The sequence below is a fragment of the Hemicordylus capensis genome, chromosome 4 (assembly GCF_027244095.1).
Source record: "Hemicordylus capensis ecotype Gifberg chromosome 4, rHemCap1.1.pri, whole genome shotgun sequence".
Taxonomy (NCBI): Eukaryota; Metazoa; Chordata; class Lepidosauria; order Squamata; family Cordylidae; genus Hemicordylus; species Hemicordylus capensis.
In genome coordinates, this window is record NC_069660.1 from 115,258,887 (window position 1) to 115,835,602 (window position 576,716).

Here is a 576,716-nt window from a genome sequence, read left to right on the forward strand (position 1 = left end):
ATACACAGTTACACAGGCAGAAAAAGACTTGGGTGACATCACTTCCATGTCAAGTTAAGTCAGGTTAAAGGATCTTGGGTGGAAAACATCCTGGGGTGCCTATATTTGGCTTAGCATTATCTGCCTGGCATTATTAAAGGGGAAATGCTAGACTAGATCTAGCAGGGTAATTCTTATGCTCATTCCAGATGGCCAGTCATATGCACTTACTTGCAGATGCAATTGTTTACATTCTTTGGGTCAGGATGTGGTTTATATTTGGAATGTGAAACAATTCTTTTTTAAATGACTAAATGCCTGCTACATAAGTATAGCCACATAGCAGAAGCATTTTCCATTTAAATAAGGTGACAAGTGCACAGTAAGACATTCATGAATTGACACTATCTTAAAATCACTTGACACAATGTACTTGCATCTGAAGTGGCTTAGCCCCTTTGAAATAAAAAAAGACATTGCCATTTTAAGTGCATTGCAAATGTCAGTATCAGTTGTTTTGCTGAAAGGAACCTGATCAAGGTTCTGATGATGCTCGGAAACGTAAAGAACACCAGGAAATGCATTGTGTGTGTGTGTGTGTGTGTGTGTGTGTGCACGCATCCATGAGCTTATGCACACACATGCAGCATTCTACAGTGTTTATTTCACCTGTCCTCATAACATTACTGTGGGTGAGATTAGGCATAAATTGTTTTCTGCAAACTATGTGAACCTTAGCCTTCTAGGTCTAAATTCAACAGCACCCTATCTATTTGAGTACCTTCTTTTCTCTTAAGCTTGCCCATTAGCTTTTTCCCATTTGCTCTCAATCATTTTTGTTCAATAGATTATTCCAGCAAGTGTGATGAAGTCAAAAGAATACTGAAGAACAGAGAAAAGGATGAAGCAATCAGGGGAGTGGCATATCCATTAACGGGGATCATGGTTTTCTTTTTGTTTCCTTTTAGTAATAAATCACAATATTGAATCAAAATATATGCCATAATTGAGACCTGCACATCTTCTGGTAGTTCCGTTCAGATGCAGCATTTTAATTAGGGTCACATATATGAAACCTTCTCGAGGGAGTGGCTTACAAAGGCAGGAATGAATAATGTGACAGCTCTTCTGAAAGGGGAAAAAAGCCTGTAAGGTGTTGCCAGCAGTATTACTCCATCCCGTCTTGTGGGTGTTCCAGCACTGATGATAGAAAATCGCATCCCAGAGATAAAACTCCAACTTTGGCAGTAGCATTCCTGTGCAACTAATTAGCATTTTGCATAGGACTCACTGATGATGTTCATTATAAAGGGATTGTGTGGGAAGGGAGAAAAAACGAGGAATCATTTTACGTGCAGTCCCTTCACAACACAACTAGCAACCGTCTGCTAGAGATCTTTCATTATTCACTCCTGGATAGTGACTAGAGAGGGATACTTCACTCTCCTTTGATCTGGAGAGCGGAATGTACTCGACTGCAGACCAATTATGAAATTCAAGTATTTTTGAGATTGCTGAATTGGAAACATTGAATTGTGCTTGTGTGATTAGCTTCATTAGCTTCAATCAATGGGGGGTTGATTAGGCAAAAGAAGTATATTGTATTGATGCATTTAGAGGAGGAGGAGGATGCCACACACTCACTGGGGAAAGGGTCACTTTGATTGACCTGATGAAAGTTACTGGCAGTGTAGCTATCAGGGAAAATAGCCCCAGACTCTGGCAGAAGAGCCTGCCCAAGTCAAAAGTGCTTGATATTTTCAGTCTCACCTTACTCTCACATTGCAGTTTCAGTTCCTTGCAAATAACTATTGATTCTGTTAAAAATAAATAGGGATCTATTACAGGGAAGAGTCATCTGGTTCTAGTGCTCAAAAATGCTTTACTGCCTTTCGTTTAAAACAGCAGGGTCTTACTTGAGGAAGACGCTGAATGCTTATATATATATTTTTAATGTACCATGTGTCATTGAGTAGGTTGCTTTGCAAAATACATCATAATACATTTAGCACATTGCAAATGGAAAAGAAACTATCTAGCATAGCATGATTTGGAAAGCGGGCAATGGCATGAAAAAGAATCAATATGACAAAGGTGAATGAACCTGATATTAGACTTTTTCCTCCATAGATGTTGGCGGATTTAAAGTACAGGATTATGTATGTTTCATTATTTTAATTAGTATCAATTTACTTAGGACATGATCCAGCCCCACCACAGGCACATGTCCAACCCCGTGTGCCTGTGTAACACATGGGTTCTTAAGGACCCAAACATCAATTGAATGCGCAAGAAATTTAAGATTAAACAATCTCTCTCCCTCGCTCTATCTCCCCTCTCCCTCCCTCCCTCTCTCTCACACACAAGCAAAAACATTTCAACAGTTTTTAATTCAAGATACTCTCATACATTTCTTTCCCCACCCCTCCCTTCTGTCTTTTGAGAGTCCAAGTTTAACTGGTCACTTTGATGGAAGAAACGTTGTCCAAATCTCTTTTCTTGAAGAAAGGATAGGCTTTCACTTGAAACTTCTGCCTTAAACTCTGCAGTAGTTAATCACACTCCTCTGTTCCTCCAAACAGTAGCAGACTTTCAATATGGACCATGCGGAAATCAAGTTTTACAGTGCCCTGTAATTAATCACATCCCTAAGCTACATTTATAATTAAATGCATAAATGCCCATCTAATCAAGGCGTTAAGGCTTGTTCAACCCTTGTCTCATCCATAAGACAGACACCTTTCAATTCTCTCCCTCTTGTTCCCTGTTCTAACCATAGCAGAGCATGATACTCATAGACCACACTCACTAGCCTGAAGCAACTGGAACACTTTTATGAAGGGGTTACAGAAGATTCCCATAGATTCCCATAGAAACCTTTATTTCCCTTGTACACCCCATTCCACCCTGTGGCATGGGTGCACTTATAAGCAATTTGTCAGGTTCTTGTGGGAAATAGGACGAGTGTGCATGCCTTCCGCTTCTCTTCCTTAGCTCTATGCAATGCAAATTAGTTGTGCTCCTTGGTTTCCTGAATAAGAAGCTTAACTCCCAAGTGTGGAAACCTTGTAATAACATTGCAATGACTACTAATACTGCTAATATTTATATACCACTTTTCAACAAAAGTACAAGCAACTGCTAGGAGAGATACATACCCTTCACTCCTAACTCTGGGCCCCTCTCTTGTCCATTTGTCTTGAAATACTGAGGTCTGCTTGATCATACTGTCCAAATCAAAGCTTCACAAATTGTTACATAATCTGTGTAGGAGTTTCATTTTGGAACAAAATGGAAAACTCAATCAAACCAGGCTCATTTGGGTCTATTTTCAGTCACTGCAAAATGAATGTCTCTTGAATAAACCAAATGGCACATGAGCCATTAGTTCCATTTGGACTCTATTTGTTTACAGAAGGAAGGGGTCAGGAAGTGGGAAGTTTACTTGTATTTCAGCAGAGCAATGGGATTTTATTTGTTGTTTTAAGTACATTTAAAGTTGAAAGGGGGTATCATAGTTCTTTCCTGCAACTGCATAATGGCAACTGCAATCAGAGGCGCTCTTACCCCTGGACCTTGGGGGCCTCCTGGGTCCAGGGGGGCCTCCAAGTGTGCTGGGGGGGGCATCCTGCCACCCCACCCTTTCCCCTACTCACCACTGCCCGTCCATGCTGCTCATTTCCATTTTTGGAACCGCCATGTGCATGGGTGGGGGGTGAGCCCAGCAGACCTTGGCCTCCCCCATGAAGGTGGTGGCAGGTGCAGAGGCTGGTGGGCCCATATGTCTGGGCCTTGAGTGTGCCTCTGCAGACTGCTTGCAGCATTTTGTTTGCTGTTCTTAAAAGAGAAACCGTGGTGGGAGTGGGAGGAGGAGGGAGGGAAGCTGGAAGGACTTTAGGGATGTTCAGGAAAGTTTGTTTTACAGGACAGGAGGGCAGCAAATCAAAGAAGGAAGAAAGGACCCCCCAATAATGATGTTTTGCTCTTGCCAAGAAATCTCATCAAACAAAGGGTAAAGGGAAGGGAAGCCTGGCTGTACCGCCCCAAAGGGAGGAGGGGACTCCACAATGATGGAGCCAAATTTCTGCGCTACCTTTGGTAGAAGTTCAAATGAGACCTGTGAATAGCGGAAGTGCCAGAGAAAATCCCAATTTGTTTTGTGGCTTTAAAAAAGACCCTCAAAAATATATATGAGGGTATATTTCCCTTAGTGGGAGGCTTTGCAACTTTCTGGAGCTGGTATTAATAAAAGCACGAATGGAATTCTCTTTTGTGGTTTTAATTAGATCGGCCAGAAAATTTCCCTCTCCCATCTCTTTCTACTTTCTAGCTGCCAGACGCTTGTGGATTAAATAGTTACCCGTTTCACAAAAGTTGTTTCTCAGTTTGAAGAAGGTAAGCAAGAGAGAGAGAGAGCTCCTGCCAAAGATGCTGCTAGGACAATAGAGGTGCCTAGACTTCGCAGGTGTGCTCAAGGCCCAGACAGATGTTCCCACCAGCCACTGCACCCATTGCCACCATGGGGGCGGCTGAGGCTCGCTTAGCTCACCTCCCCACCCCCTGGCTGTGCACATGGCGATGGTGAAAATGGAGAGGAGCAGTGCGGACGAGCAGCGGCAAGGTGGCAGGAGGCCCCCCAGGACAGAGCCCACCCCCGGATGGAGGTTTGATTAACAAAAATTAATGGGGGCCTTGCAGTGGTGGGGGGAGGGCTCCTGGGTGGGTGGTCTGAAGCCCTTCAGGTCCAGGTGGCAAAATTACCTAGGGGCACCCCTTACTGCCACCCCCCCAACAATGTCCTGGATGCCATAGCTGCCATATTTTGTGGCAGCTACCACATGTTTCCACAGTCCAACAGTCCAAGCCAACATCCAGAGCATTGCAGGGAAAAAAAACTTGCTGGCTGCCAGCTGTTGGGAGAATTCCTGATGCTCCTTTTCAACATATAAAAAAAGGGGGGGATTTTTTTTAAGCCATGCTATAACCCAGCCCCTTCTCCTAATGAAAATATGAATAAATAAAACTGAGGAGATTAAAGTGAAACAAATTTAATTTTAATAAATGAATGACAAAATAAACAAAGGCTTAAAAATGAAAATGAATGGATTGACAAACTGCAAAATATTATTCACACCCTGAAGACTGAGTGCTCTGGGGTTCATAGTTCCCATTGACCTTACAAGGAATAACTTTATTTGCAGGTTTCATTCCACCCCCGCCCCCCACTTTTAGCCATGAAAATTACACCTCAGCTTCTTTTCTTTTTTTGCTTCTTTTTCTTTTCTTTCTTCTTTTCTTTCTTCTTTTCTTTTCTTTCTTCTTTTCTTTTTCTTTTGCTGTTGTGGCTTTCCGATTCCCATACATATGATGGAAAGATGCCACTATGCCACTGCACACCTTATGAAAAAAACGAGTTTCTGTTTTTTCACTGCATGGAGATGAGACACATTTTTGAAGGAATGCATTAAGCAAGAAATCCAGGAGGCATGATTGCTCAAGGCTTCCATGTGTATGATTGCCACATGTTTTCAGACATAAAGTATGGTGTTCAATGAAAGACATGCATGTTGCACAAAGTGGATCTTCCCTGCAACACAACCCTCAGTCCCAAGGCAAAAACAAATACTGTTCAAGTTTTGTCTTGATTGCTCCAATTTAGGATTTTTCACTACAAAATAGTTGATGAGGCTATTTTCATGAGTGAGCAAGGGGAGCCCAGCATGGTTTTGTTGACTTGTGAGAACCAGTGGACTCAAGAGCGAGCCCAATGGCTCCACAGTGGTAAACCCACCTATGTAGCCACCCCCTTAAACGAGGTTAATGGAGTGAGTTTTGGGCTTCCTCCCTGCAAAAGAGGTAGCCCTTCCCACTTGATTGTGGGAAGAGCTTCAGTATAATGTGAACTCTTGACAGCTTGTTGCATTATACCACTTTAATTGATTTCTTAGAACTTAGAGAGCAGCAGTTACCTGAAGCTAGTGTCTCCATATATGAACAGCAGATGGAGAAGCAGTTTGCTTTCAACACAGAGCTGTAACATGTGTCTTCTAGATTTGGGAGTACTGTATACTGAAATCTCTAGCTTAAACCTTGTGACCATTAAAAGTGTATGACTTATTGCATAACTGTTGAAATGATACAATTTTTTTTACATTGCACAGGTTATTAAAACTTTTCTTACAATCAGAAGTCCATCCTGTACAATTTTGCCTTTAAATGATTTTCTTCTTTTAAACCTGGCTCTTTTATGAAATAGCAGCCCATTATTCATTTAGCATATAGAATATCTTGAAGCACAATAGGATGATATCACCAGGTTACTATTCTGCAATATGCTGGTTTGTGCTATATATTGGCCATATTCGCATGTAATGTGGAACTGCAGGTTCTATGGACCCGCGATTCTACTCCCCACCCCACCCCACTCTCCTGTCCACGTTCGGATGAGACAGAGAGAAGGCTCTCTGCAGTGAGGAAGATTACAGAAAGGAGGGCTTCCTTCTTGCATGAAGGATAACCCACTTAGGCAATCATGGCTGGAGAGAGGGAGGAGCTCTAGTTCTGCATTTGCTTTTAATGTTCAGAAACTCAAACCTCGGGTATGAGCAGCGAATCTCACTACAAACTGAGGGTTCAGATTGGAGTTTGCTGAGCACAACCTCAGGTCTGTTTCCAAACAGGACTGGAGTTGCATGCATTCAGACGTACAGGTTTGGCAACCTCTTCCCATTTTAACTCCAGTTTCCAGTTATGTGTGAATGTGGCCACGTAAATCATTTATTGCCCATTAAAATTATGGTACCAAGCTGAAGAAAGCATGCCATCTTGTTCTGAAGTGTCATAAGTAAGCTTCAGAGAAGGATGCCTTCTTTTTCAACTTCCCTGTCTTTTACTCTACCATTCATCTCTGAAGAAAGAATAACAGATGATCCTGCTTTATTCCCTGTCATTAATAGGAGCTGGGCATTCCACACCAGCTCTTAACACCTGCTAATGCTTCATTTCTTTCCCTTCTAACTCGTATTATCAGTCTCTTGCATTTTTCTCTGTTGATGTCTTAATCTGATGTCTGCTGGTTTCTTAACTTGAAATCAATTCATTTGGTCAATATATAATATGATTTTTGAAATATGATTATGCTTATAAGATGGAATTTGTTTGTTGATATGTTCTTGCAATGTTTGTATTTTGTTTTGTGTGTTTGTGAGCCACTTTGAGTGCAATTGTTTTTGTAGAAAAGTAGCATTTAAAACAATTCATGTATAGTATAAGCTGTGTAACTATCACATATAAACAAACATGAAGCGATCTTTCTGCACAAACCCTACTAAAAAGAGTCATATGCAGATCCATTTGGATGATTTCTGGGTTTTTTTAAATCTCTTTTCCCCAAAACTATGCAACATATTTCTATAGAAAAATCCTGCTGCTAATTCCAGATATTGAGCTCAGTCCAGTTTTGTCTCAACTATCTCAATGTTATCACATTTTTACTTAAATTAAAAGCGCCATACTTTCTGACATACTTGTTGCACTCACAGTTGTATAGCATCATAGGTTTTGGAAAATGCTTAACAAATACTATACAGATAATATTAAAAATAAAAGTGGTTATTAAGGTTGAATCAATGGTTATTCTCACTCATGTACCATTTGTAAATTAAAGTAGCACAATAATGCTAATGAACTTGGGACAAAAAGCTGAAAATATAAGGATGCAGATGTTAGAATATATAGTAGAATACAAGTATGATTTTTTAAAAATCCAGATTTTGTGTATGTGGTAGCATGTAGTAGATTTCCTAAAAGTCTGGTGATTTCATTTGAAAATGAGCAGATCAGGATTCACAACTGATCTAACCACACAACCACCCTGCATGCTGATCTTTAAAGAAGTTAGCAACAGATCTATTTTGAAGGAAATTTGGTAGTGCAGTGTGAAGTGCCAATAACTAGGATCAGCAAAACAGGGAGGGTTCCAAAAAGATATGTCAGGAATTGGAGCTAGCCAGCACAATTGTTACTGCCATCTTGAAACAGGGGTGCAATTTTCTCTACAGTTGGGTTGGGTTACTCCCATAATCCCTGACTGTTCATCACTGTGGCTGGGGTAATGGGAGTTGTAGTTCAAAAACAACTGGAGCCCTGCAGCCCTGATTTAAAGTGTGGAGTGCTTGTTCAATTTTAAACAATCTTGGTGCTTCACTTCAGAACTGGAGGAGCACAGGGCAGAAGCATGAAGTTCTAGGAAACCATGATTTGTATAGCACAAGTTAATCACTGAAAGTTTACAAGGTGCTTTGGGATCCAGTAGGCTGAATTGCATCATGTGATGCCTTGACATTATTAATTTATTATTACTCCTTTCTGATAATGACTCCAAGTACTTTCTTACATTTAATACAAAAATTATTTAGATGTTATTCTGAAATGAAAGATCGCATAGGTTTAACTTCAGGAGATACCAGGGGAATTTGATGTCCTGTGATATAGATAGAGGTGGAAAAAAGGCATGGTGTAATTAGTCTCTAGGAAAGATGAATGTACGTTTTTCTGTTTCTTAGTGCTGCCTGTAGGACAGGCCTCAAATAAAGTTTCATTTCCCAATCTTCCTTCCAGAAGAATATGAATAATAATTTCCTAGGTCTTTCTTCTTTGTCCTATTTTTAACAAAAATTTAAATGAGCTCATGAAATCTCAGTGCATAAAGTTGCAAATCATGAAAAAAAATAAAAAATACTTGTAGCTCCAATGCCACTTGAAGAAACTAAGTAGCTTAGTCCAGAAAATTATGGCAGAAGCCAGAGTAGGAACTACGGGTAGGGCTAAGGCAAGGGAAAGAAGAGAGGGAAAGTGTACCCTAAAAGTAGAGGGGGACAGTAAGGATGGAGAAAATGTTGATCTTGGAGTTTGACAACTTTTGCATCAGTGTCTGCAGCCTTCCTAAAGTTGTCTTCTGAGGAGTCAACAGATTTTAGAATAATTCCTAATTCAGGCTGAATCTTCTCTTTAGAACATGATTAAGTATACATCTGAATATAATCATAGTTCAGAACCACCAAATCAAGATTTGAAACTGTAAAGTGCTGAGCATTTTGAACTGGGGACTCTGGCAGCATGGCTCACGTGCCTTACTCCCTAAGCCACTACAGCAGCTCCCAGATAGAGACAGCTTACTCTCTGCTACCCAAGTAATGCCTGGCACAGGTACTGCATTCAGCCCAGGTGACCTAAAGAACAGAGTCCAGCTGGCCCAGTAGAAATGTTGGTCCAGGCTCGCTTCCTCAGATTGAGCAGTTCCATTCAAAAAGTAACTGACTCATCTTTTCTGCTCTTGCAAACCAGTGTTTGACCACATGGCTCTCCATGATCATGTTGTGGGCCCCTGATCATCTATGGCCCAGAGGTCTAAAAATGTGCTAGTCAGTACCATCTGGAATGAATAAACAAGGTTTTTTTTAACAGTCTATGATTGTAGTAGAATTATTAGCCATGATAGGCTTTGATTTTCATTGGCCCCAACAAACTAGCTTGTTATATTGAAAAATGGCTCAAAATACTTAATAAGTCTTATTAATGACCAAAAAAACTTGACAAACAAAACCTATCCATGCTTTTTTGGATCACAAAATGCAGTACCTGTAGGCTGGCAATACAATAGTGGTATGCATCTGAATAAATTGATGTATGAAGCCAGCATGTGATTGCCGTGGTATCAGAATTACTGTGGGGGCTGCTGATAGCTCCTGAGAAGATTTGAAATAATTCCTGACTGTGGTGATTTGGGTTAATTTGTTCCTTGATTCAGGCCAGCTTTTGAATGGGGCGCCATGCGTGCCATGTGTGCGCACATGCCCAGCATGCACAGGCACACATGCTACTTCCGGTCACTTCTGGGAGATATGGCAAAGGGGCGGCAGGGAGGTCCGCTGCCGCCCCAAGGGGCTTCAACAGAATGGAGCGCCGGTGAGAGGAATGCAGTGGGAGGGGTAAACGCACCCTCCCATGCCCTTGATCTGGCACCCCCAGATGCACCCCCCGCCATTGATCTGGCAGAACTGCCCGCCGATCAAACCAGTTCGGAGGCCCATAAAGGGCCTCTAAACCAGTTCCATGCACATCCCTACCAGGGATGGCTTGGAATTCAATCTGATGGTCACCCAGCACCAGTCCTTCTTTCCTACAGCCTATCCTCTGTGCACACATCACACAAGATAGTTGAGTTTCATAAAACATAACCTTTTACATTATTATACTGGCTGACATACTGTGCAACAGTATGTCAGCCTAGTAACATTGCATGAATGCAAGTTGCACATAGGCAAAATTTGCACAAATGTTGTTACACCATTTGCATCATTTGTGCAGATTTTGCACTTGTGAACTTGCATGCATACTGTTATGCTAGGCTGACATACTGTTGCACAACCTGTCAGCCACTGACTTTATTGTGCCATCCTAAACATGCCTAATCAGGAATAAGAGTTCAATGAAATGTATTCCCAGGTAAATCTGCATAACGTGGCAGTTTTGAGCGTACCATTCATAAATGTAATTCACATGACCAAACGGGGGTAGGGGGAGCATGAGGAAGTCAGGAACCTATCTACCCATTCCCACACAACCATATCCCAAACAGGATTTTACTATTTACTGACAGCGGGGAAGAAGCCAGGCTGCCAGGTATCACACAATGCAGCAAACAAGCAATGTGGAGAAACTGGGAAAGCACCATGCTGCCTGGCCACTCCTTCCTACCAGCTCTATGATTAATATGGCTACTGGCAGCCCAGGAGCAGCTGCCAGCAGTGCGGCAAACCACACAACCAGTGAATGCAGTAGAAGGCACACGCATGTCGTCCTACCGCACTGTAAGTCTGGGTTTGCAATCAGAGCTACCCAGGGGAGGAGCAGCTGAATACGGAGCAATCTAGTCCTGTCCAACACAGGTAGGGCTGTTCGTGAGAACAACCTGAGTGTCTCTCAATTTTTTTCATTTCCCTAATCAATTGTCTCCAGAAATAGGTTTATGTAGTTTGATCATTTTTGTTGCTGAGAAAAAATGGAAAGTTCATGACTATTAGTTTCTTAAGGAATCCCATGGCTTCATACTTCTTGGGGCAAGGAGAATACAAAATTGTTTTTAAAATATGAAATAGCCACCCATGTCATAATTATAAAATGCCTACAGGGTGATGTATTAATAATTAGCTTTGTTCAATGCTTTTATGAACCTTAAACAGATTGAACAAAACATCCGTTTGGCCATGCATAAACAGTGATTACACCTCTAAGATGTTGTCTCACTTCTAAATACTTCTGTGTGAATTATGAGAACTATGGAAGAACAACAACAAATTCAGGAATTGGGTAGAAGTAAATATTTCAGCATGCTGCCATTTTGTGATGGGTTCTACCTCCCCAAGCCATCATCTTGTGACTGGCTACACCTCACCAAGCTGCCATTTTCCACTGGTAGCTTTCAAGGTTAGAAAAAAACCTTTCTCCCTGATGGGGGGGGGGAGGGACATGGAGAAGTTCCAGGGGAAAATCTTATTGTTTCTGTAAGTACTTGTGCTTCAAGATTACTCAGAATGATGAATGAGAAATCACAGAATTTCTATTAGAATCATGATGAATATACTAGATTGTTTCTATGTGTTCATCTTGAAGCTATGGGAAGTTACAAGGTAAAAATTGTGACTGTGCTTATTGTGAAGTTACAAGGTGATCACTGTGAGGACATGGATTTGATGGTCCTAAGCATTCTTCACATGATAACTGGAACTGAACTCCAACCGAACCAGTTTGGGGTGGGGCAAAATATTCTTGAGGGGGGAATGGTGGACCATTGCCAGCCTCTGGGGGATGATGTCGCAGCCATGGGAGGTGGTCTCCTGATGCCCTCCCGACCAGCCTCCCCCAGACATTTCTGGCCCATTATTGGCCATTTTCAACCCATTACAGGCCTCTCTGCAGTGGTGATGGCCATTCTGGAGGCTGTCGTGCATGCCCAATGGCCATCTGCATCTTCAAAATGCCACTGCCACTGCAGAGAAGCCACAAAACTTACTAAAATGGGCCAAAAATGGCCTGTAAGGTTGAAAACAACCAGGGGACGAAGCCAGTGGGGGGAGGGGGACATCAGGATACCCCCCTGCAGCCACAGCAACACCTCTGGAGCCCAGCAATGGTGGTAAAATCTGACTTCCCCCCCCCCACAAAAAAACCAAACTGGCCCCGGACCAGACTGGTGGGTTCAGCTTGACTGAAGCCAAACCAGGCCCAGTCCGGCTCAAGGGAAAACCCTCAAATTGGGCCAGTTCGAGTGCGAACCTATGCCAAGGTACACCTGCATTAGACAACTTCCTTATGCTTATGCTCTAAGACATGGTGAACTTAATACAGTTCCTGTATTACATGCCTCCACTAGCTGTGACACAGTATGTGCTTTTGCTGGCCATGGGACCTTGCTGCACTCTGTTTGTACAGGCTAGCATAGAATTTCAGGTATCATTTGTACAATTTGGAGAAACATTAGATGTTATACTTCCCCAAAAGGAAGAGGTATGCACTTTGGGAGTACTTCTGGATCCAAACATCTCCTTGGTATCTCAGACTAAGGCACTGGCCAGGAATGCTTTTCATCATCTCAACCGATGTGCCAACTGTTGGGATTTATGTGTATATACATTGTCTTTGTTCTTGCCTCTGATGTATTGTATGTATAGTAGCCCTTTCTAACAATTCCGAGCCAGGATGGGTGGGCGGGTGAGAAGGAAGGTTTCCTTCCCACAGATGAACGTGAAGAGCCTGGGCATGCAGATCACGTGGCCACATCATAAGCAGCACAGAGGTTTGGGAGCTGGGATGCGTTGTCCCAGCCACCAGAAATCCCACAATGCACCGCACAAGTGCATGGTGCATTGTGGGGATTCCCCTGGAGTAGGCCAGGAGCCAGTGTCTCACCGGCTGTATGCAGTTAGACAGGCTTAAGGGTGCAAGACACATGAGCAGTTAATAAGCAGACATGAGAGCAGTTAGACAAAGTTAAGGACGCAAGCAACCAGGATCAACCGTGGAGGTTCTCATGGGCAGCCTGGTCTTGTCTGCTTGTGATAACTACCATTCTATACACAGAGAGAGGCTGAGTGGTAGAGTTTAGAATGTTTGTGTCAGTAATCAGTTCTGTAGACTGGTTTATCATTTTGTGTTTCTTACTGGATGCTTGAGACTTCTATTAGGATGATCTTTCACTCAGAGTAGGGCTGCTGTTTATAATCTGGTAACAGTTAAATAATAAACCTTATTAGCTTTGTTCAATAAACGTAACAACCCTCAGTTTCTACTCTGTTACACTCCACTCCACTAGCTGTGTCAATTTCTTGAAGAGAGTTACTTTAAAACAGTACTACATATACTGGCCACCTCCAGGCCTGACTACTGCAATGTGGCAACATGCTAGGGATATGTGAGTCAGCTCGCTTCGAACCAAGTTCGACATCGAGCCAACCCAGTTCCGCCAGTCTGAGTTCCACGTGCATCCCTATAACATGCTGAGGCTTTTCTCATGCACATGCAAAATTGGGCTAAGGAAGCTCAGCCCGGTTTTGCCTGAGTGAGAGAACCGCCGGGAGCCATGCAGCTCCCATGGTAGAAAACCCACAAGGGAGTCCTTGCTGTTAGCCCAGGTTAAGGGCACAAACGCACCCTTAGCCCAGGCTAACTGATTGTGTGTGGGTGCCGCAGGGCTCCGCGCAGCACACACACCAGCAGCCTACTGGTCAGTGTCAAATTACTCCCCATAATGCACTGCACACTCGTGTGGTACATTATGGGAGTTCCAGGGGCCTCCCAGACCCCCAACCTCCCTGCTGCTGACAGAAGCCAACAATTGTCTGGGCAAGCGATCATCTGCAGGGTAGGTAAGAGGATCATCTGCAGGGGAGGTAAGTTTTACGAGGCTTCCTCCCCTTTCCCCTTCTAACCCTTCTCACAGATCATGAAAGAGGGCTCAAAAATGTATAGTCATTCTCTGTTTGTGGTTTCACAAACCCTTACTTATGGGTTTATTTATTATTTATGGTACTTGTAGTCTCTGTATAACATGGAACAAGCACCTGATCAGCACCACAACTTCCATCTTTAAAATGAAATGCCAGCTGCACAGAAAATTCCATCAGAAACTCTCTTCACTCTTGCTGGGGTAAATTTTAATTCAAACTTGTCTGGCAATGATGTCTAGTTGACTGTGGCAGTGTCTGCATCCAAAGAGAAAAGCTGCTATCTCAACAGTGATGAAAATAAAGATATTAGCCACATAAGTTACTGGGAAATGCCAAGAATATTAATATATTTTTGGGATTCATCTGTGTCGCTGACAAAATGTATATACATGTTTTGATGTATTTAAAAACTGTGACTAAATCACAATGTGGTTTTTGGATTCTTCTTAAAAAGGAAAAAAATGAGCCTTGGCATGTCCTTGACATGAGTCTTGTTCAAGTTCTTTTTATAAATGAAATGGCAAAAATACAGTAAAAATAATATGAGATGAGTATCATCCTTTTGTTTTCCAAGATATTAAGCTTTCCATTTGGTATCTGGTTTATAAGTGGAAGGGGCAAACTATAAGGATCTTATTCTGTGGCTAATGAGCTGAAATAATGATACTGGCTAATGTACTGCACAGTGAGTCGTACCAGTCAAGAGCCTGCCCATTCACCTTCCGAAGGCAGAGGCTGTTCTATGCCTCTGAAACTGTGCATCATCACAGCGGTGACCACTGAAAAGCTTGGTCACACTTGTGATGAAACACAGCTTCAGAGATATGGAGCAGCCTCCATCTTTGGAAAGTGTGCGGATGGGCTCTTGGCTGGCACAGAAGCAGTGAGCCTGAATCGCTCCTGGATGCGTGTCAGGCACTGATCCCAGGGTTGCTGCAAACGTGTAAACAGCCCTGATATTGTTGATGATAGCCAGTAGTTGATAAAACACAAGGGTGATTTCCCCCCCATAGATGTCGTATATGTGTCAGGCAACTTTTACGGTGGTGATTCTCTTTATTTAGCAGGGGGAGAGTAACTGGCCCTCTCCATCCCCAGCACAGTACCTCCAGTGACTGTTGCTGGTGTCTATCTTATGTTTCGTTTTAGAATGTGAGCACTTTGGGGACAGGGAGCCATCTTATTTATTTATTATTTCTCTGTGTAAACCACCCTGAGCTATTTTTGGAAGGGCGGTATAGAAATCAAAATCATCATCATCATCATCATCATCATCATCATCATCATCATCATCCACCAGTGAGGCACTACCTTGGTGTGGATGTGGGGCTTGCGTGCTCTGAGGAAGGTGAGAGCTATGCCAGAGGTCCAACCATACTGGACAGGTCTCACCAGAGGAGCCAGGCAAAGAGTGCCTCTCCCATCAACAATATGGTGAGACGTAACTTTAATAAATCTATACTGGATTGGTTGTCGCCCGGGTCAAGGACCGCACCAGGTGCTGGAGTCCCTGGACATCTGGTGGCAAGTGGGCTACAGGACTCAGGATCTTCAGTTGAGCAACCAGGGCTGGAGACTGCAAAGTTACTGGAAGAAACATTGCTTAACCGAAAATATATATACGGAAAATGCCAACAAGGAAATAATGATCTGCTATTACAAGTCTAGTCCAACTAGAAGAGGTTATTTAAAAGAATGTACCAAATTTGGAAAGAGAAGGATCCAGATACAGAAATAACAGAACAAAGGCTAGCAGACCAGAGAAGATTCATAATAAGAAATAAAGTGTTCACAGGAGTTGAGCTGGAAGAGCTGCAAAGAGCAACACAGGCTCAAGATATGGAAGAAGAATTACCACCAACTGAAGAAGTTGCTCAGGTGCAGGTGGAGGAGGAGGTGTTGGAAATAGATGCCACTGTTGCTGAACTGTTTCAAAATCAAAACCAGGCAACCGCCCCTTTGCCTTCACCTCAAAAACCCAAATGCTGTTTAACAGAAAAGCAACAAGAACTAAAGCAAAAAATAACTGAGCACATGAACCAAACAACCACCAGGGTTCGACTTGCAGCTCTAAAAACAGTTGCCAAAAAAACAACTTGCTCAGGCATTAAAAGATGTCAATGCTGCACTTGCAGAAATAACTTCCAATAATTTGCAAGAAATAAACCAACTAATGTACAGTGTAGCAACAGTAATAACAACACAAGAGCTCGGATAGAAGATCAGTGGACCTGTAAAAAAAGAAAGTAGTATATCACCTAAATGGAAGGTTCGATTAGAAAATAAAATTGCAAGACTTAGATCAGATGCGAGTAAATTGAAAGATATGAAAGAAAAGAAGCTGAAGAATGAAAACACCAAACAGTATCTGATCCAAAAATACCACCTAGATTCAAGGAAAATTAGAGAAGTCCTGGAAATAATAAAACAACAAACAACAGAAGTGTCAAAGAAGATTAGCAGATACGAAGCCAGAATTACACAACACAGGCAGAATCTCCAATTCCAGTCAAATCAGAGACGTTTCTACCAAAGCATAGAAGGAGAAACTGCAAGAAACATAGAAACACTAAATAAAGAAGAAACAGTGCAATTCTGGGGGAAATTATGGGACAATCCAATAGATTATAATAAAAAAGCAGGCTGGATGAAAGAGGTCGAAAATGTAACCAACAAATGCAAGATCTAATAATAACACCAGAATTAATAAGTGAAAGAGCAAAGAAAATTAAAATTGGATTGCTCCAGGCGACGATGAACTGCATGGCTTTTGGCTTAAACACCTAACAAGCCTTCATAAACAACTATCAAAACAGTTCAATCACATTTTGCAAGGAGGTGATATTGAACAATGGCTAACAACTGGGAAAACTCATCTCATCATGAAAGACCCAGCAAAAGGTGCAGTTCCAAGTAGTTATAGACTGATAACCTGCCTGCCAACCATGTTCAAATTATTAACTGGAATAATAGCAGATGAAGTGATGCAACACTTATTAACTAACAAACAGCTTCCAGTTGAACAGAAAGGAAATTGCCCAAACACGAGAGGCACAAAAGACCAGCTGCTGATTGACAAAATGATTTTAGAAAATTGCAAGAGAAGAAAAACCAATCTAAGTGTTGCATGGATTGACTACTAGAAAGCCTTTGACTCATTGCCTCACACATGGATACTAAAATGTTTAGAAACAAGTGGTGTCAGCAAAAACATTCAGATATTTATGAAAAAAGCAATGAGCATGTGGAATATACAGTTAACAATCAATGGCAAGACACTTGGACAGGTTAGCATTAGAAGAGGCATTTTCCAAGGGGACTCACTATCCCCTCTGTTGTTTGTAATCGCCATGACTCCACTTTCACAAATACTAAATAAAACAGGCCTCGGATACCAAACATCTAAAACATCAAGTCAAATCAACCATCAGCTGTACATGGACAATCTGAAGTTGTATGGAAAGTCCCATTCAGAAATTGAATCACTGCTAAACACTGTCTGTATATTCAGTAGCAATATAGCAATGGGGTTTCGACTAGACAAGTGTGCTGCATTAATAAGAACAGAGGGGGGGGGGAGAAAAACAGAAGGAATAGAACTGCCCAATGGAAGCAACATCAAAACCTAGAAGAGAAAGAAGATTACAAATACTTGGGCATTCTCCAGGCTGATAACATTGCACACACTGAAGTTAAAAGAAAAATGGGAAGTGAATACATCAGGAGAGTTAGAAAAATCCTAAAGTCCAAACTCAATGGCGGGAACACCATACAAGCCATAAACACCTGGGCTATACCTGTTATCAGATACACTGCAGGAATAATAGACTGGACCCAGGCAGAGCTAGAGACGCTAGATCGTAAGACCAGGAAAATCATGACCATCAATCATGCTCTGCACCCCCCGCAGTGATGTGGCTATACCTCCCTCGCAGGCTATACCTCCCTCGCAGCTCAGGTGGAAGAGGAATGCTGCAAGTCCATCAAACAGTAGAGGAGGAGAAAAGAGGCCTTGAAGAATATATCAAGGACAGTGAAGAAGATGTACTTCAAATGGTCAATAACGCAAAACTATTCAACACCAATTAAACAAAGCAGGCCTACAAGAAAGAGCAAGTCAAGAACAGAGCAGAAAAATGGAAAAATAATGCACTGCATGGTCAATATTTGCACAATATAAGTGGAAAATCAGACATCACCAAGACCTGGCAATGGCTTAAGAATGGCAACTTGAAGAAAGAAACAGAGGGTTTAATACTGGCTGCACAAGAACAGGCACTAAGAACAAATGCAATAAGTGCAAAAGTCAACAAGTCAACAACAAACAGCAAGTGCCGCCATTGTAAAGAAGCAGATGAAAAAGTGGACCACCTAATCAGCTGTTGTAAAAAGATCGCACAGACTGACTACAAACAAAGGCATGACAAGGTAGCAGGGATGATACACTGGAACATCTGCAAAAAAGAAACATTGGTAGACTTACCGTGAAGGGTTCTTTTTCTGGTATGGGGAGGGCATCCTTCACGTGACGGGTTATCAGGTTCCGCATGCTCTGAGACAGGGCCAATCAAATTCAAGTTCGTCCTCTTAACTGTGCTGCGTCGCCCCCTAGACCCCAGTTCTGGTCATGTAGAGCGAATGAAAATCACGATGAACCTGAGGACGCGAACACATCAGCCACATAGAACAGGAATTTGAAAGGTAGCGGGAAATCAACTTTTTAGAACGTAAGAACCAGAGGCTAAGAAGAAGTAAATGCAGGAAGAAAAAACAGCAGTGATAGATGAAACTCTATGCCCTAGAAGTTGCTCCCGCCACCCGCACTGAGAACATCCCCCGCCTCTTCATCATCCGCGGGAGGGCCGGATGCCCTCCCCATACCAGAAAAAGAACCCTTCACGGTAAGTCTACCAATGTTTCTTTTTCCAAGGTATGGGGAGGGCATCCTTCACGTGATGGGACGTGCCAAAGCGATTAACTTAGGGCGGGAAGCAGATGTCTAAACCACCCTTTGCAGCACTGTACGGGCCACAGCAGCCCGCGACTCAAAAAAGGAAGGGATCTTATAGTGTTTAACCAAAGGGTTCGTAGATGACCATGTAGCCGCTTTGCAGATCTCCTCCAATGGGGCTCTAGCCGAGAAGGCGGCGGAGGCAGAGGCGCTCCTAGTTGAGTGTGCCATAATGCGTTGAGGAGTCTGTAAGTTTGAGGACTGATATGCCAGGGTGATAGTAGCCCGCAGCCACCTAGCGAGCGATTCCTTGGAGACCTTGGAACCCATCCTGGAGGGCAAGTAGGAAATGAACAACGAGTCTGAACCGTGTAGGGGCTTAGTACGCTTGATATAAATGCGAAGGGCCCTCCGCACATCCAGGGTGTGCCAAAGTTTTTCCTTTGGATGAGTGGGTGCCGGGCAGAAAGACGGCAGAACAATCTCCTGACTCCTATGAAATTCCGAGTTGATCTTGGGCAGGAATGTAGGATCCAATTTCATAACCACTGACTCTTTTTGGAAAATACAGAGCTCATCCCTTACTGACAAGGCCGCTAAGTCTGACACCCTCCTCATTGAGGTCACTGCGATGAGAAAGGAAACTTTGAACGATAGCAATCTTAGGGTAACTTTACGGAGAGGCTCAAAGAGAGCCTTGGTGAGAGCATTTAGAACTATATTTAAGTCCCAGGAAGGGAACCGGTGAACCATAGGTGGGCTTAAATTTGACACCCCCTTCAAAAAACGTCGTAGATCCGGATGCAATCCGGTGCCACACTTGCTTGAGACGTCAATCACCGAAGCTAGTGCGGAGGCTTGCCTCCTTAATGTGCTGGGACGCAAACCTTTATCCATCCCGGCTTGTAAGAAGGCAAGGACAGCCGGCACCCCGGCTTGGGACAGCTTGGTTGTATTCTTTTTTGCCCAAATGCAGAATGCCGCCCAAGTGACCTGGTAAATGCGAACCGTCGATGGACGCCTGGCTGCTAGGATTGTCTTCTGTACCTTGCTAGAGTACCCTTTCCGTCTCAATATTTGGCGCTCAACCTCCAGGCGTGAAGGCGTAGCCACTCTGGCTCCGGATGAAGAACCGGACCCTGGCTGAGAAGATCCATTCTTGTGGGCAGTGCCCACGGGGCCTGGACGGAAAGGGCCACCAGGTCTGAAAACCAAGGTCTTCGTGGCCAATATGGAGCTACCACGATGGCTTGGGCCCTTTCAAGGATAAGTTTTCGAATGACCGATCCCAGAATCGGGAGCGGAGGGAATGCATACAGTAGTCCCCGAGGCCACCTGGAGACTAGTGCGTCCACTTGCTCTGCCCTGGAGCATTGATGTCTTGAAAAAAATCGCGGGAGTTGACAGTTCAGAGGAGAGGCAAACAAGTCCACTTCCGGAAGCCCCCACTTCTGAACAATCATCTCGAACACTCCCGGGTGTAGGGCCCATTCCGCCGGATCCAAGGTTTGTCGGCTCAACCAATCCGCTTGAGAATTCTCGACCCCCGACAGGTGTTCCGCCGTGATCGACTCCAGGTGTCTTTCCGCCCATGTGAACAGCAGATCCGTTTCCCGCATCAATGATCTTGATCTCGTCCCACCCTGACAATTTATATGGGCTTTTGTGGTAATATTGTCCGTCCATATTAATACATGGCGCCCCTGCACCAAGTGCTGGAAACTCAGCAGAGCCAGGCGGGCCGCCCTGAGCTCCAGCCAATTTATGTTGTTCTTCGAGTCCTCTAGCGACCACTTGCCTTGCGCCTGTTGATCGAGGCAGTGAGCCCCCCAGCCGCGGAGGGACGCATCCGTCGTGATAACGACTTTCTCCAAGGCTTCGAGTGGCAGCCCTTGGTCCAAAGCTGGGGATACCCACCAAAGAAACTAACGGCGCACCTTCACTGGTATCCTGACCCATAACATTCTCTTTTCCATAATCGCCTCCTGGTAGGGGAGGAGAAGCCATTGGAGGGGCCTTGAATGCCACCTGGCCCAGGGGACACAATCTATACAGGCGATCATCAGGCCCAGAACTCCTGCAAGGCACATTAACGAAGCCCTTCTTTTGGTCAGGTACGGACCGATAATCCGGAGCATCTTCTCCCTGCGGTCCCCAGGTAGACTCACCGTCGCCGCGGTGGTGTTGAATAGAACCCCTAGGTGCTTCAAGATCTGGGAGGGAACCAGGTAACTCTTGAGAACGTTGATGATGAATCCATGTTCCTGGAGGATTCGCACTGTGAGCCTGACGTCCCATTTGGCCTGTCTCGCCGATGTTGATCGAATCAAAATGTTGTCTAAATAGGGGTAAACGTGTACCCCCATTTGTCTCAAATGCGCAACTACCGCCACCAACAATTTAGTAAAGACTCTTGGGGCAGATGACAGGCCAAACGGGAGGGCCCGGTACTGATAGAATCTGTTGTTGTAGGCGAACCGAAGGAACTTCCGGTGAGTCGGGTGTATTGGCACGTGCAGATAGGCCTCTGATAAGTCCAAAGAGGCCAACCAATCCCCAGGAAGGACTGCCGTCTTGATGGACCGGAACGACTCCATCCTGAACGGCCTTTTCCGCACGCACCGATTTAGATGTTTCAGGTCCAGGACCGCTCTCCAGGAGTCGTCCTTCTTTGGGACTAGGAAAAGGAGGGATAACACACCTTCCGGGGCCTCCGTCACTGGGACGGACTCTATGGCTTGAATCTGTAACAGATGTTGAATGGCCTCCTCCATGAGGTCCCGTTTCGACTGGTTGGTGGAAACTGGGGTTTTGAAAAAGAAACTGGACGGATTTTTTGAGAACTCTATATAATACCCTTGGGCCACAGTTCGGAGCACCCATCAGTCCGAAGTCGTGGTCCTCCACCTCTCGGCAAAGTCCCGCAACCTGCCACCGACCGCCAGGGCATCATTGTTTGTTATTGCGGCGGTCCTGTGAGGAAAAGAAGGATCCCGCTCTCCCCCTGCCAGTACCTCTATACTTGTTGTTCCACGACTGGCGCCAGGGCTGTCTCTGTTGGCTCCCTCTGAAGTCTCCACCTCTGAAGCCGTCTCTAGACGCGAAGGAGTAAGAGCGGTTGGGTGATCTGTAGGGGCGAAAGGAGGTCGAAAGTTGGGCGAAAGGAGGGCGAAAGTTGCCCGTCCCACGAAAGGGTCTCCTCATATCCCCTCTGCCTACCGGCATGGCTTTTTTCTTATCACGTGTTTCCACGAGCACTGGCTCTAAAGCATCCCCAAATAGTTTTGTACCCCTGTACGGGGTGGCAGCCAGGGCTGACTTAGACTTAGAGTCTACACGCCAGTGCTTTAACCACAGGCCCCGACGCACAGCTACCCCAGCTGCCATAGCTGTCGACGCATGTTGCAGACAATCTAAACTAGAGTCTGCCGTGAGGGCAGAGGCCCTGGCGATCTTGTTCAAACCTTGCCGAAGCTGCTTGTTTTCTGGAGGAACTAGCTTGGCCAGTTCCTTTGTCCATAAAATAGTAGCCCTGGTGAAAATAGAATTTGTGGAGGCAGCTCGTATGACCGTTGCTGATGCCTCGTGCCCCTTGCGCAGAAGATGGTCCGTTTTCTTCTCCTCCGGTGATTTTAAGTATTCCTCTCCTTCTTTATTCACCAAGGCACCAGTTACCAACTGTGCCACTGGGGCATCTACAACGGGTACTGCTAACAAAGACATAATGTCAGGTGGAAGAGCATATAATTTCTTTGGGAAATATAAGGCCGGTTTGGAAGCCACTGGAACCTCCCATTCTGCCAGCATGACCTCTTTAAACAGGGCTGGGAATGGAACTGTCGCCGCAGACACCGAGGTAGACGGGAAGACTTCCTGGTCTAAACCTGTGACCGGAGGTTGTCCAGTCTCTGTGGAGATATCTTTAATGGCTCTTTTTGCTTTAGTCAGCAATATTTCAAACTCTGCTGCTGTAAACAGCCTGGAGGAAGTAGGTTTCTCAGAGGGGGTTTGTTCGTCAGAAAGCTCCCCTTCCTCCCTCTCTGAGTCCAAGTCTCTAGACCCGGAGGATGCAGGACCGAACTTTGACTTGTTATGTGTCCCCGCAGAGCCCTGGGGGGCCCCCGATGTAGGGCAAGCAGGGGCGGGGGCAATCTACATGCCCTGACTAATACTTTTCTCCTGATTAGGGGCGCTAACCATCACTTCCGATCTGCGGTATAGGCTCACAGCCTCCTCCTCTGAGGAGGATACTCCGGACAAGATTTTTCTCCCCAGGCGCCTTCTCTTGGAACGCCTGTTCAGCATGATGCACTCCCCCAAGGGAATGGCCTGCCTTACCGGGCTAGAGTCTGGCGAGGAGGAGAAGGAGGGACGTCGTCCTCTGCGTGGCTGGTTAACTGGGGCTGCATTAGGGAGGGCCGAAGCAGCAATAGTAGGGGCCGATAAGGGAGGAGGCAAACTAGGACCAGCCTGATTCAGAATTGGGGAGACCACAGAGAGACATTGCTGTTTAACAAACTCCCCCAGCCAACGAAGCTCCTTAGTAGAAAGCCGCTCCCCGTTCGGGCTGGTCACCCCCGAAAATTCTAGGTCCCCGGGGCTGGAAGTGCTCACCGCATTAGGACCAAGCGCCGCCCCACTTGCCAACTCCTCCGTGCGTGCCGCCATCATCTCAGTTTCCCTCCGTATTTCTGGAGGTAAAACGCCTGTCTCCGGGGCTTGTAAAATGGTGGCCGCCGCTTGCGCGGGAAGCTCCGACGGCGCCAAAACTGGTTGCTCCGCCCACACCGCTCTAATCTGAAGCCGCTCGCTGAGCGGAGTAGCGGGGATTGAGGGCTTTTTCGCCTTTTTCCGTTTTTTAAGCTTTAAATTATCCGCATTCTTTAAATGCTTAGATTTCTTTGTCGCCTTAAAATGCCCCTTAGAAACAGAGGACGAGCTGGGCAAGGCGCTGCACCTTTAGGCTGCCTCCTGGGGAACATTAACAATTGCCACAACATCAACCGCTCCGTCCCCAGTTCTCTCAGGAACTATTGGGGCATGCTGAGGAGCATCAGAAAGAGGGCCTTCCGAAAGGGATCCTCTGAGCATGTCCCCGGTGTGAGCCAATTCCATAATTGCTCAGAAACAACGTGTGCAGGGGGGGGGAGGGGAAAAACAAGCAATCACTAACGAGTGGTCAAAGCGAAGAACAAACGGCACTAACGGATGGGGAGGGAGGAGCAGGGAAAACCACTGAAGGAACGAACAAAGGTAGCAGGAGACAAACAACTCACAAACGAAGGGAATGCAAACGCGGCAACTTCTTCCCCCCCCCCCCCCCGGCACACAGTAGAAAGTAAGTAGAAGGTAGGATTGTGGCTGAATTCCTTCACAAGAAATAAGAGATTTCCAATCAAACACGGTGTACTGTCTTCAGAGCTAGACAGGACCAGAACTGGAGTCTAGGGGGCGACGCAGCACAGTTAAGAGGACGAACTTGAATTTGACTGGCCCTGTCTCAGAGCATGCGGAACCTGATAACCCGTCACGTGAAGGATGCCCTCCCCATACCTTGGAAAAATACAAGCTACCTGTAGCCAAAAATTGGTGGGACCATACAATTGAAAAAGTTGAAGAAAATGAAGATGCAAAAATATTATGGGACTTCCGACTACAAACAGACAAACATCTGCCACACAATATACCAGATATAACTGTAGTCGAGAAGAAAGAAAAACAAGTTAAAATAATCGACATAGCAATACCAGGGGATAGCAGAATAGAAGAAAAAGAAATGGAAAAAAAATCACCAAATACAAAGATCTACAAATGGAAATTGAAAGGCTGTGGCAGAAAAAGACCAAAATAATCCCAGTGGTCATTGGCGCCCTGGGTGCAGTTCCAAAAGACCTTGAAGAGCACCTCAACACCATAGGGACCACAGAAATCACCATCAGCCAATTACAAAAAGCAGCTTTACTGGGAACAGCCTATATTCTGCGACGATATCTATAGCAACAGCAACAACATTGACAATAAAATTCAGCCAACCCAGGTCCTTGGGAAGGACTCGATGTCTGGATAAAACAAACCACTCAATAACACCTGCCTGACAGTGTAAATAAATAAATATATAATATATGTTACTGCTGCTTTAAGGCCAGCTAGGGGACAGTTGGCAAAAGGATATTTGAGACACATGGATGGAAACAGGAGTGAGCTCAGTGCAACCTCCTGTTAATGTTACTTGTTGTTCTAAATCAATTGGCAAAAATCAATTAAATCAGTCAAATCAATTCTTTAAAAATCATTTTGTTTCCACTCTGTTTCCCCATCTAATATAGCTGAAGACACTGGCCAGCATCCTGACTAACACTGCAGAGGTGTGTCCCCTTTGCAGGCACTTGCATGCAGTGGGCAATTTTTGCCTCTCTCTCCTCCCTCCGGAAACATTCTTTCAGGGCTGTACTACTTTAGGGACATATTTAGGGGTATTATAGAGTGCTTCTGAGGGAAGAAAAAATGGAGAAAAATTCATCCCATGCAAGCACCTGTGCAGCAGGACTCTGGAATACTAAATGCTGGTCACTATTCCTTTCAGTTTTAATCAAGGTTCCCCACTAGAAAGAGCAGCTTTGTGTAGTTGCTTTATTTTGTATTCACTTTCTAGTGGAGTACAAAGTATATCAACAGTGCAAGCCTCTTGATTTAATTGTGTTTATTTAAAAAAAAAAAATTACCCCACCCCTGCCACACACTGCTACTTGGGGCACAACAAAAACAATAATAAAAGTGTTCCTCCTTTTAAGATAAGTCCTTTTTATGCCAGGAAACAGTAGCTACTTCTGACACACTTAAGGCAGGAAGCATTAGTGGAAGCAAGATGACTGCAAGATGAACTAGATTGACTGTCTAAGATACAATGAACAATAACAATTTATTATACCACTTTTCAACAAAAGTTTCCAAGGCGGTTCACACAGAGAAATAATGGATAAATAAGATGGATCCCTGTCCCCAAAGGGTTGAGAATCTGAAAAGAATCATAAGATAGGCACCAGCAACAATCACTGGAGGAATTATGTTGGGGGAGGATAGGGCCAGTTGCTCTCCCCCTGCTAAATAATAACCATGTTTAAAAGGTGCCTCTTTGCCTAGTTAGCAGAAGCAAGCTAACTAGCATTAGCAACAGGCCACAACCAGGCTCAGGCTACACTAAGCTCCAATGTGCAGTGAAAAACCTGAATCATGTATGGAGTGCTCCCTGATAGCTTGCAGGGGCTTTGACGTAAATCTGGACGATATGTGAACACACATCTGCCCTTCCAAAGTAAAATCACTATCTGGCAGGGCCCTGGGCATTTGATTCCAGTCTCTTTTTGCTAGAAAGTGAGGCTTTACACACGTGCCTAATAGGGTTCTGCGTGAAGAGCATATCAGGGGGCTAGCTCTGGGCAGCATAATTACCGTCTCTGTCATGGAGCCAGTTGGGGCTGCAGGGATCAGGGCCCACCTGGTCCCCAGAAGTCCCTGAATGCCTAGAGGTTTGTTTTAGCCTCCTGGTCTGGGGGCTCCTCATGAGTCACCATGGCACAGAGTTGCACCATGGCAAATCACAATCACGGAAACAGGGCTAGCAGAGCGCTCACTCTGCTAACCTCATTTTAGGGGAGGGGTATTTAGGCGGGCTAGCTGCCGCTGAACTACCGGGCTCACCCACGAGCCTGGTGGTTCTCACAACTGCTCAAAGATGGGCTGGGTTCCCTTAGCCCACTTTCAAGTGGTTGTGAGAATAGCCTTAGTGTCTGGGGGTTGGCCTTAAAGCAACAGTAATATATACTCTGCCAAAGTCACAATTCAGTGTCCTTAAGCCTATTGCCTACCCTGGGTTTATGAAGTAACCCTGTGTTGGATTGTTGCCCAGCTCTAAATCAAACTGCTGCTCTGTAGTTTCTGAATGTTTGAATCAGTATGTACACTTCTGTACAATTTTCCCTTTAGACATGCATAGCTTTCAGTTGAAGGAGGGGAAAATAGGAATCAGCTTTTACATTGACAATGTTTGTTGTTGTTCTAATTAAATAATGTAATTGAAGCTGAAATGACCCATCTGCTAGTAAATATTTTGTTTGAAAGGCACTGCAGTTATTACCAGCCTAGAGAGAGGATATATCTATACTGACTGACAGGCTTAAAATGAGTACTGTCATCCCATCATTTGTAAGGTGGGTTGCTAAATTGGTCTATTCAAACCACAGTGGCTACCATTAACACCTTCATTTTCTACATGCATGTAATTAACCTTACCACAGTGTTCACAGTATGCCCCATGCTAACTTTAGCACAAATGAGGCAGTCATATTAAATATGCAAAAGGAAATGAGAGAGATTGTGATTGGCAAGCACTGCAGTATCAAGATCAGCAGTCCAAAGCACTGGAGAAATACATAACATGGTTGCAAGGATCCACTGATCTTCTGTACCATCCCCTTATTCCTTTACTTGCAACAATATGCATAATGTCTACTATAAGAGCAGGTCATTAATAAGCAACATGGTGCTGTAAACAATGGGACCACATCACCCTTTGTGGGGCAGATGTTATCAGCATATTATTTTCTTTCATATAATAAACTCAGAATGAAAGGTCTGGGGACACTTACGACAAAGACTGGTGATTTGTTTATGACAGTGCACAAACACAGTGCAATGCTCCAAGTGACCTGTAGTAACTGGTCTTCCATTTGCAGAGTAATACTTGAAACCTTTTCCACTCACTTTGCAAAGTGCATTACTATTCCATGCAGAGTCCCACAGAGTGTAAAAAGCTTGGTTTTTCTAGCAGGACATTATGGGAGTAAGCTACAGCTATGGATTTTATTAACTTTTTTTGGTGTTAGAAACTGCATTAAATAGCAATACTAATGCATGGATGAGCTCTGCAATACTCCCATTCCAAAGCTGAGCAGATGGCAGTTTTGCTGTGTCGCTTGCTTTTCATGTTCAGCATTTCATGCGGCATCCTTTACTTCTCCTACAGAAGAGCCTTAAGCTTTCTGGAAACCTATTAAATAAGGACAGGATATGGTGGAAGAAAGATAGCGGGACAGCTCAGATAATATGCCACCTGTGCTTGGCCCTCCTCCTTATTACCACAATGAATCTAGGTGGTTTTTAAAAAAAAAAAAAAATTCTCAGGAAGTATGGTCCCTGAGGCCTCTTTCTGGGATAGATGAGAAGCTTGAAACATATTTCAAACTTTGAGCAAAAGCCAATGTCCAGAATGGTTCAAATAGTTTCTCTCTGGTTATCTGGCTTTCCATATTTATGCCTTTATTTTTCTCAACCTTGAAGTATTCCTGTCTGGTTTTACAGACTTGTTACTTCCTTTTCAGACATATTCCCAAAGAATCGAATAACTGGAATGCACCAAAAAGCACAATCGTCTAACCCTTTTCCAGGCCAGAGAACCACTATCTCCTATGAACCAAACTGAACAGAGAGCCTAGATTCAAGGTAAAATGGACCTCTATATCTTTAATAGCTGTGCAGAAAAAGGAATCTGATAAGTGGCACTTGCTGATATTTCTTACTCTGCACAAGTGTCAAAGGTTCACAAATTTTGTCTTCCACTGCAGCTGCTCACCTAAAACCATGGTAGGTTACAAACAGAGGACCAATCAACTACATAAGATGAATGCAACACAAATAACTCTAGATTAGTGACCCATACCTTTGCCCAGACTGCAAGGGAAGACCTAAAGAACAGATCCTGTGTAAAGTAACTAGCTGATTCCCAATTAATGTGATCAGTTAAGCTCTGAAATATATCCACTGAGAATCTTACCAAAGATAACAATGGTCAACAACCTAACAATGCACTGGTGCTCTATGTGATGTGCTGGTATTTCAGACAAGGTCTCAACTAACGCAACTCTGGTAATCATGGTGGAAGGTGAATTTCAATGATTTCCTCTTCCCCCAGAAGTCTTCTGTATAATCCAAAAACTGACCAGTGCCATGAGATGAGTAGACTAACAACACTTCCAGACCAACTGCACTTCCTATGTTCCTAGCACTGCTGCACTGGGGAAGGATCAATTCTTGACAACCTCCTCTTCCCCAGCAAGCCCTCTGTGTCACCATATATATGTCCCTGAGGATTGCCAAGCCATCAGGGGTATTTTTTGGGTGGCACAAAGAGTTTGCTGGGAAAGGGCAGGTAGTAGTCAAAAATTGCCTTTTTGTTGATCACCAGTTAGTCTGGAAATGCTTAGTCTAGTTCTTTTGATCTACCGGTGCTTCCTTGCTCTGAAATGTCAGCCATTATATTTATATTCAACCTCATCCCAGTTTCCAGGTAGCTATTACAGGGACCAAAACACCACTTTCTAAATGATGAATCATTTTGCCTGGCAATATCCAGCCTGACTTTCTAATACACCCTGGTTATCTTTTGCACAAGGGGGAGGAACTATTTTCAGTGTTCCCACCCTTCCCTCTGCAACCACCTTTGCTTCCTGAAACTATTGCCCTGTGGATTGAGGATGTTCCTGAGGCTCAGGAACATAGTTCCAGGAGTCACAGCTGGCTGCAGAGGGAGGGGAGATAATTGAAAATCTCAGCAGCCCTCACACAATGGAAAACCTTGGTGTGTTAGTGGTGGGTTAGTTCAGATGTCAAGTACTGCTCACATATTACCAAAGTTTTTGCACTCAAGACTACTAGAAGTAGTGCTTTTGATTTTCAAAGAAACTTGTTTTCAGAATTCTGCAATAATTTCCAGATTTTCCCCAAAGGTATCAGATTTCATGGATCTCCATGTTTCTATATCTAGAAAATGCCACCATTTCTGCACATGCATTTTCCTTTCCAATAGAAGGATCAGTTTCAGACATAACAAAAGCAACCTAATGAGGTACTTGCCTTCCAAACAGTGAGCTGCTATGGACCGTTTCTGTGATGTTTTGACATCATTTTTGCTTGATAAATACAGAGCAGCTTTCTGTTGTTCTTGGAACAATCAAATAGTCATTCTGTGTTTATCAAGTACTTTCAGAACATCATGAAAGAAGAGCAGAGGCAGCTCTGTGTTTAACAAGGAGATAACCAACTAGACCTTAAAATTCAAGAAATAGAAAAGATTATCCCTAAATGACTACTGAATGCTCTTAATGTATAAGGTGAAAGCATGAAACACGACCTAGCATAAATGCTGCATGTCCATTGGATTAATGATATGTTCGTCCCAGGTGCTAAAGTCTGAAACCATTTTGAAGGTTCCTTGTTGCTATAATTTATTATTTAGTAAATTTGTACACTGCCTCAAACTTCCGTCTCTCAGATGTTTTCAGCAACATAAACAAATTAAAACAGGAATTAAATCCTTAAAACAATTTAAATCCACAAGTCTAGTTAAAACGTTTGGGTGAATAAATGTGTCTTTAGAGACTTTTTAAAAGTAGTCAGAGATGGGGAGGCTCTTATTGCAGCAGGGAGTGCTTTCCAGAGTCTCAGGGCGGCAACACAGAGGGCCTGTCCCTGTGTAGCCACCCAACAAGCAGGTGGCAACTGCAGATGATCTCAATGCACTTAAATATGCTCTGAGAGGTAGCCACAGTGGTACAAGGAGAAAAGGGGGAAGAAGCAATGTTGGCACTTAACAGGAAGATGGCAGTGCTAGGGTTTGGCCCAATCCAAAGAACCAACGCCATCCATGTATATTGGTCACCCCTGACTACAGCAACCATTCAAAATACTGATTTTGATACTGAGCTATGGAACTTCATCCATTTTGAGATAGGGATCTTTTTATAAGTAACCCTTGTTTATACATGCTAGAAAGGTGATTAGAAGAACACATACCTGTGTGTTCTGTCAGTACCTAAGCTATCTCATGTCCTATCTTTTCCCCCCTTCTCCTTCTAACATGCTTTTTATCCAAGCTATAAAAAATTGTATCATCTAGCACACAGCAGGATGCACTATTATATGTGAAATAAGCTTTACCGGTATTACTGAAATGACAAGTTCATTCTTGACTCCCCACGTACAAAGCATAATGTGTCCCTGTCGAGCTTATTGCATTCAGAGAACTCAATCGCATGTGCGAGCCTCATATTATTTTTCCCTTTCACAACATTTACAAACTGATACATATCTCTCCAAGAGGATAAATGGTTTTTTCCTAAGTCAAAAGGAAAAAAAAATGTCTGCAGAGAATCAGATTGCAATAGCTCTGTTGAGTTCTTCAAATACATACCAAGTTAATGAAGGCTAAACCTCAGTGGGCTATGTTTTTCGATAAATATTGCAGTGGATTTTTGATCCTGATAACCCTCAAATGTTCAGCATGAATGAGCTTTCATGGTCAGCTTTCAATGATTTTGATATTCTACTTAATCTGTAGCTCGGGGTTGTTTGTTTTACTTATCTTGATGGTACGCCTTATACTTAAAGAGTAGGAAAAATTAAAAACAGTATGGGAGTGCCAGAAATTTGATATGCCCAAATAAATACAATGTACATTCCCCATTTTGTTCATGCTGTGACCAGTTTCTTTAGGTTTCTTTAGGGGTCAAACTGGTGTTAGGATTCTCATGTCTCAGAGTTTGACATCAAATTTCAGGGATTTTACCTGAATTTACCTATTTTCAAATCTGTGAGTTAATTCTCAAAATGAGGGTTCCGAAACAAGAGGCACATGCTATTTTATACAATACACCCCAAATTTCTATCACATTCTAATATTTCACCTTTTCTTTTATTCTGTACCAGGATATCTTTCAGATGGTATCATCCATGAACTGAGTATTTTTGCTATGAAAACAATCCGCTGACCCATCATAAGGCACTCCAAATTTATCCTACTCTTTAAGTATAAGGCTTCCTGACTTAGCAGGCTCTTCTCTGTCATCATGCACCATCTTCAGGCTTGATTTCCTGAGCCAAATGAGCCAATAGGGACCTGGCAAGCCTATGAGATATGACAATCTGTGTTAGTACCATTGGATATCACTCATACAGTGACTTTAGTGGCATGAATGTCACCAAAAAGATGCAGCAGCAACTTTTATAAATGATGCAAATAGGACAGACATGAGTCTTAACACATTTACAAGATGAAATAAAAGGGCTGTAGCTTTTAGTTTCTGTCCTTGTTTCTATCTTCCCTAACTGCAACCACTTGTGGGACCTTCTGTCAACATACCCATCAAGACTACATTTGTAGTGTTACTGGCAATGCAGTTGCTCCCCATAACACCACCAGCAAGCCTGCTATGGGAAGTAAACATCCTAATTTGTGCCATGTGAGCAGTACTTGAAAACACTATTTAGTCATCCAAATATTTGTATTCCACATTGTGGCCCCAAAATAGCCCATCCTAGGTAGTTCACAACAGTGTAAATCAACCCATTATTGATGCACTGGGCCAACCACATACCAAAGGTTCAGTGACACCCATACTGTAGCACGTAATGTTTGTATGAAACCAAAATAATAAATCTGGTGTCATGTGCATGCTGTATGCTTCCCATGGTTCCCTAGGCACAGTGTAGACATGGGAGCTTAGGCAGTACTTCTTGCCTAGTAGGAAATCCTCGTGCAAGTGGGCCCCAAAGCAGAGATGCGTGATTTCAATCTGGAAATGAACATGCTGTGTTGTGATGCTCTGTGCAAGCAGTGAGATACCCTAGTTCATTATCTTCCAGAGGACAAAAAATCATGATAGGAATTTTTTTTAGTTGCACCTACCTTTTATTGGATGCTTCATACTTCTTGAAGGTAAACAGCGGATGCATGTTTGAATGATTTTTGAGGAACTTTAGCATATGCCTACACTCTTAGACTTTAGGGCCAAATTTCATATTACATTAAATGTATAATTAGGCCTGATATACTCAGAGGCGTATCTAGGGAAAATAGCGCCTAGGGCAAGCACTGAAATTGCGCCCCTTGTCCAAGCATCTGACACCCATCTTTCAGATAACTTTACCATAATATCAGCTGAAAAATACAAGTCAAGCTCGTTAATCTTTTAATATTTCAAAAACTATTTAGCAGTGGACTTAGCCAGACCAAAAAATGCTGGAAAACTACAAATTTCAGTATGTGGGGGCTCATGAAATACCCAAATACTATGTGGAGATGTACTTGGAAAACTAAACAGAAGTGCCTGTCTAATTCTCTACTATGCATTGTAGCATCACCATTACATAAGTTTTAAAAATTGATGGAGAATTTGACTTTTCCCAGATACTCTATAAATAATTAAAGGATATGCAGAGTAAACTGTGTCACTGCTTGGAATATATTCTAGTCTTTCAGAAAGACAGTTAAAATGAGAGAAAGAGAGCAAGAAACTCCCAGTGGGCCTTAATATTAAGGGTTTCACACTGATTCAAAGACAAACTCACCATTAATAGCCATATTAGCAAGACATCACATTTAACTCACTTATCACAAGAAGCAAAGTAAGAGCAATTGAATACAATCCTAGCTCTTAAGCGTCAGCTCAGTATTCACAAGCCCTGATTCTCTGTACATAGTGCCAATCTGAATATGTGTACAGGGTCTTATATTATTATTTTTTATTATTATTTTTACCCATAGCCCCTTTGGGGGGCTTCCTAAAGGCTGGGGGGGTTGCAAAGATCCCCCCTCACCCCACTGGCCTCTAGGGCCTCGCAGGGACCATTTGAGCATGTGCAGTGGCCGTTTAAAAAAAAAATTTTTTTTTTTTTAAAGGCCACTGAAAACAAAATGGCCACCGTGCATGCTCAAATGGCCTCTGCAAAGCCTGGCATGACCTAGAGCCTCACAGAGGCCATTTGAGCATGCACGGTGGCCATTTTGTTTTTGGCAGCCTTTTAAAAAAATAATAATAATTTTACAAAATGGCGCCCCCTTCAAGTGGCGCCCAGGGCACATGCCCTGCCTGCCCTACCCCTAGATACGCCCCTGGATATACTTTGTTTTCTTTTCCAGATAAGAGCCATAAGGAACAATCTGAATCATAACTTTGGTTCAGTTTGCATCAGAGAGGCCTTTGCTCTATGTTAGCTCCTCTCTCTATTTAGAGAAGCTAAATTTTTGTGCACATGGGATAGAGCCTTCTCTGTTATTGCCCCCAGTCTCTGGAATGTTCTCCCAGTGAATGTCTGCTCCTTGACATCTGTGGTTGTTTTTAAAAAACAACTAAAGAGACTTTTATTCACTCACGCTTTTACCCCTTAGGGGCTGGTGGGTCTCAGCATTTTAATGGAGTTTGTTGTTGTTGTTGTTGTTGTTTTGGTGTTTTATGGTTTTTACTGTTTCACTTATTTTAAGGTTTTAAATGTAACTTCATGGAATTTTATTTCAACTTTTGTAAACTGCCTTGAGATTCATTATGAAAGGCAGTATAAAAATTGAACAAGAAAGAAAGAAAGAAAGAAAGAAAGAAAGAAAGAAAGAAAGAAAGAAAGAAAGAAAGAAAGAAAGAAAGAAAGGTTCTAATTACAGTATCAGAAAGTGCTGGTTTTCAGATCTTCAGAAAAAATATTCCACTTGTAGATTGGTCAGAAAAAAGTAACTTCTAAGGCAGACACTTTTGCTAACTGCCATTACTTTCAGAGTACACAGCAGTCTTGCAAGGCTGACACTAAACAAAGTGAAACAAAAACCATTACTATGAAATGCTTATTTGTAACAGCAAGGAAGCCTATACCAGTTTTACACAAAATAGGAGAAGGAACCTTTTCATTCTGCTGATAGCCTTGTAAGAAACTGGAACCTATAAGAAAAAATGCTTTTGCACTTTTCTTCTTTTATTTTTCCACTGAGCTCTCAAAAGCACTTTGCGAACATTAATTAATTCTCACAACAGCCCTGTGAGGCAGGGAGCTATTAGGTGAAATAATCCTTTTCAGTGTGTTGCCTTTGCCATTGGGAAAAAAAGAGATTGGCCTAAAAAGCTCATTTTCTGCCAAAAAACATAGCCTATGAATAACGTTGGCAAGATGGGAGCCTTGTCGCTGCAGGAAACAACAACTCAAAATGTGAATGCATTAAGAGAACAATGAGGGCTACCATAAATACCAGAACTGATAGAGATCAGGGAACAGGTTACCCTTACATGCTGGGCTTCATACCTTTGAAACATGCAACATGGTTAGTTTTTTGTCTCTCCACCCCTACCCTCCACCGCCGCCGCCGCCACCACCGTCCTCTTGTTCTGTGAAATAAGAAGAAGAAAGTGAGAGCCAGAGGTTGCCTTTTAGGTAAGATTTCCATTGCTCTCACAGCTCTTTAATAAAAAATGACTTCACAAACGGCACTTTAGGCTGACTGGTAAGTAATTGAAAAGAGGCCCAAATTGCCACCTCTCTGGGCGTGAAAAATAGCAAAACATGAGCTCAGGTTCTCTTCTTGCAACTGATAAAAAGAGCTGTAACCAGGTTATTCCGTAGTCAAGGCAAACATGACGAAAGGCACGATCAAGAAGGAACAGTAAACATCCAAGCAAAGAGGTTTTTATTTTGTTTTAATGAATACTAATATTTCAGGCAGTGGGTGTAGAGACTGGAAAGGAAAAGCTGAAAATAATATCCCAAGGTGGGCATGACACAAGGTGCCCCGAAGTGTGTGTGTGGGGGGGAGGAAATAAATTAGAGAGCAAAAATAGACTGAACAGTTTGAAAAGAAAAAAATAATCTAGTGTTTGGTCAAGCTCTGTTTATCAGGATTTCATTCTGTGCACTAAGAACACAAATGGTTTCTTTGTACCCTCTGGGGCCAGATCTGGATTGCTAACTTGAGCTGAGCCCAAAGGAGAAATGCAGCATGTATGATGAGCTGGTTAATTACCAGAAATCAAATGCCTTGCAGTTAGAAACCATGTGCTTGAAAGAAAGGCCTACTGCCAATAAAGGGGTGAATATCTACGCACATACATAGTCAGGCAAGAACACAACTGGGATTAGGTTTCCCTGTAGCCCAAAGCAGAGAATTTAGACATGATGGTTTACCCTTGACAATGTGACCTCTGCCAATCATTATTAATTAGGGCTTTTGGCATATGACATTTTAAGGTAACCAAACATTCCTATTTCATTCTCAGGATTCTGCCATCTTAAAACACAGCATAAGATTTGAATTGTCTCTCCCCACCACCACTATCTCAACTCAGATTTCAAACTTACCTCAAACTTAGTCAGTAATTCATAATTAAAGGTTAGGATATGTCTTGATTCAACACTTGTGTACATAAATATAATCCTTTGAGCCTGTCTCTTAGGAAGAGCTCATTTAAATTGAAGTGTCTACCTACTAGGAAGACATAAATGAAAGCAGAATCATATTAAATATTAGGAAAGCTGTATTGGCAGGTTGGAGAACCTTGGAAGCTGTTGCTAATAACAAGATAATTAGAAATCAGGCAAATGAGTTTTGTTCATTTTTCTTACCTAAAAAAACACTCACACAGGAGTTTTTGTCCCTAAGGAAAGTCGTAAGTAGGAAAGTAGAAATTACTTTCACTGTTATAAAACTCTAATATATACATTCATCTGGGTCTTCTAATACACTGTCACTCTTCCAGTCCATGCTCTACATCAAAGCACCTATGGAGTGTATTAATTGTCAATTTAATATTTAAAATACTTAAGGCCACAGTTCCCAAATATCATGAAGTGATCTGTTAAGTTTCAACAGAACTTCACTGTGAATTCTCTGGAGTATCTGATAAGTTAGACCTGATGCTCTAAGAACCTATTAAACATTATGCTAAGTAGGCTGTAGTTTAAAATATATAATATTCTTATACTAATTGGTTCCCTTGGTTTATGCAATTATCTGGGACTTCGCTTTTATGAGGAATGTGTCTCTTCTGATCTGGACTTGATCTGAATTCCACATTTCTCCTCATAAAATGGCAGGCACTTCTTTACTAAAGGACCAATGACAGATGACCACATGCCCTGTAGCAGTGGTTCCAAGCTAGGGAACTCCTGGTACTGCTGAACTAAAACTCCCATCATCCCCAGCTACAATGTATTGTAGTTCAGCAACATCAGGAGGCCCTCAGCCTGGGAACCACTGCCCTATAGTGACAGGATACTTATGACTGTGGAAAACATTACCACCACAGGATTTTGGAGTTTGTTTGTTTTTGAGTGAAAATGTGAATTTATGTATGAAAGCATATATCTCTGAGAGCTCATTTACACACGTAGGTATGATGGGACAATTATCTCATCTCACTTTACTTTCTGATTTGTTAACTTGTTCAAAGGACATGTGAGTGGAAAGAAAAGGCAAGAAAGCATAGAAAATCACCCAGCTATATTTTGTAGTCATATGTGGAGTTAATTTAACCACTGGCAGTTTCTAGCACTGAGTCACTGGTTCGCTACAAGTTTAGTGAATTAGCATCAAGAAGCCCCCACTGGATAATTCTGAGGTCACATTAAGAGCTATGATTCCAGGAATCCTGGCCCTTCTAAAGTCCAGATTTCAATAGATCATGATTACATTCTTATTCAAAGGCACTTTTTGAGCTGAAGCCTTAGGCATTTTGAGAACTATTTTAATCTACCAACTCTGCACTGCTGGTCTGCACATTGCTCTCAATTCTCTTACTACAATATCATTTCTTTCCACAGGTTTTTTTAAAAAGCTAAATACTAATCATAATACAGCACCAGTACCACATTAAATGAAACTTGCATCAGTACGGCTATTTCTGCATGCTTACACAATATCTTCTAAAGCAATAAAAGACTTTCAAAACAGTGTAAAGATCACACCAAGACCACAGTGGTGTGGCTAACAAAAGTAGCAGAAGATCAAAGCATCGTGCTGCAGACTGTGATAAGAAAGGTATTCTATTCACTGATAATGCAGATATGCATCACAGTTAGGTTATTTTCCTAACGGAGCTATAGGCTATGTCATTGTCTGCATCTGATCTCATTTAAAAAGCAAACTCCTTTTTCTTTCTGATTTCATTCCTGCGAGGTATTTCCCCTGCTCTGTACGCTAGGAGATATACGCTAGGAGATAATACTTCAGAAGCTTTTTTTAATCCTGTAAACCCACACATTTATCTTTCCCATACCTCTTTTGCATTGAAAACACCTGACTCTAATTCTTGAACCTGACCATCACAATTATCCTATTCACCTGATCTTTGAACATATTTATTGCTTGATAAATAGGTGTTTGAGTGGCTGAATCTGAACATAGTGCCCCCCTTCAGCCATAATGTGGAAATGTGTGTCCAATAAACTCACGGGTCCTCCCATCCACTTTCGGATGTGCAGGAGAGCTGTCTCCCTGCAGTCAGCAAGACTGCAGAGACGCAGGGGAGCTGGCTGTGCGGAACTGCTGTCCTTGACAGAAGGACAGCCTGCATAGCCAAGTGGGCCACAGTGAGGGAGCTTCCTACCTGATCCTTCCTCCTTTGACCTCCATGGGGCTGAAACTGTGGTGCCAGCGTTCAGATGTAATGTTGGCACTGCAGAACTAGAGTTGGAGCTGCCCAAACTCTTTGGTTCAAAATTAGTTCAGGGAGGGAACCCGCGGGTCCATTCTCAGCTTCCACTCTGGTTTCCCAAATTTGGACGTGCATCCAAGGAGAAACTGGAGGTGAAGGGACCTCTGGTTTCCTGTTACATCTGAATTTGGTGAAAGTTGAGCTAATCCATGGCTCCCAACTGGGTCCAGTTGTATACAAAGCACCCCTGCCATAAGATCTCCCCTATTCATTTAAATACAAATATGAATACTATGAATATTTATATACCACTTTTCAATCAGAGTTCCCAAAATGGTTTACACTGCATCTAAATAAAGATGGATCCCTGTCCCCAAAGGGCTCACAATCTAAAATGGGAAGCATCCTTCAATGAGGTCATCCACATAATCAAATACTGCCTGGGTTTGGAAGCTGTGTGTGCTCTCAATTTTCAGTTGTGTGGAAGCAGGTTTGGAGGAAAACCTGGGTAGCTTTTCCTCCTACCTTGCTTCCACACAATCATTTCTACTCAGGTTTTCCTCTTACCTTGCTTCCACACAACTGAAAATTGGGAACACACACAGCTCCCAAACCCAGGTAGAACACAGTTTTTGATTGTGTGAACGGCCTCAGTGTGAACAAAGGGAATCCTTTCATGAAGCTGTCATCTCTGTTGCTGAGGCTCCAGAAGCCTGCCCACATAGGATCTATGTTTCACAGCTGTTTCCCTCATAATCACAAAGTATTATGTAGATTTAACTAAGAGTTTATTCAGAAAAAAATCAATTTTCTCCTTTCCCTTTCCTTCCCTTTTCCTTTCTCACTCCACACACACACACACTCTGCAGGATCCTCACTGGGACAAACTTCTCAACAACAAAATGTAAAATAATTAATTTAAAATTCATTGACAATGTCAGGAAGCTGGAGAAACAATCAACAGCAGCAATAGAAGAAAGTAGTTCAGGAATGTAGGCCCAGTAATGCAATGAAATGAGGTTGCAGGAACATTCACAAGCTTTTCAGGCTCACACACTTAGTTGATTCAAAATCCCATCACCAAATGTTTTATAGCTTCTTCTCTCATAAACACAAAGCAACCTTATGCAGATTTAACTAAGAGTTTATTTAGAATAAAGCTCAATTTTCTCCTTCTCCTTCCTCACCCTTTTCCTTTCTGACTCCGCCACCCACACTCTACAGGATCCCCACTGGGCCAAACTTCTGAACAACAAAACAGAAAAGATACTGGATAGAATATAACACATGGGTATATACAGTAGGCCACAGGGGCACACCTAGGTAATTTTGGAGCCAGGACTTGAAGGACTTTGCAGCCCCCGCCCCCCACTTGAGGGGTGGGTGTGGGTGGGGGTAAGTCAAATATTTTTTAAAACTGTTTTAAAGGGCCTCTGCACACACGTAAGTGCAGAGGAACAAAATGGGCCAAAAACAGCCCATTTGGGAGGCAGATGAGCTTAGAGATGGAGCTCTTGCCTCTGCCTCCCTCCCTCAAATGCCTGCACACCCGTTGGCAACCCCCAGCCCCGCCAGGCAGCAGCGCTTTAAAAAACTTTTTAAAAAAGATTTGACTTGCCCGGCAGGTTTGGGGCAGTGGTGGGGCTCTGGGGAGGCCCCACAGAACATTTGGAGCCCCCCCCCCCCCCGAAGATAGGAGGCCATGGACCAAATCCCCATGGTTCATGGCTAAGTGCGCCTCTGATAGGCCCTGATCACTGAAATTTCTAACTAAGTTCACCTATGATTTATGAACCTTCTGTAGTTGCTGCTTATATGTATGTTAAACTTTACTTTCCAGCTAAGATATAAAAGAGGATATAGAAACTTGTGGAGTTTTTTCTGAATTATTTGCTAATAATTTAAGATGGATTCTGGTTTTCTTCAGTTCAAATGCTCAATAGACCATGAAAGCAATTCATTGGCTCTTATTCTAGCCTACCTTAAAAAGTTGTTGTAAGGATAATATAACTCTGTTTATACCACTCTGAATTCTTTCAAAATGGAATGGGATAGAAATGTGATAAATAAACCATGGAGCTTAAGAAAAAAAGAGGATGAAGATATTCAGATATTCAGAAGCCAAATTTATTTCAGCAGCCACATTGGAACTGCATGCTCTGTTTTTTTGGCTTCCTATTCTCCTCTCCATCTGTTGAAATGGAGAGTTGCCTATACCACAAGGTTCCTAAGCCAACTTATTCTGGCATGAATGCAATGGCAGTCTACAGAATACAGCAAGTGTGTCTTCTTCAGAGACTCTTTTATGAGGGATTCATTGGCATTTCATACCTCTTTAAACATCTTTATGCGCGCTGATGCCTGTAGGCCAACCACAAGGGATGGGAAGGGAAACTTGGAGAATGCTTTCTTCATAAGACTGTACCCAAGAAAATGGGCAACAAGATGAAAATACAAAATGTTAACAGGGTAACATTAGAATCTGCAATAGCGAATCTTGTGTCTCTGAGCAACTCTTCTGATTTGTGAAGTTCATTGGCACCAGTTGAGGGCACAGTGAAAACATCTGTCACCGGCATAGAACTCAAAGAAGGAAAAGCCAGAAACATCTGCATTTTTCTTTAAAACACACTGAATGCATAAGAAAGCCTATCATCCAGAAACCCTGCTGTTACTACAGTAATGGACACATACTTTAAATACTATGGCCACAATCCAAAGGGTCCTGGGACTTTGACAAGCATGCAAAGCCCCAAGCAATCAGACCAGTCTTGTGGTCGAAAAACCTTAGATATCTGTCCTAGTTTACAAGAAACTTTCCACAAAAAGAAAGAAAGATCCAGATCCTTGCTCATGGTGTGTTCATTGTAGCTGCCTTGTGTCACTCAATCAATACTTTGTTTTGGTCTTTGACCACCTGAATGCATAAAACAGTGCACACAACTGAAAGGTAAGCAGTATCACCACACAGCAAAAACACCACGGGGTTCTTAAACCAAATTCTAAAATTATGCTCTCAAAGATTAATTAAAATGTAAGGTCGACTCATGTTGAGCTCTACATGCCCTGGCACAAAATTTAGCAACACTAAAGGTAATTATTGAGTTATGGTCAGAAAGAAGATAGGAGAGCAGTCTTGTGTCAAACCACATGTCTTCTGATTCAATACTGTCTATTCTAACTGGCAGCTATTCATACTCTTAGGCAGATCTCCTCCTCAGCTATATGTTACCCTGAATATGCCAGGGATTTAAATGGGAAACTTCTCCATGCAACCTACTGCTTATTTTCTGCTGCTGAGCAAAGGGCCAGAGTTATCATCAGAGCACACATGTGCACACCAGAGCAATTTGATCAGGATGTAAATAATAACATGATTTAATCAAATGTATATGGTTCCTGGTGAGCAAGAAATTGTCCCCCCCACTCTCGATCATAAGGGAAATATGATTACAGAATAACTGAAATACAGTTTTTAACAAGTCTGAACAAATATTTAATAAAATATTTAATAAAAATATTAACAGAAGTTTTAACACTTTAACTCATGTTTTCCCTATGTTTGTTTACTTGACATTTCCAGTGAGCCAATAGCAATTGTGGCTGTGGATGATGTGTTAATGAAACTGCCCTGGAGTGTTGGCTATGCACTCCTAACTAACTTTTGAGCTTGTGTGGGGAATTTGCAAAGCAAGAGAAAGCAGTTCATTACAGAATAAATTTGTGTAAAGCCTTGGTCTTGGAAATTGATGACAGAGAGTTGGAACTCCATGACAAAATATACTCTTGGAAATTGATGACAAAATATATTCAGGTTTATTGAAGGGTAATAGAGGAACAGAAAGTAAATATTGATTAGTGAGCAACACAATATTGACTAATAAGACTACCAATAATATTAAACTGAAGCTCACGAAGAGAGGTTTTAGCTTGAGATCCAAATTAAACTCAACTCAAGGCTTGCCAGAGAAATGGGCCTTTATAGTACAGGTTATAAGTCACTGATGGGCACTAACTGCTTTACAGGTAAATTACTGGCAGCAAGTGTTGCAATTGAAAACTGGCTGTTTCCCCAACACTACCCTGAATGAAGTGCAGGGATACGCATCACTTACCCCTTTCTCCACAAAGAACTGTGTAGAAACTCATGTTGAACATGTTCAGACAAGCATCTTCCAGCAGGCATGTGTGGCCCTATCTGTCTATCTATCTATCCATCCATCCACCTACCTACCTATCCTATTTCTATACCGCCTGATATAGACATCTCCAGCTGGTGTACAACATTAAAACATGCCAATGTAAAACAATATAAAACAAAACTCACAAATCAAGTTAAAAAAACAACAAGTAAAAACTATCCCAAGAGAGAAAAATATATTACATTTTTTAAAATTTCAGTTAAAAGCCTGGGGAAACAGGTACGACTTGAGATTTTTCCTTTTTAGTAAGCAGAAAAGGAGATACTCTTATTTCAAAAGGTAGCATATTCCAGAGCCCCAGGGCAGCCACAAAGAAGGCCCGGTCACGAGTTGCCACCAAAAAAGCCAGTGGCAACCATAACCGGACCTCTCCAGATGATCTTAATAGGCAACAGGGTTCATGACAGAGAAGGCACTCTCTCTGGTGTCCTTAAATTGTGTGAGGATTAATCTGAATTGCCCCTGTATACATGCAATGAAACCTGGTTTGTAGTATGTGAAGACAGGCAGTTGGGATGAACATCTCCTCACATCATTAAAGGACGTCTTGGATGAGACGTCAGCATAGGTACATTCTCACCATGTCCTCCATGTGAACTGAGGTGTATCACATGTGGGTAAAAATGTTTTCCATTGTGGCTGGGAAAAGCGTTGCTGAAAATTCAGAAATAGCTGCTAATCACTGTTGGCTGCTCACACAGATATACAGTACACTGGCATTCACAGTGAGGTTCACAATTGTCACAGGAGTGTGACTCAGCAGGTAGCAGGGCAACATATAGAGATAATATGAAGAAGGATGCACTGCATGTAAGAACAAGCTTTCTAAGGTAGAGAAGAATTTAATTATTGTCTGCCCCAATCTCCTATTAATTTAGAGTCTGCAATAAGAGAATTACGTTTTGGGCGGTGTACAAATATGTTAGATAGAATAGAATAGAATAGAATAGAATAGAATAGAATAGTCTTTGTTTATTGTTTCTGATTCTTTAAAAGAAACCAATAAGAACCGTTATCTTGGACTTTTGAAAGACTAGACTAGACTAGACTAGACTAGAATAAGCATAGTCTTTGTTGTTTGTTTCTGCTTCTTTAAAAGAAACCAAGAAGAACCGTTATCTTGGACTTTTGAAAGACTGTGTTAATCTTTTTAGACTGCTGCAAAGGAGCAGAACACTTTTTTGATCAATAAAAGTTTGATTTTCTTCAATACCTGGACTGGAAAGTAAAATACCAGCTCTGTTCAAACTCATTTAATTGCTGATTGACACAAAAATGTTCCTCATAGGATGTCAGCAACTAGTGTACATTAGCAAAGTATGCTCATACATAACACATACTCCTTTGCTTACAACAACTGCATCGCAGGAAGACATTGAATAGGAATTGTTGTCTATATCTATATCTATCTATCTATCTAATATATATATCTGTGCAACAGGGGCCAAGGAAATTTCTTTGGTATGGCAACTAACAGCTATCTTCTCATTCCAAAGTTCTATCTATGTAAAGATATATACACACTGAAGTGTTATCCACTGAAATGAATTGAATTGACCTTGATGGTGTAGAAAACCCATTAACACAAAAGAATTCTCATAAATCTAATCAGAGAATCTCATCATAAGGAATCATTAAATATAAAGTGGGCCATCGAGTTGGTGTCGACTCCTGGTGACCACTGAGCCCTGTGGTTGTCTTTGGTAGAATAAAAGAGGGGTTTACCATTGCCATCTCCCACGCAGTATGAGATGATGCCTTTCAGCATCTTCCTATATTGCTGCTGCTCGATATAGTTGTTTCCCATAGTCTGGGAAACAAACCATCAGGGTTTCGAACTGGCAACCTCTGGCTTCCTAGTCAAGTCATCCCCCTGCTACGCCATTAGATGGCATTGGATGAGGATAAATGTATAGGTGCCACAAACAGATCTTTTTCTCATGTAGAAGTCTAATTATCAAGAGACCGATGAAAACATTATAATTTGATAACTCTAACATTATTTATTTATTTATTTATTTATTTACTTACTTACTTATTTATTTACTTGTCATATTTATATACTGCCTGATATGTTCATCTCTAGGTGGTGTACAAGATATAAAATATTTAAATAGCCTTGACCCAGGCCATTAAAGGCTTTATAGGTAATAACTAGCACTTTGTATTTCACCCAGAAACATATCAGCAGCCAGTGCAATTCTTTCAAAACCAGTACTGTATGGTCCCTTCATGTTGTCCCAGAGACCAATCTGGCTGCTGCATTCTGTACCAATTGTATTTTCCAGACTATGTACATAGGCAGCCACTCGTAGAGCACATTACAGTAGACAAGCCTGGAGGTTACCAACATATATACCACTATTTTAATACATTTACTTCCAGAAATGGACGTAGCTGACGTATCATCCAGAGCTGATAAAAAGTGCTCCTAGCCACTCCCTCAACCTGAGAAACCAGGGAGAGCTTTGGGTCCAGGAGCACTTCCAAGCTATGTACCTGATCTTTCAGGGGGAGTGTAACTGCATCCAGAACAGGCACATGTAAACCATCTCTTGGGTCCCATTACCCCACAGTCAGTACCTCCGTCTTTTTTCGATTCAACTTTGGTTTGTTATCCCTCATACAGTATAGCCCATTACCGCCTCCCAGGAGGCATTTAGGGAAGATATGCCATTTTCTGATGACGTCGACATGGAGAAGTAGATCTGGGTGTCATCAGCATATTGATAACACCCTGCACCAAACCTCCTGATGATCTCTCCCAGCAGCTTCATGTAGCTCTTAAAGAGCATTGGAGACAATGTGGAGCCTTGTGGAACTCCACACTTCAGTTCTTGCTTTGCAGAACAACAGTCTCTAAGTGAAACCATCTGGAATCTACCAGAGAGGTAGGAATGGAACCACTGTAAAACAGTGCCACCCAATCCCACCTCCATCAGGAGGTCCAGAAGGATACCATGGTTGATGATATTGAAAGCCACAGAGAGATCCAAAAGGATCAGCAGAGTCACACTCCCTCTGTTGTTAGCCAATTGGAGATCATCCATCAGGCCAACCAAGGCAGTCTCAACCCCATAGTCCATCCGAAAGCCAGTTTGAAATGTGTCTAGATAATCTGCATCATCCAAAACTGCCTGGAGCTGAGAGGCCATCACCTGCTCAGTCACCTTGCCCAACCATGGAAGGTTAGAATTTAGAAACAGGTCTGTAATTAGCTATCTCTGAGGGAGCCAAAGCAGGGTCCTTCAACAGTGCATCCTCTCTAATAAAAGGCTTGGTGTCCGTCTGTGGACAACCAAGCGTCTGTCCGTGCCTCCCTCGGTGGTTCTGGGCATGTGCAGAGCGCATGCCCAGAACACAGCAAGGGAGACACGGCCGCCGGGAGGAGGCGGCCATGTTGGGGAGACCGGGGGCGGAGCGGGGAGACCGGGGAGACGGACCGGGGCTGGAGCGGAGGCTGGCGGCGGCACGGAGGCCGATGGCGAAGCGTCCGGCCCGGCTGCGGAGGCCGGCGGCGGCCCGGCTGGAGACGGCCCGGCCAGAGACTGGGTCGCGGGGGGGGGGGGGGGACGGAGGCAACAGCGTGCCCGGCCCGGCCGCGGAGGCCTCAGGCAGCGGCGGCCGGCCCGGAAAGGCAAGGCCAGCGGTGGCGGGGGGCCCTTGCCCGGCCGGGAAGACCGGCCACGGCATGGAGGCTGGAGGCGGCGGGAGGGCGAATGGCGGCGGGGGGCCCGGAGCGCACAACTCTCCTAGCGCCCGTTAATTTAACGGGCCTAAAAAAACTAGTTTATAATATTTACCAGACCCTCTCTGATAATATAATTATCAGATGAGATAAGCCGAGTTGGGAAAGGGTCAAGAGAACAGGTTGTAGGGCAGGCTCACTGTCCGAAGCAGTTTGCCCACTTCCTCAGGTGTCACAAACTGAAAATGATCCAATCTAATCCCATAAGTGGAGTTCCTGGACACCTTCACTGTAGACTCTGCAGTAACTGTGGCATCCAGCTCAGCCCAAATGCGAGAGATTTTATCCATTACAAAGTCATTTAAAACGTCACAGCAAGTGACCATTTTACACATTAAAATTGTAATGTGTAAAATGGCTAATATAATCATTATACAAGTGATACTTGCGTTATATCCCTGTGATAAAACCGTGTTCTGTAAACTTTCACTTTTTCCGAGTTATCTTTAATAATTTTCCTGTTGCCTTTGTTAATTGTCTCTGTGTATATTTAAACATTTACTCTTCACCCTTAATCCTGCCCTGAGTTTACAACAATACTGAAGCAAAGGTTTATTTTCATACCATTTGCCCTCACTTCATTATGATTACATGAAGGAAACTCTTTGTTCCATTATGAACTTTAGACACTTGAGCTCATGACACACCCAGTGACTTGGAATTAACTTTTTTAATTCAAACAGTTGTGGGGGGGGGGATCATTTGCTTGGGTTTCAATCTGTCGAAAGGCACAAGTTTAGGTATATTTATTTGACTAAGGAAAGTTGTAAGAATGTATCCAATAGTTACTACAATTAGATATGGTTAGTTTAGTGTATCCTTGGAAACAGAGATGGAGGCAAAATCTGTGCTTTCATTGCTCCAATCCACTTCTGGATTTCCCTCTGACACACTCCTGAAAATGTAATGGCATCACTGTATATATGCTTTTTCTGCTACCAAATGATCTTAGTCAGTCTTAGTAGATTAATTAAATATACTAATTTAATGAATTAATGCTAAGACAAGGGGGGAAATCATGTAACAATGAATAGGTTTATTCCTTTTTTCCCATACAAGAAGAAAAATAAAATGAGTTATCAGTAAAAATAGCTAAATGTTCACAATTATGTGTATGGGAGAAAGTCTGTATGTTATAGGGATTTGGTTCGGCGGTCCTTTTGCGGACCACCTAACCAGTTCGAAGGTCCAGCATTTTGGCCAGTTTGGCACAGGAGTTAACTTCCTCCCCACCACCACCATGTTTACCCCACTGGCTCTGTCTTTAAAATTGCTCGTGTGGGACAGCAGCATACCTCCTTGATGCCCTGGTCAGCATCAAACCAGAAGTGCTCAACATGTGCGCACATGCATCGGGTACTTCCGGTTTGATGCTGACCGGGCCAGCAAGTAGGTACTGTAGGAGGAAAACCTGGGTAGATTTTCCTCCTACCTTTCTTCCACACAATCACTTCTACCCAGGTTTTTCTCTTACCTTGCTTCCATACAACCAAAAATTGGGAGAACACACAGTTGGCAAACCTGGGTAGAACACAGTGAGGCTATTCCCATGAGCACTGGAAAGAGGGCTAAGGGAGCTTAGCCTGCTTTCTAGTACTCATGGGAACCATCAGGCTCGCGGGCTCATCTGGTGCTCCCAAGGCGGCTAGTCCACCTAAAACGCCCTACCCCTAAATGAGGTTAATGGAGCAAGTGCTCGGTTAACCTCATTTCTTTGCTCATGTGTGCGGCAAAACATGTGTACACCCCCATCTGGGAGGATGCAAGAAACCTCCTGGGTTCAGGGGTCTCTTCAGGATGCCCTGCGCACTTGCATGGGGCATCCTAGAACTTCCGGGAGCCACGTGGCCCCCAGTTGTGTGGGAGGCTGATCCAGCCACCCAGGGCTCCACCACCGATTGTCTAAGCCCGTTCTCCCCCCAGACCTCATTGAGGCCCTTCACAGCAATAGTGTGAAGCACCTCAGTTTTTGACTGTGTGAATGACCTCCTAATCTTATCTTATCTCCTAACAAGGAGCTAGCTAGCTCTCCTAGCCAGAAGCTGCTGCTTCTAACTCTTGACTTGAGCTTGACACATCCCTGCCACTACTGCCTGGCTTTATGGCACAGCCTGATAGTGCTCACATGTCACTGCCAGTGCCTCAGCAGCATGACCTGAAAATGCTCAGCATCCACTCACAGTGGACATTACCACTGCCTACCAGAGATGTAAGCAGGAATGTTTTCCATACTTTTCCAATTGTGGACCTCAGAATGCCTTCCAAGAGCTTACCTTGATTGATTTCAGCTATGGACCTTTCTTGTCCTTTTAATTAGGTACTTCAGCCTGGCCATCCTTTTGGGAAGTTCCAGCCAATTTAGTGTTCATCTTGTTCATCCTGACCAGAAGCCCTGTTGTAATGAACACACTTCCAGTAGTCCAACTGGCTTTCCCTCAGGAGGCCATCTGCTGCATTCAGCTGGACATGAGTGGTCTTCTAGGGATGTTCCACGTAATGAGGTCTAGCAGTTACAGAGGCATGAATGACAGCTGCCAGGCTTGAGTCTGTAAGTTATTTGACCAAGGTCACAGCGGATGTGTACAATTTAGGGCAAAATTGAACTGAAATCCCTTGAGACCCAGGCTGTAGCCACACAACATCTTCCTTCCCTCTTGAAATAGTCTCACCTTCAGTTTTCTTAATGCTTTCTACATCCTTTTTTCTTTTTAATTTCCTTTTGGCAAAGATAACCTCTTTGTAGATCATTTTTAATATAATGAATCAGCTTATTTTTGTACTTGAAATAGCTTAAATTCAACTTTCAAAACACAGCATACAGTACTAAGAATTAATCTTTCTCATTCCCAAGCCACCATTCACCTTCTGAATACCTTATAATTGCATCAACAGTGAACTCTGGAAAAAAAGCAGTACTCTAATGATTGAGAGGGGAAGAGAAAAGAAAAGAAAATCTCTGTGAAAATTATTAAATATTGCATTTGCGCTCAAGATTTTAACCTTTAGAGATTAAACCATAAATGTGAAAAGAAACTAAAATTGTTCTAAAGTCCTATTTATTTAACTCATGAATCTGTAGCTATGTTGAAAATTCCTCCAGTCATATCGATGTTTCCCCTGAAGTACCTAATGTAAGCATTAGTATGTTTATATTTCAGCTGGTGTGATTAAATTCAAACTAATTCTCAGTGCCCAGAAATTTTGGGACATCCTTCCATACAATGGTTTTTGCATATAATAAGTTATCTGTTTTTCAGAAGCAACATCAATAATTTGCTGCCTAGGTTCATACTATGCTAACACAGAGAAATATTTGGTCCACAAAAATAGTTTTCTGTGAACAGCTGACCCACACACCATTTCACAAACTACTTTTGAAACTCCCTTCCCTTAAAAAAAAACAGTTTTCCATGGGGTTTTGGAGAGATGCTGTTTGAGAAAAACAAGTCTAAAGGATCATTGGGCTCATGGAACCTGTTTTATGGTTCTCTGAATTCTGGCCAAAGACTCCATCCTGGCTAATTCAATGAATAGGCAATATTCAGCCAGTGTTACCTTTAAATCCAGTTGAATCCAGTGTACCTTCAGAACCACCTCTCCTGTCCAACATCTACCCACCCTGTGAGGTCGTCTCAGGTGGGCCTTCTCGGAGTTCTGGGCCAAGAGAAGGTACATGGGGCCCAGGCTCATTCGAGGGCCGTCTCTGTTCCAGCCCCCTCCACCCTGCCTACTGAGATTCGTAATGCCACCTGTCCTTTAAGAAGCTTTTGAAAACTTATATATTTTGCCTGGCTTTTAGTTTTTAATTTGTGTGTGTGTCTGTTTTCCCCTTTCCCCCCCATTGTTTTAATTTATGTAAACCACCTCAAGTCTATGGAAATCAGGTGGCCAATGAATTTGCTAAACAAACAAACAAACAAACAAACAAACAAATGCATTTACTGAGGTAAGCATGTGCTTGATTCTGTATGTGTAGCAGATACCAATGGGATGTAGGACCACACAGATATATTTTATATAATTTTTATTTTTTATTTTTGTGGAAATATGCAAAATAAAACATTAAAAAAAAAAAAAACACCAGGAGCTTTCCCAGACAGTAGGCTTTACTGTGGGTTTACTGTGATACTTTTATGCAAATTCAAAGCCCCCCCCCCATGATACAATAAATAGATTTTATTTAGCCTGGTTAGAAATTGGGTTACATTCTAATGCACAATGAAAAACCTGAAATGTGTGTGAAGTGCTCCCTGATAGCTCACAGAGAGGCTCTATACATGATCCGTGTGTAGCGTCTGGGAGGGTTCTGGTCTCCCTGCAGATGAGCAGTCATGTTGCCCTGAGTGGCCGTACTGGCCACCAACATGAGTACCGGCTCCATTGCGGAGCTGGTGGGGGCTGCGGGGATGCCCCACATAAGTTCACAGTGCACTCTGGGGGACCCCCGATACCGAAAGGCTGCTTGTAACCTCCCAGTCAGGGGTCTACTCATGTGTCGCCATGCGCCGCAGTGACACATGACCAGGAAAACAAGGTTAAGTGCTCCGCTCCATTAACCTCATTTAAGGGAAGGGTGTTTTAGGTGAGCTAGCCACTTTGGGAGCATCAGGCATGCCTGAAAGCCCGATGGTTCCCATGATCATTGGAAAGCAGGCTAAACTCCCTTAGCCTGTTTTCCAGTGATCATGGGAATAGCCTCATTGAGTTTGAGATAAATCTGCCCAAACTGAGAACACCCCCCCTCCATTCTGGAGGAGATGCGGGCTAAAAGCCTAGTGTGGAAAACTTCCAGATAAAACTCAGCTCAGGGACAAACAAATATAACATCTCAGGATCGTACGTCACTTAATTTATTTAGGATATTTGTAAATAAAATACACACAAAATATTAAGAAGTACGCAGGTGCCATTTTAAAAGGGTTTTTTTGCTAGAACATGTTGAAGCTATTCTCACAAGGAGCGAAAACTGGGCTAGGGAAGGCCAGCCTGGTTTTTGTTGTGTGTGAGAACCTCCGGGAGCTGCGTGGCTTCCAGCGGCACTGTGGCAGCGAGCCCACTTAAGTAGCCTGCTGCTTAACCTGGCTTTGGGGTGCGAGTGCACCCCAAAACCGGACTAAGTGAACATGAGTCTGCCACGGTTGCTTATAGCCATGGTGGACACACTTGGGGAGGAGAGAGGGGCTCCCAGTAACGCAGCATGCACTCACACAGTGCATTATTGGGGCTCTGGGGGCAGGCCACTACACAGTGGCACTTCCCTGCACCCAACTCCAAGAGCTGCCAGATGAACCACAGGCAGTCCACAGGAGAGCTGCCGTTTATCTGGGTGGGTGATCTGTCCCCCAAGGAAAGGTAAGATATCGTCTGTGGGGAGGGTTGGGAAAACCCACTCTCCCCATAGCACCCCTTTGACACTTCAAACTGCTTGTGTGAAATGCCTCTTTGTTTTCCTTTATATTTGTTAGAGACCAACACCCAAATGTTCTATGAGGCACTATACCTCATGATCTTGCCAGCCTGCCAGTGAGGCTGGCTGAGGCAGCTGCTTTAGGTGGCAAATTGGTGCAGGTGGCAGATTGGTTCCAACTCCAGTACTCCTAAAATCTCTCATGGGAGCTGTGGCACCAGTCATCACCATCCTAGTCATCTTGTTCCTCCTTGCTCTTGGTCACATCTGATCCTGCTTTTTGAAAAAAGAAGAGGAAAGGAAAATGGGAGTGGCAGGAAGTGTTCAGAATCAAAAGCCAGGATGAGGATGGCAATAATACCAATGGCCACTGTATTCACCTGATAAGCGGTGTGTGTGTGTGTGGGGGGGGTGGCATTGGTGTGCTGGAAGAAGCTAAGCATAATTGATGGGCAAGTGAAGGGCATGACAAATAATCGTGAGGCAGGGATCTCTGAAAGGCTTTAAACGGAGGGTGGGTGGGTTGTGGTGAGACAAGGCAATGTGGCTGCTGGCTATGTTTCCTCTTCCCCATATCTTGCAAAGCCTGCAAAGATTGGGAGTTGCAGGAGTGCAGGGTGAGGAGAGAAGATGTCCTCAGTTTGCAACTTCCTACAAAAAGCAATGTTACTGGGAACAGCCTATATTCTGCGACGATACCTATAATAACAGCAACAACATTGATAATAAAATTCAGCCATCCCAAGTCCTTGGGAAGGACTTAATGTCTGGATAAAACAAACCAGGCAATAACACCTGTCTGACTGTGTAAACAACAACAACATAATAAAGCCTAAATAAATCCATGCCCTTGTAGAGTCCCAGGGCAAGGTTGCATCTGGCAGCTTACCTCAGGCATCCAGAGGCCTTGGGCTGCTCAGCATGAACATATGGACCCCAATGAAGTCCCATAGGTCATTTGCAGCCAGTCCCATGTTTTGCTGTGAAAGGCAAATCTGTGAGTTAATCAAACTGAAACTGTGTAGGGCTATAAGATAATAATCAGAGCCTTGAATTGGGGGGGGGGGTGTGTGTGGAAGCTAACTAGTTTTCCATGTTGTGAAGAAGCAGTGCAGCAGCAGGGAGAAAATGACTAGTCTGTCTCTTGGGAAATTGTTATAGTTCCAAGAGTGTTTTTCCACCCTTTCCATTAACATTCTAGTGATGACAGTCCATGGGGCAAAGAGACTCTTCTTAGAAGAAGAAGAAAAGGAAACAAGTCAAAAGCACATGTCTCAAGGAAGCCCTTTTTAACCTTGTGAAGAAGAATGCACCACGATGAGGTGAAATGGTCTTCACGGTGTTTGCAAACACTCTTTTCAATTAGATATGTCTCAGAACTCAAAACATTTAATCCGTTGCCAAGAGAGCAGAAAGGATGTGGCTTTGTACTTTGTGAGAATAATGACACCATAGATGTTGAGCCAAATTTTGAGGAGACTTCTAAATGCCATCTTAGGGGAAAGATTACGCAGTGAATTAACCGTAACTGTTTGTCACCTCCCATAGCTCAACCGCAGAAATAAAGCACTGAATAGGCCTCCTAATCTTTTTTCTTATCCCTTTCTTTCAGATCAAGTCAAGTGGAATATGAAGGCTTTATTTCTACTGAAATCTTCTGTGTGAAATTAGACCTTTGGAGTCCAAACTTTCCCAGCAGTCTTTTTTTTTTTTTACAGTAGTAGTCAGTGTTTAATTACTTGACTTTTACATGGTACAACCTCTGAGACCTTCCTGACTTGCTGAGTCTTCAGGTGTATTGTTCAGATTGTTCAATGGTTCTGTTTAGCTTGTTAACACCTACAATGTGGGATGGCAGGGGAAGAAGGGAAGAAAGACCTCACAGAATAGGCAGTTGCTACACTGACAAAAGCAATCTATATTATACATGGATTAAAAAGGTTTTTAAACCTTCTCCTTTACTCAGAACCATACAGCAGCCTTGCCAATCCCCAACATAAATTGCCTCCCAATGTGCTATTAGCCATGGAGGAAGAAACTCACAGGCACAGTCATAGGATTCTACAAGATGTATAGCTTAGCCTTAGTCATACTTTAAGATTACTGCTAGGATTGAACATGTATATGTGCTGGCTCGGTGCCTAGAGGCTGTCAAGACATGGATGGGCCAAAATAAGCTCAGGTTTAATCGGCAGCGTAGGGAGGCTGGCAGCGGCCCATCTGCAGCCGCCACCACAGCCCCCTGGCCCCCACATCTGACATAAGACGCAGGGGCCCAGATAGCCACGCCCCCGCATCTGGCATCAGACGCGGGGGACATTGCCTCCCTCCAAAACAGGGCCTCATGGCCCCATGTGGAAAGGAAATCAGCCCACGCTGCATTGGGCACCATGGGCCCGAGAAACTCTCCCTGCTTTAAAGGCAGGGAGAGCCATTCCAGCCACGCTGCCAATGCAGCATGGGCAGATCTCTCTCCTAAACAGGGCCACGTGGCCCCATGTGGGAGGGAGATTGATCGGCCCTGCTGCATTGGCAGTGAGACCAGGAGCAGCTCTCCCTGCCATTAAGGCCGGGAGAGTCATGCCGTTAAGGCCGGGAGAGGCACCGAGCCAGAACATGATGGGGCCACGCGGCCCCCTTTGGGACCAAAATAATGCCCCCCACGTCTGAAGACAGATGCAGGGGGCGTGTCTGGGGCTGCACTCATAGCCCTTGATTGGTGGCAGCCCAGGTTCTTTGAACCCGTTCGCCCAATGGTGGCTCTGCCCCTGGGCTTAATCCCTCCAAGACCAAGTTGCTCTTGTTCAGTTTGTGATCTGGCCAATTGCTTTGTGTGTTTATCTCTTGACGAGGTTGTGCTTCCCTTGAGAGAGATGATTTGTGATCTGGGGGTCCTTCTGGACTCGTGGCTCCTGCCTGAACAGGAGGTGGAGGCCATGGCCAGGGGTGCCTTGGGCCAGTTTTGGCTGGTTCACCAGTCATGGCCTCTTCTTGACCGGCAGGCCCTGGCAACAGTAACTCATGCCTTTGTTACCTCTTGAATGGATTACTATATCACGCTTTACCTAGGGTTGCCTTTGAAAATGATTTGGAAGTTTCAACTAGTCCAGAATGCAGTGGCCTGCCTTCTCATGGGTGGCTGTAGATTTGATAGTGTCATACCTCTTTTATGGTCGCTGCATTGGTTGCCTGTTTACTTCCAGGCCTAAAGTGCTGGTTCTCACCTACAAAACCCTTATGGGCTTAGCACCTGTATATCTTCAGGATCACCTCTCTCAGCCAGGGGCGTAGCAAGGTTGGAGTGGGCCCAGAGACGAGATTTTAAAATGCCCCCCCTCAAAGTCCAGGGCCTCCACACACCCCAGGCCCCCGAGGATTTAAGTCTGATATTTCAAAATAAGTATGCTGCCTAGAAATACATTTCACTGAATACACACATACACACACTTCACAATATATAGTTATATGCATTGAGTACTATATATTTGTGCTACTTTTAATGCCTAGAACACACTAGAAACACTAATTATTAAAATGGGACCCTCGCTGCAGATTAGCAAAGGAGACTCTCAACCATGCAGTGTGAGCCTATGTATGTTTTCTCAGAATTTTGAACAAATTCAGTAAAGTTTGATTGCAGGAGGTTTTTCACAGGAGGCTTTTAAAGCCCTTTAACACACATCTCCTCTGGAATGGAGGTGCTGCATTCACATGTTGGCCAGATTGAACCTGAAGTCCCTGCGAGTTATTGGGGAGCAGTTCACACACAAGAAAAATAAAATAAAATAAAATAAAATAAAATAAAATAAAAGCACCACACATGCTTCACAGTTCTCACTCAGACCTTCTGGGTTGCAAAACAACTTGAGCATAAGTGCATTTATAAATGAATGAATGAATGGTTCCAGAATGAATGAATGGTTCCAGAAGTTTTTATAATTTTCTGCCATGAAACAAGCCACTTATAGGATTTTTTAGATAGTGTTTTTTTTAAGCCAGAAAATTTTCCAAGTTGTTTTAAACTAAATATTCAGAGACTCCTCAGTCTCTCCCCCCGTATCAAAGCCCTATGGCAAGCAGATCCCTATATATCTGGGGGAAAGGGGTGACCACAAAAAGGAGTTCACATTCTACCTGGCAAATGCTGGGCTGAGCAGAGGGTCTGCTGCAGAGATCTGTGGGGGCCATGTTGCCTGTCTGCCTCCTTCCTTGCTTGCTTGGGGCCTCCCTGCAAGCCTACTCCAGTTCAGGCTTCACTGAGGCCTTCCTGGAAGCCCCGCCCACCCACCGATCAGCTGATTGGCAGGGAGAAAAGGAGCTCTTTGCAGGCAGCTTGTCTGCTGCTTATATTGCTGGCCAGGAGGACAAGCAGGAGAGAGGACGAACAGGGCAAGTGGCTGAGGGGACTTGGGGCTGGGCAGGGGGCAATGGGGAGTCATGTGAGGTGTCTCTGGGGGGCCCCCCAAGGCATTGGGGCCCCCAGGCAAGCGCCTCCCATTGCCTAATAGTAGTTACGCCCCTGCTCTCTGCCAGTTGTATCCCATCCTGTGAGGGCTTCTCAGTTGGCCCTCCTTAGTGTCCAAGGCCCTGGTGTATTGCGTGGTACCTGGGCCTGTAGGAGGGCCTTCTCTGTGGCCGCTTCTCTTCTTTGGAACACCCTTCCCCCCGATTTGTTCAGCTTCCTCCTTAGTGGCTTTTAAGGCCCTTCTTAAGATGTACCTTTTATGCCAGGCTTTTACCTTTAAAAAAAAAATTTTTTTTTGCTATTGTTATTGTTACTGTTCACCACCTAGAGTCTTTGGAGGAGGCAGTATACAAGAACATTTAGATAGATAGATAGATAGATACCTGCATGGTCCCATTTAAGTGTGCATTTCATAAAAATGAAATTTTCGATATGAGGTTTGCTTGTGAACATGAGAATTGAACTAGCCATGCCTTGAAAGATGTCACTTGACCCAGCATGGATTTATTTATTTATTTTTTAATTTATTTTTTAAAAGTTTTGGTAAATGACAGTAATGGGGTGCCACTGTGAAAACGGACCGTAATGGGAGCAAAGGATTAAAAGGCAGCTCAAGGGCCCCACAGCTTCTTTTTAAAAAATAATAATTCAAGGCCAAACCATGATCCCTTTCTCACAAACAGTGAGAAAGGGCAAGAGGGCTAGGAAGCCTTAAAAAGCTTACCTCCCCGCAGACAACTGAGGGCTCTCTCTTCGGCAGGCAGATCACCTGCCCAGACAATTACCGGCTGCATCAGACAATTACCGGCTTACATCACCCACCTCCCCAAAGCTCTCATAATGCACCATGTCATGAGGATACCCCCTCCCCTCTCCAAAGCTGGCCAGGAGCCTCACACTCTGCCGGCCCTGGAGATTAGGAGCTTGCTCTCCTAACCTTATTTTAGAGGGTGGCTGCAGAGGCAGGTTTGCTGCTGAGGCACCACTCCAGGCGGTACACATGATCCCGGCAAAACCGGGCTGGGCTTCCTTAGCTCAGTTTTGCCTGTGTGTGTGAATAGCTTCAACAGTCACATCTCTTTTGGCCCTAAGCCAGGCAAATGTTTGTCACTTCCACGTTTGTTCTGACAGTTTTGAAATGGTGTACTGTACTGTAACCTGAGCTTAATCTGGCCCAGGCAAAAGCTATCAGGTGGAGATTGAAAGATCCCTTTCTTTTAATAATTACTTATGAAAAGGCTCCCCATCTTCAGAATGTCAGATTCTAAAGCTAATGCATAACTCTTATCAGCTTGTAAATTAAATTGCGTTGTTGTTGTTGTTGTTTTGGAAAATGTGGTTTGAGGGTGGCCTGAAATTAAACCCTGTCAATATTGATTGGTTGGTTGGTTGGTTGGGTTTGTTGAAAGAAATTTTGCACACACACACACACACACACACACACACCAGGATGACAGTCCTCATAATACAAGCTAAACAGTTGCATCCTTTCAAGAAGGTGTAAAGCATTTCTCTATGTAGGTTTTTGGTATAAAATCTCCAGAGGGAATCATTTGATACTCTTCTTAATCCACAGAGAAAAAAGCTTAATTAGTTCTTGCTGTTCCCGGGAAGGCAACACTTGCTAAAAACAAGTATCTTCTGTACAATGGGCCTCACTTCCAGTAATCATGAACTTCAGGATGAAGAGTCAGAAAATCTTTTCTGTGAACAATGCATGGCTAAAATGTGTTGGAAACAGACAATGGCTTAAATAAATCCCAGCATTAACTTTCATGTCAAACTTGAAGTGGACTCCAAATCAGATAGAGAGAGCAACTGAGAGAACAAAACAGTGCATAGTTAAATTGCTATTTCTTTCTGTGGCCTGGAAGCGTCAAATGAATGCATCAGGAGCTTTCAGAATCCCTCCCTATTCCTGTTTGCACTGCAGGCTGAGAATTCCATGACTGATAATTAGCCTTCAGAATGCAACCTCTAGTCATGTATGCTCCTATCGAAAATATCCATTTGCCATAATTAAACCTACTGATGACTGTCCATGGCTCCTCATATTTTTAGGACTGAAAGCATTCTGGAGTTTGTCCTGACTAGTTTAGCAATCAATTGGACAGTTGCTTTGAGAATTCTTTTCCCAACGAGGAAAATATCTCTCCTCTTCCTCCTAGCACAGTAGCTTTTCAGCCTGTTTTGCTACCTGCTTATGATAAATACAAGCAAGAACAGTTGAGCTAATCAAACAAGCTTGATTTGTAGTCTGAAAGTAGAAGTCATTAGCAAACAGTCCTTTGGCTAGGGACAACTTGAAGGGTGATATATGATTTTTCACTCATTTTAAGTCATTTCTATTGAATTCTGAGCAATCTGGTTATTCTTTAATAACCCCAAAAGTGTTGAAATGGAAAGATTTGTGCCTGTTAAAAATGGCAGATTATAAAATGTTGTTTTTGCAGCTGTTGGATAACTCATTAGTAAACATGGGGGCTTTTTGTTTTTGGTTTGGTTTGTTTCTTTTCCCTTTCAGGGAGCACTTGTCTTTCCAGACAAACAAAGGTGGCAGACTAATGTGTTTTTTACCATTTAGTCTAGTTTGAGGTTTGAAATAACTGTTTGTAAGTAAAGAGCTGACCTAATTGCATATACAGTGTGGAAGTATTTATAAGGCAATGGGTTCCATATACGTGACTGAAAAATCGAGAAATGGCAAACTGTTCCAGTAAAATTTACTGTAGTGGGAGGTGTAAAACCAACTCAATTATAAGACTGTGGCCTTAAAACAAACTATAGTTTCGTTTTTCTCATTTTTTTGTGGGAGGCAATAGAGAGACAACAATGGTACATACTGTTGGGAAAATGTCTCATTTCTGTGGAGAGCGGATTTCTTTTTAAAACGATAAACAGCAGTAAGTAGCTATGGTCCCTTGGAGCAAAATTCTTATTAAATAAGAATATGTGGTTGGAGAAAATGAACTTTCAAAAGCTTTGGGGAGAAATTTTTATACAGTCGCTCATCTTTGTAATAGTTTTACAGGCTCCAGTGGCCGTAAATGGTGTGACTGAATGTTTCTCAGTGAGATCGGCAGCCAAACTGATGCTTCCCAGCAGGGTAGTCACATCTGATGACGAAGGGAATCAGATCCCATTTGAATGCATGAAATAAACATGATGCCATAATTTCATAGTTATTGTATAGGTAAATCTTTGGGCTGTATCATATATTTTTGTTGTTGTTTTGCGTCTCCCTGAACTTTCTAAATATATTTTTACACTCAGTTGTACAGGATATATATGGGATGCAGAAATCTTTTTTCTTAGCTTCTATTTAGTTTCATTTTAAATTAGCTGTAAATTAGCTATAAACCTATTGGTCAGATCTAGAACAACCTCCTGTGGTGAGTACGGTATGTGCATCAGTCTCCTAGCTTATTGAGAACTCCCTGGCTTTGATCATAACTTTAAAACACAAATACTCATACACAAAAAAAACATTCCCTAAACTTTAAATGGTCATTTTGTTTTGTTGCCTTTTGCCCCAAGTGTGGGAGCCCAGTGTCAGAACCACTGCTAGACCAAGACCTTTGAGCACCTTAAGCAAGGTGCCAAATGCCACCCTCTCTTGCATACACTCTCTTCCCTACTATTCTATTTTAAAAAACAGTGGCAGAATCAGTATCCACCACTTTATTTAATTTGAATGCATACTCACAGAAACTCGCGCACTTCAACCTTCTCCTTCATTCCAGCGGTGATGCCATTGCACACTGCATGCACCCTCCTCCATCTCTTCCCTTGAGCACCACTGGGATGATTATGAAAAAGGGAATGAAGCAGAATTCCTAATCAGCCCAGCAGCACAAGAGGTGGAGGGTGCACATGCTACCCATGTTGAGGAAGATGGTACTGGCAAAGGGGAAGAGCTGTTCAAGAAGCAAACAAGAAGGATTAAGTAAAGCGCTGTTCCTATGGTGGGAGTGGCAGAAGAAAGCAGGTAAAGTGGCAGTGGCGGCAAGGGGCATTTTGCTGCCCTACTGGTGTCCCAATAATCCACTACGTCAGATAACAACATCGTCATGCCTTAGAAAGATCACCCCTGGTCAGAACACTGGCAATCTCTCTCCCCTCCACCCCAGAAATTTTAGCCACCATATGTGTGGCTGAGGGATGGGGGGTAAGCCAAGCAGGCCTCCCCATACTGTGGTGTTGGTGGGCAGAGTGGCCACTGGGTCTTTCTGTCCATCCGACCCAGAGGCCCTTGGAAACTGCGGAGCGCCCCAGAACACCTGCTCAGTTGGAATAGTGAAGTCACAGGCTTGTGGCTATCTATTCCAACTGTGCAGGCACACTGGAGTGCCTCACAGTTTTCAAGGCCACTGGGCCAGACAGACAGGCCCAGCAGCCACTCTGCCCACCACCACCACCACTGCCACAGTGTGGGGAGGTCTGATCGGCTCACCCCCACCCCCGGCCACACACATGGCAGCTAAAATAACAGAAAAGTGGCCTGGCCTTGGGCCAAAATAAACAAATACATACTCAGAAAAGTGGCTGTTTAGTATAGTGGGGCCTTATGGCTGGGCGGTCACAGGGTGGCTGCAGGAGGCCACCCCCAGATCTTGGAGGCCATTGACCGGGGCCCCAAGGTCTGGGGGTAAGACCGCCTCTACACACACACACACACACACACACACACACACACACACACACTGAAGTGGGACATTTCAAAATCCTACTTCCTCAGACTACCATTTAACTCTGGGCCAGTTCAAACAATGCATCCAACTGGTTCCTCTGAGCAGACATTGAAGGACATGAGTCTGCACATCTCAATCTATCTTTCCTGTGTGCTGTCCTGCAACTTCATAATCAGGTGACGGGACAGTCCCTTTCCTTGCACAAAGGAAGAACAGCATAGCAGAAAGAAGCCCCAACCAAGTTCTTCTGCCAGAGAGGCTCATTTTCTGTGTGAAGGAATCTAATTTTTCTGTATTGGAAAGCATTCACATATTGCACCCAGGGCCGGCTCTTACCAGTAAGCAGATGATGCACCGCATCGGGGCGCAGTCTGCAGGAGGGCATTGAGCCAATGAGTCGGGGCGTTGCTTCCCACCTGCGAGGCGCACCTGTGCAGTTAAGTCTCTTAACTGCGCAGGCACGCCTCGCAGTTGGGAAGCAATGCCGGGCCAAGCAGCAGGCCACGACATTGCTCTGATATCTTCTGCCACCGGGGGGTGGGGTAGAAGGACACACACGCACCCCTGCAGCCATCCCCTCAGCCGTGTGGCAGCTCGAATTGGTGGGAGGCAGCGAGAAGAAAATGGCCCCAGACGCAGTGATGATGGAAGAGGGAGGAGGAGAAGGAAGCGGCCGGCGGCCTCATAAGGGAGCCTGGCGAAGGGTGGGCAAAAATGGCAGGGAGGGAGGGAGCCCGGTGGGGAGAGAAAGCGCTGTCGGGGGCGGGGGAAGCTGCCTCTGGCAGGATGTGGTCGGGGACCTCCAGAACAATGGGGAACTGACTCTCTCTGTTTCTCGCCAAGACTGCTCCATTCTCTCTCTCTCTTTCTCTCGCTCATTCAAGCCAAGACTGCCCCATTATCTTAAATACCCAGGGCCTAAGCTGTGTAGGGCTTTATAGGTTATAACCAGCACCTTGTATTTTGCCCAGAAGCGTATTGGTAGCCAAATAGCTCTTTAAGTATAGGAGTAATATTATTATAATTATATTATATACATATTATGTACATAATTATATTATATACAATGTTATGCACATAATTAAGTAAAATCTGTGTGTATTAAATTTTGAATACACACTAATTGTAATTATTTTGAATTTAATTTTTTACTATGGGGGGGTGCTCAACAGAATGTTGCATTGGGGCGCCAGATCCCCCAGAGCCGGCCCTGATTGCACCCCACACCATCTTCAAGTATTACCATCTGGGACAAACTTTATTTTATGATTCTTCAGTTTTATAAACTATCCTTCATTCTTACTCTCAACGGATGTTGTTTCTGTGCTTAGTGCTAAGGCAGATGATCCATATGGAAATTGGCAACATCTTTCATTGCACAGGCCAGCTGATCTTGATGTAAAGCTGGATGCAGTTGGTGATGCTTCTGTTGTTATCTATTATCACTCTCCTGTTAGGTGGATGCAGGCAGCAATAATCAGAAGGGTTACTTGTGCTAGGCCCAGTCTCAAAGCAACATCAGAATACACTTTCAGCTCTTCTTTAAACATAATCTCATTTATAAGTGGAGAAAAAAGTGATTTGATTCTGCTTTTGCCTTGACACCCTTCTACTTTCACTTAGAATCTGGGTTCCCAAAACAATCTGGGTACCTCTTTCTTCAACTAATGGTTTGCCCATCTTGGGAAAGACATCAGTTTCTTTAGTTTTAAACGGAGGTGTTATTTTTAAGGCTTTATAGTGTTCTTCTTTCTTTTCTTTTCTTTTTTTGCTGCATATGATGGTTTGTGAACAACTTTAAACTTCTACCAGAAGAGTTTCTAACTATTTCTTGGACAGATCTGAAATAAAAAGAAAGCTCTTTATACAGCAATTTTGCACCCAAGACAAATGTGAATTTTGGCTTGAATATTTTTGAAAAAAGAACACACATTTTTGAGCTTACACAGTATGAGCCAAACCTTGTCTTTGTTTCACAAGAAAAAACATGATTCTTCTGGGATAGTCTATTTGGCAATAGAAAAATAAAAGTGGTTTCTGTTTATTTGTAACATATCCAGATATTGTAATTGTATAGATTGATATTTGCTGGGTTTTTTTCTCCTCAGCAGTATATTCAGCGCCAGTAAATTCTGTGATTGCTAGAAACTTTGCAGAATATGGCACTTGTATGAGATTGTATTTCCCCCCATAGAATTATGCAGAGTCTTGCATAAAATACCACATCTTTTTATTGCTGATCATGAACAACTCTTTATAAACCATCACACAAGTACACATATGTGAGGTAAATAGGGTAGTAAAAAGGAAATATTATCCACCACGCATTCCTTCATAAAACTTTCAGTCAGTGAATAGAAGTGCTGTTCATAACTGAAGTAGGAAGCTGGAGAGAAGGAAGTGAGTTTTCAATTCTGCATGTGCAATCCCTGTCCTCAGTCGTAACCGGCTCTTCTAGTGTTTAATGGAACTCAGCTGCTGTGTTAACTGCCAATGCCAATGAACTAGTGGCTACATCAGAAACATGCATGGTGAAGCAATGCCCCTGACTACAGTTTGATGATCATGACCAGTGGCTTACTGAGACTAATTCTCCACCAGAAAGAGTTGCAGTGTGGCCAAAGATCTGTGCACCTAAACTGCCATGTGTGTACACCCTTCCCAAATCCAGATATGCCACCCTTCCTCCTCCTCCTCCTCCTCCTCCTCCTCCTCCTCCTCCTCCCTTCTTCTGCCTTCTCCCTCACACAACATTGGTGGTAATAAAAAAGGAAAAGAACCTGAAGAAGAAAGGTAGATAGGAGAGTACTGAATAGGCTCCCCACCGCCCTCCGCAAGCAGGGTTTTTCAGAAACCATACTGAATTGAATAGGATTTGGTCTCAATAAATGTGCATGGGATTACAGCTAAAAAAAATGCTATTATTAACGTGTTATACAGTTTCTTAAGATAAAACCTAAACCACTTTGAAATAAAAAGATATTTCAAGATGGTTTGTTTTTATGTACTTCTCTCATGATGGGAACGAAGCATGACAACCAATCAAGACTGATTTCAACTGTAAATGAATTTCTAATGTTTATTCTGAAAATGTTGTAGAGCATGTTGTACATCCAAAGAAATCTGACACTGATTCCTGTCAAAGTCAGGTTTAAATAGAGAAAAACGTCAAATAATTCCCAATTATTATAAATAGAATGCACATTGCACATTGCAAAACTGGTGGCAGGCAGGCTCTGTATGACACTTCTATCTTCACTGTTTAAATTAAAGCTATAAACTTAGTATCAAGTGTCTCCTAATCATTTCAAAAATAAAAGTAACCCATTATTAATTAAAAACAATGTACTTTCTTCAATATAATACCTAACATCGCAAAAACAGGCGGGGTTGCGGGGGGGGGGTCTGCAAAGATAGCTACCTGTAGCTGCCCAGAGACACTGGACAGCTACAGCCAAAAATGGGAGCAGACGCTAAGAAACAGCATTTAATAGCTTGCCTTATAACGTGTAAAATAAAAAGATTTTTCTGTCTCCCTCTCCTATGGGGAAAAGATGCAGACCATTATCTACTGATTTTAATTTAACAGCACAGGATTGTCTTGAATAAGTCCTTTGATTCTTACTCTAGATTGTGGATTGGATTCCTGCTGGGTATTGATTAGATACAGCTCTAGGAGCATGTAAATAGTTCACCTGGAGCTTCCAGCCTGCTGTTACTAGTCCTTCAGTTCATCTTGGTGTAGGGACACTGTTTCCTGGCAGTGATCAACTTTAGCACTTTAATCAGTGTAACTACCTAAAGCTGATGGTCCAAGATGGCACAAAACCTTTCCCATTTCCTATCCTTTTTATGCTGGCTGCAAATGCAGAAGCCTCTCTCCCAGATCATATCAGCTATGGTGCAATTCAAGATGGAAGTGAGAAATGTCCCTATTACAGAACATGTAGGCGAGCAACTGAGGAAGTTTGGGAGAGTGTATATAGAACATGCATGCACCCCCATGTTATGCAAAAGAGATCAGAAGATGAAGACAAAATCCAGTCTATTAATTATTATTTTTTAAAATCAGCTTGGTATAGTTCTGTATATCACTTGAAAATCAGTCATTGTGAATTTTTCTTCTGAACAAGCAGAGATAGGCCCAATAGAAATTTATAATCTTCGTTTCAGTTATGAGTATCCAGATGTACTGAAGAGAAAGCAGGTTTATTCACTCTTTGGTCAATGTTTCCACAATTCGACCACAGCTGGATTGCAGTGATCTTTACTATTTTTCAAGGAGGGGCCACTTTGGCAGGAATAAAATCCTTCAGTGTGAAAGTGATTTTCCACCATTTATTTATTTTATTTATTTATTTATTTATTTTTACATTTCTATACCGCCTTTCGTTAAAAACAACCCCAAGGCGGTTTACAAAAATTAAAATATACAATAAAAAAGCAGTAAAAACATCAAGCTAAAAACATATAAAAACAGGCATAAAAACAATACAACAGATAAAAACACACCGAAGCAGCAGTAAAAACGATTATGTAAAAGCCTGGGTAAAAAGCCAAGTCTTTACAAGCTTTCTAAAAGCCGTGATGGAGTCCGAGGAACGCATGGCCACGCTCATGACCATGCTCATCTCTGTGAAGTGCTACATTTTTCTAGCACTGGGGAGGGAGTTTTTAAGAGAAGCAGAACCTCTCAAGCTCTGTGTCATCTTTGAAGCTGCTCATGCAGCCTTAGGAAGTATAGCTGATCCTAGCACCCACTGAGCTCTGCCAAGATGGCGTTTGGGTTTGACAGCAGTCTGCTTCCCTTAAAGGAGCTTCACCAGTGCTGGGCAATGTGCAACACTGTGGTGGGAATGGTCTCCTCTGAGCAGTGCCTGTGGGGCCTGTATGGAGTGTTCCGCTTCAACCACAGCTTTGCCCAGTCCTAATAAACAGAGTGTCACATCTAGAAGAAGCATCCTGGGAAACATAAGGTTACAGTGGTTTGTTTGTTTTAATATTTACTTACTGGATGTTTGCTCTGTCTTCTTAAAAGTTGAAGATGGCTTTAAGAATTAGAATACTCAACTTAAAACAAATCAGAGGGGCACCTAGGTAATTTTGGAGCCAGGACCTAAAGGCCTTTGAATCCCGCCCCCCCCGACCCAAGTTAAGCACCATCCCCTTACACATACCATGACACATGCAGTATTTTTAACGCGTGGGTTCTTGAGGGCACAAACAACAACTCACAAGAATGTAAGAATATAAAACAGGTATAGTTATGCAAATATTCATTAGCAGAAACATTTCAACATGCAAATGAACATATTCCCATCCCTCATATTTCTTTCCCTGCTACTCCCTCTGTCTCTAAAGCAGAGGTCACACTCAACTGCCTGGTGCAGGTCACAGTCACGCTCAACCGCCTGGTACAGTGCAGGCTGGCAGTGTAGCAACCACACCACCTGGGACAGACTAAAGAGGATTTGGGGGGCCCCAGGGGGTGTGGAGGCCCTGGACAGAAGCCCAGGGGAAAGAGTGCCTCTGCAAAAAATAACATGTTTAAATCATAATAATTAACAACCAGTAATCAAATGCACATTGAAACAATACATAAAGGAAAACATTCATGAAAACAGGAATCCAATTATAGATATTAAATATTTTTTCTACAATATCAAGGGTAATTTGCACAGGGAGCCACCTATTGGTGCAGTGGGCAAAAACTTGCCTAGAGAGCAAGAGATTGCTGGTTCGAATCCATGCTGATATGTTTCCCAGAATATGGGAAACACCTATATTAGGCAGCAGTGACATAGGAAAATGCTAACACGCATCATACTGCATGGGAGATGGCAATGGTAGACCCCTCCTGTATTCTACCAAACGAAAACCACAGGGCTCTGTGGTCGCCAGGAGTTGATACCGACTTGACGACACAACTTTACAACTTTAATTTGCACAGGAATAGTCTCTATTGAGTTATTTCCACAGAGCGGGGGTTATCAACAAACGGACCCTGCTCCTTAGGCTGTTATTAGATGTTGATTTTGCCAAACTCAACGAGTGGGTCGGTATGGTCTTTTGGGTCATGCAGTACATACTCTAAATGTCAAATTACAGACTACATTTCTGTCAGCTTTTGCCTGTGGAGGGAAATTGGACCAGAGCCTACACCTGAGGAGAGGGCCCTTTTATGGATGAATCTGTGGTGCTGAAACTGGGAAGGCAACTCTTCAGAGTGCTTGTACTACAATGTTTCTGTACATTAGCTGCGTCATTGCTGTGTATACGCAGCAATGAGCAACATAAAGGCAAAGCACTCTTGCCCAAAGTGCCCTCTTTACTGTTATGGGTCCCCCCCCATTTTAAAAAGTACATAAGAGCTTTGCAGTTTAGAGACTGGGGTGAGGGGATGGCGGTTACTTACTATATATATGCATGTGCAGTGGGAAGGAAAGGCCTAGAATAAACCCTCTTGTGGACTCATAAATTGCAGTGGTTATGATTACTATGCAACATGCTATAACTGTGATTACATCATTTTGATTCTAAAATATGTCCGTTTCCACATCAACGCTCAGAGGGGAAGCACAACAAGGAAACTGGCAGTCCCTCTCTCTTCCCTACAGCAAAAGCACAACAATTTGGATCTGAAAGATGTGGCAGTGTCTTTGTCACCATGTGGTTATGTTCTCTTTAAGGTAGGCCATAGGATCTGGGTAATGAGGAATCAACAGCAGACAACGGGCATTTGCCATTGTTCAAGTGAAGTAATGGCTATGCATGTTTTGATAGGGCCCATGCTGTGCATGGCATGGAAGTGTGTATACACAGTGGCCAGCTTAGAGGCTACATTTTTGTTGGCTACTTCTCTTGCTGTTACTGTAATGAGATTAGTGATGCACACAGCGCTTGTGCTTTCTTTAGACACCGGGTTTTGTAAACTTGTGACAAATATGAACTGAGCAGCCAGAAAGATATTTGGCAAAGGGGAGGAGGGAACCCTCTATGTGGGATGGTATATCTGAGCACACACTGGGTGCAAAAAGGAAGCGCTTTTGTAAACTGGATGGATCCCGCTGGGCTTTTAGCATTAAAGCACACAGATGGGGGAAAAAAGAATCTTGTCTTGTGCGAAATCTGCCTCTGACACCACAGCCTATTTACATGCTTGTTAGAATGACATCTTGCAAATACACTCCACAAGGCATGTTGCTGAACCAGTAAATGAGAAAAATGAAGCTTTTCGCAGCGAGTATATCAGGCCAGTAATTCGCTGGTTCATAAGCTGAAATTGAACATATGTCCACAAATGCAAAGTGGGCTTCATAATGTGTTGTCATTCTAGTTGAAGCCTGCTGTTTACCTCGCTGTAGTTCACTAGTACAACTTGGGTAAATGAAATGCGTGTCTCAGATGATTCCAAATAAGTTAATGCACTCATGGTGTCAATGATGCATCCACTGCATCATTGCATGCAATCCACTGCATCATCAAGGAGGAAGAGGGAGTAGCTTAACCAAAGCGTCCAGCAACACATATTAGTGCAGTCACAAGAATAGTCACAGACACAGACCACTCTCGGAAGATACTCCTGCAACCTTAGTTGTGCATCCCCTAATTCAGCAACTTCAATTATCTCATGATTGTATAATTTTAGTGGAGTTGCAACTCTAAGCAGTTACATAGAGCTTCTGAATGAGTTGCAGAGACTGCTTTTTGGCTAGATGATTTGACACAAGATCTCACTTGGTTGCCTCTTCTCTGCTTTCCCTTTTTTTCTCTACTGTGTCCAGAATCTTCTTTGACAACAGAGTTGTGATTTTGAGGAGGTTGTAATTGTTGTCCTGCAATTCCTGAACTATTTGGATTACAATCACACAAATCTTGAGGAGAGACTGACAATAGGACTCATTGTTTCAGTGCTAAACTTGTATCAAAATCTCACTGGTGGACTTCAAATGCAGGGCATGCTCACACACTGCAAATGTTCAATACAGAATACATTTCTATAGATCAAACATGCACCATTTGTTTTTGCAGAAATTCAATTTGAATGCAAAAATTCATTTAGAATGCAAGCCCGACCCCCTCATTGTTTGGTTTCTGAGATGGAAAATCCAAATAACACACCTTCCATGCATTAAAAATATTGGCAAAATTCAGAGTAGAAATCTGGGAACGCAATGGAGCTGCATTCCAGTGCAGAAAAGTTGTTAAACTCATCCAGAGTTCCCAAACAGCAGCACATGTACAGGGTGAGGGAGGAGAGGCTGTGAAACCCTCAGAGACAGAGCACTTATGCTCTGTCCCTGGGAGACAGGATGGGGAGATCAGTGAAAATCATTGCTGTTCAGGAAGGCTCTGCATGGGGATGCAGCTCCTCTCTATCTCCAGATTTCTGCTCTGGATGTTGGCCACTGCCTATTTTATATCCTTCAATGGTGTGCCAGAGTGCCAAATGAGATGACTTTCTTTGCATGATTCCAGGGATGAGTCTGTTAAACAGCTCTTGATAGCAGAAGATTATTTCCTAACAGCAACTTGTCTTGTACCTGATTACATGCACTGCTGTCAGACTGCAACATAATATTGACAAAGTAGAAGGAGACAGAACAGTACTATTGTTTATTAATCATGCAAGTGACAAAGTACTTAAGATTTTCCATTTCCAAGAAGTAATATGATGCTAGGTGATTAGTCTTATTTCGGAAACCCAGTTTTGTTTGTATATGTGAGTCACATAGATGCCTTCAAGAAAAGAGGGTGTTTTTCAGGCCGTTCTTGATCAAAGAAATGAAAAGGGGGGAAAGTGTATTAAAATTCACAAACTTTGTTTCTCTCCATTTTATGATTTGCATACTTTCAGATTATAACAGTGGGATGGCAGCCAAAAGTCAGATTTTCATTATTATTAGTTTGAACTGTGTCCACTATCAGTATTGAATCTGAAGGGGCAAAGGGACATTAGAATGACTCTCTACTCATAGACAGTTATCTTTGAATACCTGATTTGTTTCCCCCGCTGTCCAATACATTCAGATTCAAGAACCAAAGTACATCAAAAAAGTAAAAGCTTTTCTATAAGGATGAGCTAGCAGTAGAAGAATTATCTCCACATAACGCATGAAATCTTTAGGTGGAAAGGAGCAGGACAAAGTAACAGGAAATGGGGCAAGCCATACCAGTTTTCAAATGCACCTGTGTCAATAAGTGTGGTGCAGCAGGAGCCTAGCCACCAAAATGACTCAGGACAGAATTACACATTACAGGACAAATCCCACCAGTCCTGTCTTATAAATTCCTCTGTCTCCCTATGTTTTTGTGACTCCTTGACAAATGTGGGATGGATAACACATGTTGGCTGAATCAATGTGTATTTTTGCCTTTTAGTATTAGAAATGCAATTCTGAAAGACAAAAATAGCAATAACACTTTGCTAGATTGCTAAAAAGGTAAATACAAGAGCTAGTTTAAAGGTTATCTTTTAAGGTTTATGTCCTAGGATCCCAATTATAGCCCTATTTCAGATGACTAAGGCTATATCCTATGCACTTATTTTAGAGCAAGTCTTATTGTCCATAGTGGGATTTACTTCCAAGTAAGCATGCACAGGATTGGACTACAAGTTGTTTTGGAAAACTGCACTCGCACCCTGATGTTGAACATATTTTCAGAATTAAAACTTCACTGGCTTCAATGAACTTTCATTTCCAATTAAGTGATTTCAGAATCATACCCTGAGGCTATAAACCACAATCCCCTGAAGCTAAAATAGTCATGATTTCATGCCAACTTGAAGCCAGTGGGACTAACACCCAGATCCTGAACCCATCTGTTTACATCTCCTTAGTATTAAGTTCTATGGAGATTTATTATAAAGTATGTTTCAGAATGGAGCATAAGGATAAGATCAGAAGCACACTTTCTTGCAAATATATTCCACTGAAATCTACTGAAAATTTACTTCCCAGCAAATGGTTATGATCCAGCAGCTACAATATAAAGTCAGTCATCCAAGGATTTGGGATTTCTTTAAGGAAACATGGCAAGACAATGGTCATCTGTATATAAGAATAATCTTTCAAACATAAAAGGGAATTGAAATGCCTGGCATGCAAAGTGTCAGCTATTTCTAGAATAATGGCTCACATTCTGTGCAGCATTATAAACTGTATAACAGGAGCTGGGTCTGTAGAAGCTCAGCATTGCAGCTTAATGCAGTGTATTGCGATGCAGGGAAATGTGGGCAGAGGGGAAGGAGGAGCCATTTTTGCTACCCTACACAAAATAGCTTTTTAACTTCAGGAATATTTCATTGAGGGCTTGGTCCTATGAGAGCAGTCTCTGGGGCAGAAACTATTGGAGCAAGGAATGAGGATCTCACCTGCGGGCTCCACTCCCTTGACAAATGTTGAAGTAATTTGTGAAAGAGCCTAGAAGTTTACAAAAAGATGGATATTGGCTCTGTAGAAATGATCAGGGACCTTAATTTTGGCAGGGTCCTGTATAGAACCTATGCTCATACAATTTATATACGCATGGATATGTTCACAAGATATGACAACAGTGCATAGAAGAGCCAGCAGGCACAGGCAGTCATGATCCTGCTCCCCCCGCCCCCCCAGGGAATAAACTAACATTTGAAAGAGTTGAGAAGCTTGTTTCAATTCATGCAAATCTTCCATTTTCTGAAATCGATGATGCTCAAAGTGAAAGATCAGAATCAGAAGATATCAGAAGGGGTTTATTTTCAGAAACAGGCTGGAATAATATTTGACTCCAAATATTACGTTTGGAATTGGAATACTTGCCTTGCCTGTAGTTGCTGTGACAGTTGTTATCTGCATCTCTGCAAGTTTACTCAGAAGCAAGTCCCAATTAAAATAAGGTGGGCAGACTGTTGCCAAACCAAAGATGTCCAGTGGAATGTTCAATCTCAAATGCATTCAGCAATGTTGTTGGAAGGAAAGGGAGCCAGGTTACTGGGAAAGCTTATTGGAGGGAAAGGCAGATAGAAAGTAAACAGTGCCATGCCATTTTGAATGCATGTGAGCTAAAGTCAAGGTGCATCTGCCTCCACTAGTGACCAGGGGGAGTGGCTGAAACCTGAAGAACATTCTCATGAATTAACAAAAATGTTATACGCACTAAAAATATATATTAAAAGATGTTCCCAACTTCTTCATGAAGGTGAAATAGTAAAGTAAAGTGTGCCGTTGAGTTGATTTTAATTCCTGGCGCCGACAGAGCCCAGTGGAAGGTGAAATAGGGACAGCTTGTTAAACAGAAAGCAGCGACATAAATAGGGACAGTGTAGCTTATTCATGTATATATGTATGCAAGTCTATATAATTGATACTGTATTGATATAGATATTGTATTGAAATGCACAAAACTGAATATTATTGTAAAGTGTAACTGCATATCTAAATTTTTCCTAATTAAATTACAGAAATATTTATTTTCTGAACTTTTTGCTAAAAATCTGAGTTTTTGTTTCTACATACTAATACTAAAGTCTACATAGCATTTTTAAGCCTGGATAATCAACACTTCTTTGTTTATTACCATTTTGATGGTTTCTATTTTCAGTATTTTTCCTGTTTCCCCCCTCCTTTCCGGCAAAAACTAAGAGATACCTAGGTATCTGAAAGTGCAGCAGCTTGCAGCTCCTTCTTTTACACTAGGTATCTTCCTAATTATATGTAAATCGAACTAATTATTGCCATTTATACTTTAAGATTTCATGAGTATACAAATGGCACAATCATATGTTCCAAGTTTATTTATATATTCTATTCTATTCTATTCTATTCTATTCTATTCTATTCTATTATCCATTTCATGTTATTAACGTATTTAAAATGTTTAGGCTTGAGAAACATTGCCTATATTTCAGTTTCCCCAAGTTTCGATGGTTCTTTTACTCAAAGACTTGCAGGTACTTTCTTCTATAGCTTTGAAATGTCTGGAAATTGTACATCTCTGTTCCTTAGTAAAGAAAAGCATGTTATGCTGGTGTATAGAAATTTGATGAATTTAGACTCTTGAGCCTTCTCTTTCTCAGAAACTCTGTCCCCCTTTGGACAGAATGGCAAACTGTGGGTCCAAAGGACTCACACTGTGCCTCCATAACCCCCACATGCTCTCAGACGATCATAATCTTCAGTGTGGAAGCTGGTGAGACTGGCTGGAAGGACAGCCCATGCCAACCAATGGAAGAGAAGATTGTGGGAGGAGCTTCCTCCATTAACTCTGGTTTGGAGTTCAGTCACAAAATGGACAACCCAAAAGAGGCAATGGACCCTCAGTTGGGTGAGTATTACTCACTACAGTCCCAGGGTTCAATCTGAGGTTTTGCGGGGGGGAAAGAATCTTGACTGGGTTTGGAAACTGCAAATCTGATCATTTGGACATCACAGGCGGGGCGTGGGGGGGGGGGGAGTTGAACCTGAGGTGTGTTCACCTCAGGTTCCCTGTTATGTCCAAAGGTGGTCTCTGGTTTGTTGAAATCAGAAATGGCTAGAATAGATTGAAATCGGAAATGTCCAAAATTACTTTATACTTTATAAAAAGGATACATATATATAGATTCTCCACTTGTTATCATGCACACCATAGCATTAATTCTTAAGCCACATTTTCCTCGAACTCTTCTGTGCCCATGTGCCAAACGTGATACTGTTTGGGAGGTCTGACGTAAAATGGATTACAGCATGTGAACTGCACAGGCTGTAATGTAGAAAGCCTTTTTAGCACACCCTTTGTATGCTTCAGATACTATGCACAGAGCAAGCCATGTGCAAGCTTGTTTCTTTATGTGGATCATCTTTACTAATTTTAAGTTGGTGTTCCATGTGGTATGAAATATGAGCTCATGAAGGAATTTTCTAAGAGATCCAATATTTTTTACATCCAGTGCATCACAGCACATTAGATGATTATAAAGATTGTAACACAAGTGCATGGAGAAGTAGTTGTGAAGCTTTTAACTACATAAATAAATATAAATACAAAAAACTGTAATTAAGTGGATATTTAATGGGCAGAGTATTTTCAAGTATGCTCTTACCATATTTAGGGAAAGGACGACCGCCTATTTGAGTATATTTATGGGGATTTATGATCACACTTAGGATGAAAGAATGAAAATATCCTGCATTTTCTCCTGAGCATAATTTTTTTGTAAAACTAATAATAATAAATCATACATTTTCCATCATGCATATTAAAATCCAGATTACAGCCTTTGAAATCCTACTGTTTGCACATATTTATATCTGAAATAAAAAATTCAGTCAAACTTTTTTAAAAAAAGCAAAATCACAGGGAGAGAAAGCTACTTTGAGAACCATTTACATGCATAAAGACCTTTTTTGTAATTCTCTGGGGGAGGGGTGTAAAAGAAATTATGTATATCTGACTAAACAAGAACATTTCCAAATTTAGTTATTTGTGAAATAACTAATAAGTCTAGTACAAAGTTATTCAGAGCCTTGCTTCACGATGTCCACAGAATTTCTGTATAGCTGTTAGAAGCCATTTAAATCAAATTACATGCATAAATCTAATTATCTGCTATTGTTTATAGAAGCATGACTTCAGGGATTTAACAGACGGGAAAGCAAAGTGTGAAGCATGGCTTTGAAGTGGGTGGTTTTGTTTCAGCACTCCTTGGTTTTGAGGTGTTCAAAAGTGCAGGGAATATGAACGTCAAGAAACTAGGCCAAGTATTTTCTCATATTACACCAAGTTATTAAAATAACATTGAAGTTTAGATAACTTGATTGGTTCTCTTTGCATGCATACTAAAATGTTCCTGACTTAAAAGTAGGAACATGAGAATCCATTAGGGGACCAGAAGAAATAATCCTATAGAACATTCTACAAACATTAACACTAAAAAACACTGACAGATTTTGATGCACAAAAGTGACTAAGATGACATTGAAGTTTGTGGTCAATATGAGTTATTTTATAGCTCTACATTCAATGTACTGCAATGCTGTTCAGCAAACATTCTTTTCAATCATTGTTTTAGAATTCATTCTCTTGTGCCTTTGATTTGAATGAAGGTTACAAATTTGAATAACACAGCACATTGGTCTTGATTTTCTTCTCTCAAATCACGAGGCAGTGGGGAAAATGGATGAAAGCAATGGATGAAAGGCCAAGATCTAGAGTTGTCAAGGGAAAAAACCATTATATATAAAGTATGATCCAGCTTATGTTCCAGTGATTTCAGTGGAGGACTGAACATCTATTTAATTAGCCCCATTGAAATGAATGTGACTGAAAAGCACTTAATATGGATAAGCACTATTATCCATCTATTTTTTAATTCCACTCATAAACAAGCCACCTTGGTCTTGCAGATGCACAGCTTCTTGCTCTGTGCATACCTAATTGTATGAAATAATGTTTAAGAAATTGTTAGGATTTTTCCTCATGTAAGATTCTGCATAAACGAACTTATTTCTGCATGCAAAAGAGAATCCCTGGATCCCAGCCACTGTGTCTGGTGGCATACTCATAATGCTTTTGGGTTTTTTTTTAAGCCTTCTGAAAAGATTTTTTTTTGGTTGTTGTCTTTCCAGTGAATAACACTTGTCTATTTTATGCATACTTTAAATTTTCTTTTATCGGAAATGCCATGCAATGGATGCAAAGCTATTCATTCATTCATTCATTCCCTTCCAAAGGTGCTCAGGGTGGTTTATATTAAAATAAAAACATAACAAAATAAAACAATCATAATAAAAAACCAATTTAAAGCAATTTAAAATTATCTGCTTACAATGTATATACTTGATCATTGCAATAAAGTGTGACACATCCAGCTCTCTCATTTATTCAGTGTTTTAGGATGTTCAGTTGGTTGTTGTTGTTTTTTGTAAAATAAATTGGTGACGCAGAATAAATGCATTGAAAAATAGCCACTTCAAAGATTTGCACAACTCTTTCTTTTCTCATCTCTTCCATTTTGTTTGTTTTGGAACACTGACTGCACCATGAGTAGAGTTTTCATGAAGTTTCCTATAAATTGCACCACTTGCTATTCTCAAATTGCTTTATTACTTTACAACCTCTGAACTTGTTCCTTCCCAATAGACTGCTCCATTGCTCTATAAATTTCAGTTCTTATAAGCTGTCCTATTCATCCTTGTCAGAGGGAAAAAGTTTCATGTATCTGCTCCTAAAGGGATAATTTGCATTGTTTTGCCATTTGGTCTGGTTTTTGTGTTTTTTTAATCAATAGAATTAACTGGTTTTGAACAAAGGACAAGACTGGCAGCCTATGGGGAATTTCAAGCCCTTGATGCAATTTTAGCTGTTCCTCAACCCCTCTCCCCTGGTGGCCCCACAAAATTTTAATAAAAGTATAAGTTTTAAAAAGGTGCTTCATAATCCACAGTAGACTGTGAGAGCTAAAAGGCTTCTGCCACTGAGCAACAACCAGTTGACGTAGTAATTCTTGGACTTTCAAAAATATTTTGATAAAGTTCCTTATCAAAGACTTTTGAAAAAACTTAGCAGTCATGGGATAAGGGGATGGGTTTATTTGTGGACTGGAAACCAGTTAAAGGACAGGAAACAGAAGGTAGGAATAAATGGAGGGAAGTAAAAAGTGGGGCCTCCCAGGCAGAACTGCACCTAGGCAATTTTGGATCCTGGACCTAAAGGCCTTTGGAGCCCACCCACCCCCATCCCCAGTTTAAGCATCACTCCCCTACACACACAGACTGTGACACACAGAGTGTTTTTAACACATGGGTTCTTGAGGGCACAAACTGCAACTAAACTCACAAGAATGTAAGAATATAAAGCAGCTATAATGAATTAGCAGAAATATTTCAGCACACAGCTTAACATATTCCCATCCCACATATTTCTTTCTCCACTCCCCCCTCTCTCTCTAAAGCAGAGGTCACGCACGGCCTCCTGGCACAGGTCACAGTCATATCAGCTACCTGACATAGTGCAGACAGGCAGCGCAGTGTGGCGACCACACCACCCAGGACAGACTAAAGAAAATTAGGGGAGGGGGCAGGGGGTGTGGAGGCCCTGGACCTCAGTCTGGAAGTCCAGGGGTAAGAGTGTCTCTTCTCCCAGGGATCTAAATTGGGACAAGTGCTCTTTAACTTGTTCTAAATGATCTAGAAGTTGGGGTAAGCAGTGAGGTGGTCAGATTTACAGATGACACAAAAGTATTCATGGCAGTGAAAATAGATTGTGAGGAATTCCAGAAGGATCTCTCCAAAATGAGTGGACAGCAAAACAGCAAATGCAGTTCAATGTAAGTAAATGTAAAGTGATGCATGTTGGGGCAATTTGATGCGTGTTTGGGACTTTTTGCCCCCAAAGCCCAACTTCACATATACACTAATGGGGACTGACCAGGAGAGAGATCTTGGGGGTCATGGTGATAGCTCATATAAAGTGTCAGCAGTGTGTGGCAGCTGTTAAAAAAAGCCAATTTCATGCTAGAGATCATAAGGAAGGGGTTTGAAAATAAAAGTGCTAATATTATAATGCCCTTATACAAATATGTGGCATGGCCACATTTGGAGTACAGTTCTGGTCTCCATATCTCAAAAAGGACATTATAGAACGGGGAAAGGCTCAGTTCAGAAGAGAGCAACCAAGATGATCAGGGGCCTATATCATTTTCCTTATGAGCAAGACTACAACATCTGGGGTTTTTTAGTTCAGAAAACGCTCCTGAGAGAAGACTTTATAGAGATCTATAAAATGCTCAGGATCATCCAATGCAAATTAGAGCCCTACGTGAAAAGGGAAATGCCAGATGTTCAAGCTGGTTTCAGAAAAGGCCAAGGAACAAGAGACATAATTGCTGATGCATGCTGGATAATTGGGAAAGCCAAAGAATGCCAAAAAGAAGTCAATATGTGCTTTATTGACTATATTGCATTGACCATGTCAAGTTGTGGACTATCCTTAGGAAATGGGCATCCCAGAACATCTCATTGTTCTCATGAGAAACCTATACACAGGACAGGAAGTCACAGTCCAGATGGAACATGGTGAAACTGACTGGTTCCAGATTGACAAAGGAATAAGACAGGGCTATATACATTCTCCTTCTTTATTCAATTTATATGCTGAACATATACTGAGATAAGCTGGACTGAAAGAAGATTAGTGTGGTTTCACAGCTGGAGGAAGAAACATCAATAACTTGCGCTACGCTGATGACACCACTCTGATAGCTGAGAATGAGGATGATCTGCAAACTCTAGTAGTGCAAATCAAGGAGCACAGTGAAAAAAGGGGACTAAGATTAAATGTAAAGAAGACTAAACTATTGACAACTGGTACAGTAACCAGCCTCAGAATTGATAATGAAGACATTCAAACAGTGGATAGCTTCTGCCTTTTTGGATCGACCATCAACAGTAAAGGACCCAGCAGTCAAGAAATACGCTGCAGACTAGTACTTGGTAAGTTTGCAATGAAGGCCTGAACCTACAAAGATTAGAACTGTTTGGACAATGTTTTTTCCCGTGACTCTCTATGGATGTGAAAGCTGGACTTTGAATAAGCAAGATAAAACAAGTATTGACACTTTTGAACTTTGGTGCTGGAGAAGACTTTTGAAGATACCATGGACAGCCAGGAAAACAAACAAATGGATCATAGAACAAATCTATCCAGAATTTTCACTCAAAGCACAAATGACCAGGCTCAAATTAGCATACTTTTGACACATTATGTGAAAACCCAGCTCCCTTGAGAAGTCTATAATGCTGGGGAAAGTTGGTGGAAAGAGAAGAAGATGACAACCAACAACAAGGTGGATGGACTCAATTATGACAGCAATGAATGCACCACTGTGAGACCTTAAAGGCCAAGTTGCAGACAGACCATCCTGGAGAGAATCTTTCTATGTGTTCACTAAGAGTCGACACCAACTTGACGGCGCTTAATCAATGGATCAATCAATCATTAAAATTATGCATGGTGTGGAGAGAGTGGAGGGTGAAAAATATTTCTTCCTCTCTCACAACACCAGAACCAGGGGTCATCACCACCAGAACCAGACTGTCTTGCAGGAACTAGAATGCAGAAATTGGAATTAGAAAATTGGAATGCAGCAATTAGGCAACGCTTAAGTTAGGACATCATCCAAACAACATTAAGCACTTTGAAGTTCCTTTTAGGGGTGTGCATGAATTGATTTTTTTTTTCATTTTGATTTGTACCTGAATCAAAACACCCCTGATTTGTTTTGGGTCCGAATCTGGCCCCTCTGAATCACCCCAGATTTGATTTGTACCCAAATTTTCCAAATCCAAATCTGCATCTGAATCTATTGGGATTTTTAAAAAAGGGTCCCAGGGCCAAAAGAATGGGGTGGGTGGTAGTGCTCAATGGTTGGAAGATATCACTCTAATTTCAAAGAAATTGTGCAAGGAGTGGTTTTTAACTAATTTTTGAAGTTTGTGCATCTTTAAGCTTTTACCCATAGGGAATAATGGGGGTTTCAGCAGCCTAGTTATAACTCTCCGGGGGGGGGGGGGTGGCACCAGGGTGGCCAAGAGTGGGTTGTGGTGGGTGGTAATGCCCAATGGGTGCAAGGAAGCTGCCATCCAGATTCCAAAGGAATTGGGCAAAGGGGTGGTTTTTGAAATATTTCTGATGTTTATTTATTTATTATTTATTATTTATTTAAAATATTTATACCTCACCTCTCCAGTGCACTACTGTTCAGGGCAGCTCGACACAGATATAATAAAATTAATGAAATTAACTAAAAATAAATTTTTAAGTCAGATTAAAAAACACAAAGTTGGCATGTCTTTGAAGCTGATTGGGGAAGAAAAGGGGTTTCAGGGGCAGAAGAGTGGGTCAAGTGGTAGTTCCTCAATGGATGCCTGCTACCATCCAGATTTCAAAGAAATGGAAGGGGTGATTTTTAAAGAATTTCTGAAGTTTGCACATCTTTAAGCTTTTCCCCATAGGGAATAATGGGTATTTCACCAGCCCGATAACTCCACTTGGGGGAGGGCACCAGGGTGGCACAGAGTGAATGGTAGTGCACATAAGGTGCCAACCATCCCCAAACCCACAAGCCCATGGGGCACTGGGTTTTGTTGATTCTGAGGCATTCTGATTTTCTGGTAGAAAATTGAATTCAATGACAAACATTGAATCCACTCTTATTTTTGAGCATGGTAAGATATTCCCCTCAGGGGATGAAGCCACTCTGGGAAGAGCAGAAGGTTCCAAGTTAACTCCCTGGCTTCTCCAAGATAGGGCTGAGAGAGATTTCTGCCTACAACCTTGGAGAAACTACTGCCAGTCTGTGAAAACAATACTGAGCTAGATAGACCAATGGTCTGATTCAGTATACGGCAGCTTCCTATGTTCCTAGTTTGAATAAAAATGATGATGATGCTAGAAGTCACAATATGACCCAATCTTCATTGCAAAGAAGTCCACAAACAGAGAGGCAACCTGTCCTTTGCCCATCCATGAGGTCCCCAAAATACAGGCACAACAACAAACCAAGGCATTTGAATTGCATAATATATATACTGCTAGTCTTGAGATTATTGGGGGGGGGGGGGGAAGCATAGTATACCTGTCCGTGCGTGCGTACTCTGTGAAAGGGTTAGTTTTTGCCATGGCCTCAGAATGCTGCAGTTGGGGTGGGGGTGGGGGGAAATGGGCACAGTGAGGAGGCTAGAGTGTGTACCCACTCAGAGCCTGTAGGCCGCTGGGCACTAGGGAACAGATAGAAATATGGGCAGCTGGTGGGCTGACGGCGGGTGGGGGTGGCTGAAGGCTTTCTTTCTTTAGAGGCTGCAGTTGGGGGTGGTGGGTGGTAAACTAAATGGCTGCAGGGAGGAGGCTATAGTCTCTGCCTGCTTGCCTGCCCGCCCACTCAGAGCCTGTAGGCTGCTCGGCAGAGAATATGAATACTGATATATTATGGGCACAGAGGGCTGGAGGACAGGCTTCTGTTTTTAAAAATGCAAACAAAATCTTTGGAATGGGAAAAAAAGACATTTTTTTAAAAAAACCCAAAAAACCATGAGACTATGCTACCCTTCTAACCACCTACTAGTATTAGCTAATGGGGATCCCTCTCACAGACAGAACCCCTGTTTAAACGTCTTTTAAACTAAACAACACAAAACCTTTTAAATTCAAGTGCAACCCAAAACCTCCCTCCAAACAGGAAAAAAACCCCAGGAATACACAATTCCAGGGATATGCATGTGTGGTGTGTGTGTGTGTGTGTGTGTGTGTGTGTGTGTGTGTGTGTGTGTGAGTGAAATGGGTACTCACTCAGTCTAGTGATTCACCCACATTGGGTCCAGTTGTCCACTTCTGTGGTCTGGTCTCTGAGTCTACTCTTTCTTCTTCAATCTCCTTCTCCTTCTTCAGTCTTCAGATGGGGGGGGGGCTGGAGCAAAAGCCTGGAAATCTGGGGGGAGGGGTGGCTGGCCAGGTGGCCAGTGGCCACAGAGGCTCTGGGGCTGGTGGCTGGCACAGACAGCAGGCACAGGCAGGCAGTGATTCTCTCAGCAGCAGTAAGGGGGTGAAAAAAGAATTTTATTTTTCAGCAGCAGGAACACAAAAGCAATGCAGCAGAGGCACACAGCAGGGGCAAGCAGACTGGGCGGCAAGGCAGAAGGCAATAGGCAAGGCAAAGCGCTCTCCCTCTCTCTCTCTCTCTTCTCCCACGAGGCAGAAAGGCAGAACTGTGGCTGCTGCCTCTTTAAATCTAATTGCATATCCCTCCTTGAACTCCACCCCTTGCCCCTTCTTCGACCCTTCCCCTGGCCAATGTGGGTCGGTCAGCAGTGGCAAGAACCAAAAGAGCCAATCTGGAACCAGGAGGGAATCGTCAGCAGATCAGTCCATGCTTTCGTTCATCAATCTGAAGCTTGGAAGGGCAGGAAATTCAAAATGACATCAAAGCACAAAATGGAGACTACATGGAGATAGCCACAAAATGGAGGTCCAAAACAACAAAACATTTGGCTCCGAAATTTGGGCAATTTACTTTAGAGCTGAATCTTTCTGGGCTTCCAGAGGGGTGATTTGTTTTGTATACAAATCACCCAAAACAGCTAGATTTGGGTACAGATTGTTCGGTACCCAAAACGTTTTGTACATCCCTAGTTCCTTTTACCTCAGTGAAAGAATTCAGCAGATGTTTAAGTTTATGAATCTGAAATCAGTGGCTGCTATCCACAGTAAACATACAGCTGCATATCAGGAAGAGAATCCCTACAGCAGGCTGCTTCCTTAGCTCTGCAGAGCTGATCATGCATGGCAAGGGGCAATTTTTGACCATTTCCTTTTTCCCCAGAAGTGCCACGCACCATCCAAAAATATGGCCCTGGGGGCTGTGCATGAACAGTTCTGTGGAGCTAAGGAAGCAATCAACTGTGGGAACATTTCTTCCAGTATGCAGCTGTCATTAGTGGGGATGTCAGACAGTATTGCATAAAAAATGTTTAGCTTAACTGAATCAAACCTTTACATATAAATTTATAGAAATTGGCCATCTGAAATGGGTCAGTTCCATCTTCAAAATTTCCGATGATCAATTACATTTTTGTGTGTGCTATAAACAATTTTTGTGCTGTTTTCTAAAAACTTGATTAACAAAAATGAAATTATTATTTTTAAATCCTGTAATGCTTCTAGAAAGGTTTTATCTTTGTGACATTAATGATAATCTCTTGTGTAATTAACTGTAGACTGGTTATGCATGCAGTATGCAGTCCATGACAAGCCTCATAGAAAATACATCAGTATTAGCCACAGGTGAATTCGTTTAGAAAGATTAATGACTGCACCTGAATTTTAATATCTGAAAAGGGACGGAACACTGAATCCTTAATTAAAAAGTTGAATGAGTGGTATGGTTTGTTTAACATCACAAATTTCAACTGGAGATTTTTATATTCAAATGAAGTCTGCAAAGGGAAACTTTCCTTCAAGCAGGGAAGAGTAAAGGTGAAAAGCAATCATGTTTTATGTGCTTTCCCTTATGTAAATCGATACATGGATCAGTTGCTTTGATAAGGATCAAATATGGTATAATTATGGCTCCTCTGTATTTACAGTGAATGTTCAGGGGCTAGAAACCTCAAGGAACACATTGTAGAAAAGTACCGCTGCCAACAGAACATCAGGTGAGAAAGACAGAAAAACTGACGAGTGATCTTATTCTCTCCTTAATGAGAGGCAGTTTTCTCTTCATTATTATTTTTCAGAGTTTTTAATCGAGAGAAAGTAACCTTGAAAAATACCATTGGATCCCATTCCCAGAAGATAGTTAACTTGCTTCTTTCAAACCTCTCTTTCAATTAGCAACTTAGTTTCAGGTTATTAGCATGAAAGTTATTCCTATTAACAAAACATAAAACAGAAGAGAAGAGCTTGAAAGAATGAACTTAACTATGTCCGGAACAAGTTAACCTGGTAGATTCCTCATCAGAAAAGCTTTTTGTAATTTAAAAAAAATAAATCATGTGCTATGTTTAGATACACACACACACACACATACACACTAAAATTTTCTAATGATTGTTTCCAGTGAGTATTACTCAAAAGTGTATTATATAAATGTTATCTTTTGTAAAGCTTAGTTGTATATTACAACTGATCAACTGTTTTTATGGCTGCGTTATGTGAATCCTCTGACCTGGAATCATGCAAAAGGTCACTTCTCTGACTGTTTCTTGCTAACCACTCTGAGAGGCTGTTCACAAGAACAGCCATACCTAGGCTTGATCAGCCCTACCTGGATAGTGCTGCTCATGTGACGTGCCGGGATCTAGGCTGAACTCAGCACTGTCCTTCCGGATAGCTCACAATGTTAACCTGACTGTTTACCTGGGTAAGAGGGCACGAGAGCCCCATTTTACCCAGTTACAGGGATGTGTTTATGCTCAGCTGCAGAGCCGGGCACCTAGAGTGTCCAATACATGGTGGGATCCCTTGATGCACTGCACTCATCACACAGTGCTTGGGGGGATACCTGGAGGCTGGAATGCATTTTCCCGGCCTCCAGAATACCACGCAGCTCACAAAAGCACTGGTTGTGTAGGTGTAGGAGCTGCATGACCTGGAGCCACACCAGAACATCTCCGGGGAAGCTAGGTGCTATCCTGCCTTCTCCCTTCCTGGGGATGGGGAGAGGAAGATGTGCCCTCCCTGGGACTCTCAAAGGTCATGTAAACAACCTCTGAGTTATCCAAACTGTAATTTGATTTTAATGAGACCATTTTTACTAAGTAAAAGCAGCAAATGACTGCAACAGCCCAATCAGAGATATTCATACTTATACCCTAGCTGCATTTAAGACCAGTATATTCATTTCCTTTGACTAAAGTAATTCCAGTGATTGTTTTCAAATGACACTTTTTTTTTTAAAGAGGGGAAGAAATCATGGCTTAAAGATGTGTGAGTAAATTACTAAGGATGCTGAAAATGTAATGATTTGAATAAGAAAACGTGTTACAGAATAGTCTGAACTTCTTTCCTTAACTTGGAGATAGGTGCTGTGATATAGTCCTGTCACATGGGAGAGGTTTCACTTTTATCCCCCTCCCCCTCCCAAACCTACTTGATGGTGTAGTGGTTAGAGTGCTGGACTAGGACCAGGGAGACCCGAGTTCAAATCCACATTCAGCCATGATACTAGCTGGGTGACTCTGGGCCAGTCACTTCTCTCTCAGCCTAACCTACTTTACAGGGTTGTTGTGAGGAGAAACTCAAGTATGTAGTACACCGCTCTGGGCTGCTTGGAGGAAGAGTGCGATATAAAAAATGTTTTTATTATTGTTATTATTATTTCTTGTTTACACAGTCAGACAGGTGTTATTGACAGGTTATCCAGACATCAAGTCCTTTCCAAGGACCTGGGATGACTGAATTTTATCATCAATACTATCTCTATTTCTTTTTCTTCTATTCTGCTATCCCCTGGTAATGCTATGTCAATTATTTCAACTTGTTTTTCTTTCTTCTCAACCACAGTTATATTTGGTGTATTGTGTGGCAGATGTTTGTCTGTTTGTAGTTGGAAGTCCCAAACATCTGCCACACAATACAAAAGATATTAACAACAACAACAACAACAACAATAATAGGACCGTGCCAGGTGCTGGAGTCCCTGGACATCTGGTGGCAAGTGGGCAACAGGACTCAGGATCTTGAGTTGAGCAACCAGGGCTGGAGACTGCAAAGTTACTGGAAGAAACATTGCTTAACCGAAAATATATATACGAAAAACGCCAACAAGGAAATAATGATCTGCTGTTACAAGATTAGTCCAACTAGAAGAGGTTATTTAAAAAGAATGTACCAAATTTGGAAAGAGAAGCATCCAGATACAGAAATAACAGAACAAAGGCTAGCAGACCAGAGAAGATTCATAATCAGAAATAAAGTATTCACAGAAGTTGAGCTGGAAGAACTGCAAAGAGCAACACAGGCTCAAGATATGGAAGAAGAATTACCACCAACTGAAGAAGTTGCTCAGGCGCAGGTGGAGGAGGTGTTGGAAATAGAGGATGCCACTGTTGCTGAACTGTTTCAAAATCAAAAAAGGGCAACCTCCCCTTTGCCTTCACCTCAGAAACCCAAATGCCGTTTAACAGAAAAGCAACAAGAACTAAAGCAAAAAATAACTGAGCTCATGAACCAAACAACCACCAGGGTTCAACTTCCAGCTCTAAAAACAGTTGCCAAAAAACAACTTGCTCAGGCATTAAAAGATGTCAATGCTGCACTTGCAGAAATAACAACCAATAATTTGCAAGAAACAAACCAACTAATGTACAGTGCAGCAACAATAACAACACAAGAGCTCGGATAGAAGATCAGTGGACCTGTAAAAAAAGAAAGTAGTACATCATCTAAATGGAAGGTTCGATTAGAAAATAAAATCGCCAGGCTTAGATCAGATGCTAGTAAATTGAAAGATATGAAAGACAAGAAGCTGAAGAATGAAAACACCAAACAGTATCTGAACCAAAAATACCACCTAGATTCAAGGAAAATTAGAGAAGTCCTGGAAATAATAAAGCTTCCAATTGAACAGAAAGGATATTGCCCAAACACCAGAGGCACAAAAGACCAGCTGCTGATTCACAAAATGATTTTAGAAAATTGCAAGAGAAGAAAAACAAATCTAAGTGTTGCATGGACTGACTACTAGAAAGCCTTCAACTCATTGCCTCACACATGGATACTAAACAGTTTAGAAACAACTTGTGTCAGCAAAAGCATTCAGATATTTATTAAATAAGCAATGAGCATGTGGAGTACACAGTTAACAATCAATGGTGAGACACTTGGACAGGTTAGCATTAGAAGAGGTATTTTCCAAGGGGACTCACTATCCCCTCTGTTGTTTGTAATCGCCATGACTCCACTTTCACAAATACCAAACAAAACAGGCCTCGGATACCAAACATCTAAAACATCAAGTAAAATCAACCATCTGCTGTACATGGACGATCTGAGGTTGTATGGAAAGTCCCAGTCAGAAATTGAATCACTGCTAAACACTGTCCATATATTCAGTAGCGATATAGCAATGGAGTTTGGACTAGACAAGTGTGCTGCATTAATAATGAACAGAGGGAAAATAAGAAAAACAGTAATAGATGTGCCCAATGGAAGCAAGATCAAGAACCTGGAAGAGAAAGAACATTACAAATACTTGGACATTCTCCAGGCTGATAACATCGCACACACTGAAGTTAAAAGAAAAATGGGAAGTGAATACATCAGGAGAGTTAGAAAAATCCTCAAGTCAATGGCCGAACACCATACAAGCCATAAACACCTGGGCTATACATGTTATCAGATACACTGCAGGAATAATAGACTGGACCAGGCAGAGCTAGAGATGCTACAGCATAAGACCAGGAAAATCATGACCATCAATCATGCTCTGCACCCCCGCAGTGATGTAGATAAGCTATACCTCCCTCACAGCTCAGGTGGAAGAGGAATGCTGCAAGTCCATCAAACAGTAGAGGAGGAGAAAAGAGGCCTTGAAGAATATATCAAGGACAGTGAAGAAGATGCACTTCAAATGGTCAATAATGCGAAACTATTCAACACCAATGAAACAAAGCAGGCCTACAAGAAAGAACAAGTCAAGAACCGAGCAGAAAAATGGAAAAATAAGCCACTGCATGGTCAATATTTGCACAATATAAGTGGAAAATCAGACATCACCAAGACCTGGCAATGGCTTAAGAATGGCAACTTGAAGAAAGAAACAGAGGGTTTAATACTGGCTGCACAAGAACAGGCACTAAGAACAAATGCAATAAGAGCAAAAGTCAAAAAGTCAACAACAAACAGCAAGTGCCGCCTTAGTAAAGAAGCAGATGAAACAGTGGACCACCTAATCAGCTCTTGTAAAAAGATCACACAGACTGACTACAAACAAAGGCATGACAAGGTAGCAGGGATGATACACTGGAACATCTGCAAAAAATACAAGCTACCTGTAGCCAAAAATTGGTGGGACCATACAATTGAAAAAGTTGAAGAAAATGAAGATGTAAAAATATTATGGGTCTTCCGACTACAAACAGACAAACATCTGCCACACAATACACCAGATATCACTGTAGTCGAGAAGAAAGAAAAACAAGTTAAAATAACTGACATAGCAATACCAGGGGATAGCAGAATAGAAGAAAAAGAAATGGAAAAAAATCACAAAATACAAAGATCTACAAATTGAAATTGAAAGGCTGTGGCAGAAAAAGACCCAAATAATCCCAGTGGTAATTGGCGCCCTACGTGCAATTCCAAAAAAACCTTGAAGAGCACCTCAACACCATAGGGGCCACAGAAATCACCATCAGCCAATTACAAAAAGCATCTTTATTGGGAACAGCCTATATTCTGTGATGATATCTATAATAACCAACAGTATTGATGATAAAATTCAGCCATCCCAGGTCCTTGGGAAGGACTCGATGTCTGGATAAAACAAACCAGTCAATAACACCTGTCTGACTGTGTAAACAATAACAATAACAATATAATATAAACCTTTACATTCTGACTTGTTAAAAAATTTCTTTTACATAGGTGTATGCATCTGTAAACATTAGTGGGCCATTTTGGATGTTACTCCACCCATCTGGTCCACCAAGGTTAATAAGGATGTGTGCACTCCATGAGCAGACAAGTCCTTCATTCTGGTGCTCAGGGGCACCTTTCTCTAGTCACATGAAACCATTGTTCATCCAAATTGTCTTCTATACCCGCTACTAAGGCAGTGGTGGTGACATGTGAGCACTTGCAGACTATACTACCAAGCAAGCAGTGGTGCCAGGGCTGTTCCTACTTCACGTGGGCAGGGGGGAAAGGAGAAAAAAGAGGTGTGCCCCAGTATGGGGCCCTGCTAACTGGACAAAGAGGCATGTTATTAACGTGATGATTCTCTTTATTTTGCAGGGGGAGATTAACTGGCCCTATCCAGCCCCGGCACAGTACCCCTCCAGTGAGTGTTGCTGGTTTCTTTCTTATAATTCTTTTTAGATTTTGAGCCCTTCAGGGACAGGGATCCATCTTATTTATTGATTGATTATTTCTCTGTGTAAACCACTTTGGAAACTTTTGTTGAAAAGCGATATATAAGTAGTTATTTTTGTTGTTATAGACCATGTTATAGTCAGTGTCAGTGTTGTTATATTCAGTGTCAGTGTTTTTGATTTAATGCCCTTCAGTTCAATTTTTCTCTGTTTCTATTCATTTTTCAGGAAGAGGTACTCTTGAACAGAGGGACAATTTTGCACAAAGGAAATATTTGAAAGGGTTATCTCCTTTCCTGTGCTATGGACTCTTTCTGTCTACATCCCACAAACCTCCTGTAGTTTAGTGGATGGATTTAAGGTGGTTTAGTTCTATCAAAGGCAGAAGAACTAAAGCAGCTAAAATCAAAATATTTGCGCTCATTACTAACCAAGCTCATGGATTTGGTGGATTGCAGCTTTTGGTACATTTTTTTCATCCCATCTGGGATTGAGAGAGAGGGGAAATTGGTGCCAGAACTAGTGAGGTTATAATGTCCAGCTCATAGCTTTGCTTTTCCAAGAGCAGGTGGTACCAATTGGCTAGCTGCTGGCCACTGAAAGAAGAGACATTTTCCTGGTACCCACATATCTTTCCAAACTGCAACCACGCATTGATTTCAAAGGAACTTTGGGTGTATGTATCTTCATCTTCTTCATGAAGCAAAAGCTATCTATAGAATTTATCTGGAATTTGTTGCAAAATACCCTAGGATAAAGCATCCCAGTAACCATTTTTCTCCTGTTCCATCTGATCATGCATTTAAGGTCTCTCAAAAATATACAAATGTCAGATATGCAAATTATTGTCTGTCCTAAATATACAAATGGAATATAGCTATTTGGGGTAAGTAATAATAATAATAGTAAAGGTATTATTTTATTATTCCTGTGCGTTTGTTTCCAGTTTTACTGATCATCTTATGAGATTAATGTTTACAGTGTTATGCTTGCACTTCTGCCTAGCCCCTACTGTTGCAGATGCCAAAGGATGTTCCAGCAGTCTTGTGCAAGACGACAAGTGTGCAGATAGGTAAAGTTCTGCACTGGCAATTTGGGACCTTAACTTACATTATTTCCCAAGTAAGTTGCGCTCCCAAAGTGAAGGTGCAGAACTCTACGGATTTGCATACATGTGCAAGACCACTGGTGATTCCTTAGATGCCTGGAACAGCACTGATTAATCATAAACGCTGGCATAACACTATGCAGCATGTGGGCCAACAACCTTATGCCTATGAATGACTTTTCATTTATAGGTTAGCATATTCACCATGGTTAGTTGAATACTGGTTGACTGATTGATTGATGTTTCAATTTCTATATTGCTTTTCATTAAAATAATCCCAAAGTGGTTTACAATATAAGTAAAAACAATGCACAATTAAAATACAAAAAGTGAAGATATTAAATATAAATATAAAAGTTATGTAGCTCTATTTAAAAGTTTAAAAACTGATATATAACAGAAGCACAAAAAACACAGCAGCAGCAGTAAAGATTTTACTTTCATAAAATCCTGGGTGAAGAGGCACATTTTTAATTTTCTATATATGAAAACTGTAATGGAGGCTGAGGAGCATAGGCAAGCCAGGAGAACATTCCAAAGCTTGGGGGCAATGACTGAGAAGGCCTTGTCATGCATGCCTGACAACTGAGCCTCTCTCACCATTGGCACACAGAGCAGAGGCCTCTCTGATGATTTTGTAAAGAGGGCAGAAACCCTTGAAAGCAGGCAGTCCTTCATATATCCAGGGCCCAAACTGTTATGGGCTTTAAAGGTCAAAATCAGCACCTTGAATTGGGCCCAGAAACAAATTGGTAACCAGTGCAACTCTTTCAAAATGGATGTAATATGATCCCATCATGCAGCTTAGGATAAAAACCTAGCAGCCACATTTTGCACTAGCTAGCTACAGTTTCTGAATATTCTTCAAGGGCAGCCCCACATGACTAAGGCATGAGTAAGTGTAACGAGATCTGCCTTTTCAAGAAAGGGATGAAGCTGGTATACTAGCCAAAGCTTTGTAAAAGCATCTCTGTCCACCACCTCTCCCTGAGCATCCAAAAGCAGTTTGGATCTGGCAGAACTTCCAAGCTGCGAACTTGCTCTTTCAAGCGGAATGCATCACCATCCAGAACCGATCGAATCCCTTCATTCCAATTCACTGTCCTACTGACCTACAGCACCTCCATCTTGTCTGGATTCAGTCTCCGTTTACGAGCCCATATCCAACCCATCAATGGCTCCAGCTCTCAATTCAGGTCATCCACTGCCTCCCTAGGATCAGGTGATAAGGGAGATAGAGCTGAGTGTCATCTGCATATTGCTGACAACTCAGTCCAGGTCCCCAGATAACCTCTCCCAACAGGTTCATGTAGATATTGAACAGCATGGGAGACAAAACCTAACTCTGCAGGACCCCACAAGTCAATGGCAAGGAGACAAACAGTAGTCCCCCAGCACCACACTTTCCCCCCCTGAAAAGACCAAAGCCACTCCAAAGCTGTGCCTTCATTTCCCATTCTCAAGCGGCAGTCCAGATGGATACCATGGTCAATGGTATCAAATGCCGCTGAGAGATTCAGCAGAACCAACAGCGACATACTCCCCTGTCAAACTCCCAGCATAGCTCAGCCACTAGGGTTTCAGTCCCATATCCAGGGCAGAAGCCAGACTGAAAGGGATCTAGATAAGCTGCATCATCCAAACCTCTGGAGCTGAAATATCATGACATGCTCTATTGCCTTGCCCCCAAAGGGAAGCAAAGAAATTAATAATTCAGGTTGGAAGGGTCGGGGGGCTTTTTAAATAGAAGTCTCACCACTGCCTCCTTAAGGCACGATGGCATCTTGTCCTCCCTTAATGAAGCATCAATGATGGCCTCCAACCACCTGCCCATAACCTTCCAGGGAGATTAAATTAGCCGTGAAGGGTCGTGAGCACATGACGTTGCCCACAAACTGCCCATGATCATGTCCACATCCTGAGGCTGCACCACCTGAAAATAATCCAACACAATAGGACCAGATGGTACCCAAGCCCACATGTGCTGGAACTTCCAAAATCCTGGGATGCAAATTGGCATGGATTCAAGCAAATTTATCTGCAAAGTGCCATGCAAACTGTTCAAAGTGGGCTTTAGATGGTTCCTCTCCTGACTTGTGTAAAGTTATAGCTTTATACAAAAGGGAATGTGTAAAGCTATAACTTTGCTACACAAAAAGCTCTGCTGGCCTACACCGAACCATTGCAATGGAAGCGAAGAATACATGTTTCTTTGCCGCACCACCACCATGGAGTAAATGGGTTCTAGCCCATGTTTGGTTAGATTTGTCACAACTTTTCCTCCAGCATTGTTCCAGCCATCATCCCATTGCCCTAAGCTCCTCAGAAAACCAAAGAAGAGAACGGGCTCCACCAAGCCAGAGAGGGTGTGTAGGAGCGACTATGTCAATAGTTTGGGCTGTTCCAGAGATTCACCAGGGCGTCAACAGAGTCTCCAGGTCTGGACACTGAAACTCCTCAAGTGCTGTCTGGAAACCAAACAGATCTATAAGTTTCTGGGGGTAGACCATTCTAATTGGTCCACCACCCTGAAGAGGATAGACGGAGCAGTCAAACTAAACCCCACCAGATAATGATCTGTCTATGACATGAAGGGAGTTATCTCAGACTCCTCCACCTTCAGATCATTCACCCCTGGTAATCAAAAACCAAATCCAAAGTATGCCCTACCACCGATACCAACTGAGATAGGTCCATGGTTGCCATTGTGGCCATGACAGCCTGAGCCACCTCTACTGGGGAACCTCAGAGTGGACATTGCAGTCCCCCAAGACAATGTCTGGGGGAACCCAATGCCACCTTCATAACCACCCCTGTCAGCTCAGGTAGGAAGACTGAAGTGCAGCAGGGTAGTCTGTACACCAACAGATCCCCAGCCTAGCTTGGAGGCTCACCCTCAAGGAGAAATACTTGAAATCTGGAGATTGCCTTACTGAGCACCTAGAAAGGGGAAAGGTCTCACGATAGATGACCGCAGTGCCACCTCCCCTCAGGGTGAGCCTGCTGTATGGACAAAGCTGAGAGAGACGAACCCCACCCAGCTTATCCAAACAGGACCTGTGCCCAGGTCCCGAGGGGAGCAAAACCAAATCGGAAAAACTGGTTTTGTGCATATCCATACCTGGCATTCAGCAGCAGCACCCTAATCCTTCAGATAGTGTCTCCAGAGCTTCCTGGAGCTGCAGGATTGGGAGAAGAGCCAGAAAATGCAACAGGCCTAAGTTGTCTGGACCGTTTCCCCTTGTAATGACCTGCCCAACTCCCATCGCCATATCTCCCTCTGCCCACTACCTGAGCAATCACCACCCCCAGACCCTCACATTTCCCCAGCATAGCAACTTAGGGGACAATACTCACTATTGTTGTATTTGTTCAACATGGATAATGATGTGTTTTATATTAGAACAAAACCTTATTTTAAATTTTAAAAGTTAAAAGAAATTTAAGCTTTTTCTTTTAAGTTTAAAAGAAATTACAGCTTTAAAAGTATTTTCCACTAACATATTTATCCAGGTATTTTATCTTTATTTATCAATACTAATTCCAGAAGTAATGAAAAGAAAGGTGAACAATGTATATGTACTTGCATAAGTTCACAGATCAGAAATTTGCTACAGAACTTGAATTCTTAAAACAGAAGTCACAGATATCCTCTTAAAAGTAGACTATAAGTCTCAAGGTACACAAGATTACATCTGCTGTAATCTTAGCCTGTTTATCCGGAAGCCAGGTAGATAGAGTGCATTAGTGAATCAGTTGTGAACCACTTTCCTTACTGAAAGCAAGAATATAATGAGTTTTGCTAGAAACTGATCTCAGTAGTGTGTTTTGGGCTTTATTGAGTGCAATATAAACAATTTCATAGACAATTTACAGTCCTAGTTATAGACTGTTTATCGGAGGCTGCATTTGTAACTATCATACTTTCTGAGGTAATTGCTGCAAACACTTTGCAAGAGGAGAAATTTCTTACGAAAAGCCATTTGAAAACAACGTAGGTAGCCAGGACGAAGCCGATTCTCCTTTCATTACATTTTATCAATGCATTCTAAAAGCTAAACACTCTGCCTTAATTAGCCTGACCTACATATCTTGGACATTTTATTCTGAATAAATGAAAAAAGCAATACTGGGGTTTGCCATTTTTCAGTTCCAGTTTTAGAGGCTCCTTGCAGTACAAATGCTCTCCACTTCCTTATAAGGGCTGGCTTGTTGGGAAAGGGGGCTTGACATTTGCTGTAGGCAGCAGCCAAGGCAGACTGTCTTCGGTGGATCCCTTCTGGCTGGGCTGTTTGATCACCACAAGACTTCCTCTCTTACTCGCACTTACCTGTAGAAGCAGTGAAGCCTTAGGCTTTGGAAGGTGTCCAGTGCAAGGTGGCGGGCAGGCAGGGGACAACATCAAGACACTAATTAAGCCTAGATAAATGGATGCATATGAAAGGTTAACTACTAACTCGACAGAAAGATAGGGAAAATCTATTAGAGTGCTTGAGTTTTTCTCTGTAGCTCTCCATTTCTTTGTTGTTAAGTATACCTTTATAGTGAGGAAATGGCGACAATTGCCTTGGGCCCCACACATGGTGATCCCCCCACCCATCCAAAATATGGTTGAAAATTTCAAATGATCAGATTGCTTATTAAGTATTTCTTTAAGACCTTCAAATAGCTTATTTTTATTAAGACCTTCAAAGATTGCTTATTTTCACTCAAGGCAGTAAAACTAATAGGCTAAAATATAACCTCAGGACCAAGATTTATTTCAGTATTTTGGTTTTCCCCACACACTCCATTGGCTGGAACATTGATTTCAATGGACAATGGTGGTCCTGTTGCTTGACCTGCAGATTTAATCAACATAGTAATGTCAATATGGATGGTTTCTAAAATATTATATGCCTGTCTAGCATTTTTTTTGTCACAGGATGCAGTGGCTAACCTACAGCGCAGCCCACACTTCCATGAAAAAGGGATGTGTGCACAGGCCTTCTTTCACAACTGAGAGCCTGTCCTCATAGAGAGCAGGGGCTGTTGTATGCATGCTAAGGATTGTTGCATTATCACTGCCATTGGGAATACTGGTGGTAGTGGTGCAGAAGTGGTTACGCACATCTTAATGTGCACACACACAGTCTCCACCGCCACTTACTGCAAGGACAGACTCTCAGCTGGGGTGGAAGGCACACACATGTATCCCTCTTGCATGACATCCCTTCTTCCATGGGTAGCACAGTGCACTGTACATTAGCCAACCTGAAGAAAATGGTGGTAGTGGAGGCTCAAATGAACAATCTGCCCCCAGGCTTCTCTGAATCTTACAAAGGCCCTGCCTGCATGTCCTTCTTTACACTCTTGACTGCACAGTTTCTTCTCAAATCTCCAAAGAAACCATATTCTCTTAAATCATCATTGGTAAAGCATCACCATCAGCACCTGAAAAGTTCACCAATGGCCTGAGAGAAATGTTGAGTAAGCCCTTCCCACAACTTCCTAGGGAGGGAAATAGATAGCTTTTTATTATGGTACTTGACCAGAAATAGTTCACAACAATTATAGTTTATAGTAAACATACATTCAGTACAGTCAATCTATCAAACTAACCACGTTTAGATAATGAACAGTTCACCTAATAAGGGAAATGTCTTTACCTAATCAAATGATGGAGACTTAATTAATTAATTAATTAATTAATTAATTGCATTTATTACATTTATATACCACCCCATCCAAACGGCTCTGGGCAGTGCACAACAATAAAAATTAAACCCACAAATAAATTCTTTCAAAAACAATCATTACAGAACAATTTAAAGACAGCATAAAACCATTAACAATTAAAACATCTTAAACAGTTTTAAAACCCTGGAAGGCCAGGCCAAATTGATAGGTTTTAAGGGCCCTCCTGAAAGCCAAGAATGAATTCAAGCTACAGATTTCCAGACTTAACCATTACTTGATAGGTTTTATACACAATTTGCCAATACAGAAAGTAACAGAAGCACTCTTATCAGCAAAAAGATAGGGAAGGGAAGAATAGGGAGGCCGAAGAGAAAACACTCAGAAGCTATTCTCATGAGCAGCAGAAACAGGGCTAAGGGAGCCCAGCTTGGTTTCTGCTGCTTGCGTGCACCAACACAAGCCACGCAGCTTATGGCGGCAGCCTGGCAACAAGCACGCTTATGGAGCCCGCCACTGAACCCAGGTTTTGGACGTGAGCAAAAAATAGTTTACGGGATCAAGCAGCCGTGGCACACACACTCGGGGAGGGGGGGTCCCAGAAATGCACCACACACTTGAGCGGTAGGGCTCCGGGGGGCAAGGGGGCCACACAGTGGCGCTTCCCTTCAGCTGACCCCCGGAGCTACCAGGCAAGGCGCAAGCGGAGGGCAGGAGAGCTGCCACTCATCTGTGCAACCAATCTGCATGCCCAGAGTCTGTGGGGAGGTCAGCACTTTCGAGCATTCTCCCTGCAAAAGACGGTAGCCTTCTCACACAATCGTGAGAAGAGCTTCTCAGGCAATGGAGCTTGTGCCATGAGCTCCCACCAACAACCTGAGTCAAAACAGCTCTTTTTATTTTGTAGACCTCTAAATTAAAAAAATCAAAAAGCCTTGAAAACAACTTCAGAGATTCAAAGGGAAAGTGTTCAGTTCATTGGTTTGGCTGCACCTTGCTGTTTGCTTCAACCTGATTTGATAATTGCATCATTTCGGCCCAGAAGCTGTATCCATAGATTATAAGGAGAATACGCTCATATTACTAGGTACAGGACATGTCTTAAATTGATAAAGTTGGGCTTTTCATATTCCTATCGCAAGTGCTGGAGTTTACTACATTTGTACATAGTATATCTTACTCCATTTTTGCACTGCAGTAACTCTGAACAGTTTAGACTGAGATATAATAAGGCTATTCACACAGGCAGCCTATCCCAGGCTAGAATTAGGAAGCTCCAGGTGTGTGAAACACCCGCCGCAGCAGATGCGGCCTTCTCCAGCTTCTGTCCGACCGCACATGCACACACACCCCCACCATGCAGCGGCCCCCCTGCATCCTCCCAGTGCCGGGAGATGGGGTGGCACAGACAGGCTCACTCCATGTGGGGTCCCCACCTGAGCTCCACAGCAGCAGTACGGCTACCTGGTTGATCCTGCCAGTAGCCGAGTGTGTGAAGCAGAGCATGTGAAGCACTGGGATCTGTGTGGATCCCAGCCCTGCCAGCCTGCCTAACCCAACTGGAGTGTGCATTTGCTCATTTTGTGGTTCATTGAGGAATTCCTCAAGGCCAGGACACATTGTCCCAGCCTCTGGAAAGCTATGTGGCTCCCAGGAAAGCCACCCATGTGCACAGCTGAGCCATGCTCCCAGGAAGCAGTGAGCAGGGCAGGTAGATAGTCTGAGGGGAAGGTAAGTTCAGTGCAGCATCCCCCCCCCCGCCATCCACCTGTCTCACATCCGGCCGTATGAATAGCCTTAATGACGGACCTAAGGCCACCAGCAGTTTTCAGGGGTAAGCAGTGATCAACCCTCTTTCCTTGGTACAATTTCAACATTTTCTAAATAACTCTGATCAGGAAGGATCCTTTTCCCACAATAGACTTTCACAAGTTTTGGTAAATGGGAACTTTTCAATGATATGAGAAAAGGAGAGAGTAAGGGGAATAAAAAGTGAAGTGCTTAGTCTATGATATACATTTTTTCCTCTATAAAATATTCTGCAGACTTGAGAAGTTGTTTGGATCATAGGTCAAAGCAGCCCCTAGGCAACATGCATCATCAGCATTAACTCATTAAATTGTTGCAAGTATCCTGGACCTCTCTTTTGCAATAGAAATAGTATATTCATCCTTCATCTCTCTTTTTAAAAGGAATAAAAACAAACTTGCCTTCAACATCTGGAATATGTGAAATGTTTCAAATAATTTAGTTTCCATCCCCTTTGTCTTCTTTCTTTTGGAAAGGATCCCTTTCCTTATTTAGTTTTCCAAGATTCCAGTCTACTGAAGGGAGTTTGCTGACTTTGAACAATCTACAAGGAAGCACTAGCTAAGGTTTTCAACTTGTCATTTGAATTATGTAAAATCATGAGATGCAAGGGACAAGAATGATTAGATTAAGGCCTTTCAAATGGACTGACTTACAGAGAATGTGCTTGCCCAAACAGGATATTTTTGATATCTATTCAATCCTTCAAAGTTAAATGCCTTCTGTACAAAAGCACAGTCCAGGCAGCTTAATTATTATAACTCATTATATCTGCATTTTCATTCTACATATTTTACTTAGATCAAGGTAAAAGTATGTGTCTGAAATCAAATTATTTCAAGAGCAATATATGTATAAAGCTTTACGCAGATTTTAGGCTAGGGATAAGTAGCTGTGACTAGTACGTTTGGCATTATAGTATAGACTGTTTCAATATCATTCTTGTCCCAGGCTGTCTGTATACCTGAATCAGAGAGGCATGTGGTGGAGTATTACTGGGAAACAAATTATTCTTAGAAATATAGAGATTGAAATAAATACTGCCAGAATGAAAAAAATATTTTCTTCTATGATAAATTACCTTTTAACAACATTCTCAGAGCCATTTTGTTGATTTTATAGAGTTGTTATAAAAAGGACATTGTGTCCACAATAGAAGATGTCAGGAGTGGTGGGTGAGGGGAAGGGGTTCGAATCTAGCACTTTCTGCAACCATTTGTCATTTCTTTCCTATGCATGTAGCATCTTATGTGTACAAATGAAATGCAGTTATTTTTATTTTCCATAGAAATTGGGTTATTAGAGAAGTGATACAAGCATATCAAAGGTACACACAGGGTTCTGGGATGGACCCGCCAAAACAACTGTTTTCAAGAGATGGCTACTTCAAGAATGAATAGTTTATTTTCAGCATCTAGTTTAGCCATTCATGTTTACAAAGAATGTGCTTAGGACTGCAGCTGGACGCTCTAACCCAGGCCAATATGTATTCACTGTAAGGCCTGCTAGCTAGCTATTCATTCATTCATTCATTCATTCATTCATTCATTTTGGGGGGGTTTTTTACGCCTGATAACTGAGCAAAGAGACACCTTTTAAAGTGGCAATTCTTTTATATTTAGCAGAAGGAGAGCAACTCTCCCTATCAAACCCCAGTATAGCATTCTTCCAATGGCTGCTGCTGGTATCTGCCTTTATGTTTCTTTTTAGAGTGTGAGCCCTTTGGGGACAGGGGACCATCTTATTTAATTTTCCCCCCTATGTAAACCACTTTGAGAACTTGGTTGAAGAGGGTATATAAATATCTGTTGTAGTAGTAGTTAATACAACCTCAGCCAGATGGCTCTAGGCAATGAGCCCTAATACCCCAAAAATGGAAGGTTGTCTCTCTGCATTTTGAAACTCTGTTTTCCCAGGATTCATGGATATATGGAGGAAGCCCCTGCCGCATGTACACACAAAGTTCTTTTCAGACGTTACTGTGAATGTGCTTGTATGTCAGGGGTAACTGCCAGACGCGCCAGACACGCCAGACACACACCACACACACACACACACAGACACACACTTATTACACACACTAACAAGTAATGCAGATGTTATATTTCGAACAGATATGTGAGCAGCTATGGTTTATTAAGCGGGATTGTTGCCACTTGTACTCTTCATTGATACATTGTTGTGTGTTACGTTTGGCTGAGGAAGATGTTCTAAGGGTTCCACACTTTGTATCTTTGAGTTATCCCATGATGTGTAGCTTGTCATTTAGAGAGAAGCTTTCTAGTTTCTTCCATAGTTTCTGCCATTTTTCAAAATCTTGTCATTGAACTACTTAGGTAAACAAAGGATAACTTTAAGCGATAACCATGGAGAATTAATATCTAGATAGTCTGTACAAGATCAGCAACTTTGGCAGTTGCAAATTTTGGGGTGTGCGAACAGGTTTGGAACCAAACTGGTTTGACTTCGAGCTGGTTCAGTTCGACAGTGCCTGGTTGAGCCAAACCACCCCTGGTTTGGCTCAACCCTGGACTGAACCTCCCCAGGCCATTTGGGGGGTTCGCAGACCAAAACTTTTTATAAAAAATCCCAACGTAATCCCCCCCCCATTCCAATTTTTATCTCCGCGCATATGCAAATGGCCCCTTTGTGGCCGGGTCATGTCCCAGGCCTTGCAAGGGCATTTAAGCATGCACAGTGAACTCCAAAATGGCCACTGCACTGGGGGAAAGGCCTGAAAAGAACCCAAGACCACCATAACCTGGTGATGCCTGCAATAATGGAAGCTGGTAGGAGGAGGGAGAACCTCCGTGGACCCACACCACCACATTAGAGAACCCCCTCCTCCCAGAGGGGGGTAAGTTGGGGATTAAAAAAAAAACATTTTGGTCCGTGAACTCCACAGGACCAAACCGAACCAGAGAGGTTCTAGGGAGTGCCGGATCAAACTGGCCTGGTCCAGTTTGGTTCTGTTTCGGACTGAACCGGGCCAGCCAGTTCCATGCACACCCCTAGCAGATATTGTTCTGAAAGTCTGGCGCTTGACCAAGCACTGTCTCACATTATCATAATACAAACACAGAATGAGAACCTGAACATGCCAGATAATCATTGAATTCATCACACGGATTCTAAGGTGGATACAAAAGGCTCTATACACCTCAACACAAGTGGACTGTAGGGATGTGCACAAAACCAGATTCAGTTTGAGTCAAACCAGACTAGAGCCAAACCGGGTCTGGTGTTCTTTTGTGCCCACCTGAACTGGGCCCGGTTTGGCTCAGTTCGGGCCTGGTTCAGGGGAATTAAAGATTTTACTGGTAAATAATCACAAAGCACCCTTTTGATTATACTTGATTTCAATCAATCTATTCCTTGTGAGTATACAGAAATGCCTCCCCCCCAGTGGCTATTGCGTAACTCGGGGCACTTTCCTTTTGAGACCCCCCAAAGCCTGAGCTTGAGTCTTTTCTGCAAGCTATATTTAGACCCTCTTATTTGAGGACAGGTTTTTAGAAAGCAGTGTTGGTTTGATGTAATTTTAGTCTTATATAATACAGAGTGCCTTAATATTCTAATGGATATTTCATTCTGTTGTTGTTGTTTTTTGTTTTGTTTTGGGTGTCACTGCCCACCCTTAAGATGTAGCAAGTTAAAACTCAAAAGAAGTGAATCGATTAAATCTGGAGTGAATCCCACTAATATGCCTTCATGTTTTACACAGCATGTCACATTTACAGTTTTGCTGCTCTGAAAATCAGACACTGGAAATCAGTCTTACTTCTGTGGAAAGATGCATAATATCAGATTGCATGATTTTGTGGCTGGAGAACCACATTGATTAACACTGTTTTTACTTTGATGGCATGAAGGCAAAACCATTGTCTGACAACTGTATTATTTCTTGCCTTTCCAGCTGTCCACACTTGGGCAGGGAGCTTAACATCTTGTCAGTTTTCATCTTGTTGCCTCTTTATTATCATCATCTTGTGTGGATCTGCATAGCTTTAAATCACAATGGCTTTCTGAAAGGTTGGAATCCTCATTGCATTGAACAGAACAACAGCTCAGGCAGCCATGAAGCATGAAGACTCAAGCCCTTCAAGAGAGGCAGGTCTCAGGAATGTTGGTTATCTGGCTGGAATAGTAACATTTTTGATGCCCATGCTGCTAAGAGAGTTAAAGAAAAGAGCTGTGTATTGAGTCTGAATCATTGTGAGCAGGCATAAGGGAAATGTGCCAAGCTCTAGTTATACAGTTTCATCTATGGCTGCATTCTGACGTAAGGGCTAACCGCAGTTAAAGGTACCCGCAGTGGCAGATTTAAGGAGAAGCAAAGTAGGCACTTGCCTACGGCAGCGAAATTTGAAGCAGCCCCAGTTTACAGCTTCCCCAGGATGGCTGTGTTGCCCATGGGGCAGGGGTGCACATCTCCACATGGGTGGACTGGCAGGCAGGGGGCATGCTTTTGCAGCAGCTTGGCTATAGTACCCATGTTGTGGAAAGCTGTCTCCAAGGCACGACTCCTGATGGCTGCCATCCAAAAAGCAACGTTGCTCTATTTAGAGCCCCAGTGGCCTGACAGACACTCTTGTGAGAGGTCTGTCTGTGGGAGGAAGGGATGTTTTGCCATCATGCATCAGTAGAGTATTTGCTTGTCAATTCTGTCCCCTCCCCTCTGATGGTCCTTCTCATGAGTTGTCTGGGGTGTCCCCGTGGCTTAAGAGTACACTCTCTTGAACCATAGTTTTTGGCACAGGATCCGATGGTGGAGCATTGCCAATACAACCACCCAACCCTCCTCATGAGTAAGCCTGGGGGCACAAATCCCCCCCAAAAGAGACACAAATCCCCAAAATCTTCCCCACCTATGTGTGAAGAAACTAGAACTTTGCTGCTCCTGAATCCCTGCTTGTGGCAGCCCCTGAAAGGGGGACAGGAGCTCACCCCACAAAATATTTGTTCTGCAGCCAGAGAGGAGATGCCCTGTGCATGCTGGTTATCTGCGGTGGCCATTTGCCAGGGCATACCTGCATGCGTGGACTGTGTGGGCACAGGGCTCAGGTGCAGACATTTAAACCCATTCAAAGCACCCAGGCTGGATCCGACATAATGCTATATGCAGATCTCCTAGCACGCGGATTCCTGGGAAAGGAGAGCCCTGGTTTCCAGCTGGCAGGGGACAGTGGGCTTGCCCTTTGGGGCCATGGGCATTTCACGCATCCTCATATAGGCATGCGGGCTGGTAAGGCATAGGGTTTGACAGCAACTTGGCAGCGATCACTGAGACTTGGATTCACCCAAGTGCCCATCCCCACAGCTTTCCTGCACAGAGCAAGCTCACTCATTCCCCTTAGTCTGCCACCCTCATGAGAGAGCATCCCATGGGGTAATGGGCTAGGTCTCCAGCATGAATGTCTGAGATGGGACATCAGCTGCAGCCCTTCTCATGAGTAAGACTTAGGGAGCAAATCTCCCTACCTGGGGAAGGAACGGGCCACCCCTTCCCCAAACCATATGTACAAAAAGTTGAACTTTATTGCTCTGCTTTTATACCCGACCCCAGAGATCCCGACCCCACCCCAGGCATTTGCTCCCCTCCCAGTGCTGTGATGGGGAGCCCTCTCATGTTGCCACTTGGAGTGTTTGTGCTTGTGAGCATACATGACTGTTGCTGCCTTTTCAGGGAGCAAAGCACTTAGTGCCCATCTGTCACCTAATCCTCCCCCCCCACACACACACACACACTTGCCAGGTGGGGGGAGCAAGGGACAGACTGGGAATCCATGTGACTTGGCAGGCTGGCCAGTCCGGGATGGGGTGTGGTGGCGTCCCTTTAGCCCGGCAACTCCATAGCTGTATAGCTGACAGGAGGGGTGTGACTATTTTTCTGAAACGCTTCCAGAGAGAAGTGCTGAAAGAATGGAGCAGCCTTGTCCTTGGGTGCATCTGCACTGCCACCTCTATGACTGGGGTTTTGAAACTGGCATGAAACTGCAGTTATAGCTACGCAAGGAATTGGACATAATACCTCAGTGGCAAAACCTCTGTTCTTGGCAGAGAACCTTAGCGATAACTGAAGGTTCCAATCAGAGTTTGATGAGGCAAACCGAAATTAGCTTTCAGCCTGTACCCATGGTTTCACACATTTGGGCCTAACAGAGTTACAACTTTGGCCAGTTTTAACTGTGGTTAGCCATTACGTCTGAATGCAGCTTTTGTCTGCAAACACACACATACACACCTATATGCGCGCGCGCACACACACACACACACACATTTAAATGTGTTGCTCAAAGTCATAAAGCACTGATTTGGGATATCAGAACAGAAAACTGGGTTAAATGTCAAGGGAACCTCTGATATTTGGCAGGGGACCTCTTATATTTGCAGACTCTACACTCTTTGGAACTGGATTTGGCTATTCAGTTCAGGGACTCAGCAAGTCTCCTGTTTGCTTTCATTAGTATGCAATCATGCATTTTAACCTAATGCTGCTGTAAGACAGCAATACCCAAAAACACTCATGGTGAAGTTTGGGCTGCTGAACTATTTCTTGTTTGCCGGAAGAATGAACCTGCTAGTATTTACCAGCTTAAGATTTAGATCCTAACTTTCCCCCTTGTCTTACTGTGCATTGATCTCTTTTTATCCCATCTTCTGTTTATTTGTTGTTTGAATCACTCCATATGAGTATACTAATCAGAGAGAGAGAGAGAGAGAGAGAGAGAGAGTCAGGGTCAACTCCACAGGATAAAAACAAACAGTTTAAAATTTCAGTTAAAAGCCTGAGAAAACAGGTGTGTCTTGAGGGTCTTTCTAAAAGCAATCAGAGATGGAGATGCTCTTATTTTGACAAGGAGCATATTCTAAGGTTTATAATATATGGATAAACTTTGCAAACCTAATTCTCTACTGGGCTTAAGTATAGCAAACTGATTGCTAGCTTTAATAGTATGTAAGTATATAATAATACCAAATGCAATGATGATTTTATAGAAAAATGGTTGCCAATGTATTTCTAGTAGCCAGCTAAGACACAGCTACTAGAAATACAAGATATTACCCAGATTTTCTTCAATAGTGTTGCATTAAATACAATGGGCAGGATGCAGACTAAGTCAAATCCCATTGTAATTACTGGGACTTAAGTTAGTAAAGTCAGTTGTGCTTTGTCTTGCCTAACTTAGTCATCCCAAGGTATATATTATTTGCTACTGTTTTTAATACAAATATCCAAACAAACAAACCCTTTTAAAAATATCTTTTTCTGTTCCTGATTATCCCAAAAGCTTTCCTTTATATTTATTGGTTAATTTATATACTACATCTCTGGATACATTTATATATTCTCTTATTCCTAATTACAGCCCATACAAGTGTTAGTATTCCTCCAATGGCTGTTGCTGGTGTGTGTGTGTGTGTGCGCGCGCACATGTGCATGTTTAAGATTGTGAGCTCATTGGACAGAGGACCATCTTATTTCTTTTTCTGTATAAGCCATTTGGAGAACTTTTTCGTTGAGGAGGAGGAGGTTGTTATTTCATGAAACTAACAAAAATTGAAACTTCAGAGGATTTTTTAAAATGGCAAAACTATATAATTAACAGCACAATGCTATGTACATAAGAACATAAGAACAGCCCTGCTGGATCAGGCCCAAGGCCCATCTAGTCCAGCATCCTGTTTCACACAGTGGCCCACCAGATGCCGCTGGAAGCCACAGGCAGGAGTTGAAGACATGCCCTTTCTCCTGCAGTTTCTCCCCTGCAACTGTACATTTATTCAGAAGTCTATTCCATTATTTCAATGAGACTTACTCCCAAATAAGTGTACATAGGACTGTAGCATTTATGGATGGATTTTAGGTTAGTGAGTAACCTATTGAGGCTGTTCTCACGACCTGGTTACCCCAAGTGGATTGTGTTGTCTGGAGCACTGGGAGTGGAGAACTCCCGGCTGCTTCAGACTGTCCAAGCCCCACTTTTTAACCCAGCATTTAGCTGATGTCTAGCGTACCTGTGGTTCACTGAACCTTGGCAGGTAATCGTCTGGGTGATCACTGCCAGGTTAAGAAGCTTCCCTCTGGCCCACTGCCATTTCCGGCAGCGAGCAGAGGGGAAAGAGCAGCCATGCTGAGCTGTGCCCGTGGCGTAGGGCATCCTGGGATGCAGGAGTGGGGAGTCCTCCCACTCCCAACTCTTGCAGTCTCAGCACTGCTGCTTGTGTGAGCACATGATGTGGCAGAGGGCAGCATGGCTACTGCTCATCTGCTGGAGAAGGTAGGCGCGCTTCTGCCTTCCCTGCAGCCCTTGGAAGTGGTGGCTGAAGGTTGTGTTAACAACCTTATTATGTATTAAAGATAAAGTGTGCCTTTGAGTTGATGTTGACTCCTGTAGGCCACAGAGCCCTGTGGTTGTCTTTGGTAGAATACAGGAGGGGTTTACCATTGCCTCCTCCTGGACAGTATGAAATTATTCCTTTCAGCATCTTGCTATATCGCTGCTGCCCAATATACTGTAGGTGTTTCCCATAATCTGGGAAACATACCAGAGGGGATTTGAACCGCCAACTATATGAGGGAAAATGTGCAATATGTATGTCATTAGAGAGAGGTCTATTCACAAATGTCTAAAAGTAAAGATTTCCTTAAGTCAAGATGATAAAGTTCATTATTGCTTATATATCACTTCTGAAATGCACACACTCATACACATTACACTCTCAATCAGCCTTACCCACAGTAGCACTCATATCATTTCCAATTTTCACCTTATGGTGACTATATGTTGCCAAGGTGAGAAAGATAGCTGAGAAGAGACAGTCTGTTTTTGAACATGTAGGTAATTTCTGGGCTGCTATGCTCAGTTTGGTACTTATTATCTGGCGGGAAAGTAGCTGCCTTTCATCTTTTTCACAGGTGTTCCTAAATGCAATGTGTAGAAAGATTTCCACACCTTTGCAATGTCCCCCTTTCAGGATGGCAGATTCTAGCAAATGTTGGCTATTAAAGCAGGAAGCAGAGCCTAGCAAAACAATGTCAGCCTTATCTTCAATTTCCTCTCCTTCAGAGCTAACCGCATTCAGTAAATCCTTGTACTTTGGGTTAAGATCCCTGAAATTCTCAATGAAGTTTTTAGGGCCTGGTACAAAGCCCTATGTAATGAGCAAGAGGCTCTCCAAGTTCAATGGACTTTGTATTAAGACTTTAAAGGACTCATACGTGCCATATGATAAATATGCAGGGGGAACAAAGACTTGCCTGGTGTTGCAGGATATGAACTAAAGAATTTGGGTCATGTGCCATTTTTTTAAACCAGGAATGTCTACAAGTCAGAAATCCCTCTCGGAGTTTTGATAAAGTGAACACTTATCACTGTGATAACAGTCAAGTATCTTTTAAAAAACCCAATAAATGTGCTCTTAATTATTCAATTTCAGTTAAGAGTGTTTAAAAAGATATAGTTTTTAAAAGTGTGTCTGCAGTTGCCTGTGCATGGCCATCTCTTTCTGTAGCCCCTGTAGTCCCCCTTTCCCCTTGTCAGCCCAGGCATGAGTGTGTCTGTCCTGGTGAGGGCTACGCGTTTCTGCTCCAAGGCACATCCTGGAGTGCCTAGGTTGCAAGGCTCATGGTCTGGCGGGGTGTCTTGCACTTGAACCTTGTCTTGGCCATCATGGACTTGCATGGCGGCGGCTGTGGGGCTGTACCAGAGGGCCCTTCTCCCGCTTGCACGGAACTCTGTGGTAACAGTTCCATGGGAGCTTGCGGTGGGGCCATGGGCTCGGCGTACACAGGGGTTCTTGACCTCTGCCCTGGCACACCCACTGGGCTGACAGATGGCCCTGCAGATGGACCCACAAGGGGTGTCTAAGGACATTTTAGGCATGGATGACAAGTGCTCTGCCTGTTGAACGCTGAAGGTCCCTTGTGGTGGGCCAGGGGGAGTTGGACCTGTGCAGGCTCCTGTGGGGGAATGAAGAACTGTCCCTGTGCTCCTTGAGAGGTCAGAGTGGCTTAGTCACCTGCTGGGGCAGGCAGGTAGGACACTGGCATCACCAGAAGGGGCTGGTAGAGTGGCTGATGGAGGACAAAGGATGGCAGTTGGTTGGCGAGCTGTTCTAAGGAGCTGGCCATCCATTTGAGGTATCTGGTGTATCACTTGAACTGCCTCTCTGCAGCCTTGTCAGAATGCTCCAGGGCACCCACCACTCCCTCATGGTGTGTTTGTACAGTCCAGGATGTGGCCTCCTCGAAGACCCGCCTCTCTTCCTCATGTGTTTCCCCCTCTCTCACAGACCATCACAGGTGGCCTGGGAGCTCTCTACATGCTGCGTGGCCAGGTCCCTTGCCAGCTGGAGGCAATCAACATGCCTCCTGTTGTGCATCTAGGTCATACACTCAGTGTTGGTAATCATCCTGCGTGGGGCAGGAAGCATGAGCACTGGATGCTCCATTCACACTGTGCCACTGACATGGTGGGCATTTCTGGTTGTTCCAGTGGTGGTAGTGACTGGCCAGGATCCACTCTGTCTGGTGATGCTGTGGAGAGGGGGCATGGAGAGGGAGAGCAGTATAAAGGTTTCAGTGCAATAAATCCTGTGGCATTACCTGCCAAGGTGTGCTGTAGGACCAGGGAGCTCTTCTAAACACACCCCTGCTGACGGGGTAAGCCTCATAAGTGGCCTACCATTTCCAGCTTCTGCACCAGCTACTCTCCTTCCATACCACCCACCACAAATAAGAACATGCTTTGGTGGAGGACAAATAATGCATCGCTTTGGTCCTGTGCTTCACCCCCATCAACCTCCTTAAAGATGGGACTAGCACACCCACCCCAACACCATCTATGGGCACCACACCGGACCTCCCACCTCCACCCTAGAAAGTGAAGCACCACTTCCACCCTGCTAACATTCACAGGCAATGCACAATGTCACCTCCCCCTCCCCAGAACACCAATGACCACTTCAACCCCACTACCAGCCATGGGCAACACACAACTCCATCCATCCCTCATCCCACCCTCCAAGCACCTCACAGTCCATTGCAGGAAACCTTTTCACTCACCTGGCCTATTCGGCACTGCACGATCTTGATCCACACAGGTGTGCTGGCACAGACCTGCACCTGCAGCCACCACCCCACAGCCCGGCGGAGCCCAGGTTATTGTGATGACTCCCATGCCAGACATGACATCCTCAGTCCTGCCTCCTCAAAAATCCCATGGTCCAGCAGAGAGGGCTGGCTTTCCTCCTTGAAGAGCTTGGTCAGTGAGAGTGGTCGCAGGTCCCCTGTCTGTGTCTCTCGTTGTCATCATCACCACCAGACTCCATGGCATAGATGGCAGACTGGAGGGATGTCTGGTGGTGTCCAGGAACTGGACTATTACGGATCCTCTGTTGCACATGGCATCCCTGGAGGTTTCCCCTGCCCTTTGCACTCCTCCCCTGCCTCCAGCAGCCACAGGTGCATATGAGGGTGGACTTAGAGGGCCCTATTCTTGGAGCAAAAATATGTCTATCTGCCCCCTCTTCTTGGAGCAAAGCATGGTTCCTCTCACCTACCAACCCTCTCATCTAAACATCTCTGCTGGTTCAGAAGGTAATAAGCAACCTTCTTAACTATTGTCAGGTTCATGTATAGGGAGGACAGTGGGTTCTCCCAGCAACAGTGATCACTGTTGCTGTACACCTGTGCAGCAGGTAACACCTTTCCTATGCTAGGCCATCTTTGCTGGGTGTGGCTGGGACAATGGCATGGGTTGCCCTGTGCTGGGCATTGTTGTGTTAGGTACAAAAACACTAAGTAATTTTGGTGGGGCACCTCAACTGATTGGAGGGGGCCTTGCTGGAGTGCAGTGCACTACTGTGTGGAGAGCACCCATATTTCTGCATGGATGGCCACAGGCATGGCTGGAGCAATGAGACATGCACAGCCACAGGTGAGCCTTCTACTGTCCACTGGTCTCATCTTTTTCCCTCCCCCAAATTGGGTGGGGGGGAGTCACCCTTGACAGAGGCAGATAGCTGGGAATAGCCAAAATGTTTGTGTTTGTTTAAATTATCAGAATGCATCACTGTTGCCAGGCAGAATGGAGTAGAGAGGGGAGGATGGCGGGGGATTGGCACTATGTCTGAGAAGTGGCCAGCGAGAGCCATGGTGTGCATAGAGCAACCATGTCCCTGTGCAGGTGTGCACCGCCACCTCTGTGATTGCAATTCCAAAATTGGCACAAAACTGTGGTAATGGTGGTGTCCGGGTTTGGACATAACTATTCAGTAGCCAAACCGGAGGTCTGGGCGACAAACATTTGTGCAAACCGAAGGTTCAAACTGGAGTTTGGTGAGGCAAACCACAGGTTGCTCTCGGCTCAAAACCATGGTTTCATGAATTCGGATATCATGGAGTTGCAACCTCTGCCCCGTTTGACTCCAGTTTCATGTTACATCTGAATTCGACCTGTGCGCCCATGTAGGCAATACTGGACCCATGGTATAAGACAGCTGAGCTTCATCTGTTCTAAAATATACTGCATTCACAAAGGAAAATATCCTTCAAAGAAACAAAGAGTTAATTAGAAAATAGCTGGATGTATCAAATGAAATAAATTATCCAGGACATATTGTGCCCATAGAAATGATGCCAAAAGTAACTATTTTGAAAAGTTGTCAGATGGAGGCGTTTGGTGGTTTTGCAGAGCAGAGATAGAATAGAGAATGCCTCCCCTGAGTCACTGACTGTTGATGCTGTGTAGCTTTAATTGAGATCTGATTCCAGGCTGTTCTCCCACTTCTGCTGTTGGCAGTTGCTGCTACCTGTGGGTGGATAAAATTCCAGATGTAGTAACTCAAAACATGAGCCTAGACCCTCCCCCCAACTCCCCAGCCCCAAGAGCCCCCCCCCTTCACTGACATCTCATTGGAATGCTAATGGGAAGTGAAAGTGCTTTGGAGGAAATAAAGAGCAAATGAAATAGGCTTCTCTTTATTTAAAACAAAGCAAAAAACAACACCTGAGAGCCTACAATGTGTAACAAACTGAACAGCAAACGCAATGCAAAGCTTCTCGAAATAATAATAGCCAAGCAACAAGAATGCAATCTGACTATTGTTTCCTCCTTGTTACTGTTGAAATTATTTCCCTGGCTGCTTCAGCAAAATGTTCATGATAGATCTGCACTCAGAGACCAGATATCTTTCTAATACTAATAGGAATGCTAATAGTGATTGTGGGGATCATGACTGCTGATGAGCTGTGCATACCAGGGTAATGAATCAGCAGAATATACTTCCAACTGCCTGGCCTATGCAGTCCTTGAATCACACAGCTCCAAGGCACCACAGAATAGAAAAAGCAGACAGACACGCTGTGTAGAAGAACAAAAACACCAAAGAATGGGCCATAAGGTTACATTGCATGGAATAATATGGATAAGAACTCATTGGCTTTAAATTAAAAGCAACCATCACACACATTTTACTGCAATGGATTGATGTCACAGCCTTTCCAATGTTTCCTGAGAGTCCGTGTTTTGACCAACCAGCTGAAAACCCACTAAAAGGATTTTGCTGTGGAGTGGCAGCAGCTTGGAAGATTCCCTTGTCTTTCTCATTGCAGTTTAGTGACCATACACAGGAAGCAATGGAAACCATAGTTTGTGTATGCCTTCGTACTGAATCTAGACAAGGCCTCTCAACTGGCTTCCTTCAGCAAGACCATGGTGCCAAATGCTGCCCCCCATCTTGTGACCACCCTTCTGTCTTTCTTCTACCCGTTTTAAAACAGCAGGAGGCAGAAGGGCATCTTGCCACCTTACTGGTGCCCCAATAATGTTGCTTGAGGTGACCGCCTCACCTGGCCTTGTGGAAGGACTGCCTTTGTATTGTTGTTGTTGTTGTTGTTGTTGTTAACTAATAATAATCTAATTTATATACCGCCCAACTCCAAGGCTCTAGGCAGTTCACAAAAGTAAATACGATAAAAGCAAAATAAAAAAGCATTGAAACAACAATTTAAAACATGCACAGATTACATGTTACCCCTGGGAAGAGGGTTTTTTTTTTTTTTTTTTTGCAACAAAGGCTTTTGGGACTGGAACTGAGCAATGTAAATGCTGCATGGATAAGAGCCTTCACATGGACAGTCTAGGTTACATAGATAGCACCAGAGGGAAGAATTGGGGGACAGCTAAAACCTAGTCAAGTAGTTCGTATTCCCACCTCCCCCTCCAATGCTGGATCAGAAAGTGGAAATTAAAACAAGGCTGAAATCCAAGTCATGCTTACTTGAAAGTTAACTCCACCAAAACCAGCACAACGTACTTCTGAGAAAATATGCTTAGGATGGGAGCATTCATGCTGAGCCTACCATTTGTGATATCTTTATATTGATACTACTAAGTATACCAGATATTGATGTGGCAATCTATTAAAAAATACTTTGCCTTTTCTGTGCTTCTCTCCTCCACAACATGCATTTTTATGTGCTGCTACGGTTGCATCAGCAGCAGTCCTACAATATATTTCTTATTCTGGAGTGCAGAACCCTCAACAATGGCCTTCACAACTTTTGTGCTAAAACAGATGGAGCTGCCATCTACAGAGTGAGACCACTGGCTCCAATACTGCCTACTCCAGCTGGTAGCTGCTCTCCACATACAGAATTTTTCTAACTGATTTTTTAAAAATTAGATCACAAGATCACCAGCAATAGCCACTGGGGGGATGCTGTGCTTGGAATGAATCAAGGTCATCACCTCCGCCCTGCTAAAGAAAAGAGTCAACACTTTACCTTTTTGCCAAAATAGCAGGGGTTAAAAGTTAATTAATAGTTCTATTCCTTTGTTGGAATAATAGTTTCCTTTGTTGGAGTAATAGTTCTATTCCTTTGTTGTGCTGGTCATAGACTGTAATAAACTTTGAACTGAACTGAGTAATAGTTTGTACTACACCTTGCTAAGGTGGGAGCAGTCAGAAAATTTTCCTTTAGTAGCTGCAACCAACTTATGGACCATCAGTTGATTTTTGCTGTTGTAGATTATATATAACATAATGATATGGAATCTTTTTCTTTCACTCTTTGGGCCCTGAGAGGGCTACCAGGCGGGTGGCAGGGAAGGCTGCTTAAACTTACCTTCCCCGCAGACAATTGCTCAGTCCTTGCTGGGCGCACTGATTGTGCACCCAGATAGTCACCGGGCTTCCCCAGGCAGTGCAGAGGAATGGGGGCCAGGACGCATCATCCTTGCCCCCAGAAATCCCACAATGCAGTGTGTCAATGTGTGGTGCATTTTGGGGATCCCCTTCCCGGAGCTGGCTGGAAGCCTGCTTCTCTATCAGCACCACATGGTGCTGACACACAAGCAGTTAGCCCAGGTTAAGGGTGCGTGTGTGCCCTTAACTTCAGCGAACAGGTAGTCTCCATAGAGGGGCATATCTAGAGTAGGGCAGGCAGGGCACGTGAAGAGGGGCGCCATTTTTAAAATGAATTTTTTTAAAAAATGGCCACCAAAAACAAAATGGCCACCATGCATGCTCAAATGGCCTCTGCAAGGCCCTAGGCCATGCCAGGCCTCACAGAGGCCATTTGAGCATGCGTGGTGGCCATTTTGTTTGCAGCGGTCATTTTAAATATTTATTTATTTATTTGTTTGTTTGTTTGTTTAAAAATGGCCACCACACATGCTCAAATGGTCCCTGTGAGGCCCTAGACCTTGCCAGGTCTCACAGAGGCCATTTGAGCATGCATGGCAGTCTCCAAAATGGCTACCACACCAATCTTTGCAGGCCCAAACAGGCCCGAACATTATCCCGGGACAGGTTGTGGCGGTGAATTAAGAGGCCGGCGGGGGGAGGGGGAAACTTTGCAGGACCCCGCACACACACACACAGCCTTTAGGAAGCCCCCCAAGGGGCTACAGGTTAAAAAAAAATTAATATAATATAAGTCACTGTACACATATTCATATTGGCACTATGTACAAAGAATCAGGGCTTGTCAATACTGAGCTGAAGCTTATTATTATTATTATTATTTATTATTATTATTACATTTATATCCCTCTCTTCCTCCAAGGAGCCCAGAGCGGTGTACTACATACTGTACTTGAGTTTCTCTTTCACAACAACCCTGTGAAGTAGGTTAGGTGAGAGAGAAGTGACTGGCCCAGAGTCACCCAGCTAGTTTCATGGCTGAATGGGGATTTGAACTCGGGTCTCTCTGGTCCTAGTCCAGCACTCTAACCACTATACCACACTGGCTCTTATGAGCTACGATTGTATTCATTTGCTCTTACTTTGCTTCTTGTGAGAAGTGAGTTAAATGTGATGTCTTAATAATATGGCTATTAATGATGAGTTTGTCTTTGAATCAGTGTGAAATCCATAGTATTAAGGCCACTGGGAGTTTCTTGCTTTCTTTCTCTCGTTTTAACTGTCTTTCTGAAAGATTAGAATATATTGCAAGCAGTGACACAGTTGACTCTGCATATCCTTCAATTATTTTCAGAGTATCTGGGAAAAGTCAAATTCTCCATCGATTTTTAAAACTTCTGTAATGGTGATGCTACAATGCATAGTAGAGAATTAGACAGGCACTTCTGTTTAGTTTTCCAAGAACACCTCCACATAGTATTTGGGTATTTCATGAGCCCCAGCATACTGAAATTGGTAGTTTTCCAGCATTTTTTGGTCTGGCTATGTCCACTGCTAAATAGTTTTTGAAATATTAAAAGATTAACGAGCTTGACTTGTATTTTTGAGTTGATATTATGGTAAAGTTATCTGAAAGATGGGTGTCAGATGCTTAGACAAGGGGAGCAATTTCAGTGCTTGCCCTAGGCGCTATATACTCTAGATACGCCTCTGTCTCCATAAGTGGGTTTGCTGCCACTGCACCTCCGGGAGCTGAATGGCTCCCAGCAGTTCTCATGTGCAGACGAGTCCAGGCTTGGTTGTCTTTGCTGGTCTTGGCTGCACGGGAGAACAGCCTCATTGTATTGCTCACAGGACACCTCCAGCCACAAAATTGCATGCATCATGCACACATTACAAAAATCAGCGATGATACAATGCTTCAGACAACCTCATAGAAGCAGTTAAGGCTTCTGAGGACTGATTAATATATGGTGTGCATGTGGACTGATGTCTCAACTAAAGGTTGCTAAGTGTTTTGCCTACCCTTTTGCATTCCGGAGTCTCATGCCAGAAATCATGCCTTAACTATATATCAGATCATTTGGAACTCTGCATAAATGTGGACTGCATGTGTATCCTATACAAGGAATATGACTATACACAAGGGCCATTCTGTATAATTTGAAGTTGGAACTACAACTTGTTGACCTGTCTTGTTCTATCTTTTAAAAGATGCATGGAGTACTCTACAGCCTAGCTGATGTTGTACAGAGCACCCTTATGTCTCTTGCTGCTCCAACCATTATTACAAACAATGGGTTATTTTTGGGAGTAGTAGCAAATCTGCAGTTGGGCTGTGCATTGTATCATCCTATTAACTGGGTCCAAGACCATGCAAACACTATCAGGGCATTTCTCATCAGAAATTATTCTGATGAAAAATGTCTCCTATATTGGGAAACAATTTGATATAATAATGACTCATGTGAGTGTTTTGGAATATTACTGGAGGATAGGGAGTTTAAAAAATTGTAGATTCTTAGCCGATATTGGCCAGCAGTAGCACTTAAAATTCTCCCTTTCCTGTTCTCACCCTAGAAGATTTAGGAAAGGAAGCAACATCATCATTGCACTGTGTCCTTTTGCTGGTGCATTATTGCACCAGAAAATGTCCATGTTCTGTAACTATATTTTGTTTGTTTGTTTGTTTGTTTGTTTAGCATATCTCTATATGAAATAAAGCAAAATATATACTATAGGATCTAGGAGTGTGCACAAAACCTGGTTGCCTGGTTTGGTTCAAGTCTGGAATAGACTCGAACCGAACTGGACATATTTGGTTTTATGCCCCCACCCCTAAACATACCCCCAGCTGGGCTCAATTTCGAGCCAGTTCAGGGGTTCTAAGTTGGAAAAAGTGGTTGCTGTTTTTTACATCTAACAGTCACGTCCAGGTCAGCGGTGGCCACCACAGGGGAGGGGGTGTATGTCTAGCATCTCCCGCTCCACCACCCCCCGACCTTCATTTCTAAAAAGGGCCAGCTCGTGCTGTTTTCAGGCTGTTCTGATCCTTCCTCCAGTGGCGGTGGCCATTTTGGAGGCCACTGCGCATGCCCAATGGGTCTCTGCTTTGCCCATTGGGCATGCGCAGCAGCCCATTGAGGCAATACCAGTTATTGGCTCAATAGGATCTAGACTATCCCCTGCATCATCTGCATGATGCAAGAAAGGCCTGGATTGGGATTGAGCTAATCTTTTGGCTCATGCATTTGGCCCAAACTACAAGAATTTACCAAGGATGTAAAGATCTGGTTAAGATTTAAGTACTCCTGATTTTAGTGGGTAAAGGTCAAGAACATGCTTAATCCTTTTTCACAGATTTAAATCTCCTTTTAAAATCAGTAGATATAAAGGTGCTTATTGAATTGTGCCCAGTGCAATTTCTCTAAAAACAATCTGAAGAAGCCTGCCTTGGATCCCTCAGAGTTAAGCAACTACAGGCCTGTCTCCAACATTCCATGGCTGGGAAAGGTGGTGGCCTCAGGGGCATAACTACCATTAGGCAAGGGGAGGCAGTCGTCTTGGGGCCCCACTGCCTCAAGGGGCCCCCCAGAGGCACATCACATGACTCTCCACACGCCCATGTTGCACCCCCTACGAATTATGCTGAGACTCTTGGAGATCAGCAGGAGCAGAGAGTAAAAAAACTAGATTCAATGTGAACTAGATATTTACCGTATTCATTATGGGGATGTGAGTGTGAGTGCACTATATATTGTGAAGTGTGTTTGTGTGTGTATATCAGCGAAGGGCCCATTTTAAAATCTTGTCTCTGGGCCCCCTCCAACCTTGCTACGCCACTGGGTGGCCTCCCAACTCCAGGCAGTCTTGGAGGAACTAATTATCTAGACCCACTTCAAACAGACTTTCAGGTGGGCTATGGGGTGGAGACTGCCTTGGTCGGCCTGATGGATGATTTCCAATTGGGAATTGACAGAGGGAATGTGACTCTGTTGGTCCTTTTGGATCTCTCGGCAGCTTTCAATACTATTGACCATAGTATCCTTCTGGAACATCTGAGGGGATTGTGGGTGGGGTGGGAGGCACTGCTTTGCAGTGGTTCTGTTCCTACCTCACAGGCAGATTATAGATGGTGTCTCTTGGAGACTGTTGTTCTTTAAAATCTGGACTTTGGTATGCTGTCCTTCAGGGCTCCATATTGTTTCCGATGTTGTTTAACATCTACATGAAACCGCTGGGAGAGATCATCCGATTTGGTGCAGGGTGTTATCAATATGCTGATGACACCTAAATCTATTTCTCCTTGTCAACATCATCAGAAGAAGGCATAACTCATTTGACCTCAGGAACAGGTCTTCTCCGTTGCTGTCCCTGGACTTTGGGATGTGCTCCCTGTTGAAATAACAGCCTCCCCATCTCTGGCAACTTTTTAAAAGGCACTGAAGATGCATTTATTCACCCAGGCTTTTAATTAGATTTATGTTTTTAATTTTTAATGTTGGTTTTAAATGCTTCTAATGTTTAAATGATTTTGTTTAATTGGTTTAATGTTTTAAATGGTTTTAATTGTAAATTGATGCAAGTTTTGGGCAGTATAAAGATGTGTTAAATAAATAAATAGATAAATAGATAAATAAATAAATAAATCACAAATATTGCAAAACCTGTGGGAAAACATTGTATGTATCTATGTTTCATTCTGCTGTTCCCATTCTCTTGGTTTTGCTGCTACTTTATTTTCTACTTTATTCCGTTCATGAAATAATAACTTAAGAAGATATTAAGAGTTGCCCCCCTTTTTAATCTTCCATCTCTGGAAATGTAACACAAAATTTTAAAATGTTTCTCTGATTTACTCAGGCTGTTTTAATTTCCATTACAATTTAAAACACAGCATGATGACTCAAAAGTGTCCATGAGCCATGGCAGGAAGATTCTGCTTAAACTTAATGATTAAAATGAAATGAAATATTGTAACAGCACTTGCAGTGGGTTGCTTTTTAAAATGTTATCACATTTCATGATCAGTCAATATAAATAGCAAACAATATTCAAGCACTAATTAGTCTGAAAAACTTTGTTTTCCCCAGTTTTCAGAAACACAACACATATACCTTGTTAGCCTCATGTTCCCTAATCAGTGGTTGTGTATGCCGCTTAAAATGAATGGCGATGCAATTTAATTTAGAAAGTCTATTTTTTGTACCCAGTTATCAGCTGTGGCAGATTAATACAGCTATCTATATTCTTTATAATACTGCTTTGAAAAAGACTTGGTGGCCCCTTTCAGACATAAGGTAGAATTGCACGTCCAAATCTCTCCCTTCCACATTTGGATGTTGGGGAGAGATGCCTCTCTGCAGTCAGAGAGACTGCAGAGGAGCAGGGGAGCTGGCTTGGGGGGCTTCCTTCCTGCACTGGCAATGGGGCCAGACTCAGGGAGGAGGTTCCTACCTCAACTCTGGTTCCACGGGGCCAAAACTGTAGTGCTAGCATCCAGATGTAATGCTGGCACTGCAGAAATTGAGTTTGTGGCGCCCAAACTCCACTCTGAACAGATTGGAGTTTGAGGAGGGAAACTGTGGGTCACTTCCCCCCACAAACTCCATTTCCTCAAATTCAGATGTGTGGGTTAGGAAACTGGAGGTGAAGGGACCTCCAGTTTCCTGTAACATCTAGGGATGTGCACAAAACCGGTTTGCCCAGTTTGGTTCAAATTCAAACTGGGTTCAAACCGGGGTTTTGGTTTTGCTCGAAGCCCCCTTTGGTTCAGTTTGAATTCAAACCAGTTTGAGCCAGTTTGAACTGGTCTGAGCCTCCAAAACTGGGTTGGGTAGTAGGCACCCATGGGTGCCAGCTACCACACAACCCCCAAAGCAATTGGACACTTTTAAGATTTTTAATGAATTTTTTGGTGGAAATTATTGCCCGTTATTTCCTATGTGGAGTACCTAGGAGCCAAAAACTGGGGTGGTTGGTAGGCATCCATGGGTGCCTGTCACCTACCAATCCCCAAGGCAATTGGGTGCTCCTACATATATATATCCATCCCCATAGGAAAGAATGGGGATTTGTGGCAGACCCAAACCTCACCTTTGTGGGTTTGGCAGGGCACCCCAAAGTGGGTCCGGGGGCATGGCAGGGCTGGCCTCAACTCCCCCAAGCCACCCTCAAATCAATAGGATTGATTGTTCTTCATTTATGATTTTTTAAAGATTATTTGTTAAAACTCAATAGGAACTAATGGTGGGAACTGGGTCATTGGTGAAAGTTCACACCATTGGTTCCTATGTGTTTTAACAAATAATCTTTAAAAACTCAGAAAACATTAAAGGGAGAGGAAGGTCCAGCTCTCAGAGTAGGTTAGAGGCCACACACACATAATGTGCTTTGGTGGGAGACCATTTCTCATCAGCTTGCCATACCAATGCATGTGTGTCAGTGTGTTTATGTGTGTGCGTGTCAGCAGAAACAAACAAGAGGGAAGAGATGGGGGCTCAAAAAATTAAAGGGACAGAAAGGTCCGGCTCAGAGGCAGGTCAGTGGAGGCAACACACGACGTGGTTTGGCAGGAGACCACTTACTCATCATGGCTGGTGCATGTGTGTCTGGTTTGTGTGAGTGTGTGCTTGTCAGCAGAACCAAAATGAGAGGGAAGGGGGGGGCAGCCAGCAAGGCATTGGTATAAAAAAGGAGTTAAATAGATAGATAGATAGATAGATAGATAGATAGATAGATAGATAGATAGATAGATAGATAGTAGGTGGGTAGGTGGGTGGAAGTAGGTATGGAGGGGGTAGATAGATGGAAGGGATAGATAGATGAATGGAGGAAGAAAACATACTGACACAGCATGCACACAGACACAGACACACGTACACACAACTTTCTTGCAAACACTGAAATATTTACAGACATAGTTAAAGTTCTGGGCACAGCCCCACTGTCCCTGTCCCAGTGTGCCCTGCACTCCCCTCAAAGAAGAACCCATTTTAAAAAGTCGATATGCTGCCAACAATTGGAATGAATAATAAAAATCAAGCTTTTCATCAGTTCATCAGGAACAATCATTTCAACAATCAATCATGTATGTAAATTCATCTATTCAACATTCCAATTTTCATTTTTTGGCATTTGTATTTTTAGAAATCAATCTTTTTAGGCATATTTACATATTTACAACATGTGTAGGCCGCCAGCGGTGGTGCCTTGGCTAATATGGGTGTGTGTTTTTGTGCATGCCGTGCCCATGACGACCCAGCGAATGCTGTCAGGTGGAAGAACTAACTATCTATATATATAATTCTCCTGGGTGTGCCTTTAGAATGTGCGTCCTGGCAGCCCAGCTGATTGGCTGGGCTGCGGAGGTGCCTGATTGGCTAAGGTGCACCCAGGAGAACGCAACCAGTGGCAGCCCAGGCTGTGGGCAGCCATGGTGGCCGCAGGCCTGTCCGCAGAGCCGAGGCAGCAGGCCCGGGCAGGCGAGGCAGTGGCGGCCGAGGCCGGGTGAGGCGAGGCAGTGGTGGCGGGCCCGGGCGGAGCAGCGGGCCCTGGTCAGCGGAGGGCCCGGGCGGAGCAGCGGAGCAACCTGGCCACAGATGTGAGGTGGCAGCAGCAGGGGCGGACCGGCCCGGCAGCGCGGTCATGGCGGTGGCGGGCCTGGCCTGGCCTGGCCGCGGATGCAAGGCGGTGACGGCGGGCCCGGCCATCAACTTGGCCTGGCCGGAGACTGGGGCAGGAGGGGGTAGGGGAGAGGTAGCCGGCCCCAAAGAGCGAACAGATGCTCTGTGCGGGGTCGGCTTGTTATTATTATTTCTTGTTTACACAGTCAGACAGGTGCTATTGACTGGTTTGTTTTATCCAGACATCAAGTCTATTAATTATTATTATTATTATTATTATTATTATTATTATTAAATAACTACAGTTATATCTGGTGTATTGTGTGGCAGATGTATGTCTGTTTGTAGTCGGAAGTCCCATAATAGTAAAAATATTATGGGACTTCCAACTACAAACAGACAAACATCTGCCACACAATACACCAGATATAACTGTAGTTGAGAAGAAAGAAAAACAAGTTAAAATAATCGACATAGCAATACCAGGGGGTAGCAGAATAGAAGAAAAAGAAATAGAAAAAATCACAAAATACAAAAATCTACAAATTGAAATGGAAAGGCTGTGGCAGAAAAAGACCCAAATAATCTCAGTGGTAATTGGCGCCGTGGGTGCAGTTCCAAAAGACCTTGAAGAGCACCTCAACACCATAGGAGTCACAGAAATCACCATCAGCCAATTGCAAAAAGCAGTTTTGTTGGGAACAGCCTATATTCTGCGACGATATCTATAACAACTGACAATAAAATTCTGGCATCCCAGGTCCTTGGGAAGGACTCTATGTCTGGATAAAACAAACCAGTCAATAACACCTGTCTGACTGTGTAAACAAGAAATAATAATAATAATAATAATGAAGAATAGCAGATATGAAGCCAGAACTACACAACAGAGGCAGAATCTCCAATTCCAGTCTAATCAGAGACGTTTCTACCAAAGCATAGAAGGAGAAACTGCAAGAAACATAGAAACACCAAATAAAGAAGAAACAGTGCAATTCTGAGGGAAATTATGGGACAATCCAATAGATTATAATAAAAAAGCAGGCTGGATGAAAGAGGTCAAAAAATGTAACCAACAAATTCAAGATCTAATAATAACACCAGAATTCATAAGTGAAAGAGCAAAGAAAATTAAAAATTGGACTGCTCCAGGCGATGATGAACTGCATGGGTTTTGGCTTAAACACCTAACAAGCCTTCATAAACAACTATCAAAACAGTTCAATCACATTTTGCAAGGAGGTGATATTGAACAATGCCTAACAACTGGGAAAACTCATCTCATCATGAAAGACCCAGCAAAAGGTGCAGTTCCAAGTAATTATAGACCGATCACCTGCCTACCAACCATGTTCAAATTATTAACTGGAATAATAGCAGATAAAGTGATGCAACATTTATTAACTAACAAAGAGCTTCCAGTAGAACAGAAAGGAAATTGCCCTAACACCAGAGGCACAAAAGACCAGCTGCTGATTGACAAAATGATTTTAGATAATTGCAAGAGAAGAAAAACAAATCTAAGTGTTGCATGGACTGACTACAAGAAAGCCTTTGGTTCATTGCCTCACACATGGATACTAAAATGTTTAGAAACAACTGGTGTCAGCAAAAACATTCAGATATTTATTTTTAAAAAGCCATGAGCATGTGGAGTACACAGTTAACAATCAATGGCGAGACACTTGGACAGGTTAGCATTAGAAGAGGCATTTTCCAAGGGGACTCACTATCCCCTCTGTTGTTTGTAATCGCCATGACCCCACTTTCACAAATACTCAACAAAACAGGCCTCGGATACCAAACATCTAAAACATCAAGTCAAATCAACCATCTGCTGTACATGGACGATCTGAAGTTGTATGGAAAGTCCCAGTCAGAAATCGAATCACTGCTAAACACTGTCCATATATTCAGTAGCGATATAGCAATGGAGTTTGGACTAGACAAGTGTGCTGCATTAATAATGAACAGAGGGAAAATAAGAAAAACAGAAGGAATAGAACTGCCCAACGGAAGCAAGATCAAGAACCTGGAAGAGAAAGAACATTACAAATACTTGGGCATTCTCCAGGCTGATAACATTGCACACACTGAAGTTAAAAGAAAAATGGGAAGTGAATACATCAGGAGAGTTAGAAAAATCCTAAAGTCCAAATTCAATGGCAGGAACACCATACAAGCCATAAACACCTGGGCTATACCTGTTATCAGATACACTGCAGGAATAATAGACTGGACCCAGGCAGAGCTAGAGATGCTACAGCATAAGACCAGGAAAATCATGACTATCAATCATGCTCTGCACCCCCGCAGTGATGTCAATAGGCTATACCTCCCTCACAGCTCAGGTGGAAGAGGAATGCTGCAAGTCCATCAAACAGTAGAGGAGGAGAAAAGAGGCCTTGAAGAATATATAATGGGCAGTGAAGAAGATGCACTTCAAATGGTCAAGAACGAGAAACTATTCAACACCAATGAAACAAAGCAGGCCTACAAGAAAGAACAAGTCAAGAACCGAGCAGAAAAAATGGAAAAAGAAGCCACTGCATGGTCAATATTTGCACAATATAAGTGGAAAATCAGACATCACCAAGACCTGGCAATGGCTTAAGAATGGCAACTTGAAGAAAGAAACAGAGGGTTTAATACTGGCTGCACAAGAACAGGCACTAAGAACAAATGCAATAAGAGCAAAAGTAGAAAAATCCACAACAAACAGCAAGTGCTGCCTTTGTACAGAAGCAGATGAAACCGTGGACCACTTAATCAGCTGTTGTAAAAAGATCGCACAGACTGACTACAAACAATGGCATGACAAGGTAGCAGGGATGATACACTGGAACATCTGCAAAAAATACAAGCTACCTGTAGCCAAACATTGGTGGGACCATAACATTGAAAAAGTTGAAGAAAATGAAGATGCAAAAATATTATGGGACTTCTGACTACAAACAGACAAATATCTGCCACACAATACACCAGATATAACTGTAGTCGAGAAGAAAGAAAAACAAGTCAAAATAATCGACATAGCAATACCACGGGATAGCAGAATAGAAGAAAAAGAAATAGAAAAAATCACCAAATACAAAGATCTACAAATTGAAATGGAAAGTCTGTGGCAGAAAAAGACCAAAATAATCCCAGTGGTCATTGGCGCCCTGGGTGCAGTTCCAAAAGACCTTGAAGAGCACCTCAACACCATAGGGGCCACAGAAATCACTATCAGCCAATTACAAAAAGCAGCTTTACTGGGAACAGCCTATATTCTGCGACGATATCTATAACAATTGACAATAAAATTCTGGCAACCCAGGTCCTTGGTAAGGACTTGATGTCTGGATAAAACAAACCAGTCAATAACACCTGTCTGCCTGTGTAAACAAGAAATAATAATAATTGTAGTAGTAGTAGTCCAGGGTAGTCACTTCATATCTTCTGATGGGAGCTGATTGTTAGGAGATTATTGGGAGATAGCAGGCAGTCTTCCTGAATGTTTTGAGCAGGAACACTCTTAAAGCTTCAAAGCACACCCCACCCTGTCCAAAAGTGATGCAAGCTTCTGTGAATAAATAAACCAACCGGTTTGGGGATGGACAGGGCCAGAGACAGAAAGAGAACTGTGGCCTAAAGGTTTTCTGATATGTCTTTCTGGGGATATATGTGGGGCAGAATATCTAGTCACAAAAGATTTTGCCACAACGCATGTGTTGGGTTCTTCAAGGTTCATGATCACTCTTGGGCACTACAGGCACTAGCACCAATTTGCTGAGACCATGGTCCCCAAACCCTCATGGTTTTCTACCACCAGTGTTCTCCCCCTTTCTCCCAGTGGAAGAGAAGGAGAGTCAGCAGTGGTTGATGGGTGGCAGCGGCATCCCTTCTCAAAATAGAGAACATCAAGCAATAATTCTTCCTCCTCCTCCTCCTCTTCATCAGAATTTGCAAGGAGGAGGAGGAGCTTCCATGCTCCCTTCGTTTGCCTATAGCAAAGAAAAGCTGCACTGCCAAACCACTAATTGGCAGCTTCTCCTCCCATTCAATGAAGTCCTTCCTCCTAAAGTCCACTGCATTATCCATAGCAGTACTGTCAAGTTTCATGGTGGTGTGAGCAGCAACATGTATCACTCCTGTATGGGCCCTGGGACCTTGGAGGCTTGTGGTGGCCATGGGGTATGTCTTCAAATATGTACGCTACGGATAACAAATCAGGATCCTCAGCTTGACTAGACCTCTTCTTAGAAGTGTAAATAGCCAGTGTCTGCAAGGTGTGCATATGTATCCTGCATTATAGCAGAAAGGCCTGTATAACTATTTTTAAAGCGTTGTTTTCTACTGTGCTAACAGAAGTGTGGTGAATCTCTTTATCTCCATATATTATTGTATAAACTAGAAAACTCTAGGAAAGTAAAACATTCTTTTTAATACTGATGCTCTGACAGAAAGGAGAAATTGGTGGTTTTCATCGGAGCTCTTTGAAGTCAGAGAGTTACTTAGGTCTCATTACATGTGGTTTGCTTGGCTAAAAATAGACATATTCAAAGCCTGACATCAATGTCTTAAAAGCCACTCATGGGATAGACAACAGCTTTTCTCTTTAAGCCACTTAATTTTTTGCCATCAAATTAATATTTTATTATTCCTGGGGGTCCTCTACATGGTCTTTATGGTTTTCAGAAGAACAACAAGAGCCACACGACGTACAAATATTAAATTGTGTCTTGAAAATCCACTGAGAGAAGGTGCTGCAACTAAATGCTTTAGTACCTCACTGAAGTAATTAACTGTGGGACAAGGATTAAATGTTGTGATGGTTTGTTTTAATGGATGGCAAGAAGGGAATGAAAAATATAAATAAATAAAATGGCAGAAAAGCCCATATTGACCATACAGGCATTTGGTTTCCCCCCTTCATACTAGAACATCATGTTCAAAGGATTTGATTGAGAATCACCTGCTGGAAAACAAATATTTTACAACTTTAAACCACTGCACAGTTCACACAAGGGAATGATTTCATAAAAGAGACAGGTTTTTAATTTGCTGTCACTGATCACAAGAGTATCAATTATTTTTTGATGGGACTTTCTTTCATCTTTTACCAGAAGAGGTATTCATCACTTTACAGACCTTTTCTTTTTCATCAGTCACACAGAAATAAAAGATTTATGATGTCAATTTTTTTTTTACCTCACTGTAGTTCTTAGGAACACTTTTGTGTTAAGATATGCGATGCCTCCACAGAAGTAGTTGTTCACCAAAAGGAACAAAAGGGCCACCATTAGACTTCAGACTGAAATATTTTTATGATCAGTTTTAACTATCAAATAGCATAAATACATAGACCGGGTGGGGGGGGGATCATGGCTTTTTTTTTTTAATGCCCCATTCCAGATTTATTGAGTAGTTTGGACTTTAAATTAGAATGGTTCCTTTTTTTAAAGTTATAGGCTTAAATATTTAGGCTGGATATTTTATAAACTCCCCTGCTGAATCTCATTCACTTGTGTAAGGCAGGATTTGGTTACCATCAGGTCTTATCCAACTTTGCAGTCTGAGTGTCTCCATGATAAATGTTTTAAAATCCTATAGAGGTTCACATTGACAATCTCAGGAACAATGCTTTATGTTCACTTCAATGAATATGGCACGCAGAGAGCACAGTGACCACCAAAGATGATTTGTAGTGGACACAACTGGAGCAGATCCATGGCAGATGGGCATTTTCTGGACTTACTTCCACTGGCCAGGCTGGGCAACAGTACTTGGGTGACTCAGTAGAAGGCAAATATGCTTGTTCAGTCTTCCCATCCTTCTGTATTCCACTCCCTGCAGAGCTGGCTAGCTTTGCCCTCCCTGAAGCCCTGGCATGGCATCCTATGAAAGTACATCCCAGGATCCCTAAGAGGTGCAGCTACATGGAAGCCAAAGGTGGCCCCTCCCTGCAAGGGAGCCACCACTTGCCCCCTTTCCTGCTCTTTTTTGCTGTGGGATTGCACAGAAGTAAATGATTCAATTCAATGGGCTTCCTCTTCAGTAAAAGTGCACGAGAAAGGGTTGGATTCAGAAATCTGCTCAGCTGTGTAGTATGTGTCTCTGGACAAATTAGCAAATTAAAAGGGAAATTAGCAAATTAAAAGGGAAATTAGCAAATTAAAAGGCACAAAAGAACCCCGGTGGAATCATCATCATCATCATCATCATCATCATCCCCTCTGATCTTCTCCCTCCCTCTCCATCTCCCCTCCCCTTCTGTGTTGATAAGCTCAAGTTGTATTTGAAGCAAGCGGAGGAGGAGGGAAGTGTGCGGTTTGGGATCTGTGAGAAGAAAGGAGGAGAAAGCCGAGATTTCACCCTGCCTGTTTCTTTCCCTACAGGGGGGCGGAGGGCAAAGAACTGCCCATACTACACAATGTTGCACTGCACGAAATATGGAACAGGCCTTCTCAAAAGGGAAAAATACAGCTACTTTCCTGCAAAACTTTTACCACGATATAGGGCTGAAACGCATCATCAAAATTAAAAACAAGGCATTGGAAATATGGATGGTGCCCTGCTTACATCACAGCGAGCGCAATGTCAAAACACTGGCAGTATGGAGGGGCATTTATGGGAAACGTGGCTGCATGTAATCTGGAAAACGCCAGGGAGTGGGTAACCCAAGATGAGTGTGTAGGAAGCCAGTTCTGGCAGACTGGGATAGAATGGCTCCATACAAGAGCAGAGAAGTAGGTCAGTCCTGCTCGGCAGAGACAGGAGCTGAGTGAGCCAGTCTTGTCAGAAAAACTTGCAATGGAGATGGATGATGCCATTGAAGGAGAAGGGAAGGAGCCAAACCTGTCAGGAAAGAGCTAGGCCAGACTCATCAGAGGGATGAGGAGTGGCGTAAGCTAGCACCACTGCTGCAGTATTTACAAAGCCTGAAATCAATTTAACTTCAGGATGAGGAAACAAGAGACCGAGCTAGGGGAGGAAATGAAAATACCTTGCCAATACAAGAGCTTAGGTTAGAAATAAGAACAGAAAACAATACTCTGCTCTGTGTTAAATAGTTTTTCATGGCATATGTCAGAGAAAGAGTAGGACACTTTTTAGCAAAGCTTCTTAGATCACTGGTATATTGGTGTTTATTAACACTCCTGGCAGTGAGATCTTCAGTTCCAGAGGTATCTCTTCAGCCTATTTACTCTTCATCAGCACGTCTGACCATTTGCAGATCTACACATTGCACAAAGATCATATTTTCATGAGCAATGTAAAGGGGGGGTGGGGCAAAACTATCCAGGGCCTCCTCGACTTCTGTACTCCATAAACTAACAATACAAACTGCCAGGCTGGGAATGTAATTGGAGTAAACATTCAGTAGCTGACAAACAGCATGAATTTAATCTTATTTCCTAGAGTAGAGCAAAGGGAATTATGTTCCCTTTTTGCTATCTGGGGGGGAAATGGTTAGTCTGGAAGAAATGAACACCTTCCTTTGGGAAATAGATTGTAAATTGATGACCATCTACAGTTGTGTTTAAACATGAAATGGAGAGAAAGTTAAGAAATGGCTTGAAGCACCTTCAGGCTTATTGTGTGAAATATGTATAGTACATTAATTAAAAAGGGGAGAAAATAGAAATTTACCGTGTAGCAAGAGATGCTCCTCCTAACAATTTCTACTTTATTTTTATTTATTTATTTATAATTCGATTTCTATACCATTTCATAACATTTATCCCAGGGTAGTTTACAAAAATTAAAATACAATAGAAATGCCATAAAAATCACATTTAAACATTAAAATCAATTAAAACAATAAATAGAATAAATCACTCCCCTTTCAAAAAAAACAAAAACAAAACCCCATAAAAACAGGCAGAATAGCAGGAGCACTGAGAAACCTAGCAGCCCCAAGGGGTAAAAGCCTAAACTAATATAAAGGACTCTAATGGTTTTTTAAAAGCAGCCACAAAGAATGGACCCTCACTGGGAGAGCATTCCAGAGGCTGGGGGCAACAACACAGTATGCCCTGTCCCATGTGCAAGACAATTTAGCCTCTCTCAATGTTGGAACACAAAGCAAAGTCCCCTCTGACAACCTTGTTGGGCAGGCAGAAACCCTAGGGAGCAGGTGTCCTTTAGATATCCAGGGCCCAAACTGTTACCCAAACTGTTACACTGAAGATACTTCAGTATCTGAGGGGCTAATTTTATAGACAAATAAATAGCACCCTGGTACTGGCTTTTTAAAAAAACAAGATGAAAGGCAGAGGGAGAATTGATGTGAATAAATGGTGGACAGATGTGTAACCCTTCTCCCACCAGCTGATCCAAAACCTCATTCTACATGGTTTTCCAAACTGGGTTTAAAATCAAGCAAATATGCATGTTGAAATGAAGTAAATATGCACGTTGAGCTCCAGCTGCAAATATTTAGTTCGACTCCACTTCAAAATACCATTATTTATTATTGATTGATTTATCATGTTTTTAGACTATCTGATATGTACACCTCTAGGTAGTGTACAAAATTTAAAATATTTAAAAGTAAAAAATGGTTAAAATACATGACACGATAAAAACAGCATAAAACAGTTACTAGAACAAATTGTTAAAATGATTAAAAAATAATTCTAATTAAAAGCCTGTGAGAACAGGTGAGTATTGAGGGTCTTCCTGAAAACAAACAGAGAAGGAGATGCTCTTATTTCAGCAAGGAACATATACCAAAGCCCTGGGGCAGCCACAAAGAAAGCCCGGTACTGTGTTGCCACCAAACGGGCTGGTGGCAACAGTAACTAGACCTCTCCAGAAGATCATAACAGGCGGAAGGGTTCATGACAAGGGGGGCGCTCTCTTAAACAGCCTGGACTCAAGCCATTAAGGGCTTTATGAGTAATAACCAGTACTTTGTGTTTCACCCGGAAACATATCGGCAGCCAGTGCAGTTCTTTCAAAACTGGTGTTACGTGGTCCCTTCGTGTTGTCCCAGAGACCAATCTGGCTGCCACATTCTGTACCAATTGTAGTTTCCAGACTACAAACAAAGGTAGCCCCACATAGAGTGCATTGCAGTAGTCAAGCCTGTAGGTCACCAGCATATGTACCACTGTTTTAAGGTCATTTACCTCTAGAAATTGATGTAGCTGACGTATCAGCCGAATCTGATAAAAAGTGCTGCTCGCCACTGCCTCAACCTGAGAAACCAGGGAGAGCTTTGGGTCTCATAGCACTCCCAAGCTACGTACCTGATCTTTCAGGGGAGTGCCAGCCCACCCAAAATAGGCAGATGTAAGCCATCTCCTGGGTCCCAACCCCCCACAGTCAGTACTTCCATCTTATTTGGATTCAACTTCAGTTTGTTATCCCTCATCCAGCCCATTACTGCATCCAGGCAGGCATTTAGGGAAGATATGCCACTTCTTGATGAGGTTGAAATAAAGAAGTAGATCTGGGTGTCATCAGCATATTGGTAAGATCCTGCACCAAACCTCCTGATGATCACTATCAGCTGTTTCATGTAGATGTTAAAGAGCATTGGAGCCAGTATGGAGCCTTGTGGAAATCCACACTTCAGTTCTCGCTTTGCAGAACAACAGTCTCCAAGCAACACCATCTGGAATCTCCCAGAGAGGTAAGAGCAGAACCACTGTAAAACAGTGCCACCCAATCCCACCTCCCTCAGGCAGTCCAGAAGGATACCATGATTGATGGTATCAAAAGCTGCAGAAATATCCAAAAATATCAGCAGTCACACTCCTTCTGCCGACAGCCTGTTGGAGATCCTCCATCAGGCTGACCAAGGCACTCAACCCTATAGCCCACATGAAAGCCAGTTTGCAATGGGTCTAGATAATCTGCATCAGCCAAACTGGTGCTGAGAGGCCACCACCAAAAGTCGTCTAATAATAGCCTCCTTAAGAGGCTAGAAAGCAATATGGACAAAACATTGCATTGATTATGAAAAAATCTTTGATGGGCCTGAAATGGTCCATACATTTCTGTCTCTGGATTACTAGGTAATTAGATGGTGTTGATGTAAGAGATTCACCTTCTTGGACCATGGGTGCAGTTCCCTTAATGAAGAACACCCGGCAGGAGATTGGCTGATTTTCATGAAGACTAGGCGGGGGGCGGGGTGAGTGTTGATAGAAGCCTGGTGAAGCTGCTCAAGATACTTAATTTCAGGGGATGGAAACAAATGGCCAAAGGTAAGTATGAAGTACTAAAGAGGGACACATGCCACAAGAGAAACTGGCTAGTTGTTCAGTTGCCTGACAAGCCCCAAAATAAAATAGCAGCAGAGGCACTAGAGCAGGGTTTCTCAACGTGTGGGTCCCCAGATGTGATTGGACTTCAGCTCCCATAATCCCCAGCCCCAGTGGCCTTTGGTAGGAATTATGGGAGTTGAAGTCCAATTACATCTGGGGACCCACACGTTGAGAATCCCTGCACTAGAGCATAACTATGACTTGAGATGTCTGTGCAGCTGTGTAGGCATAATTAAGTATAGGATCACATGTTTTCTGGCAACCAGGGGTGCCTGTGGTCTGCCTCCCACATTGTGCCTTATTGTGTATTGGGTGCTCAATGTTGCTACACTGTGCCACATCTGTTTGGTGTGGCACACAGCCCCTAATTTTAAATGCAGATACAAGTAAATGGAGCCCTGATGCTGGCTTTAAAAAAAAAGAAAGGGAGAGAGAGAATTGATGTGAAGAAGTGGTGGATAGCTGCTACCCGCTTCCACCTACCTGCACTGAGCACTCACCATTTGCTTGAGACCAGCACTGGCCACATTGCCAAACTGACACAGACCTGCCCCATTCCAGTGAGAACAGGCAGTCCCTTTAAGAATTCTTGCCGTGGCATGGGGCAGTATGGTCATGTCATCAGACCACGTTGGTGTCCACTATATAGTTGGGATCGAGTATGGAGCATTGAGTCTCCAACAAATTTCTGATATGAAATGAATCTCCAACAAGTTGCTGGCAGTTTCCTCTTTCAAAAACGATGGAGGAAGGAACAAAGGGATCCAGTATACTTGATTTGATCCAACCATTAGGAAACTGTTGTTCATTGAATAGTTGAAATCAATAAGCTGAAGTAGTGATAACTTTGTGGGAAAGGGAGCATGTAATCTTGGAATTCTTGGAATTTCATCCCAGTGTGCATCACCTTGTACTTGCCAACAATGAACCACATTTGCCATTTTGTCGTCCACTCACCCACTTTGGAGAGATACTTTTGGAGCTCCTCACAATCTGTTTTGGATTTCACTACACTAAATAGTTTGGTGTCATCTGCAAATTTGGCCACCTTACTGCTTACCCCAACTTCTAGATCATTTATGAATAAATTAAAAAGCACTAGTCCCAGTACAGATACCCCACTTCTTACTTCCCTCCATTGTGAGAACTCTCCATTTATACCTACCCTCTATTTCCTGTCCTTCAACCATTTAGCAATCCACACATGTACTTGTTCTCTTATCCCATGACTGCTAATTTTTTTCAAGAGTCTTTGATGGGGAACTTTGTCAAAAGCTTCTGGAAGTCCAGGTATACACTATGTCTACCAGATTACCTTTATCCACATGCCTGTTGACACTCTAAAAAAACTCCAAATGGTTTGTGAGGCAAGATTTACCTTTGCAGAAGCCATGCTGGTTCTCCCCCAGCAGGGCCCGTTCTTCTATGTGCTTAACAATTTTATCCTTGAGAATGCTTTTCATCACTTTGCCTGGAGCATACATTAAGCTAACCAGCCTGTAATTTCCTGGATCTCCCCTGGATCCCTTTTTGAAAATCAGTGTTACATTGGCTACTTTCCAGTAATCCGGTACAGAGCCTGATTGTAGGGATATGTTATATATTTATGCAAGGAGGTCGGTAATTTCACATTTGAGTTCTTTAAGGACTTTTGGATGGATACCGTCTGGCCCTGGTGATTCGCTAGTTTTTAATTTTTTCAGACAGTTTAGAGCATCATCTCTTGTCACTTCTATCTGGCTCAGTTCTTTAGCCTCCATCCCTGAAAATCCTGGTTCAGGAACAGGTATATGCTCTGTATCCTCTGTCGTGAAGACAGATGCAAGGAACTCAATAAGCTTTTCTGCACCTCCATATCCTCTTTAATAATCCCTTTCACTCCCTCATTGTGTAATGGTCCAACCACCTCCCTGGCAGGTTTCCTGCATCTGATGCATTTAAAGAAGTTTTTGTTATTCCCTTTGAATGCTTTTAGCTAAATGTTCCTCAGACTCTCTTTTCTCCTCCCTTATTGTCACCTTGCATTCATTTTGCCAGAGTTTGTATTCCTTTCTGTTCTCTTCATTTGGGCAGGACTTCCAATTTCTGAAGGAAGTCTTCTTCCCCTTTATAGCTTCCTTGACTTTACCTGTTAGCCATGCTGGCATCCTCCCAGTCTTGGTGGTACCTTTCCTCTTTGGGGGTATGTATTCTACCTGGGCTTCTAGTATTGTGGTTTTAAGTAAACTGCATGCATTCTGGAGTGTCCGGGTCCTGGATGCCACTCAGGATTAAGTCCAAGGTCCCCATCTCTCTGGTTGGTTCCATGACCAACTGTTCTAGGGCACAGTCATTCAGTGTGTCTAGAAATTTGACCTCTTTGTCATTATCTGTCTGTGAATGTACTCAGTTTATGTGTGAGTAATATAAGATTTCCATTATTATGGCCCTGCCTCTCCTTGATGCCTCCCTGATTTCCTTCTGCAACTCCCAGTCACTATCAGCATTTTGATCTGGAGGGCAACAGTACATCTCCAGTAGCACATTTCCTTTCAGGCCTTGTATTGTCACCCCTAGGGTTTCTGTGGAGGACTCTGGTCCTTCTAGGTTTTCTAGTTCATTAGATTCTATCCTTTCTTTAACATAAAAAGGTGGAGGTGCTACTTCACCTCCACTTTATTCCAGAAAACAGGAATAAAAATCAAAATTAGTTTAGATCTCTTCAGGACTATGTAATCATATACACTGTGGCTGACACAGTGCCAACAGAATCTCTATCCCCTGTTCTGATGCACTACTTAGCATGCACCACACAGTACACACAGAGAGTTTTCCTGCACAGAAAAATGTTCTGCATCACATGCCCAGGTACAGGATGGGGAATACCTAGCTTGACAGTAAAGTAAAGTGTACCTTCGAGTCGGTGTCAACTCCTGGCGACCACAGAGCCATGTGGTTGTCTTTGGTAGAATACAGGAGGGGTTTACCATTGCCATCTCCCACTCAGTATGAGATGATGCCTTTCAGCATCTTCCTATATCGCTGCTGCCTGATATAGGTGTTGCCCATAGCCTGGGAAACATACCAGCAGGGATTCAAAGGGATTCGAACTGGCAGCCTCATGTTTGCTAGGCAAGTCATTTCCTGCTGCGCCATTAGGTGGTTCGGCTTGACAGTAGTATGAGGAGGAAAAGATGTCAGGGTTGCAATCAGTCATCTCCTGAACATGAGTCGGCAGTGTGATGCAGCTGCAAAAATAGGCTAATGTGTTTTTAAGGTACATTAATAGAACCAAAGTTCTCAAGCCTGTAGAAGAGCATAATTTCACTTTATTCTGCAGTAGTCAGATGAAAAGCGATACGTTCTGCTTTTTTCTGCACTAGTCGGATCTCTTCAGAAGTACTGTGTTCCATTCTTGTTGCCACACATTAAAAGAAAATGTTGACAAATTGGAATGGATTCAACAGAGGGCAATGAAGATGACCAGGGGTATGAAAAATTTCTATGAGGAAAGGTTGAAGAAATGGGCATGTTTAGCTTGGGACTTTTACACACAGCAGGCTTTACTGCAAGTTTACTGGGAGGCTTTACTATGAACTTGAGGTTGTCCCAAAAAACCAACTCAAAAAGTGGGTTTTTTACCCCTGCTATAAATCGGGCTACAATGTAACGCGCAGTGAAAAATTGTGTGTGAATTGCTCCCCAATAACTCGCAGGGATTTCGGGGTAAATCTGGCCGATATGTGAACACCCCCACCCTCCATTCCAGAGGAGATGTGAGTTAAAGGGCTTTAAAACCCTGTGTGTAAAACTTCTTGGAGATGAAAATACTGTGGGAAGAGAGAGATGGAGATAGCACTCTGTAAATGCCTGAAGGGCTATCATATAGAAGTTCTCAAAAACTTGTTCTCTGCTGCTCTTGAGGAAATGCTGGAACTAATGGGCTTAAGTTACAAGAGAGTACATTTCAGTTGAACATTAGAAGAAACTTCTTATTGGTAAGAGCATTTGACAATGGAAGCACTTACTGTACCTAGGGGTAGTGGTGACCTCCTCACTGGTAATCTTCAAGCAGAGGCTGGACAGCTGGAGCTCTGGATTTCCTGTATTGCTGGACTAGATGAACAACTCTATGCTTCTATGATTCTGTAGTTATTATAGTCACTACATTTGGGGTAGACATTTCATATTGCATCTAAATGAAAACAATAGAAAATATATTTACAGGCATAACACAACAGCTAACTAAATAACTAAAGAGCCAAGAATGAAACTTTTATAGGTTTTCCCCCTATGGAATAAAACAGAGTGCATAAAATTGGAGAAAACAGGGAAACATGTTAAACTATAGAATGCCCCTATGCTATCTGAGGTTAGATCAACCCTTTTTCTATTTGCAAAGACCAGTAAGCTTTCTTCATCCCCCTCTTCCAGCTTATACATAACTTGGAACTGCTTGATGTGAAAGGCAGTCTATAAATTGAAACTGCATTATATTTTAGAGGAGATAAAGATATTGAAATGGCAAAGGGGAAAAAAACACTTTTAAATGAGACACAGGAGAGCTGACAATGCAAACCACATTATTCCAAGAAGGTTGGGTTATTTTCTGTCCTAGTCCAGCCCAAGGAAGAACACAGCCAACAAGGCAGTTTAAAAAAAGAGTACAGGAAGGAACATGAAACTCAATAACTGAAGATGGTACAAGCACAGAATAACAAATAAATACATTCCATCAGATGAATCCAGGAGACCAGGCTAGAAGCCAACAAATATGGTTGCAATATTTAAACAAGGGATGAAAATGATTAGGAATGTTACATGTGCTGGAAAAAGAAACTAACAAAGGGAGAGAAATTAAAGTGAGGCATGCTTTTATTTCAAAAGCATATAAAAGATATGGAATGATCAAGGTTGGATCCAGTTTATACAGAGGAATGTAGTTGTTGCCCAGCTCCAAAGAATGAAGGAAGTATTCCAGATGGGGATGCTCATCTTATCCAGGGCATAAACTTTGACACAGGACCAATGTGGTAGAGTGGCTATGGACTTTGACCCATAAGAAGAGGGTTCAAGTACATGCTCAGCCATGAAACCCACTAGTTGACCTTGGGCCAGTTACTTTTTCTTAGCCTAATCTATGCCACAGAGTTTGTGTGATAATAAAGAGGACAGGTAATCAGGTATTCTACCTTGAAGCAGAGCAACATTTTCAGAAACAATAATCATAATAAATTACTTATCAACTAGTAATTCAGAAGTAATATTGCATGTTGGTAGAGGAAACATATATCCATCAGAATCATTCGCTCAGATGAGATCCCCTTACCTCCTAACTAGGCAGAATTCCCTAGCAAAGCAATAGCCAGTCAGGGCACCTGTGACTCATTTCTCATGTGTGTTTGTATGGCGTTCAGGGACACATTGCACTTTTCTAGTCATGTGCCACATCAGTCAATCCGGAGTATGGACTGCTGCTGGGCAGAAATGTTCAGAGTCCACATTTATCAATCATCACCAGGCACAGTGGTATAGAACCACATCATCAACGTGGTTTTTATTTCCTACCCCCAAAATACATGGGCATACTACTCTATATAAATCACAACAGCCTTCTAACTTAACAATTCCTATGCATGTTTCCCAAATCATTTATTGAGTAGCATAGCTATCAGACTGACACTCACACCTTTAGCTAATTTTTGTTGCCCGTCATTCATGAGATATTTTTATCTCTCAGGTGTTAAAATTAATGTATTTTGTTTTTGCGCCATATCAGCCGCAGAGCACCCATAAATTAGATTGGATTCTTTCCAAAGCCAGAAATTAACAGCTAAGAGGATTTAATGTTCAGTACTTAAATAGTGCCTTGTCTAAGGTTTTGTATCTCATAAAATCTAATGGGCAGATGTATGTCACTTCTACCATTACTTAACTACTTCTGCCTTTTTTGCAGTGGGCTAGACACTGCACAAAAGACACAGAAGTGACACTGTTCCTGTTCTAGCCCTAGAGATGGGAGAACCATTTTATTCATGTAAAGAAGACATACACAGATTGAGAGAAGAAAGGTATAGAGAAGGAACAAGGAAAATATTAGAAACTACTTTGGGAAGAAACCCTGAGATGTAAGGTTAATGTTTAAGGTGATTTCTGTTGAGAGTTTTGAATCTTTTAGAATGTGTAATACATCTTTGCAAACTGTTTGGAGAGGACAAGATTTAAAACAAAAATCCACATTTTAAAAAAAGAATCAGTTAATGGCTGGGAATGGCTGTCCCCTGCTAAATGAGCAAAGAGGCACCTTTTTAAAGTGGTGTTTCTCTTTATTTAGCAGGGAAAGAGCAACTGGCCCTTTCCATCCCCAGCACAGAATCCTTCCAGTGGCTGTTGCTGATGTCTATCTTCTGTTTCATTTTTAGATTGTGAGCCCTTTGGGGACAGGGAGGCTATCTATCTATCTATCTAAGCCTCTTTGGGACCTTTCATTGAGAAGTGGTATATAAATATCCGTTGTATTGTATTGAAGATTGGAAGGCATGAATAGTAACTATGAATAGCTAGGATGAAGTTACAGAAACAAAAACAACAACACATCAATATATGAGGCTATGGAGACATTTGTTGCAGCCCAGCAGTTTCTTAGAGGTCTGGGAGCTCTTCTGAAGCACCGAACTCAGCACCAGTCCCAGTGATCAGCCCTTGGTACACACAGATTTGCCACTGCTGTTTCAATGAAGGGATTAGCCATGTCCACAGGAGCTCTTTATACACATTGACATACACACACAGCATATACAGACAGCTTGATTATTCTGTATGTATCTTGTTCCATTTAAGGATTTCTTTCCAAAGAATTTGTGAGTTCCAGTGCTTTCAAGCCTGGAGGAAACCCTATTAAATTACACATTTCCAGTGTGGCCAAATTGCCCTGTAATAGAAACTGGGTCAAATAGTCAAGTGAGTCATCAGAACATTGTGCTTCCAAGCCAATGGGTTTCAGCCATAGCTGCAAGAACAACTGAACCCTGCTGTACACTTTATGCCCTATGCTCTTTTTAGCAGCTGTGGTATACCAGTATGGCTGAGCATTTTGACTCCCCTCAAAATATATGTATTTGACCTGCCAATCAGAAACCACTAAATTTGGAGCTGGATGGATTCCAACCATATGATACTGTTTTACTGTGTAAACCATAATAAATTATCTCATTTGAAAGGAATTCTTCTTTGGATAGGCCAGACATGAGAACCTTTCACTATAAGGTCTGGATTCATGTTTCTTTGTCCCAGCATGGGTACTCCTCTATACGCCACCAAATTTCCTGCTTAAAGTCACAGGCACATACAAAAATATATAATAGCCTGCTGGATCAGATGAAGGAACTATCTAGTATACTGATGCCTATGAGCATGGGCGGACTAAGTAGCATTCCCAACAATCCCATATTATAGGGAAGTCCAAAAATCTCTTGTCCCAAACAGGATGCTGTTTTTCCCTGGGGGCTCTCCCTCATCCCTCAATGTATTTGCATTGAGCCCTTTGAAGTCTGGGTGAAGTCCATATTATAATATAAAAGCAACAACAAAATTCACAAAAGAAGCCCCAGTTGCCCTGCAAACTTGCAGGAGCAATTGCCTGGTTTTATTTACATCTTGCAAGTTGCTAATTGTTTAGTTATCAAATGTAAATAGACCTACAGACTCCTGCTAAACTCACCACTTCTGGCAGATAAAAAAAGCCTTTTAGTTATGCTTTCAGTAGAAAAGGTGTGGGGATGTTGTGTGTGTGTATAAACCTGGGGGACTCTCTTAATTTCTCACCTGACACTTGCTCTATGTCTATGTGGACGGTCTGTGTGAACAAGAAGCTTTCTGAAATCATTGGCTTATTTTGTTGTTGTTTTTACAACAACCTGAGTATTGCTACTCAGGCTTCTAGGATGACCCCACCCACAGATCACACACACACTTGTGTCCCATAATAGAATATTGTATCAGGCAATAGAATATTGGCAATCCTAGGACTAAGGCATTGTGTCACCTACGGTAAGGCACAAAATGCTGCCTTGACCCACATCCCTGTGCGGGGCCAAGCCCCTTTCAAGATCAACTGTTGTAAGCCTTAAAATGCATAGGGAGCAGAGCAGGGGCAGATCCACCACTGGGCGAACGGGTTCAAAGAACCCAGGCTGCCACCCCCAGGAGCTGCACCTTGCAGCCCCAGACACATACCCCACATCTGACGTCAGAAGCCAGGAGTGTTATTTAGCTCCCAAATGGGGCTACACAGCCCCATTTTGGGACCAAAATTGGCCCACGCTGCATTTGCAGCATGGCCAGAGTGACTCTCCCTGCCTTTTAAAGGCAGGGAGAACCACTCCTGACCTCACTGCCAACACAGCGTAGCCAATCTACCTTCCAAACGGGACTACACGGCCCCATTTGGGAGGGAGATCAGCCCGCGCTGCATTGGCAGAGTGGCCGGAACAGCTCTCCCTGCCTTTAAAAGCACAGCCACGTTTGGGAGAAAGACTAAACCCCCCCACACACACCTGATGTCAGACGTGGGTGTGTGGCTAGCTGGCCCCATGTGTCTGGCGTCAGTCATGGTGGGCGGGGCCAGGTGGCTGTGATGGTGGCTGAACATGGGCCGCTGCCTGCCTTCCTCTGTGTCTGGAGGTTCCTTGCAGCCTCCTCTCCTTTCCTCACGCTTCTTGCAAGCTTTGCAAGGCGCAGTGGAGGCTGGTGTGGGCGCTGCTAGGGAGGCTTTAAGTGTAAAAGTAACCTCAGATGACTTTAAGTGTAAATTAGTAGGTGCTTACCTCCTGTACCACTACAACCCAAAGCTCTTCCCAGCAGTAGCACACAACCCAGCACCTGCTGCGGCGGTGGATCGACTCCGCCAATCAGCTGGTCTCCACAGATGCATAACGGCCATCTGAGTAGTGGAGACGATCCTCCACTGCAGCAGGTGCTGGGTTGTGTGCTACTGCTGGGAAGAGCTTTCAGTTGTGGTGGAACGGGAGGTAAGCACCTACTGATCTACGTGCCTCCTGCCACCACCTCCTCCTGCCACTACCGCCCCCCGCCCCACCAGAGGCACCCGCACCAGCTGCCACTGGCAAGGAGTGTGTTGAGAAGTGCTCATTGCAAAGTCTGCAAGGGCTGGCTCGGTCCTAAATAGCTGCTTTGTGGATGAAATGGCGGGAGGCATCTTGCTACCCTGCTGGTGCCTCAGTTATCTGCCACCTCCGACGACTGCTTCCCCTTGGCTAATGAAAGGGTCATCCCTAACTCTGTGAAGCTCACAAGCAGGACATGGAGACAGTCTGCTGCTGTTTTTTGTGCCCAGCATCTTCAGAGCTGGACTTGGAGCTTCCATTTCACTATACTGTAATGGCAAATAGCTGTTCGGGAAAATCTATCTCCCATCAATATTTTAAACGCTTCTAAAATATGTAGTCAGAAGAACATCTGCATCTGTATTATAATAGTTTCCATTTCCTAGTATTAAATATGTTTTGTATGGATTCTTTCATGTGGCTGTCGAAAGTTGCATTATCATTATTAACCTGCAGATGAAAATGACTTCCCCCCTCTAGTCTTCAAAAGAATACCATGATGACTGCTTTAAAAACACACACATACAACCCAGATTATGTCTTATCTCAGTGTTAGAACCCTTTTATGCTAAATATTAGTGCACATTAATGCAGCATCAGAATTTGAACCAGAAATTATGATGGATTCAAGCAGCATTCAACAGATGCAACTTTAATAAAGATACTATCAGAATGAGCCCACTTGGTTTGAGTTTCATAAAGTTTGTTAGGGAAATATTTTGGAAAAGAGAAGGAGAAGTGTGTTTTAATGATGTTCACATGTTTCCCAAGAATGAAAGTTGATCTATGCAGGCGTCGAAAGCATTACATGCTAATTTCATTAAAGTGGGGGAAGAGAGTGTGTATAAAGGGTCCAAAAGTAAACACGATTGACCTCACTGGCAAAAGGATGAACATGAGAACCTGCTCTGACAAGCGAAAATGTTTGGCTTTGCAACAACAGAGCAGGCAATGGCTGTCTTTAAAATTTATGGTATCATTTTATTTATAGCAGATGTCTCCTTCAAGCGAACATTTTTGCTTTGTGCTCTGCAAATCCTATGGATAATTGCAAACGTAATGTGCAGTTTGGGTTCTACTGTGCTCACCCCCACTATTTTCTAAAATGGATTATGGTCAGTAGGGGAGGGGGGAAGGAACAGGCCCTGATCCTAATCTTGGCCCAAAAGATAAAGAGGTAATCAAAACAAGACTTCTGCAGATGCCTTCTGGAGCCTTGTTTAAAGGGGAAAAGGTAAAAGTTGAAACTGTGTACTAATTAAATCAGCAACCAGTCTTGCAGTTCCGATTAAAAGGACCAAATGCCAAAATAAGCCAGAAGTAGTATATTTAGTTATGGTTATAAAACTAAAAAAATGATCGCCCCCTCATTGTTATTTAAATCACATGCTCCACTATACTGAGTAAAACTCAATCAAACTATCAATTCCACAGTTACTGTTGTTGAATAAGAATGGAAGTTTTGCCTTCAGTCTGAAGGATTGTCACTGTGTTAACCATAAAGAGATTGCCGCAGTGTAGCAAGCCGGAAATTGAAGCTTTCTTTGCATTTAGCAGTGGAATGGAATTTAGCTTCTTCTAGTTTAAGGATCACTTGTACAGCTGAGTGTTAGGTGTGCAAATCCATGTGCTGTGGGTGAGTGGCATGCATCTAGTGCAGAACTGAGAACTGTGCATGCAGCACAACAAGCAGGATGGCCCAACAACAGAGGCCAATTAGGTAACTGCCTCTCCTCATTTATATTGTCCTGGAAGGAGCACACCTGCCTGCACATTTGTTGTAAATGCAGCTCATCTCCCCGCCACCTGCCACTGGGACACAGACACAAGGGCATTGTGGAGATTGACGATTTGCATGGAATAGCATAGGCTGGGGAAAGTGCTGTAGCTCAGTGGTAAAGCACCTGCTTTGTACAGAGAGGGTCCCAGCATCACAGGTAAAGGTGAAGTTGTGTCGGGCTGAGAAAGACCCCTGTCTGAAATCCTGAACAGTGTAGAAATACTAAGCTAGGCAATAATGAACTAGATAGACCAAGAGTCTTACTCAGTGGCTGACATCTTGACTAACATTGCATGCAACCGTTTCTAACAACACATGCCTGCAGCACTAGCCCCTGCAGTGCCAAAGTGAGCGGATTCTTTGGGAGTGTTCTGGAAGTGCTGTGCTAAAGCCAAAATTCTTGACCATGCGAGGTGTGTTTCCCCATAACACAGCACTGCCTGAACACAGGCAGAGCTCCAAAAGAACTCCCACATTTCAAAAGTACAGGGACTAGCTTGGGAGTTGTCAGCAGAGGTGCACCTAGGTCATTTTGGAGCCTGGACCTAAAGGCCTTGGGAGGCCCACTCACCCACCACTGCAAGTTAAGCATAATTTTTTTTAACATGTGGGTTCTTGAGGGCACAAACCACACCACCCAGGACAGACTAAAGGGGATTTGGGGGCCCCAGGGTGTGTGGAAGCCCTGGACTTTGGCCCCGAAGTCCGGGGTAAAAGCGCCTCTGGTTGTGAGAAGCACACATGCAGCGTTAGAAAGGATGTCAGCCAGTGTAAGGCAGTTGACCAGTTAACAGGCCTGGCATTAGTATATCCTTGAACACAGAACTGTTCTGCACCCTTAAGAACATAACATGAGCCTGCTCCATCAAACCGAGGATCTATCTAAAAAATTATGCTCTAGGACATACTCGGCCAGGCCTGCTAACAGTCATCCTGTAAGGATAACAAAGAGGACTGAAAGCAGCTCTCTGCCTTCCCTGTTCAAAGCTGACGGCACCAAGTGTTGGTTCAGACAATACTGTTTGAAGGGCTAAATCACAAGTGATGCAGGAATCCTATGACTGACTATTCTGACATCTGTTTGCTAAATCTTGTCTCCTTGTCTGAAATTTGGTGGGTTTCATATCCCAGATGAAATCTGTGAATTACATGTGGATTGCTGGGGAGGGAACTGTGATAGAGCCAAAGGAGTGCAACTGTTTCCCATCTTGGGAACACTGAGTGAAATATGTTTCCCATCTTGCAACCAATAGAGAATGAATGGAGACATAAGAAACGTTTTGTCCAATATATCATTAATGCAGGGGTTCCCAACCAGAGGTATGCATACCACTGGTGGTACTTTGAAGAGTGCCAGGTGGTACTCAGCAAGGGCTCAACTATTGCTGGACTGAGCTCTCTGCTCCTGTCCTCTGTCTCTGCCCCTCCTCCAGGGTCCTCTGCTGCCCCCACATCTCTACACTCAGAACACTTCAGAAACAACAAAACCCAGTACCCCATGGGTTAGCAACCCATGGAGTTGGTTGGCACCCTCGCTGTGGGCCACCCCAGCACCCCCCAAGTGCAGTTATGGGGCTGCTGAAACCTGCATTCTTCCCTATGGAGAAAAACCTTAAAGCCACTTGTGGGTGCTGGGGTGGCCCAGAGTGAGTGGTGGTCTAGTGCAGAGGGTGCCAACTACCCCCATGGGTTGCTAACCCATGGGGTACTGGGTTTTGTTGTTTTGGAAGTGTTCTGAGTGTAGATTCTTTGGTAGCATATAAGATTTTCAATGACAAACCATGAATCCACTCTCATCTGCAACCTTAAAGATACATAAACTTCAAAAATCACTTAAAAATCAGCCCTTTGCCCAATTCCTTTCAAATAATTCTGATAGCTTCCTGGGCCCCCTTGGGCGCTACCACCCACCACACTCTGCTCTAGGCCACGCCTTTGTCCCCGACGTGAAGCTATACATCTGCTGACACCTCCATGCTTCTTTATGGAGAAAAACCTTAAAGACGCATAAACTTCAAAAATCACTTAAAAACCAGCCCTTTGCCCAATTCCTTTCGAATAATTCTGATAGCTTCCTTGCCCACCTTGGGAACTACCACCCACCACACTCCACTCTAGGACACCCCTTTCTCCTCAACGTGTAGCTATACATTTGCTGCAATCCTCATTATTCTCTATGAGGAATTCCAAAATAATTTTAAAATTCACCAATTATCAGAGGAGTGTCTGATTGCCTTGGAACATTGTGGATAGTAGGCAACCCTGGTTGTATACCACCCACCCCACTTTTGTGCCCCTAGGTGCTCCAAAATAGGGGATATGGGCTGGTTTGTGTCCCTTTATACCCTATGAGAAAAATAATTAAAAATATTTCAAATATTCATTAAAAAATCATAGGGGTGTCCAATTGCTTTGGGGTTTGCATGGTTGTTGGCACCCATGGGTGCTACACAATAGGGAATAATGGGCTGGTTTGAGTCCCATTATAACCTATGAGGAAAAAAATAAAAATAATTTTCAAAAAGTCATAAAAAATCGTACAAGTGTCCGATTGCTTTGGGGTTTGGGCGGCAGGTACCCCTGGGTGCCAGCTACCATCCTACCAATTTCTGGATGTCAGAACCAGTTTGAACCAGTTCTAGCTGGTTCGAATCAAACCACCCCCTAGTTTGGTTTGAATTCAAACCTACAGCTCGAACCTGATGGCTGGTTCAGTTCGAATTCGAACCTTCAAACCAGTTCGCACATCCCTAGCGCACACACATACAATTTCCATGGGGGTACTTGAGCTGAAGTTCTCAGGCAAAAGTGGTACACCTTTTTTAAAAGGTTGGGACCCACTGCCCTAATGTGCCTTTTGGCTTTTAAGCATCTCCTTGCTGCGTACAGAAGACCTTTTATAGTTATTTGTTTACAGTGGTAATGCTCGTTCTGGCTTTATGGTTTGTTCTTGAAAGCTTTTTGGAAGACCAAACCTTGTCTTAACTTAAACTAATTCATGAGTCATTCTATTTAGATAGCTAAACTTGATAGTAAGAGGTTCAGCCACGTTGTCTAATCTCTCCCCAACTAAATGAGGCATACAATTCAATATTAAGATGACTTTTTAGAAGCCAAACTACAAATGACCAATGTTTCTGCAGATATTCTGTTCATCCAGCACAGTGTACAGCAACAGGATTTCAAAGACATTCATTTAAGAAAGGCATTTGTTTGTTTGTTTGATTGTTTGTTTAACAAGGCTCCACTGCCGTTTAAGCAATAAAATAGCTTAAACCTCTTTCGATTGCAGCTAAACAGTTTTGCGACAAGGATGGACGACTTACAAACTTTGCAATGATGCAGTTTTACTGATGTCATCAGTCTGTAATTTCAAGGACAAGATAACCCCCTTTGCAATGATGCTCTTAGTAACCAGTGTGAGCATTAAGATCTAAAGAAAAACTCTTTTCTCTGAGCCTCCTTGAGAAGGAGTGTTTGGCATTATAATTCTGGTCACAGATTAAGGTTAAAATATTGCTCACCTTTACAAATATTTTATGTGGCACCAGTGCCATAGCTTTTATTGCCGATAAAATCTAGAACACATTCTGTGTGTGACAGAAAAGGAAACATGATTCTGTGTCACATATAGATGATAGAGACAAAGTGCTCTGCTTATTCTTCTATAACACCTTGGATCCATTGACAATGAGTTGTGCTATCCAGCCTATTACAAGTAGTAATCCCTAACATTTACTGTGCTTAGTTCAGTGCTGCAATAGGTTCCTCTCAACAGAATGTATAGAGATGTTATAAGAGTGCTTAGGACAGCATTAAGAATTCTGTTTCTTTTCAGCCTTAGTAATGTTGGAAGTAAACCACCTCTAGAAGTTAGTAAGCTAAAAATAGCCAAACAGTGAATGCTTGGAACCTGCCTGGAAATCTGGGCTAAGTGGTTGAAAATAAAACCTACTGCAGTCAGTGCTTGCTTAATATCTTCATTTCAAGACTGGTTTTACTTTTTATCACTGGCAGTGAAAAGCACACAAGGCAAATATATAGGCTTCTGCCTTCCACCACATGCTGTAACATCTGAAGCCATGCATCTTTTGCACAAGTTCCAAGATATGAAATAGTTAGATTTCAATTTCTGCTATTGATTCTACCACCTTCCTCCAAAATAAATAAATTACAAGGTACTGATAATCTGCACTAATACTTTGCTTTCTGCTCATCACAAATCATACACAGATAGACCACAGCTTCCCAGTTTCATGCACAAGTCCTACACAGATAGGATTCCTAGGCAGGTCTCCATTTTCTCTTGCTATTCCTTCATACATTTGCAGCCCAGCCACTCTTCATTCAATTCCTTGCCTCCTCCCAGTGTTCATTTGACTTTCTGTCTTTGCATGACAACTCCTCTTTTTAAACAAAAAAACATTGACTATTTTCTCCTTATGTTTTGCAGTTCCCATCAGCCCTAATGAATACCCATCATTTCTACACTTCACACTCACAGCTGACATCCTGAGTTAGGCAGTGCTGGAGCTAGAGAAGAAGCTCTAGTGCTGCTGCTGCTGCATTCTAATCAGTGATTTTCTATGACCTCCTCTTCCCCCAGAAGCACTCTCTGCAAAGTAAAAAGATGTCCCTGGTGGTAACATAGCCCTCAGGGATGTATTTTCAGGTGCCACAGAGCACTTCTGAAGGAAGAGATCAGACTGGCACGTTCTTCTGCAAACTCACACTCATCGGAATATGCACAAAACGGATTTTGAATTTTGTTTTGAGCTCAAGACATAACACATGTGGCTGAAATGTTTAATTGAAACAGTGGTCGACCTGGTTGTCTCGATGGAACAAACTCAAAATGTATTGAGTGCTTCGGCCATAGGGAACAATGGGGAAATCTGAAACACCCCATTGTTCCCAATGGGTAGTTCCTAGGGACACCAAGGTGGGTTGGGTGGTAGGGCATGATGATTGCTACCTACCACCCAACCCACAAAAGAAATGGGCAAGCAGGTGATTTTAAACAATTTTTAACCTTTCCCCAAACCCCTAGATCAAGAGAGGCACACTATAAGGCTTTCTCTGCCTCCCAGTCCCCTTAAATACATTTTGAAACTCCCTCCTCTGGGCTCCCCACACCCTCATCCAAACCAGTGGGGGCACAGTCACCCATGACAATACTTGATTTGTATGATAACAAGCCAACCAAGAGGCAAGGAGATAATAAGCCAATCAGAAGCCAGTGCCAGAAAACCTACCATCAAGGGGAAAAGAGGGCTGCAAAATGGCGCTCAAATAGTCAAAACCTTTCAAGTCGCAACAGTTTTATTTTGTTTCAAGCTCAAAACAGGAAATGGCCCATTTCGAGTTGAAATGAGTCAATGTCAAAATGTTTTGCACATCCCTAACTCATAGTTGTGCATAACCCTGGCTTGGACCTATTCTGGTCCTCTCTCTGTGCTATCCAGGTCCAAGCTCAGGTCCCACCAATTACTTTTATCATTACCTTATATTTTTCACTCACTTCCCCATGCTCAAAGTTATAGATAGAGAAACCTGCACTATTTTTAAAAGATCAGGTTTTTAGGTTGCCAAATTTTGTGTCCGATATCAAATTCTCTTTTTCTCTCCCTCTCTCCCTGTATTCTGTGTGAGACAGACTATCTGTGGACCAGCTTTAGTGACACCACAGAGCTGGTGAACACTGAGCTGGTAGCCACTGTAGCATATAATCCTGATGCAACATGATCAGATCCCTATGCATTTGTTTGTTCTGAACAGTTCTATCTAGAATTACTTTTGACAGACTGTTGGGATGTAGTATTTTACAGTGTGGCGAAGTATTGTTTTCTGGCTAATAAGACTAGGATAAGAAATGTTGAGAAGCGAGATATGGGGTTGGATTGAATTAAATGTTAGATTATTACAATGCATGGAGCCCTCTGTTTTATGTAATGGATGAACTTGGGTGTTATGGTTCTGTTTTATGTTTCAACAGTTTATTATTTTATTTGACCAAGTTCGTTTTTATGTAAAGTTCGCTTTTATGTAAAGCTTTTGTACTTTGTGTTTTGCTGGTCGAATGACCGTAACAATAAAGATTTGATTTGATTCTATGCATTTGCAGTAGCAAAATCAAAACCATAATAAAATCAAGAACCAAGATAGCAAACCTAAAGTCCCTTTCACACTGTTTCTGATGCTGTTGATGACAGGGCCCTTGCACCAAATTGCACTTCCTGTGTCCTCTGTGTGGGAGATACACAGATTTAATACGGAGGAAATAGTAAAACCTGAAACTCTTATCCACTGAGGCCTTCCTCTCTGAAGTGAGGCAATGAGAAGACTTTCATTTATGGAAATCTCTCCCAGGGAGGCTCAATTGGCTCCTACACTTGCATTTTCCGCAAGATGTTTTTATTTTCCCAGGCTTTTAAAGGGATTTCATAAAATGTTCATCTCCTGTGGTTTTATGATGCCAGGTGTGTTTTTCTCTGTCATTTAATTTGCTGTTTAATTTGTTGATTTTATTGCATTTATTGGGCTGCATCCAAGAGAGTTAGTCATGACTAAGTCCCATTGCAACTAATGAAAACTTGAATTAGTCACAACTAACTTGTTTTATTGAATTCCATGACACTAACTTTTTCACCTTGTAAACCCCATTGTACAGGAGGAGCTCGGTATTTGCAGGGGTTCTGTTCCAGGCTTCAACTGCAGATATGGAAACTGTGAATATCAAGTCATTGGGGTCTATGGGATCATAGGCGTTAGGTTCCTGGTTGTCAGGAAAATTGCTGGAAATTGGTCAAATTTGGGGGGGAAATGCAGGGAGAAGCTCCCTACTATGCTTTGTTGCTCACCCCAAGTTGTGATGTGCCCTGGAATGCCCCCAAATAGGCCAAAAATCAGCCAAAAATTCATTGGTTTTATCTTATCTTTTCTTTCTAGAACATAGACATTTTGAGTCTCTGAAACACATAATGGCAGCCAGAAATGACCTCCATGGTCATTTCCAACCACCCTGACCCACGGATATGAGAGGTTGGCATGTTTCTCCCTCTCTCCTGCATATACCGAGGTCAGGTATATTTTACCCAACCGCAGATATGCAAATCCATGGATATTGAGGCCCTCTTATATTTGTATTGGTGATGTTAGCGGCCCTAGGAATACATGTATCAAAGAGCAGGATATAAATGTATTAAATAAATACATTAGATTTAATGTATACTTTGGCCCTATTGCAGAGAGGTAAAGGGCTGTGGCTGAGAGCTTTGTAGATGTTGTGGAATGTAAGGAAAATAAATAGAGGGAGTTCATGAGTTAAGATATCGCATCTCCGACCCTGAAAGACCTAGCCTTCCTTATTTACTTGTTTGGTGGTATTTTGTCCTTGCATCCCCAGTTGTTGGAATGTAGTAGAGGTTCCTTTTTTAAAAATCTGGAATCCACAGACTACATAGAAACATAGGAAGCTGCCTTATACCGAGTCAGACCATTGGTCCATCTAGCTCAGTATTGTCTATACTGACTGACAGCGACTTCTGCAAGGTTTCATACAGGTTCCCAGCCCTACCTTGATATTCCAGGGAGTGAACCAGGGACCTTCTCCACTAAGCTATTGCCTCATCCCCTAAGGGGAATATATTACAGCACAAGTAGTCATCTGTATTACACATTTCTAAGGGTTCTAGGAGACAAGTCTTATCCAACCTCATTATTACCTGGTCGTTGGATGTTCATACAAAGTTCTTCCTTTGTCATAAGTCTCCCTTTTACCCAGTGTTTCCCCATTGTCAAGTCCCCACGTGTACTTTTATGCTTCCTGAAATAGAGATACAATGGCATAGCACCATGTAATACTCCTTTGCACTGAATCTGTGCTCCCTTGCTGTGGCAGATATAGTCCTGTTACTATGCTAGAACTGGCAACCGATAGTCCAAATCCTATCTTCTGACATGGGCACTTTCCAGAACAACCCTTATTACAGTGTCACTACGGATCTGCAAAGAATGCTTCCGTACTTCCTGTGTTGTGACACTGCAGTCCTTGAACTGACAGCAAGGTGGCGTTCACATTTCTGATGCCTTACTTCAGATTTTATCTTTGTGACAATGTTTCTACAACACTGCATGTCCGTTGCAGAAAAATAGCTGTATGTTTCCATTGTAGGAGTCTGAGATTCTGGGGATCATTTTCAATATGATCCTGCCAAGCTGAAGCATTTTACTGCTGTTCTAGGGTGTAATCTGGAAAGCACAAGGGCTGTGGAATGGAATGAGAGGAGAGGGTACTTGTCTGGGGCTCTCTATTGGTTTGAATGGGAATGTTTTTACTTGTACCAGCTCTTTTGCAGGTGTAACATTGTCTTTCTTTGTAATATTTTAATCTTTTAAATGTAAAATGGTAACAAACAACCAAGTATATTTTTATCAAAATCTGTACAATAGTTTGCTGTCTTACTTTAGTTCACAGAAAAATATTAACACAATAATTAATACCGTGACTTCATTGATTGATTGATTGATTAGAAACATTTAATATACCGCCCTCTCCAAAGACTCCAGGCTGTGTACAAAAACATGTAAATAAGATTGCATTCTAAATTAAAAACTACAGTAGCTAACAGAAAACAAATAAAGTAAACTCCAGGGCAAAAGCCTGGCAAAAAAGAAAAGCCTTCAGTAGAGATTTGAAGATCAGTAAGGAAGGGGCTAGACAAATCTGAAGGGGAAGAGAGTTCCAAAGAAGTGGGGCAGCAACCAAAAAGGCCCTTTTGTGGGTCTTAGAACATTGTTACTATCTAGTGACAATAAATAGGTAAGTGTTGCACTCTACAGTGAAAAATATAGTGGACATATTGCTTAATGAACACAATTGCCAGCTTCAGGACCAGTCTTTGAATAAGCATAGTATTTAAACTAAGCTCCACTCTCCCCTGAACCTGCTGCATCTCTACCCACTTTTGCCTCTTTCACTGCCAGTACTTTCAATGGCAATAAGGGTTATACTAGTACAGTATTACACCAGGGTAGCGGTGTGCACAAAATCGGCTGGCCTGGTTTGGTTCAAGTCTGAACTGGACCTAAACTGGACCTGGCTAGTTTGGTTTTGGACCCCCTACCCAGTTTGGGAGGGTTCACAAGCTTTTTATTTTAAAATAATAATAATAATAATAATAATAATAATAATAATAGTACCCTTTTTGTGTTTAGCACAAGCAGCATGTAGCAATTTTACCCCAGGTCAAGTAGGACATGCAACTGAAAGGTACCCACTGTCCATGTCCCTCTCTGTCTTGCAATACAGAGAAGGATGCTAGCTGAACCAGTTAAGGAGAAGGACTATTTCTCAAGAGAATAATCAAACTCCTCTTGTTGTTGGTACAAAATATTAGTCTAACTAATCACATCAAAAGAAGCTCAGATAGGGCTGTTTCACTCCCTCCTCACTATCTCAGTGTTTATGGTCTGGTTCAAAGCAGGGAAGAGGCTCATTAGTGAGAAAAGCGTTCCAGTTTCCTGACCCACGAGATTAGCTTTGAGCTCACTCTTATTTATTTATTTATAATTGATTGATTGATCAATCGATATACCACCCTTCCAAAAATGGCTCAGGGCGGTTGAGCTATTTGTCCCATACAGGTTTTTCACTCTGTTGTCTTTCAAGACTGCACACATCCATGATTGAATCATACAGAATGTTTTCTTTTGTTAACCACAAATGTCATCCCCTGCAGCCAGGAAGTTTGACTCGTGTTTGGCCCAAAGGCATGGTTGTGCCTATTTTAACCCCAAGTCCCTCTCAGTTGTGCACTCCTTTTTATGACCCACCACCCTCGTGTGCTTTGGCTCTGGTAATTCCATCTACCATGGCCATTGCTCCGGATTCACTTCTATCTCCTGGTTTGGACCTCTCTCTTGATCCAAACCATGCACCATGCTTGACTGTGTTAGAGAGCCAACCTCCCCTAGATTTTCCCTGGAACCAGACACTTTCCTGGTTCCTTGGCTTGTGAGTGGCATGCTTACCTCTTCTCTACCCTGCCCTTCTGCCTGGCCCCTGGGAAGGAGGACCCCAGCGTTCCTCATCCTGCAAGTGTGACAGACACCCTGATGGAATTGGAAGAAGGTATACTAACAATCCCTACTTCCTAAATTGGAACTCTGCACTCCAGGTCCTCTCTCTCTTTAGCTGATTTAATCACAATTTGGACTTTAAAGTTAAAAATGCCTCTTTATGAGTCTCTGATATAATTTGCTAGTTAAAGTTCTATCTATATAATTCTCCTGGGTGTGCCTTGGAATGTGCATCCCAGCACCCAGCTGATTGGCTGGGCTGCAGACGGGCCTGATTGGCTGAGGTGCACCCAGGAGGATTGGTTGCCGCGGCAACTGCAAGCCTGACAGCAGAGGCCAGAGGCAGTGGCAGGCCCAGCCCAGCCGCAGAGGCAAGGCCCAGGAGCGGAGGGGGAGAAAGGGGGGACACAAGTGGTGGTGGGGAGGAGAGGCGGCTGGGCCTGGAAGTGGAGACTGGGACAGAAGGTGGGGGGGGGGACAGGAAACCGCCGGCCCCAAAGAGCGCACAGAATCTCTGAGCGGGGTCGGCTAGTTGTTATTAATTGCCTAACTATTTTTCATTTCCTGTACCCCAATAATCCTTTAATAAATATGATTGTACCATAGTCTTATCTCAAACCTTTATTTCCAGACAAATCTTTGCACAAATTGACATGGTAATGGAGTATTCATTCTAGTCTCACTAATTCCCCACACAAGCCCAAACGTAGTCTTGGGGCGTTACACCAGAGTTCCAGAATAGTTCCATTAACATGGTCCCAGGCTGACGTGAACAACAATAACAAAATCACACACACATACAGGTTTATCTTAAATGAAATGGCATGGTATGGTATGGTATGTGTGTGTGTGTGTGTGTATATATATATATATATATATATATATATATATATATACACACACACACACACACACACACACACACACACACACACACATATACATATACATACACACACACACACACACACACACACTATACCATTTAGTATATATAACATACCATATAGTATATATAATAATTATATATATAATACTTCCATATATAGATCACTTAGATTATAGAACAGATATTGTATGGCATAACACAACTAAAAAAATAAAATGGTGACTGCTCAACTGTAGTTAACCTTAATTATAAAAATAATGTCCTTTTGGCAAAGGAAATGGGAAGTTGATAAAAAGGAGAGTGGTTTAGCTGATGCCAGAGGTTTAAAAAAGGGGACTATGAGCTTGAAACTATACATTCATGTAGTCTTTTATCTCCTTGGGGAGACTTCCAGTGATCGAATTTTGTTTGCTTCATCATATAGGTATTCTGCAAAGTGGATTTTTTTTCCTCATCAGGCATCCTCTGATCTGTAGAACACCACATAATCACATCTCATGCTTCAGCGTATAAAGTGATCATCAGCAGGGGTCCAGTAGGATTTTCTCCACCGTGTCCTGCACTATACATGAAACCAGATTAATTTGAGATTCATTTGTGTCTTGTTGTTGGTTGGTTGATGGAGTCCTGCAGAGTACTTAGCGATCTGTCTGTTTGGCCTCAATAGAAGGCTCAGGACTCACAGCTGGGAAGTAGTTATGGTGGCACTCCATACCAGCTACCGATATGATTGCATTACATTACATTTCCATGCAAAGCCTCTTACTTCATCTTAGTGCCCATGACCAAATGGTAACAAACTAGATTTTCTTGCCAAACGATTCATTATGGCAAAGGTGTGTGTGATGTTGTGAATTGAGTCTTTCACTTGAATTAGGCAGACTTCGTTCAAATCCAACATAGCCATGGAAAATAAACTTACATTTTAGTGCACCATGGGTATACTGTGCTTGACCTGTGTTTCTTGAAGTAAACAAGTCAAGTGTGAAGGTGAGATGAGCATCTCCAAACATACTGTGGATGTAGCAAAGTTACAGCCACTCACTGCTATCTGCAGACTTTAGTTAGAGATTCACATCACACCTTCACACCATACATGCTTTTGTGCTTACTACATCAAACAATTGTGTATTCAATAAATGTAAAGTAGTACCCATTGGGTGGCTTTGTACAGTGGACTGTGTCTTAGTCAACCTATTTGTATGGCTTTGTTATTTGAATGAAGTGGGATAATGCCATATATGTTAGCCTTAAGGAAGAATGGGACACAGATATGATAATCAGTCTTTTAGTACATACCATATTTGTGTTTTCTCCAATTCATGGTCATAGGACAACCAGATCATTATGAAACCATCCCTTTGGCAGAATGAAACAAAACAGCATGATACCAGATTCTTCCATGTAGAAAAAGAAGATTGGTAAGGTGTATGTATCATGAATATATTTAAAAAACTAAAAACACCAAACCATATAAGATATCTGTTTGTGCAATCAATAATGCAACATAAATCTTATTTTTAGGTCAACTTTTGTATTGAACCTCTCTTTACTCAAGTCCACTCTTTACATACAATTGTGGCAAATATAACTTTAGTGTGTCATACTAAGGAATTCTATTGATGTTGGCAGAATAGATTACTTAAGAGAGCAGAACCCATTTTTTTTCCTACAGCCTTCCTGTCTCGCCTCTTCTCTTAAATGGTTATTGAAGGGTGTGCTAGTTGAACCTATGATAAATAGAGCCTTAGCATAAGAAACCTTATGCAGATGTTGCTGAATGTCTGTGCTGAGCTACACAGCACACTAAACTCCCTTTGACCCTTAAGGGAGCCTTGAGTATTCATCACTTCATAAGAGCTGGAACTCTCTGCTGTATTCTTTTGTACATCCCATGTAAGCTGTAGGAAATACTTTGAATACTACAAATATTGAAGTTAGCTCATAGCCAAGGAAAGACTTAAGATTTCTCATGAATGCACAGAACTATATTTTATCTCCCTGTTTTGTGTAAATTGTTCCTATTCAACACAGTTCACTATGGTGGCTTGACTACTTTTTGTAAGCCTAGAAGAACTTACAGGATATATCTAGAAGTGCTCTCTCTCTCTCTCTGAATGGGAGAGATCTGTATTCTGTAAATGTGGTGGTATCTCTTGGGCACTCAGGGAGTTTATCTGTTTGCACCTGTCATCAGTTTTACTTCAGAAGAAGAACAAATAAGAACTTTTAAAATAAAGAGTCTCTTCTTATGAGCTGTGAGAAGGGCTCCAGCAGGCTGCGGGGAAGGCGGGTTAAACCTACCTTCCCCTTTGGGAAGAGGAACCCTTCTGCCTACCTTCTACCTACCTTCTACTTTTGGGGGCCAGGGGCAGGGATGTGTTGTCTCAGCCCCACAAAATTTGATGATGCATCACACAAGTGCGTGGTGCATCATAGGGATCCCCCCTCTCCTCCCCCAACTCCCTGCAGTCAGATGATCAGAAAAACAGGGTCAAGGGAATGCTTGCTCCCTTAACCTTGTTTTAATGGGTGGCTAGTTAGGTGGGTTAGGCGCCAGGATTGGCCCGATCCCACTGGTTTACACATGCATACAAAACCAATCTGGGCTCCCTTAGCTCAGTTTTGCACATGTGTGTGAATAGCCTCAAAATAGCATTCAGGGCAAAGCATGATCAGGGCAATATGAAGTTTTACTTTTAAGCACTTTAAGCTAACCAGCTGGCAGCTGAGGTGGCCCTTTCATGAGGCAAGATGAGGCAGTCACTTCAGGCAGCAGATAACTGGGGCACCAGCAAGTTGACAAGCTTTGGAAGAAGTATTTGGCATCCACATCAAGTGCACAGAGGCCTTGTGTTACTACTGACTGGCATGCAATGTAGCGAATAGACAACCAGCTGTATGCAGGTTCCAATCCCATCAGGAGGCAGGTTGTCACATTCTGTGTGCTAGCTGAATTCCCAAATGATATTCAGTTAGCTAGCCAGTAATCAGTGTTTGATTCAATTTACAAGCACATTGATTATATTTGCTAGATCCCCACATTCCAGGAAGTCTCCTAGGCATGAGACAGGGCCTTCTTGGTCATTGTGCCACAGGCTTTGGAATGCTCTTACAGTAGGCATCTACTGCTCAGTCTCCATTGCAGTTTTTAGAAGACAGGTAAAAATATACCTTTTTGCTCAGTGTGTGTGTGTGTGTGTGTGTGTGTGTGTAAGTGCTCTCTCTCTCTCTCTCTCTCTCCTTGTTGCTGCTGTGTTCTGTTGTATATATCTTTCCTTTTTAAGTAATTTGTACTATTTTTAAGACCACCTTAAGTGGTGCAGTGGGGAACTGCTTGACTAACAAACAGAAGGTTGCCAGATCGAATCCCCGCTGTTATTATATCAGGCAGCAATGATATAGGAAGATGCTGAAAGGCATCATCTCATACTGTGAGGGAGAAAGCAATGGTAACCCCCTCCTGTATTCTATCAAAAGAAAACCACTGGGCTCTGCGGGCTCCAGGAGTTGAAATCTACTTGATGGCACACTTTACCTTTACTATGTTTAATATTCAGATTTAATAGTTGTGCTATTTTAATTGTTTAATAGATTTTTATTAAAATAGATTGTGAACCACCTTGGAATTTTTCTGTAAGATGGTATATAAGTCTAACAATGAATGAATGAATGAATAATATACTAACAGAAAGTACACCTACCATTTGAGTCTCTAAAAGCCTTATTCTATTTAGCAGAATTTCCATAATGCAGATCAGATCTACAAAGGACAGAGATATGAATTATAGGCACCTATGAATTATGGGGAACCTGCATAGTCCATACCAAGGTAATTCTTCTTCTTGAATCTAGATTCAAACATTCATATTCATCCACTCAATTATGGCAGTAGTTAAGAATAGAAACCATAATTATGCTGCTTCCTTCCAATCCCTACAGTTCTTTACTGCTGCATAATGACAGGAGGAGCCTACATAAAAAAAATCTTATTGCTCTGAATGCTTGGCCTTATGGTGGGTTTTCCACAACAGCTTTAAGCCAAAAAACTCAGAAAGATTGTGAGATGCTACTTTCACAGTTGGAGTTTATTCTGAAAACCAAGCTCTATTTGACATAAAACTTCTGTCATCATCTCACCTGTTACAGTTTGACAAGTGTACTAATTGATTTGTATTCCAGGCTGGATAGCAGGCACTTTCATTTGTTTTCAGAAGAAATGAAAAGAAAGAAAAAAAAAACACGCATGGAACTCATTGCTGTATCAAGTACTGGGGGCTTGTATGGAAATGGGTTTTAAGACCTATTGTAGATTCAAATACAAGCTTTTGAGTTTATGAATATCTACCTACCTACCTACCTACCTACTGAGAGAAACAATATTTTTAAAGCTGCAAGCAGAACTCCATACAAGTATTTTTAGATCCCAAAAGGATGCTGTTAAAAAAAATAGGATAAATTTATTGTTGATTAATCAACAGGAATACAACATGCAAGATGTTTTGGATCCACCTTCTTCAGTGGTTCTGATGTTACATGAAAGGTACCGTAGCTGCAGTAACAGTTATAAAATGTCTAGCATTAGCTGTTGCGCATGTACTGTCTTCGAGGTAGAGTCCTCCTGAGGCTAACATGCCAAGTGCATGGATCCAAGAGCTCTCTCTCGCTTCCAGTTTCACTGCTTCTGATGTCATCTCTGTTGCAATGATTAAAGCTTCATGGGTAATACAACAAATGACCTATGAACATACTTCTGAAATCATGGGTCTGCAATTATTTTTAAAAGTGAAATCAACCTGTAGCCAAACATATTAACACTGGCAAACACAGTCTAACATCAATCATTACAGTAGAGATGCCACTGGATGTAGAGAAATTGGAAGCAAGAATGAATTTTTGGATCCATACACTCAGGACACTAGCCCCAGGAGGATTCAACCTGAAAGACAGCGCATGACACATCTGCAGCAGCTAATCCTAGACGACTGAACAATACAGATGTGCAAACTGATTCAACCTCAAGCAGGTTTGACATCGAACTTGGCTGGCTCGAGGGCTTGTCCTTGAGCCGAACCAGACCTGGTTTGGTTCAAACTTGAACCAACCTCCTCCTCCCCCCGGTCCAGGCTTTCTAACAGGAATTTTTTTTTAAAAAAAATCACCTCCTCTGGGAGGTGCTGCAGCAGCCACGGGGTGTGTGTGAGTCTCCAACAGTTCCCCCTCCCTCGGTCTCCAATTGGCTCAGTTTGGGCAGTTTCCTGGCCCGTTCTGGCCCTTTTGTGCTGGTGGTGGCCATGTTGGAGGCCTCCACACATGTGCACTGGCCAACTGTGTGACTGGGGTCAGCACAAAGAGGCCCAGAATGGGCCAGAAACAGCCAAAAAAAGCCCGAACTGGGTCAAGTGGAGACTGGGCAGAGGGAGGAGGAATCACCAAACTCAAGGTGATAGATCCCAATTCGGAACAAGGTTGCACTCTCCCAGAAAGAGCACATTCATAGCTTGGGATTGTCCTTGGACCCAGGTCTCACCCTCGTGCCTCAGACTGAGACTCTGACCAGGAACACTTTTTACCAGCTGTGATTGATTTGACAACTCCACCTGTTTGAGGAGAATGACCTGAAAACAGTGGTAAACCAGCTGGCAACCTCCAGGTTGGACTACTGCAATATGCTCTATGTAGGGCTAACTTTGTACATAGTTCAGAAACTTCAGTTAGTTCAAAATGCGGCAGCCAGATTGGTCTCTGGGGTATCCTGGAGAGACGATATTATGCCTGTTCTTAAACAGTTGTACTGGCTGCCAATATGTTTCTGGGCAAAATATAAAGTGCTAGTTATTACCTTTAAAGCCCTGAATGGCTTCGGTCTGGGTTACCTGAGAGAGCACCTTTCTCTACAAGATCCCCACCACTCATTGGGATCACCAGGAGGAGTCTGTCTTTGGGTGTGATTCTTTCATTTACTGGTTGGGACTGGGACTTCTCTGGTCACCACACTCCCCATGAATGTAGGAGGATTGTCTTCCTTGGAGGCCTTCAGGAGTGACTTAAAGATCTATCTTTTTAGCCTGGCTTTTAATATTTAGTTTTAATTGTAATTTTAATTGGTAATTTGATTTTGTTATGTATTTTTAATTTTAGTGTAAACTGCCCGGAGCCACTTTAGGAAGGGCAGTATAAAAACTGAATTAAATAAATTATTATCTTCAGAAGAGTGTTGTTTGAATTCTGGTACTAATACTATTTGTTATTCTACAGACGTAGCCCACTTCCCCCCCCCCACCACATCCCATGTTACTAGTTACTGCCTATCAGCTTCTAAACAGACGTTGTAAGACTGTGTAAAAGTCTGAGTAACAGACAGTACCCAGATGGCAAACTTAGAATAGAATATTTTAATTATAATAGAAAGTTTAATTTAATTTGTCAAGATCCTTATGTTAATCCAGTTTATTCAAGTTCTCATTTAATGGTGTGCGTTCATTGTGAAATGAATAGGGGGGAAAGAACTGAATCTATTCATTGTGTATTTGTTATGAAATGAATGCTTACAGCCATGGACATCAAAACAAAACTGAGTGAAAACAAACATTTTTGTGCATCTTGTTTCATTTGAAACGTCAGGATTGTTCTTCAAAAGAAGGCTTACCTTGTAGCATGACAGCAGTAGGGGTCTTCTCTTCTCTACACTTTAAGCATGGAAGCAGAGCTGTTTTCCAGTGACTTATGTTTTCTCTCCACAATGCCTAGATGTAGCATCATTTCAGGGCATTGAGAGAAACAATGACGGCTATTACAAAACACATAGCAGCCCACAAGGCAGCTATCATTTTACCAACAATGCCACAGAATGTAAAATGCTTGTCCTATTTGTAAAGTTGGAGGGGCAGATCTATTTTTTGTACTAAAAGGGGGACGTGGTAGAAGGGAACAAACGCACTCCCTCCCCAACTTAGCTTGTTATGTTCAGATGCTTTAAACAGTTTTCTGATTGCCAAGTTCACTTCCAGATCAGATCTAGGAGAAGTTACTTAAAGGCAATGAAGAGTGGTCAGGGAAGGGGAGGGTAGTTTCCCTACTCAATGATCCTTTGTGAAATGAAAAGTACCTCCCACTGCTGAGGGAAGATTTACACTGTATAGTAGTCTTCAACTATCTGAAGGGCTGTCCTGAAGAAGTTCTGATGTTCCAGAGCATTAGGACTAGAATGAACAGGTTGGAGTTACAAGGAAGCAGACTCAGTCTCAAGCTAGACATTAGGAAGAATTTCCTAACTGTAAGAGCTGCTCAAAGGAACAGTCTGCCACATGCAGTGGTAAAAACCCACCTTCACTGGAGATTTTAAAACAGAAGCTGAACAGGCAACCATCAGGGGTGCTCTAGCAATTTCCTGCACTGAGCAATTTCTCCTAGTCAAAACTGGGTTTGACTAGGAGAATGCCAACGTCCCTTCTAACTCTAACATTTTGTTATTTTATGTGTGATTTGACATTACTGCCAGCCAGTTTGTTCATGGGTTAGGAACCAAAAGTACGACATTCAAATTCACCCAAGTCCAGATCTCACCCTCACCAGCCAACATTCTCCTTACATTTGGAAGTCTCTCCGTCCAACTTCCAGATCTTGTTTATGGAAGTAATGAGAACATTGAATGGTGAATCTTGGGGAACCGGAGTTGGGTCGTTTCAGATGCCATGCCTGATGAGTGGGGGTAGACACTCTTGCCTCCCAACATATCCCCAGCATTTTTCCCCACTTACAAATTTCTTAGTGGTCATGCGAAGCTGCCCTATGATTCCATGAACAGAGTAAGTAGATATTAGGGGAAACAGCATGTTTGTTAAACTGTCAGGTCAAGGGAAGTCTTCTTTCTTTGACTATGTCTGACTAAAGTGCCATCTTAAGTAATTTACTGAAGCCAGTAATAAGTGTCAATAAATAATGCATACAGTACATATAAGTATTTGTCATTGTATAATCTAAACACCTTTTTCAATAGGACATATGTTTTATTTTGTTTTACTGTATTATTCATAACTGGAGCTTGGGGAAAAATTCAAGGCTGATTCATACTTTAAAAAAAAAAAGAGTACAAAAATTACCACATTTAAATGAAAAAAACCCGTGTGGTGCTGTCAATTAGATCTGTTGCATGCATGGGATAGTTTGATGCATGCATGAACATGAGGAATGTTATTAGTAGATTTAGGGGGAAATGCAAACCGGTATTTTAGAATCTGATATAGTAAGATAGAGAATAAAGTACTTTGGTTCAGAATTAAGAGTCTTGCTAGATTTGACATGGGCAGAGTATTTGATAAAATTTACTGCCATAGGATTATATAAGCTATTAGTATCTATTCTTACAAAATTATATGCTAAATGATGTAGGCATATAAGTAGATGGGATAGAGATCTAGGGGGTGCCATTTTGGAAGAAGAGTGGGAGTGGTTATGGAACCTTTCACATTATTTTTCAGTTACTATGTGGGAAAGAGAAAGCAACTACAGATAAAAGTAAAGCTGGTATTTCACCTATAAAGTGCTGGAACATGCTTATAAACTTCAGAATGACAACTGTTAGAAATGCATTTCTGTAGGAGCAGATATTACCATATGTTCTATGACATACTGCCATATGTTCAATGTTCTGTTAAGGAGTTTTCGAAATAGATCTTGTAAAAAAAAAATTCTGAATATCTTTAATACCCTCTAAAACCTGTTTTAAAGCAGCCACCTGTAGTTAATATGTTGTTCTAGAGTGCTGATTGAATGAGTGACTGATCAAAAGGAGTATCAGGATTGTCTTATCTTGATTTTTTTTTTTTAAAGGGAGACATAATCTGAGTCTTCATTTAACCCCTTGGGTGCAATGGTCTGCAATCTCAAAATCCACTGCATCTCCTTTCTAAACAGCAGTCCCTTGTTCTTGCTCTCCACCTGCTCTATTGACCTGAGAATACATTATTACCATAAGGCAAATAGTTTCTCCTTATGTGTTTAGGATGTGAACTATCATATCACAAATATGTATTTCTATCTGTGGACTTCCTAGAAATAGTGGTGTTTAGACTTCCTTCCTCTTTATATACAAAAACATCCAAATAGTTCATACATCTTAAATCATATTGCATCTCAAATATCAACTTGAGCCAACTATTGAAATCTCTTAATTGGTCCACAATGCTCCTCCATAACACAAAGACTTCTATTGTGCCAAAGAATCAAAGAGTTCCCATATGGATTCTGTGAGAAAGTGTGTTTACTCTCAAAGTTATCTATATATGTTTGCCAATTCTGGTGCCATGGTGGACTCCATAGGTATTCCTTTGGTTTGCAAACAATATTTACCTTTGAGAGAAATAGTTTTGAAATAACACAATCTCTGCCAAAGGTATAAGGAAATGAGTAGGTTGATATATTTTGTCTGTTCTGTTAAGCATATTTTCAATGGTCATGAGTGCATCATGTTGTAGAATACTCTTATATAAAGATTGTATATCTAAAGTAAAGAAAATGCCCTGTTCCTTTCCATGAGTGATTGTGGATAATTTATTAATAAAAACAGCCAAATTTTGTATATGGTCTCATCAGTGGTACAAAAAAGAAATAATCAAAATATTGGGAGAGTCAATAAAAACAGAATTATTGGCGGATATTATAGGACGCCCTGGAAGCTATTCACATGGGGCTTTTGAAGCCCTTTAACTTGCATTTCCTCCGGAATGGAGGGGTTGCATTCATATGTCAGCTAGATTTACCCCAAAGTCTCTGCAAGTTATCAGGGAGCAGTTCAATTGTATACAATTGTATACAATTCAGGTTTTTCACTGTGTATCAGAGTGTCACCCGATTTATATCCAGGATTTTAAAAATCCACTATTTTTGTCCGTTTTTTTGGGACAACTTTGAGTTCACAGTAAAGCCTCCCCATAAACTCGCGGTAAAACCTGCTATGCGTAAAAACCCCTGGTGGTCGAAATGCAGGTTTAAAAAAAATTGTTCTTGGCTTATTATTATACAAAAATTCATATTCACTTCTTCCAGTATATTCCATCCCTATACCTTCCTCTAGAATTACTCTGATTTTAGACTGTATGGAAACCAACATATCTTTTGCACACTTATAAGTAGTTAAATTGGATAACTGATGATGCACCTCTTTTTTGTAATCTGATCTGTTAAGTATCACTATGACCTCACCCTTTCTAATTATATCAGAGTCTGGATAATTCATGAAGTGTAGTTTGTTCAGTCTTACTGATATTGTGCCATGTTTGGGTACAATCTCTTTCCAACAGTTATAATTCTTTGAAAATCCTTTCCTCAAATAGTTGAAACTCAGGATAAGAAGGTCCTGGGCATTTTCCAGATTAAACACTGCAACAGTTTTGCAGTGTGTCCACTAAGTGTGCTGCTGTATTGCCAGTGTTCTGATATTGTGGTTGCTGCACTGTCAGCAAGGTGCCATTCATATTTCTCATGCTTCGTTTCAGGTTTTATTGCTGTGTTATGGTCCTATAATGTTGTATATGCATTGCAAGAAAGTAGCTGTATTTTCCCTTTGTAGGAGGCTTGACCAATCTTTTATGTGCTGCAGTGTGGTGTGGACGGTTCGAATCACAGTGCAACAATTTGTTGATTTCACAGCCCCTGTCCATCCCATTCATGAAATGATTCCCCACCACCACCACCTGGGTTCTTGTGCAAAGTGCAACCCCGATTTTCATCTGCTTTCGGCTTTTGATTTCAATTGCATTTGCTTTTGTTTTTCATCAGACTTATTTTTCAAACACATTTATGTTTGCCCCTTCTAGTGTGCTGTGGATTTGCTGGCTCATTTGGCAGATCGAGGATCTGTTGATATGCAAAGCCAAATAGAGATAGAGATATATAATCTCTCTGATTCTTGAGCAAGAGCACAATCTCCTCTCAATTTCATTTCTGCTTTTGGCCCTAGCTTTTGGTCACATTTGTCTCTGTTGTACAAAACAGTCTGGCACTGGGGAAAAAATTTCAACTTGAGTGTTCTAATAGTTTGAAAAGGTCCAAACGTGTCTGTATAGGATCATGTTCAGGAGATGAGACATACGATAGCCCTCTTTCTAAAATCTGATCTTCAAATGTAAATGTTCTGTTTGATAAATCAATCACTATACTCTCCTTCTGGTGCTCTGGTGGAATTCTGAGTTTGTATTTCTTCATTTCCCCCCTTTGAATATGAGTATACTCTGTGTGGATTATCAGGTTTCTTCATTTAAAAACTGCTAGATGTAGAGGAAAAGCTGTAATTGTCACTATTTTCTTCAGCCAATGTCTTATGATTTGTACTTTTGGACGAAGCTTTTTTGTCAAGAGCAAAGGATACCTTCTTGGTTTTTTAGAGCGATTTCTTATTCAACCAAGGATACATCCTGTTATGATCATGATCTCCTTTGTCTCACACAAAAAAAGTGTTTTGTTTCTTTCATTTCATCACTGAACTGTTTTAGATCTTTGTCTAGTTGTGCTAATTTGGTATCAGTTTCTTTGGAATTGTATGTCTTCGTAATGTCCAGCATGTTTATCAATGTATCTATATATCTATACGCACTTACATTTCTTGCAGCAATTTGTACATTGTTTTGTAGAATTTTTTCTGAAGAAGAGCACTGCCTCGAAATGTGTAAGGCAACGCTAAACCAATTATATGAAAGCATACTAATAAAAACATTTGAGTAAATTTACCAGCACCTTGGGTTCTTCCTCCTTTTTGATCTCACAAGAAGCACAAAAAGAAAGGTGTGATGTCAGAAGGGTGCACAGCAAGGAGTGGAGAGTAGAAATGATCCAGGATCCATACAGCAGGAAAAGGCAGCACTCACAGCTGATCACGATGGCATCATGGAATGGCCAGCAGATGACCACATAGCCAGGAGGAAGTTGTCTGTGTTGCCAAAAGGCCAAGAAGATATACATCTAGGTTAAACACCCACTGTAGAAGATATTTTTGCTCCAAGACATACAGTTGACCAATATCTTGGGAATGGTGGTATAGACAGAGAGAAAACACAGGAAGAGAAGACTCTGGTGTTCATGTTGGGTGAAGATATCCAAAAGGACAATTTCAAAGATGGTCGTTTAGTTGGTTAGATAGATACACTTTATTGCAGTCTTTGACCAGTACAGAGACATGAACAGAACAGTGTCACACTCATGCAACGATTTAGTTTATGAATACACAGTGACATAGTTTGGTTCTCCCAGGCCATTTTATAGCTGAAGCAGATTTTTTTTTAAAAGCAAAACAAGAGGCAAATCTCGAGGTGCTGTAAAGCATTTATTTGAGCCAAATGCATTTCAAAATGCAGAAAAACCACTTCATTACAAATACTTTTGAAACAAGATAAAAATGAAACCACCAGTAAGATATATCAAACTCATGGCAACTTAAGTTTATAGTATTCCAAAGAGAACTCTAACAAGTAGTCCTTTGACTTCTCACAAGCTTATATCATCGCCAACTGAAGAAGCAAATTTATACTATTGCTAATAAACCTGGCTGTAATTCATTAACTCTAAAAACATCAACTTAAAGATACATCACAGTCCTCATTTAAGCATAGCTAAAAATTCAAGCTCTCATTTAACCCCTGTGGAGCCAAAGTGTTCAATTCCAAAATCCACCATGCTTCTTTTAAGAGCTTTATCACTTTCACATATAATTTTCTCAATTGCCCCAAACTGTACATCCCTAAAGGAATGTTTTTTTCTCCAAAAATGAACTACCAAAGGGGCACTATTCACATTACTCAGAAGTTCACTGATAAGTCTTCTCAAAGGTCTAGATGACTTACCAACTCTCCCTTATGTGTACTGCATGATTCAAACTTCAATATGGAGTAGCAAAATATTTAATCTTAACACAATTTACCCTTGAAGAAATCTCATGCATTCTTGAGGCATTTCATAGAACTGGTGCATTGCGTGTTTGGAATATAGGAAATAGAGAATTTGCAACATTTTTTTGTTTTGTAGTCCTTTAACTGAGAGCATGAGGATTAGATTTCTCCACATACTATTGAAGGGGTGGGAATTTTGGTTTAATTGGCAGAAAGTTGATTTTATGTTTTCAAATGATAACAGAGTAGTTATCTAGGAAGTTGCAACTTTGGTATTGTTTTGAAAAAACCACCAAAGTGTTATGGTTGCCCAATAAAAATAAAAAGGCACCTTTTAAAGTGGTGTCTTATATTTTTATCCTACATCTTATAAATAGCAAGGAGAGAGCAACTGCCCCGGTTAATCTGTGACAAAACACAGAACCCCGTCTTAGCTCAACAGTTACTTTTGTTAATGAGGGGTCAGGGCCATCATGTTATAGACATAAGCCTTTTTCACAGTAGGTAACCAGTTCAAACCGGATTCAGCTGAGACATACTAGTTCAGCCCCATTAAGGAGGAGGGACCTCCAGTTTGGAGGGGAACATCTACTCTGGATTGGCTAGCAGCATTACATCAGAGACATGCCGGCTCTTTTCATTGGATCCCAGAGCTGTCTGTCTCTGGAAGAGTGGGGAAAGCCTTCCCCCTTTTGTATCACTATAAAATAGGGGACAAGAATCCCTCCATTTTGTCATCAGTGCAGTCTTGAGTTGCCAGCAGCTAGGCAACTTGTCACCAGCTGCTACTTGTGTCCAGAAAGGGAGAAGCTATAGGGATTAATGCTTCCTCAGCCAAGGACAAGGCTATTGCTAGTCTCAGGCAAAGCTAAATGCTAGCTAGTCAGTTAATATTTTTGTATTTTCTTTTGAATTACTGTGTGCCTATCTTCTATGTTCCCCTATTCCCTCCTCCCCCACAATTCCTTATTCTGTGTACAACCCTTGTTTCTTAATAAAGTTCATATACTTAAAAGTGGCTTCAGTCTGATTTAACATGTTCTGGAGGGTTACTTGCAAAACTCTTCCCTGTGTCCATAAGGTCATTCGCTACTGTTGACTTTTTTCTGAATAAGATATTGTTGTGTGGACTCTGGCTATACAGTGCCTGTAAGTCCCAAGCCAGACAATTTGTTACCAGCTGAGCTTATTCTGACCACTCCCAGGAGCCTCCCTGCTTGCAGCTGCATCTCCAGGCTTGGAGATGGCTCAGAAGCTGCACCGCAATGTGTCCCAGTTTGTTACACATGAGGACAAGCCACTTAGTTGGCAGTGGACTGGTTGCCCTTAGATTTGGGCTGCAAGTAACACAAATTGCAAAGCAGATTAGCTTCACACCCTCTCTCCCTAAATGGAAGCCCAGCTAAGTAGACTCCAGAACTAGCTACTGTGATTTATTTGGCATTTGAGATAATTTTGGACTTAGGATGAATTCTAACATTCCCCTCATCCTCTTGCAAGAGAGATAACACCTGATGCTAATGAAGCAATTCAGCAAGTCACTTCTCTCTCAGCCTAACTTTCCCACTGTGCCATTAGTCTGTACCCTAAGGACAGTAAAAATACCCAGAATGGCCAATCAGAACAAGAGTGAAAAATTCTCTCCTGGAAGTTTTTCACACAGGGCTTTTACTCTCCTCCAGAATGGTATCTCCTTCAGAGTATTGGGCAGATTTATCCCAAAGTCCCTGTGAGATATCAGGGAACACTTCACACACAATTTGAGTTTTACATTGCACGTAAGAGTGTAGCCCAATTTATATTTGGGGTAAAAAAATCGTATTGGATTTTTAGGATAACTTTGAGTTCACAGTAAAGCCTCCCAGAAAACTCACAGTAAAGTCTGCTGTGTGGAGAACTCCCTGGCCGCATAAAGAACAACTGGACTTAACCTGGGAAACTTCAAATTAAATCAACAAGGGGAGTGGATGAGGTGCATTCCTGGCCCAAACCTCTCATTCACACACCACACAAGCATGCTTTCTGCAAATAGACCCTTCTGGACTCACATCCCACCCAATCTCACAAGAAGCTGGCCTTAGCCCACTCCATTTAACCCCATTCCTGAACATGCAGAGGAGAGGGATACACACACAAACACACACACACCTATCTAAGGACAGAAGTGGTGAAGAGTTGCTATGTGATATAATGTGTAACTGTTGATTTATTGATGTTTACTATAATATTTCTTTTGTTCTTGCTATATTAATAGATTACAAATTTGAAAATTTGGCTAGTTTTTCTCACTACAGAAGAAATGATCTTTCTCATATTATGTTTGCTGTGCATTGTATTTATTATTGAGTTGTGATATTGCTGTGCATGCTGTCTATTATCTTTATTTGTTCTGAACACCCAGGGCACAGTTCTGGCACAAAGTGACATACAAATAAATGCATTGATTGATTAATCTGAGCCCCACTTCCATGTTTCTTATGGGGAAACACTAGCATTTTAATGCATATGTTCCACTGGGAATCAATGCATACGCATTTTGAAATTAAAACTGACTGAACTTGTTTCTTGTACACAGGTTTAAAATTTAAAAGTGTGAATTGGCTGGCAGCTGGTTGTTTCTAGCGCTTTAAATTTATCTAGGCTTGCTGACCTCTGCTGTGAAACAATATCTTCACAGTAACCATTGAGATTTAGTTTTGCGTTTGCTCATAGATTTTGTGCATCTGTCTTTGGGGAGTTGATCGTAATGTTTATTGCATATTTCTTCTATCAGCCTCTTCTTTTATACAACTATGAAGTTTGCTTTTATTTTAAATGCTATTCCAAGGTTTCCTTAAGCCTACACTGTAACTAATGAGACTGAAGGAAGCTTCTGATGATTACCTCTCTCAGTCCAGTAAAAATGTGTTTTGTTTCCTTTCGACTAGATAATGGGCTAGCACTGAGCACTAGTTTGTGGCCATTTATATGCAGATATAATCTGCTGTCCTGTTTCTTTCAATAGGTGCCATAAATTAGCATTCAATTTCTGCAACAATTTTGTCAGCTTTTTTCATTCCTTTCATATGTATTTGATCTGACTTCCATCACAGCTGTTCTTCAAGATATATCATCCTCTAAGTGCCAACAAACTCATAAGTTTTTGGTTACTGCTCTTCCTAAACTTTTTCTCATGTGTTCCTTTTATTGTATGGCTGCAGCCCTGATCTTTGATTTATTTATGAATCAAATGCATCTTGAATATTAAATTCATTTATCTCACACCCATAGATGCTGCCTGCCCCTTCACTCCTCATCTAGTATCAAGGGCTTGCTGCGGCAAAGTCAAATCGCTGCTGAACTGGCTCATATATTTATTTATTGGTTGTTTTATTCTGAGATTGGCCAAAAAGGCTCTCAAGGTGGCATGCCACCACATATGACACACAAAATTTAGAAAAGCAAATAAAACATTAACAGTGCAGAAAATAACAGGAACAACAAACCACAGCAGCAACATTAGCTTATCAGTCCAAAACCTTTCTAAACAGGAAGGCTGTATTAACTTCCTAAACAAACTCAGTAAGCTGACTCCATGTGAGTTTCTGGGCAGCGTATACTACAGAAGGGAGACCACCATAGGAGACGCCTTCTTTCATAACTAGGGTTGCCATATTCACTGGTGAGAATTCCTGGGGAGAGCAAGTTTTAAAACTCCACTTCATTTTTTGAGTGAGATTGGCAATTGAAGCTCAACAGACAGTGGAGCTTAGTGACTTTTTGCACCTTTGTATTTGCACAGAAGGAAGTTAGGAGTTCATGGAGCTTTGGAAGCTATTGCTGGGGGTGGAGTTTCTGCAGAGCTTTATCCTTCATACTGTAACAATAAAGGACAGTTGTGTTTTAAAGCCAGTTGTTTTTTTGCATTTCTTCCTGCTGTTCCATACAGGATATATTTCCTGTTCTCTCAGAGGGCCCCACACTAGACTGCAGGTGTGACATCAAGCAATGAGTGTTCAAGAGGGAAGCAGGATCTCCACAATGCCACTAGAGAAAGGGGTTTTCTGTTCATATGTTCTGTTCATATGTTTCACAACTAAACCCAGAGGCCTCATTACCACCCTCGTTAACTTGAGAGATGATCCCGAAAGGATGGGAAAGGTAAGGTCGGTTCTCTATATGTAGAAAGCCAACCTGGCCAGTCAGCATCCCTGGTGCCAGAATAAGGATAACGAGCTGAACCCAGACAGAGCATCTGTGCACTAGTGCACTTGGCTTGCCCATCCCGAGTCAACCTTACCCACCTCAGAGACTTGGTGGGGCAGCAGAAGGCCATTTCACTCGGCCTTCCCCCCCAGCTTGCCCCCCAGAGACTTTGCTTGGCTGTTCCTCCCCCGCTCACCCTTTGCTCACCGCTTGGTGGCTGCTTTCCCCTGCCCAATTCCTCCCCCTGCTCGCCACTCATTCTTTGCTCTCCCCCCACCCGCTCACCACTCGGCTGTTGCTTTCCCCCTCTCACCCATTCCTCCCCTGTTCTCCTGTTCCCCTGTTCAGGCTGGTCCAGTTGCAGGCTAGTCTTGTGGTAGCAAGTATGACTTGTCCCCTTAGCTAAGCAGGGTCTACCCTGGTTGCATATGAATGGGAAACTATATGTGTGAGCACTGTAAGATATTGCCCTCAGGGGATGGAGCCTTTCTGGGAAGAGCAGAAGGTTCCAGGTTCCCTCTCTGGCTTCTCCAAGATAGGGTTGAGAGAGACTCCTGCCTGCAAACTTGGAGGAGTTGCTGCCAGTCGGTGTCGACAATGCTGAGCTACATGGACCTATGGTCTGACTCAGTATATGGCAGCTTCCTGTGTTCCTATGAAAGCCAATCCCTGCTGCTTGGTCTCAGCAAACTCCACGGCCAGACTGTGGACAGAATGTTGGCACGTCAGCGAGGTGGCCGTGATGGGCCACAATCTTGAACGGGGTATGCCAAGCGCGATCATACATTTTCAGACTGCACCACCTACTCTTGAAAGGGAAAGGGCATTTAAAACCCTTTAAATGCCCTGCCCTGCCCTGCCATGGCAGCACCTCTGATAGTGATGGTACCAGCAGCCCTCAAAGAGCCCTGTACCCTGATAGTCACAGACAAGAACAAAATGGGGGGGGGGGTGTTCCAGGAGGAATATATTTTACTGTTACTCGGGTGGGGGGAGACTTCCTAGGAAGATATGTGGATGAGGGATGGCAAAGGAAGCTGGAGGTCTGTCCCACCGTAACCTGGGATGATGTTTCAAGGGGTAACCCCAGCAAAACAGGCTATGCAGACTAAACTGAAATCCTGCTGTGTGGCAGCTTACTGCTGAGCAGGCTTGCCTTCTTATGAAAGGGCCAATCTACTGGGGAAGGCTATGTGGCTGTAGGGTTGCTGCTCAACCCATGGACTGCGAGCTCATGAGTTGAGTCACAATGTGATGTGTACAAAACTGGTTTGCCTGGTTCGGTTCAAATTCGAACTGGGTTTGAACCAGGGTGTGGAGGTTCAGTTTTGATTTTGCTCAAACCCCCCTTTGGTTCGGTTTGAATTTGAACCTGCTTCAAACTGGTTTGAACTGGTTTGAGCCTCCAAAACTGGGTTGGGTGGTAGGCACCCATGGGTGCCAACTACTACCCCAACCCCAAAGCAATCGGACACTCCTACGATTTTTAATGAATGTTTGAAATTTTTGTATGATTGCTCATTATTCCCTATGTGGAGTAACTAGGGGCAAAAAAGGGGGTGAGTGTTAGGCATCCAAGTGTGACTGCAACCCACCAAACCCCAAGGCAATTGGACACTTCTCTGATCATTGGTGAATTTTTGAATTATTTTCCAATTTTTGTATTCCTCCCATAGGGAATAATGGGGATTTGAGGATTCCCCATTCCTCACATTTGGAGGGCCGGCCTCCAACCCCACCCCCCGCCAAGGCAGCCCCAAGTTGTTAGGATTTATTGTTGATTAATCAGGACTTTTAAAAGAATTTTGACTCCATAGACATGCATTGGTTTCATAGGAAACAATTGCCTGAGCCTTTCCATTCAGTAAGAACACTGTGTTCCCTTTCACCTTAATAGCTTAATTGCTTTGACCCAAACTCATTGTTCAGAGCAATAAGCAATTAAGGTCAGTAGGTGAAAAGGCACTCTGTTATTTCCTATTGAGCCAATGCATGTCTATGGAGCCAAAAATTAATTTTTAAAAAATTCATAAATAAATAACAATAATTCCTATCAACTTGTGGGTGCTTTGGGGGAGTTGAGGCTGGCCCTGCTATTCCCCCAGACCCACTGTGGGGTGCCCTGGGACCCCCCAAAGGGGGGGGTTGGGGCTGCCTCAAATCCCCATTATTCACTATGGAAAATTAAAAAATACTTCAAAAATTCACCAATAATCAAAGAAGTGTCTGATTGCCCTCAGGTTTGGTGGGTGGTAGGCCCACCTGTATGTGTGCCTATCACCCATCCCAGTTTTTTTGCCTCATAGGGAATAATGGGCAACAATTAAAAAAATAAAAATTCATTAAATATCATAGGAGTGTCCAATTGCTTTGTGGTTTGGTTGGTAGTTGGCAGCCATGGGTGCCTACCACCCAGCCCAGGTTTGGAGGCTCAAACCAGTTCAAACTGGTTCAAATCGGTTCAAATCAAACCAGGCTCAGCTCTGTTCAAATTTGAACTGACAGGTTGAACCCAATGCCTGGTTCGATTCGAATTCAAACTGTCGAACTGAACTGGTTTGAATTCAAACCGGTTCAAATTCAAACTGGTTTGCACATCGCTAGTTGAGTGAGCCCACCCACCCAAGGACCCACCCACCCAATGGCCTCCCTAATTCTCAATGGTAAAATATAGAACAGATAACCCTGAACCTCCCTACCTTCATTCCCTGTGCAAACTTGTATGCACCCAAAGGACATCTAGACACTCCATGTGCCACAGCCTGGATGCGTGCACGGAGGGACCCTTAAACCCATTCAGAACTCAAGGGCCTTGTCCAGCAACATGTTGTATATATGCCAACATCATGCCAACATGAAGGGCACCCCCCCCCCCATTTTCAAGCAACCCTGAGACAATGTAGATACCATTTCAGGGTACTAGCAAGGGTGCACATGTCCACATGAGCAGATGGGCTGGCAGGAGTTACATACACTCCCACCCTTGCCTGTAAGCTCCTGGAGATGGTGATAGAAGCAGGAGGTGCCTCAGTCAACATATGCAAGTCTGTGGTGACTGACTGGATAATTATTGCTGGCAAGGCCTGCTCTTATCAGCAGAAGAAGCCATCTAACTACACACTTGCATGGTATTGACTGAGATCCTTCCTGCCTCCAATGCAGCATCGCAGCACAGGAATTCCTTATCTTGCATGCAGTGGCCATTACCAGTTTCACCTAGCAAACTGCCTCATGGCAACCATTGCTCCCTATTCTATATCTAGGTTCTGGAAACTGGTAGAAATAAAAAAGGGTTGATCTTTTAAATTAAACTAGCTTAACCTGTGTAGAGCATCTGCACGCTAGTACTTAAGATCTCCTCACCTGAACTGCACTCCTGCTGCTTCTCCTCCTCCATCCTGTTGCTTCCATCCCTCTCACCCCTCTTGGTCACTCCTCCAGCCCTTTACTCCATCCCCCTCACCTCTCTTGGTTGTGGCTGCAGCGTTGCTGGCACCTATTGGCCAAGCTGCAGCCTCCTATCCCCAGAGACCTCCTCACTCAAGCCCCAGCTCTGCTCCTGCTACTATTCACAAGAGCCCTTCCTTGCTGCTGCCACCACCACCACCATGGTCACTCGTTCCCCTTGGGCCGCTGACAGGCCTGGGCCTGTCGCTTGCCTGCCTGCCTCCCTCCCTACCTCCTTCCTGTCGCTTGCCTGCCTGCCTGCCTGCCTGCCTCCCTACCTCCTTCCCTCCGCCAATGGCCTTTGTAGCCCCAAACAGCAGCAGTAGTTGACTGGACCTTTCCTTGCTGCTGGTTTCGACATGGCCGCTCATTCCCCTCAGGCTGCTGACAGGCTAGGGCCCATCCCTCGCCCTTGTCTCTCTTCCCCTCCCTTCTTTTTCTCTCTTTCTCTCTCCTCCACTCACTCTTACCCACTCTTTCCCCCCTCCCTTCATGTTCTCTCCCTCCCTCCCTCCCTCCCTCCCTTCATCCCCGTTAACAGATCTTGTTCATCTTGTTTCCTCATCTAATTCACACAACAACAGCCTCCTCCTGAACAGGCTCTTTCGTCCCTCACAACCCCTCTCTTCGCAGACCCCTGCCCACTATCCTGATAGATAGATAGATAGATAGATAGATAGATAGATAGATAGATAGATTCCTCTCCTCTACTATCAAGAAAATCTTCCAACCAGTAACAATTGCATTCCAACTGAACTTAACCATCACAGGCTCCTCATCTGCATATGGAATCACCACTGCCCAATCACCATGGTGCTTCTGCTCTCACAGGCTCCTTCTCCCTCTCTGTATATGGAATCCCCACTGCCCAATCAGGTGCTTCTGCTTGCAAACTCTCACGAGAGTTTGCCACACACAGGATTAGCCACGGGTATGCCTTAGAGAATTAAATATATAGATGCATTCTGACTGCTGTGTATTCATCACTCAATGTCACATTACTTGATTACTCACATGTAAATTGCCTGAGTTCTAGAATCCACTTGATATTTTAGGAGAGCCTCAAGACCTTTATTAAGCTGGTGATGTTAGGGAGAGTGTGTTTCTTTATTGTACATATCACTGCCTATGTACTTAAATATTCTTCTTCACATTGGTGTGAAAATAAGCCTAGTAACTGTTAGATATATATGTTCCATTAATGTCCAAATGTCCGTGAATGTTGATTCACACATGAAATGAAAATATCAGGTGTGTGGATGTTTTATAACAGAAATGAATATAACCAGTTATATGCACTGTGTGTTTTTGGAAGTTAATAGCAATAGTCCAAGAAGGATTAGGATCATGGTACATGAAGAGGATATTTGATCCTTGCCACTGAAAATGTCCCATTCCCCAAACTGCTGTTTGCTTGTGAGTCATTGTGAGAGTGCGGGAATACTTGGCTTTCTACGTGGCTACAAGATTGGAGTAATCATGCTGCTTCACTGTTTGCTTGGTTTTTAATTGGCTCTGTGTCAGTAGTAGTCATCTATTTCCACCCTTACACTCTCCATCTTCTTGAGAAAATGAAATGCATCTTTATTAGAGATTGTTTATAGCACATGGACAGCTACTAATTATTGAGTCAAAGAGCAATTATTAGGGAATTTAAATATATTCCCCACTTTCTTCAGCGTCTAATTGGTCATTTATCTGATGTGAGTTTTTACTGTAAATGTGATTATTTCTAAGAAGCATTTATTCATGGCTAAGTTGAAAGTGCTTGTAGCCCTTTCTAGTGTAGATAGATGCATCAGCTAAGGCATTCACTCATACTCAAATAAATGTCCAGTCCTGCAAATACTGCATGACCCTATTGGTTTCCCCACAATAAGTCAGCAGGGCTGTACAGCAACAAACGTTGAGATTTTGTAGAGAGATGGGGAAAATGTGATAAAGAGTTCTAAAATGCCTGTAAGTTGTAGGTGGTTAATGCCTATGAGTAGGTGTAAGTACATGCAGGTCAGTGCACATACCTAGAAATTTATTTTTTTAATTGTGTCTAAATGGATTCATAGGTTTGAAATTACAGTGCTGTGGAATACAGTGAGTGTCGTGGATGACATTGTAGACTCCCACACAATCTCTACCTACCAACATTTAATCCACAAAAGGACACAATAAGATTTCACAGCACATCTTCTGTGATATAATCTCCCATGACCCAGTGAGCAGATGGCCTGCAAACAGAATCTATACTGATAGCCCCACATACCAGTGAAGGCTTAAGTCCAGAAGTAGTACCAAGAATTTCACACTAACTATGTGTGAACAATACAACACATTTGTATCAGATAAACATTTTGCAAGGATAAGCAATGAGGGATCACATGGACAAGGAAAAATGTACAGGAATTAAGCATGTGAGCTAGTTGGTAACTCCAAAAGGCAACAACTTAAGCTCACAATAATGTCATTCACACCACTAACTTACTCAGGGTTGGGGAGGACTGGTCAGGAAGCAGGCTCCTACCTGCCTCCCCTCACACAATTGCTGTTTTACGCTCATGCCCTCCTACCTTACTTTTAGCCTGGGTAGAGCAGTGCCCGGATCAGTCCCAATCTCAGTGCTCCACACAATCAGCCCTACCTGGGTAGGGCTGTGCAAGCCCAGGTAGGGTTGGTCATGTGTATGGTCCCAATGTGTGCCAGCAACTGTCAAGATTAAGGCAGAAAGCCGTATACTCTTTATACTACTTCCCTATCTTAGGACCCACTAACTCCAACTGACCACTGAATTAGAGATCTCAGGGCTCCAACTAGCTAGCCATTAGATCATTCCTGTTCTGGAAGGATCCCAAGACTTCTGGTTTGGACTAGGCTCTAGTCCCAGTGTATGGGAATCTGCAGTTCCTCTGTGTCTGCTCTGCTTTGGCTCTCAGCTTGCTTTCTGATCCTTGTTTGCCTGCTTGCCTTTGAGCAGACTTTGGCTTCAACTTTCAGCTTGTTTTCTGACCATGATTCTTGCTTTGAATCCTGACTTTTGCTTTGACACTTGCTTTGGTTCCTGGTTCATCTACTTGGCTTTAACTCCTGGCTTTGCCTTTGCATTTTGGCTTGCTTCCTAGTCCTGATACCTAGTTTGTCGGCTTGGCTTTGAGTGATACTGCTGGCTTCAACTCACACCCTGCTTCCTGTTCTTGGTTAGTGCAGAGGCGTAGCCAGGCTGAAGGCAGCCTGGGTGCAAAATCCAGAGCACCCCACCACCCCTTCACTCTTGATGGCTTCCCTCTCCCCACAGCCCTTTGCTCCATGTGTCTTCCATCCCATCACCCTTCATCCCACACTTCTTCCTCCCCCTGCACCCCTTGATTCCTGGCTGCTTCCTGCCGCCACTTCACATTGCAGCTTTTCATCCTTCCACCCCTTCACTCCTCATTGCTTCTCTCCCGCACCATCCCATGGGGGAGGCAGCAGAGCAGAGGCAGCTCTTTGGGGCCTTACAGCACGTGTTCTTTGCATGCACATGCTCAATTATGGTGACACCGCTCAGTTAGTCTACTCAGCCTGCCTCGTCTTACTTGTACTATCCAACACTAACTGTCCATTACCAAGCTCTTAAAATAGTCTCTTGGGGCAAAACCTATGACCCACATACTTTTTCTTTCTCCAGCCCTTGAATGATCTCTCAACCATACATTTCAAAACTAACCATGGAGTATCTCAGTAGAACAGCACAGGTTAACCATACAAGTGCTCTGGAATGCAGTCCCTGCTTCTAGGGGTGTGCACAAAACCGAATTGCCTGGTTTGGTTCGAGTCCAGACTGGACTCAAACCAGATCAGGCATGTTAGGTTTCATGCATCCCAAACCGCCGCCCCCACACCCCCAGGTTGGGTGGTTAGTGATTTTATTTTATTTTACTTGGAGCCCCTGAACAGGCTGTGGGATTTGGCTCGATACAGAACTGAACCGGGGGTGGGGGGCCGGTCTGATATTGAGCCATCAAACTAAACCGGTTTTATACTGAACAGGTCAGAATCGAACCTGTTCGCACATCCCTACCTGCTTCTAGTGCCCAATAGGAGAAACTTAGAGGAAGAACATACACACACACACACTCTGAAACAGTGCAGCCAATCAGAGTGACTGGCAGGAAATTCTCAGACTCATTTAAAACCTGTATCTGTTTTGTCCTGTTATCCCATGCAGCCATACCTCTGTCATGTTGATTGGCTGTCTGGATGGTTACTTTTGCAGCCAAACAAGACAAAAAGCAAAAAAGATCCACCAAAAAATAGTAATTGTGCATTTAATATCTCATATAGAAATAGACACAAATACTATATGTAAACTAACAGCATGTGTGGATAGAACCATTCTGAAAATGATACATGAATAGAAAACCATGAAATTCCACAAATCAACATGTTATCTATAAATAAACCAGTATCCATAAAAATCCACAACAGTATCCAGGTGTATACCTGTTTCGAAAGGCAACATTTTCAGGTGGATAAACTACTCATAACATCAAGTGTTATCTTTATTGTTAACAAAAATGTTATCTTTGTTAATGACAACACCTTGTTATATCAGCCTGCCTTCTCCACATCATGGCCAGGTGGATATTGGGCCGTAGAATCACTACCCTCCTTTTATTGTGGAACCCACATTGTGGTATAAAAAGGAGTCTCTGTCTGCTAACATAATCAGAGCAAAGAAACAGTTGAAGCTTTTATGGTACAGCATCCGTGGTGGAATGAGTTCTGACAGTTTCATAGAGGAGTGGGAGGTCTTGTGGGTCCCTAGAAGATACACAGATAGTAGACCCAGTGTTTCCCATAACTTCATCTGTTAAATTGTTGTCAAGTAACTTGCAAATGTACAGAAGTCCTGGGAGGATAATGATTTCTATGGACCTCTCTTTTCTGCATGCCACATCCTTGGCTCATCCTTTCCTTGCCTGTTAGACAGCTGCCTGATGGCCTGTGGAGAGAAAATAGAGAAATAGAGATACTATTTCTACCATAATGTTACAGACATTATCTTGTCTTGGAATACACTGAGAAAAGTAATTCATTCCATTCGTTCCAGAAATGGACATTATGATGTCTACATTTGGATATTTACCTTTTGGAACAACTGACAATACTTAACAACTCAGTACGGGTAAAATTATGTCTCCATCTACTGCTTCTTCTGCTGCCATCTGGCTCTGCTTCTGTAAGCAAGAATTCATATGGGTAGCCACCTTAAGTGGTGCAGTGGGGAAATGCTTGACTAACAAGCAGAAAGTTGCCGGTTCAAATCCCTGTTGGTATAGGTCGGGCAGCAGCAATATAAGAAGATGCTGAAAGGCATCATCTCATACCGCGTGGGAGATGGCAATGCTAATCCCCTCCTTTATTCTACCACAGAAAACCACAGGGCTCTGTGGGCACCAGGAATCGGAATCGACTCGACGGCACACTTTGGCTTTATCTAGTCTCATGAATACTAGACCATCACTAGCACTGTTGAGTTCCTGTTCTTTGCAGATGCCTTTACACACGTATATGGTTTTTGTGTGAATGACTATAGTATACAGTATGTGTGTCCATTGTAAAAGTAAGCCTGTTACAGGCTCCTCAAATGACTGAACATTGTACAAGCATTAAACATAATGTGTGAATAGGACTTAAGTCTAATAGATCAAATGGCAGGAAGTTCCACATTTTGCACTGGGGTGTGGCTACTATGGAGAAGGCTTTCTTCTGCATCATTTCCAACTGATATATTGTCTTTATAGTTGGTCTTTATAGGTGGCGTGCTGTGGTTCCATGTGGATTTGTCTGAAACAGAGTACCTGTAAGTAATCGGAGAATATAAGGTTATTCTTCTGCCCCTTTGTTGTTGTCCTTAGCTGTTTTTGCGAAGTGTGCTTTCCCTAAAATTCCTTGTTGCTGAAGTTCCCAACTATATATTCATAGATACTGTGGCAGACAGGGGCATAGGAAGCTTGATGGTGACCCTCTGCTGCCACCACCTTTGCTCCCCCTCCCCGGCTGTCACCCCTTATGCATCCTCCCTGTCACCTAACTCTGGGAAAGGGCAATGGGCAGCGCTTCTGTGTTTGGATGCTGGCGATGCCCCTTGTGCCAGTGTCAGAATCACATTGATGGCTGGGGGTGTAGCATCAGTCGTGGTCACACTGTCAGCAAGCAGTGTCATGGCCAGTCAGCGAGCAATTCCTTCAATGGCTTTTCTCTCCTTAGCTTGGAACTCCCAGTGAGGGGGATGCTCTGGGAAGCCCCCAGACATTTGTCTCACCCCCAGTCTAATGGTGGCTATGCCAACAATGGTAGTGTAACAGGTAGTGCAGAGTAATGTAACAGCAGGTAGCCTCCCATTGGAGAGAAGGAGAGACCAAGATTACTCCCTTAGCATCCCTTAGGCATATTGAATGATAGGATTCTGACTAACTCAGGTACAATGACAGCTCATATATGACTGTTGCTGAGACAGTTGGAATCCTGTCCTCCAATATGCCTGGAGCTGCTGAGGAAGATGTGTTCCAGAGTGATGCTTTGATTTATAATGAATTGAACAAAAATCTTAACTTTAGTTGCAGAAACAACATCTTTAATATTTCTTAACACCAGCTATCAAGGTAACAGTCATTTCTGTAAGAGGGAGAGCAAAACCAACAGAACTGACAAAACAACCAGTCAACAGAACTGAAAACTGATTCCACCCAAAGGACCCAACATAGACACATACATACCGAGGCAAGTATGCCGGGTTGTAACTATCATTGGGCAAGGGGAGACAGTTGTCTCGGCGCCTGCCGCCTTGAGGGGCCCCCAGAGACATGTCACATGACTCCCCTGCCCACACGCCCACGCAGTCTGGTATTTTTTTAAAAAATCCCTTCTCCCCCCCCCCACCCCGCCGGCAGCAGCAATCTCACTCCAAGAGCAGGGCCTGCCCTGCCATGATGTTCATTCGGGCCCGGCCACATCTCTTCCCAACCGCAAGGCACACACCTGCGTAGTGGGAAAAGTGTCACTGTGATGATTGATCATCACAGTGATGCTCTTTCCACTGCACAGGCGCGGGTCTCGCAGTTGGGAAGAGACGTGGCCGGGGCCGAACGGCAGGGCAGGCCCTGCTCTGGGAGTCAGATCGCAACACCGCTGCCACTGCTGGGTGAAATTGCCACTACGGGGGGCGGGGGGACTCCCTGCTGCCATGCCTTGCCTTGCCTTGCCATGCTTTACTACTGCCTCTGAGTGGGAGAGGTAGGTGTCCTTTCTCTGAGTCCTGTCAGTGGGGTGGGATGGTATGGGGTTTTTTCTCTTGTTGGATGTGCTCCCCACCTGCTTTCACTTTCAAAGCCACCCCTTTCTGCTGTCCGCTTGATCAGATTGTTTCCTCTCCCCACACCCCAGATTGTCTGTGAGCCCCCAGATTGTCAGATCAAAAAAAAATAAAATGTTGGCCACTTAGTATTAATATGGAGAGGCTTGGCAATATTAAATGTTATACAAATGTTGGATGACTGTAACTAGCTGCAAACAATGGGCAGCATCCAAGCAAAGATTTGTCCAAATGGAATGCTTCTGCTTGTGCATGGAGGCGGGAAGGTGATTTTTTTAACCAATTCTCTCCTTTCCTCTGCAGCTTCCTGTGCCTGCCAAAAATATGTCTGTGAGAGTTGAGGGACCCTCTGGGAAATTTGTCAGTTGTATTCTGAGTGTCCAATACTTTCTGCATACTGTACAATTAGAAGTACATAAATGTCTACAGTGTTTAATTAGGGAGCACTAGAAAGAACAGAGCTCAAACATGCAGTGCAATTTGAGTGCTGAAGTTGTAATTAACAGTGTCCATACTTGTCAGTTAAGAGAAAGATGTGAATTAAATCCATCAGCTTGGCTTCTCAAGGATATCTTGTCTCCTGTAGCCATATTCTCATAGAAATGTTGGCTGGGCCAAAGGTAGACTTAAAGACTTCAGCTGTCTGAGACCTGCACTGGAGTTATTGTATGAAGGGAAGGGTGTGTGTGTGTCACATGATGACTGTATTGGTCTCCAGTTAACTTCTACTCTACAGAGAAGTGCTAGGCCTAGACCTAAAACTTGGTCCACTCCCACCAGTACCCCAGAGAAGTTGCTCTGGTAGTTCTATTGCTGACGACTACTATATTTCATTTGTGTGTATTTTAAGAGTCTGTTCTGTTGCTGCAGCTGGCTTTCCCCTATACTGTACTCGTGTCTGTGGTGGCCTTTTCCAAGTAGTGTTATATCTGAAGTGCAGCTGCATTGAAGAATACAGTACTTCTTCTGCGTACTAGCTGTTGCTTCCTGTCAGATTTGTGTATTCTTACTCTATTTGTTTTTACACTTCTATCCCACTCTCCCTCCAAGTAGCCCAGAGTGGTGTTGTGTTTATCCTCACAACAACCCTGTGAGATAGGTTAGACTGTGAGATAAGTGGCAGGCCGAGAGCCACTCAGTGAGTTTAGTGGCTGAATGGGGGTGTGAACTTGGGTCTCCGTGGTCCTAGTCCAGCACTCTAGCCACTACATCATGCTGGCTGGTAGAACCCAAGAGGTGGGAAAATGTGATAAAACTTCAATTCCAATTTTTTAAAGCTTCATATTTAATAAGGACAATTCTCCGCTGGTTCTTCATGCCCTCTGCTGCTTTAAAAAAGTGCAGTGTGTGTATATTACCAGCTTTTGTTAGTGTACTTTTGTGATTTGTTAAGCACTTCCCTAAAAAATAGTGCTCCTTTCTCTTAGGTGCTCCTTTCAGTTGAAGGTAGTTGAAATATGTCACTTAACTGTCATACAAAGCTGAGCAATGGATATTGTGAAGTGTGCGTGTGTGTATTCAGTGAAATATATTTCCAGGCAGCATACTTATTTTGAAATATCAGACTTAAATCCTTGGGGGCCTGGGGTGTGCAGAGGCCCTGTACTGGAAGGAGAGGAAAGTAGTGAGGGGGGCATTTTAAAATCTCATCTCTGGGCCACTCCAACCTTGCTACGCCCTTATCTTAGGCAAGAAGAGAGACAATGCTTAGTTACACAGTAAAATTCCAACCTTACTCTCTCTTTTGCATATAATAGGGATGTGCACGAACCGGTCCGGAGGCCATGTTGGAGGCCTCCGGACCGGTTCGGAGCCGGACCGGTCCGGCACCGAGGGGAGGTCTACCTTTAAGGGCGGGGGTAGAACTTACCCCTCCTGCCGCTCTTCCCCCTCCGGCGCTGTAGTTTGAAATGAAGTTTTTGGGGCGGCAGCATTCCTCGCTGCTGCCCCTGCCCCCGTCGTCGCTTGTTAGTCTCTGTAATACCAACACACATGCGCGTGTGGTGGCGTGCGCGCCTGTCGCCACCGTGTGCACGCATGCACGGTGGCGACAGGCACACGCGTGCCGCCACGCGCGCATGCGTGTTGGTATTACAGAGACTAACAAGCGACGACGGGGGCAGGGGCGGCAGCGAGGAACGCTGCCGCCCCCAAAACTTCATTTCAAACTACAGCGCCGGAGGGGGAAGAGCGGCAGGAGGGGTAAGTTCTACCCCCTCCACCCTTAAAGGTAGACCCCCCCTCGGTGCTGGTCCAGACCGGTCCGGACCATGCACATCCCTAGCATATAACATTCCACTGCCACGATGGAATGAAACTGAGTGAGCACAGGATTCCAACTAAACTCCACCTCTCCCCTGCCATGCTTCCATTTCCACCCATTTTAACCCTTGCACTGGTACTGCTGAGACATCATCAGCACAGCAGTATTCCTGTGCCAATGTATCTACTACACCAGACCAATGTTTTGTACCCATCCTCACTTTGCTGCAAAAGACTTCTGTACCAAATGTCCACAGTCCAAACCAGCCATTAACTCACCAGATGCCTTTAGGCTAGCTTCTGCCTCTCAGTCCAAGAAATTCATCTGCTGCACTACAGGGATAATAGCCACCTAAGGCTGCCATTTTGAATCCCCGCTGGTATGTTTCGCAGACTATGGGACACACCTATATCGGGCAGCAGCGATATAGGAAGATGCTGAAAGGCATTATTATTATTATTATAGTATTATTATTATTATTACTACTACTACAGTTATATCCTGCTCTTCTTCCAAGGAGCCCAGAGTGGTGAACTACATACTTAAGTTTCTCTTCACAACAACCCTGTGAGGTAGGTTAGGCTGAGAGAGAAGTGACTGGCCCAGAGTCACCCAGCAACTCTCATGGCTGAATGGAGATTTGAACTCGGGTCTCCCTGGTCCTAGTCCAGGACTCTAACCACTACACTATGCTTGCTCTGGGAGATTGCAATGATAAACCCTCCTGTATTGTACCAAAGACAGCTACAGGGCTCTGGGGTTGCCAGGAGTCGATACCGACTCGACAGCACACTTTACCTATAATGGTGCAGTGGGGAAGTAACCTGCCTAGAGAGGAGGAGGCTGTTGGTTTGAATCCCTGCTGGTGTGTTTCCTAGAATATGAGAAACTCCTATATCGGGCAGCAGCGATATAGGAAGGTGCTGAAAGGCATCAGCTCATACTGCACGGAAGATGGCAATGGTAAACCCCTCCTGTATTCAACCAAGAAAACCACATTGACTCTTTGGTTGCCAGGAGTCGACTCCGACTCCAGGCACAACCTTCCCTTTCCTGCAGGGAGAATAAACCTACCTCACAGGGTTGTTCAAAGAACCACTGTGCTGATGTATGTGAAGCACCTTTAACAGCCTCAAGGGCTACATTAAGGCGGGATATTGTGTATCAGTGCTGTTATCTTCATTGCCAACGCAGTTTCTAATTTTAAATCTTCACGAAGAAGCCCAAACTGAATGGAAGATAATTCCTCGCCGCTCCCTGCTTTGAAGTGGTCCTTCATGACAGTGTTTCTTATCTTACAACTATGACATGAAGAGGGAGCTGTGGTTCTTCTGAGACAAGCCGAGTTCAGCTTGAACTAGCTTCCCCCAGCCAAGCTTTCCGATCACTTGTCTGCTTTTTCCTCCCTCCCTCCCTCCGTCTCTCTCTCTCTCTCTTTCTCTCTCTTGTCTCTCGCACTCACTTACTCTTCCATCTTCGGCCACTGTGCCAGATAAATTTAAATGTCTCTGTTCAAGTGGAGATAATTCATGCAAATCAGAGCCCCTGGCTCTCAAGTGTTCGATTCACAAAGAGAACTCCGCTTCAGGAGGTCACTCGTTCACAGCTGCTCCTCCCATTATATTTTCTCCCCCTCATAGCAGAACTGCTGCTTGTATACACTGACTGAAAGGACTCAATTTACTGCAACTGCTGCCTGGTTTTACTTACAACTTTCTTTAAAGAGGGACATACCTTCCAGCTATCTTGCCAAGAAAGGTAGGAAGTCTGATTCTTCTAAAGTCACGGAATACCTCTCCTCCTTGCTCATTATCAGATCGCGCAATAATGATGCTTACTGTTATCAGCCTTGCCTCTTAAGAGTGTGATGCCAAGTGTCTTAATGCTTTTGTTACTTATATGCACAGTTGCAATTGTTTAAGTGACTGTTATTCTAATGGTGATTCAGCCAGCTATTATCCAGATGCACAATGGCAAGGAAGATGTTATCAGAGACTCTCTAGACTGCAATTGCAGCCTCCTAGTTCCAATCACATTTTATTTCCCCCTTTTAAAAGAAGAAGAAGAAGAAGAGGTGCTCCCACCCCGCCCAGGGTGTGTTTTAAGACTGAGTGCCAGTTGTTGATCCCACCAAACGAAAACTCCAAAAGTGTCAGTGGGTTCCATCCTTGGGCTTTATTAAGTGATTTCCCTAGAGCAGAGCTGTGGATTTTTAAAGGGGGAAACAATATGTCATAAGGTCACTTTTTTCTTTTCTTTGCAGCATGATAAACAAGTGCAGGCCTTCTTACTTATAGGCCTGTCAAACATATAGACCCTTTAGATAAACGTATATTTAATAGAGATGCTAACAGTATGTCTAGCAATGAAAACCTGACTCATTGTTATGGGAAGGGGTTTTACAGAAATAAAAATGGGATCCTAAAAGATCCATTAAAACAAAAACAAAAGCTAACAACTGTATAGCCATTAGTCACAATGATGCCATTGAAAAGCAAATTCAGTTGCCATTTAGTTAAGTGTAAACATTTATAGTGAGAAATATGAAACAAGCACTTTTGAATGGAATACACATATCTTAGAGCAAGTCCAGCATTATTCTGTGGATAGTTCCATGCATTTGGTAGTAGTGTAAATGCATCTCAATAAGTTTGACTACACCAGCAATTTCAAACAGTCAAACAAATCAGCACAGAAACAAATCAGTCCACAGATTTGTCCTCAAATAAATGCATTTCAGATTTAAACATTAATCTATTACAATAATCCATTGACTATATGATGCTATAATTATTTCTCAAATCCAACAACTTTAAGGGATTGGTCTTAGATGGTAAAAGAGTGGAAGGAACAGTATAAATCATAAAGGCACGTCCACAATCAATATGTATCCAGAATGCAGAAGTTTACACAAGTGAGATTTTATTGCAGTGCTTAGGATTTTAATACAAAAGCAATGACTTAGAAGTTTAAAAAAAATGTTTAGTGTATAGTAGAAAAATACCTGCATGCCATCAGTTGTTTCTTGTATACTGTAATCCTGCTGAAGAAGAATATCCTGTGCTTCAAGAGCTGGTTGTCTTTTGTATTGGGACTATATTGAATTTTTTAATAAGGCATCTGATGATTTCTTGGCATGGCTAAAACCTTCTGCTGGAATTAATAAGCTACCTACAAAAGTCTTGCTGTGCAGGGAGCAATCTTGCTTGCTGTGGTATTTGCAAGATCATTGTACACTCAATGTAGCAGATTAGCATCTTAGGGCATTGGGGCTATCCTTTTGGAATGCAGGGCAATGTGCTAAGAACTCAAAAGAGAAGTAAGAAACCATCTTTATAGTATTTGCCATAATGCCCCCCTCTTCAAAATGAACAATGAGTCTAGCATTCTATTCTCTAATTACACATTTGAACTATTTAAAGATTTGAGTTTATGTTTAACAAAGCAGCAAAATCATCTACAACATATCACACACACACAACACACACAGATCTTTACGTTGTTCTCCTGTACACAGTTGTAGCTCATACTTTAATGGAATTTAAGCTTGTGTAACTGTGTAAAGGACAGTAGTCTGAATGTTGAAATTTCAGTTCCAGTTCTAAGCACCCTTCCTTTAAATTCTATTCCATGGAAATGCTTCTAATGTTATCACTTGCTTGCTTAGAGTGAATAGACCAATAAACTTTTTCTGTATGCTACTTATGGTTATGGAATGATTTGGATTGGGAATGGCTGCAAGGTTTTCATACACTATAAAACATTTCTCTTGATAACAACCCCAATGCACTTGGTTACTTTTATCATTAAAGCAAATCTTAGTTAAGAATATTAAAGTTAATGAACAGAACAGAGGGGTTTCCTTACCTTGAATGGGATTGTGGCCCAAATAAAGTTAGGGATTACAGATTATCCCCTTAGAGTTTGCAATACAGTGAGGTGAGATTAGATCACTAGCCAAGGTATGAAAAGGAGATAAAAGACATTCAGAAGAGCTGATGAAGAACAAAGTAGTAGCATGAATTTATTTTCTTTTTCTGTTTTCCTGATTTCTGCCAAGTACCCAAAGTTGTACAGTATAGGTAAGGAACTGTCTTTCAATAGGTTAGCTTTTTTCAGAATACATTCAGAACAGTAAACTTCAATGTTGTCTTTTGAAATAGATATCTTTTCTACCTTCAGATTCACTGATAATCTTATAGCTTTATTCAAAGGTGCACCTTGGTAATTTTAGAGCCTATACCTAAAGGCCTTTAGAGCGCCGCCGCCCCACTGCTGCAAGTTAAGCATTATCCCCTTACACACACAAACTGTGAAAGTATTTCACAGTATTTTTACACATTATTAACATGACCACACCACCTGGGACAGACTAAAGAGGATTTGGGCTGCCCCAGGGGGTGTGGAGGCCCTGGACTTCGGCCTGAAAGTCCAAGGGTAAGGGTGCCTCAGGCCTCACTCTGATTGTACATCTTCTAGAAAACTATGCAAGAATAGAAGCTTTACTTCATGTTCCAATTTCAAACCAATTGTTATACAACAACAGTTGCTATACAACAATATGCACATTTCCCCTGCATGTAATCATTAGTCATGATTAATGTCCCATTTATTTCAGTGGGACTACTCATGAGTAAACTGGTCTGTATGTCAGCCACTATATATTTTTCATACGAGATTAGCACATAATTCAACAGCAACACTTTAGATTGTATAAAGAACTTCCTAAAAGTTTATTTATTTATTATTTCTCCTTGTTTATTATTTCTCTTTCATTTTTGGAAGGGCGGTATAGAAATTGAATTAATAATAATGATGATGATGATGATGATGTAATCTGTGTTACCATCTACTTCTGCTTTATATGAGAATTTGGATTCAATATTGAAACTAGCCCCTTTTGTCCACCTACATGTAGATTACCGTAAGCAGTCTGCATGGACTGCACTAAATTGTAAATGCACCAACTGCTATATTTAAATATACAGTGTACATTCTCACATCAGAATCCCATCTACTGGTTTTATGGAAGACAGTTAAAAAGACGATGGTCATCTTTAAAGACACTGTTAATGCATTAAGTTCTTAAAAGTTCATCTACAAACCTTAGTTTTGCTATGTCTTGAAAAATTCCCTAGATAGACCTCAGGCGTCCCAAGGAGGAAAATATGTGGCCATATTATTTAAAAAAACCTGGAGCCTTATAAAGCTTAGTGGAAGAGAGAACTTAATTGGCTACAAGTTATCAAGCAGGAGCTCCCACTTGAGATGGCCTATAGCAGCCAGAAATGAAAATGTGTTCCCTTAGGTTTCTCATCAATTTACATTCTTGATTATATCCTGCTCTCGTTTTACAACTCCTTTCATTACCTTGTGCTCCAGTATGTATGCCTGTAATATCAAGTTGCAAACTTCAGGCCTTTCATCCAAATGAATGCTGAAAATGATTGCTATTGCACCAAAAGCTTCCTTATACCTCAAGGGGTTAAGAAGTGAATCAGATCTGTAATTGACTGACTTCCCTACTGACAGCCTTTGAAGCTCTTCTCCGGGTTTTTTTTTGGGTTTTTTTTTTTTAAACTCCTGTTTCATGAAAAAAAGATTGACACTCCTTTATATGTTTGGAATTCTTCAGCGGGTGTAAAGTGCTGGGTAATGATGGAAATTAACCTGGGGCTTTATCTATCTATTTCTCCTTGCTACTTTATTGAAGTGATGGTAACAGTTAAGATTTATATGCAAACAACTGTTCTCATCAGAATCTTGCATGGTTCTGTCATGTCATCACATGCTTTGTGATTTCCAGAAGCATTCAGAAATGACAGTTCACCCCCACTTTTTTCTCCCAAAATGTTGTTTTGTTTCAGAAAACCAGTGACAATTTTGCCAAGTCAAAATGCACCAGCAGAGGACCAGATAAAGGAAAATATACAGAGTTCAAATGCATCTCTGAATGGTTAGTCTGTGGAACGTTGAACATAGTTATCTGACAGTGTGTCAGCTAGTGTTATCTTGAAAAGAGAAATGAACAGAGCAGGTCCACATAAAAAAGAAAAGCAATTGTTGCTTTACTTTTGTCTGTTTGTACTAGCTTGGATTGTCCCCCCCCCCCCCAATTGCCTTTCTGTTGAGAGATTAACTATTAGGGGAATCTGATTCAAAAGCTTTGCTCTTTAACCCTTTGGGTTAAAATATCTAATGTAAGCATAAACAGACAAAATCCTACCAGCCCAAATTTGAAATAAATGCAAGAAAAGTGAAGAAACCCAACAAATTTGCCCTCATGTTAGCAAATACTGGTAATTATGTTTATAATGAAAGGAATTCATGCTCAGTAAAACCTTCTGTAATTCCATCTCATAAAATTATATGTGTTAGGATATAAAGTACTGTATAACTTTGGGTAAAAATAAGGCAACAATAGGATGTCCACTTACTTGGGTGTCAGTGAGCCCATTTTTATTCAGTGAGACTTTTGAATAATCATGTTTTGAAACAAACATGTATGGTCTGACTAGCCCTCTTCTTTCTATAGTGACCAGAAACATCCTTTCAGTTTTAGTCATAGGATCATCCCAGCCCTGCTACCTGAAACTATATAGATAGTGAAGATAACCAGGACTTGAAACTGGGACATGTATGTACCTAGCATATACCATGACTCACAAATAGTGTTTTCCTTGTGTTTAAAGGTGTAGAAATATCCACCATATCCAATACAAATCCAAACACTCAAAACTCAAAATCCTGGCCCAGTACATGATTTATTCCATGAACACTAGATTTAATATATGCAATGCTTATGTTTTAAAATAATGTGCTATTTGCAGCAATTAAACATAGAATGATAATAAAAGTACAGATTTTCCTTATAGGAATAGTATATCGATTTAAATCCTTTATTGCACTGCCAGAGATTTTTGTGTCTGTGAAAAGATTGCATTTATCACAAAAGCACTTCATTCCCATCACTCTGTTATTGTTGCGACACTTTAAAAGAAATCTCAGAGACTTATATAAACATATGCTGGTGAGAATGAAATTTCCAAAACTATCCTGTAACCGCTGTTTCAACTTCTCCACGCTGCCAAGATAATAATACATCTAGAGAGGTATTGAAAAAGCAGACTGAAGCCATGAGTAAACTGAATATTCAGAAATGTATGGAATGTTTTCAGGCAATAGCTGACTTAACTATGAGATATTAATTAAAGTACCTGCTTCACCAGCTACCCTGAAAGGGAAAAGTATCAGGATCTGCAAGTATTATAAAGTGATGCATTGTATTTAGTGTTCCTAGAAGTGGGCATGAATCCCACTACTGAATCAATAGTCTAGTTAATGAGCAGTCAAATATTTTTTTTAAGTCACCCTAGAAGGTAATGTACATATCAGTATTACAGGTATAATGGAACATTCTCCTGTTCATAATTTCAGACATGAGGAGTTCTCCTAAGGTAAATCAGTATAGAAATAAAATAAATAAAATAAAATAGAATAAATCAGAATGTAATATACCCAAAGAATAAGAGTGTTTCCTTGTTAAAAAATAACCAAAGATTAAATTTCCAACCCAGTCCAAGTCAAGCTTAGTGTAATTCCTAAAACTAATTTGCAGTTTTGCTGATCTAAGGACCTCCATATTTCTATTTATTTCTGCTTAACAAGAGACTGATGTGTGTTAGTGCTAGAGGTCAACTAGAATAACTATTAATAATCATGTATTCAAAGGTAGAGCATCCCAGCATGCCTTGCTGCAGCCAGGAATCTTTTGGTAAACTCCTCCTGTATTCTACCCAGAAAACCACATGGCTCTGTCGTTGCCAGGAGTCGACACCAACACAACATTTCTTTTCTTTCCCAGTCTAACATAGATAACGACACAGTCCTATGCTTATTTACTTACAAGAAAGCTAGTTACAATGGGACATAGTCCATTGTAAGTGCATATAGGACTGCAGCTTAAGACAATCCTAAACACACTTTTAACTGTAGTAAGCTGGGGACTTGCTTCTCAGTAAATATGGACAGGCTTACGATTTCTACATTAAGATGCACACTTACCTAGGAGTAACATGATTGTTATAATCTGCAAACTGGACTTTTCTGTGAAGCTTCATAATCCTCTCCCTTCCTTATTGTTTTGCTTGCTATAGCTAGCTTTGCTTGTGATCTAGCCTGAACAAGAGTTATGGTGAATTCAGAACTCACTACTGTGATCACTACTACGTTGTTTCAGTTGTTTCTAGTGTTACTCTAGTGTTGCTTTTGAGTTTTTCAAATGGACCAACATCATGGCTACCTGCATTTTGTTACTAATTTTGTTACTATTGTAAATCACGATTGTCAGAGCTATTTCAGAGTTGCCTTCTCAAAATAATATCAGCTTCTACAGAAGAAACTTAAGCTCAGTAAAAATTATTATGCTAACATGTTAAGGAATCATATGCAAGAAACTATTTCAGCACCTACAAAACATGGATAAACTGAAAGAGAACATCCCATTGAGGCTTTCTATTGGGTAGAAATGGAGATAGTAGTATAAAAATGGAACCTCAAAATAAAAGATCTGTTCACTCAATGACTTCAGCCCAGAGAAGTCATGAGTTTTTATCCAGCCAATGCTAATTCCAGTCACATTGGTACAGTGTGCCTTAAACACGTTGCCAGATGTTGAACATGGCATGGACAATATTTTGGTATCAAGTGCAACTACCTGAAAAGCTATGACTGTGACCAGTAGCCTAAACAGGGCCTGCACTGATAGATATCTCCCACATTTTATATGCATATGGCAACAGTTATAAAGGAATATACGTTGGAATTATATTTTTGATGCATCAGAATCAAATGACCCATTAATAGTATTAATTCTGATGGTGCATACTAGAATAATACATACTAGAAAGTGGATTCATTGGCTGCCCTAGTGCAACGATGTTACACTAGTGCAGGTGGTTGTGCTAGCTAGTTTCACTAAGTCAGGAGCCTTCATTCCAGACTAGCGTTACACAGATGCTACAGGCTGTGTTTGTGCAACTTCCTGCTTTGAAACCTCTTCCTCAGTCCATGGATACTTCAGAGAATGATGTAAAACTATTCACTGTCCTTGTGCAAGAAACATACTTGAACAATTGGAACAAGAATTCAGGAGACTGAGCAACTTGAGCATCTGCTCTGCCGCATGACTGTTTTGCGTGGGTTCATCTTTGTGTATTACACTAGTGCACTGTTAGTCTGGCTGTCAGTCACTGTTGAAGAATTACCTTGTACTTAGCAACATCTCTTGACGTTTTTTTCATGGTTTAAAAAAAGACCTAGCATCATTTGCCATGCCCAATGCTATTCCTGAAATCAGAGAGCTCAATGAGGATGCTAAGCATATTGAAGGTTCTCAGAGGTCGAGTGTGTGAGGAAATACTTTTCCTTCTTCTTGAGGTCATGAAATTGCTATGAAGCCAGAATTGTAGTGTGTACAGGACTGGAGCAGGGGACTCTTTCTACAAGAGGTCTAGACAGTCTTGATGCCTCTGAAATAAATCCTGAACATGTACTCCCGTGTCATTTATCTCTGGTATCCATCTTTTCTGAACTTTGTGAATCCCAAAATTCCTTTTTGATTCCACCACACTCCCAGGCTGGATTCCAGCTATTCAAGGAGAGAATATACAGAAGTCCGAAACTGGCCCTTGAGTGACTCAAGCTTGTACATTACCAAAGGATATCATTGGTTTATTTGTGTGTATACACTCCTCAGAACCAAATCCATGTATTTAGTCTGGGCCTTCCATAGTATAGGAAGAGTTAACAGGAAACACATATTCCTGTTATGACCCTTGTCAGGTCATAACATCATACATGGTCCGCATGTAAAGATCATAACACGGAGACAGAGAACCATTTTCCCAGTTTGTGCTTCTTGTAATTGATTGAGAGGGCTACATAGAAATTCCATAAAAGCCCCATTTATTTGCAGACATCAGGATTGAAGCCTGGCCGACATTTCAAAAAATGCAGCCTCTGAATCGGACATTACAGAGGATTCCAGTGAATGGAGCAAGAGTATTTGTAATTTTAATTTCAGGCATTGACTCTCTAAAATGTAGATTGGTGGGTTTCATAGAAGACAGTAGTTTGGAGAATTCATTTTACATTGAAAACCTTGTTTTTTAAAAAACTTCTGCTTTGAGAGCTTTAATTTAATGAACACTTTTACCTCTGTTTTAACCTGAGACAATTCTGTCTAATGTGTCACCATGGGTCTTTACAAATTTTGGTCACATTTACCAGTAACTGCCAACATCCTGGTAGACAGTTCTTTGTTGCAGATATAAATCTGATAGGTATATGTATATATATATATATATATATATATATATATATATATATATATATATACACACACACACACACACACACACACACACACACACACACACACGAATGTTTTAAAACATCTGATGAATATATAATTATTCTATTTTGGAGTTCTCAAAGATTACAGTAAACATTCAAAATTTTTGGATTATTTATTACTTTGTTTATGCATTAGTCTCATAATTAATAACTTCTTTGAATTTTACATTCTTAAACCATGTTTCCTCTTTGAATTTGCATTTTACAATTAAATATTATATTTAATATACAAAGAGACAGATCTTGTTGCAATCCAACATTTCAATAGGCTTAAGTACACATTTTGTATTGGATTGTGGCCACTAACTTTAATATAATAGCACATATAAGACATACACACAGTTAATAATAAGACATACACACAGTTAATAATAATAGTTATTATCTATATTGCTCTGACACTGAACATCTTATTGCTTCCTTAACATTAATTTTAAATGGTATATGAATAAAATAATGTTAATTTAAAAATTCAAAAAATAATTATTAAAGCCTGATACCAATATTAAAAATTTGAAAAAAATTGCATTTTGCAAATCCATTAAATTCATTTGGTTTTTCAGTCAAGTAGTGGCTTCAGCACTCTCATGTTTTCCTGCTACCATGGATAAAAGTGAGATTTGGATTATATGGGGCTAGCTATCACAGCAAAGTAACAAATATTGGTGCAGTGTTGCTTATGCAGAAAACGTATTTTATTTTTCTAAACCTTTGCTTGTGTTTTATTTAGAAATTATCCCTGGTGATTCAGGTAAACAAGGAAATTTTACATGTTGACTTCTTCATATTCATTGTGTGTGTGTGTGTGAGAGAGAGAGAGAGAGAGAGAGAATGTGTTCCTATATATTCAACTTTATCTAGCCTTACCCTGACACATCCCCAAAAAATCCATCTTAAGTACATAACCCTGTTTAATTTCCTATGAAAGATTACAGTAAGCGTGCTTTTAATGTAATGATGTCAGTGCTGGATGATAAACATGTATTAAGCAGCGCAAACTGCTGATTATCTGTCAGGATAAATCTGTTTATTTCAGAAATAGCAGTCTGACAACCCCCTGTTGTTAATCGTGAAAGTACATGTTAATGCCAGGTACTGTTGGGCTGGATTTGCTAGCTGAGGAATGCGCGCCATGATTCATTTTGTGAACTTCTTGTCACCAAGTTTTGCCATTCCACCCCACCGAGTCTTTTTAAAAATATATATTTTAAAAAAAACAAAAAAAAACCAGAACAGATATTGGGCAGATATTTTTCTTAAATTCACAACTATTCATTGGAAAGAACAGCCAGAGAGCGGAAAATGTGGATTACAGGATTAGGCTATAGTTCCTTTTGCACATGTGGCTGTATTTGTCGCTAGAATTGTCAGCGCGTGGTCATTTGTTTTGACCAAGGGAGAATATGCTTATAAAAGTGCTAGGCGAAAAAGCTGAATAGGTACTGTTCCTGCTAATGACCTTTCAATTTCCTATCACAACATTTCTAAAAATATCTGGAAATGAATCACTGAATGATGCATATGGTATGTTTTAATAAGACAGGGTGCAATCTACCAAACACCTCCTTTTGTGCTTATAATTTGAGAATCCCCTTTGAAACAACTAGGGATCCACAGCTGCAATTCCTCATAGATTGTTCCATAAATTTGTATGGTAAAGCCAGTGTACATGATGCTTTTTGAGGCATGCTTTCTGCATGCTTTTTGACTAGATCTAAATATGATGCAGCTTTTTTGTTCCGTGGCAAAAGAGATCAACCCATTTGAAAGCAAATATAAGTGGTGAAAGGATGAATATTCTTATATGGTCCCATTTGGCACTCCACTTAAGAAGGATATGCATTTCATTTGAGAATTGGACCTTACAATAACTGGTGGAGCTGTAACTTGCCATGTGGTATCTTGTATATTTATTCCCTTGAAGATTTTTTTATTCTGTTTCACTCTCCACTTGGAAAAGACGTTCATTTTGTCTGAGAACTGTATTTTATCATATTTAGTGGGGATGTGACTTGACATTGTGACAATTTTTCTTTTGAAGATTGATATCATCATCTGATATCTTATTTAGGAAGGTCATATCCATTTGGGTCTCTGTTATTTGGGTTTATAAGTATTTAATACTAATTTTGTTGCTTTGATATTATTAAATGTTTACATTATAGTTTATATACTTAATGAGCTTTGTTGTGTATTTTAATAATTCTTAGGGTTCTTTGTTTGGTCTGTTTATGAACATCATCACATGCTTAACTGCTCAGTAAAAATTGGTATTTATATTGACATTTTGAAGTGCAATACAGAAGCCCTAAACAGACTCAAGGCTTTCAAACAGCTGTTCCTCCAAGCCAGTTCTTGTTGCGACAAACTCTTTGCTTGTGCCATCTCCTCAGTTGCTTCACAAGTAAGAAGCACCTCCATTCACAAACTAATTTTTCCAAGAAGCTTGTGCATGTCTCTACCTAATTTCAAATTTACATGTTTACTTTGCATATTTTTGCATCAGAATTTTTGTTTTCTTTTAGATAAAGGTCACTGTCATTCATAATCAAGGGGGAAAGGTAGATTAAAGGTCAGGATTCAATTAAAAAAAACCTGATTAGCTTTACAGATTTGTTCATATCATTTGGTATAACCTTGGATGAGTGAAAATCATGAGTTAACAAATTAAATGTAGTATCATGGGTCAGTTGCTTCATTAGGTTCTGATATCACAGGGTTTTTCCGCTTCCCACAACTTTCTATTTGTTTGTTTCTCTTTCAGTAAGAAGGTATACATATAGTGTTGGCAATTGCATTTCTAAGTGTTTTTTATAAGTAACATCAATGCAGTTCTTGCAGCCCAATCCTATGTATGCCTACTCAGAAATAAGTACAACTCAGTTAAATGGACCATACGCCTTTGTAAATGTGCCTAGGGTTGCTGCTGTCAACCCTAGGATGCTTACCAAAAAGTTAATCTGTTTTGTTCAGTGAGACTTATTCTCAGGTAAGTGTGCATAGGATTGCAGCCTTAATATCCTAAAATCAAATATAGCAGAATGGGTTGATATAAAAAATAAATAAATAAATCTCTTGAACCGTGGGTCACACAAATATTTGTGTTGAACCTAACATGCAAAAATGTTTTTAAATATAATATTCTTTTTTAAATCAGAAATTCAGCTGAAAATGCAAAAAATCATATGATTAATGGAATATAGATTTACAGTTTAGCCTACTGGTTTAAATCACAGATTTTCCATTGATGTCATTCACACCTTTAGTCAAAGCATTTATTTTGTCCTTGTCTCAGATTTATATCAATCAAGAAGGAAATTATCATAGTAATTTATGACGGACAATTTGCTACTTTCAAACCCATGAGCAGTGAGGGGTGGGGGCGGGAAGTTGTATTTTGAGGATATATTTTTGAGATCCTCAGAACCTAGGACCGTAAGGTCCAGGTAAATAGATACAGGTTTGGACAGATATTACACTTTAGGGAACTAAATGCCACGGTTCAGTACAGATAGAGTTATGCACTATGCTCCATCAAAATCAGTGGGACTAAGGAGACTTAACTCTCTGAATTTCATCATATATTTTGAAAGACCAAGCTACATATTATTTAGAACTATGTTTTAAAGTTCTTTAAGGAATAAGTGTCTCACTAATTTCTTTAAAATAGTGCATTAAAATCTGTTCATGCTTTCTTTCTTTTTCTTGGAGGAAGCAACATTTTAATGAAATTTTATGCCAGTTTTTCAACAAAGAAGAAATAAATTCTAAGAAGCTGATGACAATTAAACATTTCACACCATGTCAAATATTCAAAGTGCACCTATGAAGGTTTCCTTCAGGTCTACAAATGGATCTGTTCATATCTTTGCTCTTTGTCACATACACACTTTATATATCTTCTTTTGCCTGCGTTCAATACTTTTCAAGAACAGAAACATTTAGAATGCCTATTGGTGGATAGTCTATATTTTATTTATTTATTTTATAGTAGTCATAACACATAACACAATATATCACATATATTGTGATATAACAATATATCACAGATATATTGCAACATTTTATTTGTTTGATGTTTTGAAAGCGATGCATTCTTTGTGAATGTCTAGTTTAAACTCATATCACTTTCCATTACAAGTCAGGCCTTTGTAAGTGCAAGATTAAACAGGTAGCATAATAATATGTGAGTTCAATAATTAGGGTTTTCTATGTATAGAACTAATAACTATTTCACCATCCTATTTCATTATCCTAAGTATCTTTCTTGATTTAGGGGCAAATTAGAAAACTGTAAAAAGTAAAGTGTGCTGTCAAGTTGATTTCGACTCCTGGCACCCACACAGCCCTGTGGTTTTCTTTTGGTAAAACTGTACTAAGTATTATAAGGATTTGTTGTTTTTCTTTTAAAAATGAGCACTAGTGGATTAAAATTAATGAATGGCAAACAATTTTATTAATATATTATCAGAAATTCAACATTAAAAAAGCAATTTAAGGTGTTAACTTGAATGTAACCCAAATAGTACTTTTGAAGCAGAATCATAAAAATAATATTCATTTCTCTTACTTGAAAATGGGGAACACTGAATTTTTAATGACTTTTATTTCAGACTTCTTCCAGATGTTGCCGAATCTTGGCCATTAATCATATATCGTTTTAAAGACTACTATGAAAATAGCTACTTTCACAACAGTCTCAATTTTTTATTTTTGTCATGCTTTTAGAAAATGTTTATGAAACAGGTTTGAAAGCATGCATAATATGCTTAAGGTAATGGAAGCTCTTCTTCCAAAATGCACAGTAATTCCGTTTCATTTAAAATTTAGATGGAATTGCAGTCTAATTCCATTTATTATAATTAATGGGAGTTTCACCACTGACTTTAATAAAAAGAAGATTGCATCTTAAGTGCCAAACACTTACAATTGGGCAGGTCTGACTCACAAGTCCAAATAAGTTGGACTATGTAAACTAGGTCTGCAAACTGTCCCTGGCTACTGATTCTCTCCTGAAATGTTGCCCAGGCTGGTTTTAACCTATTTTCCCCCCAGATAGACTCTGAGACTGGAATAAAGCCCAGGGATGAAGGATGGCTTAGGGAAGGCAGGCACAGGAAAGATAAAACATTGATTCTTCCCTCCAAATATTCCTGCATTTTAATTTCCTCAGTAATCAAGGGTTTGGGAATATGTCATTGCCATCCAAGACAGCAGTTTTGCAGCCTATGTCACCAGAACAGCTCAACCAGTAGTTACTTGCGGATCAACCCATCTTTCAAAATAAAATACTGGTGCCAAATCTCAAAACAAACCCACTGAATTTCCTCTTTCCCACCCAGGGATGGGTTCTGCAGATAACAACAATTAACAACTAAAACAAAACCAAGCTGAGCATAGTTACAATCCTTTCGGTGAGTACAGATCAGTGGCCATGTACCTCTTGAACTCTATTCTTCCCTCAGGAAGGAACTTTGACCTTTACATTACACTTTAATTGGTCTTTTCTCACCCAGCCTCTTTTAGGGCCAGCCAGTCTGTTAACTGTCTACTGAATAAAATTTAAATACATAAATAAAGGTACCTGATAACTGCTTGTTATGATTTGGAGAACAGAAAGTAGAACAAAGACCGGAAAGGTGCAGCAGCACCATCTTACCTATACATATCACAATGGCATAAGCAAAAGTAGACCTGAGAGTCAAGAACGTGGCAAAGCTTGTCTCTGTTCACGATTGCACCATGGCAATGCATCCTAAATTGCGAGAACAGAGCAGGCACCTCTTGCATTACTACGAGAGAAAAACAGGGATCCGGTATGCATGCTCTTTGGTGCAGGAATATCTGGATCAGATGGAAGCTGCAAAATGACGATCCTGTCCATATTTCACTTGTATTATATTTCAAAGTCTGTGGGATTGAGCAGCAATCTGCATCCCTCCCCAGTTTTTCTCACTTTCTGGGAAGGACACAGCAGCCAGAATGTTACAATTAGCCAAGAACTGTAATATTAAATGGCTCCTTTTTCTGTGTTGATCTGCTTGGGCTTGCCATTCTGTTGAACAATTGTTGTGTGAACTATTTTAGAAAACCCTTTCTGGGAATGCAAAAACAGATAGACCAGAATCTATCTGTATTACCACTAGGAATGATCCAGCTCTATTCGGGAGTCTGCTTTGATGATGGACAACACATAAATGTCAAGAAACATTAAACTTCCCATCTCTTTAGTCAGAGGAACTGACATTCTCTTTGTTGATTAAAAAAATAGTTATCTGTAGCAGTCAGTTTACAGATGAGATTTCAAATGTTAAGTGTACAGTTGTGGATGTGAATATAGGAGAGAGAAGCTTAGCAGAGTGTATGGTGACTGTAATAACAATACTTAGTGCACTATCACTGCATATGTGCAGCAGACTACTGCTGCACTATCACTTGAGAGGGGAAGGGACAATTCAACAATCTCCCCTTCCCTTTGAAGCTCACTGTGCAGCACCAAAATATGTGACTCTTGGGGACATATTTTGCTGATGCTAAGTGAGCTTCAGAACGAACTGGCAATTGTTGAAATTCCCCACTAAAGTGCCAACACAGCAGTAGAATGGAACTCGCACTGCTGTACACATACAGCAGCAGTGTGAGTTCTACTACATTAGCATGCACTGCTAGTCCAGATGTCGGTGAAAATCTATATTATTATTATTATTATTTTATTATTATTATTATCATCTATATATCACTTTTCAGCAAAAAAAAAAAATTGTCAAAGCAGCTTGCATATAATAAGAGTGTTCTCTGTCCCAAACTGGTTCACAATCATTTTTTTAAAAGCACTGTAAATAAATATGAAACAATTTCAACACTTCAAATTGTTTCATATTTTATTTATCATATTTATGCACCTTTACAGTGCTTTTAAAAATCATATTTATATACTGGCTGTTCTCTCTCTCTCTCTCTCTCTCTCTCTCTGTGGTGTACATTGTCCAAATTAAAAAGAAATTACTTTCACAGAATAAAAACAAAGCAATTTCACAGAGTAAAACAGTTAAGGCAATTTCACAGAGTAAAACAGTTAAGGCAATTTAACAGAGTAAAACAATTAAACAATTAAAATTAGTTTTAATTAAAACCCTGAGAAAACAGGTGTCTTGAGGGTCTTTTAAAAGATGGAGTTCTTATTTTGACAGCTCTTATTTTGACAAAGCCCTGGGGCAGCCATAGAGAAGGCCCAGTCCTGAGCCAAGCTGGTGGCAACCATAACTGGACCTCCCCAGATGATCTTAATAGGCAGCAAAGTTCATGATAATGGAGGCATTCTCTTAGGTACCCTGAGGTCAAGCCATTCAGGGCTTTATAGGTAATAACCATCACTTTGTATTGCACTCAGAAACATATCAGCAGCCAGTGCAATTCTTTTACAAGTTGTTCTAGTAAGAACTAATCAGCCTACTTTCCTTTCACTATCTCTACATCTGGACTAAATTTGGTGCAAATCTAAGTCCACAAGTTAGATCTCTTGCACCCCAAATGTTCATGTGTCCATCATCTTGGATCGGGGTGGATGTCATCATTACAAACAGCACCATTGAGGTGTCCCTGTGTGTCACTCACTACAACTGTTCCAAATTGGTTCAAATTGGTTAGACAGTCCTCAAGTTAGTGCACTTTCACCTTAAATGCTTAGGCATCTGCCATCTTGGATCGGGTTGGGTGACATCATCACAAACTACACCATTGAGGCATCCCTATGTGTCCATTCAGCTGTTGCAAATTTGGTTCTAATCAGTTAGACTGTCCACAAGTTAGTGCACTTGTGGCTCCAAAGTTTATGTAAGCCATCTTGAATTGGGGTGGATGACATAATCACAATCTTTGCCATTGAGGTGTCCCTATGTGTCCCTACAGCTGTAGCAAATTTGATTCAAATCAGTTAAGCGGTTCACAAGTTAGCTCGCTTGCACCTCAAAGGTTTATGATTCCACCATCTTGAATCAGAGTGGATGGCATCATCACAGACTACACCACTGAGGTGACCCTGTGCATCACTCACTACAACTGTACCTAATTTTGTTCAAATCAGTACCAAATTTGTATCTAATTTGGCTCAAAGTTATACAGTCCACAAGCTAGCCCACTTGTACCTCAAACTTTCATGCGTCCACCATCTTGGACTGGGGTAGATGACATCATCACAAACTACACCATTGAGGTGCCCCTTTGGCTGAAATTGGTTAAGTAGTTCACAAGTTAGTCCACTTGTGCCTCAAAGATTTATGTATCCGTGTGAATCAGTGTGGATGACATCATCACAAACTATGCCATTGAAATGTCCTGTGTGTCACTCACTGCAGCTGTACCCAATTTGGTTCAAATAGGTGAGGCAGTCCACAAATTAGCCTGTTTGCACTTCAGAAGGTTTACATAGCTGCCATCTTGAATTGGAGTGGATGACATCATCACACACCATGCCATTAGGGCTTCCCTATGTGCCCCTACAGCTGCAGCAAATTTGGTTTAAATTGGTTAGGCAGTTCACAAGTTAGCCCACTTGCTCATCAAAAGTTTACGCGTCCGCCATCTTGGTGTGGATGACATCATCACAAACTATGCCATTGAGGTGTCCCTATGTGTCCCTACAACTGTACCCAATTTGGTTCATATTGATCCAGGTGTTGCAAAGTTGATTGGGGGGACACACGGATGGACACACAGACACACCCACAGAATGCTGGGTGATCTCATAAGATTACTGGAAATTGGTGTTATATGGTCCCTTTTGATTGTCCCAGAGACCAATCTGGCTGCCTCATTCTGTACCAGTTGTAGGTTCCGGACTACATACTAAGGCAGCCCCAAATAAGTGCATTACAATAGTCAAGCCTGGAGGTTAACAGCATATATACTACTGTTTTAAGGTCATCTGCCTCTAAAAAAGAGCCTAGCTGATGTATCAGCCAAAGCTGATAAAAGCACTCCTGGTCATTGCCACAACCTGAGAAGAGAGAGAGTTTTGGATCCAGGAGCACTCCCAAGCTACGTACTTATTCTTTTTTTGGGAATATAACCCCATCCAGAAAAGGCAGATCTAAACCATCTCTTGGGTCTTGGCCTCCCATAAGCAGTACCTCTGTCTTAATTGGATTCAACCTCAGTTTATTATTCCTTATCCAGCCCATTAATACCTGCAGGCAGACATTTAGAGAAGCATCTGTGATGTTTACCAGGCCCTTTCTGGTAATCGTATTGTTGGATAAAATAAACCAACATGGGCAAGGGTCAAGAGAACAGGTGGTAGGACACACAGTCCAAAACAGCTTATCCAACATCCCAGTGATCCTTATAAACATTCCTATATGAGAGGCCAGTATTGCTTCTATATACTGCAGTATATATTGCAGTATATATTGACAGCTGTTGCATAGTCTAAAATTACCCAAGGCGAAGAAAATATCACTGCTCACAATTTTTCTGGCTGGTCTGAGAGTACATTATGCAACCACCTTACTGAAGCTTAAGGAGGTTTGCTTAGTGCCTGACTGAAACATCTTCTGGGAAGACAATGAGGCTGTTCACACATGCAGCCCAACCCAGGCTAGGGCAGCCCAGCCTGGGATAGGCTGCGTGTGTGAAGCACCAGGATGTAGCCCAATCCCAGTGCTGCCCCATGCTAAGCCCGAGTTTTAAACCCAGCTTTTAGCCAAGGTCAAGCAACCCTTGGCTGGTGATTGTGTGGGTGAACACCGCCAAATTAAACACCTTCCCATGGCCCACCACCATCTCTGGCCATGAATTGGGAGGAAGGAGCAGCTGCACTGAGAGTGGTGGCTGCTCCTTTGAGAGCAACCACCACACTCATATTGTGGAGAGCCCCAGGACTGGGGAGGATACTCCTGCTCCCAGATCCTGCCATTGCCATGCCGCCACACATGTGGGCATGTGGTGCGGTGGGGTGGAAAGTAGCTGCTGCTTGTCTGTCAGGGAAGGCAGGGGAACTCTTGCCTTCCTCAAAGCCCTTTGCAGCAGCCACTGGAAGTTGTGTGAAAGACCTCCATGAGTGCTTTCAGCTGCAATGTGGAAGCTTAATTCCCCTGAATTAGAACACTGTTTTTCCATCTGACTATGCCTTCATAATACGTGCTGCATCCTAACTGATAGGGATGTGCACAAACCTGTTTGGAGACCCTTTTACAGGCCTCTGAACAGGTTTACCTCTCCCTCCGCTTTCCCCCTGCCGGCCCTGGTTGTGCGCCCGGCATGCTCATGTGCGCCCGGTACTCCTGGCCACTTCTGGCCGAAGAGGGGAAGGGGCGGCAGGGAGGTATGCTGCCGGCCCTACAGATTTTACTGGACACCAGCGCCGGTGTGGGGGGGAGGGGGGGTAAGTGCACTGTGCCCCACCGTTAAAGCCTCACCCCCACCCAGGGGCATAGCTAGTGAAGAAGGGGCCCGTGTTCATCCCTTTCTCTGGCGGCCCCTCAGATTGAGGGAGACAATGGAGAAAATAGGAGGGGATGGAGCTGGAGGGCCCTCAGTAGCTGGAGGCCCTCTTCATGCTGGATTTGAACTGTAGACCCTTCTGGTGCCCAGCAACAAGATATTGTCCAGAGGTCATTGAGGCTAGAACTGAGCTATGCCCACAGGAGATACAGAAATCTCAGGCACGTTGGTGTGAGAAGCACTGAACGACCAAGCTGTTCCTGTGCCAGCAGTCTAGTCCAGTCTGTACCTTATTGATACAATTCATGATATTTTTGTGCTCCCTTTTTGGCCCATGCTGTTGGCCCATGCTGAGCATCTTTTGTCTCTAAATCATACTAATCAGAGAATACCAGATCCTACGGAGAGAAACTTTTTTGGTAGAGCAGATGCAACATCAGCAGACAAATAAAGATCTTCTTCTGACTCCTTTATGTGTATTAGCTACTTTAAAAAGTCAGTTCACTTTTTAGATGTTTTTGATCTTTCAAGCAGGATTAAGACTACCATGCCATCAGTGGCTGATATCCTGACTAACGAAGAAGAGTTCACATTATGAGATATTGCAGGGGCATGATGGGAACCCTTGAGTCACTCTCCCAGTCCCCCTGTGTGTATGCTCTTGTGCAAGAGCACAGCACCTGGAGCGCTCCCCATGCTTCAGAAAAGCTCTTGCTTCAAATCTCGCAGAGCCCTTCCAAAGCACAGGAAGTGCTCTGGGCTCTAAGGACTCTTGTGCAGGTGGACTGGGGAAGTTCCCTGACAGCTCCAGTCTTGCCCCCACCACTCCTCAAAGCGTGTATGCCTTGTTAGTTGGGATGTCAGCCAGTAATTGTACTATATCTTGCAGGTTTTTCATTTCCTAATAAGATACCTTACTAAGACTGGAGCAGTAAGTGATTAATAAATTTGTTCCAGCAGATCTTTATTCAGACACCGAGGATGAATGCTCTGTCTATTTGATAAATTTGCCCACCAACATTATAAATGTTGTTATTTATGTTTTAAAATAATAAGTGTTTTAATAGGAAATTCGTTAACTACAAACTAATCAAATGCAGACTCCTTTCCTGTTGTGAATTAAAGGCCTTCCCCTGTCTACGGGAAATATGTATATTATTTTTTATTTCACTGTGGGAGAACAACTGTCCCAATATAACTCCAATGCAGCATCCCTCCAGTGGTTGTTGCTAGGGGTATATACAAAACCAGCCCGGTTTGGTTCGAGTCCAAATCAGGCCTGGACAGGGCCAGTTTGGTTTTGCCCCCCATCGAACTCTCCTGGTTCATTTCGGGGGTGGGTGGGTTTGTGAGTCATTTTGAATAGTTATTTATTTATTTGGTTAGTTACTTAGTACTTCCTCCCTCCAGGGGAGTCACCTTAAATGGCACAGCGGGAAAATGCTTGACTAACAAGCAGAAGGTTGCCGGTTCGAATCCCCACTGGTATTATATTGGGCAGCAGCAATATAGGAAGATGCTGAAAGGCATTAACTCATACTGTGTGGGAGAAGGCAATGGTAAACCCTTCCTGTATTCTACCAAAGAAAACCACAGGGCTCTGTGGGCAGCAGGAGTCGAAATTGACTTGGCAGCACACATTACCTTTACCCTCCAGGGAGCTTCTCTGAGGCCTCAGGGGGAGTGTCCATGTGAAACTCCTAATAAGGAGTCAGACATATGGTCCATCTTATGGATGTGCGAACTGGTTCAAATTTGAACCGGTTTGAATTCGAACCAGGGTGGTTCAAAGGTTCGAATTTGAACCGAACCAGCCATCAGGTTCGAGCTGCAGGTTCGAATTTGAACCGAACTAGGGGGTGGTTCAATTCGAACCAGGTCAAACCGGTTTGAACCAGTTCAGACATACAAAAATTGGTAGGATGGTTGCTGGCACCCAGGGGTACCTGCCACCCAAACCCCAAAGCAATCGGACACTCGTACGATTTTTTATGAATTTTTGAAAATTATTTCTATTTTTCCCCTCATAGGGTATAGTGGGACCTGAACCAGTCCATATCCCCTATTGTGGAGCACCTAGGGGCACAAAAGCGGGGTGGGTGGTAGACAACCAGGGGTGCCTACACCCACAAAACCCCAAAGCAATTGGACACTCCTCTGATTGTTGGTGAATTGTTAAAGTATTTTTAAATTCCTCATAGGGAATAATTAGGATAGCAGCAAATGTATAGCTTCACGTCGGTGGGAAAGGGGTGTCATAGAGCGGAGTGTGGTGGGTGGTAATTCCTAGGGTGGGCAAGGAAGCTATCAGAATTATTTGAAAGGAATTGGGCAAAGGGCTGATTTTTAAGTGATTTTTAAAGTTTACGCGTCTTTAACGTTTTTCTCCATAAAGAAGCATGGAGGTGTCAGCAAATGTATAGCTTCATGTCGGGGGCAAAGGGGTGGCCTAGAGCAGAGTGTGGTGGGTGGTAGTGCCCAAGGGGGGCCAGGAAGCTATCAGCATTATTTGAACGGAATTGGGCAAAGGGCTGATTTTTAAGTGATTTTTGAAGTTTATGTGTCTTTAAGGTTAGCAATGGGAGTGGATTCATGGTTTGTCATTGAAAATCTTATATGCTACCAAAGAATCTACACTCAGAACTCTTCCGAAACAACAAGATCCAGTACCCCATGGGTTAGCAACCCATGGGGGTGGTTGGCACCCTCTTTGCACTAGACCACCACTCACTCTGGGCCACCCCAGCACCCCACAAGTTGCTTGAAGGTTTTTCTCCATAGGGAAGAATGGAGGTTTCAGCAGCCCCATAACTGCACTTGGGGGGTGCTGGGGTGGCCCAGAGAGAGGGTGCCAACCACCTCCATGGGTTGCTAACCCATGGGGTACTGGGTTTTGTTGTTTCTGAAGTGTTCTGAGTGTAGATTCTTTGGTAGCATATAAGATTTTCAATGACTAACTATGAATCCACTCTCCTTGGGAACTACCACCCACCACACTCCACTCCAGGACACCCCTTTCTCCCCGACGTGAAGCTATACATTTGCTGCAATCCTCATTATTCTCTATGAGGAATTCCAAAATAATTTTAAAATTCACCAATAATCATAGGAGTGTCCGACTGCCTTGGAACTTTGTGGATAGTAGGCACCCCTGGTTGTCTACCACCTACCCCACTTTTGTGCCCCTAGGTGCTCCACAATAGGGGATATGGGCTGGTTCAGGTCCTATTATACCCTATGAGAAAAATAATTAAAAATATTTCAAATATTCATAAAAAATCATAGGGGTGTCTGATTGCTTCGGGGTTTGCATGGTTGTTGGCACCCATGCATGCTCCACAATAAGGAATAATGGGCTGGTTGGAGTCCCATTATATCCTATGAGAAAAAATAGAAATAATTTTCAAAAATCCATGAAATACCGTACGAGTGTCCGATTACTTTGGGGTTTGGGTGGCAGGTACCCCTGGGTGCCAGCTACCATCCTACCAATTTTTGGGTGTCTGAACCGGTTTGATTTTGAACTAAACCAGGGGGAGTTTCGAGGAAAACCAAAACCGAACCACCTCCTCCTGGTTCGAACCTGGTTTGAATTCGAACCGAACCGGGCAAACCGGTTTTGTGCACATCCCTAGTCCATCTAGCTTAGTAGTCGCTATACTGACTTTTAGTAACTCTGTAGGCAGAGGCATAGCTGTAATTGGGCAATGTTCAAAGAACACCAGCTGCCTCAGGCTCTCAGATAAAAGGAGCCTCCAAGGCCTGTCATTTGTATCCTCCATGGATGACCTATCACCTCTAGCCCATGGGCAGGCCCCCTGCATTACAAGTTCAGTCTGAATAGCTCCTGTGGTGTGACTTGGTACTGTTTGCTTATAACAGTGTGGTATAATGATGTCACAGCCCGGTGCTGGACTGTGATGTCATTCTACTATGCTGCTGCTGGCAAACAGAACCAGCAGCTACTGAGACGGAGTGTTTGGTCTGGGTTTAGTGGAGCCACCACAGAGTCGGCAGGTGGGTCGGGGGTCTGTCAGGGGATGAGAGGGACCTTCTGCAAGCAAAGCAGGTGCAGCCTCTACTCTAGGAATTAGCAACTGAAGCTTTATGCATAGAATGAAGCTATGCATTGAAGTCAATATGCATGGAAATGAGCATTTTTGGAGTGTGGTGTGTGGAATGAGGGAGTCTTGTGGGGCAGATTGATGCATGGCTAGTAAGTAAACCTTATTTTTAATGATCCCTTGGTAAATACACAAATGGACAGCTCAGGAGAAGTGGTACATCCTCCTCTTTAAAGAGGACTCCATGCTCTTGCTTGCTCCTCAGTTTAACTGCTGTCAGTAAGAACAGGAGTTCACATGTATTAAGGGTTTTTAGATAAAACTACATGAACAGTTTACTTAAGCAGTGATTTAGTTTAGAGAAGGATAAAAAGAATGATTTGTACAAACTAAAGTGGCATTCCCATTAAACTGCATTATGAGAATGGTCCCAATGTGAAACTATACTATCCTGTTGAGTTTAAAGAATTCGGATTCTGGGGTAACTGCAGTGCAATCAAACAAAACACTAATTATATAACCCTTGCTCTTTGGCAGGGAGAGATTAACTGGTCCTGTCGAGCACAGTATGCTTCCAGTGGTTGTTGCTGGTGTCTACCTGTAACACCAGACTGTAAGCCCTTCCGGGACAGGAAACCATCCTTTCATTATTCTTTTCCCATGCAAACTGCTTTGAGAACTTGTTTTTTATGGAAAATAAGTATAATAATAATTTAATTATACTTTTAAACCCCTTAATAATAAAGATCTGGGCACCAGGTTGGGTCAGGGTGTGTGGATCAGGGATTGTGTGTGTGTGTGTGTCTGTCTGTCTGTCTGTCTGTGTTTGTGTGAGCTCTTTCTCATGAGCAGTGAGAAAGGGCAAGAGGGCTAGTAGGGAGGAAGCCTTAAAAAGCTTACCTCCCCACATATGATCGGCCTACCCAGACGATTACTAGCTGCTGCTGGCAGCTCTGAGGGTCGGAGTGCCAGATGCATCTCTTCATGTTGCCCTGCCTCCAGAGCTGCCATAATGTACTGTGCGACTGCACGGTGCATTATGGGGATCCAGCATTCCCTCCCTGAAGCTGACCAGGAACCCCTCAAGCAGCCCAGCCTGACCAGCTCCAGCTGTAAGCAGATGATCACAGAAATGGCTATCATGGAGGGTGGCTCTGTAGGCTGGATTGCTGCCGCACCACAGATCCCAGCGGTACACACACACAAGCAAAACTGGGCTGGGCTTCCTTAGCCTGGTTTTGAATGAATGTGTGAATAGCATCAGTGTGTGTGTGTAAAGGTGTAAATAGAGAAATCTATCCAGATGGCTACTGTATGGGGCTATTCCCACGAGCAGCAAAAATTGGGCTAGGAGAGCCTAGCCTGATTTTTTCTGCTCGTTTAAACCACCGGGCTCGCAGGTGAGCCCGGTGGCTTACAAGCGGCTCACCCACTTAATTAGCCCACCCCTTAAGCCAGGTTTGCAGAGCGGGCGCTCCACAAACCCGGGTTTTAAAATTGTGAGTAGCTGCAGCGTGGCTCTGCGGTGTGGCTACTCATCAGTAGACCCCCAGATGGGAGGCTGAAAAGCAGCCTCCTGGCTTGGGGGTCTCTCCAGTATGCTCTGTGCGCTTGCGCGGGGCATACTGAAGCTACTGGGGGCCATGCAGCCCCCGAACTCCCCAGCCCTGGCCGGCTCCATGACAGAGCCGGCAGTTTTGTGGGTGGCTGCTGCGGCCACCCAGAGCAGACTGCTGCTCATGTGCAGGGAGAGCGGGCTAAGCCGACAATGAGGTAGGCCGACAATGAGGGAGGCTCGGGTGCCGACAATGAGGGAGGCTCGGCTGTCGTGCACTCGGGACAGGGCCTTCTCTGTTGCTGCCCACAGACTTTGGAATGCTCTCCCAGTGGCCATTCGCTCCTTGGACTCCATCACAGTTTCTAGAAAGCTTGTTAAATCTTGTTTTTTTTTATCCAGGCTTTTACATGATTTTTTAAATTGCTGCTTCTATGTGTTTTTACCCGTGTATAGTTTTTATGCTGGTATTTTATAGATTTTAAATTTGGTTTGTTTTTATATTTTTAGCTTAATATTTTTAATTGTCATTTTATTGTATATTTTTTAACTTTTGTAAACCGCCTTGAGATTGTTTTTAATGAAAGGCGGAATATAAATTCAACAATAAATAAATAAACAAATAACCCCCCAGAGGATCTTCTCCGTAATCATGAGAAGAGCCTCTATATCTTTGAACACTGCCAATCATTCTTGGTTATAGCTCTCAGACATGTGGAGTCAAGCCATGTGCTACTGTCCAATCCCAAACAGCCACAGCATGAAGCTTCAACATGGAGACAGTTTCAAATGCTCTCCATATGGAGGCCATTTTATAAGTGCATTCTTATACCTTCATCAGTACTGAATTGTGAAAATTCTGTGTACTGTATAATTTCAGAACTTTGCCTCCCAAAGCATCAAAGAACAACAACATCTACTTGGAATAAAGTGATTGATTTCCTTAAAACCCTCACTGTAGGTTCATTTTGACATTTATTGCTTCTAATTATTTCCCGTTGTGTCCCAGATCACCAGACCTTACAATAAAGGAGCCATAACAATATATAAAAAGAAACAAGTTGTGTTTCATAACAGGTCTTATAGTACAAGCATATCCCCGAGTTCAAAAAGAACTGCGTAGGCTTGGCTGGCATGCATTAACGAAGCAATGTTTTGTGCATTTCACACATGATGCGCCATGTGATTAGAGAAGCTTTGTGGTCAGCTCAATTAAGCTTCTCTAAAAATGTAGCTGAATACAGAGGAGAGAAAAAAATAGGTCTTCCAGATCCCCTATCTGTTATGAGATCTTTGAAAGTCTTTCTGTTAGAAAGTGCTCAGGCTGAGATCAAATGTGATAATAAAGCTTCCCATTCTTATCAGTTTTTATCCTAGAATACTACTTTGGAAACAAGAGGTGTGAACGAAAAACAGTCTGTGCCAGCTACTGAGTACTTTCCATTCATCTATCCAAAGCAGTCCCTGGTTGCTTGTAAAATGCTCCATATAATTACAGTAACTACAGTTTTTAAAGCCATTAACACACTGGCTGTCTTTTGTGGGTGCATTCTACTTTAAAATCAGTATTCTGACTGTGAATGAAAGTAATTTACAGCCCAGTCCTCTTTCCTGCTGTAGATACAAAGGATTGTGATTTTTAGCCATATGGATCCTTGCAAAGGCTGCCACACCCCATCCCTTCCCTCTCAGTGATTCCTTTTGGTATTCAGGAAAAGTAAACTGCAGTCAGAAACGATGTGATATGGCCATCCCTTTGGTTTATTGATGCTAATTTTGTCCCTTTACTCTAAGTTTATTTTCAAAATATTAAGTACTGGGAAGCTGGCCCTAAGTAATGGCTTTGATCATCATTCCATTTCTTCCCATTTTATGGCAAAGGATCTTAAACCAAGTTGATCTCATTTAGTCCCTGTGACTTCAAGAGGGAGAAGGTTGGGATGGTGCTACATTCCTGGTTAATGCCCATCTTTTTTTAAACAGATATTCAGAACTTCATAGATGTCATTCTTCTCATTACCATCTTTCAGTAAGATATGTATATTTACAGAGGGTTACATGATTACATGGAAGCAACCCTGCTTCCCTTCATATTAAAAAATAATAATAATTCTAAAACACAACTGTGACCTTCAAAAACTTATTCTTGCAAACTTCTGTTTTCATTAAAAATCAGATTTCCCCCTCTAGGTTTAAGGTATAATATAAATGTACTAGCCGACCCCCACACAGAGCATCTGTGTGCTCTTTGGGGCCAGCTACCTCTCCCCCCACCACACCTGCCCCAGTCTCTGGCTGAGTCCCGCCGCGGCCGGGCCGGCCGCCACCACCCCCTATGCTGCCGGGCCGAGCCACCCCCACCCCGCCGCTGCCACACCACCATCACCGGGCCGCCACCACCGCGGCTGGCCCCAGAGTGCCAGTGCCGCCGCCGCCGCTGGCCCCAGAGTGCCGCCACTGCCACAGCCGGGCCTGCCGCCAGGCCCGCCGCCTCACCTCTGCGGCTGGGCTCACCCCGCCCCGCCTCCGCGGCCGGGCCCACCTGGCTCCCCGGCCATGGCCGCCGCCACCCCGCATAATTCTCCTGGGTGTGCGCCAGGACCAATCAGGCGCCCCCGCAGCCCAGCCAATCAGCTGGGCTGCTGGGACGCATTTTTCCTGGGCACACCCAGGAGAAATATATATATAGATTATATACATGTATAATATAAATGTTGGTATAATATTATATAATATAATATATAATATAATATATAACATGCTCTAGGAATCAAGTGGGAATGAATTAAAGTGTGGACCAAGGTAACCTAAATTCTGTGCCAAGAAAAACTGTACTTCTTTGATTTTGTGATTTATGAAAATTAAATGCATGTACATATATTTTCATATTTTGAATAATCTGCTTTTGCTAGCCACTGACCACTGATAGTCCAACTGAACAAGTACACAATTTTTGAACAAGTACACAACTGAACAAGTACACATGGCATTGCCCACTTACTTCCACATCTGCCTTCACAGCTTTAAAGGCAAACAAATTATTTTAAAATTATTTTAAAATTTTAAATTATTTTAAAATTATCATTTCAATTATAGCTGTGATAAAGAATTCTGTACTTGGTATTACATCTGTGTTTGCATGGTATAGTGGCTGGTATGCACAGAACTAAACCACCCAGAGACAAAAGTAACTGCCCAGAGATGAAAGTTTGGGGCAGTGTACAAATTTGATAACTAACTAACTAACTAACTAACTAAATAAATAAATAAATATTGTTTTTAAATCAACTGTTATGCTTGAAATATATTTTCCCAGTTTTCCCAGTACCTGTTTTCCCACTGACGCTGTGATGTTGTCCTCATGACTGGGTGGGGTGGGAGGCGGGGTGGGTGGGTGCTGGAACTTACCTACCCACCAGGCAACCAAGGTCATTTGGGAGCATGAAATGCACTCCCATACAATTGAGCAGGGCGGAGGAATCAAAGGCTGGAACTGGTTGTTCTGGCCTCCACGAATCCCCCAATGCAACGTGTGAAATGCACATTGCATTGGAGTATGTCACCCATTGCAACATGTGCCTTTTATTGATTGGTGCTAGGCAGCTGTCCTATGTCTGCTGGGGCTAAACATAGTCCTAGCAAACACATGAGCAGTTAGCCCGGAGTAAGGGAGTAATCGCTCCCTTAACTTTGGCTAACAGCCGGGGTTAACAGTGGGGCTAGATGGTGCTGCCCTGCCAGGATCAGGCATGATCCTGGTGGTTCTCACACTAGCCTAACCTGGGCTGGGCATTCCTAACCCAGGTTAGGCTGTGTGTGAGAACAGCCAGCTGAATCATAGGACTCTATCATATGGTATAACTCCGTGCTTCTAATTTGGGGAAGTATATTGTTGAAACATCTGTGAACCAAAGTATTAAACCTGTTATTAGAAAATGGACAGTGCAGAAGTAGACCAAAAGTGGCCCTTTAGGACTGTGGTCCCAAATACTCCCCCTTAGTGCAGCAAAGAGGGCTTTAACACTTTCCCTTTCAGTATTGTTGCGTCCCAATTATCTCCCAGAGTGATAATTCCTCTTAAGACTGATTTTTTGCTTTGGAGACAAATTGGTGCTTTGGGGGGATTTTCAGGGTGAAAGTTGTGCATCGAGAAGTGTTAACCTTTGCTTCACCACACAACACATTCCCAAGCCAGATTGGTATAACAGCTAGGCTAATTTTTAAAGACACTTCCAATACACTTCCACGTTCCACATTTTGTGTATGTTTTTACAGCTCTTATGCATGTAATAAAATTGTTCCCCTTAACCCTATCTCCTTCCCTGTTCCCTATCACATATATATTCAGAGCAGGATATGCAAAAACATAATTCATGAGCCTCCACTGCTCCAAAAACAATGTATATATTGTCTCTGAACTGTATATCTGTTTCTGAAAAACAGCAGTTTCCTCCCAGAATATTTATGAAGAATATAGAAATTTTACTAACCAAAAAAGTGTTTCTTATGCTTCAAGGATCATAAAACAGTATTTCAGAAAAATTCGACATACATTGGTTATGTTAGGGCTGTGCGCAGACCATATTCCATGGTTTGGTCCAAATTGGGAGCGAATTAGGTCCACCGGCCCGTGAACCAGTTTGGTCAAACCGATGCCTCCACCAATCAGTTTGACCAAACCAACTTGGCCGAACCTGTTGGTTTTGCCAGTTTAAACAGGTATAAAGTTGCTTATAAAGGGAATAAAGCTCAGGATGGCCAGGGGAGCTGCGATAGGTCCCTTTAAAAGCAAATGAGAAAGTGCTGCTTACCAGTGCAGTACTGCCCCTGCAGCTTCCAGGAGTGGCACCACACTGGTAAGCTGCACCTTCTCACTTACTTTTAAAGCTGCCTCTCACAACCCCACTGGTGCCACCTGCCCTCACCAGCCGCCCTAAGCTTTATCCCCTTTAGAATACATATATACAAATAGGAATACACCGGATATTTATACACCGCTTTTCAACAAATGTCCCCAAAGTGGTTTACACAGAGATGAATACATAACTAAAATAGCTCCCTGTCCCTAAAGGGCTCACAATCTAAAAAAAGAAACATAATAGCAATAGCAATAGCAATAGCACTTACATTTATATACTGCTCTATAGCTGGAAGCTCTCTAAGCGGTTTACAATGATTTAGCATATTGCCCCCAACATTCTGGGTACTCATTTTACCGACCTCGGAAGGATGGAAGGCTGAGTCAACCTTGAGCCCCTGGTCAGGATCAAACTTGTAACCTTCTGGTTACAGGGCAGCAGTTTTAGCACTGCGCCACCAGGGGCTAGTAAGACAAACAGCAACAGCCCCAACAGATTCTGTGCTGGGGATACTTTACAAGCAACTTTATTTTTTTATTATTATTTCTTGTTTACACAGTCAGACAGGTGTTATTGTTGTTGTTGTTGTTATTGTTATTATTAATAGTAATAATAATAATAATAATTTTACATTTATATCCCGCTCTTCCTTCAAGGAGCCCAGAGTGGTGTACTACATACTTGAGTTTCTCCTCACAACAACCCTGTGAAGTAGGTTAGGCTGAGAGAGAAGTGACTGGCCCAGAGTCACCCAGCTAGTATCATAGCTGAATGGGGATTTGAACTCAGGTCTCCCTGCTGCTCGAATCGGCAAATTGATTCAAGTTGAATCAGGGCCAATTTGGTTCATTCTCAGACCAGCCTGCCTTTCCTGAAGGCTAGTCCAGTTTGCGATCTAACTGTCGAACTGGCCCAGTTCATGACAGAGCAGTTTCCTATCAAACCGTTTGTGCACAGCCCTAATTGATGTTATAGTTGAATGTAACCTATATTTGTCAGTCAACTGCTGGATTTTCAGAGCATCACAGGAATATATTCCCGTGTTTCCTCAGTGTTATGCAACAGATCCAGGCATCCATTCATCTTTCTGTTTGCAGGGTTTAGAAACAGATGCATGCTGAAGCACTCATAATTTAGTCATTTGAATACAGTTCTAGCGATTTTTTAAGGCCCTACACATGATCAGTGTGCAGAGCCTTGGTATGCAATTGCCTTTACTACTATACACAGTGGCCAGCAGGATGGGCAGTCCTGTGTTGACTCTAGCAGAAGATTGTTATGTGATTGCTTGGATGCCTCATCACGCTACACCATAGGGACTGCCTTTCAAATTATGCAGCAGCTCCAGCCGGTCCATAATGTCAGCTTAATGTCTGCTGCCCACCATGTCACCAGTTTCTTCAGCCAAAAATATAGTGAAAGAAGTGGCTTTAACATAACCGATCTCTGTCCCAAAGTTCCACTTCTGTCATAAACTTACTAGGGACTCTCTGCCTCTGCCTTAGCACTCCAGCTGTGAAATAGATATAATAATTCAGATCCTTTTTTCAAAGGGTTGTTGTTCCGTGACATACTCATGGAAGGCAGCTTTGCCTGTCTGGCAATTTCTCACTCCATTGCAACCCCCTGTTAGAAAATGAGGCTATTCACATGGTCCACCGAAGTCAGGCTAGGGGAGCTTTTTTTTTGGCAGAACGTGAGAACCACAGCCCGGTGTCCTTCAGGCGGTTAACCCACCAAACTACCCCTCCCTTTAAACTGGGTTTGCGGAGCGTTTTTTAAATTGTGAGTTGCCGCAGTGCGGCTCCGCGCCACAGCAACTCACGAGAAGACCCCCAACCGGGAGGCTGAAAAGTAGCCTCCAAGCTCAGGGATCTCTCCAGCAGGCCCTGCATGCTCACGCAGGGCATGCTGGAGCTTCCGGGGGGCGCGCAGCCCCCGAACTCATCAGCCCCCACCAGCTCTGTGACGGAGCCGGCAGTCATGTGGGCAGCCAATGTGGCCTCCCGGAGCAGACTGATTGCTCGTCTGTGGGGAGAGCGGGCTTAGCCCGCTCTCCTCGCAAACCCCCTCATGAAACCCCCTCTTCTCACCAATCGTGAGAAGAGCCTCAATGTGTTTTAGGGGCAAAAGGGAGCTGTTGTGGAAAGACAAAAAAGTTCCCTTGCTCTTGCAAGATCTGTTCCAACCCAGATGTGCTTGAAGTTATTTGAGTAATCTGACCAAGTTATATAAATGCTGAGCATTCTTTTATATTATTAAAGATACGTTTTCTTTTTTCCTCCATGTATTTTTAAATGTGAGTAGCCATTATGGATATTGGCAGTACTGAATTACACCAATGGAATCGTAAGTTATTGTGGCCTTTGCCCATAAAGTAAAATTAACTAAAAATAAAATGTAATGATAGCATTTGAGTTGCCTATGTCTTGCTAATTTTGTTCTCAGGGCCCACACATTGCACAGCATTATGAGGGCACTTCCAACTGGTCTGCACCTCTGCGGTTGTCTAAGGAAGCACTGGCAATCTTGCACAAGTGTGCAAATACTTATAGTTGCACATCTGAACTTCAGGAGCACAACTTCCACTAGAAACAATGAAAGGTGTGCTGGCAAAGTATTTGCAAACTTGGGTTGTTGCCCCCATTAGATGCCTGCAGCAGCACAGGCCAGTCAAAAGCCCCTGTGTAACACTGCACAACATGTAGGCCAATATATCTGATAAATCAAAATTATGGTTAATGTTAAGACAAGGTTGGGTATCCTGTTTTGAACTATGAAAAGTCTTGCCTATGAAGAACATTACATTTTTAAAAGCATGCATTTGACAAAATATTTTAATTATATCCTGCTCAGTCAATGTTGTTTTCCTAACTGAAATAAAAGAAGCCACCTACACTGAGCCACCTAATGGTGCATCAGGGAAGTAACTTGCCTAGGGAGCAAGAGGTTGCTGGTTTGAATCCCCGCTGGTATGTTTCCCAGACCATGGAAACACCTATATCAGGCAGCAGTGATATAGGAAGGTGCTGAAAGGCATCATTTAATACTGCGCAGGAGATGGCAATGGTAAACCTCTCCTGTATTCTACCAAAGACAACCAGATGGCTCTGTGGTCATCAGGAGTCAGCACCAACTCAACAGCACAATGTTACCTGTATTTGAAATAAAATACAATAAAAAGTTGGCACTTCTTTGGAATTGCTTTAAAATCAAATCTGGTTTTGAATACAGCTGGCTGATTTATGAAAGCTGAAGACAGTTTTTAAAAGAGTAGTTTTTAAATGAGTATATGTCAGTACACTCGAGCTATTGGTGTCCATGGTGCACACTCTTCTTCTTCCTCTTCCAATATAATCTTTGGGTAAAACTGTGTCTTGGATCTTTTAGACCATTACCAAAAATAAAAAATAAAAAAATTCAAACCCATTCTGTAATGGAAGAATAAACAAAAAGTGTTCAAACTGCACACTTGCAAAGGAAATGTATGTTCAAGGAAATGTTCTGTCCAAGAGCGCATTGCAATAGTCAAGCCTGGAGGTTACCAGCTGATGCACCACTGTTTTGAGGTCATCCTCTTCAAGTAAAGGGTGTAGCCGTCGAATCAGCCAAAGCTGATAGAAAGCACTCCTGGTCATGGCCTCCACCTGAGATACCAAGGTGAGGTCTGGTTTCAGGAGTACTCCCAAGCTGCGCACCTCCGCCTTCTGGGGGAGTGTAACCCCATCCAGGCGCAGGAAGATCTAACTCACTCCTCTGATTCTGAGCCCCTACAATGAGCACCTCCGTCTTGCTTGGATTCAGCTTCAGTTTGTTCTCCCTCATCCAGTCCATTACTGCCTGTAGGCAGGCATTTAGAGAATGGTTGCCATTTCCTGAAGGTGAAAAGAAGTAGATTTGGGTGTCATCAGCATACTGATAACACCCAGCACCAAATCTCCTGATGACCTCACCCAGCAGTTTCATATAGATATTAAAAAGCATTGGTGACAGAATGGAGCCCTGATGGACTCCATATAACAGCTCCCATTTTGAGGAGCAACTGTCACCAAGCTCCACCATCTGGAATCTACCCGAGAGATAGGAGCGGAACCACTGCAAAGCAGTGCCCCCTATCCCCAACTCCCCCAGGTGATCCAGAAGGATACCATGGTCGATGGTATTGAATGCTGCTGAGAGATCCAGAAGAACCAGCAGCAGAAGAACCAGCTGTTGGTTCTCCAGTAAAGGTCTTCCATCAGGCTGACCAAGGCTGTCTCAACCCAATAGACAGCTCTAAATCCCGTTTGAAATAGGTCTAGATAATCGGTTTCTTCCAAAACTGCCTGGAGCTGGTTGGCCACCACCCCCTCAATCACCTTGCCCAGTCAAGGGAGATTGGCCTGTAACAATCCCCCTGGACTAAGGGGTCCATGGAAGGCTTCTTAAGAAGCTTCTTAATGGTTAAGGTCTAACCACTGCCTCCTTCAAACAAGGAGGCACCCTACTCTCCTTCAGCGATGCATTTATGATATATTAACTAGGCCACTTCCAACAACCGCTTTAGCCCCTGCAACTCCTCAGTATACCAAGGTGCCATTTTTGAAGCAGGTCAGAAGGAACGCTTAGGAGCAATCATGTCTTCCCTATTCCAGGTTCCCACCAGCACATTGACAGAATCACCGGCCACACCAACATCAAAATCCTCCAAGGCCTTTTTCAAATCCTTTTTGGACAGATCACCCTCCTGATCCAAAGAAAAGACCAAACCGAGTGAGTGGCTGGCAACAGGAGTTGGCTCAGAAACTAATTGGGATAGGCCCATAGTTGTCATGGACGCTATGAACTCCTGAGCTGCACCAGACAAGCCAGCCCCGAAGTGGACAGCACCAAAAGTCTAGAAGACTCTAACACCAACTCCACAATCAGCTCCGTCAGCTTAATTAGGGAGTCAGTTTGGCAGTGGGGTGGATGGTACACCAACAGAATCTCCAATCTATCCCTAGTTCTCAGCCCGAACACATACCTACAGAAAGGCCTGACACAACACAACACAACCCCCCCAGCCCTCAGTCCCACCCTTGAAGGCCTGGCCCCAAAGGCCAGCCCCCTTTGGCAGCTAGTTTTGGTGGTCGCCTACAGATGGGCTGACAGCTACGCCTTGTTTTTCAGCCTGCAAGCCCCGAAAGCCACTCCTCTCACAAGCAGCTCCCAGGACAAGTGACAGGTGGTTCAGTTCAACAATCTGGGAGGCTGGCAACCAGCCAGGTGGAACTTAGCAGCAGATGAGCAGACACGCAGGCTGCCCCCCATCTGGGCTGGAATCTCCACAGGAAGTAGAAGAGCCAGTTGGTAAGTCCCAGCAAGGCAGATGAAATGGCCTTGCAGCCCCCATTGCCTTCCCCTGCAGTGCAGAGCACATGCATTGCCTAGGCCTGATAGAGATGTTATCTGAAGCCCTTTCCAGTATTATCCCCACATATGGTAAGTTTGAATAGGAAGGCTGTCAGCAGGGAGAGAGTTAGAAGGTCAAAATCAAGTCATTTTGCTTAAGCCCAGAGTCTGAAGGCAGACCTATAAAATCTGGTATCGAAGCCCTCTGTTTGGGAATTGGGAGCAAGAGCTATGTTGAAATGTTTCAAGAAATGCCAGTGTGGCTCACACTGTGATGCCAAATTAAATAGAAGAGAACTGTAGCACATGTAGGTATGAATAATAATGCTTTGCAAATCTGCTTTTATCTCTGTATCCAAGTTCGAAGAGTCCTGCTTGGCTCTATCCCACCAGCAAGTGCCATTAATTTTTCAGTTTCATGACAGCCACAATAATCTAGTGGGCTGGAGAGCAACGATTTAAAATGATATATCATAAAAAGAGTTAACCGTTATTTAAAGGGGATACCATTAGAGCCAAACTCAGTTACACGCTATACATTATAGGCCTACCTTCACAGCTACATTAGCTTAAAACATAAACGTAATTTTCTTTGTCAATGAAAATGAATTGAGTCATTTCCCATTTCTCAGAGTGCCATGATCTAGCCTTTTAGAAAACTTAAATTGACCTCATAATGCCCCTTCAATGTCTTTTTGAAAATCTGAGGCATGAACTTGTAGAAAGGATGACAGCTGTGAAACGGATTTTCTTTCATTTGTCATCTCCGATGTTTCTATTTCCACTTATTTCAAAAAGTAATGATGAAGTTTAGATGGGCCAGTATTTTTGCTACTTTGTAAGATTTAAACAATGCTGGGTAGCCATAACCAGCAGTAGGGGGCAGTGCAGAGCCATGAAGCAAAGTGCCAGGAGACTCTGTATTCATTAAAATGTTGAGCAAATACTACCTACCCCTTTAGGCAACCTTCAGCAAACACCCTCCCCTGCCCAGATCCTTCTGCATCCTATCACTATTCAGTGTTTAGGTTGCAACCTTCTCTTTATTTCCCTTTATGATCTCAGCTTTTAGCACCCTCCCCTTCCACTGACACTATAGAAGCTTTCTGTCCCATTTTCTTTCTTCAAGTGCATATCCTTAAAGTCCATTAGTTACTTATGTGTAGGCCGCAGGAAAGTGAATGATGATACCAAGGACAAGAGCAACTTAAAGGTTGTCTATCCTCATAAACAAATAGTTTTATTTTTTTTTCTCTGAATGGCAACAGCATATAACGGAAACGGTTCCATCCAGTATCATAAGAAATAATATGAGGAGGCTTGTGATAAATGAAAAAGTCTCTTTTTGTTGGTGAGGAGAATTTTGGCCAAATACGATCAAAGGCTGCAATCCAGAAACCTCATACTTTGGAAAAAGTCTTGAGATGTTCTCATGGACATCAAGGTGATTTTTCTGAGATTATGCTAGACTGTTAGCACACTCATTTAAGGAGAAAATTACAGAATAACAGCCATGTTGCTGTAATGAAAACAACAAAGATCCCATAGAATCTTAGAGAATAGCAATCGAATTGTGTGAGCTTTCTTAAGTAAAATGCTGCTGCATATAATGCATCATTTAAGGGCTGAGCTTGTTTTTCTAGACTGAAGACAATCTGGGGTTCTAGTGGGGAAGAAAAACTGTTCTCCCTTCCCCTGTAGAGAAAGTGGTCAGATGGTGCAGCACTATTGGCCATGATGTCAATATGTTCTGAGTGCATGGGCAGTTCCCAACCAATGAATCGTATCCACTACTGATCAGAATTAATTGATTCCACATTTTTAAATTTCCGGCTAAGAAATTCAGTTTGTAGATTGGAGCCAAAGTCAGTAATCAGTTTTCAGAGATGTGAGCCATTTTACATTACTGCCAAATCCAGCATATAGCCTGTTAATTCGACACATAATCAAGTCATATAGCCATTGTAATGTCAAAATTACCATTTCAACATGGAAGGTGATGGGATGGGTGAGCTCCCTAAGTACACCTAGTAATTACTAATTTCTTTGCTAGCTTTCCCAGCGAACTCTCAGAAATAACCCTTATGCTTGCCAAGAGTTCTCTGGAATGAGAAAAATGGTAGCATTTTAAAGTTGTTCTGTAACTGTCCCATCATGCTACAACATTGGGGCTACCTTTCAATTTGTACAACAGCCTGGTGGATGTCTAAAGCTTACATTCCACAGCATGGAATAATGGCAAGATTCAATTGCACGGAATGTTGGCCACTGAATGTTGCATTTTTGATACCAGCAAAATCGATATATATTTTTGTTGCATTAACATTCATTCTTTCAGGTCCCCCTTATCCACCCCACCTGATTTTTTAAAAGAAAAATATAAATATATATAGTTTGTGAACTATCCGAGGCAATCTTTTTTCACAGTCATAGCAGTGTGTAATAATTTATCTTTATTATGTTCGTACACTAAGTATTTTATCCCTTTTCAAAATGAAGATTATGGGAAAGTGGAAGCATATTGGATAATTCTATCTGCAGAAAACACTTCTTTTCTACATTTTTCATAAAGCTGCCCTGTCTATATGTTGTGGATTAAATTATGAATAAACGTAGTATGAAACTGCAAAAAGGTATGGAAGCGTACCAGGGAAACATCCTTGTTCATGAATGAACTAGATATACGCAGACCATTGATGACATTTTGGATTGTCTTATAATTGTATTATTAAACAACACACACACACATACCTTTTTTCAACTGTAAGGCTTTTCAGATTTCTGGATATCAGCTTCTTCTTAATTAATGAAATGGTCCCTTGAGTCCCTTGCACATTTGAATGTTTCCAGATACCACATTTGTAGCAATAGAAGCATCTAATCCAAAAGGGCAACAAGAGAAACCTCAGCACACACTTTGTTGTGTATTTATTTTTTAAATGATCTGGCCTTAAAACAGATCAGAACATCATATACAAAAGAAATAACAATATTCAATTAAGCAATTTTTAAAAAGAGCAGCATAAAATAGACAATCAAGGAAAACTGTTTAAATCGAGCATTACAAATCAAGACAAATAAAATGCCCATTTAAAAAAGGAATAGTCTTCATTCAGAAGGCAAACAGATGGCCAAATGGCCCTTTGGGGAGAGGGACTTCAAAAGTCTGCACCCACAGCTGCAAATATGTAGCACCATTTGATGATTTAAAGCATTTCATCAAAATTGTCTCAGTAATGATTAATCCTTACAACAATCCTTGCAAAGTTGGACAGTTATTCTCCATTTTACAGATCTGTATGCTGCAGCCAAGGAATGGTAGTTTGCCTTAGGTCACCCGGTATGATTTTAACTAGGGGCTTTCAGACTCACTATCACAATCTTAGTCACTACAATACCACTAGTTTTAGGAGAAGCAACTTCCATTATAGGAACTAGATTTCCTTGTTATTCTTAATGGTTGCTGATCCATACTGATCACCATCGGAGTAGCTGAGAACAGCATGGCATTGTTGATCTCTGGCTTGTGGTGGCCATCTACATGCCGGTCATTTGCAAAAGTATATTCTGTAGAAAATGCTGATGCCTGGAAGAGCTTATAGTTTGAGTTTACACACACACACACACACACACACACACACACACACACACAAACACACGTTTCCTATTAATTTTGGTGTCCTCTTTCTCTATCTTCTTGTATGTTTCACACACACATATTTTAATATTGCCATTTATAATACCTCTGGCTAAGGGAGACCAACAGGTGACATTTTCTGAAACGACACCAGAGCTTTTCTGTAAAACAACACAGGACAAAGTTCTACTTGATGACAAGACCATACTTTCCTCTGTGAATAGCCTTCGGGCGTGGAGAATGTAATAGAAGAAAGGGTTTTAACACAAATTTTCCTCTGTCATATGTTACATTTCTTTCAAAGAATAGATCTTGCCTTATGAGCAGATGGAAAAACAAATGTCAAATGTTTGTTTGTTAATGCATAGGCTGCATTATAGAAAAATGAGTATATTTTTCCTTCAAAGGCCAGCTTTTGCACTGTTATGTCTTAATGCTGTTTCATCCTCCATATAAAGAGAAGAATGGGCACCTTTGCTCGACCCCAGCCCCCGATACACTGCCATCTAATCATGTAGTGAGACTGTTCATCTGAACTGCCATGGGGCTGGGCAAGGTTGCACTGTTCTTGAACAGGGACCCCAATGTTCATGCTTCCTCAAGTGGCTCTGAAGAAGCCATGGTGTAACAGCTTCCCCACCATAAACACAATGTGACAAGAGACCTTCACATGACCCTGTGGGCTGGAAAGATTTTCTCTGATATGCAAGCTTTCCAAATAGAAAGAGAGTATGACACCATGGTGCTTTGAAGCAAGTAATTCCATATGTGTAGTCTGATACCATATCAGAATCTAACTTTCAAATTAGCCTTGATTCCATGCTGATTCCAATCAAGAATAGGACCTGATTGCTGTAAACTGTTTCTCAGAAAGGACACAATTCTCCCCCCACCCTTTCCCCTCTGTACTCCCATAACATGGACAACCTGACTGACAAAGTTCATGGTTTTCAAAGTAGAAGAAAGATGTCATACGTCTCAGTGAAATACAAAGACAAATCCCTTTTCCTCTAAAAAGATGCTCTAAAATGAATGCTACCTCAGTGTCCCTTTATGGATCTGAGATTTTGCAAGTTGGCCATTTTCAAGAAAGGTTTTGTTAAAATAAGTCATTTTAAGTCATAAAGTCAACAGAATTCAATATGTGGATTCACCCTCATGAGGAACAGAATACCCAAGAGTTCAATGGTTTCCTATTGGAAAGTTCATGCTGTGTCAAATTAACATTGACAGGGACATTTTTAATATATGTTTTAGTTTGCTTTCACATTAAACACTTGAGGGATTTTTTTTATTGCTGTCTTCAACAGAGAAAAAAGGCATCGTCCTTGTATTATTAATTACCTACAATGCTCAATTTCCCAGCATTTGCAGTAGTCATTACTGTATTTATCTGTTAATATGGTAATATCAAATTTTATAATTGTTTACTGAATGTCATAAATTTGCTGGTGCACTGTAATATAGGATAAAGGACGATAGCAGGCTAATTCCTGTGCAGCATTTGCCTTCAGCAACAACATACCTGCCAAGGAATACTTGTGAACAAAGATCACATTTGCAGGGATGTTTGCAGCACACAGTTCTTCTAAGTATCTATCCATTACCTGCTATGGGAGGTCCATGCCCTTGCTGTTTCCCAGGACCACACACACACACACACACACACACACGTATTCACATCTGCAGCCTAACCCATGTAAGGGCAGCCTAGCCTGGGTTAGGCTGCACATGTGAAGCAGCTGGAGCAAAGTCGCTCCTGAGTCCCAGAGCAGCCCCCGTGCCAAGCCCCACTTTTAAACTTGGCATTTAGCTGAGGTTAAGTGAACCTGTGGTCATCTGGGGCAATCACACTGGGTTAAATGGCTTCTCCCTTGGGCCACTGCCATTTCTGGCAGAGAGCTGGTGGGAAGGAGCAGCTGCGCTGAGCACGGTGGCTGCTCTAATGAGAACAGCTATTGCACTGATGCCCCTGGGCATGTGTGTGTGGGGGGGAGGGAAGTCCTCCCGCTCCCAGCATCTCCCTCCACCACACTACTTCTCATGTGGGCACATGGTGGGTACGTGTGGGGTTGCCACTTGCCACTGCCAAAAAATAGTCACTTGGAGATCGATACTCATTGGTGAAGACTCCAGGCCAAATCTGGAAAGTTGGCAACCCTACTCTGCTCTCACACCTTCCCCATCTGCTCAAGCATCGTAAACAGTTGTGTGGATGGTAGTATTTTGGAAGGCATCAGTGGTGACCTATGCCCCACAAAACTCTTGGGTTGCTTGGGTTTCAAATAACATTTGGTGTTCGTTGAAAAGTGTTTGTTTGTTTGTTTCCTGCTGAGAGCAGCTATTACATTTTAATATATCCTGAAAGGCGGACAGCTACTTAGACTCCTGGATCTTTCCTGAAACTAACCCCATTGGAGAAGCATATTGCAAGCAGGAATGTGACCAACAAACTTAGAAAAACACATAGAGAGGCTATTCACATGGACAGTCAATCCCAGGCTTGGGCAGCACAGCCTGGACTTGGCTGCCCATGTGTACTGCCAGAATTGAGCCTGATCTCAGTGGTGCCTCCGCCTCAAGTCCAGGAATTTACCCCAGGCTTAAGGGCATGAGTGCACCTTTAACCCCAGGTTCAGGTACCCCAGGGTCAGGGTTGCGTATGTGTGCTGGCTGCAGACAGCCCATGCACACTCAGAGCCAGACAGGAAGAGCACCCAGCTGAGGAGGAGGGATCCTCCTGAGGGAAGATCCCTCAATGTACCATCTTCCTGGTGCAGTGCTTTGGGGGATGCGCCTTTTGCTCTCTGCTCTGCTGCATGCAGCAGCAGTGATCATGTGTCAAGTGAGCGACAGACCAAAGAGACCAAAATTGCTCATGTGTGGGGAAGCATGCCTCCCTGCCAGCCCTCTGTCCGACCCACTTATTTGGTCATATGTACATCCTTATATTGTGGTGAAAGTCTCATAGGTTCCATTCTAGCCTTGTGTTTTTTTTTTCCCCCACACTGTGGAAAATGCAGGTAATCAATTTTGTGTCTGTTTAAATGCATTTGTTTTAGATCAGGCAAAACGTGCCTGCCAGGTAACTTCTAGGGTTCACTTGTCAAAATAATATTATTATTATTTTTTTAAAAAACACCCCTTTGGCTACTTAAGCTCTTGGCTTATCAGGAAATCAAATTGCCACCACATCCCTAGTTTTAACTTTTATTAAAATATTCCCAAATGCAAGAGTAATTAATTCCTGGGTAGTGGTTAGTGTTCATTTTGTATGTGGGAGACTCAGATAGCTTGTCAGAGGGTGACCTTATGCAAATCATTATCTTGCAGGACCACCTATTTTCCAGGGCTGGATGAGATACAGTACAGGTGTTATTCTGAGTGAAAATAGCTAACCAAAGCCACACAACCAGATTATAGCTGAGACTTGAATAATTACAGTCTAGTTTTTCCATTAACAACAGCTGTACAGCAGGCCCTCTATGAAATAAAATGAAGTAGGCATCCTTGAGAAAGTGTTGCCACACATGACTTGCATTATCTATGTCCCCCCACCCCCACCCCTCAGTTTTCGCTTCTGATTGGTTGAGTCCTGTCAGTACTAGAATGGAGCAAGAAGCCATAAATATAACCACAATAATTCCAAGCTTATAGCAGGAGTTCAATCCATTTACATTTAGGGTATATTATGCACCAGGAAGGTCACTTGTACAGAATATTTAAATTAATGGTACTTCCATAATATCAAACGAGTTCCTACCCAACGTACATTCAAAATAATGGGATTTTCATAGAAAGAGTTGTTCAGCTGATTAGGATGATGCCTGACTGACCCATCTAAATGAGTGGTGGTGGAGTGTGAGCATCCACCCTGCACACTATTCTCCTGGGAGGCAGCTCATCCAAACTGCCCCGAAATATGCAAATTAAATTTTCAAGTCTGGAGTTATGGTTAGGACCAAGCTGGACACAGACCCAATAGGTCACATCTATTCAATGAGCAAATTCTGCGGCGACTTCTTCAGCCAGTCAATCTGCAAACATCTTCTTTAAAAGGCAAGGTTGCTTTCCAGACTAGACCATACAACGGGGTCAGGATGAATCTTGGAAGTGTGCTTCCACACTTCTTGTGTTGTGACACTGAAGTCCCTATGAAGACAGCAGGGTGCCGTTCACATTTCCAATGCTTTGTTGCTAATTTATTCACAGCGATATACAGCAAGGTCGTAGCATATCTGGCGTGAAAAAGTTGCTGTTTTTTCGGGTTGTTAGTTGCTGCAAGACTGCTCCCCCTGCCGTTTATGGCCAGAATGCAACTTGCCCAAACAGAGGGATTTGGGTGCTAAAGAGCAGTTAGTCTGGAAAGCGCCAAGGAGAGGAGAGCTGGTCTTGTGGTGGCAAACATGACTTGTCCCCTTCGCTAAGCAGAGTCTGCCCTCGTTGCATTTGAATGGGGGACTAGAAGTGTGAGCACTGTAAGAAATTCCCCTTAGGGGATGGAGCCACTCTGGGAAGAGCAGAAGGTTCCAAGTTCCCTCCCTGGCTTCTCCAGGATAGGGCTGAGAGACATTCCTGCCTGCAATCTTGGAAAAGCCGCTGCCAGTCTGTGAAGACAATACTGAGCTAGATAGACCAATTGACTGAGTATATGGCAGCTTCCTATGTTCCTATTTTCCTAAATAACAACAAACCCCTCCTCCTAACCCTGCCCTCCCAACATTAGAATTTCCTGTCAACATTTTATTTAAAATCAGATGGATTTTAACATGAAAATTAGAAATGCAAAAATTGAAAATATAAGTTGTAAAAAAAATTTTTTTTAATTTGTTTTGCCTCTTCCAGAAATACTTGCTATGCTGCTTCTTGTCTGTCAATTGCCCTAAGAACCTGGCCAGGATCATTTGATAAGTTAATAATGGTGCTGTTGTAAAAATGAAAATAAAGCATGTGTTGATTATTTGAAAGAATCCTCTTCAGAGCATAGCTTAGCTTCTTGTTGTTATTAATTTTTAGAAGTATAGTACTTCTCTGTCATCAGAGCCAACTACACAGTTCTTGCATAAGACTCAGATGCAGTAAACAATTACATTGTATAAACGAAACATCTGAGCAGAAATGATAATTAAAGTAATGCATCGGTGTGCTTCATTGATTTATGCATTTGAGTAATGATTCTTGTTCAGAATAGCAGGAGCAATAATGCATTAACTGATCTCTTTTTTAAAGATGTTTCACACAAGAGTATGACCTTTCCCAGTATAAGAAGAATAGTATTTCTGAGCATTTGAAAGAAAAAAATGGAAAGGAGTGTTACGATTGGTTTGCCAGTTTGAGGCATATCTTCATACTGGATGTTTCTCTTCTCTTGCCTGCTACTATTCAGGGACAGGGGGAAACGGGAGAGTCTGCTCAGTCAGAACATTGGGCTCTGCACAATGAAAACTGCACTGAAAGCATGTAGGAGTTCAATCTGAAACAATGGAGAGCAAGCAAAATCAATGTAAAACCACAGGGATTAAGGCTAAATGAGGCCCACATTTAACCCAGCCCAAAGGCCTCAGCAAAATGTGAAGCCCACACTCACCATTTGATTATTGTTTGTATTCTGGTAGCATCTACAGACTCCTGCTGATCTCAGCCCCTCTATTGTTCTATACATTATAATATCTATGGAAAAAGATGGTCTCCATTCCCCCAAAGAATTAAAATTCTTGGCAAACATAATGGGAACAAGCAAAGAAATATTATGTTATGAACAGAGAAAGCAGAGAGTAAAGTTTTTTAAAAGTGATTGCTAACAGCTTGGTCCTCAGACCATTGTGGTGCTGATTAAAGAGGACAAGTAACACTTCTCTGTTTGAGACTGTGGGTCTGTATGGTGCAAGATAGAGTGTTCCATGGACTTGGGGCCAAACTACATGTTATGTGGAATTCTGTGTAACTTTCCTCTTGAGTTATTTCTCCATGAAAACCAGATACTTGAGGCTGCAGTCAGGAGTGGAAGGTGGGTTATAAAGAAGTATTCAAGCCTCTGGACTACTTTTTCTGTTAAAAATCTGCTCCTTTATAAATGATTTGGTCCTTGAAGAAACAAATCACAGATCCACGTAAGTGGTACACTGAAGGGAGATAACAGCTTTTAGGAGGGAAAATAGCTTGCAAGTACGGTGTTTAGCAACCCTTCCTCATTCACCCTTGGTCCACTCCACACTGCAGCCTCCAGCAGCTGCATTTCATTTTCATTTTTTAAAACAACAACAACAACAAACCTCAGGGAAAAGTTACACAGAACTCCGTGTGTAGTTTGGCCCTTAGCTTTCAAGTTTCCCTCACTGCCAACAATGTCCTTGATTTGTACCATCTTTTTTAAAAACTTCATGGCTGCCTCTAATTATCCTTTCAGAATCCTTGATCCTTATCATATACTCCTTTTCTTATGGCTTTCCCTGCAACTGGTTATAATGAGATCATTTTGATGCCTGCCAAACTAACAAGTTTTTTGGTTAGCTATCTTTGTTACTCAAGGCTTTCTCATATAGCCATCTTGGTATGTATCTACAAATAAAGCCTACCCTGCAGTGACTTCTAGGCAAACCACTTACATGGCTCTCCACTATATGTGGGATATAGCATTCAGTATGCTGCTGCAAATATTTTAAAATTGGGCATCTGTAGCTGTGTGCAGCAGACAGCATCGTATGGGCCACCAGTGTGGTTCTTCCCCTCAGTGTGGCTCTTTACCTCATGCATCGGTACAACTATGTGCCATGACTTTCTGCATGCCTTTGACTCATCTGATAAATCAAAGATTGATACCTTAGTTGGTGTTGGAGCAGGGACTGAGGAAAGACCGTGGCTGAGTGATAGAACATCTGCAGCGCACGCAAAAGGTTCCAGGTTTAATCCTCGGAATTTCATAAACTGGAAAAGACCATGTCTGCAACCAGGGGCGGGTTAACGCAGAAGCAGAGGAGGCATCTGCCTATGGTGGAGAAATTTGAGGACCAGCAGATTTTGCTGCTCCTCAAATTTTGCCATGACTCTCTGGGGGTGTAGCAGTAGCTGTGGGGAGGGGGGATGAGAGGAAAGTTGCCCCCTTTTACTTCCATTTTTTAAAAAGCCATGGTGGTGGCAGTAGCTGGGGGTGGGGACCAGGAGAGAAGAAAGTTCCCCCTTTTGCCTCCTAAAGATCACGGCTGCCAACAGCGGGATGGGGCGCAGTGGTGGCTGGATGCAGGGATGGGGGGCAAGGAGAGGAGAATGCCCCTTTTTTAACCTCTGACAGGCAGTGGGATGGGATGCGGTGGCAGTGGCTGGCTGCAGGGACTTGAAAGTCCACTGTGTGACAGGAGGATGGGGGGTGGCGAGCTCCTTCTTCCTCCCAAGTGACTGCACGGCCAGGCTCTGCTAGCTACAGCCCATTTCTGGCTTTCCTTCCACATGGAGGAAAGCCTGAAATGGGCTGCAGACAGCAGAGCCCATGCACAGTCACTTGGAAGGAGGGAAGGTGGAAGGCGCTCACTGCCCCCCATCCTGTCACACAGTGGACTTTCAAGTCCCTGCAGCCAGCCACCGCCACTGCCACCGCATCCCATCCCGCTGCCATCAGTGGAGATCTTTAGTAGGCATAAGGGGGAACATTTCACTTGCCCAGTTTCCCCCCTCCCGGCAGCTGCTGCTGTGGGTTTAAAAAAAACTAAAGTAAAAGGAGGGGGACGTTCTCCCCCCCCCCCCCCGTGGAGCTACTGCCGCTGCCACATAGCAGCTGCTTTTTTTTTTTTTTAAGGGCGGCAAAAACCTTTTTGCCTATGGGTGGCAAAAAAGTTAATCCGCCCCTGTCTGTAACCCTGCAGAGTTACTTCCAGTCACAATACTGAGCAAAATGGATCAACGGTTTGACTCAATATAACAAGGCAGGTCGCACGATTGGTAAGACCTGCCATAATGGGGTTAGCGGGGAGAGCGGGCTTAGTGGGGTAGCAGGGAGAGTGGCCCACATGACTGCCGGCTCTGTTATGGAGCCGGCAGGGGCTTGGGAGTTCAAGGGCTGTGTGGCCCCCCGAAGTTCCAGCATGCTTTGTGCGAGTGTGGAGAGCATGCTGGAGAGACCCCCTGAGCTGGGAGGCTGCTTTTTAGCCTCCCTGTCAGGGGTCCCCTCATGAGTTGCCATGGTGCGGCAACACACGATCTGGAAACCCCGGTTAGCTGAGCACTTGCTCCATAAACCAGGGCTAAGGGGAGGGCTTCGCAAGCAGGTTACCCACTTGTAACCCACCGGGCTCGCCTGCGAGCCCGGTAGTTTACACGACCAGCAAAAATCTGGCCAGGCTCTCCTAGCCCGATGTTTGCTGGTCGTGAGAATAGCCTCAACACATCTTCTTAAGTTCCTTTCTACTAATACTTCTGTGAGTACATAATACTACTATGAATCGAGGAGAACAGCACAGATATGCCAATCAGATTGGGGTATTTTCCTAACTCAGATTTCTGTATCTGTCCCATAACTGCATTCAGTCACATAATCAGTAGGTAGAGAAACAGTAATCATTGTTGCAACTTTTATAGTTTTCAAGAAAATATACTTTAAAGTTAGCATGGCAGCAGTGCGGACTGAAAATGCTCCTCATCAGCTGATGCGATTATGACATCATTTGCTGATATTCTCTGGGCAGATATGCTGCAATTTGCTCTGATGGGTTTTCTCTTCTTTGCTGCCAACTAACAGGTACAAAATTATTAAGATGAGCAAACTGGGGAGTGGGGATGGGAGGGTCTTCCAACATTGCTACAAACTAATGAGGAGGCAGCAACGGAGAAGGCCTGTCCCTGAGTGGCCACCAGACAAGCTGGTGGCAAATGCAGACGCACCTCTCCTGATAATCTTAGTGGGCAGTGGGGTTCATGATGACGAAGACGTTCTGTGAGAAATCTGATAGATAAATAAATAAATACCCAGGGCCCAAGTTGTTTAGGGCAGCACAAGCTGTTTAGCTGTTTAGTTTAGATAGATAGATAGATAGATAGATAGATAGATAGATAGATATAAATAATAAATCTCTCACCTCTCCAGTATCCCCTCATATCCGAGCTGCAGCCACCTCATACACTGAAGGCCTTCAGTATCAAAGAAAGAGGAAATTCCTCAGTTCTACCACCCCAGCACTATCCCACCCTAATCAGAGCTGGAACCTCCTCATTAGTTTGTAGCAGAGTTGGAAGAACCCTCCCCCACCACATACACACACCATGTAGCTTACTCAATACAAGCAACATGTAGTTTGCTTAATAATTTTGGGACCTGTTAGTTGGCAGCAAAAAAGAAGGCAGAGAAAACTCAGCGGAATAAACTGTGGTATATCTGCCTCAGAAAAGAGCAGGAAAGTAATGTCATAATCATGTCAGTTAATGGGGGTGCATTTTCAGTCTCTCTCCAAAATTGCAGTTTCCAGCTAAACTTACTTACTTACTTACTTACTTATTTATTTATTTATTTATTTATTATTACTGTGTGTAAACCGCCCTGAGCCATTTTTGGAAGGGCAGTATAGAAATCAAATATATAACAACAACAACAACAACAACTTAAAGTACTTTTAAAGGAACTATAACCGCTAGACTTAGCCACCTAATGGTACAGTGGGGAAATGACTTGCTTAGCAAGCCAGTGGTTGCCGGATCAAATCGCCACTGGTACCTATATCAGGCAGCAGCAATATAGGAAGAAGCTGAAAGGCATCATCTCATACTGAGCAGGAGATGGCAGTGGTAAACCCCACCTATATTCTACCAAAGATAACCACAGGGCTCCGTGGTCACCAGGAGTCGTCACCGATTCGATAGCACACTTTACCTTTATAACCGCTAAAGCTCTTATTCTTTTTTCTGTAGGTGTTGTATGAGTAACAGTTGACAACACAATGAATTCTGAAACTTAGGGGCATATCCCCATTCCATGTCCATACCTGCCAAACATGCCCCTATTTTCCCAGAATGGGAAAATAGGGACATGTTGGCAGGTATACATTTATCATCATGTCCCAGAGAGCCTCCCATACAACTGCCATTTCTGTCAGAGCAGATTGCACAAATGTTAGATGAGGAAAATAAGCTGGGAAAGTCTGTCAAAGACTTTTATGCATCGATTCTACTAGGACTTGTGTATCTGCATGCAGCTATACAAGTGAACCCTGCTTATTTTACAACTGGGACATGTTCATTCACCAGAGAATGTGCATAGATAACTACTATATTAAGAACTATAATTCAAATTAAAAGTATTTTCCAGGAAATGTGGAACACAACTTTCTAGCTCAGATTAGAAACAAAAGATTGTACCTAAAGTCACTTTTGAGTGCAACTCTTGTGTTTGTGGATAGAGTCAGGAAGTCCAAGGCATTCTGACATTCGGTCTGGTACCTTAATCAAGAGATCATGATGCCTCTCAATAAATCAAAGTACCCTTATGTGTTATTGCTGCTGCTGTTTTTCCAAAAAGCACTTCCACCTCTCCACCCTGCCTATAAGTAGGGCTTCCAACACTTTTTGGAATGTCAAATGCTCTCCCCAGTGAATTTAGCTTTAATGCCTAAACCTATGGATGATGTTAAAAGATAGAAGTGTCAACAATTTAATGGCATAGACAAAAGCAGAAGGCAGTCATCAAAGCAATTAAGGGAGGTGTGCTTTGATAATTTGCTGTTGCAGAGCAAATGGCATGGGCCAGGAGGTACTTTTCTCCATTAGCTGTGAGGCACCCTTTTTTTGTTGTTCTTTGTCACTGCCATGTCAATTTAATACCTGTCTTCTTTATTTAGCAAACATCTTTTGTTTGTTTTCATCAGTTCTGCTCGGTAGAATAGTTTTTACAAGAGAGAGAGAGGTAGAGGTAGTGCTGGGAGTGGGTGGGTGGGAACAGGACAATTTATTTCAGAATAGATCCCAACATGGAATTACAGCTGCTGATGCTGCAGGCTTTGAATGTGCTATACTGTTGCTTTCCTACGAAATATACTTCAGCATTCTATGTGGTGATTGATTTTTATTTATCATATTTTTATACTGCCTGATATGTACGTCTCTTGGCAGTGCACAAAATTTAAAACAATATTACAAAGTAAAAACAGATTAACGTTCTACACGACAATAAAAACAATCTCATAAAACAAGTGATTAAAATAAATTGTAAAAATTAATTCCAGTTAAAAGCCTGCAAAAACAGGTGTGTCTTGAGGATCTTCCTAAAAACAAACAGATAAGGATATGCTTCTATTACAATAGGGAGAATATTCCAAAGCCCCAGGGCAGCTACAGAGAAAGCCTGGTCCCGAGTTGCCACCAAATGAGCCAGCAACAACGATAAGAGGATCTCTACAGAAGATCGTAAAAGGTGGCAGGGTTCATGACAAAGAAGGCACTCTCTTAAATACCCTGGGCCCAAACTGTTATGGGCTACACACACACACACACACACACACACACACACACACACACACTATTTACGGTACAAGACCAAACATAGCATACATACAAGCAGCAATAGTACAATTATCAAAAGAAAAAATAGCACATAAAATCAATTAAAATTTTGTTAAAACGTTTTTATAGCAGCTGCACAAGGGCTTTATAGGTAATAGACAGCACTTTGTGTTTCACCTGAAAACATATCGGCAGCCAGTTCAGTTCTTTTAACCGGTGTTATATGGTCCCGGTGTTATATGTTGTCCCAGAGACCAATCTGGCTGCCACATTCTTTTGGATCCAGGAGCACTCCCAAACAATTTACCTGATCTTTCAGATGGGGTGTAACCCAATCCAGAACAGTCAGATCTAATCATCTTTTGGGTCCCAACCCCACCTAGTCAGTAGCTCTGTCTTATTTGGATTCAACTTCAGTTTGTTATCCCTCATCCAGCCCATTACCGCTTCCTGGCAGACATTTAGGGAAGATATGCCATTTCCTGATGAGACTGGCATGGAGAAATAGATCTGGGTGTTATCAGCATATTGATAACACCCTGCACCAAACCTGATGATCTCTCCCAATGCTTTCATGTAGATGTTAAAGAGCATTGGAGACAGTATGGAGCCTTGTGTAACTCCACACTTTAGTTCTCGCTTTGAGGAACAGCAGTCTCTAAGCATCACCATTTGGAATCTACCAGAAAGGTAGGAACAGAACCACTGTAAAACAGTGCCACCCAATCCAACCTCCCTCAGGTTGTCCAGAAAGATACCATGGCCGATTATACTGAAAACCATAGAGAGATCGGCAGAGGATCAGCAGAGTCACACTCCCTCTGTTGATACCCTCTGTTGGAGATCACCCATCAGGCCGACCACGGCAGTCTCAACCCCATAGCCCCCACAAAAGCTGGTTTGAAATGGGTCTAAGTAATCTGCATCATCCAAAACTGCCTGGAGCTGAGAGGCATCCACCCACTCAATCACCTTGCCCAACCATGGAAGATTAGAAACAGGTCTGTAATTAGCTAACTCTGAGGGATCCAATGCAGGTTTCTTCAAATAAGGTCTAATAATAGCCTCCTTATGACAAAGAGGCATCCTGCTCTCCCTTGGAGAAGCATTTATAATATTTACTAGACCCTCTCTGATAATATTATTACCAGATGAGATAAGCCAAGCTGGGCAAGGGTCAGGAGAACTTGTTGTAGGACATACAGTCAAAGCAGTTTGTCCACTTCCTCAGGAGTCACAAACTGAAAGTAATCCAATCTAATCCCATAGGAGTAGTTGCTGGACACCTTCACAGTAGACTCTGCAGTAACTGTGGCATCCAGCTTGGCCTGGATATGAGAGATTTTATTTGCAAAAAAGTCATTAAAAACAAACCTCACAGTGAGTGACAGATGCTTCCAAATTTAAATTCAAGGAGGAGGGGTACATATAGCCCCCTCACAACTGAAGACAACTCAGCTGGATGTGAATTTGCCGAAGTAATTTTGGCAGAAAATAACCGCTTCTTTGCCACTCGCACTACTAGAGCATAGATCTTTAAATGTGCTCTGTGTTGTGGCCTATCAGATTCACGCCAAGACATCCTCCACTAGCACTCTAGTCGTCTACCTCACTGCTTCACTTGCCATAGTTCATCTGAATACCACAGGGCTGTTTGCACCAGATCATCGACAGAATCAGTAGCAGAACCAACTCTGAAACCTTCCAGGGCTTCTTGGAATTCTATTAGATCCAATAACCTCCTCTGGCAGACCAATATAATATGTCATTCACCCCTGCAGAGGTGCTGAAGAGAATTATACTCTCCTGTAACATGCTACAACTGTTCATTTAGTTGGATTAAAGACTGGCTAATGTTACTCGATATTTTAAAAACGTATTTGCCATTTTTAGTCTTTCACTGTTTAAGAATAAAAACTTTATCTTCCATCACTTCCACAGATAGGTGTACAATCATTGTCACCGTGTGTCCTATGGCCCAAAATGAAGGTTACACTGCAGAGGTGTTTTTCAGTAGAGAAGCTGTAAGAGAGCAAGGTGTGCTTAACCCTTCTCCATCATCTCCTTTCCTCCTCATCCTCCCAAACCTCCCCCTGCAATACAACATGACCCTATAAAATTTTATGCTAATTTACCCATTATTGTTGTTGTTGTTACTATTACTATTATTTTAAACTATACCTCTGCAGCAACTAAATTAGGATTGCAAGCTAAGGATCTTTATAGAGGACATGTGACTATTTGGGGAACCAAATGACTTTTTTTTGCATTAGGAGGAATAGAGACTATTTTGAGGACCAAACAACTTATTCTGCATGTGTTGTGGTGTCTGACGTTCTGAGGGGCAGCTAGAACATTTTGTTCATTCAGAATGTTTTTCTTTCTTGAGCAACTTATTCATCTTGCTCTGTCTCCTTCACCTTCCTACTGACCATCCATCCAATGGAGAAGCCAGAGTGGAGGTCCTGCTCCAGTGACAGGTGGGCCTGGCAGATGCAGCTTGCATCCTTCATGTGGCAGCAGTGAGAAGTTAGCAGTTAGCTAACTAACTTTACTCAGTTAGCAGTTAGCTAACTAACTTTGCTGAATTAGAAGCTACCCCTGCTAACTGAGTAACAAGGCACATTTTAATGTGAATCTCTTCTGTTTATTTTGAGGAGAACAATTGACCCTATCCAACCCAAATCAGTGGCTGGTGTGCTGGAGTTACCTTGTGTTGTTGTTTGTTTTGGGGTGTTTTTTTTAGATTGTGAGCCCTTTGGGGACAGGGGAGCATCTTATTTTGCTTTGAAAACCACTGTGAAACCTTCTGTTGAAAAGCCACATATAAATGTTTGTAGCAGGGGGTGTACCTATAATTGACCAGATGGGTTCAAAGCTCTACCCTTCTCTATTTTCTTCATTATCTCCCTCACTACGAGGGGCTGCCAGGGAGAGGGGTGAACACGGGCCCCCACTCCCCTAGCTACGCCCCTGGTTTGCAGTCATAAAGAATAGCAAGTGAGAGGGAGACTGTGCATGGTGAAGTTGCTGGCCTGGTTGGGGAGACAGGCTGGCTGACCGGTGGAGGAGGAGGACAGAGAACTGTATATGTGGTAAACCTAACCAGGAGATGAATTTATGGTTAAAAAGCAGGGTCCTTGAGAACTCTGCACCTAGACAGCAGACTGAGCCGACATGCAGCACACCTGATCATCAGCTTCACAGTAGTGAGCTGCATTTATTCTCAAATTATCCATTTTTAATCAAAATATGCATATATATTACCAATACACATATGAAAATTTATGCAGAGAGGAGACTATTTGGAGACTTTTTTGGTGAAACGCGTCCTCTTTTTCACTTTTTCCACTTTTTCAGTGCTGGATATTGACTTTTTTCACCATCTGGATCTGGCAACCCTAAACTAAATATTGCCAGTGTTAATTGTAAAAAAAAAGGGGGGGAAATTCTGAAAACAAATCTTATTTAAACTTCACCAGTGGTTGTAAGCATCAGGCCTGAACAACCAGGGTAATGTACGAAATATTCCTTAATTCATCTAGTAAGGAAGGAAGTGACTGCGTTCCATACTGGGATCAGTATAACCTGTATTTGCCAATTTCTCACGGAAGAAACAATAAGAGCATGTCGGCTCAAATCCAGCAAAGCACTTTAAAAGGATGCTTAATTTAAAACATGTGACCACTCCCATTGATTTCATTGATACTACTGACCCATCTCAAGGCAGGTACGTGCTTAAGTGCCTTCCTGGAGTACTGGAGTCTGATTTTTTACCCATGACATCAAGGCATCTCAATGAAACTTAATCCTGTGAGGTGCCGGGTGCATCCAGTGTCCACTATCTCTGTACTAGACAGAGGTACTCACAAGTGCTTTAAAACTTATTACTGAACTGCTGTATCTTTATTATTTGAAAGAAACATGTATTTTCTCACTTGAGATATGAGTCCACTAAGTATATGACATACTTCTTTTCATAATGTTTATCTCCTCTCCGTATTACAGGAAACAGTGTTTTTATTCCCCTATTCATTAATAAATCTCAATTTTCACGGCTTTTATCTCTCCTGGCTATTTCAAATCATATCACGTTGAAACCCTGCATGCAATTTGGCAGTGCAGTTTCAAATATTTTCACAGAGGAAGATTGTTTTAATCCACAGAATTGTTTTGATTTATGAAGTGGCACAAAAAAGAAAATTACTCAGTGATTTAGATACACATTTGTTCAAGATCAAAATGATGTATCTCAATTGTTCCTAAAGAGATACTTAGAAAATTACAAGAAGAAAAAAATCCAAAAGTATCATTAAATACATTCTTCTTTCTATGCAGTATATATTCATGTTGTTGTATTGTAAAGTTGCATTTATCAATCACATTCATTTTATAATCAATGGCAATGGCATTCTTGTATGGCTAATTTCTGCCATGGTCCTGCAATTTGAGAATAAAGTGTTAACACACCATATAAGCAAAGGAAACAATCCTCCCTAGTACCTGTGCATGGAGGAATCCTTGTAGGTTTCATAACCTCTTTGTATTCTTACCCATCAGTGCAATCACCATTGCAGGGAATTGGAGATTGGCATCGTAGGGAATGGGAAGTCTGTGCACACGAGGGATCTGCAAACCTGCTCGACATCGAACATGTTTGACGTTGAGCCAGTTCGGTTCGACAGTCCGAGGTCTAACCAAACCACGTCCTGTTCAGTCCGACCCCGGAACAAAGACAAACACCGCGACTGTTTGGGGCTTTGCAAACGTTTATTTTATTTTATTTTTTAAATGTACCTTTACTCCCTTCAGATGAGTTCGTTGAGGTGGCAGGGGGGTACGTGGAGGTTCCCCCTCCCCCCACCAGCCTCAGTGAAGCCCGAACCAGCCCATTTGGCCAGCTCTTCAGCCTTCCTCCTTGATGTAGTGGCCATTTTGGATGCCACTGCACCTGCACAATTGGCCTCTGAGAGGCCTGGGTCATGCCAGGCCTCTCAGAGGCCAATTGCATAGGTGTGGTGGCCTCCAAAATGGCCACTACACCAAGGGGGAAGGCCCAAATGGGCTGAAGAGCCAGCCGAACTGGCCAGTTCAGGCTGCATTGAGGCCAGAGCAGGGAGGGGGAAACTCCATGGACACCCACCCACTGCTGCCTCAAGGAACTCCCCCAAAGGGAGTAAAGGGGTGTGTGTGTGTGTGTGTGTGTCCATGACCCCCTGCCCCACAAGCCCGAACCAGGGGCGGGGTTCGAAGGGGTGCCGGACCGAACTGGCCCGGTTAGGTTCAAGTCTGGTCTAGGCTCAAACCAAACTGGGCCAGCCGGTTCTGTGCATATCCCTAGTGCACACTTCCAGAACTCCGCCCAGCCTGCTCTTTTTCCATAATGAAAATTAGTCATGATCCAGACAGATCAGCAAACACCAATTATTTAATCAATATTTATCTGAATCAATATTCAGATATCTGATGAAAGGTCAGCATTAAAAATTCTAGAAGAAATTTCTGAGAACATTTGAAAACAAATTGATGGAAAACAAATCCATCATGAATGGTGGCTGGCATTCAAGGAAGACCCACTGAAATAAAAAGGATAAATTAAGCATACCTAATTTGTCCTTGTAATTTCAATTGGGCTGCCTCGAGTAAATTTAGTCAGGCTGTCCGCCAATGCCTTTTGGGAGGTTTTGCTAACCAGAAGACAACTTTAGGGCCCAGGGAATCTACTTTGAATTCACTTGGCAGTGATAAACTTGCTTTTATATTCTCATGTCCACACAAATCGCAGTAATATGTTGGTTAGCTTTATGGTGTGTTGAGAGAACAAGCTGGCTGGGAAGAAAACATTTGGTTTTCCAGCTGTAAGCTTTGTGGCTTTGTTTGTGTTGGAATCTTAGCAGATTCAAATGTCTTTTGGTATCTTGGAGACTGTATTATATTACTATTATCTTGACCTCTAAATATGAAGCTCAGCATGGCTCAAGCACTTACCTCAATGAACGAATGCAATATAAATGTTGCTACCTTATTAGTGGATGTCACCTATTTAAAGTGCCCAGGTATTAGTTCTCTTTTGGTACTCAGAATTTAATTGCAAGTAAAACCAATACAATTAGTTGCAATGTTGATCAAGACACTTTTCAAGTGTCTTGCAGGAAAGATTACAACAGACCTCAATGGATTTTTATTTTTACTTTTTGCACTTGGGATGTGGGAATGAAACCATCTGTTAAATGTATAATCATTTCAGCATATACAGTATGTTTGCCAATTATTCAAGGTAATTTGGAGGACCACAGACTATTCCCCCCCAAAAAATATCTAGCAATATTTATAATTTAAAGCTGCTTGGGCTTCAGTGACTGACTGACTGACTGACTGACATGAAACTCCCAGACCAAACTATGAAAGATAGAAACATGTCTTTTTCAAAGGTAGGTTCCAGACCTTGCCCAGATTCCCACCCCCCCAGAAGGAACCCTCCAGGAAAATTCATTAAGTTCCTGGAAAATATGAGAAAAAGCTCCCACTAGAAAGCATGGGGAATGATTTCTCATAGGTTCACAGAGAGATAATGAATGCTTGCAAAATGCAAGCCCCTTTATTAGTATAATATTATTATTTAGACATTATTTAGAGCTAAACAAATGTTAATGATTCTCGGGGGGGGGGCACATACAAAAATTATTGTGCAAAACTGTACCCAAAGTAGGGAGAAACAGGGGCATAGCTAGGGGAGAGAGGGCCCATGTTCACCCCTCTCCCTGGCAGCCCCTTGGATTGAGGGAGAAAATGAAAATAGGGAGGGGTGGAACTGGGGGGCCCTCAGGAGCTGGTGGGCCCAGGTTCTTTGAACCTATCCACTCAATTATAGCTACACCCATGGAGAAAAATCATATGGTTGCTGAATTGTAAATTACAGTTGCCCAACATGTTCTGCCATTTTTCCTTCTTCAAAACAACAATTTTTTTTCCTGTTCTGCTTGTTATGATTTCCAGTTTGCTTGATACTGCCCCTTTTCTCTTCTGCAGTATTGCATATGCCAACTTCACTGTGATTTCATTCTTTAGATCACTTGTTCCAGATTAGTTTCACAGCCATCAATGGGACTTATATTGAGTAAGCAATCTTAGAACTACAATTACTCCAGAGTCTTGAAGCAATGATAAGGGGGGAAATCTGTATCACACAATGTTGTTCTAGATGAATTAACAAAATTCAGATTACTATTTTGATTCTTCCAGAATTAACAATCTGGATGAATCAACTATAGCCAATTTCTGTCTCAACATTTACATATAAAAATCTCCACTTTGCATTATTCATTATTTGAGAACAATAACCTCAGTTGGTAAACTGGTCTGAGGCATCACAGATCCAGCTTCCATATCATGTAATGGCCCTTCAAAATATTTTCCAGGATCAAATTTGTCCTGGAAAGGAGGAGAGCTGGTCTTGTGGCTGTAAGCATGAATTGTACCCCTTGCTAAGCAGGGTCTGCCCTGGTTGCATTTGAATGGGAGACTAGAAGTGTGAGCACAGTAAGATATTTCCCTTCGGAGATGGGTCTGCTCTGGGAACAGCATCTGCATACTTGCATGCAGAAGGTTCCAAGTTCCCTCCCTGGCATCTCCAATATAGGGCTTAGAGCAGTCCTGCTCAACATAGGCCACTCCGCTGTTTTTGAACTACAACTCCCATAATCCCCAGCCACAGTGGCCCATAGCCAGGGATTAGGGGAATTGTAGGCCAACATCTGCAGGAGGGCCGAAGCTGAGCAGCCCTGGCTTAGAGAGATTCCTGCCTGCAACCTTGAAGAAGCCGCTGCCAGTCTGTGTAGACAATACTGAGCTAGATGGACCAATAGTCTGACTCAGTATATGGCAGCTGCCTATGTTCCTATGTTCCTAAACTACTCATGATATGGAGTGTGTTTTTGCATTTCTGTCCATGCGAGCTTAATTTTTTTTTAAAAAAAACCAGCCACTAGAGATCCCCATTCAAATTAGGACTGTGTCATTTGGGGAGGGGGTAATTTACCCTTTGGTCCCTGCAACAATAGAAACTGGCCCCTTCAAACTGCTCATAACAGCTCCCTTTCCATAACTAATAGCACTTGGAAGAAATGAGGGGAACTGCAATGTTGGGGCCTGTCCCATGCTACAGTGCCAATTTGTGGCCTTATTTAAAAAAAAACTTGACAGATGGAAATGCATTGAAGTGTTGAACCTTGCAGTGGCAAGTCAGCCTCAATTCACCAACTGTTAACTAATCCAGTGATAAGAAATCAAGTGATGTACAGGCATGCACCAGATGTTGTGTTAGTGTGCTCAGGACATCAGCATAACAGCCCAGTCCAAATGCCACTTGATTATTGAATTACATACGGCTGTTTTCAGCACCATTATTTACTTCTACATTACTCTTCTATTTCTGCTTAACTATTTTGAGGTATTAATATTTCCATTAATAAAGCATCCTCTTTACAATCCTATACCAAGCTTTGGTTTTCATCCCAAATTAATCCCTACCAAATTCTTTAAAACTAGGGATGTGCACAAATCACGATTCAAAGAGTGATTCACAGCACAATTCTGGCACCTTTAAAAGGGAAGAGAACAGGTCCATATCTGCTCTTCTGCCACTTATCGCAGCTTCCTGTTTGGGGGGGGTGCCCGCCCCCAGCTGCCATAGCGTACCGACGGCGCTCTCCACAGCTGCCCTTGTGCAATGGTGGCACACACATGGCCTCCGAGCATGTGTGCTGCTGTCACATGCGGGCAGCTGGGGAGAGCACCACCAGCATGCTATGGCAGCTGGGATGTGTGTCACCCAAATAGGAACCTGCTCTTCTCCCTTTCAAAGGTGCTGGGGATGTGCTGCAAATTGCTCTTCAAATCATGATTTTTGAACATCCCTATTTTTAAAAAGTTTTAAAAGAATCACTGCCATTTTTGCTTTTGCTTTTCTTTTTTTGCCACAATGGGGGGACATAGCCCGCTTTTGTAGCCCTCCCCTAAGCCCGGGTTTGTGGAGCGAACGCTCCGCAAACCTGGGCTTCCCAATCGTGAGTAGCCACGGTGAGGCTCCATGCTGTGGCTACGCATAAGTAGACCCCCGGAGGGGAGGCGAAAATCTGGCTCCGGGGGTCTCCCCAGTATGCCCTGCGTGCTCGCAAAGGGCATACTGGAGCTTCCGGGGACCACACGGCCCCCGAGCTGCCCAGCCCCTGCTGGCTCTGTCACAGAACCAGCAATCGTGTGGGCAGCCAATCCAGCCACCCAGGGCTCCCACGCAGATCGTCTGCGGGCAGAGTGGGCTTAGCCTGCTCTCCCTGCTCAGCTCACCAAACCGGGTCTCACCGATAGTGAGACCCGGCTCAGTCAGTAGTATAAGATCAGAAGTTGTATCAAAACATTTATTTGTGAAGTGAAATGCTTTTGATGATTAACACCATGGTGTTTTTTGTTGGTTTTCTTTTGTTTTTTACTTTTGCATTTAACATTAACAAAAGTGTCTTTGGCAAGGAGTTTGAGCTTTCACAGTATATAGAGTGACCAGCATTATGGGTTCAAATGGGTTAACAGTTCTGGTTAAGAATATTTTAAAGTATGTGGTCTGTATAATACTAAATGATAGAATTGTGCCTTTACATCATCAAGGAAAAATGAATAATTAACATTAAAATGTTAATGCAAAGTGCTCCATACAAAAGCACGGTAAAATTTTCTTTTTCATAAAGCGATGCGTTTTTCCAGAAGTGCCTAGAACTGTTTGTGACGTGCTGGCATGATTACTATTTTAGTGATTAGTAATGATTAACAGAAATGTTGGGCCAGTCTGTGGTTCATGTTGAAGAGGCCCTGGAAGGGGTACTACCTCTCCATATACTCTGCAATATGTTTTTATTGGGGTCAGCAATAGCTTTTTACTAGTATTCATTTTAATTAGAAGGAGAATTTATACTCCTGTAATTAATCTTCTTGACTAATTAAGACACGTATATTTCTAATCACAAGGGGCATGATTCAGCCAAAGCTAATAACTTTTAAGTCCCATTGATTTAAGCAGGAAAGACTTAAGCATATGCTTAATTCTCTCCCATTGAAGTCAATGGGATTCAAAGTTTATCCTTGCCCAGTATTTTCTCTACAGTGGAAATAGCACAGTGGGCTATACTTACACCAGATGTGAATAGTGGCTGTTTGCCATGAATAGTAATAACTGCTGGATTATTCTGACGTTGAGCAGCGCACAGACAGCTGTACTACTTCTCTGAAAGCATTGATCATATCTCCTTGTGTGTTCAAAGATAGCATGTGAAAGTGAAGGTTAAGTTAGAAATTAGATTTTAATGTTGGAGTAAATACAAACATGCAGCATCTTATGGCATATTTGATGTTGCACATTACCATGAGGCCTCACTGCTCAGTATGTTAATTTGTTCTATCTGCACCAGTGTCCGTCCTTGCTGTATAGCATTTCTTAATATTTTCATTCATACTTTATTACATCTCAAGATGCACCTTGTGCCATCATTTTATGCTGCTTCTTTCCCCATTATGCATTCCATATAAGGGAGAAATGATGTGATGTAATGATTAGGGTGTTTCACTAGGATGGGGGGTGACCTGAGTTCAAATCACTACACAGCCACAAATTGAGTACTGGGCGACCTTGGGTCAGTTATTATGTGTCAGCCCAGCCTTCCTAACAGCTTGTTGTGAGAATAACGTCTGCACCATCAAGAAAATTGTGTACCTGTGCACCAGTCCCTGAGTTCCTTTGAGACAGGGTGGGATAAAAACTCAGCATATATAATTTCCAAGGATTGGTTACTCATGCTACAAAACCCATACTTCCTCTCACTTTCTGGGACGTTTAAGGATGTATAAGATTCAGACCTGACATACACTTCAACTCTACATAGAACCAGGATCTTAGAAGCTTAATGATATTTAATTACCCTTAAAATAAGTCTGATTGTTTTCAAAGGTGATCCAAGGCCTCTGGAAAGCAAGCAGCCAGCAACATTCTAGTGTTCTCTTTTTCAGGTCCCTACCTCCTTTCCTTTTTACAATAGTCATGTTGACTAGTGAATTCTGCTATCTATCTAAGAAACTTCATCATTAATGCACAGTTAAAAATACATCTGCCCAGAGCAGGAGGCGGTGGGTGAGGGAGACATATAACTGTTACCAACATAGGATCTCAATGTTGCTTCACTACTCAGCACACTACATAGTCCTTGTTGTGAAGAAATAATTACAAATACCAACTATTTCTTCACAACATTTACATTTTCAAAAAGGGATCCAGGGGCCACCCGGGAAATTTCAGGTCGGTTAGCTTAATGTCCATTCCAGGCAAATTGATGGAAAGCATCCTCAATGATAAAAGTGTAATGAACATATAACAGGCCCTGCTGGGAGAGAAACAGCATGGCTTCTGCAAAGGTTAATCTTGCCTCACGAACCTTTTGGAGTTCTTTGAGAGTGTAAACAGGGAAGTGGATAAGGTGATCAGGTTGACATAGTATACCTGGACTTCCAAAAAGCTTTCGACAAAGTTCCTCATCAAACACTCCTGAGGAAACTTAGCAGTCATGGGATAAGGGGACAAGTACATGTGTGGATTGCTTACTGGTTGAAGGACAGGAAAAAGAGGGTAGGTATAAACTGAGAGTTTTCACAATGGACGGAAGTAAGAAGTGGGGTCCCCCAGGGATCTGTACTGGGACCAGTGCTTTTTAATTTATTCATAAATGATCTAGAAGTTGGGGTAAGCAGCGAGGTGGCCAAATTTGAAGATGACAACACACTCTTTCAGGTAGTGAAATCCAAAACGGATTGTGAGGAGCTCCAAAAGGATCTCTCCAAACTGGGTGAGTGGGTGACAAAATGGAAAATGCAGTTCAATGTTGGCAAGTGTAAAGTGATGCATTGGGACGAAAACCCCCAACTTCAGGTACACATTGATGGGATCTGAGCTGTGGGTGACTGACCAGGAGAGGGATCTTGGGGTCGTGGTGGACAGCTCATTGAAAGTGTCGACTCAATGTGTGGCAGCTGTGAAAAAGGACACTTCCATGCTAGGGATCATTAGGAAGGGGATTGAAAATAAAACTGCTAATATTATAATGCCCTTATACAAAACTATGGTGCGGCCACACGGAGTACTGCAAACAATTCTAGTCATCACATCTAAAAAAGGATATTGTAGAACCGCAAAAGGTGCAGAAGACGATCAGGGGCCTAGAGCACCTTTCTTATGAGGCAAGGCTACAACACCTGGGGCTATTTCGTTTAGAAAAAAGACGACTGCGAGGAGACATTATAGAGGTCTATAAAATCATGCATGGTGTGGAGAGAGTGGATAGAGAGAAATTCTTCTCCCTCTCACATAACACTAGAACCAGGGGTCATCCCATGAAATTGATTGCCAGGAAATTTCGGACCAGCCAATGGAGGTACTTTTTCACACAACACATAATCAACTTGTGGAATTCTCTGCCACAAGATGTGGTGACAGCCAACAACATGGATGGCTTTAAGAAGGCTTTGGATAACTTCATGGAGGAGAGGTCTATCAACGGCTGCTAGTCCGAGGGCTATAGGCCACCTCCAGCCTCAAAGACAAGATGCCTCTGAGTATCAATTGCAGGGGAATAACAGCACGAGGGAGGGCATGCCGTCAACTCCTGCCTGTAGGCTTCCAGCGGCATCTGCTTGACCACTCTGTGAAACAGGATGCTGGACAAGATGGGCCTTGGACCTGATCCAGCAGGCCTGTTCTTATGTAAATTAAAAGACCTGAAAAATTCAATCACATCCAGAATTACTATACTGTACTGTTTGTGGTGATTTAATATGTACCTCTGCAGAGCCCTCAACACATTAACCTTCACATCTCCTTCACATGAACTGTTACTATAACTCATATAGAGAAAGCTGTGCAACAAAAGCCCATCAGAAAGAGAAGTAGGATAGAACCAGACTTGGAGTGATGGGGTCACTGCCCCTTACTCCAGAGTAGATCTATACTGAAGACTGAGACTGTCTTAAAATTACTTCTTTCCCATCATTTTTGATGTGAACTTTGGTTAGTGTAAACAAGTAAACGGCTAGTGTACACAAATAAATAATATTGAGTCATTTCATTTTATTTATTCAATATTTCCCTGAGCTGCACAGCACTCAGGGACATATTCCTTGCAGCCAAATAGCACTTTTAAAGGAAGGAGAGATCATCAGTGAAAACAATCCCCATCCCTCTCTGTGTGTATTTGGCTTCTCAGCAACAATCTCACTGAACTCTGAAGCAGCCCCTAGAATGGACCCAGCTTCTGTTATGGTCTCAGCTTCCTAGTATGGATGCACTTCTAATGCTTCAGAACATGGGAGCCAGTATCAGTTTAAGTTTTTGTTCTAAAATGAATATGCCTTTTACTGAGTCAAATCATTGGCCCATCAGCTGAGTATTGTCTATAATGACTGACAGCAGCTTTCCAGGATTTCAGATAGAGGTCTTTTTTAGCCCTACCTAGAGATGTCAAGGAATGACCCTTGGACCAGGGGCATAACAAGGGGAGGCGGCTGCCTGGGGGCCCCCACACCTTGAGGGGCCCCCAGAGGCAAGTCACATGACTATATATTGTGAAGTGTGTGTGTTTGTATCAGTGAGGGGCCCATTTTTAAATTTTGTCTCTGGGCCCACTCCACCCTTGTTACGCAATACGCTCCTGCCTTAGACCTCCTACATACAAAGTATGTGCTGTACAGCTACAGTGTATGTTGAATCTATAGACATTTCTATAGTTCTACATGTCTGTAAACAAAATATCTATAGATTGTAGCTCTACAAATTTATAGACATTTCTACAACTCTACATTTCTATAGCTACAGTGTGTGTCAGATCTACAGACAAATCTATAGCTCTACTGCTCACAAAGCCTTCAGGCATAACCAAGATTCTTTGTGACTGTGCTTTTCCCCCTATGCTCACTTCTGTAACTTAGCTTAGGTTCAGACCCTGTGGCATAGGTGTGGGAGAATGATCCCAGGCACCAACCCAAAGGTGAACTGGGGACTTCACATCAACACAGACCATTAGATAAATAGAAGTTTGGCATTCCTGTCCAATTACTCAATTACAGGGATACGCGTTAAAAACCAACAGTACTATGATGAAATACTGAGTAAGGTATTGGCATGGTAAAAGACTGTGGAATTTCAGATTTCTGAAGCTGCTTCCCCATGTTCTATTGGAAATTTTAATTTCAAAAACAGCAAGGGGACAGATTAAAACAAAACAAAACCTGGAGGCATGGTTATTAAGTTTGAGAGAATAAAACACTGGTGTGTTCAACTAGACGCTTCAGCTCCCAACATTGCCTTGGTAGTGAGGATACATAAGTGCTGTGGAGACTTCCTTGCAGCTAGCATGTAAGAGAAAAGTGCTATACTTCAGGATAAGTGCCCCTAAGGGCAAGATAGAATAATCTGAAGAAATAGCTTTATTGCAACTAAGAGCAAAAGTCACTGGAATTACAGTTGACAATGTCAGCACTCCCATGATAGGAAGAACTAATGTTGAAGACAATCTTTTTATTATTTTCTCTAACAGAATTAATGTACAGTTGTTTCAAAATATATTAGCAGCATATGCCAAGGGTGATCAATCACACTCAGGCACATGCATACTTCCACACAAAGTTGCATGCACAAAACCAACTCAGAAAGATAGTAAATTAAATATAGCCTAGTAATTTTGCAAAGCAGGAAAATCCAAGGATAGGAATTATTGATTTTAACATTTGAATAGCAGTTGCCATTTACTTTGAAAGACTAATTTTAGGCCTTACAACAAAGAAGGAATGAATCCTGGGGAAAATGCCAGAGATTTTCAGGCAACATTAGTATTTGTGGCAGTATCAACTTTCAGACCATAACTTGCTTATTGATGGATTGATGGTCAATGGATTGTTGCTTTCAACTTATTCAGCAAATTCTAGGTTATAATACCCTTTAAAAGGAAGTAGTCATGTAATCAAGGAAGCCTGTGGGTGTTGCATTTTAATACATAGGTCACCCATAACATGAAATTAAAGTGTGTGGTTTTCACCCTCTTGTCTGTTCAAATTGTAATATTTTCTTAAAGTTTCTCTTTAATAATAATTTGCCTATTTGGATTTTATGAAATATCTTTTTGTTGTGAGGTTGCACAAAGGATCACATATATATTGAACAGACTGCATGGGGGAAAGCTCATATATGAACATTTAACACAAAGCCCAATCCTATGGATGTTTACAAGACTTACTGAGTTCATTGCAGCCTTAACAGGGTATCTGCAACAAAGATTATTTTATTATTAAGAATCTTTATTTTTTAAAAAACAACAACACACCAAACACTCCAACACTGTCCATGTGACTAAAATCATAGTTAGGTCTTAAATTACATGTATGCAAATACATAACTAACCTGTACAAAAAGCCTCATGGTGTGGTAGGATAACTAATTTATCTAGAGAGCCAGAACTTGCATTATGCATTATGGACACAATCCACCAGAAAGTTCCCTTGTGCAAAGCCCATTTAAATTAACATACAAGATTTAAGAGCAAACATGCTAGATGGGTGTATTTTGCATGCTCTCTCATGGAGTTCACATTTATGTTCTAATACTTTCTTTACCACATTTTCTGATCTTCCACCTGTACATACTTTCTAAGTTGTTGGTGTTCTGCTTTTGTGAGATTCATTAAAAGCCCTATTCAAACAATTTTTTTTAAAGGAATGCCGTACTTGTGTACAGCAAACTTTATTTAACAAATAAGGTTTTAATCCACAGAGCATGCCTGGAAACGCAGCCTGACACTGACAAGCTAAGAACATAAGAACAGCACTGCTGGATCAGGCCCAGGACCTAGCTAGTCCAGCATCCAGTTTCACACAGTGGCCCACCAGATGCCTCCAAGAAAGCCACAGGCAAGGGGTGAGGACATGCCCTCTCTCCTGCTGTTGCTCCCCTTGCAACTGGTATTCAGAGGCATCTTGCCTCTGAAGCTGGAGGTGGCCTATAGCCCTCAGTCCAAGCCCCTTTTAAGGCCAAGCCCCTTTTAGCCCTTGTCCAAGCCCCTTTTAAGGCCATCCAAGTTAGTGGCCATCAGCACATCCCGTGGCAAAGAATTGCATTGATTAATTATGTGCTGTGTAAAAAAGTACTTCCTAAATGGTCCTAAATTTCATAACATTTATTTTCTGTGGCCTCACAGAGGGGATTGGCACATGTGCGGCAGCCGCCCAAACGCTCGATCTTATGGAGGCCTGAAAGGGCCGAAAATGTTTTACATGACTGGCCACGGCGGTGATGAGGAAGGCCGTCGGGGGGAGGGGGAACCCACGTGGAGCGCCCCCTCCCCCACGGCTTCAGCAAGCCCCACGAAGGGGCTACAGGTACTTCTCATTGACTTTAACATTTTTTTAAAAAAAAATTCGCAGACCGGTCCAGGACTGGACGGGGGGGCGGTTTACGATGAGGGAGGGGCTGGACCAAACTGGCCTGTTTCCATTCGAGGCCGGTACGGCCTCAAACCGAACCAGGCCAGACGGTTCCATGCACACCCCTAGCATCTGCCTGCTGAGTGGTAAAGTCAATTCTTCACCGTAGTGGATCCTGGGGGACACAGGGCTGCTGGGAAGAGCTTTCAGGTGCAGCTATATGGGAGGTAACTGCCCACTAATTTACATTTAAAAGTGTCCCCTGTTGCACACACCCCAGTGGTGCCTATACCAGCCACCACAGCAGTCCTCTGGTACTGAGCCTGATTGTAGGGACAAGTTACATAATTTTGCTACAAGATCAGCAATTTCACATTTGAGTTCCTTCACACCTCTTGGGTGGATGCCATCTGGCCCTGGCAATTCGTTAATTTTTAGTTTTTCAAGACAATTTAGAACATTGTCTCTTGTCACCTCAAATTGGCCCAGTTCTTCAGCCTCCAAGCCTGAAAAGCTCAGTTCTGGAGTGGGTACATGGTCATTCACCATGAAGACAGATGCAAATAACTCATTTAGCTTCTCTGCAATCTCTTTATGCTCTTTAAAAATCCCTTTCACACCCGCATCATCTAAGGGTCCAACTGCCACCCAGGCAGGCTTCCTGCTTCTGATATATTTAAATATGTTTTTGTTATTCCCTTTGACAATTCTAGCTATATGCTCCTCAAACTCTCTTTTTTGCATCCCTTATTGTCTCCTTGCATATCTTTTGCCAGAGTTTATGTTCCTTTCTGTTCTCCTCATTTGGGCAGAACTTCCATTTTCTGAAGGAATTATTCTTCCCTTTTATAGCTTCCCTGACTCTACTGTTAGCCATGCTGGTGTCCTCCTGAATTTGGTGGTACCTTTCCTCCTTCTTGTATACATTCCAACTGAGCTTCTATTATTGTGTTTTTGAATAAGTTCCATGCTTCCTGGAGTGATTTAACCCTCCTGACTTTCCCTTTCAGCTTCCTTTTTACCAGTCCCCTCATTTTTGAGAAGTTTCCTCTTCTGAAGTCCAACACATCTGTGTTGGACTTCCTTGGCCCTCTCAGCATTTTGATCCAGAGGGAGATAGCACGGCCCTAGTAACACATTCCCTTTTAATCCTCATATTGTCACCCATCATGATTCTGTGGATGACTCTGTTCCTCCTGGTTTTTCTAGCTTGTTGGATTCTATCCCTTCTTTAATATATAGTGCTACTCCACCCACAAAAGCCTTATCTCTTGTGCTGTCCATGCTTACAGTGTTTGTCTGAAGAGGCAAATGCTGCAGGCATGATCGAGCTTATTTATGTGACCAGAAGGCTGGGATGCCCAAGCCTTCCAATCATGAAAGTAACCTTTACCACACTTATGACATTTGCCTCTTTAGACAAATTCCATAAGCTCTGAGTGTCCGGAGTGAGAATTCTCAGCACGTTAGCACTGGAATGGAACTTTGGGTGCATTCTAAGGATGCTGTACACAAATATAGCATGCCTCTTTCTGAACTGAATAGGACAATAAGTTAAAAAGCAATCATGAAAAAGAGTCTATGGACTGGTTCTCAACATGATGAGGTCATTCACACAATCAAAAACTGTGTTCTACCTGGGTTTGGGAGGAAAAGCTGCCCAGGATATCCTCCTACCTTGCTTCCACACAACTGAAAATTGGGAGCACACACAGCTCTCAAACCTGGGTAGAACTCAGTTTTTGATTGTGTGAATGACCTTGATGTCAGTTAAACAAAAACAAGAGATCCCAGCAGCACACACGGTCCTGTGCAGTTTGTCAAATGAATCAGGATTTTTAAATGATCTCCAGTTAGTTCCATTCCAACCCAACTTTAAGTTCAGTGTTCAAATCTAATATTACCAATCTCTGCTTAATGCTCATTTAACTGACAGTACATTGATCATGAGAACCAGCCCTATGTGTCAATTCAGACATCACAACAAACCATGGTTAAGGTATCTTGGCTATAGATTGGTCTAATCTCTGTATTGACAAACTATGGTTTGTTTTGGCCAAATACTAGAATTAAAAAAAAGAGGTCATTCACACAATCAAAAACTATGTTCAACCTGGGTTTGGGAGCTGTGTATGCTCCTAATTTTCAGTTGTGTGGAAGCAAGGTTGGGAGAAAACCTGGGTAGCTTTTCCTCCTACCTTGCTTCCACACAATCACTTCTACCCAGGTTTTCCTCTTAGCTTGCTTCCACACAACAGAAAATTGGTTGCACACATAGCTCCCAAACCCAGGTAGAACACAGTTTTTGATTGTGTGAATGACCTCTATGGCTTGAAGTAGGTTTTGCAAGCCAAGCAGGCGAATCTCATGATCAGTGAGACGCGCTGGAAGGGGGTTTGCGGAGAGAGCGGAGCCGCACTGTGGCCATACATGATTAAAAACATGGGGTTAGCGGAGCACTCGCTCCACTAACCCCATTTAAGGGGAGGGGTATTCAAATGGGTTACCCGCTTTGGGGGAAACGGGCTTGCCTGTGAGCCCGGTGGTTCCCATGATCCGTGGAAATTGGCTAAGCTTCCTTAGCCTGCTTTCCACTGATCGTGAGAATACCCTCTAGGTGTATATGAACTTATGACATACCATAATATGAACACCCTCAAGAGGCTGCTACCCCTGGAAATGAGCAAGAACTTCAAGCTCAGTCTTAGAAAACAAAGGGGCTATTCTCACGAGCAGCAAAAATCAGGCTAGGAGAGTCTAGCCCAATTTTTGCTTCTTGTGTAAACCACTGGGCTCGCAGGCGAGCTCGGTGGCTTACAAGCGGCTAGCCCACTTTTGTAGCCCTCCCCTAAGCCCAGGATTGTGGAGCGGGCTTCCCGATAGTGAGTAGCCTCAGTGCAGATCCACGCCGTGGCTACTCATGAGTAGAACCCCCGGAGGGAAGGCGAAAAGCCGCCTCTCGGCTTCAGGGGTCTCCCCAGTATGCCCTGCGCACTCACGCAGGGCATACTGGAGCTTCCGGGGGCCATGCAGCCCCTGAGCTCCCCAGCCCCCACCGGCTCCGTCATGGAGCCAGCAATCATGTGGGTGGCTGACCTGGCCGCCCAGGGCTCCCGCTCTGATCATGAGCGCCCGCTCTGCTGCAGAAACCAGGTCTCACTGATCGTGAGACCCAGCTCACAGATATGTAAGCAGTTTTAAACCATCATTTTCTCATTGTATATTTAGAAATTCAAACCATGGCCTAGAGTCTAGATTCTGGTTAGTGCCTGCCACAGCTTGGGAGGATGTTTGAACGGATCCTAAAAATTCTGTAGCCTACAGATTCCCTTCTTCTATTAATATTCAGCAGAATGCACCCTTCACATGGTGCTCAGTGCCCATGTATCACAATTTCACGTGGCCATTAACTGGAGTGACATTGTAAACACAAGATCCAAGAATCCCACTTCAGATTCTAGTTTAATCATAATCTAAATGGGTTGCCTTATTCAAGCCACTATTTCTCAGCCTTAGTACCCCTTTGCAAGATGAAAATAACAAACACAAGGCCGCTTTAATGGGTTCTTATAAGGAACATTGAAACAATATATGTGAAGTATTTTGAGCACTTGGTAAAAGAGCAATCACCATTCAATCTACTTTTGGAAACTTAGTTGTAACACAGTGAAACAACTGCATATATAGTTCACTACAAGTAAAAATTGTCCCCATTTGCTGCATACGTATTCCCTCCCACCACCTCAAAATCTTTATGAGAACTGACCCTTCATAGACCTCTTTTTAAATCTAGTTCTGTAAATTAAAATATCCATGCAGCCAGAAATGCATTCAATATAGCAAAGTGTACTGTTGAGCTCTGCTTCATTCACATACAGACTGTATAATCTCATAGGTGAAATGCCATTATGGAATTACATCCTTCCCTCCTTTTTTCCCTTAGCATTATATACCTTTCCATTCAATGGCACCAGTGACTGGACAGCAGCTTGTTCTGATTTCCAGAATGGCCTTCACGATGGGGGTGATGTCATTGGTTAATCAGCTTCCGCTGCACCCCACATTTTACACAGCAGTTCCTCTCTGTATTAGTTCTACCTTAACCTGCCAAGAAAAGAAAACACATCGCTTCCTTTATTCTGCAGTGAAACAAAGTGGTTTGGACACAATTTGGAGGAGAACTGCCAGAAACAACAAAATAGGCTTTAACTTAATAACGTTTCCATATATTTAGGTGCTCTTCAAGAATATATGACTCTAATTGATTTTTACCATTTTTTATGGAACACAACTAGTGTAGTGGAAATTATCCTTTGGCACAGTACCAGAATTTGAAAGAAGGAGAAGAAAAGATATAAAACTTTATGGAAGCTGATACTATTAAATCATATCAGGATTGTTTTTTGGAGTTCCTTTTGGTGCCCTTTCCCCTGATGATTGCTATTAAAGGAAAAATAACCTTAATTTTTTTTATAAAGCTAATGTGTTAGTCTATTTTATTGGTGACAGTGATCCTAATAGTAAAATCATTCATAAAAGCATATTGTGCAGTGAAATCGCTGAAGTTAGTGCAATCATTTTCACATAAAAATGTTATTGCGTTTGCAACTTGCCTTTTATGACTGAACATGGATATATTTTTAAGCAACCTGTTTGTTGGAACCGTGAAAGAATGATAATATACAGTTTTTTCCCTTGAAAAAGAAAAGATGGATGCCTTGTTTACAGCCAGAGGTATTTAAAATTGATCTTTTCTGCAATGCTTCTAGACAAAAGCCTTTTGAAGATTTTAAATGACACTAGCCATTTTATGGAACCCTCTGTAGGTTTAGCAATACAATTGTGTTTTATTAACTATGATGAAGGAGGGTTGTGTGTATGTGTGTGGGGGGGGGGTTGCTCTCTGAACACTACCTTTTAAATTGTGTTTTCTTTGGGTGTTTTTTTTAAAAAAGGTAATATCAGTTTCCTTTACAACCAAATTGACTGCCACAACATCTCCAGTAATCTGTCTACTGAGCTAATTCTATCAGTACAGTGGGATGTAGGACACTGAATTATGTAAGCAGTATTTTAAAAAAAAAATGTTAAGTCACTCCAATATCTTTTTGCACGGTCTGTGTCTGCCCATCATCAAAAGACCACATTTTGCAGATGGGTTTTGCAGTGCTTCCATGTACCTATTTCAGACATAAATGAAGAATTTGGAAAGTTCAGTCCCATTCAATGGTTTAAATAAGCTATGTGGAATCCTGATACTTAACTCTTCATGAGCATTATGCCTTTAGAGGCTAAAAGTAGGCAGCGTAGCCATCTAATTTGATCTGGTACAAATAGATTATTCTAATGGAGTCAGAATTTTTACAGAATTCTCCCAGGCTAGCCACTTCTTACAACATATATTTCAGTGTTATTTCTAGGCCACACTAGACACGTCCCACGTTTCATGTACCAAATAATTATCTGAAAATTAGGTCAATGTGAATTCATGAATTACGGAAGAGCAGATTCCTACTTCTTCATTCCTTCCATCTATTTTTTGGGGATGTATAGGTATCACTGAAGAACAATAAGACAGTCTCAAAAGAAAAGAGAATCATTGTTGTATACTGATATCAGTAAAGAACTTTAAGAGTCAGTTCACTAATCCGTTTTCACTAATCATGAATTTATTGTCAATATTCATTGCCATTGATGTGCTATGTTCAGTGTTAGCCCATAAATAATTAAGAACAATATTCGCTGGGCATCCCTTTCATTTTAAATTTTCTTGGTTTCGATTTGATGGTTTGGGATGGTACAACAAGTCTTCAAATATTTCCTGCACATGTTTCCCTTTGGACATTGCCCCAGAAACGTAACAACCCTAAATTGTTCTGTATTTGGTAGCTGTGAATGCTGCAATGTCCAAAGCCATTCTGACATATTTAACTGTGAAGATGTTCCATACATTGTCACAGAGCCTACTAATATTATTTGTACTTTCACTCCAATGTAAGCACCAGGCTGAATCTATCTATCTATCTATCCAACCATCTGTCTGTCTTTCATAGGTGTTGCTTCCATTGGACAAGGGGGGACAATTGTCCTCAGGCCCACAGGGTCGGTGGAGGGCAAGGCCTCTCAGCCAGTCCCCCTTGTCCTGTTCGCCCTCTCTCCTGATCTACTGCTTGCTCTCCTGTTCGCTGGCTGGGTAGCTAAGCAGCCTGCTGTGGCACTTCCTTCTGCCAAGCAGCTGCTTCTGGGCATATTGCGTGGATGTTGTTAGCTCGGAGCAAGCAGCTTCCCTTCCCTTCTGCCTACTTCTCTCCAAACCCCTCTGGCTCCATCCAGGCTTTCTTCTCCAATGGGAAAGCCAGGGGAGGGACCTCTGCTGGGGGCTCCAGTGCAGCAGCACTGGGAGAGAGGACCAGAGAGAGCACATGCATGGTCCTGCTCAAGCTGCCAGTATGAAACTTGAGAGGAGCCAGAAGTGGAGGTAACAAGAGTGCTGAGCAGGAGAAGGGACAAGACACGGTGTGTGTGTGTGTGTGTGTGTGATGTGTGTGTGTGTGTGTGTGTAGACTGTAGAGGGAGGTGTGGGGGTGGGAAGGGAAGGAGTGTATCAGATGGACTGTTTGTGTGTGTTCTTGCTTGTGTTTTTCCTCCTACCTCCATTTCCCTCCATTATTTGGAACGTGTGTGTGTGTGTGTGTGTGTGTGTGTGTGTGTGTGTGTAGAGAGAGAGAGAGACAGAGAGATTGATTTACCATGTGCTGGCTCGTAATATTTAAAAACACCAAATTGCTTATAGCTCTAATCTGGTGGTCTGTGGGTTTTTTCCTTACGTCTTTGCCATATCTAGCTCATCTGGTGGCGACACAGAGGTGGGCCTTCTCTGTAGCCGCTCCTGGACTGTGGAATGTGCTCCCTGAAGACATCCGTAATTTGAATTCTTTACTGGAATTTAGGAGAGCCCTAAATACCTACCTGTTCGGCCTGGCCTTCCAGTGCTCTTAAATTGTTTTAAAGCAGGCCTGCACAACTCAAATGACCTGGTGGGCCGAAACTGACCGTGACATGGCTCATGGGGGCCAAAGTCAATTTTTAGGGTACTGATTATTAAATTAACACCTAATATCAATCAATTAATTAAATCAAATTAAACTGAAATTAATTAAAATGAATTTAATTAAAATCTAACTTTTGAAGTTCTGGCTGGGCAAGAATTAATTTAAATTAAAATAAAATAAATTGAATTAAAAATTCTAATAAAATACATACAATGCAATATGTACAAAATACATAATAAAATGCATTGTTCTTCCTTTCCACCTCTCCCAAAATGGGGCAGTCTTGGGGAGAGAGGGACAGAGAGAGAGAGAATGGAGCAGTCTTGGGGGGAGAGAGAGAGAGAATGGATCAGTCTTGGAGGGAGAGAGAGAGAATGGAGCAGTCTTGGAGGGAGAGAGAGAAAATGGAGCAGTCTTGGAGAGAGAGAGAGAGAGAGAGAGAGAGAGAGAGAGAGAGAGAGAGAGAATGGAGCAGTCTTGGAGAGGGAGAGGGAGAGGGAGAGAGAACGGAGCATATATATAATTTCATAATTAACCTATGGAATTTTCTGCCACAAGATGTGCTGGCAGCCGACAGGTTGGATGACTTTATGAGGGGTTTAGATAAATATATGGAGGACAGGTCTCTCAATGGCTACTAGTTTGAGGGCAACAGGCCACCTCCAGCCTCGAGGCAAGATGCCTCTAAATATTAGTTGCAAGGGAGTAACAGCAGGAGAGAGGGCATGCCCTCAGCTTTTGCCTGTGGGCTTCCCAGAAGCATCTGGTTGGCCACTGTGTGAAACAGGATGCTGGTCTAGATGGGTTTGGGGCCTGATCCAGCAGGGCTGTTTTTATGTTCTTAGTTCATTGCTTCACAGGACATCTGCAACAGTCCATAGAAAGACACTGTGATATACAATTGTACTCTATTTTTAATGCCCCAAGCAGATAGCTGAACTTCCAGGAGTGCTAATTTCCATTTCAAATTTAACTAGGACTATTATTTTTAAAAATCATTTTTTAGATGAGCTCCTTTAGTGAATGGATATTACTATATACAGAGGTCATTTACACAATCGAAGACTGAGGCTGTTCAAGCAGCCCGAGGAAACACAGAGATGGGCATTTAGAACACCCATCTGATGGGGGAAATCCCATCAGATATCTCTTGTGAAATATCCAGAGACCAGGAAAATGAGTCCCAGTCTCTGTTGATCTGCATTGCCCAAGGCAGCGTAGATAGGGATCCATGCTACTGGCAGCCTGAGTTGTGTGGGCTTGTGGCTCTTGCGGTGAAGAAGCAACCATTGATCATCTGGGGGAAGGTAGACTGAACCTTGCCTTCCCCACTCTCCGCCCTCACGGTTTTGTGAATATCCCCACTGTGTTCTACCCAGGTTTGGGAGCTGTGTATGCTACCAATTTCTGGTTGTGTAGAAGCAAGGTAAGAGGAAAACCTGGGTAGAAGTGATTGTATGGAAGCAATCCTACCTTGCTTCCACACAATCACTTTTACCCAAGTTTTCCTCCTACCTTGCTTCTATACAACCAAAAATTTGGAGCACACATAGCTCCCAAATCTGGGTAGAGCACAGGTTTTGATTGTGTGAATGACCTCACAGATTGAGAAAAGTTCAATTCCATCTAATAAGATTTTTCTTACATTGCTTCTTCAAGTTTAATAATAGTGGCTGCAATCCACTGTGCACTTACACTGGAAGCTTGTGGTTTGTGGGTATCAGCTATAATTACAGCCAAAATTTTAGTCTCTTATACGAATGTTCATGGAACTGATCTCAAAGGTGGTGGTTGCAGGGTTGCGGCATAGGATGTAGCTGCATAAAAACCCATTTATTATATAGAGCAAATTTGGACAAAAGTGTGTGTTGATGCCTGAAAGACAGCATAATAAACTAGTTCATACAAATTAACACTTACACATACAGAAAGTGTATGAAAGGTAACATTTTAGGAAATCACTATGTAGCATCATTTTTCTTGCCGAAGCTTAATGCATTTTTCCTTAGGAAGCTCCCTTGTAATATAGGAATTATTCTTGGTGTAATGTAAATGGAAAAGAAGCTGATGTTCATTACTACAGTGCATGTGTTAGCTCTTTGAGGTTCCTGGCAACTGTAGTTTGCTTTACTTTATTTATATTTATTTCTCTCATTTTTTTCCCTGTCTTATGTCAAAGGCTCAGGATTGGTATCCAGCATATATAATATAAACTACCTCAGGAGAGGAGAGCTGGTCTTGTGGTAGCAAGCATGACTTGTCCCCTTAGCTAAGCAGGGTCCGCCCTGGTTGCATATGAAAGAGACTAGAAGTGTGAGCGCTGTAAGATATTCCCCTTAGGGGATGGAGCTGCTCTGGGAAGAGCAGAAGGTTCCAAGTTCCCTCCCTGGCTTCTCCAAGATAGGGCTGAGAGAGATAACTGCCTGCAACCTTGGAGAAGGCGCTGCCAGTCTGTGAAGACAACACTGAGCTAGATGGACCTATGGTCTCACTCAGTATATGGCAGCTTCCTATGTTCCCATGTTCCTATGTACCTATTAGGTAGCTTAGGCTGCAAGACATTCAGGACATTCACATGACCAGTAAGGGCAGCGCGAGGGTAGGGCTGATGGTGAGGCAGGCTCCTACCTATCAAATTCAGCTGTAAGGCTCTGCTGCTCATGTGTGCTGCACCACACCAAGCAGCAGAGCAGAGAGCCGAAGGAGGAAGTCTTCCAGCATTCCCCAATATACTACACCAGTAGTGTGGTGCATTGAGGGGTTTCCCCAGAGCCGGGTGCTCTACCCCAGTAACAATGTGGGGAAATGCCTTAGGCTACCTGGCAGGGCAGCTCCAGGATCGGCCTCAATCCCAGTGCTTCACATAAGGCTGCACAAGCCCGGTTAGGGCTGCTCATGTGAACAGCCTCAGTACCTTGCCCAGCACTAATCACTGAGCCTCTTAGCCCGACAGATAACAATCTCTTGTTTGTTTGTTTGTTTTCTTTAACAAAAGCAGCACACACTGTCAAGATAGGACCAGTTCACATTAAACTTTACTTTAAATAGTAAAGTTAGTTCCCTGACCAAGGGAAGCATGGATAGTCAATAAAATCAGTAGCTAAAAATATACTTTTTTGTGTGCTATGCCAATACTGGCCCTTTCCAAAGACCGCGTGAGCCAGAGGTGGCCCATATTCCTGCACCTTGGACAGCTGGGATGTAGGGGGAAGATACAGTGAGAGACCTCCCCTCCCACCTTCTTCAACAATGTACATAATAAGATAGCAAGTTCTCTTTCTTCCATGAACTTTTACACACACACACACACACACACACACACACACACACACACACACACACCAGTCCTATTAATTTGTACATGGTATAGAGAATTGAAATCAATCTTCAGACATCAAGTCATGCTTCATCATTGCTTTCATATTTTCCATTGTGCATTGCCCTAGAGCTCTTCAGTTTCTCAGTCTCATAGAAACAAACAGATGTGTTGGATAAAATCTTTGGCAGCATTTGGGAGTCAAGTATTAAATAAGACTCACAAATATTAGCGATGAGCAAGGCCATTCTCATAAATCAGAATCAGTCCAAGACCTTCCTTAAAATGCAGGCTGAATTGTTTGGAGAATAGTTTTTATAGGCTTTGGCACCTGTACATTCCACAGAGGACCAGAAAAAGAAGTGTAAAACTCTCTCTCTATAGGATATTCTCATGTAGTCCAACCAGAAAGTACTAACAATTCCATGAAACAGTGTGCTTTCATGGATTTCTAGCACTGTAGGCCCACGGGAATATGCATTTTTCTGGCAAGCCAGGAAAAAAGGCTAAATGTTGATTTCCTACAAAAGGAATCTTTTGATGTTTTGAGCAATTTTCATTACATGTGGCCTTAGCACACTCCTGGAAGATGAGTGGTTGTTTTTCTTTTCTTTTCTTAAAGAGAGTTTAAAAGCAATATCTACTAGCAATTGTAATTCATTAAATGAGGACCATCCTCTCCTGCAAAGAGGTAGAAGTTATGGCCTCCACTGGTTGATCCATCTTGAGCCTATAAATCATTGGTTTGGAGTGAGGGGAGATGGAGGAGTTGTACTACAGTTGCTCAGCAACATCTGCAATATGAAAGGCTGCCTCTGGCAGTTAAGTACAATTTAAGCCTGTCAGTCTAAGCAAATGCAGTGACATATTTGGGAACAGTCTGGGGATAAGGGAGGGCTGAATGGGAATAGACTAATAAAACATCCCTTTATGGCTTTTTCATAACGTGGGTGTCTTGCATTAAAATCCCAGACTCTTGAATGGATCCTCTCTTCAGAATATGGCTTTTTGTGAGCTGTTTCTAACCCAGTGAAGTATCCTGAGCTAAGCTCTTTCAAGGAGGCTGTAATAGTTTTAAATGCACCTTGATTAATTCTCAACAGTCTAGTGTTTTCTAGTTAGATATGGGGGAATAGCTATTACTTGTTCACTGCTAACAAAATCACAAGCGCCTACAGCCATCGCTCCTAATATTAGTGGGTTACTTACGGCAGACTTGCCTACCAGCGTGTCCAATTGAGTATCTATCAAAGGTGGTTTTCCTCCTTCACATTTATCACCTCACTAAACAACCAGCAGCCATGAGGAAAACCAAAATGAGCACATTAGGGACAGTGGAAAGGAGTCATGATTCAAACACATGGCAACTCAGTTTTGTGGGAAAGCTCTCATGGCTGGAGGCGGCCCACTGTTCCACATCATTATCTTACAGTTCTTAAGAGGGAGGAAAGGAAGGGGAAATTGTACAAGTGGATAACAGCTGTTTTTATTCTGCTCCTCCAGATTCATTTACAACCTGATCTCATTGCTTTCATGTCAAGGCAAACCACCCTGTTTCAAACCTACAAGGACTGTATTCTCATGATGTCAGTAATAAAAGCATATTTAAAGCAATGTGTGTATGCTGGAGAATGCACTTGCCATATGAGCCAAAAAACATAGTCTGGTACCAATCTTAACAGTGTGTCCGAGCACTCTTGACAATATACAGATAGGAGGTGCAGCACAGAGATAGGAGAGGGAAAATGGCAAGAAGAACAGGGCAGCTACCTAGCTTTTAAAATGCTCATAGCAAACAATCGCCAATACATTCTTAGACAAGCAGGGTCTACAACAGGTAGGGATGCCAATCAAGGCCTAGTCTGCTTTTCCCATTCATTTTCTTTTGCATTTGGTGGTGTTAGCAGATTCCTCTCCGATCATGTTTCCCTGTGCCAGCATGGCAGTGGCCCAAGACATAAACACCAAAATAATGACAATGACTAAATTCTCTCCATGCCTTTATCATGTGTTCACATCTCACTCAAAAGAAATATAAACCTGTTTTGATTGCTATTGCTTCTGATCTTTATCTGTCCTTGTTTCTGATATATCCACCATTGTTCATAAGAATTCTAAAGAAACCACACTGGCTACAGTTTCTAAAGGCCTGTTGGGATAAAAATCGCCAAACCAATTGGCATTATCTCGCAATCTATTCAGGTAGTAAAATCCAGAGCCAAGTAAAATGTGTTAAATGAACAAGAATATATTTGTAATGAACACGTCTTAGAGCTGTGAACATGTATTATGATTTTGGAAAATTATGATGTACTAATGATTTACTAGCAATCAGCAATATCCCTACCTATTAATTCAAAGATCTTTAAAGCTTTCCCTTTTTGTCACTTATTGATCATTTCTTGTTACTAGGGTAAAAATTATTATATAGCAAAATAATTTGGAAGGCTCTCACAAGAAAGAGAGAACTTAAAATAACTTTTGTAATGTTTATGTTAATATGTTATTATTTATTAATACATTTGTATTTGCTCTGACCCAATGAAGACACAAGACACAGTGCAATGGATTAAAACATGGACCACAACTTAATTATCATTTCATCACCCCTGCTAACTTGGCAAAGAGGCACCTTTTAATGCGGTGATTCTCTTTATTTAGCAGGGCAAGAGTAACTGGCCCTATCCACCCCCAGCACAGGACCTCCAGTGACTGTCACTGGTATCTATCTTATGTTTATTTTTAGATTGTGAGCCCTTTGGAGACAGGGTTCCATCTTATTTGTTTGTTATTTCTCTGTGTAAACCACCCTGGGCCATTTTTGGAAGGGCGGTATAGAAATCAAATCAAATCAAATCAAATCAATAAATCAATCAATCAATAAATAAATAAATAAATAAATAAATAATAAAAGAAACAGAGGGTTTAATACTGGCTGCACAAGAACAGGCACTAAGAACAAATGCAATAAGAGCCAAAGTCGAAAAATCAACAACAAACAGCAAGTGCCGCCTTTGTAAAGAAGCAGATGAAACAGTGGACCACCTAATCAGCTGTTGTAAAAAGATCGCACAGACTGACTACAAACAAAGGCATGAAGGAACATCTGCAAAAAATACAAGCTACCTGTAGCCAAAAATTGGTGTGACCATCAAATTGAAAAAGTTGTAGAAAATGAAGATGCAAAAATATTATGGGACTTCCGACTACAAACAGACAAACATCTGCCACACAATACACCAGATATAACTGTAGTCGAGAAGAAAGAAAAACAAGTTAAAATAATCGACATAGCAATACCAGGGGATAGCAGAATAGAAGTAAAAGAAATAGAAAAAAATCACCAAATACAAAGATCTACAAATTGAAATTGAAAGGCTGTGGCAGAAAAAGACCAAAATAATCCCAGTGGTAATTGGTGCCCTGGGTGCAGTTCCAAAAGACCTTGTAGAGCACCTCAACACCATAGGGGCCACAGAGATCACCATCAGCCAGTTACAAAAAGCAGCTTTACTGGGAACAGCCTATATTCTGCAACGATATCTATAACAACAACAACAACAACATTGACAATAAAATTCAGCCATCCCAGGTCCTTGGGAAGGACTCAATGTCTGGATAAAACAAACCAGTCAATAACACCTGTCTGACTGTGTAAATAAATAAATAAATAAATAAATAAATAAATAAATAAATAATAGCAATTAATTAAGAGAGAATTGGCACCCCACCCCCTACAGTGAGAAAACTAAAGACTTGCTGCTGCCACATGAGTCCCACCTGAATGCATAGGATGGCACACCTTGGCCCCAAGGAGCATCAACTCTATGGCTGAATGCTGCCTATCTTAGCCCACCTAATCCTGCCCTAGGATTCCCCATCCCAAAGCCACCAGGCCTTTAAGGCTGGTGATTCCAAAGCAGGCTGCAGTAGTTCCTCACCAGCACTCCCTGAGTCTAGACTGGCAAGAACTCTTCCCTATGCCAAACGTGTGCCTGAAGGTACTCACCAAACCCTAAATTACCCTTATAAACAGCACTTTACCTGCCACAGAAAGGGGTCAGCCTAGCTTGGGTGCATCACCCATCCAAAACCACAGCCAATCCTCTCTGCAAGTCAAGCAAAAAAAAAAAACAATCTGTATCCTGAGGGGACAGATGAACACTATCCACCTGGAAGAGGTCTGGGCAGGAAAAAACAATGTCAGGGTGAAGTACAAAGCCCCCACCCAACAACTGAAATGAATCTACCCAGGTCCCTATTGAGCTTCTTCTGAGCCCAGTCAATCTTACCAGGTGGCCTGGTGCCACACTAGATACAGTGCTGCAACAAAACTGACCAGAGGAGGAGAGGACACCTGGCACCCAACTGCTAATAAATTCCAGATCCCTCATCACCTTACGGGAAATGGCCATCCCCAACCTGCCTCCCAGATCATTCTCTCCCAAATGCACCAACACAATATCTGGAAGTGGATTAACCTCTAGAAACCCTCCTACCACAGGCAGTAGGTGATCAAAAAGCATGCCCCTCCTACCGATCCATGAGATAGATGCACGATGGCTCAGCCCGAGCTGGGTCTCAAAGTCGGTCTCTCTCACATGCTTGTGAGCCCAGAATACAATGGAGTGCTCCACAATCAGCACCCTGGCTCACCAGGAAGGCAGCCCAGAACCTGACAAGAAAACCAGAAGAGTTAAAGTCTCCACTAGAGTATATAACCCTGCAAATGCCAGCGCCCTATCCACATAATGGTGCGTTTGGGAAAAGCCAGCCATGTGGCTGCAGATGCTGCACCAATCCTAAAAGAATGCAAAGAGAAAGCACCCATTGGCCAATCATTGCACTCCAATGCCCACCAAACAATGGACAACAACTGATATTGGGTCATCGGTGAACCATCTTCATGGCAGAATAAGCACCCTTGAAACAGTATCTCCACTGCCAGATAACTCTCCAAAGCCCTGACCGGGCACAAGGCTGAACCCCCATCCACATGGAGCATAACTAGCTAGCCGCTGCATCTTAGAAAAATGGAGACAAATGGTGACCAGCAAAGGCTTTATCTACACATCAGACCTCTGCACCATCCATGACACCACCCCAAACATTCCCCTGGGGGAAACCTCAGATGCCCTCAATGCACCAAAAAATACAACGTTGTAGAGGAAAACCTAGCGTAAAGAAGATGCACAGATATTGTATCAGATGTTCCACCACAGGGGACCAAACCTCTGAGAATGCTACCTGCATTCAGCAGGACTGAAAAGCCCTAACATTCCTAGCATAAGCAGCCTTGGTGATTGGACCCAGCAATGCCCACACCGCCCTTTGGGTGTCTATGTGCAAAAGCTCCAAACCCACGAGGGCACTCTTTCTAGGACCCTCCTTGCCCCCAGGGCCAGTTGATTAAATTGTTCCTCCTGTGAACGAGACAGCGCATAGGCAATGCCATTCTGAAGCCCCAGAACATCCCTAGCCACAAACAAGATGTTGTGGCATAAGCAGTGCAAAACAAAGGCCCTAACCATGACCATCACTCTGTAGGATTTAGGGGACTGAGAATGTATAACCTGAACAATGGCCTCATTGTCACACCAAAACCCAACTATGGAAGTCGCAAAGAAATCCACCCAGATGTGAAAAGCCACATAATGGGGGGGAAACTCAAGAAAGGTGAGATCCTTAGTAAGACCCTGACCTTTGCATTCCTCAGGCCATGACTCAGCGCCCCCTGAAATACTCCCCAAAACCAAAACCATCAGCAGCATCCAAGTGAACCTGGAGTTCTGCCTCCAAGACACGCTCGGAACACCAAAAAGAGAACCCATTAAACGAGCCCAGGAATCGAGCCGAGACCTCTAGGTCCTCCCTCCTGTATACAAGTACTTTAATCCTATGATGTGGTTTCTTGAGCCCTTTGGAGCCATAAGGATGCCGGCAACCACCTGGCAGGCAAAGTTAAGATGCCCAAAGAAAATTTGCAACTGTTGCAGGGTGACCTTCCTAACAGCCAAACACTCCCGAACCTTAACACCAAGTGTGAATAAGTTGTCACCATGTCAAGTTATATGCCCATAAAACTGGATGTCTTTTCTTTTGCCAGAGGCACCCCTAACTCCAGACACGGCTCCATGAATGTGCTCAACAAAAGAGAACATTGTCCAGATTCATGGCGACCAACAAATAGGAAATCATTTTAAAAATGTGCTGTGATAAGAAACCCTGCCCTATGGCGCAAAGTCCATTCTAACATGTTTCAAAGGCTGCACATGAGACCAAACAACCCATAGACAAAACTAGGTCCACATAGTACAGACTCTGAAACGAGAAGCCCAACAACTCGAAATCAAGCGGATGAATGGGCAAGAGACAAAATGCAGACTTAATGTCATATTTTGCCAAAAGCACCCCAGGTCCACAACTGCACATGAGCACACTGCCTCAGCAAACAAAGCATACTAAACAGAACAAAGTTTGGTTGATGTCATCGTTAACTGAAGAGCGCCTGGGGAATAACAGATGATGTATCATCCAAAACTTCCTAAAGGTGAAATATGCAAGTTAGGCAGAGGCAGGGACTCAAAGGGGCTCAGCACCCTACCCAACGACAGCTCCTTACCTATTTTGCAAAGCACCACATCCTCCTTGCCCTGAACCAATTGTAAATTATGCAAAAACACATGATCCCTGGGAGACACACTGGGGATTCTGAACCTTCAGTAAAGCTGGTCAACAGATAAGCCACCTAGCTGTGCTGTGACTACTCAGCCAGTCACAGCCGAAGGACTGGCAACTTAATGGAACTAGGTCCCTTTTCCAGAGGGGGTCAGGGTGCTGCTGCCACCCCTTTTTCTGCCCTGACCATGGTCCGTCCCACTGTGGTAACCACACATCTTTGGACAGTGGGTATTGGGGTATAGCACCCAGCCTTCCAGTGTTGAAGGCCTTCCAGTGTTGAAATTCCAACACAACAACTGGGATTGATCCAACTGGCTGCCAGGGACAACCATGGCTGGAGTCCTTCATATCATACGGCCACTCTCAGCATGTTCACTCTGCATGGAGTGCGAACGGGTCATAATCTGCAGCCACAACTCAGGGTGCTGCCTGTCGCACAGGAGGGAAGCCTCAAAGGCTGCTCTCACACAAAAACACTGGTTGTACCTCTGCTATGAGTTCCCCTCAAAGTCCATATAGCCCCTACAAATAATATCAAAATGCTTACCAAGGACAAGACACCGAGCCAGTTAAACCTGCAAGACCAACCCCATAAAGATAGTGAAGACAAAAAGTCAATTTTCCCAATTAAACTCTATTGGCTTCTTCTTGTTATTTTCCTGCTCCCTTGCCTGTTCACCTTCCTTAGGAACTGGCTCAGATTCCCTCAACAGGAACTGGAAAAGTCTACATATGTCCCTTTCCAGATCCTTTCTTTGGTGGTAGGGAGAAGATGAGGCAGAGGCAGAGGCAGAGGCGGAGGCAGAGAAACTGAAAGGATAATGCTCCACAGGTGGTGTTTTGGGCAACAGTGCTGCACTGCTGGCCCCCATGCCTGACCAAGCTCCCTGGCCAGGCAATCCCCCTCTCTGCCACACCTAGTTGTAGGCCTCCCAAGGAGGAGACTGCTGCCCAGAGAACCATCCCATCCAACCTAGCATGTCCAGGAAAAGAGCCATGTTTCCATAAAGGAAAAGACTGGGGATAAAACCCACATTGGCTCATAGGCCAAGGCCAAACCCCAGTAGGTGCCTCACCTGTCCCATGTTCAGCCAGAGGTCCCCAGTCCAGAACTGGAGCATGGATAGTTGGCAGACGATTGGTATACTTGGTCAGATAAGCTGGCATGGGCACAGACACAGCTCCTTCATCCCCCAACCTGGCCAAACAATCAGAAAAAAATTGTACTTGTTTTGCATATTTAGCTGCCTTTGTATTTAGCCTGGGCTGGGCAGGAACCTCGGAAGGGCTGCCAGGGTCAGGGCCTCCTGGAGGCTTGAAAGTGGCTATCTCGAGAGCTTACAGATGAGCAAGCACACCATACCCAAATCTGCATCCTCATCAGAGAAGGACAAGCGGGGATGGGGGGAGGCCTTCTGTGCCTAACTGACCTGCCCCCTCTTCCTTGTCACCTTTTTTGGTGGCATGGCTATGCACAAAACAGCCCTGAACACGGGAGGCAATGTCCAGCAAGAAAAAGCACAAACCCATCCAGCTGAAACACTAGTGACCACAAGAAAATGGGGAAATCAAACCAAGGGGAACAATAAATAAATAAAATGCCCCACGCATAGGATGGGAGGAGGAAGGAGGGGAAGGCCAAGAAAGAGAAGGCCCTTAAACCCCAGTCACCTAGCCATCCCCTGAGAGAGACCTACTTGGGCCAGGCAGCAAACACCCTGGTGATAGCCCCAGGAAGAGGGCAGGAGGAACAGCCAGGCCACACACCAGCTTACTAGGCCCCAAGGCCCTGGACTGGACACCTGAACCAAGGCCTGATGACATAAACACGGGCTCGCCCCAATATCCACTAGGCCCCAGGCCAGACACCACCCTGCCGCCACTGCCAAACACATCCAAAAATGCACAAGGAAAAAAACCCTATAGCAAGCAACAAAAGAGTTTGGGTAGCCACTATGGGATCTGTTAAAAGTGGTGGGGGAATGGGCAAACTGTGAGGCCAACCCGACCACCAAGATGCCTCGCTGTCTCGCCACCACTCGGGACTACCTTGCCATCACTCAATCGTTGCCTCACTGCCACTCGGTTCTAGCCTGGTTGCTGAGCCACCGCCAAACTTCAAACGCCACTTGAAGGCCACAGCCACCATAAACCAGGCTCAAGTCCTTGGAGAAGCACCATGAGAGAACTCCTCTCATGTCACCTCTCTGTGCCAGACTGAAGGGGCTGCAGCACAGCCTTCACAAATGGCCTTGCAAGCCCTGCCCCCAAGGTCCCATCAGGCAATGGCTGACTTGGAAGTGCCTCGTGCCTCATTCAGAGACTGGGGCAAACAGACTGCCCCCCAGATGAGCTGGGGGAAGCAGCCAAATCCTGCTCTTTAAAAAAATTAAACTCAGATCAGATCTGCCCTGCAAATTTGTCTGTGTAAGAGGAGCAGATGGAGTACTGAACAGCCTTGTACAGTTAATTCAGGTGCCCAAGAAATTTTGTTCTAATCTTGGCACCAGAACCTGTGGCACTGAAGGGCCATACTGAATATTGGCTAGGTACTATATGGAAAACATGGTTACTTGGTCTGTATTATAGGCAGCTGATTGAAAATTCAATGTGTTTTGTATTGTAATAGCTTACTTACTTGGGTAAGTAACTGCAAGGTGAAGAGAGCATTCTCCTCTAGCTTTCCACAATCCAAGCAGCTATCATAGCAACTCTAGTGATTTGGTAGAGGAAGCACTACAAAATCACCTTCTCTTAGATATGTTGAATGTTTAAATGTGCTCACACTAAGCTGTATGTACGCAAGAATTTCAACATGACTAAAGAGCAGAAGTGCCACCCACATACCTACGCATATGATCTTCATTGTAATGGAACCACATTATCAAACTATTCGATCTCCTGCTATCCTTTCCAAGGAGATTTTGCTGAAGTAGTGACGTGTTTCCAGGTTCATGATGACAATGAAATTGGGCCCAGGGGAATCCACACAACAGGATAACACATGACAACAACTTGGAAAGCTTCAAAACCAAAATAAGCATGACAAGTGAGCTGGCTTTGCTAATCTATCCCAAGCCATATTATTGCTGCTCATATCTCAGTTTAGCTGTGATGAATGGCTGAGGAAGGACGTGCCTCAATAAAGTGTTGCTTTCGTCTCCAGAGTCAAAATGAATTGGTCAGAAACACACTTTGAAACCACGTCCTTTTGCCCCCTCCCTTTGCTCCTGAGTCCAATAATGATTACAAGATGTGGCAAGCATATCTGAGCATCAAGCAGTCGAAGATGGTAACACACTCTAAGGAAATATAACAGCCAACACAGGTGCTTAACATTAGAAAGTGCTATCAGTAACGGGACTGCATTACCACACACATACACCACTCATGCTTAACCTTTTCATTCCAAAATTTAAAGCACTGAACTTATAATATATGGTAAAAAGTTATTTCTTCACAAATCTTTGAGCCTGCTGTTGTCATCATGTGGGAAATGCACCTGTTTCTTTACTTCTGTTATTGTCAGGTTTTGCTATTTATTATTTTGCAAGAATATTGGACCCATTTCATAATGATGGAAGTAGAGGCGGCAAAGCTACTTTCTTGTAGCCAGCGGCAGGAAGGAGGGTAGGTGGAGACAGTGAATGGCGGGGCAGCGTGGGCAGGCAGGGGGACCACAGTGTAGCTGGCCAAGGGCAGGACCTGTGGTGGCTGCCCTCGGTAGTCCCCTGCCCTGACAGGGGCCCTGGAAGCTCAGAGCACTTGGCTACTTACTTAGTGGTAGATTCTCCCCCTCTTGAAAAGTATACATGTGGCATATCTGTGGCAAAACTGCACACCGAATCAGGTCTCCTCCTTCCCAGTCCTGTAACTTAGCATGGAATGTATGTATTTGGCTAAAAGGATTTGACCTTTTGCCTTCATGCCACAATGGGTTTTTCCTTTTTTAGACTCAAAATTGAACATGTTTTCTCCTTTTCATTTAGCACCACACATGCAGTTAATCCAGCTACTTTGGTCCTTCATTGTGTAACTCAGGTTGAAAGGCAGTTAGCTAGATGCCAGAAAAGGTTTCTAGATATGCATTGGTTCCACACTATTTTTGAAATTATTTCTGTGACAAAACTGGAAGCTTTGCCTCGTTTTCTAGGATATAATGAGCTCTCTTCACACTATTACATGGAAGAGCGGAATCCTCAGTGTTTTAAGAACATGTCTGCCCAGTGCTGTGTTATGGATATACAGCATATCAGCCTATCTTACGGGTGGAAAGGGCAAACTGCAAAAAAGGAGCAACATGCACAAATGATCATTGGGTAGGGATGTGCATACCAGTTCGATACAGAACCAGTTCGATATTGAACTGGTTCAGTTTGAAGGCTTGATGTTGAGCTGAACACACACACATAGACAGTGTTCTGGGAGACTGGTTCAGTATTGAACTGAATCCCCTGACCTGTTTGAGGGGTTCAAAGTGTTTTAATTTTTAATTTTTAATTTTTACTTACCCTCTCCAGGTGGCTTCTCCTTGGCCCTCTGGGGGTTGGGTCCCTGAAGGTCCCCCCTCCCATGCTGGCCTCCTGTACCTTAAATCACCTGGCTTCAGCCATTTCAGACCCTGGGCAGTCTTCAGGCCTTTCCGGGCCTTGCCCCCATTGTGGTGGCCATTTTGGAGGATTCTACACGTGCACAATGGGCCCCTGCATGGTGAGGTCAGGGTTAGGTTACCCAAAAGACAGTAACAAAGTTAAGACCATTCACACATTATGTTCAACACCCGCACAATTAGTGTATAGTGTAGACAGGTATAGATCTATACACAGGTACAGTTATTCACATGTTATGTTGAATGCAGGTACAGAAGTCCGCTTCCTATCTGTATCTGTATTTGAAGGGACTATATCCAGGATCACTTTTAAAATGAACACAGGTACAATTATTCACACAAACACAACTATGAGTGTACAGAAATCTGTACACTTGAACAACATAATGTCTGGCCTCAGGTTTCTTCAAAAAAGAGATGTAGTTTATTTAATTAACTACACAAGAAAAAAAGTTATCCCCTCTTGGAGAGCCAGATAGAAGCTCTGAGCTACAAGATGCTGGTCCTTAAGCAGTGTCTAGTGAATGAAAGCTTGTGAAGATCCTAGCAAAGAGGGGAGGTTTCCAAAGCAAGTAATGCTTTTACCTTCTTCAAAAAGTGGCAGCTTTGCCTCACATTGTACCAGATCTGAGTAATCCCTAATGCAGAGAAGCCGACCAAGTGTCGCCGATGCTCTTATTAATCCAGAGCATTTGGAATAGTTGTTATGCAACTAGCCATGTCTTCAGGCTGCTCTCAGACTCATATGGGAAACTTAGCCCTTTCCAGTTCCTGCTTTGCATATCTGGCATGCTAAGAGGGCAGGTCAATGATACTGCTGATTGCATTCCCACGCTTTGCAGCCAAATCATGGTCACACAATGTGGGGCTGTGAGGAAAGAGAAATGAGGGGTTCAGGCTGGCTGCCTTTAACAGTCCTCTTCCCGCAGTGGCAGCCGCAATCCAGATTTGGTCTCCAGTGACTGCTTAACATGACATCTAGTCTGCCACAACCATTCTGCTTACACCTTCTACTTACGTTTTTGTCCAAACAAAGTTGACCAATTTGCTCACCACAAACACAACTAACAATTTCATGATCACAGATCTGCTCAGTGTGAGGTCTGATGGTGTTGTACGAATTGCAGGTTCTCCTAGAGGTCAACAAATCAGACAACCACATTTATTTTTAGCAAAGAAACTTTATGGGCAGCAACAGTTATGTCAGCCTAAGGAAGTCTTAACAAGATAATTTCATACATAACAGGTAAATCTAATTGCATTGAGGTATTTCTGTACATTGTGTACTAAAGTGTGTGACGAAAGCTCCACAGTCCTTGTGTTATTCTTTTGAGCAGCCATGTGTGGGAATCTTTTATTTGTTCCAAAAAGCCTTTCCCAGTTTTTTCTGTTTTGTGAGGTTCCAAATTCATTTGCTATTTTTACCTCCATGTTTCCCATTTTAACCACACTTTCCCTATTTAAACCCCCCCCCTCAAAGCTGTACATCCATATAGCAAGGTGGAATAGGACAAAAAGTGAAGCTGGGGCCCTGCTGCAAGGTGCAAGGGGGGAACAGGGAGTGTGTTATCACCCTACTGGTGGACCCCCCCTTCTCCTGGGGTCTAAAGATGTTTGTCTCCACCACCACCACCACCACTGTTTACTTGTAGCTTTGCAATGTGTAGTTAGGCACTTAGTCCAGAATATGAAAAACAGCCAATTTCCGCCCCCCACCCCAAAGAGTAGTTAAGAAACGGAGAAGTGAATAGTGACTAATTAATCCAGATTAAATAATTTAAGATAAAGAGCATAAATATAAGTATGCATTTGCAAAAAAGATGTGAAAGACCAACATGTTTTAATGTCTTCAGTCAATAACAAAAAATATTATTTATATTACATAACATGTATCCTGATTACAGGAGGGCTTGCTCTCACTAGCCCCAGCCCCAATGGATTCATCCAAACTTCTGAACAGAGCCTGTGCATGTTAAAACTGTTTTCACACAATACCCTACTTAAAGGAGGAGAGCTGGTCTTGTGGTAGCATGCATGAATTGTCCCCCTTGCTAAGCAGGATCTGCCCTGGTTGCATTTGAATGGGAAATGACATGTGAGCACTGTAAGATATTCCCCTTAGGGGGTGGGGATGGTCTGGGAAGAGCATCTGACTGAGGTCCCAAGTTTCCTCACTGGCATCTCCAAGACACGACTGAGAGAGACTCCTGCCTGCAACCTTGGAGAAGCTGTTGCCAGTCTGTGTAGAAATACTGAGCTAGATGGACCAATGGTCTGGCTCAGTATATGGCAGCTGCATATGTTCCTATGTTCCTATTTGCATATACTATGAGTCCTTCCAATAAGCGGCTCTGTTGCAAGCATAAGTTCAGCCATCCTCCATTCACTCCCCATAGGCTTTTGTCCAGTGTGAATTCAGCCTCTGTTCAGATCCCGAGTAGGGTCGTCACATGATTTTCACAGCGCCACTTAAAGACAAGCTCTTCCTTTCCAAGAAGAACCGCCAATCACCAGAAAAGCCATAATTAGCTCTTCTTGGAAAGCTAGAGTCCGTTGGCAGATGAAAACGCAAAAGTCGCTTGAGGACCCTGCTTGCCATATGAACAGAACATAAATGTATGCTGGGAAAGCCAGTGGAAACCTGTGGGACTTGCAAGCACAAGTTTACTTGTCCTGCACAACAGTGCATCTTATTGCCATCTGGAAAGACCCTTATTTGTTTGTTTGTATATCCCACTCTTCCTCCCAGGAGCCTAGAGCAGTGTATATAGTTATGTTTATCCTCACAACAATCCTGTGAGATAGATTAGGCTGAATGATAAGGGACTGACCCAAAGTCACACACTGAGTTTCATGGCTGAGTGAGGATTTATACTGGGGTCTCCCCAGGCACAGTCCAATGCTCTAACCACTACACCACACTGGTTTGCTAGATGATCTGTGCATAGACTATCTGTGCGTAGAGGTTATTGGTGGGCCATGTGGGCATGATCCTGTCCGTGAATGTTTGAATACACAGAAAATTATTGGCACAGGGCTAAAATGTTGGTTAAGAGTGAACTTTATTACATTAAATGAGAATGCATGCTATCAGAGGGCCTTTTTTAGAGCAAGACTTGATATGTTACCTTCAGTGGTTCTCTCAGGGAGGTTTCTGGGGATTCCTAGAGAGGATAGATTATGCCCATGTGGTATGGGGGAAGTCGAATGCATCCAACATGTTTTGTTGCGCTGTCCATTATATAGAAATTTAAGGTTTTCCTTACTTACTCCTCTTCTGACACCCTTCCCAGGTTGCTCTGGAGATTTTTATGTTTCCTATCTTCTTGAGGATAGAACTTTAGATGCCACCTTTAAGGTGGCTAAATTCTGTTCTATTGCAGTACTGTTGCGGCAGCGAGCTTTTCCTTGATTAATTTTAAATTTTTATTGATCATTTGTTTGTGGATATTCATCTATATATTTAAATATTTCACTTCCTTATTGTATTTTTCTATGCTATGAGATGTTTTGTTATGTTATGCTGACCTTGGGTCGCAAATAAAGAACTTTGACTTTGACAATGAGAATGTATTCAGAAGCATGAAGAAGTTATTCTAGTTTGAAATGAAGACAGAACTGTGGTGTGCTGTTGATTACAGGTTTATTTATTTTTATTTATTTTATTTATTTTTGCATTTTTATACCACCTTTCGTTAAAAAATAGCCCCAAGGCGGTTTACAAAAGTTAAAAACATACAGTAAAAACATAATAAAAACATCATGCTAAAAGTATAAAAACATATAAAAACAGGCATAAAACAATACAACAGATAAAAACACCCAGAAGCAGCAGTAAAGATGATTATGTAAAAGCTTGGGTAAAAAGCCAAGTCTTTACAAGCTTTCTAAAAGCCGTGATGGAGTCCGAGGAACGAATGGCGACTGGGAGAGCATTCCAGAGTGTGGGGGCAGCAACAGAGAAGGCCCTGTCCTGCATGCACGACAACTGAGCTTCCTTCTTTGTTGGCACCTGGAGAAGAGCCCCCTCAGACGACCTTGTCAAGTGGGCAGCAACCCTTGGGAGCAGGTGGTCCCTCAAATACCCCGGGCCCAAACCGTTTAGGGCTTTAAAGGTCAAAACCAGCACCTTGAATTGGACCTGGAAACGAACCGGTAGCCAGTGCAGCTCTTTCAAAATGGGGGTGATATGTTCCCAACGGGCAGCTCCAGATAAAACCCTCGCTGCCGCATTTTGCACTAGCTGCAGTTTCCAGATATTCTTCAAGGGCAGCCCCACGTAGAGCGCGTTACAGTAATCCAGCCGCGGCATGAACAAGGCGTGGTTAACCGTGGCTAGATCTGCCTTCTCGAGAAAGGGACGCAGCTGGCGCACCAGCCGAAGCCGTGCAAAGGCACCCCTGGCCACCGCCTCCACCTGAGCTTCCAAAAGCAGAGCCGGGTCCAGTAGTACCCCCAAGCTGCGTACTTGCTCCTTCAAGGGGAGTGCAACCCCATCCAGAACCGGTAAAATCTCCTCATCCCGATTGGCTCTCCTACTGACCAACAGTACCTCCGTCTTATCCGGATTCAATTTCAGTTTGTTAGCCCACATCCAACCCATCACGGCCTCCAGCCCCCGATTCAGGACATCCACTGCCTCCCTAGGAACAGGGGACAAGGAGAGATAGAGCTGAGTGTCATCCGCATATTGCTGACAACTCAGTCCAAATCCCCGGATGACCTCTCCCAGCGGCTTCATGTAGATGTTAAACAGCATGGGGGACAAGACTGAACCCTGCGGGACCCCACAGGCCAACGGCCACGGGGCCAAGCAGTAGTCCCCCAGCACCACCTTCTGGACCTTCCCCTCAAGAAAGGACCTAATACAATAGCTTGTTCTTGTGAGTGATCATAATGGAACAATTGATTGAGTCTTATGTGGTTCTGCTCTGTCTTTATGTGGTTCTGCTCTGTCTTTATGTGGGTTCTGCCCTTCTATTTTATCTGAATCCTTTATACCCTTGCACTTTGACTTGACTAAAAAGCCAGACTATGAGAAACACCTATATTGCAGAGCAGAGATATAGGAAGATGCTGAAAGGCATCCTCTCATACAGCGTGAGAGATGGCAGTAGTAAACCCCTCCTGTATTCTACCAAAGACAACCACAGGGCACTGTGATTGACAGGAGTCAACACCAGCTTGACGGCACACTTCACCTAACCCAGTAAGTTAGTCTAATATACCTGTTTACAGAGGCACTCTTAGGACCAGGCCATGGGGATCTGGCCTGGTCCTCCACTCTGGGGGGGGTGCTATAAATGCTCCCTTCCATAGTGCTGGTGGTGGCAGCCATCTGCACAGGAAACTGTCACCACTGCCATGTGTGGATGGGGGCCTTGGTGGGGACTGCAGCCGCTGCAGGACTTGGGAGTGGCTGCTGGGCTCAACCTCTCGGCCCAGCGGCCCTTGGGAACTGTGAGGAGCTTCCTTTTAGTTCTCACAAAGAACATCATGCCGGAACTTCCGAGAACTGCTCCTCACAGTTCTCTAGGGTTGCTGGGCTGAGAGGTCAAGCCCAGTGGCCACTCCTGAGTCCCACTTTGTCACCAGGTACACTGGAGTGAAGTAGGCCTGCTTGGCTCACCCCCACACCCCTGCTGCACACATGGCGTGGCTTGAATGTTTGAAGGGGCAGTGGGGTGGACTGGGATGGCAGCAGGCAGGAGGCCTCCCTGGAGCTTTGAGGCCCCCTGGACCTTTTGGCGCCAGTTTGAAGCAGGTATAACTTTTTTAAAAAATTAACTTTTAATTTTAACTCGCAACAGGGGGGGGGTCGGGGGCCTCCAAGTACGCAGCCTTTCAGGTCCAGGCACCAATATTACCTAGGCCTCTGCCTGTTTATAACTTTGAACTCCCAGTCTATATTTCAGCTCCTGGAGCCAACAGCTCTTTTGCATAGAGCATAGATGTGATCTGTTCAGCAAGTGCTTCCATAAAGTGTTTTCCCCCAATAGGGAATTTTTTTTCTTAGTAGTTTTAGAAACAAAGGTGTTAAGAGCACATATAAAAATATAGGAGAAAGTCCATCATTAGTCCAAGTTTTGTCATTACAGACTACAAAAAGATTACAGGTTTGAATATATATAAAATCTTTCACATTTTCCAAGGACATTCGATAATAGCTAGAAGCCAGCCAGTGCTGGCTTTGGCAAAGATATAGAGGCAGCATATCAAAGTAAGCAATAACTTTCAGAAATGCATTCCAGGGTTACCTAATGCAAATCAGAGTATTCAAGTGTGTGATATGTCAAGCCACAAGGTATGTCCCCTTCAGCTTCAATAAGATGGAACAACAGATAATGTGGATTCGGACCTACTAATCAAAGCTATAAAGAAATAAATCTTTTTTTTCTTTCCTAACTTAGAATATTGTCACATTTGCTATTGTTTAATTTCATACATCAGACAAACATCTCAGAAAAAGACAACCTTAGTTCTGCATTTCCAGTCCAAATTAGACAGCTACTGTCTTTTCTGTTAACTTATTTATGTTCATATTTATTTATGGATGAACTATATTTTCCTGGGTGAAATGTTATATATTTCCCCCTTTTTCATAATCTACTAGCATTTTCCCCTTGCAAGAGAAAAAGAAAACACTTTATACCCTTTCATACTCGTTTGGTTGTTAGCAATCTGTTCTAAGATCTTTTACACATTGGATAATAGAGATAAGAAAAAAGGAACTGCTGCTAGAAAGATTTTATGCTAATTAAATATATAAACTAAAGTGTCAGCATAGGTAATCAGACCTGAGTATGTGCATGTATCCATGAAATCTAGGAATCAGGATTCATTAAGTGTTTATTGGTACATGTTGAACAGTCAGGCTGTCCTTACAGACTGGAGTATTTGTGTGTGTGTGTGTGTGTGTGTGTTCATTTTAATGGAATGTTTTCTGCCTTATCTTTTATCTCAAGCCTTCTATTCATTGTTATCTCTTTTTTCTAAGTAGTCGTCATTCAGAAATTGTCAAGTTGCTGATAAAAGCATTTGTAGAAGTGTTTAGACCATTTTATTTCTTTAAAAAAAAACACAACCAATTGCAAGTCCTAAACAGGAAAATGAGATGGTTTTTTGTTATTTTAAGAGGCTGTTCTCACGCACAGCCTAACCCAGGCTAGGGAAGTCAAGCTCTGGTTAGGCTGTACATAAGAACCACCAGGCTTGGGCCCAGGCGAGGCAGTGCTGCCTAACCCAGCTTTTTAACCCCACGGTTAGTCAAGGTTAAGTGAGTGAGTGCACCCTTAACCTCCACTCCAGGATCATGTGACTCCTCAGGCATGCAGCCCGAGGAGTCACAGAGATGGGTGCCTAGTAGAGATGTGCACAAAACCAGCAAAGCCAGTTCAGCTCAAATCTGAACCGGATTTGAGCTGACTCTGTCTGGTCCAGTTCTCAGCACTGTCAAACTGAAGCCGGTTCGAGTTTGAGCTGAACGGTTTCGAAAGGGCTAGGAAATCTACTGGTAAAGGGGAATCCAGTGCGGATTCCCATTTACCAGTAAAGGATGAGGTCGGACAGGGGGCTTACCTAAAATTAGAGCAGGCAAGAGGGGAGTACCTTAAAAGTGCCACTGGTGGCAGCTGCGGTGGGGGCAGTGGGGGCGGTAGCAGCTACCCCCATTCCCAACGGCCTCCCCCTGAGTAGCCCCGACTGGTTCAGGCCTGGTTCAGGAGTCTGCTTAGGCATGAAGGTCACTAAAATGTCCTCCACTCATGTAGATACCATTTGCATGACCATGCAAATGGCCTCTATGAATGCGTGGAGGTCATTTTAGTGAGTTACATGCCTGCATGCAGGCCCAAATCAGGCCTGAACCAGGCCCAAACTGGCTCAAGCTGCTCAGGGGGAGGCGGACGGGAGTGGGTGGGAGCCGTTGTTGCCATGCCTCCAACCCCCCAGCCACAGCCAGCAGCAACACCTTTAAGATATTTTCTTTCTCCCCTCCTGCCTGCTCTACTTTTAGGGAAGCCCCTCTGCCCCCTTTACTGGTAAGTGGGAATCCTCACTGGATTCCCCTTTAGCAGTAGAGTAGAGGCAGCTCACACACCCCTAGTGCCCAGAGCATCTGTCTGCTGAGAGAATCCCCCAATGCACTGCACTCAGTGCATGATACCCGGAGGTTGCAACATGTCATTCCAGCCCTTTGAAGCACGGCTGTCTGGAAGCATGGTTTGTGCTCCCTGAGCACCTTTACTGATCATCAGTAGGGGAAGGTCAGGTTTGTGTAGCTTCACCCTGCACGCACCCACCCAGTAGGTCATGTAAATAGCTCCATATCCTAGCCTCTCAGGACCATTTCATACAATGAGATTCCTACACTAAGATGGCAAGTCATCCATGCCTAAATAATAACATTTAGTGAATGTATATGTCTGCATTGTGGAAACCGGGATTGACTCGTGCTTGCCAGCAAGGTCAGCATCAAGGGTTAGCAGTGCTGGGCAGCTGCCAAAGGCTCAGAGTTCTTAGAAGGCTCCATTGCTGATCTCTGAGACCACCTCTGTTCCCTAGCCTTTGTGTGCGGTGGGAAAGCAATGCTCTCTGGATCTACTCAAGTAGGAGGAGGCCCATGTCTGCCAAAGGCCCCTAAGATCTGTCACTATCCTTCCCTTCCAGCATGTATGGCCTGGTGTTGCATGCAACACAATATTGATGATTGCAATGCGTTCTACATGGGGCTGCCTTTGTACATAGTTTGGAAACTTCAGTTAGTCCAATATACATCAGCCAAATTGGTCTCTGGGTATCCTGGAGAGACCATATTATGCCTGTACTTAAATAGTTGCACTGGCTGCCGATATGTTTATGGGCAAAATACAAAAATGCTGGTTATTACCTTTAAAGCCCTCAATGGCCTAGGCCCAGTTTACCTTAGAGAATGCCTTCTGCTGTATGATCCCCACTGCACATTAAGATCACCTGAGGAGGTCCATCTCCAGTTACCAACATCTGGTGGCAACATGGAACCCGGCCTTCTCTGTAGCTGCTCCTGGGCTATGGAATGCATTCCCACCAGAAATCGGTGGCTTGGGTTCATTGCTGGCCTTCAAGAGAGCCCTTAAAACCTATTTGTTTGGTCTGACCTTTTGGGTTTATAATTGCTTTTAGATGTTTTTAATTGTTTAATTGTTTTAAACTGCTTATTGCATTGATTGTTTTTAAATGATCAAAACTGTTTATGGTATTGATTGTTTTTAAATTATCAAGTAGTGGGTTTTGTTTTGTCCTTGTGCACTGCCCAGAGCCTTTTGGATGGGGTGATATGAAAATGTAATGAATAAATAAATATTACATATGACATGAGTGACTGACATAACGATCTACAAGAGGACTACCCAATATTTCTTATATGCAGACATTTCATGATAAATGAAGTGGCTTTCTCAGTAATATGGACAAAGAAGAGTAATAAACATGAGGTTATCCAGAACCTGCTCTATAGCTCATCCACAAGCCAGTTGTTAACTCTACAGCTAATGTGTTGTAGCCAATAAATTTCCCATTGTGTTTGGTATAAGTTGGCAAGTGAAAAAGCAATAGCCTGGAACCCTAAAACTCAGTGTTCAGTGGGCTTAAAGTAAACGGTATTGTCAAGTCGATTTTGACTCCTGGCGCCCACAGAGCCCTGTGGTTTTCTTTGGTAGAATAGAGGAGGGGTTTTCCATTGCCTCCTCCCACGCAGTATGAGATAATGCCTTTCAGCATCTTCCTACATATATTGTTGCTGCCCGATAAAGTACCAGTGGGGATTCGAACTGGCAGCCTTCTGCTTGTTAGTCAAGCATTTCCCCACTGCACTACTTAAGGTGTCTCAGTGGGCTTAGGGCTGCCATATTCTGGCTTTCAAAATCTGGTTGCCTAATTTGCATATTATGTAAATTGGCTTGAAAATAATTTTTGAGCAGAATAGTGACTGCTCTTTTTTGCTCCATAACTCTGCTTCTACAAGCGCTAGAGCTTAGCTTTAAAAAAAATGAAAGTTGAAATACTGACAAATCTGGGTGGGCTAAGCAATCTGGGTGAGATGCTTAAAATCCAGGTGAAACCCAGAATTTCGGAGGGCATGGCAACTCTTAAGTGGGCTAGAGACTCACACATGCTCCTGAAAGCAATACTCCAGAAACCTTTTTAAAATTTGCCTTCCTTTAAAGAAGGAAATTGAGTGTCCCTGTTCCAGGTTAGATCCCAAGATCTGTCTTCCTTCTATAAAGGCAAAGATTAGTCTCATTCCTCTATTTCACTTCATTTCATTCCATTCATGCCCTGCAGATTGCCAAGCAGGGTGTGTGCACATCCCTATTTCTTACCCAAGAAAGATTAACTATTTCCATCAGCACGGAACTCAGAGCTTTCTGTGTGGTAAAGACACCATGCTATGCCCTGTTACACACTGTTTATTCTCAGAATTTGATTCAGGGTCTCTCGCCCATCCCACCCCCTGCAATTCTGTTAATCATTGCCCAGTTAACAATAAAAATGTTGGCAGACTGTCTATACTAGGGCCCTGGCCATTGCTAGAACTGCTGGAGGACATACGTTAATACAAAGGAAAGAGACTTTTGCACGCCCATGAAAGAGAGTAAGGAATTAATGAATAGTCAGTGGTAGCAGCCAAAATCTAGTATGACCAAAGAATCACAAACATTGACTGACTCTGAACACTGTGTTTAGTTCTCCCTTGTAAAAGTTTGTATGAGTTAGCCAGTCATGGCGCAATTTAAAGATCCCAAACACCAGGGTTTTGTTACTGCCATATTTTGAAAGGATTTGGAATTTATTCTAAATTTTAGTATAGACTTGGCTTAAGGAAACTGTGACATGTTTTTCATTCTCTGTTCCACAGAAATTATGTGAGGCACATGATGGGAAGAGAGGATGTGGTTGAAAACTGCTTTTCCTCTGATGTCCACAAAAATACTGCCACCTAAGTGGGCTAATGTGCTGCTGGGTAGTGCCATGTGAGTTTCCTGCCGCTAGGCAGGAAGTATAATGCAGTCTGAGCAGACAGAGCTGATCAGTGAAGGTACGCATGACTTCACAATAAGCTGCCTGTTTAATGAGGTTAACATCACCAAAATTTGTTTCTTGGCTTTGGTTGGTTTCATAATGACAAATCACTAAATCACTCCACTGTGGTATGTTAATTTAGAGGAACATTAATTTCTATATCATGTAATATCACGCAGAGAATATAACATAAAACCTGCAGTGTGACTGCACCCCTCTGCTGCTCTGATTTACAAGAGCCAGATCCTGCTTTTCCTCTTGCTTACTGAAGCCAAAATGGATATGCCAAATGAATATATATACCAGTTTGAGATATATACATACATATATGCCAATGGATATGCCAAATGGATATTTGGTTGGATAGGGCCATAGCTCAGTGCTAGAACATCAGGTCTCAGGTTCAGTCTCCACAGTACTATTGCTCTCCATCTTCTTTGTCAAGCCTCCTATTTGTATATGTGTGTGTGTGTGTGTGTGTGTGTGTGTGTGTGTGTGTGTGTGTGTGTGTGTATATATATATATATATATATATATATATATATATATATATAAAATTTCCTTTCCCCTGGGGAAAAAAAAAATCCTGTGGATGCCCATGTTCCAATGTGAAATCATTTTAACTGAAAATGATGGGAATTGATCCCAGAAAGAACTATGTTATTTCCCCTTAATTACATGATGACACAGTGTTGAATATATTGTGGGGAGAAGCATCCATTATTTTCCCCCAGTGATCATTTCCCCTAATAATTGATAAGGAGAGGTTGCCTGGATTGCTTCAAGAAACTGGCTTTTCTGTTCGGAGGACTGGCAGTAGCAGAGGCATTGAAAAACCTGGCCTGCTGCTCAAAAACCAACCAGATGGCAACGCTATAAATCCAAGAAGCGTTTTTCTTTGAGTTCAACAGTTTAGAACTTCCTGAGTTTTGCAAGTAAATCACACATCTACTCTACAGATGGAATTCCGTTGAACTGATGTGGCTTTCTATCAAGAAAGTCAAGGAACTATAGTAAGTTAAACAACTGTAGAGTTAGATAGGATTCTATAAAGTGACATATTCAAAAAGAAATATATGCACTTGAACTGCATGTTCAGAAATATCACATGATACAAGCTTATCGGCAGTATATTGATTTAGAAATCAAGTGGAATATTGTATGTGGAAAATTAGCCTTTCAGAGAGAACAATTTCAACCTAGGCTTCTTCCTGATATAGTAGTTACAATGTGCAGAAATATTGGTTTCAAATGGTGCAGCAGTCAAACATGATTCCCCAACCTACAATCTCAGGGGGGCTTTACCACATGTTATTCTGAATTTTAAGTTTGTTACTTCTTAATGCATTCAAAACATAATTTGATACTTACTGTTAAGATGATTAAAAATTGAAACAAATATCCTCTGCTTTTACTGTTCTATCAGTGTACATTTATGTGTGCAATGATTAATCTAATTTCTTCTGTACTAGTTAATGACAGGATGCAAGAGGATTGTTAGGAATAACAGGGTGTTATCTTGACAATAATGCCTCACAGAGGTCTCAGCACTGCCACAAAATTACATTTCAAAGTTCCTTTGTGAAAAGAGGCCAGGACATTTAAACCCATTTAAAGCTAGTTTTAGTGTGTAATATAGATGTACTCAAAATACTCGTAACTGTTTTATTTGTATTCTGAACATAGTCTTCCTGCTGTCTATTCACATAGCCTTTTGCCACATCTTCTGGCACTAACCGTGTGAAAAAACAGCTGGCTATGCAAGCCGCCTGTTTGCTACAATAAGGGAAGATTTCAAGATTTGTGGGATGACTGATACAATATTTTTCATTCCTTTCTACATGGGGGTGGGGGGATCTGAAATTCCTGTCAATGAGGGAGCACAGAAAACCAAATTATGCTGGCTGTTTCAGGAGAAGCATGGAGGCCTGGCAATTTGCCACCTTTTCATTTATGCATGCAAATTAGGAATTATGCAGAAGAGCTATTTGATTCCTGTTTTATTTTTGCTTAATCAGTTGTCTGCATGTTTGTACAGTTCAGTCACTGTCACTTGTTATTGTTTTTGCCATGACACGGCAGAGTTTATCAAGAGGCAGGGCGTGAAAAGAAAGCAATCTTGATTTGAGAGGCAACAGGGTGAGACATACTGCTATGCCCTGTGGGGCAGGATGGGTAAAGAATGCCTTTGCAAGTGCTTCCTAGAACTATGAGGGCTGTTTTTTAACATTTTTAAGCCTTTTAAAAATATTTTTACATCAGCTTCATCCAAAATATCAGCATATGTATAATAATAAAATCCTATTATTGTGGCTCTGTGTGTAGGGAGAGGCTATTTGTTATGAAGCCTGTTGAAGTTACATTGTTTCTATTCAAAAGAAGGGATGTGCGAACAGGTTAGAATCTGAACCAATTTGAAGTCGAACTGGTTCAGTTCGACAGCTTTATGTTGAGCTGAACCCCGCCTCCCAATGTGCTCAACATGGGACTGAAACACCACCACCAACACGCTGACAATTGTGGGTGGGGGTGGTTTTTTTTTCACAATTTGGGGGGGGGATTAATCTTTTTATTTTTTAAAAAAAATACTTACCCCCTCCAGGGGGCTTCTCTGAGGCCGTGAGGGGGTCAATGGAGGTCATTTTGGAGGCCACCACACATGCACAATGGGCCTCTGTATGGCCGGGTCATGACCCACCGTGATGGAGGAAGGCCCAGAAAGCGCCAAAGACTGTCCAAACTGGGTGATTTAAAGCATAATAGAGGTCAATGGGGGAGGGGAAACCTCCTTTGACCCCCCGTGGCCTTGAAGAAGCCCCCAGAGGGGGTAAGTACAAAATAAAAAATAATTTAAAAAATTATAATTTGTGAACCCCTCCCCCCCCAAAAAATCCCAAACCAAATTGAGGGGGTGGGGTTTGAGGGGGGCAAAACTGAACTGGCCTGGTCTGGTTCGAGGCTGGTTTGGACTCAAACTCAACCAAGCCAGCCAGTTTTGTGCTCACTCCTATTCAAAAGTACAGGACTATATTACTTCAGGAACCCTGCTGATGAAGGCTGGGCCAAACAGTGTTAGGATAACCCTCACTCTAACATTGTTTGGCCCAGACTTCATCAGCAGGGTTCCTGAAGCAATATATTTCCTGTACTTTTGAAGAGAAACAGTGTAACTCCATGTTGCTACCTCACTGAATTCCTAGAAATGCATCAATGGTAGTAAGTAAAATGATGTACAGAGGAACTTCAGTAAGGCTAATCCTTACCCAGGTGCAAAATCCAAAGCACGCCCCCACCCCCACCCTGCGCTTCACTCACTCACTACTTGCCGCTCTCAGCTTGCCCACCTGCCAGGCGACACTGCAGCCATAGCTAGCTCAGCAACTTTCTGCATGTTGTTGCGGTAGTGGCAAGGAATCTTCCATCAGGACTAAGTGGGTACTTCCTGCTTGCCTGCTCATCTCTTTCCTCATTGCACACAGGGCAGCAATATGCAAGCTGCCCACTCACCACTCTCTGGTGGAGGAGCTCATCATGACCCATGCAGTGAAGCTGGCTGCTGCTGCTGCCTTGTCCACCTGGCTTTTCCCCAGCACTTTGGCAACACCAGCACTGGTGGACTGCAAAGATGGGTGCAAGCAAATGCAACCTATGGGCCCATATGGGGTTTGGGCCCGTGTCCACTGCATGCTTTTGACCAATAGTGGCTACACTGCTGTCCTTACCTGCATCTGGTGTCCTCAGTCTTAACCAGTCTGCATGGAGGCATGGTTCCATGGCTATGCTTTGCTCTAAGTGGGGGAAATTCGCTTGAAATGAGTGCAGGCCAGCCAACAGCTATATTCTTAAAGATTTTTGGGAAAGTTGGTCATTGCGTGAGTACACTGGAAAGAACATAAGAGAGTAGACATATGCCATGAAAACAAAGAGTTGCTTTACTGAGGGATAATCAGGGTACAGAAAGTGAAAAGAGGGTGGTTAATGCTGTAGCACGTTCCCCAGGTTATAGTGCTGGGCAGTGGGACAGAGACTTGAGGATGAAAAAAAGAGAAACAGGAAAGCTAGGGTCTGTCTCTGGTTGGCTCAAGCACAAGGTGAGCAATGAGGTGCACATGAGCAGTGTGGGTTGCAGAGTCATGGTTCCATTACAATAAATTGGTGCCATTTCCAGCACTTTGGAAGCAAGATGTGAAAGACACCCCCATACACCCCCACATTTGTCTAACTCCCCATTTGGATTTCACCCCTATAGAGAATGAAAAGACCCCTATTTAATATAATGGAACCAGGATGAATTCGCTAATGCCCTCACTCTCAAATTTTGTCCGCATGGCATTTTCTATTTTAATCAATGAAAATCTGCACGCATGCACGTGGAAAACTGTTGCATTGGCACAGTGTTAGTTTGGATGACTACCAGTATCTCTAGGAATATGAAATAGTTGTGTGTGTTTGTGTTTGTGTGTGTGTGTGTGTTGTTTTTTTAAATGGAATACATTCCACTATGCTCTGAATTTTTGGACACATTTAAAGAGTGAAAGTGGGAGTAGTGGAGGTATGTTATCTTTGGCCAAATGTAGGTCTCCATGAAGTGAAATCGATGTCACGGGAATTAGTTTTCAAACTGCTGTATCTCTTTCATTTCTCAATAGATCTGCATGAAATTTAGGAGGGAATGCTGATTGTCAGTTAGTTGCTCTGTGCCAATAGCAGATGAAATGGAGAGATTGTTTGAATTTTATGATTGATAGAATATCACAGGTTTATAATGGTGGAAAGTAGTTTTACACTACTATTGTGTATTTTATAACTGTATATACACACATGCAGACACAAACATGCCATAAAATCAGAAAATCTAACTGGTAATCTCTTTCTTTTTATTCTTGCTGCCACTGTCCAGTGATCCATTTACTGCATCACAATATCTCCAAGGCAACATCATGCCAGCCAAGAATGGAAGATTATGTAGCTGACCTTCTCCTACACAAATAGCATCCCTATGTTTGGGCTGATACCAAAACTATTTGGTATCAGCCAAATAGTTATTTGATACTATAAACTATTGCAGTTTAGCATCTTATGATCATGGGAATTGCATACATGAAGAAGGGGCAGATTGTCAGTGGAACATTTCTTCTCAATCTTTGTTGAATGAATATTAAACACACAGTTCCAGTTATTTCTGTTTAGCATACATCAGGCACTTAAATGGTAGAAAACTCTTCATACTGTACCTGCACTGGGACATGCATATACGGTATATAGTTAATCTCAGTTTGTTCACTTTCATTACTTAACCTTGCCTTACTTCCATAGAAACACTGGTGTCCGCATGCTATAATACCTGTAATTATTAAGTAATAATTATTAAGTAATCCTGCACTTGTATATTTTCAAGTTAGTTGCTCACTCAGCTTGTGCAATAATGCTTTGTTCCATCTAGTTGAAGGTGTGGCCTGCCTATTAGTCAGAACAATGAATGCTTAGTCTCTGTGTGTGCAACCCTAATGATAAAAACAAGAATTTTATCAGAACTAGTTGTACACCAATAACAAACAAGTAATATGACTGCCATTTACCAAAGTGGACTAAGGAAACACTTTGATGAAAGAGTAATTAATGTTGAGGTTACATTTAATCTTAATTACATCATACTGAGGAGATTCTCACAATCAGGAAAAAGCGGGCTAAGGGAGCCTAGCCAGATTTTGGGTGATCCTCTGCTGCCACGGGAGCCGCGTGTAGCAAACCCTCCAAATTCCCCCTCCCCTTAGCTGGGGTTAGTGGAGTGAGTGGTCCGCTAACTCGGGTTTTGTGGTCGTGTATTGCCGCAGCGCGGCAACACATGAGGAGACCCCCGGCTTGGGGGTCTCTCCGGCATGCCTCACATGCTTGTGCGGGGCATCCTGGAACTACCGGGGGCCGTGCAGTCCCCGATCCCCTCAGCTCCCACCGGCTCTGTGACAGAGCCGGCAGGCATGTGGGCGGCCGATCCTGCCACTCAGGTCTGCAGCAGTGCTCATCTGCGGCAGTGCAGCAGCCAGGTTGGTCTCTGGGTCATCTCGGAGAGACCACGTTACTCCTCTGTTGATGGAGCTACACTGGCTGCCAATAGGTTTCCGGGCAAAATACAAAGTGCTAGTTATAACTTCCAAAGCCCTAAGCCGCTTAGGCCCTGGGCATTTAAGAGAACGTCTTCTTCAGTACAAGCCCTATCACCCATTGAGGTCACTTGAGGAGGTCCGTCTCCAGTTGCCGCCAACTCGTTTGGTGGCTACACAGAGACGGGCCTTCTCAGCTGCTGCCCCAAGATTGTGGAATGCTCTCCCTACTAAGATACAAGCCTCCCCATCTCTGGCAAGTTTTAAGAAACTACTGAAAACGCATCTCTTTAACCAAGCTTTCTCAACTTTTTAAAACTTGTTTTTAAATTGTTTTGGCTATTTAATTGCTGTTTTATGATGTTTTAATTGTTAATTATTATTTTATGTAGTTTATAATTTTTGCTTTGTTAATTGATTTTAATGGTGTTTTAACCCTGAGCCTTTTGGAAGGGTGGTATAAAACATGAACCTATCCTCCAGGACGGGGCTGTGGGCGCTCTGGCCTACTTCTTACCAACTCTTACTAAAAGTAAAACTACTTCTGTAAAATGATTGATTAGTGCTTTACAGGCAAGTCCTCCAGAGTCTTCACTGCATGATTAAAATATACACTGAGAGAAGATATACATTGAGAGAAGACTATGCATATCTAAATGAGCATGCAACATGTTATGGCAACCAACAGGGTTTTTTTGGCCTCACAGAGGAGGAGGAGATTTATTGTACCGTGCATATGCTTGATGCAACCACACTGCAAATATTGTTATCAGTTCTAGACACCTGATTGCCAGAAATGTATTGACACATTGCAGGGAGTTCAAAGAAGAACAAGATCAATTATAAGCGACCTGGAGACTGCTTGTCTAGGTGATAAGCCCAAACATGAGAGAACTTGTCAGATATCCAAAAAAGGTGAACATGGCAGGATTAACAGAGTTAAGGATATGAATATAAACAGTATTAAGAAGGTGAAATTAAGGAGTTACTTTTAAAACTGTATCAAAATAAATATATGAAGGAATAAAATCTGCTAGCATTAAGAATTCTAATAGTAGTACAAATGATAGATTTAGAAGGTAGGCAATAGGTCATGTAGTCCAATCCCGAACGCTAAAGCAAAGTATCTTATACCTAAAGTATACCAAGAGGTGCTTGTCAATCACTTTTTTTAGAAATCTCAAAGGAAAGGCATTCTACAACTCCTCTAGGCAGGTTATAGCTGGAAAATATTTTGTAAAATGGAACAGGGTTTTCTCTTGCTTTGTTTCTTGTCCTATCTTGTTCCTTCTGGTGTAATTTTGAAATATTTGAAAATTAAATGAGAGATGTATTGGCTTCCCCCTCTCCAGCATCACATTGCAGTATGCTGTGAGGCACAGGCTGATGATCATAAGGTCAGGGGTGGCTGGAGGCCTTATCAGATTCTTTAGAGATCTCACAGTGTGACCCGTGGCACATTTTAAATACTCCATACAAATAATTAAACTATCTTTAGTACTAGGAATCCAATGTGCTAAAAAAAATGATACAAAGTCATCTATTGAAGGACAGTTGAGGAACAGATGTGCTTACTTAAACACTCTTTTAAAAGAAGCGTGGTAGTGATTCACTGCAAACCCAGAAAAAACATGGGATATATTTTCAATGAAATACACAGAATCTCATTGCTTACAGAATCTCATTGCTTCTTTGTTTAAAGGTAATGTTTTGAGCAAAATTTGTAATAGTTTTGATAAAAATTCCCAGGTCACTGGAAGTCAGATAAAATTAGTTTGGGGAATGAATCAGCTCATGGGCTGTTATTTGGCCATGTCACCTAGATATGTTAGAATAGATAATTTGTCAACATCTGCAAGGATCATTACTTTCTTAAAAAAATATTTGTACTGAAGTTTTCCACGTTACATATGCTGTCATTATAGCAGATATAACAAGCAATTAGACAAAAATAAATTGCATATAATCCGTAAATTCCCACACCTGTGCACCAGAAATCTATAATTCTAGCCAAGTATTTATAAGCTGTACCAGGAATAAATAAAACTAAGTGATATGGAGTTACGAACTTGGTCTCTGCTTTCCACTACAAATTTCCAAAAGGGTTCCCATCTTGCATAATAGAGTGTGTAAAGATCATTTCTTAATATTTCTCAGTTTAATGTCTGATTGAGGTTCAGCTGATTTCATTCAGATGGACTTTTATTCAGAAGGAATTTACTTTTCGAGGTGTGAAAAGTTGTGTAGCCAGGAAATCTGAAGAAATGTGTCCTTCCAACTCATTCAACTTTGACACACTGATTTAAGACAACACATTTTTATTACCAGAATGATCAAGAGTCACTAAGATCATTCATATGACCAGCCATACAGGAGTAGGACAGAGCTATCTCAGGTAGGGTTGGTTTTGTGAAGCTCCAGGATCACTTCTGATCCCGCTGCTCCTTTTCTGGGTAGCCCTGCTTTTTAAGACGAATCAGTCAAGGCTCTAACCAAACTATGCAAGCAAATTTGGAGAATAACACAGTAACCAACAGATTGGAAGAAGAGGTCAGTCTACATATCCATACCAAAGAAAGGAGACTTAACGATTGTGCAAACCATCGCACAATATCCTTAATTTCACATGCTAGCAAAATAATGCTCAGGATCATCCAACACAAATTATAGTCCTATGTGGAAAGAGAAATGCAGGAAGTTCAAGCTGGTTTCAGAAAAGGCTGAGGAACAAGAGACATGATTGCTGATGTACACTGGATAACTGAGAAAGCTCAAGAATACCAGAAAGAAGTCAATATGTGCTTTATTGACTACAGATATTATTATTATTATTACATTTATATCCCACTCTTCCTCCAAGAAGCCCAGAGCGGTGTACTACATACTTGTTTCATAGAGGTAACCAACTTCCTCCTTTTACCTTCCCACTATAGAACAGGTGATGAATGCTCTATCAAAGCTGACAGCACTGATTGTATGTACGGCAGGTAGAAGAGAATCCTCAAGAGCTGTAGCAGGCACAGAATCATCTGCTGTGCCAAAATATTTGGATTGGCATCAAAGAGGCCAGAACTATAACTGCTCCCATATGGGTCAGTTTGACCTGCACTGCAATCTTTCTTAAAGGTGTGGGGACAGATAGATGATCTCTGAGTTTACTAGATAAAAGTTATGAAGCATGGAGTTTGAAGTCCTCAGAATCACAGCTTTTTTAAAAAAAAAATCAAGTTTCTAGCACTCACAGTTACAAAGAGCTTTGACACATCTTCAAGTCCTCCCTCCGTCATGCCAAAAAAAAAAAAAAAAAAGAGTGCCCAAATATTCCAGTGATGGTAGACCTCAACAATGTGTCCGATGGGGGAGTCTGGCTATCCATTATGGGCAATAGCACTTGATGATCATCTGTCCCAATGGGGAGGGGCAATGCTATATCTGAAGGCTTTATATCAGTGGACTCCAGCAAAGGACTTTTCTCAGGTGGAATGGAATCTTGGTCGTTGAAGGAATGGTCAAGTGTCATGGGATCCAGAAGGTTCTCAGAACTTGCATGGACCTTTGCTTTGTGCTTCTTTAGGTTTTTTATATCTGTGTAGGAATTTCCACACAACTCGCAGATAAATGGTCTTTCACCTGTATGGGACCAAAAATGTTTGCTGAGTTCCCCTGAAGAAATGAAGCTTTTGCCACAAATACCACATATATATGGTTTCTCCCCTGTATGCTTTCTTGAGTGAGTGATGAGTGAACTTGAGACTGCAAAAGCTTTCCCGCAGGTGTCACAAACGTAAGACTTTTCTCCCGTGTGTCGTAGCACATGATACGTCAGTGTGCTGGCTTGGGCAAATAGTTGCCCGCACCGATCACAGACGTATGTCTTCTCCCCACTGTGCTTCCTGGCATGGATCTTCAGATTGCTAGAGGTTACAAACTGCAGGTTGCAGGCATCACACTTGTATGGTTTCTCCTCTCCGTGGTGCATACGGCTGTGGAAGACCAGCTGGCAATTGCGTTGGCCATGTCAAATTGTGGCATATTCTTAGGAAAATGGATGTCCCAGAACATATTGTTCTCATGAGAAACCTATTCACAGGACAGGAAGCCACAGTCCAGATGGAACATGGTGAAACAGACTGGTTCCAGATCGGTGAAGAAGAAAGACAAGGCTGTATACTTTCTCTTTTTTTATTCAATTTATATGCTGAGCATATACTGAGAGAAGTGGGGTTAGAAGAAGATGAGCATGGTTTCAAAGTTGGAGGAAGAAACATCAATAACCTGCACTACTCTGATGACACCACTTTGATAGCTGAGAATGTGCATGCACTACTATAAGCTCTAGTAGTGAAAGTTAAGGAGCACAGTGAAAAAATGGAACTATGACTAAATGTAAAGAAGACTAAACTAATGACAACAGGTACAGCAACCCGCCTCAGAATTAATAATGAAGACATTGAAGTGGTGGATAGCTTCTGCCTTTTAGGATCGACCATCAGCAGTAAAGGATTCAGCAGTCAAGAAATACGCCGCAGACTAGCACTTGGTAGAGTTGCAATGAAGGCCTCGGAAAGGATATTAAGATGCCATGACGTGTTCACACCTACAAAGATTAGAATTGTTTGGACAATGGTTTTTCCTGTGACACTCTATGGATGCGAAAGCTGGACTTTGAAGAAGCAAGATAGAAAAAGTATTGACGCTTTTGAACTTTGGTGCTGGAGAAGACTTTTGAGGATACCATGGACAGCCAGGAAAACAAAGAAATGGAACAAATCTATCCAGAATTTTCACTCGAGGCACAAATGACCAGGCTCAAACTATCATACTTTGGACACATTATGTGAAAACCTAGCTCCATAATGTCCATGATGCTGAGGAAAGTTGAAGGAAAGAGAAGAAGAGGTTGACCAGCAACAAGGAGGATGGACTCGATTATGACAGCAATGACTGCACCACTGCAAGGCCTTAAAGGCCAAGTTGAAGACAGATCATATTGGAGAGAATCTATCTGTTTGTTCACTAAGAATCGGCACTGACTTGACGGCACTTAATCAATCAATCAATCAAAAAGTGAATGTTCACGCTACTGGCAGCTGCTCCTGGGATGCTGGCAGCCATAAAGGCCATAGAGGCTGGGATAAGGAGTGGTCTGGCAGCAGGGATCATTTCCAATAATTTCTATTGTGGGATATCTGGTGGCTCGGCATTGCTCTCCATCTCCTGATTGCCACACTGCTTGTGTGGGTGTGTGGGCGGTGGCACCCCGGTCAGACTCTGGTCATGTGGGGGAAAGCAGGTAGGCTCCTGCCTCCCCCCCCCCCCCGCCAGTCTTTCCCACTTTGGTTGTGTGAATGACTTTACTGAATTTGTATTCCAAATCACTGGCTCCATTTTATGGCAAGGACTTGGTTTCATGAACTCCTTTCTAGCTTTTTCAAATTAATTTATCAAGCAGATGCTCCTGAAGCAAACTACCATATAGTGAACCACAAGACAGAGAAACCAATGCTTATCATCATAGACATCTATGTTTGATTTCATCTTCTTCCATTTCATTACTGCAATCCTCTGGAATGCACGCTTCATAATTCTTCTGGTGAACTCTCTCACGCATACATAGAAACCAATGCAAACAATAGCGAGAACAATGGTCAGGGACATTGCATAATGAAGATAAAGGCAATACTAGTCCATAATATTGCAATAACTGTTTCCTATCTCTCTTGCCATTATTAGGTAAGTGTGTTTAATTTACACTAACAGCTCAACATAGAATCAAAAGTTATAAAGTAGGAATCATGGAGTCTTTTTGTGTTTTTAAAGGTAAATGATCTATAGTTATGTAAGATATCATCTTTCAGCTAACAACTTTTCTCCAGGCTATAAGGTGCTTGTCTTATCCATAACTAATTAATACTGAACATTATATGATTTACATAATCTATAATTTAAAACCATCACTATGCTCCCAGTAAGCAATAGAGGCACAAGCTCATTCTATCTTTTCGTAAATATTGGGACTGTTCTCCCAACCAGCATTTTGAGGGTAGGAAGCAATAAAGCCTTCTCTGTAGTTGCCCTTCTCTGTAGTTGCCTCAGGGCTGTAGAATGCACTTCCTGCTGAGGTTAGAGCTGCTCCATCCCTTTTGGCTTTTAGGAGACAACTAAAGATGCATCTCTTCAGCCAAGCTTTTTAGCTGGTAGTTTTAATGGGTATTTTAATTTGATTTTTTTCTGTTTTAATTGTTAAAATTTATTGGTTTGATTTATTGCTGCAAACTGCCTAGAGACTTCAGTAGTGGGCAGTATACAAATTAGGCTTGTGCCCGAAACGTTTCGGCGGCCATTGAAAAGGCCGCCGAAACGTTTCGAGTGTCGGGGCAGATTCGGCGATGGTGGGGGGTAGGGCTTTAAGGACGGGGGAGAGTGTACTCACCCCCCCGCCGCGTTTCCCCCGCCGGCGCTCTCCGAATTTGAAGCCCCTTGGGGCGGCAGCGTTCCTCCTTGCCGCCCCGTTTGCCCCGTCGGCCGGAAGTGGCTGGAAGTTCCGAGCGCGCGTGTGCCCGTTGTGCGCACGCAACGTGCGCTCGGAACTTCCGGCCACTTCCGGCCGACGGGGCAAACGGGGCGGCAAGGAGGAACGCTGCCGCCCCGAGGGGCTTCAAATTCGGAGAGCGCCGGCGGGGGAAACGCGGCGGGGGGGGTGAGTACACTCTCCCCCGCCCTTAAAGCCCTACCCCCGTCGGCGCCGATAAATATCGTGCACATCCCTAATACAAATATGATAGATAGATAGATAGATAGATAGATAGATAGATGCAGATATACACAACCTTAAGGCTCTTTTCACGATGAGTGAGAAGAGCATCTAGGGGGTTTGTGGGGAGAGTGGGCCAAATTGGCCAAATCCATATGGAAAGCCTTTTCATATTATGGAAATGTTGAAAGTGACTTCTTAACAACTGAGCAAAACACTATATATGCCAAACTGAACAATACCTCACTATAAATTCTACAAATTTGTAGTGAGGTATTTTATCTGATAAAATACAAATACAATACAATACAATATCTGATAAAATTCAATTCTACAAATTTGTAGTGAGGTATTTTATCTGAACAATACCTCACTACAAATTCTGAAGGCTTAATGGTGTCCCCAGATTAGGCAATGATGCACTCCGTCAAGGAAAGTGAAACAGAATAGTTCCACAATCCTCCATTCCTTACATGCCACTAGCAATTTGTGCAGTCCAAAAATGGTGTCAACTAATGTTTCTACTTTTTAATATCATTCCTCAGAATCATTAGATGCCACTCTAAACGAGTGTCATCGTTTCTTCATGTTTAAATCACATAGTGCATAGATACTTTTTGCAGCTACACCATGCATGTCCTCTGCTCTTTTTATGGATAAGGCATTATAAAACTAAAATACCTTTGATCTCTGCTGTGCATCCAGGGATTAGCCATAATCATAACAAGGCACCAGTTGTTCTGTGGCCCTGTAATTGTAATGAAAGTTCATATAAGCTGCTTCTTTCTTGCAAATCCTAATTTACAGATGTTGGTAGAAACAGAGGTAGATGCACTCTTGCTTTAATCTTTCTGTCAGATCTCTACTTCGGCAAAATGAAAACAGAAGATTATAGAGTTAAGGAAGGCTTGTTGTGTGTGGTGTGTGTGTGTGAGAGAGAGAGAGAGAGAGAGGGAGAGAGAGAGAGAGAGAGAACAAACAGAGTTTTAAAGCAACCATTTGATAAGATTTCTGTCACTTGTCCTATAAACTTACTAGCTTACTCAGGCTTTATTAAGAGTAACAACAAATTATTTTGAAAGGTTGTTATAGGCTGTCCTTTTGATGATCTGAGGAAGAAAAAGAGGCCCTTTCTCCACTCCAAATGCAAATACAAATGCAAAAACAAGAGAAAGGAAAATAGCTTCTGAATTACTAGACCGCTGTTTGAATAATTGGGAGACACCTTGGCATCATAGTTGTTCCCATCAGCATGATTTTTCCCCATTCTGAGAATCCTACAGCTAATGAGATAAAGAGAAAAGCAAGCAATATCAAACACAGAATATGTCCTTCCTTTTGTACTCCAGTCCCTTGTATCCATACATTTTATAAAGGTCATAGAAGCAGATTTTACACATGTAGTGCCTTTATTCCAGATTAAATGTGTTTGATAAAGTATCATTGTGTAGCCTGCACTTTTCTATCATCTTTCAGTTATTGTTCCTTATTCTTAATTATGTATTGTAATGTGTGCACTATTAACTAATAAGAATTGTGTAGTTAACTAATTTTAAGGTCACACTAGTAAAAGATGCTAACAATCTGAGGGTGATTTCCATAGACTGCCTGTAAGTACTTACCACATAGGAAGGAGAAAAACCAAAGGTTGCAGGGAGCACACACTTCCATTGGGTGTATTGTCTGAAACCACCCAAATCTGGTAACTGAAATTCTCCACCTGGTGTCTTATTCACTTCAGTCCTCAGGATCTGGAAGTCAGGTCGAGAATCTTTGTAAAATGTTGGGTAAGAATCTTGGTAACGGGATTTGGGCAGATTCAGAAAACATGCCCGATGGGAACATGTACTCCCCATGACCTCCTTTCCATGAAGGAAAGGAAGGTTCCTTTCCTTCCTACTTGGTAAGTACTTACAGTCAGAACCCACCTTGAATGAGATTTCTATCAAAACAATAGAACACTAATCTATTTGAAGAAATTTAAATGCAAAAAATTTGAATGTGAAAAATTTGAATGCGTTTCCAACCTTTGAAAGATCAAAATTTAACACAACCAAATAGCACCCCACCCCATATTGCAACAGGAATGAGAAAAAAGGCTACTAAGGAAGTTAATGGCAAAGACTTGAACCATAAACAACCTGTTTCACAGCTCAGTCTCATAGCCACCTTGCTATACTAGTTCTCAAGTTGCTATAGATCTGAGCACTTCACTTGGGAATCTTTTCCCTAAAGCAACAAGGAACCCTTTAGCCATTTGACCAAAGTGGGGAGTATCAGTTTTGATTCATGGTTCCCATGCCTTTAAGCAGAGGCTGTTTGTAAATAGGAAGTGGCTTATTTGAACTTTGTATGGGAACAAATTTATTAAACTATTCCTTGACTGTAATTAGCAGCACTACCTGATCCTGTTCTCACTCACACATATACAAAAACATGTGCAAATAAACAAACAATGATGACATTAAAAGATCTCTCTGATGTCCAGGTTTGTCCTTAGAGAGCCCTGGTGGGGTGCGGGACCTGGGGCAAATCAGCCAGTGTGGGACCCCCTCTCCAGTTAATTCTAATGGGGGTTAAAAAGAGCAGGACCCAGGGCGGTCGTTCTGCTTGCCATGCCCTAAGGACAGCCCTGCTGATATCTTGTGAGATATCTAAAGGATCTGATCAGGCTTCCAGCCACCCCTGGCCTTATGATCATCAGCTTGTGCCTCACAACATCTTGAAACTGAAATGTAATGCCGGAGTGGGGGAAGCCAATACGTCTCTCATTTAGTTGACCAAAGTGGAGAATAGGAGTTTTGATTCATGGTTCCCATGTCTTTAAGCAAATAAACAAATGATGATATCACTTTGATTCACCAATTTCCCACATGCTAGTTTTGATTCTGCAGTGATATTTTTACATCAGGTTCTGCAGGAAAGAACAGGAAGAAAATGCCATTCAGCAACTAGCCTCTGAAACAGTCATTTTAGATCAGGTTATTCTGGAAAGGGCAGGAGGCAAACACAGACACCACCCACTGGTCAGAAACCAAATACTTGTTCCACCTTTTTCTGAGCAATATTTCTGAACTTCTAATTTTGCAGACCTCAGAAGACCAGTCCTACACTGAAGCTTTATATACTTCTTTCCTCAAGGCATTTAGGCAAGAGAATAAAAACAGTGATGCACATCATTCAAGTTATTAGGGCATTCTGACTACATTATTGAAAGTTATAGGACAAAATCTCTGTGAGGAACTACAATACCACCTTCAGCACAAACCAGCAATACAAGAAGCATCTCTTTATAAACAGGAGCTGGATCCTCTGTTGATGTTCTTAAACTAGGGTAAACCAATACCTCACACTAATGCATAGTATGAACACTAGCAAGGAGTGGCAATCCATAGCATCAGAACTTTTCCTACATGTGTGTTGCTAGTGTTAGGAAAGGATTCTTTCTAAGGGTTTTAATAGTACATAGGCATCAAGTTGAGATCCTGCTTCTGAAAAGAATTTTTTAAATGAACTTGTTAAGTATGCTCCACTTTAAGAGCACATTGATGAATGTGCAAAAACCTAGACAAGTTACCTGAAAAGTTAACCCCACTGAGTTCAGTTATACAGTTTTTAGAATGCCACTGCCCACCCAGTGTATGTTGGATGCAGTGATTTTGCCACACCCAAACTTTGATAATGCATGAGGCTGGTGGGGTTATTTAATTGGTTGAGGGTTTGGGTGGGTAGAGCCAGATAGCCTACAGAGCAATCTCCAGCCCAAACTAGCAGTCAGCGTTTGTGAGGCATCTCTGTTGTCTCTCTCCCTGATGAACAGTTTGGGTTTGGGCTAACTGACCTTTTGGGGGACGGATAGGAATTTTGGCTCCTCATCAAATTGGCCAGTGATAGGGGGTGTTTTTTGCCTACCTCATACTCTTCTCCATAGTTAGCTAGGCTTCTTGGTCACACACCACATACAGTGCGGGGTGAAGGGTGCTTAGACACAGCTTATTGGTGAGCACCTGTTAATGGTACTGCTCCTGGAGGCTTTACAGACAGGGCTGTTACTCCTTCAGAAGTGTGTGTGTTCATGCACCAGTCAAATTTACTTCAGAGTCCCTTTGAGATCCTTGGACCCACTCCATACACAAACCGGCCTTTGTCTTGTGAATCCTAGTTTATCTTGATGTATTTCTGGGTTTTTAAAATGCTGGTTTTACTTTTTCTGAAAATGTCAAAACAAATAGGGAAACGCACTGACATAGAATCATTAGCATTATAAAAGGGATACTAGAAGCTAGATGGAGTAGCTAATGCCCAAATGTACAAACATGCAACTGGTGAATCAGTGGGAAAGACACATTAATCAATTGTGTTTTGACTAGAATAGACAGCATCTTGCCCAGAGGTGGCATGCTGACCACACTTTTCTGTTGACAAAGGTGACAGTAGGGACAGACAAAGGAGTGCATCCTGTCCTCTTCAACTTTGCTGAGTGTGCGTCTACCAGCCCAATGAGATGAATAGGTTAAGGAACCTGTGTAGACTTGAAATGGGCACATCAGAGCTTATCTCATGTCTTCAGGAGACCTTGGCAGTGTCTTAGGAATGTTTTAACAAGTTTGCTCCCCATGCCCCGAGCCAGCCATAGCATGTTGTTAGAGAAGGAGATAAGCTTGTTACCTCTTCTCTATTCCTTCCTGCAAAGGTAATAGGATTGAACTGATCTGATGTGCCAACATGGGGGGGGGGCGGGGACAGCATTTGGCTAGTTCTTTTAGAAGGATAGCACTTAACTAACTCACGTCTACTCCGTCTTCCCCACCTGAAAGGCAATCAGGGAGATGAGCACAGAGATAGCCCTACTGCAGTCTCGGGTTAAATTTGGACCTAGAGCCACCTTTTCCCTGGCTACATGACAGGTGACGTACCCCATGATTTAGCTCATGTGAATCAAATGGTGAGCCCACAATCCCATAAGTTCTAAAAAGGCAAAAGTGGAAACTACAAACCTGTAGCTCCAAAACAGGTGTAGGAGTGCTCCTGGGATCCCCCCAAAAAGCTATCTCAGTAACACACCCTAAGGCATGTGGTTTAGGGATATGTTCAGAATGCGATTCACGTCCAAATCGCTGCACAATCCCTTAAAAAGTGAGGGCTTACACAGCCCCTTTAACACGGAGGAGAGCAAATCCATACCTACTCCTCCTCTGCTTGCCACCACTTCCGTAATTACAGCACTCCCCCCCTCCCAGCTATGATTGCATTCCAGCGGGGCATCTCCCAGCTGCCACTGCATGATGTCAACACACACATTGCCTCCACACATGTGCAGAGCCCATGTGCATGCCTGGCATCACACAGGGGCAGCTGGGAGATGCCCTGTTGGCATGCAATCTTAGCCTGGGGGGGGGCTGCTACAGTTATGGCAGCAAGAAGAGGAGGAGCAGGTTAAAGGGGCTGTGTAAGCTCTCGCTTTTAAAGGGATTGTGCTGCAATTCAGATACCAAATTGTGTTTTGAGCACATCGCTAATATGGTTCTTGTGGCAATGCTTCTTGCCGACACCTTGGCCCGATATGGTCTGGCTAAGAAAAGCAGTGCTCAGCCTTAGGGCATGAGGCTGCTTCAAGCCACGGTGTAATCATCCGACAAGAGTTAGATATAGGGAAGGCATCTTGGCTCAGAAGCAATTGGTGCCCACACTGTAAGGGCGTGGAGAGCCCATTTGGCTGCAATATTAATTGGATTTGGGTTTATAAAGTTGTGGCCCTTACCTCCAAGAAATCTTGCATGTGTCTTTATTGGTGTGGGAGCAAATGCTATATAATCAGAAATCCCCTCCCTTTTAAAAGTATGCACATACTCTTAAGAACATGCTACAAGAAAATAGCCATCTGCACTTTAGTTGCAGTTTTAAATTTGAATGTCTATGGATGTGTGAATTCTCATATTGTCCTTCCTTTGTAAGTGTAATGAGTGTTCACAAAATATATTGAAAAGAAGTATGTAACATTACTGTAAACTCTTCCTGTGGAACTTTGTGGAAGACAGCATGTTGTTCAAAGTAATTTTATCCATACAATACCAAATATGGTGAATTTTAAATGTGTATAGTAATTATGTACTCCTAAATATCCATCCATTCATAGAAGTACATGGCTATGAAAGTACATGTCTGTGAAACCGTGAAATAGCTATGAAACATGGCAGGTGCTTTAAAATTGTGCCTTTTCTTTCTTCAGCACAAGGCATCAGCTGAAACAGCATTCAGAAGCATCCAATATGAATTAACTTTAAAACTTAATTTAAAATAAAACCACTAAGCAGCTTTCAGTGCCTGAAAGGCCCCAAGAAACCTTGTATTGTTTTGGCTGTTTAAACTTTCTTTTTAAAGAAATTGATCAGTACAATTGCCTCCCAAAGCTCTCTAGTTCCTTGCAGTTTCCTGTATCTGGAGAGAAATTACTGTTCTTTGTGAGTTAAATCAATCTTTAAAGAGCCTTTTAAGACTAAAGTAAGAGTTTACCACTGTTTTTCATCTCTATGAAAAAGGGATCCATCTCCCAATTTGTCAGCCTATCCGTTTTCCAGCCACCTCTCTCCATAACAGTTAAAAGTTTTAAAGGACAATAAATTTGAGCATTTTACACAGTGCTTTCATATGGGCAGTTCAATTTATCTCTATTCCTAGGAAGATGAATGTTGTCACTCTGCATTGCGAAGCCTTGCATTATGGGAATGAAGGCTACTGCATGAGAGCTTTTATGGAAGGCACAAGCTCAGATGTCACCAGAGCATCCAAATATGGATGAGGCATCACCCAGCAACTGCCATCTGTTGAGTGTTTCATGACAGCTGTATCTCTTGACCAGAACTGGTGCAGATAATCAGGGGATGCAGTGCATAACAGACCCACAACCACTCAGAAGAAAATTCCATATTCACAGGGCTGTGACTCTAGCTTTAATGGCACTCTAATGATTTTCTAACAGACACAGTGGTATGCAGCTTTGATTTAGAGCAAACAATAAACTACAGCACAGTTTAAAAGCAGCAGCTAGGAATTCCTAATGCAAGACTGGTTAGTCTTGGATGAGTGCTTATGGATGCTTATGCACTGCCCTGTGAGAAGGAGACTTTTGCTAAATGGAAGTTATTTCCCAGTAATAGTGTGTGTGTGTGTGTGTGTGTGTGTGTGTGTGTGTGTGTGGTGTGTGTGTGTGTAAAATAAGACTTGACAAAATATGTCTGTGAATAAGATTGTTTTTATGTCTGTGCGGTGAGGAGTGTTTCTTCATCAGGTTTTATGCACTCAGCAAACACTGTCATGCAATTAATATTCAGTTCTGCCTGAAATCTACACAGCACAGTCTAAAAACTGTCCCAGTGCTTTCTCTATATACTGTCTTCTTCAGTGGAACGGTTCACAATCTTTGTACCCCAGCCCCCATCCTGAATCTACAAAGCTGCCATCTGGCTCTGCTGCTTGTGATGCAGCTTCTCATAAGCTGGAGGTCTCCCAAAAGAGAGGCAGCATGGTAAGGTCACGAAATGAGAAGCATAGGTGGTGAAGTGAGGGAGAGGTCAAAGTCAAATCTGCTTTGAAGTATTGTAAAAGCTCCCCGCCCACCTCTCTCTCTCTCTCTCTCTCTCTCTCTCTCGCTGGTAAGCACTGTTCTGCCTCTCCACACATATGCTTCATAGCTACAGGCTGTCACACCATTGTGCCAAAAAAACAAAACAAAACAAAATGGTCTCAAGAAACATGACAAAATGATGGCAAGGAATGAGAGTAAAGAGAGAGGGGCAGAAAGAGATAAATTAAACATCTTCCACTCCGTCAGCTTATAGTGTGGCTAAACAATGTGACTGATCTAAGACAGAAATCAGTAAACATGCAGGATACTGGGTGAAATGACTTGCTTTTAACAGCACATTTTTAGAAGCCATTAAAAGGCAGCAGCCGTATTAATTATTTTGTGTTCATTGCATTTTTACCACCAAGGGGGTCTCCACTGAGATGCTCTATCCTGGACACCAAAAAGTCGGGCTATAACTGAAAGAGGTGGGAAATGTCCCTGGGCCTCTGAGGGAGGGAGACCTTACTGAGTGGGGGCAAGCTTGCTCTTTGTTGTCCCCTTCCCACCTCCCTGGCTCAGCTTTTGATTGGAGGGCTTGTCTTAGTTTGACAAGTGCTCTCCAGGAGAGGAGGGGAAGGAGTGTCAGGCAGCTTCGCTGCCTCCTCCTCTCCTCCTGCCTGGCTATTTAGTGTGCAGGTTCAGCTGACTCTTCCCTCAGTCTGACTGTCAGGCTCAACAGAGAGGAAAATGTTGCTGAACATCATCCTGTCATGAGGAGTCATGATGAGAGCAGGAGGGAGATATGCTGTCTGAAATTCCTCTCCACTCCCCTTCCTTCTTGAAGCTCAGGCAGAGCTGAAAATCTGGAATTAAAGGAGCTTAGGAACTTTTAAAAAATCCTGCCCAAGTTTAAAGGAACAGGTTAAAACAATAATACTCCTTTTCTTTTCTGCTCCCTGAAAAACAAAAAATGTTAGGGTAAACATTCCTTAGCAACTGGGTTCAGTTTATCCTGAAATAATGGACTGAAATCTGGGACTCAGTTTTCCATGCAATGCTTTAGAGTGTGTGCGTGCATATGTGTGTGTGTGTGTGTGTGTGTGTGTGTGAGAGAGAGAGAGAGAGAGAGAGAGAGAGAGACGAGAACAAACATGTTCAAAGAACCAGGACTATTTCTGGCAGGAACATATACATTACAGTGCTAAATTTCAAAAATGAGATGGTTCAAGTGTGCCTGATAATCACATCCTGGCTGTAACCTTTGCATATTACATTTAAATAATTTTCTTCTGAGTGTTGTGATCCACCTTGAACTTCCTGTTGAAGGAAAATGCAAGATATAAATTCTAAACAAAAAACAAAATGAAATGAAACTCAGATATGAAAGCCCTAATCTCACATTCTGAAGAATGGGCTGGGGTTACGACTGCTCAGGAGTGTAGAAAATACAGTCAGTATAAGCTCAGTGGACATGTTGTTTTATTATGCATTCTAGTGCTGTTATTGTTATTGTTATCTAGGTATTGTTATTGCTATCCAATTGAAATATAAGTGTTGGATACACTGAGGACTCATTTCAGTTGTACTGGATACAATAGTGAGTTACATGCATCACTTATACCATAACTTGCATTTTCTTGCCTGGTCCTTCTCTCTCCAGTTTTGAATGTACATGCCCTCCCCCTCTGAGTTATTGTACACTAGATGCACAGACCATCACTCAGGATGCTCAGGCACTGTGTGCCTGTCCATCATTCTCAGAAATCAGCTTGTAAAAAAGCATCATATAATAGTTGTCCTGCTGTGAATTTTCACAATACAAGAACGGCATTAACTAAGCATGCAAGGCCATGAGGACTTTTTCCTGTCACAAGGCAGTGGGTTTGGTAAGACGTTAATTCTCTGGTCCTAAGTATGTTAACTACCGAGAGAGCCCCATTGAACACAGTGGGACTTGCTTCTAAGTAAACATGCATAGGATTGCACTGTGTGAGACTATACACAGACAATAGTTGCCCAAGTGATTAGAGGTAGTATCACAAACCCATCATTGTCCACAATATGTTGCTGGAGATCCTGAACTGAGGTTTGAAGGCTATAATGAACTAGATGTTGGTCAACAAACTGAAAATCCTGACAAAATGGAGGTGCTGTTGGTCACTAGGAGAGCTAATCAGGGAGAGGGAGTTCTGGATGGGGGTTACGAAGTTTTGAACCCACCTTTGCTCCCAAGAATCAAGTCCAGGAGCACCATTGCATGGCTTTGGCTGATGCGTCAGCTGCTGTACTTGCTTAAGACAGCAGATCTGGTCACTGTTACTCATGGCTTAGTCACATCATGTTTAGAATACTGTAACATGCTTTATGTGGGGCTGCTTTTGGAAGTATCCAGCAACTTCTGCTCATGCAAAATGCAGTGGTCAGAATAATACTGCTGATTGGGATGAATATATCCTGCTAACAGAGCAAAGAGAGGCACCTTTTGAAAGTGGTGATTCTCTTTATTTAGCAGGGGGAGAGCAACTGGCCCTCCCCAGCACAGCATCCCTCCAGTAGCTGCTGCTGGTGTCGATCTTATGTTTCCTTTTTAGATTGTGAGCCCTTTAGGGACAGGGAGCCATTTTGGTTTTTGTTTGCTTATATTTATGTAGACCGCTTTGGGAACATCTGTTGAAAAGCAGTATATAAATATTTGTCGTATTTGTATATATCACCTTCATTTTGAAAGAATTATATCAACTGCTGAGTTGTTTCAAATACAATTCATGGTACTGATTTTTATCTTTAAAGCCCTAAGCAGCTAGGCTCTAGATATTTAAAATATCAAATGCTCCCAAGGATGTATTATTATTATTATTATTATTATTATTATTATTATTATTCAGTTTTTCAGCAAAAATGTTCTTGAAGTGGTTTATGATAGAGAGGGGGAGGAGGAGGAGGAGGAGGAGGAGGAGGAGGAGGAGGAGGAGGTTCTCTGTTCCCAAATGGCTCACAATCTTCAAAACAAAACATAAGATAAACACCAACTGCCATTGGAGCGACACTGCTGGGACAATGAGGCTCTTCTCATGATCGGTGAGAAGAGCCTAGGGAGGGTTAGGGGGGAGAGTGGGCTTAGCCCGCTCTCCCTGCACATGAGCAGGCAGTCTGCTCTGGATAGCCGAAGTGGCCGCCCACACAACCGCTGGCACTGTTACGGAGCCGGTGGGGGCTAGGAGGATCGGGGGCTGTGTGGCCCCTGGAAGCTCCAGCATACTGGAGAGACACCCAAGCCATGAAGCTGCTTTTCAGCCTCCTAGTCAGAGGTCTACTTGTGAGTTGCCGTGGTGCAGAGCCGTGCCACAGCAACTCACAATCGGAAAGCCCGGGTTAGCGGAGTGCTTGCTCCGCTAACCTGGGCTTAGGGGAGGGCTACTAAAGCAGGTAACCTGCTTAAGAACCACCAGGCTCACAGCCGAGCCCGGTGATTTTCACAATGGTAGAAAATCGGGCTAGCGGAGGCTAGCCCGATTTTGTTCCATTGTGTGAATAGCCCAAATAATTAATAACTGCTCACTCTCTTTAGAGGTTTCAATAATCAAGAACTTTGTTCTAGGACCCAGTTTATTTTAATTGATAAAGGACTTGATTTTTGGCTCTGTTGCCACTGGCCAATCTGCCTTTCATATCATGTTTTATTGTTTATATTATATTATGAATGTAATATTTTATTCTTGTGCACTGTCCTGGAACAAACTGATGAAATATATAAGTAGTATATAGGTTTTCAAAATAAGTAATATAGAAATCATAAATAAATGATTTCAATTGTTGCCAGTCACCATGCTCTCTAATCAAAATGATCTTTCAGGTTTTTCTGAATATTTCAACCTGTCTCCTGGAAACACCAAAGTTACTTTTCAAAACCACTGTACATTTTTTCAGTGTAACAATTGTAGGTGTCCACCCCTCCTCCATGGAGCTTAGGGCAGCATATGTGGTTTACCTCCATGTGATCTTAAGAAGAGCTGTGTGAGGTAGGCTAGGTTATGATATTGTGACTGGACCAAGGTTTACCACTGAACTTCATGGATGAGTAGGGTTCCATTGTGCTCTTGCAGCCCATGAGGCTGTTCTTATGAGCAGCCAAGCCTGAGCTAGGGCAGCAAAGCCCAGAATCCTCCGGAGCTGACCAGCTGCTGGCAGCACCTCAGCGGCAAACCCGCCGAGGGAGCCCAACTCTTAAATGAGGTTAAGGTAACTGCATTTACTTGATCGTGTGTCAGTGTCAGCTGCTTGAAGCTGGTGCTGAAGTACTGATGGGTGGCCAACAGCAGAACTTAGTCAGCTGGGGTGAGTAAAACCCCACCTGCTCCCTCTGCCACCTGCTCAACACCCCACCCACCTGGTCGGTCATGAGAATGACCTCCATGTATTTTCTGACCTCTCAGGCTGTCTGCATTAAAATTTTAAGGTTTTGATTTGTAGGTGCTTAAATTGTTAGATTGTTTTAAGTTTTTAAAAATATTTTTTAACTTGTTTTATGCTATTGTTAACCACCCAGAGATGAAAGTTTGGGGCTGTGTACAAATTTGATAAATAATAAATAAATAAATAAATAAATAAATTAGTTGGAAGATTATGAGACCAGCAAGGGCTCTTCAAATTATAGACTTCTCTCTATTAGTCCTGGAAAAAAGCCCATACACCAGAAATAAAATATGTATCCTTTCCAAAGATGGTGGGTAGGAGTGCAGTTGAGCTAGCAGTGAAAGAACCTGCTTGAGACATTCACTGACATTGTGCGGATGCTGACCCATAGCTCAGATCTAGTGCTAATAAGGCCATGATGTCATTGTATGCCAACATAATTGATACATAAACTACAACACACAGAGCCTGTACCATAGTATCATACCATTTTGTTTTGCTTCACTATACGGGTGAAAATCACAAATACATATTTTCAGTCTGATACCACAGAATCAGGCTAAAATATTTGTTTCCAGTGCTGGAAAAGGTATTCTACAGGTTTTCCACATGATTTAGGTTGAGATCAAGTTACTATGGTAAGTGCATGATGGGTAGTGCCTGTGTACCACCAATATATCCACCTTGCAACTCCCAAAGTAGTTTTGCAGCATACACAGACACAAAGTTTGATTTTCAACTTAAGTATGGAAATAAAAACAGACAGCTGGCTTGATGAATGAAGGGTGGGTGTTCTTGGTATAGGATGCAATTAGCAAGTCTAACATTTGACATGCTAGTATGCATGTCTGCAACACAAATTGTGAAGTACAGTTCCCATCCTGAATGAATGCCTCCCAGTCTTCCCAACATGGAAACGCCTCATAAGAGAAATCCTGATGTAACTGTGAGCAGTATGGATGAGGGGTAAGTAATGCACCTAGGCAGGATTTCTGGTAAGTTTTGAACACCTGTAATAATGTCTAAAGAGAACTTCTGTGACTGATGTCTCTGCTTTTTGCCAGTAGGCTGAACTACACATGACATGAAATATCTGGGGGCAGGGGGCAGTTAAAAATTTTTTTTCTTCCTAAGCCATTTCCCCAACTGAAATAGAAACTAGTATTATCTCCCTGGTGGTGGGGGCCAGGTACACATATTGTACTTGTCTTTTTATTTCCAGCATGTTTAGAGCAGGGCAGGATTTTAGTAGATATAGTAGAGCAGAGCAGAAGTGAGAAAGATGGCTGGGGGATGTTTAACACTCCTCCTTCTAGCTATGCTGTCGGTTTGAGGCCTGCTACAGATGCTTTAAAGCAGTCATCTTCACTATTTTTTCAAGTGGAAGCCACTCTGGCAAAAGGATCTTCAGGACATGAATCACTTCCCATAGTATTGATCTCTGTGCAATGCTTCACTTTTCTCAATGGGCTTAAAGAGAAGTAGAGCCCTGTTGAGCCCCAATAACATCTGGGAAGGTGCTGATGGAGTCCTGGAAAATGTAGCCCTGCCCAACACTTGCCCTATGCAGTTCTTCCCGGCATTGCTTGTGTGCCTTCCAAGATGGCATTGGGACATGAGAGGCTTCCCTTCCCTTAAAGGAGCCCTACCAGTCAGGTGTGAGTATCAGCAGTCCCTGGTGACTGGCTAATCCCTGTTGACTGGCTCGGTTATCCCTGCTAACTGAGCAAACAGGCACCTTTTTAAAGTGGTGATTCTCTTTCTTGAGCAGCGGAAGAGCAACTGGATGTATCCATCCCCAGCACAGCATCCCTTCAGTGGCTGTTGCTAGTGTTTGCCTTATGTTTCTTTTTTAGATTGTGAGCCCTTTGGGGACAGGGAGCAATTATATTTGTTGTTTGTTTGTAAACCGCTTTGGGAACTTTTGTTGACCAGCGGTATATAAATATTTTTTGTCCCCCATGCTGTTTAACATCTACATGAAGCTGCTGGGAGAGGTCATCTGGAGACTTGGACTGAGTTGTCAGCAATATGCAGATGACACTCAGCTCTATCTCTCCTTATCAGCTGATTCTAGGGAGACAGTGGATGTCCTGAATCAGGGATTGGAGGGCGTGATGGTTTGGATGTGGGCTAATAAACTGAGATTGAATCTGGACAAGATGGAGGTAATGTTGGTCAGTAGGTGAGCCAATTGGGATGAGGTGACTCTACCTGTTCTAGATGGGGTTGCACTCCCCTTGAAGGAGCAAGTACGCAGCTTGGGGGTACTACTGGAGCCGACTCTGCTTCTGGAAGCTCAGGTGGAGGAGGTGGCCAGGGGTGCCTTTGCACAGCTTCAGCTAGTGAGCCAGCTGCGTCCCTTTCTTGAGAAGGCAGAACTGGCCACAGTTACCCACGACTTAGTCACATCACGAATGGATTACTGTAACACGCTCTACGTGGGGCTGCCCTTGAAGAATATCAGGAAACTGCAGCTTGTATAAAATGCGGCAGCTAGGTTTCTATCTGGAGCTGCCAGGTGTGATCATATCACACCTATTTTGAAAGAGCTGCACTGGTTACCAGTATGTTTCAGGGTCCAATTCAAGGTGCTGGTTTTGACCTTTAAAGCCCTCAACAGTTTGGGCCCAGGATACCTGAGGGACCACCTGCTCCCAAGGGTTGCTGCCTGCTTGACAAGATCATCTGAGGGGGGCTCTGTTCCAGATGCCGACAATGAGGGAGGCTCGGTTGTCGTGCATGCGGGACAGGGCCTTCTCTGTTGCTGCCCTCACACTTTGGAATGCTCTCCCAGTGGCCATTCGCTTGTCGGACTCCACCACAGTTTTTAGAAAGCTTGTTAAATCTTGGTTTTTTATCCAGGCCTTTGCATGATTGTTTTATTGCTGCTTCTGTGTGTTTTTATCCATGTACAGTTTTTATGTCTGTATTTTATATATTTTAAATTAGATTTGTTGTTATATTTTTAGCATAATACCTTTAATTGTCATTTTTTTTTAAAAAAAATTGTAAACCGCCTTGGGATTGTTTTTAATGAAAGGCGGTATATAAATTTAACAATAAAATAAAATAAAAATTTGATGTATAAATATTTGACGTATTGACATGTGTATGTCACATGTGATCTTCGGGGAGGATGGGCTTGTGTTTGCCCCTCTCACGCTCCAGCCATGACCCCTGCATGTGACATCACATGCAGAGGGCATAGCCAACACTTGGAAAGGCCCACACAGCCATATAGAGCTCATTTCCTGCCAGCTTCATTGTTGGCTGTGTATGTGAGGAGGAGAATGAGGAAAATACAAAGCCGACAATGAAGCAGACTGAGCATGAGGCCAGCTGGAGCTCGGGGAGAGGCAAGGGATGAGTCAGGCAGCTCCCAGGAACTGGGTGGCTCATGTCTTTGAACACATCCACCCAATTATCGCTCCTGCCCTACTACTGTTCCTGGGCAGTGGCAGCATTGCATGGTGGGAAGGGTTGCTTCTGAGCTGGGCCAAGTGGGCTGTGTGGATTATTTGGCTTTGGCTGAAGTATTGCCAAAGACCTAATAAACAATTAGTCAGGGAACCACATTTACGGCCGATGGGCCTTGCAATAAAGAACACTGCTTTCCAATTATAAAAGTTATAAAAGGTCATAAAAGAGACGTTGGACAAATCAAGTCATGGATTGTCTGCATCACATATAGTTTGGTCCTTAGAGAGCTGACTAAAAAATGGATAGTTAATGCTATAAACTCTGGTAAAATGGTAAAAACTCTCCTCCAGTTTGTGTGTGTTGTATAAGGGTTTTTAATGTGGAAATACAGGTATAAAGCTGCCTCTTGATTTGTGTATATTAAACTATCATATTTGAATGGCAGCTAGGGGAAACAGGCCCCTATTGGCACTTTTTATAGACGCAACTGCTTAAGATGAAGTAACAGGGTGCAATCTCCTCAGAACTAGTCTTCCCAACCCTTGATGCTTAAATATAATTGACACATTTTTACAATACTGAAAGTTAAGGTGGATGGCTTTTTGCTGGGATATCAATGTGTGTGAGGTAAAAGGATGAGATGGCTCAAGCATGAAAGAAAAAATGAAGGGTTGAAAAATCAGAGAGGCTTGTTGGAAACAATTGCTCCAAATAAACCAGCAGGTGTTGCTACACACTGGTACAGAATTACCAGCAAGAAACCTTGAGGTGGAAGGATGTATTTATTGTGGAATGAGGTTTTATAGACAACAACCCACTTTGTGAGTGGCTCACGCTGTTCTAGAAGCAGGCTGTGGAACTAGAAATGGCTTCATGAATTACAGCCCAGTGGGCATATGCTAAGACATCTGCTCCTGGTAGCAAGCACAGAAATGTCCTGCTTGGGTCTTAACTAGGGGCTGATAACAGAGATGGGACTTGCTCATTCATATTCCAAAATACTTCTGTTTGGGCTCTAGCTTACCATGCATGTGTATCAGAAGTTTCTAGGAGGAGTTCTGTTCAGGATATCTAATTTGCCCACTCCTGCACAGGATATCTAATCTGCCCACTTTGCCCACGTATCTGATCTGCCCCCAACTTAAGAGGGGCAGAGGCCACTCTTGGAATGGAGGCAAATTTCTTCTTTATGTTCTGTTCTTTCACAGCCATCTAACAGTGACTCTTAGATGGAGCCAACCATCAGTTCTGACAGAGAATTTGGTTCCTTGTCAAAGTCCCCCACTTTGCCGTAATCATTATGGTGGTTCTGGAGTGGTAGCATAACATATAATAAGTAGCATAACATTAAAATGACCTGTGAGCAGAGTGGGGAGGATGTGGGGTGGGGGGAAGGCAGAATCGATCTTACCTCTCCCCGCTGATGATCTTCACTTTGAATTGGGTTACATGCCTCACACGGCCACACAACTCATTGCTCTCAGCAACATGGCCATCTGGAGGCCCAGCCTCCAGGAATCCCTCAATGCATCGTACCTGTATAAGGAGTGTGGTGCACGGGGGATTTCCCTGTAATCCGGGCACTCCAAGCACCCGGCTCTGTTTCTGCTCAGGCTGCAGACAGCCCAAGCAGACACACAACCTAGGACCTACCTAGGGTGGAAGAGCATGCTTGTGCCCTTCTACCCTGGTAATAGCCCAGGTAAAAACCTTGGGCTACCTGGCATGACAATGCCAGGATCAGCCCCAATCCTGGCATTCCACACGAGCAGCCCTACCTGGGCAGAGCTGGGTAAGCCCAAGTAGATATGCACATGTGAGCAGCCTCTATGTCTCTCTGCTAGGTTACATTGTTTCAGAGGTTCATTTCCAGCACGGGAGGTTCTAGGATTCATGCCTGTTTCTGAGCTGGGATACCTTCTACCTAATTCTAGAAGTGTGGACTCAGGCTACAGTGTCTCATAGGTGAGGGAAATACAGAACCTCATTGTTAGTATTTCACATAGTCCTGGCTTTCAAATAAGGTTCTCCGATTCAGCTCCCATTTAGCCCTGCATCATCCATTGTTCCATAATAATTTTCTTAGTAATGAGCTGAAATCTGTAACTGTTTTGAAACTGGAGTCCAAACCTCCCCATGTTCCCATTTGATTTTGTTTATGCTGGGAATCCACTGTGTTGGGTTACACTGTGTCATAAATCCCTTCCATCCCCCACTCCCCCCAGTGCTTAGGTTACACCACTATAACATTTAAAATACCAGCTCTGCTTTTAGCTCAGTGGGAGACTCTAGTTTGCTGCTACATTAGATTTTACTAAATTGGATGGCATTTAGATCTCTTTTATTTTACAAGTTTATTCTAAAAGAAGCTAGTGAAACAAGCAATAAGTGTACCCTCCCCTTGAAAGTCACTTTTATGTTGTAAAAGTTTGGTTTTTATATGGCAAAGTGGTTGTGAAATAGACTCTTGATTTCTTAAATAAAACAGCATGTTAAGAGGGCCAGGTAGGGGGGAGTAGGCCCCTCTGAAGGCTTTTTATAGACTGCACAAGCATGAAATGGGAACTGCCTCCTCTGAACACAGATTTTTGTAAGAATGTGTTTTAAAGTGCTTCATTTTAAGAAAACCTATGTGCCGTGGCTAAAAGTATGTTTAATTGGTTTTAGGACAAAAAATACAAGATTGCCTCATAGTCAAATGAAAGTTGAGGGATTCCTTCGCAGCTGCTTGGATTGAGGGAGAAAAAAATAACCATGAACTTCACTGCCATACAGAAAAACACAATAGGACAGAGCCTATAATTTGACATCTGGGTTCCAGGAAGGGCCCCTGTGTGCAGTATACTATTCAAATTCAAAACCAATGAGGAGTTGTGGGGGGGGGGACGAGAAACCGATGCAGCAATTGGGGTCATTGTCTGCTTTATGCTTAAAGCTGATTAAAAATTCAAACTCCACTATGCGGTGTAAACTCTAGGGCAAACTAGAGAACAGTAGAAAAGGCCACAAGGTTTAGGATTTTTCTTTTTTATGCTTTCACTTTTAAATCACAAGGAGTAAATCTGGGGCCAGTTGGGGGGAGTGCAGAGAAGGGGAGGAGTGCTGGGATGGCTGGGTGCTTGGATCTCTGATTGTCTGCTTCCCCCCCCCCAGATAAGGGCATGCTAAGTCGACTGAGATACTATTACTCCATGGTTCCATGCTAATAAGGCATGCTTCCCACAGTGTGTGACAGAAAAGATGAATACTGTGCAGCGCTAATGGTTAATTTGTAGTGGCATGTGTGTTCCTTGAATGTTTGTGAAGTCTTCTGATTCACCCATATACAATTGAGCCTCTTACTCTCTCTCTCTGTCTCCTCTGTTCTTTTCTTTTTAAAATAATAAAAAAAAGGCATGGTGATGGTGATACGTAATGAGATGAAGCAGTGCTGACAGTGAGCTTCTGAATGCAATATTGTCCACTGACAGCCTATTTTTAAAATAATAATAATTAATACATTTGCACTTTAAATTTGTTTATCAGGAGCAAATCACTTTAAGCACCGACCACAATTTTTTCCTTTACAAAAAAGTTAATGATGGTAGAAATCTGTCACAGATAGTATCAAGCCCTGGTGATGTTAATCTATATAGCATGGATTTGAAAGTCCTCTGGGAAGCATATATTTAGGCTTACTGCTGAGCGAACATGACTGTTAGGATTATGGAGGCCCTACAGAGTGAAGAAAAGCATAACGCTCCTTCTGACTAGAGAGTAAACAATGGGGTGATTGTCTGCCGACGCTATGGGACTAAAGAGCCCTACTGCTGAGGAACTCTAGGTATAAAGCTGCTATCAGGAAGGAGCCTTAATGTTTTCTTCACGGAGCTCGAAGGCTGTCAGGGATTCAGATGAGCTACCCTAGTGAGCATACAGGAAGCAAAACAGGATATTCTTGTTCAGGGCCTGCTTTGGGTAATTATGCAACACTTGAACTTCTCCAAGTTCTCTGGCATGAGTGACGCGCCTCTAAAAAGAACAGCAAGGTGTCCTGCTACTGTGGGAAATGTTGTTAAAGAGCACGTTCCCCCTGACAGAGACAGCTTGTTTATTTTCATCACCACCCATCAGCGGAGTACACAAAAGCTGGCCCTGCCCGCTTCTGAATGCCATTTCCAGGCATCAAAGAATTAGTCCAAGTTGGCTCACTAAATACAGACAGGATTGCTTTTTGCGTCCATCCCTCCGAGCATTTTCTCTTTGGTAAGCACAAAGTGCCACTTTCCTTGGCCCTTCCAATCAATCTAGCCTTTCTGGATAGACGTCCCCTGCCAGCAAGGGGTCGCAAGCCTTGACATAAGCACAAAGGGTACAACTCGTGATATCTAGTGTATGTCTTAAATAAGAATAATTTATATGAAGCAAGGTATCATTGACACCATTCCTCACTGTTAGGCATGCCCCTAAATCACAAGAGATGAGTCAGAGATGGAATTATTTCTGATTCGCCCTGTCTTTTTTCAAGATCAGAGGTTCTCAGATGTTCTTAAATGACTTCCCCTAAGGGACCCACATGATGCAAGAGATCCATATTTTCCTGACATTTTTGTTTCCAGCATGGTGTAGTGGTTAGAGTGCTGGACTAGGACTGGGGAGACCTGAGTTCAAATCTCCATTCAGCCATGATACTTGCTGGGCCAGTAACTCTGGGCCAGTCACTTCTGTTTCAGCCTAACCTACTCCACAAGGTTGTTGTGAGGAGGAACTGAAGTATGTAGTACACCACTCTGGGCTCCGTGGAGGAAGAGCGGGATATAAAATGTAAATAATAATAATAATATAAAAATAATTAATAATAATAAATATATAATATATGTGAAAGTAGCCAATTTTATTGTTCCTATCAAGTACAAACCAAAAGATCAGCTGTATACCCTGGCAAGCATGCAGGAAGCAAAAGATCAGATTACAGACCTTCTACAGCATGTATTGCCTGTCCTAAAATGGTCTTCCCGAAGTGTAATCGAGGCAATATGGATTGTGGAAAGGGGAGCTATGCCAAAGATCTCTGAAAGTGGCATGAGGACAGAGAAGAGAAAAGGTTGCCAGCAGCCTCCTCTTCTCTTCTCATGCTTCTTGCATGCTTCTTTGCAATGAGTGTGTGGAGAGATGCTCCTTGTAGAGCTTGCAAGAGTCAGATCAGTCACATCTTACATACAGAATGGAGAGCATTTCTTGCATTGGTTGTACAAAATGCAGGGGAAATGTGTTCTCAACCTTGAGTTCTCAAGAATGCAAGAAACACAAACCAGTCTGGGCACACAGATCCAAGTTCTATTCTCTGTCCAAACTATATCAGCAGCACGCTATAGGAATAAAAGGGGTTGTGTTGAGTACACGTGAAGGCACAACATAACCAGCTGTTCCAAGCATCCCCTGCTGTCCTCAGTTTCTGCAGAGCATATGCTACATAATGCACCACCCTGCTCTGTGACCCCAATAGCAGGCGGAAACTGTGTGGTAGTTAGGAAAAAGAGCTTAGTTAAGAGTGCTTTCTCTGTCCACCTGCTGCAACCCAAGACAACCTGACTTGAATTGCACAGTGTCTGTCAGAAATAGATTATGGAGCATGATCTGATCTTCCATTAATTGATTTTAATTGAGCCACTGTATCTTTATCGCTATGGACTCTAGAGGAATTGTATAGTGCAAGATGCATGTGGAACGCAGGGCTTCTCATGAGTAATAACAACTAAGTTGTGCAAAATTAAAAGTCATCTCTCCCTGTTCCTTGTGCTCTTGGAATCTCGGCTGTCCTAGTTTGTTGGCTGTGGTTGCCAAACCTCTCTTTCATTAGGCCACTTTCCACCCATCACTTAACTCTTATTCTTGCAACCTGAATGGTGCCCTAGATTAGTGGCTTCCTTCCTGTGGGTGTGGTAGATGAAACATTCTCAGAAAAGTTAATCAGCAGTGTTCATAATTATTAAGGTAACTGTGGCTTGCTTATAACTACTAGGTGAGTTATTGGGTATTGCAACTGGGTCTCATGATGCAAAGCCTGTAACTTTATTAATTGGCTGTGTTGTTGCTGAATATCCTGTTGAGGGCGGAGTGCTTCAGTGTCTGAGATTTGGATTGTGATTGTGTATTATTAAAAAATGACCTGCTATTTAGAACTGTAGAGACTGGGGTGTTGTAACTTTCTTTCTTTCTTTCTTTCTTTCTTGACAGGGTGAGAATGGGGCGTTTTAGATGTGATTTTTAACATCACTTGGCATATTACAATTTGTTTCCATTCTGCTGTGATTAGTTGTGAACACCTTAACTTTAGCTTATTTTAACATTAAAGACTGGACATAGGCTGAAGAACCTTCAAAGAAAGCACTTGGCATTTTGGCCTCGTGCATAAAAATAAACATTACTCAGGTATTAAAGTGAAAGTTTTGTGATGAGCAGTTATTTAACATCTATTCCACACTTGACCTAAAATGTATTCATATTAACTATTTTGGTTAATATGAATACATGCATGCCAGTGCTTCATCAGTTGCACTGGCTCCCAGTCCGTTTCCAGGCCCAATTCAAAGCGCTGGTTTTAACCTTTAAAGGTCTAAATCTATATACTTACTTACTTACATTTTATATCCCGCTCTTCCTCCAAGGAGCCCAGAGTGGTGTACTACATATTTCAGTTTCTCCTCACAACAACCCTGTGAAGTCTCATGGATGAATGGGGATTTGAACTCGGGTCTTCCTGGTCCTAGTCCAGCACTCTAGCTTGGGACCAGGTTACCAGAGAGAGCCCCTTGCCCTATATGTCCCTACCCAAACCTTAAGACCTTCTTCAGAGGCCCTCTTCTGGGTGCCCCTGCCAAATGACATGAGTGGGCCTTTTCAGTGGTTGCACCCCATTTATGGAATAGCCTCCCCAGTGAGGTTCACCTAACTTTGTCACTTTGTTCTTTAGACTCCAGGTAAGGACCTTTTTGTTCACCCAGTCTTTTAAATTCTGGTTTTCAGACTTGATCTGACTTTTAACTAATTTTAAAATGAGTTTTTAAGCTGCTTTGTATTGTATTTTGTATTTTCTTTTCATTTAATGTGTTGTGTGTTTTTATCATATGTTTTAACCCTCTGTTGTGCGCCACTCAAAGAACAGTTTGTTATGGGGTGGCTAAGAAATAGTTTGTTGTTGTTATTATTAATATATAGCAATAAGCAACCTAGTATAATGAGGGCAGCTTTCCATGGGGTTTGGTGTCATATAGGGTTGCCAGGTTTCAACTGAGAGATCTGCCCTATACCTACAATTGTCACAAGCATCCGAGATAATTTCTGAACACAACTGTCAAAAGAGGCAATGCAAATTTTAAAGCCTTACTTTTTTGAGCATGATTGGAAAGAGTGGAACATGATGCTATTTAGCAAATTTCCCCCCCAGCACTCTTTGCACAAATGGGGGCTAGAAAGATTAACTGTGCCATATACAGAGAGCCAGCCTAGTGAGTTGGCATCACTGGTGCCAGAGAAAGGGTAGGAATATGGAATTTTTAAACATTGACACCACATAGCTTTAATGCCCGGAGACAAGCACAAGAAAAATGGTAAAAGTAAAGCAATGTTCCTACTCAAACTTTTAGACATCCAGGAAAACAGTTTTTCTAATCCTGGACAGAATGCCCAATTCCTGGACTATCCATGTCCATCCTGGACATGTGGTGACCTGACCTGTACCTTCAAATTCCCCTGCACTGGGAGATACAGCAGCCATGACTTTTCACAACCATTCTTCCTTTCGTGTCTATTGCCCCCACCTGCATTGTGGCATACCGGGAGTCCTCATAACAGCAGACAAAGCAAGAATGTACACAGCCAGTCTGTGATGGAACAGCCAAGAGAAGCTGTCACAGCCCTGTCACCTGATGCACTGGAGGAATTTCCAGGGCAGCTCGCTAGCCTGTGACCAGACAGCGATGGCAGTGAGCTCCTGCACATTGTTTGTGCCACATGTTAACACAGGAAAGAAAATGAAAGTGGACAACCATGAATTGGTTGTGGAGATTTTACATTTGTATTAGAGGCTGATTTTAAGGAAATCTTAATACCTTTAGACTGTGGAACTGTTCACATAGCCGCATGGTCAGTCAGGCAGGTAGGGAAGGCAGAGTTCAACCTACCTCGCCTCAGACACCCTTTGCAGCCTGGGAGGCATGCAAGACGCAGGCCTACATGACCAGCGCTGCCAGGTGTAGTGCAGATGACTCTCCATGCTGCTCCTATCTGCCCTGATAAGCAGAGGCGGGGACTCATTGTCCCAGCCTCTGTGAATCCCACAGTGCACCACACGCCGAGCACAGCGCACTGTGGGATTCCCCCAGGGGACACGTGCTCCAGGTGCCCATCTCTGTGTCAGCATGAGCTGCTGAAACACGATCCCAGGGCTGGGGTTAAGGCTGGTTTCCCCCTTAACCTAAGAGCTCGGCTGCAACGCTGGGTTTGGCGCGACAGCACTGCTTGGATCCCTGTGGATCCTGCAGTTCCTTGGCTGCTTAAGCCTGGGCTTGGCTGCTTGTGAGAACAGCCTCTCCTTTGCTATTATTGCTCCTTTGCTATTATCACATCAACATAGCAGAAAACCCCTGCTAACTGGGCCCCTGCCTACACCTGCTAACTGGGCCCCTGCTAACTGGGCACCTTTTACCGTGGTGGTTCTCTTTATTTAGCAAGGGGAGAGTAACTGGCCCTATCCACCCCCAGCACAGGTGTCTATCTTATGTTTCTTTTTGTAATGTGAGCCCTTTGGGGACAGGGTTCCATCTTGTTTGTTTGTTATTTCTCTGTGCAAACCCCCCTGAGCCATTTTTGGAAGGGCAGTATAGAAATCGAATTATTATTAATAACAATAACAATAACAATAAATAAAAACAGGCCAGGTTGCATGGTACACAGATACACTGAGGCGCTTCACACGACACGTGTGAAGTGTCTGAGGGGGTTCTGTGGGGAGATGTGAAGCTGCTCATAGCTGGGCGGCCAGATCGACTGCCTACACGACTGCCGGCTCCATCATGTTCCAGGATGCCCTGCGCAAGCACATGGGGAATCTTAGGAAGACCCCCTAGCCTGGGAGGTGGCTTGCAGATTCCTGGTCGGGGGTCTACTTGTGTGTCGCCACACACCGCAGTGACACACAAGCAACAAAATGAGCTTAATGGAGTACTTGTTCCATTAACTTCATTTAAGGTGATGGTGGTTTAGGTGGGGTAGCCACCTTGGGTTCCCATGATCACTGGAAAGTGGGCTAGCCCACTTTCCAGTGATCGTGGGAACAGCTTCACTATCTTTAAAGCAGGAATGGCTTTGTGTCCAGTGATTCATTATAAATGCCAATACTGGGAGCAGCCACAACTGAATCCAAGGTCTAGGAGGTCCTCTCAGTTCAGTTGTTGTCAGGTTATCAGTGGTGGGTGGTTTCAACATGCATATTCCTGCCTCTGAGTTCAGAGCTTCCTTCACTTGACTGGAAAGCTCTAGTGAATAAATTTTATGTTCTGTGGAGGAAGGTGGTATGAGGAAGTGATTTTTAGCTATCTCACATTTGCAGTTGTCTGTACTTCCAGGAAGTTTTTCATACAGGGCTTTTAGTTTGCATCTCCTCTGGAATAGAGGGTATGTGTTCACCTATTGGTCAGATTTTCCCCGAAGTCCCTGCGAGCTATCAGGGAGCAGTTCACACATGATTTAGGTTTTTCATTGCATGTTAGAGTATAGTCCGATTTATATCAGGGTTAAACCCCTGCTAACTTGGCAAAGAGGCACCTTTTAACGTGGTGATTCTCTTTATTTAGCAGGGGGAGAGTAACTTCCCCTACCAACCACCAGCACAGTACCTCCAGTGACTGTTGCTGGTGTCTATCTTATGTTTCTTTGTAGATTGTGAGCCCTTTGGGGACAGGGAGCCATCTTATTTATTTATTATTTCTCTGTGTAAACCACCCTGAGCCATTTTGGAAGCGTGGAATAGAAATTGAATAAATAAATAAGTAAGTAAGTAAATTTGCCCCCCGTGAGTGTGCGGGGCATGCTGGAGAGACCCCCGAGCCTGGGAGGCTGCCCAGGGGTCTCCTTGTGTGTTGCCATGGTGTGGAGCTGTGGCGCAGCAATACATGGCCAAAAAACCCGAGTTAACGGAGTGCTTGCTCCGCTAACCTGGGCTAAGGGGATAGAGAGTTAAGCGGGTGACTCGCTTTGGGGAAACCAGGCTCGGCTGTGAGCCCAGTGTTTCCCACGATCCGTAGGAAGCAGGCTAAGCTCCCTTAGCCCACTTTCCACTGATCGTGAGAATACCCTCCTTGTTTGACCTCAAAAATAATACTTTTGCTTTTTGGTGAATCATCTTTGGTGAATTGGAGTTTCCCAGTTCCAATTTCTGACCCTTTCCAACTCTGCTTTCAGTGGTTTTTGCTTAATAGTATGAATCCACTGAATCTACCTACATTCCACAGAGTCATGTTCTGCAACAAAGTAGTCATCTTAGCTGAACTTTTGACAAACACCCAAATCAATATATGTTCTTAACTAATGTGAAAACAACGAGGTCATGCACACGACATCACCGGGGAGGGAGGGCAGGCTGTGGGGAAGGCAGGAGCTCACCTGCCTTTCCTGGCAGATGAAGAGCTGCCGTCCTCTCCTCCACCACACCATGCACCCGCACAAGCTTTGGTGCAGTGGTGGGAGATGCTGAGAGCAGGAGGACTTCCCCCAGTGGGAAAATGGTGTTGGGCTGGGGGCAAGCTGTTTAACCTGGCGATGATCACCCAGACAATCACCAGCTGAGGTTAAGCAAACTACAGGTTTCACTTAACCTTGTCTAAATTCTGGGTTTGAAAATAGGGTTTGGCACGGGTGCAGCGCCAGGAGTGACCTAGTTCCTGGTGCTTTACATGCGCAGCCTAACCCAGGCTGGGCTGCCCTAGCCTGGATTAGGCTGTGTGTGTGAATACCCTTAACATATAGCAGCCAAAAATCAATGCAGAACTAGGCTACTTAAATCCACTTTTTTCAACTCAAGTGTGCCTAACCTAGTGCTGGAATTTGGCCACTAGCTATGCATTATTGTACAGCTGGTGTTAATCCAATCTGTGAATGTACAATGATAGGGTCATGCTGGGGATTGACAACAGTAGTCCCTTTTTCCTGAGAAAGTTAATAAGAACAATGCAGGTGTGTATACATTGGGGTTAAACCCTTCGTTACAATCTGATAACCCTATGTAGCTTTCAAATAAAAGTACAGGATGCAAGTTGACTCCCTGTAATTGGCTTGCTACATTTTTTAAAATCTCTGTCTAAATAAAATGGGAACTAGAGAGAATTCCCAGACAAATCTACATTAAATTTCCAAGGAGTAAATCAGCTAAATTATGATCAATTTCCAAGGCAGACCAAATTATGTATTTGGTATTTAAGAGAACAGTTTTCACTTGCTGAGTGTTTTTCTCCAGAATGACTCAGTAACTATAGGAAACTTATTGCTTCACACATGCACAAAAGATGATGTTATGAAAATGAAACAATTTATCTTGGATTATCGACTACTGAACTGAATTTTGGAAGGAATGGTGAAAGTCAACTTAACTGTCTACATGGAGATTCTTAACTTGCATAATGGCAGCAATATAGTTTGAAAGATAGAACTAGATTAAAAAAGAGACAGCAGAATTGGAATATATTGTAACATGTGGCTTATTCCAATGGCTGCCTAGGGCCACAACAAGCTAGCATAATCTGGAACAGCCTTCAAGCTTTGATCAGCTTTGATCAGTGAACATATTAATCTTATTAGCCTAAAATACACTTCCTTTTTCCTGCTATAGCCCAGACTAGCATCAAATACTGAGCAGCCATTCCATGGAACCTGCATTTCCTGCTGTAGTGGTCTTGGGACGGGTTTTTTTTTAGAGCTGAGGGCTCCTTAACATCAATGAGCTGTGATGCCAATGTCACTCAACAGCACATAGGATCAGTTGGTTGCTTCCCTGCAATTAAAAAAAAACACACTAGTTTCTGGAAAGGAAAACTGTCGTTAAGAGTTTCACAGTAGAACATAACTAGTCCTGACAGCTGTCAAGCCTTTAGCTCTCTTCAGACCTGATCTAGTGCCCATTGAGCTCAGTGGAAAGACAACCACTGAACCAACCCCCTTGTGATTAAACTAAACCACACTCACCTCTCCCGGAGACTTACAGCGTCATCTTAGGAATGCCTCCAATTCCCCTTCTTTTGAATAGGAGTTCACTTATATTCCTTTAGCATAGCCTCTGCAGGAGTGCTCAAATTTAGTGGAATGTAACAAAATTGGGTGGGCAAAATGGATTTATCCTGTCAGGCACAGGTGAGTTTAATTACCTTTCCCCCATCTTTGAAAAAATAATTCTAGAACCCTGGATTCTGGACACAGAGAGCACCCAAATACTTGTCTGGTTTAATATGATGAGGCCTTAGGACTGGTAGGGAAAGGAATAGGTTGCCTGTGCCAAACTTTTTCCTGGACTTGCTTTTATTCCTTTAACAACAGCCTGATGCTAAATCAGCTTTTCATCACATGCTTTTCTTCCCAAGGAAACAAATAAAGCTTTTCTTCGCAAGGAAATAAAACAAAAAGCTTCACTTGGTTTGCTTAATTGTCAGCTTGCTATTAAAGGCACAAGAGCAGGAACAATAAAAAGTTGGCAAACCTAGCAAAGAAGCTCCCACAGGTATATTTTAAATTGGCAGTCACTGCAAGTGCTGAAATAAGCCATATGTTGCAATGCCCCAGTTCGGCTACCTCCTTTAACCTAACTGTATTGCAGCCATTATGCATGTGAAGCCAGGTTGCCCACCTGAGCACTGAGGGAAAGGATATAGCTGCCAAACTTTGGCTATTGGAAACATAAAGAAGATAAAACCCAGGATCTAGCTTGGTAGGGGCACAGAGTGGTAGTGGTTAAAGCAGGCTACCCGTCTCTCTGCTGCATTAAGATGAACTATTGCTGTTAGAGCCTGAATATCAAATCATATCTTCCTTTCTAAAATACATTAAATGGCTATTTTCCCTGCAACAATGCTAATCTACCCCCTTGATTGCGTGCAGCTGGGATCCAGCCTTCAGATGCCAGTCAGCAATTGGTGTGAATACAGCACACAGAGGGAAAAGTCACATATCTGCATTGACTGGAAAAGTGATCCTTAGATCTGGTTAAAATGAAAGGATGACACTGTAAAGCATCAAAATGTTTTTGCTTTTATCATACATTTAGGAGCATGACCTGAATACACTTTAAAATGTCACTCTGTTTCTCTTGGTTTACCTTGACTGTAGATTAAAGACTGAGGAATACTCCCCACCACCAAAGGACTCTTCCAGATGGTGATATATTCCGGCTTAAGTGTAAAATTGCAACAATAAATGAGTAATCCACACTATGTACCAGGACAACACAAACTATTCTCAGTGCCTTGCTGGCAATCTACAGCAGTTCGCAAATGAACTGTGCCTTTTTACTCCTTTTATTCTAACTTGAAAAGAACACAGTTTTATTCTAAATTTTAAAAACAGTTTTACTGCCAGCAGGTGGTGCTAACAATATTACACAACACCCTTGTATCATGTTGTGTGGATATCCCATTTTCTTTATCATATAATTGGCACTGACACTGAAATATGTAACTGTCTGGAAGAGCACACAAGCATTATACCTTTACCAGTTGAATTTCAGGCAGGAATTGAACAGGAACAGCTTTTACTCAGCTTCACGGCACCCTCATGTGCTACATATTGGTTTTTTGCCCTATACACGCTAAAGGCACACTATATCTGTCAGGAATAAAAATGCAGCATCCTTACAAAATGATGAAGCTGAGGGGAAACCTAAATTTCCCCCTCCTTAAAATGTTCAGAACTTGGCACATATCCAGAAAGATGCAGCAGACCTGACAAGCATAAATTTAACTTCTGTTCTATATCCATGCATGTTCCACCCCAATAAAGACATCACAGCACAAAACTTTAATATGTCCTGGGACTTCTCCCCCTTAAAACTGAAAGGAATCAGGTGATCACGTAAGTCATCAAGAGCCATTGTATATGGGTTCACAGAGGATTCATAGTAGTCAAATAAGCTACATAATTCCTGACCAGAATGCTATAAGTGACATAGAACTGCATCTTAGGTGTCACAAAAGGCTTATGAAATGAGTCTAGTAAATCAAGGTTATATGAGCTTTTCTTGAAATTATTTGTAGTATGCATAGCAACATTAAAAAGTCACATGCCACTTTACAGTAATGCATGCTAAGAGCTATTTATTTGCCTGCCTCCTTTTTAATCCAGCGTTATGGAGCTAAGGTAATATTTGCCATTTGCCACTGAAAATGCTCTAAATGGAAACTACCCTTTTCTTAAAACTTGTTACATTATTAGAGCTAAGCAGGTCTTAGCCTGGGCAATGCTTGTAGAGGAGACTGGGTGAGTGACCCTACTCAGATCTTGCCTTTAGCAACAGTTTAGTTTGTAGATGTGAGCAGGCAAAGCTTTCACGGAGTGGGAAATTAGTTCTCTTTCAATGTTAGGGTTGCCCAGCCCAAATGAAACAAATGAGGCATGAGTGGGCAGCCGGGAGCATTTTGGCTAGATATGCCTAGACTTCCATAGGAGCACCGATCACAGAGGAGGATTCATGCAAACCTCTGCAGGCAAGTGCTGAACCAGCAGAAGCCCTGGAGTGTGGCCAGTGAATTCATTGGCACGGCATGTGTGTGACTAGTTGGGCACGTTCTCATTTGTCCCCTTCATATCTTGGTGTTCCTGGCAGCCATGTCTGAAAAAGCTATAATCACTTACGAATGTCACCACACAACAAGCTGCTGTTAAAGGTACCGATATAATGGCCAGTTGAAAAATTGCTAACTCTATCTTTTCAAAGGAAAGGAAATATAAGTTAAGAAATAAATATCAAGAAAAAAGGCTTGTCATAATTGGTCTGAATTTTGCCTGCAATTTAATGAAACTTCTCATATGGAATACTTTGCTCTTAGTCTAAAATGTGTAGAATCTGGTCAGAATTGCAGGGTAGTAAGGACACTCTGCATATGTTCCAAGCCACTATCTTAAAATTCCAGTATCCCAGGACTCAATTCTGGTACTGAAAGCTGGTTATGGAGGAACTAAACCCTATTGAGCCTCTGATCAAAATAAGCTCTGTTCAAACTCCAAGAGCAAATTACAACATTATGGGGTTTCAAACACTGTTTCACTTCACAGCTCTTTGGAATATATCCTCTCAAGTCCATCGAACCTATGTATTTTCTTCAAAGCCTCTAAAATCCTTTCTTTGAACTTCTTGGTTGGGTTTCCTTGTTCTTTTCTACTGCTGAAGTTGCTGAGTTTCCTAATTACTATTATATCAGTGTGTAGGATCAGTGAACTAAATGCCCTATCAATTACTTCTTCCTATTTACAGTTTAATACAGAGATGGTTGTTCTTAATTTGATGATGGTTCTTTGTTCCAAAAGTCAACTGGAATCTTCTATTCAGTTCCTGTGGGAAAGAAGAAAGCCATGTTGCCCTTTTATACAAATTCAGAACATTCCCAAGAGATGCACTTCCCTCGTGATTAGAGCATTACGTTTCATCATTTTAGGATGAAAGACATCAGCTTTTGCCTTCCTGTTTCTAGGCTCAGAAAATGGCTCAAATTATTTAAAGGGAAGACACAGCTTTTTTTTTTTTTTGCCATGAAGATTAATTCAGCAAGGGACTGCAGTGCACATAGCTACATAGCAGCCTGGGAGAAGGGTGTGATGTGCATCTAGATACATGAAAGTTTCAGTTCACACTCCCTGTCCATTCATATAGAGAACAGTGGAGTGAAGTATAGTATAGGAGTCTGACAATAATTGCTCCCTCAAGTTGCTATTTCTGTAAGAGGGAGTTTAGGTTCCAGGGCAAACAGCAGCTCCAGAGGTGGTTTTTGTTAGCACTACAGCATGAGAAAGGGAGAAAGGGTTAACCATGCCTCCTAGCACTGAAGTCCTGATCCTGATCACTACCCCAGCTGCTATTTATGGAAGGGCAGGCCATTTAAAGGGTTCTTCCAGCCATGATATATTCCAGCTTCGATGCAAAGTCTGACTAAATAAAACAAGAAAGCCACATGGCATACAAGGACTTTGCGTAATATTCATACCGCCATCTGCTGGCAATCTGCAGCAATCCATAAATAAACTATACCTTTACAAACTCTTTTAATCCTCAGGTTTTTAAAAAAAAAACCAACAGAGTTTATTCAGAGATAGTAACAGATTTCTAAGAATACTATGCAATGGCCTTGTATGTCATGTGGATTGTTCATTTTGTCATCGTAATGTGCACTGAAGGTGGAATATATCACTGTCTAGAAGAGTCCAGAGTTTGCCTCTAAGGACACGAGAACATTTGAGGAAAGGTTTACTAGTGTGGCCATTGGTATGTCTTTATACAGTATTGGAATGTTTGCAGTCTTTCTGCACTGGTCTTTCTGCACTGAGACATTATATTTTGCTCTGTATTCACATTATTAAAATTGATGCTCCCATCAGCTCTGGTTGAACCGCTCCTGTTGACAACTATTCTGACTGCTCATACAACTTTAAATACATTGGCACAAAAGCAAAATCTGATAATCCTGTTTGGCCAAATCTGTGTCCCACTGCATAGGAACTAAAACTTAGCACTTACATAATTCTTGAAGTGCTCAAAGTAGTGCTGGACCACATTTTCTACAGCTTTGAATCTCAGTGTGAAAAAAGATAGATGGAGGGGTAAAGCTGCCTCCTCTGCTTTTCATGCTGGATCTCTGCTGTTCACAGCCATAACTGGCTCCTACTTGAGTGCCATTAAAAAAAAATAGGGAAGATGTTTCCATGTGGTTACATTACTAAGGGCACGGTATTCAAAGTGAGAGTGCCTCCCTAAGCTTCCTCTGCCTTCAGTAGTGTCTCCATCTTGCTGACCTGATTGGTGTGTTGACAGCCAATTTCCAGCAGGAAGGCTACATTAAAACAGTAGCTGAAAACAGATTTTAAAAGGTAACTGGGAGGGAAATAGTGATGGATAATGTGTGGCTGGCACTGAAGTCAGGGGTGGTGTGTGTTTCTTTCATGTGAGAGCCTAAACAATCAGTAAAATGGAAGGGCCTTTCACAGGGGCAGAAAATGGCTGATATGATGCAACCCTAATCGAATCAGGATGCTCTACTACATCAGGGCTGCAACAGAGCCAGAAAGTAACCCAGAACTGAAGAAAACTGACAAGTCATGCAATCAGTGTTGCCGCTGTTTTCCCTGTTCAGGACAGTGGGAGAAACAACAGTAACACTGACTGACTGCTACTGTCAGTTCACTCCAGTGTTGTGGCTGCCCTCCAACTCTGCTGCAGGCCTGACAAGGAGAGTTCTGGCTCCATTAGAATGTGTGTGATTGTCGGCGACACAAGGGACTTCCATCCCAGGACTGGCCTCAGTGAGAGCAAGGCCCCCTTCTCCCTCAGGCATGTCTACAAAGCCACACGTGGCAGTGGTGGGGCCCAATGAACCCAATGTGGAGAAGCGGGACAGTCCCGGCAGATCCCAACACCCAGGCTTGAGCAGTAACACCACTGGATGGTGTTGGGCCTCCAGGCAGCTCTGCAGTGGGCTCAAATACCATGGGGCTGAGGCAGCAGGCAGGGCTGATGGAACCAGAAGCGGGGAATCCGGAGGTACTTCTGGGGGAAGTGTTAACTTGCCCAGTCTGCTCAGAGCTGTTTAGGGAGGACAGGCTGGTGATGAAGGCAAATCTTCCAGACACAATGAGGGGAGGTTGAGCTCCTACAGAGAGAATATGAACAGGGAGCTTGTCTGGCTGGAGGAGGAACCCAGGCGCTGCAAACCCCCTCCTCAGTGGACTCTGAGGCGTCAGGAGAAACCAAAAGAAAAGGTGACTAAACAGAAAGGGAGCCTTAAAAGGGTCAAAATCCTGAGGCTCTGGCAGTGATATCAGTAATTTCTCAGAAATAATGTCCCAGTTCAAAGGGTTTTGTGGACATTTTCATTCATAATTGCTTTGTAATGTAGGCTATTATGACTATGTCAGTATTGTGGATATCTCCACATTTCTACCTACCTACCCTCATGGTATTCCTAGGCAAGCCACTATTCTCTTGGCCTGTCCACGGCTACCTAGTGAATTCATGGTTGAGGTGAGATTTGAACCAAGGACTTCTGAACTCATGCCACTTGCTGCATTCTTTTGTAGGGAGCGGCGGGGTGTGTGACCATACCTCTGTATGATCTGTAGGAGAAGAGCTGTTACAGTTTCTAAAGCTATAAAACTTAAGATACTATCATTTCTTTTCCCTTTCCATAGGGGCCATCATTCTGCTTACCTAAATAATCCAAAAAGGGCTGCAGACAGCGATTTCTTGAACAGAATAATGACAGTTTAATCTTTCCATATCTGAAAAGCAGCTATTTGTAAGCTGCAGATGTCCAAGCTTTTGGCAGAAGTAGCTTTCTGTGTGATGGTGCTACAGACTAAATAATGTCTCTTTTGAAATGAAGTGCATATTGTAACTTTGCTCTTTCCTGTTATTTCTTGTCTGTCCCTGAAAAATTATACGCAGATGTTTATGCATTCTTAAACAATTAAAAAAGGAATCACTGAGGCAAATGATCAGTGAGACTCGCTGGGAAGATGTTTGCGGGGAGAGTGGACTTAGCCCGCTCTCCCCGCAGATGAGCAGGCAGGAAGCCCTGGGCGGCCAGATTGGCCGCCCACACGATTGCCGGCTCCGTTACAGAGCCAGTGAGGGCTGCGGGGATTGGGAGCCATGTGGCTCTCGGAAGTTCCAGGATGCCCTGCACAAGAGCACGAGGCATCCGGGAGAGACCCCCGAGCCCAGGAGGCTTCTTGCAGTCTCCCGTCCGGGGGGTCTCCTCATGTGTTGCCGCAGCGCAGAGCGACCGACCAAAACCCCCAGGTTAGCGGAGTGCTCACTCTGCTAACTTGGGCTAAGGGGAAGGGGAATTAGTGGGGGTTTGCTGCCAGGAATCACGTGGCTCCCATTGCAGCACACAACCGCCGAAAAGCGGACTAGGCCCCCTTAGCCCACTTTTTGATGGTCGTGAGAATCGCCTCGCTGTTAGCTAAGCTACCTGTTGGTCTTTCGTGCATCCTATTACAAATAGGGTGTTATTTAAAGATGCCACTCTAGTTTTGACAAATGTCCCACAGGCTCACCAACTTGAATCTCATTGTTTTCTGGACATAGCTGGGGAGATGGATGGCTTAAAATACATAGAGGTCATTCACACAATCAAAAACTGAGGCTATTCACACAATGGGACGAAATCGGGCTAGCCTCCGCTTAAGTAGTCCTCCCTTAAGCCCTGGTTAGTGGAGCGAGCACTCCGCTAACCTGGGTTTCCCGATCATGAGTTGCTGTGGTGTGGCTCCGTGCCACAGCTACTCATGAGGAGACCCCCAGCCAGGAGGCTGAAAAGCAGCCTCCCTGCTCGGGGGTCTCTCCTGCATTCCCTGCACGCTCGTGCATGGTATGCTGGAGCTTCCGGGGGCCGCGCAGCCCCCAAACTTCCCAGCCCCGGCCGGCTCCATGAGGGAGCTTGCAGTTGTGTGGGCAGCTGCTGCATCCACCCAGAGCAGACTGTCTGCTCATCTGTGGGGAGAGCAGGCTAAGCCCGCTCTCCCCGCAAACCCCGCAGAAGCTCTTCACACTAATCATGTGAAGAGCCTCGCTGTGTTCTACTCAGGTTTGATCTACGCCATGATCATCACAATTATAACAAATTAAGGCTTGATTTATCTCACTTTGCATGTAATGCGTCTGTCTCATATATCAGTTTCACCTTTTAATTTGCATTACTGAAATTAATGGACAAAAGCATGATATTCTAATTTTCCGAGTTTCACCTGTAAATAGGAGGAAGCCTGGATAGCTTTCCCTCCTACCTTGATTCCACACAGTCACTTCTACCTAGGTTTTCCTCCTAACTTGCTTCCACACAGCCAAAAATTGGGAGCAGACACAGCTCCCAAACCCAGGTAGAACACAGTTTTTCGTTGTCTGAATGACCTCAATTTTTTCTCCCTAAAGATCAGTAAAGCTTTACTTCTTCTTCCCTTTCTTCTTGTCAGCAAAAGCTGCAATCCTATTTGCCCTAACTTAGGAAGTTAAACACCTCTAAGTCCCCTTGATTTCAAAGCCAGAATTAAGCATGTGCTGGAGTTTCTCGCTTTGAAATCAATGGGGTTTAAACATGCTTAACTTTGGTTGGATAATGCCCTGTATATGGGGAAACTGTTGCTTTTTCACTTGAAGGAGGCAGAGGAAGCAGAGATCTTAGCAAGTCCTGAAGAGCAATATTTTTATTTATTTTTATTTTTACATTTATATCCCGCTCTTCCTCCAAGGAGCCCAGAGTGGTGTACTACATACTTGAGTTTCTCCTCACAACAACCCTGTGAAATAGGTTAGGCTGAGAGAGAAGTGACTGGCCCAGAGTCACCCAGCTAGTTTCATGGCTGAATGGGGATTTGAACTCGGGTCTCTCCAGTCCTAGTCCAGCACTCTAATCACTACACCACGCTGGCTCTTCAGATATTGCCAAATATGCCACAATGGCCAAATATTCAAATATTGCATTTGCTTCTACTTTCACATATTAGGCTTTCTGATCTTCTCTTGTTTTTCTCTGTGAGTTCCTGTGAGCTCCTTTGTGCATCTGTGAAAGCCGGATGCACATCATCACCACACTTGCTGAAAGAGGCATCACAGCACAGGTTTGGGCTATGGGCTGCGTCTGGGGGGGTGAGCAGCAGTGCCGGCAGCCGTGCCAGGCAGGTAAGACCCTTTAACCTATCTCACCATCCCTGGCCTTCCCTTAAAGCTTCCCAGGAGCCCCACCCATTTATTGTAAAGGGGGATCCTTACTGGATTCCCTTTTACAAGTTTAGCTGCTCAAACCCCCAAACCAGTTCGGTTAAGCGGACCAGCTGGCTGGTTCTACCAAACTGGTCCAGCAACATGCAGTTCAGTTCAAATTTGATCCGAATTTGAACTGGATCATAAGTTTTGGGTTTTGCACACCCCTAAAACACACAGCCCTTGTTATGAGGAAAGGGAATGGAGAAGTGGGAAATTATGGCAGAGTTATTTATTTATATTTATTCCACCCAAAACGGCTCACAAAAGCAAACACAAAACCAAACAATCAACATTTGAAAAGCAAACAGATTAAAACATTTTAAAGAAAGACAAATATCTACCAAAAAACTCCCACTCCTATTCCAATCCAAAGTACAGGAAAATAAAACAGTTTTAACAGATTGTGGACGCATTGCTAGCCAATCAGGTTTTCTGGGGAAGAGAGTTCCTATGTCTGGGTGCTACACCTGAAAAAGCCCTATCTCACATCCCAACCAACTACACCTCTAACACTGGCAGGATACAGAATAGTGCCTCTGGTGATGTAGATGGGCATCATGTGATAGAAGGCTGTCCATTAAATACCCTGATCTCAAACCATTTAGGGCTTTAATGGCAATGAGGAATTAAAGGAAATAAAGGTAATGAGAATTTAAAATAATTAGCCTCAGAAACTAGCCAAAACTAGATCAAATAGGATTGGAGTAACATGGTCCGAAGAATGAGTTTCTGACAGAACAATAGCTTTAGCATTCTAATGGCACAGTGGGGAAATGATTTGATTAGCAGGCCAGAGGTTGCTGGTTCAAATCCTCACTTTTATGTTTCCCAGACTATTGGAAACACCTAGATCAGGCAGCAGTGATATAGGACAGATGCTGAAAGGCATCATCTTATACCGCGTGGGAGATTACAATGGTAAACCCCTCCTGAATTCTGCCAAAGACAACTACAGGGCTCTGTGGTTGCCAGGAGCAGACTCCGACTAGATGGCACACTTTACTTTACTTTACTCACTATCATTTCCAAACACTTTTCAAAGCACCCATGTGGAATGTGTTATAGTAGTCCCAACTAGATGTTTCCAAGGCATGGATGACAGTACCCTCTCCAGCAAAAGATGCAACTAGCACACCAACCAAAGCTATGCAAAGCCATTCCTGGCCAATTAGAAGCAAAGTTGGGTCCAGGAATACTCCCCAGTTGTGACCAGATCTTTAAGAGAACTTGCAAAACAGGCTGTGCTTATAAACCTGCATGCGCTGCCATATTAACCAAAAGCACCTCTGATGTCTGGATTAACTTTCCATTTGTTAGCCCACCTCCAGTCCATTAGGTTAAGGCCTCTACTGCCTCCCTGGAATCAGATGGTAAAAAAAAAATAGAATTGTCATCAGCATATTGATTCATACAAGGAAGAGCTTTTAAAGAGCTCAAAGTGTTTCATGTATGTCTAAGTAATCCTTACAAAAACCTATCAAGTAAATCAACATTATTATCCCCATATTGCATTTGGAGAATAATGATGGGAGATTTGCCTAAGCCAGGGGCAAATGGCTCACATCATCCCCAGCCAGAATGGCCAAAGGCTGAGGATGATGGAACCTGGGTCCAATCCAAGGTTGAGAACCCTGGCCTAAGCCATCAAGAAAGCCAATGATAGAGATGGCATTTGAACGGTCTGTTTCACAGCTCATTCTTTTCACCCCGTGTGTCACTAGCAAAACTAGCATATTTCATGTGATGATCACAACTACTGTCTGAAAGCTCAGTTGTGTGGCTCTCCACAAGCCCATGGTTTCATCAAGCTGGTAGCATATTACTGTATCGTTCAAAACGAATGATACATTTTGTATCATTAGCTAGTGGAGTTGTTAGTTAGAAAGTCAGTTTCACTTTCACATGTGAAACAAACTGCTTGTTTCCAAAACTCATGCAGTAGCACTGAACATGAAAGTTGAGATATGTTGTCTTGGTATAGCTCATATTTGCTTACTTGGTATAGCTCATATATAGGTGGAAGAACCAAAGCTTAATGAGCCCTTTTCCTTGCTGTGTAAGATGTGATTGTTTCTCCACCTCGCTAAGGACCTTGCCATATGTGAGTAGCAGATGCTAGGGAAAACTTTAGGAATCATCTCAGTGAAAAAAGAAATCTTTACAAGCGATTCCCTAGCACCCAGAGAAGAATGAAAGACAGACACACGTAAACTGATGGTGACAGTTTTCCAGTGACCAGTTATTTCCTCCGAGTCGTAGTAAGCAGGTTCCAACAACTGTCTCTCCAAAGAAAGGCAGAAGATTGAAAATTGATTATCTGATTAGAGGGGTATCGGCAGCATTCCACCTGCTCTCAGCCATATTACTCCACACGGCAGCCAGCCGGGTAGCCACCTTTCTTTTCTCATCTACAAAATCCTTCTGGCCCTCCTCAGTCTTGACTAATCAAAGAAGAATCGTTCTCCCATGCCCTTTCCTCAGTCAGATAAATATAGACTCAATGATTCACTCTGTCAAGGGATTTAATTGATCTTGGCTTGTTATTTTACACCATGTATATGTTTGTTCAGTTGCTGCAGTTACTGTTCCGTTTTTGTTTTATTTTTTTAAATGAGTGTTCCCTACTCTCTTATTTTTCCAGGTGTACAACTTTTAGAACATCCCAGCACCTGGTGTGGGAAACTATGGGATCTAAATTAGGGTAAGTGGTCCATAAGAGGATTTTAAGTAATATTCTTCTGTGGGAGAGCAGGTGACGTGTCCACTGAAATCTGACACCTATTTTTCTTATTGATCAAGATCAAGTATCACAAGTGCAGGAGAGATCTCTAGCTCATTGGTTGAGCCACATGTTTTGCAAAAAGAAGGTCTGATTTCAGACACTGGAATCCATTTTTTGTTGTTGTTGTACTTGGCACTTGATATTGAAATCTAGTTAAAAGCAGCACACCAGGGCTGGAAAAAGGATTTCTCCTCATATTTACAATAGTTAGTAGATATTAATGGGCTACCTGGAACATGAGTCTACTTTGCGTAAGGCAGCTTCTTATCCTTCACATGACTCTCAGTATAAAGTGTGAAAGGAAGACTCTTGTTTTGACCATGTGGGGTCACATAATAAGCACACATAGGGAACTTATGATTGGCTGTGGCTCACTGTTATGTGTCTGTTGTGCTTGACAAACATGCAACTACCTTCTTATGGCAGGTGCTGCTGAAACAACAAGTGTGCATATGGAAAACATGCCATATAACCTATAGATTGGCCCCACAGTTCTGTATTTTCATGGACTGCAAAAGTTGTCCTGACAAACCAATATGTACTCATCTTGTTTCACACATACGCGCGCATACACACACACACACACACACACACGCTTGAATTTCTGATTTTCAGACAGTTGTGCAATGGGACATAAAGGGTATATGAGCCTGCACTCGTCATTTTTCTTGATTATTTGATGCTGCTGTCCTTCCATTCATATTGGCTTTACACAGAATGAGAAGATATCCTTGCCATTCTTCTGTGGAACTCATTTTCTTCTTTCCAAGTGTGGAGGTGTATGCTTGGTTACCGATTCCTAATGACGTGATGCTAGACTACAAGGGTTATGCACCTACTTTCCACTTTTCTGAACAATGCAAAGTTACAGGATAGTGTGCTACTAGGATTCTGGCTTTCTTTGGCAGAGAGATCACTGGAGTCTTAACATGTTTTAGTATGATATTTAGTTTATTTAAAAATATATGAGTTGTATTAGATGAGGCTGAAATAGCAGAGCACTCCTACAAGTCAGCAGCAGTTTGCATGAGTTCCTAGAGAATGGCCCTGCATCCTTGAAGCTGCTTCACTGTCTGCCCAGCCTCTCCATTCTGGTGTGCCTAAGAAAGACCTGACCAGCTAGCATTCAGGGCTGCAAATTGGTTAACAATTCCCACCCACCCCCACCCACCCTGCTTACTAGAACTGAATCTGTCAAAACACTGGTGATGTGTCAAAGTGTTTTTGTTTTATTCGTATATATTTATTTAATAAATATGATGATGAGAAGCACCATATTTATTTGTAAGGCAGTACGTCTATATTGCATCTTAAGTGGTGCAGTGGGGAAATGCCTAACTAACAAGCAGAAGGTTGACAGTTGAAATCCCTGCTGCTGCTATAGGCAGCGATATAGGGAGATGCTGAAAGGCATCATCTCATACTGGTAATGAGATGGTAAACCTATCTATCTATCTATCTATCTATCTATCTATCTATCTATCTATCTATTTATTTTTATTCATCAAATTTGTACACTGCCTCAAACTTTCTTCTCTGGGCGGTTAACAATAGGTTAACATTTACCATTAGGCAATGGTAGATCCCTCCTGTATTCTACCAAAGAAACCCACAGGGCTCTGTGGGCACCCGGAGTCGATATCGACTTGATGGCACACTTTAGACCTTTACGTCTATATTAACTTTCAACCAAGAATACCAAAATGTATAGATAGAGGGATAGAGAGGGAGGAGGAGGAGGACAAAAAAAAATGCACTACACTGTAGGGCAGTTATTTGCCCATTTGTGTAATCTTTATTTTTTTAATTAATAATTAGAAAGTACCTGAGAATCTAGCCAGGACACACAGCATAAAACATGCTGTGTATATGAATTTTAAAAGTGCATGATCAAATTCTAATACTAGTGCCCTGGGACCCACATGTCCTAATCTTAATGGTGGGGGACCTCAGGCAGTGAGGATGTGGATGAACAGTTAGGAACTGAACTGGTCCACTGTGAAACAGGCCAGTTCGTAGGTTTGATCATGAAATCTAATGCATAAAGAAAGGAGTTTGATACAGCCAAATTGAGCCTGGAACATAGGAATATAGGAACATAAGAAGATGCCATATACTGAGTCAGATCATTGGTCTATCTAGCTCAATATTGTCTTCACAGACTGGCAGCGGCTTCTCCAAGGTTGCAGGCAGGAATCTCTCTTAACCCTATCTTGGAGAAGCCAGGGAGGGAACTTGAAACCTTCTGCTCTTCCCAGAGTGGCTCCATCCCCTGAGGGGAATATCTTACAGGGCTCACACTTCTAGTTTCCCATCCATATGCAACCAGGGTGGACCCTGCTTAGCTAAGGGGACAAGTCATGCTTGCTACCAGGACCGGTTTGGTGGTTCATGCTGCTATGTAAAGGGAAATTTATTTATTTATTTTATTGAAACTTCTTCTATACCACCTCCTCCAAAGACACCAGGTGGTGAACAACAGAAATACCAACAACAATCAATTAAAAAAATATATTAAAGAGCAAACGCCTGGTGAAACAGGTGTGTCTTAAGAAGGTGTGTCTTAAGAAAGGAAATCTGATAAGGAAATCTGATAATCTTTTCAAAGATTATGCTTCTTTGAAAAAAAATCTTTTTAAAAGAAGCAAAGGTGAGGACGGCGCTGGGGTGGGGGCAACAAGAGGCACTTGTAAAAGTAAATGCTACGGTGCTTACTGGCAACCGTACCGAGCAGCAGCACTCCTTCCAGCCAGCAGTCCGTGCAGCGTCGTGGCTGTGCACTCAGCTGGCCTCCATGCATGCACAGAGACCATTTGTGTGATCATGCAGAAGCCAGGTGAGTAAATGGAGCCACGCTGCTACACAGGCTGCTGGTGGGGGGCGGTGGGGAATGCTGCTGCTTGGTACCGCCACTGGTAAATCCCTTAGCATTTACTTTTACAGGTGCCTCTCATCACTGCCCCAATTCCTTTTACAAGAATTTTAAGATAATTCCCCTCTTCAAGCAAAGGGGAATCCTCACCAGATTCCCCCTTACATAGCCTCATGAACTGCCAAACCAGTTCGAGCTGGTTCAGTCGAACAGACTGGGCCAGCTGGTCAATTTGACTGAACCAGTTCGCGGTCCTGTGGTTCAGTCTGAATTTGGACCAAACCACACAAAATGGTCTGTGTACACCCCCAGCAGGTAGTGGGTGGCAAGTAGCTGATGAAGCAGGTGAGGCAGTAGGGTGTAGGGGGCATCTTGTCACCCACTGGTGCATCATCACCTGAATGCATCATCACCTCATGAAGCACACTGTTGTATATTGTCTAAATCCCTTTAGAAATGATGCATTAAAACCCCATACCAAATCTCACACATGGAGAAGGGGCAGACTTAATAGTTCTGGAAGCAAGGAGTAAAGAATGAATTTGGTATACAGAAGTGAGCCCAACAGTCTAAAACAGAAATTGGCATCCTTGGTTCACCAGCTATTGTTGAACTACAACTCCCAACAGCCTCAGCCACAATTTATTGTGGCTGGGGATGATGAGAGTTGTTGATCAACAGCAACTGGAGAGCCATGTTGCCTAGCCCTGGTCTAAAAAGACCACTGAGTAGCAGTGCAGGGTCCCCAGGGGAAAAAGAGGAGAGGAAGTAGGGCCCAAGGGGGAAGTGAAGCTGAGTTTTGAGTTCTGAGAAGCTGTAGTATTCCTTGATAGTGATGATTGGTTAAGACATTGCTCAGTGCCCATAACTGCTGCCAGAAAGCATCACTAGCAGGGGTGTTGCCAACATTGGGCACCCTGGGCACATGCCCCATGTCAATTCTTTAGTCCTCTACACCAGGGATTCTCAACGCTGGGTCCCCAGATGTTATTGGACTTCAACTCCCATAATCCCCAGCTCCAGTGGCCTTTGGTTGGGGATTATGGGAGTTGAAGTCCAATAACTTCTGGGGACCCAACGTTGAGAATCCCTGCTCTACACCATCTGATATTGGTGGATGCACTAGTGATTAATTGCTTTGAAAACAGGAAGAGATCACTGGATTCCTTTCGAGGAGAGGGTATGAAAAAGGTTTAATTATCAAAATGCAGTGTGCGAGGAGAGCTGTGGTCCTAGCAATGCTCCTGGTTAAGAATAGTATTTAAATAGCTCTTCCATATGTGCCAGTGAATGTCAGCATCAGTGAATGTCAGCACCTAGGAAAGATAATGAGGCGGGTCTCACGATCAGTGAAACCCGCTTTTGTTAAAACTGTGGGGAAAGCGGGCTAAGCCTACTCTCCCCGCAGATGAGTGTGCAGGGAGCCCTGGGCAGCCGGATCGGCCACCCATACAATGGCCAGCTCCGAGACTGAGCCAGCGGGGGCTGGGGAGCTTGGGGGCCGCGTGGCCCCTGGAAGCCCCAGTATGCCCTGCGCAAGCGCACAGGGCATACTGGGGAGACCCCTGAGCTGGGAGGCTGCTTTTAAGCCTCCCGGCCAGGGGTCTGCTCACAAGTAGCTGTGGCGCGGAGCTGCGCCATGGCTACTCACGAGCAGATAGCCCAGGTTTACGGAGCGCTTGCTCCACAAACCTGGGCTAAGGGGTGTGCTACAGGAACGGGTTAGCTGCTCCAGAACCACCGGGCTCAGCTGTGAGCCCGGTGGTTCTGATGATCACAAAAATTGGGCTAGGATTTTCCTAGCCCGATTTTTGTGATCATAAGAATAGCCCCAATGACTTGTCAAAGACTACCCATGGTTCTTGGGGGTTGAACTGGGGACAGCCTGATCAAAACTCACTCCCTGTTACTGTGCAGCACACCATCTTTCCAATATTACACCAGCTTTCATATGTACTATGTTTTATCTGTGTTAATTAATTGATGTAACACCCTAAGCATTTCTGTTTCCTTTCCATCAGTTTGAATGTTGTGGTTCCTTCCCTACAGAAGTTTAATTTTAATTTTAGAACTGAGGAAAAGAAGCAGCAAAATGTGTCATAGTGCAATTATATTTCCTTTCTTTCACTAGGTCTGCAGAAAATATGAAATGTACTTTGAAATTTTTTACACACGCCATCAATCAGAGATTTCCCTAAACTTATAAATTATGAATTCTGCAAACCAGTTTGGGAGGAAGAGCTCTTCCAATGATCAGCTTTTCCACCTTCCCAGACCTTCAGCATATTTTTTTTTGTCTGTTCTTGTGGTCTGTGGAGAGCCACTGTCATATGCAATTATGCTTGCCGATAAAACAAGATACAATAATAAAACCCGATGGCACTGCCACAGAGTTAAAACATATGATAACTTCTTATTTTAGTAGATCAGCAGGGTGGCCCATTGCAATGAGCTCCTCTCCCACAGCTTTGATTCTTTTGGACGTTGAGACAACAAAGACAGAAGAAAACAAGGAGGTTTAGAAAGCAAGGCTGCTTATCATGTAGCTGGGGTAAATATTAAAGCAGTAAGATCATCAGCAAGCATGATGGAGCCTTACCTGGATTTCACATCAAGCTCTTTGTCTCACATAAAGATTTACTTCATGTAAACAATGTACAGACTGCTCAAGGGATGCTTACCCATATAAAGTTATGAATTCAGGACTTGAAAGGATGGTTGTGCAACTCCCAAAGTAACAGCCAGCTTTACTTCTGAACATTGCTTATCTCTGCCCTATGCTAAGTCCTGATCCTGCACTTGTTTGCTCATGTATTTTCACTTGCGGCAGTAAACAGTGAATAGTTCTATTGATTTCTGTGGGAATACTTGGAAGCAGAGCCATAGGCCCAGGTGCGGCATGACTTTGGGCTGCTTATTTCATATATGATAGCCATGAACATTATATTCATGAACATGTGTGAGCCAGAAATCTCTTATGCCTAAGCTGCAGCAATGTTCACAATACCTGAAGCATCAACAGATAGGATGACAATATTCAAAGAATGATTGTAAGAGGAAATATCCATAGATGAAGTGTCCCTTGCTTGTGCATGACAAGCTGAGTCAGCAAATGTCCCTCTTTTATACAGCTGATTGCCTCTAGCCTTTTGCACATGTTTACCTGTTAGAAGGTCTGAACAACATGTGACCCATGGAGCAAAACAGATCATGTATGGCAGTCTACCAGGACTTTAATACATCTCGTGTTTTTGCTGCTTACCTAGGACTGAAAAAATAGTAGATGAATTGTTAAGCACATAGCAGCCCACTTTATTTTGTTGTGCAGACCGGTCTTGTAGTTTAAATTGAGGCTGTTCTCACAAACAGGACTGTGTTTGGCTGCTTGTAAGATCTGCCGGGATCTGTGACTCTAAACCCAGCACCAAAGCCCAACTCATAGCCAAGGTTAACCACACTCTTAACCAGCTCCCAGGATAATGTGTCAGCGCAGGCTACTTGCAGCTTTCACTGGCACAGAAATGGGCACCTAGAGATCCTGTCCCCTGGGGGAATTGCCCAGTACACCGTGCTTGGCTATGGAATACTGTGGAATACCCAGAGGCTGGGATATGCCCTACTGCGTGCTGCACAGAGCAGTGGGAATTGTGTGGGAGCGCAGAGCACACTCCCATCGAGGTCAGGATGCTCGTCTGGAGGGAAGACAAGTTTCATGAATCCTTCCCCTGCCTGCCCACCCACTAGGTCATGTGAATGGCCCCAAAGTGTATCTTTCATATAACTAAATGATGCATGTGAGTGATGCCCAAAGTAATATGTACGTTGACATATATCAGGGTTTCTCAGACTTGAGTCCCCAGATGTTGTTGGACTACAATCCCCATCATCCCCAGTCACAATGGCTGAAGGCCATTTTGAGAACACTTGACATAAAGTATATTCATATTCACATACAACAATTGAGATGATATCAGTATCAAGAGGGATAACTCATATGAATCAGCCATCACAGGTTTCATACCTCAGAAAGCTAAGAACATTCATGTCACCTGGCATAAACTCAAACAAAATGTTATTTATGGAAGAAACTTAAGTTCACATACTCAACTGTAGATCTATGTAAGCATGTAAAACAGATGGACATGTAAGATGTCCATTTAAAATTCTCTAGGGTCTTTAGTGACTTTGAACCTAAACTCACACTATGAGCCATGTTGACATGCCAATTTATTATAACTCTGTGTGTGTGTGTGTGTGTGTGTGTGTGTGTGTGTCTGTGTAGTCTATATAAAAAGACAGAGTGAAGAATACCAACAATTTGAAACAATCATTCTGCAGAAAAAGGCAAATAGACTCTGGAATCTTCCTACAAGATCTCACTCAGCTGCATTTTTAAATGGACGCAGCTGGATTTTTATGGCTGATTAAGATTTCTGTTAAACAACAGACTACTTTAGTTTTGCTTCAACTTAAACAAAATGGTAACATAAATTTATCAATGGCCAGAACAGGTGGCTCCCAAACTGCATCGTTCCGCCACCAAGGCAAATTCAGTGCTGTACAGGCAGAGTATTCTGTAGTTTTCAGGAAGTAATTCTAGACAGCCAAGCAAGAAGCACTTTGGGTACTTTCCCATATATTGCATTGCTTCCTGGCCAAGGCCTGAGCTAAGGTTGTCACTAAACTAGTCCTCTGGCCCTTTCACTGGCAAATTTAATTTTTAACCAGTGGGCAATTTAGATTTCATACATATTTAAATAACTATGCAATGGACAGCAGCTATACTCAATACCCTACCCCCTTCATTTTCCAGCTAGTAATCCCAGTGGGGAAATAGTAATCCCAGTGGGGAAATCTAACAAGCAGAAGGTTACCAGTTCAAATCCCTGCTGGTACCATATCGGGCAGCAGCGATATAGGAAGATACTGAAAGGCATAATCTCATACTGCATGGGAGGAGGTAATGGCAAAACCCTCCTGTTTTCTACCAAAGAAAACCACAGGGCTCTGTGGGTGCCAGGAGTTGAAATAGACTCAACAGCACACTTTACCATTAATCCTAGACTTCAGAAGACCAGAAATCACTAATAAATGGCATAATACATGCTGGGAACATGCTTGCATAGGGCATCCTGGAACTTCCGGGAGCCACACGGCCCAATCCCCGCAGCCCCCACCGGCTCCATGACTGAGCTGGCAGTTGTGTGGGCGGCTGATCCGGCTGCCCAAGGCTGCCTTTTGATCATCTGAAGTGAGAGCAGGATAAGCCTGCTCTCTGCACAGACCTGGAAAAAGCTCTTCTTGCTGATCGTGAGAAGAGCTTCAGTGTATTGCTGATTGTGAGCAGAGAATGTGATACAAAACTGACATTTTCAGAACAGCCTTGTGTTTGTATGTTCTGCCAGACATACAAACAAGGGCGTAGCTATAATTGAGTGAAAGGGTTCAAAGAACACGGGCCCTTAGCTCCTGTGGGCCCTCCAGGTCCAGCCCTCCAAATTTCTTCATTATCTTTCTTACTCTGGGGGGCCACTAGAGAGAGGAATGAACATGGGCCCCCTCTTCCCTAGCTACGCCCCTGCATACAAAAATGCAGTGTGTGTGTGTGTGTGTGTGTGAGAGAGAGAGAGAGAGAGAGAGAGAGAGAGAGAGAGAGAGAGAGAGAGAGAGAGATTGCTGCTCTGCATACAGTGAAAAGAAAAAAAATCCAGTTTTCACAACTGATTGTTCTAGAATAACATGGCCAAATTTATTTCAGCTTTGATTTATTTAACCCTTGAGGAATGAATTGAAGGTGAAAGTGAGTTGAAAGTATCAGGGCTCTTATAGGATTGCTGTTCTTGGCTTGCCCCTCTTTCTTCCCATAATGAAAATGGGCGGGATTCACAACTGCAGAGAAACTTATTAACTTGTTAATGACCCCAGAGAGTCAGAAAAGTTGCATAACTGAAGTATCCAAGAGTTGCTTGTTCCTGTATTCAGAACTTCTTATCTCAGATTAAAGCAATGGCAGGTTGTGTGTGTGGGGGGAGTGATTGTTGCTAATCCCCTTTCCCTCTGACATGCTTTGCACCACCCAAAAGTATGTTCCTGAGGACATTGTGACACACATTGCACATTGCTGCATGCATGCCTTGCTAATCTGATGATGGCCATTGGCAGTAGAGCCTTGAAATGCTGTGTGTGTGAGAGAGAGAGGGTGGGGGGGGGGAGAGAGAGAGAGAGAGAGACTTGCATATAGATTCCAAACCCTTTCATTTACATGCAGTAAAGCAGAACTGTTTCATAATTCTTGTGGCCCAATTAAACATGCCTAAGTTTAAATGGTTCTTTACCAATGCCATCAGCAAAAAGCATGCTTATGTGCCCCTTTTGAGATTCACAAAGGCTATCAATGCCTAATATGGTGGTATGTTAAGCCCTCTGTAATTAAAAGTTCCCCAGTAGTAATGTGTGAATGGCATAGTACCAGTTTGGAAAGGTTAATTAATTTGCTTCACATTGCTGCTCGCTCAAGAAGAACTTGTTTTGCTGGACCAATCCCAAGTTCTATTTGACCATCCTTTCCCCAATATCAGTTAGGCAGATGTCTTTGGGCACTCACAAGGACAGGAAAGTGATGGTCATTCCCTATTGCTTGAATGCTGAGAAATAAAAGGCAATAGGAGAGATACTATTTCTGAATATGGAGATACAATATGGCCAAACAGCCATTTGACAGGTCTTTTCAAGTCAATTCTTGAACCATCATCATTGCATTGAGTTGCTTCTCTGACAGTTTCCAAGATAAGCATTTTAGAAATATTTCTCCCAGCTATTGAGACCACTGGGAAGCTCCACATGCTGTCCTGTATTGGTGTCTTGAGTCTTTAACAGATGTACAGTTTTCCAGATAAGAATGAGAGGAAGTTTTTAACAGCATCTAAATGCAATGGCAGAACAACAGTATTGCTTCATTTATGTAGTGATGATTTCAAGGCGTTTACACTTAAAAGGCACAATAAAGAGGTGTCAGAACAATCACAAGGCTGCAGATTTTTTAAAAGTGCAGCAAAGACATTTTATGCCATGCAAGACAAGTTACTGGCAAAGGTCTGTGTTTTATCGCAGCCTATGCTAATTCTCATTGCTTTATACTGATTGCTCATTTGCCTTCAGGGGGTAAAAGAAGGAGGGAGAAAATGAAATCAAAACAGTGATGACTAGTTAAAACTCCACAGGTGTGATAAAGCTGCTCTTCTGATTTTAAATTTCATCAGTTAATAATAATAATAATAATAATAATAATAATACCAGTCAATAACACCAGTCTGACTGTGTAAATAAATCATCATCATCATCATCATCATCATCCTTGGGAAGGACTCGATGGAAGGTCCTTGGGAAGGAAGGTCCTTGGGAAGGACTCGATGTCTGGATAAAACAAACCAGTCAATAACACCTGTCTGACTGTGTAAATTAATAATAATAATAATAATAATAATGACAAACATCTGCCACACAATACACCAGATATAACTGTAGTCAAGAAGAAAGAAAACCAAGTTAAAATAATCAACATAGAAATACCAGGGGATAGCAGAATAGAAGAAAAAGAAATAGAAGAAATCACCAAATACAAAGATCTACAAATTGAAATTGAAATACCAAAATAATCCCAGTGGTAATTGGCGCCCTGGGTGCAGTTCCAAAAGACCTTGAAGAGCTCCTCAACAACATAGGGGCCACAGAAATCACCATCAGCCAATTACAAAAAGCAGCTTTACTGGGAACAGCCTATATTCTGCGACGATATCTATAACAACAGCAACAACATTGACAATAAAATTCAGCCATCCTAGGTCCTTGGGAAGGACTAGATGTCTGGATAAAACAAACCAGTCAATAATACCTGTCTGACTGTGTAAACAAAAATAATAATATAAATAATATAACTGAACTGGAATCAGATTCAGGCTACAAGATCTTTGATTTCCATGAATAGTCAGAAAAATAGAGGATTTCTTCTTTCCAACTCCAAGAGATATTTTCCATTCTTTTAAGAATGCCAGGACAGAAAATTGGACCACAAATATAGCTTTTCCTGCCCCAGTGTCACAATTGTTTGCCATCCTCTCCCTCTAGCTATACGCCATAGCACAAAGTACATTTCCTATCTGTGCCCTACATCTGAGGTATCCAAAGCAGACTCACTTTTAAAATAAATGCATTCATACAAAAAGATAGACATGTGTACAGATAGCTGTGTATATGTACAACCTAGTGTCTCAATAGGGCTTATGTCATGTCCATATTCCAGAGGTGCATTATTTTCCAAGTGTAGAATTTAAGCACTTTAGATGCCTAAATTCTAAGTAAGCCTGCCTTGGCTATCTCAAATGCAGGGTACAGCTAGGAAATGCACTACCGTACATACATTAAACTACTAATGCATATATATGAACTAATGTACATATACAGATAGGACCAGTTATTCTCCCCCTGCTAAATATAGAGAAACAGCACTTTTAAAAACGTGCCTCTTTGCTAAGTTAGTAGGGGACTACTAGAACTTTGAGTACATCCCTTTGTATGGAATGGAAGACCCTACAAAGCATACATTGGCCTCATACCAGTGCTTCATATCAGGAGCTGTTCAGAAAGGAGAAAATACTGGCTAACAGGAAATGGAAATGATTTGCACTTCCGGCTGCCTCACCTATCTCCTTCTCAAAAGTCCCATCCATTGTGCAAAGTGGCAATTGCTTATGTTCAATTTCAAATAAACTTTGAAACTCAGGTGTTTAGGGGAAGTCTTTGTAAACCTTGTTACAATAAAGAATAGGCTCAAATAAATGATTCATTAATCGCTCTGAATATCAGAGACAACGCAACTAAAGTGAATAATGAAGAACCACAATAGTCCACTTTTAGTGTTAAAATCGTTCCAGCGTGCTAATTGCAAGGGCTCACCCACCGTCAGATATTCATGTGTAGAGGATCATGCCAGCTAAGTTATTTCTAGTTCCTTCTAATCCTATGACTTAGATTAGCAGAGAATGCTTTCATCCAGTCATGACCAATGAGGAGATACAACAGGGGAGAATCACTGGCAGCTCTTGAAGTAGGGTGTGGCAAGATCAGGACCATGCAAGTGTGTGGCTGCTAACTGGTCATGAGCACCCCACATGGGCTGCTGACATAATTGGCAGTGGCCCATGCACACATTCTACCACCTCACCAGGCACCACTTCAGGTGGGTATCACATGATTAAGTGCTGCTTCATGTCACATCACAAAATCCCTGCGTGAAAAAAGTGAACGTTCTCTCTTGTGTGAGTTGGGATTTCTTTATGTGGGGGTATTCAAACAGGTCACTCCTTACTTGTAGTCCATAGTGAAACCGTCCAGTTAATATACCACATGGCAGTTGTAAACATGTGGTTCAGCAATGATACCCAGCCTGCACTCACTGGATCCTGTGTCCTTTGGGGATTTATTCCATTTCCCCTATCTCTTCCTTTGTTACATGTAGCATCCTTTGTCCTCTGTGTATGTCATGTGTGTAGTAGAAGCATAAAATTCCAAGAAGGTACCCCTCACTCACCGCCCCAATATTGGTAAAGCTGCATTACCTCAGGAATCGGCAGATGATGCTTTCCTTATTACTGCACCTCTACTGCTTGAATCACCTGTTGAATTTCTGCTTGGCATTCAGTCATTAAAGAGAGAGAACTTGCCAGAAACAAGGCATAGGGACACCGCACTGTGAGGGCCATGAATGCTGTAGACAGCCACAGAAGTTTGGGACCATTGCTTTCCCTTCATTCCTTCTCATGTGGCTGATAGTGAGCCATAGCAGACACTAGGAAAGCATATTCTTATGTTGACAGAAACCACTACGGTATCCAAACTGTAATGTACAAACAAAGCCCATGTGATTTGGCAATTATTATTATTACTCCTAATCCATACACTCTTTTCCATTGTGACTTGCTCCATTCATGAATGCTAAAGAGGAAAATCCAAAGCAGCCTGCCTATCTTTAAAAATCAACAGCAAGCAACTGATTAACCAAGAATACCTGCCTTGTAGTTAGCGAAGTCCTGTTAAAAAGAACAATAGGCTGTGATTGTGAGCATGATTATCTGCGAGTGTTGCTTCTTAGCAGCTGCAAATGTGAAATGTCTAGCAGCAACAAGGAAATAGCAGCATTTAGGACTGTTGTACCACAGTTGTGAAAATCAAGTGTCCCTAATGCTGGTGAATGTAGGATTGCATTATTCTGAAAAGGAAAGTGTAACAATACAACTTTTTTAAAATATGGAAAACAAAAAGATTTATTTGGTCATTGATAGATAATAAAAACCATCCAAAAGTTAGTCTAGCAAAAAGAAGGATCTGTGGGGATAAAAGTATAACATTTGCAGGACAATATTTAGATCTTTACAACTTGTACTGATTTCTCAGCTGAACTTGATAATGTATTTAATATACATTATTGCACCTCTGACTGAAATAAATGTTCGTGATTTTGGTTGAATCTGAACCAGTGTTATTTGCAGCATGAACACTTTAAGGAACAAGCTACTTTAAGCTTCTTGCCAATGATTTCAGAGCCAGGTCATCCCACCGCAACGACTGGAAATTTCATAGAGTTGCTGGAAACCTGAGGATGTGGGCCAATGACTTATCAATAGTGAGTGCTGAAGGCAATACCATCCAAAGCCATTACCTTTTCTTGAATCTTGGGTGCTGTTGTATTTTTCCTGACACAAACAGACAGGTATTCAGCTCCATTAATCACTTGACTATGTTAACATTAGTCGCGATGAAAGAAACGACTATGAAAAGTGGAAAGCTGAAAGGTAAAGCACATGGCTGGATAAAAATGAGTTAGAGAATCCAGAACTGCAGCTGAACCCAGTAAGAGCTATTCACTTTAGAAACAATGTGGCTGTTCTCATGAGCAGCCAAGACAGCTAAGGCAGTGAAGCCTGGGCTTGGCTACCCATGAAAACCACTGGGATCCATACAGCTCCCAGTGCTGCCACAGTGGTAAACCCACCTATAGAGCCCGCTGGCTAGCTAAGGTTAATGGTGCGAGCATCATCTTAACTCAGGCTAACTGTTCATGTGTGAGGGTTGGCTGCTCCCAGCCATCCCCAGGTGGATCTCCACAATGCACCACACACTCACACAGCACATTGTGGGATCTCTGGGGGCCAAGATGTGTCATCCTGGCCTCTGGACAGAGCCGGACTGGGGGCACTGAGAGGGCGGTGGAATGTATGTGAGGAGGGCGCTGGGTTTTGAGCAGAATAGGTAATTGAGGGTGGGAGTTGGGGCGTAGGGGAGCCATGCGGCTGGGGTGCACCAGGAATATGCCCTGATGCCCTGTGAGCCAGTCCGAGCTCAGCTTACAGTGTGGCTCATTTGGGAGCACAGTTCACAGAAGAACTCAGTTGTCAGGGGGGAAGATGAGTTAAAAGCAGCCTTCCCCCTACACCCTCCCCACCTGCTCTGGGCAATCGTGAGTGAAAATCGCCCCAATGTTTTATTCATTTTCAAAAGGGGGTTGTCAAATGCTGAATAATTCTGTAGAATGAGTTGTACCATGCAATATTAGTGTTTATTCCATAGTATCAGTGTGCACAGGGTAAAATAAACAGACAAGAAGAAGAAGACAAGGGCATCTGTTCCCAGGAGTTTACAATATAAAGTTTGATGGAAGAAGAGGGTTTGATCAAATTGATCAGGGCTTCATACCAGCCAACATAATTCTGGGCAATCAAATTATGAACGTTACCCCTGCTAATTACTTGATTCAAATAAGAGCTCCAAAGTACCGCAGAGCCTTAACACTGGCCCATTGCGATGCTCTGTGTACGGCAGTGCTGGAGGGAAGGTACCATGGAATTCCATATGAAGAACGTGTTTGTCCCTGCGGTTCTGGTGAGATCGAAACAACAGCGCACATACTCTTGTACTGCCAATATTATTGAGACATCCGACGTAAACTTATTTCCCCTTATATTAACTTACATCCAGGCTCTACTGACACTTTTTATTTGACCTTCCTTTTAGCGGATCAGAATGATGTTAGGTCCTACAATGTTGCTAAGTTTTGTCTCATTGCTAATAAAATTAGGCTGGAGCTTGTCAATTAGTTGGTTACTTGAGAGTTCTGCCTAGTTGCAAATAACTTAGCTGTTTGTTGTTATAGTTTATCTTATTCTGCTTCTATTTCTTTTAGTTTTGTTATATTTAGTCTTATCTAATAAGTTTTAAATTTTAGTAGTTTTATCTACCTTATGCAAATCCAGTTGTATCTGTTTGAATTTGTTCTTTGCTATATTGGTCAAAGACCAAAATAAAGATTGAAGAGGGCAACTGTGAGCAACATGAAATGCATTGGTGTTGTTATTTAGACTACATTTCTGTTTGAGAGGGAGATGGGAGCATTAAGCAAAAGATTCACAGAAGCCCTTTGCATTTATCCTTGGAATAAAAGTGGCACAATCTGTGTGGTCTTATTTTCAAGGGGGCAAGGATCACATATCTGAGGACCTATTTGATTTTCTAGTGTTTGCCATTTCCAAGAACTCAGTTATGTTTTGTTATGTATGCAAGGCAGAAATGCCCTAAATGGTGGAAATATCAGAGACAATTGTATCAGACTGTGAACCCAGATGAACTTGCCAAGTCATGCACTAGCTGAATTGAGAGAGGAAGAAATTTGACTTTGAACGCATCTGAATCAATCCCCATTTCAAATTAAATTTGGAATATCCTGTGAAGCTCCAGTATGTAGCTCCATTTACAGCTTGCATTTAAAATCCAGGCAAATATTTCATTTAGAAGAAATGGAATCCGCTAAGCATTTTCAGTGCTACTTTTTGTTTTTAAAGTCAGGTTACAAAATGTTTTGTCTCAGGGTTGGTTCTGAGTAGGAAAAGAATAGCATAGTCGTGTAACCACCCATTCCTGAACTTTTTACAAAATTGCAGCTTTTGTGGCTTGTGTGACCTCCCCACAGGCCCCAGACCACAAATGGGCAGCAAAACCAGGATTCCTCATCCTGCATCACCTAGTCCATGACATTAGGAAAGAAGCAAAAGACTGATGTAGCACAAGTTTTGGGCAGTATAGAAATATTTTAAATAATTTTTTAAATAAATAAAATAATTGTCATCCAGTCCTTTCAAGAAGGGCATTTATTTGGTGTGGGAAACCTATGTGATTCATGTGGCTGCAATGTTCACACACTATCTCTAGTAGCACAAGATCATACTATAGGAAACCTGCCTGCTTTGGGATTAGACTACAACTGTGGATATTTATATACCACTTTTCATTTATATACTAGTTTACATAGAAAAATATATAACCAATAAGAAGGTTCCCTGTCTCAAAAAAGTGCACAGTCAGAGGCACATTTAGCCACGGATCTTAGGGTCCATAACCTCCTGCCTCCTGCATCCTGGGGGGCCTCCAAATGATTGGGGGGGCTCCCCATAGCCCCACCGCTCCTGCCCCACTGCTACTTGGCCATGCTGCTGCACCACTGCTGCTGCCTTGCCACTGTTTTCCACTCTTCACCGCCGGGGAGTAGGGGGTAAGCTGAGCTGAGCCGCGTGGAGCAGCCCCCCCCCCCATAACATTGGTGGTGGCGGCGGGCACAGGTGGGACTACTTGGCAGGCCCGCCAGCGCAGGTTGGCCTCCTTGGCCAGTGCACTGGCACAATCTGAGCTTGGAGCATTGTATGCCCATGATGACACGGGGAAATGCAATACTCCATGCTTAGACTGTGTGCTGAGGAGGCCTACCTGTGCGCAGGTGCACTGGTCAAGGAAGCCCACCTGTGCCTGCTGCCGCCATGGGGGTGGCCATGGTCTTCTTGGCTCGGCCTACCCCCCATCCCCGGTGGTGAAGAGTGGAAAATAGCGGCGGGGCAGGAGTGGTGGGGCAGGAGCAGCAGGGCAGGAACCGTGGGGCTAAAGGGAGGCCCCTGATCATTTGGAGGCCCCCCTAGGAGGAAGGAGTGAGCAGCAGTGGGGGGGAGGTATGGACTGTTGGCATCTTTTTAAAAAATTAAGGGGGGGGGCCTCCAAAGCCCTTCAGGTCCAAGCACTAAAATCACCTAGGTGTGCCCCTGCTCACAGTCTAAAATGAAAAACAAGATAGACACCTGCAACAGTCATTGCAGGGATGCTGTGCTGGGACTGGATAGAAACAGTTGTTCTCCCCCTGCTGAATATAAGAGAATAGTCACTTTAAAAGATGCATCTTTGCTCAGTTAGCAGGGGTTATAGCTGCAAACTGACCAGCCATAGTCAACTGATTGCAGAATTTCTGGTGGGGGGGCCCTTTAGGCTAGTGTCCAGGCAAAGGGCATAGTCACTCTTTTCCCTCATCATTTGTTTTTGTATATAATTGTACAGCCTTTAGAATGTACTACTTTTGTCCTTAGCACTTGGATCTGGTCTGAACTGCTAGACTCTTGCATGGCTATGTGAAAACTGCTAGTTTCTCTCCTTGGCTCTTTCCTAGATTCTTCTCTGGACTCTGCCCCAGGTACAAGAATTTTGCCCTACTCTGTGGGTGGGTGTTTGTGAAGGAGGCCTAGCTGATTAACTCAAGTAGCCTCTGACTGAGAGGAAGATTTAGCAGCGGCAACCAAGAAAGGCAACCTTGAAAGACACTTTAGGCAATTTATTCTTTGACGAGAAACATGTGCAATTCTTTCTTAACAGATGCAATCTTAGGATGCAATAATATGAGTTCTGTTCCCCTGTTCACATATTTAGGAATAGCAACCAGGAGTGGATCTCTTTTATGTGTAGTATGAGCTAAATTTACTAATAAATTTTAAAGATTATATGGAGAAAAGCAAGTTAGAACATTATGTTGAGCTGAGCTTTCAATCCCCTCCTCCACTTTCCACCCACCCCTCTCTAATGCACAAGAAAGAATCTTTGTGCTTGGTTGGGCTTGTGTCATCATCATCTCATTAAAACGTTGCCATGCAAATGTATCATAAATGTTGCCTGAAGATTTCTGTCTCATGCAAAATTTAGCTTAAATTCTTCTGGCATCAAATACTTTCTTATGCAGAAACCTTCTGTTTGCTTTGCTGACGTTCCTCCTTAGTCGGCTCTCATGGTGATTCATTATCTCGTGATATAGATTTCCAAGTATCATCTTTGCATTGATTTTTATATCTTTAATAACCTCTCCACAGAAGATGGCTCCACTTGGTGTCATTGATCGCATCAAAAATTCAAGGCTTACAGAAATACTAGAGGGCTAATTGGTAGCAGAACATTTCAGACTTAATCTTAATGCAGTCTTAATCTTCCGCACTAAACCTAACTGAAGGTTTACTCATTGAGGCTAAAGGGAAATTTTGAGTATGCAGCTGAAAATTACCTGGTGTGAGGCATGCAAGACACATAGAAAATCCAGATAACTGGATTTGGTATCATTAAAATTAAGTTTTGTTATTCAGCAGACTCAAAAACCCTGGATTAGCAGTGTCTCTCAGCCCTAAACCACTTGACTCCCTAGAACCATAAAATAATATCTATCTGCTGTCAGACAAAAGACGGACTGGCTAAGTATCCATTCAGAGGGTTAAATGTGCTGATATGGATTGAAACACTCTGGTGCTCCTGATTATAGCAGCTGCACATACAAGCATTTTATTTGGTCTACCTATGGAGTAGGCATGAAACGGATTTTGTGTTTTGTTTCGAACGCCAAACAAATCGCAGACAGTTGAACTGTTTCATCAAAACAGTGGTGAAACCCGTTGTTTCCATGAAACAGAACTCAAAATGTTTTGAATGTTTCGGCCATAGGGAACAATGGGGAAACTCAAAACACATTGCTAACCATGGGTAGCTCCTGGTGACACCAAATTGGGCTGTGCAGTAGGACATGATAGGTGTTACCTACCTCCCAACCCATGAAAGAAATGGGCAAGTGAGTGATTTTAAACAAACTTTTAACCTTTCCCCCCAAACCCCAGATGAGAACTATGTCTTTAAAAGCCTGGTGTTGCATCCTATTGAATTTGTGGCTTGGTCTATATCAATATAGCTCAATTTTCCCTGCAGTGTCAAGACATTAAGGGTGCCTCTAACTTTAGGTTCTTACAATGAAAGCCTTTGGCTTGTTTGGTTGGTTGCTTGGTTTTTTGTGGGGGGTTTTGCATTCACTGACCTCATCTTAGGTTCAGCTGATTAGTAGTTCTTCATCCGTTCAGAAGGAACTACAGATGTGGAACTATTCAATTTGGTAAGATATAGCAATCTCTTCAATAGAGGAAGAGATCCTAAGTGCACACAGATCTTAACAAACATAAATAGTCTCCACAAGCCTGTTATCCTTAGATTTATTTTTGTCTCATCAACAAATCTATTATTACCAACGTGGTAATAATAAGAATGTTGGACTAGGACCAGGAGGACCTGAATTCAAATCCCTATTCAGCCATGAAGCCAATTGAGTAATTCTGCTCTCTCTTCCCAACCCCATGTGCTCCACTCTAACCTGTAGTTAGAAAAGCGACTGGAATCTGCCCAGTCACTTATTTACCACCTAGCTTACTTCACAGGAGTATTGTGAAACACAACCATGTACACTGCCCTGAGCTCCTTGGAGGGAGAGCGGAATAGAAATGTAAAAAATAAATAGATAAATCTACCCAGATCCAGATTCCAGGTAATTGCCTATTTTTCATTCCCAACCAGTTTTTAACCTTTTTGTACCTATTGACCAGTGTTCCCTATAACAGGGATTCCCAGATGTTGAGGCGGGTCTCACAATTAGTGATACCTGCTTTTGCTGCTATTGTGGGGAGAGCAGGCTAAGCCTGCTCTCCCTGCAGACAATTGCGGTGGGAGCCCTCAGCGGCCGGATAACCGCCCACATGATTGCTGGCTCTGTCACGGAGCCGGAGGGGGCTTGGGAGCTCGGGGGCCGCACGGCCCCTGGAAGCTCCAGTATGCCCTGCGCAAGTGCGCAGGGCATACTGGGGAGACCCCCAGAGCTGGGAAGCGGCCTTTTGCCTCCCTTCCGGGGGTCTACTCATGAGTAGCCATGGTGTGGAGCCGCTCTGTGGCTACTCACCATCAGATAACCCGGGTTTGCGGAGCGCTCGCTCCGCAAAACCGGGCTAAGGGGAGGGCTACAGAAGCGGGTGACCCACTTCTAAACCACCGGGCTCGCCTGCGAGCCCAGTGGTTTACACAATCACCAAAAATCAGGCTAGGCTCTCCTAGCCCGATTTTTGCTGATCGTGAGAATAGCCCCATTGTTGACCACAACTACCATAATAGGAGTTGAATTCAACAATATCTGGCAATCCCAGTTACAGGGAACACTATTATTGACCCCCAGATCCTCAAATGTTATCCATGGAACCTCCCAGCCATTTATACAATATATTTTCATAAGGTTTCAGTAAAAAATAAAGGGGGGAAATAGCTACCAGGATAGTTATTTTCAATAACTTTATTGGATAAAATTTATCCTGTCTCACCAGAGACAGAAAGAAAATTCAAGAAAGATTTCCCATGGAACACCTGGACTTACCTTATGTACCCCAGGTTAAAGACCCCTGCTTCAAAGGAATCAATGTATGCAAGCTTGCTATTTCAACTGCACATATGAATGGGCAACACAAGACATTCTCATGATCATGTTTTGGGAAGCAATGCAGCAAACAATGGATCTGATTAAAAGAGAAACAGTCATAATATTTTATAATAGCGCATCACATATATTTATTTATTTATTCAGTCCTTTAATGCACCTTATGCCTAAACGCTCTGGGTAAGTAACAGCAGTTAACATTCAGATAAGTTATAGCTGCCTTGCTTGTGGTTTGTTAACTGCCGTCAGTCCTAATAAAGTTGCCTACTCCCAATATCATGTTTGTTTCTCTTCTGTATATCATGCCTTGTTAGCAGGTCTGCTTTGAAGTATGGTAATCATCACCCTTTGGTGACTATGCTTTGCTCAAAGAGGGGAGAATTAGCTTCAGATTGGCACAGACCAGTGAACACCTATGTTAACCTTAAAGCACCTGGGAAAGTTGATCGCACTGTGGGCACGTGTGAAAAAAACAAAGCGCGTAGTCACATGAATTGAAAACAAAGAGCTGCTTTATTGAGGGATCGTAGGGTACAGAAAGTGAAAAGAGGGCAGTTAAGCAAAAGATTAGTGCCTAGCAAACTTGCTAACTATGGTCTTCCCATAAGGGGTTGGCAAACTCTCTGAATATCACTTAGGTTACTCCTAATACACAATCAGCATGTCGTAGCACTAGGAAGGGCAACAGAGATTTAAGGGTGAAAGAGAGAAAGGGGGGAGCAGAAATGATCTAACTGATCTAGATGGGGTCCTTCCTACCAGTTGGATCAAGCACATGGCAAGATGTGAAGTGCAGGCAGGGGCAGAGCCACCATTTCACATACGGGCTCCATGCTCAGGGCCATGTCTCGCACCCCAGCTACGGGCCCTGCATTTGAGGTCAGATGCAGGGTGTATGGTTTCACTCACAAACGGGGCTATGCACCCCATTTGCAAGCAACTTCTGGCCAGCGCCGCATTCACAGCAGGGCCAGAAGCAGCTCTCCCTGCTTTAAAAGGCAGGGAGACGTGTTCCTGTGCAGCTTCATTCTTCAGAAGCTTAGCCAGTGTCGGCATCTCAGCCTGTCCGGTAAAGCGTCTCTCTGCCTTTGAAAGCAGGGAGAGCCACTCCTGGCTACACTGGCTGGAATTTGCTCGCATACAGGGTGTGCAGCCCCATTCGCAAGCAAATCCACAGCCCCTGCATCTGATGTCAGAGTCAGGAGATGCAGGGGGTGTGGCTAGGGGGCCCACTGGTGGCAGGCTGAACCAGGGCCGTTGCTGGCCTCCCTACACCACTGAGTACAGGATTGCACAAGAGTAGCATGCCAGGGTATAGTGAAGGTGCAAGACTTTGAGGCTATTCCCACAATCCATGGAAAGCGGGCTAAGGAAGCCCAGTGCTCCCAAGGCAGCTAGCCCGCCTACAGCACCCTCCCCTTAAATGAGGTTAATGGAACAAGCGCTCTGTTTACCACATTTCATTGCTCGTGTGTTGCTGCGGCGCACAGCAACACATGAGTAGATCCCTGACCAGGAGGCTGCAAGCAGCTTCCTGGGCTGCGGGTTTCTCCAGGATGCCCCACACATTCATGCGGGGCATCCTGGGACTTCTGGGGGCCGCGCGGCCCCTGATCCCCACAGCCCCCACTGGCTCCATGACAGATCTGGCCATCCAGCTATGAGCAACTGCTTGTCTGCGGGGAGAGTGGGCTAAGCCCGCTCTCCCCACAGACCTGGAAGAAGCTCTTCTCATGGATTGTGAGAAGAGCTTCATCAGTCTCCTCCCAGTATTTATAGATAACCTGAAGGCTTGATTTTAGTCCCTTGGGAGATTGATAAGAGTTTGGAAAAACTATAGTGTTTTGGAATGCATGCTCCATATAAGGTATGGATTTCTGGTATCAATCATGTTATGTCCTGGTTGTTGTCTCCTGTGTGCTTCATAAGCAAGGGAATTGATTTGCAAGTTGATTGCTGAAAGTAGCACTCTGAATAGAAATGCAAGGGGGAGAATCTCCCTCTTGTATTGCTCACCAACTCTTGTTAAAATTGAAAAGGGGGAGTGAAAATGGTCCTGAGCAATGGGTCCTTGAGGACTTCTTATCAGCCAGCATTCCATCTCCTTTGTCTCTTTTGTACCTCTGATTTGGTCTGCCCTGAATCTCTGCATATGCTCAGATGCAATCAGAGGGGCATCTTCCTAGTCAATTTACAGTCCTGCAGTGAGCTAGGGGCACCAGGAAAATATCTTATCAAAATGACCTGTGTTTTCTGGAATGCAGCCAGCTACAGCTTTTCTTCCAAACAGAAGATGGCTATGTTTGCGGTTTGTGGGGTGCACAGAAGCACACAAAATGGTGAACAGAACAAGCCTGGTAACAGCCTTTCCTCCATGGGCTGGAGTAACATTTTGTTCCCAGGTGGTTTCCCATCCAAATATTGAGGCTCTTCTTATGATCTGTGAGAAGAGCCTGGGGAGGGTTTATGAGGAGAGTGGGCTAAGCACGCTCTCCCTGCAGATGAGCAGCAGTCTGCTCTGGGCGGCCACAGCGGCCACCCACACAACTGCCGGCTCCGTCATGGATCCAGTGGGGCCTGGGGAGTTTAAGGCCCGCACAGCCCCCAGAAGCTCCAACATGTCCTGCGCGAGCGCGCAGGGCACGCTGGAGAAACCCCTGAGCCGGGAGGCTGCTTTTGAGCCTCCCAACTGGGGTCTACTCATGAGTAGCCATGCCACAGAAGCGTGCCGCGGCAAATCACGAGCAGAAAAACCGGGTTTGCGGAGTGCTCGCTCCACAAACTCAGTTTAAGGGGAGGGTTACTTGAGCGGGTTACCTGCTCAGGAACCACCGGGCTCACAGTCGAGCCCGGTGGTTCACACGGTCTGCAAAAATTGGGCTAGGCTCCCTTAGACCGATTTTTGCTGACTGTGTGAATAGCCTCATTGACTAGACCCAGAACCGTTTCCCTTGAAAAAGGTGGCTTTGTCATGAAGCTTCAGAATATGGCTTAGGCTCTATGACAATTTAAATTGTCATCTTCTCAGAAGTTGTTTGCATATGATGTAGTAAATCCACAAAAATATGATTCCTTTCATCGTTGTTGTTGTCATCAGGACATCCTCACTTAGTTTTTAAGGTAACAATTCAGGCACAGGCAGAAAAATTGATGGGGTTGAGTTGCACTTAACGTTTCCTCTGCATCAATCAGTTTTGGTTTGGACAGCTTCATCCAAATCAGTCTATTTTTAGACCAAATAAGACCAAGATAAGTAAAAATAAGTTCTTTAATGAGAATGGCATGTGTGTAACAGGAAAGCAGGACTGAATTGTCTATTACTGGCCAGAGCATGGTGACTGTGCATTTTGATAAGATGTTAATATTATCCATATTGGTTACCCAATTGTCCCACTGAGGAGATTCTGAACCTGTTCCAAAATGAAAAAGGAGATCAGAACGGGATAAAAGTCCAAATAGAGTGCTTTAGCCTTTCTTTCTGTCTTCTAGGGCTAGGTTACTTAGACTGGAATGCTAAGGCATTCCATGAAATACATAGGTCAGGTGAGCGTGATGTGTTCAGCTCATAAAAACAAAAGCAGGAGATTTATGCAGATGTGTGGCAGCATCTGGAGAGGATTTGGGTGAATGCACATCTGCACCTGGACATCAAATATAAGCAGAGGAAAAAACCCCTCCTGTTTGCCCACAGCAGCAAGCTAAGAGGGGGTTCTGAATGGTGCTGCCAGATCAAACATTATCCAGATGTCTCTTGCATTGTCTCCTTTCCCACACATTTTTCAGTACAGTATTTTCATTTTCCTTTGGTTTGCTAATATTATATACAGGGAGCTGAGTGGTAACTGGGGGAAGTGAAGGCAATGAAGAAGAAAGTGTTCACAAGCAGGCTATAATCTGAGAGGTAGACTCTGAAGAGAACATTTTGTGCATTGTTACTAGAAATTTTTTTTGTTGAACGTTCTTTTTCCTGATTTGAGAATATTTGTTGGCATTTATGTGCATCTTTTCCTATCACATAACAGTCCTTCATCTTAACGGTGCTGAAATCAAAATCACTGAGTATATTCTTCAGATTACAGCTTTTTAAAAGTGGTTCAGCTGAACACACAAATTGTGGCTGCACACAGGCTGCGCATGTGCAGAGGCCATGTGTGTGCCACCACTGCACATGGGCTGTTGGGGGAAGTGCTGCAGCAGCAGGAGGATGCATGGAGTGGCAGAGAGCAGGTAATGACCTGATGTACTCTCTTTTAAAGTAGTCCTCGCCTCTCCTCCCCACCCCCCATGGCACCTCAAAGCATCAAACCACTTTGGCCCTCACCCAAACCAGTCTGGTGCCAAACCTGTGCATGAACCATGGTTTGGCACACACCTATGCATGAACCTACAGTGCAGTGCTAGGGACTTAATAACAATGAATGACATCCAAAGAAACACTGCACTAGCTAGTCCCATTCTGGTGTAACAGGGTGCACTTTTGCAAACTGTGTTGTGCCTTCCATTATGGAACATCTTCCTCAGTCTATGTATGTTGCAGGGAAGGATGCAAAGCTTTCCCCGATCCTTGTTTCACAAGTGCAATGCTTCTAAGTTGACTGAGAACAAAAGAGGTTGAGCAACTTTGAGCATCCACTCGGCTACATGTTCTTTTTGCATGGATGCATCTTTGTTCCATTAGTGCAGCACTGGTCTGCTCTGGGGCTCTGGTTCTGGCACAGAAGTACACATGGTCTTGCAAGGGCTGCTCCCTGCACATATTGATGCAACAGCAGCATTATTCTTTGTGAAGAAGGACAGTAGTGGAGACAAGCTGTCTCATGGATATGTGGAGCTGCCAAATGGAGAGTTGTACTCTTTTATCTTGGTGTACCTTGCCATTCCCTTACACTAGAGGCAGTAGATGAGTTGCCAGAATCTACATAGTAAGATCTGGGGGGCGAGGTGTGCGTGAGAGATGTTTCAGTGGCGAGAAATAGTGTGAGTGGGTGCTATGCTTGCCTTATACTTCCTTCCTTCCTTCCTTCCTTCCTTCCTTCCTTTATGTTTCACTCTTCCTCCAAGGAGCCAACATCTGTGACTCTGGGGTTTGTCATAGGCATGGATCCCATCCACTAGAGCTCATTTATGCTCCTATGCAAAAATTCACCTCTTAAATACAAAAGCCACTTCTGCATGAGCAAGGGGAGAAAAATGGGAATATCCTTCTGATGAGGGAGGGAAGAAAAGCTGGGAACAAATTGTTTTGGTGGAAGCAAAGAAATATCTAGTAGTACATTCAGGGGTTTTTTTGGGTGGGACAACTGGGGCAACTGGAAGGGAAATGAATATGTGGGGTTTGATGATCCTTCTGTGTTGTACTCAGTTGGTGGGCTTGGGTGAGAGGCTTGTCTCTCATCTAATTTGCAGTCTGTTTTCAACAGGAGCCAGGCACATATCTCTGTGAAGTTTGGAAGCAGGGCGTAAGATTCCTGGTATTGGCATGATCAGCTTTTTGGAGGCAGCAACCACCCTTGTGTGTCACTGTAATTCAGTGGGACAGACATGTTCTATCACAGGATATGAACACATTTCCTTCCCATTAGTATAAATTACAGTTGCTTATATCTGCAGTGCTAAGTAAAGTTTCAGTGACTGACTGCTGATGAACATTCAAAATCCATGTGCCTTATAGTGCAAGACAGGTTGAAACGAGTGGCAATTAGTTTTCAGAACTAACTTTGCACAGATTTACCAGAGATCACGAGACTCAGATACTGAGTAGTTCTTGCTTTCCTTACCATTTCATATTGCATTTACATTTTGCAAGCACAGAATGGTTATCCTGTGCCCTTAGATACATGAAAACATATTGTTGAAATATACATGAAAACATATTGAAAACATAATGAATACATTATGTTTGATGGGAGCCCCATACATTTCCAGTTTCTGGAATGGGCTTAATGAGATGGGCAAGTATATGACTAGCAGTTGAGTTTCACTGGGTGGACATCCTTCTTCATATCCCACAAATCTAGAACTGATGAGGAAATAACATTCTACAGATGCTCAAAGGTACCACACTATCTTGTCAATCTGGTGGTGTTAAGAAAAATTGTCACATGATGTAACTCATGGGAGAATCAGGTTCTGGACCTCAGAACATCAGTGCTAATCATGATTCCAGGTCTTATTTGTCTTGCATACTGGATATAAAAATCATTTAAACAATGATTGTTAAAAAAATGTTTTATAATATTCTACAGTATTAGTAATGCAAGAAATTATTGATTGACAAATATATGCAAAGTGTGATATATATCTTTGTAGGGTGTGTACAAAATCGACTGGCCTGGTTTAAGTCTGAACTGGACCCAGACTGGACCGGGCCAGGTCAGTCTGGCACCCCCTCGAACCCCACCGTTTGGTTTGGTTTGGGGGGGTTCACAAATAAAATTATATATATATATTCAAAATTAGTCACTTATTCCCCTCCAGGGGTCGCTAGCATGGCCATCGTGGGGGGAGCCCTCTGGAGATGCCTCTTCCCTGTGCCGGCCTCCGAAATTGCCCTCCTTGCCTAGTTCAGGCACTCTTTGGCCCGTTCTGGGTGCTCTTCAGCTCGTTCTGGGCTTCACCTTTGTTGCGGCAGCCATTTTGGAGACTGCTGTACATGCCTAATGGGCCCCTGCACAGCCATGGCCCAGGCCATGCAGAGGCCCATTAGGCATTGCACGCAGCCTCCAAAGTCTGATCTCACTCAGCTTTCCCCCAGACTATCGCTCAAATGTTGCTGGAAGCACAGATCTGGCCTCCAGATATCCCACAATACACTGCGCGATGTGCATGGTGCATTGGGGTATTTCTCCAGGAGACGGACATTCTAGGCAGCCATCTTTGTGTCCACTCAGCCTGAATACAGCCCAAGCAAACACACGATCCCAGAGCCTGAGTTAAGGGTACGCTCACACCTTTAAGACCAGCTAAAATCCGAATTTCAAAGCCAGGATCAGGCCCAATCCCCGCTGTTCTCATGCACAGCCTAACCCAGGCTGGGCTTCCCTAGCCTGGGATAGGCTGCATGTGAGAACAGCCTCAATATCTCACACTATAACTCTCTATGAGCCTGCTTTCTAATCCAAATGAAAGTTTCCACCCATGTAAATAGTTCTTTAACTATCACAAGCATGCTGAAAGTTGGATGAAAGAATAAGTAGTTCCTACTCAGACATATGCATGGATCAATATGCAAGTGCATTTTACACACACACACACACACACACACACCCTCTTCACTACCTCTCTTTTGTAGTGTTGAATGCAGAAAAGAATCAAAAAAATCTGGGCAGTCAGTTTGCCATGGTTCATTTTAGCTAATCCAGACATCTAGCACAGCAGGGGGGAAACTGCTGTATCCAGTGAAACAAGAGCATGAATAATTAAAACTCTGTTATTAATGAACTTCCAGTCGTTATGTAAATGAAACTGATTTCAAGTCTAATTTGTCAGCCTGAATTCTTTTTCTGTTTTCCTTTGTCTGGGACAAGAACTCATCATAATGGACTTGATAATAAAACACTTGCAGACATGCTGTGTGCAGTGCCCATCTACGTTAGAGCTTTTAGCGACGTTAATTGATACAGTTTCTGCCGGAGAAGTCTATAAGGCATTTTGTGTGGCTTTACATTTTACAAGCTGCTCTTTCCTTTCAGTGGGGCCAGCCTTTCTGTGCATTTTCCTCATTACCATATACCTTTACATGAGAGGTGGCTTGTAATTGTTAGTTAGTAAATAGTTCCTTTTTGCAGTCTTTGTACTGCTCAGTGAAAGCAGGATTCAAGAAGGTTCGCAGGAACACAAGTATGCAGCTGTCTGATAAAGCATGGATTCAAAAGATGAACTTTTTTAAAAAGTTAGTTCAGAAAACCATTACGTGAGAATCGCTTGAGGCCAATGTGCATATTTATTTCATGGGAGCATGGGAGCTCCTTAAAATTCACAATGGTGTTGGCTTCCTACCCATGGCTAGTGGTCATGTGCACCTTCCTTCTTCCATTTGCTTACTGTGGCAAAACAAATGATTGTGCATTACTGTACAAAACATATCACCCCCATATGTCACATATGTTGTCTCCAAGGTCTGTTACCAGCAGTCCTTAGAGATGGAAAACTAGTGATCATAGCCCTGAATTGACACAATCCAATTTGCCTGTTTAATATGTCCATCATTCTTCTGTCTTACATACAGAGCAAGGATGCAGCCTAACAGAACTTCCCTGGCGTGGTGGGGAAAGGGCAATGTTTGACACCTCCCCTTCCACAGGAAGCCATCAGTGCCACCTGAAAATATGTTTTCAAGGGCTGAAGAACCTTCAGGGACACTTTTTCAAGTGACAACAAAGGGCTTCCTGAAGAAAAGGGGGGCATCAAAAACGGTCATTTCCCACGGCACTGGTACAATTAGTTGGGCAGTTCCATTAGGCTGCTCTCTTGCTGCACCTGTATCTCCTGCTAACTGGGCAAAGAGGCACCTTTTTAACATGGCGATTCTCTTTATTTAGCAGGGCGAGAGTAACTGGCCCTATCCACCCCCAACACAGTACTTCCATTTTAGATTGTAAACCACTTTGGAAACCTTTGTTGAAAAGCGGTATATAAATTGTTGTTGTTGTTGCATTCTTGCTCTGTATGTCAGCTACTGTCCTTAATATAAACATCATTTTAGTTTTCAGCTTTCTGTTAAATCTTCTAGTCACAAACAACACACCTTCTTGTTTTGAATAGTCCATGGTGCTTTTTGATAAATTAATCCTTTGTGGTTATCAGGGTTGTAAATAGTAGTGGCATCACTGTTCTCTTCAATGGAACTGACCAGTTCTATTTATGTGTATCTGCTACCCCACATTCACTGAAGTGAATGGAACAGCTGTACAGTGTCATTAGACTACACATCTGTAAGGAACAGACGCTATTTTCTTTTGGCATAACTTTAAAGTGATGTCATTTCTTTCATGTCACTATTTTCAGAGTTTTCCTAAACTAGGGTTGTTGTTTTTTACATTCAGTGTTCACCCCAAAGCAATGTAAACAATTTCTTTCCCAGAAAATAAAAATTGCCCAAACCATCCCAATTCTATGGAAACAAACCCTCATAGTAGTCACTACATTTAGTTGGGTTTTTTTAGCCAAGTTAACATCAGTCTCTTAAAATACAACATTGATTTCATTATCAATATTAACCATCTTTCACAGCCCAGAAAAAGTTTTTTTAAGTACTGACTAACGAAGCGCCAAAGCTTTGTTAGGATGTCAGCCAATGTTTTTATCATTTTGGGAAAGGAAGGTGTCAAAATTATATGATAAAGAATTTCACATGAAAAATTATATCTGATAATGTTTCCCGTGCAAAACAACAAACACATTTGTATGTAATATGAAACCGGAGTCGGAGGGACCTCTGGTTAAAATTTGTGTATGTCCGAATGGGTGCAACCACAATTCAGAAGGAAAATTGAACCATGGTTTCTCTCCCCAGACTCCAGGTTGTACCTTCAGTTTGTAGTGAGTTTTGCCACCTGTACCTCTGGTTCTGTGGTGCCAGGGTTACGTCTAATATCCCCTGCTAACTGGGCAAATAGGCACCTTTTACCATGGTGATTCTCTTTATTTAGCAGGGGGAGAGTAACTGGCCCCATCCACGCCCAGCACAGTACTTCCAGTGACTGTTGCTGGTGTCTATCTTATGTTTCGTTTTAGAATGTGAGCCCTTTGGGGACAGGGAGCCATCTTATTTGTTTGTTATTTTTCTTTGTAAACCGCCCTGATCCATTTTTGAAAGGGCAGTATAGAAATCGAATTATTATTATTATTATTATTATTATTATTATTATTAATGTGGCACCGCAGTCTTGCTCCTTGGCAACCAGAATTGAGGGAGGAACCTCTTCCTTCACTCTGGCTCCTATTGGCTTCCAGGGCTGTCCTTCAATCAAGAAGATAGCCCACACATACAATCTCAGTGACTGCAGAGAAGGAGCTCTCTATTATGTCCAAATTAGGATGGGAGAGCGGGGGAGGGGGAGTGGAACCACGGGTCCATTGGACCTGCAGTTCCACATTACATGCCAATGTGGCCAACATGTTCTTGATTACACAATCTTTAAAAACTAACATCAGCTGGTGCCATTTTCACAATCACAGACTGTACTACCGTTCCCATTTTGTCATGCATTAAAAAGGTGACAAAACCCCACTTTTTCATTACCCAAACTGTGAATATTGAAGCCTAGTTAAAGAATGCTAAGTGGTAACTAATTCCTAGTACATGATACAATACACACCCTAAAATAGGCAGGGAAAGGGTTACCTATGCAACTCTCAGAAGAGGTACTTACAATGAAGGCACAAGAAAACACATGTCTTTCATTCTTCTCCCAGTCTATGAAGAAAGAACCGTTCACAAGCGTCTGGACACAGGCCCAGACTGGAACTGGGAATCTGGCCATTGCGAACAAGTAACTTTTTGAATTTAGGTTGTTGGTTTGGTGGAAGTCAGGAGAGAGTTTTTGTTGTTCTTTTCATTACTTGGAGCAGTTTATGCTTTGTTTGCCTTTCTTTCTTTCTTTCTTTCTTTCTTTCTTTCTTTCTTTCTTTCTTTCTTTCTTTTTTCAAAAGTTACACTTCAATTGGCTTTTACATTTCTTGAATGCAAACGTAATGTAAATTCATTTTTTTAAAAAAAGGATCCTTTCTACTTTCTATTGCACTTTAATAGCATTGTAAGTCATACATTATATATATACAAGGGTTCCTGAACTACTAGGCTACTCAGGTTCTCAACCAAAAGTCTATTTGATCTGTGATCACTCACTGCTACTACAAGAAACATTATTAATGACTGAAGCCCTAATTTACATGTGCTAAAGTTCTCCAGATGGATATCCAATAACTGCAGCTGCTTGGAGAAAGTAAGTGCATGAAATGACTGGCATGAGTGTGCCAGCGTATTCTTTTCCCTAAAATACTTAAATAATCTTCACACAAAAAGTTGTATGCTTTTGTTACTTTCCCCATGCTGCTGTGGGACTGTTCTACAAGGAGAATTTTGTACATACAGACTAAAAGTTAAGTGTGCTGTCAAGTTGATTTTGACTCCTGGCAGCCACAGAGGCCTGTAGTTTTCTTTGGTAGAATACAGGAGGTGTTTACCATTGCTTCCTCCCACGCAGTATGAGATGATGGCTTTCAGCATCTTCCTATATCACTGCTGCCCAATTTAGTACCAGCGGAGATTCGTACTGGCAACCTTCTGCTTGTTAGTCAGTCATTTCCCCACTGCGCCACTTAAGGTGACTTCACATATGGACTAGGCCCAAGTATTCTGGACGTGCAATTCCTAACAACCAAGTTCTTATTCGCTAACATTCATCAGAAGTAGAGCAAAGAAACTGGTTCAGGACTAAGGCCACAGTCATTGCAGACTTACTTGGGAGTAAGTCTTATTGAACACAGAGGGATTTACTTGTAAGCAAATATGTATAAAATATGGCTGCAGAGAGAGAGAGAGAGAGAGAGAGAGAGAGAGAGAGAGAGAGAGAGAGAGAGAGAGATCATGGCAAGCAGCAATTGAGAGACTGCCATTTTTTTCCTTACTTATACAGAAATTATAGTTTTAAGAAGGCAATCTTCACAGTTTGGCTTTTTAAATTTATTAATTTAATAATCCCATAGATTATATGTAGACACTTGATCTGGATTAGGGTTGCCAGGTCCAGATGGTGAGAAAAGTCGATATCCATAATCAAAAAGGAGTAAATAGAGGGCGTTTTTCACCAAAAAGGTTTCTACATAGTCTCCACTTTGCATAAAATTCACATATGTTTATTGGTATAATATATGCACATTTTGATAAAAAGAGGATAATTGAAGAATAAATACAGCTCATCACTGTGAGCTCTTTGTCTGCTCAGTCTGCTGTCTAGGTGCAGAGTTCTCAAGTACTCTGCTTCTTAACCATAAATTCATCACCTGGTTAGGTTTACCACATATACAGTCCTCTGTCCAGCCAGGCCAGCAACCTCACCTCTTGGCTCAAGGCCGATAGACCACTAGCTACCAAGCCAGCCTTTTTGCATGATGGTACATCCCCGGACTCCCACTCATTTGCTATTCTCTGCAACTACAAACATTTATATACAGCTTTTCAACAGAAGAGTTCAATGGTTTTCAAAGCAAAATAAATAATAAGATGCTTCCCTTGTCCCTAAAGGATTAACATTCTTTAAAGACAACAAAAAACAACCATGCAAGGTAACACCAGCATCAGCCACTGAGAAATGCTGTGCTGGGGCTGGAAAAGGCCAGTTGTTTTCCTCATAATAAATCTTCACCACTTTTAAAAGTGCCTTTCTGCTCAGTTAGCAGGAAGAGCTGCTAACTGAGTAAAGTTAGTTAGCAAACTGCTAACCTCTCACTGACGAAGGAAGTAATCTGCACCTGCCAGGCCCACCTTATCTGTGCTTCTGCATCACATGGCTCTGCACATGATCAGAGGAAGAGTGGTCAGTGGAGTGGTGAAGGAGACAGAGCAAGAGAAATGGTTCATGAAAGGAAAGAGTGGAACAAAATGTTCCAACTGCTCCCCAGAACTTGGGACACCACAACACATGCCAAAAAAAAAAAAAAGTTTGTTTGGTCCTCAAAATAGTCTCTAATGCAATAAAAATAATTTGATCCCCAAAATGTCCTCTAAAAAAATCCCTAGTAGGAAGTGCAAAATGTTTCAAGCTTGGAAAAGGCTATTCCCAGGGTTTCAAGCTTGAAACAAAACACCCTGAAAATAAAGGGCTTGTTTTGAGCTTGAAATGGAATAACACCATTTCGACTTGAAATGTTTTGTGTGTTTCGAGCACCATTTTGGCAGGTTGTTTTTCCCTTGCTGATTGGCTTTCCAGCATTGGCTTCTGATTGACTTGTGATCTCCTTGCTTCTTGGCTGGCTTGTTAGCATACAAATCAAGCGTTGTCATGGGGAACTGTGCCCCCATTTCCACAAAAGGAGGGAATTTCAAAATGTATTCAAAGGGAATGGGAGGCAGAGAGAGCCCTTACATCAGGAGATGTATCCTGATCAAGGAAGGTTAGATTTTGTGGTTTTCTATTGCTGCTATAACTATCTGGTTTTGCTGGATCTCAGATTGACGAAGGTAGAACCTGCCTGCCTTTCTTGAGTTGTGATTTGGTTTGTTTGTGAGATAGTGTTGTGGCGAGAAATGGACTCTGTGTGTGTGTGTGTGTGTGTGTGTGTGTGTGTGTGTGTGTAATATTTCTTAGTGACAGCTGTGATGAGCTCCATGTCTGAGCTTTACTCACTGCTCTGGTCTGCAATATGCATTGCAAGGTGTACTCTGTCAAAATGTGGCTGAAGTTCCTGTAGTTGAGATGGCTATGCTTGCCGATAAGTAAGGTTGCTGCTGTGGCAGCTGTTGCAATGTTACAAATGTAAGGAGTCATAATTGTGTGAAGAGAGAGCAACTTGTGCCAGTTATGTTACTTCAGCACAGGCACTGTGGCTGGCAGTGGATTCTGGGTCAGTGATTCTTTTTTGGCCATATTTGGACTGTCTTTGAAATGTGTATTCTGTGTTGGGTGGGACTGATTCCCTTTTACTATGTGCTTCTGCTGTGTTTTTCAAGGCAGGCTTGCAAAAGTTAGCATACCTGCTAACTTGGCAAAGAGGCACCTTTTAACTTGGTGATTCTCTTTATTTAGCAGGGGGAGCGTAACTGGCCCTATACACCCCCAGCACAGTACCTCCAGTGACAGTTGCTGGTGTGTGTCTCATGTTTCTTTTTAGATTGTGAGCCCTTTGGGGACAGGGATCCATCTTATTTTATTTTTTATTTCTCTATGTAAACCACCCTGAGCCATTTTTGGAAGGGCGGTATAGAAATCAAAATAATAATAATAATAATAATAATAATAATAATAATAATAATAGCCTGTCTGCCAACCATGTTCAAATTATTAACTGGAATAATAGCAGATGAAGTGATGCAACACTTATTAACTATCAAACAGCTTCCAGTTGAACAGAAAGGAAATTGCCCGAACACCAGAGGCACAAAAGACCAGATGCCGATTGACAAAATGATTTTAGAAAATTGCAAGAGATGAAAAACAAATCTAAGTGTTGCATGGATTGACTACAAGAAAGCCTTCGATTCATTGCCTCACACATGGATACTAAAATGTTTAGAAACAACTGGTGTCAGCAAAAACATTCAGATATTTATAAAAAAAAGCAATGAGCATGTGGAGTACACAGTTAACAATCAATGGCGAGACACTTGGACAGGTTAGCATTATAAGAGGCATTTTCCAAGGGGACTCACTATCCCCTCTGTTGTTTGTAATCTCCATGAACCCACTTTCACAAATACTAAACAAAACAGGCCTCGGATACCAAACATCTAAAACATCAAGTCAAATCAACCATCTGCTGTACATGGACGATCTGAAGTTGTATGGAAAGTCCCAGTCAGAAATCGAATCACTGCTAAACACTGTCCGTATATTCAGTAGCGATATAGCAATGGAGTTTGGACTAGACAAGTGTGCTGCATTAATAATGAACAAAGTAAAAATAACAAAAACAGAAGGAATAGAACTGCCCAATGGAAGCAAGATCAAGAACCTGGAAGAGAAAGAACGTTACAAATACTTGGGCATTCTCCAGGCTGATAACATCACATATACTGAAGTTAAAAGAAAAATTGGAAGTGAATACATCAGGAGAGTTAGAAAAATCCTCAAGTCCAAAATCAATGGCGGGAACACCATACAAGCCATAAACATCTGGGCTATACCTGTTATCAGATACACTGCAGGAATAATAGACTGGACCCAGGCAGAGCTAGAGACGCTAGATCGTAAGACCAGGAAAATAATGACCATCAATCATGCTCTGCACCCCAGCAGTGATGTAGATAGGCTATACCTCCCTTGCAGCTCAGGTGGAAGAGGAATGCTGCAAGTCCAGCAAACAGTAGAGGAGGAGAAAAGAGGCCTTGAAGAATATATCAAGGACAGTGAAGAAGATGATGCGAAATTATTCAACACCAATGAAACAAAGCAGGCCTACAAGAAAGAACAAGTCAAGAACTGAGCAGAAAAATGGAAAAATAAGCCCCTGCATGGTCCATATTTGCACAATATAAGTGGAAAATCAGACATCACCAAGACCTGGCAATGGCTTAAGAATGGCAACTTGAAGAAAGAAACAGAGGGTTTAATACTGGCTGCACAAGAACAGGCAGTAAGAGCAAAAGTCAAAAAATCAACCACAAACAGCAAGTGCCGCCTTTGTAAAGAAGCAGATGAAACCGTGGACCACCTAATCAGCTGTTGTAAAAAGATCGCACAGACTGACTACAAACAAAGGCATGACAAAGTAGCAGAGATGATACACTGGAACATCTGCAAAAAATACAAGCTACCTGTAGCCAAATATTGGTGTGACCATAAAATTGAAAAAGTTGAAGAAAATGAAGGTGTAAAAATATTATGGGACTTCCGACTACAAACAGACAAACATCTGCCACACAATACACCAGATATAACTGTAGTTGAGAAGAAAGAAAAACAAGCCAAAATAATCGACATAGCAATACTAGGGGATAGCAGAATAGAAGAAAAAGAAATAGAAAAAATCACCAAATACAAAGATCTACAAATTGAAATTGAAAAGCTGTGGCAGAAAAAGACCAAAATAATCCCAGTGGTAAATGGAGCCCTGGGTGTAGTTCCAAAAGACCTTGAAGAGCACCTCAACACCATAGGGGCCACAGAAATCACCATCAGCCAATTACAAAAAGCAGCTTTACTGGGAACAGCCTATATTCTGTGACGATATCTATAACAACAGCAACAACATTGACAATAAAATTCTGGCATCCCAGGTCCTTGGGAAGGACTCGATGTCTGGATAAAACAAACCAGTCAATAACACCTGTCTGACTGTGTAAATAAATAATAATAATAATGTTCCCCATTGGTAGCTCCTAAGGAAACCAAAGCAGGTTATGTGGTATAACATGATAGGTGCTACCTAACACCCAACCAACAAAAGAAATTGGCAAGTGGGCAATATTTAACAATTTTTAACCTTTTCCCATAGGATTGTATGGGGGTTTGGCCGAAAGTTTTAAACAAATTATAAATCACCCGCTTGCCCATTTCTTTTGTGGGTTCGTTGGTAGTTAGCACCTCTCATGCTCTATCACCCAACCCATTTGGGGTGTTTTGTGTTCCCCATTGTTCCCTATGGCCCAAACACTTGAAACATTTTGAGTCTGTTCGGTTGAAACAGCCGGCTCTGCCACTGTTTCAACGAAAACTTTCAAGCATTTTGTGTTTTGGTTTGAGCTCGGGACAGTATGCAAAATCTGTTTCTTGCACAGCCCTAAACCCTAGTTGTCAACCCTAATCTGGCTTCTAAAAAATAAGGCAAGGAAACTGTTTGCATATACCACTCTTCCTAAAAAATTCAGGTATCTGCTTTCCACAAAGATTTTCTGGATTTCCTGACATCTTTGCTGCTAAGAAAGAATGAAATGTATTGTAACTGTTGCAGTCCCAAATCCATTTGTCTTAAAGTATTTTCTTTCTTTTTGTTTTAGCATTTTTTACACTGAATATTGAAAATCACTGCCTTAGAATCTAGGGTGGCACTAAAGTCTTCATTATCTGGCGTTGGCCACTTCTATTTGATAATAGATTCCTAAAGACCTTATATTGTAGATAAATTGAGTGACCTAAGATTATACGGACTTCACATAATAAGTGGATAATTTCAATCTCCATTCCGTACATTTCCAGCAACTTGTAAACATTATGCATGATGTTTAGAAGTTGACATGATTTACTGACACAGACAGCAAGTAAGGATGTAGGGGTGTGACAGACAGATGAATAGTAAGAAATGAATGGCACCACTGATGCACATACCATGGTGCATCTCGCTGATCTAAGAGTGGACTGTGTGTCTTCCATCCTTCTCTAAGCCCCTTGGATGTTGCTTGCAACTGCACGGGGGCCTCCATGACTCTTAGGATGGTGTCATCACTGTAGGATGCTTCTCCCAGAGTGCAGATGTGATTCTTCTGCACAGTTGCAAGCGGCATCCACAGGGCTTGGAGAAGGACAGGAAGAATGTGTGCCCCGCTCTTCCATCAGGGGCAAAGTACATGAGCCACTGAAATTAATAAGTATTTGGTTCAATACAGAAATTTGCTTACCTTATAGTGCTTGGCTGTATTACCAATTGCTTTCTCTGAAAAGTTTTCCCAATCTGGAATGTTAAATGACATTTTTAGTTCAGCGTGCAAGCCCTCCAAAGTTATTGTTTGAACTCTTATGACTTTTATGACTCTGAAACCTGACTTGCTTTCTTTTGTGTTTACGTAACATATGTATAGGCACCCAATATGGATTTGGACAGTGGCTGGGGATAGGACGACTTTAATCCTGATCCCAACCAGCACTTGCACTTGTGCCTGCACTTGTGCATGATTTCTTATGATTCCAATGGAAGTTCCCCCCCGCCCGCCCCTCCAAGGTAGATGATATGGAATCCAAATCAAGATTATGTCAGGGAGAAGAATTAAAGCTCCATCCAACCCCTGCCAAAGATCAAATTCAGAGTGATTATTTCTTGCTAATGTTTTACGCCATAGTGTTGTGGGATGAGCGCAGGTCAGGTGAAGCCAAACTGGACAATACAAGTTTTTTTGTGTGTGTGTGTGAGAGAGAGAGAGAGAGGGAGAGAGAGAGAGAGAGAGAGAGAGAGAGAGAGAGAGAGGACACGAACATCCACATGCATTCACTAACACTATGAGACATGTACAGAAAGACCTATATGCCCTGGAGGGGTAGGCAAAAAAAGAAAGCACCCAGGCAAAGGAGTTCCTTCAGGAGTTCCAGCTCCTGAAAAGGCCACCAATAGCCTGAAAAAACACTATTCTTCTCTGGGACAGTTCAAATAAACATGGCCCTAGCAGCCCCTTACATGTGATGAAGGCAGGGACACAGCAAGAATGCTCCTGCCCCAATGTTATTAAAGGACATGCCGACACATTCATGGTGTATCCATTAATTGTGTGTGAGGGATGTACGTCAGAATTGTCTCCCTACAGTGCTCCAAAACTCTGTTTAAACAGGGTTTTGCAGTGCATGTAGAGGGATGATTCTGATGAACACCCCTCACATGTAAATGAAGGATGTGCTGAGAACACATCAACATGTACTTGAGTAACATCAAAGAAAGCACATTCTGTTGAGAGGTGTGAGGAGAAATACCAGTGTCCCAACAACAGAGCATACTCTGGTGGTAAAGAAGTTTAGCTCAAGAGATTTATCTGGAAACATTAAGTTGAGTTCAAAAAAAAATTATTAAGAAACTAAAACATCACATACGGAGAGAAACATAGAATAACATACCCAAACAGGCACTAGTCTTCAACAACAACTGAACAGTTCTAACTGACCAAGATAGATCTCATCATGCCTCTAGTGGCCAGAAGAGGTTACTACAGTGTTAAGAGGAATGTTTTAGAATTCTTACTTCTAACACATTTGTGGTGCATCCCCTGCCTTCATCGCATGTAGGGGCCAATGTGGGCTGTGTTCATCTGAGTCACATGTAACATGTTTCTTTCAATATTGGTTGCCTTATTTGCCTTGCTGAAAGCAAAAATCAAGAAATAACTGCAATAAATGAATAAATGATAAAAGAGATGGGACATAATTTTTAGAAAACGGGCAATCTTTTTTCAGATGTTCATTGCACCAATTCATGATCAAGCTGAGAGGAATTCACCCGTCACTAGAAGGAATTAACATTGAAAGCCTTAGAGCCTTAGCCCAAAGCACAGTAGGGACAACAGTATCAATGCAAGGCACAGGATTTGTCTTGAATGGAAAGTAGGTAGTAAAATAATGGGGTGGGGGATCGGAGAACTTGAGAGTGTCATGTAGACTGGAAGGTGGAAAGTGATTCAAATTACTGGATTTCTAATACTGGAATTTTTTCATATGGTAACAATTATCCTCTGCAATCATTTTTGTAAAGACATGTCCACATGGACAAAAGCTACTGTAAGCTTGGCTCTGCATGTGAGAGTCTGTGTTCACAGATGCATGTACCTAGTTCACTCTAGCCTTTAGGAAACATGATGTTGGAAATACGACAATATGAAAAGATGAAGGTGAAAATGTAAGATATTTACTCTGTATTCTATAATTAGTTTACTGTATACTATAATTAGTTTACTGGTAGCTTTTCTATGTAAAATGTTAGTCAGATTTACCAATCAAAATTATACCACCAATGTTGAGCTCTTTGTTGAAAACCAGCCATTTGGCAAGCTGGGAATTTTGATGATCTCATGCTGATGTATTTTATATGCAGTTGCTAAAGAAGAGACATCAACTGTCCTGTTGAAGCAATTGACGATCGTGACATCTTTGTGGGTTTAATAAAGTGCCCTTCAAAACCGCATGGTGACATTAACATTCTATGTTTGATAATTAGCTGAGGAGTTCACCTCCACTCACACAACATCTTGAAGTCCAGCGAATCAACACCCCCACCCCCACCACCGCCTTTCTGTTACCCCATTAGACATAATTGAAAGGCTTCTTTCTAATAGCTGGTTTAATATGGCTATCATTTTGCTTTATTTACTTTATTTTTACAGTAATAGGACTCCACAGAGATTGCATGAATGTTTTTATATTTAACTACCATTAAACATAAAAAAAGAAAACTCCAAACCAATTCAGTTCTAAAATAAAGGGATGGGAGAGGGGAAGGAAAGGAACAGAAACATTTTCTGAAAAGAAGAGTGTTATGTTGCATAAAAGCAGGTGTTTGCAGAGCAGTTCATTGAAATTCAGTGTGGTTCATTATGATTTAATGGAGCTAATATCCAGTTTATAATGTTCAGAGTTACAGCAGCTGAATCTCAAGTGATAATAAAGGTATTCAGATTTCCTTTGGGTCAGCAATTGTTGGCAAAACCTCCCAGGCAAGCTGTTTATTCCCCCTTGTGCCCTGCAAAACTGAAGATTATTTTTTTAGTAGCATTTACAGTTTAGGAATGATGCTTTAACTTTTAAAAAACTTTTATTTTGGTCCAGGTTACAAGAAATATACGCAGGTGGCTAGATGGCACTGTGGATTAATATACTTGAGGATTAATGTGCCTGAAGGTCTTGTATCGCAAAGCAAAGCAAATTCATATGGAAGCTATTTCTCCCTCCCTTATTCTTCAGCAGCATTAGAAACAAAATCAGTGTAGCCTACGTGATTAGCTCTGCCTTCTTGCAGGACCTGACTGCAGGGGTGTAGCTATAATTGAACGGATGGATTCAAAGAACCTGGGGGCCCCCAGCTCCTGAGGGCCCCCCTGCTCCACCCCTCCATATTTTCTTCATTATTTCCCTTACTCTGAGGGGCTGCCGGGTAGAGGGGAGAATGAATAACATGGTCCCTGCTTCCCTAGCTACTCCCTTGCCTGACTGGCAACAGGTTTTCAGGTCAGGTATGGGAGGTACTGTGACTAAGTTGACTTTGAAGTCTGTGCAACAGCTGTTTGCCACAAAGCAGGCCTTGTCATAGTTTTGTGCCTCAAAGGCAAATGCAGAACTGTTTCTACACACCATTGGATGCAGCTTTGAAAGAGGAAGTTATCTGAGGATCTCTTATTGAAAGCTCAACTTCATTCCTTCTAAGGACTGCAGATATGTGGGATATGAGAGAGAAGAGCTGGTCTTGTGGTAGCAATCATGACTTGTCCCCTTAGCTAAGCAGGGTCTTCCCTGGTTGCATATGAAAGGGAGACTAGATGTGTAAGCGCTGTAAGATATTCCCCTCAGGGGATGGAGACGCTCCGGGACACTTTGGAGAAGCCTCTGCCAGTCTGTGAAGACAATACTGAGCTAGATAGACCAATGGTCTGATTCAGTATATGGCAGCTTCCTGTGTTCCTATATCCTTCAGAATCCGCAGATAATGAAATCAGGTGTCAATTAGACATCCACAGATATACAAAAATGCAGATGGTGAGTCCATGAATAGTGAGGTTTCCCTGCATTACAATCCAGGACAAATAGTTACTAGTTGTTTTTATAATGGAAAATGTATAGAAGTATTATAAAGTCCCATGGCATATATAACATGAATATCTCTATCCATAACTTGTCATGACATTTTCTTCTATCCACTCCCGTTTGACCCGTGGAAAGAGCCAGCGCCTTACTCTAGTTAATATAATTCTGTTATGCTACTACTGCAATGACATTGCACAAAGGAAGGAACAGTTGTTTCAGATTAGTTCTTGTGCTAGTGGAAGATATTGACAAGTTGCACAAAATGTTGCACAACACACTGCACAGCACATTCTGCAACTCGGTATGTTAACCTTTTCCACTAGTGGCTGCGGTGCACCTACTTCACATCGCACTCTGCATACTTAAGTGCCCACAGCTTTGTTCCAGAGGTAATCATTATCTGGATAACTAAAACATAATTACTGCATATTCCTTAATGATGTAGTTTTAGGATCAAGTGTTTAAGAAGTCCAGGAAGAATTTGCTTTCAGTATAACTGTGCAGCCAGCCATAAAGCTATTAAGAGACTTATTTTAAGATACAGAGGTTTGGATGTCAGAGCCAGTGAATTAGCTACCCTCCTTTGTATATCATCTTTAAAAAATAAATAAATAAATCAGGGGTTCCCCCCCCCGTGACCTAAGGTGACAGTGTTTTATGGTGCATGTCTTGTACTCCTTGCTTTTGCTTCTCTGCAGTACGCAAATGGGTTGTTGCAAACGGGGCACTGCTGTGATGTGGAGTATTAACTGTGAAATGTCCTTTAATGAATACAATTAGTCATATTTTTGAGAAAAACCAACTTGGAAATGCTTGCAAAAGAGCATCTGAGCCAATTAAGGATGCTGAAGTGCTAACATCAGACTGGATCTACTTTGAAGAAAAAAAAACAGGAAAGAAAAAGAAAAGAAAGAAATGAAAATAAGCACGGCTGCTACCACTGCTGCTAAAAGCCAAAAGCACTTGTCACAGCCAAGAGATTTCACAGCAGTTCAGACAGAGCCCAGCTAATGAATATAAGTTACCTTAGTGGGTTTTAGCTGACTTTGAAATTAAAGTCTCAGCCCTTTGGCTGCAACTGGAGCTAGAATCAAGCAAAATGGACTTAATAAATTCCATTGTGCAGTTAGATCCCTAGCGACATTTCTTTTCCTTCCAGGACCAATTGGTATTATTTTTTCCACTGACTGGTACTTTTGTCCGATAGACTGGGATTTTCTAGGAGTGATTAGTACTTTTCATCCATGATTGACAGGTCCCAACAACAATGAGACAATGGCAATAATCACTAGGAATTCAAATGCAGGTTTGTTTCTGCCACTTTAAGAAAGTTGCAAGCAAAAGCATAAGCTACATCAACAACAATCAGCTATCATATATTTATTTTAAATATTTGAGATACTTTTTAAAAAAAATTATAAAAACAAAATCAGTAGAAAGTGGGATGGTTGAAACAACTCAGGATTAAAAGGCAATACTTCACATTAGTGACTCTTCTGTGAACTTTAGATAGATAGATAGATAGATAGATAGATAGATAGATAGATAGATAGATAGATAGAAGCAGAGTTTTTAACATATGCATCCCCTCAATATTAATTTCCCCTTTGATGATACTATAAAATGTTTGGGACTCAAGCAGGCCAATTCATATACCTCAATTTCCAGCTGAATAATAATTATTCAGTATTCAGTAACTCAATAATCCTCCTGCCTTAGAAGTTCACAGGCCCTTGTCAGGCTGATTTTTACATTTTAAAAAAGGTTTTATTTACAACCTAATATACTGCCATGTATTCTGGCAGTTTCCTGAATAAGCAGAAACTATCACTGTGTTTTTGCATGAACTCATTTCAGTTTCAAACTGAAACTGGCATTCAGCCACTCAGGTTCAGTATTGGAGGGAATGATGATAGAATATTGTTATAAAGAAATGCAAATTTGAAAGTTTGGATTCTTTCCCCCACTCTCTGTCTCATTTCTATATTTCTGTATCACTTTATAGCCACGGTGTGAGAGCCTTATTCCTTCATTATTAATTTATAAATACATTTTAATCCCATCATCATCAAGGACCTTGGAACAGCATACAAGAGGTTATTCTAATGTATTGTCACACCAAAAGGCTACAGAGCAAGCTAGGCTGAGAGATAATGACTGGCCCAAGATTCCAATATGTAACTTGACCCAAGATTTCCAATATACGTAGATGATATAGGTCATAATCAATCTTCAAATTTTTGGCATTTACACAATTTTTGACAATCCCAGACACATTTTGTGGATGTCAAAAACCCAGAGCTGTTTTGAGGAATGTTGACAGTCAACTAAATGTGATTCATGTGTATGTCTGAAGAGTGAGGAGAAATATCTATTTGGGGGCATTCACAAAATTCATCTGGGATTGCCGATGTGTGACATGTCAAAAGCCACCAAGTTTTGGACATTTACTTTAACATATAACTCAGTAAAGAATGCTTTATTCTGTCTATCAGATTGACATATCTATTTTAGCTTTGTACAAAACTGCACAAGATTTACTACTTCCCCACCTGCCAATGACTATGTGTCATAGTTCATTCTGTACAGTAGATCTCATCAGCTACTCACCTGGATAGCTCTGTCTGTCTGCCTGTCCATCTAACTATCTGTCATAAAACAATGTGAAAGCCTTATTGAAAGGCAGGATAGCATTATACCAACTGTATCCCTACATAAGGCCATAGGGAAACACTTATATATACAAATAACTGGCTGTAAATATTTAAATATTTTGACTGAACTACATTTTATGTGGTGTAAATTATGCTATAGAAGCAATATCCCATGATTCTGGTACTAAAAGTTGCTTCTTTATTTTAAAAAAATGAATTTTGTTTTACATTGAGATTATGAATCTGTTGTACCATACTTGACAATTTAAACTTGTTTGGCATCAAAGCTACCAAGATAATACAGAATTTTACAAGTCTAATCAAAGGGGGGGGGAAATTAAGATGAACATCATTATATTGGAGGGTTAGTCTAATGTTTTCAAAAGAGAGACAATTTCTCTTTTCCAAAGATAACAATTAATGTGTTCCAGCGTTGCAAGAGCAGAGAGAAAAACATATGGAAAAATGTGTTACTTTGAATAAAATTACAAATGTGCTAGAAAGCGTATTTCATATTTTATTATGTTGTATTATTTAAAGTATGAGAGCATAAATCCAATACTCTTTAGATGAAACAATCACTACATCTGATTTTTATGCAGATCTTGTACGCTCTTCAGAGATAAGGCAGAGTTTCTGAATGTGTTGTGACTAATTTATGCCAAGTTTTCATCAAGCTAGCATTTTTCCCTTTTCAATTGACACAAAAGGTCTGTAATTCATACATTTAGGATTTTAATATACTCAGATTACAACCAAGAAAAGTACAGCACCAGAGTAACTAACATACTCTGTCACTAGTGGGATCCTAGAAGATGGTGAAGCTCCAGATGATAACGCAATTCTGAATTCCTTTTTTGTGTGCTAGACAATATGAATGTATTCAGATGTTCAGGCACACATGTAATATAGTCCTCCACACAATTGCTCCACCTTAGAATGGAAGTTGGGGAGATGCTTGTTTGAAAGTGCTCTCATGTCAATATCTCCATGTACATGAAAAACTGAGTCAAGATCTGGTCATTGTCAAACAAATGATTTTGATATAATATGCTGTATTATTAGCAAATCCAAAATATCATATAATAAGATTTCTCTCTGTTTAATAGGTCAGAATCATTAGGACCTATTGTTTGCTTTAAATTTTGTAAAGAATATAGTGAAGTTAACAAATTAGAGTATTTACTGCTTCTTAACACTTGACTTTTTCTGATATATGAGAGGAAACCATTACAGTACTAAACCGTGTCGTTCCCGCAGTCCACTCAGCTGCAAATGCTTCAGTTAGGCAGTGTATGCAGGTTTTCCAAAGAATATCCCCAAGACAGAGAGACAGTTGTGGCACTGCTTATTTCATTTGATTGTGTACATGCCTTTTCAAATTCAGAGATGATTCTGTGACAGAAAAAGTAATAGGTGAATTGTCCCTCATATGGTATATTTGTGTTAATATATTGATTGACACATCCATGAATAAGATCATTTACTATATTCAACATATTTTTCTTTAGTAATAAGTGCTTATTTGCAGTCATCTTCTAGATTCTGAGTTATCACAATCAGTTTCATGGCTGGGGCAGGATTTGAACCTGCATTCATCCAACACCCATATCCATATCCACTCAACCACACTAGCTGACTCATTCTAAATAACGTTGTCTCTGTTACTTAATATGATGACATATTAAGTAGTTAGGGGGTATCCATTTTATATCATATCAGTTGGTTGTAGCCCACCCCTCAAAATATAATAGTAACAAAATCCTTTGGCTGTGCACATGTTGCCCATTTCTACAGAATTTTAACCTAAATGTAGATTTTTCATGCTACAGTATAATTTACACTTCAGCTTTCTGAATTTTACAGATTTATTTTTATTTATTTTTTTGCCAGTGAAATCATACAAAATATAGCATTTCAGTGGTGGCATCCTGATTAAATTTACTCAAGGAAGTAAATTGGCATTAAAAGGACAAGCTAGACATTCCTAATGTGTCCTTTTAATTCCAGTAGGACTTTGTCAAGTAAATTTAGTCAGGATATCAGCCACTGTCTTTATAATAATTCCAGGAAATAGAGTGTGTGCTCCAAAGCAGATTTAAAAGTAACCTGTAAGGATACATGGATTTATACTAATTTTCTGTGTCTCTGTCAGGGCCCTGTAGTGGGAGATAAGAGCTGGCTTATAAACCTGCGATTCAGTACAGAGGCTATTTGGACAAGTTTCCACTCCAAGATTCTGCTCATCAGCCTCTAATTAGCACCTCATCACTTTTAGCTTTGTGTCACCCAGCTGGAGAGAGGAGGTTGACACCTCCAGCTTGAACTGGGCTTTTTTCCATTTTCCTGGATCTCATCAAGGCATGTGGTGCTTTCTTAAAGTGCAGCTGGCGCTGGCACTTTCATTGTCAATGTAAATCGTTATGTTTGGGGAAAGGTGATAAGAATAGTTTCTTTCATGTCCCTGGTGTTTAGCCTTAGGCAATCCCAAGCAGAATAGATTCAAGGCTCCTTCTGGCTTGATCTTCTTCAATTTTTTAATTCATATTCTTATTGTCATTCTAAATACAAAATTGGATGTAAGAAATGCACCAGAAATAGTTCTGTGTTTCTTGTAAATTTGTTCCTTCACTCCCTCATGTTGGAAATTGGTTTTAAACACATGCAGCATTCATCAGATAAATAATATCAGTCTGCAGTTTTCTTAATTATAATTAAGAAATTATAATTTCACAATATTTCTCTTATCCATACACTTTATGATTGATTTGATCACTGGGTTGTTGTCGTTTTTTTCATAATACGGTTAAAATATAACAGATTTGGTCTCATTTTTATTTTTCTGTACCTGGTGTTTTGTTTCTAATATAAATTGTACATTTTAAGAAAGTTAGAGTTTGCTGCAGTGAAAGGTCTAATTCTTCAAAGAAAGATTTATTAGCCAGATATTGAGATATGCAATATTCCAACTATAGAATTTGCCACATCTTTTCCTCAAATGTGATTCTTTTTTTTTTTTAAAGAATGGAGCTCATTAAAACATAATCCACAATGTGGTGTAGGTATTGGGATAATAGATATTCTGAAATGTATAAGTTGAGTTGAGGCCTGGGGCAATGTGATAGGTAAGCTGGAAGATTCTACTTGATTATATTTAATAATTACTGATAAGTTCATTTGCCGTATATTTAGCTGATTGATAACAATTTTGCTTCATGACTGAAGGAACAGGAAGGTCAAGGAACTATTTTGCTAATATTGTTAGTATTTCTGGCCCCCACCCCGCCCGATGGAAGACTACACTTAAAAATGTGGATAGGAGAAGCAGAGAGGCAATGCACACACACACACACACACACACACACACAGAATCCTACATAAGGCTGAGGTGATTTACGTACCAAGACTTGATAAAACCTGACTATTGCTGTAGGAACTTTCGCTAGAAGTAAGAGCATAGGAGCTGCAAATAAGATTGCACATGAAGTGTTTAGTGGCACATGCAATTTTTAATAGGTACTTAGGCTGCTGAGAATAAAAGTAGTAACACAGAGAAGTCATATGTTTAAACACTCTAAGTTAATCAGGATCAAGGTTAACATAATGTCTACTTGGCTTTTGCTCAGCAAATACATATTCTAGAGTACAAATGTGGGCATTAATTTAGCAAAGTTGTCAGATATTCAACAATCTAGCTGCAATGTTATAAAGTTATTATGTAAGCAAATAAAGGCTTAATTCTCCAAGATTTTTACCAAAAGAAAATTTCCAGTTATCTCAGAGACCATATTGCTCTTGTCGCAACTTGCTCCCATTGGGAAAAATCACTTTACGTATATTTTTTGCTATGGTTCCTGGTAGTTTTTGAAAGCATTCATATCATCATCTGCCTCCACAGAATCTCCAAACTGCTTTTTAATTTTTTTAAAACACACAGAGAGAGAGAGAGAGAGAGAGAGAGACAGTTGGAGGGTGCTTTTCAAGTTAAGTGAAAAAAAGCAGAAAGTTAAAGTAAAGGAAGATTCAAGGGGAAATAGCATTCATATAAAGGTTGCAGTTCCTGTCTTAGGAAGGGTAATCTTTAGAAAAGTGTACGAGATCTGCACATATTGTTGTTAAGTTTTTCATTCTGAAATTTCATTTGGATTTTTCAGAGTTCCTCATTATAAATACATGGGAATGGTTTTGTTAGTTTTCAGGACAATGCGTCAGGTCAGCCAAAACAGGACACTTTACGTGCAAGCAGAAGTTTATGGAAGGAGAAGCAGAGAGGTAGTCACTATTTAGATTTGAAATGGAATATATTGTTTCTTAAAAATTACTGTACTTTCTACACACACACACACACACACACATCCCAACAACAAACACACCGCATTTTGTTTGTCCCCAAAGCAGTAGGATGACTGGGTGAATAGATTCAGTACCAGTTAGCAATATCCTGTAATATCATGGTAATGAATTTAATACTAAAAATATAGGCATATTTCTGGTGAGGATTAAGCCCTGGCTGCGTTATACATGTGTACATCATTCATAAATAACACTGTTTGTTGATATTTGACATTCAAAAACGAGTTTTTTCACTACAGAAAGTAATATACGAATGGAGGTTAGAAGTCTGTGGCTTAAAGATGAAAAATAGGCTGCCACTTTAAAACAAATAAATAAGAAAGTCTTGTCCAGGCTGTTGTATGGTATTTTTTAATCCTTTTTGGGATCCATGATCACATATTCCATATGACCAAGATTTTTTATTTTTATTTTTTTTAGTGTATTAATCAAAACAACAGTACAGTATAGTCAGAGATGAAAAGATGAAAGGGTTCCTGCGGAGCTAACTACTAAAACTGCATCAAATGCATTGGTCTCATTTTAAATTCTGAGTAATAGGGTGTTGTGGTTGTTGTGCGGTGGGGGGTGGAGGGTTGGAAGATGTTCTCATATTGCTAGCAACATTAACACATTGAATTTATACTACATATGGGGGACTCTGGCATATATAATGGCACAATTCTGCATTTATGATGATTCTATAAATATAGATGCTCATGATTATCAGTGGCGCTGCTCATTAAAATTCAGGACAGCATACAAAATTGTATCTTTTTGTGAAAAATTTGAAAAGAAAACCTAAAAATAGCTACTCTTTAACTCTCTGACGAAGGACTTGTAAGGCCTTTTCTAGTGTGCTTCAGCATTTGTCATAGAGTAGGAAACACTTCACAAAGGAAAAATAAATTGTCAGAGAAAAGTGAAAAAGAGAAACCGTAACAGTTCCGAAAGCTCATGTTCAAATCTGGTCCATGGAAAAGTGGGCTGATAGTTTCCCCAGGGACTTGAATCTGTTATTTATTGTCTGTGGGAGCAAACGAGGACCAAGAAGCTAGAATGGCTCCTTTTCAGAATGTGTGCTTCACATGAATGCCTTAACTTACTTTTCAAGCCTAATTTTCTCTTGATGGTTTGTTTGTTTTTACTTGCATTCTAATATTTTTTTTGACATATGCAACATTATACTTGAAATTTTTATCTTTTTATCCACTCATAATATCTCCATGATGTTTCCACCCGACCATTTCCTCCACTACATTGGGGCGATTTTCAAGATTGCCAAGAGTGAATGGGGTGTGGGGAAAGGCTGCTTTCAACTCACCTTCACCCCAGGCGAGTGAGTTATTCTGTTGGGAGTGTGAACCATGATCCCAGATGAGCAGCACTGTTTGCCTGCAGCACTGAGTTCTGGAGTGTCCTGGGCCTCAGAGATCCAACAATGCACCACATGAAGGCACGGTGCATTCTGCCCCCACCCCCGGCAATGGGCAGGAGCTCGCTTCTGTGCCAGTGCTGCTGGGAGCAGCCTGCTCTTGCACATGAGCAGTTAGCCCAAGTTAAGGGCTCACTCACACCCTTAACCTTGGCTAACCAACAGGCTCCATAGGCGAGTTTGCTGCAGCAGCAGCATCAGGAGCTACATAGACCCCGGCAGTTCTCACAGGCAGCCAAGCCCAGGCTTCACTGCCTTAGCCCAGTCTTGGCTGCTCATGAGAACAGCTTCAGTGTCTCCCTCTCTCCTCCTGAAACCCAAGGAAACTATTTAAGAGCCTGCTTATTATCCTGAGAGGAAAATCAGCCTGAATTCACCAAACTCTTTAAATAGTACTACAGTACTTTGGAGTTATAAATTGCAGCCTTTTAAGCCAAAGGCTCTAGAAGACAGTCCTAAAACTCCTTACTATATGCATTTCAGTAGTTACAGGGTGCATATCAGTTGTTCCCCTATGGAGCAATATGTTGAATCCTAAGAAGAGTATGCAGAAGGAACCTTGCACAAGTAGACTTCCATGCTGTCTCCTCCTTGCCTACACCCATTGAAAATCTTCTTCTGAGGAGACCCTCTGAAACAGGATGATATGGGCATGGTCCATATGGGCATGATCCTTAGGGCATGGCAAGCAGGGCGACCACCTCGGACCCTGCTCTTTTAACCCCCATTAGAATTAACTGGAAGTGGACCTCGCACTGGCTGATTTGCCCCAGGCCCTGCACCTTGCCAGGGCTCTCTAAGGACAGCCCTGGATATGGGGTGGAAAGGACTGCAAGTGAAAGGCAATCAAGAACTATTCCCCTCTTTTTGCATAAATCTAAGTGTCTTCACACAAAAGCCTCTTAGGATTTAACCAATAGTTGTAATTATATCTCAAATGCAAATATACTTGGGGTCTGGATATGCAACGTACATACTTTAATTTTTGCAACAGATGATGACAAAAGCAGGGTCCATTTTGGAAGTGAATCAGATTCTTCTCACTTTGGCTTGATACTTCTCTTTATTCCTGTGCTTTCTGACAATACCATTGACCACTGGGAGTGATGCATGCAATTTAGAAGTGTGGTTCATACTTTACTGGATATGCTGTATGAGGAGTTTCTGTCCCAGCAGAAACCCCACTGTAGATGTAGCATTCTTCTACATATACAGTGTTGAGAATCCAGAAAGCGGTTCAGTATAAATCACTCTAGTTAGCAGGGGTGTAGCAAGGTTGGAGTGGGCCCAGAGACAAGGTTTTTAAATGGGCACACCCCCGTCACTGAAGCTCAGCTCATGAAGTAAAGAAATCTTAAATGAAGCTGAATAGTGGTAACAAAAAGCACACACACACACACACACACACACACAGAGAGCATATTACATATATATATATATATATATATATATATATATATATATATATATTTGAGGTTTTGTAAATTGTGGACGATGCAAGTCATTTAATGGTACTAGAGAAAGACATGCTGTTCTGGTAGCTCCAGGTCTTAACAGTCACATCAATTTCGGAGGATGAATACAACAGAAGGAAGCCCGGGCAGGTGGGCAGCTGGGGGAGTCAGTCATGTGACTTGCCTCTGGGGGCCCCCGCAAGGCAGAGGGCCCCCAGACAACTGTCTCTCCTTGCCCTATTATAGTTATGCCCCTGCTTGTTAGACCAGGAATGCTTAAAGAGTCCTTAAAGTGAACAACTAAGGCTGCAATGCTGTGCATGTTTTCCTGTGAGTAAGAACCACTGAACTTAATGGGATTTGCATAGGATTGTACTACAAGAGATTGACTTCATTTAGCAAGTAGCTTTGTAAAATTGCTACCCGTTGCCTACACCCAAAACAAGCCACTTCTGCTTTCTTACCTGATTATGGGTCATGAAATATTGGCAGACAGTTGCTTTTCATGTGCATAAATAAAGGAAACATATGTGAGTAAAACAGGGAGCAGGGGAAACTGAAGATCATGAAAATGTATATGATCCAGATAAACTGATACATCTTTTTTTAGAGCAATTCAGCCTTGTAATGATATCATACTACAAGCAATATATGTTCAAATATAAAAGGAAGGAACAACATATTGTCAGGAGCAATAAAAAAGATTTAGTTGCATGTAAATTTAGATAGATCAGCAAGAGACGAGGCAAGGTATTGCTTTATTGCACACACCTACCTGTTTGGAAAGCCATATGGAGTGGAATATAAAGAGTAGGAGATGTTAATCATGTAGGCCTTCTTCTTTTAAAAAAAATTAAAAAGGCAATATAAATATTCTACACCCTAAACGGATTCTGAGCATCATCAAGCTACAAGAGGATAGATTGTTTTGAAAAATAATATTTCGAAGTGGAAGATATTGCCATATATTTTAGTCTCACACTATGTATGTAGTTGTTATATAAATGCTTCAAATGAAACGGATGGCAGGAGAGATGGGACTGGGGTACGGATGAAGGGGATTGTATGGCTTATGCAGACTATTATTATCTATGCTAGTTTATGGCATGACTATGAAGGAGGAAACAGAGGTACTGGCTGGCAATGAAACACGGGTGGTGCAGACTTGCCTGTGCCACTGCAGGCCTCTAACAAGGCTGCTGCACTGTTGTGCAAGAGGACTGTTTCGGTACAGTTCAAACTACACTATCAGAGGTGTAAGTTACCTGACCCAGCCACACAGAGGCCCATTGGGCATGCGTGGCGGCCTACAAAATGGCTGCTGGGATGGGGATGAGGCCCGGGACAGTCTGAAGACCACCCAAACAGGATGATTAGAGCCATAATGGAGACCCAGGGGGGAAGGGGGAACGTCTGGATACCCTCCTGCAGCCTCAGAGAAGCCCCCGGGAGGGGGTAAGTACAATTAAAAAAACAAAAAAACAACAACCCAATACCGCTCATGAACCCCCCCCCCACTGGCCACTGAATCCACTGAACCCAGGGGATTCGGCTCAACATCAAGCCATCGAACTGGTTTGCACATCCCTAATTTAAACTCTGACATCTAATACTAAATAGATGCAATTGTTATGAAAGATACATTGCTATGCTTCTCTTCCCAATGTAAAGGGGAAAAATCAGGAAAACAAGCTCCCTTTTTATATCTATTTAGTGTGGCGGGGGCTGTGATTTCTACTAAGGGTGTGCACGGAACCACACAGCTGCGGTCCGGCACTGTGGAGGGGGTTCCTTTAAGGGCGGGGAGGGTTTACTTACCCCTCCCGCCGCTTTGCCCCCTCCAGCGCCCTTATTTTGTGTAGAAATTGGGGCGGCAGGATATCTCCCCGCCGCCCCTTCTTCTTCCTGAATGAAAAAGGCTGCAACAAGTCTTCTGCACATGCACACACGCACGCGCCCTTCACGTCTCCCCAACGCAGCGGGTAGACCGGGCCTCCGATCGCCGGAGGCCCGGTCTACCCGGCCTTGTCCCCTGCCAGTGGGTAGACCGGGCCTCCGGCGGCCGGAGGACCAGTCTACCCGCTGGGATGAGGCCGGGTAGACCGGGCCTCCGGCGATCGGAGGCCCAGTCTACCCGGCCTTGTCGGGGAGACGTGAAGGGCACGTGCACGTGCGCATGCGCAGGAGACTTGTTGCAGCCTTTTTCATTCAGGAAGAAGAAGGGGCAGCGGGGAGATATCCTGCCGCCCCAATTTCTACACAAAATACGGGCGCTGGAGGGGGCAAAGCGGCGGGAGGGGTAAGTAAACCCTCCCTACCCTTAAAGGAACCCCCTCCACCCGGACCGGACCGGCCAGGTCCGAACCGGTCCGGACAGTCTGGAGGCCTTTACAATGGCCCCCGGACTGGTCCGGACCCACCCCTAATTTCTACACATGTGCTGCTCAAAATTGATGTGAGATTTTTTAAATCATTCATTCAATTAAATTCATTCAAAGATGTCTGAGCAGCACTTGTACATTTATGTCCATGAGGGCTGTGGAACCCTAAGGGACATATTTCTGGAAGCCAAAAACTACTTTTAGAGAAAAAGGAGGAGGCTTTTCAGACAGCAGGCTTTATCACAGGTTTACCATGAGCCTTTACTGCAAGTTCAGGGCATAACAGATATTCCTTTTTACCCTGGACATAAATCAAGCTAGGTTCCAATAAGCAGGAAAAAACCTGAATTGTGTGTGAAGTGCTCTCTGAAAAATCGCAGGGACTTCAGGGTAAATCTGAACGATAAGTGAATGCACACCCACCCTCTAAAGTAAAGTTGCAATAAAGTCTCCGTTTGAAAAAGCTCCAGCCAAAATTGGCTGTCCTCTGCTTTGGTGCAGGATCTGCAGCAGGACAAGCCTTTGGCTGAGCTCCGTAACAGCTTCTCTGTGAGAGCACAGCTCTTGCTTTGCCCTCCTAATGCTGCAGAATGTATCAGCCAGTATCTCCAGAGGCAGAGATCTTCCCTAAGTATTTGAGGAATTTCCTCCTCATTTTTCTGAGCTCCCGCCACCAAACCTAATTCATATCTCAAACCCCAAAACATATTTACAATGTGCGGAAACCACTGTGCTAAGCTGGCCCTGATTTAATTGTTCTCCCCAAAACTATTTTTCCACCTCCTCAAAAAAAGTTTAAGTGAGGAGTTGCTCTGCAAGCTTTCCTTCTGCCTTCGTATACTTCCCTGAGTATCTCTCAGCTCCAGTTTTCCCATCTCTTTTATGGAAATAAAAATGTCCATTGGCTTCACTGTGTTGTGAGACCAAAAAGACTATATATGCTCGAGCCCTTTGCCTCTTTTAAATACACAACAACAAGCAGTTTCATTTTTAGAACCTCGTGTCCTCCTGGTCCAGAGCCAGCGTGGTGTAGTGGTTAGAGTGCTGGACTAGGACTGGGGAGAGCCAAGTTCAAATCCCCATTCAGCCATAAAACTAGCTGGGTGACTCTGGGCCAGTCACTTCTCTCTCAGCCTAACCTTCTTCACAGGGTTTGTTGTAAGGAGAAACATAAGTATGTAGTACACCGCTCTGGGCTCCTTGGAGGAAGAGCGGGATATAGAATGTAATAAATAAATAATAAAAATAAAATAAATAAATGGTCCTCTCTCTGCTGGCTATGTTGTGCCATTGTTGTTGTTTTAAAGAAATACTTGTCATTAAAGCGAAAAGAAATTGCTGCTTGGAAGTCAATAGCATTCTAAGCCCCTGTGTGTGCAAGTGGCTGTGGCGTTCAACTCCAAGAAATGTATTGTTTAGCTAAGCTTCTGAAAATAAATTCCCTGGTATTTAGAATTTATCTCCTATTTGTGTTGCAAGCTTTTTGGCATAATGATAAGTGTTGTTCATATATCTTAACATGATCATCTTGCAAGCCAGAAGCAAACAGAAATTACATAACCATGTGCAATGCATGTCACTGGGGGTACAGGTTTGAAAATGAATGTTAACAGAGACCTTGTAGACATCTGAACTCTATAAATCCACAGGTGTTTAAGTACCCTAAGGGCTGGGTCACAGAGCAGACTTGTTTCAGTCTGACTTTACAAGGATTTAGTACTGTGTAAACGACACTTGCAAGTTTTCCTCTTTACTGCTGAGTAAAACCAGTAGTGGCCTGAGCCACCTTTGAGTTTTGCAACATAGAAGGTTAGTTATTCATTTTAGGCAACAATTCATTCAAACAATTTGAGTGAAAGCGTTTTAGAAGCAACTAACTGGAAGCAACAGAATTCTCCGTCTTAGACGGCCTGTTCAATGGAGTCTTGTAGAAAATGACAGCCGAGGGCGGGGGGGGTGGGGGAATACAGCATGTTAGATGTGATAGACTGTGGGGCCTGAACAGAGATGTGAGTTCAAGTTCCTTCTCTGTCATCACTGTGTGGTCTAGACTAGCAAGTCAGCGCATTGGCCTGATCTATGTGCCAAGGTTGTGTTGAATAATAAAATAAACTAATCCGATGCAGATCACTGCTTGATAAAACTTTACAGAAAGGGAATATGAATACAAATGCATTGCTATAAGGAAAGTTTTGGAGTAATTTGGGCTGGACTGTATGTGCTGACTAAGGATAGAGAATTCTCTTTTAAAATTAAATTCTTACCACTAACAAACAAATGCTTTCCTGGTGGCCATCCGCTCCTCAGTTTCCATCACAGTTTTTAGAAAGCTTGTGAAATCCTGGCTTTTTACCCAGGCTTTTACATCATTGTTCCTATTGCTGTTGCTTTGTATCTTTTATGGTTATATTGTGCTTGTTTTAAAATCATTTCATCAGATCTGTATTTTTATATTCTAGCTGATATTTTAATTGTGTAAAGTTTGTAGTCTTGTTTTAACTTTTGTGTGAACTGCCTTGAGATTCTTTTAATGAAAGGAGGTCTAGAAATTTATCAATCAGTCAATCAATGAAGCAGATCACAATCACGGGCAACCTCTAAAGATCACAAAATAGAAATCTGACCTTAAGAATTGCTCATAATATCTGCAGATAGAGAGAAATGGTTCTTATCTCCCATAGTGAACATAGAAAAGGCACAGGTCTTTGCATCAAGGTTCAGCTGCCTGTCTATCAGCAAGATGGGCCTTTGAAAAATTGCTCACAGCTATGCTGCTCCCCAGTAGAAGGTTGTAAAACAGCTTGAATCAGGACACCAGATTCTGAGAGCAATGCTCGGAACGGAAGCGGGTGGCGGGAGGGGGGCACAGAAATTACAGTACTTAGAAGAAATAATTAGGAACTCTTTGGAAAGAGAGACGCTCAGGAAAATTGAAGAATTTGAGTAGTGAACACAGAGGAGGATCAGGAAAGCAGCCATTTCATGCAAACTTTTTCTTTATGCAAAATTTGATTTAAAATATTTGTACGTTGCCTTTCAGATTAAGGTTTAACATGGTGGCTTGCAGAGAGCAGCTGATATCACTGGATAGCATAATACAACCAGGCCGCTTTTCATTTTCTAATACTTGGGCCCTAATTTTAGAATTTAGTATCTCTCCCTGTTATTTAAAACTAAAAGGATCTAACACATTGTTGGCACAATTCACAAAAATGACGTAAGCTTAGGTGCTTGCATTAATTTATTTTCATTACACTTCTCTTTTTCTTTGTAGCTTACAAGGAACTTTCAAACTGGCTGACAACCATTAAATGCATATGAATCATACATATTGTATGCTGAAGATTTTCTAAGCCTAACAGCTAGATAAAAATATTTGTCTCCAATATAGCAGAGCCAATTCACTCTTTGGCAGGCAAGGAGGATTTGTAGAGTTGACTGAATCCAACCGCATCCTGCCACTGCACTCCCCACCACCACCACCACAGTCAGCAGGATTCCAGGCTATGCGGATAATGTTTGTAGCACCTTTTTGTGTACATGATTGTCCTATCCAGTAGGGATTGTCCTTTCGAACAGTTTGATTCAAGTGGCTTGGTTCAGTTTGGTTTGAGTGGATCGACCTCAAACCGAACCAGATTCAGTTTGGTTTGGGTCCATACCAAACTGATCAAGCCAGTTTTGGCCCAATTCAGAGCCCTACTGGCAAAGGGAATCCAGCGAGGATTCCCCTTTACTGGTAAAGGGGAAGCTGGAGCGGGGGGCTTCTAAATGTGTTTTTTAAAGTAGGTGAAATGAATGAAAATTACTCACTAAGGGTGCTGGCGCTGGCTGCAGTGGCCACGGAGAGGCGGTGGTTGTCCCCATGACCCCCACCGGCCTCCCCCCCCCCTTGCATCAAGGTCTGGCTCAGGCCTGATTCGAGTCCATTTTGGGCCTCTATAAGGGCATGGAGGTCCATTTATTTGACCTTTCTGCATGCACACTGGCCTTTTTTTTTTTTAAACCCAGGTCACACAAATGGCCAGTGTGCATGCATGGAGGGTTTTTTTTAAAATAGGCCTACTGAGCTGATCCTTGACCCTGGGGGAGAGGACAGCAGGGGAGCCGCCACCCCCCCCACCAGCACAGCCGGCACCACCAGCACTGCTGGCTCCCTTAGTGAGTAATTTTCATTCATTTCACCTACCTTAACAAACACATTTAGAAGCCCCCCACTCTCGCTGCTCATTACCAATAAAGTGGAATTGTGAACAGATTCCCTTTTGCTGGTAGAGCTCTGAACTGGGCCTGACCTGGTTCAAATTTGAACCAAAATGGGTCCCAGTCCAGAGGGGGGCAAAACCGAGCCAGGGAAACCAGTTTTGTGCACATCCCTACTATCCGGGGGGGGGGCTGCATGGGCGTCTATAGGCTGCCTGCCACCTTCCCCCAGAGTGGAGGTTCTTGGATACTGCGCCAGACACCCCCTCACAAAATGCCTACCTCTTCTCTTTGTTGTTTTTTAAAGGTTGGCTTTTAAAATGTTAGTTTCTGAGTGAGAACAAATATCCCTATTTAAGCCAGGATAGCATCCCTCCCATTGGCTGTTTCCTACCTTGTGCTTCTTTTGGGGTGAGAAGTCCGTTTGGGACGAGCAGTGGCCTTCTCATTCCTTTTTACCATGCATTTGATTTTTTTCTTTCTTCTGCAGCAATAACATGGGGGTCAGGGGAAGGAGAGGAAGGCAGCAGGGAGATATTCAAATCTTGTCCAATCTTACTACAGCCCAGTCCTATCTTACTGGACAGATCAATTTATCCAAGAGCCAAATCCATCAACATATTTTCTTTTCTCATCCCACCCATTCTCAGCTTTTTCTAACACTTTCCTTTCTGCTAGTGCTTCCCCACTCCTCAGCTAGTTGACCACAGTTGACCACTGTTGTTTCTCTGGGCCTTTCTATATGCTCAGGTTTTTCTGCAATAGGTGATCACATAATCTCTGCATGTTTTTCACAGTTGATCACAACTGATCATCTTATCCCAAAATATCGCAAAATAGTACTTTCCCTCTGGGCTTATCAATATTTTATGAGCACAAAAATTACACTATGTTGAACCTGGTTAAATGCTAAGTGTTGCTCGATACTACATTTGTAGCTGTATGAAATACAGTTGCTCAGATGAGATATACAAAGGATTCTGCAGCCCATTCCTCCCCACAAAGCCTCCATTAAAAACAAAAATTCATAAAAACAAGTATAATGTTAAAAATAAAACATAACATTTCCAAACAAAAAAGGACAGAAACAATGCCATTTTACTATATACTGTACAAACTAGTTTTTAAATTATGTAAATTAGTTATAAGTGGCATAATTTCCCCCTACCTCATACCACTGTATGATCCTTTACACATTTTATTTCAGCAATTTAGTTAATGCAGAAGTTAATATGGGAGTAAATGCAACTCTTATGCTTCATGCATTTCAAGTCCACTCAAAGAATACCCTGGATATTTTTGATTAACAGTCTAGAACATAATCTAGTGAATTATCCATGGAAAAGGCAGTCCGCTATATTACTAGCATATTGAATGCATATTTACTGCATGAAAAGGAATGAAGGGAATATGCAGATGCAAAGAACAATGGTCCACTGTGGTCTTTCTTTCTTCCTTTCTTCCCAGAAGATAGCCTCTCTCAAGAGTATTCTTACCTAATTATTCAAGAGTATTCTTACCATGCTGCACTTTATAAGTGTACAATCCATGCGGACAACGAACAGTAGAGAAGGTGTCTACTAGGACTGGGAGGGGCTTCACTTATAGCTTCATACCACATGCCATAGTCCTTTTCTACAAGTGAATCAACTTGTGGCAAAAGTCTGTAGCCTTTGCACTGAACAGTTGACTCAAACTAGAACCCTTCCTCTTCAGTGGAGCTAATCCCACAGCCTAACAGGGTAGTTGCCTGAGCAATTAGCTGCCAGTTTGCCCTTGGACCTGCTTACAATGAAGAGCTATGCAGTTTGCGGTTTAATGCCGCAAACTGCAGTTCTCTTCTTGCGTAGGCATTTGGAATGGGTGGAAAGAGGGAAAAGACGTGTTTGTCTCAACATCTTCCAGACATTAAATGTTCCAGTAGCGGAGCAAGGATGCTGTACAGCCAAACGCTAGCGGCCCCTGCCCAGCCACACCCCCTGCATCTGATGTCAGAGTCCATCTGACATCAGATGCAGGGGGTGTAGCCACGTTAGCAAATGGGGCCGCATGTCCCATTTGCCACATGGCTCCGTGTTTTAAAAGTTTCAGCCAGTGCTGGGTTTCCAGCCTAGCCAGAACACATCAATTTGCTTTTGCAAGCAGAAAGAGTTACTCCAGGCCATGCTGCAAATGAGGTGCCAGCTGAAGTTTACTTGCAAATGGGGCATGAGGCCTCATTTGCTAATGTGGCCACACCCCTGCATCTGACGTGGCTGGGGTGCTAGGCATGGCCCCTGAGCACAGCAGCCCGGGTTTTTAAAAACAAACAAACAAACAAACAAACAAACCCATGCAATGGTGACTCCACCCCTGGGATGCTCCCTTAAACACATCAACTGAAGCCCTAATGTGTGGGACACTTCAGAATGGGGTGTAGACTATACCTGCTTTTCCTCTGACATATTTCCAGAAAACAGGCTGGTGCTACTTCCAAACCCTGTACTTCACCATGCAGTACCATTCAATACACAGATGTGTTCAGACAAGAGGTTGTTCTCTTGAAACACTGGCCATTTCTATGAATGCCTCTCTTCCATATATTTCATTGGCTCCCTGCCTATCTTTAATTTGGAGTTCTCAAGACTTTCATCTCATGAAATATTAAAGCATCATTTTGCCTTTCTATTTTTAGGTGTTTCTCAGAAGGATTTGAGTATACAATGCATTAACACAATGTAAACCACTGCACACAGCTGAGCAGTTCTTCAAATGCTCACAGTCCCAAAATCTGTCCCCAAAGCCATTTTCTCTTCTTCATTTTGGAAGAGGTCCTACATATGACGTGGTATCTCCAGATAGAATCATGGTTCAACTGGCCAATAACAAGAACATAATGTTTTATATGTAGTTATAAACTAAAAGACAAGCCATGGATTAATGGATTTCAAGGCTAAATGGTTCTAGTCCATATATATTACACTCCTCAAAAACCAGAGGAGAGCGGGTTTTGTGTAGTAAGCATGAATTGTCCCCTTAGCTAAGCAGGGTCTGCCCTGTTTGCATATGAATGGGAGACTAGAAGTGTGAGAACTGTAAGATATTCCCCTCAGGGGATAGAGCCACTCTGGGAAAAGCAGAAGGTTTCAAGTTCCCTCCCTGGTTTCTCCAAGATAGGGCTGAGAGAGGTTCCTGCCTACAACCTTGGAGAAACCACTGTCACTCTGTGTAGACAATATGGAGCTAGATAGATCAATGGTCTGACTCAGTATATGGCAGCTTCCTATGTTCCTCTTATAATGGGCACCTTAATTTAATTTGATTTTTAAGTATAAGAATTGGACAACTTGCCCAGTTGTGCAACAACTTGTTGTGAAATATGCTGATCTATCAACATGTGAGTGGCAGCTTGGTTCTTACTGAAGCTCATTTGAACGTAAGTGCCAGTGGCTGAAGTCCAGACTAACAAAGTGTGGTGCTACATGAGAAGCATTGATGCTGCTGATGTGTTTGACTAATGCAGCACCAGCAATCATGCAGAGGGTTGAAGCGTCAATGGTTTCCCCTTTTCCCAGAAGCAATCTGTACCGATGCAGGAAAATGTGTCCCTCAAAAACACAGCCTGCAGGGGCATAATCTTAGGTGGCACACAGTACAGATCACATGGAAACTCATGCACCCACATGAGTGGCGAAGCACAGGAAGTGGGAGGCAGGGGAAAGGCAGCTAGGCTGCCAAATATCCCACAATGCACCACACAAGGAGCATAGTACACTGGGATATACCCAGCTTCTGGGATGCTGCACCTTCCCCTGTCCTTTGTGGTAGGTATGGTTGCCAAACAATCTACTCACCCACACAACCAGACAATGAGGTGGAAAGTACGCATCCTCCAACCTCACTTTTAGGGAGGTTTTCAGGTTTCAAACCCAGGCTACTTGGCAGAGGAGCACCAGGGTCCCGAACAATCCCAGCACTTTTCGCAACCAACCCTACCCGGGCTATCACTGCCTTACCTGGGTAGGGCTGGTCATGAGAATGACCTCAGTGAGTCCATTGTTTCTGTAACATTGTTTCTGGGGACAAGGCACTGGAATTGCTGTAGGTAGCTCTCTCCTAAACACTTGAATGCTCATGCATTCAGGTTTAAAAAAAATTTTTTTTGCATCTTGTAATCTGTTGCAAATGGTGTCTACTATTCATTGTAAGAAGTTGTCTTTAGGAACTTCATATAGGATTACACTTAATTGCAAACACACCCACCACATTTTGGATGCACATTTTGTCTATCACGTTCAGGGAAAATTGTTAGTCTGGATTCTAGCAGAACCTGGATTCTCATGGCTCTGATTGGCTAGCTGCTGTATCAGTCACAAAGCCACACCTGCCTCCTCAGAACTGTGCTTCAGTGCCCCTTTGTGACCCTTTATGTAAGCCCTGAAGCCACATGTTCCTTCTTTCTCAGAGCACTTTAGAAAATGTAAGATAAGCATTTCCGTGCTGAACTACAATTAAACAGAAAAGCAGACATGTAGACATAAACAGACATGTAAGAAAAAAGCAAAAGCAGCGGATAGCCTAATGTAGTTGTTCCCAACCTGTGGCACTCCAGATTTTCTGACTACAATTCCCATCATCCCCAGCTACAATAAAAGCTGGGCTGATGGGAGTTGTAGTTCAGCAACATCTGGAGTACTGCAGGCTGGGAACCCCTGGCCTAAGTAAAGCATGGGAATGAGGCACAGAGTTGAATTGCACATAGATAACTACAGGAACAGAGGCAGGAGGAGGCAAAGATCATTCCCTGCAGCTAAAAAAAAACCCCAGTCCTGTTTCAAGGTATCTCTCCTTGCAGTGTAAGTAGAATGCACTTTCGTCTTTCCCAAAGTTTTGAAATGAATTACCATCTAAGCTTTCATTTCCTGAACACGGTTATTGTAGTTCACATCCCTGACTAATAAAACATACAGCTAAATTATGGTTCTGATCCACAGCTAGCAACAAAATAAAGATACATTCTTTTGAAATTCTTTTATTTAAGCACAAACCTAGAGTGAATTCTTTGTCATTACCAAGCGGCGAGTTGTTGTGGAGGTTTCTTTTGTAGGGAGCCGAGTTTAGGGAAATCACTGGAGACACTGAACATTATTCTGACAGCAAATTTCTAAACATGTTTACTCAGAAGTAAGACCCTCTGGTTTCAGTGGGACTTACGCCGACATAAGTGCGCATAGCATTGCAGTCTGAGACAGTCTGATGTGCAAAGTGTCAGACCATTACTGTTCAGGCTCCAGCTTGGTTATTAAGTTCATAACAGGCGTGCATTATGGAAGGAAAATGAACTCCAATCAATATAAACTACTAGAGGAAGGCTTGGGGTGGGGAAGAAGCGACAGATAGCAGGCAGTGGTTTTGCACTGGGTAGGCAGGCCAGTCAAGAAAACAAATAATTTCCTCGAAGTCATCTCAGACAAGACAGACGGTAAAATGCCACTGCTTCCTTACATGTGAATGAATCCATTTAATATGCAATATAGCTCATCTTGCTTACTAAAAACAAACAGAATATGATATAATACTTTCCTAGTACTTTCTATTTTTAATTCTTTATTCCCTTCACAATACATCATTTTGAATGATGTTAACAATACAATTTGGGGATTCACACACACACACAAACACACAAACACACACACACTCCTTTGTTTCTATGCCAAGGAACTGTTAGAAATGTCTAGGAAAAAAGAAGAGGCACATGTAATCCCAAACTAATTTCCTCTTTCAATACTTTGATAGTATATAATGGTCAGCAATATGGAAAGCTGCAATCTTATGCACAATTTATTGAGGCTTAAGCCCCAATGGATATAGTAGGACTGACTTCCAAATAAACATCAATTGAGCTGGACTGCCCATCAAGCAAATGTTTTTTGTAACAGCTGCTGATTTTTGTTAGGCTTCTCTTCCTACATTGTCAGAATCCTTGCTTTCCTGGTTCTGTTTTGTAAAACTGGCTTCAATCAATCAGCAGTGTTGTTTTGAACCCGCTTTGTACATACAAAAGAGCAGAAGACAGACATCCCATTTAAAGAGTACATTCTGTCCATAACTATTCAACACTACAGGTTGGATGAGCTGGATCTGACTGTGAGAGGCAGGTTTTTAAATTGAGAGAAAAATTTAATTGGAATTTGGATAGAGACAAGTTACATCTATTACAATCAAAACAAGTTTCTCACTCTTCCCGCTTGCCCGCCCTCTCTCTCTCTCTCTCTTTTATATCTAACAAGTAAAGAACCTTTATTTCCCCCTGTATTTAGATCACCATTCTTCCTACATACATCTTTTACTCTCTCTCTCTCCAAGAATTTTAGATTAAACATCCCCATTTAAAAAATTATTATTGTGCTGCCTTATAAATAAGTTGTCTTTCTTGCAGCTTTTATGTTCCAGATAACTGTCTTCACAAATGGTGCCTAAAATAATGAAGCTGTTAAGGAATATTGAAATTTATTTCCCTCCCTTTTTGTTCATTTTAATAAAATTAATCTAGCTCTCTAAGCCATCAGAAGGCGAGCTTGCTCTTAGAATGCATCACAGGGCCACACTGGTGACACTGACAGATAACTATTAACTCCTTTTTAAGCTTTAAAATGCCTCTGAATGCCAGAGTAAAGAACCTCAAACTGCAGATCTTATTCAAATGAATTAGGATAGACCAGATGGCTGAAGGAAGGCACACAAGGAAGAAGTAAATCTCCTGTTCTCCCTCTCTGATTGCTTTGCCCACAGAGGAATAACGATTCAAAGAAAATCACTAATCATGGCGGATGTCATTAGCATATTCCCAATAAGGAAGCTTACATAAAAAAATTCCTAGGGACAATGAATGGTTGCTGGAAGATCAATGTGCAAACAGAACAATTCCAGCTGCCTCCCAAGCCAACAGTTTCAGGACGCTGAGAAATGGAAATTTTGAAATCTGAATCAGAAATCCTGAGCAGGAGGGGGTTAAGGGGTGTTTTGTTAATGAACTAAAGCAGATAAATCTGTCAAGGTTTCCAGTTGTGACACAACAGCACGTAGTAGCAAAGGTTGCTTGTTGGAGAGGAAATCCTAGCGGTGCTTCCAATAAAACACTGGGACCTCTGGTATTGAATATCTTGTTTGCTTTTAAATAGAGGATTATGTGAGCTGCAGTAGACCCCATGTTTTTTCTGATTGCATTATTGTGAATCCATGTGGTAAAGGGCTTTCATTCTTAACTGATTCTCTAAACCACTGAATCAACAATGCACCACTAACAAAGTAAAACATTCTGCACAAAAAGGCACAGAAGGAATGCTTGCCTATCTCTAGAGATTTTTGGAAGTGCCATGAGGCACTTTTGAATGTCATTTAAATTTGGTCCCAAGTATGTTCAAGACTGAGAGCCAATTTACACATGCATGTACATCACCTGATTTATCAGCACTTACTCAAGACTCACAGTTGAATATGTGAACTGATTCCTTTGAAAAGCATGTTTTAGTTCAATCTGTGATTATTCATACATGCAACTCACTATCTTATCAGATCACATCTTATGTTCACATCCACATGTTACTTTCAACATATGTACAATCTGTGTACAGACCTGTACACATGTACAGTTATTCACATATTATTCATGTGCAGCAGTATATTTCCCATCTTTCCCCTGCATTTGAAGGGGCCTATTCCCAGGTTCACTTTGAAAATGAACCTAAATTCAGACATTTACACAAAAGCATGTGTATGTTTGCAGGCACTTGAACATATGTACAACATAATGTCTGGATCAGACTCAAATGATGAACCAGGAGCGCGGAGCTCTCTCTCTCTCTCTCTCTCTCTCTCTCTCTCTCTCTCTCTCTCTCTCTCTCTATATATATATATATAGTATGTATGTGTGGAGATAGATATAGATATGGATATAGGATGAATCAATATGGAGCAAGCTTATGGGTCTTTTTGAATTCACTGTTGAGTATCCCACTGTGAATTCAGCTACCACCCTGATATTTCTTTTATTTCCTGTTTCTTAACCACTAACCTTATGAAGGCTTCTGGCCAACTGAAGTCCAAGTTTTGGTTCTTAGAAATATTAAGAAATATGTTTAGAAATATTGGCTGCAGTCCAGTAGATCTAGTCCACAGAAGCAGTATGTCTTTCCTGTTTTAGGAAAAAAAGATAGAGTGCCCCATAGAATTTTCTCTCTCATAGTGCAGGCTTAGAAGCATGGATGTTGCCCTTTAATGGGCTTTGTTTCCTTTGTTTCCTCAAAAGGTTTGTCCTTTTTGTTCAGAGAAGAAGGTTGGCTTCTTCTCTGACATGCTGAGGGGCACCTGAGCTGGTATTGTTAGGAAGTTTCCATTGGCTCTGCCTATTGATGATCTAGTCATCACTCTCTACTCTGCTATAAAATCCTGTCCACTTGCAGATAATTTTCTGTCCTTTCTTTATTAGCATGTATGGTAATCCACCTACCATTTCCAAGACTGAATAATTTGCCACCATTGGTGAAATGACTTATGAAGAAATGTCCTATTGAATTTGGTACTCTCTTTCTGTCACTTTAATTTTCCAAGCATAGCCAAGTCCTCAGAGTAAATTTTCAGTTCTGTGCCCTGCGGATTAGTTGGGCAACTCATTGTCACTTCTGGTTGATGCATGTCTAATTCCTTGTGCCTCCTGCTGAATATCTATCCCCTATAGGTTCCCAGTACAACAACAGGGCAGCAGTCACTCAAATATGTCCCACCACCTAGCCGGATGATAAATCTTCTCGGTAAAGCAGCCATGAGACATGATATTGACAGGTTTTGTTGTTAAATAGAGAGGGACTAGGTAAGAATGACAACATCCCTGCAGATGTCATTATTGATTGTGCCAGCAGGAGGCAGATGGTTAAAAAACACAATAGAAACTGTCACAATAGTTTTAATTTTATTATTGAAGACCGAACTTTCAGTAACCAAGGACAGATTGCCTTCATTTTTCATCCATCTTCAACATTTCTTTTTTTTAAAAAATCAACCAAATACTGGAGCCAGTAAGGAGGTCTTTTATGTATACTAAGATGGCAGAAACCATTAATAAAATGCCTGTCAACTCCATCGTTCCCCATTCTCTTTAACCACAACAGGAGAAACCATTAATTACAGTTTCTGTCACCCAGAAAAGAAATGATGATTGTTCTGGTTTCCTAAGCCCTTCAACAGCATGAATTCACCTAGTGGCCACCTATTCTGCCCAGTTTTGAAAAGGAAAGCGTCCTTATCCATTTCTTTTTTAAAAAAAAATCTTTAAGCACATAGCATATGTCTTCCCAGGCAACAAATGGGGATATCTGAAGCTGAGACTGAAAAGAAAGATTATAAATATGGATAGGATGTAAATACTCCATCTATCTTGGTCAGAATACAGCAGTTCAAAGCTAATGTGGAAAAAATAAAAAGCAGATTTGGAATTCCCACTCAAAATGTGAATGTCACAGAGGCCTGCGCAAAAGGAAGATTTTTATTTTTTTTTAAAAAGAAGTCCAATAGAATTTTTCTTATATGTCTGAAGGGACCACATATAGCACAAGTAACTAGTTTGGATCACTTGACTTACCTCACAATAATGTGCATGTTTTCAGAAACATTACATCAGGGTTTCATAATGTAGATGGATTTCTGTAGGTTTGTTGGGGTGGGTTTTTTGGGGAGACTTGAAACTTTAATTCCAGGCAGGCATTATTTCAATAAGGATATGTTCTTACTCATGCGATTTCAGCAGAATCTCATAGTCACAAGAACTCACTTTTGTTTAAGTGTTTACAGGACTAGGTCCTTAGCTTGATCAATACTGTTTTGTCTTTATATATTTTCTGTACCCAAATGAATAACTAGTAGTGCTGCTGTCTAATATTATCAGAGCACAGCTCAGAAGTAGAAAGAGTCAGGCTGGAAATGCTTGCTTCTGTTGTGAGATAAATGTTAACTCCTTGGACTAATACGTCTATACAGAGTAACAGTTTCAAATGACTATCAGGAATAATGCAAGTAAGATTCCCAGATGAAAGTACTATATTCTTTCTTTTTTAAAAAAAAACACCCCACAGTCGTCAAAAGGATGAGGTAATCTTATAAGATGCTTCATCAAAATGTAGTTTTGGTCTGTCTGCCTGAAGCATCCAAAGCCATGCACCCTATGAAACCAATTATTAGAAGTACCACATTCGAATTGGGAGCCCTGCAGATCACAAACAGGCTCCTTGTTTCACTAGGACTGCTGGTCAATCCAGTTAATCTATTCTTTTCCTGAGCTTGGAAGTCAAGAAACAGCTGAAAGCCCATCTGAAGCCCAGCTCTAGCTTGCAAGGTTACTGGGAAAAATGGCACTCTGGACCCCACCCCTGCTGGTCCCTGCTAGGCCCCTGCTTCCTCTAATTGTGCCACAGTAGCTCACTGGGCAGCAGATGCTCCATCAGCACTGCCACCCATGGCTAGACTAGCAGTGTTAGATTTTCCAAACGCCCCAGTTCCCTAACACATGTGAAGTGTGATATCTGGGAAATCTAAAATGGCACCATCATTCTAGGTGTAAGTGGTGGCACTGTAGGATGAGTGTATGTCTGCTACTGCTAAGTAAATTCCCCCTTTAGGTTCTGGCAGGCTTACTGGGCAATCATGGACAGCAATGGAAGCAACAGATGCTCCTTCTTCTATATTAGTATAACTCAGATGGACACTTATTTTCTTATGGCTGTCTTAACTTGCATGTATGTATGTATGTATGTATGTATGTATGTATGTATGTATGTTTGTATGTATGTAACCTCCCGCCTCGGGAACATGATCTATAACATATCTGCATGCTAAACGAACCATGCCAGCACAGCGGCTGACCACGCCAGGAACTCCTGCTGACAACACCCCTGGAGGACCCCTTGGACCTGGAGAAGACCCTCCGCCGTCAAGGACCCACGCCCAGAGGCTGCAATTGGCAGAAGAAGACTGGCACGGCCCTGCCGGCCACACGCAAGGTCAGGCTGGGATTCGTCCCTCCCTTGGACCTTTTGGACACTCCTCTCACTGAACTCCTTTAACCAGACTCTACCCAAACCCATAGGGACTTGCGTACAGTGCTATATTCTCTCTACCATTGCAACCACACATTTGTTAGTACGCGGCCGTGTTTTATCGGGAAATTCTATTCACTGTTGCTTTTGTAAACCATATGTTAAACATTCTCTACTAAAAGTCAATCAGTGTTCCCTCTAACAAGGATTCCCAGACGTTGTTGACTACAACTCCCATAATCCCCAAGCAAAAGACATTGCAGCTGGGGATTCTGAGAGTTGTCGTCAACAACATCTGGGAATCCTTGTTAGAGGGAAAACTGATTCGTATCATTTTAAATTTCCCAGATGACCCAACATCCTTCCTGATGTACATCAGGGTAGGCCATGGGAAATCTAAAATAATGGCACTACTATCCACCATAAGTGGGCTAAATAGCTTTCCAGGGCCCAGTAGAGGCTCGCTAGTAGTGAGCAGCAGTGTCAGCAGAGAATGCTTCTTTCCAGACATGTGACATCTCAGCTGAGCAAGTAACTCTGTTTTCACATCATCCTACCTTCCACATCTGCTGTGGCCTCTCTTCATAAACCCCTGAATCATCACAGTGGCCTCCGAATGAAGCTCTGTTGTAGAAGTTCATTTGTGAGTGGTGAAAGCAGAAAAAGGCAGCCACATAGCAGCTCTCTCTTCCTTCCTTTCTCTCAGGAAAGGAAGTCAGTGGGGCTTTCTCTCAGGAAAGGAAGTCAGTGGGGCTTTAAGAGTCATTCGAGTGGGCCCTCCGATGGATGTGATTTCCTGGCCAGTGAGCTAGCCACCTCTGAAGACTTCCTAGTGTTTCTAGACCTGCTTCCTTTCTTCAGGCAATCGCTTGCTTCTTCTTTGAAACCAGCCAGCCTACCTGCTCAGTTACTGAGGCTGTGCACACAAGCAGCCTGGCCCAGGCTTTGGCATCCCAGCCTGGGCTTGGTTGCCCATGTGCACCACCGGGATTCAGCCCAATCCCGGTGCTGCCTCAGCCCCAAGCCCAAGTATTTTACCCAGCCTTTAACTGGGGTCAGAGGGCATGAGATCTTACACCCTGGGGCCAGCGAGGTTGTGCCCATGACCAATTGAACTGGGCAGGGAGGGCATGGGGGGAAGGAACGACCAAGCTTACCTTCCACCCAGACAACCAGTCATCTTCCTTGAAGCGTGCAGCTCACATGTCCACATGATCCACACTGCTCCATGCAGTATGGATCTCTGGAAGCCAGGACTCAATGTCCCAGCCTCCGGGGATCCCACAATGCACTGCGTGATGAGTGCAGTGCATTGGGGGATTCCCCCAGGAGTCGGGCACTCTAGGCACCCAACTCTGTGTATGAGTGAGCTGCATGCAGCCCGTCCATACACACGACCCCCGGAGCCAGGGTTAAGGGCATGCTCGCTCACTTAACCCTGTCTAAAGGCCAGGGTAAAAAGTAGGGTTAGGCAAGGAGGCAGCACGGCAGCACACAGTGCATTGTGGAATATCTAGAGGCCAGGACTACAGCGCGGATCATGTGGAAGTGTGAGCCGACCTCCAAACGGTAAACTTCTGCTCATCTGGGGGGAAGGTAGCCTTGACCCTGTCTTCCTCTCACTGCACTCCCTGCCCTGGCAGAGAAGAGCCTTACTGTCTGTCTCTTGCCCAAAGTACTTGTCCATTCATAGACAACTTGTCCACTGGATCAAGTTGATTGGATCATTAGAATGAAACTAGCTTTACAGTTCATCATGTGCCATTGTAGTGCAATCTCTTATGGCTAATAAATGACTTCAAAAAACGAATACTCCTGGCAACCACACACTTCTACAACAGGGGCTTGCTTAACCATACAGTCCCATACTGCACTGAAGGAGACAGTTCGTACTTTTACAACAGCAGCACCCACATGGGCACTTTAGGGACATGCAGTACTAGCTGAGAGAAGAGGTTCATTCAGGTTTGCCATTTGTGAAAACTGTTTTCTCATGGAGATTGTACCTGTGTGTGCCATGGCTTTGGCTTGTTCATTTATAGCATTCCTCTTTTTTACCATAATGACTGCACAGATGACAGGGTTTGCATGTACAGCACCCACATGGAAATTGCCCATGTGGTATCTTCAGAACACCACTGACCAGTTGCCTGAGCACTAGTAGGACTAATGTACATTTGAATCAGCCCAAGGGTTTCACAATTTAAGTTTCCCCCACCCCCTAAAATAAATCCTGCATGTGATGTCAGCCTTCACATAACTATCTCCATACATTGCAATGCCCTCTGAAAGTCACCATGTACACTAGCTAAACACACCAGAAGAGCTTGTGAAAAGAGACCCTTTGTTTGGACAGAACTTATTTTCTGAATCTATGAATTTCCCTTCTTGGTCTAGCTAACTAACTTGCTGGACTAAACATTAATTCAGAAGTTGATTGACTGTTTCTCTTTGTGATTACCAAGGGAACAGCTTGTAATTTTGGGCTGGGACATTTTTGTTGTGTTTTACTTTGTCTAATTTAAAACAAGCCAACCATATCACTATAAAACTAAGATGAAAGCAGTGGTTGACTTTAAAAAGGAAGGATGTCCGGGCTCACAGCTGCCTGAAGGTTAGCCAGTCACAACTCTTCTCCAGTCCCAAATGTGAAAGAACTGCTTGTAGCGAATGGTGCAGAAAAGCCACTCTGCATATGCTCTAAACTATTTCCTTTGTTTTGGTTTCACATTGGCCTCATTTCTGTTTTGAAGTCTGACTCTGGGGCTAATCTCCAGTGAACCTGGTTTTGCTGAAGCTCTGCCTATGAAATTTCTTGGCCAGATAATCCAGCCAGCCTCTTAAATACATCAGCAACTTAAACATTTTTGTGATTTTATCATATGCTTCAAGAGGAAAACCTTTAAGAATTGGTAACCCTAGTAACACACTGGTATTGGTCTTGTTACTTTTAATCTGCTTTGATCAGCCTGAAGCAATAGCATAACCACTGGCATTTAAACAAGTTGACTTCAACAGAGTTAGGAGGGGGCGGATGCAGAGTATGTGCCATGATTACACCTCTCATAAGACAGCCCAAAGAACAGGTAAAGACTCTGCTTTATGTAAAATTGATTTTTTAAAAGCACAAGTGCAATCCAGCAACGAATTCTCCTGTGCAGTTCCCACTCATTTAAGCTGAATTTCTGCAGGAGAACTTCCCATTGGATTGTGCCTTCAGTTTGTAAATCTCTAATGAACGGGGTATTTCTGATTACTTACTGACTAAACCAAAATGTCACGATTTAGGAATCTGGCAAGTGTTTGGGATCATTTAATCTTTCATCAAGGTTTAATCAAAGTAGTTTTTGTAACTCTTTTGTTCATTGTCAAAGTGTTCGCCGAATTTTGTCTCCCCCATATTGGACTGACAGATATGAGCAAACGAACAAAGAGCCTGATCATTTGAATGCAATTGCTGTGTCAGCCCTGCTAACTGTATTTATGTGACAAGAGTTAACATTGTGACATTAATAATTTCATCAGATTACATATATTTGCTTCACAAACAAGCAAGCTATTCTTCATAAATTGTCTGTGACCACTACAGCTCCCTTCTGGAAGAAAGCCCAAATCTCCAGTTTTCAAGGGAAACCAACCCCATCAACAGTTTTGATTTGGCTAAGGTTTTTCTTGGCTTGGAGGGTGGGGGTTTCCAGTGGAAGAGAAAATATAAGATCTCTAAATATTTGCATTGGGCCAGACTCTATAAATCCCACATTTCCTGTCAATAAGCAAGAAAATAATGGCTAGGGCCCTACAATAAAAATAGCCAGGGCAGGAAGTGTAATAATTTTGTCTAGCTGTTCTGTTCAAGAATAGCTGCAGGCAGGTACATGAAGAGGTTAGTTTGCCTTGACTTTTGAAACCACCAGATGCTCACTAGCAATAGTTCCTTTGATTTATTGTTGTATACCCAATGCATTCGATAATAAGGACAGTTTGTTACCCTCTAATTTTGGAAGGCCATAACACACAGAGCTTACCTACATATTTCATTCTATAAAGGAAACAATAAGAAGGAACATGACATATATTAGAGAGGTACATTACAGCATGATACTCAGTGGCCCAATAAACTATTGTCGGCTGCCACATTCCTAGCTACTGAGGAGCCATTTTGTGCTACAGCTTAATCAGTGGAGTTCAGACTGCCTCTTGGTGTGTATGTACCTTAGGCATCTTAAATGCTATGATTCATGTGCCTGAGAGCAAGGGTTTTTCTCACTGCGTATTCCATAATGTCCATCACATAGAATATGCATCATTGGATGCTGTATGCTTCCAAAGCCACTTGAATGAGAACTGATCCGTACATTCAGAATAACAAAGGGTACTTGGGACTTTACTATTGAAGATTGCAAGTGAGGAAGCTCATGTTAGAACAGTCTGTCCATGTCAAAATGATGAACACCACAGCAAACCTTCCCGCACAAAGAAAAATAGCAAGCTAGGGACAAGGCTAGTCGGAGACTCTAGCCTCACCTTTTATTGACAAATTTGATAGTACAGATTTGTAATCTATATATATTTTGGAAGGGCAGTATAGAAATAATAATAATAATAATAATAATAATAAGAAGAAGAAGAAGAAGAAGAAGAAGAAGGCATACCCGTGGCTAATCCTGTGTGTTGCAGCTCTCACGAGAGTTCACAAGCAGCTGCTGGGAGTTGTGAGGGCTGGCGAGGAGGGATGGAGGGAGACCGAGGAGGAAGAGCTGCCTTGCAACCCATGGAGGATGGCCAAGCAGGTGGAGAAAACAGGGCCACTGGAGTTCTTGCAAAGAGGATGAGAGCTGGCAGGGGGAGGGAGGTGGGGGGAGGTCGAGTAGAAGGCAGTGCTGCTACTGTGAGCAGCCAGAACAAATGGGCCACTGGACTCCTCGCGAGGACAATGAGAGCTGGTGGGGGAGAGAGGTCAAGGAGGCAGTGACACCGCCACTGCGAGTGACCGAGCAGGCAGTGAAAATGGGGCCCCCAGCCTTTTCGTAAGGAGGATGACAGCTGTCAGCGGAAAAAGCAGTGAGGGAGACTGGCTCAAGGGATGGGAGGGGAACTGGCTGAACCCTGAAATGGAGGGAGAGGAAGGGAGAACTAGGATCACGCCTGGGTCAGCTAGTACAGATTTAATACAGTACTTAAAACAGAGCTAGGCAACGTGTGGCTTTCTAGATTTTGCTATACTATAACTCCCATCATTCCTACCTGTAATAAATTATGGTTAGGGGTGATGGGAGTTGCAGTTCAGCAATACCTGGAGAGCCACATGCTGCCGAACATTTACATGCCTTATCTGAAGCATATTTTGTAAGGTGGGAAAAATATTGTTTTAAAGAACATATCTTTGGCCAGTGGGTAGAAAAAACCCTGCTATGAAATAATGTGCTGTTCAATCTTCTAAGTTGTCAAACCTCTAAAAGTTTCACAAAAAGTTATTTAAAAAGAGCAGAATGGCTTATCTGACAAAAGACTTCCAGCACTTACTTTTAGGATCTTGACCCAAACCACATTTTCCTCAGTTTGAAGAAGGAAGCCAGTTGAGACCAGCTGAATGTCATAGCATTTGTTGAAATTGATGTGTTCAGGTTAGGGTCAGAACTAAATAAGCACCAAGAGTGAATTGTTTGTCACTTCTACAGAGAGAGAGAGGTCCAGCAGGAGAAAACATATATTTATTCAGTGGGACTGTCGCCAGCATAGTCACACCTCAACTGTTTTCTTTATAGCTGTCCAGGCTGTAAATAAACGAAGGGCTCCCCTTTTGCATCAGCTTCAGATTCCTACAGCTTATCAGTCCCTTAGCAGAAAACAACGGCAAATATTAAAAAAAGAAAGACTGGGGAGAATCTCCCCAGCTTTTCCTTTCTTATATATTTCCAGTTGTTTGCAGTTGTCCCAGGGAGATGGCCCTGGATATCAGAATTGGATTCTCAGACAGGTATTTTTCTGCTTAGCTGTGTGCCCTCATGCAGGTCAAGGAAACTCAGACAAATCCCAGTTTCACCTGGCATAAATGGGGTAACCTCACTTCTTGTGTGCTTCTGGTATTGACACAGCCTTTCACAGATGAAATATTCACTTCCGCTGTGATCGTGGAAAGCATTAACCCAGTTCTCAATAGGTACAAATTTAGTCTGATCAGGGGCGTAGCAAGGTTGGAGGGGGCCCAGAGACAAGATTTTAAAATGGGCCCCTCGCTGATATACACACACAAACACACTTCACAATATATAGTGCACTCACACTCACATCCCCATTATGAATATGGTGAATATCTAGTTCACATTGAATCTAGTTTTTTTTATTTCTGCTCCTGCCAATCTCCAAGAGACTCAACATAATTCATAGGGGGTGCAACATGGGCTGGTGTTGCTTGGAGACTGCTGTTCTGTTAAGTGAGAACTGAAGTGTGGAGTTCCACAAGGCTCCATACTGTCCCCAATGTTCTTTAATATCTATATGAAACCACTGGAAGAGATTCATCATCATACATAATCATGATTGTTTCTGGCCCACTGGGACATCTGAGTTGTTCACCTCTGGTATAGACCACGGCTGAACAATTTTATTTTGTGACTTTATGTTGCACAAACAAATTCACAAACTGGTTGGGGACATCACTTTTGTATCTGTGGCTTGAAAACCTCACTTAGTTAACTAACTAGCTAACCAACTAACTAACTAACTAATTGCCGGACACGAGAGGCTGCAGGTGGTTCACAAAAACAAAACAAAATGACAGTTATTAAAACAAGAATTAAAAATCTAACACATTCAAAAATTGCAGGGATTGAAAAATCCAAATAGCTTTTTTAAAAAAAAGATTCAAACATGACAGCAATTACATCTAAAGTGGAGCTGGGCAGCTGTTTTGTACATATTTCTCCTATAGCAGCCTTTGCACAAGAGAGGACTAGGAGCTCGTTTAGTTTTTGGAGCAGTTGCTTTCACTTTCACCTTGTAACAGATAAGGAAGTTTGTGTGTATTGGGTGGTTGCTCCTTGCATTTCTCCCTGTTTTCTCCTCTTGGCCCTGACAAGACTGCAGGTTCTGCATCGGGCACTGAGTATGCTGCTGGAGAGAAGGGGCCCCCCAAGAACATTCCTAAAGAAATGGGGGCTCTTTGTCCAAGCTTCACTACTAGACCCAGAGGCTCACTCCCACCCTTGCTAATGCTAGAAAGGAGGGAGAGGGGTGTAGTGAGCTCTATGGAGAAAGCCAACCTGGCCAGTCAGCAGCTCAGGTGGTGCCCGAGAAAGGGGGAGAATGTGAGGCTTTTGCACTTTGACACCATGTAACTGCGATGCCTGTAGAGAAAGGTGGGTAAAGATCTTTAAAGCAATCTTCCTGCTCAGCTTCCTGAATGTTTCATAGCGAGGATGACACTCTTCCTACATCCTGGGAAGGACTTCCAATTCCCGAACTGTCCAGGCCAATCCTGGACATGTAACCACTCTGGACATCTGACCAGGGCCAGCCCAAGGCTCAAGGGTACCCCCTGGGGAAGTCTGCGCGGGGCGGGGCATGCACACTTTCCCAGGCATGGAGAAGCTGGGAGCACCAGCCAGCCAATAGTAAAATACTAATTTGCATGGCACTCAAAACCTTTGGGGAACAGGGGGTGGTCTGCGCGGGCAGGCGGGAGAGACATTGTATTTCTTTTGTTTCAAAGTCACCTGTTCTGTTTCTCCCGTGTTTTTCTTTGCAGTAGCAATTTAGGAGTCAGTCATAGCCTGGGTTAGACGTACACTTCCAGCAGCACCCCGATGATACTCCCTTGCAATCGCCTTTACTGCTGAGAGGGAGTGCCCGAGGGAGTGCCCGAGGGAGTGAGAGTGAGGGGGGGGAGTGTGGCTCAGAAAGCTGATTTCCCTCCCAGTGGTTGAGAACGAGTGCAGCCGGCGTGGGTGGGGCGCGCACACAACCACAGCCCCAAGTGTTCGAAGGCTCGAGCCTGGGCTCTACCCTCATTAGTTCTTCGCAATCAGAACCAGCGCTTGTTGCTTCCATTGGTTCTTCTTGATCTGTGGCTGGCACAGAGGTGGAGCTGTCCTTCTCCCGAGGAAGAGGGTTCTTCACTCTCCTCCTCCGCCGCCTCCTCAGGAGGGGTTGGGAGGGCAGAAGCCGATTGGCGCTTCGCATGCCAACCTGTCGGTGGCTTATGTTTCTGTACCTTCCGGGTAGAGCAAGGGACTGGACGCGCTTAGCAGGGGGGTGGGTGCTGCTTTTTCTCAATCGGCACATGAGGATTTTTTTAAAAAAATCAAATAATTCAAATTGAAGGAGCTGTGGCAGGCGCTGGGTGGGGGGAGGCACGTGACATGTCTCTGGAGGGCCCCCCCAGAGGCCAGGGCCCCTAGACAGCTGCCTCCCCTTGCCCGATCATAGTTATGCCCCTGAGTCTGATTAATGTCTCACATGCATTGAAGGGTTTTGTGGGTTAATTCTGATCTCTGCTTCTGCAAACTGAATCAAACTCAAGCCCTTCTAATCTTCCACAAGAGTTTTATGTCACCACAGCCTCTGTGTGTGTGTGTGTGTTCACCTTTATCTACTTTACTGCTTGTAAAATCTCCCTTTTCCTGCACTTGCAAAAAATGTTACATAAGCTTGATGCTGCTGCCACCAATTTAAACTAAACAAACTGCCACTTTCCTACCAGGATACTTTCAACCAAACCAAATGGAAAAAGCAAAGAGCTTTCGATACATGAATGAATCCTCAAACTAGTGTAAACAAATGGAACATCTGACAAACTGGATGCTTATGCAGGTTTGTTTTTTTAATACTCTTCCACAGAAAAAGTGCAGTTGTTTATAATGTGTCTGCCTTTATAAAAGTTGCCATTTTTCAGTCCTCTGTGTTTGGCTGTATTACCTGAGAAGGTGCTTGCATGCTGGGAGATGTCGAGAAGAGTTGCTAGATTTTTAGCTGGTTACTGGAGATAGATTTTTAATAGCAGTTTGATGTAAAATATGAACAAGTGGTAGTGCTTATCTCCATGCTGTGAAAGACATCAGCTGCTGCTGTTCAAAGCGCAAAAGCAGGCTAGGGCTGGTTTTTTCCTAGATAGTTGGCAACCTTACGAAGGAAGCAGTGAATGAATTATCTAGTTTCCCATCAGACTGTGGTAGCATCAGATGTGGCTCTTTATATTAAGGCGTGTACCTTCCTCAGACTGAGGTCATTCACACAATCAAACTCTGTGTTCTAACCAGGTTGGGGAACTGTGTGTGCTCCCAATTTTCAGTTGTGTAGAACCAAGGTAGGAGGAAAACCTGGGTGAAGTAATGAACCCGTCTCACAAGCAGTGAAAGAGGGCTACCGGGTTTTCAGGGAAGAAGTCCTGCTTACCTCCCCACAGACAATCATTCTGCTGCCCCTGAGCAGTTGCATCGGCCACCCACACAAGCACTGCCTGCTGCTGGCAGCCCCGAAGGTCAGGGTGTTGGGACACGTCGCCCAGCCCCCCAATGCAGTATGGGGATCCCCCTCCCCTCCCAAGTCTGCTAGCTGGGGCTGCTTGCAGCCAGGGCTGACAGATGACCCAAACAAATGAGGTTAAGGGAGTGCTCAATCCCTCAGTAACCTCGTTTTCAAGGGTTGCTCTGTATGCGGGTTTGCCGTCATGGTACTGCTGGGATCAAGCCTGAACCTGATGGTTCAAATGCACATACAAAACCAGGCTGGGCTCCCTCAGCCTTGATTTACATGTGATGTGAATAAACTCATAGGACCGGGTCTCACAATCCGTTGCCCGGTTTGGGGTGGTGAGTGGGAAGAGCGGGCTAAGCCTGCTCTTCCTGCTCACGAGCAGGGAGGGAGCCCTGGGTGGCCAGATCGGCCGCCCACACAATTGCCGGCTCTGAGACAGAGCCAGTGGGGGCTGGGGAGCTCGGGGGCTGTGTGGCCCCCGGAAGCCCCAGTATGCCCTGCGTGAGCACACAGGGCATACTGGGGAGACCCCCGGAGCTGTGAGGTGGCATTTCACCTCCCCTCCGGGGGGGTCTACTCATGAGTAGGCTCAGCGCAAAGCTGTGCCACGGCTAATCATGTTTACGAAAACCAGGTTTGGAGGCAGGGGTTCTGGAGTGGGTTACCCACTCCAGAACCACCGTCTCACAGCTGAGCCCGGTGGTTCTGACGATCAGGAAAAATCCAGCTAGGCTTTCCTAGCCCGATTTCCCCCAATCGTGGGAATAGCCCCATAGTGTGGAAGCAAGGTAGGAGGAAAATCTGAGTAGCTTTTCCTCCTACCTTGGTTTCACACAATTACTTCTATGCAGGTTTTCCTCTTACCTTGCTTCCACACAACTGAAAATTGAGAGTAGACACAGCTCCCAAACCCAGGTAGACCTAGGGTGCTCTACCACTGAGCTATGTCTCTATCCTCATGTCATGTCTGAAGAGAGATAATGCATCTGCCTCATGGCACTAAAGGTGTATTATGGGAACTCACATAGAAGTGAAACATTAAGGACTTTCACACAATCAAAAACTGTGTCTTACCCAGGTTTGGGAACTGTGTGTGCTCCCAATTTTCAGTTGCGTGGAAGCAAGGTAGGAGGAAAACCTGGGTAGAAGTGTTTGTGTGGAAGCAAGATAGGAGGAAAACAGTGACAGGACAGTTGCATCCTGCTCAATTGTGTCCCAGTCAATTGTGTCCCAGTCATTGGCGTCCCTGGACATTTGCTTTCGGTTTTTTTGCGTCCCAGACATCGGCGTCCCTAACACACAGTATAACTAATATTTCCATATTAGATTTCATTTTAAATAATTTATTAATTAAGAAAGAGATTGTAGCATGCTTTAAAATTAATTTATAAATCCTTAAACAGTATGCATCTTGTGGGCAACCCCTCATAAGAAACTTATTTTGTCCTCAGGATTGTAACATGCAAGTAATGATTGAAGGCACTTATTGAGATTCTTATTTCTTGGTTGGACAATAATCCCTCTTTGGTAGTCAATTTTCTTCTTTGGGGCCATAGCTTCCTCTTTCTTCAACGCATCAATTAATTTTCAAACAGAGGCGTGTTGACAAGTGATTGAATTTTGGATAGTATTATGCCCCCCCTCTAAACTATTATTAGATCTAGGTAAGTTGTTCATTGTCCAATCATGAACATTCCAAGATTCAATTGAAAAGGTCGCTGCAATCCTGCGCCCACTTCTACCTCTTGCTTGGCTAATGTATGTAACTTCTAAGTATGTGATGAATTCTATTTTCATCATTTATGCCAATATCAATTGCAAGAAACCTTTGTCCTGTTGGGAGAATACAATATTCTTCTGGTATTTCATAATTACATCTTTGGTTTGGTATAGGCGGAGCATTTTGTGCTTTCTGTCTCCAATGACGAACATTTCTCCACATTGCTGAGACAGAGGGCATTTCTTACATTGAAGATTCATCATGCTTTGACAAAGTTGTTTCAGTGAGATGTCTGGTAGGTTCTTGTGAGGATATCACAGTTTCTTTCAACTCTGAAATCGATTCTTTTGCTCTAATTGCAGCAGCAGAAGAACCATGGTTATGCTCATTAATTCATTTTGTTACTACATCGCTCTCGGTATGAACTCTTGCTTTGCAGGATTGTACCACACATCTCCAGTAAGTTTTCGTGCCCGCAGCATTTTTCTTATGATAGTGATAGCTCTAATTTCCATCATCAACAAGTATGTTTCCACCTACGCTTGATTTCACGAGTTGTGACATAGCTTAGTTTCTAAAAAAAATTAAACAATAGGGTATGTTTAACATATATATATCCTGACTGATGAACAGTGCTGAACTCACAAGGAGAATGAAGTTGGTCGGTCAAAAAACCCTTTGTTTTCTAATCATACCTAACACATGTGGGGATTTGTTTATAAGTAGCTCAGTCACAAACGAGGCGCCCCTCATATGCCTACAATTATGCTAATTGATTAGACGGGATAAGAGGCTTAACATATATAACATGGGGTTTGCTTATAGTTGGGTTAGGGACGCAAATGTCTGGGACACAAAAAAAATGGACACAAACATCCATGGACGCCAATGACCGAGATGCAATTGACCAGGATGCAATTGACCAGGATGCAAATGCCCTAGTACTGAGGAAAACCTGGGTAAGCTTTTCCTCCTACCTTGCTTCCACACAAGAGGCTATTCATACAACTGCACAGGTGGAGGGAAGGCTGGACCAACTCATCTTCCCCCCAGATGAGTGACTGAATGTTGCTGGGAACTTGGACTGCATTCCTAGGTGATCCATGCCACCAGAGGCCAGGAACACTCACCCCAGCCTCCAGATATCCCACAATGCATCACACAATGGTGCAGTGTATTGGGTGATTCTTCCAGGAGACAGGTGCTCTAGGCACCCATTTCTGTGTCAGCTTGGGCTGAATGTAGCCTGAGTCCTGGAGTCGGGATCAAAGGCACACGCACACCTCTAACCCCAGCTAAAAGCTAGGTTAGAAAGTTGAGCTAGGCGGAGCTGCTCCACTGGGATCAGTCCCGAACCCAGGTAGAACACAGTTTTTGATTGTGTGAATGACATCATTGAGTGACATGGCCAGAGTAGATGCTTAACTGTGGCTTTTTAAAATTGTAAACTGCCCTGAGCCATTTTGGAAGGGCGATATAAAAACCAACCAACCAACCAACCAAATAAATAAATGGAGAATATGTGGCTATTTGGAGTTCCACTCATTTCTGAATCCTGTATCTGCTATTGTAGCTACATTTATCTCCTGCTCTCTTCCAATAACAGCTTTTAACTGATTTAGCCTCTTGATGAACTGTTTTGCATGTTCTCGCTGCTTGCCTGGCTGCGACTATCTGTGTGACTATCAAGTCATTATCTGAGGGCACATAATGCAGCGAGCTAAGCAGGCCTAGGTGTGGTCCGTGCATGTGTGTGGACCACTGGGGAGCATTATGTATCCTGCATTCAGTTTAGTGATGGAAGAATGGTGGGATAGAAAGGTAAGAAGGAAAAGGAAAGGAAACAAATATTAGTTTTCAAAACTGCATTCTATTAAAATGTGGGGCTTTATTTAATTTTCTCAACAAGCAGTAGAGCAAGCAGCATCCAGTTGGGCTGGCCAGTCACTTCCTTGCTGGTCTGCTGAATTGTTCCAACCAGCAATTTTGCCTGTTCCGGTGGGGCAAGACTGTTCAGACAGCCCAGCCTCCCTGGGATGGTATGCAGGGATTTTGTTAAGTGCATGTGGAGGGTTGCCTTCTAAATCCCTTTGAGTCATTCCTGCTGCTCAGAACCTTTTGCAGCCAGTGATGAGCAATTACTCGGAACCTTTCACAGCTTGACAGGAGCAACTGTATAGGAAACACTGGTGTGTTTGTAAGTTTGGTTTTGTCTGAATTCATCGTGAATGCTGCCAAAGCAGACAACGATATTGAAATGTTAACTTCATCTTAATGACAGCAAGTAAACTGCCCCCTTATTAGCTGATTTGGCTTATTTTGGCGGGGGGTGGGCAGTGAGTGAGTGACCAGCCTTAAGATTCTCAAGTTTTACTCATCACAGCAGTGTCCTTTGCCATCTCAACATGAATGTTTAATACATATTCACAGCCATGTTTCTCAGGCTTCTTTGCATCATCTCAAGGTAAAATCAAGTGCACCTCATGACAACTCTAACTGGGAAAGGACCAAACTGCTAAAAATGAAAGTCTTATTAGAAACAGAAGTGTTAATCTGACAAAACCCTCATTCACACTTTTCATGGAAGGAGTCTGACATTAATACACATGCTATTGGTTTTCTCTTTTAAATGGAGTCATGGATGAGACAGTTTTTATATTCCATGGACTATAGATTTGGGAACTGGGTACCTCTGTAAGCCTATTGACTTTTTAAGAAGAAAATAAAGCTTCCAGCTGATTATGATTAAGGGGCGGAGTTCTAATGAAAGTGAAATTGAGATATGACATTGATTCCTCCAGAGAGGAACCTCCTAGAGCCTTTGGAGTCAGGCAGTATATTCATTAAACAAACAAACAAACAAACAAACTATGCTGAGAGATTTTTCAGGTAGCTTGAAAACAGTTGATAGTGTTCTTGAGAAAACAAACTGGTTCATTTTGACTAATTGAAAAGTATACAGTTATCACGTGACCAACATTTCCCACACTTTTAGTAACCATGGTTTCGCATATCCGTGGTTGGTTTCTTTATCTGCGGTATACAAATAGGATAAAATGCACCTATTTGCAGTTTTGAGTGGCCAGAAATGATCTGGAAATGACTTCCAAAGTCATTTCCAGCCGCCACTTTACAGTGTAGAGCCATTTTGTGGCGTTCCCTTTTGAAAAATTTCCCTCCATTTTTTGGGTGAAAAATGGGGGGGGGCATTGTTGGAGAGCAAGGAACAGTACATTGTTTCTCTTATTTATGCCTTCTCGCAACTTTTTTTTAGCTCTGTGTGTGTGTGTGAGAGAGAGAGAGAGAGAGTTCTGCTAACTGAGCAAAGAGACACCTTGTAAAGTGGTTATTCTCTCACAGGGGAAGAGCAACTAGCCCTATCCAGCCTTAGAACTGCATCCCTCCAGTGGCTGTTGCTGGTATCTGCCTTATGTTTCTTTTTCGATTGTGAGCCCTGTGGGACAAAGGTGCTCTTACCCCCAGACCTTGGGGCCCCAGTCCGTGGCCTCCAAGGTCCAGGGGGGCCTCCTGCTGCCACCCCCACCCCGCCACTGACTCGCAGTGCCAAACCATGATGCTGAAAACTTAAATAATTCTAGCCTCCATGTACACAGCCAGGGGATGAGGGGTGCGGGGGGTGAGCTGAGCAGGCCTTCCCCACCCTGTGGTGGCACTGGCATTGGCGGGGGGTGGAGCAAGAGTGACTGCTGGGCTTGACGGGCTTGTGACACTACACAGGCTTGCTGGAGCGCCTCGCAGTTCTCAAGGGCCACTGGGCCGAATGGTCAAGCCCAGTGGCCGCTCCTGATCCTCCTGCTGATGTGGTGTCATGGCTCAGACTTCTGACTCAGAAGAGTCAGAGCAGGAACAGGAGGATTTGCCTGCTAGTGAGGGCTCAGAGGCACAGCAACAGGACTTGGCAGGGAGCCCAGACTCTGGAGCTGAGGATTCACAACAGCTGCCAGACATGATTTCTGATTGGGAGGAGCCTGGGATTTCACCTGTCTTGAGAAGACAGCTCAAGAGGGAGGCTCAGTGGCAGTCACTCAGGCACAGGAGATCACTAGAGAGGAAGCCAAAGTGCTGACTCAGGGAAGTCTAATTGGCTGCTGGTTCTCTTGAGCCATATATATTTGGTAGTCTCTCAATTGCTCAGGTGCTGTTTGTAAAGTTCGCTGGCTGCAGACAGTGTGCCATTTTATTCCCAAACTTTATCTGAGTTTGCCTTGTTCATGCTTCCTGCTTTGTTCTGTTAATTCCTTGCTTCTGTTGTCCTTCGCTATTTTCATTCCTTTGCTCTGTGTTTTCTTTCACTTATTGCTCAGTTATTGTTAGGGGGGTACCTAATGCAGTTCAGGGGACTTAATTCATTTACTGTTTTTCTTTGTGGGCCTTTTATTTTTCACTCGTGCAGTTCCATTGCTGCTTTCTGTTAACTCACCGGGGTGTGCTGAAGGGGGTTGTAAATCCTGTTGGGTTAACTGAGCTAACAGATTTACGACATGCTGCCACCACCACCATGGGTGTGGGAGAGGCTTGCTCAGCTCACCCCCCACATCCCACATCCCCGGCCCCACACATGGTGGCTAGAATTATTCAGGTTTTCGGTGCCACAGGGCAGCATGCCATGCTTCAAACTTTAATTTTTTAGAAAACTCATAGGGAGTTTGGGGGGGGGGGGCTCCAAAGCCCTTCGGGTCCGGGCACCAGAATTACCTAGGTGCATCCCTGCTTTGGGGACAGGGGGCCATCTTACGTATTTATTATTTGTTTTTCTATGTAAACTGCTTTGAGAACTTTGGTTCAAGAGGGGTATATAAATATTTCTAGTAGTAGTAGTAGTAGTAGTAGTAGTGTGTGAACCTAATCCCTGGATTCTCATAGGGGTAAGGTTTCATTATTTGCTGTTTTAGTATTTATGCCTATAGGTGTTTACGGATCCCCCGCAAATAATGACGGTCACCTGTATAAGGGCCCACCAGGAAGTTCTCCCATTCATTTCAGTAGAGCTCATTGGAACTTCCAGGTAGATTTTGTTCTAATGAGCTAAATTAAAATCCATCTTTTAATCAACTGCATTCAAGTACTAAAAGGAGAAAAATGATTCTTTTTCACTGAGAAAGGCATAACATTGTCCTTTTATCTTTGAGCAAAATGTAATTGATTGAGTGAAGTGAAATAAAATTTGTACATTTGTCATGCTATTTGTTCATAAAGTTGTTTGTAATGTTTATTTGTAATGCAATGAGATTTAAGAATGAAGTTTAGTATGTACTCTCAAGACACACTTCTACATTTCAAGATTAAATAGTAGCTTGATTTTCTTAAAGTGCAGAAGAAAATAAAATAGTATCAAGAGTTTGGATGCCTGGATTATGATGGATGGTAATACTGAGCCTATTGCAGTTTTTCTGATGGACTATTTGATGAGCAATCAGGCACGTAACACGAAGCTTTTAGTGGCCATCAGTATCCTCTCTAAAAAAATTTTCATCTGTGTGCAGAATGAGTTTTGTTCTGGGTGGCAGTATCAAGGCAGTTTGTGCACACATGCAGTCAGAGTGGGGCCTTCCTGATTCAACCTAAGCGGAATCTGAGCAGACATTTAAAAAACGTGTGAGCACCCTCACCTGTGAACACCAGAAGGAATACTGGTAGCAAGTAATGGCCTGGAATCTCTCTGCATGGGAAATCTGGTATCTGTCAGAACTTGGCTATGGACAAAGGGACAGCTAGAATAAAGTTTGCAATTTGAATCTGGACAAAGACAGAGATAAATCTGAAAGGATGATAGGTTGAATGTAGCTGGACTCTGAAAGAGACTGCAGGACTTCACAATATTGCTTTAGAGAATTTCAGGTTGGATCAGTGGTTGTGCTGTCTGCTGTAGGCAGGGGCGTAGCAAGGCTGGAGTGGGCCCAGAGACAAGATTTTTAAATGCTCCCCCCTCACTGAAGCTCAGCTCATGAAGTAAAGAAATCTTAAATGAGGCTGAATAGTGGTAACAAAACATTGTGTGTGTATAAAGAGAGAGAGAGAGAGAGAGAGAGAGAGAGAACCTACATGCCACAATAGAACATCTTCCTAAATTATTTTTTAAAAGGTTTTTGCCCTGCTAACTGGGCAAAGAGGCACCTTTTACCATGGTGATTCTCTTTATTTAGCAGGGGGAGAGTAACTGGCCCTATCCACCCCCAGCACAGTACTTCCAGTGATCGTTGCTGGGGTCTGTCTTATGTTTCTTTTTAGAATGTGAGCCCTTTGGGGGCAGGGTTCCATCTTATTTATTTGTTTGTTATTTCTCGGTGTAAACTGCCCTGAGCCATTTTTGGAAGGGCGGTATAGAAATCAAATTATTATTATTATTATTATTATTATTATTGATTGTGGATGATGCAAGTCATTTAATGGTACTAGAGAAAGACATGCTGTTCTGGTAGCTCCAGGTCTTAACACTCATATCAATTTCAGAGGATGAATACAACCGAAAGAAGCCTGAGCTGAGGGAGTCAGTCATGTGATTTGCCTCTGGGGGGCCCAAAGGCAGTGAGCCCCCAGACAACTGTCTCCCCTTGCCCTATTATAGTTACGCCCCTGGCTGTAGGAATCAGTTTGCCTCCACTGTGCTCTGCTAGTATATTTATATTTGAAAATAAACAGAATACGACACCTTAAGTCTCCACTGTTACCTCTCATCTAAAGGAAACTAATTCATTCAGTACTACCTTGACTTATCACTGGGGAATATTCAATACAATACTTGCATTTCAATATATTGTAATGTAATTTGATATTTGTCTTGAACTGGCATCCATATTCACAACGTCATTCTACATTTCAGTTATGAATCTCAGCTCAACTCCCCATACCAGGTTTCAAGGACAGTAGAAAAGATATAAAATGAAATACAATGTACACATATCCAAATTTGTGAACTGAACTGGCAAAATGAAAACTATTGTGCATGTTTAAGACAGGATTTACATTAGATTCTATATGAATGTACTTGGGTTCATTGATTTTAAAGGGAACAAGAAAGATATAACACAGTGCAATGCAGTATTTGTATTTATAAGAGAGCACCGTGAAACAAGCTTGATCACAAGTGTGAGACCCACATGCCCATTTTCAAAATGAGGGAGGGAATGCAAAATATATTGTAATGTGATATATGCCTAGCAAATGCAGATATCAGGATGAAAGTTAGTGTGCGTGTTCAGTACTCAATTCTACATTTATTTTGTGTTGAAACACAAACTAATGTTCAATCCCTGCTCATGAGAACCAGGTGCAAGGAAGTTTTCTGTGTTTTATTAGCATGGAAAATGAGACAGCAAGAGTGAAAGATACAATTATAATATGCTCGTGCAAAAGTTGGATTGTGTAGTTCATGTATCTAACAGCTGTTGTGGTTCTGCAGTCTCAGAGTGTTGGTTCCATAGTAATGTTTTATTTCACTCTTGTCACTGAACAAACAGGTCTTGCAGGTTTTAAAGCACTACAAAAATCTGCAAAACCTTTTTTTACCAGTGGCCAAAGTTGGGGAAAACAAAATGAGCACACACCCTGATCAAGACTTGCTCTACCTTACCACTTTCAACTTAAAAACAAAAAACAAAACCCAATAACCGTACCATGTCTCTTCAGTTAGTAGAAATATTTTACTTCAGTGAATGCAGTGAATACACTTGTTTACTTGAGACAGGATTTCTCACAAAGCCAGACATAAGAAGAGGAACAGATCTTCAAATTAATTATAATAATTGTCACAGCTTGGTATTTTTTTAAATCGATGTTCCCCTAACATATTCTTTATAGTAAATGCAGCAGACTTGCATGTTAAATACTCTTCTCGCTCTAGAGATTTCAAAAAGAAACATGCCAATAATGCTGCTTTCTTTTCAGTCAGTGCTAATTGTTTTAATATGATTATACTTTCCACATGTTCCTCTCTTAAGAAACTGATAGAGGTACTGGCAAAGAAAAAATGATTGGGGGGAAATCTAGAAAACACTATTTATTTTAATGTTAGGTTTATGATAAACCATCCAGGGTGTGTGTGTGTGTGTGTGTGTGTGTGTGTGTGTGTGTGTGTGTGTGTGTGTGTGTGTTTAAAGATACTGATTGAATTAGGGCAGATCTCAAAGCAGCTAGAAAACACAGGACTAATCCCAAATACTTGGTTATTCCCCCCACCCTTTCTTTCATCCCTTCTGTGGCCTCCCCCATAGTCCTACTGTGCTGCTAGCCGCAATCTTGAAAAAGTAGTGCAGTCATTGTACAAATGTAATGGGTAAGATAGATAGCCTTTTATAAATGAAATGGTGGGGCATTCAGTCTTGGGCATCATTTTCTTCTGGAAAGTCACCTTTGAATCTGTGATTTTCTTTGCCCTGAGGTAGATGCATTAACTCTTGGATTTCCCCCCTTATATTGTTGGTTGAAACCTGAGCAAATTCCTCCCCCCCCCCTTCCAATCTACAAGGAAAGTCATTAACATCTTTCCCATCAACATCATGTACTGGGAAATTATGTTAATATGAATGGGTACAGTTGTTTTTCAGAACTCAGCATCTTCCCAATGATATTTAGTATTTAAATCTCTGAATGGGGAAGAGGCCTGTTTTCTTCAGTACACATGTAGATAAATGCAAGCATATGAATGTAAGAACTGTGTCATGTGCACACCAGCTGTCAAGGCAGCCCATCACCAGTTTGGACATCAAAACAACTGTGAGGTGTTAACTCCTCTGAGGGAAGGCCAATCAGCCCCACCCACCCAGGCTGCAAAACTCTGAGTTGTGGGCACCATCAAGCCTCTGAGTAGGGGAGAATCCAGGCCAAGGGCCTCAAGGGCTGTTCCTCGGCTTGCCTACTCGCCTTAAATGGCCCTCCAGTCAGACACCAAACAAGACAATCTACACCAACCTGTACTCTCCAGTCACAAAAGCAGGGCAAATCTCAGTTTAGCCCTGTTTACCTCACCCATCCAAAATTTCATAAATACCTCATTGCTGGGCCTGTAGAAACAAGTCATTCCCATGATTGGACAGATGGACTCTGTCAGTCCGATACAAAGTATTGTTGTGAGCCTGGATACCAGAATGTGAAATGACATAACCACCCATAGCCACAACAGCCCAACCAACCTCACAATTAACCTTCCATCGGGCACGCTGTCGAGACCTGAGTGAATAAGCAAAATGGCAAAACTTCTGGTCCAGCTAACACTGTCCAGAAAATCCAAAATATTGAGCTCTGCAAAATCAAAGTTTCTCTATATATCTTTAACCCAAAGATCCTCTTGTGTTCTAAATCCATAGAAGGACGTAGCTTGCAGAGTAAATGATTACAGCATAGCGGAGGCAGAATATAGAGTGTACTATTAGGCAACAAGGTTTGGGCAGTACTGCTTGGTATTGGAATTGGGATGTTACAACCTCATCTCTCTTTCCTTCTGTGATATGTTGTTAGGTATGGCAATAATAGTATGGCACTCTAAATCACTATATAGAAGTTTTCTAATTTTTTTATTTAAAACCTAGATTACTAAATATCTAATCATTGGATGAGGGCTCAGGCAATAATGAATCAATTTTTCCAGGCATTGATAAATGGAGTGGCCTAGGAAAAAGTGGCTTCAGGGTTCAAGATTCTACATTTGCCCACTGCCTGCTTAGCACTGCTGGGTTGATTGGGAATGGCGGGGAGGGAGTAAGCCACCAAGAACCTGATGTAATTACATAATAAATAATAAGGCTGTTTTTACAGGTTAGGCTGCTTGTATGCAGCGCCGGGATCTGCATGGATCCCAGCGCTGCCCACCTGCCTAACCCCACTTTGAAGCCTGACCTTTAGCTGAGAATAAGAGTGAGAGCGTGCCCTTAACCCCAGCGCCAGGATCGCCGTACAGTGCATTGACAGATATCCGGAGGCCAGGATGTGTCATCTCGGCCTCGGGAGATCTGCCAAGCACTGTCGATTGTGAGGGCATGCAGCCCTCATGCTGAAGACAAGCGGAGCAATTGGGGGTAAGGTAGGCTGAACCCTCCCTCCCCACCACCACCACCTGCCCTCCTTCCCTGCCCTAGTGTGGGTCATGAGAACGACCTTAATATTTGTTTGAAAGGCAATTCACTTTAAAAAATTGATTCCAAAAAAAAGTCAGAATTTGTAACCACCATAAATATCCAGATCCCCCCGCCTCATCTTTTGATTCATGCTGCATCCCAATAGCGTCTTCTGCATGTGGCTTTTTGTTTTCTTTCACTGAGATGCATAGCAAATTTTTTGCTTTTGATAATACCTAGGAGAGAGCTTAATGCAGGCTGTTCTTCTGCTTGTGTAATATATATGTTTATAGATATCTTATATACATATATGTGTGTCATATAAAACATTCTTTAAATTAAAGAGAATGGCTATTCTCCAGTGTGTTGGACATCTTAGTCCTCTTATGATTTGTAGTGCAATGTTCCATTTCAATTAAAAACAGATGAGCAAATGGTTTCCTTGCAGAATTTGTTTCCTTGTAATCAACTGTAAAGAGACCCAGGTCACATAACAGATCTATCTCTCCCCCGCCCCGCATTCTCTACTTTTCTCTCTGTGTGTGTTTCTTCTCCCTTCCACCACTTCCCCCTCCTTCCCTTTCTCTTCCTCCCTCTGTCTCACTTAGCCAAGAAGACTCTTGTGAATGCAAATTGCTTTATTGGTGAAGGGAATTAAAATTATAAAAAGCTAGGCTTAAAAGAAGTGCAAAATCAGGACTGTGTCGGAACAGGGACAATATAATTGTGGTATGGATTCCCATATGGGATTAAATTATCTCGATTTTAGAAATGTCAGCAGTTCTGTGCAGTTGCTGGAATGCAGCCAATGTGACACATTTGCTTCATTTTTTTAAGATGGTTCTGATTCCACACAACTTTAAATATGCAAAAAACAAAAAACAAAAAACCCCAGCCAAAACCCAAAAACCACCCACTACATTTATTGCTGTAGGTGTCACAGTGGCACTTCTGTAAGGCATAATTTTGCATGCAAATGTTATTTGGCTATTAAATAAAACTATCCTGGAATATTTCGATCTTTTTCTGAAGTAAAAGGTCACTTGCTTTCATTCAGATTTGCTTTGTGAGGTCTTTAATTTTTTTTAAGCCTCTCCTCTCATACTATCTCACACATCAAGGTTGTCTTCCTTTAAAGTGCATACCATTCAGTAATACTATTTTGTAGCAACTCAATAAAGCTGATAGTTTTTCTGGGTAATTACCCACAGCCCCCTGCAGGACAAATTAGCATTCATGACCTGAATAATGCTTACTAGAAAGAGTTCAGTGGAATTTACTTAATCAGAATCATTGCTTTCTCATGGCTACCTTTTTTTTTTTTTTAACTGAGTCCCCATTGTCTGCTAATAGCAAAAATGCTTTCAGTGCCAGGTCCATCCTGGAACCAGGTATGGATGGAGAAAAGATTAGCCTTTTTAAATATACATAATGCATTTTTAAAGATGGTGGAGAGTAGTCTTCAACCCTGACTTGGCTTCTCACTTAGGATTCCTGCCCTTCTTCAACCAGCTCAAGTAAATCAATGGGGTAGTTTTATAGATAGTTAGATCAGACTTTATAAAAATTATACATTTTTCATGCAATCTATAATTAACAGGGATTTTTGGTGAAAGCTTGTAGAAAATGTGTTTTGTCTTTACTGGGAGATTAGGAAGAGAGTCTCTCTCTCTCTCTCTCTCTCTCTCTCTCTCTCTCTCTCTCTCTTTGGTAACATCTGTAAAGTCCGATTCGACATTATGCTGTACAAGTGTACTGATGTCTGTACACTCTTACATTTGTTTGTTTGTGTGAATGACTATACCTGTGTTCATTTTAAAAGTGAACCTGGATACAGGCCCTTCAAATGCATGATACAGATAGGAAGTGTACTTCTGTTCAGCATTACATGTGGATGACTGTACCTGTGTACAGATCTATACCTGTATACACTGTACACTCGTTGTACAAATGTTGAACATAACATGTGAACGGGCCTTACATTTTCTTATTCTTTCTGCAATTTTCTAAATGGTGAAAATAGTCTTGGCCTGATAATCCCTCATTGATTTTCAACGGTGCTTAGTCATGTCTAACTTTACCTGGATACAACCTAATGTGACATTAAAACCTTATATGTTTTATTTTTTGTTTGTACAGGTATTATTTTAAGTGATTTTAAACTATGGAAGAGTGAGAACCATCCATCAAGTAGCATTTTGGACTAACACCCATTTATTCATATGTGTTCAGATTCAACAAGAATTTGTCCAAAAGGGGATTTCCATCTTAACGAAGCAAACCATGGCTTGCCAAATGCATGGTTTTATGGAAATATTATGACAAGTTACTAGCTTTGGTGAAACAGAAGAAAGCCATATGGATCTTTTTGTCTACCTGATACAAAGTGGTGATATGTAGTGGTATAAACGTCTGTACAGATGTCAGATACCATCCAGTGGTTACCCTGACATCTGTAACACTTTATTACACCTGGACTTAGACCTAGAAACTTTTTTTAGTGTTATAGTTTCTGGAGCATTTGTAACATCTAGTATTAAATAATAATAATAAAAACATCTTCCAGTTGCTGCTTTTATTCTACAGGAATATGGAATGAAATATTTCTATCCTACAGTTCCCAACTGGGGAAACATAACCTGTCCTCCAGCCAAGTTTGTTTGAAAGACCAGGTCACCTTCATAGCTGGAACAATGGAAGAATTGTTCCAGTTTTTAATTCAAGTTGTGGATTTCTAATATCAAGGCCTAGGAAATATTGCAGAAGACATCTCGACACTAACACCATAATCCCCTAAACATACTTACTACTACAGATTTGGGTTTATTGAAGTCAATAGAAACTTATTACTGAGAATGCTTATAGCTTACCTTCATATTGTGAAGTTAGTAGGAACTGTTTTCATCATATATTCCAGGTAACTAGTGGAATGACCTCTGCATTGGATTAGATGACAGGGCTTCTAGGTAAGCTTCATCCCTAGCATCACCATATGGCACAGAACTTTGCAGTATCTTTCCATTCAAGACCAGCACCAGGGATTGCCAACATTGGACAGTTGTTGAGGACCTAGAATAGCCACCAAATATCGCTGAGACCATCTCTGTGCCTGCAGCCTTTTCATGGTGGCAGTAAAGTGACTTCCTCAGAGCCCACTCAGGTAGGAGGTGGCTCAAGGACAGTTTGCTGTGGAACTTGAAGTCAGCCCTAAGTTCATAGATAATGTTAGGACTTCCAGGCTTGAAATGGAGGCTTACATGAACTATGCTCATGTAAGGACTGCGTCCTTGGAGATCCCTTAAGGTCAGGGGTGAGTGACAAGCATTATGAAGTCTCTGGATTAACCACATCTGAACCTGGTCTTTTGCCTTTGCTTAGTCAAAAGAGCAGCACCCTTCTGCTTGCTATATTTCTAGATCAATCTCTAACCTCAGGAACTGTATGATGGGGAAATAAATAAATTAATTATGGGGAATATCTCCTCCAGATCTACATTCAGTTGCTGCTATCCACTATGGTCTCTGTTCAATCCTGATATTGTATGGATGAAAAAACAAATAGAAAACTGCAGCTCTGCAGCTCTCCTGCCAACAATACTGACGTCATTGGGGTATGCATGTGTTTCCAAACTGCTGCTTAGAGAGTTAGGGAAACTGATGACACATTATCTGTTGCAAAGAAGGCGGTGGGACAGTGTTGTGTCACTATGCTGATCCTAAATGTTGAGATTATGTTGCCATTGTTCTGACGTTACGAAACATTCCCTCTGTTCAGAACTGACAGAGCTGTTTTTATAACTACTGACTGTGAGAAAGACTGGGCTGTGGAATAAAAGAGCATTTGTCATTCTCTGGAGTCCAGCATTGTCTATGTGTTCAATAGGAATAAACGTATCTGTGTTGCTGAAACCAGGTTATATAAAACTGAGAGCAAATCTGTCTGAGTAATTGGCACTGGGAAATTGACAAATGCTGAAGGCACCAATACTGCCTGGAGTGTTTTCTCTTATAACACTGAGAGATAGCACTAATGCATAACAGAAATCAAGGTTCATATAAGGCAGGGATGGCCAAACTATGGTCTGGGGCAGGAAGTTTATTTTGCCACACCAACTAACCCACTGACTGTCTGGCTCTATCATCCTGTTAATCTCCCCCCGCCCCGCCCCATCTGCTCTCTTGAGGTACAATATGTGGAGAAAAGATACATGACTATAGCACTTATGATGTGGAGCATGTTCCACAGAGCCACTTGTCTATCTGACACACAGTTGTCTTTCGGACTTGTGGACAATAGTTGGCTTTTTATGCTCATTTAATGTGAGTCTGGTCATATTCACTGATATCCAGATCAAGTTACTCATGAGTAGTTCCATCAAAATTAAAGTGACAATGTATTCATGACTAATATGTTCCACTGATTTGAACAGGACTTCTCATGAATAATATAGTCTCGCTGTAGCCATTTTCTGCTGTGGCCGTTTTTATGTTTTGTTTTATATTGTTACCTGTTGACTGGTGTTTTAAATTTAAGTTGTAGGCCACAATGAGTGACTTCCCATAGAAAGCTGAATATAGGTATTTTAATAAATACATAAAATACCAAAATGGTGCCATCCCCAAGCAAAAGCTACCCAGTTATGAAACACATATGTACTCATATTACATACTAAATCTAAAGAGAGATGTACATTACAGTAGGTAAGTAGACAATGAGGCTGTTCTCATGAGCAGCCAAGCCTGGGCCTGGCTGCCTGTGTGATCTGCCAGAATCCACACGGATCCCAGCTGTGCTGTGGTGTCAAACCCAGTGCTGAAGCCTTTCTCTTAGCCGAGGTTAAGGGCATAAATGCATTCTTAACCTGGTTTCTTGGATTATTTGTCAGTGCGAGCTACTTGCAGCTTGCACTAACACAGAGATGGAAACTCTGACACAAAAACCTACAGTGCCCATTCCCTGGGGGAATCTGCATATGGTGTACTATGTGGTCCTGGAGGCTGGGATAATGAGTCCTGGCCTCAGAGCAATCCACACTGCTTCACGCGGCAGAGCAGCACAGCTCCGGCGGCGCACTCCCACCAAGCTACAAATGCTCATCTGGTGGAGAGGCAAGGTTTGCAAAGTCTCCCCCCTGCTCACCCACATGCCCAGTAAATTGTAAGAACTACTTCAACATGTTCTTCAGCATCAGAAGGCAGAGAAGGAGCCATGCCCTCAGAAGAGGCTGCTTCAGAGTTCAGTCAGAAAATTGCCAAGCGTACAGAGAATGGAAGGGAGGACTCATTTTCACTGATCTTCCTTTCCTTTAAAAGTGCTATTTGGCTTCTAGAAATATGTCCCTGAGAGCTGCGCAGCCATCAGGGATATATTTACGGAAACTAAATAGCACTTTTAGAAGAAGGGAAGATCAGCAAAAATCACTGCCCCCACTTTGTGTGCTGGGTTACTTGGCAACATGCTGGCTGTGAGGGCAAAGCTCCTGCTCCACCTATCTAACACTTCAGAATATGTGAATTACTGTCCCTTGTTTTTAAAACTTGAAAACTTTTTCCTCCTCCTTACAGGTGAAACCTTTCACCACATTTCAATTAAGAGTTGGTAAGGCCATGAGGGGGTAAATAGCATTGCTTGAGAAGTCAGATGTAGATTGTGAACTGCCAGTTAGCCATCCCTAATTTAAGGAAAACTATGCCAGGACCAATATTTTGGAAAGCAAGTATTCCAGAGATATTGAAGTACAATGTGGATTGGATAGTATCCAACTTCATTAGCAAGTGGGATCATGTGCCAGAAATGGTTACATTACATTTTACTTAACTATTAAATCAAAGTGGAAATTCAGATTTCACAAAATGGCAAACGAGGAGATTTGAGCACACTCTTTATTTACAGACCTGAAAACCCCACCCAGATTTGGTCTGGGAAATAATTCAGAGTTACAGAAGCACTTTTCAGGATCCTAAGGTTCCTGCTCTCCCCCCACCCCACCCCCCAAGGATACTGAAATCTAAAGGTTGAAAGGATCTGCGTGAACATCTGATTGGATTGAAATCTCAAGATTATTGTGTCATTTCAATATTTTTTAAATGTCATCAGTGATTTTTTGAGCATATAATATGATATTGTTTATATCATATTATATTATTAAATTATTCAAATTTAATTTCAGTGTCACTTTTCAGTCATCTGTTGATCTGGAAGGTTGACTGCATGTTGATTCGACCTGTAATAAACGGTTGGTTGGTTGGTTGGTTGGTTGGTTGTCTGTTCAATTTGACATACTGAATGCTGTATATAAGAAGACCATTTTGGATGTTAATGCATGGGACTGCACAAGCAGTTTACTCTCTCACATGGCTATCTTCTTCAAGACTACTTCTTGGAGGTGGACACAAGCTGCAAACCTGTATCCACTTATGTAGGAGTAAGCAAGCCCCTTAGCCCTCGCCATAACTCTATTTAGACATCGAGGCTCTACACATGATCCATGTGTAAAGCCTGGGAGGGTTTTGCAGGGAGAGCAGGCTTAGTCCGCTCTCCCTGCAGATGAGCAGCCACTCATTGCTGGGTGGCCAGATCAGCTGCCCACACGACTACTGGCTCCGTCACAAAGCCAGTAGCGGCTGCAGGGATTGCGGGCTGCCTGGCCCCCGGAAGTCCCAGAATGCCCCACGCGAGAGCATGGGGCATCCTGGGGAGACCCCTGACACCGGGAGGCTCTGGTTACAGGTCCCTCAAATGCATGATACAGATAGGAAGTGTACTGCTGTATCTTCATTCACTTTAACATGTGAATCCACAGTGTAACATGTGAATGTAGTTGCATGAAGAACTCAAACACTGTGCCCACACTGTACAAATGTGAGAAGACACGTCATGTCTTTTCTATGACGTGTGAAAATGATGTGCTGTCTAGTCACAGAAACAGTATGTGAATTTTCTTTCCAACTTCCTCTTCCAGCAGGGGCAGGGAGAGAGAGTGTGTGTAAATACCTTACTGAAGCCCATCTCAGTGTCACTAGAGCCTCATTCAGACATTATAAGATTGCCCTGCTGTATCCGTGTACAGTGAATTAAAGGGAGAGGAAGTACTACCCCTGCCATAGCAATCAGCAGTGTAGCCTGCTGCTCATGCTTACAATGGGGCTTAGCTGAAGAGAGGAAAGATGAAAGTGTGATGGTGGGTGCTTCCATTATTACAAGACTGGGTTGATCAAGCCTTTCTTGAAGCACCACCCACCATCATGCTTTTGGCTCCCCTCTTCAGACAAACCCTGCTGTAAACATGAGCGGTGGTGGACTATGCTGCTGATTGACCCGGCGGGGGTGGGACTTACTCTCCCTTTGCTCCACTGTAAAGTTCTACAGTGGGACAATTTTATAATGTTTGAATGAGCCTAAGAATTTAGATATTTGCTACATTTTCTTCAAGGATAGTAAATCAGGAGGGAAGGAAGGAAGGTTTGGTTTTGTGGTTTTATTTTCTTGGCACTGAGTATAACATGCTGTGCTACTGCTGCTATAACTAGCTGGTTTTGCTGGATCTCAGATTGACAAAGGCAGAACTTGGGTGCCTGCCTGCCTTGAGTTGTTTGTTTTGTGTCTGAGATAGTGTTGTGGTGAGAAATGGACAGTGGCAGCTGTGTGTGTGCGTGTGTGCATGCATGCATGCGTGTGTGTGTGTGTGATATTTCTCGGTGATTGCTGTGATGAGCTCCATGTCTGGCCTTGGGACTAACTTGTGCTTCACTCACTGTTCTGGTCTGCTCTACAATCTGCATTGCAAGGTGTGTACTCAGTCAAAAATGTGGCTGAATTTGCTCTAGTTGAGCTTATGGCTATTCTTGCTGCTAAGTAAGGGTTCTGCTGTGGAAGCTGTTGCAATGCTAGGAAGTAAGGAATCATAACTGTATGTGAGAAAGTAACTTGTGCCAATGTTGTTACTGCAGCGCAGGCACTGTGGCTGGCAGTGGGTTCTGGGTCAGTTTTGGACTGTCTTTGAAATGTGTGTTCTATATTAGGAGGGACAGATTCCTTTTTACTGTGTGCTTCTGCTGTTTTTCAAAGCAGAGTTGGAAATGGGAAAATGGGCAATTTTTAACAAATGTTTAACCTTTTCCTCAACCTCCCATAGGATCCTATTGAGGTTTTGGGAAAAGGTTAAACATTTGTTAGAAATATCCCGCTTGCCCATTTGTTTTGTGGTTTGGGTGGTTGGTAGCACCCATCATGCCCTACCTACCACCCAACCCACTCTGTTAGGGTTGCCAACTGTCCTGCATTGTGCAGGACGTCCCTCATTCCTGGGGTGAAATTCTCATCCCATTTGGGACTCAATTTCTCACACTTTTTTGTCATTTAAAAAAAATGTTTTTTTAACCATTAAAAAAAAACTTTTGATGCTGCTATTCAGTGGTGGTGTGCACTGCGGGCCGCCCACAGCCTGCCACAGCCCATCACAACCCACCTGCTCTGTGCTCATGGTTTGACAGGTGGGCGACCACCATGGTGCTCATGCCCTTGCCACTTGGGACCAAGTCCCACCCCTAGGTGGCCCACCCCACCCCCAAGACTCCTCATGCCCCCTGTCCCCCCCCCCGATTTGTGTCCTGATTTTAGCCAACTCATTGTTGGCAAGCCTACACTCTGTTGTCCCTAGGAGCTACTCATGGGGAACAATTAGATGTTTTGAGTTTCCCCATTGTTCCCTATCGTCAAAACACTCGAAACATTTTGAGTTTGTTCTGTCAAAACAACCAGTCAGATTGGTTGTTTCAACAAAATGTTTCAGCCGTTTGTGTTTTGTTTCAAGCTTGAAACAGAACGCAGAATCAATTTTGTGCACAGCCCTAGTCTTTCCCAGTGCTTGCTGGACTTTCCAGGGATTGAACCTTGGACCTTCTACATGCAGAACATTCACTCTCCAACCTTCAGTCCTATTCAGACATTATGCTGTACTCATGTTCAGGTATCCTTACACATATTTTTGTATGAGTGATTATCAAAATGCAGGTGGGAAAGGAGTCACACTTCCAGTCACACTTCCAGTAAATGAATATGATTGTTTTGTCTTATTTTAAAATCACTACTTTAACATAAGAATGGCATAGAACGATACTAGGCATCTCTCCCTCCCTCTCTTTCTTTCTTTCTTTCTTTCTTTCTTTCTTTCTTTCTTTCTTTCTTTTTCTGAATTTTTGAACAGTGCCACACCTCTAATCAGACAGATGACCTAATCCTTAACACTACCAAGTCTGAGTAATAATATAAGCAATAAGACAATGGAATCTTGAGGAGGTTTTTTGGATTAAAAAGCAAAGGGCATTGTTAGGAACACATTCCTGGTTGTTGTTGTTGTTGTTGTTTTGTCAGATGTATGAAAGCTGAAATTCACAACTATTCATGAAACACAGAGGAAAAACTAAAGGAAGTGACAAAAATGCAAAAGCTAAAACTGTAATGCTTGCTATCAAACATAACTGCTAATGGCACAATGGCACGCTAGTTTCTCGGCTCTTTATGCATGCCTGACTCCCTTCTAATCGGGATGAGGCTATGATGATATGAAGGAAGCGTCATGGGGAAGTTAGCCTTCAAGGTCCCTGACTAATGTCTGGGATTTATATCTCTAAAAACAATTCTGGAGTTGTTGCTAAATCTCTGTTTTCTCTGCCTTTTCTATTTGTAAGTTTGTTGCAAAGGCTGCCAGGATTCATCTCTTTATCTTTTCTTCAACATAAAGGGAAGCTACTGTTAGTGACATCTTTATATTGTTACTGATATCTTTAGAACGTTTCAGAAGAGTTGAGCTAGCGTGTAATTATGATGAGAACGGCACTGTTTATATTTTGTCTCTTAAATCTCTGGGAAGCTTGAAAAATACTCTCTCTCTCTCCTCCAACGTTACTGCAGTATATTTAACCCATTTTTTAAAAGATGTTAAGAGCAAAACACATGCGTAGCACTGTTTGTTTGTTTTTTAAAAAGGGGTAGAATCTAACAAGGTAGAAAACCTAGGTGGACCGGAGTCCTCCACAGAAACCCTGTGGGTGACAATACAAGGCCTGAAAGGAAATGTGCTACTGGGGATGTGCTATCACCGTCCGGATCAAAGTGTTGACAGTTACTGGGAGTTGCAGGAGGAAATCAGGGAGGTGTCAAGGAGAGGCAGGGCTGTAATAATGGGTGACTTCAATTACCCACACATATACTGGGTAAATTCACAGTCGGATAATGACAAAGAGGTCGAATTTCTAGATACGCTGAATGACTATGCCCTAGAACAGTTGGTCTTGGAAGCAACCAGAGAGAAGACAACCTTGGATTTAATCCTGGGTGGCATCCAGGACCTGGTGCGGGATGTCAGTGTCATCGACCCTTTAGGAAACAGTGACCATAGTGCCATCAAATTCAGCATACATGCGGGGAGAGAATCACCAAGGAAGTCTAACACAGGCACTTAGAATTTCAGAAGAGGAAACTTCTCCAAAATGAGGAGTATGGTGAAAAGAAAGCTGAAAGAGAAAATCAGGAGAGTCACTTCACTCCAGAATGCATGCAGTTTACTCAAAAACACAATACTAGAAGCCCAGTTAGATTGTATACCCAAAAGGAGGAAAGGTACCACTAAGTCCAGGAGGATGCCAGCATGGCTAACAGGAAATGTCAAGGAAGCCATAAAAGGGAAGAAGACTTCCTTCCAAAATTGGAAGTCCTGTCCAAATGAAGAGAACAGAAAGGAACACAAACTATGGCAAAAGAAATGCAAGGCGACAATAAGGGAGGAGAAAAGAGAGTTTGAGGAACATTTAGCTAAAAGCATTCAAAGGGAATAACAAAAACTTCTTTAAATGCATCAGATGCAGGAAACCTGCCAGGGATGCAGTTGGGCCATTAGACAATGAGGGAGTGAAAGGGATTATTAAGGAGGATATGGAGGTTGCTGTGAAGCTCAATGAGTTATTTGCAACCGTCTTCATGGCAGAGGAGAAGAAAGGGGCCTCGAGCAGCATCCCACAGCATCCCATGGCTTCACACGAGCACTGGGAGGGGGTAGGCAACCTTGTCTGCTTGCTAAACCTGGTTTTAGAGGAGGGGTTGGGAACTGGGTGACCCTCTTTTGACAAAGCCCTCTTTGAGGGCTTGCCAAGGTTTCACACGGACGTGCTAACCCCGCCTTCAGACCTCAAGCCCTGTTTTTGCTGGTCGTGAGAATAGCTTCTCTTTGCCGGGTCTCATGATCATTCCTGATTCATGTAGAGTGTTTTTTCTTTCCTGGACTTGCAGTGGGCATTTATCACTGATTCAGCATTAAGCATCCTGCCATTGAGGAATTTCACACTTCTTCGGACACTACGTCTTATGCAGTGCTTTGGCCATTTGCCATTTCTATCTGGATTTTGAACTTGTTATGTGACTTTGCCCACTCCACCCTGCAGTCCATTTTGCCTACCTCAGCCACCTCCTTCCTTAATGCATATGCTTCTGTCTATACAATTTACATTGTGAGAAGGTTTTTTGTACATTGTTTATTATGTTCATGTCATGGATCATTAATCATTGATTGTATACTTTTCCATTATTTTTGAATATACATATCTCTTACATTGTTATTGTTTGACAATCTATATTCATATCTTGTAGTCACAGTGGGAACCCCCTTTCCCTTCTCCACTGGCTCCATAACAGAGCAGGTGGGGGCTGGGGAGCTCAGGGGCTGTGCGGCCCCCGGAAGCTCCAGTATGCTCTGCGCGAGCACTCAGGCCATACTGGGGAGACCCCTGGAGCTGGGAGGCGGCTTTTCGCCTCCCCTCCAGGGGTCTACTCATGAGTAACCATGGCACGGAGCTGCGCCGCAGCTACTCATGATCTTTAAAACCAGGTTTGCAGAGTGCTCGCTCCGCAAATCTGGTTTTAGGGGAGGGGTACTTGGGCGGGTTACCCACCTAGGAACCACCGGGTTCGTAGCCAAGCCTTGTAGTTCACACGATGGGGTGAAATTGGGCTAGCCTCCACTAGCCCGATTTTGCCCCATCATTTGAATATCCTCACTGTCTCCTAAACGAAGCCCATAATAATCTTGCAGCTCTTCTGATGAATAGATTTGGCTATTTTTCCTTGTTCCATTTAAGCACGAGTACCATTTAAAAATCTATGAGATCTTGTTTTTGAGAACACAAACAATTATAAAGTTACTCCCAAACTAGTGGATTGATCAGTATCTTAATTTTTGTCTTAGCTATGATATCTTTTCCTGTTCTGAGGATGGGTTTGGTACATTAAACCTGATTTTGGCATAGGAAGGAGTGGGAGGGACCTGTAAAACTGGAGCCCTATCTATCTATCTATCTATCTATCTATCTATCTATCTATCTATTTTATTATTTATTTGATTTCTATACCGCCCTTCCAAAAATGGCTCTGGGCAGTTTACATAGAGAAATAATAAATGAATAAGATGGATCCCTGTCCCCAAAGGGCTCACAATCTAAAAAGAAACATAGGACAGACACCAGCAACAGTCACTGGAGGTACAGTGCTGGGGGTTGATAGGGCCAATTACTCTCCCCCTACTAAATAAAGAGAATCACCATGTTAAAAGGTGCCTCTTTGCCAAGTTAGCAGGGGTATAAGACACTGGTGAGCTCAAAATACTCTGGCACCAGGGCTGAAGTGTATTACAAGGCAGGTCAGGACTGACTGACCAAAGAAGCAACTACACAGTGCCCACCTATCATTGGCCAGAAGGGAAACTGCAGCCAGCCAGCCAGGAAGAATCATGTGATCTAGGTAGGCAATAGAGTTTCTTCTAGCCATAAAACAACTCCTCTGCACTTTGCTCCCAGTTGAACTTCTCACCTACGGAAGAAGTTGCTTAACAAACTCTTGTCTCGTCTCGCTGCCTTGGGAGCTGAACAATGTTACGCCACATTTTCTATCTTTGCCTGTAGCTCAGTAGTAGAGCAACTACTTTACGTGTAATAGGTCCCAAGTTAAATCCCTAACATTTCCAGGGTGCTTTCCAGATTAACTCTTACAACCATGTCACCATGTATCTGCTAAGTGTGCTTCCATTCTTCCTGTGTTGTGACACCACAGTCCCTAAGCTGTCAGCAGGTGCTTTTCACATTTTGGATGCCTTGTTTTGGATTTTATCACTGCGATTTAGTGCTACAATGTTGTATGTCCATTGAAAAAATGTAGCGGTATTTCCCATTGTAGATTCTGGGGATCATTTTCAGTTCGATCCTCCCAAGTTGAAGCATTTTACCACGGCTGTAGTGAATAATCTGGAAAGCACTCAGGAGAGGCTGGCAAATACTCCTGCCTGAAACCTTAGAGAGCTGCTGCCAGTCATTGTAGGCACTACTGAGCTAGATGGGACAAATGGTCTGACTTGGTGTAAGACAGCTTCCTATGTTCCAACATTTGTACCATACCTCAGTCTTTGACAGCATCCAGAAAGGCTTCAGCCAATAATATACTAACTAGACCGCTTCAGTGTTTTGTGCCGATCCAAGTAGCATCTCTGTTTCTTCTCACTGTGGGCAGGTGTTAGCACTTGGTTTAGTACTTTCACATTTGATGGCCAAGGTCAGGAAGGCTCTGTCAGTTCTGATTCATAAAGGCTATACTCACAATTGTGAGGTGGGCGGGCAGGCAGGCATGCCAGAGAGGCAGGATGAAACCTACCTTCCTCCCAGACAATCAATGTTTGTTTCCTTTGGTGTGGCACCAATGATCCGTGCTGCACAGAGCAATGAGGATCTCCGGAGGCCGGAACTCATTGTCCTGGCTTCCAGGAATCCCACAATGCACAGCATGGTGAGCATGGTACACTGGGGGATTCGCCTGGGAACCAGGCACTCTAGGTGTCTGACTCTGTGCATGCTCAGGCTGCAAGCAGCCCAAGCATACAGATGACCCCAGTGCCAGGGTTAAGGGTGTACTCGCATTCTTAACCCTGGCTAAAGGCCGGGTTAAAAAGTAGGGTTAGGCATGTGGGCAGTGCCAGGATCCACACAGACACTGGCGCTGCACTCGAGCAGTGTAATCCAGACTGGGCTGCCCCAGCCTGGGTTAGGCGGCTTGTGAGAACAGGTTTATAGTTTGCTTATTCATGAAATGTATGTAAAGGTAGGGCTTGGCAAGCAGGCACAGGATGGAGTGCCTTCTTCAGGAATCTAGCACAAACTTCTTTTTCTCTCCTTTTCTTCAATGGGGAGAAAAGAAAAATCTCCTTTTCCATTTTGCCATGTGTTATGAAATTGGGCCCAGATGCTGAGTGTGTGTGTGTGTGTGTGTGTGTGTGTGTGTGTGTGTGTGTGTAGAAGTGCTGTTTATGTTTAGATTTGTGTGACTCTTGTAAAGTTAGACATGAAGAGAGTGGATGATAGGCTCTGTCATATTGTTAGAGGAAGGCGGGGTTGGCTCCTTTTTAAAATGATAGACTTTTTTTTAAACTGAATGATCTAATCAAAGATCCAATTACAACAGCATTGAAATTTTGCATTCCAATATAGTGAGGATAGTACATATGGCAAATAACAAAGCATAACTAGTCATAGCCTGAGTAATTATTCCCCTTGGCCCTTACTTTAAGTAAGCTCTGACCTGCTCTTTCTTCTGAGAAAAATTCACTTATATCTATCCAGGTTCATTAGAATAAATCCTCTGGGAAATATTCTTTTCTAGACTCATGCATATCACTATAGAAAAGCAGAATTCAATAATGTGAAAAAAATTAATGCAAAATTATACTGTGCATTGAAATTAACATAATGCGGGGGGGGGCCTTGTTCCTAGTAGCCCTGTAACAAATAAAAATAGCCAGTGCATAGCAATTTCTTGAACCCTTCTTCTGAAATAAAGCTGAAGGTTTTTATTACAGGTTGAGAGATAACATTCTCCTTTGCAAATATTTATAAATCTGCATTCAAAAAATTATTTTTGGTTTGTTACAATTTAAGTTGTCTACATAAGTTTTGCCAGTTTTTTTTAACGTACTTTCCTGTAGGCTTACGAGATCACTCAGCATTTCGTGTGTCTGTGTGTGTCCTTCTGTGTCCCTACTCCATCAACTTTGCTACACCTAGACTAATATGAACCAAATCAGGTACAGTTGTAGGGACACATAGTGACACCTCAATGGCGTAGTTTGTGATGATGTCATCCACCCCAATTCAAGATGGCAGATGCATAAACATTTGAGGTAGGGATGTGCACGGAACCGCCGCGTAGAGGCCTGAAGGCAGTGGGAGTCTATCTTTAAGAGTGGGGGAGGGTGTACTTACCCCTCCCGCTGCTTTCCCCCTGCCGTCGTCTGTGTTTTTCAAAGCCCATCAGAGCAGCAGCGTACCTCCCTGCCATCCCATTGACCCCCATCTTCCGGATATGACCAGAAGTCACTGGCACTCCTGTGTGCGCCAGCTCAAGTTAGACCCCTCACGTGCAAGATAGACCCCCACCGCCTTCGAACTGGTTTGGAGGCCCATAAAGGGTGCTAATTTAATTATTATTATTAATTAATAATAATAATAATTTGAGGCACAAGTGGGCTAAACTGTGAACTGCCTAATCAAACCAAATTTGCTATAGCTGTAGGGACATAAAGGGATGCTCCAATGGCGTAATTGTGATGATATCATCCACCCTGATTCAAGATGGTAAACGCGTGAACGTTTGAGGTGCAAGTGGGCTAATTTGTGCAATGTCTTACCAATTTGAACCAAATTAGGTACAGTTGTTGTGAGTCACATACAGGGACACTTCAATGGCGTAGTTTGTATTGATGTAATCCACCACAAGTCAAGATGGTGGACACGTAAACTTTTGAGGTGCAAGTGTGCTTACTTGTGGACTGTCTGTATGGACACATAGGGATGCCCCAATGGGGTAGTTTGTGATGATGTCATTTGCCCCAATCCAAGATAGTGGATGTGTGAACATTTGAGGCACATGTGTGCTTACTTGTGGACTGTCTAACCAATTTGAACCAAATTTGCTATCGTTGTAGGAGCACATAGGGACACCTCAATGGTGTAGTTTGTGATGATGTTATCCATTCCTATTCATGATGGCAGACACATAAACATTTGAGGCGCAAGTGGGCTAACTTGTGAACCACCTAATTGATTTGAACCAAATTTGCTACAGCTGTAGGGACACATAGGGATGCCCCAATGGTGTAGTTTGTGATGATGTCATCCACCCTGACCCAAGATGGTGGATGTGTGAACTATTGAGGTGCATTTGCACTAACTTGTGGACTGTCTAACCAATTTGAGCCAAATTTGGTACAGCTGTAGTGAGTGACACACAGGGACTTCTCAGTGATGTAGTTTGTAATGGTATTATCCTCCCCAATCCAAGGTTGTGGACATGTGAATATTAGATGCACAAGCGGTCTAACTTGTGGACCTTAATTTGAACCAAATTTAGTCCAGTTGTAGAGACAGTGAAAGGAAAGTAGGCAGATTGGTTCTTACTAGAACTTGTTTCTTTTTGTTGCATGCTAGCAAACCAGAAAAAGTAGTGGAGGGGATGCAAAACTATACCCTTTTACAGTAATTTTATCTTTTCAGCCAATGAAATGAAATAAAAGCTTGTCAGCACCAGAAACAAAGAGGTTAGACCCAAATTCTAGACACTGGGGCAGCTGAGTTTGGGTCACAGGAGTTCAGCCACTCTTTCTTTTGAATATGATGCATATCTTCATGCTCTTGTCTATTCTCACATCTCTTCTTCTGCTTTGTCTCACTACTCCTGCTACTGATTTCCTTTAACATCTACCTGTCCATACTCAATTCTGACCTTGGCCTGATGGTGGAGTCCTCAAGTTCTTGTTCTGATTCAGATGTTTCAGAACTCTTGTGAAGAAGCCTCCCCTTCATTTTTGAGTTTAGACTTCATGAGTGATGCAAGCCCTATTTGGATGTTACAAAATCGCTCTGCTGTGGCCATATACAACAGGGTGAAAGGGAAGGAAGTCCCAGCCCCACTACATAACTCACCCCCTCACATCCTGCTACCCATGCTTACAACAGGTCTTGAGTGAAGATGGAAAGGCCCAATGCCTGATAGCAGGGACTTCCATGATTGTGAGACTGGGATTGCTATAAACATGAATGGCAGGGCACACTGCTGATTGTTGTGGCGGGGAGGGACTTCCTCCCCCTTCTTCTCAATATTAATAGTGGAATGCACAGTTGTATTCTACCTAAACCTTTTCTCAAGGCCGCTCACAGAGATTTTGAGGTGAGCCCTCCCTAATATACAAAGCAGTCCCTACTCCTACTGTCCCCCCCACCCATTGCTCACAAGGTTGCGTTTTCTACCTAATACCCCTGGGAAGTTAATATGTACATTAGTGCCTAACTGTTCATTGATTGGATTGGATTCTAAGATGGTTTATCTCAGTCCATAATGAAGAATAGACTTTCTTCTCCCTTGCATACCACATCTGCAGACCCTTGGAACTTCCTGATGAGATCCGATTCTTTTTATACTCTGAGACTGTTTGCTTCCTAACATCCCTGATTGAACTGGGATCCATATGTTATACATGCTTGCAGTTTGTTTTCAAGTAATTCCGTCTGCTTATTTTCCAAGTTCTTGTTAGTGCACAAAATGGTGCTCCCCTGATACAGGCACATATTGCTGTTTCTGAGGGATGATTTTCAGCAGTAAAATGGGGTGCTGGGAAAGAGTTAACTTGCCCCTCCCTGCTTGCACTGCTTCCAAACAGGTCCCCCCGCCCCGCCCCGGGCATGGCTGTTTTTGATTTTTAAAAAGATGCACTTACATTGGGAAGCATGCCACTAAACTACACGGTTGCATGCTTTTAGATTTTGGCCCTTATACCTCTGAGTTTTGCCCCCTTCACAGCTAAAGGAGTCCTTTGAGAAAGTGATTCATTAGGAAGAGGAAGTGTTCCTCCAATCCTCAGGAACTCCTTTAGATTCCAACAGACTTTATTTAGTTCAAAAAGGTCAGAGCCATTAACAGCTTATAACAACCTGGATCTGGACATAAGAAGGGAATTAGGGTTGGGGGTGCACAACCCTAACATGTATATCTCCCAATCCTAGTTCTGCCTACCTCCAGAATACTAGAGCAAGGTCCAGGGCCTCCACATCCCCTGGGGACCCCCCAATCCTCTTTAGTCTGTCCTGGGTGGTGTGGTTTGTGCCCTCAAAAACCTATGTGTTGCAGGGCGGGAGGGACTCCAAAGGTCTTTAGGTCCAGATTCCAAAATTACCTAGGTGCACTTCTGCACATATGTCAGATTCTCCTTCTGAGCTACTATCAGATAATGTTCGGCAACATGGTTAATTATAACCAAGAGTTGATGTTCTTTTAATGCATGACATTGGCTGGCATTCTCCACAGTCCTCCAGCAACAGAAGGAGGACTTCAGGTCTTCTTTGTGCCATGGCTTCTTCGTGCCATGGTCCAAGTGTAGAGGGGAAGGTGATGCAATTTCTGCATCTTTCTCCTGCCTCAAAAACCCCTTTGCACTCATATAAATCTATTCTTAAGGTTTGTGTAACCTTCAGAAACAAATTCATATGAGTGAAGAGGGCTTTTGGAAGGAGTGGAAAGGCAATGAAGATCGCTCCCCCTCTGTGCCCAGACCACTGCGCAAGTGGCTTTTGGCAGAAAGTCCTCAAGACCAAAGGACTTTTGCGGGAAGTCCTGTGATGGATTGCTGCACAAAGAAGTCTTCAGCACAGGGACTCAAGGCTTTTTTGCAATCCTGCATCCCTCCTTCTGTCACAGAAGGACTGTGGATCATGTCAGCCATGATCATAAATCACTTGGAAAATAAATATAACTTGGCATAAGATAGATTCCATTTAGGTAAAGCATCCACTTAGTACTGTTTCAGTAATGAGAAAATATTTGGTCCATCACATAGGAAATGGGCATAATACTGATAATATAACAAAGCAGGCCCAACTAAGATCCAACAGTATATATGGTTACAATATTCTGCTAAGCAAGTATGTTCATAATAGCCCCTAATGAACTAATAAAGAGCTAGCTCATATGCACATATTGCATATTCTGCTGTCAAGACATCATGGCAAAGCGCCTCTTATCTGTGCAGCCAAGCAGCAGTTATAATAGGACAAGAGAACAGTGAAAAAGCTTTTGAGTACCAGCAGGAGCATATCTAGGGTAGGGCAGGCAGGGCATGTGCCCCGGGCACCACTTGAAGGGGGGGTGCCATTTTTAAAAATGAATTTTTTAAAAAATGGCCACCGCACATGCTCAAATGACCCCTGTGAGGCCCCAGGTCATGCCAGGCCTCGCAGAGGCCATTTGAGCATGCATGGTGGACATTTTGTTTTCAGTGGCCATTTTTAAAAAAAAAAATTTTTTTTAAAAAAAAATGGCCACCACAAATGCTCAAATGGTCCCTGCGAGGCCCTAGAGGCCAGCGGGGGGAGGGGGAACCTTTGCAGACCCCACCCACAACCGTTAGGATGCTCCCCGAAGGGGCTACAGGTAAAAAACTTTTTAAAAAATAATATAATATAAGTCACTGTACACATATTCAGTTTGGCACTATGTACAGAGAATCAGGGCTTGTGAATACTGAGCTGAAGCTTATGAGTTAGGATTGTATTCATTTTCACGTACTTCAATTCTTGTGAAAAGTGAGTTAAATGTGATGTCTTAATAATATGGCAATTAATAGTGAGTTTGTCTTCGAATCAGTGTGAAATCCTTAGTATTAAGGCCCACTGGGTGTTTCTTGCTCTCTTTCTCTCATTTAAACTGTCTTTCTGAAATACTAGAATATATTCCAAGCAGTGACACAGTTTACTCTGCATATCCTTTAATTATTTTCAGAGTATCTGGGAAAAGTCAAATTTTAAAACTTATGTAATAGTGATGCAACAATGCATAGGAGAGAATTAGACAGGCACTTCTGATTAGTTTTCCAAGTACACCTCCACCTAGTATTTGGGTATCTCATGAGCCCCAGCATATTGAAATTTGTATTTTTCCGGCATTTTCTGGTCTGGCTATGTCCACTGCTAAATAGTTTTTGAAATATTAAAACATTAAAAAGCTTGACTTGTATTTTTCAGCTGATATTATGGTAAAGTTATCTGAAAGATGGGTGTCAGATGTTTGGACAGGGGGTGCAATTTCAGTGCTTGCCCTAGGTGCTATTTTCCCTAGATACGCCTCTGAGTACCAGTTGCAATATCTCCCTCATTCCCATTAATATCATCATTACTTTTTATTAACAGCCTGTCTTTTTATGTCTCTCACTCTTAAAAACAAAAACAAAACATAGTCTAGTTTTAAAAAGTAGCCAAGCTTTAACCCTTCCTTACCTGCTTCCCACCCATCAATCTCCTTCCTTTACATTTCTCATTGCTTTTGCTCAGCAGTATCTGTTTCTCACTGGAGCATGGCATGCTGCATCCCTCCTGCATCACCCCAGAAGTGCTTGAGGATTTGCATGTGTTTCATCAGTATTTGAGACACTGAATTGCAGTTTTCCCAGTGCTACTGACCCATCACACCAATGAGTCCAGCAACACAACTCAGTCCAAAACGGGCTTGGGATTGTGTATGAAATAAAAGATACATTTTCTGAATTAGGGAGCTTATTTTCAGCCTATTTTCGAGCTTGAATTGGGGCAGTTTAGCCATTGCTAGTTCAAATAGTTGATATTTTAGGAGACATGCATGTCATAGGCTGGGTACAAACAGGAAACACTTGTCCTCAAATCCTACCTGTAAGCTTTGAAGCATATGACTGGACAGTATTGGAAACAGAATAAAGGAGAACCTCATTATATCTGGATTTTATAACCATGGCTTCTTGTATTCACGGGTGTCTAATTGACACCCGGTTTCATTATCCATGGATAATGGATACTGGAAAAGGTTAAAATCCACATATCCGCAGGTCCTAGAGGGCAGGAAGTGACAATGAAGGACATTTCCAGAGTCATTTTGTCCATTGGAACCATTTTGTGGCTCAGTTCAGCAAATCATCATCATCATAATCACCAGGCTTAGATCAGATGCTAGTAAATTGAAAGATATGAAAGACAAGAAGCTGAAGAATGAAAACACCAAACAGTATCTGATCCAAAAATACCATATAGATTCAAGGAAAATTAGAGAAGTCCTGGAAATAACAAAGAAGCATATAACAGCAGTGTCAAAGAAGATTAGCAGATACGAAGCCAGAATTAGACAACACAGGCAGAATCTCCAATTCCAGTCGAATCAGAGACGTTTCTACCAAAGCATAGAAGGAGAAACTGCAAGAAACATAGAAACACCAAATAAAGAAGAAACAGTGCAATTCTGGGGGAAATTATGGGACAATCCAATAGATTGTAATAATAAAGCAGGCTGGGTAAAAGAGGTCAAAAAATGTAACCAACAAATGCAAGATCTAATAGTAAAACCAGAATTAATAAGTGAAAGAGCAAAGAAAATTAAAAATTGACTGCACCAGGCGATGATAAACTGCATGACTTTGGGCTTAAACACCTAACAAGCCTTCATAAACAACTATCAAAACAGTTCAATCACATTTTGCAAGGAGGTGATATTGAACACTGGCTAACAACAGGGAAAACTCATCTCATCATGAAAGACCCAGCAAAAGGTGCAGTTCCAAGTAATTATAGACCGATAACTTGCCTGCCAACCATGTTCAAATTATTAACTGGAATAATAGCAGATGAAGTAATGCAACACTTATTAACTAATAAGCAACTTCCAGTTCAACAGAAAGTGAATTGCTTGAACACCAGAGGCACAAAAGACCAGCTCCTGAATGACAAAATGTTTTTAGAAAATTGCAAGAGAAGAAAAAAAAGCCTACGTGTTGCATGGATTGATTACAAGGCCTTTGACTCATTGCCTCACACATGGATACTACAATGTTTAGAAACAACTGGTGTCAGCAAAAACATTCAGATATTTATTTTAAAAAGCAATGAGCATGTGGAGTACACAGTTAACAATCAATGGTGAGACACTTGGACAGGTTAGCATTAGAAGAGGTATTTTCCAAGGGAACTCACTATCCCCTCTGTTGTTTTTAACTTCCATGTCTCCAATTTCACAGATACTAAACAAAACAGGCCTCAGATACCAAACATCTAAAACTTCAAGTAAAATAAACCATCTGCTGTACATGGACGACGTATGGAAAATCCCATTCAGAAATTGAATCACTGCTAAACACTGTCCATATATTCAGTAGCGATATAGCAATGGAGTTTGGACTACACAAGTGTGCTACATTAATAATGAACAGAGGAAAAATAACAAAAGCAGAAGAAATAGAACTGCCCAATGGAACCAACATCAAGAACCTGGAAGAGAAAGAACATTACAAATACTTGGGCACTCTCCAGGCTGATAACATTGCACACACTGAAGTTAAAAGAAAGTTTGGAAGTGAAGACATCAGGAGAGTTAAAAAAATTCTAAAGTCCAAACTCAATTGTGGGAACACCATACAATCCATAAATACCTGGCTATATCTATTATTAGATAAACTGGAGGAATAATAGACTGGACCCAGAAAGAGCTAGAGATGCTAGATCATAAGACCAGGAAAATAATGACCATCAATTATGCTCTGCACCCCCGCAGTGATGTAGATAGGCTATACCTCCCTCGCAGCTCAGGTAGAAGAGGAATTCTGCAAGTCCATCAAACAGCAGAGGAGGAGAAAAGAGGCCTTGATGAATATTTAAAGAACAGTGAAGAAGGTGCACTTCAAATGGTCAGTAACGAGAAACTATTCAATACCAATGAAACAAAACAGAACTACAAGAAAGAAAGAGTTAAGAACCGAGCAGAAAAATGGAAAAATAAGCCACTGCATGGTCAATATTTGCATAATATAAGTGGAAAATCAAACATCACCAAGACCTGGCAGTGGCTTATGAATCACAACCTGACGAAATTAACAGAGGGTTTAATAATGGCTGCACAAGAACAGGCACTAGGAACAAATGCAATAAGAGCAAAAGTAGAAAAATCCACCACAAACAGCAAGTGCCGCCTTTTTAAAGAAGCAGATGAAACAGTGGACCACCTAATTAGCTGCTGTAAAAAGATCAGACAGACTGACTACAGACAAAGGCATGACAAGGTAGCAGAGATGATACACTGGAACATCTGCAAAAAATACAAGCTACCTGTAGCCAAAAATTGGTGGGACCATAACACTGAAAAAGTGGTAGAAAATGAAGATGCAAAAATATTATGGGACTTCCGACTACAAACAGACAAACATCTGCCACACAATACACCAGATATAACTGTAGTCGAGAAGAAAGAAAAACAAGTCAAAATAATTGACATAGCTATACCAGGTGATAGCAGAATAGAAGAAAAAGAAATGGAAAAAAAATCACAAAATACAAAGATCTACAAAACTGAAATTGAAAGGCTGTTGCAGAAGAAGACCAAAATAATCCCAGTAGTAATTGGTGCCCTAGGTGCAATTCCAAAACACCCTGAAGAGTACCTCAGCACCATAGGGGCCACAGAAATCACCATCAGCCAATTAAAAAAAAGCAACTTTACTGGGAACAGCCTATATTCTCCAACGATATCTATAATAATAACAGCAACAATATTGATAATAAAATTCAGCTATCCCAGGTCGTTGGGAAGGATTTGATGTCTGGGAAAAACAAACCAGTCAATAACACCTGTCTGTGTAAACAAGGAATAAAATTAATCATCATCATCATCATCATCCACAATTCTGGGGACTATTTGTGGGAATTGCTGGGTGCCAGGAAAGCCGCAGAGTACAGTAGGGCACTTTATTTGGCGTGTGTGTGTGTGTTTAGTCTGGAAACCTAATCCCTGCATTACCATAGATTCAATAATTCATTATCTGCAGTTTCATTATCCGCAGTAATATGCGAGAACGGAACCCCGCGGCCAATGAGGGCCACTTGTATTGGACTAGGTGGACCTCAGATCTGATCCAGCAATATGTTCCTTATAACTTGCACTGTAATACATTTTGTACTATTTGTTGTACTTATAATATAATGGATTGTTATGTGCTTTATTATGTGCATATGTACTACATAGCTTTGGTTGGTGTATGTGACACTTGTAGTGGTCTCTCCACCACACTCCCCAACATTTGCCCGAGTTACATATTTGCTCTCTCGCTCTCTCTCTGGAGAGAGAGAGAATCAGTGACCTTAATTATTCTTCAGACATATAAGAGTCATTTCCCAGCATGCTGACCTCAATGCAGTGTGCTTTTCCCAACACCAAAAAGAACTCTTTGAGAGAAATTGAGTCAAGGTGTCCAGCCCCTAAGCCATCATGGAAGGCATGCACAGACCACTGGGAAATGCAGACCTTCCCCCAAACAGCTCTATAGGGAAAGCACTGGAAAGAGTTACACTTCCCAGTGCTCCATGAGTGCCCTCCAAAATGGTGCTGTGGCTCAAAAGGACTTAATTTCCTTTAAGGTGCCCTCGCACTGGGGAAGGTGCACTATATCGTGTGAATGGTTGCCGCCATGCAGTGCCGGGGGTGGTGGGGAGAGAGGCTGTGCAGAATATTTTGTTTCAGCTGAAGCTTCACCTGGCCCGAATGATCAATTAGTCAGGGAACCACACTTAGGGTCAATGGGAGCTGCCTCTGGCTCTCAGACCTTGCAATGAAAAACACCTCCCGAAACTGATCACCAAATGTTGTCTTGGAATGTAGCAAAAATGTGTCAAAAGTTACAGAAAGGAAACCTTTTTCTGACACCCCTGCCCATTAAGTCAAAGAGAATACCATTAATTGAAGTTGTTTTCTAGACATGTTAGTGAGCTAATTATAACCTCTATTTCATTTTCCAAGTTTTTTTTAAAATCATTATCTCACTCAGATTTCTCCTGTATGAGCTATATATATATTGACATATTTTTCTGTTGAATCTAATAGAAATTTTAACAGCAAAGTGACATATTCTAGTGTCATCATCCAAATAAATCTTGAGTAACTCTTCTGAAGTCGGTAAAGTTTATCTGGGTTAATACAACTCTGTTTTGGATTAAAATCAGCCTTTCCTTTGCTATATGTTTATGGACATATGTTTCTCCATATATATATATATATATATATATATATATATATATATATATGAATATTATAGCAGGGTTTTTTTAGATGTTGTAGAAATATTGCTTTCAGTGACTGGAACTGAAGTTTGGACAAAACTAAGGGGTGATTTGCCTCTCTTTTATTATGAATCCTTTATGAAGCTTTTGGTAAGAAAATCCACCAAGTGTATAAGAGACAGTTGAGTTGATCTAGGAAGTGTCAGAAGAAGAGAGAATGGTACCTGAGTGAGGAAGGGCTAGAGCAGGCCTGCACAACATAAGGTCCGGGGGCCGGATCCAGCCTGCGGGGACTTTTTTGCTGGCCCCAGGACTAGCCCAAAGTATTGTGGTGCTTGAGGTGACGTGCAAAATGCCATCTTGCCCCATGGGCCTGGTGGGGTTCAGCCCCCTTTCAAAAATGACCTTTGAAGGCATTGAAAGTGCATGGGGGACAAGGAAGAGGAAAGGTTAGGAACCTCCTCTTCCTTCCTCATGCTGTGGGTAACTAATATTTGCTTTCATTAATATTTTAATAATTAATTTTAATGTAATCATTAATGTGCTGAAAATTTACCTTGGCCCCTGCCTACCAAGTTATGGTTGGTTCTGTCCCACCAGGGTATTTGATTTGTGCATCCCTGGGATAGAGTGTGTGAGAAGATTCTGAAAAGTAGTGAACTGAGTGATCTGGAAGAGATGAGATCCGGGAGTTATTTCTGAAGACATCATGTGATAACAAATTGCATATTTTACAAGAACTGTGATTTTTAAAAAAATGTTTTAGTGATGACATAGCAATTAGCGAAAAGAGCTTTTTATCTCTGATTTGTTATTGTTATAACAAATCGCAAAGTTTGCAAGACCTGTGATTAAAAAAAAAGATTGTTAATGATGACATAGCAATTAGCAAAGAGAGAGCATTTTATCTCTGATTGTTCTTATGAACTCCTGCATTCTAAGAACATAGCCATGAGGCATAGCAAAAGGGGACCTGGTATGCCTCCCTTGTATATCCAAGCGAAAAAGAGGGGAGGGGGAAATCCCACCGTGACTACAAAAAACAAATATACAAATAATATGAAGCAGCCAAACACTGAAAATATATATTAACAAACAATGAGCCAATAAATTAAATAATCAATAACACTAATGAGCATAAATCATGAATCCAAGTTAAATAATTCAACAAAAATAATAATATATACAGTAATACTCAAGCCATCTCATAATACATAATACAAAAATTGCCATCTCATGATACAGAATGCATGGATTTTAGCATGTGCAATAACAGTCAGAGATTTCCAAAGGGGGTGTAACTGAGCAAGGCAAAAATAGGGCTGCTAGATTAAATGGGCGGAGTTCAATGTCATGATAGAAGTTCCAAATAACAAAAAAGCCATATCAGACGTGATCTCAATGAGGTGTGAACGTCATCAGTCAATGAGTTAATGAGTCAATGCAAACTGAACATTTAAAGAGGTGGCTGAACAGGGCAAAAGAAAGGGGGGTGCTGGCTTATAGGAGAGACGCTCAATACCATCCACACAGGAGTAAAGGTTACAAATCACAAACATGCAGATTGCAGAGAACCCGTCGAGCATGGCTTCCATAAATTAGATGTCATGAGTCAAAGATAAAGCCCACTGCATGCCCTTATGGAGAAAGACAAACTTCATGAATCAAAGTCGGAAACTGAGGTGGTAAATCTGGATCAGTACCAGGCAGTACACAGTATCTGTCCCCTAATGTGGAATCAAAAGTTTCAGATAGGGGAATCCTAAGGGTGACAGGGCAAGACCGGATGGATGTAAAACCAATGGTCAGGAGAATCAGGGTGGGGTGGCCCTATAAATAGCCGGACAGGTCTAAATTGGTATTGAGCCCAGATGGCTCCAACGTCTGGTAGGTAAAGATAAGGGAGGCTTCTATTTGCAAAAGTGCCTGTTGGACATCTACAGACATGAATCGACGTCTCTGATATACATACAGCACAAAAACCCGAATGTCATCACTCACATGCTGAGATTCAACAAAATGACGGACCAAAGGTGCGTCCATAACTCATGAGTTAATCCTAGACCTGTGTTCAGCAATCCTAACACGTGCACATCTCTCAGTCATACCAATGTACCATTTCCCACAAGGGTAGATGACAGCATATACAATAGCCCTGGTCCTGCAGGTGGCAAAAAATCTAAGTGGTGTAGATACGCCAGTAATAGGGTGACGAACCTCTTTGGTACGGATTGCTAGAGGGCAAACCGAACATCCCCCACATGGATGAAAATCTGTGGTGACCTGCAGAGGTGCATAAGTAACTAAACAGTCTGATCTAGTGAGTATATTTCTAATACTCATGGTCCTACAAAAAGCCGTAATTGGTGGAGATTGGCAACCTGAAATATCATTTATTATATGCCAGTGCTTCCAAATTACCCTTTGGATCCTAAAAGCCAAGGGAGTATAGTCAATTGACCAGGTGACTCTATGTGTTCTCTCCCGAGGTTGATCCTTAAGGAGTTCTGTTCGGTCCCTCTGCCTGGCACGATCTCTGGCATTTTGAACCACTCCCGGGGGGTATCCTCTCTGGATCAGTTGTTGGTCAAGAATCTCAGCCTCCCTCTCAAAATCTACATCCCAAGTTGAGTTACGTCTAATACGTAAAAACTGGCCATACGGCAGACCTTGCTTAAGATGTCTAGGATAATGAGATTTGAAGTGTAAATAAGCGTTCTTGTGTAAAGGTTTCTTATACGGGGCAAACGTGAGTCATCTCCCGGGCCCCACCCGGACCCAGGTGTCTAAATACGGAACCTGATAAACATCCCAATGGTTGGTGAATTTAATGTTTGTATGCAGACAATTCAACCAGTTAACAAATTCCATACATCTATCTCTATTCTTGAACACAATAAATACATCATCAATAAAGCGCTTGTATACTTCCAAATCTTCATAAAATGGGCTCTCTGATTCAGAATCCACTTGTCTTCCAGCATTGCCATAAACAAACAAGCTACACTGGGTGCCAATGTGCAGCCCAAAGCTAAACCTTTAATCTGGCTGTAGAATTGTTCTTGAAACCTAAAATAGCTCTTTTCAGAGATTACTGTAGGTCCACTAGTTCAAGAAGGAAGTACGTGGGGGCTTGGGATCAGGTCGCGTCAGTAATAGGGATTCCACACTTCGTGTGCCTGTTCCAGAGGTATGGTATACAGAGGTATGGTATACAAAGCTGGTATACAAAGACACCACATCCAGGGTCACCAAAATGGCCTGATCAGGTATAACTATTCCTTCAAGCTTGCAAATGAAGTCTCTCGTGTCCTTGATATACGAGGTAATCTGTCCAACAAACGGTTTTAAATGATAATCAACATAAATGGACAGTGGCTCAAGGACTGGATTATAACCAGAGACTATAGGCCGACCCTTGACGGGGCGATCTGGTTTGTGTATTTTTGGTAGGACATAAAATACAGAAACCCTGGGGTACTGATTGAGAAGATGCAGTCCCAAATATACAAGTTTCAGCTCCTGCTAAATAGTGGCCTGGCAATTCATACTTGAGAAGGGTCAGTGGGTGGTCTGAGCAGCCACTGCAGTCCAGATTCCTAGCTTCCACTGGGAGAAGGTCTATGAAGAATTCTACCTGCTTTTTTTTTTTTTGCCAAAATGCTGCCATGCACTGTAATGCTGGGCAATATCGGGAATCCTGCCATGAGGACCCTTGTTAGGAGTCATCAGCCCCAGAATGAAAGAGCTATTTCTTCTTTTGGAATCTAGAGTTACCCACCTCTTGATTAAGTATAAGGGTAGGGATCTTTTGCACTGATTGTGCATAGCATGAGAACCTGGGATAAACCTCAAGGGAAAGAATAGGATGTCTTCCTTGCTTCTGGTAAGCTAGTCCAGGGTTCACAACCTGTGGTACTCCAGATGCTGATGAACTACAACTCCCAAAATCCCCAGCCTCAATAAATTGTACCCCTGAGCTAGGCCCCAGGAGGCTTTCACAGTTTGTGATGGGATAAGAGACAGAAACAAAAAGATTTATTTTACAAGATATTGGGATCTTTCAGATCCATTTTATGGAAATGATACGTCTGGATTTGGCATGATTGTTGTCGAAAGCTTTTTGTATTAGAACAGCAGAAAGCATGAAACAGTTCATAGCTCAGAGCCATGAGGCCTGCTTTTGCCTGTCACCTGTTGCTTTACTTGCAGCCTTGTACAATTACTTAGCTTGCAACTGCCAACCTATCCAAAGGGGAAAAAAAAAAAAAGCCCTAATAAGATGCAGAAATGGGCAGTTGTTGTTGCCCAGTTACCTGCTCTTCAGCTGCGATTGCTGTAATTATTTAAGCACAAAAACTAGCCACGCATACTACAAGTGCCCCTTTTGTGCATGCAATTTGCATGCTGGCACTTCAGAAAAAACATGACTCACACGGCCAAGAGACTGAAAATACAAATGAGCAGCAGGGGTTGGTAAGTAAACAACTTGAAAAATTCTGAGCTGTGTGAAGTCATTCCTCTGCTGTAGGTCAGAAATAATTTGCGGATATTAATTATAGGTATTTATTATAGTTTATACATTTCCTTTGTGGGGCCTTGTCAATGATCAAAGGTGCTTTCTGAATGCCTGTCATCAAGTGAACTAATAATGGTAGGAATAGCTTATTTGCTAAATCTAATACACCATTCAATTGACTCATTTCTCCCCTTTTTCGGCTGTTAATGTCCCTGATAAAAGGGACAGTTCTGTTTGAGCAAAGTTGATTTGTTGCAGTCTGGTGCGCTAATTACATGCATCATCTCCATGTACTCATCTCCTCCCCCCATCGCAGTCAGTGTACTGTTTGCATGATCATATCTACACTCAAAAGCTTCTACAGGGACGTGTACTGTGACCTGTCTAAAACCGGTCAGATCCAGGAGGATTTGAATTAAGAGGAAATGGCCTGTGAAATTGTAATTTTAAAATAAAATAACTTACTGAAGTACCACTGAAGCTTTCAAAGCTACCACCCAGCACATTCAGACTGTGTGTCAAGTCCATTCTTTAGGAATATTGCTAAAAATGAGAGGACACTTATGTGGTCACATTGTGGAACTAGAGCTCAAATGACACAAGACAATACAGTTTTTAAACTGGTCTGCCCCACAGAGGTGCTCTTACCCCTGGACTTCCAGGGGGAAGTTCAGGGCCTCCACACCCCCTGGGTGGGCCCCAAATACTCTTTAGTCTGTCCTGGGTGGTGAAGTCGTTGTGCCACTGCGCGTTGAAATGTTTCTGCTAATGCATATTTGCATCAATATAAAGGTAATGGTAAAGTGTGCCATCAAGTCGGTGTCGACTCCTGGCAACCACCTTTGGTAGAATACAGGAGGGGTTTACCATTTCCACCTCCCGCACAGTATGAGATGATGCCTTTCAGCAACTTCCTATATCACTGCTGCCCAATATAGGCCTTTCCCATAGTCTGGGAAACATACCAGTGGGGATTCGACCTCTAGTTTGCTTATCAAGTCATTACCCCACTGTGTCATTAGGTAGCTTACATCAATATACCTGTTTTATATTCTTACATTCTTGTGAGTTCAGTTGCTGTTTGTGCCCTCAGGAAACCATGTGTTAAAAAAAACCTGCATGTGTGTGTGTGTAGGGCAGGGCTGCTCAACTCCAACCCTCCTGCAGATGTTGGGCTACAACTCCCATAATCCCTGGCTATTGGCTACTGTGGCTGGAGATTATGGGAGTTGCAGTCCAAAAACAGCTGGGGGGGGGACCTAAATTGAGTAGAGGGAGGGGGTGTAGGAGGAGGATGCTTGGGGTGGGGCCTCAAGGCCAAGGCTCCAAAATTACCTAGGTGCACCTCCGCTGCCCCATTGCTATCTAAAGTGGGTGGAGCAGTCCTATGTTTTAGAGCATAATGAAGGTACTACAATTTAGCTGTAGCCCTTTCCCAATGCCACTTTTGCCTCATCAGGGCCTGGATATCAGAAGTGAGAGAAAAGCACCTCAGAGATGAGACTATGGGACAGAGAGTGGCAGACAGGAGGCAGGTTCAACACAGTCCCTTTGCTCTCCAAATGAGAACCTATATGCCTTCCTTTTCTCTCGATGTAATTGATACAAACATAGATTTAAATAACTAGGCTTACCACCATCATGTGTGGCTTGAAATGAGAGATTTACAAATGGAAAAATTTGCCACCACTGAGATTTTAATTGCAAGAAAATTTCATGTGGGCAGAGCTTAATTGCTCAGAGGAGGTATTCCAGAAATGACTATCTAGTTTTAAATGCCCTCCGAACTGGACATTCTTGTTTCATATCTTGGATGGATGGGTTATGTTTGTGACTATGTACTGATGAGCACACTGCACGTTATCAGGACCACATAATGTAATGAAATCACTGCCATATAAATTTAGTTCATTATTGCATCTTTACAATGAGTCCAAGTAGCTAGTGTAACTACAGCACTTGAACCACAGACATATGTGGTCAAGTTATGAAATCCTTGTCTAGCTGCAGACTTTGACTGGTGTTGAGCAAGACTATCCGTTTCCTCCTGGTCAATAAAATGGGGCTAATAATCGTTTGCCTCACACTGCGGTTGTGAACAGGGACTGATTATTTTGACCCAGCCTCAGCTGTGAAGTGGTCCAGCCCATTCATGGGGTTACTCTGCTTATTCTATGCTTTGTTTATTTAGAAACTTGATACTCCACCTTCCTGCAATGTTCCCAAAGCTCTTTCCCTGGTGCCTTTGCCCATAGCAATTGAAAACTGGTAGATGAGGGAGCAAGGAAATGAAACGTGGCAGTGCTGAGACGTGAAAGGCTACTCCTACCATTAGAATGGCATCTCTTGCCCCGAGTTTCTGTTTGCTATTCTGTTCCTATCTCTGACTGACTTAAATAGGAAGCCCGCTTGCTATGACCAGTGGTAGTAACCTAGAAAAACTGAGATATTGGCTTCAATTCTTGTTTGACTATGAACTTTGCTCAAAGGTTTGAGCTTTGCCTTTGCCTGGACAATCTGTACAAGGGGCCACTAATTCCAGCCAACAGGGATTATACAGTATGACAAAGAAGCTACTTGCTTGATTCCTGAAATAACAGGAATCAAATACCTTTTATTTGTTAGTTATCAACTAAATGTTAACCAATACATAAAAGTATTTCAGTTCAATTATTTAGGGCCATACTGCTTATACCGGGCAGACAGTTGGGGCATAGCAAGGTTGAAGTGGGCCCCAGAACAAGAATTGAAAAGGGGTCTACTGCCCATTTCCTTGCTGCAGCTCCATGTCTTTGCTGAAGAACTATATCGACATGGTTTTTTAAAACAACAACAACAACAACAACAACATTCCCAGCATATTCTTTGCTATACAAATATCGCACACCTCCCCACACTCCAGTCAGGAGCCAGAAGCTTGCCAATGGGTCAGGGAGGTGGGAGGCCATCCCCCCAGTTCCCGCCCCTGTTTCAGTTATACTTATGCCCCTGCAGACAATAGTGCTATGCCACTTTTGTGTGTGTTGAAACATGTAAATTGTGAAAGGAGGCAACAGGGAGCTTCAGCCAGCCATTGGTCCCTGTTGTGAGTACACCACATATTATGCTGTGTGTCCACCTTCACATGAAAGGCAACCAATACCATGATGTGTAATTGCATCCTCAGGACAGCTGTAATATGAGGACCGTCCCTCAAACCTAAGTTGTGTATTGGTCTCTATATCACGCTTTAGCAATGCTTTTTAAAAGATGAGTTCTAGTTTCTGATGCTCCAGGCTTTCCAGAGATCAGGTGTTACTACTAGAAATATAGATGCTGAGCAGACTTGGAATATTAACATAGAAAATATTCTATGCATTCTAACTCTGTGCATGCTCAACTGTGCATATTGCAGAACTGAGTCTTCATATTAAAAATGGGTGCCAGGGCCAAGCTGAACCCCAGATGAAATTGAAGTGTTTCCCCCAATTTCTCCAGTTCTTAAAGTGGGATCTTTTGTTGTTATTTCAAACTGGATTCAATTCGCTTGTGAATCTGCCTGGGAAACATGTTTCTGTAAAGAATAACCTTTCTCTTTGGGTCTTGCTGCTTATTTATGAAGCAGGAGGGTGGACTAGTTTAGAGGCCTCCGTTCAGTAACAACGAAAGCCATGAAGAGTTCTTCAGGACTCACGAGCCCACAGAAGAGTCTATTGAGTTTGCCAGCCTCTTTCCCCCTCAACAGCCTTCTTTCTTTCTTCCTTTCTTCCTCCTTCTTCCTCTTTATTAGGCTGATAAACTCTTGAATTGTTGGGAAGCAGCTGCTCTGAGAGCAGGATTTAGCTGATTCTCATGGTGTTCCCGGGTGTGTGAGAGATATATTTATGTCTGGACTGTGTCGGGCCCCTAACACTGCTAGACCTAGGTGGCCTTTTTTTAATTCTTCCGTTGGAAAAGAGGCTGCTGGAATGCAATTAAGATGCAGTGTTACTTTGCTGGAAAACCTTAGCAACCCAATCAGTTATTGTCTTCTCCTTTCCATGCATGTTTATGCAATGCTTCCAACTCCCCCCCCCCCGGTGTTCTTTCAAGTTCCGTCTCCTCTAAAACTACAATTTACCTTGTCACAGCATGTTGTATAATATTACAGAAGTTCTCAATTTTTAATTCCCCCCCCCCACCAAAACAGACTTACTTTTCTATTCACCATGCCATTGTGGGTAGCTCAGGTTATTAATTTTCACATATTGCCCAACTATGCAGAACTGTGCCTTTTTGGTGGGGGTTCCCCCCTCCCCAAGGTAGGTTTTTTTGGGATAATGTAGTGCACAATTCATATTGATTAATATGTCTGTATGTGAGATATGCATTCTAGAGACACATATTCAAATGCCCAGGATGACACCAGAATGTAAATAATTACTTAATTTTGATTTTTTTTTTTTTGTGGGGCAGAATTTACATGCATTGAAAAAAAGAGTTGATTAAAAACTAAAAACAAATTTACATTTCTCGGGAGTTCTGCAGTGCTGTTGTTTTCAATTTGTTATATGCTTTACCTGGCATGCTATTTCACCCTTCATGACACACATCAATACCTTCTTTATGTCTGGCTATTACCACTCATTTAAAAATCTATTTTACATGATTCTTTCAGCCAAAAATGGACTATAATGACACAGAATACAGCATGTGCTTCATAAATTCTCTAGGAATCAATACTTTGGCTGGGAATTTGTCAGTCTTTCAAAGCCATGCATCATTAAACTTTACTGTTATTACAATGGACTCTGCATCAAAGTTCAGTACCAAGCGCATATTGGTCAAACACTTTTTTTTCCCCCAAGCAAGCAAAGGACACAAGATACAAATGCTTTCAGAGAGAGGCCATTCCAAAGGTTTATTTTCAGTACAAATTTTAGGTGCATTTGTTATTGGTAAAAGTTTAGCATATTCATAGTAATATCATATAGATATAATTTACTCTGGGGAAATGATTATGACATTTAGCCATTCAGATATTGCTAATTGTCAGTTATGCACGTGTGCTGTTATGCAAGATGGATCACTGGTCTACCCTTCAGCTATTGCAGTATAGCTGGCTTTATTAAGCTTCATGGTTGAAAAAATGTATGTTTCCACAAACAAATACTTGCCTTAAGAAGCAGACACAGGTTCTTGTGAATGAACTGGGATTCTTTGCATGTTCTAATCATTGCTTATTGAATATTCTCTTGTTCAGAGAGCATTTCAGCCATCCAATCAGGAGGTAAAACAATGCCATGTTTATTCACACAAACAGATAATCAAACCAAACAGTTTGGGAATGACTCCAAAAGTGGTTGTCAATAAACATTTCACTTAAGTGTGAGTCTACTCGTGTGCTCTCTCTCTCTCTCTCTCTCTCACACACACACACACACACACACACACACACACACATCCTCATGCTGACAAGCTATAAAGTGGCCACAGAAATAGACTTCACATGGCCTCAGTGCACCCAAAGACTAAAAGAACAATGGAATTCAAGCTGAGTATATATAAGCAGTTTTTTTCTCAAGGTGCCTTGTAAATTGGTCACAGTGGGCCTCTCAAGAAATCTGATGCCATAATGTGAATTTATTTTTATTTGTTTGTTTGTTTTAGTTATGCAGCAGTCTGTTCCTCACGGTCACACAACCTTCAGGGACAGATTCCTTTACATGAAAGCTCAATCTGAAGGGAAGAGGGAGCATCAAAAAGGTCCCTGATTATATTCTGCACCTTTTTGCTGCTCCCTCTTCCCTTCAGATTGAGCTTTCATGTAAAGGAATCTGTCCCTGAAGGTTGTGTGACCGTGAGGAACAGACTGCTGCATAACTAAAACAAACAAATAAATAAAAATATGGGCTATTCACATTATGGTGCATGCAGGTGGGCAGGTGAGAGGGGAGGCAGCGTTCAGCCTACCTTCCCCCAGATGATTGCTCCAGATCCTTTCAGCATGCAAGTTGTGCACCCATACAACCTGTGCTGCTGGGAGCAGCACGGATAGCCATCAACGTGGAGCAACAGAGGCCAGGACTCATTTTCCTGGCCTCTGCATATCACACAAGGCATCACATGACAAATGTTGTGCCTTGGGGGATTCTCCTGTCAGACGGGTGCTCTAGGTGCCTGTCTATGTGTCTCCTCGACTCTGCGGGGCCGAGGAGACACAGGAATCTGGCAGCTGGATTAAGGGAGCACTTGCAACAATATTTGGGGGTTTTTTATTTTAAAAAAGCAACTAAGGGGAGGCATGATAGAGGTTCATACAATTTTGCATGGTATGCAGAAAGTGAGTAGGAAGAAGCTTTTCTCTCTCTCTCACAATTTTGGACCCATTAAATCCTTAACTGCCCTGACAAGGCAGTCCCAACATGGATGAAGTCCCTCAAATCAATTACAGTGTCTACCTCCATCAGGTCAGGAAGGGTGCTGCCAACAGAAGGTGGGAACACTAACAGAATCCCTAGCTTGTGTCTCAGGCCTAACTTAATATACAATCACTCAGATCTGGCCAACTGCTGAACAGGGCACTTAGAAAGGGACATGGAATCTCACCAGACTAGGGCAACCTGACATCCACACTGTCATGCCTCAGAGCAGGAATGGGAGGATTTGCCTGCTAGTGAGGGCTCAGAGGCACAGCAACAGGATTTGGCAGGGAGACCAGACTCTGAAGCTGAGGATTCGGAACAGCTGCCAGACATGAATCCTGAGGAGCAGGAGGAGGCTGGGATTTCACCTGTCTAGAGAAGACGACTCAAGAGGCAAGCTCAGTGGGAGTCACGCAGGCGCAGGAGATCACAAGAGAGGAAGCAGAAGTGCTGACTCAGGGAAGCCTGATTGGCTGCTGGTTCTCTTGAGCCATATATATTTAGCAGTCTGTGAATTGCTCAGATGCTGTTAGCAACTTTCGCTGACCACAGACCATGTGCTATTTTGAATTCCCAACTTTTCCAAGTTCCAGTTTGTCCTTGTTTGTGCTTCCCTGCTGTGTTCCATTAATTCCTTGTTCTGGTGTCCTTCGTTCTTTTCATTCCTTGCTCTGTGTTTTCTTTTCAGTTATTACTCAGTTATTGTTAGAGGTGGGTACCTAGTTCAGTTCAGGGGACTTGATTCATTTACTATTTTCTTTGTGTGCCTTTTATTTTCCTTCATGCAGCTTCGCTGCTACTTTCTGTTAACTCACAGAGGGGAGTGCTGAAGGGGGTTGTAAATCCTGTTGAGTTAGCCGAGCTAACGGATTTACGACACCCACCCACTAGGCATCCACACTCAAACCCACCCAACCTGGCATTAGAGGGCAGAGGATGATGATGGTGGGGGGGAGTCTGTCCCATCATGACTAAGGAAGATGCCGCGAAGGAAAACCCCAACAGAGTCTAGACCGCTACTGCTCCGAGAAACCAGTGGGTAGAATGGGAAGATATTCAACCAGGTCTCAAGCAACCCGGTCTCAGTAATTCATGCCAGGACACCTTTTTCATTCATTGTAGCTAAACAATGGAATCTCTGTATTGAAAGATGGTTAGAATAACTATAGTTAGGATAAGCAACCAGAAATAGCTATTTCTATAACAATGTGCATTCAGACTTCCTGATAATATCTGGCTGCATTTGCTGAAAACAACAGTTCCAAATTACATAGAACTGTAGGTCTGATTCAACAAAGCAATTAATTGTGCATGTGGTATATGAGACATAGGAATCCTCTGGCAGGAGCTTAAACCACAGTTCAGGTTTGTTCAAGCAGCAGTTGCCAGGTCTTCACCCAGAGACTGGCTGCATTCAGACGTACACTATAACTGCAGTTAATCGTGACTGGTGTTACAGTTCATAACTCCAGTTCATGCTGCAGATGTACAGCAAATCGAGGTCAGCCTAACTGGAGCTGAAGAGAGGGGATTCCCGTCCCTGCTGCTTGGCCCTCCAGCCCAACCCGAGCCAGCTCCACAGCCAGATTGTGGACAAAGTGTCACCGCATAAGCTGTTGACTATGATCTTGAATGGGTGTACTGAGCATGATCATACATTTCCAGAGCACTCTGCCTGCCCGCAACATGGGAAATACATTGAAAGCCCTTTAAATGACCTGCAATACCAGCACCGCCACCCCCATGTGGCCCTGCACCCTGAAAGCACCATGTGAACTCCAATTCCCAGGGGGTTGGTGGCACAGAAGGATCCTGCTTTCACTGCTGGAGAGGAGTGGGAAACCCACATTTGCTAGAATGGGATATGCAAATGGGTGAAGGCAAAGGATGCTGGGGGGGTCTGTCCCACCATGACCAAGGAAGATGTCGCAAGGGGAGACCACAGCACAGCAATCCAGCCAGACCCATCACAAAGGCACTGCAAGCAGCTTGCTGCCCAGTAGACCCACTCTCTCATGAGAGGGCCAGTCTATTGGGAATATGTTTTTTCACAATTAAACCTTTTCATGCTCTCTGATGGAATGCAAAACCCTCTTCCAATTTGACAGTGGGTGACAGCAAGCTTCTGCAGAGGCCTCCCAAATGCAAGTTGTTGTTTTTTCTTTAAGCATTTTTAAGGGGGGTCCTTGTGGCGGGGGGAGCATTTGAAGCCCTTCAGGTCCAGGCTTCAAAATTACCTAGGTGTGCCACTGAATATTTGTGCAGCTTCCCCCAACCCACCCAATCCCCCACCCACTCAGCCGTGTGAATGGCCCCATAGTGTGAGCTCACCTTCCCCACACGTTATGTTCTGAACCAGTGTTTGTGTTCAGTATTGGACTGAAAGCACATACAGTGAAGCTTAGTTCAGATGAAAGAACTGTTGGCAGGTGTTTTCTGGCAGAAGGAGGTCCAAAGTCCATGTACAATCATCCTTTGTAATACTAACCAAAGTAAAAAAAAATAGACCACAATAACAAATACATCAGCTCTAAATCCAGTGACTGTTGCTGGTGTCTATCTTATGTTTCTTTTAGATTGTGAGCCCTTTGGGGACAGGGATCCATCTTATTTGTTTGTTATTTCTCTGTGTAAACCACCCTGAGCCATTTTTTGAAGGGCGGTATAGAAATTGAATTATTATTATTATGACTTGCTTACACAGTAGGGCAGGTGTTATAGACTGGTTTGTTTTATCCAGACATCGAGTCCTTATCAAGGACCTGGAATGTCAGAATTTTGTTGTCAATATTGTTCTTGTTCTTGTTATAGATATTGTCGCAGAATATAGCACTTACATTTAGCACTTACATTTATATACCGCTCTATAGCCGGAGCTCTCTAAGCGGTTTACAATGATTTAGCATATTGCCCCCCAACATTCTGGGTACTCATTTTACCGACCTCGGAAGGATGGAAGGCTGAGTCAACCTTGAGCCCCTGGTCAGGATCGAACTTGCAACCTTCTGGTTACAGGGCGGCAGTTTTACCACTGCACCACCAGGGGCTCATATAATATAGGCTGTTCCCAGTAAAGCTGCTTTTTGTAATTGGCTGATGGCGATTTCTGTGGCCCCTATGGTGTTGAGGTGCTTTTCAAGATCTTTTGGAATTGCACCTAGGGCGCCAGTTACTACTGGGATTATTTTGGTCTTCTGCCACAGCCTTTCAATTTCAATTTGTATTTTGTTAGTTTGATCTTTGTATTTGTTATTTTGATCTTTGTATTTTGTTATTTTTTCTGTTACTTTGTCTTCTATTCTGCTATCCCCTGGTATTGCTATGTCAATTATTTTCACTTGTTTTTCTTTCTTCTCAACTACAGCGTTATCTGGTGTATTGTGTGGCAGATGTTTGTCTGTTTGTAGTCGGAAGTCCCATAATATTTTTGCATCTTCATTTTCTACCACTTTTTCAATTTTATGGACCCACCAATTTTTGGCTACAGGTAGCTTGTATTTTTTGCAGATGTACCAGTGTATCATCCCTGCTACCTTGTCATGCCTTTGTTTGTTTTCAGTCTGTGCGATCTTCTTACAACAGCTGATTAGGTGATCCACTGTTTCATCTGCTTCTTTACAAAGGCGGCACTTGCTGTTTGTTGTTGATTTTTCTACTTTTGCTCTTATTGCATTTGTTCCTAGTGCCTGTTCTTGTGCAGCCATTATTAAACCCTTTGTTTCTTTCTTCAAGTTGTGATTCACTGCCAGGTCTTGGTGATGTTTCATTTTCCACTTATATTGTGCAAATATTGACCATGCAGGGGCTTATTTCTGCATTTTTCTGCTTGGTTCTTGACTTGTTCTTTCTTGTAGGCCTGCTTTGTTTCATTGGTGTTTAATAGTTTCTCGTTCTTGACCATTTAAAGTGCATCTTCTTCACTGTCCTTGATATATTCTTCAAGGCCTCTTTTCTCCTCCTCTACTGTTTGATGGACTTGCAGCATTCCTCTTCCACCTGAGCTGCCAGGGAGGTATAGCCTATCTACATCACTGCGGGGGTGCAGAACATGATTGATGGTCATTATTTTCCTGGTCTTACGATCTAGCGTCTCTAGCTCTGCCTGGGTCCAGTCTATTATTCCTGCAGTGTAACTGATAACAGTTATAGCCCAGGTGTTTATAGCTTGTATGGTGTTCCCGCCATTGAGTTTGGACTTTGGGATTTTTCTAACTCTCCTGATGTACTCACTTCCAATTTTTCTTTTAACTTCAGTGTGTGTGATGTTATCAGCCTGGAGAATGCCCAAGTATTTGTAATGTTCTTTCTCTTCCAGGTTCTTGATGTTAGTTCCATTGGGCAGTTCTATTCCTTCTGTTTTTGTTATTTTTCCTCTGTTCATTATGAATACAGCACACTTGTCTAGTCCAAACTCCATTGCTATATCGCTACTCAATATACGGATATAAAATTTTTTATTATTGTTGTTGTTATATATTAAAAATTATTTTTAAAAAAATTGGACTGACATAACTATGTAAACTTCCTAAGTTCCTATCTGAGGAAGATGAAGGACAAAAGGAAAATGTGAGGTCAGTCCCTGTTTAGCATGTGCATGCATAGGATTTCTTTTCCCTTCAGGTTTTCCATGGCTGCTTGTCAGCTGCCTCAGCACTCTCCTCTCTTTTCTAAGTTCAGGGCAAGGCAAAACTGAACAGAATAATTAGTTAAGGCGCACAGGTGCAAATAGACCCTGCAACCCATCAGCACTATGTAATGCACCTGCTCAAACAGAACTCAGACAGATGCATGGCTTTGGCTTGCTAAGGATGCTGCCATCCATAGATGTGGGATGTCTTGTTCTCATTTTGTAAAATAGTTAAGGCTGAATAGCCATCTGAATATTTCAGCATTTTCCCACTTATTCACAGATTTGATTAAAGTCATAAATGTAAAATCAGCATGTTTTCTTTTTCTGATAATGACACTTGTATTACAAGAAATCATCAATGTAGGGTCTTGGTTTGAAACAATCGTGTAACTATTTCCACACATGAAAGGGGAGGGAGTCCTTTTCAAATGGAATCCTGCCGCATAGCCAACTTCTTTTGAAACTGAAGGGCGTTCCAAAATAAATTGTTGCTATGTTTTGTCAGGGGCGGTTTCTACTATTCAAAGTGTGGGTGCAGAGAAGCACTGAGTATGCATAAACCCTTGGATGTGCTTAAAGTAAATTGTTGGATTTCTTTCAAAATTAGAAGCCTAATGAAAATGAGCAGATCTGAATCAGAAGATATAGGGCTTTCAAGGATGACAACTTGTTAAAATATATATTAAGGTTTGCAGCTTACTTTGAGTGGCATGTTTCAGGCACAAAAAGGGCCCATATAAAATCTTAATTAACCAAGATGGTTTTGGCCTCATAGTAATCTTACTCCTCAATTGCTTCAGTGCATAATCTGATCCGTGTAATTTGCTCTATGTGTATCACCTCTACTTGCCTCTATAACATCAGATTTATTTATTTACATGTATTTGTTAACAATTACAAGTTCACATTTAAACTAAAATAATTCATAACCAACAGTTTAAAGTCAACAATGCAATAACCAACGGCATGCTATCCCAGCCACAAGTATTTCAGATTAAATACAGTACATGGAATAGTTGGTCTTAATTTGTCTGTGAAAGGACAACAGTGCTGGGGCCTCAAGGAGCAGGAAATTCCCATGTATCGATGCTGCCACCGAGAAGGCTGTGTCACTACACCAAGTCACTCCTCAGCAAATTGTGGGATCCAGAGCAATATCCACCCCAGAAGTTCTCAGTGACCATAAAGGTATACAGTGGATGAGTATAGGTCGTACCTAACCTATCCTGGTCACAACCCATTTAGAGCAGAAAACCAGCATCATCCATTGTGGCTGGAAATGAATTGAGAGACAATGGAGATGCCAAAGGATATGGGTCAGATGCTCTGTACCCCTTGTTCCTGACAGAAATCTAGCTGCCACATTCTGGAGCAGCTATAATTTCCTTACTTTTGAGAGGTACCCCACATGGAGCATATTATAGGAATCAAGCCATTGATGTGACTAAGGCCTAACACTCTATTTGTGACTGAACATTATATTTATATAAGTTCAGGTGGTGTTTAAAGAAATAATATTTTTCAAGGCCCCTGGAGATCTTAAACCATGCTATGCTCCTTCTCTTGTCAAATGATCTGCCTGGATAGACCCAAGCCATAGATGGCCATGAGCACTGCTGGCCAGACTGTCTTTGCTTTCCTTTGGTTACACTTAGGAGGGCTCAGACTAATTAACAATTTCTTTAGAGGTGGGTAGAGAGGATTTAGAATGCCAGTAACCATGCTGTTTTTGGCAAACAGCCAATTCCATATCAACATGTAGAAATGATAAGCCACTAGTGGTCTGGAGGTTTTGTTGGGAGCAGATTAATAATTAGCCTTTAATTTGGCCAGTTGCCAAGTCACAACTGATTGGCAACACATTTAGTGTGTCTAGCTCACTTGGTCACTGTTTGCTACCTCTTGTGGCAGACCCATTGACTCCCATAAGAGAGGTAATCAGTGGTGGTGAACTTAGTACACTTTTCTTGTGGGGAGAACAGTCAGGGATTTGGTTGCCTCCACCATGACTGGTTGACTGTCAGTTGAGGGGCTCATGAATCCATACTAAGAGGAAGCAAGCAAACTGAATGAGTTAAACATACTGATTTTCCATTCTGGCAGAGATGGCTCCAGAGGGGTATAGGGGTGGCAAGTGCCCACCCAAAAAGTAACAAACCCCCCAACACCCCCCATTTCTTTTCAGAAATATTATATGTGGGACACAGCTCACCCACCCATAAATGTACTCTGTCCCTTCTGACTGGATCAAGTATTGGTTGCAGCCTGCTTTCAATCTAGGGTAGGGCTGCTCAACTTTGGCCCTCCTGCAGATGTTGGCCTACAACTCCCATAATCCCTGGTTATTGGCTGCTGTGGCTGGGGATTGTGGGAGTTGTAGTCCAAAAACAGCTGGGGGGGCAAAGTTGAGTAGGCCTGATCTAAGGGCTCTCTCATATACAAGGTTTGAAAAATAATTTTCTACTGGTATGTTATGAGAAACTACACATGTGGAAGAGGTATGTTGAAGATCACTGATGTCATCTGAACTGAAGTCAACTTGGGATATTACACAAACCATATCATTATACCTGTATTGAATGCATTCATTTCTCTCCCAGCCTCTTCCACAGTTTAACTGAAGCACACCTCAATGAGCAATGTGTCTCTGTGAAGACACAAATATTCATAAGGAAAGTATTAATGATGTGGCAACAGATTTAGGAAATATTCTCAGGGAAAGGCTTCCTAAGATAGCTGGCTAATTGGTTTCATTTAGTAATCTCTTGGTTGGGGAACAATATGTCAACAAGATGTCACTGAGAGATAGAGCCTGACACTGGAAAACCAGACAGCTGGGTTGCTGTGTGACATAAAAAGTTATGGGGTACACTGGGTGAAGATCTGGAAGGCTTTCAGCTGCTCTAGGAAGAAATTGTGGAAGGGTTCCACAAGGATGAGAGAGCAACAAAGTGAACTGAGGAAAGCAGGAAAAGATTTGAGAGTAGATAAATGCAAGAGAGATTCCATTGTAAAGGTCATAGTCTAGTGATGTACAAATGAAACAAATTACACAGTGTTTAAAGACTTCTACACATTAGTCATTATAGTTTTCACCAATGTGTATTAGTTACACATAGTTTCACCTATGTGTATTAGTTTCACCTATGTGTATTAATGTATATGAATGACTTTACACACTAGTCATTATAGTTTTCACTGATGTGTATTAGTTTTCATCTATACACATTAGAGGCAGGATGAGGGTAAGTAACAATGGATATGATCCACCCAAAGAGGCTAAAATGCACTTCAATGTGTTTTCATTTAAGTTTAAATTAGTCCTTAGTTTTGGTTTAATGATATACTATATTTGATTGTATTATTTTATTTATTATTTTAAATAATTACAATACACTTCTTAATCATGGAGATTCTCATCTCATTAATCTTCACAATAATCCTGAGAGGTTTGTCTCCTCTCCTATTATTCTCCCTTTACAAAGAAATAGTAATATTTATAAAATGAAAGAAAAAAATATGAATTTTATATTCAGTGCTGAGGATTAGACAGTGTGCTTGTGACAGGTGGCCACACTTGGCCACATTCATTGGGCCTGTGGTGTTTCCACAAAGGCCCAACAAGCAAAGTAGCAGCAGAGCCAGCAACCTCAATAGGGAAAGAGATTCTTATGCCATCCATGGGTGTGTCCACCACAAGGGCAACACAGTCGCATGTGCAGAATTTTGGGGGGATGGTGGTCTTGTGGGACAGAGTTCCCTATGAGATTGTGACATATGTTAAGCCTATTTAATGGTCCTGAGGCTGATGAGGCGATAAGCTGGACCAGTGCCGCCAGTGCCTAGAAAGGAGTGGCCAGCGCAGAATTATGACAGCTTTAGGAGCAGAGAATGTGGTCACAAGGGAAAGGGAGATCTAGGTGTGGCTCCCTGTTCCTTCACACACCCATTCAGAGGCCAACAGAATAGAAAGGAGTGTCACATACAATGCATGTGATTTAAAACTCCAGTTGAGTGTCCCACAATACTTTGGAATTGTGTCACTGCTTACAGGAAGTCTCTGAACAGCTCCGTTAGTATAGCAGATCTGCTTGCTAACAACTGATGGCCACAGTTAAAAGCCCTACATATGCAGGGGCTTTATGTCCACTTTTATGGAAGAAAACATATATGTGTGTGGGAATCCTACTTTGTGTGTGGGAAATGTTTCCCATCAGAGAAATGGAAAGTCCTCTCACCTGTGACATATACACTGAAGCTGCTGAGTTGCAGACAGTGCTGATGATTTCCCTCTGTGGAATTTCTCTAATCAGTTCTATTAAAAAATATTTCCAATGACAGAGTACTGCTAATACGTGATTAAGAGGTCTCTTTCAGCTACAGTACATAACTACACTTGTATTGAAAGCAATGGAACAATACAGTCCGAAGAGCTGCTTCATTCCTTATCTATTTAAGGTGTAGTCATAAAACATTTTACATGTGCATCTATAAATGTAATAATATCTAGATGCAAGTTTCATATACTGGTACATACATTATAGATCAGTATTGGCTGTAGCTTTTTTTCATATGAACATATGAAGCTCTCTTCTTTCATATGAACATATGAAGCTCTCTCTCAGACCATTGGTCCATCTATATCAGTATTGTCTAGCTTGACAGGCAGTAGCTTTCCACAGTTTCTATCAGACCTGCCTGGAGATGCCAGGATTGGACCTGGGACCTTCTCTGCAAAGCATAGGCTCTGCCACTAAGTTATGGCTCCTTCACATTGTGAAGGCACTTACATACAGCGCATGGTGTCTGAGCTGACCCATCAATATTCTGTTATATATCCAATAATTTATTTGAAGAGAGCATACCAAAGAAGAGTGTGTTAGCAAACCATTTAGATACCTGACCTTATGCTAGCATCTCATGGATGTTCAAAAGGCATGGCAGGCACTGGATAGTGCTATATAGCAATGTATGTGCAAGTACACTATCTTGGGTGGATTGTGAATTGGCTCCTAAATGTTGCAAACGTATAATATCACTTCTATGGCGAGTTCCATTTAAGTTCTATTCAAAGAGTTACATCTACCCTATTCCAAAGATTAGGCTACATTTTCATGTTTCCTTCACAGAAAGCCCAAAATGCCAGCTGTCATTTTAAAATTAGTTGTATGAAGGCACCTGCTTATTGCAAAAACAGATAAAGACATAATATTTCAAGTGATTCCTGTTGCCTCTGCTAAGATTGCAGTATCTTACCCTCCAATTGTAAATCCAAAGTAGAAAATCTGTGCCAAAAAGAAAGCAGTATACCTTGGCATTCATTCAGGAGGAATGGCTAGTTGGAACAATTCCATCTATAAACCTGTACCACCTGAAGCCCCTTTCTTTGTTTCTTTTATCATCATAGCAGAGTTCAACTATTACATATTTGACTTCAATTTACAAAAGCTTACCGCTGAGGTAAAGGTAATATATTTGGTGTTTTGATATAATCTATTTCATGAGCACTCCTGTCAATATCTATACTTTTCTCTCAATACACCGCAGGAATGTTAACATTCCCCTCAGACTCTTGCTGCTATGGCACACTGGGGAGAATATGTAACTGGAAAGGAAGCAATATTTGGATTCAGAATGCTCCTAGCCACCAGGACCCAGATAATTACAGATGATAGCAGTCCAGAAATATCATTCATTTTTACATATATTGCAAACTTCCAAAAAAAAAAAAAAGAAAAGAAAAGAAAAAGCCTGGAAGAGGCTTACATGAATATAAGGGCATCATTATTAAGCAGCTGTGAATCAATGTAGTTTTAAATGCAAAAACCAGTAAATAATAATAATGCATAACCAATGTTATAAAGAGTCCTTAATTTCTTATGAATATTACTTTATGTATTCCAATCAGTGGTAAATTCACTGCTGCTTTTATTGTATTCTTTGACCTAAATACATAAAACAGACTTTTTCTTTCTTTCTTTCTTTCTTTCTTTCTTTCTTTCTTTCTTTCTTTCTTTCCTCCATTTTATGCCACTATAAACTTCTGGTGCTTGAGGTCTGTTTTTCCTTCACACAAAGCTCAAAATGTCAGGTGTCATTTTTAAATTAGTTGTATCAAGGGACCTGGTTATTGCAAAAGATAGACAATGGTCCAGTTTCTACTTTCAGCAATGTTGGCTTCTCTTGATATAAACCAAGAGAGAGACACATCAACAATTTCATTCTCGAAGGTTTGCAGTGAGCTCACAACGGTCCAATTCACACAAAGAATTTAGCCTCTAAATGAATGAAACATCTCATATACAAAAGCTTTTATATGTGTTTAGCAGTTATTCATTCTAACTGCTGCTACAGGCACCCACAGCTTGAGAGCAAGCATCTCTCACTCTTGTCCCTGCCCTTCTGACAAGTTATTTGCCACTCTGCCACTGCTGTCCATTCTTTCCTTGATCAGCCAGACCAGAAGAAGAGAATGGCTGCTTTGCATCATCTTCCTTTTTGATTAGGCTGATTTTTCTTACCATTCAAAGAGGGGTTTGAGCTGGAATAAGTAGTCAAGTCAGAGAGGCATTATTTTCTTCTGACCCTCTGCCCTTCCTCATGAAGTAGTGAGGTGCTGCTTAGACCATGAGTGAACAGGGCAAAATATAAGGTGTTGGTCATAACCTATAAAGCCCTAAACAGCTTGGGCCCTGTGTACTTAAGAGAACGTCTTCTTCATTATGAACCCCACCACCCATTGAGATCATCAGGAGAGGTCTGTCTGCATTTGCCACCGGCTCATCTGGTAGCTACTCAGGGACGGGCCTTCTCCGTTGCTGCCCCAAGGCTTTGGAATGTGCTCCCTAGTGAAATAAGAGCCTCCCTATCTCTGATGACTTTTTAAAAGTCTTTAAAGACGCATCTGTTCACCCAGGCTTTTAACTGATATTGTTTTGATTGTGTTAATGTTGTTTTTAGAATATTGTTTTAAATTTTTTAATTGTGTTTTAAATTGCTTGCTTTTAAATTTTTGTTTTTGTTTTTAATTAATGTTTTACTTTTTAATCTTGTTGTAAACCGCCCAGAGACTTAAGTTTGGGGTGGTATGAAAATATGTTAAATTTAAAAAATTAAAATTAAAAACAAAAACAGTGGCAGCTTGGTTGTTGTTTAGAAGAGAAGTGTGCCAGGTGACATTACCAGGAGGACTCCTTTCTTTGTAACAAGGCAAGCAAAATGTGACTCTGTGATTAAATCCTAAAAATGGCACTGAAGTAATCAAGGATATCAGCTAGCTTGATTGAAGAAAGACAATGGTAATGAATGTCCTTGTTCCTTGTGATGATTTTTACTGTTTGTCTGATTTCCTCAAAAATAGTCCTCCCCCATATCCATAGCCCTGTCATGCCACTGCATCACAACAGGGTGTGCCTAAGACATTCTACCTCAAAACTAATCATATGAAGTAGTACTTCTTCACACAGCACGTAATTAACTTATGGAATTGTCTGTCACAGGTTGTGGTGATGGTTACTAGCTTTTATGACTTTAAAAGGAGCTTAGACAAAGTCATGGAGGTCAGGTCTATCAATGGCTACTAGTCTGGTGGCTATAGGCCACCTCCAGCCACAGAGGCATGATGCTCTAAATACCAGTTGCAGGGGAGCAACAGCAGGAGAGGGGGGCAAGCCCTCACCCCTTACCTGTGGGCTTCTCGGAGGCATCTGGTGGACCACTATGTGAACAGGATGCTGGACTAGATGGGCCTTGAGCCTGGCCCAGCAGGGCTGTTCTTATGTTATCCTTAAGCATGCAAATGCATACACACATACACACACACACGACCTGCAATAAAATATTGCATGTGTAATCCTAACCTCTCAGGAATGTTCTGGATCAAGCAGCTAAAACGCCTTGTTTCCCTGTTTCAAGTTAACAGGGAGGAGACTTCCTATCACATGTAGCCATAAAGTGCATAAGTTGCGGCTAGCTACCAAATTCAGTTTGTAAATACATTGTTTTCACCACTATATACAAGGGAAAGACAAGTTTAATATTTCATGAAACACAATTACACTACACAGTAAACAAGGAGATAAAGATTTCTAGAGTCTTGGAAGGGGGAAATGTTTTATTTTGTCTTTTCCATCCACAAACATCCCTGGAAGTGCAGGGAGAAGACCTTTTTAATTGGATGCACCCTCCTAACTCTAATTCCCTTTCCATGGTAGTTAATTCATTAGGGAGTTCAGCAAACCAATTTCTTCTCTCCCTCTGTCTCTCCTTTTGTTTTGTTGTCTTTCAGTTGGCTACCATCCTTTACCTCAACATAGGTCTTGATATGCAAATAATCTTCCCCACTTTATCTTCTTGGGAGCAAGTGAGAACTGCCCATAGAAAACAATGGAGAAACCCATGATTTCATCATAGCTAAAAATTGTAGCAGCATTCCCCAACCCCCATCAAACAAACAGAAGCAGCAAAGAAAGGAATTGCCAATTGTTGTTGTTGTTGTTGTTTACACAGTCAGACAGGTGTTATTGACTAGTTTGTTTTATCCAAACATCGAGTCCTTCCCAAGGACCTGGGATAGCTGCATTTTATTGTCAATGTTGTTGCTGTTATTATTATAGATATCGTCGCAGAATATAGGCTGTTCCCAATAAAGCTGCTTTTTGTAATTGGCTGATGGTGATTTCTGTGGCCCCTATGGTGTTGAGGTGCTCTTCAAGTTGTTTTGGAATTGCACCTAGGGCGCCAGTTGCCACTGGGATAATTTTGGTATTCTTCTGCCACAGCCTTTCAATTTCAATTTGTAGATCTTTGTATTTTGTTATTTTTTCTATTTCTTTTTCTTCTATTCTGCTATCACTTGGTATTGCTATGTCGATTACTTTAACTTGTTTTTCTTTCTTCCTATTATTATTATTATTATTATTATTATTATTATTATTACATTTTATATCCCACTCTTCCTCCAAGGAGCTCTTCTTTAGAGAATGAGGTGAGTGAGTGAGCATGCAGATGCTCTTCCCAAGCAGCCCCATCTCCTGAGGGGAATATCTTACAGTGCTCACATGTAGTCTCCCATTTAAATGCAACCAGGGTGGACCCTGCTTAGCAAATTCATGCTTGCTACCACAAGATCAGCTCTCCACAAGACCAGCTACCACAAAACCCGCTTTGGCTTGAATTGTATCATACCCTAGCCAAACTGGGTCCAGTTTGCTTCTGTGCACAGTCAAGCCGGGCCTGGTTTGGTTCAAATCTGAACCATTTCAGGCCCAGCTCAAGGGGACAGGGGACAGTAAAAGCATTTTTAAAATGACAGATTAGTGCTTTGGTGGCCTCTGGGGGTACTGTGGCAGCCGCAGGGGGTCTCCAGAGGCTCCCCTCTCCCTGCCCACCCACCCCAATCTCCTATGGGCTGGTCAGCCCTCTGTGTGTTCACAGTGCTTGCACAGTAGCCATTTGAGGGGCCATTGGGCATGCACGCTGGCCATTTGCATGACCTGAGTCATGCAAATGCCAGTGTGCATGCACGACAGCCCCCCAAATGACCACTGCACACATACAGGGGGCTACAACGGTTCCGAAATGGGCCAAACCACTTCATAGGATACCAGGGGAGGTAGGAGGTAGGACCTCTCGAGACAGCTACATCACCCCCTGAGGCAGCCAAAGCCCTCAGTGGTAAGTCTGCTATATTTTTAATGCTCTTACTGCCCACTGCCCCCCTTGAGCCAGGCCCGAACCAGCCCATTCAGGTTGGCTCAAGGCTGGTTTGGCTCAAGGCCGGTATGGCTCAAAGATTCAAGCCTGTGAACCAAGCCAGTTTGAGGTCAAGTCAGCTCAACCTTGAACCGACTTGCACATCCCTAGTTATTTATGAGTGGCCCAGTTTCGTATGCGTACTGATAAGTATTCAGCCAATGGAGTCTCTTATTACTATATATGATTACACACACACACACACACACACACACACACACACACACACACACACAGAGGGATCCAGCACACAGCCTTAAATAGCCAGGCTGATTTGCATGTTCATGAAACATGCAATAGGAGCCTCCTATGTACCAGACTTTCCTTCAGTTTAATTGTTCTCCTTTGGTGAAAAATGCTGGCTTCCCATGATGGAAGTTTGACCTCAAAGCCCAGAATTAAACTTCAGTTCTGAGGTTGACCTACTTAGCACAATGAGTTTATGTGTGAGTGTTTGCACACACATTGGCTTACATTTAAGACTCGTGGTGAATTTCCTTTTATCTTTGCTGATGAGCAGCATGCGGTGAACCATATTACCTTACACCAAACCTCTTACAAATTGTTTAGTATTACATCAATAGGGATGGCTTTGTCATTAATGTTTAAAAGAGGGCCCACTGAACCAGAGCATGCATGAACCAGACAAGTTAGCCCCCTGTACCAGTGAGAAGTCAAAGGCAGGTGGCACTAAATGATTCCATGCTAAACTATTTGAAATTGAGACTCCAGAGCTGCAAGGCAGATTGATAAGAACAGCTGGGCGGATTGCTATTTAACTCTCGTACGCTTGGACTTGTACCTTAACGCAGTAAATGGTATGCACAGAGTATGGATGATAAATGGTTGTTTCTTGTCATTAAGACTCTCCTAGCTAACACTGGTAACCACACTTGCACGTTTATGTCCTGAATGATTTGTCAAAGATTTACGGACAGGTTTTGCTTCAAAGCTACATTCAGATTTTCAAAACATACATTTCTTCTCAGCAGGCTGGAGTGATGAAGGATGCCAAGAAGCTATTCTAAATTCCCAGTGGACTGGCAAATGGCAGACTCTATTAAATATCTTCCTTTCTGTCTGTCTTTTCTGTCATTCTTTCTTTCCAGCCTGATGCATCGATGCCATCTGTTTAAAAATGTAGCTTCCCCACAGTGAATATTCCCATGCATTCATGAAACTGCGTTGTTGCTGGAGTCAAACTGGTGAGATATATTAGCATGACTAGACATTTGGCTTCCAGACCTTATTGCAGCTCTTCAAAAACTTCTATCTATCTATCTATCTATCTATCTATCTATCTATCTATCTATCTATCTATCTATCTATCTATCTTACAGCTCTGTTCATCAAGTTATTCTATATAGAATATGTTCAGTTGTTATTTTTTGAATTTCCGGACACTAAGGATACATACATAGTTACTGATTTGGTACTAGAAAATACAACCAGTATTGTTGGAAATGTCCAGGCAGAGCTAGATGCTTTCCCTGTCCCAGGTATCCTGCATAGAGAGCCAGTCATGTAGGCTGCACAATGTACATTGTTGCTGTGGTGGTCCTTCTTAACTGACTGAATTGAAACAGTAGGGCTGCTCTCATGATTAGGTTAACTGAAATGCAACTGATTATCAGAGGATTGTGGGGCAGCACCCACTGATAATCTATTAAGGAGGCAGAAGCACCATGAATCTTCTTGAAAGGTGAGAGAAAGTGAAGGAGCTGCTGCCATATCCTGCTACTGATTCACCAAGGGTGAAGGGGTTGGGGAGCAGCCACACAACAGCCATATGGCCCATCACTACCACCCATCACTTCTGTATCATCCGCCTGCTCTTTGTTCAGGAATGCTGGGAAAGGAAAGTGTGAGGGGCACAAGGGATGTGTGAGGAGGTCAGTGGGATGTGTGGGAAGCAGAGCCGGGCAGGAGGGAACAGAGGTGCCTTGGGAAGTAAAGTGTTTTGGCCTGACCCTGTGGTACATAATAACAGCCCTGCTGGATCCGACCCAAGGTCCATCTCGTCCAGCATCCTGTTTCACACAGTGGCCCACCAGATGCCTCTAGGGAGCCCACAGGCAAGAGGTACGTGCCTGCCCTCTCTCCTGCTCTTGCTCCCCTGCTACTAGTATTGAGAGGCATCATGCCTCTGAGTCTGGAGGTGGCCTATAGCCCTCAGACTAGTAGTCATTGATAGACCTGTCCTCCATGAATTTGTCTAAGCCCCTTTTAAAGCTATCCAAGCTAGTGGCCATCACCACATCCATGGCAAGGAATTCCATAAATTATTTATGCACTGTGTGGAAAAGTACTTCCTCTTGTCGGTCCTAAATTTCCCAACCTTCAGTTTCATGGGATAACCCCTGGTTCTAGGGCTGTGAGAGAGGGAGAAAAATTTCTCTCTCTCCACTCTCTCCACTCCATGTATAAGTTTATACACCTCGATCATGTCTCCCCTTAGTCCCCTCTTATCCAAAGTAAAGAGCCCCAGATGTTGTAGCCTTGCCTCATAATGAAGCTGCTCTAGGCCCCTGATCATCTTGGTTGCCCTCTTCTGCACCTTTTCCAGTTCTACAATATCCTTCATAAGATATGGTGACCAAAACTGTACACAGTACTCCAGTAGACCTACACAGGATGGAATTGGAACCTCTAAAAGATTACTCATGACCCCACTTCTGAAAGCATGCATAGCATTACAACCCGCACAGAAACCAGCACAGAAACTGTAGTTTGACAGAAACTGTAGAATTAGGTTTATCAGTGGAGTTATGCCCAAGCCTATACTATGTGCTGCATTCTTTCTCTATTAGTAGATATAGATTGCCCTTTGATCTTTTGTTATTGTTAATTCACTAGGAAGACACTCTGCAACATGAACTGAAATTAGTCATTGATCCTTTCTCCTGTTACAACCAGGATGGCTTACTTGCTCTCATTTTGCAAAAATGATTGAAGCCCATTTTCACAAGCAAGAACAATACCTTGCACTTTGAAACAAAATGTTTGACCAGCTGTTCCAGTCTTATACAAATACTGGGTAAACCTCATCATATTCAGGTAGATAAATCATAATCCTTATTTATCTAGCACTTCAATGCTCTTCACAACAATTAACATCCTTATATGGCAGTCAGATTAGTACTTTGGGTCCCATTAAACAGAGCAGGTCCTCAGATGGAGAAATTATGAATTGATCATGGTTATACACTGGCATTTTGAGTGAATCAGCATTTGAATCCTGGATAGCAACTTCAAATCCTATGGTGTAGCTAACGGGCATTACCTTCTGTAACCTGAAATCATCCTCAGCATTTTCAGCAGTCCTTAGCTTGGTGCTGATACAATGGACAAACTGGGATGCTTATATTTAAAAGATAATAGGATTAACTGAGACAGCCCATGCCACTTCCCTGCCTAAAGTGGAGCAGCAGCACCTCCCTTCCCTCCTATATCTTTGGTAGGGAGCCCAAGAATCAATTTTTGTACCAAGGCCCAGTCCAATCTTGCTATGCCCCTGCTGCGGACTGAATAGCTAAAATACTAAAATGTAACTGACTTTAGAACTTATTATGTTTTATTTTGGTCATAAAAACTCTCAGGCATAGAGATTATTGATCATATATCATAATGGAAATGTGGAAGTGTAAAGACTCAGGTCCACAGGAATTTCAGAACCTGAGACTTGAAATTCAGCCTGACCCAGCTTTGGCTAAGGGAAGCAACTGCAGGCAAAACACTCACATCAACAAAGACAACTTATTTGCTGCTAGGTACAGATTTCCTAGTCACCTTAAGTGGTGCAGCGGGGAAATGACAAGCAGGAAGTTGCCAGTTCGAATCCCTGCTCGTGCTATGTCGGGCAGCAGTAATTTAGGAAGATGCTGAAAGGCATCATCTCATAGTGCGCGGGAGGAGGCAATGGTAAACCACTCCTGTATTCTACCAAAGAAACAACACAGGGCTCTGTGGGAGCCAGGAGTCAAAATCAACTTGATGGCACACTTTACCTTTACCTTTACAGATTCCCTATTGTCCTTTTCGTCTTCTGAATTTTTTGTCCTTTGCTTCACTCTGTCTTGCTTTATCTCCATACCTGGCATACTGAGTGAAGCCAGGTCTGTCTGCAGGATCCAATGTATCTCCTCCTTGAACTCTCTACAATTCTTGGTTTATGCACTGAAGTTTTGTTTCCACTCATTCATGCCCTTGCCATTAGTACAACAAGGTCAGTTCCATGAGAGGACCTTTCCCTCAGGACCTTTCCCTCAGGACCTTTCCCTCAGATTGCTGACTCTGTGGGAAAGACTAGTAAAATACAATGAGCTCAAGCAAATCCACACACTCATTATGCTATTGTACTGTTTTAAAGAGCACCGCATTTACTCAATACCAGGGTCACATCAGGAAAGAAGGCTCATTAGATTTTAAAAAGTACATATGCTACTATCATCTTGCTGCTTCTCTAGAAACTTCAGGTCTCCTGATGACTAGGAAGTTAAGGACCGCTTCACATAAGTATTATGTTTATGGGTATATATTATAGACATTCATAGATTCCAGCTGACATCCTGACTAATGCTGGCTGCATGCCACAAAAGAATAAAGAGCTTCAGCTTTTGTATCCCCACATCTGAAGCACAGGTGCTTGAGCATGGAGAAAGCAATTTTTGCCAATCTCTCCTTCATCCATCCAGAAGTGCTCTGAGCAACACACAACCATGTCTCTGAGGGTTCCATAACCCTCTGGCAAATAATTATGCATTGTTCAGAGCACTTTAGGGGAGCAGGGGAAATCAGCAAATATCTCCACACACATATGCAAGCACCCACATTTTAGAAGCGGGGTCACTACGGCTTGGCTGCATCTTCAGGATGAAAGGTCACTCTGGTCATTAAATACTCCACCAACTGGGATTCCTCAGACTAGAAGGGAAAATTCTCTTAACTATTCACTATGGAGAGTTTTTAAAGGACTATGCACTCCTATTGAGTAAAACACAATGCCTAGCTAATGTATTTCAATGTACAATGTAATGTATTTCAATGTAATGTTTTTTAATGTACTGTATTTCACTAGTCATACAACTTCTGTCATTTTCACTGTCTATCTGTCTGTCTAAAAACTATATATACTGTTTCTCCCATTCTCAAAGTAGACTACAATGTTTACAAGTACACAAGTAAAATAATTTAAACTATACAAATCATATATAAATATACGGATCTTGAATCACGGTCCTGTGCCTAACTGGCCAAATCTGAGTCAAACTCACACTCCTTCGAGCAAGCAAAAGTACCTATATTCTCCCTTGTTATGTTTTAATTTATGTGTTCAGGGTCACATAACTTTGATAAGGATTACTGGGGAAGGAGTTCTGAGAGGGAAGAAAAGCTCTAGTCAGACAAAACTTGAAATAGTTTGAATCAAATGTCAAGGGAAACAAAACATTCCTTTTTAAAGCTTTTGGGTTATTATTGCTTGTAGGAGGATAGAGAAAGGCGTATTTACTGAACACTGAACAACACAGAATTGTTTTTCAAAGCCTTAATTTGCTGCTGAAGATTAAAAAGTTGCTACTTGAAATATTCTTACCAAATGAATTGTGGGAATCTGCACATAAGGTTATACATTCCAGTCTTCTAATTCCTCCAATACTTTGACTTTGTTTTTAAGTACTTCTTAATAAACATGTTGGGAAAATTCTTTCTACCCGTATCAGAAATTAAAGATGAAATGACTAGTGCATTTTTAATTTGATGAATATTCAAACTCTATTCACCCCTTTGAAAACTTCATTATGATTCATAACAATTTAATTTGCCTGAATTCTTTTTGTTACTTTGTTTCATTTCTCATTGCTTTTCATTTCATTTTTGCAAACATGAAAGAGAGGAAAACTTAGTAAAAACCTAGATTTTTTTTTTAATGCTTGAATTGGATCTGGATGTTTTTAAATGAGGTATACATTGAGAACCAAATTCCATGTTGCCAAGTGCTATACAGGGCTATACAGTGTTTCACTTATGTGCCACCATATTTCATCTCCATCTCATTTCATTGATTTCATAATTTCGTTTTAATCTACAGACTTGCTGTCCTTAGTTTGGGCCTGGTGTTTGAAAGAACTGCTTGAGTGGAGCATGCTAACCACTGTTTCAATGCATCATCACATATTATAGTAGTACATTGTTATAGAGCCTTGCAGATTTGACTGGTTATTGACAAACCAATAAGTGAATGTTTAGATTTTATCATCTCTCTAGATCTCCTTTCCATCAGTCTCTTTGCCATCCCTCCTTTCTAGTCCTTCATCCCACATTTGTCCTGCTGCTTTCACTGGTTTTGCATTTAGAGAAGAGAAGGCATAACCTCCCTAAATGCCTGCCTGGAAGCAGTAATGGGCTGGATAAGGGATAAGAAACAGAGACTAAATCCAAATCAGATGGCGGTACTTATTGTGCAGGGTCGGAACTCAGGAGACAATTTTGATCTGCTGGTTCTGGATGGGGTCATACTTCTCCAGAAGGAACAGGTACACAGCCTGGGGGTGCTTCTGGATCCCAACATTTCCCTGGTGTCTCAGGTTGAGGCAGTGGCCAGAGTGCTTTCGGTCAGCTTCAGCTGATTTTCCAGCTGCATCTGACTTTAAAGTCTTTAAAGCCACGTTTATTCACCCAAGCTTTTTAACTTGACTTTGGTTTTAAATTGTTTCAAGGTTTTAATTTCTATTTTAATTTGTTAATGTTGAGGTAAACCACCCAGAGATGGAAGTTTGTGATGGTGTACACATATAATAAATAAATAAATAAATAGCCAGCCTTTACTAGGCTACTGCATTTTTACTACACTACTTTTTGTATGCCCTTCAGTCTGTCCCTTCTAGGATCTTAGCAGCTCAGCCAGTGGCCACCTTCGCCTCCCTCTGCCAAGGCCACATCCCAGCTCCGTAGTGCTTGCGTTGCTGGACTGCCAGCAAGACTTCAGCATGTCAGTGGGGCAGCAGCCATTGGCTACAAACATCAAGGGGGCATGGCCAGGGCAACCATGCCCTTTCAGCATTGACCACCCACCCTCAGCAGGGAAAGGGCATTTAAACCCTTTTAAAATGCCATTTGAACTCTTCTCCTCACAACACTAGCACCACTGCTCTTGCATGGCCATACAGTGGCCAAACAGTCCCTCACAAACACGATTACTGGTAACCCAGGGCCTAAGCTGTGTAGGGCTTTATAGGTTGTAATCAGCACCTTGTATTTTGCCCAGAAATCTATTGATAGCACATGTAGTTCTTTTAATATAGGAGTTATATTAAACATGCCAAAGAGTGTAATTTAGTAATATTAAAAAGCCTTCTGGCCCACAAGCGTTTCTCTATGGCCTGCCACTCACATGAGAGAGTGGTCCTTGGGAGAAGGGGCACTGTAAGACAATATTAGCAATCCAGCTTAATGTACCCCAAGATGGTTCTTCCTATGAGTAATGCCATAGAGTGCATGCTTGCACCCAAGGGCCCCCTTCCTGTACTAATTAGTACAACAAATAGAGCAGAGCTACTCAAGAATTCCAGGGACTGCCGTTCAATCCAAACCCCGGGTATCACTACACTTGCATGTGTTATATTTGTTGGGAAACAACTGGGTTGTTCATTCATGGTGCCACCAGGACTACATGTGCTTCTGCAAATACTTCTTATTCACTAGATTTATGGAGACCTCTCCACAAAGTGCCCATCTTATCATACAAGCCCCTTTTTCTGCAGATTGCCAAACAGCATGGGACACAGTGCAAAGGAGGCATCTACCAATGTCAATTTTTGCTTTGACATCCTGTAAAGCTTGGGATGTGGCAATGCAGCATCCCTGTTGCCAGGCAATGGCAGAAGGAGCACCGAGACAGTGGGGTTGGGACAAATACGCTGACAGGTGGCCAGCGAGAAGTTCAGCAGGTTTAGAGTAGGGATGTGCACGGAACCAGTGACTGCTGGTTCAAAAGTGGGGGGATAACTTTAAGGACTGGTGAGGGAGCTCTTAAACCCCCCCCCCCATTTCCCCTACTGACTCTTTTCTCAAAAATGGTTCTTCAGCACCATACCTCCTTGGCTCCCCAGTAGGTTGCGGGCCAGAAGTGGCTGGAAGTGGCCATTGCGTGTGCACACGTCATGATGTGTGAACACGCAGCAGCCAATTCCAGCCACTTCTATGGGGGGGGAGCATCCTCCCCAGTCCTTAAAGTTATCCCTCCCCACCTTCAAACCGGCCGAACCGCCAGTCTTTTGAACCCATAAAAGACCTCTGAACTGGTTCCATGCACATCCCTAGCTTAGAGCTGGCACATTTCTGGGTAGGTCTGAGCCATCCTCTCTATGGTTTTGGCAGCAGCCACAGCACAAGATCCCATTTACAGCAGCGGCAGAATTCGGACGACACATTGCTGCCTTCAAACCTCAGGTTGTAGCAACGAAACTCACTACAAACCAAAGGTTCAGATTAAGGTTTCAGCTCAAAAACCTCAGGTCACTTTTGTGACAAAAACTCATACACACCCCAATGTATAAGGTGAGCCAGTGCTAAGTCAGTATCTGTCAACCTGCCCATTGGCCAAGCAGGGTCTCACAGACCAGCCTCACAAACACTACTCTTATGCGTCCAGGTGCTAGGCACCAGGTGGCTGAGATACTTTGCTACAAGTCTCTATTGCTTTCCCCCAGTAGTTTCCCTTTATTGTTTCTCAGTAGCATCTCCATTTGTGGTCATTGTAAGGTCTGAAAAAAAGCAGCCAGAATAAAGTATCTTAAAATACACTGCTATGTTCTTTTTACATACTACAACCAGTAGAATATTTGGCCAGTTTTTGAAGGCCAGATGGAAAACTGTTCCCAAGCCTACCTGTTTCATGTCACATAATTTAAACCACAGGGGTGGTGGAGAGGGGAAGGTAGAAAAACTTTCAATTGCTTTTAACTTTCCAGGTCTTCAACAAATAACCTAAAGACAAAAAAAAAAGCTTGGCATCCACTTCCTTTTTTTAAAGAAAAACCTTCAGTCATCCTGACCTCCTTTCCCTTCAGCTTAAATTGGAATTTTCTACCTGCGATGTGAAACATAAGAGATAAGCATTTCACATTTCATTTTCCTTTGTCTGCCAATATGTATTAGGTGGGTTTTTTTTTAATTTTTAAAATATGGATATAAATGGAAGAGTTTTAAAAGAAAGATAATTTGCAAAATAACTTATTTTACATGCAGCTATTTGGCTTGGCTTTTTACACATCAGAACACTGTAATCCGAGAAGCATTATTTCCTGCTGTGGATAAAGAAAAAGCAGTTTTGCTTCTTTACCAGTCTAACATTTTTCTAATAATAAAGATCATTGTCTTTGGATTTTCCTATCATAACTCTGGACCTTTTGCTAAAGTGACTAAAATGATTAGGAACTCAAGGAGGCTGAGATTGTTAAAGCCTGCACATTCTTCTTTGTCCAAACAGTTTTAATGGGCTGGTTTTAAACTTGGCACATAGCGCATTAATCCAGTCTAACTCTTCTATCAATCTGTCTGACTTTCTTCAACAGATTCTCCCAAAACTGTGTCAAAAACATAAATCACTGGATTAAACTTGTTGGGAATGATGAAAGCTGAATTCATGTATATACATGTGGTGGTACAAATGGACCCTTTTATAATTTAACTTGAATGAAAGCAATAAATTTGAAACAGGTTTAACTGATGATATTGGTAATCCACAACAGATTTCATAAATGTTGTTGAATGAACATTGGTTTTATTGAGTAATCCCCTCGATTAAAGACAGGACAGATAACTCAAACAATCTGCTCAGCAGCAAAATGATGTTTTAAAAATGCTATTCTGAGTAAAAGTCATTAAAGCACTAGCATTTTAATTATTAAGTGAATTAGAATGCAAAGAATGTTCCCCATTTCATTCCTGGTAGTTCTGATCCTGAGATAGTTTTAAAAAATAATAATCTTGCATTCACATAAAACTGAGAAAAAGTGTGTTGTTTACACCATCATTATTTTCTGAAGTATGTTTTGGCTTACTTAAACATAGGACGTCTAAAGACAATTGTAGATCAATGTTGACAAGGGACCATTTCTGGGACTTCATAAAGCACATTTTCTGTTTATGTGCCCTTTACATGTCAATGAGAATTGGTAATGTAGCTACCAAAATAGTTCTCTCCATTTAAAGTCTGGCAGTTGTAGATAGATCATACAGAAGGAGAAAAGAATATAGCTATTACAGGGTGGGGGAAGGAGGTGTTGTTTGTTTTTCTTAAAGATAGTGATATTCTTGTAATCCATTTGTATACAATATCCGAGTGTCACACTCAAATCACACTCAAATTGTGTATTTTTTCAACATCTCCCCCAAGGAATTCATCTTTTCTTGCCAATGCTCTGGTAAAAATGACAGTAAATTGGAAGGGCTTTAAAGTTTCACTCTGAAGTCTACCTGTTTCCGCACTCCATGCACTTGGCCAAGTGACTAGGAATGTGCACGGAACCATTATTCCCGGTTCGGCTCAAATCTATATCCAATTTGAGCCACCCTTGGCAGCTCAGGCTCAGGCTTAATTGAACCAGGGCCAATTCTGGTCCGGGCATTGAGCCAGGCCAAGCCAGCTCTCAAGGTGACACATTGGTGACACAATGGCCCCTGCTGGGCCTGTCATTTGGGAGGCTGGTGAGCAGGTTGGAGGAGCCCCCGCTGCTGCGTCCGCCATCCCTCCCACTACCGCAAGTGCTGCCGCTGCCACCATTACCACCATCCCTGCTGCCTTACTTTTTAAAGGTTAATACTACTTTTCTCTCTCACACACCTGGATTTACTTTAGGGAAAGCCCTTTACTTGTAAAGGGAAATCTTCACCAGATTCCCCCTTACAAGTACACCCTCAAACTCCTCAAGCTGGCTCTTCGAGCCAGGCCCAGCTCAACTTGAGCTCAGACTGGCTTCACTGTTTATGGGGCCAATCTGGTTTGAGCACAACCCTTTGAGCCGAACCAGCTCGAACTTGACCCGAGCTCAATTCAAGTACACTCGCACACCCCTACAAGTGACCTGCTAATTGAATGGTAGAAGCACGTCCACTGGTATTGCCTCTTTGTTTCTCAAGGAAGGTCCTCGAGGGACTCCATTATTTTGCTACACATGCGCATAAGTGTTTCTCTCTGTGGAGACCAGTCATTATGATACAGCTGAGCATAACTTACGTTATACAGGACCAACAGATCAGTCAGTCTCTACACAAGAAAATATATGGACACAAATCTGATATCAAAAAAGCAACACTCAGGAATCTGTGGGAGAACATTTAAGAACATAAGAACAGCCCTGGTGCACCAGGCCCAAGGCCTATCTAGTCCTGTTTTACACAGTGGCCCACCAGATACCTCTGGGAAGCCAACAGGCAAGGGCATGCCCTCTCTCCTGCTGTTGCTCCCCTGCAACTGGCATTTAAAGGCATCTTGCTTCTGAGGCTGGAAATGGCCTATAGCCCTCAGACTAGTAGCCATTGATACACTTGCCCTCCATTTCTAACTCCCAGGACACTGCTGTTGACCTCAGTCACCATATTTCAAAAGCAAAAATAGTGTTAAAGCACTCCAGGATAAAATTGCTCCATTTATCAGTAAATTCAATTTAATATTATTTATATGTAATCCATACTCTGGGTTTCTTTTCCACTATATATGCTAAATTTGGTGAATCAAAACCAGGCCTTTTCTAGGGTTGCCCTAGGACTTTGGAAGGTGCTAACAAACAAAAAGAAGACAGAAGTTCCAGTCATGGCACACTCATTCTTGTCCATTTGGCCCTGAATTTCAAACCCAACTTTGGTCTGGTTTAGACTTGGGCATATCCTGCCATCCTGCCCAACCCCATTGCCTAGGTGGGGGGAATCAATGCATGGTGATCTCACATCCCTAATCACATGAGTGGAACTGCTTGGAAAGTTTCATTTGAAAGTTTCATTTGACTGGTCTCACCTCTGCAGCAGACATTTTCCCTCCACCCTGGATCCTGATAGGTTGACAGCATCACCATTAACGCTGAAATTCCATGGCCAAGCTCGTCAGATTCTAGTTCTTCCTGGTTGTGGCAACCAGCCATGTTCCAGATTGGAGACCAGCCCACTTCACTCAAAAAGAGAAAAGATGAGAAATACACAAGCTATATTACACTTCTCCACCTTTTAACCTAGAATGAAAGCAATACAGTTTTAGCTGATGCTATCTATAACTAGTTTCTATGAATGAAAATGGTGCTTGATAACTTCCATATCCACTTGTGCATATTATATGCATGGTGGCAATCCATCACCTGCGCCCCTTGGAGCAGCTGAGACCCTGCCACTGGCCAAAAAGGGGAGTTGTCAGACATCAACAAGGGTCAGACATTTGAAAAAAGTTTTTAAAATTAGGATATTGCAGGTGTCAGAAGCAGTGAGAACATATTTACTTAGAAGAACAGATAATTCAGAAATCCAGGCTTTCACCATGTGAGGTGTGTGTGTGTGTGTGTGTGTGTGTGTTTAATTGCTTTCATTGATAGATTACATAGATGTGGAAGTCATTGCCAGAGAATACACTAATTGTTAGTACAGACAATTCAAAGGAAGCCAAATTAAGCTAATAAAATGTAAGTGATAAATAATAAGGAAATGATTCCCCAACGATTCAATTGCCAGATGACTGAGGAAGGTCAAGTACTCAGAAACTGCCCATGTGTACTGCAGAATGAGCAGAAGCAGTTTGCAATGAGAGCAGTTTGCAGCTGAATATTCCCACAAGCCAACTTTCTTACACTGCCATTTTTCCTTTCACTCTCAGTTTAGTTATTGACAATAGATGCACACTGATGTGCAATGAGAAACAGATGGGTTTTTTGACTCCAAAGTCATTCTGTGGCATTTACTTGTGAACAGATCCAGGCAAAAATTAGGTGAAAGGGCATTCTTTTATTGTGAGACACGAGAGAATTGCAACAGTGCTTTTGATTGCAAATTTCTGGCCCAACATACAGGTCCAAGTCAAATTGAAGTGCCTTCTATCAGCTTCATGTTAATCCACTTCTAATGATTTTCTGTTTTGTAATTTAGAAACAAAGGATAGCAGTGGTGGCTTTTGAAATCACTTACTAGACTAAACCTACTGTAAAGCTGGAGAGTTGGCTTTTTTAATGATAGAGATAGACAGAATTGTCTTCTCAGCTACTGTTTCCTGCTACCATTTTAATATGACATAGAATCCCAAAATTCATTATGGCAAACAAAGTATCAACATCACTTTATTTTTCCATGGCTGCAGAAAGAGGAGAGACAGGAAACACGCTAAGGATATATTTGGAGCTACACCAGATATGAATCCCTGTTTGTTTAAGTCATCATAAATCTTCATTTGAACTCAGAGGCCAAGATCCTTGTTAACAGGACAGAGGCATTATATGCAAAGCATCTTCAGAGTGTTTAGTAATACAAAGGGTGGAGGAATTTTCAGTAACATTTCCTTCTTCCTGAAGTGCTCTTTAATATCCATAAATATGTTCCTGAGAGTTGCACAGCCCCCAGGAACATACAGGTGAAACTTGGAAAATTAGAATATCATGCAAAAGTCCATTAATTTCAGTAATGCAAATTAAAAGGTGAAACTGATATATGAGACAGACGCATTACATGCAAAGAGAGATAAGTCAAGCCTTAATTTGTTATAATTGTGATGATCATGGCATACAGCTCATGAAAACCCCAAATCCACAATCTCAGAAAATTAGAATATTACATGGAACCAAGAAGACAAGGATTGAAGAATAGAACAATATTGGACCTCTGAAAAGTATAAGCATGCATATGTATTCAGTACTTGGTTTGGGCCCCTTTTGCAGCAATTACTGCCTCAATGCGGCGTGGCATGGATGCTATCAGCCTGTGGCACTGATGAGGTATTATGGAAGACCAGGATGCTTCATTAGCGGCCTTCAGCAATTCTGCATTGTTTGGTCTCATGTCTCTCATCCTTCTCTTGGCAATGCCCCATAGATTCTCTATGGGGTCAGGTCAGGCGAGTTTGCTGGCCAATCAAGCACAGTACACTGTATACTTTTCAGAGGTCCGATATTGTTCTATTCTTCAATCCTTGTTTTATTGGTTCCATGTAATATTCTAATTTTCTGAGATTGTGGATTTGGGGTTTTCATGAGCTGTACGCCATGATCATCACAATTATAACAAATTAAGGCTTGACTTATCTCGCTTTGCATGTAATGCGTCTGTCTCATATATCAGTTTCACCTTTTAATTTGCATTACTGAAATTAATGGACTTTTGCACGATATTCTAATTTTCCGTGTTTCACCTGTATATTTTCATGTAAAGAGCATTTCCAGAAAATGAAGAGATAGGTGAAAATTGCCCCCTACACATACAGCAGGACTAGATTAGGAATGTGCAAATCATTTCAAGGTCAAATCAATTCGACACAGGGAATAATGCGGATTCAAAGCGGACCCATTTCCCCCCTTGGGTAGTGCCTAGGTACTCCAGAGTGGGTATGAGGGTAGGGAAGTATAGGCACTACCATACCTTGGGTGGGGAACTACTTCCCAAGCTGAAAGGCAGTGGGGAATTAGAGTGTATTTTTATTTTAGATTCTCTGGTGATAAACAATCCCTATGTAGAAGTAATGTAACATCCGAGAGTCTAAACACATTAGATTCTCAGATGTTACATTGCTTCTTCATTCTGATTCATAAAAATTCCCTAAAAATCACCAGGTTACCCCACTGTCTTATGGCTTGGGTGGTAGTTGGCACGCATGGCGCTCTGCCCCCATACCCACTTTTGAGCACCTAGGCACTACCCATGGGAAATAATGGGGCTCCTTTGAATCCCCATTATTCCCTATGATAGAAAAATACTAAATTTTAAACAACTTAATTTAGTTAATTTTATTACTTTTATTGTATCTTGTTTCTATCTTATTGTTGTGAGCCGCCCCTAGCAGTAGTGCACTGGAGGGGCGGGGTATAAATATTTTAAATAAATAATAATAATAAATAAAATTACTTAGAACTAAAAAAAATTCCTTAAAAAATCAACCGTTTGTCCAATCACTTTGCAGTTTGGGTGGTACGCAGCACCCCATGGCACCCTGCCAACCAACCCACCTTGCTGTCCTCTAGTCCATTAAAAATGAATTTGAATCAATTCAAATTTGAATCAAATCTACCCTGATTCGAAGGCAGCAGATTCGAGTTCTAATTGAATCAGGCTGATTTGAATTTAAATCGAATCACAAAATTCGTTTTGTGCACATCCCTACTTTGGATTACTAAGTGCTGCGCAGGCACTTTCAATGGAGTTCCTCCGCACCATTAGTGAGAATGTTGGCCAGAGTTTTTTTCCCCTTTATTACCACATTATATCATATACTGCCCACTTTTATAGGCTTCAGAGATTTCTGCCTTATTATTTGTGTAACATGGCTGGCTGTTCAGAGCAGAAAGTTTTAAAAATTCTCCTTTGTGAAGTTTCTTCTGTGTGGAAGAGTTACATACAATGTCACTCTATTTGCAACAGCTGCTAAGAAGATTCAATCTTCTTATTTGAAAGAATATGCAATTAATGATTCTGGGGAATTCTTGGAAACAGATATATTCCTGACTTGTATGATGAATTGGTGTGATTGATCAGGCAGAAGCTGATTGGTTCCCATCCAGACTTCCAAGGAGGACAGCAGGGTCAATTTGAAGAGACAGTCCAAACAGGTGCCGAGAGAATGATCAGGCAAGGTCGGGGAGAAACAGCATCTTTCGAAGAGGGGAAGGCTGATAATCAGATTTCCTGGTGTGGAGCTATTCTAAGGCAGAGCTATGTAAGTGACTGGGAAGTGGTAGGTTCTGGGACTTCAAACCTGTGCAGGAACCCGAGTCAGTTCCTGGCTGGCCAGGTGAGTACCACTATTGGAGCAGAGAACCGTTGAGAAACTCTGAGGAATTTAGCAATCTGACTTAAGGTGTGCAGAATGGGGGGGTAGGGGGTCTCTTGAATTTAGAAGGATATAGCGTGGATGCTCTTGGGAGGGAAAAATTGGCTGAAAATCATTGCTTAGCCATCAGAGCTTCCTCCCCGACTAGCACAGTCCTCTGATTGCACAACCCATTTTCATGAGAGGGTGGTTTGCCTTCAGAAAGGCTTGAGAGATGTCTCTTTTGTCACTGATGCTGGAGGTATTTAACTCTCATAGCGACAGCATTCTCAAAAGGCAAATCTTTTTCTCTGGAGGTAGTGGTCTTTGGGCAGACCTACAAATCGAGGGTCCCTACAGGAATTCTCTTCTAATTCTGGGGAGGAGTTGACTGCCCTCCCCAAGGAGGAGGGCTCATTCCTTTCTCCAATATTCCTACTGAAAAACAGATTATTCTGGAGTTTATCAATTGCTTGGTCTCCTTGGGAAAGGGCAAGTCTACCTTCCCATCTTTCCTAGTTAAAAATAGATTTTTAAAGCTTCTGACTGACTGGAACCTGAAATTTATATATACACACATGTGACACACAAATTCTCTCTCTCTCTCTCTCTCTCTCACACACACACACACACACACACACACACACACACACTTGCACGTACACTTTCTCTCTCGCTTGCATACTCTGGATGGGAAAGGAGAAACATGTAAAAGACTCCTGAAGACTGTGAAAGGGAAAGATACCCTCTATATACACCTGATCTAGGCAAAATGTGGTGTGAAAGATATCTGGCAGACTGGCTGCTTGGAACTGCTCAAGACAGCTCTGCTCTGGATTTCTGGGGATGAATAATTATACTTGCTGAAATGGGGGCCACTCTGGCTTCTGAATAGTGGTCCATTGACACTTCCAATAGGAAGGCAATGGGAGTTTCAAAAAAAGAAAGGAATTTGTGCCAGGCAGTAGCCATATGAGATATAGGATTCCACTGAAAAGCTAAGAGAGATTCCTAATCTCCTAAGAGGGATTCCAGAGATTTTGGGACCACTGTGGCTTTCTTGTGGATCAGAAAGGAACTGAGCTATTTGGTGTATATGCTGGTATAGGCTGAGTGTGGTAAACATACTCTGGACACTTTGGGACAATGGAGACAAAATTTGAGAATGTCTCAGGATTGCTGAAAATCAGCCATACGATGAGCCTAAATTGGAACATCAGGGAGTCCTTGGCAAACTCTCAAAAGGCTGAAATGCATTATTCATCCTTCTTTCTCCCTGCTGGCTTCCTAGGCTAGTCCTAGCACTAGAGAACACTAATTTATTCCTGGACTATTTCCTCTCAGACATATGTCACTCATGCCCAGCACCTCTGTAAGGGTACACAAAGAAGAGCAGGGTATACTGTCAGGCCCAATATTGAGACACCATAACACATTATAGTGAATATGTTCTAAGAGCAAAAGGGACAAGTCCACAGAAGCTTTTTCCAAATCACCCGTCCAAAAAAAAGGGGGTGGAGGGGGAGGAGGCCCGATGAAAGCAAACTCTTTACCCCACAGTGTTTCTTCAATCACCTTCTGGGCTTCTGGACTCCTGGCCTTTATTAGGGCGAGTGAGCAACACTGAGGGTCAGCCCAGGAGGTGACTGAAGACACACTGTGGGGGAAAGAGTTTGCTTTCATTGGGCCTCCTCCCCCACCCACCTCCAACCCCTTTTTGGACAGGCAAGAGGGATTTTGGCAACGACTCCTGTGGACTTCTCCCTTTTGCAGGCTGCTATCTGGTGTGTTAGCTCAATTTAATTGTGCAGAAATATCTTGTACCTGGCTGGGCTGGCCTGACTGGTGGATGAGAGCCACTCTAGTTGGGCTTCTGGACCTCTGGCCATTATTAGGGCAAGCAACACCAAGGGGCACAGCTGCCGGCATGTGCCGCCTGCAGGTGGCCACCGAAGCCAGCCACCAAAGGGGAATGGGCTTTGAAGGTAGCCTTCGGAGGTGGGACTGAATCCTGGAGCCAACCTATTGCTTTGGAGTGCTAGAAAGAAGACTCCTGCTCACTACACTGTTGCCTAGTAATTAGTTAGGTCTGGTACAGGTACAGTATGTGTCATGGGTTGAACAGAGATGGGAGGTGGGGGATGACTCTGGGGCAGCTATACCAGTGGTGGGGATTGAAAGAAGATGTGGCATTGATAGGCCAGTTAGGCCATTACAGGAGAAGGGAAATCAGAAATTTAAATGCTGTTTCCCCTTCCAGCAGGACTACTATCTCTTTGACCTTGGAGAGCAGTGTCAACAACCCTCAGAACCTCACCTTATTACTCTGTAATTCTAGGTCGGTTCAAAATAAATATGAGGTCATCCATTACTTGATTATGGATTTTTGAGATGACCTGGTATGTATCACAGAGACCTGGTCAGGAGAGGCTAGTGGTCTGGTTTGGTCCCAGCTTCTCCCAGAGGCTTACTCTATGGTGGAGCAGGTAAGAGGTGGGGTGGCTGTGGTCTATAAAAATGCCATCTCCCTTACCAGTATCCCTGTCAGGGATTTGGCCTATATTGAATGTGTGTGTCTAAGTCTAGGGACCAAGGATAGACTGGAACTTCTGCTGATGTACCGATCACCCCGCTGCCCAGCGGAGACCCTAATTGAGCTGACAGACTTAGTTGCTGAGTTGGCATCGGAGTGGCCCAGGCTGTTGGTGGTGGAAAACTTCAGTGTTCATTTTGGGACCAGGTTGTCAGGAGTGGCTGAAGAATTCATGGCTATGGGCCTATCCCAACTGGTCTCTGGACCGACACATGATGCTGATCACATGCTTGATTGGGTCTTTTGCTCTGATCAAGGTGGTGTTCCGTGGGTTGGAATCTTGTCATCTCTCCATTGTCATGGACAGATCACCATCTGGTTAAGGTAGAACTTACAGCCAAATCCCACCTCTGCAGGAGTGAAGGGCCTATTAGATTGATCTGCTTGAAGAGGTTACTGGATCCAATAGGATTCCAAGAAGCCTTTGAAGGGTTTAGGTTTCGCTGTGCCAGTGATTCTGTTGATGCTCTGGTGCAAACATGGAATAATAAACTCATGAGAGCTGTAGACACAATCACTCCTAAGTGTCCTCTCCAACCTGCTTTGAAGGCAGCCCCGTAGTATTCAGATGAATTATGGGAGCTGAAGAAGTGAGGTAGATGCCTAGAGCACAAGTGGAGGAAGACTCGATGCAAATCTGATCGGACACAACACTGAGTATATTTGAAGATCTATGCTCTGACAGTGTGGGTGGCAAAGAACCTGTTCTTTCCTGCCCACATTGCTTCTGCAAATTCACGTCCAGCTGATTTGTCTAGAGTTGTGAGGGGGCTAGTATGTAACCCCTCCCCCTTGAATTTAAACTTGGAACCATTAGTCAAATCTCTAATATCCGGGCCAAGCTGGATTCCACAGTTACTACAGAGTCTACTGTGGAGGTGCCCAGCAACTCCTTTTGTGTGATTAGGTTGGATCATTTTCAGTTTGTGACTCCTAAGGAAGTGGACAAACTGCTTTGGACTGTGTGACTACAATCTGTTCTCTTGACCCTTGCCCAACTTGGCTTATCTCATCTGGTAATCATATTATCAGATAGCATCTGGTAAGTATTATAAATGCTTATCTGAGGGATGCCTTCTTGTCTTAAGGAAGCTATTATTGGACCAATTTTGAAGAAATCTGCCTTGGATTCCTCAGAGTTAACTAATTACAGACCTGTTTCTAATCTTCCATAGTTGGGCAAGATGATTGAGTGGTTGGTAACTTCTCAGCTCCAGGCAGTTTTGGATTATGCAGATTATCTAGACCCATTTCAAACTGGTTTTCAGACTGGTTTTCAAACTGGGCTATGGGGTTGAGACTGATCGATGATCTCCAACTGGCTATTGACAGAGGGAGTGTGACTCTGCTGATCCTTTTGGATCTCTGCAGCTTTTGATACCATTGACCATGGTATCCTTCTGGACTGCCTGATGGAGGTGGGATTGGGTGGCACTGTTTTACTATGGTTCCGTTCCTGACTCTCTAGTAGATTCTAGATGGTGTTGCTTGGAGACTGTTGTTCTGCAAAGCGAGAACTGAAGTGTGGAGTTCCACAAGGAATTCCATACTGTCTCCAATGCTCTTTAACGTCTACCTGAAACCACCTGCAGAGGCGTATCTAGGGAAAATAGCGCCTAGGGCAAGCACTGAAATTGCGCCCCTTGTCCAAACATCCAACACCCATCTTTCAGATAGCTTTACCATAATATCAGCTGAAAAATACAAGTCAAGCTCGTTAATCTTTTAATTTTTCAAAAACAATTTAGAAAACTACAAATTTCAGTATGCTAGGGCTCATGAAATACCCAAATACTATGTGGAGGTATACTTGGAAAACTAATGTCTAATTCTCTACTATGCATTGTAGCATCACTATTACATAAGTTTTTAAAAGAAATGGAGAATTTGACTTTTCCCTATTTACTCTGAAAATAATTAAAAGATATGCAGAGTAAACTGTGTCACTGCTTGGAATATATTCTAGTATTTCAGAAAGACAGTTAAAATGAGAGAAAGAGAGCAAGAAACTCCCAGTGGGCCTTAATACTAAGGCTAATTAATACTAATTTCACACTGATTGAAAGACAAACTCACCATTAATAGCCATATTATTAAGACATCACATTTAACTCACTTATAACAAGAAGCAAAGAGCAAATGAATACAATCCTAGCTCATAAGCTTCAGCTCATTATTCACAAGCCCTGAGTCTCTGTACATAGTGCCAAACTGAATATGTGTTCATTGACTTATATTATATTAATTTAAAAAACAAACTGTAGCCCCTAAAGGCTGTGGGGTGGGTCTGCAAAGGTTCCTGCTCCCTTCGCTGGCCTCTAGAGCTTTGCAGGGACCATTTGAGCATGTGGTGTGTGTGTGTGTGTGTGTGTGTGTGTGTGTGTATATATATATATATATATCTGCTGAAAACAAAATGGCTGCCACACATGCTCAAATGGCCTCTGTGAGGCCTGGCATGGGGGCCTCACAGAGGCCATTTGAGCATGCACAGTGGCCATTTTGTTTTCAGTGGCCATTTTTTTTTAAAATTAATTTTTAAAAATGGCGACCCCCTTCAAGTGGTGCCCTGCCTGCCCTACCCCTAGATATGCCCCTGACCACCTGGAGAGTCATCAGGAGGTTTGGTACAGGGTGTTATCAATATGCTGATTCTGTGCTGGTCAACGACCGTAATAAAGATTATTATTATTATTAATAATATGCTGATTAAATATTTTTTAATGTTTTTAACACTGTTTTAAAATATTGTTTTAAAATTTTTAATAGTTGTAATGTTTTAACTTTTTCTGTGGTTTTTGCTTTGTTGTAAATTGCCAAGAGACGCAGGTTTTGGGCAGTATAAAAATTTTTAACAAATTTTAAACGCTCTCCTAGGTTTCTAAGATTGAGGCAGTGGCCAGCAGAGCTTTTTATCTACTTCAGCTGATACGTCAGCTACGTCCATTTCTGGAGGTAAATGATCTTAAAACAGTGGTACATATGCTGGTAACCTCCAGGCTTGACTACTGTAATGCACTCTACCTGGGGCTGCCTTTGTACATGGTCCGGAAATTACAATTGGTACAGAATGTGGCAGCCAGATTGGTCTCTGGGACAACACGAAGGTACCACATAACACCGGTGTTAAAAGTACTGCACTGGCTGCCGATATGTTTCCAGGTGAAATACAAAGTTTTGGTTATTACCTATAAAGCCCTTAATGGCTTGGGTCCAGGCTATTTAAGAGAGCGCCTCCTTTGTCATAAACCCTGCTGCCTGTCCAATATTCTGGAGAGGTCCAGTTACAATTGCTGCCAGCTCATCTGGTGGTGACCCAGAACCAGGCTTTTTCTGTGACAGCCATGGGGCTTTGGAATATGCTCCCTGCTGCAGTAAGATCATCTCCTTTTCTGTTTGTTTTCATGAAGACCATCAAGACTCACCTGTTCTCACAAGCTTTTAACTAGAATTAATTTTAATAATTTGTTTTAATAACTGTTTTGTGTGATTGTTTTTATTGTGTTTAATGGATTTTAGTCAGTGACTTTTTATATTGTTTTAAACTTCGTACATGGCCTAGAGATGTGCATATCAGGCGGTATAAAAATATGATGAATAGAATAAAATAAAATAAATAAATAACTGACAGTTTTAGTTACCCATTTATATATATTATTCAGCTTTATGATATTCTTTTTGAGATGGAGATGATTTGAGATTTGAAACTATTCTAAATTTTGACATTCTGTAGTTTTAAATAATGGCACTATTAGAGATGCCAATGTATTTCCAATTATTTATGTAATAATTCCTGCATTTGCCTTTAGTTTTTTACGGTTGCAGATCACCTAAGCCATTTTTGCAGAGTCTTCTGCTGTGACTTATAGATCTCATGCCTTTGCACATTTGTTTTACGAATCAGCCAGTGCTACTTTTAATGCTACGGTTTTGCATTACTCATGTGTCTATTCAGTGGACACAAAAATGGGAGAAAATATCACTAGGATGAAGGCAATAGAAAAAGATTTTATGTTCATGCAATATGTTGTTAGATATTTATTCATCATAGCAGAACTTAGTAGCCTTTTCCCCGCTTTTGTCCTCTGCATCCTTAGGACACATATTTTCATTCTTGGAACATTCTTGGCATTAAGGTGTTTTCTCTGAAACAATTCTAGTAACATTTTCTAATTACCAAATGGTACTTACCCTCCTTCCCCCATACTGCTTTCAGAACAGAGGGAGCTGCTGCAGTTCCACAGAGGCCATGAACCTTCCTGATGAAGCACAGATGAATATAAAGTACTCTACTGAGCTTAACAGCCTTTATTAATGTGCAACTCCAATAGGCATTTTTAAAATTCATTGAAAGGTGAAAGGGCACACTTTCAACTGTTGTTTTGCATTTTGTTTGGTGAGATTAGTTTTGTACATTTCTACAAAGGAAGTCCGAAAAGATATCAGCAAATTACTTTTCCATTAATTACATTTGCAGCATACAACGGAGCTTCCAAAAATATTTTACAAAACGGGCTTGGCATCAAGATTTCAACCTAGGTTTGACCAGCTTGCCCAGATGGAATGAGAAATACTCTGTACACAAGGTGTACATTCTGCGAACTGCCTAACTCATTGTAAAGAAAGATAGAGGGCCTCAAATAATTCAGGTTTTTTATCACTACTAAAATCAGTTAACATGAACACAATATTGAACCATCACCATTAAAACAGCACAGAACATCAATTGAAACAGAATGCAAAATTTACAGGCAACATGGCTGATTTCTTCTTGCAGGGAAGTTGTTTGAGCTAGCCTAGTTGATATCATTAATACCTCACTGAGGGAGGGCAGGATGCCAACTTGTGTGATGGAGGCAGTGATTAGACCTCTTCTTAAGAAGCCCGCTCTGTTGTGGTCCAGGCCTGATTTATATACTAAATATGCTCATTAGCTAGCATACAAAATTAGGCCTGTCTCATAGTGTCACCAAGTGACCAAGTTCTTTTATATAGTGACCATGTAGGATCTGGGCACAAGGAAGAAAGGAGATCAAACCAATCCTAAATGATTCAATGGGTTTTGTTGAGTATAAAAGGATAACAACATCAATCTAGCTGAGCAGAAAGCAGAACATCCTATCAATATTACTAACAGTATTTCAACCCTAGCCAGCACCAATATTCACCCAGTGTTCCTAACTAACATATGTGTGTGTGTTAAATCTTCCTAAAGCCTAATATAATTCAGATTTAGATGGAAAAAGTGGGGGGGGGGAGGAAGGCTGAGGGCTGGCATGGTTTGGGGAGATCAGGAATTAGTAGAGGGATGAGGGGAAAGGAGAAGAAGGGGAAAGGATGGAGGGATCCAAGGCTTGTAGAGGCAGCATATTACCAGGAAGAGGCTTGAGAATGGTGGATCTTTCAGCTGAAGGAGCGAGGCTTTTGGCTGGAGACAGGAGCTTTTGGATCAAGCATGCAGTTTGTTCAGAGCATGGTTGAGAGTCAGAGCACCATGGCTGGGGAAGTCTTGACTTCTCACTGTGCAGTAGAAGTCACAGACAGTTCCTGTCTATGGACAGATTTCCTGCTTATTGCCCCGCGGCTTAGCAGCAAATTCTGGGATTGCTCGTGAGCAGATCTTGCTTGTAGGCACAAGACTGCTAGCTCTCTGTCCAGTAAGCCTGTTCTTTATAGTTGTATTTTCCTTTGATCTCTCATAGAATCTATTCAAATCTCCTCATCTTTTCCTGGGTCCCCAAAAAGGTGACAACTTGCTGTTACCTCCTGGATATCATCTTTTAATTATTCAGCCAGTCCAGAATGATCTCAATCTCATCTTCTGTTAGCTGCTATCTTGAGGAGGGGACATTGCCCAAAGCAAATCTGCATCTCTGAGTTGCAAATGGGCCCCTTCTCTTGTCCCAGATTTGCTAGCCTGGTCCCAAAAGGTGTTAAAAGTCAGTGAGAGAATTAGTTCTGTTTGTGTGAGACAGCAATTACATTATTTCTTGAGTACCTCTATCTAGTGTGTAACAAGAGAATATTTAAAGTAACATAAAAAGGGGTACATGTGTGAGGCAAGTTAATCAACACATTTGACTAAGGCAGAAGCATCCTGTCAGTGAGGTAAGGGGATTACTGGACAGCAGGTTAATTTCAGCAGTGTGAGACTGGTAATTAAGTCTGACCCATTGTGTCTCTTGTGAGTTCCACAAACACTGACAACCAATGCTAGATTACCCCTGCCTTTACAAATCATTTACCAGGCAGTCATGAGATCTGGGCATCATATTCATCTCAAGTTCAGACATTTAATTCATTTCTTAATATAAAATGAAATCAGACACAGGCCTCAATTCCACATACTTCTGATTTGATACCTCTGGGTCTAATATGTTGGGGTGCCCCTAACAGCTCTGGATCCCCTGGTGATGGATAATTATAGGTCAGTCTCCAACCTCCCATGGTTGGGTAGGATAATTGAGAGGATGGTGGCTGATCAGCTCCAAGCAGTCTTGGAGGAAACTGATTATCTAGATTCATTTCAAACTGGCTTTAGGGTGAGCTATGGGAGTGAAATGGCCTTGATTGGCCTGATAGATGACCTCCACCAGGGAATCGACAGAGGGAGTGTGACTCAGTTAGTTCTTTTTGAAATCTCAGCAGCTTTTGATACCATCGACCATAGTATTCTTACGGATCACCTGGGGGGTTTGAGGATAGGAGGCATTGTTTTACAGTGGTTCCACTCCTATGTCTCAGGTAGATTTCAGATGGTGGTGCTTCATGACAGTTGCTCTTCAAAATGGGAGCTGCTATATGGAGTCCTCCAGGGCTCCATTCTGTCACCAATACTTTTTTTAACATCTACATGAAACCGCTGGATGAGGTCTTCACAGTATTTGGTGCTTAGTGTTATCAATATGCTGATGACACCCAAAGCTATTTCTCCTTGGCATTAATATCAGGAAATGGCATTAACCCCTTAAATGACTGCCTTTATAGGCACTAATGGGCTGGGTGAGAGATAAAAAGAAGTTGAATCCAAACAAGATGGAGGTGCTCATTGTTGGCGGCCATAATCTGCAAGATGGGAAAGAACTTCCTGTTTTGGAAAGATTACACTCCCCCAGAAAGAACAGGTTCCTAGCTTGGGAGTGCTCTTGGACCTGCGTCTCACCCTGCTGCCTCAGCTTAAGGCTATGTCCAGGAGTGCTTTTTACCTGCTGTGATGGATTTGACAACTCTGCCTGTTCCTTGAGGAGAATGACCTGGAAACAGTGATACACCAGCTGGTAACCTCCAGATTGGATTACTGCAAAGTGCTCTATGTAGGGCTGTTTTTGTATGTTGTTAAAAAAAACTTCACTTAGATCAAAATGCAGCAGCCAGATTGGTCTCTGTGGTGTCCCAGAGAGACCACCTTATGCCTGTTTTTAAAAAGGCTGTCAATATGTTTCTGGGCAAAGTTCAAAGTGCTGGTTATTACCTTTAAAGCCTTGAATGGCTTAGGTCCAGGTTACCTGAATGAGAGCCTTTCTCTACAAGAGCCCCACCACTCATAAAGATAATCGGGGTGTGTGGGGAAGGGTCTGTCTTCAGGCTTCACCAGTTCATCTGGTGGTGACTTAGGATTGGGCCTTCTCAGTTGTCATCCCTAGGTTGTGGAATGTGCTCCCCATGGATATAAGAGGATATCTCCTTTGGGGACCTTCAGGAGAGCCTTAAAGACCCATCTTTTTAGTGTTGCTTTTAATGAGAACTAGTTTTAATTTTAATCTGGTTTAAGTCGTTTTTAATATTCATTGTTTTATTATGTGGTTTTGATTGTAATGTAAACCACCCTGAGCCACTTTAGGAAGGGTGGTATATAAATTGAATAAATAAATAAATAAATCTCCCTATCACTATTATCCACTTTGTATAACTCCGCTGCCACCAATCTCTTTTTATTCTTAATGTGAAATCACCCTTGTAGGTGATTTTATATTATTATCCACCTTTAACCACAGGTGAGATACAAAACACACACAGAGAGAGAGAGAGAGAGAGAGAGAGAGAGAGAGAGAGAGAATATATAATTTGTTCCTGATTAACTAAACAAAAATATAATGGACAAGATGTTTCAGCTTCTGCTTTCTTCAGCTGTTCTGGTGCTATAGGCAAGGTAAAGTAGCTGCAGTAACAGTTATACAATAGCATGTCCATGATGTAATGTTCAGCAGTCTAGGATTGGCTGTTGCTAAGATGTCAGGTATTGTCCTCATGTTTCCACAATCACAAGTCTGCAATTATTATGAAAAAATGTGAACAACCAGTAGCCAGACATTTTAGCACCAGCAAACACAAACTATCCAACTTATCAGTTACTGCAATAGAGATGACATCAGATGCACAGAAATTGGAAGCAAGAAAGAACTTCTGGATCCATGCACTCAGAACACTAGCCCCAGGAGGCCTCAGCCTCAAGAACAACATCTGACATCTCAGTGACAGCCAATCCTAGACTGCTGAACACTCCATCACGGGCATTCTATAACTGTCACTGCAGTTACTGTTCCTTGCCTATAACATCAGAGCAACTGAAGAAGGCGGAAGTCGAAACTTCTTGCCCATTATATTTCTGTTTCATTAATCAACAATAAATGTATGCTATTCTTTTAGCTTAATGGTATCATTCTGGGATCCAGATATTACTTGTATGGAGTTCTTTTTGGAGCTTTAAATATTATCTCTCACTATGCTCCCTCTCCGTGTGTGTGTGTGTGTGTGTGTGTGTGTGTGTGTTAGAAGGGGAATACTCTACACGTACCAGAAGTATGTGTCTAGAAGGCTGGGTTTCAATCTGTATCTCCAGTTCATGATTCATAAGCCACAACTCCAGAACTTCTTGCATTTTCAGGAATCCTGGAGCTTTTTCAGAACAACTTCACTTTGAAGGAGGTGTATGTGTTCACATTTTGGCCATGAAGTCCATGTGATATTTCAGAGAGCACTTCAAACACGATTCGGGGTTTCCCCTCTGTATTGGAACTTAGCCTGATTTATGTCCGGGGTTAAAAAATCGTCTTTTTGCATCGGAGTATCCGTTATGCCCCGAACTCTCAGCTAAGCCTTGCTGTAAACTCGTGGTAAAGCCTGATGTCTGAAAAAACTCCAGGTTAGGGTCTTCCTTGCCGCCACTTCACCAGCACTGCTGCTGCCTTGATTTTTATTTATTTTTATCTTTGTATTTTCGTGAAATTGCTAATACAGATCTAAGTGTTCTAAAACCTGCAAAGTTCAAAACCTGCGAAACCTGATATTTATGTTTAGTTAATCCTACAGCATGTATTTGATTAAATAACTGCAAAAGCACACCCTCCACTTAATACAAATATCACTGGGAGCCAATTAAGAAGTCAGTCCTTTGGCCTTTTTCATATGTTATCTTGGTGATGTGGTAGCTGCTTGAAAACTGTTTCCATGTGGTCTGAACATTATATTGCAGCAATGAGCTATTGTTCTCATCCAGATTGGATTACTGCTGCAATGTGCTCTACAGCTGAGAAGCTTCAACTGGTTCAGAATGCTGCTGCAAGGATGCTTGTGGGTGGTAGTAATAACACAAGCGTTACTCCTATCCTTTGGCAGATTCATTGGTTGTGGCAGCTTCACTGATGTGCTTCCAGGCCAAAATGCTAGTATTTGCTTAGAGCCCTGCATGGCTTGGGACTCGGGTAACATGTGAATCTACCAGGGTCCCTTGCACTTCCACACAGACTGTTTCCTCCCTCCCTCCCTCCCTCCCTTCATATTTGACAGAGATCCAGTTGGTGGGAACCAAGTACAGGGCCTTTTTAGTAGTGGGCCCTCATTTTTTGAATGTCTCCAGTATCCCTTCCTGATGAGTTTTTAGAAAAGCTTGAAAACTCTCATTTCAGTCTCTTGATTTACAGTTTTAATCAATCTTAGCCTCTGTGTTGTTGCTTTTAACTTTTGTTTCAGCAGTGTGCTGGATAAATACATAATGAGGCTCCCCACACGAGCAATGCAGAGAGCTAAGGACGGTTCTGTGGGGAGAACGGGCTCTCCCCAGAGTTAGGTGCAGGCGATCCTGCACCTAACCCTGGGTGGCTGGATTGGCTGCCCACACAATTACTAGCTCCATCATGGAACCGGTTGGGGCAGTGGAGATCAGGGGCCACCTGGCCCCCAGAAGTCCCAGGATGCCCCGCACAAGTATGTGAGACATTCTGGGGAGATCCTCAAGACTGGGAGGGGTTTCCTCACAAGTCGCTATGGCACGGAACAGCACTGTGGTGACTCACGATCAATCAAATGGGATTAGCGGAGTGTTCACTCTGCTAACCTCATTTAATGGGGGGGGGGCATTTAGCAGAGCTAGCAGCTGGGAGCCGTCTGTCTCCCGGTGCTGCATACAACCGCACAAAACCGGCCTGGGCTTCCTCAGCCTAGTTTTGTGCAGTCATGAGAATAGCCTCAGAGGCGGGTCTCACGATCAGTGAGACCCTCTTTGAGAGGGTTAGTGGGGAGACTGGACTTAGTCCGCTCTCCCTGCACACGAGTAGGCTGCAGCAGTCATGGAGCTGGCAAGGGCTGTGGGGATCGGGGGGGCCACATGGCCCCCAGAAGTTCCAGCATGCTCTGCGCGAGTGCACAGAGCATGCTGGAGACATCCCCGAGCTGGGAGGCTGCTTTTTAGCCTCCCGGTTGGGGGTCTCCTCATGAGTTGCCATGCCACGGAGCCGCACCATGGCAACACACAATTGTGGAGCCCAGGTTAGTGGAGCACTTGTTCCGCTAACCTGGGCTTAGGGGAGGGCTTTGCAAGCGGGTTACCCGCTTTTTGGCAACCGGGCTCACCTGCAAGCCTGGTGCTTCTCACGGTCCACTAAAATCAGGCTAGGCTCCCCTAGCCCAATTTTAGTGGACCGTGAGAATAGCCTCTCAGTTTTTGTGTTTTGAAGATTTATATTACACCTTTCAGCCAAATGATCCTCAAGGCCATTTATAGCAACAATAGACGAACAAACACTGCAGAGTCTTGGGTGTGCCTCTCTTCACTTTTTCAGTGCTTAACAGAGAATTGTCATGCTGTCATGGACAACTATGCAAGGGCCAAGCTTGAATGAATGTCACGCTTAGTTTCCTCTGCCAGCAGCCGCTATCTTCGAAGTACAGTACGGACATAGGAAGTAACATACTGTATTTACCTGAATACAAGATGGCTCTGAATTTAAGACAAGTCCCTTAAAAATAGAGGTTGCATACAGGTTTATTTAAAGGGTAAATACCTTTATTCACCCAAAAGGAAGAGAACTCTGAATTTAAGATGACCCCCTGATTTCTAACATGAAAGTAATTGAGGGAGGGACATAAAGTCTTGGATTCAGGTAAATACAGTATGACTAAGTTGATCCTTGTCTATTTGTCTATCTAGCTATCTAGATAGATGGATAGATTTATGGACAGTGATATAGGCATCTCTAGGTGGTGTAAAAAATTAAAACATAACAAATGTAAAAACAATGTAAAACATTTAAAATTCATAAAACAGATAAAAACACTCAGTAAACAAAAACATTAACATTTAAATTTCAGTCAAAAGCCTGGAAAAACAGGAACATCTTGAGGGTCTTCCTAAATGCAAGCAGAGAAGGAGATGTTCTTATTTCAACAGGGATTTGTTCACACTTGCATGCTCCCTGTGAGATTAAGCCTCAACCATTCCGAGGAGTGGGGGGCACTACAATATTTCCACGGTGATATATGATCAGACATTTGAGGTTGCCTCTGTCAAAGATTCTGTACAAACATCCATTTGTATATATTCCATGTAAATGCCCCCAAACTGACCCTATTTCTTTTGTGGGCAGAAAAATCAACAAAGACAAATCCAATACTATTGCTAGCTACAGTAGCATCTCCTTTATCTGGCCCTCAATTATCCAGAATGCCTGCTATCGAAATCTGCATTATGTCATTTATGTAGCCTGACGTTATCATAATCCTGTGTAAATAGCACTCCTGATTATTGGAATTTCTTATTAATCTATGGCTTTGAGAATGTACCCCATCCATGAGGACAAACATAAGATATACATACAAAAACGATCCATAATTGAGTTCTGCAAGAATTGCAGTAGCCGAACCTGAGAGTCTAGCATAGACTTCTTGACGATAATGACACAAATCCACTTGAATGCAGTGTTTTGATACTGGCCTGGGTTTTAACCGTAAATACTTAAAGTCCGACTTGAACTAATAGGGTAAGTCCTAAAGGTAGATTAATAATTAACCAGTATTGTGAGGTCCCTATGAGTGCTCTTGAGATAAGAGCTCCATGTGTTTTATCCAAGAGCTGCAATGTGCACCCACTAGACTGTGTCTCCTCAGATAAGGAAGGATATAATTTGGTGACTACCGAGTTGCTGGGGATTTTCTCAATGGCTCTGCACACAAAAAGTGCCATTGAGCCCATGTGGTTCTGTAATCATGATGGCAAATTCAGACTGGCAGCAATATATTACTGGAATTAAATTCTTAGTTATGGCATGAAATATGGAGAATGATATATTGTAGGAAAGTCATTTAATCTGTACTTTATATATCCTAGTTCTGTAATGACACCCTCTCTTCCTAAAATGCCATCTACTGAAAACACTTATGGATGATAGACCTTCCACTGTACTTATAGTTCATGAGCTTAGGTTGTACTGTGTAAAATTAGTGTGAAATATGCCAGTGACATGTCCCATTTCAATATCCATTTACGTCATTATAGCCCTAAAGGAAGAGGGAATGTTTTTTCCAAAATTAGGATTTTTCCCATTGACCTGAGAGTGCTTATTTCCTCTTCCTTGGTGTACAGGTATTCTGCTATCTGTCTCAGCAGATCATCTTACCAAGGGGGTGACATATATTTGTTTGTCAAGATAATTATCTTTTGCTTTAAAAATACCCTAAACAAACAAAGCTCCCTTTGTAGGTTGAAGCCTGCTTTGTCATGTAACTTATAATACAGATTCAAGCCTTCTAAACTAAAGCCAAAAGAAGTTTATGCCTGGCTGCACAGCCTTCATGTAATTCTGGTTGGCATAGATAAGAGCATTTCTGGGGGAAGATCAACAGAATCCCGCCCGCCGCATGCACAAGAATCTGGGCTGCTGAAGAGGGAATGTTCCTATCTCATATGCAATTTCTTTGCTTGCACTGGTGGAGCTTTAGTCAGGATGTCAATCAAGGAATAGTCAGACTGGCAGGTGAGTGTTTTTGTGATGTCAACTGACATTTTTCATTCCTATTTTCATTTTAGTCGTAACGTGTGAAGGCAAAACACTATAACAAATCCTATAAGGTGCGCTTGGCATCATGCAGTAAGGCACACTGGAAAAATTGGGTACAGGGGTTGTTGCTTACTGGAGTGCTGTGTCCCAGTGGCACATTTTAACTGTGATAATCACAATGGGAGTTGTATTTAGTATCAGATTCAGTATTTATCTGATAATTTTGAGGAACCTCTGATGAAATATGGGAAACATCTTCCTTCTATTCACAGTCAGAATGCACCAACTATATTCAACTGCAAACAAAGGAAAAACTGGAAGTCATGAAGTTGGACAGTTTTTATCCTAAGGAAACCTGCCTAAAATTAATTCTGTATACAGGACTGAATTTAATAGATGTATTCCTTTTCTTTAAGAAAGAAGTATAGCACTTAATTTTATTTTTATTGTGTTTTTGAAAAATTCAAGTTACATATGGTTCCATGATAGGATGTTTCAGAAAATCATAAAGTGTCTTTGCCTGTAAAAGCAATGTCCTCTCTTGTTAATGCCAAGAAAACTTTTCCCAAAACACTCGTTCCCTGCTCAAGACACTGTAGCCGCTAATGAGGAAAACACTGCAAGCACCTCATTGAAATGTTTTCCTTTGTTTATCTACTGGGAGTTTCCTCTGTAATAGCAAAAGAATCCCTGAGTATCAATGAGTCTGAAAGTGCTCATATTCTGCCAAGAATAAAGTTGTAAAGCTTTGTGTGCCAGCACTTTAAATTAATCTAAAATAATGCAAAGGGGAATTTGTCATCTTGGAAGGCTTTTTACAGCCTCGTCACTATTGTCTCAATTAATAAGAGTGTTCCATATCATTGACACGACTTCTCTCCTCTGTAGCAATCATGACACCAGTGGATGACATCTCTCTAAGGATGTACATTGAAGCAGCTAGGAAATCAGAATGTGACAAAATATATGATAGCTCTTGACTCTTTGCAGCATGATGATGGCTTCTAAAGCCCACAAGCTCTATGCCGGTGTCTTCCTGGAGAATCGCTTTCTGCCAAGTGCCAACCTATCCCATTAGGTCAATTAATTTGGCATACAAATTAAAAGTACAATTCCTCATCCAGTTATGATGCCAGATGCAAGGCCCTTGATACTAACATGACAACACACTGGTTCATTTTAGATTAGATAGAGACATATAGAGGTCCTTTGAACCCGCATGATTGGCTTATTGTACTTTCAAATTCAACATGCCACTGCTCAGGCCACTTCTCTGGAAGAAGAAGGATACATTTGTCTTCCTTTGGGATTGCATCTTCTACAGAACAAGGAAACAGGACCAGTTTGCTAATTGTCCAATCCAATGGAGATTAGTGATGGTGCTAATTTCCATTGTCAGAGCACCAGCTCTCTGGCAACAGAGAGGTGCCAAGACCAGATTGCCTGCCTGCCTGCCTGCCTGCCTGCCTGCCTTCCTTCCTTCCTTCCATTTGTACACCACCCCCAACTTCCATCTCTGGATGGTTTACAACAATATAAAACAAATTAAAACAGACATAAAAACTTGAAAACAATTTAAAAACACAAGTCTAGTTAAAATGCTTAGGTGAAAAAAAGGAGTCTTTAGAGACTTTTAAAAACTTGTCAGAGATGGGGAGGCTCTTATTTCAAAAGGGAGTGCATTCCAGAGTCTTGGAGTGGCAAGAAACAAGGTCCGTCCCTGTGTAGCCACCAGACAAGCTGGTGGAAAATGCAGACAAACCTTTCCGGATGATCTCAATGGGTGATGGGGCTCATAATGAAGAAGACATTCTCTTAAATGATCAAGAAACAGAGTAAGCTTTGTACAAAGATCAGACTGAGCTTTGTAAACTTAATTTTCTTCAAATCCTCATTCTTCCTCATTCCTTTTCTCCATTGTTGCCTTTCCAGCCTGACATACAACATTTTTAGCAAGCCAGGGAGCCCTCACAGAGAGAGGAGGGAGAACACGGATCCAAACCATAGACTTTGGGGGAAATGAAGCACAGAGCCACATTAGAGTGTAGCAACAACTTCCTTCCTTGGGGCGCTAAACATTTCCAGCTGCCCTTAGATGCTCCATAGCTCTCTCCACTTCCAGGGCCAGGTAGGTTCAGCTACCTCCTCACCACCAGCCTCAGCAACCACAGCATAGAACTCAGGAGGGCCCAAAGAGCAAGATGAACTGCAGGTGGCAGCAGCCAGCCCAACTTGCATCTACATGCCACAGAGCAGCACTCATCTGTCTTTTCCTCCAGGACAGGCCATGAGACAGAAAGAACAAAAGGGAGAGAGAAATCATCCAGCACCACGGAGTGACTCACTGTGGGCAAAGCCAAGGCCCAGACACTTCCCTCTCAGGTACCAGTCTACAGCTTCACTTCCCAGGTACCTGTCTACACATACACAGGCAAGGGGAGAATCTTCTGCAGCAGTCATGGCTGGATCAGAGAATGGCTGCCCAGATACCCAGAAGCAGGACTTTCAGGCCAGCTCTGATGGGGTCTAAGGGATAGGGGTGGAATCTTAAGGACTCCTCAACGCTGAGGGAAAACCAGGTTCATTCCCAATTTGTCAAGGGGGTAAGTCCAGGAAGTCCAGAGTGTGGTACCAGCAATGGGTACCTCCCAATAAAATACTGATCCAAGATGAAACAGCAGGAGCAAGAGTGAGGCAGACTTTTCTCTAAACTCTTGGCAAACAAATGAGGGACCTATCTGTCCCACCAACCCCCCACCCCAAGGGCCAACCAAGTCCTTGACGTTTTCCTACCAGGTTCCTTTGACAAGGTCGTAGCATCAGAACACATTGTCTCAGCTAGACCTAAGTCCATTCATCACCTGGTAAACAACATGCATTATTCACCCAAGAAGGTGACGGCCAAAATTAGTGGAATAGCATCATTCACTTATACAGTGGTTATTATTATTATTTATATTGGCTGGCATGATATAGCACAGAGCATTATGGCTGCTGTGGACTCCTAAGCTAGTCCCAATGCAAGAATGGGCAGCAGTGCAAGTAGCACTTCTTCTGTTCCCTATTGTCGTGAATGTGGAATATGTGGAAGCGCTGCTTCTGCTACCACCTGTTTTTAACAGCATTCGGGAATCCTCAGCAGCCCCAGGGTGCAGCTTATGGCTCCTTCACACTGCACACTTTGTTCAATTAGTGGGCTGATGCCAGCAGACAGTGAGGGAGGCCCTAAAGCTTCCTGTCATTAGCGTATAGTAGCAGCACTGAATCTTTATGAAGTTTCTACAGCCAAATCCTGCAACCACACTATGGGCTTCCATAGTCTTGTTGAGAGCAACATACCTGTTGGAAGAGGAAGTTGCTACATTTGACCTATCCATTCCTAAGGCTGACAAAGATAGGTGAAGGAAATTCTCACTGTTGACAGTGCTTTGAGCAGACTATTTTCTCAGTGGCTTCCAGCTTAACTCCAGAGTCATGGCTTCCATCATCATAGGCAAGCATAACACTGGAAAAATGTACCAACAAGGATTACAGACATGGCGGGAATAGGGTTGCTAACATTCCACTGCCCAAATAAGGGACACATTGGCAGGGAGTATGCGGGAGTAATTGAGAGCCCAAGTGCTGTACGTGTCTTTACCACTTTCAACTTAAACTACGGTATAAATTACAACTAAGATTGCTTCTCCTCTGCTTATTGATATAATCATGGTCAGCCAAACTGGGTGTGATGTAATTTTGTTTTCTAGAAAATGCAGTGTTGTTAGCTGGTATAAACATGAGCACTATCACTGTCACTTTCACACATGAGCACTATCTAGTAGTCATCGCTTGCATGGTTTTCATGATCCTGATACCTGGATAATGCGGAGCTAGCCAATCATTGATGACTGTTAATGTTTTTGTTAACGTCCCTAATATGGGACTATTGGTAACCCTAAGCCGGCAGCCTTCCAGAACCACAGAGTACTCTAGTAGGGAGGGAGAAGGGAAGCAAGTCAGAGCTCATTAATTATTTTGTTATTAGTGAAAATAACTGGTTTGATCTGAGCCATAGGTACTTCCCATTAGCTGAAAATAAGGGACAAATGGCATCCCATAAGGGACAGACCATTTGAGGCTGAAATAAGGGATGTGCTTGCTAATAAGAGACTGTTGGTAACCCTAGCTGGGAAGGAACTCTCTTAATGAATTCCAAGCTTTTTTGAGAGCTTTGGGTGTAATACTAGTTGAATCCAAGCTAAGATGATGATGATGATGATGATGATGATGATGATGATGATGATGATGATTTTAAAGGCTTTCCCAATCAACTGGATGAGAGAATAGCCTTGTGTTTTTTCATGGATAAGACAGAAGCTTTCAGAAAAATCAGAGACCTTATTTGTGTCTGTCCAAGAACTATCTTTGGAATGAAAGGTTTCTAAGTTAACCTATCTAGATAGTTTTGTGTTTCCATTTCACTGGCCAAGATAAATGTCCCACAGAGCCCACTCTTGTAGGGAGCAGATTGTCTGTAGCCTTCAGGAGATGAAGGGGATCTGTAGGCCAGACACCTGAGCTTTGCTGCACAAACTGAAAAAGCAATGTGCTCTCTTCAGTAGATGCCACATTTGGCAGGTGGATTTTGCAGAGGGTTCAAATAAATAGATTTCTCTGTACACCTAGAAGGTCACCTGACATGGCATTGAGGTTGTGCACAGGACCTCCTGGCTGCCACCCTGGAGGGCTGTGGGTCAATGTTACCTCTAAGGTGTGCGCATGTGTCTGCGCTCAAAAGTTTTTTGATGTCTGCTCAGTTAATTTTAGATCTCCCTCAGGTTCAATCAAGAAGACTCCATTCTGAATGCATGTATGTATGCACACACTGCCTAGATACTCCCACCCAGAACAAAACTCATTCCGCACACAGATGAAAAAAATTAGAGAGAACACTGCTGTGGGGCCTACCTTCCTGACAGACGAACGGCAGCTGTTCTTGCCTCACCATGCTGCACACTCACACAAGTGTTGACATGACAACGACAAGAGCTTCGAGTGGGAGGACTTCCCCTCCCACATCCCAGGGTACCCTGTGCCATGAGTGTAGCAGCTGCTTGCATTAGAGCAGCTGCTCCTTCCCCGGCTTGCTGCCGGAAATGGTAGTGGGCAAGGGGGAAGCCTTTTGACCCAGCAATGATCATGCACAAATCTGCCAAGGTGAAACAAGCCTCAGGTTCACTTAACTTCACCAAACAGCTGGGTCAAAAATTTGGGCTAGTGGGGGCAGAAGTGCTGGGATCAGGAATGATCTCAGTGAGAACATAGGAAGCTGCCATATACTGAGTCAGAGCATTGGTCTATTTAGCTCAGTATTTTATTCACAGACTGGCAGCGGCTTCTCCAAGGTTGCAGGCAGGGATCTCTCTCAGCCCTATCTTGGAGAAGCCAGGGAGGGAACTTGAACCTTCTGCTCTTCCCAGAGCAGCTCCATCCCTTAAGGGGAATATCTTACAGTGATTACACTTCTAGTCTCCCATTCATATGCAATCAGGGCAGACCCTGCTTAGCTAAGGGGACTAGTCATGCTTGCTACCACAAGACCAGCTCTCTTCTCCACACAAGACCAGCTCTTGGTGCTCCACACGAAGAGCCCAAGCCAGAGTGAGCTGCCGTAGCCTGGGTTGGGCAGCTTGCATTGAACAGCTTTTCTACATCTGGAAGAATAAAGACTGCCCCATTCTTAAAAAAGGGGGGCCCTGAAAATTCCTGTTCTTTAGAGAAGGAAGGTAGTACTCTGTCCACCTCTTTCATTTCCAGATGTTGTCAGATTGTTGTTCTGGATGATAGACTACATGTGAAGGTGGTAAATCAGGACTCCTGAAGATTGTTTCATTCTATCATTCCTTGTGCAATCATTTCCTATTTTCAGTTCTTGCATGAATTTTATGTGTTTTACATCATGATTTTACTCTGTTTAGCCAAAGACTGTCATGGATGCTTCTCAGAGGTCCTTTTGTTGGAAAGGTGTTGCTGCTTTTTCCAGTTCTGATGTGGAAGATTGGGAGCCCTTCCTAAACAGTGAAGAAAATTTGCAGTATGACCCTGGCTCCTACTTGAAGGGGACAGTCCTAAAAGACTGTCCCTTCCTTTCCAAATAAAAACCAAAAAACACAGGAATTTACATGAAGAACATTTCCATGTTTTGGAAGATGCTTACTGGTGTACTAAGCTACAATCTCAATGAGAAGTGGATCCACTGAAAGACTTAGATTCAGCACTCATTTTCTGCCAAATAACTCACAGCTAAAACAGCCAAAAGGCCCTGCATAACTAGAGCGAGATGTTTGTTTAATAACCCTGATCTCTGCAGTGACACCCAAGACACTTGGGTCTGAGACAGAAAAGCCAAATGGTGCCTTCCTTGCATTGTGGTAAAAGTAGGGTTCACAGCCTTTCAATGGTAATCTGCGTCCCAAGAATCTGCCTCCCAAAGTGTTCCACCTCACCCTGGAAGAGATTAAGGTACCCATGCTCACTTTTTTCAGTTTGCTACACAAATATTCTGGTAATCCTGCCTGGTGCCTTTAAGCACTTATACAAATCTTCCAGATCTTCCTGCTGGGGGCTATTTAGAATACAATTCTATCTTGTACCCTCCCCTCACACTCACACACCTCTTTTAAATAAATACATAGATACATACATACACCATAAACAAAATATTCCTGTCTTCCAAAAGTTTATTTCTCCATATTTGTTTTCCAGTCCACAACAGCCTTAGTTAAAATTCTGGACTAACCTTTTCTCATGAGATGTAGTTTAACAGCATTAAAAAAAATTGAGAAGGGGGGGTAGGGGAGAAAAAGCAAAAACATAGCATAGTTCCCGTGAAATATGCATTTTAAAAGATTGTGTTCCTGTACAGCAAGTTGCTATGTTTTGTTATAAATACGTGAAATTACCAGATTGCCCTGGATTTCTTTTTTTTACAGTGAGATACTGCATCATTAAGCACTGAATGAATATAATGTAACTATTGAAACTGCTTAAAATATTTCCTAACCATAAATTATTATCCAAAAATATTTTTCAAGCAGATAAAAAGAGTTGTCAATTCTGCATAGTGAATGCTTCATAAGGGGCTCATTTATGGTTGAAAACTGAATAAAAGCAGTAAATTAAGAACAGACGTAACCATAGAGAAGCTGTAATCCACTGCAGATTTCCTTGGTGAATGAAGTATTGTTGTGTGGATTTATCCTCCTTGCTTGTACAGTTAACCAGTCACATCTGTGGCCAGAGCGTTCTCTATGCACACAGACAAGTTTGATTCAGTAAACCTCCCCTCCCTTGCCACAATGAAATAAGCACATGTTGGTTTACTATGTATTGATAAAGTGCTAAATAAAGTGCCCCATCTGTTTCCCTGGACCAGGCTGTGTTGAAGGGCAAGTACAATATTCAAGCTGCATGTCTGTGAGTTGTGGACACAGGCAAATAGAATCGAGTTCAGTGTTGGTCTACAGCAGGCCTTGTTTACCAGCATATTCCCAAGTTCCAGTATTCCTGTTTGTTCATCCTTCACATTTGCAGGATGGGTGCTGAACAACTTAAAAGTGTTTAGGAAGGGAAAGAAAGCCACTGATCATAAATATGCATGTACTGCAGTGCAAATACTTAGCTTTATTGGAATGTAAACGGCAGTAAGTTTGTTTGATTCTGTACCTGCCCTTGGCTCTTCGGCATTGTTTGCCACTAGTACACATAATAAGCACTCCAGGATGGGATGATGACTTGAAGGGAGTCCATTTTACCTTATTGCTGTCTCTTTAAATGACATGATTACATTATCCCATTCAGACAGCTGTCTTGAACATGCTGGAGGGAGTTTCATCTATTAAAATGGTCTATTTTCTTGGTTCTTATAGGTCTACACTGACTGGAAAAGCATTGATTGGAAGATTGCAAGCAGAAGACTGCATGATCTCAGAGCCATCTTATTAACATTGGTCATGAGAAATAAAACTGTAAGTTCTTTTTGTATCAAATTTAACTGTTCATGTCCTATAAAATTTAAAATATTTTGATCTTCCTCAAGCACTTCCCCCCCAACATTTATTTTACTTTCATATTGCCTGAACTTAGCTAGCCATTTCAGTACCCAGAACAGGGTCCTAATTCTTCATTCCCCCCCCCCCATTCCCTGCTTCCCCCCTGGATTCAGACCACACACATGCAAAGTTACAAAACTTTTGTTCTTGAAGAAACATGTACTCACACACAAAACACTAGTTACTTGTGAATAAAACAGATATTATCCCTGCATTGTGCCTTGTTAGGGATCACTGATAAAACCTGAGGTGAGTTTAAGTATTCTTTTTATCTAAAAGTACGGCCAATGAATCCCAAAGTTTTGGTGATAAGCTAAACTGTTCCTGCCACTGCTGCTTGCAATTTTTTTAAGGAGCTCTGGTGCTGTGGTGCCAAAAACCTGCTAGGTCCACTATTTCTAATCAATAGCAGCTGGTCATTTGTATCCAATAGTTCCACCACCACCAGCAGCAGCAGCAGCAGCAGCAGCAGTACTCAGTAGCGGAATGTGTTTTACTGTGGTTTGCTGCAGATACAGAAAAAGATGAAGCTGGAAGGATACACTCCACCTGTCCTGCTGACATCACCTTATGGGGCTTTCCAAAAACTAATATCTGTCTTTTAGCCTATGCACTAAAGTAACATGTAATGAAACACTGTGGTATCTTTTAAATAAAAAGCATACTATACCCTCTGAAAACTGGAACCGATTATAAGCAACATTTGTTATCATACTGAGTTATGTGTCGTCTGTTAACTGCACATTAAAAAAATTGGGGTAGGCAAATAAATACAAACAGGGGCTGACATGACAGGCAGCCCTTTGTCAACATTAGGGACCCACCAGGGCTGCTTCGCAACTTGAAAGGCAACCCCAATGGTATAGCATGACTGGGCTGCTACTACAGAACAACTTAAATTACTTCCAGACAGTCATGCAGAACTTCTATTGTACTTGTGCTTCTCCTGTGTCCAATGGAAGGAGTACTGCTCAACTACCTGGAAGTGGTTTTACGTCAGCAGCATCATCACACTACATTGTTAGCACTCCCTTTCACATTCCACAGCAATCCCAATATGGGTCCCTAATGTCACTGTAGGGCTGCCTCACATGTCAGCCAGTTTTTGTAATCCATCACACACACACACACACACACACACACACACGACCTATACACACATGCATGCGTACATGCATGCTAGTTTTGTCTTTGAACATAATGTACATACAGTGTGAATGTACATACAGTGTGAATAGAAAATGCTTTATCAGATTTGTTTGTTAAAAGCTCTAAACCACCTCATTGTAAGGGGACCTGTAGCAGGTTTACAGGATAAACAGATCTAATAAAATCAGACTTCCTTAAAAATCATCTAAATTATCTCACCATCTGTAAAGAAGACATCGTTATTGGAGATGCATATGCTCCATTATGCTTCTTCTACAGTTTCACAAGGCAAGAACAAAAAACCACATCATTCTTTGTTTAACACCAGGTCAATTGTCCCATATTCCATGGTGAAACTCTCATACCCCCTGTTTACCTGTGGCAGAAGAGGTGTTGTTTCCTTGGCAGTTCTGGCTCTGCACTTCTTGGCTTGTAATGTATTAACTTTTTGATCTTGGATAAATGTTTTTTGTACCAGGGTAACTGGACCTTATCTTTCTCCTAAAATATTTTCTTGGACCTCATTGTTGTCTTAAGAGATCTTTTTCTTATAAGAGGCACTTGTTTAGAACCAACACAATGTATGTGAAACACTTAGAAGCCATTATATGTACTATATAAATTGAAGCATTGTTATTATTAGAAATATACAATAAATGTAAGGAGTCAAGACTGTTTTGTCTATATTTCATTCAGATCAAGGCCTTAGTAAATTCCAGCCAGAAGTCACTTTATTATTTCTAACATATTATTTGTGAGCTTTTGTTTGCTTCAGACCAATTATTACTATTTTGGTCATTAAGAAAATACATTTTGTGATGTGAATTCAGGCAGCATCAGAGTGATTATACTAAATGTGAATGCAATATTTTAATACTTGTTATTCTTTCCTTTCTGCTGCTAAGAATCTTCTTGTTCCCACCCCTACCCTCCACCAATGAAAGTGGTTAGAAGGATTTTTTTCTAAAGAAACATAATTAAAGTTAGCAAGTGATTTTGTGTTCTGCAGCATGTTACATTTTGTGGAAAAGGTTAGGGCTTCATTCACTGCAGTGCATCAAAAATGTAAAGATGATAGGTGAAAGGCTCTTTCTTGAAAGTGCTGAAAAATAATCACTTAAAAGGTCAAATTCCCTTGGGTGGGGGGGGAAGAACATCTATTTAGTAAGCAACTTGTTTGGTAGAGATGCTGCATTTTTTAAGGTTAAAAAAAGAGTCTAAATAGCCAGTAGTGTCAGTGAGAAGTAAATCATTGGCCCTGTTTTAAAACAGCAACCGCAATTTTAAAATTCAAGACATTTATTAGCATCCCTGTAGTATATCAGAAGAATAGCTCCAACCAGAAGTATGAGGATTTAAGCTGACAACAGTGGAGCTGGGATTTAATCGGTTCCCATTAGTTTATTTTGACTTAATTGGTTTGTGGATCTGGCAGGAAAAGACTCACACTGTTAAATGCATTTCTGAACTTTTCTATTAAGGTAACCTTGGTTGCTAAGTTCTGTTGGTTCCATGCAGAATTATGCTGGAATCTTATGAATGCTTAATTGGAAGTAACCTCCACAAAACCTTACATTGTTTCCAGGTAAAAATGCAAAGGTTTGATTGTATTTTGCCTTCTTAGCAGTGTCCCTGCAGTCGATCTAAGAAACAATACGGACAGCATAATTTTTAAAAAAATGTTCACTCTGTTGCTTTCTGAGCAAACTATTGTCCAGTAGCAAAATGCCAATCATCTGTATAAATGAAAGTGGGGGGAGTATTGATTTTGATTTCTTTAAAGGGAAAAAAGATGCTTTCTTGGTAAAATCGATTATAGATCTGATAGGTAGACAAAAGTGAAATATGCTATTAGAGATAAATGCAAGAGTCCACCAACCCACAAATGATATTTATTTAGATATCTGAAGAGAGAAATAGCTTATTTAATAAAATCCTTGAATTGCTGAAATTCCTTGCCTGCAGTGGATCAATATATAACCAATAACATGTTGTGAACTGAAAAGTCTTTCCCCTTCCTTTCCAAGCACTGTTTCAAATTGGAATTAATTTTCTTCGAGTCACGCAGCTTGCTTCTTGCCTATGTAACTATAAAATCTTTAGACAACATGGCAGAAAGAAATCTTTCTAAACTATTCATAGCTTAATAAGATGTTACGGTTATCCCCCTATCCTTTTCCTCGGTCTTCTAGATTGCAGGGGTCAGGTGGAGATATTTTTTGTTAGCCATGGGCTGCTATGATTGAAACATTATTTTCTCTAGTAGTAACTAGAGAATAAATAGAAAAGTCAGTGTTTCATATGTTTTTAAACAAACACGGAAGCTCTCCCCCCCCCCCCGGCTTCAAAATAACATGAAGTTACTGGTCATTTATATAAGAGGCATATTTTCCATGGCTTATTAAGGTGACAGTGAACAGTTTCAAAGGAACACCTTACATTTGTTTCAGCAGAGTAATTCTCTCCAATAAAGTCATCCTCTTTCATTTGCCTTGCTTTCCATTTGAAAAGAGGGCAAAATCTATTTCCTGGACAATTTTGCATAGCAAAGATATTAATACTGTGAGGTTTAATTGTATCCTGTGTTTAAATACACTGTGGGTGAAACCCTAGACCTCTGCTTAATTGCTGTGAGAAAATAGCCTGATTTCTCTGAGATTAGGCACACGCTTATGTATACTTTGACCCAAGAGTGCCTCCTTCAGAATTAATCTTCTAAGGTAGTAGGATTTACTATTGTACGTGCTGTGGTCCCATTCATGACAAACGGTGCCTAATAAACTAACTTCACCCTCTAGACCTTTCATTGGCTGTCAGAGTTTTCCTAAAACTATTCATTTCACACATCCCTTGTCCAGCTGCTTATTAGCAAATCAGCCTCCGAGGAGGCAATAGGAGTAAACTTAATGATTCCTTTTTAATTAAAGAGGTTTACGCTTTAAGTAACATCCTACCGAACTGGAAATGAACAGAACTTCCATTTGAGCTGTCTAACGCACATTAAGAAGTGATCCATTCAATCCATCCAGGGATATGACAGTTTTGCTTACATTATTTAAAGTTGCCTGCACTAGGCATATTTTAGTTGATTCACCTAATCCATGAGGCATGCTTCCATCTGCTCTATCAGGACTGTTTCTATAACATATAACAAAATGCTCTGCCTTTCAAATATTTATATTCATCAATGTTCATTTTGTTTAGATTTTTTGGCAATAGAGCTTCTCCTTTAAAAATGGGCTCCTCTGCTTAACTAAACAAAATGTGTCAAAATGGACTCTCTTATAAATACCAGCAAAGTACATTTGGCAATTGGAAGGAGTACAGAATCAACATGCAATCTCGACACAAGTGAGTGATCTTTATTCACATCTGCAGTCTCATTCGACTTCACAGGAACCCTTTTCTCTGGGGAAAGAAGTTTGCAGAGTACTAAAAAAAAAAATTCCTTTGGCTAGTCCCATTGCCATAAATGGGAATAATAATGACAGCTTCAAAGGGTGACTATAATGTTAGAGATGTTGAATTGTTTAGTGAATCTGCAGTTAGGTCTCACTCTGTACTGAAGTACACTGAATCTGTCAAGTTGTTGTATCGACTAGCTTTACTTAGTGTCTGCCTAGAGTTATTTTGTGTAAATACTACACAAGATCTTACACAGTTTGCAGGATCTGTACTGTTAAGGCTTGATTTATGTAGCAAAGTACTGATGTTCCAAGCTGGTAATATCTTTTCCAACATAATGTTCGTATTGCTCTCTATTGCTCAGTGCATTGCTCATAAGACATGGACTCCTTTTAATATCCCCATGACTGGTGTGGTGTTAGAAAAAGAATTATTCTCATTACAACTGTGTAGTTTTTATAAATAAAATAAAACCGTGCAACTTCAGACTATCATTTTGACTCCAGTTTTGTAGTTTGGTAGATGGGCTTTCCTTCATGCAAATTGTTCTCCCCCACCCCCCGCCCTTTCTTTCCCCACTCTCCACCCTGTCTTGTTTGGCTGTTGTTTTCTCAATATGTGATCAGAAACAGACTCAAAGGAAAACATTTTTGTGGCAAACCCTCTAGCTATTGTTTCAGCAATAAGCCTTGCTTGGCTGATAGTGTGCTGCCTGCTCAAACCTCTCTGGAGGGAAATGCAGTCTTCATTAAACAAGCCTTTTAACAGCAAGCCAAGCTTGATTAAAATCATATACAGATGAAATCACTTCTTTACCTTTGTAGTTCTGTGCATTCCCAATAATTCTGTGGGCTTAATAATACTTAGGAGACATCTGGGGTCCCACTTAACAGCCTATTGTTATTTGCAATCATTGCTTGGAGAAGTCAAAGTGTATCGTATTTCCCCCCCTGTTCTAATGAATACAAGTTTATATACGTGAAGTATATGTAAATATTAGGAAGGCAGGACAGAAGTTAAGATGGAAGGACGCTGGGATGATGCCTCATGGTCTCATATGGGATCTCGTTGCGAAAATGGAACCTTTTAACAGGGAATGTTAGCCATGTTTCGCTCATGGCAGCCTCATTCAGATTGTCAGAATGCAAGTGTCTGGCAAAGATCACACATTGCTTTGTGTTAACCCTAGGCTACTGCTTTGTCAGATTCATTCAGAATGTGACCCATCACAGTGACATTTTCAGGCTTAGTCCTTCTAAGGAATGATATTTAGAAAACAAAACCTCAGTACTAAAAGAAGCAGTGATTAAAGGTGTCACGAGATTCTTTGTTTAATGTGTTTTGTTATCTTAATTCATACTTGGCTGATGTGCTGCCCAAGAGCAGACAGAACAGGCAGGCTGTGACAAGTCATTTCAGCATGTTTATTTCTTCACCAGGTACTCTGGGAAGAGTTTCAGCTTTTCAAGTACTGTGATTATTAGATATACGTAATTCAACCAGTCTTTCAATGTGCTATATAAATATCTTCTGATCTGCTATTGACATTATGGTTAAATTTGATTTAAAAAAAAACACATGCAAATAAAGTTGGAGAAAATGATACAGTTTTGATTAAGCAGAATCAAGCCTGTAGGCCCCCCCCTGTATTGTCTGAAAACACTGCATACGTTTCTACCTATGTATGAGATCTCACCTAAACAGCAAATGGTGTTTACAATGTGGTGGTGGTGATCTGGGATATGGAAAAATGAATAAGAAATTCCATAAACGCAGGCCTATACATGCATATTGGAATAGGAGCCTCACTGCTTTATACTGCATTCTATAGATTTATATAGAATGTGTGTGTCATTCTGTAGATTTGCGCATCAAGTTGCACTTAACACTAAAGTGGTAGCCTATGCCTGGCAGTAAACCAAATATTTCCAGTTACCTGCTTGTTGGGACCTATTCACACTGTCAGTTGACGTGAGTGTGCTGGTTTCCAGCATGTGGCAAGGTGGTTTGCATCCTCTGTTGCCATGCATAGGATTCAACTTTTGACATACCAGTGCTGATGTCTGAAGAATGATATGATCTTACATTGGCAGTGGATGCAGATAATCAAGACACTTTGGGTGGTGGGGGTGGGAGCCTAGAAGCTTGCATCTTTTCTTGTTATAGCCATGTGCCCATAACTGCCCACTCCCCTGCTAACTGGGCATAGAGGCACCTTTTACTGTGGTGATTCTCTTTATTTCGCAGGGGGAGAGTAACTGGCCCTATCCACCCCCAGCACAGGACCTCCAGTGACTGTTGCTGGTGTCTATCTTGTGTTTCTTTTTAGAATGTCAGCCCTTTGGGGACAGGCAGCCATCTTATTTATTTATTATTTCTCTGTGTAAACTGCCCTCAGCCATTTTTGGAAGGGCGGTATAGAAATCGAAATTTACTGGCTGACATTTAGGGCAACAGACCACTTGAAGAAGGATGTTGCACTTAAACAAAACTGTTGTGCTAGCTAGTTGCACTAATCTGTGTTGCACATTTGCGCAGCTGTGACATGCCTCATTTGTTTTAATAGGAACATTTCTACAAGAGTGTTATACCACTGTAGTGTAATAGCACCAGTGTGCTTGCTCCACCAGCAGTTCCTTGCCCTAGATATCAGCCACTGTCAATTTCAGTGATGGGCTTAAAGTCCCAAACTCTTTCAAATATAATGACCAACATCCTAATAGTGCACTTGTGCAACAAACAAAGCTGTGCTCATGCAAAAAGATTGCATAGCTGCTTGGAATTGTGCATTTGCACTCTTGATGAATGTTCTCTGCAAAATATATGAGGTGTGCCAGGTTGTGCACCACAAGTGCAAACAACCAATGTTTTATGAGCTCTTGGTGTATAAGGGTGGATATTAGAGTGAATAAGTTAATCAAGTTAAATCTCTGGTGGCTGAAATGCCATGTAGCTAAGTTGCCCCAGTTCTCCTACCAGGTACCCTTCTCTTCCCAAAGGCTTTGTGGGACATTCCTTTACTGCGTCTGACAGTGAATATGTGAAAAACCTATGTGGCAATAAATGTATTAGTCTTTAAGGTGCCATGAAAGCCTTTGCTGGTTTTGTTGGTCCAAGCTAACACAGCTGCCCCTCTGGATGTTAAAACAAATTATGGCACAGTCTGTTTCTGTTCTGTCCTCCATTAATTTAAAGGTGGTTGCTAACAATGATCATAACAGTGTAAAGGTTACTAATCTGCCTGTGGAATAGATGGGGCTGATGCAAAAACATTTCCTGCTGAAGTAATGGGCATCTTAATGTATCTACTCCATAGGCGATCGCTGTTCAGAGATGGCCAAAGACAGTAAATACTCTCCCTTGAAGCAGTGTTAAGATTTAGCACAGTGATTTATAAACCACAACACATCCTGACTTTTCAAAAAAAAAAAAAAAAGTACATCATTAATTAAGTAAAATGGCTTGTGATACTGTAGTCTCTTTTTTTACAGCTTTTTATAGCTTTGGACAGGATAATAAATTATATCGTGTTTAATAATTTATGAAGGTCCTGTTGCTATAATGTGAGAATATTAACTTTAGCGGAGCTTTTAATTTGCCGATGGTGTCAATAATACTGACGATGGTGCTTCCCCCCCACCCCCCGATTCAAAATAGCATTCCAAGAGACTGCACAATATAGTTCCCCTGCAGGGATGCTTTATCCTTCATTAAACCAAAAATCTTTGAGAAAGGACTAGAGTTTTGTCTGTGCGATCTTTGACCTTAGAGGGTATCAGCAAATAGCAAGACCTTGTCAAATGTGAACATTCCTTTGAGAAGCAGTTTGCACTTGTTCCTTCAATGCACTTTTCCTAAGTTTATGTGAATACAGTACACACTGCTTGATTGAACACTCTTGCATTTTAACAGAATTAGTTGGTAACTCAGCAAAGCACAATGTGAGGTAGTATGTTCCTTTTTTAAAAAAAAGCCATGTAGTTGGGGCAGTTTTTGCTCCATTCAGAAACAGGGCTTCATGCTGACATCTTCATGTTAGAAGTAGAAGCTGTATGTAATACCAGGGTGTGGAATATCTAGAAAATAAAAATGGCCTCATGCACTGAAGCAGGAGATTGCTGCTGTCACCACCTGCCATCATGTGGTATTCCAGAGCCCAGTTGGAAGGTTTACCAGGAGGTGGTAGGAAACAGCAGCACAGAAGACATCCCTTTCCACTCTGGCAGTGACATTAAAGGTGGGGACATAACTTTCACTGGTCCCCCATTCCACCAATGGTGCCCAGTGTTTGAAAAGCTGATCAACCAGTGGATGTGTTTCTTTTTCATCACTGCCACTGTGACATCAGCACTGAAGGAGGATGTCTGCCATCTTGCTAGACTTCCTGGGGCCAAGCATCACTGGAGGAGTGAGGCTCATCAAAATGCAGTCAGTGCACTATGCATGCCTCCTTGTTACTCACTCCCATTCTCCCTGTGGGAAAATTAACTAGGCAAGATTGGAGAACCATCCCATTGGTGAGGAAAGCATAGGGCTTTGCCAAAGGCCCCTCATTACCTGATATCCATCTTCTGTTTCAGCAGCCAAAAAAATGGAAGGAAAAACTGTGAGGAAAACTGAGTAAAGACTCTGCAATCCAAAACTTTCAGAAGATTTTGGTTTCTCTTGATATAGTTACTGTTCTCATTTCAGAAAATTAAGATGAAAGCCATTTTACAAATTTCTAATACTCTGATATGAAGAAATGTACAAGGGTTATGCCTCGTACTGAACTTGGATTTTGACCTTTGTATGCAGCTCATTTGGATGTTTTCCTCCTAGTGAGTTGGGCGCTCTCTGGACTGCAAAAGGAGTAAAAATGACCACAGGGCATCAACTGCATGGGGCAGAGCAGCAGGATAGCAGCAGTCCTCAACTGTTTTGTTACACCTCAATTTACACATGATTAGAGCAGACTGACATTTATCATCTGTCATCAACTGTAATTTGACCCTGGCAGTCTTGTGCCATTTAGTAATTTGCATATATATTTTTAGAAGCAAGGGTGGTCCAGACAAATGGTTCCTTACTATGATTTGCTAGCAAGCCATACAGTATTTTGTTCCCAGTCATTATTCTTCTTTAGCATTCCCCTTCTGGAGGAGGAAATGTTTGTACTTGAAAATATTATACTTCAAATATATACTTTCCCAAATTTGGCAAATTTGAAAGAAGTCTGTCCTTTCTCCCAGCCGCTGTCTTACTACATCTATTAGCCAGAAATCCATGAACCTGTACGATGGACAAGACCTTCCATGTGTTCAACAAAGGTCTGAAAAGAGCCCACATGTATGTATATGCATATAAGTGTGTGTATATGGGCTTCTGTATATGTGATCAGGACATTGCCAGTTCCCGGTTCTGCAGAGAATTTCTATTTGCATACAGCTTGTAGGTTGTTTTCAAACCTTTGGCTAAATGGTCAGAGGTTAGGGGTTGACCAGCAGACACGATCTCATTTCCCTATCCATATTCTTCCATCCATGTGGCCAGGCCTTATGTCTAGTTCACTGGGAAAGCAGGATTTCCTGGGTGTGGTGGGTGCAGTTGCACAAATGCAGCATCCAAATACTCTTTTTAATTAAGCTAAGCCTACAACTCCTGGAAAAGAGATCAAGCACAAGCAGGGAATGCATCCCTGCTAACTGGGCAAAGAGGCACCTTTTACCATGGTGATTCTCTTTATTTAACAGGGGGAGAGTAACTGGCCCTATCCACCCCCAGCACAGTACTTCCAGTGACTGTTGCTGGTGTTTGTCTTATGTTTCTTTTTAGAATGTGAGCCCGTTGGGGACAGGGAGCCATCTTATTTATTTATTGTTTCTCTTTGTAAACCGCCCTGAGCTATTTTTGGAAGGGCAGTATAGAAATCGAAATAATAATAATAATAATAATAATGAAGGTTAGTTCCAAGACAGCAGTAGTGAAGTGAAATAAACTCCAAATAAGAGTGCTGGTCTGGACATGCTCTTAAATGTGTGAATAAACAATGGCAGTCATCCAGTGCCACTTACCAGCAACACTGCAGGAAGACATGACCTGCAATGAAGATGTGCCCTGCAATTGAGAACTTTCCAACCAGTGCTCTGGCTGTACAGCCTGGGAGAGAAAATTTGGATGCTTCATACAGCTTCCAGAGGTGATCTGTGTCAAACAAAAATATGTTCCTGTGGGCTACACAACCCTCAGGGACATATTTTTGGTAACAGAGCATTCCTGGAGATTGTATGAAGCATCCAATGTGCTCCCCACTGTGGCTGGAGCACAACTAGGAAAGCTTCCTGTCACACAGTTGTATCTTCTCGCCATGTTATTGATAGGCTGTCCGCTGGTTGTGGAGCCCTTGGTCCTATTGATCCAAACTTCTAATCATCCATTTACACTGGGTATCTGTCTCTTTCCTTCCCTGGATATTTAAATTATTATCATAATACTTAGAATCGATATAATATTTCTGAGCCTTCAAAGAACAGCTTATTTCAGTAATCCTTACAACAATCCTATCAGGCAGGCCAATAGTTCAGTGCTGAGACTGAGATGATAGTGGCTTACCTAAGACCACCTGGAGAGCTCTTTTCTGAGATGAACTTTCAACTTGTGGATTCCTGGATCAATCCTCACACAAACAGTCCTCACACTGACTCTGCAATACCAGCTCTCAGGGAAGCAAGCATGACATGGGGAGGCGGGGAAAGGGTTTGTCCTTAACAAGAGGCAGACAGTTCTGTTTGCTAAGCAGTAGCCAAGTTATACAGCAAAGCCAAATTCTTTAATTAATCCTGATAGCTCTAGCATTCCAATAAGCATTGTATCATCAGAAAACATCATCAATGCTGAACTGATTTCTGGCTCTATTATGTAGATTTTATTGTAGATTAGAGACATCAGATATGATTTATATATAACTTTCTCAAAACAGCTGACATCCGAGAAATGACCCCCACTAGCTTCAGTTAAATCTCCTTTCAGTCAAACATCTGTTCTGTATTTGTGCTGATTTGTTGATTTGTTTGTTTGTGTTGCACAAAGGAGAATTGGGCCATGGGGTTGTATGCGCTCTCATTATAAACACTGCACAGGACATTTCCTTTGGCTTCCCCCAAATTTTCTCTTCGTTTCCCCCCTCTCTCTTCGCACCCCCTTTTCCTCTTTTCATGATAATCAACATTCCTGGTCTGTATGGTGAGCATAGGATATGCTTTGTAGATGTAAGAGAGTTTCTGAGTGCTATGTTACAGGTATTATTATTTATTTATTTATTTATTTATTTATTAGATTTATATACCGCCCTTCCGATACAGCTCAGGGCGGTTCACAACATGATAAAAACAATTAAAAACAAATTAACAATTAAAATCAAACTATTAAAACACAATAAGACCAATAAAACAGCTAAAAGCCCTGAAAATCAGGGCAACAATTTAAAACAGTTTAAAACAATTGATCATTTAAAACTCTGGAAGGCTAGGCCAAATAAGTATGTTTTAAGGGCTCTCCTGAAGGACAGCAATGATTTCAGATTACGGATTTCTGCCGGGAGTGCATTCCACGGCCCAGGAGCAGCTACAGAGAAGGCCCACCTCTGCGTCGCCACCAGACGAACTGGTGGCAACTGGAGATGGACCTCCTCAGATGACCTTAACGTGCGGTGGGGATCATGTAAAAGAAGGTGCTCTCTTAGATAACTTGGACCTAAGCCATTCAGGGCTTTAAAGGTAATAACCAGCACTTTGTATTTTGCCCGGAAACATATCGGCAGCCAGTGTAGCTGTTTCAAAACAGGCATAATATGGTCTCTCTGGGTTGCCCCAGAGACCAGTCTGGCTGCTGCATTCTGAACTAACTGAAGTTTCCGGACTACGTACAAAGGCAGCCCCACGTAGAGCACATTGCAGTAGTCAAGCTGGGAGGTTACCAACTGATGCACCACTGTTTTGAGGTCATCCTCTCCGAGGAATGGACGCAGCTGTCGAATCAGCTGAAGCTGATAGAAAGCACTCCTGGCCATGGCCTCCACCTGAGATACCAGGGTGAGGCCTGGGTCCAGGAGTACTCCCAAGCTGCGCACCTCTGCTGGGGGAGTGTAACCCCATCCAGCACAGGGAAATCTAACTCATCCCTCAGATTCTGAGCCCCCACAATGAGCACCTCTGTCTTGCTTGGATTCAGCTTCAATTTGTTCTCCCTCATCCAGCCCATTACGGCCTGTAGGCAGGCATTTAGAGAATGAGTGCCATTTCCTGAAGATGAAAAGAAGAAGTAGATTTGGTGTCATCAGCATACTGATAGCACCCAGCACCAAATCCCCTAATGACCTCACCCAGCGGTTTCATGTAGATATTAAAAAGCACTGGTGACAGAATGGAGCCCTGAGGGACTCCATATAACAGCTCTCGTTGAGAAGAGCAACTGTCACCAAGCGCCACCATCTGGAATCTACCTGAGAGATAGGAGCGGAACCACTGCAAAGCAGTGCCTCCTATCCCCAACTCCCCCAGGCGATCCAGAAGGATACCATGGTCGATGGTATCGAATGCCACCGAGAGATCCAGAAGAACCAGCAGAGTCACACTCCCTCTGTCGATTCTCCGGTAAAGGTCATCCATCAGGCCGACCAAGGCTGTCTCAACCCCATAGCCAGCCCTAAAGCCAGTTTGAAATGTAACTGTCCATCACTAAGGCATCCAAAGAAGGCTTCTTTAGGAGTGGTCTAATCAATCCCCCCTTCAAACAAGGGGGCACCCTACCCTCCCTCAGTGATGCGTTTATGATATTAACTAGGCCATCTCCAACAATCTCCCTGCTAGACAGAAGCAGCCAAGTCGGGCAAGGATCTAGAGAACAGGTGGTAGGCCTCACAGCCCCAAGCAGCTTGTCCACATCCTCAGGAGTCACAGATTGAAACTGATCCAATCTAATACTGCAAGAGAGATTGCTGAACACCTCCTCCATAGACCCTGCAAAAACAGTGGAGTCCAAGTCGGCCCGAATACAGGAGATCTTGTTTGCAAAAAACCCATTAAAGGCATCACAGCAGAATGACCCCAGGGACTGATCTGAAGTAGAAGGAGCAGAAATCAAACTCCTCACAACCCGGGATAGCTCTGCTGAGCGCAAACCTGCAGCCACAATGCGCGCAGACCAAAAGCTCTTTTTTGCCACATGCACCGCAACTGCATAACTCTTCAAATGGGTGACATGCTGTATCCTATCAGATTCGAACCGAGTTCTCCTCCACTTGCGCTCTAGTCACCTACCCAACCACTTCAGCCCCCGCAACTCCTCAGTATACCAAGGGGCCATTTTTGCAGCAGGTTGGAAGGGACGCTTAGGAGCAATCATGTCTACTGCCCTGATGAGTTCCCTGTTCCAGGTTCCCACCAGGGCATCGACAGAATCACCAGCCACACCAACGTCAAAATCCTCCAAGGCCTTTTGAAATCCCACTGGGTCCAGCAGCCTTTTCGGACGGACCATCCTAATAGGTCCACCACCCCTGAAGGGGTGGATTGCGGCTGTGAAATCAACCTTAACCAGGCAGTGGTCTGTCCATGACAATGGGGAAACCACTGGATCCCCCACCCACGGAACACCCCCCTGATCCGAACAAAAGACCAAATCGAGTGTGTGGCCGGCAACGTGAGTTGGTTCAGAAACTAATTGGGATAGGCCCATAGTTGTCATGGCCGCTATGAACTCCTGAGCCGCACCAGACAAGCCAGTCCCAAAGTGGATATTGAAGTCCGCCAGCACTAAAAGTCTAGGAGACTCCAACACCAACTCTGCGACTAGCTCCCTCAGCTCAGTTAGGGAGTCAGTTGGGCAGTGGGGTGGATGGTATACCAACAGAATCCCCAATCTATCCCTAGTTCCCAGCCGCAAAAATACGCACTCGATATAAGTCAGCTGTCTCACAGGGGCCCTGGTAAGGGAAATGGTATTCTTATGGACCACAGCCACTCCACCCCCCCCCCCCCGCCCACATCCTCTAGCCTGCTCCACAACAGAGTAACCTGGTGGGAGAAGCTGAGCCCACACAGGACCACTCGCCTCCCCAACCAGGTCTCAGTTATACATGCCAGGTCAGCTCCCTCATCCACGATCAAATCGTGGACAATTTCGGTCTTATTCTGAACTGACCTGGCATTACAGAGGAGCAAGGCCAGACTCTGCGGGTCATTGGGGCTGCTCCCCGAGGCCTGAGAGTTGACAGCGCAGTTGGAAATGGAAACAGTCACTAAGTTACTAATTTCCCTTCCCCTGTAACGGCCAGCTGCTCTGCCTGCGCCAATTATTTAAGGGCCATTCTTAGATAGAAGATGTTGCTCCAACTACAGCAGCTCAAGGCACATCTGATCAAATAATGTGACTTCACCTTTTCTGTAGAACAAGTTGATCCATTTGAACACTACTCCTAAACCAGGCGACTTAAATAATGGGGCATGAAATCCAGAATGTATTATTGGAAAAGATGACAAAAGTCCTAGATGGCTCCTTGAGCAGTTCTCTGGAAGCTGATTCTTGAGAAGATTATTCTTCTACGTATAAAAGTTTACTTCTGAACAGCTTATTATTAGCATGTTGTTCAAGTTTATGAATGGAAAAAATATGAATTTATCTCTATATTTGGGGCAACTAACAATAGCTATATGCATGCAAAAACAGAGTGAGGGTAAATTGTTATGGGGTTATTGCAGTAGCAGCCAGTGAGCTCCAGGGGGAGTGAGGGGGAGGAATACAACTTTAAACAGTGGCAAATTTACCAGTAACTGGTTACGGGTATGTTTTACTTAGCAGTGACGCCTGACCTGGGGAGACTGCCCAGGTCAGTTGGCCCCCGGTGCTCATTTGGCCTCTACGAGTGTGCAGAAGCCAACTGAGGGGTTTGCACAGCAGGTTTGTGCTGTGTGTGGAAGCCAACTGAGTAGCAATGGCAAGGTAGCTTACCTCCAGGATGCTGGGTCTGGTCATGCCACTGCGTAAGCATACCAGGTACTGGCTGTGGGTAAGTTCACTACCATTTAAAGTTGTATTCCCTCATGCTCACTAGGCACTAGTGAGTTATTGTGCACACAGTTCCATTAATCCGGTCAGAAAGTGTATATTTTATATTAAACTACATAAAGTGGATTCAGCATGCATGTATCTGTACATGTTCTTGCACTCACTTTCTACAGTTATAAATATTTCTACAGGTACACAGCTTAGTGCAGACTAAGTTCCTTTAACTTCAAACTGGGAAATGATCTCTCCAAATGGGGTGTGTGGGATCAGGCCCAAGGCGCATCCAGTCCATCATCGTCCTTCATGCTGTGGCCATCCAGGTGAATCTGGAAAACCCATAAGCAGGGGAAAGAGAGTAACCACCCCCTCCTGATGGTGCTCCCTCCCTAGATGTGGTGTTCAGCAGCATTCAGCCTCTGATCCCAATGGAAATATACAGCTACCAAGGTCAGGTGACACATTCCCTAGTACCTGAAATAGCTTAAAGTTTCTTAATCAACCAGAGTTTCTGATTATATTCCTTAATACCCATAATGGCAAGCACCGGTTTTTTTAACAGTAACTGCATCTCAAGAGCCATTGTTTGCTCCTTGGATTTGTTTAATCTCAGGCAGAAGCTTGTCATGTGAAATGTTAGAAGAAACTTTCAGAAATCCCGCAATAAACAATATCATATGACTGTAGCCTTCTCAAAACAAATAGCTTCCTTGAATTTCCATAGGTAGATTATATTTTCAAAATATCTACTCTTTAGTTGGTATCGAAAGGGCATTAACATATACCATGCACCCATGTATTAGTCTGCAAGGTTAATGAGCTCTGCGTATTTGTTTGCATGACTGTGCACTTTTGTAGAATTTTTCCCAGACAACATATTAACACTGAGTTTCAGCTCTTTGGAGCAGGTATAGCTCTGAAACATTTCTACTTTCCCAAGAGTGTCTAAAGAATGTAACTCCCAAACCGGGAAATGAGCCAAGAATGAGCAGTGGAAAACTGGTCATTGACCTACAGATGTCTACAACTCAAGGATAAATTCCAAATGTTCTAAGTATATTGCTGTGAAGATTCCAAAGAGTGAGGGGAATTGGAGGTGGAAAAGATCGAAGAAGAAGGACATATAATGTATGGATGGGTCAATTTGTACCAGATTTAATATGGCTTTGAAAGCTAATAAGTGTTCTAAGTTTCTACAGCAAGGAACATTAACTTTATTTAACAGTAACACCACTACTCTTTAAACAAATAACCTGAAGCAACAAGTTCACTCTATATAAGTATTTGGTAATCTTAACAACTCATTTTTATGAGACAACTAATATAGTTAATTCCAGTAACCATCTAATGAAAATAGATGGTTATGTTGTGTAAATGTTGTCTTGTAAATCTAATTTTCCTTCGGGTTATTGGTGTTTAAATGTAACCATGGGATAAGGGGACAAGTTCAATTGTGGACTGGTAACTGGTTAAAGGACAGGAAACAGAATATTGGAATAAATGGACAGAGATGTAAATGGACATTTATTTATGTTTATTTATTTATTTAAAATATTTCTATACCACCCAAAACTTGCATCTCTGGGCAGTTTACAATTAAAATCATTTAAAACATAAAATCAATTAACAGTTAAAATTGTTTAAAAGATTAAAAACGTTTAAAACCCAGTATTAAAATTATTTAAAACTATATATCTAATTAAAAGCCTGGGTGAATAAATGTGTCTTCAGTGCCTTTTTAAAAGTTGTCAGAGATGGGGATGCTCTTATTTCAACAGGGAGCACATTTCAAAGTCCAGAAGTTGCAACAGAGAAGGCCCGATCCCGAGTAGCCACCAGATGAGTTGGTGGCAGCTGCAGGCAAAGCTCTCCAGATGATCTTAGCAGGAGGTGGGGCTCATGGCGAAGAAGATGTTCTCTTAAATATCCCTTCACAATGGAGGGAAGTAAGAAGTGGGGGGCCCCAGGGATCTGTACTGGGACCTGTGCTTTTTATTTGATTCATAAATTATCTAGAATTTTGGGTAAGCAGCAAGGTGGCCAAATCTGCAGATGACATTCAACTATTCAGGGTTGTGAAATCCAAAACAGATTGTGAAGAGCTCCAAAAGGATCTCTCCTAACTGGGGGTGTGGGCAACAAAAAGACAAATTTGGTTCAATGTAAGTAAGTGTAAAGTGCACACTGCAGCAAAAAAAAAACCAACTTCACATATACAGGATAACCTCAGTATTTGCAGGGGTTCCATTCTCTGCTACTACTGAAAAGATGGAAACCGTGAATACTGAGTCATTTATGCTATAGAAATATGTGGGTTAGGTTCCCGGAGATCTGAAAAAGGGGGTAAAAAGCCCTATAAATGCCATGGGTGGTGATTTACCATGCTCCAGGGGTTCCCAGCAGTCCAGCAATGCCTCCAAGAGTAAAAAATCAGCCAAAAATTGCTTTCTCCCCTTTTGTTTTTTTTTGCAAAATAAGCCATAAAATGGCTCCCAATCTCAAAATGGTGACTGGAAATGACCTCCAAGGCCATTTCTGGCCACCCCAACCTGCAGATACACAGATTTAAGCCTTTAAAAACCTACCTCCCACACACACATATACTGAAGTCAGCTGTCTATTACTTGGCCACGGACACACAAAACCTCGGATAGTGAATCCACAATTAACGAGGCTCTCCTGTACTCTGATGGGCATTGAACTGTCAGTGAGTGACCAGCAGAGGGATCTTGGGGTCATGGTGGATAGCTCTTTGAAAGTGTTGATTCCATGCGTGGCAGCTGTGAAAAAGGCACATTCATTAGGAAGTGGATCAATGGGAAGTGGGTTGAAATTAAACTGCTAATATTATAAACTCATTTTATTATAATACAATTATTATCATACAATAATATAATACAAATCTATGGTGCAGCCACATTTGAAGTGCTATGTACTGGTCACCATATCTCAAAAAGGACATTATAAAACTGAAAAAGGTGCAGAAGAGGGCAACCAAGATTATCAGTGGCCTAGAGCACCTTCCTTATGAGGCAAGCCTACAACATCTGGGCTGCTTTAGTTTAGAAAAAAGACTACTGAGGAGAGGCTTGAGGTTTGTCTATAAAAATTATGCATGGTGTGGAGCATAAAGAGATTTTTTCCCTTTCTCTCCCACAACACTAGAACCAGGGGTCATCCCATGAAACTGATTGTCAAGAAATTAAGAACCAACAAAAAAAAAGGACTTTTTCACATGGCACATAATTCATCTATGGAATTCCTTGCCATGGGATGTGGTGATGGCCACCAGTTTGGATGGCTTTAAAAGGGGCTTAGACAGATTCATGGCGGACAGGTCTATCGATGGCTACTAGTTTGGTGGCTGTGAGCCATCTCCAGTCTCAGAGGCACAATGCCTCTCAATACCAGTTGCAGGACAGCAACAGCAGGAGAGAGAGCATACCTTCAACTCCTGTTTGTGGACTTCCCAGAGGCACCTGGTGGGCCACTGTGGGAAACAGAATGGTGGACTAGATGGGCTGTGAGCCTGATTCAACAAAGCTGTTCCTATTTTCTTAGGCTAAACTGTATCTATAGAAAAATATAAAACATGTTTATGTTTAAAAATATAAAACAACTCTTTCTTTCAGAACTGCCCTTTCCTCTATATACATTCTGCCTCTGTAATGTTGAATGAACATTCTATAGCATTTCCCAATATTGCACAACCAAATCTTAAGGGTGAGATTTGCACAGCACAGCATGATAGAAATTGTAGTATGTTATGAAGGCCAGACATTTTGATGTGAATGAGCATTCTGGCAAACATCCTTTTTCTTCTGAAAGCTGCAACTTGATTAAAACAACAACAATAACCCAGTCCTTCAGCACAGCATTATTACTGTTTCTAAGAGAAGACCATTTGGAAACAGTTGTCACAACTAGTAAGAGCTGACAACTGAACTAACTAGCTCTATGCAGCAAAGGGAGCAGTGTGTGCAGTTGCTCCGGTCCAGAATAACAAAGCTGCCATATACTGAGTCAGACAATAGGTCCACCTAGCTCAGTGTTGTCTACACCGACTGGCAGCGGCTTTTCCAAGGTTGCAAGCTAGAATCTCTCTCAGCCCTATCTTGGAGATGCCAGGGAGGTAACTTGGAACCTTCTACTCTTCTCAGAGTGGCTCCATCCCCTAAGGGGAATACCTTACAGTGCTCACACATCAAGTTTCCCATTCATATGCAACCAGGGTGGACATTGCTTAGCTAAGGGAACAAGTCATGCCTCCTACCACAAGACCAGCTCTTGTAAGCAGCATGGGCACACATGAATGGGGTAGGGAGAGGATTTCCACCTACTTCCCATTCCCTCAAGTGCTCATCCACATGGAAAGGGAGAATCACTTTGCTCCAGAATGCATAGAGTTTACTCAAAAACACAATACTAGAAGCCCAGTTAGACTGTATAACCAAAAGGAGGAAAGGTACCACTAAGTCCAGGAGGATGCCAGCATGGCTAACAGGTAATGTCAAGGAAGCCATAAAAGGGAAGAAGGAATAACAAAAAACTTTTTTAAAAACATCAGAAGCAGGAAACCTTCCAGGGAGTTGGACCATTATACAATGAGGGAATGAAAGGGATTATTAAGGAGGATGTAGAGGTTGCAGAGAAGCTGAGTTCTTTGCGTCCATCTTCATGGCCGAGGATACTGAGCATATACCTGTTACTGAACCAGGCTTTTGGGAGATGGAGGCTAAAGAACTGTCAGATAGAAGTGACAAGAGATGATGTTCAAAACTGTCCAGAAAAACTGAAAACTAGCGAATCACCAGGGCCGGATGGCATCCATTCCAAGAGTCCTCAAAGAACTCAAATGTGAAATTGCCAACCTCCTTGCTAAAATATATAACTTATCCCTGCAATCAGGCTCTATACCAGAAGTCTGGAAAGTAGCAAATGTAACACCGATTTTCAAAAAGGGATCCAGGGGCAATACAGGAAATTACAGGCCGGTTAACTTAATGTCCATTCCAGGCAAATTGATGGAAAGCATCTTCAAGGATAAAATTGTAAAGCACAGGCCCTGCTGAGAGAACAGGCCCTGCTGAGAGAGAGCCAGCATGGCTTCTGCAAAGGTAAATTTTGCCTCACGAACCTTTTGGAATTCTTTGAGAGTGTCAACAAATGTGTGGATGAACGTGATCCTGTTGACATAGTATACCTGAACTTCCAAAAAGCTTTCGACAAAGTTCCTCATCAAAGACTCCTTAGGAAACTTAGCAGTCATGGGATAAGGGGATCAATACATGTGAGGACTACTATCTGGTTGAAAGACAGGAAACAGAGCGTAGGTATAAATGGAGAGTTTTCACAATGGAGGGAGGTAAGAAGTGGGGTCCCCCAGGGCTCTGTACTTGGACCGGTGCTTTTTAATTTCTTCATAAATGATCTAGAAGCAGGGGTAAGCAGCGAGGTGGCCAAATTTGCAGATGATACCAAACTCTTTTGGGTAGTGAAATCCCAAATGAGGAGCTCCAAAAGGATCTCTCCAAACTGGGTAAGTGGGCAACAAAATGACAAATGTGGTTCAATGTTGGCAACACTGGGACAAAAAACCCCAACTTCAATTATATGTTGATGGGATCTAAGCTGTTGGTGAATGACCAGGAGAGGGATCTTGGGGTCATGGTGGACAGCTCATTGAAAGTGTCAACTCAATGTGCGGCAGCTGTGAAAATGGCCAATTCCATGCTAGGGATATTAGGAAGGAGATTGGAAATAAAACTGCTAATATTAGAATGCTCTTATACAAAACTATGGTGTGACCACACCTGGAGTACAGTGTAAAATTCTGGTCACCACATCTAAAAAAAGACATTGTAGAACTGGAAAAGGTGCAGAAGAGGGCAACCAAAATAATCAGGGGCCTAGAGCACCTTTCTTATGAGGCAAGGCTACAACACCTGGGGCTATGTAGTTTAGAAAAAAGACTGTGGGGAGACATGATAGAGGTCTATAAAATCATGCATGATGTGGAGAAAGTGGATAGAGAGAAATTCTTCTCTCTCTCCCATAACACTAGAACCAGGGGTCATCCCATGAAATTGATTGCCAGGAAATCTAGGACCAACAAATGGAAGTACTTTTTCACATAACACATAATCAAGTTGTGGATTCTCTGCCACAAGATGTGATAACAGCCAACAACCTGTATGGCTTTAAGAGGGATTTGGATAACTTCATGGAGGAGAGGTCTGTCATTGGCTACTAGTCGGAGGGCTATAGGCCACCTCCAGCCTCAAAGGCAGGATGCCTCTGAGTACCAGTTGCAGGGGAGTAACAACAGGAGGGAGGGCATGCCCTCAAGTCCTGCCTGTAGGCTTCAGCTGCATTTGGTGGACCACTGTGTGAAATAGGATGCTGGACTAGATGGACCTTGGGCCTGATCCAGCAGGGCTATTCTTATGTTCTATGGAACTATGCCTCAGGTCACACAGCCCTCAGGGACATATCTTTGGGTGGCACACTGAAGTACTGTGCCAGAGTACTTCACTGTGGAACAGAGTACTTTCACTGATCTCCCTTCACAGAGAAAGGGAGATCAGCAAAAATAATATCTCCACATGCTGTTTTAGTCTGTAATTCAGTAGTTCCACAGGTACTGACTTTGCTGCATGTATACTTTATTAGGATGTCAGACAAGGTGGTAACACAGGTGTAGGCATACATTCATTTATACTATAGGCGTCAATGGTTTTCTTACACCAGGGAGCACACAAAACTAAAACTTGTGGTGGCGGAGTTAAGAAGGGATATTTACATTGTTGATTATAGTTTGTACTATACACAGCAGGTCGACAAAAGCAAGAATAGGGTAAAGGCCTTATTAGGACCAACTAAAAAGTCACAAAGTGATACAGTTTTTGAGTGCATTAGAATTCTTCAGCAGGCTGGAATTTACACAAAGATAAATATGGGGAGTGGGGAAATGATGTTGATGGGCAGCATGGTGTAGTGGTTAGAGTGCTGGAGTAGGACCGGGGAGACCCAAGTTCAAATCCCCATTCAGCCATGATACTTGCTGGGTGTCTCTGGGCCAGTCACTTCTCTCTCAGCCTAACCTACTTCACAGGGTTGTTGTGAGGAGAAACTTAAGTATGTAGTACACCACTCTGGGCTCCTCAGAGGATATAAAATGTAAAAATAAATAAATAAATAAATAAAAACAACAAAGTGCATGACTGTAGTTTGTAGTACTCTTAAAACAGGAAATACGGAATGACCTTTTGGAAATATAAAAACCAACAGATATTTGGTTCTGCAATTCTAGCAACTTAAGGCAAGACTTCAGATCTGGGAGTTCATTTACACACAAAAGTGCTTAAGTAATGGAGTTCTCATTCAGAATGATCCAGGCCAAAAGGCAAAAGAAATCCCCTGCATTTATGTAACTATTTATATTATTTGTTTATATTCCACCCTTCAGTGCAGCTGATCAAGGTGGTTTCCATCCCTTAAAACAATCAACAAAGTAATATGTTAAAATATAAAACAATGAAAAACTAATATTAAACCAGCAAAATAAAAGCAGCAGTAACAGCTTTTAAAAAAAAAAATTATCTGAATCTCTTAAACGTCTGGAAAAAAACTTTTTCACCTTGGGTCAAAACTGTATTCACAAGTAAGACAGCAGAACTGGAGAGGTGAGTTTTTATAAATCACACTAATTCTTCACAGTTGCTGTTCAGTTGCTCTGTCAGGATTCCTAGACAACATATGTTCCTGTATCCAAATCTCCACTGTTCATGCCAACACAGGTGACTCATAGGTTACAGCCTGAACAAGTCTATTATATCAGCAGGAGCACCAAATTTTAGTCATACAATGATACCAATCTCCTCCCTGCATTCCTTCATACTGAAAAAGATATGTTCCAGTCGTTTTCAGGGGACAAAGATTACTGCATTTTTATGATAGGTGTTCTTTCCCAATTCAGGTTTGGAGGAAAAGAACAAAATAGGACTTCATAAGGTTTGTGTGTGTGTTTGGGTTTTTGTTTTTTTAAACCATCCTGGATATTTCAAGAGTGATTGTTTTACCAAATATCTTGGGCAATCTACACATAAACACTGCATGAATAAAACATGCAATGCTACTTATGTCTTCAGAATATTTTCCTCATTTCTATTTTTTTTACCAAACCCATCAAGTTAGCCTCTAGTGGTAATAAGAGCTGATAATAGTATAATTTGCATTTAGGGAATGAGAACATTAATTATACTGCCACATTGTTTTTATTGTGACAATAAATAAGATTTATTTTAATGAAGGTTATGATATAGTAACTTTAAGCTGAAGCATTGCTGTTTTGGTATAAATACAATTCCACAGTTTTCTTTTTAAAGCATTTCAAGTCAATATTTATTATTGTATTTACGTGTTTATATTAAATGCAACAGTTTTAAAGCATAATAAATATTGTTCTAATGTAAACATTAAAAGCATTTTAATGTAAAAGAGAAAATTGCCACATAAAGCAGTTCTGACTTTGTTTTCAGCTTAGAGGAGACATAAGCAATGGTGTGAACAAACTGCTTCAATTAGAACAAGTCACCTCAAAAATCCATGAAAGAAATCTGATTTTTAAGTTTCAAAAACTACCCTAATCACTGTTAGCAAGTGATCAGTGCTGTAAAAATTTACAGTGAGGAGATGGCTGCTTAACTGTAATATACCGTAGGACCAGTACATAGAGTTGCAAGGGAAAAATTTGTGGCAAACATGTTCACACAATTGACCTCAGTGATGACTTGTAGAAATTGCACATGAACAGTTGGCAGTTTATATGTCATATAAATATGAGAGAATTGGGATTATCATTTTGAAAGAGCTTTATGAGGTCAAAGGAACCGTTTACCTCACTAGCTGTAGATCAGTGGCCCTTTAAAAGCCTGTTGGTGTTACATGTCCTAGAAAAGAAGACTGCTCCTAGGATTCCTACATTTTTGTCATTAAGCCTTTCAGTCACAGCATCCCTTTGGTGTCAGTCCCTGTGGTGCAATAATGTTACAACAGCAAGAACAAATATTTATATACCGCTTTTCAACACAAGTTTAACAAAGCCTTTTACGTAGAGAAATAATAAAAAATTAAATGGATCCCTATCCCCAAAGGGCTCACAATCTAAAAAGAAACATCAGAGAGACACCAGCAACAGTCACTGGAGGTACTGTGCTGGGGGTGGATAGGGCCAGTTACTCTCCCCCTGCTAAATAAAGAGAATCACCACAGTAAAAGGTGCCTCTTTGCCCAGTCAGCAGGGGTGGAGGGATGTTAGATTCAGATTCATTTCTGAATCCTATTTCCTATTTTGGAATCACATACTGTTTATAAGTACAGTACAGAGTGATGCCACTGGAGTTTGCCTCAGATGACCAACCACTGTTCAGTGTGTTTTTATACGGAAGTCCTGTGTTTAGAAGTGACTTACCAATGAGGGCTTTTCTGAGGATGAGGGGTTTAGCAAAGCCGGAGTGACTCCTGAAACAAAAAGTGAAGATTGGCCCCTGTGCCCCCCCCCCTTCTTCAGAAAAGCATAAGGGGGGTAGAAAAGAGCAAACTACCACAAAGTGTGTGTGTGGGGGGGGTCCCTCTGGGACATTGGGACATTTTCACCCCTTGTTCAATTATAGCTACTACCTTGTTGAGGAAAAATAATAGTAGCCGGAGTGGAGGGAGATTCAAATAAGGACTGTTGGGGGGATTGTGTTCCTGCCCACGCATGTTACTGTCCTGATATGGATCAGGTCCTGACAAATCTGCTATTTACATTTGAATAATCAACTGGCCAGGAATGCTTTTTATTAGCTTCGACTGTTATGCCAGATACATCCATTTCTTGAGATAAATGACCTTAAAACAGTGGTGCATATGTTGGTAACCTTTAATTCAGGCTTAACTACTGAATGTGCTCTATGCTGGGCTGCGTTTATATTTATTTATTATTTATTATTACATTCTATATCCCGCTCTTCCTCCAAGGAGCCCAGAGCGGTGTACTACATCCTTAAGTTTCTCCTCACAACAACCCTGTGAAGTAGGTTAGGCTGAGAGAGAAGTGACTGGCCCAGAGCACCTAGCTAGGCTGAATGGGGATTTTAACTCGGGTCTGTAGTCTGGAAACTACAATTGGTGCAGAATGCGGCATCCAGGTTAATCTCAGGGGCAACCCAAATGATCATATTACTTCTATTCTAAAAGAACTTCACTGAATACCAATATGTTTCTGGGCGAAATATGAAGTGTTGGTTATTACCTATAAAGCCCTTAATGGCTTGGACCCATGGTATTTGAGAAAAAGCCTCCTTCATCATGAAGCCTGCCTCCTACTGATATCATCAGGAGAGGTTTGGTTGCAGTTGCCTGTGGCTCATCTGGTGTTGACTTGGAACCGGTTTTCTCTATGGCCACACCAGGACATTGAAATGTGCTCCCTATCAGAATAAGAGCTTCCCCATCTCTGGGTGCCTTTCAGAAGGTTCTCAAGACACATTGGTTTCTTCAGGCTTTTAGCTCATTTTGTCTATATATTGTTTTAATTGTTTTATTTGTTTTAATTGTTGGTTGATTTTAGATTTTTCAATTTTATGTAAACCGCCTAGAGAGGTTTTATTAGGCGGTTTATAAATCTAATAAATAAAGCACAGAGGGCCAAATCACACAACAGAGGTATCACGAAGTTTGGTCCTAATATGTCACTCATGATGGCTAAGTTCAGCTGTGAAAATAACGGATGCTATAGTGAAGGGGACTCTATCACTGCTCATAGATAGAAAATGACTCTTCTGACCTTTACTTATATACTTCCCACACAGATACCTGTAGGTTTGGCTCCATGGGACAGTTTCAGGTGGTAAATACATTAAGTAGCAAATGGAGCCGGATGGGTAAGCTAAAGAACCATCCTCAATTTTGCGTTCATTCCAACTTGCCCTGCTGCAGTATAATGAATAGGCCTAACCTATTCATAAATTGCCTGTGTCCTGATTTTTTGATGCTTCTTATATATATAGCATTTGAGGCTTATGGGAACAGCTATTTAATTAACAACTGAGGTTATAGATCAAAGTGGACAGCTTGCAAACTAGAGTTGCTATTTACCCTTTAGGGTTAATGCAGAAAGACTGCTAATACTAGGAAGCATAAGCATTACTACTGCTAAGTTGTCAGTTTTCAAGGTGATGGTATCTAACAGCTGCATTTCCCTTATATAAGAAAACTGCAGACCTGCCAAGTCTGAGCCTTTAGAAGTGAGACTCATTTTTTTCTTCAGGAGACTAGTCATAAGTTGTCTTATTCCTTCAAAATAGACATTCCCAGTGTGGTTCAAGAGAGTATTAAAATTTCATTCTTTTTCTCTGGAAAAAAAAAAGTTTTATCCTTTTAGGTGCTGTTATCAGGACAATTTATAAACACATCAGATGAAGTGTGTTCCACTCACCTGAAAAGTAACTGCATCTCACTGAAGAATTTGCTGTTAAGGACAGTAAGGAATTTTAGGTTATGGAATTTCAGGTTACAGAAATTCTAAAGGCTGCTTAAACATTCTATTAGAACATTAGCGCATAGAGAAGGGAAAATTATTCTCAAATTTTTCTGCATTTTAACTCGAAGTATACATCAAGCAAATTTCCTTTGGAATATGGGATTGTCTGTGGCAGTGTTGTTCATTGTAAGGCTCAGGAGCAGGGGTGGAGCTACAGGTGTCCCAGCATGTTCTGTGAATACGGACCCATTAAGAAAATTGTGTTTTGGTGGCCCTACCCAGCTACTGCTGCCCAGAAGCTCTGCAGTCTTACATCTGCTGCAGAGCAGAGCCCTAAATGCTGGCCCAGAGGTGAGCCAAGCAGCAAGTGTAGCAGGGATGGAGGAGGGACTGGAGGAACAGCCTCTGAAGTGTGTGCTGCCTTAGGCCTACCTACCCCAGAGCATCTGATAGGTGGGTGGCCAGGCTCGGGCACAGTAGGAGACGCTCATCTGTTGTTCAGAAGGAGCTGGAGCAAATAGGGAATGGTAGGTTCTGAGTCTGCCTTTCTGAGCAAGCCAGTGAGAGGGGTAGGGGATGATGGGGCTTCCAGCGGCATCTGGTGGGCCTGCCTGTGGCTTCCAGCAGCATCTGGTGGGCCACTGTGTGAAACAGGAGGCTGGACTAGATGGGCCTGGGGCCTGATCCAGCAGGGCTGTTCTTGTGTTCTTATGGGGGCAGTGGGGGCAAGCAACAGAGCCAGCCAGTGCGCCAGGGACTGTGTGGGGGTAAGCCAGAGGTGGTGAAGAAGGGTGAGCAGAGCTGGTTAAGGAGGAGTCTGAATGGCTCCATGAATTTTTTTTGGGGGGGGGGGGTTCATTTATTGAACACGGGCCCCCTCCAAGTTCACCACACCACTGTCCGGGAGCCACATCAACCCTAAATGCAGCCCCCTGACAAATTGTTTACTGGACCTGTGTGAAGCTTTGGACAAAACAGAATACTCTGCCCAATCCCCCTGGCACCATGTGGAAATGACCCTTTCCACTGTGCAGTGCTGTGCTTTTCTCGGTTCTGGGGGTGGGGGGTGTCCTTTAAGGGAAATGGCGCTCTCTTGGGCACCTGCACCATTTCAAAGGGCATGCATGGAGTGCTAGCAAGTGTAGCCCTTCCCAATGTTTTCCCCATAGAGCTCTTAAGAGTGAGCTCCATCTCTGTTAAAGGGCTCTCCAAGCAGTGAGAGAATCACAGTGCTGTTCACAGTACTGGGAAATGGCTCTTATCTTGAAGGGTGTAAACCGTGGTTAATTTTTCTAACTATGAATCACATCACAGATATTTGCCCAACTGCAGACCGGCAACCTCCGTTTTCTGGGCAGAGGAGCTCCTCCCTCTTCCTGGTCCTCCGAGTCCACATACCAGCAAGCTCCATGGCGCTCGCGATGCCAGACTGTGGACAAGATGTCAGAATGCCTGTCATTGGCCACAGTCTTCAAGGGGGTGTGCCCACGATCCTGCCTTTTCAGAATGAATAGACCTCCAGCCCTAAGCAGGGAAAGGGACTTTAAATCCCTTTAAATGCCAGGAACGCCCTGTATCTGACAGCGAGTGCGCTGCCACCCTCAGAAGAGCTCTTCAACAAAACAGTCTCTCACAAGCACAAGGCTGAGCCCTGGCAAAGAGGCTGCAGTGTAGCTTCATTAAAGACTTGTTCCATAGCTGAACTCAGGGGGAGAGGGAGATGGAAACAATGTTGCTTCTCTCTCCACTCCAAAAGTCTTTTTTATTCACCAAAATATGTCCCTGAGTATAGCAGAGCCCTGAGGGTCAAACAGCAACAGTCACAGTAGAAAAGCTATGCTGGGATGAATGGGGACAATTGCTCCTGTGGCCCAAACATAAAGTTGCCACTGCTTTAAAATGTGCCTCTTTGCCCAGTTAACAGGAGATAATTAAATTATGGAGAGCCTATGTTTGCATGCAGAAGGTCCTAGTACGATCACTATGTCCAGGTATGGCTGTAAAAGACCCATTTCTGAAGTCCTGGAAAGCTACTCCCAGACAATGAAAACCATACGGAACTATATGGACCAATGGCCTACTCAGTATGAGGCAGCTTCATATTTCAGAAATCATAAAATTCCTTTTTAATGAGAAGTCTTCTTTCTAACTATAAATAGCATTTTTCTGCTCAGCTGATAAAACTAGCCTGGGAGAAAGCCCATGTGCAAACCAATACTGGGCAAGTGGCATGGGCTTCACAACCACAACATTAACCACAGAAAGAAGGCAAAGAGCCAATTCTGATCTAATACTTAGCACTCCAGAGAATGACATTTTGATTCCTGGAATGCATGCATCTGGAAAAGTTAGCTCAATACTAGTTATTCAAATAACTTTTCAGAAGTTACATTCCTTTCGGATATTTCTCATAAGTGCGTCCTTGGGAAAAGGCAGTTAAATAGTTCCAGTAACTCTTCTGCATAAGGCACTTAACAAGACTTCAAGAACATTCTGTGATGTTATATCAGGAGAACAATCCTTAGGGGATTTGATATTGTTTACCACTGCTCAACTGCTCAGGAGTATGGGGGACAAATGTGGCTTGCCATGTTCTTGTGCCTTCAACAGCCATTATGGGGAAATCAGAAGATGAAGCTTTTCGCGGCATGGAAACATTAGCACCTGCTAATTGTTTGGAATTAAATGACAAACAGCTAAAGGTTTCAGTTTAAAGGGTGGCAACCATATTTAAAACTCTTGCATTTGCAATTTATTTTGCATATTAATCTCAAATTGCATACGCAGTCCTAGTCATATTAGATTTTTCAACGAGAAAGTTAGCTTTTCTACTAATAGTTACAAAAGGATAAGGTCATTCTCATGACCAGCCACAGCAGGGTACGAGCAGGCAAACTCAGATAGAGAGGCTCATGTGGAGCCTCTGGACCCACTCCTACCCTGCAGAGCTGGGCTCGCTTCCAGTAATAGAGTCCTGCCTATAGAGCAGCCAGAACGCCAGGAGATGCTGCATTGACACGTGAAGCCTCTCCACTGCCCAGTCAATGCATCATGGAATACTAGAAGACTTCCTTCTCTAGAATCCAGTATAAAAAAATGGCCTTCACACCAATTGTATGGGTGTGTGGCTTGGCAAAGCATTAGCAAGTCCTTAGTCATGTGGGGTAAGGTAGGTATAATCCTGCCTTCCCCCCAGCCCTCCCTAGCCTCAGGGATTTTGGTCATGTGGATGACTTTTATCTGTCAGTAGAACTTACAGTGTAGGGGAACCAAACGCCCATACTGAATAAAATGTACTGTTACAGACCTTAACAATCAGACATAAGGCAAAAGGGTTTCTTTCGTTTCTTTTAATGGAAGAAGATAAAAAGCATTCTACAAAGATTATGTTGCAAATGTAAAAATTGAATTATATAAATTGTCAGAACAGTAAATTTCTGATAAAATAGATGTTGCATTATAAATCCTCTTTCTTGGGTAGTATGTTAATTTTTTCTTCTTCTATAAGACTTTCAAATTCAACTATTTATTTAATTTATTTATATACCACCTGACTCCAAGGCTCCTGGTGAGGAGAGAAGAGCTGGTCTTGTGGTAGCAAGCATGACTTGTCCCCTTAGCTAAGCAGGGTCCACCCTGGTTGCATATGAACAGGAGACTAGAAGTGTGAGCCCTGTAAGAAATTCCCCTCATGGGCTGGAGCCACTCTGGGAAGAGCAGAAAGTTCCAAGTTCACTCCCTGGGTTCTCCAAGGTGGGGCCGAGAGAGATTCCTGCCTGCAACCTTGGAGAAGCTGCTGCCAGTCTGTGAAGACAATACTGAGCTAGATAGACCAATGGTCTGACTCAGTATATGGCAGCAGGGGAGTAGCTATAATTGAGCAAAAGGGTTCAAAGAACACAGGCCCCCAGTTCCTGAGGGCCCTCCAGCTCCATCCCTCCCTATTTTCTTCATTATCTCCCTCATTCTGAGGGGCCACCAGAGAGAGGGATGAACATGGGGCCCCTCTCCTATAGCTACACCCCTGTATGGCAGCTTCCTATGTTCCTAGGTGGTTCACAACTATTAATGGACATCAAGCAGAAATGGGTGTTAAATATTCTAACTAGATCACATGACTGTTGCATTTATAATAAAATAATGCTCAGAGGCTCTAAGTAAGCGAGGCTTGTATATAGTAAAGCACTGCAGGAGAGATGTTCCACAAGAGTTATCCAGTGATGTCTGAGAATAGCCTTGAGACCTGTTTTAGAACATGAAGAGTTTGTCACTTGTCAAGCCTCTTTAACAGCATATCAGAGAGTTTGAAAAGCATTTTATGATGCAGCAGAGCATGGGGGTGAGAAGTGGTGTGGAACTTGGACACTTCACTGGGCATGTGCAAGGCCTTAGGTGTGGTTGGAGAAACAGAGGAATGGAGGGGTATCAGGCAATACAGATGTGACCACACTGTCTCATCCAGAACATGGACCTAGCCGACCAGTGACCAAATAAAAGAAGAAAAGCTGGAAAGAAATCCACAAGTGATTTTCTCCACTTTTAGCCGAATCATGCTTCCCCATAGCCTTCAAAAATAGTAGAAAAGGAAACCATTACAAAATGTAAGGATGCCAGGCTCCCTCTGCCTCTCCCCTAAAACTGAATGATAACTAGACATCTGATCAAGAAGAGAATGCACAAAATGATTAACTAGAGAGAGATTCCCGTGTTTATCTTCAGCAAGCATGCCGGTTTATTTGTCATGTATTGTCTGGTGCCGTCCCCTTCACTACTTCTCCAGCAGTTGACTGTGATGGTAGGTTCAGCTCCCAAGGCTTAGGAATCTTTTGCAATCTATGTGTTTCTTCATAGAGCGATATAAAGGTCATGATCCTCTATCATTTTCCCATTCCACTTCAGCACAATCATTCCTTGATTGCTTCTGAGGGAATGGAAGTAAAGTGGTGCATTCTGTCATTAGCCTCTTAAATTCCTCTCCACATTCTTCAGCTTTAGTCTGATCCAAAAAGTAGCCTGCCTTGTAGCATGTTTATCCTAGACGCTGCCATCAGATGGGAAGAGCCCTTTGAGATTTCCTTGGCCATCTGTTCAAGGCTATAGCTTTCAATATAGGAGAAGTCATAAAATGCCATTGCAACATTTTTTTAAAAACAATGCTATTGAAGAAGGTGTTTTCAAAGAGAAATGTAGCACTTCCTCAAGAACTCAAACCTAACAAGATGCTCAGGCAGTCCACATCTTTTTTCCAAAACTGCACTTTTCTTATTTGCAGTCATAGTCCTTCAATATTATAAAATAACATCAAGGAGTCTGTCTAGGGAAGTAGAAATGCACATTTTAAAATGCTCTATCCATTTCCTTTCCCTGTCTTTCATCATTTCTTTCTCTTTTGGATTGTTCCTATTCATAATTGTAAGTAATCTTCCCAATCCTGAGTGGTTCCACATAACAGTTTTTCTTAACTTTTTACCAATCAAGCATTCCTTTAAATAGCAGAATCGTTAGACTACTACTTGGAATGGAAAACATTACATATTCAAAATTCATCAAATTCCCTATGGTCAAAATTGTAACATTATAGTTTTAAGCCAGGTAGATTATTTTGCATCCTACAAAACTTAGGTGTGAGATTCACTCCACTCCTTCCTACCACACACTCTCTTCTTGTGAATTCCTTAGCAAAGCTCAAAATTATCAAAATTCGCAGCTGAGATAGAACACTTACATTTTATTTTGACCTGGAATTATGGATTGGGGTATTTTCATTATAATTTGTCTTTCTGTATTGGTGACCGTATGAGTCTTCACACACCGCTTATGGACCCAAATAGCTTATGGATGTTGCACCTTATGTCAGCATAAGATGTACATTTTGCATGCAAAAGTTTCCAGGTTCCATTCCTGGCACCTCTAAGTAGGGCTGGTAAAGAACCTTGGAGAGTCACTGCCAATCAGTGTTGACAATACGAGCTAGATGGCAATAGTTTGACTCAATGGCCACCTTTGGATGACATGGGAAACCTGAGGCAAACTCACCTTGGGTTAACCCCCCTCCCAAGACATCCGAACAGTTGAAGCCACCATTCCAGGACCCAACTGCAGCTCTGATTCCCATTCCCATCCTCCGATTGAACCCTTGGTTGTAAAGATCTGGAAGCTGGAGTGTGTTGTCTGGTTTGGCAAATCGTCCAAACTGGAATAAAGGGAGGAAGTTCCTCCTGCTGCTCAAATTCCATTGGCTGGAACAGTTTTCCTTTCTGGGTCAGAGGAAGCCTGCGTAGCTAGTTCCACCACCTTTGCAATCTCCCAAACTGCAGACTGTCATTGTGTGGGAGTGCACCAGGGGACTCGGAGGTAAATTGCAGGTCCATTGAACCCACAGTTAGAAGGTGCATCCAAAGACGGCCAGTAAGAAAAGCACTGCTGGATCTGGCCAATGGCCTATATAGTCCAGCATCCTGTTTCACACAGTGGCCCACCAGATTCCTCTGGGAAGCACACATGCAAGAGTTGAGGGATATGCCCTCTCTCCTGCTGTTGCTCTCCTGCATCTTGCCTCTGAGGCTGGAGGTGGCCAATAGCCCTCAGACTAGTAGTTATTGATAGACTTGTCCTCCATGAATTTATCTAAGCCCTTCTTAATGCCATCTAGTCTACTGGCTGTCACATCTTGTGGCAGAGAATTCCATAGATTAATTGTGCATTGTGTGGAAAAAGTACTTCCTTTTGTTGGCCCTTAATTTCTTGGCAATCAGTTTCATGGGATGACCCCTGGTTCTAGTGTAGACCTCTTTCATGTCAACCCTCATCTTTTTTTAAAAAAACTAAAAAGCCCAAGGTGTTGTAGCCTTACCTCATAAGAAAGGAGCTCTAGGCCCCGATAATCTTGGTTGCCCTCATCTGTACTTTCTCCAGTTCTATAATTTCCTTTTTGGAGTATGGTGACCAGAACTGTATACAGGACTCCAAATGTGGCCGCACCATAGTTTTGTGTCAATTTGCTTTCTATCAATTTGCCTGGCACAGACATTAAGCTAACTGGCCTACAATTTCCCAGATCCCTTTTGTAAAATTGGTGTTGTATGTTGGCTACTTTCCAGTCCTCTGGTACAGAGCCTGATTGTAGGGATAAGTTACATATTTTTTCTATGAGGCTGCTAATCTCACTGGTTCTCACTGTTCCACCCCCATGATTGTTCTTAGTTAATGATGAGAGGTTGCCAGTCTTAAGCATGTCTCTTCATATAATGCATTTACATTGTCCCTAAGAGCCTTGGTTGTGGTTATTTTCTTGCTTATACATTATAATAACCTGAGATGTATATGCTCCCGTGGAATAATCATATGTGGCTGAAACACAACATAAAGTTACATCTTATTTCCCTCTTCACTTCCTACTACAGCCCTGGAACACAGAACAAGACCATGCGCTGGCAGCTAGGGACACTTTCTCAATCCCAAACATGTTGCTATGTATGAAAATGTATAATATCAAGAATTACTGTCTATTCAGAGCCATTTTACAGTTATGGAACATCGCTCCAAGGCCATTTCCACTTACCATAAATTTAATCAAACACCGCATTCTGCAGAGACCTTTCCCCCTTTTAAAAGAAGAATATTGTACAAATCAAGACCTGGCAAGCAGCGTCTTTTTACAGGAACTCAGTGGAATTTGCCCTACAGGGTAGTTGTTGCCCTGTCAAATATGTGGAATACGCACATAGATTTAGGCATAGGAATTGTAATACAAAGGGTTGAATCTCTCATATTTCACTGTTCCAACCTACTTTTTCTCCTGTATTTCCCAGAATGCATTTTGATGGCAAGAAGGCAAAATACTGACAGTGCATAATTTAAATGAGAGGGAAATGCTATGCTACTTCTTTATTTTTTCAAGAAAGAAGAATAAGGGAGCTATATAGCATGTAAGTGGGCTGAGAATAATTTAAAGTAGTACTATTACATCTTTTAGGGTTTTTGAGCTCAATAAAACAGATGTCCTATATTTACCAAATTGCTTTTAAAACGTTGTTTATGGGGAAAGGAAAAAATGCAAACAGTTTAACATTTTGGCCCCCAGCAGTTTTGCAGTACATTTCTATAGCAAGGCATTTTATCTTACTCACGCGGATGAGCCAGCAAGATCAAACTAATATCTGCAACTTCCTAGGGTGTTGTTGTTGTTATTTTACTACTACTACCGCCTGCAAATAATAATTTCATTTAAGAAGTCAAGGGGCAGATACAAAACTTAAGGACATTTTTCATAGTTCCTGAAGTGACAGTCCAGAAAGACAGATGGCCATATTATTCAATGTGGGTGGTTTTTTTCCTCCTTCTATGTTATAGTTTTGCCTAACCAAGGCTATAACATGCCTCACTTTTGCCTTGCATTCTGAGTTTTTAAAACTGGAGATCAGGTAAATTTGCATAATTTTGAAAGATCTCATTTTCCCTCTTCTAGGGTTTGTTTTCTTTACATATTTAGAACTGTTCAGGTTTAACATAGGAAATGATCCATGGGTCTCTGGAAACTCAGGTTCCATTCCCTTCCAGTACTTTGCTTGGAAATCAATTTGCTTGGAAATCAATGTGCACAACACAACGCTGATCACAGCCACACTCTTCACCAAGCCAAATGATACTATCCATGCTTAGGATATATGCAATTTATACAGTACATTCCCACCCCTAACTTTTCAACAAAGTCCAAATTTTGAATGTAGGAAATAATGCATGAATATACTTGATTAGCCATTTTAAAGCCCTATTCGGAATATCTTCTTGCAGTTGTTTGTGTAGTATGGAGAAAACAAGCTTAGGATACATGGACAAGTGTAGAGTGAGGAATCTGTAATGACAAAAGGAAAGAACAGAGTAGCAGAGAATGGAACCATTGCAGAGGGCAGGGAAACTGCTGAGGGTGAGTGGTGGCTTTTCATTGTGTGATTACTCTCAAGTCCTGAAAGGGTGTTTTACTAGTTTCTAAAAAACTGGACACACCTTATCAGAATTGTTCTTGCTTTCTTAAAGGCTACCATGAAAGCTCACATTCTGCTCACATTTTGCAATAGTGTGGTAGGTAAAATGTACCCCATGCATACATATAGCAACCAAATAATAAATAAGAGGTATATCCCATGGATCCAAGGTCATTTTTTAGACTGGCCATAATCTGATATAAAGACATAAATGTACTTAAAGCCGCTGAAATTTGTTTTCATCCTATCTGATCAGCCCTCCATGTTCTATAATACAAGAATATCTAGATGTGCAGCAACCTCAAAAATTATTATTTATCAAAGCAGATATCATACCAAACCATAGTCAGCCAAACCATGGTTTGCAAATTGACTGCAAACATAGGTCCCATTAAAAGTCTGGAGAAAAACTGCACCAAAAGCTCAGTTAAACAAACCTGTGGTTAATTTGTGAACCCAAGAATCATGCCGCAGACAATGGAAGAACTCTAGTTTCATTACTTCTGGCTGCTGGCCAGAATAAGCCCTCGGTCTTCCATCCCAGCAATCTCCATTCTGCTTGCATTGCCATAATGTGGGAATATGGACAAGCTGGTGGCAACTACAGATGTACCTCTCCAGATGATCTTAATGGGCAATGAGGCTCATAGTGAAGAAGACATTCTCTTAAATACCCTGAGCCACCTAATGGTGCAGGAAGGAAATGGCTTGACTACCAAGCCGGAGTTTGCCGGTTCGAATCCCCGCTGGTATGTTTCCCAGACTATGGGAAACACCTATATCGGGCAGCAGCAATATAGGAAGATGCTGAAAGGCATCATCTCATACTGCACGGGAGGAGGCAAGGGTAAACCCCTCCTGTATTCTATCAAAGACAACCACAGGGCTCTGTGGTCGCCAGAAGTCGACACCGACTCAATGGCATACTTTACCTTTAAGATGTTTAGTATGCACGGAATGGATTTTTGCATTCCATTCTGAGCTTGGAACAGAACACAACAGTCTGAAAGTTCTGAATGGGGTGACCCAGTGTTTCCATGGAGCAAGTCCACTCTGCTCGGAATATTGCGAGTGTTCCATTAAAAGAAAAAAAATTAAGATAGTGAGAGGGCGGGTAATAAGAGGTACCTTTAACATTAAATTAATCCAAGTGCTTCAAGGTACCTTTAATTTAAATTAATCAAAGCTCTCTTACAGGCACCCTTAACATTATTCATCAAAGTTTTTCTTAGTTACCAGTGGTAATGCACCAGGCTGACACTGCAAGCTGGTATCACGTGTGGCAGCAGCACGTCTCTGAAGTTCACCTGGCCTCCGTGCATGCATGGAGGCAATTTGTGTTGTCAGCAACACATGCTTGGATTAATTTAATATGAAAGGTACCTCTCGCTGCCCCCCAGCACTGCTCTCTCACTATCACAATTAAATAAATAAATGAAGCCGGAACACTCCGAATGTTCCCAACGGAATGGGCTTGTTCCATTCTGAGCTTGGAACAGGATGCCCTTTTAAGGGTGTTCTGTTCTGAGATCAGAACACTTGAAATGGCCCCATTCTGAGCCTGGCATGTTCCGACATGGATTCTGCACATCCCTATTGTTAGGGCTTTATAGGTTATAAGCAGCAACTTGTATTTTGCCCTGAAACTTATTGGTAGCCAGTGTAGTTCTTTTCATATAGGAGTGGTATTGTGTCTTCAAGATGACCCACAGACCATCCTGGCTGCCACATTCTGTATCATTAGTCAGGTCAGCCATTGTCTACAGCACCACTGGCAATAGTATTTATAGCACTGTTTAGCAGATGAAAGAATAAGGTTTCAATAAATATTGGTACCCATACATGTGTTGATACTATAAACAGGCATTTGGATAAAGAGAATATGACAACAAATATATGACAACATTAATATGACAACAAATTTTATAGAGGCACCTAATGTATTCATCATTCCTAACAGAATTTCTAGGATTGGGAAGACTGCCATGTTCACTGTGTGTACTAAAATGCATTTTGTTGGATTGAAAAACTCCTTTTGGCACTTTGATTATCCAAGGAATCCAAAGCTTTAAAGAGATGCAACACAAATAGGCATTTGTTAAGGTTTGTCAACTCCAATGAGGTTATTTTTTTGTGTCTGCAGCCCATACACTCTGCAATTGCTCTCTACACACACAAAGGATGATGCCACTAAAATAAAAGGGGAAATCTTAATGTGACCTTTTCAGCAAGAGATAAAACTTATTGATTGGGCTGCTGACGGACATCATCATTTAACTCCCTCTGTTTGATTTCATTTCTTCTTCCTTCCTTTATTTCTTCCTTTCTCTCTTATATTTATTATTTGGTTGCCCAGCAGGCATATTGGTACTGACTAACCCTGCCAGTTCAACTATTAAAGAATTTATCTCTCAAAGGAGGCCTGATGTAAACATGATAATCTGTTTGGCGGCCCTTATGATGGCCCATGAATAAAACATATGACAACACAGTTTGAGCACAGGAGCTTACTATCTGTTACAAAAGAGAATGTCTGGATGCTCCCTGAAGGCCTTCCATTATTAATCCCTGAGGTCTAGGGCTTCATTCTTCATATCAGTTTACCTACAAGAGGAGTGGTTAACTCCCTCCTCCCCACCTTTCTCTACAAATAATTGATAGTGGCCCCTTCAAGAGCAACGAATGTGAAAGCAAAGATGACTAGGATTTGGCATGCTTTATTTTACTGTTTCTCCTTTTTAAGTTGCGATTAGAAATAGGTTATTTCTCAAAGAATAGGTAAATAACAAAAGAATAGCCACATCTGTAGTCCATTTCCGTAGGCTTTTTGTTTGTTGGTTTTGCATTTCCCACATTTGTGAACCCTAGCATGGTTAGGATGAACATTCCATTTAAAACATGGCATCTTCCACATGATGTCTCATGTTTGAGAGTTGGTGTAGCATGATAGCCAAGAAAATAGATGTCCCTGGTTCAATGTTACCCAAGCTATGGATTTATTAACTGGCCTTTGTAAAGCCACTATCATCTGTGCCTCATCCCCCATATTCAAAGTGGAGACCACCTTTCACAGCTGCTGTAAGCATTATTGAGAACATGTATGGAGCCAGTGTGGTGGAGGGGCTAGGAGACACCACCACAGGAATTCAAATCTCCATTCTACCGTGAACTCACTAGGTTCCCTTAGTCATTCTCTCTCTGCCTTAGTACTCCACCTGCAATATGGGAATAATAATATTGCCCCCACACCAATGAAGACACAAAGTGATAAACTGGATCAAATGGGCCACAACTTTATTAACTCAGCTTGTTAAACAATATGAAAGGATTGGTGCTCTACCTTCCACTACGGTACAGCTCTACACACATCTGAAAAGGCTCAGTTGGGTGTCCCTAGCCTGCTGGTGATTATACCCCAGCTTAATGCAGCAGTACAGACTTGATTGCTGCTCCTCTTAGCTGACCCATAAGGTCAAGGAATCAATAGGAAGTATTGCCTAAACTATGCTGACAAGATAAGCCCAAGTCATGACTCCCTGAGCCTCATAGCCTCTAGGGAATGACTAGAACTCATCATCACCCCGAATGGGTGCCTTGGGGTACTCACATTGATCTGAATCTCGGCATCCTGAGGCCCACACTGTACCTGCCCATTGTAACTAAGTAGACTTAACCTCCTATGGAGATAGTGTGAGGCCTCTCAATTCAGGCCAATTCCATAGAAGGTCAAAATGTTCTTACCTGGCCCCCCAAGAATGACCAGCAAAGCCCATGCTTGATCCAGGGCAGGAGGTGGAATGCCACTCAGTGATCTAGATGGTGGGGGATGCACACTTCCAAATAGCTTGTCTGCCCCACCCACCCAGACCATCCAACCAAAAGGAAAACCCCATCAGCCTTGTACTTCATCCCAAGACTGGGTGGAGCAATCCAGTCACACTCGAGGCTTGGGTGAGCAATTTCATCCACCTACCTTACAGGAGATAATGTATGTGAAATGCTTTGGACACTCAAAGACAATAAATAAAAATGCTAAATATTATCCCCACACCCCAGCCCCAAGAAGACATAGACACCAGCATTATGGGTATAAGGGCCACAACATTTTTAATCAAATTAAATTAAATTTGCAAACTGTATGGGGTCAGAAGAACTCCACCACCCCCTGACAGTGCGGGCCTAACGAAGCCCGGCTTCAGACTTCACTGTCCTCCTCTGCATCTTGTATGGCGACACACCCTGACTCAGAAAAGAAGCAGGTAAAACCCACCTCATCCACTTCATAGTCAACTTCTAGGGTTGCAGAAGTGTTGAGTCCCAGTTAGTTTGTGAATGGCCGAGAAGCAATGTGAATCCATAGCGGATTGCATGTTTATTTATATTTTTAAATTTTTTTATTATTGTTGTTATTTTGCAAATGCACTCTGGCTCAGGTCTGCAGGTTTGTGGTGAATGATCAAGAAGATGTATGGATCCTTTGGTTGTTGTTTAGTTCAGCCCTGAGGTTTGTAAAGCCCTGAAGCAGGTTTCATAGCAAATCCATATCCCTGGGCCACCAGAACCACAAGGAACCAATTGACCAATCTACCCTTTTAATTGCCCAAGAGTGCTCACTGATGTTAAAGCCTTCATAACTTACCACCCAGCCCACACTGTCTCTGCCACACAGGAAGGTTAGCCTAGCTTGACCTTCCTGCCCCATGATTCTCCAAAACCACAACAAGCCCCCTCCAAATGTTTGCCAGATACAGACTGCAACCTTCCACTGATAAAAGTATCCCATCAGGCTGAACTAGGTGTGGCAGGGTGTGTGTCAAACCCGCCTGAAGGAGCATTGCCCCTCCCAAGGTGACAGCAAGTTTACCATTAGCCACTGAAGCCTTTCTCCTTGCCTGTTCTATGCCCCTCAAACTCTGAACACCCATCCAAACCTGGCACTGAATAACCAAAACTTGAGGAAGGGCATTACTAGCGAAATAATCCCAGCGGGCCGAGAGCAACTGACTCCACAGCATCCCGCACATCCCCAGCCAGTACACCCTGGTAAGCTTCCCCAGACCAAGTTGGGTACCAAACTGGGAGGTGCTGGCACGCTTGAAAGCCCAGAAAACCAGGGAGTGGCCGCAGATTAACACTCTCACAGGAGCCGCTGCTCCACCAGTACCTGCCAAGAAAACAACAGTGATAAAAAACCCAGCAACATGCTGGCAATACTGTATGTATGTATGTATGTATGTATTTGCTTATTTACTTATGTACTTACTTATTTATTTTATACTGTCTGATATACACATATCTAGGCAGTGTACAAATTTAATATTAAAAATCATAGACTAAAATACATAAAACACAATAAAACCAATATAAAACAAATTATTAAAATTAAAATTTTAATACATAAATATATAATGCTTAATTGTCTTAAACGTTATACAATGTCTTAAAATGTTACTATATAAATACATAATGCTTAATGCACATAACGTAAAAACGCTTTGGACCTTCAATGCCCAATCTTCCTGATCTCGTCATTCTGGAAGCCCAGGCGATGGGTGGTTGTAGCAGCACCAATGCGAAAAGAATGCAAACTAAGCTTATGCGCTGATTGCACCAGTAAATTAAATACTCTTTTCAGGATTGACCATTGCTGATACTGGGTCAGCAGCTCGCCATCCACATGCACAAACAGGCACCCAGCAGCACTAGGCTGCAGTGCAACATACCACCGTAGCACACTTACAGGGCACACCTGAGTGTCGATGGCTGAGGCCAAGTAAATGAGGTGCCCCATCCCATTCTGATCAGCCTTGGAGGAACGCAACATCAACTGCGCACCCCACTTGGAAAGGAGAGGTCAGCAAACTGTTAACACCGGTCCCTGGACGCCTGGTCACTGTGGGGAAGGATTTTGCTGGTTCCGAAAGCCCCCCAAACGACTTTAAGGATGCCACCTGGAACAAAACCACCTCCCATGAAGAGCTGCACAAAGACTGAAGCTGCCTTGTCATGGCTGTAACCAGCTCCAATGTCATAGGCTGCCTCTGATCTTGCCCTCTTGGTAGCCCCCTGGACCAGCCCTCTAACATACAATGACCCTACAGTCCCTGGTAGCATCAAAAATGCCTCTTGCCTGGGCCTCAAATGACAGGAAGGTAAGATCCCAGGTGATCCCTTAGCCATCCAACCCGATGGCCATCAGGCAGAGCACCACCTGGCCCTAAAATTAACTTTGAAGCCAAAGCCACCTGTGGTGTCTGAGTGTACCTACAGCTCTGCTTCCAGCAGTTGTTTCTCCCTCAAACAACACCCCATTAGCCCCATTAAATTCTCTAAGAAACGTTTCCCAAACGGCCACATTAGCCCTAATGCCTTTGGTGACCTGAACCCTATGATGTGGCAATCATCTAAAAAATGAGCAGTGGACACACAATTCACCTTCCTCCTCAATGCTCATTCAAGAAGGGTGCTGAAAGCCTCAAAGAATGTACAAGAGATAGAACAGCCCTTAGAGAGTACTCTTTATAAAGTTAAATTTGCCCTCAAAGGCAAAACCCAACAGATCAAAATCTAGGTGGTGTACGGGCAAGAGGCAGAAGGCAGATTCAATGTCACACTTATCTAGGAAGACACCCCTGCCACAACCCCACAAAATCCTAATCGCTTCATCAAATGAGGTGTACTGTACAGAGCCCAGGTGTTCGGGGATCTCATTGTTAACAGAAGACCTCTTAGTATAAGAGAGATCATGTATTAGGCAGAATTCGCCTGGGGACCACCCCTAGTGGTGACACCCACAAATTAGGAAAGGGAGGGTCATTGAAAGGGCCCCAAACTCTGCCCGCTGCCACTTCTTTGTCGATTTTCTTGAGAACAGCTGCCTCGTTGCCAACAACTGATTGCAGATTTCATGCCATAAATGCTGCCTGCCAGGAAGAAGATTGAATCCTAAAACCCTCCCTAAAACCATCTCTCAAATACAATGCCTGACCATCAGGGTAGGCTGCCAACAATTTCCTCAACATTCCAGCTTAATTGGGCTGGGCTCCTTTTCCCGCAGATGGGGCAGAGGGGTTGCCCTTCTTGTTATTAGCGAAGCAGTTCCAAAAACCTGTACCCCACCCTCTGGCTCAAGTACACAAGCAGCTGGGGTGTTTAGCCCCACAAAACCCACAAATGTGCACGAAACTGCAGGGGGACCTGGTGTAGCATCCCCAGTTGTTAAACTCCCAGCATACCAGGTGGGATTAAACCCACTGCTGACTTTCACTACAGGAAGACGATAAAGCTGAAGGCTTAGACAATAAATGCCTGCTGTTGGCCCTATCACCCTCAACCAAGTGCAAAGGGAACATAATGGGGAGCCATAATTCATTGAGGGAGGTGTCCCAAGGGAGGAAGGAGTCTAATGCAGCTCTCATACAAACTTGTTCATCATATCTCACCCACAAAGTGCCCGCAAAGTCCACAAGTACCCAACGTATGATGTTCAGATACTTCACTAAGGCTGGGCTCCTTGCTGGCTGAGCCCTAAAAACAACCCCCATATAGATACTAAAACCAGATCTTCCCAACAGAACAAGACCACACAACAAGGGAGCTGCACTGCAGGCCATCAGAAACGCCAAGAAGGAGCCGCGAAAGCAAGCCCCCTTCTCAAAGCAATCTCAAGCCAACTGAAAGTTTGGGGTGGGGAGCTGCCTGAGTGAGGAGCTAACCCTGCCCTCTTGCAAAGCCCCATCCAATACCCTTTGCTTGGGGTTGTCTGGTGAGGGGGGTGAGAGAAAGTATTCTCCCAGCAGCACACGGCTTAGGGAGGGGCACTCTTATCAATTTATTCTGGAGTGATAGACAACAGTAAATGATTGCTTCTGTTTGCCAGCCTTGACTTACATCACAGAATATGTATTGAACGACAGGCTGGCAAATATGTGAATGACCACAGTTAAAAGATTGATTCACCTTATCCAGATAATTTGTGTGAATCTCACCACTCTCAAGAGTACAGTATGCTGTAATCATAAACTAAGCACACAAGCCACTTCCTTCCCAACACCACCCTACTTTACATTTGATAAGGGGCCTGGATATATAATTCTGTAACGCAATATATTGGTTTGCTTGGATAGAATTTTGAATATTAGGATCCTGCTTTATGTAAGTGAACTTTTCCCCTCAATTAGCTTTAGCTCCTAAGACACAAGAAATTGGATCCAGGACTATGACAAATTGAACAGAAATCAGAGCCTTGGCAAACCCAAGTGGCCAAACCTGTTCCTGGTTCAGGTAGATAAACTAGCATTGTTTAATGCAATCTTTTCAGCATAACAAGAAAACTATTGTCTTTATATTTCACATTTGTTTTTTAAAAGCCTAGCCGTTCAAAAATAAAACTGCTTATAACACATTTTTCCCTGGGAAATCTCTCCCTTTATGTACAAGCTTTGGCCATTAATCCTCTAATTATGTTCCTGCATAGATATAATTTTTGATCTCATGCACAAGGAACCATAAAAATAAAAGTTTTTATATAAAGGCTGCTTTATGCAAGTACCCGGCAGCTGCTATTGGTCAAACAACTTTCTAGGGACTGTCTCTTCTCCATCAACAGCTCTTGTATAAGCTACAAATACTACATTGTACAGAACCAGTTCTTGCCCCACTGTGACTACACAATTTCTTCTCACTTTTAATCAGAGGCCTTTACTGCATGCTAAATATGGCTGCAATCCTGCCATACACAGTTACCAGCATGTAAATCCCTCTGAAATCTATGTATAATATATGCATGCAGGATTGCAGCCTGTGTTTTCTCAAAAGGCAATCTTTTTTTCACTAGAATTAAGGGCCCTTTTTTAAATTCAAGAATTCACAACTCATCAAACTGTGTATGAAACATGTGTGAAACCAATATCCAGGGCAGCAAATTGCCATGAACTTTGTTTAGCAAGGATGTGCCCATCTGGAAGCAGAAAAGGTATTCCTGGAAAAAGTGGATCATTCCAGGAAGTCAGCTGTGCATATTAGACAGCACAAGCCATGCTGATTTAGGTAAGCCCTTCACACTGAAAGGGGACCAATATAGACTGAAAGTACCAGTGCAGGTTAAATATTTGTATAATGTGGGAATCAACTGGATGGAATGAGAACATTCTGATCCCCACATAGGAGTCTGCATGTGATGAATAGAAGTCTGAATATTCCAGATGAGACAGGAACTTGCTCCAGTACTGGACGATGATTGGTTCAGTGAGAAAGGACGGACACTGAATGCTTTGTATACAAAAGGTCAGAGAATGAAAACAATGTAAATGGGAATGCAAACCAAAGAAAATTCAGAAGCCTTGATCCATGAAGAGGAAAGACTGAAATACAAAGATAAACCTTCAGAGGGTTGGAACAGGTGGACAGTTATCAGCAGAGTTGTATTCCTAACAGAGACTGAGCTGACAGCAAAGTTGGAGTTGCAATTTACACACTGACTAATATGAAAAGTGTGATTATCCTAATCATACTTTATCTGCTCTGCTTTGCTTTATATCAAGGCACCAAGAGAATAGCAAATAGTGACTTCCATTTAGTGCATGCTTCTAGATAAACTGACTTTCTAATCGGTGTGATTGTGAACATGTTACCAGAAGTGGGAACTAAATCCATGCAAAACTACAACCCTATAAAAGAATATACTCCCATTGGACTTTTAAAAGTACTAATCACCAGTGCTGGTGCCACAAAAAGTGGCTGGTGCAATTATGATTTGGACCAGCATGGGTTATGCAGCCTACTATACATAACTACTATACATACCTAATGGCACAGTGGGGAAATGACTTGATTAGCAAGCCAGAGGTTGCCGGTTCCAATCCCTGCTGGAATGTTTCCAAGGCTATGGGAAAGACCTATATCGGGCAGCAGCGATATAGGAAAATGCTGAAAGGCATCATCTCATGCTGCGCGGCAGATGGCAATGGTAAACCCCTCCTGTATTCTACCAAAGACAACCACAGGGCTCTGTGATCACCAGGAGTCGACACCGACTCGACGGCACACTTTACTTTACTTTATACACAACTGACTTCCCAGAGTGATCTGCTTTTTCCAGAGAGACTTTCTCTGCTTTCAGACGGACACATCAGTGCTAAATAAAGATAGGCTGCCCTCTATACTGTTTTTACACTGTGAGTCTATTCACACGAGCAAGCAAAACCAGGCTAAGGGAGCCCAGTCCGGTTTTGCTCACTTGTGTGAACCACCAGGTTCGCAACTGGTCCCAGTGGCTACATAGTGGCAACCCCGCTTATGTAGCCTCCAGCTTAAATGCGGTTCAGGAAGCAAGCGCTCCCTTACCCATATTAATTTGTCTGCTGCGGCTGCTCACAACTATGGCGGGCACACTCGGGGGGAGGGGACCCCCAGTAATGCACCGCACACTCGCATGATGCATTATTGGAGCTCTGGGGGCTCTGCAGCAGCACTTCCCTGTCCCCAACCCCCGGAGCTGCCAGCCAGCCAAGCTGCAGGCAGACCGCAGGAGAGATGCTGCTCGTTTGGGTGGGCGATCCCGCTCTCCCCGCAGACCTCTTTTCGGCACATCACACTGCTCATGCGAAGCACCTCAGTATCTGCCCTAGATATAGTCCTGACACATGTCATTGCATCACACATGATACTGAGTTGTATACACTCCTTATGAAAGTCACTGTACTTTGACTAGTTGTGGATGCCAAGTTATACCACCATATTTTCCGTGGCTCCACCTACCCAGAGTGTCTCCTCTATGTTCCATGCCAGCCAAACCCAGTGGAAGCCTCTCTTATAAGCCATATCAGCTAAATGGAGTCTCCATGTTCAGATGCAGCATACTTTTGAATACTAATCATCCCACATATCATTATCCTCTCAATTATTTTACATGATTAATGTATACAACATTTCATTGCCCCTAGATCCGCAATCCAAATAATTAATCCTTTTCCATTAATAAACACCTAAAACACATTTCCTCAACTGGGTAAGCCTTTTTTGTAGCCCTTTCCCCAGCTCTCTTTAGCTGGGAGCAGAACTCAGGAACAGAACTCAGGCTGGGAGGAGAACTCAGGAGGAGGAGGAGGAGGAGGAGGAGGAGTTGTGCTGATTTTAGGTTCTTCCTATTAATCTGAGCTGGACAGGATGCAAAATGGTTTAACACAGGGTTTCTTAACCTTGGGCCCCCAGATGTTGTTGGACTACAACTCCCATCATCCCCAGACATGGCATTTGTGGCTGAAGATGATGGGAGTTGTAGTCCAACAACATCTGGAGGCCCAAGGTTAAGAAACCCTGGTTTAACAGATTTGTGCAACTCTTGTAGGGTACAACATGGCAAAGGAGAAGAAGAAAACAGATCAGATTTCTGATCACTGATTGGCTAATGGCTCATATAAGGACTCCACTAGGACTTTGCTGAGCTGACTTCTTTCAGTTTGCTGGACTAAGAAGAGGTTAGCCATACTACTTAGCAGAAAAGCACTTCCCATTGGAAATTTGTCTCTAGAAAATAAACCTAATATCATGTGTAAGTTGGCCCTCAGTGATTCCAAGTATCACAGGTACAGCATGTATCCATTTTGATATTGCCATTGAACTGTATGAAGTTAGTCCTATAGGCCTGTCATGACCAGGATTGGTTAGAGGTGGAAATGACAGCACCCGAATAACCTGAAATAGATAAGGGTGCCATTCACACAACCGGGAGAGTGGTGGGGAGGGCAAGCACCCTAACCCAGGTTGGGATTGGGCCCGAATCTGGAGGGGTAGTGCTCTAGGCTAGCTTTTTAACCTGGCTTTTAGCCAAAGTTAAAGGCTCAAACAAGTCTTTAACCCAGGCTCTGGGATCACGTGTTCACTGGGGCTGCATTCAGAGCACCCATCTCCTAAACCACCTAGAGTACCCATCTCTTGGGGGAATTCCCCAACGCATCGCACATGTTGCACAGTGCATTGTGGGATATCTGGAGGCTGGGATGCTTCATCCCAGCTTCCAGAGCTCCATCCTGCACCACACATAGCAGATAATCTGGAAGTGCGCTCCACACTCCCAGCAACATTTCAGCGATTGTCTGGGGGGGGGTAGGGGGGAAGGTGAGTTGGACCACATTCCCCTCTGCCCACCCAGTCGTGTGAATTGCCCCCTTGTGTGAATGGCCCCCACAGCAAAAGGACTTGAGCAGATTCTGCAGTAACAGACTTGTTAGAGAATTGTTTATTTGTTCCAACTGAGAAACCAATTATTCTCAGTAGGAATTAGGATCTGCCCCACCAGGTCGTTAACCCTGCATAGCATTAAAATGTTGTATAGCTGTCATTAAAAGACGTCCTGGAAATACTAGTAACAATATATTTGTCTCCTTATTAACTGTGCTTCTTAACTTTAGATCTGAGATTTCTCTTATCCTTGTGTTCATTTGCAGAAAAGGAAAGAAATTAAAAAAAAAAAAACAAAAAACGACTGGCTCAGAACTTAAACCACATGACTTAGAACCTCAGAATGAACACAATAAAATCTCCGGTATTCACAGGCTTATAAACTGCCAGTCCTTTTCACTTCTTTCTTTTTCTTTTTAAAGAACTTGTGTGGTCTCTTTCAGTTTCAAGGAAAATCAGTATATTTTGTCAACTTGATAAATTTATTCCCTTTGTTTCTTAGCTTCAGTCAAAATTTTGCCTCTGACTCACACATTCATATGTCAAAACAAAGCCAATAAAAGTTCCTCCCTATCCCCCATTATTGTGTCCTCTTGCTACATATTTGCTTTTCTTCCCATGAAAAAATGAATTTATTGTTTATTCATTGTCTGCCTTTATGGATACTGGGGGAACTTTCCAATTTTACAGTTCAGCTCCCAAAAACATGCGCCTTTGGCCTGCTTTATTTAAAGGTAACTTTACACACTGGATAAATTAGCATGCTTTGAGGTGTGACATCAGAAGGTGGTCTTGCAAATGCTGCTAAGTTTCTTCTAGGAAAGTTGGTGACTGACCATGAAAGCCTCATAAAGCACTTTCCTGTGGTGTTTTGTTTTTTGTTCCCCCCCCCACCTTGCAAAAATAAATAAATAAATAAAAATTGTTAGACATTTTCATTTTTCACCAACAGCTAAATTTTAAGAAAGAGAAAGAGAAAGATGTTGCATCCAGTAAACTATATGGTTATTATGTTGCATCCAGTAGCTGTAAATGTTAATCAAATAAACAATTAGGATGTTGCATTCTATAAACTACAGTATATTGCGGGGAGGGGACATGTTTATTGTATATTCTGGTTCAAGTATGACTGCCACCTGGTTGTGGTTTAATATCCAGGTCCTGTTTATTTTAATGAGTTATTCCTTTAGGCAAGTTTAAAAAAAAAAAAAACACAGTGGGAACCCAAGGTTCAGAGTGTCACCTGTGAGTAAAGTAGGTCATGTTCACACTAAAACCGTTCCACTGGTTGGAAGTGTCACTGGGAATGCCCTTAGTATATCAGTAGTTATATCAGTGAAGTAGGTAGGCCACATGTGGATAAGCTGTAGCTGCTGGACAGGAAAACAGAGATGTGAGGAAAGATCAAAAGTAGGTGGCTTCCCCTGCGGATCAGCCAGCAGCTCCAGGGTCGGGGTGCTGTGACGTGCTGCTGTGCATCGCCCCCGCCCGTCCACCCACCCCGAGCCTAAATAATGCCTCACGTGAATGTGTGGTGCATTACTGGGACCCCCTCCTCCCTGGGTGTGCCAATTTGATTGGGGCTGATTCTATGGCAGATGGAGTGGCTACTCCAATTGGTGAGGCTTGAAATGTGAAAACCTTACTGAAAAAAATGGTAATCATTATGTATTGATACTTAACCAAACCTGGATCCTCATAATACCTCTCACCCGCTGCCAATCCTCCCCTTTGCTTTTGCAAAGCCTTGTAAACAAGGGAGCAATAAACAGCAGGAGGGAACCCAGCTTCTGACTAGTTGGCTGTAGAAATGCAAGTTCTGAGCATGCTCCAAGCAATCATTTCCTGCTGGGATCAAGAGACTTTTAGTCTTATTTGCTGCTAATTGAGACCAGAATTTGCTCCCATAGGTCTAACTTCTCTAGAAATCACAGTTCTGGTTGCTACATCTCAAAAAGATACCACAGATAGAAAAGGCACAATAAATGGCAACTGAAATTATCAAGGGTTTGGAATACCTTCTCAGTGAGGAGGAAAGTGATAGTTTTGGAGGCTTTTTGATTTAGGATAAATGAAGGAGATGCTGGAGTTTTATAAAATAATTATTTTGGAGAGATAAAATAGAAAGAATTTTTTCTTTTATTATTCCAGAAATTCGAGTCACCCAATAAAGGCTGAAGATATGCAGAAGAAAGTACTTCTAGAGAGCCAGTGTGGTGTGGTGGTTAGAGTGCTGGACTAGGACTGGGGAGACCCGAGTTCAAATCCCCATTCAGCCATAAAACTAGCTGGGTGACTCTGGACCAGTCACTTCTTTGTCAGCCTAACCTACTTCACAGGGTTGTTGTGAAAGAGAAACTCAAGTATGTAGTACACCGCTCTGGGCTCCTTGGAGGAAGAGCAGCATATAAATGTAATAATAATAATAATAATAATAAACATACACCTTGCCTATCTTTTTAACATCTTCAGAGAGATCTCTAGATTTCTCTCAACCATTACCACCCATTAAGGAAGCATCACCCAGGCATCCAGGGCTATTTACCAGTAATCTGCCTAACAAAAGGAATGGCTAGCCATCAATCATATTGAAATTTTTTTAAGTGTGGGGGAGGATAAAATAGCTATCCCTCTTTATGTCCTCATTTAATTCACCTCCTCAAATGAAAACAACATTCTCAGTTCAATTACGATTAAGCTGCACCATCTCAGTGGATTATTTTGATTTGATAATTGCAAAATGATTTATAGGGGGAGAAATGTTTCCATGTGTGTGACTTCCACTTATTTATTTTTAATGGCTGACGTGTTGAGCAAAGTTACTCAGAGTAGTCCCATTGGAATTGAAAGGGCAAGTTAGGCAATGCCCAATTTCTCCTTTTAATTTCAATGGAACTACTTTGAGTAATTTTCCTCGTCATGACAGCCATTCAAAAACTTTGTATTTGCTATCTTGTTAACTTTCTTAATATTGATATTACAACCATAGAGAAACCCTCACATCAGTTATATTAAAAGGTAAAAGCTTCAAGTAACGTCAAACACAAAAGGTGACTCCATGCTTATCATCATTCACACTGTAAAAATAAAATCATCCAGATTACTTATGGTTCATGTTATTAGGCAAGTGTGTCTTGAACCCTGTCTTCATATACAATACTGCTGTTACCAATGATGTAAAGCTTTTATCTTCCTTTGGACAGATAGGATACTTTTTTGATATCTGAAGACAGAAGAAGGGAGGAGAGCTGGTCTTGTGGTAGCAAGCATGACTTGTCCCCATAGCTAAGCAGGGTCTGCCCTGGTTGCATATGAATGGGAGACTTGATGTGTGAGCACTGCAAGATATTCCCCTCAGGGGATGGAGCCGCTCTGGGAAGAGCAGAAGGTTCCAAGTTTCCTCCCTGGCATCTCCAAGATAGGGCTGAGAGAGATTCCTGCCTGCAACCTTGGAGAAGCTGCTGCCAGTCTGTGAAGACAATACTGAGCTAGATAGACCAATGGTCTGACTCAGTAGATGGCAGTTTCCTATGTTCCTATGTAATGCATGTTGAAGCATTCATTTTTATGGAACTGAAGAACAGTGGAAATTTGAATATGTGTCTACACATAACAACTGTAAATTCTGAACTTTAAAATCAAAGTTAAATTTTTAAAATTCAAAATTTATATTAAATTTAAATTTCACAGGATGGACCAAGAACTATCAATATTAGTTCTTTTCCAGTGTAAAAAATAATATATTTTAGTAGCTCATTGAATTATCAAAATATACCAGCTTAATCAATGGAATTAAATCAAGTAGTATATAAATCTTTTTAAACAAAGTGACTAAATAGGTAGGAACCAGGGTGTGGACACTGGTGGCACCAGAAAAAAATTGAGCAGGTCACAGAAGGACAAAGCACATTTTTAGGTGGGCAAGTTGTGTCCCATGTGTTATATTTCTCAAACAGAAATGGGGGGCAGGTGTGAGGGCAATGACTAGGCCGCCTTCAGACATCATGCCAAACCAGAGGCAACCATGCCAGAGGTTCAAGTTTATGGTTGTCGGGAAATGCGGGAACCCGCAGTTCCACAAGAAAAGTGACCTGAGGTTAATAACCACAAACCTGAATTTGACCCCTCAGTTGGTCTTTGGTTTCAGCAGCAAAAGGTCTGGTTAGAAAGCAGTGCTGTGTCATCTGAAGGCTGCCACTGCTTGGAACAGGAGTTGAGAGAAGGAAGCTCCTCCCTCTCTCCATCCTGATTGGCTGCCACAGCTGTCCTTCATAAGAAGGAGGAAGCCTGTGCAACCAGTCCCTCACCCACATTCTGGGAGCATGGCAGGGGAAATGGGGGCAAACTGTGGGTCCACTGAACCCGTAGTTTCCTGTTACGTGTGAAGGCGGCTCTGGTCTAAGAGAGTGCTTGTCCCTTTTGCCTTTCCTGGAGTCACCCTTGTGCACAAATTCATTTTGCTGGCAGAGTCACTCTTATAGCACCAGTAATAGTGCCACCACTATGACTTTGTAGTAGCACCAGTGACAGCATCAGCAGTGATAGCATGATCAGTGGCAAGAGGCCCTTTTGATGCAGAATTCAATTGCAGGTTTTCTGCCTATGACCACATGCAGCTGGCCCTTAAACCACGCAGCCTACTCCCCAAATAGAGTCCATCAAACTGACAGCCACATTGCTAGTATTTAATTAAAAAATGTGACTCTGCATGTTACTTTATACATCATTTCTTTTTAAAAGCTTACTACAACACATGATTTCCCTTCCCATTGTTCTCCACACAGCTTTGTCTTTTTCTGTTGCAAATGGCATATGATTGTCTCCCTAATTTTTCCAGATGAGGTGAAGTGAGTATCCCTCTTGTATTTGACAAAACAGGGTTCTTGAGCACCTTCTTATGAAAGGGAGCATTGTCCCTTGTGCACCTGCATGGTGATTTATGAGAACAAAATCTTGGGGAATAATGATTGGTTGTTACTCAGAAAGCTTAGGTTGCACAAAACTCTGTGAAGTTAAAGGCAACATTGCATCCAATAGCTAGTAGTACAGAAGGTAGTGTGTCGCCCAGTTCAGAGCTTTGGTAAGTGCCAGTTTGGCAGCATAGCCCATCCAATGGGTGAATAACATCATTGTCCCCAAAAGCCTGCACCAGAATATACAGAATATATTCTCCTGTATTCCTGGTTAAGGCTGCAGTGGCAGCAGCAATCATAAGGAACTGGGGGATTCTGAGTCAAGAACAGGGAGACAGCGAAAGAACATGGAGCAAAGACTGGTTCTGATCATACGTAGCCAACCAGCAGGCATAATCAGAGTCTGCCTCAGCAGGTCACACACAGTAGGACCAACAGAAGTGTTAAGTTAAAGGGATAAGGCAGCACTGTGAGGTCAAACAGCAGTCACACAGCTCATTTATTTATTAAATAAATCTGTATGAAGGTGACTGCAAGTACATTGGGACGCACAGAGCTGGAAGTATAGAAGGGAAATTACAACAAGGCATAAGTCAAATGGAGGATCGGAGACAGAGCAAGGGATCTCCACGGGCTTAGGGAGGAAGCAACAAAGTCTGAGTCAGAATACTTGTAGTTCACGTGGCTGAAACCAATGATGTAACTTGCCCTAAAGGTAAGAGACCAGTTAAGAAGATAAGAACAGCCCTGCTGGATCAAGCCGAGGCCCATCCAGTCCAGCAGCTGCTTCACACAGTGGCCCAGCAGATGCCTCTGAGAAGCCCATGTGCAAGAGGTGGCGGCATGCCCTCTCTCCTGCTGTTGCTCCCCTGCAACTGGTATGTAGAGGCATTTTGCCTCTGAGGCTGGAGATGGCCTAAAGCCACCAGACTAGTAGCCATTGATAGAACTGTCCATGAATTTGTCTAATCCCCAGTTGTAAACACTCTATGAGGAATGAACTCTATGAGGAATGAAAGAGCCAGTCCTATGAATGAACACTGATGAAACCATGCTCCATGGCATAATGGATGCATTCCACAGCAGTACAGTTATGCTCCATCTTTCCAAGACATTGTACCCACAAATCAGTATGCAGCAAAGTCTCAAATAGTATTTAGGATACGTGTGTGTGTGTGTGTGTATGTATGCGCGTGTGCAAATGCACACATGCAAAAAGCGAGAGGGATTGTCAGTGCGGAAAACTATAATATTATGAAAAGATTCTTGAACAACTACCACAAATCAACGGACCGCACTAGGGTGCTTTTTTTTACTCCTTTGCAACAAGACTAATGCTAATAAATGCTAGATAAGATCAAACCTTCCATTTAAGGTTCTTTACACTCCAGCTGAGAAATGTCTTCAAGCAATTTGTTGCTTTGGTTGCAGCTGGACTCAGTAGGGGGTTAAAAAAAAGAGCTAGTTACAATTAGTAACTAATGCAGATCCTGCGCTTACATGCTTTATAGGTTCTTCTTGCTAAAGGCATATCAAATAAATGACTTTAATTGTTGTGCTTTCTTTTTCACTACACCCAATTTCCTTTTTCTTTCAAGTCACCTTAGCCTGTAATCTAGAGTCCAATGAATGTGCCAAAGCTGTCCTTCACTGAGGAAAGAGCATGACACAGGGAGGGATGGCGGCATCTACTGCTTCCTCATTCATTCCAGGGCTTAAAGATCCCTGCAAAGCTGCAGAGATCAGCAGAGAATCTGATGGTAGTTAATTTACAGAAAGGGAAAGTTAACATCAACATGTTATTTAATGGTGATGGGACTGTGATTGAGACTGCGGCAATGATCCATGGAATCATCCATGGCAATGTGCTGGGGTTGGGGCTTTTATTTATTTATTTATTTATTTATTTATTTATTTATTTATTTATTTCTTACATTTCTGTACCACCTAATGCCACAACAGGGAAGCAACCTGCCTAGAGAGCAGGAGGCTGTTGGTTCGAATCCCCGCTGGTGTGTTTCCCAGAATATGCGAAATATGGGATTCCCTATATCATATTGGGCAGTAGTGATATAGAAAGGTGCTGAAAGGCATCATCTCATACTGTGCAGGAGAAGACAGTGGTAAACCACTCCTGTATTCTACCAAGAAAAACCACATGGCTCTGTGATGGCCAGAAGTTGACACTGACCTGAGGGCACAATCTTTCTGGTTTTTCCATACCGCCCCATCCATCCAAAGGCTCTGGGCGGTGACAAAAGAATACCGGAAGCAGATCTTGCTGCTGACAAAGGAGCCCACTGTGGCACAAATGATTGTTCAGAAGGAGAGAAAACACATATTGGAAAGTCTTACTTGATCTGCATGTCAAAATAACTCCCCCCGTTTAGTGAAAATAGCTTTCTTCTATTTATTTTTGTGAAATATTCTCTGATAAACAAAGTGCTTGAGGCGATGCCATTGTTTTCCTTCTCCACAGCTTTGGGGACACATAAATGGCATGAAACAAAACACCTTCCAGAAACCATACCATACAAAGGGAAGCAAATTTGTTTAATGGAAACAAGCACATCAGAGAGCCTGAAATCAAAAGCAGAAGGAAAACCTAAAAATTCTTTTGCGATATTTTTAAAATACATCCTTAGCCATTTATTTTTTAAATGCTGATGATACCAGATGGTTTCTCTCCTGTCCTCAGACTCACTCACAAATGTTCAAACAAGTCGGGTTGTACTTTCAGGTAGAGGAAGAACATCTTCCTATAGAAGTATAAGAAACAACAAAGCGTCTTGTGACACCTTAAAGACTAACACATTTATTGCTGCATAAGATTGATGAATCATAGCTGATCTTTGGAAGTATTGGCAATATATAGTCTCAGCCAGCCACCTGGGCCAATATAGAAATTCAGGATCCCAGAGGCAAATATTGACATCCCATTAAGTAGAAGCTTTATGAGAGTTTAACTCATAGACCTGTGTCTAGTCATCAAAGTAAGGTATGTTCTATCTGACTCAATGCCATGGGCTTCAAAGAAGATCCATTCTATACAATATTAATGTTTTAGGGCTGATTCATTCTCCCCCATGCAATCATTCTGTGTATAGTGTCTGCAAATTTAAGTTAGCTTGTGCAGCCACATGCCATTCCATCATTCACAAAGCTGGTACGACTGCCAGTGCCATTTGGATTTGCTTTTTGCATGGTTTGGATTCCAGCTTCTTCAAGCAGTGTTGTTGTTGTTGTTAAATGGCTGTCTGCCAGTGTGTATATTCAATGTGATTTTTCTGCCACCAGCAGCTGCTCCTGTGCTCTTAGGCACAGAACAGGCATGTTTCTCATTAAATTTCCCTAAACCTAAATGTATGAATGGTAACTAGGAAAATGCAGACATTAGAAGAATGCCATGAACATTTTATCCAGGTGAAGGCTGGTTATTTGTATGAGAGGATACTAAGACAGGGAGTAAAAACTTGTACGGTTCCCCTGTAAAGTGTGTTCATAGAAACACAGGAAACCACCTTATACCAAGTCAGATCATTATAGGAACTTAGGAAGCTGTCTTCTACTCAATCAGACCATTGGCACATGTAGCTCAGTATTGTCTACCCAGACTGGCAGCAGCTTCTCCAAGGTTGCAGGCAGGAGTCTTTCTCCACCCTATCTTGGAGATGCTGCCAGGGACGGAACTTGGAACCTTCTGCATGCAAGCATGCAGGTGCTCTTCCCAGAGTGGCCCCATCCCCTAAGGGTCCATATAGCTCAGTACTGTCTACAGTCCTTACTATTCCCAGTCCTACCTGGAGATGCCAGGAATTGAGTCTGGGACGTTCTGCAGCCAAAGCAAGTGATCCACCACTGAGCTCCAGTTGTATCCCATATAAGAGGAATACGAGTAATATTTAAGCAGTCCTTAATGGCCTTTCACCTTCCCCAGTCCCTACTCACATTTATGAGTACCTCCAACAAAGACTTAGAATGGACCTTCAATTACTGACAACTTGACTCTCACTGCATTTGCACCAGGATGTTGCGTTAGGTCTGCAGCGTGCAATCTAGACTCATGCTGCATTAGTGCAAACATATTTGCACTTGTGCAGCAAGGTGCGCAACCAGTGGCATGCATGTTTTGCAGGGGACCTTTCCGCCAAAGCAGAAAGACCCCAGTTCTGAAAACTGTGATTAGGTGCAGCTGCTCATTCTTCATGTAATGCTGCAATTTTGTTAATTGTGCACATGCAGCATTAGTCAGGATGTCAGCCAGTGATATTCTTGATCTGGGCCTGCAGAGATAGCACAATAATTAGAAAGGCCTGGGACCAGTGAATTCTTGCCCAACACCAAGCTCTAGAAGTGTGTGTGTTTCCACATACTCACCAATAAACATTAGGCCTGTTCACAGAACTGAAATCTGGGTAGGACAAGAGTCCTACCCAGGTTTGGGAGCTCTGCACGCTCCCAATTGCTGCTGCTGCTGTTGTGTGGGAGCAAACAACTTTATAGGAGAAGAGGGAAGGGATTGTGTAGAAGACAGGAGATGGATAGGACAGTACTGTCCTGCCCCACTTTCACACCCAGCATTTGACCAAGGTAGGCGGGAAAGCTGTCCCACCCAGTTCCTACTCCCACACAATCACTTTTCCATCCTTCTACCTAGTTGTTTGCTCCCACACAACCAAACCTTGGGAGTGCTTACAGCTCCGCTCCCAAACTTGTGTAGGATACTTGCCTTACCCAGCATTTTAAGAAAACACACACAGACACCCCTTTAGGTTAAACAGCCTTTATGAAGTTTAATTCATAAGGTCATTCATAACAAAGTAAAGGAAATAACAGTGTAATGTTCACAACTGTGCAATGTTCACAACTACCAGTGTTTTCAATATGACTATACTTTACACACCACCTAATGGTGCAGCGGGGAAGCAACCTGCCTCAAGAGCAGGAGGCTGTTGGTTCGAATCCCCGCTGGTGTGTTTTCCAGAATATGGGAAACTCCTATATTGGGCAGCAGCGCTATAGAAAGGTGCTGAAAGGCATCATCTCATACTGCACAGGAGAATGGTAAACCACTCCTGTATTCTACCAAGACAACCACAGGGCTTTGTGGTCGCCAGGAGTCGACACCAACTTGATGGCACAACCTTTCCTTTCCTTTTACATTACTTTGGTGGAATCATATGGTTATCATATGATTAAATTAACTGCATTGTAAATAAGACTAACATTTATGGTTTTATGTGTACTGTTCAATTTCTATTTGATTTATATAGTATCTGAAGTATTGAAAGGGCGCTTACCTTTTCCTGCAAATATGAATGGAACAAGCTTAAGATAAATAGCTCATTTGTTGTAGTTCAGCAGCAAACAGATTTGTCAAGATGTTTAAGTGGAGCTGATAAATGTCATTAGGGGGAAAAAGAAATAACATTTTATTTAGTGATGAGTGTTTTAAACTTGTCAGAATAGACATTTTACCAATTTACAAATGTTGGATACTGGTTTAAATGCCATATAACTAATGTTAACAAGGAGATCTTCATTATAGCAGGGGCAGGGGGAAAGGACTACACTTTGAGGGGATTGGCATAATTTGTAATTATTGCTTCAACATTTTTACCCTTTAGCATTTCAAGAAGTAACATATCCAGGTTTGACAATGTGGCTCAGATCTGTAGTTCAAAGTGTTTGAAATTCAGGAGGTGGGAAGCATCTCTTAATACGGATACCTAATTAGTTACTTTTCTCCACATGCTCAAAATAACATGGCATTCTGCAGAAGCAGATTTCTGCTTGTTTAATATTTAAACATTTATAAAGGATATACAGCATAATCTAATAAATTCTGAGGCATCAAAATAAGAGACGTTTATAAGAATACATTTTAAAACATCTCTTATCTTTGTGCCCCCAAATACTTTGACCCTAGCTTTTCAAACTTCTAAGAGATAAGAGTTGCCATCTCACTTATTATAGGACTCCTGTGTATTTATTATTATTATTATTATTTCTTGTTTACACAGTCAGACAGGTGTTATTGACTGGTTTGTTTTCTCCAGACATCGAGTCCTTCCCAAGGACCTGGGATGGCTGAATTTTATTGTCAATGTTGTTGCTGTTGTTATAGATATCATCGCAGAATATAGGCTGTTCCCAGTAAAGCTGCTTTTTGTTGTTGTTGTTGTTGTTGTTGTTAGTTTTATTTATTTAATAATAATAATAATTTTATTTATTTAATAATAATAATAATAATAATTTATTTAATAATAATAATTATTATTATTATTAATAGTTACATGACAAATAGAAATGTAGCTTTATAGCTTTTCCTGTCTTGCAGACTGCATGTTAATCTCCTAGATTTCTGCCTGTTTTCAGTTTATGAACCCACACAGCTCTGCCATAAAAAATATTTGCCAACCTACCAATAGCAAAGGGAAGGGCTTGATATTATTTGACAGTTCTACCAGGGCTAGGGTTACCATTTTTCTTTCCTGACAATGGCCATATGCCTTGAACAGCTGCCCAATGGGCAAAAATTCAGCAAGGAAACCATATCTATGCTACTGTACTTCCAGAAGGCTGTACCAAATAAATTTCTGCTGCCATTAAACATTTAAAGGTACACAACCTCTAATGGACACAAGGTAGCAAATAGGCTATGTCAGAATAGCTAATTTATATTCCTGGCCAGAAAACAGAACTCCAATGTGTTGAATGGCTATCATCTTTAATAAAGCAGCCATATAAAGTCAGCAGCCACCTAAGTGTATAGCGGGGAAATGAGAAGCAGCTGCGCCATTAGGTGGCGCAGCAAGGAAGTAACTTGCCTAGGGAGCAAGAGGTTGCTGGTTCGAATCTCCGCTGGTATGTCTCCTAGACTATGGGAAACACTTATATCGGGCAGAAGCAATATAGGAAGGTGCTGAAAGGCATCATCTTATACTGCACGGGAGATGGCAATGGTAAACCCCTCCTGTATTCTACCAAAGAAAAACCACAGGGCTCTGTGTCATCTTCATCAGGGAACGGCTAACTTCCCTAAATGCATGCCTACATGTGGAATGAGCTGGCATTTAAGAAATAGGCTGGGTGAGGGAGAACAAATTGAAGCTGAATACAAGCAAGACAGAGGTACTTACTGTGGGGGAGCATAACTCAGGAGAAATAGATTTGTTCTGGAAGTAGATGCACCTGTTCTGGAAGGGGTCACACCCTCTGAGAAGGAATAGGCCTCTCTGACCCAGGCCTCTCTGGTTTCTCAGGTTGATGTAGTGGCCAGGGGTTCTTTTTATCAGCTTAGGCTGATATGCCAGCGATAGCCATTTTTGGAGGGGAAGAACTGAAAAACAGTGGTACAGTACACTGCTGGTAACCTCCAGACTTGAAAATTACTGAAATGCACTCTATGTGGGGCTGCCTTTGTATGTAGTCCAGAAACTGCAACTAGTACAACATGCGGCAGCCATGTTGGCCTCTGGGGCGACCTGAAGGGACCATATTACTCCTATTTTAAAAGCATTACACTGGCTGCCCATATGTTTCCAGGTAAAAT

General features: G+C 42.4%; 5 long non-coding RNA genes across 9 annotated transcripts; 1 reads left to right on the forward strand and 4 right to left on the reverse strand.

Moving 5' to 3' along the window:
- Positions 1–5,017: 5,017 nt before the first annotated feature.
- Positions 5,018–35,111, reverse strand: LOC128352874 (uncharacterized). Its single transcript, XR_008320673.1, has 2 exons — positions 35,053–35,111; positions 5,018–5,376 (listed from the first exon to the last, which is right to left on the reverse strand). It is a non-coding gene; the product is annotated as an uncharacterized LOC128352874 (long non-coding RNA).
- Positions 35,112–50,536: 15,425 nt separating this feature from the next.
- Positions 50,537–55,998, reverse strand: LOC128352873 (uncharacterized). 2 transcript variants are annotated; one of them, XR_008320671.1, is made up of 3 exons: positions 55,888–55,998; positions 52,643–53,592; positions 50,537–52,029 (listed from the first exon to the last, which is right to left on the reverse strand). It is a non-coding gene; the product is annotated as an uncharacterized LOC128352873 (long non-coding RNA). The 2 variants fall into 2 exon arrangements; XR_008320672.1 differs by having other exon boundaries at positions 52,643–52,733; positions 55,888–55,989.
- Positions 55,999–176,737: 120,739 nt separating this feature from the next.
- LOC128352896 (uncharacterized) lies at positions 176,738–187,300 on the reverse strand. Its single transcript, XR_008320689.1, has 2 exons — positions 187,173–187,300; positions 176,738–177,431 (listed from the first exon to the last, which is right to left on the reverse strand). It is a non-coding gene; the product is annotated as an uncharacterized LOC128352896 (long non-coding RNA).
- LOC128352897 (uncharacterized) lies at positions 183,542–428,138 on the forward strand. Its single transcript, XR_008320690.1, has 3 exons — positions 183,542–183,825; positions 335,000–335,059; positions 427,731–428,138. It is a non-coding gene; the product is annotated as an uncharacterized LOC128352897 (long non-coding RNA).
- On the reverse strand, positions 324,693–397,520 carry LOC128352895 (uncharacterized). Of its 4 annotated transcripts, none has more exons than XR_008320687.1 (5): positions 397,257–397,520; positions 393,656–393,745; positions 372,929–372,981; positions 329,538–329,705; positions 324,693–326,934 (listed from the first exon to the last, which is right to left on the reverse strand). It is a non-coding gene; the product is annotated as an uncharacterized LOC128352895 (long non-coding RNA). The 4 variants fall into 4 exon arrangements; XR_008320686.1 differs by lacking the exons at positions 393,656–393,745; positions 397,257–397,520 and adding exons at positions 329,800–330,018; positions 374,130–374,172 and having other exon boundaries at positions 329,542–329,705; XR_008320685.1 differs by lacking the exons at positions 393,656–393,745; positions 397,257–397,520 and adding exons at positions 329,800–330,018; positions 374,130–374,172.
- Positions 428,139–576,716: the final 148,578 nt, after the last annotated feature.